Source organism: Dermochelys coriacea, chromosome 1, assembly GCF_009764565.3.
Source record: "Dermochelys coriacea isolate rDerCor1 chromosome 1, rDerCor1.pri.v4, whole genome shotgun sequence".
In the NCBI taxonomy this organism is placed as follows: Eukaryota; Metazoa; Chordata; order Testudines; family Dermochelyidae; genus Dermochelys; species Dermochelys coriacea.
The window spans coordinates 240,546,617-240,979,130 of NC_050068.2; the positions used below are offsets into that span (position 1 = coordinate 240,546,617).

Here is a 432,514-nt window from a genome sequence, read left to right on the forward strand (position 1 = left end):
GAAACAGGACTTACAGGGACATGCTAGAGCCTGTGTTTCAAACAAAAAAAAATTGAGCAACTAAAAAAAAAAAGCATTTATAGGAAAATAAAAGTATTTATAATGTACAGATTGTACATGGGGGATGTTCTGAGGATGCTTTGGAAGAGGGGTCTGCAGTATTTTCTATCCTGCCGTTACTTCTGTGTTACCATACCACAAGAGACCACATCTCTGTTGCCAGGACAACAATGACGAACGGCATCCAGGACATCATCACACCGTCTCTGCAAGACCCAGCTGAGATGCTTTGGAAGGGCTTATACAAGGAGATGAACACCCCAGGTTCCATTTGCTTTTAATGATCCTGTGCCCCCTGCGATAGAACAAACGGATTGTGCAATTTCCAAAGATGAGCCTGTGCAGAATCGGAGTTTGAGCAGAGGAGTGGGGAGAGGGCCTTCATTTGGAGATGAGAGGCTATTGAATTGTGAGCACTGTACTTGTCAGAGAGGAATTTAAGAAGGAGGCATCTATTACAGTCCTGCTTTGTGAGTATTGATCCAGATTGCATTTTACAGTGTCAAAGGAAAAAGGGATTTATTGTCTGTTATTAATTGTAAGATTCTGGGTTTTCTTCTTTTTCAGGGGAAACAATTTCCTTTGTTACCTAGCTCTTTTAATTTGCTTCACATAAAATCCACAAGGCATTATTACCAGGTTTACATTCCTAACTACTGAATCCTGCAGGATCCACACACCAGTACCAGGGTTCATACTTCCTACATCTGAGATATGCACACAAGCATATCAGTCCTTGGATTTGCACTCGGAGCTGCAAGATCCAAACAGCAGTGTGTTAGTGCCAGCATTTATACTGCCAGCCAATGAGTGCAGTAGAATCCAAAAACTGGAGTGTTTGGATTCATGCTTCCAGCCTCTGTTATATAAATGTATTTGTTTGAGTCTCTTGAGATCAAAGAACTTATGCAACAAATACACCAGCTGTTGACTGGAATAAAGCAGAAAGGATTGCCATTGGTCCGCAGTAGCATGATCATAGAATCATAGAAATGTAGAGCTAGAAGAGACCTCAAGAGGTCATCAAATATCCAGCCCCCTATGCTAAGCCAAGACCAAGTAAACTTAGACTGTCCCTGACAGGATGATCATCATTGACAGTTTCATCCAACCTGTTCTTAAAAGCCTCCAGTGACAGGGATTTCCTTGGAAGTCTATTTCATTGCTTAACTGTCCTTATAGTTAAAAAGATTTTCGTATTATCTAACCTAAATCTCCCTTGCTGCAAATTAAGCCAATTACTTCTTGTCCTACCTTCATGGGCATGGGAAAAAAAATGATCACTGTCCTCTTTATACCAGCCCTCAGTATATTTAAAGACTGTTATCAGGTCCCACCTTAGTCTTCTTTTCTCAGACTAAACCAGTGGTTCTCAAACTTTTGAACTGGTGACCCCTTTCACACAGCAAGACTCTGAGTGCGAACCCCTTATAAATTAAAAACACATTTTTTATATTTAACATTATTATAAATGCTGGAGGCAAAGTGTGGTTTGAGGGTGGATGCTGACAGCTTGCGACCCCCCACATAATAACTTCGTGACCCCCTGAGGAGTCACGACCCCTAGTTTGAGAACCCCTGGACTAAACATTCCTAGTTTTTTAAACCTCTCCTCATAGATCAAATGCTTTCTGAACGTTTTATCATTTCTGTTGCTCTCCTCTGGACTCCATCCGATTTGTCCACATCTTTCCTAAAATGGGGCTCCCAGAACTGGACACAGTACTCCAGCTGAAGCCTCACCCGTGCAGAGTAGAGCCGGACAATTACCTCCCATGTCTTACATACAACGCTCCTGTTAATTTGCGATCCACTACAACCCTCGATCCTTTTCTGCAGTACTATCATCTAGGCCGTTATTCTCCATTGTGAATAATTTATTTGATTTTTCCTTCCTAAGGGCTTGTTTTCATGGATAACACTACAACAGTGCACCAGAACGTCTCCCGTCGGCATAGTTAATCCACCTCCATGAGAGGCAGTAGCTATGTCGGCGGGAGAAGCTCTCCCATCGACATAGCACTGTGTACATGGAAGGTTAGGTCAGTGGCGGTGGGTGAACCAGGGGCTCGGGGAGGCTAGCCCCCAGCATGGCGCACCTTTTCCACCTGAGGCCCTACCACTCCTATCCCCATTCCCCTGCCGAAGCCCATAGCCCTTCCCACCCACCGTCCTGGGCCACCCAAGTGCCTCCAGTCCCAGAGCGCCGGGCGGGTGGTATGCCCCCCCAAGCACCCTAACCCCATCTCTGAAACACTGGGCAGGTGGCACCTGGCCCCCCAACCCTGGAGCCCTCAGCCCTGGACCGCTGGGCGGTGCAGCCCCAGTGCCAGGCCCCTGGCCTGGCACTGGGCAACCCAAGCCATGAGCCACCCCAAGTCCCAGCTGCTCTAGCCCCAGCAGGCTCCCCGAAAGAGAGGAGCCGCCTGCCTGGGCTGGGGCCAAGGGGGAAAGGCAGGCAGGAGGGGGCCTTCAGGCAGAGCAGGGGTGGAGCCACACGGGGCTGTTTGTGGAGGCACAGCCTTCTCCAGCCTATTATACCCGTGACCCATGCCCCTTAGTGATATAGTTGTACTGATACAGATCTGTAGGGTAGACCAGGCCTAAGTGAAGTACTTTGCCCTTGTCTTTATTGAATTTCATCTTGTTGATTTCAGACCAATTTTGCAATTTGTCAAGGTTAATTTGAATTCTAATCCTGTCCTCCAAAGTGCTTGCAACCCTTTCCAGTTTGGTGTCATCTGCAAATTCGATAAGTGTATTCCCCACTCCATTATCCAAGTCATTTACGAAAATATTGAATAGTAGCATATCGCAGAACTCACCCCTGTGAAGCCCCAGTAGATACCCCCTCCCAGTTTGACAGCAAATGATTGGTAATTACTTGTAGAGTACAGTCTTTCAACCAATTTTACACCCCCCTGAAAAATTAATAGAATCTAGCATTCTGCAAGAAAGACACAACGCTTCATTTAAAAAGGAAAAGAAACCAAAGAGAGCTAGTTCACTATGATGGTCTTGGAATCCCTATCATGCTGCAGTCTGCTTGGATGAGAGCGAAAGGGTTCCTCCCCCCACTGAATTTGGCATTTGTTCTGTTCCTTGGCCAGATGGCAGCAGTGGGGCATCTGTAGCTGTAATCTCATTAGAACTGTGGTTGTGCTGTGCTGCTGGCAGGGATTTAGGGTGATAGAAGAGTCTCAAAGCATGCTTGGATATCACAGCTGAAGGACAATAGAATACATTCGCACAAAAAAGGGTTGAAAGTATCACAGCTTATACAGATCAGATTATTTGGAAACATACAGGTTCCAATCCACCAGGAAAGCCAGATACTAACAGATCTACACAATCCAGCCACAAAAGGGAAATTTATGCACATAACTTCTGTTAATGCTAATGGGAGTCACATGTGTAAATTCCCCACACAATGAGGGACAGAATACACCCCCTCGCTGTGCAAATTGCATAAAGATGTGTCTGTGTGAATGTTGGCATGTGGGTATTGGTCTACTACAGTAGAATAATAGAAAACAGAAATGAATTATTCGTTCACTTGCCCATCTCACGGGAACCAGAGCAAGACAATTCCTTACACTATATTCTGTTTCGTCTATTTGTCAAGCAATGGAGCTTCCACCACTTCCTTTGAGAGATTATGCCAGCGAAACAGACCTCACCCTCAGGAGATTTTTCTGAGTCCATTGAAAGTTCTTTTTACTCATACGTGTCCCCTTACTTCTAACTACTATCCCTTGGAACATCCTAAACAGCTCCTCTCCCTTCTTGGACTTCTGCATCTTTCAAATATTTGTAGATGGTTATGTCTCACTGTGGTAGCAGAGATTATTCATATCTGTGTAATGCTAACAGTGGTTCCAATCCTTCAATGGACTCTGCATGGGTAGACCTTCTGCACCCGCACAGAATCCAGTACTGAAGTCAGTGAAGCGGCTCTGCATGAGCCCAGGGAGTCACCTCTTTGCAGGATCAGTACTTGCAGGTTGAGCACTTAATAAATGTGTAGGAAGAAATGGCCTCTGTCCCAAAGAATTTATGATCTAAAATGCTTTGCAGATATCCTGGCTTGTGGGAGAGGAAGACATAAGGTGGCTAAACACAATGCTTTAATGAAAAACACTTTGCAGATGAATACACAAATCAATTAGAAACAGCAAACATATCCACAGCACTTGAACCCCCATACAAAACAACATAGATGATATTTTCCTGTGACTGGCCCTAAATTCCCAGGATCAACTAATCCCCTCAATATAAATCAACCTTGTCTATTTTCTAGGTCTTTTTTATTGCTCCCTCTCTAACTAGGGTCAACCTAGTTCAGGTGGAGCTTTTCTTCTAGTTGTGTCACTTGTCAAGCCCAATAAAAGGACAAAGGAGACTACATCCCCAGCTCTAGGGATCTTAATAGCCTAACTATACTGTTGAAGCAGTGAGGTCCTCACTAGCTGCTCTCAACAAGGCTCCAGAGCCCTTTCCTAAAGAGAAATCCATCATGGGTAAGTAAGAGTTTGAAGAAAAGTTTCCGGCTTGTTTAAGAATCTAGACCATTGCTGGTTATTTCCAGACAGTCATTACCAGTAGTAGAGGTTTAAAACCTGTCATATGTCCAATTAAAGAAAGAGGTAAAAGCAGTTGCACCACACACACTTAGACTTTGCAGGCTCTAACGTCAAACTTTGTACAACCTTATTAGACTACGGAGTCCAAAACTCTAGATGACTTACTGACCTTTGGTTACTTCCTCCCTAGTGTTTTGCAAGGCATAACTGTTTAGTTACATTAATCTTTTTGCTTCTAAACCAGTCTTTCTAATTCTATTGGGGAGAAGAGGTTAATGTTTCTAATTTCTATGTATTGTATGTACTAACTGCCTCGTGTGATGTTGATGCTATTTTTGCTGTTAGCACTTCATCACCTGGACACGATTCATTCTTCTTGTATATTTATTTTGATTGGTTAAAAGCACCTATCCCATGGCTTTGGCCACTCTTGCAATAATAAAAGTATAACAGAGTATCCAAATCAGACATAAAAAGCAATGAACTATCAAGCAAACCATCTGGACTATTCTACCTCTCCCCCAGTATTCTGGACAGGAAAGAATATTTTGCCTTCCCCCAGCCATTGTTTTTGTTGGCCACTCCAGTTTTTGTTGTGAACTGCTCTAGTTACAGTCTGCCTTGCTCCTCATAACTTTCTGCAACAGCAATGTGAAATTGGCATGTTTCTTATCAGTTTCTCAGCTGCCTGCAATCCTGGGTAGCAGCAGTGAAACTGCTGCGTATCTTGTTCCTGACTGCTGCTGCTTGGGAAAGCTACAAGCTCTGACTCTATGTAGACTCAAGAAGAGTGCCTCTCATTAGTTTATTTGAAAGTTTACTGTCCTAGCCAGAAAGGTTAGGAACATCATTTTTTGAAAAAGAAAAGTTAAATTTTAGAGAAACTGATGGCCTGGCTTTTTCCTCCCCCAATTTACCAGAAAAGTTTTCTTCGGTGAGTGGATATGCAGATTTTTTCAAACTTTGACTCCAAATTAAATTCAAATAACTTGATAGTGGTGCTCTTTTAATAGAGCATTACTAGCAATTTATTTGTTACTCTGCTTCAGCCCAATACTCTCAATGTTTTTTCAGATCTGTAGTTTCTTTAGTGTGTGAGGGTGGTGGTGGTATTTTGAGGGGAGGGAATGGAAGCAGGGATTAAATAGCATAATTTATAAAGATTACTAAGCACTTTTATTAATATAAAGTTATTAAAATGATTAGGTAATGAATAGTGTGCTTGATCAATGAAGATGCCAAATAGTTGGTGCCTTCAGCCTCATATTTCATGGGAGACTCAAGCATCATTGCATAGGAGTTCAGGTTGTGCCTATCAAATCATTTAGCATATTAGAAAGACAAGGTGGGTGAGGTAATATATTTTGTTGGACCAACTTCTGAGGGTGAGAGAGAGAAACTTTCACGCTACACAAGCTCTTCCATGATTGGTTTCACCCACATATTTATTGAGGCATTTAGTGCGCTGGGTGAGGTATACCACTTGTTGTGATCAGGGGTGTTGGAACAATTTATATAGTGAGGTGTTGAGAGCCATTGAACCAAACTGTAAACTCTGTCTCTAACAGAAATCACTTTAAGTCAGGGGGTGCTACAGCACCCCCCCCCCACCCCTAGTTCTAGCATCTATGGTTGTGATAGGCATGTATAGAAGCCATAGATCTTAAAAGCTGTATTGTGGGTGGGAGGTTGCTGATCACTGTAGCAGTGGAGATATGTCTGCAGGTTTTGCATCTGTACTTTTGGCAGGGTCTGATGCTGCTTTGAGTTGGTGTGTCCTGGTCTGTGAGGCGCTTGCTTCTGATAATCAGCTTGGAGAGGTTGGCAGGTTGTATGAATGCCAAAAAAAGAGGTTCTGGGAAGATTTCTTTCAGAATGGGGTTCCCATCAGGTATGGGTTGAAGTTGTTTGATGATCCCCCATATGAGTTCCATGGTGTGGTGGCAGGTGGGTGTGTGGTCAGAAGGAGTTTTATTTCTGTATTGATGCAGGCTCTCTCAAGGTATTTGGGTGGCCTGTTCCATGATAGGATCCACTTCTCTGGTGGAGTGTCCTTGTTCAGTGAAGGCAATTTTGTGTGTGGTAAAGTGTATATCTTGGACTTCCTCCTCAGAGCATATTCTGTTGTTGTCTACAGCCAGGCACTCAGATACATTTTTCTTGATGTGTTTGGGGTGGTTACTGGATCTCTGAAGGAAAGTGTGGTAATCCATGGGCTTCCTGTATATAGTTGTCCATATGATTCTACTGTTGAAGCTGATCTTAGTGTCCAGGAAGTTGACGCTGTTGTGGGAGTGTTCCAGAGTGAGTATAATGGACACACAGTGGTTGTTGAAGTGGTGGAAATCGATGAGGCAGTTTGTCATCTGTCCAGAAGATGAAAATATCATTGATATATCTCAGGTATATAATTGGTTTTGTGGTGCATTTCCTGAACCCCCCTCTTCTGGTCTTCAAACAGCCCTACAGCCTTCCAAGCTGATCATCAGAAGCAAGCTACCCACAGGCCAAGAGACACCAACTCAAAGTGGTACCAGAACCTGCTAGAACAACAGATGCACAAACAGTAGACGTATCTCTACTGCTACAATGATTAACACCTCTCACAACACACCTTTCAAGATACATGGGCCCTATACATGCCTATCACAAATGTGGTATACCTCATCCAGTAACAATAACAACTATCTCTATGCTCTGGAATGAACTCTCACAGGAAAGTGATAAGACAAAATCATGATATCACCTGTGGGTGAACACTTTTCACAAAGAGATCAGATATAGAGTGATCAATCAGTCCTCATTCTCAAAGGAAACCTGCACATTTTCAAAAGACGAGCCTGGGAGCTTAAATTCATAACTCTGTTTGACACCAAAAATCATGGTCTTAATAAAGACACTGAATTTATGGTTTATTACAACAATCTATAAACCACTAGCCCCCTTTTTGTCCCATGTTAACAGGCCACTTCACCTCGAATGGTCCCTTAGAATATATGCTAACTATGCTAAACAATCTGTTCCACCTTGTATTTAGCTGTGACACTCTTAGTACCTTTCCTAGACCTGAAGAAAAGCTCTGTGTAACTCAAAAGTGTCTCTCTCTCACCAACAGATGAGAGATGGTCCAATAAAAGATATTACCTCACCCACTTTGTTTCTCTAATATCTTGGGACCAAAGTGGCTACATCAACTCGGCATACATTTAGCATTTTGTTAGCCCTCTCGGTTATGTCTTAAACTGGACAAAACTTTATTGATGAGCACTGTCGTTAACAGGCTGCAGCTGGCATAGAAGACAGCAGCTACAGGAGTTTGTTGCTAGATTTGATCACATGTCATCCTTCAGCTTCACTGGTATACTGGTTAGAAGTCATCAGGTCTCATAGTGGCTGCAGGGAACTGTTGATTTGTATGCATAATACTTTTATTACAACAAAACAACTGTTTATAAAGTGCCTCCTCATGAGGGCACTCATGGTTCTGTATGACATTCATAAAATAAGGCAATACACACCATTAAGTATATCCCAGTTAATTAAGACCTCCTACAGGGCACCAATGTAAATTCAGTGGCTCTTAAAAATGAGCATTGCCTAAAGGAGATGACAATTCTGCTTAATGGGGGACATAGTCAGATGATATAATGGTGCTTTGGTATTGTGTGTCAGTCTCATGCTGTCTTTGCTCTAATAGCACCTTCTAATTCCTCTATAATTTATGCATACAGAAAACGCATAAAACCCTCCAGCACAGCCTGTTCCATGCTCTTTGTATGGCAGCTAGATATGTTAAGCCACCGTGATGGGTATCTCACATCTTCCACTGGAGTTAACACAGGGCAGGAAACCTACTCTGTCCTTATCATGTTGCATATCACCTGCTCCGTGTGCTTGTTTTGTAACATGCTGCGTTCTGCATTATTAAAATAGGGCCTAGAGTCTCTTCTCTCTTACCTTAGTGTAAATCAGAAATCAGTTCACTGGAGTCAATGGCGTTACCCTAGTATGAAAGGAAAATCAGCCCCATAATATATTCTGTTAATAATTTTCCTCTTTTTGAGTAGGAATAGGCATTATATGGTTCATCTTACTGAAGACTGTATTGAAGAAAACACTATTTAATAACCTCACCATTTAAAAAGGCAAGAAACAAAAACCAATTGAGTGAGTCCAAATACAAGAATAAAGGAGAAAAGAGGTAGGTGGTTTGTCCCAGATTACTGAGAGGTCCTGAAATCTAAGCACCAAGACTCTTCATTGAAGTATATAACTGAGCTTCACTGATAATGTCTGCACTGTAGGAATATTCACATGGCACTGACTAAACTTCCATAGTTCTGTCCTAGCATGCTCTGGGATTCTTAGTGGGTTACAGCTTTTCTTCTGTTTTCCAAAAGCTTGATCAAGAACTTGGAAGGGATGTTGTCAGGACATTACAAGGGGAAAGGTAGTAAATATGGGACCAGAACTGATCATAGTAAAACCACATTTCTAAAAGGTTTAGGTTTATAAAAGTAGGGAGAGACTGAAATGTGTATCATGTGGGAGTGAGTTGCGCGATCTAGGCAATAAAAGCCATCCCAAGTGCAAGTCTGCTATGATAAAGGGTGAACTAAAACAGCACACTAAAAACTATGAATAAATCCAGGGTGTTCTGTAAGGGAATAAAAGGGGTGTTTGAATGTTGAGTGTCACTTTTGGTGGAAAGGCTAACTCATGAAACCTAAAATACCCCATTGAGGCTAAGGCTCTCCTTACACTTTCTTAAATAATTGGAATATATAATTACCCTGCCCTTCCAGTAATGATGATAACTCCCTTGACTGGAGCAGATAGGCAAAAGTCAGGGTAGTGCAAGTTGTTTCCATTAGGAGAAATTGAGGCTGGAGTGAGGTATTTCTCTGATGCAATCCTGTTTATTTACAAAGAATGTCTAAAGTCCTGTTGCTCTGAACACAATAGGAATGAAATAGCAGAAGATATTCTTAATTCCCAGTTCCAAGCCTCTTTTCATCCAGCACTCCTTCCTAAAAGCTCTTCCCTTTTTCTCAAGGTCCCACTATAAGTGCTTCTCCAGCTGCTGGCGGGGAGGAAGGTGAGGGTAGGGGTCTTCCTTGTTGCATTTGCTGTATTTCTGCTCTTTCTGCCTTGGCAACAACTCCAGGAAAACCCCTCAGACCATATAGTTCACCTCTTTATACCTGGCCTGTGTTCTGGGCAATGACTCCTGATAGCTGAAACAATCTCTATTCCATGAAGGAGATTAATTGTTTTTTATATTTATCCTTACTGGAGGGCGGTGGTTATGCCCACCAGTTTCAATGAGCTTTCACCTAACCTCCACTGTAATAAAATTTACAATGCGGGGGACTGTTTTTTTCATATCCCAAGGGCTTGGGCTTTACAAAAATTTGGGAACCTCCCCACTAGGCTTAGGTAAGATTATCCCCCGGTGAAATAAACTCTGTGACTTGCCCAAAGCCCCAGGCCAGTGACAGCCAGGGGTGGGAGCGAGGCATTCCTGGCTGCTGCTCCTATGCCTAACGCCCGCCCTCAGCTTGGGTGCTGCTTGTTTGGTTACTGCCCCCCCGCCCCGCAGCGAGCTGTGTGTGCTACAGGTTTTGGGGGAAGTGTTTAAGGATCTTGAGGCTGACCCTGACCCGAGGGGTGTCTGTCACCCCGGGGTAGAGAACAGCCCTGAGCTCTCTGGTGAAGGGGGGGGGGGAAGTCACCCCAAGCCTTTAAAAGTTGCACCCTGAGCGAGCGGGCTGCCCCGTGCCGCTGACAGTCCCGGTGACGTCTCCAGACACCTGGATTCCTGTCACCTGTATCTACTCTAACTTCATGTGCCTGCCCCGCGGCGCGCACTGGCACTTTAAATCTCTACCGCATTGGCCTGCTGCAAGGCTTTGATCGGGCTTCCTTCTGTCCTATTGGTCAGCCGAGCGCTCACCCTCCCTTCGGTCTCCACATCGCAGCCAATCGCTGCCAGGGAGATTTATAACCGACTTCGGAGCGCACCATTATTCCTTCCCAGAGGGGTGGCGGGAGCGGGTATCTTGACACACCCCCCCCCCCCCCGCCTTCGCTTCTCATGGTCCTGGCAGCTGGAGGAGCCGATGTCCACCCCACCCCCGCTCCCGCCTTGGGCAGAGTAGCCCGGGGGGCTCCCTCTAGGGCGGAGAGGAGGAGCTGCCCAGGGGCCAGCCGCCGCTCCACGGGACCGGAGCCCAGAGCCCGCCCTCAGGGAGGAGAAGCGGGGCCGGGAGATGGACCCGCCGCACATGGCTTAGCGCCGGGCGCAGGAGCGGCGTGAGGCAAGTGGGGCGGCTCCCCGGGGACCCTCCCGCCAGGGCATAGGGTCGGCTGCTCCCGGGGGCCGCGAGCCGGGCTGGCACCTCCCGCTCTCCTCCCCCCCCTCCCCACCCGGAGCCGGGCTGGTGCCCCCGCTTCCTTCCCCCTCCTGCTCCCGGGGGCCGCGAGCCGGGCGGGCTGGGAAGCGGCGCCTGCTGGCCGGTGAGTGGGGGTGTCTCCCTGCCCCGGCGGATCGGAGAAGGCGGCTGGAGGCTCCCGCCTCTACTGCTCGCGACGGCGCTGCCCGCAGCCCGGCTCCGCGCTCCCGCAGTGCGTTGGCACGTGCCTGGCTGCGGAGCGGGCACCGGCCGCGGGGGGCGCGTTGGCCGCCGGCGCACGGCTCCGCCGAGGGCGGCAATGCAGCAGCAGCAGCAGCAGCAGCGCCCGCCCTTGGAGAAGGCGCCTCGCCGGACGAGCGCTTAGCCTGCGGCTCGGGGTGCGGGACCCGGCAGGAAAACCGAGACCTGCCTTGCCCCAGTGCCTTGCGGGAGCCGTCATCGCCTGCTCCCAGCGCCGACGGGCTGATGCGGATCTGAGCCCGCCTCCCCTCTCCCTGCCAGCTTCAGGGACTGTGTGCCTGTAGGGGGTCTGAAATCCCCCCCGCCCCATGGGGAACGGCTCAACCCGGCGGGCAGGCCACTGAGAGAATAGCCTGCGGGGAGGGGAAAGTGCCCTCCCCGTTCATCCCAGCAGAAGGTCTCCGGGCCCAGTTCATGCTCTGAGCGTGGGCAGCTGGTGTCAGAAATCTGGAGCGAAAGAACTCCTGCAATTGCCCTGTGATCAGTGGTTGTACCTAACACTGACTCCTTCACCTGGTTACTCGGCTCAAACTGTAGGGTGAGGCCATAATGTTTTAATGGTCAGGAGGCGCTTGCTTGGAGCTCTTCCAATAGATGTGGTGGGGGAACCTTCTTGACTTGCCAGCTTGTGCACATTTGTTCAGTACTGTCCCACTTGCCTGATCTCCTTGTCATGTGAATTTGGGAGGGAGGGAAATGCTGAAGGAGATCATGATTATATTTGCCCTTACATGGGTACAAATTTGGTGGCTACAGGTTAACTCTGGAGGAGTTGGGGAGGAAACACTACTTTGCTCTGCCAATTCATTATGGGAGAAATCTCTGAAGAGCATTGTTTTGTTAGTGGACCAAGGTCTTCCAGTGGCATGCAGTGTATCCCCTTAGGACTATCCAAATGTCCTCCTCTTGGGCAGGCATAATGTATTATAGGGTACTTCCAAGATTAACAGACAGATAGGTTTACCTTTTGGGGTGCATGTATGGATTCTCAGGTAGATGCCTCTTAATTTTTATTTACTAATGCAGGTTTATTATAGCGATTGCATTCTCATCTACAGCAAACAAGTATTTCGGTAGTGTCTGTTGTTTCAGGGTATAAAACCCAGTTTCTAATGTTCTATTTTCTCCGGTTAGGAGTTTGAAATTTGTGGGCTGTTGACATGGAATACTAGTTGCAATATTATTTTTTAACAAATAGATGTCTGAAAATTTACTTCTGCGCATGCAGTTTTTTCCATAACGATAAGGTATATTAATGTATCACCACCTTCAAAGCCACAAAATGAAACTATATCTTATTTCATTCAGACTCCTGTTTAATGTTGGTACTATGGATTGACAATGTCTTGTACTTGCCCAAAGGGAACACGGGTATTACTAGAGGGAGCTCTTGTGGTCTCTTCTGCTAGCTTGGTCTATCACTTTAAGAAGCATCATTTACTTTGGTAACACACAAAGTAAATTAAATATCTGGCTGAAAATCCTGTACTTCAATTGTAGACTTTACTGTGTCTTAGACTTCTACATTATTCCCCACTTATAAAAACAGCTGAGAGAACATTACGCAAAACTTAGATATGCAGAAGTTTGGAAATTCTCTGCTAAGGTTATCAATGAATATTAACTCTTAGTTTGCTTAGTAATTGAAAAGGGAACGTAAAAAGGAACACTCAAGTTAAAAATTGTACTGTATATTCAAACAGCTTTTTATGTGTTACAAGAACACTTTACATTATTAAAATTGAAAGAAATTTAAAAATCCAATTTATTTTTCACTACTGATGCTGTTAATTTATGTCAGCATTTCTCTCAGTTTAAAGAACGAAAATCAGGGAAGCCAGTTTCATTGTTTGTTGTCACTAACACCTTCCAGTGTTGTGCTTGGATTGCAAATCTTGCAAAGGCACATGTATGTGTTTAAAAATAACTTTCCATGGGAACTAATTATTTTTAGATCATGGGAGTATTTCTCTTGGCCTTATGTTTTTGTAAAAATTTGCACAAAAGCTACACTTGGAGTCAAATTGGAGTTGACCGTGTCCCTTTAATCTAGCCTCCAAAAATCCACTACCCATTCATCCTCCGCTCCCAAGTGAAGATTTCTCACTTGTCAGAAACTGGACACTGAAAAAAATATATTTTAGCTTGCATTTTCAGAATTGTAGCTTTCTAAAGCACTTATCTTCAAGAAACAGATGAACTCAAACCTATTTAATAATTAATTGGTTCTCTAGAATACTATTGTTGAAATACACAAATAGACTTGTAGTTAATTCTAAAATGTTTGTTCATTTTTACAATTGAATAAAAAAGTTAAAGAACAGATGCCAAATTGCCCTATTTCAAGTAGTTGCATTACCCAAGTAACCAATGATATATGTGAAATATAACTCGGTTCATAATTTGGAATTCAAATACATTAAAACTTGACTCTGAATTACAATAAATAAAATTCCAGATCCTGTTCATAACTAACCCCTATGTTTGTTGCCTTTGTGAGCAGTATGTAATTGTATATATTTGGTGCAAACGTAGGCACAAATGGGTGGGGTCAGAATGACATTTAATCCTAAACTTCCCTGCCTCGTGGGTTTCAAACATTCCTTTTAGTATGCTTGTCTTAATCTTTTTCTCCCTAAACTCTCAGGAGAGTTTTATAAACATGTATCACTGGAGAAATTTTAGTTATTATGCAAGTCCCTTTTGGTGAAGTCTAGAAAATTACTTGCGTTGTGAGAAGGTTTGAGTTGTTGTAAAACAAATGGTAATGCAGAGCAGATGTTGGACTTTCTGTTTAGAGAGTTTCCTATCTGTTGTGACAGATATGACCAGAGAACAGTTGTGTTGAATGGTCCTGACTTTTTGCAGGATTCAAAATATTTTTCTAGCATGTTGTGATAATCATACACACTAACTTAGCTAATCAAGTTGTGGTGTTACTATCTTACTTGTCTATGCTTCTGCTATCCTGCAACTATTCCTTCAGTGCAGTAGCTAGGGCTCTCTCTCTCTAGCTGTATCTAGATCCATATTAATAGTGGGACTAGATCCCTACTTTGTGGGTGGTTAGGAAAGCCTCGCATAACATTTTGATAGTTATAGGGTGTTGGGTGTGTGTAACTGACCAGCAATGCACCTCCAATGTACTGGTATCAGCAGTGGCAGCTGTGACATAGACCGGGCTGAGGCATTTTGATCACCATGTCCTCTAACCCTGATAATTGCATTTGGTAGCAAAAAGAAACTGAGAAGCAATCATCCCTTTCTTCTCTAAAATCTTGGCATTATCGCCATTTGAAAGTATTGGGTAGGATTGTGGGCACCAACCCTAACAGGTACATGAAATTAAAGCTCTAGCTTTCCTTAGAAAGTACTTGCTTAATAGTACTAGTATTCAGATGGTTCAAAGTGGAATATTTCATTGAGAAAAGAAGGATGTTGGTTGATGGATTTCACACCTTTGGTGCTCTACTTTGCATCCTGCATGCTCCAGTCAGCAAAACAGTTGAATTAATTAGAAAAAGCTAGAAACTTAATTTCATTTCCATGGGAGGGGATGAAAGAGGCAGTGGAAATTGTGGAAAAATCTCGTCAGCATCATCCCTGTCATTCAAGCCCATAACCTGGTCTTGTCTTCAACTCGACCCTTTCTCTAGAGTGTCGTATTCAGGCTGTGCCTGAATCTTGCCATTTTTTTCTTCATAACATCTCTAAGATACGGCCTTTCCTATCCATCCACACAACTAAAACTCTCATCTAGGCTGCCATCATCTGTCGTCTCGATTACTGTAACATTACTCTCACTACCCTTGGCTAATGCCATCTTTCCCCGCTCAGGCCCCTTCAAAATGCTGCTGCAAAAATAATTATCCTAGCTCCTGGCTTTGACTATGTCAGTATCACCTCCTCTCTGCATCCTTCTACTGGTTCCCCTTCTCTCTTACATCGGACATAAGCTAGTGGTCTTAAGTTTGCATATGATACAAAATTACTCAAGATAGTTAAGACCAAAGCTGACTATGAAGAGTTACAAAGGAATTCCACTAAACTGGGTGCCTGGTAAGCAAAATGGCAGATGAAAGTCCATGTTGATAAGTGTGAAATAATGCACATTGGAAAACATAATCACAACTATACCTACAAAATGATGGGGCCTAAATTAGCTGTTTCCACTCAGGAAAGAGATCTTGGAGTCATGTGGATAGTTCTCTGAAAACATCCACTCAATGTGCAATGGCAGTCAAAAAAGCTAACAATGTTAGGAATAATTAGGGAACATAAGAATGGCCATACAGGGTCAGACCAAAGGTCCATCTAGCCCAGTATCCTGTCTTCTGACAGGTTTCAGAGTAGCAGCCGTGTTAGTCTGTATTCGTAAAAAGAAAAGGAGGACTTGTGGCACCTTAGAGACTAACAAATTTATTAGAGCATAAGCTTTCGTGAGCTACAGCTCACTTCATCGCTGTAGCTCACGAAAGCTTATGCTCTAATAAATTTGTTAGTCTCTAAGGTGCCACAAGTACTCCTTTTCTTTTTGTCTTCTGACAGTGGCCAATGCTAGGTGCCCCAGAGGGAATGAACAGGTAATCATCAAGTGATCCATCCCCTGTTGCCCATTCCCAGCTTCTGGCAAATAGAGGCTAGGGACGCCATCCATGCCAATAGCCATTGATGGACCTATTCTCCATGAATTTATCTAGTTCTTTTTTGAACCCTATTGTAGTCTTGGCCTTCACAACATCCTCTGGCAAAGATTTCCACAGGTTGACTGTGCATTGTGTGAAGAAATACTTCCTTTTTGTTTGTTTTAAACCTGCTGCCTATTTCATTTGGTGCCCCCTAGTTCTTGTGTTATGAGAAGGAATAAATAACACTTCCTTATTTACTTTTTCCACACCAGTCATGATTTTATAGACCTCTATCATATCCCCCCTTTGGAACTTTTCAGCTTGGAAAAGAGATGCCTGTCTTATTAATCTTTCCTCATATGGAGGCCATTCCACACCCCTAATCATTTTTGTAAAGGGATGGATAAGACAGAAAATATCATAATGCCACTATTTAAATCCATGGGACACCCATCCCTTGAATACTGTATGCAGGTCTGGTCTCCTCATCTCAAAAAAGATGTATTAGAATTGGGAAAAGTACAGAGAAAGACAACAAAAATGATTTAGAGATGTGGAACAGTTTTCCCTATGAGGACAGATTTAAAAGACTGGACGTGTTCAACTTAGAAAAGAGATGATTAAGGGGGATATGATAGAGTGGAGAAAGTGATTAAGGAGAAAGTGGATATGATAGTGGAAAGGGGATATTCTAGTGTGGGGTGGAGAAAGTTATTAAGAAAGTGTTATTTATCTCTTGTAATACAAGAAACAGGGGTCACCCAAAGAGATTAATAGGCAGCAGATTTAAAACAAAAGGAAGTAATTTTTCATACAATATACAGTCAACTGGTGGAACGTATTGCCATAGGATGCTGTGAAGGGCAAAAGTATAATTGCATTCAAAAAAGAATTAGATAAGTTCATGGATGATAGATCCATGAATGGCTGTTAGCCAAGATGGCCAGGGATGCAACCCCATGCTCTGGATGTTCCTAGGCAGTCCCTGACTGGACAGAAGCTGGGAGAAGACAATAGAGGATGGATGGATCACTTGATGATTACTTGTGGCACCTTAGAGACTAACAAATTATTTGAGCATAAACTTTCGTGAGCTACAGCTCACTTCAAGTGAGCTGTAGCTCACGAAAGCTTATGCTCAAATAAATTTGTTAGTCTCTAAGGTGCCACAAGTACTCCTTTTGTTTTTGCGAATACAGACTAACAGGGCTGCTACTTTGAAACTTGATAATTACTCTGTTCTGTTCATTCCCTCTGAAGCACGTGGGTGCTAAGTGACTGCTAAGTACTTGGGGTGGGTAATAGAAGAAACCCTACAGTATTTTGACTTCCCCCTCCCATAACTTTCTAAATCACAAATTACTTAAGCATATAGACAGGTTTCAGAGTAGCAACCGTGTTAGTCTGTATTCGCAAAAAGTAAAGGAGTACTTGTGGCACCTCAGAGACTAAGTGAGCTGTAGCTCACGAAAGCTTATGCTCAAATAATTTTGTTAGTCTCTAAGGTGCCACAAGTACTCCTTTTTCTTTAAGCATATAGTTATTTTCCTTTTTTGCAGGTAAGTTGTCTACAATAGACTTTGGGGCGGGGGGATCTCCCACTGAAGCATGAACATAAAAATGCTCGTGCTCTGTCTATCACCACGTCTAACTGTTCAGCTCTAGATGTCAGATAGGTAAAAATGCCAATGGCCACATGATTCCTATCTACAGTAGTACCTCCACTTTTTGTATCCTCAGTGGAGCTTTGCTAGCTATAATGGAATGACTGGAGACTATAAAACAGTTTAGTGTGGACAAGGTCTGTATGTGTGAGGTTCTGCACTTGTGTAGTCACTGAAAAATCTCTTCTTCTTTAAAGCCATCTGAAAATGGATAGTGTAAATCCTGGCATGCTTCTATGAGGTACTTGCTGCTTGTATACAGTAGTGAATTTTCCCCTCCCTTTCATCTTGTCAGTGAACTAGGAAAAAAGCCTCAAAGCTGTGATAATCAATTGGTCAAATTCTAATCAATTTAAAAACTGACTCTAATGAAAGAGGTCTAAGTTTTGGGTGTAGAGCAGCCTGTCCTCCTCATATCAGGGATCTGCTCTGGCTGTTGCAGCCTATGGTCTTGTGACTGCAGAGGAGATAAGAATTCTCATCTCTTCAGTTTGCTGAGGTGGGGATCTTCATGGGATGGATTGCTGTTCAGTGAGTGATGGAGACAGGTGTTTGGCTAGGACTTTTGCTTTTCACAGTCAAGTGGCAGAATGTTTTCACTGATCTCCCTGCCCCCCCCCCCCCCCGGAAGTTTATTTCTCTAGTAGCAAAATAGACAGAGATGATGGAAGTGGGGAGGTTATTCAAATCTATTTTATTAAAACTTGTGCTAGATTTGCTGTCACTTCCTGTCCTCTGACCTAAAGCAATAAGGGAAAAGGGAAGGGTAAGTGGAGTTTCCAGAAGCATGGAGTGCTGGAATCTTGCCACTTACTGAGCAAGGGAAGGCCAGTTGGCCTTCCTATAGAAACTTCTTCAAATATGTGTATTTTATTGCTCATAAAATGAGTCTAAGGACACTACATGGAATGTGAGCGGGGAGTAGCCAGGCAGAGCAGGGCTGTTGGTGTCACTGGGGCATGTGGGGAATGACTTTCAGTCACACCTGGCCTGATGCCTGACAGGACCTCCTTTCTCCAGCAGCATGGCTTTCACCAGGTCTCTTACCCTATGTGTGTAAAAACGCAGGAGAACCTACAAAGTTGCAGGGTGCTATCACAAGTGCCTAGAGGCCCCAGGCAGGATCAGAGCCCTATTCTGCTAGGTGCTGTACAAACGCACAGTAAGAACGGCCTTACTGGGTCAGACCAAAGGTCTATCTAGCCCAGTGTCCTGTCTTCCAACAGTGGCCAATGCCAGGTGCCCCAGAGGGAATGAACAGAACAGGTAGTCATCAAGTGATCCATTCCCTGTCGCCTATTCCCAGTTTCTGGCAACCAGGTTAGGGACACCATCCCTGTCCATCTTGGGTAATAGCCATTGATGGACCTATCCTCCATGAATTTATCTAGTTAATTTTTGAATCCTGTTATAGTCTTGGCCTTCACAACATCCTCTGGCGAAGAGTTCCACAGGTTGACTGTGCGTTGTGTGAAGAAATACTTCCTTTTGTTTGTTTTAAACTTGCTGCCTATTAATTTCATCTGGTGGCCCCTAGTTCTTGTGTTGTGAGAAGGAGTAAATAACCCTTCCTTATTTACTTTTTCCACACCAGTCATGATTTTATAGACCTCTATCATATCCCCCCTTAGGTGTCTCTTTTCCAAGCTGAAAAGTCCCAGTTTTATTAATCTCTCCTCGGATGGAAGCCGTTCCAGACCCCTAACAATTTTTGTTGCCCTTTTCTGAATCTTTTCCAAATCAATATATCTTTTCTGAGATATGGCAACCATATCTGCCTGCAGTATTCAAGATGTGGGCATACCATAGATTTATATAGAGGCAGTATGCTATTTTCTGTCTTTATTATCTATTCCTTTCTTAATGATTCTGTGGCAGGGTGCTGCAGGGGAAGCCCTAATCGGCTCGAGCCCCAATCTGAGGAAATGGGTTGCACCTGGGTAGGGTGACTAGATGTCCTGTTTTTAAAGGGACAGTCCTGTTTTTTGGGCCTTTTTCTTATATAGGCACCTATTCTTACCCCCCTCCCACCCCATGCTCACCCCATCCCGTTTTTTCACAGTTGCTATCTGGTCACCCTACACCTGGGCCACTAGCTAGGACTGGCCTGGAAACTGGCCACACCTGCCAGCCTCATTAATGGGCTAAAAGCTTGGGAGGAAGTGAGTCAGTGAGGGACATGGAGACCAGGAGGGGAGAGGAGAGTAGACTCAGAAGGAGCCAGGAGTCTGCTACCTTGTTGCCACTGTGGCCTGTGCTAGGCCAAACCTGTAAATAGTTGCAGCTTGATGGTGGGGACCGGACACAGGAATAAAGAGCACGGGTATTGCATCAGCTTGAAGTGGTCGTGACTCATTGGGGAGCAGGGCCAGAAGGCTGAACCTAGCGGGGTGAGCATCCTGTTACAGATTCCCAACATTGTATTTGCTTTTTTGACTGCTGTTTTCAGAGAACTATCTAGAATGACTCCAAGATCTTTCTTGAGTGGCAAGTCAATTTAGACCCCATCATTTTATATGTATAGTGGGGATTGTTTTCCAGTGTGCATCACTTTGCATTTATCAACACTGAATTTCATCTGCCATTTGGTTGCCCAGTCACCCAGTTTTGAGAGATCCTTTTGTAGCTCTTGGCAGTCTGCCTGGGACTTAACTATCTTGAGCAATTTTGTATCCTCTGCAGATTTTGCCACCTCACAGTTTACCCCTTTTTCCAGATCATTTATGAATATATTGAAAAGGACTGGGCCCGGTACAGACTCCTGGGGACACCACTGTACCTCTCTCCATTCTGAAAACTGATCATTTATTCCCACCCTTTGTTTCCTATCTTTTAACCAGTTACCTATCCATGAGAGGATCTTCCCTCTTGTACCAGGACAGCTTACTTTGCTTAAGAGCCTTTGGTGAGGGACCTTGTCAAAGGCTTTTTGAAAATCTAAGTACAATATATCCCCTGGATCCCCCTTGTCCACATGCTTACTGACTCAAAGAATTCTAGTAGATTGGTGAGGCATGATTTTCCTTTACAAAAACAATGTTGACTCTTCCCCAACAAATTTATGTTCATCTGTGTGTCTGAGAATTTTGTTCTTTACTATCGTTTCAACCAGTGTGCCCAGTACTCAAGTCAGGCTATGGTCTGTAATTGCCAGGGTCTCCTCTGGAGCCCTTTTTAAAAATTGGTGTCAGATTAGCTATCCTCCAGTCATTTGGTACAGAAGCTGATTTAAATGATAGGTTACAAACCACAGTTATCAGAGTAGCAGCCGTGTTAGTCTGTATTCTCAAAAAGAAAAGGAGTACTTGTGGCACCTTAGAGACTAACAAATTTATTAGAGCATAAGCTTTCGTGAGCTACAGCTCACACCAAATGCATCCGATGAAGTGAGCTGTAGCTCACGAAAGCTTATGCTCTAATAAATTTGTTAGTCTCTAAGGTGCCACAAGTACTCCTTTTCTTTTTGAGAAAACCACAGTTAGTAATTCTGCAATTTCACATTTGAGTTCCTTCAGAACTCTTGGATGAATCTGGTCCTGGTGACTTGTTACTGTTTAGTTTATCATTTTTTCCCCCATAATGTCCTCTAATGACACCTCATTCTGGGACAGTTCCTCAGATTTGTCACCTAAAAAGAATGACTCGGGTTTAGGAATCTCCCTTACATCCTCAACCGTGAAGACCAATGCAAGGAATTCATTTAGTTTCACCACAATGGCCTTATACTAAAGGAGCACTCAAGGATCTCTATAGTCCAGCGGGCCCACTGGTTGTTTAGCAGGCTTCCTGCTTCAGATGTATTTAAAATTTTTTTGCCAATACTTTGAGTCTTTTTGGCTAGCTGTTCTTCAAACTCTTTTGGTTCTCTTACTGTGTTTTTTAATTTGGGGTATACATTTAAGTTGGGCCTCTATTATGGTGACTTTAAAAAGTTTCCGTGCAGTTTACGGGGATTTCACTTTTGGTGCTGTACCTTTTTAATTTCTATTTAACTAACCTCTTCATTTTTGTGTAGTTCCCCTTTCTGAAATTAAATGCTACAGTGTTGGGCTGCTGTGGTGTTTTCCCCACCACTGGGATGTTAAATTTAATTGTATTATGGTCACTATTACCAAGCAGTCCAGCTATATTCACCTGTTGGAACAGATGCTGTGCTCCACTTACGATTAAATCAAGAATTGCCTCTCCTTTTGTGGGTTCCAGGACTAGCTGCTCCAGGAAGCAGTCTTTTAAGGTGTCAAGAAACTTTATCTCTGCAACTGTCCCTGCTCTGAAGAGCTTAAAACTAAATAGAAAAGACAAAGGGTGGGAGAAAGCAGTTATCTCCCTTTTGCAGATCAGGGAAGCTCTGAGCAACCCATGTTCCAAACTTGGAAGCGGAGGCTGTTGCAGAGCCAAGAGGGCATGTTTTGCCTCTGACCTTTCGACAGTCTCTCTGGGAGGGTAACCCTTTAACTGTAAGACCCTAGACCTCCACTTTTTGCAAGGGGGAGCCCTGAAGCCCCAGTAGGATTGCTACCTAATTGCTGGGAACCAGACCCCCAAGATTCTACTGCCTCCTCCTTCTCTTCCCCCGCATTTCTCCCCCTCCCCCCCCCGCCCCGGTTTGCTCACTGGATTGTTTCAAGGAGCCTGCTTGCAGGTAGGAGGCAGCCCGCCCGGCTGAGATGCGGCTGGCGCCAGTTAATGACCCGACTCCTCTCCCTGTCCTGCTGTAACCAGACTTGGTATCTCGTCAATACATTTGACTGGAATTTCCTTTTTTTTTTTTTTTTTTTTTTTTTTTTTTTTTTAAGGGCACCTGGCAACCCTAAACGTTCCCTGGACACAGAAGCGAAAACCCGGACTGTCTGGATAAAACCTGGACAGGTGGCAACTCTAAGTCCCTGTACCCTGAGACTTTGGCACTTGTTACTCACTATGGATCTTCTAGAACCAGTCAGTCTAAAGTAACTCACTCCTATTAGAGACTTTATCCCCTTCGGAAGGGATGTAACCAGCAGTTGTTTGTATTGCAGGATAACCTTTTCAAAATAAGATTGCTTTTGCTAGTCAACTGGAATTCAGTATTTAAAATCCTTTGCTTAGAATGGAAAAGCAAAACTTGGATGAGGATCCATGTTGGCGGTAATAATATACCCCTCCGGTCCTGAGCCTCCAGGATCTCTGTTTCCCCCACTCTGCCCATGTCAGCCCAGTTCTTATCCCCCATGTGTTTTCCAGTTGCAATCATGCTACTTCCACATGTTGTTTTTTCCCTTAATTGCCAGTTGTTAGAAGTTAATGTCCCATTGCTGGTCTTTCATTGTCTCCGAGGCAGTTCTATTCATACGTAGTTTTTGGTAGTTCATTCATACCAACTCAGACAAACCTACCATCTCACCCAGTTCCCCTGTCCAAAGAAAGGAATTAACCTTTCAGTCCTGGGAGGTCATCATACAAACTGAGGGGGTAAATCACACATTTTTCATCAAAATAATCCAGAAATTTCCCTCATTATCCACAGTGTCAGGGGCCGAAAAATCTCAGATTCAACCGGTAAAACAGAATATGCTTTGAAGATGAAGTCATGCCTGTGCAGTGCAAGAGCCTTCCTTTAAACTGTTCTCTTCTGGATTCCGAGGGCAACAGCAGTGACTGCAACAGGAGAACTAATCAGGAAGTTTAATGGTTAAATGGGAGAGAGACACTACACAGCAAATCTACAGTCATGTCCCAGAATAACTGCTTTCCTGATATGCTTTGCCTCTGGATGCAAAGTCTCTGGGTTTGTCATGGTACAAAGGTAACTCTTGTCTCTGGTCATTGCTCATATGATGATGAGCAAAACCTGGCTCCGATGAAGACCATTAAACCTGATTATTGCAGCTGTAACCCACAGCTATGGGGCATTGCTTTCCCCAGGTCCTCCCCACCCCCTTTGTTGTCTTAGTCTTGTATAGTTCAATCATTACAGAAACTCTTGTTTGTTTGTCTATTAAACTACATTTATTTTACCCTTTTTCCCAACTTTCAGTATGCTCTAAATTTTTGGTATTGAAAGCAGGAGTGAGGGAAGCTGGTGGATTGGACCCCAGGGGAGGAAAGCTTGGAAGGATGTTGGGGCTTTTGAGAAACCGATGGGTGATGGTAACTCTGTTTGCGGGAGGGGTTGAATTTTTCATTTCTCACTAGCAAACCTTGACAGTAATTTGCTGTCCCAGTGCTCTCTCCTTCACAATATCTGCCAGTGTGCCCAACAATAAGGCATAGTGACTTGATCTGATTTCAGAATTGAAAAGCTTGAGAAACTAACTTGAATTAATTTGGAACAAGATACAACAGGCGAGTGACAAAAATCAGAGAGGAGTTGGGGCAGGGAGGAGGGGCAAAGATAATGAGCATAGGGTTATGCTGTTTAATAAAATCCCACTCTTAACCAGTGTAGTTCCAAATCAGTTGAGAGGTGCTGCTCATTTAGTCACCAGTAGTTGGCAGATTTCTTGTAGGTGTCACAGTAGAAGTGAATCTTAGAGGAAACAGTGAAACTGACTAGAAACAAAGACTGAGGTTATACTGGTTTAGCTGTGCCAGCCATAACCCCATCAAATAGTCTCATATTGCCTCCCCAAATGATAGCTATATCAATGGAAGTGTTCTTTCATCGTCATAGCTACGCCTACACTGAGGGTTAGGTTTGCGTGGACATGTTGGTCAGGCCTCATCTACACTTAAAATGTAGATGGACCTAGCTAGGTCGCTCAGGGTGTGAAACGTTGGTACCCCTGAGCGCTGTAAGTAAGCCAACCTAACACCTGGTTTAGGTGCAGCTAGATCAATGGAAGAATTCTTCCGTTGTACCTAGCAAACGCTGCTCAGGGAGGTGGATTACCTAAGGCTATCGGGGGAAAAAGTCCTCTGTTGATGTAGGAAACATTGCTCTTTTGCTGCACTGCCCGTAGGATAGGCAGTGGCCTCAGAGAAGTGGCTATTTCGCACCCCTAACTGCAGTAAGTATGTCATCCAAACTTACGGGTGCAGACCAACTCACAATGCTGTGAAATTAACTTAGTCAACAAACTGAAAATAATCTTTTTTTTTTTTAATCAAATCCTTCAGTCATAGGGCTGGTCTGTACTTCAAAAGTTAGGTCAACATAGCTACGTCAGTTAGGGGTGTGAAAAATACATACCCCTGACTGGCATAGCTCTGCTGATAGAACCTCCAGTGCAGACGCAGCTGTGTCAATAAAATAATGCTTCCATTGACACAGCTACCATCATTCGGGGAGGTGGTGTGCCTAAAATACCTATTCCATTGGTGTAGGCTGTGTCAAAGCTATGGGATTCTGATGATGTAGATATACCAGCATAGTTGTGCTGGTATAGTCTCCCTAGTGTAGACACGGTCATAGTAATTTTGGGATATGTCTGCACTACGTGCACTTTACTAGTGTACTATACTGGCAAAGCACTCTTAGTGTGCACACCGCTATAACCATCCACCCACCACAAGTGAAATGAGCTATAATTAAGGCCCTACTTAATTTGTGATCTTGTGGAAATTGTGGATACTGCAATATTAGGCTTCCACTGCAATTTTGTCAGCTGCTCAGCGCTGACAGCGGGAGCCCTAGCCACCAGCAGCCCGGGGCTGACAGCGGAAGTCCTGTCTGTCAGCCGCTGCCTGCTGGGGCTCCCAGCTATCAGCCCTGTGCATTAATGACTGTATTATAGTCGCAGCAAAATGTATGGCTATCAAAAAAAAAAAAAAAAAGGCATAACCTAATATTTGAGAGATTTTATATTGTTCCAACACATTTTTCTTAAACGAATAGGTCTTATCTGGCTTCTCCAAATTATCACAATTAATAAAGGTCCATTTTTACTTTTCTGCAATTTTCCATATCTTTTGTCCACAACTCAGCCACAATTATTTGACAATCATCCTACAATTCAAATAGGGCGTGGGTTATAATTGTAAAAGCGCAGCTTTGTTTGTATAGCTGCATCTAACTAGGCGCTTCTGCCAGCATAGGCGTGGTGGTCAGGGATCACACCTCTTTACACCTTTGATCAACAGAACTATGTCGGCAGAAGATTGTAGCGTAGACGTAACGTTATCGATTACTTGTTACAGTAGCAGATGCAATTTTGAGGCCAAAGTGGGACGTAAATTAGTAAAAAAGTGGGCATGAATGAGATGTTTCCCAGTGCTTTTGTTATAGCCTGTCTGCAAACTCAGGCTGATGTGTATCTGTTTATATTTGGGTCACATTTGGAAAGTTCCTTTACAATTGTATGGACTAGAGAGGCTATAAATTAACTCTTCGGTTCTGCAGCAGTTATGTGGCAAATTCAAAGTGGGTAATAATACAGCATACTGCATAATCTCATTATACATGAAGGCTGTCTGATAGGGTAGACAGACTGTTCTTAGCCAGGCAGCATGTATAACAGAGTAGAGAACTGAGAGTCAATAGAACCTGGATCATATTTGTGACTATACCACTAACCTACTTTATGACCTTAATATCACTTCATCTCTGTGCCTCTGTTTCCCCAAATGTAAAATGGGGATGTCAAGGTTTCTTCCCCACTCTGAACTCTAGGGTATAGATGTGGGGACCTGCATGAAAGACCCCCTAAGCTTATTCTTACCAGCTTAGGTTAAAAACTTCCTCCAAGGTACAAACTTTGCCTTGTCCTTGAACCCTATGCTGCCACCACCAAGCGTATTAAACAAAGAACAGGGAAAGAGCCCACTTGGAGACATCTTACCCCCCCCAAAAAATATCCCCCCAAACCCTACACCCCCTTTCCTGGGGAAGGCTTGATAAAAATCCTCACCAATTTGCATAGGTGAATACAGACCCAAACCGTTGGATCTTAAGACCAATGAAAAAGCAATCGGGTTCTTAAAAGAAGAATTTTAATTAAAGAAAAAGTCACCTCTGTAAAATTAGGATGGTAAATACCTTACAGGGTAATCAGATTCAAAACATAGAGAATCCCTCTAGGCAAAACCTTAAGTTACAAAAAGACACAAAAACAGGAATATACATTCCATTCAGCACAGCTATTTTACCAGCTATTAAACAAAAGAAAATCTAACGCATTTCTAGCTAGATTGCTTACTAACTCTTTACAGGAGTTCTGAAGAGCATTCCTGCTCTGGTCCCGGCAAAAGCATCACACAGACAGACAGACCCTTTATTTCCCCCCCCCTCCCCCAGTTTTGAAAGTATCTTGTCTCCTCATTGGTCATTTTGGTCAGGTGCCAGCGAGGTTATCTTAGCTTCTTAACCCTTTACAGGTGAAAGGATTTTGCCTCTGGCCAGGAGGGATTTTATAGTTCTGTATACAGAAATGTGGTTACCCTTCCCTTTATATTTATGACGGGATAATTTCTGTCTCTCTTTGTAAAGTGCTTTGAGATCCTCCAGTGAAGGGCTATACAAGTGCCAAGTATTATGTCCCTGGCTTTTGCCTTACTTCAGCAAAATGTTTAGGTTGTGAGAACAAGGTTGTGTCTGTGAGAAGAACTCATTGTGTGTAGCAGTCTCTTCCGTGAAGAGGAGTGTTTGGCAGGCATTTGCTTTTTATTAGCTGATAGCATTCAAGTGCTACATAAAACTGTTTCTTTCCTCTCTCTTCCAAGGAAACTCTTAACAGCAGTGAGAGAGAACCCTAGGTAGCTCAGTTGATTCAGGGTTCAGGCAAGCCTGTTTACTTTTTAGGGGATGAAGTACCAATGTGACCACTTACAGGTTGTTGGGAAATGTACACTAATGGGTGACAGTGACTTACTAGATTGCTGTTCAGTTCCAGTACCTTGACACTGAAATGTTTTCCTCCCCTCAATCAGCCTGTATAAATCATTGTGGTTTGATTCAAAGGTGACATTGTTTGGATTGGTGGTGCGGATTTGGGGTAAAACAGTTCCTCCTCTCTACTCCCAGATTAAAATTAGTGCTGAGCACATGGGGTTAAAGCTAGAGAGTCAGGTGGTGGACTGACGTCACCAAATGGGCTCTTGAGTATGTAATTTCAATTTAACCTCATTCATTCTTTGACTCATTATTTCCTCTCCTTTTTCTGGAGGAGGGGAAGGTAAGATCCTTCTGGATTTCTCTCCTTATTTTCCACTTTATTATTTTCTCCTTCCTCACAACCCAAAGACCAGGTGTCACTGTGCCCCTCCTTCTGATCAAGCATCAGTAGATAAGAGGTGCTCACCCCAAATTGAGGATTCAAATCTGTGTTCAGTTTAGGGGCATGAGGGTCTAGCTCCCAGCTGCTCTTATGGGTTTGTCTGCCCTGAGCACTGCAGGGAACACACGGAATGCAGCGCACAAGAGGGAAAATCCTGTTCAGCCAAATGCAGAGGAATTATACATTGCCTGTTTTACTCCTGGCAGACTGAGACCCTGGGTGAGTGATGCACTTGCAATGTATTGTTGTGAGGGCGGAGGGAAATCCACTAAACAGTTATGCGATTATGGAGAATTATGGTAAATGTATAATGATATTGGTTAATATGGAGCCTGCATAACACACAAACTGGCATTGGTGCTAGATTTGGAACTTGGCACTGTACCAAGAGAGGTAAACCCTGCAGAATAACAGGGATTTTTGGAGATATGTAGGGATTGGTTGGAAAGGAGGAAGTATAACAAACATGGGGCTGCCTGACCTTGCATGTCCTTCTTGGCTAAATCACCCGTATATAATTGGTACTTACAAAAATATCACTTCAGTGTCTTGATGTAGAACATTTAATACTGCACTCCTCCGATTAGAGAGCCCTTTCGCTGCCTAGTAACTAATTATTGTCACCTTCCCTTTGTGTGCATCTTGTAACTGTTCCAGTCCCTTTGGCTCCTGAATGATGCCTGAAGTAGATGCATGAACTCTGAGAATCCAATAGTAAATAAACTGGCTAATTTTATTTAAAAAATCCAAACCAAAACACTAAATAGAGTGAAGTGAGCGATCTCCCAAGCATCTGCAGCAATAGATGCCTGGCAACTAGCAGGCGTGGCCCCTTTTAAAAAAAACAAAACAAAACAAAAAAACGACATAAAACAATTGGTCTGCATTACTGAGCAAATCTATCCATCTGCTGTGTACCAGTGCTTGCTTGTTGCTGGAACTCTCTGTTTCTTTAGCTTCAGGGTACTTTTGTCTAATCAATCCCTTTAAGGTTTTTATACTTTCCATTGTTTGTAAAAACCCTCCTAGAAACAAGCAAACAAAATTCCTTTCCTGGCTTACTGTGTTTTTTCATGTGATCTTCCTTTGAGTGGTATGGCAGCATTATTGAAACAAGCACAGTTCTGGGGATAGAGTTAAGTTACTACTGCAGAGCCAGCAGGGCAGCACTAATATGAGCTTTATTTGCTATACAAGTTGAGGTCTTCTCACTTTAAGTAAATTAAATACTCAGACAGGAGTGCTGAAGTTAGTTTTTAAGACCCTGAATTGAGGGAACATTTCAATGCTATAGTATAACTCTGGACACTGTTGTACTTTATTTAAACTCCCTGACAAAGTACTCTTCTCTTTCTCTTTATCTGCCTTCACTGACTAAAAGAGTTTTAGAGATGTCTAAAATTCAAGAAAATCCCTGTAATTTACTATTAATCATCAAGTGGCATGGTAAAACATTGACCAGTAAATTCAGCACAATGCTAAAGTGTTCAAACAGCTAGTGTTATGTTAAGGTAAACTATATAGGACATGTTGATATACCACCTGGAAAGCGCTTTTCCTGCTGATGCCCTGAGTGGCTTTTGTACTGATCCAGAAGGAGAAGCTTTAACACTCGAGCATTGCACAGTCTCCCCTAAATGGATTTCCTAAACCCTCTGTGCTGATCTAGGATGTACCTTCTCACAGAGGTGATCAGGGGCTCTCTGCTTCATAAATGTGAATACAAAGCAGTAGACTGACTGTGACTTGTAGTACTTTAAGAAACTCGTATTGCACTTTGACAGTGTCTCACAAATGGGTATGGGTATCAGTGCTGAAGAGAGCAGAAGCTCTCAGGAGCTAAGCTCCATCACTTGTAAAATGAAACACAAAAAGTAGCTAAGAGCTTGTCTGCTCTGGAGTTTTTGCATTGGTATAGACGTGCTGGGCCAGCATCAAAAGTGGGATGTACTAGTGCAGATAATCCTGGTTTGATGTCAAAAATATTGCCAGTGTTGACCAGCTCTGATTTTAGTCAAATATACAAAGTCTGAACCAGAAGTGTGAAGGAAATAAAACTTGAAAGAAGGGAAAAGATTCAGACCTGTTTTGCCGTGCTTGTGCAAGAACCAGGGTGGATCAGGCAGGAGAGTGATACTGATGGCTGCTTTTCTGTCTATCTCCCTGAACTTTGCTCTCTAATTTAGACCTGCACTGCAGCATCAGTAAAAAGAAAAGGAGTACTTGTGACACCTTAGACGCTCAAATTTATTTGAGCATAAGCTTTCGTGAGCTACAGCTCACTTCATCGGATGCATTAGTTTCTCACGCCATTCTGAACATTGTTGTTCTATTAATATAACTAAATCTACCTTTCTAACAGTTATGCAGGTTGTATTGATTAATTAATAATATTTTGCACTTTTAATCCATAGAAGTCCTAAATGCTTTACGAAGAGGGATAATTTTTACTCCCCATTTTACAGATGGGGTAACTGAGCCACAGAGAGGTTACGCAATTTGTCCAAGATTATACAGTGAGCTGATGACAGAGATGAGGATGGCATCTAGGTCTCCTGACTCCTAGCCCTGTGTTTTGTTCACCAGATCACAACTGCCCCTGTTTAGCAAATACAGGTACATGGGTTTGCAAGTATGGCTTGTTAATTATAGCAGTCAATTCTTTATTCAAATAGAAGAATACACACATGCATATGTATGAAATGTCTTGTGAATTGATGGAACAATCAGTAGGCATGTACAAATGGAGAGGTGGGTATATTGTATCATAACTCTGCCATTTGGCACATACTTTGTATATATTAATATTTTATACAGTAATATAAAAATCTATCAGTGACATATTTATTAAACTATCAATGTCTGCAATGCCCTTACGTTTTTAAAAATGTAATGTGACCCAACGTGGCACAGGTTTCATGAGTACAGATGAACAGTCCTTTTTGTTGCTGCAGTTACCTTTCCCCAGTTGAAATAGAATGAAACTGACAAGACCTTTTCTATTTTCACTTCAGCTATTTAGGACTGGGTGAGCAGGAGTGAAATTGACAATTCCTGCACATCAGGCCTCTGCACTTTGAAAAATTTACTAGACACCCACTAACCAGAGACTAGTATGAAAGATGAGGGAGGGTATCACCAACACACTCTAGGAACTATGCTTTGCTGAGAGCTCATCCCTAGTTGTTGTATTCCTGACCCTATCCAAGGGACCTGGCCATCTGATAAATGTGGATCTTCTCCTCTCCCAACTGCTACAGCTGCTCCCAACACTGCCATGCTATTAGGGGAGGTGCCGGGTGGCTACTTTACCCGTTTCCCCACTCCTCATTTCCTGCCGTCTATGAAAGGATGTCTACCCCTTTACCAGCCTGTTTTTGTTATTTGTCCTCTTCCCCATGGAATAGCTCCAGTGCCTGAATCAGCTGCTGCTGCTATCTTTCCCAAGCTGTAGCACAGTGCAACCATAATTTTGAATGTTCTGATTCTCTTGTATAGTTGATACTATAAAGACTGAGATTTTTATATTAAGTTAGGTGTTTACATTTAACGTGTACCTCCAAGTACAGCATAACATTCTCTCGCAGTCTGATGCACTTTTGCTTGCTTACCTGCAATTTTGTTGAATCCATCCTTTGCACCTCCAGTGGCTTTGTGTTTTTCACCCTGTATCATGCCAGTATAAACTGTAGTATATTGGTTCACAATTGTAACTTATGTTAAGTCCCAGCCTCTGAGTGAGGGACTGTTTGGTCATGAAATCTTGTCTATTGCCTTGTGTTGGACACAGTAAACAGTTATCACTTTAAACATTTAGAGAGAAATAACCCACCGAAGAGAACATGGAGACTCACTGAAGCAATTCAGCTGTCTGTAGTAAAGGAATGGAAGTTCTCTGTACTCTAAGCCCTGACTCCTCCTCTTAAGAGTGAGAATACAGTTCTATTCTTTCACCTTCTCTCTCTCTTTCTCTCTGGTGCTCTTTTAGAGCAGTGATTAGTGGTTCTTTTCTGAGGACTGCTTTATGGGAGTCAAAATACTAATTTGAAGAAGGAACATGTTGTGATTACAAATTGTCTTTAAAAAATGGATACAAGATGTCAACTTTTTCTGTCTCTGTTTATAGTTACAGGTTTTTTTTTTGTCTTTACACAGAGTTCCCAAACTCTACCTCCATGAAAGTCTTTCACTCCTCAGGTCGGCCCTTACTTACTGATTGTTCAAGCGCCTGTTGCAATTTTTTGTATCCTCTTAAGTGATTTTTGTCAGATGATTACAAGGGAAAATTTTTGCCATAAGTTATCCTGGCACTATGTGATTCTGTCAACATATGCACAAATCCCAAAGAGCATCAGGAACAGACTAAAATGGGATTATTACTGGGTTATAACTACATTGTAAAAGTATGCATTAACTGTAAGTGTACATACTCCCTTAATTACCTAGGTTTAAATAGGTACTTTGCCATATCGTCCCTCCTCTCTCCTGGTAGAGGTAATGCTGGCACTGTTCTGAGATCTGCAACAGAACATATCAGTTCTGCAACGCAGGGCAGACAGTGTTAAAGGCTAGCCTTTATTTAGGTGTCTATCAAGTACTGAACCAAACAAAATACTGGGGACTGAAAAATTCCAGTATACGACTCACTTGAGAACCCCAGGATTGCTGAAACTAGTGGATTAATGGGCAGTTGGAGAACGTAGGAATTTGTGTCATGACTACATTTGGAACAGTTACTCAGAATGGGTATATGTCACCATTGTGACAAGTCTGGAGTGGCTCACGACAGTCACTGCCAACCTCAGCAGACTCTCAAAAAGTAGGGTAGATGCCCCAAACTGGTGGTATGTTCTATAATTAGATTTCACCAACCTAGCAACAGATGTGAACTCCTGGATCACTGTACTAGTCTTGCCATGGAGTCACAGACAGTGATGAATGAATGATCAGTTACGCTAAAAATCACAAAATACTCAGGTTGCTCCCAGTCCCAAGGTCTGTCCTTATTCCAGATCAATTTATACCTTAGATCTCACACACAAGAGCATGCTGATAGCCAATCCTGTAGTAAATTTACTAAAGCTATATTAACTAGGAAAAATAAATAAGTTATTTACACATTAAAGCAAACAATCATGTATACACAAATGAGTTTTCGTCCATGATTCAAAAGGTGACAGAGTTGTAGTAATCTGTCAATTTAGAATGTCTTTCAGATCTAATCCAAGCCAAGAAGCACGGGATTCTCTTTGCTTATGTTTAGGAATCTCTGCCCCTCAGAGTCCAGACAGCAGGAAAGGGATCCAGTTTTTCCTTATCAGGGATTTTTATCCCCTTCACTCCAGAGTTCAAACTGTAGGGATGTAATTATACATAGGTCCCTTCTTCCTGGAGGGAGTTAGGAATGCAGTCCACAAAGTCTCTGTCCTTTGATGCTACATAATACATCATTTGCTTTCAATGGGCCATGGATGAGCACTTTTATTGTAATCAGTGCTTCTTTTCCTGTTTGGTGAGGTAAACCTCTCTAATTGTGTAAAATGCAAACACTCAAAATAACTTTATACCATGGGCTACAGAGATTATAAGTGAGATAAATATATGCAGCATCCTATAAGCATTTTAGAGTCTAAACACATCCTTACAAGTTTAACACCTGCCTTGAACATTACTGATGTACTGGTGAGCTAGTCTAGTTTCCAGCTATGAATTTGTCAGTGTTCAGCTGATGCCTACAGACTTAGAAGAGCTGGCACCTGATTTACCAGTGTCTTAGTATAGGGTCAATATATAAATGCTTGCCTTTTACTGTCCATGTATAACAGTATGCAGTATTTGGTCTCCAGTGAGCGTACATCATATGAGGTTGCTTCCTACACACGAGCCAATTGTTCTATTAATACTAAAAGGAAGGATTTTTCTCCCTGATCATAATGGATTTTTTAGGAGTGTCTCTTCCTGTTTCTTTAGTCATAGTGAATTGTTTGCCTCAAGTATCCTGCGGCAATGGGTTCCACAAGTTAATTATATGTTGTATTTTTAAAGAACTTTCCCTGTTTTAAACTGGTTGACTTCTGACAGAATTGAGTCTGCCAGGCCTAACATAAGGAAAATAACAGAACTATTACAGCCCCTGTCTGGCATACTGGTACAGATGGAATATAAATATGAAGCTGTCCAAGACACTGGCTTTCATATGAGTAACAAGTGAAAAAGGAGGCAGTATTATTGATCTCGGAAAGGGAACTATGCAAAGTTTTCTTGCATGGCTTCTCTCTTTTCTGATGCCAACTTATTTCCTCTCAAACTTGACCTGCCTTCATTTTTTAATAATCTAGTTTGAAACCGCCCAAATTCCAAATCTGTTTTTTAACCCTGGTTTCCGGAGAAATACATTCTTCTTTTAAAGTAGACGCTCCCTCTCTTGGTTCTGCAGCAACAGATCACTAATGAACTATTCCTGGACCGGTGCTGACGCTGGTGGTGAAGCCTGAAAAGGCAAGTTAGAACAAAAGAATCTCATTAATTTTTAATTCCATTTAGATCTGGATGTGAGTGAGAGGGAGCTCATGGCATACCAGCTGAAGGAAATCTTTTTCATTAAGATGGAAGCTTTTCCTTTTTTTTTTAATTTAAGCATAGTTATATTCTCCTTCTCCTCCTCCTCCATACTTCCATAATCTACCTCATTCTTTCACAGCTACAATACTGATCTCAACTTGAGATTCCCATCTTGGGTTTTCAGACCCTGCCTTGACTTCCTGCTAGAAGGCAGGCTCTGTGGGTTGCTGTGCTGGTAATCAGCAACATGAATTGAGCATCCCAGCTTCTAAGAACTATCTCCCTCATATATTTCCTCCCCATTATTTATTATTTGCATTATTGTTGTGCCTCAAAGCTCCAGTCCTGGACCAGGACCCCATTGTGCTAGGGGCTGTACAAACACAGAACACAAAGATAGTCCCTGCCCCAAAGAGCTTCCAATCTGAGTACAAGACAATGGATGACAGATGGATATGGACAGTCTGATGTGGGAGTACAAGGAAACAACAGGATTGAGCTTGGGGTAAGTGGGGGGGGAACGGGACTGCAGGTCTAAGCAGACTGGCTGTATTGTAGAAGTTTCAGTAGTAAAAGGCAGGTCTTGAGGTTCATATGGGCGTGTCTGTCTAGGTGCTGACAAAGAGAGTGAAGACAGACCTCTGCTAAAGGAGCAGAAGAGGTGCCTTTCATCTGTCAACTCCTGCTTCTGGAACTCCTGGCAAGAGTCTGCTCCTTCTTCTGGTGTCATTATCTTCCCTCATTGTCTTCCGTAGCCTGGTCTGACCTAGAGCCCTGTGTTAGGAAAATGAGCCATAGAGTCCTAGTGACCTAGTCTGATTTCCTGTATATCATAGGCCCCCATCCAGCACTGCAAGCCGAACCCAGGAGACAAGCCTGTAAGGGATTATCATGCTGTTGCTTTATAGGGGGGTGCTGACTCTCTTGATAGCTGTCAGCAACAGGAGTCAATAGATTAACAAGGGCCTTCCCTGCTTCATATGGGAGGATCAGGTTCAGTTCATGGCTGCACTAACACTATTCATATGGGGTCTGTCCCTTCAAATAGCCTCTGAAAGTATCTGAATTCAGATGCTCCCCTGCAGCCATCCTCATAGTCGCTGGGAACTCTGTCAGCTTCCTGTTTGCTGCCTGCTGTTGGAAACCATGAAATGAGCCACGGATCCTGCCTTCAATTAGAAAGGGAAAGATATGGTCAGAAAATGCAAAACGCTATCCCAGTGAAGTGCTAGTTACAAAGGGCCTTTACATGGTTGTTAAAGTGATGGCTAAGTGAAAAACCCACTAACCATCCTTTAAAATGACTATACGGTTTCCTTCCAAGGGAACAGCAGCTTTCCCACAGCGAGAAAATAGAACAGCTTGCTCTGTGTTCCCACAAATGCCAAGCCTGTGATGTGGGCAAAGACTTCTGAGCTGGGTGCCACAGAAGGAGCAGGCAGCACAATGCTGGTGGCACCGTGGCATGTGGGAGTAGGTAACAGAATAATAGGTGGTAATCATAATCATGCAGAACCCCATCCCTTCCATTTTGGGATTAACTCTTCAGAAACAGATCTGATAGGTCCTGTGATAATCCCTTCTGCCCTACGGTTTCATGATGATAACTTCTTGAGGCAAGGCCTCTAACTCTGGTTCTCTCACCTTCACCCAAATGCCTTAGGAACAAGGAGCAAATTTATAATGAAAATCTTTAAACTGAACATTAAATTTAATTGGTCCCTAGTGGGATGATGTCCTTGTCATAGAACTTTATATCGTGTACCTTTTGCCTTTAAGGACAGCTTTTGTTTCAGGCAGATAAATAAACCTGCTGCTTTTTATTTACACCAGTAGTATCCTTTATTGGCCCCCTAAAGAATGCACATGCTTTAGAAACAAGTATAATTGTCTGAAAGACATGATACCCCTGTTTCCTACAGTCTTGTACTCCAGTCTAGGTTAGTACTGTTCGGTGCTTGAAGTTTGAATTCAGAGTATCAAATCTTGCCTTTTGCCCTTATCCCCTTCTTGCTGGGTTTATAACTGGATGTGTCTTGCCGTTTTAGTTGAGACTGAAGTTGTAGTTTGAAGAGTTTTTTATTCCTCCCCAGGATGGAATGTGTGCAGAAGGTTTAATCTGCCCTACATGTATCTTGTGGGTGAAAGTACATTAGTATTTGGTTCATGGATTTTAAAATCCATGCATGTGTCTAAAAATGCTATGCCTACTGTAGTTACAAGGAAAGCCTAAGACTACATTAACAGACAGCTAGTGAAATTTCTCTTTGTTTGTTTGCTTTGTGCATTTGGCAGTACTTTCAGTATAGTCAGTTCCACTGTTCCCTTGTATAGTCAGTTTCTCCTATGCTGAAAAGACACTTATAAACATCAAGGGAGCAAAAAAATAGCATTTGAGTTTTTGAAGAAAAGGAATTTTAGATATCAGGGCATGCATTCCAGTTCTGAGAGGCATTTTGAGGCGACGATATGACATCTCTACTGAAGTCCACTGTGCTTTCGAGGAAAAGGGACATCCATTGATAGAGATCAATTGATCACACAGTTTAAAACTTTGCACTTGCATAGCGTTTTTTGTTACCTCACTTTGTAAAGCACTTTGAATTCCTGTATCTCCACCCATTCCACAGAAAGGGAAATGTAACGAAGATCATAATGGCCATACTGGGTCAGACCAATGGTCCATCTTGCCCAGTATCCTGTCTTCCCACATAATGTCAGATGCTTCAGAGGGAATGAACAGAACAGGGTAATTATCAAGTGATCCATTCCCAGCTTCTGGCAGTCAAAGATTTAGGGACAACCGGGTCATTGGGTTGCATCCCTGATCATCTTGGCTAATCGCCATTCATGGACCTATCCTCCATGAACTTAGCTGGCTCTTTTTTGAGCCCATTTATGCTTTTGGCCTTTACAGCATCCTTGGCCATGAGTTCCACAGCTGGCTGTGCATTATGTGAAGAAGTTCTTCCTTATCCTTGAGTGACCTCTGGTTCTTGTGTTATGTGAGGTGGTAAATAATGCTTCCCTATTCAGGTTCAGAGGGGTAGCCATGATAGTCTTGTGATACAGGAGGGCCAGGGAGCAGTGGGAGAGTGCTAGATATACAAGCTCAAGGCTAATTAAGGCGTGGTTCCCTGTAGACTAGGGAAGGTGGCTGCAGGTTAATTGGAGCACCTGCAGTCAAATAAGGCCCTGTTAGGAACCTAATTAAACCCCCTGCATCAGGCAGACTGAGGAGAAAGGACTGGAGCTTGGAGGGGTGTTGAGAGATCCTGGCCAGCAGGACAGGGAGACTCCCTTCCCTCCAGCATCTAAGGACCGAGGGTAACCCCACCTAAGGGAGAGGAGGGTAAGAGGGGTTGAGAGGGGCTGGGACTCAGAGTGAGGAGTAAACCCAGACCCTTCCCCCACTTCCCTCCTCTACCACCTTCCCGGGTTAGTAGCAGAGCCTTTGGCACCCAAGAGCAGGGGCTAAGGGTAGCATCTTAGCTCCCTGCCAAGAAAAGCGCAGGACCCACCACACTAAAATCATCCATCTTGCCACAGTCTGTATCAGCAAAAACAACAGGGAGTCCTTGTGGCACCTTAGAGACTAACACATTTATTTGGGCATAAGCTTTCGTGGGCTAAAACCCACTTCATCAGATGCATGGAGTGAAAAATACAGTAGGCAGGTATAAATATACAGCACATGAAAAGATGGGAGTTGCCTTTCCAAGTGGGGAGGTCAGTGCTAATGAGGCCAATTCAATCAGGGTGGATGTGGCCCATTCCAACAAAGAAAGTAACAGAACACCACGAGCCATCACCTACAGCCCCCAGCTAAAACCTCTCCAGTACATCAGCAAGGATCTACAATCTATCCTGGAGGATGATCCCTCACTCTCACAGACTTTGGGAGACAAGCCAGTCCTCGCTTACAGACAGCCCCCCAATCTGAAGCAAATACTCACCAGAAACTGCACACCACACAACAGAAACACTAGCCCAGGAACTAATCCCTGCAACAAACCCTGTTGCCAACTCTGTCCGCGTATCTATTCAAGGGACATCATCATCGGACCTAACCACATCAGCCACACCATTAGGGGCTTGTTCACCTGCACATCTACCAATGTGATATATGCCATCATGTACCAGCAGTGCCCCTCTGCCATGTACATTGGCCAAACCAGACAGCTTCTATGCAAAAGAATAAATGGACACAAATCAGACATCAAGAATTGTAACATTCAAAAACCAGTAGGAGAGCACTTCAATCTCCCTGGACACTCAATAACAGACTTAAGAGTGGCCATTCTTCACCAAAAAAAACTTCAAAAACATACTTTAACAAGAAATTGCAGAACTGGAATTAATTTGCAAACTGGACACCATCAAATTAGGCCTGAATAAAGACTGGGAGTGGCTGGGTCACTACAAAAAGTAATTTTCCCTCTGATACTTGCACCTTCTTGTCAACTGTTGGGAATGGGCCACATCCACTCTGATCAAATTGGCCTCGTTAGCACTGACCCCTCCACTTGGTAAGGCAACTCCCATCTTTTCATGTGCTGTATATTTATACCTGCCTGCTGTATTTGTCACTCCATGCATCTGATGAAGCAGGTTATAGCCCACGAAAGCTTATGCCCAAATACATTTGTTAGCCTCTAAGGTGCCACAAGGTCTCCTTGTTGTTTTTACTTCCCTATTCAGTTTCTCCACACCATTCATGATTTTATAGACCTCTATCATATCCCCCCCGAGTCATCTCTTTTCTAAAACGAACAGCCCTAGTCTTTATAATCTGTTCTCGTATGCAAGCTGTTCCATACCCCTAAACATTTTTGTTTCCCCTCTCTGTATCTTCTCTGATTCTAATGAGTCTTTTTTGATATGGGGTGATCAGAATTGCATGCAATATTCAAGGTGTGGTCATACCATGGATTTATATAATGGCATTATGACATTTTCTGTCTTATTATTTCTAATGGTTCCTAACATTCTGTTAGTGGTTTTTGACTGCTTCTGCATGTTGATCAGATGTTTCCAGAGAATTATCCACAATGACTCCAAGATCATTTCTTGAGTGATAAGTTAATATAGACCCTATCATTTTGTTTATAGTTGGGATTGTGGTTTCCAATGTGTATTACTGTGCACTTATCAACACTTGTGGCACCTTAGAGACTAACAAATTGATTAGAGCATAAGCTTTCGTGAGCTACCGCTCACTTCAAGTGAGGGGTAGCTCACGAAAGCTTATGCTCTAATAAATTTGTTAGTCTGTAAGGTGCCACAAGTACTCCTAGTCTGTATTTGCAAAAAGAAAAACACGGCTGCTACTCTGAAACTTGTCAACACTGAATTTCATCTGCTTTTTTTTTTTCCCCAGTCACCCTGTTTTGTGAGTTCTTTTTTTTTTTTTTTTTAATTCTTTTCAGTCAGCTTTTGGCATAACTATCTTGAATAATTTGTACCATTTGTAAACTTTGCCACTTCACTGTTTAGCCCCGTTTCCAGATCATTTAATGAATATATTGAACAGTAGAGTCCCAGTACAGATTCTTGGGGTACCCTGCTATTTACCTCTTTCCACTGTGGGAAAATAATTTATTCCTACCATTTGTTTCCTATCTTTAAACCAGTTCCTGACCCATGAGAGGATCTTTGCTCTTATTCCATAACTGCCTACTTTGCTTAAGAGCTCCTGGTCTGACTCTGAATTTTTCTGCATTTTTGTGACTTGCCTAAGTTGATACACATTGGCTCTTGAAAATAGATTGAGGGCTTAATATGGAATTTTAAAAACCTTATTGACAGACAGAAGTCACTTTATTACTTACATGAAGCCTCAACAGAACAAACCACAAACCCATAGTAAAACAGTTTCATTTGGAATGTGAGAGAAGAGGCAGACATCAGAAACCCTAAAGCAAATTTGTACATTTTAAAGTGTAATCTCTTCAGCTAGTTTACTAAATGAGAAAGGAAGCTGGCTGTGTTAGTAACAATGAGGTGTAAAAATCTAGCATCTTCCTGTTTGTGACTATGGAAATAACTTACCCCTTCATTGCATTACGTCATTCTTGGGGAACAGTAATGTGTAAAGGGCTATCTGCTTGCTGGTGCTAGAAATGGGCTGCAGCCTTCTGTGAGGGGACCAGGTGGGGAGCTGGTGGTGACACAACCCCTCACTAGTCTGGATTGCATCCTGGAATGTGATAGCCGCTCACAAATAGACAAAGAGCATGTGGGTCACACCCTGAGTGTCCGTGTATAGCTGCAGCCTGCCAGCAACATTCCAGTCACGCTCTGGCTTCCACCAGCCTTGGTTACCACTTACAAGGAGACCCCAATACACTCCCAGTCCTGTTTTTTCACAAAAACATACGTTTCTGCACTATCCAGCCCTCTCCTGGACAATTCAGATATTAGATGTCTGCTGCCCTGGTATATGGTCAGTATACAACAGTTAATTAGAATTACCAAACAGTTCAGTTTAAACACAACACTTGATTAGTTTTGATTAAAGCAAGTTTATTTAACTACAAAGAGAGAGAGATTTTAAGTGAATTTCAATATAAGGCAGTAGAGTCAGAAACGGTTACAAGAGAAATAAAGATAAAGCTATTTCTAGTAACTAAAACTTTAATAAACTAGACTTGGTTCAAGGTAAAATCCCTTACCATGTGTTCCCAGCAACGGGGCTGACCAAATTCTCAGGTTAGAACCCCTCCCAAAGTGCAAAGGCTGGTTCCTTTGTTGTCTTAGAGGAGAGAGAGAGAGAATATATATCTGGGGTGTGTTTTACCCCCTCACTTTAATAGTCCAGTCTCCCTTTGAAATGTATTTTCCTGAGGGTTACCCCTGTGAGAATGGAGACATGGAATCTCGTATTGAACGAGGTTTCATGTTTGCTAAAATGCAGATCAATCTGTTTGTGGCCTACTTCATTGCCAATCTACTTCTGCTACACCTGGCTAGAAGCATCAGCTTCTCTTTTGTCTTTGAGAAACTGGTTAACTCCCTCCCCAGACTTGTCTGGTAAATACATTTCAGTCATGATTTCAGCTTATGTTTATAACTTTACATCTAATATTGCTATGCACATTCCACCATGATATTATTGACGAGCAAGTTATTAGTTTTCAAATATGAGGCATATTTTATTACAATGGTGCATAGGGTATGAATACAGACGTGCACTTGGTCACCTCTGCACACCCAAAAAAATCTGCTGCTTTGCCTCCTTCCCTTTGTGTTGAAAGCTCCATGTTTGGAGGAACACCAAGCTCTCTGTGTCAGGAAGATAACTATGGAGGCTGATATTTTCAGAAGAGGGTTTGGCTCTATCGCTGTCTGCTGTTGACTTGTTTTGGACTAGTTACAGAACTGATAAAGCTCTCCAGGAGTGGATTCTTCGTGTCTGTATGTCACAGAAACATGCCACGGGTTGGTTGGGGAGAGCTCACTTTGTGTAGAATAATTGTTTTCCTTCTAAAATAGCTCAGTTTAACTCTTTAAGTATTTAAGTAAACTTCTAGTGCTGGTGAGAGGTGCTGGATTGACGCTCCCTGGACACTAGCACCTTCCATCCACGGATCAGATACAGGTTGGCAGCAGGGCAAAGTTTCTGCACACTGTACTCTATCCATGTGCCTCAGTCCTCACTAAGAATGGACCTGTACCTTTAAGAATGTCATTATTTGCTAGCTGTCCTCTGATCTGTAGGGTAGTCCAGGGTCCAGTCCTCTGCCTCTCTGGGTATGTCTCTGCTGCAACAAAATACCTACAGCTGGCCCATGTCAGCTGGCTTGGTCAGTGGCGTTATAAAAGTGCAGTGTAGACATACCCTTGGAGACTGACAACAAGAGTGCCAGGTGTGTGGACACCTGTGCATTAGCAACTGCAGTGAGCCCAACTCCTTTCACACAAGCCACCAGATGACTATCAGAAGTTTAATGGCTTTGTTCTAATCAGCCAATTTAACCAGTAACCTAGTGATCTAAAGCTCCACATTCTATTACATTACTGGTCTCCAGCGCCAGCCCATCCCCGTCATGTAACTTTTTTTAGTTAAGCACGGTCCTAGCAGCAATATTTTTTTTTTCCTTGCCAGAGCACATTTCATATGGGATTTTCAAAAGGGCCTGAAGGGGTTAAGCACCCAGCTCCTGTGGAAATTCAGTGGGACTTGTGCACCTAAATCCCTTAGGTGCCTTTTAAAATACCAGCCTTTTATATATATTGAGAAACAAAAAATACAATAAGATTGAGAGTATGTCTTAGTAAACTTAAGAGAGAAAAACATTGCAAGGATGTTGTAATTATCCCAGAAGAAAGCATTACAAACCCAGGAAGTTCAGAGTTAAGGTTACACACTTAAAATAAATCCAACCAGTTAATGTATGAAAATACATTAAGGGCAGTTAAACAATCTTGACTCTGCCCTTTAGTCACATCATGCATTAATCGTACAATTATGATTAAGGTTAACTTGTCTTTTAAAAATCATATTCATGACTCCAGAGTAGAATAATCAATACCCTAGTTTAATTACAATTTAACATCTACAAATATAGCCCATGCATAGAATTTCAATGAATTTTAAATGTATGCAAAATTTAAAGGGTCTTTTTAATCTGTTAAAATCATTTAGGACAAAAAAGACTGATAGATGTTGCATTTCTTCAAGGATCCTTTTAAAAATAATTTTAATTCCTAAACCAAATAACAGATTTACTTCTAAATTTCTAGAAAATTCATTCTGTGCCCAAAGAGTAAATGTTATAAGTTTGGGGAGAATGAGCTTTCTTTTTTCATATATAACAAAGATGTTGCAAGTGCAATATGGAAATCTACCTTTAGCTTAACTATGGAGCTGTGACTGACACCTACACAATAGGCAAGTGCTGTAGTCTGTCTCCAAGTTCATTTTCTCCTGATAGTTTGATCATTTATAAATTTGAAGCCCGAGAAGCGACTGCAGAGTCCTGTTGATTATTGAGTTAAATATTGGGCTTAGGAACATGAACGTCTGGCCAGAGCCTGCTATGATGTATTCTAGATAAATTTCCCTCCCGCAGAGTTGTTCTGTTTCACTACATCCCTTTTCTGTAGCATCTCTTAAAGTTGTGGGATGTGTCCTGTTCTTGGGAAGATAAAGATTAGCTGGAAATGGTGTGGTGTTTTTTTTTTTTTTGACTCTCTCTCTCTCTCTCTCTCTCTCTCTCGTTCCTTCTGTCCCTTTTTTTTTTTTTTTTTAAGTGACTTTCCCTTCTTACCTCTGGGCTATGTAGCTTCTGGAATAATCACTTGAGAAGATTTGAGAGATCTAAACACTTTTTCAAAGGGCAGTTTTGCCTCCTCTCTCTGCAAGGAGATGGATCTAAGGTGGGGTGTTTTAAATCCTCATTGCAAAGGAAGGAGAGAGTTTATTCCTCTCTGCCAACACTCGCCTCCCCGCCCATCTCCCTGTTTGATATGAAAATTTGTCTCATGAAAGTTTGAGAAAGTGTAATGGATCTGATAAAAGTGGGAAATGCTGGGAAACTTCAGAGCCATGCTGGGGTTTGTCAAGAATTGCTTTTATTAAGTGGGGTTTTATATGCAGTGTGTGTGTGTGTGTGTGTGTGTGTGTGTGTGTGTGTGTGTGATTTTTACAGGTGTATATATAAAATGTTTTTAAGCAACCAGGATGATAAGTCTTTGGTAAAGGGTACACTGACTCTTTAACCTCTCTGTTACCAATTTTCCCCTTCTTTTAATCCATTCCTCCCTTTACTGTATGACATATTTCTCCATTCAGGCAACCTGGGCTTAAGTGATGTAGGCAGCTGTGTCCTTTACTGTATTATTTATCTTGCACATAGATTTTCATCAGACTGTGAAAATCTGGTAAAGGAAATGCATGTCTCTGCTCATGCAGATTCTTATTGGGATAGCTGTGCAGTTTGGGGCACATGTCACCCAATGAGCCTAGGGAAGCCAGTGTGCTGGTGCATCAGTTTCTGCTTTTGCCTCCCAGTGCCCCCCACTTGACTGCTTTGTTTCCGTATTTATGTGCCCATGTCCTTTCTCCTCTTCTGCGCCCTCCCCCCCCCCACTTTGTGACAACAGCACAAAGCAGACATTGAATAAATCTGCTGCAGAGAATCAGTGTCAAATTGCTCACCCAGGCTGCTGCACATTCTCCTCCCACCACTGCCAAGGAAGAGCTGGTTGCAGGCCACTCAGTAATGAGGTCTCTATTCCACAAAAGCAGTTGTGTTAAAATGAGTGGCAAATCTAGCTATCTAGAGAGCAGGAGGGGGTTCTCCTTCTGCTTCTCCAGCAGTGAGGCTTTAATCAAGTAAAAATAACTCCCAGAGAGGTAAATCTGAGGGGCTTTCTGCAGATTACGGTGTTCTCTCACCTCCTTTCTAGCTCTTAATTGGCTCTGTATTGGGGGGATTTGCAGACACCCATTCTGTTCCATCTGTGTACAGTATTTCCTCTGCATGTTGTTGGGACTGTATCCTGTGAGCTGCTGCCAATTTGCTGACAGTCATATCCTCTCCCTGATTCAGGAGACAAAGGGAAGGCGCCCCGCTGAGAGGGCGGGGGAGGAGGGGAAGAGAGGGATTCCTTATTAGTTTTGTATGGATGTCTGCAAAATGGGAGTACTAAAGAACTGTATTGAAGGATAGGGGCCTCTGCTAATGCACCCTGAATGGGTTCTGGGTTTGCTGAGGATGCCTCAACACCTTTTTCCTTCCTCATTGCCCCCGACCTGCTACATTCCAGCAGTGTGACCCTTCCAGTAAAGTGCACAACAGAGTGAATCACCAGAGGTAATCGTTCCCAAATCAGGAACCATGAGGCTTAGAGGAGATGCCATTTGGCAGCTCCTCGCTTCCCCCTCATTCTGCCCTTAGCTGGCGATTTTAAAACAACAATAAAAAAGGCATGTCTGGTGATGGTCCCTTTTCTGTATCACGAGTGCCTCTCATTAGATCTCCCACAGTGAATATGGACTGGGGCAGGCACGTGCGTAGGCCTGTAACAGAGCTCCATGCTGGAGGGCTACTGCACTTGTGCCGATGTTAGACATCACAAATACTTAGATGTGCTCTCTTTACCCATAGTCTAAAGACTGACTGCGTGTCCTTTCCCTTCATCTCCGCACACAACAGACCGACTGACTGTCTAAAGACTGACTGACTGTTTTTTCTGGTGAGAGTGGTCTCTGCTGACTTGTGCAGTTTTACAGGTGTGTTTACCAGGTAGACAGAATAGGATTATCAACTTTCTAGTCACAGAAAACTGAACACCCTAGCCCCACCCCGCTCGCTACATTCTCCTCCCTCGATGGCTTGCTGTCCCCCACCCTCACTCACTTTCACTGGGTTGGGGCACAGTGTGGGGTATGGAAGGGGGTGCTGGCTCTGGAGTGAGGCTGGGGATGAGGGGTTTGGGGTACAGGAGGGGGCTCCAGGCTGGGGGGTGGGGCCGAGGGATTTGGAGTGCAGGAGGGGGCTGAGGCAGGGGGTTAGTGTGCAGGAGGGGGTGAGGGCTCAGGTGGGGCTGGAGATGAGGGGTTCATGGTGTGGGAGGGAGCTCTGGGCTGGGCCAGGGGGTTGGGGTGAGGGCTCTGGGCTGGGGGTATGGGTTTTGGGTTGAGGCTGGAGATGTGGGATCTGGGGTGCAGGAGGATGCTCCAGGTTTGGGGGTGTGAGGGGTTGGGGCACAGGCTTACCTCAGGCAGCTCCCAGTCAGTAGCGCAGCAGGGGAGCTATGGCAAGCTGCCTGTCTGTCCTGGCACTGTGCGTGCCCCAGAAGCAGCCAGCAAGTCCGGGTCCTAGGCAGGGGGGCCAGGAGGCTCTACGTGCCACTCTTGCATGCAGGCATTCTTTCCCCCCCCCCCCCGTGTCCTCCCCCCAAGCTCCTGGGAACCGGCCAATGTGAGTTTAGAGCCAGTGCTTGGGGCAGGGGCAGCGTTCAGAGCCCTGTGGCTCCCCAGCCTAGGAGCCGGACTTGTCCTGCTGGCCGCTTCCGGGGCGCAGCGCAGTGGCAGTCAGAACAGTAGGGACTAGCCTGCCTTAGCACCGCAGCACTGTCAACTGGACTTTTAACAGCCTGGTCAGCAGTGAGGATTGGAGGCACCACGGTCCCTGAAGTCCCCAACTTCAGCAAGTTGTTGTTTAATTGAGAGCATTTTCTGTTGTAAATCTAATCTCAAGCAGGGCCCACCTTGAAGTAGTTGGATAAAAGACAAAGCTGAAGAACAGTACCTGCCTCTTCCCAAGATTGATTTCACTTTGAGTTGTTAGCTGGCTTTGCATTTAGAACTTTAATCACAATCCTGAATAGATGCCTCGTTATCATTTACATAAGTACATTTCAGTTACATGAGTACTTTTTGTTCTGCTCATCCTACTGTGGTTGAGTAAATCTCTATGTGCAAGAATGTCTGATCAGAGAATGGTCTTGCCTTTTAAAGCTGGAGTCCCCAAAAGCCGCTAATAGCTATGGAGAGCTGGAGATTCTCATTTAGTTTTATCACATGGCTTCTGTGGCCAAATACTAGCAGAGACAGAATCCTTTCATTCTCCTAGCTTTGCAACGTGGGGTGGAACATTGGTAGGAGTGGGGAAAGGAATAGATATTTTACATCCTTTCCATTAAGAAAGTGAATGTTATACTAACGTTTGTAGATGCTTCTTATGTTGTTTGGTATATAGCGTAGTAGTGTTTGTGAACAATGCTGGTTACGTGCCAGGGCCTTACCCCATGTGCTGCAGTAGAGGCAGTCTCCCAGAAGTGCCTGTATGCTGTCCCATCTAGCTGATCCTGTATGTAAGGAAAGCATTGCAATATCTGAAATGTTTGTCAGGCAGGGGTCCCTTGTTCAGGTGCAGAGCAGCATATAACTGTCCTGTAGAAAGATAGGGTCTCTATGCAGACCCTTATGCCTGTATTTCAGGTGCTTGTGATGCATGCATTTTTGTCAGTCGGGCTGCAATTTACAGCTACAGTGGTACTCATAGTTGGGCATGCAGTGCTTGGCAGAAGCCAGTTCATACAGCTGCCATGGAAGGCACATGCAGGAGTATTATCCATCAGACTGCAAATCTGCCCTGCTGAAAGGCTTGGGCAGGCCAGCTAACCTGTCTGCTGCTTTTCCTCTTTTCCTGGTGGAGTTGGGCTCAGAGACTGACACAGGGTGTGGCTATCGATGAGTTTTTCTTTCTCGTTAATTAAGAGAAGAATCCATTTGGCATTTATTGTCATTGGCCAAACAGAGTTTTTGTTTTAATCCTTGGGAGTTTGCATGGCTGTGTCAAACATCTGTCTAGCTATCTGTAAGCTTGCAAATACATCTTCCCAGCCGTTTGCCTGGAAAATGCTAGTGTTCACAGGATGAAGGCCCTGGTTAGCCCAAGGGGAATGGGACAGCATACAGTAACCCTTGCATTTGGAGCCTAGTATCAAAAGGGATGTATTATTTCCTTCGAATTATGTATATCTAGTTATTACATTTCACTATGCTTATTGTATTTATGTACAGTAACAAGTATTAGGCACTTTAATCTTTCCAGTGGCTGTTAGTGACTGGAGTTGATTTCTTACAGTAGCATCACTTAATGAAACAGACTGGACGCAAATGGTTAGTGGTATAGGCACATGGAGAAAATTTGCCTCCTTGGTCATTTTCACTACTTGGACTCAGTGGATTACAGTCTATTAAATGGCCTTTGAACTCACAGACTTGGTAAAACTTGAATAAAAAGTAAGATTAACTTTTTGTATTAAAATAGCTTTGGCATTGTAGTAAACAAAAGTGAAGGAATCTTTCAGGGAAGGTGTGTGTAGGTGATGGAAGGGATAGGGTAGTGGGAGAAGGTAATGGAGCATATCTAGGTCGTACCTTCTGGTTTCTGACCAGTTTTTTCCTCTTATTTCTGACTCATTATGTTACAGGCTTTAGGATCTTGTAGTGTCATGAGCCCTTGATCAGTGAGACCATAAAAGCTTCACTCTGAATAATGAAGGATCCAAAGGCAATAAGTTAGATGTGTCTGCCTATGATGTAGAGGATATGGAAACCTTTGTTCTGATTTTTGATAAAAATTAATTTTCAAGGCTGAACAGAAAACAAATAGCCCTTCATCAGTTACTTTACGATCGCGCCATTATAGGACTAGAAAGAGGCTATAAGCAGGGCCCTCCATACTCTGAGTACAATGGCTTTCCATTCTGTAGTAAAGTCCCTTGATTTTCTTTGACTAAAGCAGTGTTGAACTCTGTGGTACATCGAAACATAGATTTTTAGTGGTCAACAATGAAAAGAGAAGATGCAATCTACATAGTATTTGCTGTGTTTATTTCTCATTTTTAGAATATTTTTCATTTTGCGCTGCTAACAATGTTCTCTTCTTTCCCATCTCTTTTATGGGCCTTGAATTGTGACTGCAGTCGGCTGCATCCTTGAACCCTCAGTGCCCACCACTACTCTGTTGATTGACAGATGATAGTCACACTAACTGAATTTTCTGCCAAAATGAACAGCAATTAAGTGCTGATGCCAACTGTTGCAATTTGATTTCATCTTTAATACTCAAGCTGAGATGACTGTAGAAGTTCACAGTACTCTGATCTATTTCAGGTTGTCCCTAGACTGAGGAAGACAGCATTGCATTTGGTTAACACCTGCATTTTTTGAGAGGCTTTCTTTACAACTTTAAGAGCTAAATAATAATAAACATTGTTTAAAATGACCGCTTATATTTTAGAACAAAATTCTGTAGTAGGGTGTAGAGATGGCATACCAAATTGCAGAAAATGCAGAACCCTGGATGAAAATACTGTTGACACCTACTGAGCTAAGTCAGGTGGTAGACCCCACTGCCTTTTGATCAGAAGGTCCCTGAAAGAGGGACTGGGGCTGCACATATTGGTGCCTAGTTATCAACTTGAACATCTATATTGAGCATAGCTTAATATACATCTGCTGGAATGGTGTTTGTGTCAACTGCATGCTGCACTGGAGCAGTTAGGGTTGCTTCTTGGCAGTGTAAAACCTGGCTATTTCTGGTCTGATTTTTATTTATTTTTATGTAGGGATGTTGAATGTTTTGGAAAATAAAAAAATTGTTCTCTTGATTCTGCAGCCATGGCAATAGGTTCACAGCCATATTGTGAAAGAAGCTAGTCAAGTTCACTGATCTAAGATGCACAATGACAGTAGGCTGCCTGCAAATATGCTCTCTCAAAGGGATGATTTAAAATCTTGTTTTATTTTAAATTATGAATAAGTAATCTTGAATTTTAAAAGAAAAATCCACCTGGTTTTAGTTTGCACCACAGCTTTGAAACATGGCATGTGATAAATCGTGGAGAACGAGGATTTGGCAGAGCTTATTTTGTGTTGGAAACATTGCTGCATTTCAGCGTCCAGCTCTCCAGGCAGCCAGTGTAACAAAAAAAAAATCAGAAGGGTAGAATTTTGCATAAACAAACATCTAATCCTGGAAGCAAGCAGGAATCAAAACTGAAGTGTCCAGACTATACTGTACTTTGCAAAGTCTGAAATAGGCACTCATGAACAAAATCAAGAGTGCACCTTAAAAGTACTATGTCCAACACTTAGAGGCTTATTTTTTTATTAGGTGGTGCTTGACTTAAGTGGAACCAAGTTATATCAATCTTGCAGCATAGAGCTGCGAAGTAGGACAGCAACATGACCCTTGCCTGGCAATCTTTGACAGACAAGACACTATTTTCTTGTCATTATTCTTTCTAGGTGTAAGTGGGGCATATAGGGGTGGACCAATCTGTCCTTTCTCAGCTGAAAGTTATCCTGGAAATTGGGGAGACAGCTACCAGTTAGTTTAACCATCTTTGTTTTGGTAACAGTTTGAGTCTCCTTTGCTGAAATAGGATATGCTGTGGGCTCAGTCCTGCAGGATACTGATCACTCTTGACTCTCACTAACTTCAATGAAAGTTAAGGGCACTCAGCACTTGGCAGAGTCAAGCTCTAACTGCAGTCATTAGAGCAGGGGTGGGCAAACTTTTTGGCCCGAGGGCCACATTGAGGTTGCAAAACTGTATGGAAGGCCAGGTAGGGAAGGCTGTGCCTCCCCAAACAGCCTAGCCCCGCCTCCATCCAACCCCTCCCAATTCCCACCCCCTGACTGCCCCCCTCAGAACTCCCCATCCGTCCAACCCCCCTGCTCCCTGTCCCCTGACAGGCCCCCTAGGACTCCCATGCCTTTCCAGCCACCCCCCCCAAACCTCCATCCTATCCAACTGTCCCCTGACAGGCCCCCTGGGACTCCCACACCTATCCAACTGTCCCCTGACTGCCCCCCGGGACCTGCCGACCCTGGCCCCCTTACTATGCCACTCAGAACGGCATGTCTGATAGCTGCGCCACCTGGCCGGAGTGAGAGACGCTGCTGCGCTGCCCTGCCTCCCAGAGCGCTGCATGCATGGCGGTGTGGCTGCAGGGAAGGGAGGACAGCAGGGGAGGGGGCTGGGGGCTAGTCTCCCCGGTGGGGAGCTCAAGGGATGGGCAGGACGGTCCCGCAGGCTGTAGTTTGCTCACCTCTGCATTAGAGCAATGAGAGATTACCATGCTGATGCATTTTAACCATTCAAGGCCATCTGTGGGTATGTCTACGCTGCACAGTGCTTAAGGTGGCATGTACAGTACATATACAGTATCCTCCTCCCAGCACACACACAAATAGCAGTGTAGACAGGGAGGCACTGCTTAGGCAAGTAAAGACATTCTAGAACCTTAGGGTATGTGCCCTCCACGGTTCACTATTCGCCTAAGCAGTCCCTCCCATGTCCACATTGCTGATTTTAGCAGTGTAGTGTCCCACTGCTTCCCTGCTGCTGGAGTATTTCCCTGCTGCAGGGAAAGGCTATGGTAGTAGAGGGGAGCTGCCAGAGCCTTTTGCTGTTTCCAGAGCCTTTTACTGTTGCCTGAGGTAAACTCTGAAAATGGTCCGCTACTCACTTGATCCAGAGAACCCCACCAAATCATGCAAGTCAAGGGGTTCTAACCTTCAAGTCCACTTCAAGAACACTTGTGAGACAGCTCAAGCTATCCAGGGCATGCATATCCAGACAGCAACTAAATACTTAAAGGATGTGACCCTAAAAAAGCAGCATGTTCCCTTCTGTTGTTACAATGGTGGAGTTGGCAGATGTGCTCAGGCTAAGCAGTGGGGCTGGACACAGACTTTGGCCTAAAAAGAATGCAGAGTTCCTACTGCATATGCTCAAAAATGCTACACGCTGCAGGGTGGATGTATCTTTTTTTTCAATGAGGCATGTAGCCTTGCGTACCCTAAACACTTGTCACCAGTGGTGTGCAGTGTAGCCTTTGTGTGAATCAGATTCATTCTCTGGTGCCAGTCTGTGACAATGGGCATGTCACCTGAGGAAGCACAATCTGTGCAGCATCGCTCCCTGTGTTTAAAGGGAGAGACACAGGTCTTGCCCAAGGCTGGAACTCTTCCTCCTTTCATTAGGAACACTCTCCCTTCCCTCTTGCCACCTCCCCGTCCACTAAGTAGTTGGGGGAGAGAAGGGGTTAGAAGCACAACGAATGTCTAATTGGTATATGCTAAAAGTATTCTGTGTAGAGGTGGCTGTGTCTCCAGTCTGGATTAGATGTCAGCTGTGTTTGGTGTATTGGACTGTCTCCTTTGGTCTGCTTGCAAATGATCACTTTGTTTTAAGATGTTGGAATGCAGCTGCACCATTGCCCAGAAGAGAAGAAAGGGGGAAATTATTTTAAGTCTAAGCTGTGTGAACATTTTTTTGCCTTGTTTTAAACACAAAACTCAGTAAACTAGTTTCTGTTTTAAAGTGAAGGTTTGCTCTTTCCCACTGGGCACCCCCAGATTGTTTTGAATTTCGTATTTGGAGTGAGTTCTTCTTGGATTCTCTTCCCTTCTGACTAAGGACTTGGTGTGGCTTTCTCTGAGCCATTCTGAGGAAGTGTCCAGAAAGAGGTCACTCAAGAACAGAGTGAGGTACTTCCCAGAGGCTGACTGTAACAGAGGTGGGCAAACTACGGCCCGGGGGCTGCATCTGGCCCTCCAGACATTTTAATCCGGCCCTTGAAGTTCCAGCCGGGGATCAGGGTCCAGAGCTTGCCGTACTCCGCATGGCTCCCGGAAGCAGCGGCATGTCCCCCCTCAGGCTCCTACATGTAGGGGCAGCCAGGGGTCTCCGCACACTGACCCCACCCCAAGTGCTGTCCCCACAGCTCCCATTGGCTGGAAACCACAGCCAGTGGGAACTGCAGGGGTGATGCCTGTGGGCAGGGCAGCATGAATAGCCTCCTGGCTGTGCCTCCACTGCTTGAGGTAAGTGCTGCCCTGATCCCCCTCTGAACCCCTCAGTCCCAGCCTGGAACACCCACCTGCACCCTGAACTCCTCATTTCTGGCCCACACCCCTAGCCGGACTCCTCACCCCCTCTCACACCCAACTCCCAATTTCGTGTGCATCCATGGCCCGCCATGCAATTTCCATACCCAGATGTTGCCCTCGGACCAAAAAGTTTACCCACCCCTGGATTATAACATCATGGTTAAAACCTTTGGGCTGTATATGGAATCTGCTTGTGGTTTAAACAAATTGTTTGGTGCATAATAAATGAGTAGTATGCAATGTGTTCTGTGTTGGACAAAACCCAAAATACAGACATTTCCTGCTCCAAAAAGCTTAGTCACAAATTACGGTCCTTTCAGAATAACCTTCAGTTAGTGCCCTTTTATCTAAAAATACTTATCACTTATATGATGCTTTGAAATAAAGTACAAACATAAACTACTTAAAAAAAAATTGACTGTATCCTTTTAACAGTTGAAAGTCATTTCAGGTACTTAACTCACTTCTGAGTGCTGCTGCCCATTTCTGTGGATTTACAATTATATTTTCTTTTTTAAACGAAAGAGCCACAAAACATTGAGGGGAAACTGGCTGACTGTACTGGAGAAGCAGGAAACTGACACATTGCTGTCAAGTGCACAGCACAAAGTTAGACATGACATTTTTTTTATTTTATTTTATTTTTTTTTTTTTAGAATCTTTTAGTTTATAGCCCCCTTGCTGTTGCTTGTAACAATTTAAACTAGACTACTTTCAGAAAAGTGAGAATTTTTTGAAAGTTGACTGTCCCTTTAAATAAAAATCTAATGGGGCTCAGAGGGGAGAGAAGAACAAAGCAGCTATCAAGGTTAATTTCCAAGTGCTGTCTGCTTCTTCTGAAGTCCTTATCAGTTGCTAGAGAAACTCTTCAATAAGCCTTTTGTGAGCCCTTGCTGCACTCTGAAAGCCTGATGAATGTGACCTATTAGTCTGCCCTTGTGCTACCCAAGGTGCATGATGTGATGTGATGCCCTGCAAGTGAGGGTAGTCTCTCCTGGTCCCACTGCAGCGTACTCTTAACAGTGTTATAGATTCATAGATACTAAGGTCTTTTATGCAGATGCATTTTGTTTATGGCACACACGGTACCTCTTACTCTTTCAAAATAAGAATTAGCTCTGTCTGCATTGAATTGAGTCACCTATATAGAGAAGTGTTTACATACATTAGTGTGGACAAAAAGTTATTAATAAGGTTTCATATCTCAGTGCAGGTGGGCCATAGAGTTTTCTTCTTATGAAGTGTTGACAGGCTTTTTTCTCTTCCCCATAAAGAAATATGCTGCAGTAGTTGGCAAATTGTTGAAAACCCACATGTCAAGTGCACTGAAGGGATATCTTAGTTTTGAGGCATGCTGTTGTGAAATAATCTGTCTAATCCACATGCTTTTGCACTCCCTGGTTCTTCGAGGCTGTTAAAGCTAGCCATGTCTTTCTCTACTGCAATTTTTTCCCTTGAGAATCTTTTTAGGACCCTGCCTGCTTTCTCTTTGCCTGCTTACTTTTTAGTACATTGATCAAACTGGTTTGTTTCAGCACCTCAATTATTTCAAAACTAGACATGAAAGGTTGTTCATTTACCTCTTTTGTATGTGTTTGTTCTGTCAAGACTTGTAACGCAGCAACTCTGGAGAGAGCAAATGCAGTGTGTATGTGTGTGTTTCTTGGAGGAACCTTTCATCAGTGCAGTTGACAAAGCTTACGTGCTGCTAGGATGCTTGTGCAGCATTTTACTCCTTTCATACTGGAGAATAAAGCTAAACATAGCTCCTTTCTTTCTTCTTAGTCCCCCCCATGCCGTTGAGGTGTCTAGGCAAGAGTAGTTTTATTATTATATTTTTGTATTGCAATAGCACTTAGGGACCCCAATCATAGACCAGGACCCCAATCATAGACCGGGACCCCACTGCGCTAGGCACTGTACAAACACACAACAAAAAGACAGTCCTTGTCCCCAAGGAGCTTACAAATTAAATTTAAAAGACTGAGACAGCAAACAGGTGAAGAACAAGGAAACAGTAAGGCAAAATAAGTCAGCACGAGAAGCAACAGTTCCAGCTCATCAGCTGCTTTAACCATTATTGTGTCTTTTGTAGGCATCACAGCAGAGGTAAGTTTTTATTTTTCAGGCGGGATCTAAAGAAGGACATTGAAGTAGCTTTGCAGTTGTTCATGGGGAGCTTCTCCCATGCTTGAAGGGCAGCATGGGAGAAAAACATGATGGTGCTAGTTTGAAAATTTTTACACAAGGGTGATGAAGGCCATTGGCTGAGTGAAGGTGGGAGTAGACATCCTGATAATGGACTGTATAAGAGATAATGAGTAGAGTGGGAGGCAGCAGCACTATATCCATAGTTTCTAACGCACTATGTCTCTGCAGGGAGTCAGAGCTCTTCATGTATTCTAGTAAGCACTGGTGTTGCAACATTAACCTGGATCAGTGCTGCCGACAAGCATATGTGGAAAAGAGTTCTCACTGGTTCACATAGTTGCAGCATCTGGTGGAGTTGTGATTAAATCATTCACTGGCAGATTTCATTGGTACAGCAAAGGTGGAGACCATATCTTCTCTGTTCTGTCATCCACAACTGGTAGCTTTCCATCACAGAGGAGTAACTGTGATGATTTTGGCAGGGGGTCTCCCGGGGAAGAACTGTTGTGGGTTCCTTAGAGTTTCCACAGCTGTAAGGGTGAAGGTTGCTCTCCCTGGCTAATGCCGAGTTCTAAAGTTTTGTTCTCTTCACTATTCCTTGCTCACTGTGCAGGGTGTTTGAGGTCTAGAATTTGACCATGCAAGCAACCAGCAAGAGGTAGTAGATGGGTCCTAAGAGAAATTGTGGGAGCAGGAAAATGTAATGGACCAGAATGTACTTGAACAATAGAAAATTCTGAATGTTACCCCTCTGTAGATTGTTGGTCATCGGGTTGGGCAGAGACAGAGAATGTGAGTTTGATTTTTCTCTTCTAGAAGAGAAACAAGACACAGAAGATTAATTTTTGACTCTTCTGTTGCTGATAGTAAAGGAACTGTCGGGGACCATTGAATTGCCCTGCTTAAGATTTGGTCTATTCATTGTGGGCAGGGTGACTGAGGCTAGTACAGTGTATAGGGGTTATGGAGCATTTCACCTTTAGGTCACCAGTTCAAACCCACCCCAGTCAGTAGTAACCAAAAGGCATTACCCTATGTGAAGTGAGCTGGCTTTATGCCAGATTTCTATGGCATGAGTTTCTGCATTGCAGCCTCCCCACATCAGGAATGAACAGACTCTCTCGGGAGGCCAAGGATTCAGTGGGTGTAGATTGTAACTCCAGTGGAGTTCCTTTCAAAAGTGGTTTAAGGCACACTGGCATGGCAGGAAGTGGGAAAACATTTGCTCTATTCTCCCATGCTATGCCTGTACAGTAGATCAATGGGGCTTTGCTCCAGTGCTATCATCCAGCACTATGTATTAGCATTAAATGAATTTTTGAAAAAATAAACCTAGTCAGTAACTAGTAGTGGCCAGCTATAACTCTCTTCATCTGCATCCCTCAGTCTAGTTAAAAATAGAAACCCAAAATAATAGTGTTTGCAGGCCCGATGCCAGCAGTGCTGTGCTTTCATGTTCAGAGTGGGACTTCCCAGTCAGATTTCTTCTCTGTACCAAGTTGTTACACTTCTTTGTTCTGGTTGCTTTAGGGGGAGGCGCAGTTTAGCTCTTTCCCCCACCTGCGTGTTGCAGTGCTTTGTTTTTGCAGTGACACAAGGGCGCTTTCCTGTGACATCACTGGCATTGACTGGCAGTCTAGCCAGTGGTTAATTTCCAAAGGAATCCCGATTGAGGGGTCCTGTTTTTGGCTGATCCACTCGTATAACTTTACGTGGAATGTTGCCCTTCTGCCCATTAGCAAAGTGGAGGATGAAGTGGTACCATTCTCCCGGCCCCCATGCCTATTGTTCAGGGTTTAATTTATTGATATGCTTGAACAGTCAAGGAGATCGTGTTAGCTTGGCTCAGTATTTGTAAACAATTTGTGCTCTGTAACTTTCCTTCCTGGTATTGCCCCAATTACCCCACTCATCCCCCCTTCTTGCATGCCCTAAGCCAAGCTAAAAAGCTCCATTCATACAGAGCTAGTCATTCCTTACCACAGAATGAAAGTAAGCAGCCCTGAAGCATCTGGCTGTGGATGGCAATGTAAAATCTGTTTTGTTTCTGGGTAGAAATTTGAAACTAATATCTGTTAAAAACTGTCTTATTTTTGCATTCCTCTTTCCCCTCCATTCCCATCCTGCTGCCATGCAGTCAGAAATCCTCTTTTACATGTCAAGACAGTTCTGAGTATTTCCTTTGTGACTGAAATCACTGTACAGTTTAAAACATGGACTCCTGACATGAAATCATCTACTGGGGTTTTCTGGTAAGTGACTAGAAAACCAATTTGCTATCTCACTAGGTTTTTGTCTCTCGTAGGGTTTGATTGTGTAAAACTCCCATTGAAATAAGTTTTTACCTGAAGAGCTACAGGATTGGGGCCCAAGAGTCTAATGAAGGTAGTTTAACTTCCATTAGGGCTGTGTGCTGATTATTCTCTTCCCCCCCACCCCCACCCATCTTAATGCAGTCAGTGTGGTAGACTTCTGCTTTACACCTGCACTCTTTGATAATCTGCTACTGGCATGTATCTTCATGGATGAAACACACTCCATCTGTCCTGCATTTTGATTGGTGGTGGTTGATGTAATTGTGCATGATTACATCTAATCAATTTTCCTGGAGTGCAAGACCAAAAACCAGGAATTTAGCCAGCAGGGTATGTGCTCTTGTTTTCCAAGAGGAATGGTGAAGTAAGGGAGCAGAAATGCAGGAACAGCTTGCTTTATTGCACCATTTAAGGTCAAAGGGAGCTCTGGAGTTTTGTGGAGAGAGGTAGAGATTTTATAGTGCAGTAGAACCAGACAGTGCTGCCCAGACTGAGGGTTTTTGTGGAGTCTTCTGCAATTGGCAGAAACAATCACCCCAGAAAGGGGATGTGCATGGGCGAGAGATGGAGACCAAAGGGACATCGGGAGAGGATAAAGATACTGGGAGATGGGAGCAGAGGAGGAGTGAGATGAAACTTCAGCTAGTCAATGTTTTATCTTATTCAGGGCTACTTTTGTAAGGAATCCTTTTTGATGCTGCTTTAGGGAGGAACAAATATTTTTCATAGTAAGTACAGTGTGTTTTTATCAGCTGCAGGCATATCTGTTTCCAACTCAGAACTCCCCTTTCCATTCCCTTCGCATTTCATCCTTCTAATCCTTGGCTGCATGTATAACTTATTTGGTTATCCCTGTGTGGATATATCTGATCTTCATGGATAACGTGGGAGTCACCGCTGGTTGAACAATGACGTTTGTGTCTCCTTCTGCCCTTGACCGGGGTCGTCTAGCTGGGGTAAGGCCTCTGTAATCTCCCTAGGAACCATGTATTTGGGTTTTGGAAAGAACTATTAAAAGCTGTCTCAGAAACTGCAGTTGCTCAATTCATGGCTGATCTTAGCCTGATTAGGCAGAGCTTAATTTACTGCTTCCCTGCCAACACACAATCATGGTGCTATCTTTAGTTTCTTTGTGGTATAACTTCACCCCAGGAGAGACAGAACATTACAGATGGTTTACATTTTCCTGTACAAAACATACTCTTGCTAGGAGAATAGGCATGCCACCCTTTGCATGCTCTCTGAAGCATTACTCAATTCTTTGTTAAGCAGCTTTCTTTCTTAGCCTTTTGTTTGCATGTAGGACAGTAGATTAGGCAGATTGTGAACTGAACAAGAGCAGGAAAGGAAGCATTATAAAAGTAAGATTTTTGTCCCTCCCAACACTGCAGCCAACGTTCTTCCTCGCTGTGCTAAGTGTATGGACACAATCTATATTGCAAGCAATGTGATTAAAATGTCCCTCTCCGGACACATGGGACACAGCTTGTTCTCTTGAGGGAGCCCATAAGGATCCAGGAAGTCTACACACACAAATGGGCTACAGTCTGGGACACAGGAAGGTCTACTTCCTTCCTAAATGTCTTTTAATCATAGAGGGGCGTTAATGAAGACACCCTATGGCAAGGTGCATAATAGTTTCCATTCTGCTGTCTTCTGTTATCAGACTTTCTGAAACTTACAACTTTTGGGCTGAATTTTTCCAGTGTTTGTCTCTTCCCAGAAGTGATTTTTGCTCAGATATAGGTGAGAGGTTTATTGCAGGAGTGGGTGGGTGAGATTCTGTGGCCTGCATTGTGCAGGAGGTCAGACTAGATTATCATAATGGTCCCTTAATATCTATGAATCTATAAATGATTTTTGTTTTGAAGTCGAATTAGGTCAGCCACTAAGTACAAGAAGAATAAAAAAAATTAAACAAATATGTTTTAGTTTTTGAACAGCATGAAATGGAAGAGGCAGGGGTTTTAAAGTTGAAAATTAGAATGAAAATACCCCTCAATGACAAGTGCATTTGACTGTTCAAGTGAAAATATAGTTTTATTTGACTGAGTTAAATTTCTTAAAATCGCACGCACAATAGATTTTTTTTTCCAGGTGTTTTCTTGCAAAGTTCTTAATGTGTGAAGATAAGGATGGGTGCATAACGTGTGTATGAATAGCTATTCAAACTCGATAGATTTCTGGATGATTCTGAACTGATCAGAAAATGAGAAGTTACATATAGTCACACTGAACTTTCAGGCTCTTCTAGAGGGGTGGAACACAGTACTTAAAGGAAGTAAAATGGGGTCAGAGTGAAAATATTTATAGTATTCAGAATTAAATTACATTTTTCACTGACTACAACACTATCTGTAGTGTTTAATTCCTCTTGTTGCAAATAATTTAATGTTTTATACAGTTAGAATTTATGCCTTGAAACATTTTTTTGTCATCTTATGGAAAAAAATCATTTTCAATGTACTTACATTTGTCCAGTTAGAAATACATTAATTCTATTACCAAATTCACTCAGTTTGGCAAAGATTTTGAAAGGGGAGTGAAGTGTTCATTTACCATTGAAAGTGTATGGGGTGTTGTACACCTTACCTCTATTTTGTGTATATTTGGAAAGTCTCCTGCTTAACAGGCAACAGGAAAAAAAATCAGTAGAAATATTAGAATTTTAAGATAATTTATACTCAAACTATGTGAAGATTACAAAAGTTACTTCAATATAGAAGACAGAAATGCTAAATGTTAGTAATTCAACTCTGTTTTACTCTGAGAATCAGCTTTTGAGATTTTAATATAACTAATGTTCGGAGAAGCTTATCTGACTAGAAGAGTAAAAACATGCATGTGGGGGGTGGAGGAGGCCTTAGAGAGAAGAGAACTTGCTGAATTTAAAATGTCCAATAGCTAAATCCTGAGCGGTGCTGAGCGCCTCCAACTCGTATTGAATTTGTTGAGCTTTGTAAGCACTTAACAGCTTCTGGGATTTAGCTCTAAGTGAAACTGGGCCGTTATGACAAAATCATGGTAAATATATAACAGTGTAATGTATATATTAAAGTTCTTGCTGAAGTGTAATAAAAAGGTTGTATAAAATTTGTGTATTGTGTCTGAGATATAATGGTTTGTGCTCATATATCAAAGGTTCTGATCATGAAATTGGACCATTATAATGTGGACATACAAGAGGGCAGGTATGGTTTTGTGTGTATGTGTGTACAACCTTAACTTTGGCATTTGCTGACTTTTGAGTGCTTAGGTTCTCATAATGCAGTTTGTCTGCACTATATATTTTAAACAGCTGTTACTTGAGTGGCTCGTTGACACATCCACTTCCATCACAGTAGTTGGTGACACAGGTTGTAATAAAACTGCGTGGTCAAAAGTCTAGTATTTATTTATAGCACAGTTCAGTCTATTCTGTCCACTTAACCTTTTGCTTAGTCTAATAAATTTCCAAAGAATCCAAAAATAGCTGGCTTTTCTTTGCAATAGGTCCAACTTATCCGTTTGTTCTATCACTTTGCTGATTGCTCAACCCCACCTCTCTCCCTGTGGAAACCAGTGGTGTAAACAAGGCTGTCAGTTAGCACGGGTGCTCTTCAGTCCTTTGTGAATGTTGGCTAGAGGTGCAGCAAGCAGATATGCTTCTGACATGCATTCTGTAGCTAGATGTATGAGGCAAAGTGACATGGGATAGGCTTACCAATGCTGTACGGAGGTTTTTCTTTTTAATTCAGTTTGCCACAGATAGGCTCAGATATTTGGTATGGTGGAGAAGTGTGGGCTTTGAAACTTACTTTACCAGCCATCCTAACAGAGAAGTCATTGGGATATTATTACACAATTAGTTCAGAGAACTGTCAGATTGAAATGCTCTGAAGTAAACATTGAACTCCTGTGACTTCAAAATACTTGATACTCCCAAACTGCCCATTAGTGACAAAGAAAGCTGTGGGTTTTTGGCTTCATTCGTCTCCTTGCAAAATAGTACAGAGCAGACACATGCCATCTTGCCCATCCTCGCCTCCTCCTAGGACAAGTTAAGGTTTATTCCTCATTTGTATATTTTTCCACAACTTCCCTGGCGACGTTGTGCCACAGTTAAATTGACATCTGCCCTTACACACTTTTTTTTGTTTTTTGTTTTGGGGGGGGAGGGGATTGGTATTTTTAATGAAATCTTAATCTAAAAATTACATTTTTCTCTGATATTCTGTCTGATAACTCCTGTTTGCATCCCTTCACATCACCCTAAACTATATCTCCCCCTCCTTTGGGGGAACCTGGTTTAGGCCTCTGTATTTTCTAATTTGGCAATAGTGAGTTAAAAAGACAAATTAGGAGCTAGCAACAGAGTTCTACTTGCTGTACAGCTGCTGTGTGTACAGGGAAAAACATGGAGTTAAAAAGTAAATGAACTTAAACATAAAAAGAGCATTTACACATGTTCCTTAAAAGAACATACAAGTTAACAAACCATTTTTAGAAAACAAATTTCCACAATGTTTCCATAGCACCTGAGAGCAATAAAATTGAAAGACTCAAAGGAAACTTTGTCACTCTTTACATTTCATATTTACTCTTTTCATTGTCCAAAAAGAGAAACACAAACAGGCTGAGCAGCTTCAGTTTTCTTTACGTTCAGTTTCTAGTCAGTTTTAAGTTCTAGTGCATTGACGCTGAAATAACTGAGTTTTAGACACTATGGAAAAGTGGTGGTGGTTTTTAAAAATATTCATCCATTGGAATTTCTGAAAAATATCTTTGAAATATTTTATTCTAGGTTAGATGAGACAATGTCACTTAAATATTTTCAAATCTCACCCCATTTGGGAATTCACACATACCATTTAATTGCTTGTGGCCCACCCATTCTTTACATGCTTGTATGGAAAACCCTGAGAGCTTTCTCTGTGTTTGTTCTTGCCTTTAATCGAGTGCATTAAGGTAAATGTAAGGAGAGTTATATGGCTTAGTGTTTCTGATCACAGGGGCAGCCGAGTTCCAGTCTAAGCAGTATCATTACCCACTTAACTGTATCAAGAGCTCCTGCTCTAATAAATCAATTTAAGCCACAGAACTACAGAGAAATGTGGTGAAACCCAAGAACTACTCATTTAAAATGTATGTAGCCACTTCTAGCTTTTTGAAAGGGGGGGGGGAAATGTCTCATTTTACTAGTGTCGAGATGAAAGATATTAAGTATTCCTGTCTCTGTTCTACACATCGCTTTAAAATTAGTTGCTTGACATTAGATTTGCTCTCCAATTTTAAAACAGTAGATTTAGTAATTTCAGAGCATTTTGAAAGTTAAAATGTTTAATATGCTCCAAATTTTAAAAGAACTGAATAATGGATCTCGCTTCTTCTCCTTCTCATAATGCTGGGTTACCATTGGGTAACTGTCGCAATGAATTTTTTCTGAAGAGTTTAACATGGAACTTAGTAAGGTGGCTCAGATATTCGTAATGGAAAACCGAGCCTTTCATCTCTAGGTCACTGGTTCAAATCCAGTCCAGATTGGTAGCAACTGAAAGTTGTTGCCACAGGACAGCTGTTCTTAGATTTGTGAAAACTAGTTGATGATCTATTAAGTTCTTTCTGTCACCATAATAGAAAACACTGTCTGCACCAGCACTGTTTTGGCAGTCTGAAAAGCCAAGGATGGATATTGAGTGAATTATTCTCTCCACAGCAGAGTTGCTGCTTCTAGGTGTGATTTAGGAAACATTGCAAGCTTCCCTTTGCTCCCTGTACTGTACTATGCTTGTTCTTTGTCTTGTGGATTTCTTTTTTCAGTCACTAGCCTCAAACTAACCAAAAAAAGAAAAGGTATTAATTAGTAAATTTTCTTAAGTTTTGAAAACTGAAAATTCACATGGTCATAATGATCCATAAGCTGTATCTTGTGACTTATTAATATGCAACTTGGCTCATATTGATCTCCTAGTGAGGCATGTTTAGTGTTATAAATGTAAGCTCTGAAATTTTTGGAAACAGCGTTTTGGTGTTTTGTCTCATTACAAGTGATTTAGCTCAGACTTCCAAGCTGTATTGAAACTGATAATTTGTTTGAATTTAGTGGTAGTAAGAGAAGAAGGCAAGTTTTAAAATTTAAACATTTCCTTTCCTCCCAAAGATTTCACGATGATGGAGTGTAACCAATTATTGTCTCAAAAATACCTGGTGGCTGTTGATGTTAGCTATCTCTTGGGGTGAGGAAGGGATTGACTTTTTAAGTTTTGTGCTAAAGTGGCACCAGTCATTTTCCTGATGGCAGATATACAAATGCCCGTGTAGTCACAATGTGGATGAATGAAAATACAAAGGTACTTCATGCAAATAATTAAAAAATGTTTTTTTTAAATAACACAGAGGTTTTGATACAAGTCAGCTAATTCTAAATTCAGACTGGTGCTCCTTCTCTATACCCAAAGCAATGAGAGTAGATTATAAATTATAAACCTGGTAAAATTAAATCCAAGATGTTTAAATTACACAAGCGAAAACTAACATCTTAACCCAAATACTCAATGTTTGTAAATGTAATGGAACAGCCAAGCCAATTCTCAGAATTAAATTTTGTCAAAAAAAAAAAACTTGCTTCAGATGGTTTGTGCCAAGCTTTGGTGTGAATACAGTCCCTGACAATGATCACAGCACTGACTAAAATCTCAACTTTTGGTACACCATTACTGTTAGCAGGACTGTAATATGGGGTGAAAGCAAACTTGTCTTAGAAAAACAGAGTCCCAATCCTCCCTCAGGTTCCTCTGGATGACAGTGTAGCATTCACAGCTGAACTAGGTCAGGTTCTGCTTACCTCCTAAAGATTCAGTGCTAATTTTTCTAATCCCAAGAATGTGTGTGTCGGGTGGATGTAGCTGGTTTTGAAACACATAGGAAAATAGTCATGTTTCTGTAGGTCACAAATTTTATATTAAATTTTCATAAAGCAGCTTCCTCCAAAAACATGACATGAGTACTCAAAATGCAAACCTGTACAAAACAACATAAACTATTATGACTTCATTGCAACAGCTTCCATAAGCCTCCAATAGCCATTTTATGGTCAGACTTGAACACCATATAGGTGACAATCTCATTCTCAGAGTGACAGGTTTCAGAGTAGCAGCCGTGGTAGTCTGTATTCGCAAAAAGAAAAGGAGTACTTGTGGCACCTTAGAGACTAACAAATTTATTAGAGCATAAGCTTTCGTGAGTTATAGCTCACTTCAAAGTGAGCTGTAACTCACGAAAGCTTATATTCTCAGAGTGGAAAGGCTATATAACAGTTAAACATAGACAAGTCTTAACCAATTCCTTTTCTGAGTCCTGAGTCCCCTTAAAGTTGAGTCTGTAGCTTGATTGCTCTTCTTTGAGTGACTGTTCATATTGATTACCATTAGGTGTGTGCGTGCTGTATGCAGAGTTACCGGAAAGTTTTTCCCTTAGCAGCTCCCATCAGGTAGGCTGTGGCGCCTTCATGGTGCTGAATATATGCCCCTGCCGACCTGGCCCCTCCTCAGTTCCTTCTTACCACCAGTGACAGTCGTTGGAACTGCAGTCACTTGCATAGCAAGTACTTCCCTTAGCGTATCTTGTAGTTGTAGTTCTCGTTCAGTTATAGTTGTATATGGTTGATAAATAAGGTTCGGGAGTGGGTTTTTTCCCCAAACTCTAACCCCTCCCTTGGGTTCTGGGGAATGTCTTGGTCCCAAGGGTTTAAGCCCTGTGGAACCTGCAACAAGCCTATGTCAACAGGTGACCCCCACGACTCATGCCTGAAGTGTCTGGGGGAGGTGCACCAGACAGGTGCAAAATCTGCAGAGCGTTCTGCTCCAGGACGAAAAAGGAGCAAGACTTCCATCTTAAACAACTTCCTGATGGAATCTGCTCTTCATCCCCAGCCTGCTGCAGACCATCAGGACCAGGCACTAAGTGCAGCCGTATGGAGCACCCTGGCCTCGTTACGTGACACGGTGCCGAGGAAGGACTCTGGCCTAAGATCTTTGGCACTGGCGCTTCCCAGCACCGCAGGCTGTGGAGACTGCCTCGCAACACACCCATTCACCGGTGCCACACAAACAGCACAGGAAGATGGACAGAGATTGTTCCCCTGTGCTGAAGACAGCAGTGCCAGCAGGTGCAACAGCAGTGCGTCCTATGCAGGAGTACTCGGCGGCTAGAGCGCAGGAGTCAGTGCCATAGACTTCAGTTCCCCAGAGGGGACAGTCGAGTCCAGCACACAGTGCCAAGTGGAGGAGTTAGAGCTGCCTTTCACCCCGGTCACTTTCGAAGCTGCCAGGGATCTGATGGCCATGATGGCATCTCAACTCCCGCACAATCAGAGACAAGCGTCCGGTGCCTCAACAACCGGCTCTGTCTAGAGGCAAGCCAGCCATGATGCAGCGGTCTCCCTCTCCAGTTCTGCACAGCTCTCGATCGCTGTCTTCAAGGCACTGCTCACCAGCACCAGGTTCCGGGTGGGGTTCCCCAACACCAGTGGGGCGACTATCTCCTACCCCGGCACCAAGGGTGGAGCAGCACTGGTCCCCAGCACTGACAGAGCAGCACCAGTTGCCCAAACCGCTAACTCAGCACTGGTTTCCCACACCGTCAACTCAGCATTGGTCCCTGACACACTACCCATTGGCACCACCGTGGTCATCACGGTCAAGGTAGGTCTCGTCTGACTCTGATGGGGACTTCTTTTACTCCTGGTGCAGCCGGCACAGATCTGACAGGCGCCGAAGTGAGGCAGGAGTGGTACCCTTGCATCCCCAGTAACAGCCACCTGTACAGTGGCCCTTTTTTTTTTTATCCCCGGGACTTACCACCAGGCTCAGGGGTCCTTTTCCAGGGGCTCACGGTCAGTGGCCTCAGAGACCGGAGTGCCCCTATCGCCTAAGGACTGACCTATGCCACGGGGATCTGAGACAATGTGGCCCAGCCAGGCCACCGCCGAGATTACATTGGCACAAGGCCCGTCGCCCAGCCAGGCCACTGCCACCGTGACAACAGTCAGCACGGAGGCCCCCGGCACTGATCATATATTCATAGATTCATAGATACTAAGGTCAGAAGGGACCATTCTGATCATCTAGTCCGACCTCCTGCACAGCGCAGGCCACAGAATCTCACCCACCCACTCCTATGAAAAACCTCACCCATGTCTGAGCTATTGAAGTCCTTAAATCATGGTTTAAAGACTTCAAGGAGCAGAGAATCCTTCAGCAAGTGACCCATGCCCCATGCTACAGAGGAAGGCGAAAAACCTCCAGGGCCTCTCCAATCTGCCCTGGAGGAAAATTCCTTCCCGATCCCAAATATGGCAATCAGCTAAACCCTGAGCATATGGGCAAGATTAACCAGCCAGATACCCAGGAAAGAATTTTCTATAGTAACTCAGATCCCATCCATCTAATATCCCATCTCAGGGGATTTGGCCTATTTACCCTGAATATTTAAAGATCAATTACTTACCAAAATCCCATTATCCCATCATACCATCTCCTCCATAAACTTATCGAGTAGAATCTTAAAGCCAGATAGATCTTTTGCCCCCACTGCTTCCCTTGGAAGGCTATTCCAAAACTTCACTCCTCTGATGGTTAAAAACCTTCGTCTGATTTCAAGTCTAAACTTCCTGGTGGCCAGTTTATACCCATTTGTTCTTGTGTCCATATTGGTGCTGAGGTTAAATAATTCCTCTCCCTCTCCTGTATTTATCCCTCTGATATATTTATAGAGAGCAATCATATCTCCCCTCAATCTTCTTTTAGTTAGGCTAAACAAGCCAAGCTCCTTAAGTCTCCTTTCATAAGACAAGTTTTCCATTCCTCGGATCATCCTAGTAGCCCTTCTCTGTACCTGCTCCAGTTTGAATTCATCCTTTTTAAACATGGGAGACCAGAACTGCACACAGTATTCTAGGTGAGGTCTCACCAGTGCCTTGTATAACGGTACTAAAACCTCCTTATTCCTACTGGAAATGCCTCTCCTGATGCATCCCAAAACCGCATTAGCTTTTTTCACAGCCATAACACATTGGCAGCTCAAAGTCATCCTATGATCAACCAATACTCCAAGGTCCTTCTCCTCTTCCGTTACTTCTAATTGCTGCGTCCCCAATTTATAACTAAAATTCTTGTTATTAATCCCTAGATGCATAACCTTACACTTCTCACTATTAAATTTCATCCTATTACTATTACTCCAGTTTACAAGGTCATCCAGATCCTCCTGTATAATACCTCGATCCTTCTCCGAATTGGCAATACCTCCCAGCTTTGTATCATCTGCAAACTTTATTAGCACACTCCCACTTTTTGTGCCAAGGTCAGTAATAAAAAGATTAAATAAGATTGGTCCCAGAACCGATCCCTGAGGAACTCCACTGGTAACCTCCCTCCAACCTGACAGTTCGCCTTTCAGTAGGACCCGTTGCAGTCTCCCCTTTAACCAATTCCTTATCCACCTTTTGATGTTCATATTGATCCCCATCTTCTCCAATTTAACTAATAATTCCCCATGTGGCACGGTATCAAATGCCTTACTGAAATCTAGGTAAATTAGATCCACTGCATTTCCTTTATCTAAAAAATCTGTTACTTTTTCAAAAAAGGAGATTAGGGTTGGTTTGGCACGATCTACCTTTTGTAAAACCATGTTGTATTTTGTCCCATTTACCATTGACTTCAATGTCCTTAACTAATTTCTCCTTCAAAATTTTTTCCAGGACCTTGCATACTACAGATGTCAAACTAACTGGCCTGTAGTTACCCTGATCACTTTTTTTTTCCTTTCTTAAAAATAGGAACTATATTAGCAATTCTCCAATCATTCGGTACTATTCCTGAGTTTACAGATTCATTAAAAATTCTTGCTAATGGGCTTGCAATTTCAGGTGCCAATTCCTTTAATATTCTTGGATGAAGATTATCTGGGACCCCCGATTTAGTCCCATTAAGCTGTTTCAGTTTCGCTTCTACCTCAGATATGGTAATATCTACCTCTATATCCTCCTTCCCATTTGTCATGCTACCATTATCCCCAAGATCCCCTTTAGCCTTATTAAAGACTGAGGCAAAGTATTTGTTTAGATATTGGGCCATGCCTAGATTATCTTTAACCTCCACTCCATCCTCAGTGTTAAGCGGCCCCACTTCTTCCTTTTTAGTTTTCTTCTTATTTATATGGCTATAGAACCTTTTACTATTGGTTTTAATTCCCTTTGCAAGATCAGGAGAAGGTCAGAGAGTTGGAGGGTCAGAAGGACCCTGTGCCGCCTCCTGGCTTTGTCATCCTCGTCCCCAGATGAGGTGGTGGCAGGTGCATCTACCTCGGGTCCTTCCCCCATAGACCAACACCTACTGTGGAAGATCGCCCGCAACATGAGGTTGTAGGCGGAGGAAATAGTGAAACCTGAGGACCCATGGTGGACATCTTGGCACCAGAGGGGCCATACAGGATAACTCTGCCCTAATAAAAATAATTCAGAGCAACATTAAGACTCTATGGCAGACCCCTGCATCTATCTCGCCTATCGCTAAAGGAGTTGAGCAGAAGTACTTCGTACTCTCGAAAGGGTACGAGTACCTATTCTTGTACCTGCAGCTATACTCCCTTGTAGTGACCGCAGTTAATGAGACGGAGAGACGGGGCAGCAGGGACCAACTCCCAAGTCGAAGGAGTTGAAGCGAATGGACCTTTTCTGCAGAAAGGTCTACTCAAGGGGAGGCCTGTAGCTGAAGACAGCAAACCAACAAGCTATCCTCAGCAGATACAACTTCAACTTGTGGATCTCCATGTTGAAGTTTTAAGGAGCTGATGCCACGAGACTCCAGAGCTGAGTTTGTGGCTATTATTGATGAAGGAAAGGCGGTGGCATGGACCTCTCTGCAGGTCTCACTAGATGCTGTGGATTCTGCCGCCCACACCCTTTCCTCTGGAATAGCCACGAGGAGGGGCTCGTGGTTGCAAGCGTCCAGGTTGCCACCTGAAGTGCAGCAAACCCTGCAGGACCTGCCGTTTGATGGGGCAGGGTTGTTCTCTGAGTAAATGGACTCCTGGCTGCACAGCCTAAAAGTCTCCCGGGCGACTATGAAATTGCCACATATGCACATCACGGCAACCCAACGCAAACCTTTCAAGCTGCAACCAGATCAGCAAAGCCCCTATCCTCCTCGGCCGAGGCAGGACTTTTACAGGTGCAGGGACAGGAATGTCAGGCGCAAGCCTTCCCATCCCCCACCTGTGTAGGGCCAGGGCTCGAGTCATTGTCAGGCTCAAAGCAGGCCTTTTGAAGGTGCACCCGAGGCCAGCGAACCTGCTTCAACCAGATCCTTCCCATTGTTTCATAAACTATCTATCCCACTTCTACTGTGCTTGGTCTCAAATAACATCAGACCACTCAGTTCTTCGCATGGTAGAAGTGGGACATTCTCTCCAATTGTGCTCCTCCCCTCCCTCCCACCATCCTTCCCCATCCCTCTTCAGGAACCCTGCTCATGAGCAACTCCTTATTCAGGGGGTGCGGATGTTCCTTGCCATAGGAGCAGTGAAGGAGGTTCCTCAGGGGCAAGGGATTCTATTCCGAATACTTCCTTATCCCCAAAGCTAAAGGGGGGGGGGGGACCTGCAAGGATTCAACAAATTCTTGGTAAAGCTGAAGTTCCACATGGTCTCCCTGAGTACAATTATCCCTTCTCTGGATCCGGGAGACTGGTACGTCGCCCTTGACATGAAAGACACATACTTCCACATAGCTATTCGGCCTGCACACAGACTATGCCTAAGGTTTGTGGTCGACCACAAAAATTTCCAGTTTACGGTCCTCCCCTTCGGCCTGTCAACAGCCCCCCGAGTGTTCAACAAGTGCCTGTTGATCATAGCTGCCTTCCTCCGAAGGAGGCAAGTGCAGGTATATCCCTACCTCGACGACCTGCTGGTCTGGGGGCCCCCGCTCCAGGGAACAGGTGGCGTGTCAGGTCCGTTTGATCAGATCCACTTTTGAGACACTGGGTCTCCTCATCAATGTGAACAAGTCAACCTTGTCACCATTTCAAAGAATAGAATTTATTGGGCAATATTGGACTCGGTACAGGCAAGAGCATTTCTGCCACAGGCCCGATTTCCAGGTGATGACCGACATTATTCAAGGCCTTGGGAGATACCTGACCACTACAGCAAGGGGATGCTAGAGTGTTCTCGGCCACATAGTAGCCTGCACTTATGTAGTTCAGCATGCCAGACTGAGACTCGGATCCCTCGAGGCATGACTTGCTTCGGCCTATCGCCTGGGGTGCAACAGCCTGGACTCAGTGGTGACTGTGCCTCAACAAGTGCTTGAGTCCTTCCAATGGTGGTTCGACCCTCGGGCAGTGTGTGAGGGAGTCCACTTCAACAGCCTCTAGCCCTCCTTGTCCCTGGTAGTGGACACATCAGCTCTGGGATGGGGACCACACTTGGGAGACCTCCAAACGCAGGGCCAGTGGTCGCAGGACGAGCTCATTCCATATCAATATGAAAGCATGTCAAACCTTTCAGGCCCAACTACAAGGACAGTGCATAACAGTTCTAACCATCATGTTTTACATCAACAAGCAGGATGGAGCCCGTTCCTCTCCCCTGTATCGGGAAGCCCTCTGGCTGTGGGAATTCTGCATAGCCCACTCTTTACCTGGGAGCATCCTATCTCCCAGGAATTCAGAATGTAATGGCGGACCACCTCAGCAGGTCCTTCTGCAAATATGAGTGGTCCATCCGCCCGGATGTCATACACTCCATCGTCCAAAGGTGGGGGTGTCCTCGGGTCGACCTTTTCACCACCCGGATCAACAGAAAGTGCCCAATGTTCTGCTCCTTCCAGAAACGCAGCCCAGGCTCGATCACTGACGCATTCCTGCTACCCTAGGGAGACTAGCTGTTTGTATGTCTTTCCCCTGATCCCCCTTGTGCTCAAGGTCCATAGAGACCGGGCGGAGTTAATTCTGGTGGCACCAGCGTGGCCTCAACAACGTTGGTACACCACACTCCTGGAGCTGTCAGTGGATGCCCTGATCACATTGCCACTCCTCCCAAACCTGATCACTAGGACCACGGTTGTCTTCATCACCCCGACCTCCAGTTCCTCCATCTCACAGCCTGGAAGCTTCATGGCTAAACCCCATGGAGCTTCTGTGCTTGGAACCGGTAAGAGAAGTCCTATTCGGCAGCAGAAAACTCTCCACTAGGGCCACATACCTAGCAAAATGTAAAAGGTTCACATTCTGGTGTGCTTAGCATCACACACCTCCATTCCAGGCACCCATACCACTCATCCTGGAATACCTGCTGCACCTGAAACAGCACTCTCGCACATCATCCATCAAGGTACACCTTGCAGTCATTTCAGCCTTCCACCCAGGAGCGGTTGGGCGTTCAATCTTCGCCAACCCTATGGTTGCCCGTTTCCTCAAGGGCCTGGAGCCGTTATACCCACAAATTAGACAACCACTCCATGCGTGGGATCTTAACCGGGTTCTCTCCAGGCTAATGGGGGGGCTCCCTTTTTGAGCCACTGGCAACTTGCTCCCTTCTTTACCTGTCATGGAAGGCTGTCTTTCTGATCACCATTACCTCAGCAAGGCGGGTGTTGGAGTTAAAGGCCCTCACTTCCAAATCTCTCCCCCCTCCCCAGTTTTCCATAAGGACAAGGTACAACTCAGACCTCACCCAGCCTTCCTTCCAAAGGTGGTGTCACACTTTCACAACAACCAGGACATTTTTTTTTTTGATGGTCTTCTTCCCTAAGCCTCACACTAGTATCCGAGAACAGAGGCTTCACTCACTAGATGTTCGGCAGGCGCTAGCCTTTTACATCCAGCGCACAAAGCCATTCCGAAAGTTGAACCAGCTGTTCCTGGCAGTTACAGACTGGATGGAAGAGCTCCTGGTCTCATCTCGGAGGATTTCATAGCGGATCACATCCTGCATCCGGATGTGCTATGAACTAGCCAAGGTTCCAGCCCCAGCTGTTATGGCACACTCCGCAAGGATGCAGGCTTCTTTGGGGGCATTCCTGGCTCAGGTTCCAATACATGAGATCTGCAGGGCAGCAACATAGTCCTCGGTACATATGTTCACCTCTCATTATGCCATCATCTAGCATGCCAGGAATGATGCAGCATTTGGCAGAGCAGTGCTTCAGTCAGCAATTCCATAACTCTGACCTCACCACCTAGGTAGGTGTCACCTAATTGGAATGGATATGAGCAATCACTCGAAGAAAAAAGTTGCACATCTTCCTATAACTGTTGTTCTTTGAGATGCGTTGCTCATATCCATTCCAACACCTACCCTCCTACCCCTCTGTCGGAATAGCTGGCAAAAGGAATTGAAGAGTGGCCAGGTCAGCAGGGGCATAAATTCAGCGCCAAGAAGGCGCCACTCCAGGGGTCTCCACGGCCGTCCCAACGGAAGCTGCTAAGGGAAAATCTTCACACTGCATGCACAGTCGTCGGAAGCACACCTAATTGGAATGGATATGAGCAGCACATCTTGAACAACAGTTATGAGAATGTGAATAACTGTTTTTTCCAGTTGTTAAACTAAATGCATACTATCAGCTTCAACATAATTGATCATGTTCCCAAGAGGGCACTGCAGCCAAGCTTGTCACTGTAGAGATTCCCCTTCTACCAGTCAATGAAATCTTTCCTAGTACATTTTTTTTCAGTCACAGTAACAGTTCATTTTCCTACTAGTGTGTATCGTGTAATTTCACTAGATGTGGCAGTATTTTCCTTCTATATTGTCTGCAAAGTCAGCATTCCTACTTAACCTGCTGCTTGCTTTTACAATCCTGCTTCCTCTACACAGCTTTCCTCTAAGCAACATCTTTCTTCCTTCCTTCCTCCAGCAAATTAAGCACCTGGGGAAGGTACAATAGCTGTCTGCCCTTCATGATTAACCAGAGTCGGCCTCCCACCCCAATGATGAACTTCACTTCCATGAACCTCTCTTTATGTTGCAGGATTGGATTTATTTTGGTATTTTAAGACTTCATGTTACCAAGCTGCTATTTAGTTACACCAAAATTGAGCCAAAAGTTCTTAATGATTTGCTTCTGCAGGTCTATACTGTTTGGGTCTTGGTGAGTGCCTTGCAGTGTAGCTTTGCAGAGATATAATGTTCCAAGAACTCAATTTATAGGTACGTCATTGTCCTTTCTGTTTGTATTGTGCAGCAGTAGGACATTTCCTCTCTGTCTTGCAACGTTGACAGCATGGAGAGTGACGGAATAATCTCTGGTTTAGGCTGTTTAGAACTGTCTATTTAAAACCTTGCAGTTAATTTGACATCTGAATAGCTGTTTGCTGTGGCCGCACAGGTCCTTTTTCCTTTTTACCTCTGCCAATCCCTGAATGTCATTTACTTACTTGTGTGAAATAATTCCCACCTCCCACCAAAACCACAGTTTGGAAGCTTATTTTAATAATGCAACTTCGGTTTTACAAGAGTTACAAAGTCAGTGTGCACGGAAGGTGTTTTGGTGTGGTTTCAGGGGAAAGGTAGTGATTTTTGTTCAGTTCTGTTGAATCCAGTCCTTGCCTTGGTCTAGTGCTTGCCTTTGTTTTGGAGGGTTGACCACAGAATGATAGAGAGGATTTAGGATGTGGTATTTATAACTCTTGCTAGCAGGAGAGTGTGTGTGTGTGTGTGTGTGTGTGCGCGCGCCTTAGTCTGTCTGCTGCCTGGCAGTCTTGCATGTTCTTGTCTTCATGGGTTAAGCTTTGTTTTATTATGGCTTCATGTGCCACCATGCTTGTATCCAGGAGAGACAGACGGGAATTTGAAGAGCTTGGTTATATGAATATAGGGAAAAGAAAGTGACCTGCCCATTTTGGCTCTTCTGACGTTCCCTTTTAGGGTGCTGTGACCTTCTCTCTGCTTTGAGCTGAGCCCATCTCCTCCCTATCATTTTCAGCCGTTACACTAAACATAGTCTGTGCAGGGGGTAGAAATGCAAATCTTGCTGCTGCAGTGGGTATTGTGCTGCTGTGTTAAAGGATCACATTTATTTGGCTCTTGGATCTGCATTTTGACCCACTCCTATCTACTTTTGCCACTCAGACAGGTTTGTTGACTTCCTGAAACAGCCTAAGATAGAAGAGATGAGAGAAATTGAGGTTTATTTTTCCAAATAGGTCACTTATTTCTTATGCACCATAACATGCTAGTCAGGGCAGAGCTAATGGCATGGCAGGCTGACCGTTTGACATGGACCTGGCACTGTTAGTAGTGACTCATGTTGCTGAGCATGGCCCAATTGGAACAGACTGATTTTTCTTTTCTTTTCATGCACGTGCACTCTTTTCCATGGCTGGAATTTGATCTCAGTGTTTGGAGGAAGGAGCCAAAAGAGGAGCAAACCTGTTGTAAGCCAGAAGTTTGTCTCCCATGCTAAATTCTCGGGGTTACTTTGTTTGCATGGGGAGGGGATATTTAAGAGACTCAGCCATCATGCCTCAAAGCCTTTTTCAAGCCACAGTTTTATTCCCCTGTCTGGTGGAAAAGCTGGTGCTCTTGGATCTCCTTCTGCTCATGCCACTGTCTCTCCTTGAAATTTACTGTGTCTTTTATCAAAGAGCAGTGCTTGTAGAAGCCTTCTGTATAGAGCATCTTGGAGCTCAGGTAAGGATTTCCCTGCACCCCTGAGTAGGGTTACCGCATTTTGAAATGTGCCAAAAAAAAAAAAAAAGGCAGCCCGCCCCCCCACCCCTCCCAGGAAGCCCACCGCAACCCCAACTACAAGGCAACTCTGAAAATCCCCCCTCCCTTCCCCCCCTTCAACAGCCGCTTATAGTATCTAGAGCAGTGGTTCTCAACCCACAGGCTGCATGCGACCCAATCAGCACATGGCTGTGGCCCATGTGGCATCCTCAGGGCCATGCAGGTAGTGTATATATTGTGTGTATGTGGCCCACATAATACAGATAGCTGCATATGCAGCCCACAAGGGTAAATAAATTGAGAACCACTGATCTAGAGAGTGGTAACATAACATTGTATGTCTCCTCACTCTCCCATGACTCAAACCCTCTCTCTCTTACATCTGATGCACTTGCGTGTTGGTGGGCAGAAAGCTGCTGCATTTTGAACAGTTTTAATTTATTATCACTTAAACTGTGGAAATGGGAATGCTGCAGCATCTTTAGCTGGACACACACAATTTTAACATTAGATGTCCCGGTCTATCGTAATAATTCAAATCTTTAGACCCATGTTTTAAATAAATAAATAAATAAATAAATAAATTATTTTTCTGGCAACTGGCAAATCCATAAAAAGAAACATCCAGGTTGGTCAGATACTGGCCAGGTGGCAACTGTACCCCTTGAAGTAGAGTCATTTCTTGTTGGCCTTTATTCAAATGAGGATTGACTTAGAAGGGGAAGATAGAAAAGTCCTTGAGGTTGAAAAGCAATGACGGAAGCTTCTTGTATTCCTGCTAATAGACACAGATACTGCTGATCGTAGGATTACCACCTCACCAGTATTCGACTGGCCTAATCAGTTTTTTTTTTTAAGGGATTTGCCAGAAAAATAATTTAATCTGCCAGGTTTTTTTTACATGGGTCTAAAGATTTGCATTATCACTACAATACACTGAGGTATCTAATGTTAAAAGTTTCTGTGTCTAGTTAAAGATGCGCAGTGTTTCCACTTCTGCGGTTTAAGCAATAACCAATCAAAACTCTGCAAGAGAGGGTTTGAGTCATGTGAGAATGAGGACAAGGGGAGATTTGCAGATTTGCCTTGTGGTTAGGAGTTGGAATTGTGTGGACTTGCCTTGTCGGGGAGCTGGGGGGAGTGGCTTTTTGCATTTCAAAGGTGGGTAACCCTAGCTGACTGGCATCCTTACATTTTATGTTGGATTAGATCTTCATCCTCTGCTCCCCTCTGACTTGTTCATACCAACCATTTTCTCACAGGATCCAAGAGCATTAGCAGTGCTTGCCTCTGGAAATGGTGGTTGCTACCTTACTTCAGAAGCTGTGCATGCCAAAACCTCTGGGGAGGAGAACAAGTAACACTCTCACCGCCACCTCTGTCCTTTGTAGCTGATTTCCTAACAGATTTTCACTTGCTGTTGGCATTGAACTTGGTATCCTCTTTGCTGAGAGAGGCATCTCTGCATACCCAGCACCTTGAGATGACTTATCTGCCAAATGAGACTGGTTTCAGTATCTAGTGGGAGCCAAATGTCCAGCCAAATGGGGAACATACAGCCCTGTTGCTATTTTTAAGCACAGTAACGGTATGCACAAGTACTGTTAACCTATGAAATGGAGGCTTTCATCTCCAGACAGAAGTCCTGGTCCTACTCAGCTGTCAGCTCTCCACAGAATCCAGATCATTACTCCTGTAGAGAGCAGTGAAGTGTTAAGGTATGCTTATCTACGTGGGAACTGTCGCCATCTTTGACACTACAGAGAAACAAGTGCTCAGTTCCACACAAACTTCTTGGAAATATAATGGACATAATGTTGTATCATAACAGTCTTTTACCCAGGGCACCCTGAATAAAACGTAAGATAGACGCTCCCCTCCTGTGCCATGCTCACTTTTTCTCCCTTACTCATGAGGAGAGCTGCATAGTGATAGGATGAGACTTTGAAGGTTGTGTGGAGAGACAAATTTCTATTACATTATGTTCTTGGGTTACTTGATTTGATCTTCAGTCAATTGACATGTCTGTTTGTTAGTGAGTTTTAAAAACTGTTGTCCTTTATCCAAGTGAGGGCACCCAGAACTCCTATTTTAGAACAGTAATAATTCAAATAAGCAAATGGTTTAAGAATTAATACAAAATTAAGCAAAAAGAAAAGGAGTACTTGTGGCACCTTTTAGAGACTAACAAATTTGTTAGTCTCTAAGGTGCCACAAGTACTCCTTTTCTTTTTGCGAATACAGACTAACACGGCTGCTACTCTGAAACCTACAAAATTAAGATTTAGTATGCCATTAGGTTAAGAACTCGGATGCTATGGTGATAGGGGTGGGTATGTTGTTACAGAGAAAGGATGCTATTCCTCTAAGAGAAAGGCAGGATGGAAATTCTGTCTTCAGGCAATACAGTAAGTTATTGGAGGGAAATTAGCCTTAAGGCTGGCTCAAAAAAAGGAAAGACTTTCAAACACTGCAGAAAGGGGCCTAATAAAAGAACCAGTTTTGTGAGATATGGTTTGTGTTTAATTTGTTTTTTTTTTTTAGGCTAAGAAACTCAGTTTAATCTTCAATCCTTTGAGTTTTTGCCATTTAATCTGTGAGCTCTGGGATCTAGATGACTCTGCATAAGAGTCTAAATACATAAATATAACCCTGATTCTGATAAGATTCTCGATACATAGCATAGATTCTAGAACATAGATTCGGATAAGATTCTAGATAAATAACTGTAACCCTGAAACTGAAAGTTGTATCCCCTCTTGAACCTGCCACTCAAGAACAATGGTCAGCCACTGAAACAGATATTCAAAGTTTACTGGAAAAAATCTTTCTCGCCCTCTTCGAATTACACTCTGCATCCTGTTCAAGTTCTCTGCTCAATCAATACCATTCCTGCTGGTGTATGTACTGCTGCCCTCTGCTGTATGTAATTAGATCTATTGAAGTGTTTGTGGATTGTGATGGTCTCCCTTTCTAGAGGGACAGTCATGCAAAGACAATATAGTCCCTAATTCTTGTATGGAGATTCAAGTGATAGAGGTCCACGTTTTATGGATTGGATTCCTGAGATATGTACATCATAATCCGTGTGTATAGTTTTGCTGGCAATTATTCCCATTTTTGAACCCATAGGTTCCCTGCCCTCCCACATATTTTTTCTGAACAGAGTTGGTTTTTTTTATTTGTTATAAAAAGCTCAAATGAAGTGGCTGTGTGGGGCGGAAGGAAATCTATAGAGCCCTCATGCCCACATGTTGGTTTGCTTTGGCAGCTTCTCTCCCAAATGCTGTTGCTGGTTCTGCAGTAAGGAATTTAGATGTCCAAACCTATAAACCCTTCTGTTAACTAAATTCAGTCTTCCATAACAGGAACAGGAGGTGTTTCCTTTAAGTGATGTATTTGAGCTACTCAGAGCAATATACTTCATCCCGATGCCCTAGCTTTTCACCACATGTGGGAGTGGTGGGGATATCATCAGTATCATACCACAACTTTTGTGTGTCCCCCGTCTGCCTGTTCCTTTTCTACCCACTCCTTTCCAGAAAGTTGCCTGCTTTTTTTCCATCACCAGAATAGCTGAAAAGTTGGAAGCAGCACAAAGTGCTACAAAATTTGCTCATCTATAAGCAATTAATTTACATTTTGGGTGCAAGTGGTTGAGAACATTTTACGTTTAGGGATTGAGAATCTGATATTCACCAAAACGTGCTGGGAGTGTGCCTCAGAATTTAAAAAAAATCCAGACTGTCACTTTTCTGGGATATGCAGTGGTGTGGTAGCTGTGTCGGTATTAGGATGTTACAGAGACAAGGTGGGTAAGGTAATATCTTTTAGTGGACCAACTTCTGTTGTTGAGAGAAACAAACTTTCGAGCTACACAGAGCTCTTCTTGAGGTCTGGGAAAGGTACTTGGTGTCACAGATAAATACAAGATTGCTAATGCTGACACAGATGGCTGAGTGTCTGAGCTTCGCGCTTGTTGTGTTGAGACATCTCTTGATGCCGAGGGTGAAAATAGGTTTGATCATAGGTACCAACTAGAGCAGTGCTACTCAGAGTGGTGGTCCGCGGACAGATGCCGGTCTGCGAGCCATCAGCTGCCGGTCTGCGTGCAGATTGGGGGGAGGGGGAAAATTGCCAGTCCCCCACATCAGATAGTTTGAGAAGCACTGGACTAGAGCACCCATGGAAAAAAATTAGTGGGTGCTTAGCACCCACAGGCAGCCAGCTCCCTTCCTTCCCCTCAGCGCCTCCTGTCTGCCTGTGGCCCTGATGATCAACTCTTTCCCCTCCCTCCCAGCACCTCCCATCTGCCAAGATCATCTGTTTTGTGGTGTGCAAAAGGCACGGGGGTGGGCGTGGGGACAGGGTGTGCTCGGAGGAGGCAGCGGAACTGGGAAGGAAGGAGCATGGGTAGGAAGAGGTAGGGTGGGGGCTTGGGTGGAGGCCGGATCTGGGGTGGGAAGAGGCAAAGCGGGGGTGGGAAGAGGTGGGATAGAGGCTTTGGGGTGGGGGTGAAGGTGGAGCAGGGGGTTGAGCATCCCTGGGGCCTGGAGGAAGGCGGCACCTGTGGGTTTGGTGTTCTCAGACCAGTCCGGACAATATAATTCTAGGCAATTATCAGTCTGTACTGAGATGTATATGGCAGGGCTAGCTGGAGTTGCTGCAGGGTAGAACAAGCATGCTGGCGGAGCTGAGTGTGGCAAAAGAGAAGCTTGTGTAACACCTGCCTGCCCTATGTCAGGTTAAAAATTTCTAAATTTCATAATAAATTTTATTGCTCTTCAAAAAGTATGTATGTGCAGTATTTACATGATACAGTTGTAGCTGTTTTTACCATCTCTCCTGTTTGGCCTTCCTGGGTCACAGTCACCCCTTGGCTCTGACAGAGGTGTACGCTGATCTTGAGTGGTTTTTTTTTTTTTATTGTATTAAAACCACATTCTGTGTGGTTCTTATTAGCCAGTTAACTCGTTCTTTTGAGGTTCTTTTGGCATCTAGACTATACTATAATGTAACCTCTGATTATCTGTTGCCAAACTGCTGCTGGTAGAAAATCCACTCCTCAAAGGACTTGGATTACCATACCGCTGGAGTCCCCATACACTGTCCACAGCTTCCAGGCTGTATGCCCTTTGCATTCTTTACTAAGAGTCACAACAGTTCTTTATTCTTTAGTGTTCAGTGGTGTGGTTTTTTGTTTTTTTTTAAAACCTCTCTTCTCCCCCGCAAGCATACCCTCCCAGTAGTATATCATGCTGGCCCAACAGAGATATAACTAATCTGTATCCTGTACTGTGTTCCAAAGCTGGTGAGGTCTGCTGTGCAGGAAATACTGATCCTCAACAGGAGTCATAGCTGGGTCCTCCCAGAGAGAACAGATTGTTTTTGTCATATGAAAGTGTCCATTCCAGCCATTTTTCAGAGACCTCCTTTAAACCAGAGCTGTCAATGAATTATAGGATAGCTGTGGAGCAATTCTAGGAATGTCCACCTTGTAGGATCTCCTAGGATGGTGTCTAAGCCTGGCACTATGTTTCAGTGAGTCTACATGTGAAATGTTTCAGAGTAGCAGCCGTGTTAGTCTGTATTCGCAAAAAGAAAAGGAGTACTTGTGGCACCTTAGAGACTAACAAATTTATTAGAGCATAAGCTTTCGTGAGCTACAGCTCACTTCATCGGATGCATCCGATGAAGTGAGCTGTAGCTCACGAAAGCTTATGCTCTAATAAATTTGTTAGTCTCTAAGGTGCCACAAGTACTCCTTTTCTTTTTACATGTGAAATGAAGTGGTAGGACATACTCGGTGCATTTGTGTTCAGAAATACCTAGCTGTTCCACCCTGTCTCACCTGATTCAGTATTGAAGACAAACATTTATGTATCTCTGCCTACTATGGTGTGAAGTGATTGTAGATTGACCTGAAAAGGGGTGTGTTGCACACATGGAGTATCACCCCTTCCCGTAAGGAATAGGACTGAGGAAAATGACAGTAGTCTTTAGGGAAACCTTTTCAGGATGATGAGAGACTACTGCAAGGTCCCCAAACCTAGGGAGCACAGAGGAACATTTTAAGGAGGGAGAGTAGCAGGGCCTGGTCCAGCTCCAACCCTGGCCCAGCCTCAGCCCCCTGACTATGGGAGTGGCTCTGCACCGGCCCCAGCCTCAGCCCCTGGCCGCAGCTCCATTCCCAGACCCGCTCCCAACCGCAGACCTGTTCCCAGCCTCAGCACCCTTACCCCTGTCCGCATTCTCCCTCTTCCCCCTCCGGTAGCCACAGCCTGGCCCCGGGGTGGGGGTGGACAGGAGTAAGGGGTGGGGCACAACCCTGAAAAGTTTGGGGACCACTGGTCTAGTGGAATAGCAGAGCCGAAAGGTTCCATGGCAGTTGATCAGAAAGAAGGAATGAAATTGCAGTATTGGGGGTAGTAGTGAAGTAGCGGGGGCAGGGGAAGTGCCCCATATCTTTGGGGAAATAAAAGTCTGAGAGAAAAGAGGGGTGATGCTCCAGGAAGTTTGGGCAGAAACTGGTACTGTATGGGAGCAACTGAGTGCACCAAGTCATATCCACTGCAATGGCTGGAGTCCATCGTGAATGGAGGGGTTGACTCCAGGGAGTTACGATGTAAAGATTGATTGGATATAAAGTTTATCTCAGAACAGCAGACAGATGGTAGAGCTGCTTCATATTGTTTACTTTGTACCTTAATTTGTACAACTGTAAAATGGGGTTATTGGTGCTTACCCGGATTTAAAGAATGTTTTGGCTAATGAATGCTACATAAGTCTCGTTAATATTTTCACTGCATTAGTTGGGATGTTGGGATTTTTCCCTGCTCCCAGGAAACATCTCTTGAGGATATGGGGAAATAGGCAGGGATTCTACCTGTCAGACTGTAAATGTTGCCTTTGGCATCCCTCTTCTTGTACTTTTAGAGCCTGTTTCAATTAGGGGAGTATTGCTCACTTCACCTTATTGGAATATAATGTATATTGACTGCTACACTCCAAAGGTCAGTTTGGTTGGGCAGTCCCCCTCTCTGTACTGAGGGAGCACACTCCTCCCTCCAGGAGGCATTTTCTTCCTTGAGTAATGAAATTCCTCTGCTGTTGTGCCATTGATGCAGCATACCTTGTGCTTTGAAGTGTGGTGACAGTGCCAGGATGTGAGGCCCTTTAAAGAACAAAAGACTGGTCTTGATTTTAAAATGGTGGTTCTACCAGAGTCCTTAATTGCCCAAGGTGAGGATTTCTGCTCTCAGGGGAGCCACCAATCAATGGAATTCAGCATCATTGTACCCTGTGAACGGGTGCTACCCTTGCTGGGTGAAACGATAGATGTCAGGTCATTTGGGCTGGGCTCATTCCTTTCCTCCTGAAGCTGGTCTTGTATTATACCAGCTTGCCACATCTCTTACTATTCTCTTGTGATCTTAAAAGGAGAGAGAAAAAGGGAACAGATGCATTATCCGTCTAGCTTCTCTCTTTCATTCTTCCTTGAATGGATAAATGCTGCCACCTGGCAGTCCTGTATTATGAGCATTTTGTGACTCATTGAAACTGGTTAAAATGAACCCTGAATTAAAAAATTCTTAACTTCGATGACTAAGTTGAGCAACTCTGTCTTGCTGAAGAGAATCCTGATTCACCACACAGCTGTTTGAGACACTGTCATTCTAATCTAGGGTGATCGGATGTCCTGATTTTATAGGGACAGTCCTGATATTTGTGGCTTTTTCTTATATAGGTGCCAGTTACCCCCCATCCTGATTTTTCACACTTACTATCTGGTCACCCTGTTCTAATCAAACTGTAGAACAGTGGTTCTCAATCAGGGGTCCAGGGCCCCCTGGGGGGCCATGAGCAGGTTTCAGGGGGTCTGCCAAGCAAGGCCATTGTTAGACACGCTGGGGCCCAGGGCAGAATGTCTGAACCTTGCTGCATAGGACTGAAGCCAGGGTCTTGAGCCCCACCACCCAGGGCTGAAGCAGAGGCCTGAGCAACTCAGCATTGCAGGGCACTCTTTGGCGTGGAGCTCTGGGTAACTGCCCTGCTTGCTACCCTTTGCTGGCCCTTGCTTTTATATGCAGAAAAATTATTGTTGTGGCACAGGTGGGCCATGGAGTTTTTATAGCATGGGGGGGAGGGACATGCCTCAGAAAGAAAAAAAGGTTGGGAACCCCGGCTGTAGAAGAAGAAAGCTGTCCATTTGTCTTTGTCACCACTTAGGTGCACTCTTAATGTAGGGACTTCTGCTGTGGTCATGGGATAACTAAGCTTGGAAGCATTAGATTTTTATCAGTCAATGTCAGTTAACATCAGATTCACTGTGCGCGCGCACACAAACCAACAATAATATTTCTATCCATAATAATCAAATTTTACAGCTAGGAAAAGTAAGAAATATGCTGCTTGAGAATTTGAGACTATTATTAAATAACTGTCTGAAAGCCCCATAATTTCATGCACATATGAAAATGTAAATCAATTAAAAATCAAGAAAAATGCTTAAAAATAAACATAGGTATCTGCCAGAATTATGAAAAAATAAAAATAAAATTCTGCCAAGTCCTAAGGATAGGAAGTAGGAAGATGCAAAATAGCATTTTAGTTGAGTTCAGGGAGGTAATAATTGTCACAGTGAATCCAGACAATATCTCAATTCATTTTTCAGACACTTGCAGTGCTCATTTCAAGGCAACTGACATAGTGAATATAGAATCATTATAATCATAGAAAAGTAGGACTGGAAGGCACCTCAAGAGGTAATCTAGTCCAGCTCCGTGCTCTGAGGTGGCACCAAGTTATACCTAAACCATCCCTGGTGAATGGAGTAAAAACCAAGATTCCATAGATATAGTATAAACTGATCCAAACCCTTCCATTCAGACATTTTTGCAGTCACCAGCTCATACGTTCTCTTTCCTTTTGGGGCATTTATTTTAAATCTTTGTGGGTTGGGGGGGGGAATGTTTTCTTGAGGTGCAGACTTGCTCCTTGTGAGCAGTTAATATGCACTGTTTTCCTTCAGGAAGAGCAGGTTCTCATTTGGGCAGCTTAGTTCCTATATGGGCTATACCTCTCCCACCTGTGTTCCACCTTGGAGAATGCATTCAGAGGATACAGATGGAAACCAAAATGCTTCAGCCCCTACTGAACTTTTGGTTAGTTTATTAGAAGACAAACAGATCTAATGTCCAGTATGTTTTCCTGTCTACTAAATTTTATGGAACAGAGGCAGATTTAAATAACATCTTAAAACATACTGTGCATGATGTTGACATTCTGCCCTCAGTTGTGGAGGGGAAGCAACAAACATTGCAGCTGCATCTTTGGTCCTCCTATCTCCCAATTTCTTGTCTGTATAATATGGGGCAAAAACAAGTTTGTTTGTTTTTTTTTAATAATTCTAGTTATAGCCATCCATTTTGAATTTTGTTTTACAGCCTGATAGCTGGCCTTGCCCTCCAACCCAAAAGGCCTAGTAAATATCCACATGTCATTTAGCATGAGTTGGATGTTCTGCAAAGGGGGGGCCATTTCTTTGATTCAGTTTGTAATAAATAAAACATTGTTGGCATTAAAAGGAGCTTTTTGGTTGTTTGGAATAACAGTTTTATACTGGATTATATGAAGGATCCTCGCTTGTTCAAAATTAAGTTCTGAAAGGTGTCTCAGGCTGATGCCTGTAAAGATCAAAGATTCGGAGCATTCCTCTGTTGCCTCTGAACTTTTTTTGCTGGTTATGAAATCACAAGAACCTCAGAATGGAAGAATATTGCTTGGAAGAAAAAAATGTTTGTTCTATCTAACGCTTTCCCAGTCACTTGCATGATCAAACTCCAAAGCACACATCACTTCCAAGACCTCTTCCAACTTGCTAAATTGGACTTAGAGCCAGGAAGGGAATGAGTTTTGCAGGCAACCCATTCTCTTACCATTTGCACATCTGTTCAAATGTTTACGCAACTTTGAAATTAACATTCTGTGGTGACTGTAGGGAGGAAACACCACCTGGAATCGTTCATAGTACGTTTTATTTTTGTTTCAGAGTAGCAGCCGTGTTGGTCTGTATCTGCAAAAAGAGAAGGAGGACTTGTGGCACCTTAGAGACTAACAGATTTATTTGAGCATAAGCTTTCGTGAGCTACAGCTCACTTCATCGGATGCATTTTATTTTTGTTGGTTTCTTTTGTCCTGGCATGAGCAGGAGATCCTGAGCGTACTTGAAACCATTAGTCAGTGACAACCACTTGCTATTGTTGTAAATAGAAACATGAGCCCTGTTCCTGCATGCACTTCATGGGCTTTGTCTTTCTTTCCCAATGCTTTAGTGTAGTAGCCAAGGAATGTGCAGAGCTTCTGAGTCAGCAATCAGCTGCCTGGAGACAAAACATGCAGGATACTGCCGACTTGCAGAAAAGCCAGAGACACATACTTGTACCCTGGAAACCTGGCGAATACTTCTGCCTGTCCTTGCTTTGGCTCCTGTAGTCCCTGTGTTCTCTGGCTTGTTGCCTTCAGATTTCAGGGGCTTCAGTTTTTTTGCATTAAGAATGTAGAAATTGTGGCAGTGGGAGGAAAATGGAAATCCAGTGAAGCTACATGCAGAAAGAACAGCTGAATTTCTTCTTTAAGAATAAGTGGCTTACATATAGCCCTTTATAAAGTGGAGTGTGAAGAGGAATCCTGTATTCCCCTCCCTCCCCCAAAATAGTTAATACACTACTTTGGTTAAGCTGTGTACAATGAGACAAACCTACAAAAGAAGGTGATGGCTTGGCAGAGTTTAAACACAAAGAAATAGATTCCTGGAACTGTAGCAGTTTTGCATTTAACCCACAGGGAGACTCCACTGCAGGATCATCCTGCTGCATTTGTTTGGCGAAATAAAAATAGAGGCAGCATTAAGGAATGAATCCTGTGGTGGCTTGGATCTGGGTGCTTTAATATTGCTCTGTAGACTAATGGACTTCTCTGCAAAATTGCCATTACCTGCAGGGGGTTATTGTCTCTTAATCTAGGTTATTCATTATTGGGAAGCATTTTGTAAGTGAAAGGAAACCTGGATAACAATTAATTCAAGGATCACACTGAGTGTTAGGATCTTTGAGTAATGGTCAGTGACAAGTAGACACAACACAAAACAGAAGTTATATCTTGCAGCTTTCAGCTAATTGAGGGGAAGGCTTACAGTTAGGATTTCATAGATATAAACGAAGCAAGCAATCCAACAGGTTTAAAGCACAGTGACTTCAACCCCTGGAAAAGTATGCCTTGAGAGGCACAGCCTGGAGAGCCTTTTCACTCTTGTGAAATGGGAATTAAGATTAAAAATAATGAAGATCGTCATTTCCATACCACTTAGTGGATGTTACTGATATGGCCATAACTACTGGCAGCCAATCAGAGAAACCACCAATGCAGTAAAACAGTTGCACTAATGAAGTCTGAATCATGTAAACCTGCCACCATGCTCTGGATTCTGTAGGTGAAAACTTGTTTCTCTCAACCAAAAAGTAATTCTGTATTGTGTAATGGGGTATCAGCCTACTCCACCATTCCCAGCACTGAGTATTCACTGTCATGTTGGGATATGATCCAACGTGCCCAAACAAACTGCTGCAGAGCTATGGCCTATTGGGGCAGAGATATGAGCTGCAACATTTGACTTGGTTTCCTTTCTGGTGAGAATCTGAAAGATTTTTATCTGAATCCTTAGATTCCTTTTCTGCCCTAGCCTCCTTCCACCCTCTCCCCAAAAAACCAAAACAAACCTCTATTTTCAGGAGTATTCTAGGAGCTGCATTTTCACATTCTGTGCCAGTGCTTTGTTTCCTCTGCAGCTTTACCCATTTTATGCTCAGATGGCAAACAGCACTCTTTTCTCAGCGTGCAAGAGATTTTTTTTTTATAGAAATAAGACGTGTACTTTTTTTTCTTTCAGCAAAAAACGCAAAGCTTCCTTTAATGAGTTCATATAAAATGCTATACCACTAAAGCGAAAAGTTAACAGTGATGATAATACAGCATCCAAATCGCTCCATCATATCGAGTTCCCGAAAAGCAATTAAGGCCAGAAGAATACCCACAGAGAGGCTAGACAGGGCAAAGTGAATGCCCTGGTATGATGGAGCAAGTACATTGAAGGCATCTTTTTCATTCTAATGATACTGATCTCCTTTGTAAAGCACTGTGAGATCTACTGATGAAATGAGTTAGATATTTCTATTGTTGTCTTTTCTTCCTCGGTCATTTGGTTGCCATTTGCAGGTTAAACTTCCTTGGAGTGCAGTAGCCATCACTTTCCTTAGGTCGCTCTTTAACATTGCTGTGTTTGAGGCTTCTTCAGCCAGTAGCACCATCTTCAACATGCTTTTTCCTCTTCTTCAGGTTCTGTATGTAGAGATGCATGTCTCTTGTTGAATGAAAGAACCAGCATTGATTTTGCTGGCAGAATCCCAACTCTTGCAATTTTTTCCTTTATGTTGGTGGTGCTGGTGCTTTAAGAGGAGCTAGATGTAAGCACAGCTGTGTTATGGAGGTACTGATCTCTCCACAGCTATGGTTATGTCTAGCTTTTCATTACAATTAAAAGCCTGATGTTGTGTGGTGTGTGGTTGTTTTTTTTTTTTGTTTTTGTTTTGTTTTAACACTGCCGCCGCCGCCGCCTCCTCCTCCTCCTCTCCGCAACTTCACCAAAATTTTATCCAATTCACTTCAAACTTCTAACTATGGAGTACAAAAGAAACAAACCGTTTGGAAAACCTTGAGTGTGGGAGGGAATCAGACAAAGCATTCATGATTTGGTGGTCTTTAAAAAATAAATAAAAAAAAATCAGATGTTTAAATGTTTGAAAAACAGTTCTAATTTTTTGTTAGAATGTTTTCTCTCCATCAGCTTGGCTGAGAACCTCCAGTTGTGAAGACCGTTGTTTTGCTATTTATGGAAAGATTGAACTACTTTAGGTGGTCAAAGTTGTAACTCTAGAAACATAAGTAAATGCAAGTTCATTGACATTTCTCTCTGTTACTTTCTAGGTTAATAATGCTTGTGGGCTAGAGGTGAAAGTGGCTGGGCAGAGCAACATCAGGAAGGCCACCAGACTGGAAGAGCACAGCTGACCCCACACCAACTAGGGCAGCTGTTGAGTGGGAAGCATGGAGGAAAGCAGGAATGAGAAGGTGAACCAAGCCCACATTCTCTTCGACAGATTTGTCCAGGCCACAACCTGTAAGGGGACTCTGAAAGCTTTCCAAGAGCTTTGTGACTACCTAGAGCTAAAGCCCAAGGACTATCGTTCTTTCTATCATAAACTCAAGTCCAAGCTCAACTACTGGAAAGCCAAAGCCCTCTGGGCCAAGTTAGACAAGAGGGGCAGCCACAAAGACTACAAGAAGGGGAAAGCATGCGCCAACACGAAGGTAAGGAAAATGGGTCTCCAAAGATCTTACACACCTGAGCCAGTAATGATCTGCCTAACTCGATACTATGACTTGTCTGCAAAATATGCAAGGGCAGTGCCTGGATCGGGGGAAATATATGGGGAAAGGTTTATGAGGAAAAGGAGTTTCTTCTTTGAGCAATTGCACATTTCCATTCCACTGTAGGTGTGCGTGTGCCCTGTGCAAAGATGTTGGAAACTTTTTTTCCCTCAGCGGTACCCCTTGGGATGGCTGGAGCGCCCTCTGTCACTGGTATAAGGGGGCAGAGCCACTCCAACCTGCCTCAGTTCCTCTGTACTGATAGTGACAGTTGTCAGAACAATTCAGGCCTGTTAATTCAAGTGCTTCCCTCGCTCCTTTTCTGTATGTAGATCCTGTTTACCAGTTTATTATTTATAGTTAGTGTTAGACAACTTGTAGTGCTAGGTTTCCATTTTTGGTCTATTTTGACCACTTTTTATTTTCCAGTACCGGAACAGTGCTGCATTCCCCAGGGTTTAAGTCTTGCTGGACCTTCATGAAACCCATGCCGCTCAGCAGCCGACACCCAGCCTGTTTGAAATGTTTGGGGGAATTCCCTGTTCGTGACAAACATCACATTTGCACGTGATTCAAGCGCCATTAAAAAAAAAAATAGGGTGGTGAGGCTTGAGTGCTTGCTTATAGAGGTGGCACTTTGACACCCCCCCCCCATCAGAGTGGCCACACGGGGAGAGAGCCTCAGGTACATCAGCTTTCGTATGGAATGCTCGCCGGAGATGCCTGCAGCTTCTTGGGACTGTACCCCAGGACCAAAGAAAAGGCTCAGGCCTTCCTCAGGTTCTGTTCCTCACTCAGCTGTGTTGGTACTGCAGCCAGACAGAGGCGCAAAACTGAAGAAGCATTCAGAGTAGACAACCCCTATCCCAGGCAGACTTGTCACCTCCTTAGAGGGGATCACTGTCTTGAGAGCCTGTACCAAGTCTGTTGAGGCTGTGCCCCTGAAAGGCATTTTCAGAGCCAACAGATGATGCTGATTCCAACAACCCCAGAGGCATATGCAGCCGCAAGAGACATGCTTAGCCTCACAGTACCGGTATGGCCAGCAGGGAAGGTCCTCAGCTGGTACCGATGCCCATGGTTCATACCTCTCCTCATCCAGATCCTGCGGTGCTGCTACCCAAGCCTCCACAGAAGTTCATGTTCCCTTGAGGAAAGCTTCCCATGATTTCCGTGATACCGCCATGCCCAGGCTACCTCTCACCAGTCACATCTGGATTTGCACCTCCGCTGTCAGAAACATCTGACTCTTCTTCCTGGGACTTAGAGATGAGGTCCTCTGTATCCCACCCAGGACGGGGGAACATATCCCCATCAGAGTAGTTGGGACCCTGCGCCATGCAGCAGCCCCAGCACTGGGGTCCTCCTAAGGGTCAATGGCCTAGGCAAGGATGGGTCCCAGGCCTAATTCCGTGACCATTCTGGTGTGTTCCCCCCCTCCTCGACCTTGTTTCAATCATCTCGCTTGCTGTCATGGAGAGTGCACCAGAGGCATCGGCACAAAGAGCATCATTTTCCCAGTACTGAGATTGGTACCGAGCAGCCAGAAGCCACTCAGGCCCTCTCTCTGCTGCATGACATAGACCAACTGCCACCTCAGATGCCTCATCACTAGATGAGGCTGTTGAGTCACTGCCAGACGACCACAGAGCTCATCAAGGTCTTTTTAAAAGAGTTGCCTCTGTACATCCCATTCAGGCAGACGAGATGCACGAAAGCTCTTAAAAGTTAGTAGTCAACCTGGTATCAGTCACTTCAGCCAGGGTAGCTCTACCAATTAGGCAGAGACTCTTCTTCTTCTTTTCCCCCACAGCAAAATGAGCTGAGAGAAGATGCTTTGTCCCCTCTAAAGGGTATGAACTTTTTTTTTTTTTTTTTAAATCCTCATCTCCCCCCGCAGGTTCTCTTGTGTTGGTAGCTGCTAATGTGTGGGAAAGGCGGGGCCAAAAAGCGTCCATCCACACTTAAAGGCAAAGATTCAAAGAAGCTGGATCTGTTTGGTTGCAAGCTTTATTCTTCAGGAACCCTGCAATTCAGGATTGCAAACCAACATGCTCTCCTGAGTCGATATGACTTCACCCTCTGGAAGAACATTATGAAATTTTAAAGACAAGCTACCAGAGGGCTATAGGTAGGGACCTATCAAATTCACAGTCCATTTTGGTCAATTTTGTGGTCATACGTTTTGGGTTTTTTTTGTTTTCATGATTTCAGTTATTTAAATCTGAAATTTCATGGTGTTGTAACTGTAGGGGTCCTGACACAAAAAGGAGTAGGGGGTCGGGGAGGTGTCACAAGGTTATTGTTTGGGAGTGGTGGTAATGGTACTGCTACCCTTACTTTTACTCTGTTGCTGGCATCGATGCTGCCTTCAGAGCTGTGCGGCTGGAGAGCAGCAGTTGCAGGCTGGGAGCCCAGCTCTGAAAGCAGAGCCCAGCTCTGAAGGCAGCAGCATAGATGTCAGGATGGCATGGTATGGTATTGCCACCCTTATTTCAGTGCTGCTGCCTGCGGAGCTAGGCCCTCAGTCAGCAGCTGCCGCTTTCTGGCCGCCCAGCTCTAAAGTCAGCACAGAAGTAAGGGTGGCAATATCGTGACCCCCCCGTAAAATAACCTGGTGACCCCCCTGCAACTCCCTTTTGGGACAGGACCCCCAATTTGAGAAACGCTGGTCTCCCCTGTAAAATCTTTATAGTATAGTATCGGGTAAAAGCACACAAAAGAACAGATTTCACAATCTGTGATGCATTTTTCATGGCTGTGAATTTGGTAGGGCCCTAGCTATAGACAAGAATGTGCAGTAATGGCTCAAGAGGGTAAACTGGTTGCTAGGACTGCTTCTCAGGATAGTTTGGATAGCGCAGACTCGGCTGCTCAAACCATGGCATCGGCTATTGCTATGAGAAGGTGTTCATGGTTGCAGTTGTCTGGGCTACCTCTAGCGGTCCAACAGACTATCCAGGACCTTAAAGAAAGATAAGATTCCTCCCTCTTTTCAGAGAAGACAGACGACAAGCTTCAGAGTCTTAAGAATTCCATGGCAACATTCAAATCCCTTGGGATGCATACTCCAGCAGCAAAAAGAAAAGCAGTTTCATCCGCAGCAGCCATACAGACACCAGGGGTTTGCTTTCTTCAGTCCCAAGATCCACTAAGGAGAAAGAGCTGAGGTTATAGGAGATGCCCTCTGCCGTCCTCCTTTTCAGCAAAAGTGGGATTGTCCTGTCCAGCCACTTCATCCAAGCAAGCATTTTGATGGGTTTGTCAAGGAGAGTGCACTAGTTACCATAGCTCCATCTTTTCTCCAGTGTTCATTTACCAATCGCTAAGGCTATGTGTCTGTCTCCGTGATTTTCTACACCCTCCATGACTTCTGCAGTGGCCAGTGTGGTTGCCCCCCAGGGCTACCCATGTAGCTGGCCTTGGGGACCACAAACCACCTGCTGCTGGAGCGGCCCCGCAGCCAGCCACTTGGGCAACCCCGGGGCCAGCTGCACTGGCTGCTGCTGGGGTGGCCCCGGCTGCTGGCCCTGGGGACTGCCTGAGCAGTGGTCTGGGACTGACTGGAGCAGTGGCCCCGAGGACAGTGGCCTCTGGCTGCTGGCCCCGGGGCCTGCTCGAGCAGTAGCCAGTGAGGCTGGCCCCAGGAACCACCTGAGCAGTGGTCTGGGGACGGCTGGAGTAATGGCCCCAGGGACAGTCACACCAGCCACTGTTCAGTGGCCTCAGGGACACCTGAGCCGCAGCTGGTGGGACTGGCCCTGGGGCCCCCCCCATCTAAGATTTAATCAGGGGTATTTATAGAAAAGGTAATGGACAGGTCATAGGCTGTGAATTTTTGTTTATTTTCTATGATCTGTTCATGATTTTTACTAAAACTATCCATGACTAAATCGTAGTCTTACCAATCGCTTATCGCACTTTGTAGGTATTTCGACCCACATAACTTCAGGCTGGTGATGGGTCTTAAGCATGGTGGAATAGGGGTATGCCATCCAGTTCAGTTCTACCCCCTCTAACTGCACCCTCTCTTCCCCATCCTTCAGGAATGAGAATGAGATTGAGATTGCCCTTCAAATCTCAAAGTCTAATCACTTCTTCAGGCAGGGGCCATAGAGGAAGTTCCATTGTACCTCAGGGCAAAAGCTTCTATTCCCGCTATTTCCGGATCCCCAAGACAAAAGGGGTCTTAGACCTAAGGGAGTTAAACAAATTCCTGAAGAAAATAAAATTCCAGATTGTTACCCTAGCTTCAGTTATTCCTTCCCTGGAGCAGGGGGATTGGGATGCTGTCCTGGATTAAAGGACACTTACTTCCATGTCACAATACATCACAACCATCAGAAGTATCTCAGATTCATGGTGAATGGCTACTACTGTATTATCAGTTCATGGTGTTTCTGTTCGGTCTGTCAGCTGCTCCTCGAGTGTTCATGAAGTGCATGGCAGTTGTAGCAGCTCACCTAAGAAAATTAGATGTCCAGGTATTCCTTAACCTGGATGACTGATTGATCAGAGGTCAGTCCAAAGCTCAAGTCCTATCCAGAATATCAACTATCCTGTCCATGTTCAACGCATTGGGGCTTCTCGTAAATAGAGACAAATCAATCCTAAAACCAGGACAGACCATAGAAATCATCAGGGCGTTCTTAGAGTCCATGAAGGCCAAGGCCTTTCTACCACAAACCAGGTTTGAAACTTTCAGGGACTTAGTGCTGCAAATGAGAGCATTCCTGTTCACAATGGTATGCAGCTGCCTCAATCTTCTTGGTCACATGGCAGTATGTAGTTCATCATGGCAGATTATACCTCAGAAAGCTTCAAGCATGGCTAACATCAGTTTATGCTCTGATTTGTCACCATTTAGACAAACTGCTTTGAGTGACAACATAAATTTTGTCATCTCTCAACTGGTGGATGAACCCTCTGAAAGAGTGCATGAGGGTTCCCTTTTTGCTCCTCACTACTAAACCTCACTGTAGTCATAGATGTGACTTTTCTGAGCTGGGGAACTCATAGACGGTCCCTGGAGACTTAAGATCTTTGATTGTCTTACGATTTAGAGAGACTATAAAAGTCAGGGAGTTGAGTGTTATGTCTAGTCTGCTTGGACCTTCCTCCCCCACACAGTGGGGCAAAGAGTAGTTAATTCTGACAGTTTGATGACCGTTTTACATAAACAAATAAGAAGGGTCATGGTTGAACCAACTGTTCCAGAGGCAAACTGCCTCCTGGGACTTGTGTATAGCCAACTCAATTAATCTCAGAGCTGCATATTTTCCAGAGAAACTAAACACATTCGCGGATCAGCTGAGCAGATCCTTCTCCGATTACCACGAGTGGTCATTATGTCCAGATGTAGCTAGGTCCATCTTCCAACTGTGGGGGACTCCCCAAGTGAACCGGTTTTCAACAAGAACCAACAAATATTATTAGTTTAGTCCCTGAGGAGGACTCGGCCCAAGCTTGCTGACAGACGCCTTTCTCCTATCCTAGAAGAAATCTCTCCTGTACTCTTTCCCTCCAATTCCCTTTGCCTTCCCAGAGTCATTTTCAAAGTGACACAAGAACATGCTCACCTAATCTTTTATAGCACTGGTGTGACCTCATCAGCGCTGAGTCGACCCTGGTATCCTTGTCTGTTGAGCCTCCCCTGTCTCTCCTGTTGGATCCAGATGTGAGGGCCAGCCAGTTTCTACTTAAAGAATCTCATCCTGGATCTCTTCATGTATTCGTTTGTGCTACCAACTAGCTAATCCAATCCCACCAGCTAGAACATTGGCGCATTCTACCAGAGCACAGGCAACTTCTGCAACTGTCTTGGCTCAAGTGCCAACCATAGACATTTGTAAAGTCGCGACTTCATTCTACACTTTTGCTTCTCATTATGCCGTTTCCCATCAGTCCAGAGACAATGGCAGTTTCTGACAGGTTGTCGTACTATCTCTGTTCTGGTAGACACCGAACCCATCTTCATGCATGTTTTCTTTTAAGTCCCCTAAAGTGGAATGGACATGTGCAGTCACTCGAAGAAACTGGTTACCTACCTATCTGTAATTGTTGTTCTTCGAGATGTGATGCACATGTCCATTCCACAACCCACTCTCCTTCTCCTCTCTGTCGGAGTCTGTCTGGTATGAAGGAACTGAGTTGAAGGTCAGCTTCGTCCTCTTATACCAGCACACAGTAGCATGTGGCAGCTGAGGACTCCAGCTAGCTCGGCAGGTGTCACTGAGAGGAGAAAAGTGCATGAGGCGTGCATGCACCTACAGAGGAACAGATATGTGCAACATGACTCAAAGAATAACAGTTACAGAAAGGTAGGTAAATGTTTTATGTCATCACTCTCAGTATGGTGAAGGACCGAGACAATTTTACAGTTCTACATTTACATTCTGTGTGCTTACAAGTCTACATTACAGCACACACCAACCTTTTAAGATGAATTACTTACAATGAGGAGTTTCTACTCTAAATCTGAACAGAATTCAGTAAAAGAGTTGTAGAAGAGAAAATCACATTCTGTGCTATGTTCCTCTAGCAATTAAGCTCTCACAGTGCAGTTATCTGCACAGAATCATTTTTCAGTAATTATACATTTAAATATACTCTAGAGTTCTTTTTTGTAAGTGATCACCCAGTTTCTTTTAAAAAGGAAGGTGAGAGAGAAGAGTATGATACTCCCACTCTAATTTCTTGAGATTCTTAATTTGTATGTCTTGCTTCACTCACCAAGGGTGAGATGTTGTTCATTGCTATATATTCACCTTCCCTGAGGAAACAAATGTCTTGATTAATTCCTGTATTACAGAAACTGAAATGGAAGTAATTTCTGTTAATGTGCAGTCAATGATCTGTAATCTAGATGACTGGACTTTAACTCCCCACTTGGATATTAGAAGGTTATTTCAGTTTTTCTCCCTTGTTTGTTTGTTCAATTCTGGTTTTATAGGGTTGGTAACTAAAGGCTAGAGTATGAAATATTTACTGCTAATAGTGTTATGTTCTTGAAGACATATGCACAGCTCTAAGATTTGCTGCATGCCTTTAAACTGATATCCCGTGTTGGGCTGTTTTTGTATGTAGAGAAATGCAATGCACATATGAGTTTTTACTTTTACCTAGTTTCTCTAATGCTGTTAATTACTTGTCTCAAATGCTGGTTGAATCCCCCATTAAGACTTTTTTATATATAACATCTGAGAAATGACCATAGTTGTACTATACATAGTGCTCAAGTGAGAGTTGAGTCTATTTGATTTAAAGAAAGCTTATGTTACTTTTACAATTTTTTATATTCCTGCTTTTAAACAGACAACTAGTTAAAAACGCACACAAATTTAAATGGGGAAAAAACTATTTTGAAGTTTCCCTTAAGGGTTAAGATTTTACATATGTTAAGTCAGGACATTTATCTGTCATTTCTAGAATAATTTCAGTTCTGTCATATTGTGCACGCACACACGACCAATTTTTAGGAAAGTTTCAGAACCTCCAAACTGGGGTGAAATTGAGGGGTTGAGGTAATCAGAAGCCTTGGTGTTGTGAAACTGGAGAGGGGAGCTAATACTTTGAATCTCAGCTTTAGCTCTACAATCTTAAGAGCTGTGTTGGACTGAAGCTATGCAGGTGTGTGAGTTCAGTCATTGCAGCATATAGCCAACTTTCGGCTAACCAGAAAATTATGCTTATAGAGTATTAAAGCAGAAGAGTTGCACATAGTGTTTTGCTCCAACTTGAGCACTTAAACACTGTGGCATAAGCATTAAAAATGTATGTCATGGGGTTATTTCACTGTGAGAACCACTGCTCCGAATGTCTTTACTCTTGTTCCTGAAAAATCTCAGCTGTAGGGTATTTTTGAGGGGGAAGTTGCGTATATTGCACAAAGTTGTTGCGGCTATTGATCGTAATTTCCACCTCAAGTTAGAACTTGTCACTGTCTCCAGTTGTAGAGCTTCAGTTACTGTAGGCACCTCCTTATAAATCCAATACATAGCGCATTGAATTCTGAACATTCTTACAGGAGAGCCAGTTTTTGCATGAGGTCTCGACCTGGAAAGGGGTTGGAAGTGTGAGGAAGAGATGATCAGTTTAAAAACAATTTGCTTAAATATCTGTGGGATCTCTGAATGACTCTTAGCTTAGTATAATATTTTTTAGTAAGTTGTCCTGTGGAGGCACAAGAATGGACATCCATCAATATATTATTAGATTCCTTACATGCTACATTCAGAATATTTAAATGCTTAAGTATGGCCTAACCTTATATTTGAATAAAGAATGAGAAGTAGAATTTAAGAAAAATAAATCTTGACCTTATTAGGACAAAATCATTGCTAATTAATATACAGGAACATTCTGTGGACCTGAATTTATGAGCTGTCCAATATAAAATAATTCATTTATTCTCTTGGATCCTATCATGACTACTTCACAATGGGAGTGTCATCAGAAAAATAAAAGTTGGCTGTGTAAATGTGGCCTGGATGCTTATATCATATTTAGTCCTCTTTGGGGATGTAGTTGCGGAAAAAAATGGAGCAGTCATTAACTGTATAAAGATGCAACCGTTCAGCTACTAGGTAATACTTTATCCTCTTCGTAACCTTGACAGATGGAAGAAAAGTTTTTGAGAATTGTATTATCAACAAAGAAATCGATAACAAATGGGGAAAAACTCCTAGATCAGGATCTGATGACTTTTTGCAAGTGCTTAATAAGGGGGAAAAAAACTTTCAAGGAGTGAGTTGAAAGTTTGAGTTAATCTAGAACCCTTTTTTTGGAATTGTATTGCAAATCATGTAATGTTTCAGCTGGCCTTCTTTCTGGCGGCCTGAATTGTTTATTTGATGGGTCTTTTGGTCTGAGAACCTGTTGTGATGCCCTTCTTTTTTTGGTTTCATAGTTTCAGATCATATCTAAGATCTCTGCCTGAAGGTTAATTGTAACGATTGACTAGTGGGACCTCAAACAGCTTCAAATTTTGGGAGAGACCATCATGACTACTTCACATTGGGAGTATTATCAGAAAAATAATTGTTGGCTATGTAAAATGTGGCCTTGATGTTCATGTTTTGGCAGAGACCATTTAATCAGCAACTGGGGCTCTGATCAATCTCTAGCACGCTTAAGAGCTGCTTAAGGAGTATCAGAGAGATCCAACCCAGAGGCCCCAGTAAGGCCTAGGAAAATGTTTACATAGCAGCCTAAGATGTATGTCTGAATCTGGGCTGCGTTCACACCTCATTGAGGTATAAAGTGTGTAGGATCACTGACTCTATCAGCAAAAAGAAAAGGAGTACTTGTGGCACCTTAGAGACTAACACATTTATTAGAGCATAAGCTTTTGTGAGCTACAGCTCACTTCATCAGAGCTCACGAAAGCTTATGCTCTAATAAATGTGTTAGTCTCTAAGGTGCCACAAGTACTCCTTTTATTTTTGCGAATACAGACTAACACGGCTGCTACTCTGAAACCTGACTCTATCAGGTGTTTTTTGTACTCAACAGAAGTCAGTTCCTATGTTTTCAGGCAGAAAAATAATATGATAAAGATGGACTGTTTACTACAAATCACCTTGTGAGCCATTTGGGCTCGTATACAGGGTTTCTCTTAGGCCGTAGGATTGCACTCTGGGTAAGTAATGCTAGCATGCCATCTTAGAGGTTTTTTTAATCCTACTAAGACATTATATACTATTCAAAGATAGCTGGCTTTGTAATTATGTTCAGATTACTAGTTACTTTCCTTCAATAGTAATAGTGCTTGTGAGTGGAGTGAAGAACGAGGTGGGAGGAAGAGAGAACACACAGCAAAAGTAGACTTGAAGGGAAATGTGTTCTGCTAGAAATTGTCTCATCAGTTAGAAAAGAGTTGTGTCTATGCTAAATTTTTTCCTAAAACTTCCCACTGTTGCTGCTTTGACGGTGGGAATGGTAGAGTAACCACAATCTGTGCATTTTTACTGCAGTGTTGTCCCATGCTGCTCAGAATGGAACTCAGTGAGCTATTGATTCAAATATCCTAGCTCCTGTGTTTTGCCTACCCTAGTAGTCTCATCATTGCTACTACTGGTGCAGCTCCACGGCAGTGGGAAATTTTAAGGAAAAAGTCTCGTGTAGGCAAGGCCATTGGTAGTTGCCTCCTAAATGGCCAATTCAGGCTAAGGGAAGTAAAAGTAGAAAGAGAAAATGGCTAAATTACCTGCTGTAAGGAGAGAAATTAACACAAACTGGGCCAGGATCCTTTGGAACTCTTGACACTACCCAAATTTTACAAAGATGGAAGAGTACAGCTTGGCACACTTCTTCAATGAGACTTGAAAATACACAAATGGTTTGTTCACTCCTCACCTCTTCCACCGGTGTAACATTCTTTCTTTAATTCAGGCTGCAGTAACTGCATTAACGGATTAGTGACAGAGCACACAGGTGACATCAAAAGGGTTTGTGTCTGGTGAAATCCCAGCTTGCAATGCAGCTATAGGACAATAGGACTAAGTGAAGTGCCTTGTGCTGCTTTGAAGGTGTGGTAGAAATATTTTTTTTATTCAGGTCTGTAATGTTGCTTGGTGCCAATGTCTTGCAGTGTCTCATAATTGGGGCTGGACCCTGTGGCCTTCGTACAGCCATCGACCTGTCTTTACTAGGAGCCAAGGTAGTAGTCATAGAAAAGCGGGATGCCTTCTCTCGCAACAATGTGCTGCACCTATGGCCATTCACCATACACGACTTGCGGGGCCTTGGCGCCAAAAAGTTCTATGGCAAGTTCTGCGCAGGAGCCATTGACCATATCAGTAAGTAAAGCATCTGTTATCCACACATCCGATCTCGCGTCTCCTCAGGGAAAAGGTGGGAGGTATCATTTAGTGACTCAATAAAATTTGATCTACAGCAGTAGCTCCTCTGATCTGCTGTGTCCCTGTAATATGTGACTGATGCAATTCAGTCCTGTGTTTTTTATAGCATTGTTTGGGCCAGACCTAGACGTGGGCTAAAGGTGGAGCTGTTGCAGAACCTGTAATTGCAACCCAGCATACACCTGTGATCTTGCCATTAACCCTTCCTTTCTACTTTGAAAATTTAGACTTGGGGAACCAACTCCCCCCCCCCCCTTCCAACTGATAATTCTCTTTAAGTGCCTCGGTGAGACCCCTGCAACTGTCACACCAATCCTCTGCCCTAGAATTGCTAGGCAAGTTGCAGAAAACGGCCTAATACTCTTGAACATCACATTTTGCGTATGGCCCTGCAAAACCCAAAAATGTAGAAATAAAGTTATGACACTCCTGGTACAGGCAATATAAGACAATTTCACATAGATTGTAATGTATACATTTGGAAGAGTGGAAAGGAGTGGTAAAGATGGGTTTACTACTTAATGTTTTTAGGAAAGTGAGTGAGTACAAGGAAAGCTGCCAGATTATGAATAGGATTTGATGGGGTAGAGGGTTAGGAATCAAGCTACTGAGAAGATAAGATAAGTTTGATTTAAATGGGGGATCTGCTGCCATTTTAAAGCTGAATGACTGTGCTTCACAGTCACAGGGTAATGCATTCCTTTGTTTTTGATCATGTATTGGGTATGTCCTCAGCCAGTTCCTTTTAACCCGAGCATGTTTTCTGCCAAGTGGTGAGCAAACAAAAGCTGGAAGATAGGGAAGCAAATCCTACCTAGCAACAGCTGATAAATAGGACTTGGCCTCCAGTGTAAGAAAAAGGTCTAGCTCTTGTTTTGAAGTGATAGGTAGGACTGACAGAAAGATCTCTGGAACTTTGATCTTATATACAGACACGCACAGAGCATTCCATCCTCTTTTGTCCCCGTCTTCTCCTCTCCTCTCCCCCCCCCCCCGGCCCTTGAATCTCAATAATTATGTGGAGTCCTGAATTAGCCAGTAGAGTTTTCCCTGCAGAGTAGCAGTTTCTTTATCTCCTATAGTATTCCTCCAGGCCTACAAACTGCCTACCTCACTCTAAAGTTGTGCCAGCTCTCGAAGGAGCAGGAGGTGTGAAGCTTGATGCCCTGCCATGAACCCTGAACCACAATCCTTGGGATAGGAAGGCAGGTGTTGGACAAACTTGCCCATTGGTCTGGGAGAGTGATTTCTGTGTTCTTTAAAAACATCTTATAAAATGCTTTATTTCTAAAAATGATCTGAAGAGGCTGATGTAGTAACTGGTGCTTCCATAAGATGTGCACCGATGAACATTTATAATAAAGATAGATTTTGTCTATCTCCTGTCCTGCAGGTATCCGTCAGCTCCAGCTCATCCTCTTGAAGGTTGCCTTGATCTTGGGAATAGAGATCCATGTCAATGTGGAATTCCAAGAGCTTGTGTATCCCCCTGAGGACCAAGAGAATGAGAGTAAGTAAAGACAAAATGGGGGGGAGTAGGGGAGTAAAAAATGAGACAGGTGCATGCACACAATGCTGTTCTTCAGACTGAAGAAGTAGGCTAGTTTAATCCAATCGGTTTTACTTTCTAGTACATAAACTTATTGGTTCGGGTTGGTCCCTGTGGATATTCACTGGAGGGTTTGGATGTGCTCTCGTTGCCTTGGACCAGAAATTGTTCAGTAGCAGTGTTTGTTGGTTTGCACCTGCACCTTTCATCTCCATGTGCTCCAAACCGAGAGCATAAGGGACAGTGTGGACCAGTCACCTCTCCAATTCCTGCTCTACCGCAAATCTGAAGAGGATCTGAGCAAATACACAGGGGAACCATGCAGCTTGAAGAATTCTCTAGCTACTATAGGGTATAAGTAACCTTCCTCCTTTGAATGCTGGTCTCCATGGGTATTCACTGTAGGTGACTCCCAAGCAGTGATTGAGGAGGCAGGTGTAAGGAGGTGCTCTGCACCAGTCTGCAGGATTGCTGAACCAAAGGAAGCCTGCACAGCCATGGCTTGCATAGTACTTGGTAGCCATGGAAATAAAGCCTCAGGTAGCTCTGTCAATCTTGGGGCGGGGAGGATTCCTTGAGCTTGAGCTCTGGTAGAATGAGTCCTGACAGATAGTAGTTTAGTCATAGTTAGTGGGGATGGGGGGGGGTCTGCCCTGCCCTGCCCTCCATTGTTCTCCCAGGGCATTTAGTGTAACCAGGATTCTGGGCTTCAAGTCTAGCCTGGCCTGCCTTCAGGATTTCCCAGTGAGTGACCCTCTTGAGAGTTGCCTTGGGGGATCGCACATTTCGTCAGAGTGTGAGACCTGCTACTCCTTTCCCCTTGGCACTAGGCAGTCTCTGGAATTTAGACTCTGCAGACATCTAATGGAGCCCTTCATGAGGCCCCTGTCAGATATGGACCCTTCTGCTCTCCCTCTCCTTGGTCAGAGTCTCCGGGCAGTATCTCAGTAGCAACAGCATTTTCCAGCTCAGAATCCTGCAGCAGCCTCAAAGACTCCATGAAACAAAGATACGAAGAGGAAAGGAGAAACAGCTATAGAAAGAGAAAAATCACCGCATAAGACCACCAAGAAATGGGCTGCCTTTTTCCCCACCCTTGATACCAGGTGAGACTCCATGCCCCAGAGTGGGTTCACTCAGAGCTCACAGGGAGCCCGGGCCAGGTGCTTCTGGCACTAAACCTCCACAAAGGCGTGTAAGGATAGGAAGGAGAACTCGCCCACCACACTGAGAGCTGTGCCCAACCCCATCTCAGGACACCAACCTATACTGAAGTACCTGGCCAGTTCTCCTTCCTACAAACCTCATTACAGCGTTCTTGAGGACCTGGCGATTAACACAAATCCTGAGTTGCCGAAACAATAGGACTCTGTTCTAGTCAGAGACATCACTGCACTGTTCCCATGTTGTTCACTGGTTCCATATGCTAGCTGGGCCATGGATGCTTCAACACTGTTGGGATGCTACTCGCTGAGATATACCTTTGACCATCCTGCCATAAGACAAATGGTACCAACAGACCCACCTATCATGTTGGATGACTGTTACTCCGCAGATGAACAGGAGGTGATACCACAGGTTCTCCCAATGGTCCAGACATGGGACATTTGGTCCAGGTGGTTTCCAGAGGCCCCTACATCCCCATGACCTATACTATGCAGCTAGGGACCAATGGTATCTCCCTGTGGGACCTGCTTCTGTAACTGTATATGAGCTTACACACTGGAGCTCTTGGAATCCATGCTATCGAACCTCAGACTGAGGAGCTGGGGGCATCACTTTTGGCAGAAATTACCTCCAAGAGAGGAGCCTCAACTCCCCAGGATCATATGGAGGAACAAGAACAACTGGACCTGTCAGTACCGCTAGATCCACCAACAGCATCATCGTCTTCTTCAGATGAAGTAATGGCACCACCCTCTCTCTCCTCTCCAAGGACTACAGGCAGTACTGGGAACTTCTGAGGAGGATCTGTGAATGCCAGGATCCTACACAAACTTCTGGATATTCTACAGTACACAGATCCTTCCAAGGTGATTCTCACTATTAATAAGCCCATTTTAGAGCCTGCTAAGGACATTTGGTACACACCAGCTACCTGTTCCTTGACCCCTGAGAGGACTGAAAAGAAATATTTTGTTTTCTTTCAGGGGGAGAAATACTTTTTTCACAGCCTAAGCTGAACTATCTGATTGTCCAAGCAGTCATGGTGGGGAACAGACTACATCAACCCAGGTCCACTCCTTTGGACAAGGATTCCAAGAGACTGGATCTCTTCATCAGAAAGAACTTTTCTTCAGCCAGCCTACTATTCCACATTGTGAACTAGCAGGCAGTCATGGCAAAGTATGACTTCATTAACTACAACAAGCTGTCAGAGTTTGTCAATAAGGTATTGCAGGACTGTAGGCCTCAATTCCAGGCTATCCCTAGATGAGGGGAAGCTGGTAGCTAGATTGTCCCTTCAGGTGCCACTTGATGCAGCGGACCTGGCTTCCTGCGCCTTAGTGACCTTGGTAGTCATGAGGCAGATCTCTTGGTTGCAGTCATTGGAGTTCCCTAAAGAAATCCAGCTGATGTTTGATAAATTGGAGAGAGTTCAGAGATGAGCCAGGGGAATGATTAGAAGATTGGGAAACTTGCCAGATAGTGATGGACTCAAGGAACTGAATCTATTTATCTTAAGAAAGAGAAGGTTAAAAGGTGACTAGATCACCCATCAGTCTAGCAGAGAAAAGTATAATGTGATTCAATGGCTGAAAGTTGAAAATAGAAAAATTCAGACAGGAAATAAAAATTTACACCTTAAGAGTGAGAGTAATTAATCATTGGAATAACTTAGCAAGGATTGTGGTGGATTCTCCATTACTGAAATTTTTTAAACAAGATTGGATATTTTCCTGAAATATATGCTGTAGGAATTGTTTTGGGGAAGTTCTATGGCCTTTGTTATACAGAATGTCAGACTAGATCATAACAATGGTCCTTTCTGGCCATAGAGATTCACAGATTTGTAAATTTTGTTTTGAGGATAATAATCTATTTAGGGAGAAAACTGAGTTGCTTCTTTCCCTTTAAGGGTTCTTGTGCCACCTTCTACTCTTTGGGAATATACACCCCTGCTCTTCACAGGTAAATTTTCTAAGCTGCCACTACAAAGATATCAGCCAACCCCATAGCTGTTCTATCTCCAGAGGGCCTATGAACTTCTGAAAAAATGTCAGAGGGTGCAGCACGACAGACACCTCATAGCTCAACCATCCCCTCTCCAGAGTCAAACACCTACCAAGACATTTTGATGGGACGTTCGAGAACCATCAGCCAATCCATGCACAACCAGTCTCCATTCCCCCTTTCATTGTTTTCCCCTGGCCTGTTTTCTTCTTGTGTGGCAGCTTATAACATTAGACAAATGGGTCTTAGACAACATTGCAACTGGGTACGTAATCAAATTCCTGTTGTCCCACCCTCTTGAAAATCTGCCCCAGTTCAGAGACCCCTGTCATGAGAGGATTCTCGGACAAGAGCTGAACTCTCTAATCCAGCTAGGGGCTATAGAACTTATACCCCCTCATCACAAGGGGGAGGGCCTTTATTTCAAATACAATCTAATCCCCAAAAAGAAAGCGTGCTGGAGGCCATCCCGGACCTCTGGCAACTGGACATCATCATCTGCTACTCCAGATTCAGGATGTCTACCCTGTCTGCTATAATCCACTCCTTGAATGAAGGTGACTGGTTTGCAGCTCCTGATTTGAAGGACACCTGTTAGCATATTGACATCCACCCAGCGCACAGGAGATGGCTGCATTTCACAGTGAGGCTAGTGCATTCCAATACATGAGTCTCCCCTTTGCCCTTTCAATAGCCCCAAGGTTTTATACAAAAGTCATGGCAGAGGTGGCAGCACACCTACACTGTCAACACAACTCTATATTTCCCTGCCTACATTACTGGCTGCTCACAAGAGGATTGTATTAAAAGGCGCAGGTAGCACTCATCTCCTTACTCAACTTGAATCACTCATTGGGACTCCAGGTAAATCGAGGAAAGTTCACTTTAACACCCACAACAACTGCAGAATTTACTGGAGCAAATCTAGACTCTATTGCAGCCAGAACCTATTTACCACAGAACATATTCCTTGCAAAGATAGACCTCATTATTCACCTTCGTCTCAGCCCTCGGACATCAGTCCAGTCCTACTTCATCTTGCTAGGTCACCCGGTGCATGCATTTACTTTGATCCCCTTTGCAAGGCTACACCTTCATGGTCTCCAGGCTTGGCTGAGGAAGATCTACACTCTGAGCAGAGACCCCCTAGACAAAAGTCTCATTTCCTCAGTGTCCTGATATCACTCACCTAGTGGGAAAAGAGGGCAATGTTTGTATAGGTCTTTTGTTCCTGTGCCACCCACAAAGACACTTGTTATGGATCCTCTCTACTGGGCTGAGGAATGGATCTGGACAGCCATGCAGCTCAGGGTTCCTGGACTCTGCAAGAATCCACACTCCACATCAATGTTCTTGAGCTTCGGGCAGTACAGAGTGTAAGAGGTTCCTGCCCTTCATCCGGTCCACTGATGGTCAGGTCAGACAACAGGGCCTCTGTTTATTATGCAAACAAATCGGGGGGCAAGGTCTGCCCCACTCTGCAGGGAAGCAGTCAAACTCTGGAACTGGTGCATATAGCATCAGATTACCCTCTATGCAGTGTACCTAACAGGAGTAATGAACTCCCTTGCAAACACCGTAGGCATTTTCACAAGGGGAAGCACCACTTGTCGTTAGTCCTGCAGATTTTTTTGCCAGTGGGGATTCCCATCATGGGAGCTTCTTGCAACCAATGGAAATGGAAAGTGCCCAACCTATTGCTCTCAACACTCACAGGGGCAGGACTCCAGAGGAGATGCCTTCCCAGTGGAATGGTCAGACCTGCTGAAGTATGCTTTCCCTCCCATTCCCCTCCTACCTCACGTCCTCTGAAAGATCAAGTGCGACAAGGTAACAGTGATTTTGATAGTGCCATGGTGGTCATGACAGTTTTGGTTCACCACAGCTGGGCAAATGGCCTCCCGCCCATGCATTCACCTGCAGCTGTCTCCCAGCCTACTGCCACAGAACAGAAGCATCCCCAACCATCCCATCCCCCACACCTCTCCATCTGGCAGACTGGTTATTGGATGGACTGCAGACTTGCACAGATCTTGCTTGGAGGAGGTCCAATCCATCCTTCTCAATAGCAGGAAGCACTCAACAAGAAAGAGTTATGCTTCCAAATGGAAGCGGTTCTCCCTATGATGCCAGAGCATCATTTCCCTTCGAAGAAGGCCAGAATTCCTCTTATCTTGGACTGTCTCCTCTCCTTTAGGTCATCAGGCCTATCCATCAGTTCACTATGGGTATGCTTAGCCGCTATCGGTGTCTCTCATTCTTTGGTAAAGAACTGTCAGTTTTCACCCACCGAATAACAGTACAGTTGTTAAAAGGCATTGTCAGAGACTTCCCACCAGTTTCAAAATTTATGCCTGCTTAGGATGTGAACCAGATACTGCTGGTGCTTATGAACCTGCAATTTGAACCTTTTGGCATCCTGTTCCTTTTTACACTTATTGATGGAGGTGGCATTCCTAACAGCTGTCGCCTCAGCCAAGAGAGCAGGTGAACTTGGGTCCCTGGTGGTGGACCCACCTTATACAGTCTTTCACAGAGACAAAGTATCCCTGAGATTGCATCCCAAGTTTGTCCTCATGATTCCTCCTGATTTTCACTTGCATCAGAAGGTTTACCTTCCTGTATTTTAGGAGACCTAAATGTACACAGACCTCACAATAATGAGGAGGACAGGAGACCCTAGATGTACACAGAGACCTGGACTTCTACCTGGACAGGGTAAGGCCCATTAGAAGATCTCAGAGGTTTTGTCTCCTTTGCTGAGAGGATGGAAAGGAGAGGCAGTATTTTCCCAAAGACACTCTGAATGGATTTCCAACTCCATCCTCTTCTGCTTTGAGCTGGCAGAACCCCTCCTGCTTAGTCTGTCAAAGCTCATTTTACCAGAGCTCAAGCTGCCTTAATGGCTTCCATATAGGGAAGGGAAGACCTACAGAGTGACAACTTGGGGCTCCATTCACATGGTTATCCAGCACTGTGCCCTCGTACAATCCTTCCTTTGGTTCAGTGATCTTTTGAACTGTGGTGCAGAGCACCTCCTCAATAATCACTGCCCAGGAGTCACCCACAGTGAATATCTACAGGAACCAGCTCTTGAAGAAAGGAAGGTTACTTACCATATAGTCACTGGAGTTCTTAAAGTTGTATGGTCCTTATGAGTATTCGCATCCTGCCCCCCTTCCCCTCTGCTCAGATCCTCTTCGGATTCGTGGTAGAGTAAGAACAGGAGAGAAAACGTCCCTTGTGCTCCCAAATGAGGGCATGAGGAACTGAAGGGCGCAGACCTTGACTGACAGACGCAGCTATTGAAGAATTTTGAGACCCAAGCACAGGGAGCGCATGCAAACTTCCAGCAAATACCCATACGGGCCAGCACTCGAAAAATTCCAGTTACTATAAGGATAAGTAACTTAACCTTCCTTTCTTCACTTTACAAAACTAAAAGTATCTAATGTATTCAACTGAAATGAACAAAATGCTACAGTTCCTGCAGCATTTTGGCCCATTGCGCCTACAATACTGTAGAACTTTTTTGTAACAGCAACCACTTGCATTGCATGCGTTCTGGCTATTTAGTTCATTTTCCCTGCACGCTTGCCGTGGATGATGATGGCAATCTTGTTACTGGCTAAACCGATCATGTAATGTATGAGAAGTTGGACTTTGAATCTATTGGGCAAAGTCTTTTTCAGTCTTGTAACACAGAGAGCCTTACAATGATCTCTCTAGTATACTGTTAAACTTGTCTAAAAGTTTTGGGTAGATTCTGGCTATTTGTTTCACTTAAAGGGAACCCAATGTGTACACTAGGCTTAGATCTTACTACTGCAAGTGTTTTCCAGATGCAATCAGGCGTACCATAATGGTCCTGAAAAGATGCTAACACCACCTGTTAGGGTATCAACTGTGTAGCCTCCCAAATTAGGGATGTGAGAAATGGTTTGTGTAGGAAGTGAGAGGTGATTCCTGTGCTCACTTTTTAAAAAATGTCTGTGAATGTAGATACGCCTAATACATTATTAACTGAGGGTTTATCTACAGGGATAGGCTGGCGTGCACAGGTTCACCCAAAAACACACCCAGTCTCAGAGTACGAATTTGAAGTGGTCATTGGAGGAGATGGCAGGAGGAACACTTTAGAAGGTAATGGCTCCTGATGTGTCCACAATGGAGAGTTTTCCACAACACACACTTAGCAGTGAAATTGTCTCTATTTTAAATGGTCATAGCAGAGCTGAACAAAAAAAATTCTCTGTATGAGCTGCACTCCAATCTCTTTCCAAATATTCAGCACTTAAAAAGCCTGTAAAGATGTGACAGAGGAGAAACAAGCTCCCCTTCAGCCCTCAGGAATCCAGTTGGCCACTTGTACCACCACTTCCTCTTCCATTCTCTTCATCTTCCTCTACAAGCAAAGCAGCCGGTGTATTGGGCTTGATTACTTTCAGATTCTCTACATTTTTATAGATTTTTTTTTTTTAATGTGGACTAATCTTGCACTTGCAGCACCTCTTGCTTCTGAGATAAGGTGGCGAATTATTAGGCATATAAATGGGGTGGTTGGGAATGAATTTTAAAACATTGCTGTAAGAGCCATTGCACTGTCTGGGATAAAGGGAAGTAATTTCATTATAGTCAGACATTTTCTTTTTTCTTCAAAGATCCAAATGTTATTTTCCAGGTGAAGCAATTTGCAAGAGAGGATTTTGTTGCTTCCCCTGTAAAGAAGAGTCTCTGTAGTATCTGACCCTTTCTGTCATATATGTAGGGGCTCGTTTTGTATCAGGCTGAGTCTTCTCTTGAGCTGTATTTCATGATCTCTGCTCTACCCCGTCCCTAGGGTTTCGCCGGAAGGAGTTCCGTGGTAAGCTAGCAATTGCTATCACAGCAAACTTCATCAATCGCAACACCACAGCCGAAGCCAAAGTGGAGGAGATCAGTGGCGTGGCCTTCATATTTAACCAGAAGTTCTTCCAGGATCTGCGAGAAGCCACAGGTTTGTGAACAATGACCAAGTATCTCAAGGTGAAGGAGTTTATGTAATTACCAATTTTTTTATACTAGTTGTCTCCTTAAGCTGCCTTTTTTTTTTTTCCACCAATGAACGACTGAGTATCATGGCCCTTGATCCAAGAAGTACCTCACTATTGTCTGTCCTTCCTGTCTGATTATCTCCCACTTCCTCAACTGATTTGTTCCAGCTTGTTCTTCAGCTGCTTGTCATTGTAGCTTGTAACTGGAGGGCGGTGCTTTTTAACTTTCAGACATGTGGTAAGCCATCCCAGCACTCCATGGAGGAACTCGGATGCCATGTTTTCCCTCTCTCCCCCACTCCTCTGAAGTCAAGCTTAGGAATGTCAAAACAAGGTCTGGGCCACTAGGGAAGGAGAGAGGTGTCTCTGTGTAGCTAAAGGTTAAATTTTTGAAACCCCTTGAAAGCATGTGAATAAAGTGCTCAGTGCAGCCGTATAATAATTCTCTCTGTTGTAAGGGTTCCAGCTGATGTAATTTCAGTCTGGTGTAGGTTGGATCTTCCCAAGGCTTTGGGGGATTTTGGCAGGGCCCTCCATTACATTTAGGGGCGTGGGTGAGTCTCGTGCACTATCAGACATTCTCTGTGCACACGCCTCACCTTAGCATGAGCGAGGAAGTCTGAGCCAGAGCTCTTCCAAATGATGCTGTGAGCTCTTGTACTACATATAACATACAACCAACTTTGTATTACTACATCCTTTTCTTCTGTCATAGGTATTGACTTGGAGAATATTGTCTACTACAAAGATGACACTCACTACTTCGTCATGACTGCCAAAAAGCAGAGTTTGCTGGACAAAGGGGTGATACTGCATGTGCGTATTACGTTCTCCCAAATCTCTCTGTATTGGATGTATGAGACAATCTGGCCTTGGCATCTTGGGAGAAGAGAGTATATTTTTGAAGGGAATTAAATGATCGTTTAATGTATACCTGGGCATATTGACTTCTCTTCAGTGTTTTGAGGTAGGCCTCTTTTAGGACATGATCTGCAGGATTTTTAAGGCAGGTATGCGACTAGCACCCTGTTAGAGGAAGCAGATTGAGTCCTTAGAAAAGGATTATGTGCTCTGCTCTGCACTTGTTCACATCCCCCTTCAGAACTGGGGCTTCTAGACATAGCAAGTTTAAATGTCCTGCAAGGCCCATAGGCTCCTTCAGTGACTCCGTCTTGTGTGGTGGAGGTGAAAGAGCTGGGAGTATGTGAAGAGAACTTGTGATGGAGCTTTACCCATTACTCATATTGACAGAGATCACTTTTGGTCCTAAAGAAATAAGTAGGGCTCTAGATCTTGCATCTTTGGTCTGAAAACAGAGCATGTAGGGAAGTGCACAGGAGTTTAAATTAACTACCATATACACCAATGGGCTAACATTTCATTTACACTTGATTTGTCAACAGCTGGGCTGCACTGTTTAGTCTGTTCTGACAATATACAGAACCAGGCTGTACTTTAGAACTGCCTTCTATAGTTATGGCAAGACAGCTGCATATTAATCACCAAGAATTTAACATTCTCCAATCAGTTGTTTTACTAACTGGCCAGCTAGTGGTTTGGGTCCGTTATGTAATATCTCACATGGGGTATGTCAATCTGACTCGGAGGAACATGATTTGAAATAATAATATATTAGGGGAATCTTGGATATCAGATTTCAAACCGTAGTCCAAAGAAACATGTAAAAATATTTTATGTTAATTGTTTTGCTCAGATACCCTCAGCTGGCGCACACTAAGCTTGTTTTAATCGAGACCTAAACCCAGACATGCTTCCCTTTATAGTGAGGTTCACAGGACTTCAGCTGGCTGCTTTCACTGAGAGCACATCTACCCAGTGAGGTAATGCGTACTACGGGTTTAGGATTGGGAGCGGGGGTGATTTCTAAAGCAACTAACATGTAATGGAGTAACTGGCCAACGAAGACCTGCTGGCATGCAGTAAAAGTTCCATAGTGCACTTTAACATAGTACTGTGTTAAACAGTGCGATGCTGAAGTGCATTAGGGAGCTTTTAATGTGCACCAGCTGGATCTACATGGACCAGTCAGTGCGTGATACAATATGCTTTAGAAATCACTCCTCTGTAGTCTGCATTGCTGCTCTGTGTAGACAAGCTCTTAATCTTCACTTCAGTTTATGTTGGTGTGATTTAGATTTATATAGCTAAGCTCTGAAGTTCACTCCCTTTAAAGATTAAATAGAAAGGGCATTTAAGTATTCAAAAAGTAAAAATAAATAAATAAATTTAGCAGGTGACATAGTAACCATGAAGCTCCTTCAGAAACAATCCTCAAAAGGCTGTAGTTATACAACTTTATGAAGCTATAGCGTCTGTTGTTGACTGTATCCTTTGGAAATGACCCAACAGATTATTCTTGGCCAAGATACTGTTGCCAGCTTTAGCATATAGGCTTCCATTTTGTAGCATGCATGCTAAGCACCCACCAAACACTGCACTTGCTGGCATTGTCCACTTTTACACTTTCACACCTCTGGAGTGACCATATTGCCTGTTGGCATGCTCAGAAATGCCAGCAGGGTTGTCAAGGCTCTTTGCAAGAAGAAGAGATAGAAACATTGTTTTCTCTTAGAGGCCTAGACACTAGTGATCATGAAATAATTTAGAGAAAGATCCTAAATCAGTGGATTCAGAGGAGTCTCAGAACCTACAGTTGTCTGCAGATACCAAACTTAAAATTTCCTCTTTCCAAATGGCTGTTCTACTAGGACTCTTCTCTCTTTTGGTAGGACTATGCGGACACAGAGCTGTTACTTTCACGGGAGAATGTGGACCAGGAGGCTTTGCTCAACTATGCCAGGGAAGCAGCTGACTTTTCTACCAATCAGCAGCTGCCATCACTGGACTTTGCCATCAATCACTATGGGCAACCTGATGTGGCCATGTTTGACTTCACATGTATGTACGCATCAGAGAATGCAGCGATGGTGCGAGAGCAGAATGGCCATCAGCTGCTTGTGGCACTGGTTGGGGACAGTCTGTTGGAGGTAGGTGTTAAACAGCTCACTCACTGTGTGAGCCATGAATGGAAGTGATCGCTCCCCTGAAACTTTGTGCTATGAGCATTTTATCATGAGGAAGGCAACTGCTGTTTTATATAATAGAATGGGAGGGGCCGGAGGAAGGAATATTGGGAAAACAGTGAGTATTCAGCATAGCATTGACCTTGCAAAGGAAGCTCAGTGTGAGAGACCTGCTGAAATTGCATCTGTTCTACCTGCTCCTTGTTGTGGCCGCTAGAATCTCTGAGGACACTATGCTTTGTCCTAGGCTAGGACAGTTAATAATTAACATATTGTAGTTAGTTTGAAATATCTGTTTTTTAAGAGAGGCTCTTAGCAGCTCCAGGCTATGAGTCATTGTAGGGAATAATGAAACATAGCTGTGGATTAGCTCACAGCCAGTTCACCATGCATTTGGCCTCCACTAGCCCAGTGGTAGCCAGTGTCTCAAGCTAATCTCTTAGTTATAATATCCTAGCAGGCTGCCCCCTAAATATGTTCTTGGTACCATTTTTAATTTCCTTTTCTTCCCCCTTCCCTGTCCTTTTTTTGGTGACCTAATACATCTAGCCATTCTGGCCGATGGGAACTGGAATAGCCAGGGGCTTTCTGGCTGCCATGGATTCTGCTTGGATGGTACGAAGCTGGTCTCAGGGAACTAGCCCTTTGGAGGTCCTCGCAGAGAGGTAATGGAGGGTTATTGTGGGGAAATGAGTCTAGTTGTGAATTCTGATCTGAATACAGAATGATTTGGGGGCAGAGGTAGGTGGAAAAGTTATTGTGCTCAGAAGGTTCACTCTTCTGACCATCCACTCCAATTCCTTGTCCTGTTACAGATGTGCACCCAGAGTGGGGTGGAGGGAGCAAACCTTGTATCTTTAATGTTCCTGGAGGTTGCCCATTGGAATGGTTTGATTAAGGGAAAGATTTCCCAAGAAGGTGAGGGAACTGGCCAGAAGCACCACCACGTGAAGATCGGGATCACACACATGCACACTGGTGCTTGGCTGTAACTTGCCTGCTCTGGGTACTACAGGTCCAGTGGAATCTATTCAGAAAGGAACAGAATAGCGACCAAAGTGTGTTGTTGCTACTCTCTATTGGTTAAAAGCAGATTAGGGAAAGGAGAATATTTTCTTGGTGGTTGCTGGGATTGTATTGGGTGGAGAAAGTAAGTCTGATTAGTGCTCTAAGCCTTAACTCTGCAGTCTAGGTGAGGAAAGACTTAAATGCCAAGGGGATAGATGCCTTTGAAATAGCCAGGAGACAGAAATAGATGCTAATTCCAATTACCTTGTAAATATTTTTTCTGTTTTTGGGGTTTTTATTATTTGGAGATAATGGTCTATATTTAATTCCATACTCAACCTGTACATTCACGGTCTTATTCTCACATTGAATCTACTGCTTGTGCATTTCTCTCTCTCACGTGTGCGTGTACGTGTGTGTTGTTCAAAGCGACATAACAGCATAGGAATTGCCTTTACAGATCAAACAAGAAGTCCATCCAGGGTGGAATGATTTAAATCACTGGATTTTCTTTAAAATAAAATAAACTCCTCTAAAACTCACTGATTTAAATCAAGCTCAGGTATTGTAACACTAATTTGAAAACTTGTGCAATTTCTAGATTAGATTAAAATTTATAATGAGCTAAATTATAAATGCTGGAGGTTTTAAATATCACTATAGTATTTTTAAAATTCCACTGTTGGTAAGGTATCTTATTTGAATTTTTAAAAAATTGCTATGTTGAGGTACATCACTTAAAGAGGTACATAACTTTATGCACGTGTTGTTAAAATTAATGATGTGAATAAGTGCTTGTACTATCGGAGGCGAAAATTTTATTTTTATTAAAAAAATGTTAGTGTCATTAAAGTTCCTTCAAAGATTGCTTTGATTTTGACCATGAAAAATTCTCTCGACTTTCAATCCAAAATTATTTTGAATTTTTTTTTTTTTAATACACACAGGACTTTAGGGTCCCAATACAGGAGTTCAGCTTGGTCAAACCATTTCAGCTTCCTTGACATGTGGAAGTTTGGTATTTCAGAAGGGGTGTTGATTGTGCATATTACTTATCAGCTTTGTGCTTGAGTTTGTGCTGTTCTCACAGTAAGGATGTTAATGAGGCCCTGAACTTGTCTTCATCATAGATGAGTGTTTTAAGAATGAAATTTAGTAGAAAAATCTCTGTTAAATCTGAATTTCTACTAACAATTAATAGGAAATTAATTAAAGAAATCGGTGCAAAATGTCCACTTTAACAATTTGACTATAAAATGGAAAGAAATTCCCAAACTAGCAACATGTGTATTAACTCATGAATTTTGTCCACTCTGGGTCCCTCTAATTTAGTGTTGTGTCTGACATTGGCAAGAACCAATTGCAAGAAATTCTGGATGATTATAGAACATGAGTCGGCAGCCTTTGACATGTGGCCCATCAGGGTAATCTGCTGGCGGGCTGCGAGACATTTTGTTTACGTTGACAGTCTGCAGGCACTGCCCTCCCGCCCCCTGCACAGCTCTCAGTGGCTGCGGTTCACCGTTCCCAGCCAATGGGAACCGCGGGAAGCGGCAGCCAGCACGTCCCTGTGGCCTGTGCCACTTCCTGCAATTCCCATTGGCCAGGAACAGCCAACTGCAGCCACTGGGAGCTGCAGGGGGCCGTGCCTGTGGACAGTCAATGTAAACAAAATGTCTGGCGGCCTGCCAGCAGATTACCCTGATGAGCTGCGTGCCGAAGGTCGCTGACCCTTGTTATAGAATATCTTCACATCCACAGGACAAGCTTCTTAGTAACCCCTGACAGTTAGAGGCTGGTTTGTGCCATCTTTCACACAGGTTTATATTCTTAATATTTTTATCCTGATATAATTGTGGAAGCTCTCATGATCCATATTAAATATTTAATACTTTATTACAGTTAATCTCTTGACATCAATAACACCTTGTGTCAGTGAGTTCCACAAGTTAATTAGGCACTGAGGAAAAAAAAATTCATTTTCAGTTTTAATTTTGTTTGCTTTTATTTTATTCTGTCATCTTGTTCTTTCTTACGAGAGATTAAATAGGAGCATATGATTTAACTTGTTCATATTATTTATTATTTTATATGCCTTTGTCATGTCTCCTCTCTAACTATCATGTCCCAATCATTTCCAGCACTTGTATGGAATTCTCTCCTTGCATTTAATAATTTTTTTTTGTCTGTTTCTGGACTACTTATTTCTATTTAAAACAAAAGGAGTACTTGTGGCACCTTAGATGAACAAATTTATTTGAGCATAAGCTTTCGTGAGCTACAGCTCACTTCATCGGATGCATTAAGTGGAAAATACAGTGAAGAGATTTATTTTTATATATATATATATATATATATATATATATAGCGCGCGAACGAGCACGAAACAATGGGTGTTGCCATACACACTGTAACGAGAGTGATCACTTAAGGTGAGCTATTACCAGCGGGGGCGGGGGGGGGAGAAAAACCTTTTGTAGTGATAATGAAGGTGGGCCATTTCCAGCTGTTGACCAGAACATCTGAGGAACAGTGGGGGTGGGGGAATAAACATGGGGAAATAGTGGATCTCTTGTGTGGACTGATCCAGGCTGAGGTTGATGGTGGGATGGAAATTGTTGAAATCATGGTGGAATTCCTCAAGGGCAGCTTTTCCATGGGTCCAGATGATGAAGATGTCATCAATGTAGCGCAATTTAGTGCAAGATGTCATCCACTTCCTGGACACTATGGCGCTAATAAGCGATGGTCACATAAACACCCCCTATACCAGAAACCTACTAACCACTATGCCTCCCTACATGCCTCCAGCTTTCACCCAGACCATACCACACGATCCATTGTCTACAGCCAAGCTGTACGATACAACTCATTTGCGCCAACCCCTCAGACAGAGACAAACAGCTACAAGATCTCTATCAAGCATTCTTACAACTACAGTACCCACCTGCTGAAGTGAAGAAACAGATTGACAGAGCCAGAAGAGTACCCAGAAGTCACCTACTACAGGACAGGCCCAACAAAGAAAATAACAGAACGCCATTAGCCATCACCTTCAGCCCCCAACTAAAACCTCCCCAATGCATCATCAAGAATCTATAACCTATCCTGAAGGACAACCCATCACTCTCACAGATCTTGGGAGACAGGCCAATCCTTGCTTACAGACAGCCCCCCAATCTGAAGCAAATACTCACCAGCAACCACACACCACACAACAGAACCACTAACCCAGGAACCTATCCTTGCAACAAAGCCCGTTGCCAACTGTGTCCACATATCTATTCAGGGGATACCATCATAGGGCCTAATCACATCAGCCACGCTATCAGAGGCTCATTCACCTGCACATCTACCAATGTGATATATGCTATCATTTGCCAGCAATGCCCCTCTGCCATGTACATTGGTCAAACTGGACAGTCTCTACATAAAAGAATAATAGACACAAATCAGATGTCAAGAATTACAACATTCAAAAACCAGTCGGAGAACACTTCAATCTGTTTGGTGACTCGATTACAGACCTAAAAGTGGCAATTTTTCAACAAAAAAGCTTCAAAAACAGACTCCAACGAGAGACTGCTGAATTGGAATTAATTTGCAAACTGGATACAGTTAGCTTTAACTTTGTGTAATGACCCATCCACTCCCAGTCTCTATTCAAGCCTAAGTTATCTCCCCATGTTTATTCCCCCACTCCCACCCCCCACTGTTCCTCAAACATTCTTGTCAACTGCTGGAAATGGCCCACCTTGATGATCACTACAAAAGGTTTTTCTCTTCTCCTCCCACCCCCCCTTTGCTGGTAATAGTTCACCTTAAATGATCACTCTCGTTACAGTGTGTATGGTAACACCCATTGTTTCATGTTCTCTATGTATATAAATCTCCCCACTGTATTTTCCACTGAATGCATCCGATGAAGTGAGCTGTAGCTCACGAAAACTTATGCTCAAATAAATTTTTTCATCTAAGGTGCCACAAGTACTCCTTTTCTTTTTGCAAGTACAGACTAACATGGCTGCTACTCTGAAACCTGTCCTTATTTCTATTGTCTCTTTTGAGATGGGGTGACCAGAGCTGAAAACAGAATTCCAGGTGAAGGCATACTATTGATTTATATAATGGCAGTATATTTTCAGTATTGTCCGTCTCATTCTATTCTTCCCACCTTCCTGATTCCTGCTGATTTAAAATATAAACCGCTTAGATGCTTAAGTACTGAATTGTATTTGTTTCATATCTGAAGGGGTAGGTTTGCAAATTTGAGTGTTCTAACCCTCAGAAAGAAAAGGAGTACTTGTGGCACCTTAGAGACTAACAAATTTATTTGAGCGTAAGCTTTCATGAGCTACAGCTCACTTTATGCTGAATGCATCCGATCAAGTGAGCTGTATCTCACGAAAGTTTATGCTCAAATAAATTTGTTAGTCTCTAAGGTGCCACAAGTCCTCCTTTTCTATTTGCAAATACAGACTAACACGGCTGCTACTCTGAAACCTAACCCTCAGAGTTCCTGAGGGTCTTGACTTCGAAGGTGGTGGTGGTGGTGGTGTATCTCTTTCTCCTACTTGCTCTTATGACGTTAGTATTTTTCCCTCAGGGAAAGCATTTACAGGCTGCTGCCTCAGACCACCCCTGAGAATGTGAGTAAAAACTTCAGCCAGTACAGCATCGATCCTGTCACCCGGTATCCCAATATCAACATCAACTTCCTGCGGCCAAACCAGGTAACTGGGCTGGCAATTCCTTCGACAGCATGTGACCTGTGTCCTCTTCGTGTAGCCATTGGTCTGTATCAGAGGTTCTCAACTGGGGGTGGGGGGACAGCACAGCGAGCCATAAACAAATGCCAGGTTGCAATGCCACTCACTCACATTTGGCCCCCCACTGCTCTGTCATGATGGAGGGGTGGCTGGGCCAAACTTGAGCAAGTGGCATTGCCATGGCCGGAAGGGGGTAGCGTGTGGTGGGGAGAGGGCCTCACCTGCACACAGATGCACACATCATGCTGTGGCGAGCTACTCCGAACAGTGAGAGCTAGCAGGCAAGAGCAGGAAGCTGGGCCCAGGCCCGCATGACAAGAACTGTTGACTAGGGTGAGTGTGGGGTGGGCTTGCTCTCCAACACCCTCCCCCTCACCCTCCACACTGGGCCAGGATAGATCCAGGTCTTGCCCTGTGGAACAGGAGCCACCATTACTCGCATCTCAGTGCCTTCTATGCTACCTGTGCTCATAGTGCCAGGCAGCACCCTACCCTGCACTCCAGTGTCCTGTATGCTGCGTGCATGCATAGTGCCAGAGGGCACCCTACCCTTCCCCGCCCTCCAGTGCCAGGCACTGTTCCCTGCCTGCGCTCCAGGTGAGTGCTGGATTGGCTTGCGCTCCACCCCCAGGCCCAGGCCCAGTCCCTGGGACAAGAGCCTCTGCTGTCCAAGTTGGGTGAAGGGTGGGCACACTCTCAAACGTCTCTGGCTAGGTGGCAGTATCCTTCCCTCTATTTAAAGGGGACCGGGGGGGAAGGACGGGGAATCCAAGTTTAAAAAAAAAAAAAAAAAAAAAAAAAGGTTAAGGGGAGATTTGATTCAAAAAAGGTTGAGAACCCCATGCCTCTGAGTATTTCGGATATTGATAGTGGCAAAAACCAGAAATATCCATCAGGCTTAAACCGCTGTACTGTACCCATGTCCCTTGTGACTAGATATTGTAGAAGTCTCTAAACACTGTTCACAATCCATGTCAGTTGTAGCTCTGAACTTCTCTTAATTTTGGCAGTTTCAGCCATGCTGACAATATATTTTTTGTATTTCCTTTATAATAACTTAGCCTCTATCTCAGTATAGGCACCAACGTGCAGCCACTGAATGTATATTAAGAGCTGTTGCTTGGGGTTGTATGGCTTTTGGGAATTGTCTACTGTGCGAAACGTGTAGGTGACCAGATAGCAAGTGTGAAAAATCAGGATGGGGGTGAGGAGTACTAGGAGCCTATGTAAGAAAAGCCCCAAATATCAGGACTGTCCCGATTTTATAGGGACAGTCCTGATATCTGGTCAACCTACGAACATGTCGTAAAATAACTTTTTATATAATCATCCCCTTCTTCGCTTAAGGGAGCCATGTTCCTTGTGTGTGCATGTGGCCTGTTTTTAGAAAGGGAATTTAGTGTGCAAGGGCAGTAGTTCTGGCCTGAGGAGATTTTTTCTGCCATATTGGCTTTTGATGAGAGAGACTATTCTTTTTGGCCATTTTTAACCCTTTGCATTCTTACAGGTGCGCCACTTGTATGATACAGGAGACCTGAAAGACATTCACCTGGAAATAGAAAACTTGGTGAACTCCAGGACACCAAAGCTGACCCGGAATGGTGGGTCCCAGCTGTTGTTTCACTTTGTTGTGCTCTTCCAGAGCTGGGTCAGTGCATCAGATGTACAGAGAGGTCTCCTTCTGTTTTGAAAAGTGTCTCATTAATTCTTGGCTCAGAAGCTTGACTTTTCAAACACAATTAAACTTTCAAACATAATTAAAACTTAAAACATGTTAGCTTTACCTCAATTTCCTTTATTGCAGTGTCCTTCCGGATTTCTAAACATTTGTTTCCAAAAGGGTTTTTGGTCACCTCCTTGATCCTGTAGTGGAGTCCTTATTTCAAGTGTGAAAAACCAGCCCTCTACTTGATTTGGCAGTGAAGCCAAAAACTCTTAGTACAGATAAAAATAATAATGGAAAAGTAGAAAATGAATGGGAAAAAAATCTTTTTGTAGATTCCCATCCACACTCAGGCTTTCTCCTTTTTGAAATCTTATCTCTTAGTTTGACTAAATAAATCAATTACTTTACTTAAATTTTCCTTGTAATATTGCTGCTCTACTTGTCGTAAGGGAATCACTGCTACAGGGTCCCCTGTCTTAGCATTATGGAGTCTAATTACTGAGCCAGTGCACGGCATGTATTCTAGGAATTAAATGCCTTACACTAAGAATTGGAATAGTTGTCTGGTCAAACTATAACCCAAGGTTTGCTGAACCTTTCCCAGCCATATAACACCTTTTGGATGTCTGAGTGGTGTTTTTGGTATCTCTTGGAATACTGTTTCGTTTCAAGTCTGCCTGTTCTGTTGCTGTACCTTCCTCCCACTGGTGTATAGTTGCGTAGGGTCTTCTGATTTGTTCTTTGCCCTGCAATGATGCCACCCTTGGCTATAATCTTGTCACATCTCATAGCTAAACAAGGTCAGGATGATCAGTGATTTGATGGAAGACCTTCAAAGTAAATGCAACTATTGCAGAAAGGTATTGACAATTCTTCTATCTGAAACAATATACTAGGGGATTAGGGAGCACTGTGCTACAAGGAATGCTATCTTTTGGATCTGACTTAAATCAAGACCTTGACCACTTTTGGTCATTTAAAATTTCCTGGGATATTCACAAGAGCCAGGGTGATCTGTCCAAATTACAGCTTGGGTAATTACTTTTTAGCAAACTAAAATTCTCCCTCCAGTGTGAACTATGTATCACATTATTAGTCACTTCCTCCCCCCAAAAAAACAGTTGTATAGTGTTCCTGATGCAGGAAACATGCTGTTTCACCCCAAAGGTGGCTGCATTTCAATGGGTGAGTGATCCCTATAAATATATATTTCTTGATATACTTGGAATTCTCATGAGTGAAAGATTAATAAATTACAGTTTACTAAAAATGTTGTTTGTTTCAGAGTCTGTAGCTCGTTCCAGTAAATTGCTTGGTTGGTGCCAAAGGCAGACTGATGGGTATGCTGGTGTGAATGTAACAGATCTCACAATGTCATGGAAGAGTGGCCTAGCCTTGTGTGCTATTATCCACAGATACCGTCCTGACTTGATGTAAGTGATTGATTGCTTGACTAGAACACAGTGACTGGAGAGACTGTTAGTCAGATTAGCAACCAATATATGAGGAGGGGTTTGCAAATTGTTTAGAGAATAGTGTTAAAATACAGTACAGTTGTGATATGTGGGGAAAAGGTCTGAAGTCAATTAAATTAGATTCAGTAAAGTCTAGAGTGATTCACCTGTGCGGGAGAGGATTATAATGGCTTGGTGAGTACCAGGCTACATGCACCATCATTTTATCTTCTATCTGTCCCAAGTTGTTAATGACTAAAACTCATTACTGTCTATGTGCAATTAGTTAGAAATAGTTGATGGCTTCAGTTTAATTCATAGCAGACAAATGTCCACATCACCTTTTATAAATAGCCCCCTTGTTAGTAGCTTCTTCAGATGGCTTTTAATACTTTTTCAATCCGAGAGGAGGAGTCTCCTGGTCTGAATAGACACAGTGTAGGGAAGATTGCATTCCTGCTGCTTGTGCAGTAACCTGTTCTGTGAATAAGTGGGAGAAGCCATTCCAGCCAATAATGTGGGGAGCAATATAAAAAAGTGCACAAATCCTAGAATGGGAAAAAATTGGCAAGGCGGAAGTTCCATAGTGAAGACTGTGGCCTAGTGGGTGGAGTGCTGGACTGTGATTCAGGAGACCTGGGTTCTACTCTCAGCTCTGCTACTGGACTGCTGGGTGACTTTGGGCAAGTCACTTCCCCTCCCTCTGCCTCAGTTTCCCCATCTGTAAACAGGGGATTATGATACAGGCCTCCTTTGTAAAGGCTTGGAGATCTATTCATGCAAAGTGCTATATAAAAGGTAGGTGCTATTATTATAATGAAAATCTAAAATGATTTCAGGTTTGCCATGGGACATTATTAAAGATAAATACTATAATGCAACATGCTGTAAGTGTATTTAAAAGAAATGTAAAGCAAGCAAGGTAACTACGTAAATATTCAATTCTGTGGGTCGCTGGTTAGAATTCTACACTCCATCTGAGGCACCATGTTTAAAAAGCCTTACAAATTGGGCAGAAGTTGGAAATACAGCAATGACTATTGTAAAAGTGTAGGAAAATTGCACTGGAGGGGGAAAGATGTGAGATCTGTATATGGATCAATCAAGACAAATGGTGATCTGAGGGACAACTTGATGTGTTTCCAAGTAACAGGGGAACGAGAGTCTGCCTCTTCAGAGAATACTTCAGCAAAGAGGGAAGTGAAGATATAATAATAATCAAAGCAAAAAATCCTCTATGAAGAGAAGTTTAGGTCGTCTTTAGAGAAGATAAAGCAGGGCAGTGAATGGAAAAATGATGAACTGTGAAACAGACTCATTGTTAACAGGCAAAGTAACATAATCACTGTAACGTGAAAAGTATGATGGCAGAATTATTGAAAGAAGGGGGGCACTCTGCAGTTTCAATGTTGCTGCTGGAGAGGACTGTCTCTAAAAATATTTTTAGAAGACTATCCCTGCTTACCTCAATGCTTTTCTCTTCTCCCCCTTGTAGAGACTTTGATTCGCTGGATGAATGTAATGTGGAGAAGAATAACCAGCTGGCATTTGACATTGCTGAAAAGGAGTTTGGAATCTCTCCTATCATGACTGGAAAGGACATGGCATCTGTTGGGGAGCCAGACAAGTTGTCCATGGTGATGTACCTCACACAGTTCTATGAGATGTTCAAGGATTCCATTCCTTCCAGTGGTAAGGGACTCAGAACAAGTGTGTTAGATTTAGCGAGGGTGGCAGTATTCATGTTCTTCTGTGCGTCGTGTTCCTACCACGATGTCCACTTCCAGTGCGCATGTGCCTTCAATTGAAGACTTTTGGCAGCAGTGCTCATTTGGTCTAGGCATGCACCCTAGCTACACTCCTGCCTCACATCAAGAGTTGCAACAGACAAAGCATTCTCAGTTCTTTCTCAACCACTCTGGCCAGAGACGGAGTGTTTGTAATGCTCATGGTTATCTGCCTACTCATGACTATGACACTGAGTCTGTCACAGAAGCCACTGATTCCTTGACTTCTGCAGTGGCCAGTGGTGGCTCAGTGGCTACCTGAGCCGGGCAGGCCCTGCGCCAGCAGCAGCAGTTTGGGTGTGTGGGAGAGGGCTCAGGCTGGGGTGGGGCTCCCTGGCATGGCCATGAAGCTTCTCCTAGGTAGAGGGACCTGGGGGCTCTGGTTCCCAGCCAATGGGAGCTGTGCAGTCAGCATTTGTGGCCGGAGCAGCGCGCGGAGCCCCCTGGCCCCTCCACCATCTAGGAGTTGCAGCAACACGTGGAGCTGGGTAGGGAGCCTGCCAGCCCTGCCAACCCCCGCCCCTCCCCAGCATCAACTGCGGTCCCTGGCCGTGCACCACTGCCCCCTCCCCAGCACCCATGGTACCCCTACCCAAGTTTTAGTTAGTGGTATATAATGAATTTTTGTTTACTGCCCGTGACCTGTCCGTGACTTTTATTAAAAACACCCGTGACTAAAATGTAGGCTTACTCGTGACTATTTAATCTTTTATTTTTCTAATTGTAGGTTTTTTTCTTCTTTATTTAGTTGGTATGATTTTTGGGGGGGGGAATTCCTTTTTCCTGTTCCGCTGAGGCTTTTGCCTCCTACCTCCACCCCCACCCTCTGTGTACGGTAATCCCGCCCACTTCTCCATTTGAAGAAGACTGTTTTGTTTTGTTTTTTTAATCTACATTCCCAGGCTTCAAACGTCTCATTTGCCAGGAATCCTTCCTAGTTAATGACAGCCATTCCTGCTGTACCCACTGCCTTGGGACGTGTGCCCTCAAAGTGCAAAATCTGCCTGAGTTTTAAGGGCCACTCTGAGAGATAGGGAGATTAAACTTTGTTTCCTTATGATGAAGTATTCCTTTTGTCCAGCTTTGGATCCAGGCCCAGAGACCCCTACCTCGTACAGCAGCCACCAAATAGCCATAGTGCCCCATCAGCCTCAGGGAGACTTGCAAGCAGCGCCGAAAAGATTTCCACCAAGAGGAGTTCTAAGTCTCCTCAGAAATAATGTACTTTTAAGAGATCCACTGTATCAAAGACTCTGCAACCCTCAAAGATTTCTGTGGAGGCTTCAAGCAGTCTCAGTACCAAGAGCTCTAAAAATCAGTCCTCAAGCTTGTCTAAATCACCTGCTATCTACCAATCAGTACCGAAGCTTTTGGTACTATCGAAACATGACCAAGCTGGTAAAGATTCCAGGGAAACTGCACTAAAGAATTCATTACCTTCTGCAGCATTGACACCGTCTTTGATACCTCAACTGGCAGTCCAGCGTGTTGGTGCCTCATGCACCTTCCTTGGTACTGAAGGCCTCTGTGTCTGCAGCCTACCAGATTCCCACACAACTGCACCCCGTACCACAGAAGTTCAGGTTTTCCAGGGATTTGTTTGTCTCCAATCAACTGGAGTCTCCTTTATTGAGCTTAGTCAGACCCCAAATACCACAACCTCTGCTGTCTCTGGTACTTTGCTATTGCTGGTACTGCCTGATTCCCTGGTGCCAATGCTTACAGCGAGACAAATTTACTACTCTTTCATCTACTCCTCCATTAGATTATGCAGATGAGCGCTTTTCAGGTTCTTGCATTTCTGTTCAGGACTCTCCTAATTACCTGCCTAGACCACCGTCTCCTGAACCTGCTCCATCAAGGGATACCTCAAAGCTGTAAGATCTTGGCCTGTCAGCACCCTCCTTGGTATAATCAGGGGAATGCCAAGGGTCAGCGCTGTCAGATTCTGTCCATTCCCCCACAGCAATCGCCACGCAGGAGGAGATGTTTGAGGAGCAAGAAAGGAGAGCTAATGAGCAGGCTACCCCACAGACAAATATTTCCTCCTCCTCCTCCCTGGATGAAGTTGTTGTTTTGCCCTCTCCACTTATGGTATATGACTTCAAACAATTTCAGGATTTGATGAAGAGTGTGGCAGGCACTCTTCATGTTCCATTGGAAGAAGTCCAAGAGACTCAGCATAAGTTGCTGGACATTCTTCACACAACATCTTCAGCACAAGTAGTTAGGACCTTGTTAGAAACTGCCAAGGTCATTTGGCAGATCCCCATCACAGCCAAGCTAAGAGGGCAGACACAAAGTGGTACATTACAGCTACAGATTCAGAATTACTATTTTCCCATCCTGCCCCAACTCCCTAGTTATGGAGTAAATGAAATACAGTAAATGAACACAACAGACAATACCATTCCAAGACTACACCACTTGATAAAGACCAAAGATCTTATCTTGATAAAGACCTTAGATCTTTTTGGTCAAAAGACACTTGTTTGCCACCTTGCAATTCAGAATTGCTAATTACCAGGTGATTCTGGCACAATAATCCTATTAACTGTTCAAAATGTAATTTTTTTATTGAACACCTCCCACAAGAGCAGAGGGAACAATTTCAGGCCCTCATTGCAGAGGGACAACTTCTTGCAAGGACAACTTTGCAAACTTCTGCTGATGCTTTTGACACAGCAGCCTGCTCTGTCTCCACAGTTATAGTCATGCATTGAGCCCTGTGGGTACAGTCCTTAGGTTTTCCGCACAAAGTCCAGAACACACAAAGGACCTGCCCTTCGTCTCAGATTATTCAGCGACTCCACTGCTGGCTCCCTATATTCGCTGAAGGACACCAGGCCAATCCTTTGTTCGCTGGGAGTGTGTATTCCTGCAAATAAGCAGAGACTTAGTCTCTCTCAAATTCAGAGATCCTGCCCAGCACAGTTTCCCACCTACCATAGAGCATCGGAGCCACTTAAAAAGAAACTCAGAATGCAGAGAGGAAAGTTCTCCATCACTGCACCTAGATCAACACAGCAGACATCATCTACAAAGTGTTTGTTTTGATGCTTCGGTCAAGAGCCACCTATGCCCCTACAATCTGTATCTGATGTTGTACCACCCTGCCCACTGCATCTTCTGAATTTTGGGGGATCATTTCTTCCATTTGTGCAGCTCATGGGAGCAGATTACCTTTGACAGATGAGTCTTGGAGGTTTACATTGGCTACTTCATCCATTTTCACTCCATATCTCCCTACCCACCCTCCTTTTCCATCTCTTTTCAGGACCCATCTCACAAGCCACTCTTAAGACAAAAGGCTCTCTCCCTCCTCCACTTAGGACCCATGGAACCAGTTCCCACTCAGTACAGAGGAAGCGGATTTTACTTCAAGTACTTCCTCATTTCCAAAAAGAAGGACAAGTGGAGGCCAATTATAGATCTCAGGATGCTGAATACCCTTTGACAAGATACAGAAATTCAAGATGGTAACACTTGCAACTATTGTTCCATCCCTGGAGCCAGGAGAATATTTTGCAACCTTGACCTTCAAGATACATACCTTCATGTCACAATGTGTCCCCCTCACAAGAGATTCCTATGATTTGTCATACATCAGGACCACTGTCAGTACAGAGGCCTTCACTGCCTGTAGAGAGTTGACAGAAGTTATGTTGGTAGCTAGTTGCCACACAGCTTCACTAATGGGGAGTAATTGTCTTCCCGTACCTGGACAATTGGCTTTTAAAATGGCATTTCTACATGGAAATTCAAACAGTGATAAGGGGGCTATGTCTCTTTCACATACTCAGCCTTCAGCTCAATACTGTAAAATCTTGTCTCCTATCTTTACAGCAGATGGAGTTTATAGAGGCCACTCTCAATGCCATGGCATCCAGATCCTACCTGCCAGGAGGCAGATTTTAGTCTGATGCATTTAATTGCACAACTTCAAGTGGTCCCACAGGCTACCATCAGATCATGCCTGCAGCTCTTTGGGTACATGGCACCATGTACCTTCATCACTTTACACCCCCTTTTACAACCACACTGCTTCTAAGCCTGGCTAAGGACAGTTTTTATACCTGCAACAGAGATGGTCTGAACAAATTACTGTCTATTCCCAGTCGTATACTAATCTCTCTCAACTAGTGGAAGAATCCAGACAGTGTGCTCAGAGGTTCCTTTCAACCATCCTCCTTCCACTGTCACAATAGTTTCAGGTACATCTCTCCTAGGCTGGGAAGCTCATCTAGAGAACCACACTATCCAGGGCAGATGGTCCACCCAGGAGTCTATGCTAATAGCAACATTCTGGAGCCTAGGGTTGTGAGATATGCTTGCCACCACTTCCTCCCCATGATAAAAGGTCAATCCATCCATATAATGAAACAACCAGGACAGTATGTACTACATAAATGCACCGGGGGAAATCCCCTTCCCCTTGCTCAGAGGCAATCGGGTTATGGAACTGGTACGTAGCCCACCCATCCCTATCTCGGCAACTTACTTGCCTGGCCATCAAAACACCATTGCTGATTATCTCAATAGCCACTTCACTCAAGATTACAAGTGGGAACTCGACAGATCCATACTCGAGTAGATAACTGTTATCTGGAGATTTCTGAACATAGACCTTTTTGCCATCACTGTCAACTAGAAGCATGCAGAGTTCTGCTCTAATGAAGGTTTTGTTTGCTTGCTATTATCTGGAAGACAACTTTCTCCTCTCTCAGCCGAGAAGTCTTCTATATAGCTTCATTCCAATGCTGCAAATTCTCAGAATTCTAAACAAAATCAGACAGGACAAAGCCATGGTAATCTTGATCACATCTATCTGTCCAGGACAGGTGGGGTTTCTTTACCTACTTTATCTCTTTCCAACTGACCATCAATCTACTGCTCACACCCTGTCTTTTCACTCAGGATTTGAGGAACGTTTGTCCTCCACAACTTGAACATTCTTAGTGACTCAAGGAAAGGTTCCTGGATGGCTCTCAGAGTTAGAACTCTCCTGTTCCAGAGTGGTTCAAGAAGTCCTGTTAAACAGTAGAAAGGAATCCACCAGGAACACTTACCTTCAGAAATGGAGAAGATATTACCATTGGTGTATTTGCTGTCTGTTATCTTGTGTTAACTCTCCTATTTCAGAGGTTCTAGAATACCTTTTCACTCTGAAGCAAAGAGGTCTTTTTTGAGCTCCATTAATGTTCACCTGGCAGCTGTCACAGCATTGTATTCTCCTCTGGAAGGTTTCTCGGTACTTGCTGACACTGCAATTTACAGATTCATCAGTGAGTTATTCAAACTCTTTCCAAATGTTTGAGAGCCCAATCCAACTTGGGACTTGAATCTAGTTCTTAATTCGCTGATGAAACCTCTCTTCGATCCACTACCTCCTTGTACCCTTTTATACTTTTCCATGAAAACCACCTTTTTAGTGGCAAATACCTCTTCTAGAAGAGTTGGTGAATTAGGGGATTTAATGGTTGACTCTCTTCCACACACAACTGCTTTCTTTAGAGATAAGGTATCCTTCTAACCACACCTGCAGTTCTTATCCATAGTTGTCTTGGACCTTGTTATCAATCGCACAATTCATCTGCTGGCTTTCTCCCCTAAATCTCATCAGACTAGGGAAGGCTTTGGCCCTTATCCTCTGGATGTTAGGAGAGTACTAGCATATTATTTGGACAAGACTAAATTTTTTGTTTTCCTGAGGCTATTTGTGTCTATTGTGGACAGAGTAAAGGAAAGCTACTGTCTACCCAGAGACTTTCTAAGTGGGTTTTGGATTGCATCCTCTCCTGCTCTGCAGCTTGTAGTGTGCTGTGCCCTCCTAGGGTCATAGCTCATTCTACCAGCTCTCACTCCACATCTCTTGCCCTACTGAAAGAGGTTCCAGTAACAGAAATCGGCAAAGCTGCTACATGGGCTTCAGTTCACACTTTTTCAAGACACTGTGCCTTACCATGTGTTCCAGAGACATGCACTACCTTCAGTTCTGCAAACAGTTCTAGACTGGATTCTGAAGATCCCACATTCTTCAGAGGGTAGTCGCCTCAAGCAGAGCACCCATGTGGACACTACTCAAAGAAGGAGGTTCATCAAGACGTGTCCCTGTGGGTGCTCCACTATCAGTCGTCCTTCCCCTCTGCTTTGGAGCCCTGTTTTCATGGGACTGAGTGGTAGAGAAGGAACTGAGTGGTTTGTCCATCACAGCCCTATATATCCCTTGTATGGAGCATGAGGATAGCTAAGACACATGCTGGACCAAACAAGCACTGCTGCCAAAAATCTCCAGTCGAAGGTGCCTGGGGCACATCCGCACTTTAAGTGGAGCATTCATAGAGACATGCATCTCAAAAACCCTCGCTTACTACACAAAGTGAGTAACCTCTCCTAGTCTGCTTTCCTCCTACAAGAACTCACGCCAGTTACTCTGGGTATGTCTACACTGCAGCCGGGACTGTGCCTCCCAGCCTGGATAGACAAACTCATGCTATCTCCACTTGACCTAACATGCTAAAAATAGCAATGCAGATGATGTGGCACAGGTGGTGGCTTGGGCTAACCACCCAAGTCAAAGCCCTCCTGATCCCCTGGCTCCAAGCTCAGATGGCTAACCTGAGCCATCGCCCATATCACGACCTCCGCTCTGTTCTTTATAGCACGCTAGCATGAATGGATTCTGGCTACCTGGGCAACTAGCTGCAGTGTAGACGTACCCTTTTTGAGACCATACCATAAAAATTGCTGTCTTCCTTGGTACTAACAGGCACCCTTCTAGCAGCATTAGGAACGAGTGCAAGGGTTTAATAAGCACAAACTGAGCTACCATCTCACCCATGAAAAAGCAGACAACAGGTCTGTGTGTAAAAAGCTTGCACGGGTGCTACTTTTGTTGTGCCTGGTGAGTGGATGAACAGGGCTTCAGCCTCGGACTATCAGTCCAGCATCTTTCACTAGTACTAAACTCACTTCAGAATTATTAAGCAACTTCCTTGCTCTCTTGCTGCAGCCGAGGGTTGCTCTGTCATTGCTAGTGTGAAACTCCTAACCAGCAGTCATTTAGTAGTTAATTTTAGAAGCTCTGACAGATCTTTATATTGTTACAGTGCCTGGACTTTGTATATAACTCCAGGTTAGTGGAAAGAAGGCCTGAAAGGTCTTCTTTTTTTTTTTTTGTTAACTAGAACGGAAAGATGCAGTCATGTAGCTTAAGTCTGAATTTGACCTACTTAAACTCTAAAACTGTTTTGCGTGCTTAGAAAACCTGGGAGGAAAAAAATGTATTTGCCAAATGGAAAAGGGCAAAACTATTCAGAAAGATATTGATTTTGAAGTTCTTAACAGCATTTTATATGGAGAGTGTTAAAAAACAAACAAACAAACAAACCAATTCATGCTAAAGAACGAATGAGTCCCTTCTTAATTGTTTCTTGTAACTACACAGAGGTTTCTGTGCATTCACTGGTTCCACTTGTTTCTGTTCACAGAGGCTCTGGATCTGAATGCAGAAGAGAAAGCTGTGCTAATTGCTAGTACCAAATCTCCAATCTCTTTTCTTAGCAAACTAGGGCAGAGCATCTCCCGGAAACGAACTCCAAAGGTAGCCATACCCTACTATGTATACTTTAACCTTGAGAACACTAAAATTTGGCAGGCTGACAGCCAAATAAGCGCTAAGAAGCGTGCGTGAGTGCGTGAGAGAGACAGTAAAGTGGTTATAGACTTGTTGGCATTGTACATCTCATTGTACATGAGCCCTTTAATTGCAGCACTAAATTCAGAATGGGTGCCTTCACATAATGAAACACTATATTCTTAACATTACAGTATTACTCAGGGACTTTGGGTTGGGGAGAAGGGTGAAAATTAGAAAGTATGATTATTCTAGTGATAGGAGGAGGGTTATTCTGTTCAGTTGGCTTAGGTCCAAAGTATTTTTTGTACTGTGAAATACTTGCTGTTTCTCCTGTTGACTCATTGAAAAGCTCCAAGAATGATAAGCTGTATTTCAGATAAGAAGGCTTGGCTCCCTAAATGAGGATCAAAGACTGCGGGGAACCACCTTTCCTACAGATGGGAAATGAGCATAGAGAATCCACCAGCAATAATTCGAACACTTTCGTGTAATGCACTGATGGGATTCATCATGAGCCAGAGAGTTAAAAAAAACAAAACACCCTATCTAGTTTTCCTCCCATTGCAGGATAAAAAGGAGAAGGAACTGGATGGTGCAGGAAAGAGGAGAAAAACCAGCCAGTCAGAGGACGTAAGTATTTTATACTAGGGAAAATGCCTGGAGGAAAGAGCGTGTAATACATTCCCAATTTCCACGCCCAACTCCTTGCATTTTTAGGAGGTTCCTTTCTTCATGCTCTTTCCCTGGATGTTCCCTCTTCTCCCCAGATATTCCACTCAAACAGAACCTTATGTGAGATTTTTTTTTTTATTATTTTTTAAGATTGAAATCAGTTCCTGCTCAGAGCTTATGCTTTGTGTCATGTACTGAGCCAGCTACATCAGATACTTACTAAATAAATAAGTTTGCAATGTGCTAATGTTGTCAGAAAACCCCTTTCATCCTGCTTTCTTGAAACACCCACTAATCATTTTGGTTGGGGTGTTGAGGGGTAGCAATGTTAGATGCTAAGCTGGTATGGGGGTGTCAGCAATTCCACCCGGGTAAAAGGTAGAACTTGGATTTGCATGGGTATGAAGCTGGCTGCAGAGTCAGTGTATAAGGCACATGTACTATGTCATGCATGGCACACCTACAGTTAAGAGTGTGTGTGTGTTCAGATAGGAACTGCTGAGCTGAGGGGCTGCCACCTGGGGTTCTCACTGTGTGCTTGAAGCAGCTCATTGTCTTATGTTCACAGGCCCATGAGACCTTCTCAACTGTGGATCTCCTCAGTGGTACAGTGTAGCAATGAAATATGAAGCAAGAGGGTGCAGGTAGATGGAGAGGAATTTGGTGAGCAGAAGGGCTGACTAGAAGAAAGAACATGAGCTTGGAAGTGTGGGTTAATGGATTTGGATTCTGCACTGTTGAATTGCAGAAGTCCTTCTTTAAAGGAAAAGACCCATTTGGAAAGTTTCCATTTAATCTTTAGTTTATACTGGTTATTAGGAGGAAGCCCCCCGAAGCTATAGGGAGGAGAGGCCCACACTTGTGAGCGCCCTGACGGAGAGGAGAATTGATGCTGCCATCGGGAACCAGAACAAGGTGAAGTCCATGGCAACCCAGCTTCTGGCCAAATTTGAGGAGAATGCACCAGTGCAGTCCACAGGCTTACGGAGACAGGTAGGAGAAGGTTTATACCTTTATATCCTTGGGCCTACTCCAACAAGTTCTCACCCAAATTTGGGTAGTAGAACCCTTTTGTTTTGAAGAAGGTGAGGAATATCACAGGGGCTCGAACAGTAAAATGATGCACTCTTCAAGACTGAACTCTGGTTTTGCACTTTCACCCAGAGTACACTCTTGTAATTGAGAGTAAAGGCTAGATGGAAGAGGAAGACTCCAAGAGATTTAGAGGCAGATTTCTAAGGGTATTTAGGCACCTAAAGATGCAGACAGGCACCTAATGGGATTTTCGTAAACACCTAAATGCCCATCTCCCATTGATTTCAATGTGAGAGAGTTGCTTTTGAAAATACAGTAGGTGCCTGTTGCATCTTTAAAGCCTAAGTATCTTCAAAAATCTGGCCTTCATGCTAACTTAATCCATGTAAGTGAGGGCCAGATTGGGGCTATAGTGTTTATGAATTGGAACAAGAACACATCCTGTTGTGCTATTATTCTGTCTTAGAGGTTGAGAAGAGTTTTCAGTAGGGAATGGTTTGTTGGATTCCCAGTTCCAGAAAGACAGCACTGCTTTGTATTATAAAACCACCCCATCTCCATATATACACCATTTTCCATGCTGCTTTCAACTAGAAGAGAATGAGATTGGAGGAACTGAGCCTTTTCCCAGTGAATTCTGTAATAATTGTTCCTTGCATTGTTTCCTGCTAGGCTATAGAATGGAGATTCCCCATGGTCATTGCTCTTAAACCATGCCACCCAGTGCTTTTTGCTTGGGAAAACCTGGACCTGATCAACTGGGAGTTGCCATTACAGCCAGACTTCCTGTTTCATTCCCTGTGATGCTTTCTGCTTGGATATAGGATAGAGCTGTTTAAGTGGTGGCCTTTACTTTGCTCTTCCCCAGTTAGATAACGTTTCCTTTGTCACTGTACTGAACAGAAGAAACACTGAAAACCTGGGGGGAGATGCTACAAAAATCTTAATATGTCCCATTTTTATTTTGCTTGATTTTTCTTTAAATTTTACTTGATAATTAATTCTTCCCCACCCCATTTTTTCTTCCAAATGTCTGTCTGTCTGATGTCCCCCCACTCCTTTGTTGCTTTCTTTGAGTGCCTTTCGGTATTTTATTTTGTTCCTCCGGGATCCCATCCTGCTTTCCCTATGACCTACGTGTAACAGACTGTCCTGCCTTATCAGGAACGTGTTCACAACCAGCTATCCTGCAGACAGCGAGAGCAAGGCCGCCTTGCTCCCATGCCTCAGTGGAAACAGGTAAACCAATAAAATGAATGTGGTATAACATCCACACAAGATCTCACCTACCCAGTGCTTCCTTTCTTTACTGACCCTTCTTTGGCACCACAGTGCAAAGTTCTTTGTTTTAAAATACTGAAGAATAGTGAGTGAGGTTGAGGTCTCTCTCTAGGAGTGGCTTAATGTTTTAAGAGGTGTTGGTCATAATTTATCTCTCCACTTCACCACCATCCATTTCAACTTATTTGCTCAGGCCTTCAAAGGATGTTTTAGCAGGAATTTTTCCTTCAAATGCAGCCTGGTATGGACTTCCAAAGTAGAATACTGCCTACGTGAAATAGGAGCAGTGACTCAAACATGTCTGAGTAGCCATTTAAAAAATATATATATACCCAAGTGATTCTATCAGCAACTGGAGTTGAGTGAATCAAACCTATGCGACCACTGGAGTTCTTCCTTAGCAGCAGGGAGTAAAATTTGCTACCTGATGATTTCTCTTCTGAGTATACAGACTTGCTATTCCTACAGTGCATTTTATCTGCTTTGCAGTTTCAGGAGACCTCAGTCTGTGGTGGGGTTTGTTGGTCTTCCCAGTGATATTGCATCCAGATCTGAAAAGAGTCTTAATTCTCAAACAATGCATAGAAACGGTAATAAGCCAGTGTTCCTGGCCTCCCTTCCATCTCCAGAGCATGGCAGACTTCTGTCTTACTGAGAATTTGAAAAAACTTTGGACTTTCAGTCACAGAGTGGGTCACAAGAGGAAGCTTGGATACTTGGAAAAGAAAAATCACCAGATATCAAATTCTGCCTCCTCTCTTATGTAACCTGGCTCGCTATCCTTGTAGTGGGGGTTTTTACAGCAGTGAAATCCAAAGGATAGTCTTTTACAATTCCTTACTTGCAAACAGGCAGAGTTACTCATTGCACTGACTGTAGTTCCCCTGTTTTCCAGTAAAAGTGGCCTCATTGCCTCTGTGAGGGTAGTCATAAAAGTGTGGTTTTGATAGCAGTGCTCAGAGAAAGGGATTTACCTCGGTCTGTTTCTAGTCACAATGTAATGAAAACGCACTTATGAGATAGGAGGAAGAAGAGAACACCGGTTTGGCTCACTTCCTCCAAGTCTGTGGATTCATGGTGAACTCTATTAAAAAAAAAAATAAGAACAAAAATAAAAGCTTACCCCCAACTCAAATAATCCAGCATTTTGGAGTCGTGTACCATGGTCAAAACCACACTGCGCCAGGCTTCTCTTCAAAGAAGGAGAACCAAATAAAGGATATTATACACTATGGGAAAGTCTGCAAAGAGCCTTTACCGGCATGTCTGCACTTACCTCCAGAGCGATCAATCCAGTGGGGTTTGATTTATCACATATAGTGATGGTGTGATAAATCAACCGCCGAGCACTCTCCTGTCAACTCCGATATTCCAGAGCAAGAAGCATAGGTGGAGTTGTTGGTGGAGCATCAGCAATTGACCTACCGCAGTGAAGACAATGCGGTAAGTAGATCTAAGTACGTCAACTTCAGCTACATTATTCATGTAGCTGGAGTTGCGTAACTTAGATCGATTTTCTCCCCGCCACCCCCCCTCCCCCAACCCCAGTGTAGACCAGGCCTATCTTTCACAGTGTTAGTAAGCCTGGTCAGTGTGCTGGTATGTAGAGATCTCCTGACTCTGTGCTTGCTTCCATGATTCCTGCTATCCTTCCCTCAAAAGGTCACGTTCACCTCCACTGAAAAAAGAGCTCTCATTTTTTAAGGCCTCTCTTTTTTCTAGTTCTGTGGTCAACCGAGAGCAGTTTCAGACCCCTAGTGAGGTAATTGGACAGGATCATCATTAGTATGGATTCCAGCCTTTGGGAATCTTTCGCATAACCTGATACAGGAGAGAGAGTCTCAGGAAGAAGTGAAGAAGAGCATAAACTGCGTACAACTCCATGCCAGGAGATTAGCCTTGTTGTGTTACACAATCAAATAAAGCTGGGTCCGAATTGCGCCATTTGCCTCTCTCAAGAGAGGAAGGTGAAGATTTGTGTTTTAGCACTTGAATGAGATTCTGAGTCCCTACAACCCTAAGGCACTTTCCCTGCCTTCTGAATTTTAACCACCAAGACTCTGGATTTTACCCTTTATACAGGGAAGGATAAGTGAGGTCTGATCATACTGAGAGATTCAGATAAGAGTGGCTTATCCTTACCTTGGTTTTTTTGTGGCTGAGCAGGGGAGGCCACACTGCCTTTGCTTCCTGATTTTCTCCTCACCAGACAGGCGGGGATTCTGAGTGAGGCAAGTGAGAAAGCCTTAGTGAGAGTGAGTCTGCACTAGGGAATTAAAAAAACCAAACCAAATAAAAACCATGGTTACCATTTGTGCAGCTGAACTGATGTTGGTGCCGATGGTAGCCCAGGGGTAAGCTGTAATGTAGTGCAAGTCTTTGGCTGGACCTGTTTTTGCCGTTGACTATTAAAACTGTTTTTCAATAGGTTTAAGTAATGTAGTAGTAGTCAGAGTGTGGTCTAACAAAACTAACTAGTGTAGACACTGCCCCTGAGGCCCCTCCTGGATTAGGTGCTCAACTTTTGCTGGCCTTTTCTTGGATAGTCTTCATAGTGTCCTGGTGGGAAGATTCAGCTTTTGTGTTGGATTTTGTTGTGTTTTCAATGCTGGGTAATTGAGGTAGAGAGGGACAACAGGAACGTGGCAAAATCTTCAGGGCATACCTAGGTCAAAGAGCATATCTCTTCAGTGTCTACTCCAGAAGTTGGGGACAGAGGGAATGACTGGCCTGGAAAGCAAAGTGACTCAGTTGCCTGTTTGAGTGCCAATAGCCCGTGGACTGCTTTTGCAGGAGAGTTCTCTCTGGGGTGACTTGGGAGATCAAAGAGCAGCTGTTGGCACTCTGCAGTCAGCTGCTGTGGTGGCTGAGGCATTGGCCATCAGGAGGCCAGCTGGATCCCTCCATGATGTTCAGTAGCCATCTTGCAGAAGTTTTTGTTGTAGGAGGCTGTCTTTGAAACAGCACTTGGACCTGCTGCTGAGATATCCTGCTGCAGGTAGAGTGGAACAGCAAGAGCAGGTAGCTGACAGATGGTTACACTAGTGCTGGAGCTGCGCTCTGGGGCATTGCTGGGAACTCCAGCTGAGGTGCTATTTCCTCTGCCACAGGTTCCATACTGAGGTTGAGGCCAAGTTTCCAGCAGCTGATGCTAGAGCTGCTATTTTGAATAATGCTTCTGCTGATGGGCTTCTTAGAGGAGACTGTGCTTCCCAGAAGGAGCTGCTTATGGATATAGAAGAGGCAGAATTTTTCATGTGGCACTGTTGCAGAGGGGCTCACACATGGCATCTCTTTGTGCTTGACTCTGCCTGAGATACACTGAATGGCAGATGTGCCTTTCTGTGAAGAGGGGAAAAATCTGAGGGCAAAGTAGGATTCTTGTAACTGAGGGAAAATGGGTGATCTAGTGCCCTTACTAATAGGCAGAGTAAACTGAAGAATCTTCCAGAATAGTGAACCAATCCCCATCTCACTTACTGGCAGGTCTGGTCCTGCATCCTGAAATTACAAGGCAGAGGAAAACCTACTGCAGGAACAGTGGAAGTGGATGCAAGAGAGAAAACCAGGCAATAGGAGATGATCTGAATCGTTGATAGAAAAGCTGCATCTTCCCCGGGCTGTGGCCTACTGATGTCTTTCAGGGGGACCACATTAGCAGTACTCGTACTGCAGCGTAAGGCGAGAATTCTGCTCTGCTCTGTGGTTGACAGACCTTGTTGGCCAGCATTGTCAACCAGGTTGAGATGCATGATGTTTCTTTGTTAGAAAAAAGACAGAACCCTGAGGAAGAGGGGAGTTCTGGCCAAGGCTGTTCTGAAGAAAATTTTATTTTTCTTTGTTACTGTGTCTTGATAGTTATAAAGGATGAACTCCATACATGATCAGACCCTCCTCCTTACCCCTTCCTGTGGCATTAGTGACACATTAATTACTAGTAGCAGAGCTGGTGGTGTTGCCATATGATTTGATTGCCATGACTTGATTTAGTGTGTCTAACACTTACAGGCAAATTTCAATAGAAATGTGTCTTTTTCCCTTTCCAAGCCATCTTTGCCTTTGTATACGCAGAAATGCATCCTGCTGGAGGACTGGACGCATTCCTATTCCACTTTATGGATTCTGTCTGATGCCATTGTGTGATTATTTTGCTACTTAGCAGGGGACTCGTATACAACCTTTCCCTCCAGACGTCAAAATTCACAAGTTAGATGTTACTGATACTTTTTTGGGCAGGGCCCCTATTTTGGATGTACTTGGGAAGGTAGCCACAAGGAAGGTGGGAAACTAGGAGATCTAAAAAGGGGTACATAGGGAGAACACATATAAAATAAGAATGTGCTCTGTCATGTAAAACCAAGGTGAAAAACGGTATTTTTTAAAAAAAATTAGTATGAAATGAAGCGCACCAGAGAAATGAAGGAAAGAGACATGCATTTATGTCATGTTCAGATTAGCCAATTTACTTCTACATCTTAATTCCGGCACTTCACTGTATTGTTTTCTGATTGGCACCCCAGACCTTTTATTAATTTATGTGAGGGCGGGGGGAGTTGAAGATGAGAGCAGAATGTTGTTACTGATAGAACTTGAATTGTGTTGCTGCTGAACATTGGGCATATGTAATTAGGCGAACAGGATGGATATTGTTAAGCATTCCATGGCAGTCTGGAGAAAAGGAGATGATCTCTGCTTTATAGAGCACAGTTGTACACTTCTTTGCAGCCTCACCACTAGGTGGTGGTGAGGCTGTAAAGCAAAGATATTGATTATTGACAGTGAATAGCACGTTTAGTGGCTGCCCTTAGAAGCATCTGCCAGACTGACCTTTGATAACTACAGGTCTTGAATCTCAGTGGAAGGCTTAAAGCTGTCTGCTCCAGAACAAATAGTGGCTCTAGGTCGGGGTGGGCAAACTACGGCCTGTGGGCCGGATCTGGCCCGCCAGCTGTTTTAATCTGGCCCTCAAGCTCATTCTGGGGAGCAGAGTCTGGGACTTGCCCCACTCTGGCGCTCCAGCTGGGGAGCAGGGTTGGGGGCCACTTTGGACAGCTCCTGGAATGTCCCCCCTCTGGCTCCTACATGTTGGGGCAACCAGGGGGCTCTGCTTCACACACTGCCCCTGCTCCAAGCGCCGTCCGTGCAGCTCCCATTGACCGGAAGCAGCAGAGACGTCTGGCCTCACCTCTGCATAAGAGCCGGGATGGGAGATATGTCACTGCTTCCGGGAGCCACTTGAGATAAGTGCTGCCCAGAGCCTGCACCCCTGAGCCACCCCACTGCACCCCTACCCCAGCACTGCTCCCCCTCCCACCCTCCGAACCCCTCAGTCCCAGCTCAGAGCACCTCCTGTACCCCAAACCCCTCATTCCCAGCCCCTCCCCCACCCCTAGCCGGAGCCCTCACCCTCAACCCATGCCCCAGCTCCTGACTCCCTTCCTGCCCTCTGAACCCCTTGGTCCCAGCCCAGAGCACCCTCCTACACCCCATGCCTCCAGATGGAGCCTGCACCCCACTCCCCCTGCCCCAGCTCAGAACCACCTCCCGCAACCTGAACTCCTCATTTCTGGCCCCACCCCAGAGCCCTCACCCCACCCTAATTTCGTGAGCATTCATGGCCCGCCATACAATTTCTATACGCAGATGTGGCCTTCGGGCCAAAAAGTTTGCCCACCCCCGCACTAGGTTATTTGAGAGAGGTGGGGTTGGGGATCAGGGTCCCGCAGAAGATGCACTTCTGAGACTGCGCCCTGCCTTGCCAAAGACCATTGTAATGTTCCATTTAGTTTTATTATTATTATTATTTATTATTACTCTTTCTTTTTCCCCCCGGTTTTAAATAAAGCTGAGAAATAAGGAGCGTTCAAGAACCTGCCCTAAAAAAGTGATCACGCTCTCTCCTTCCTCTTCTCCACCTTCCTCTCCAGGGTATCCCAGCCAGCAGGTGATTCACTCTGCATGCTCTCTCCTGCTCTCTCCTCTTCCTTCCTGTTTGCACAGGTCACTAAATCAATGACTAAATGTCTCCGCTGTTTATAAATTTTCTTTACCCACATGGGTGGGCCTTCTTGGACCTCCTAGGTTAGTAGCACAACTAGACACTGAATATAGCGTATCAAAAATCTATCCTAATACTAATTTTTTGGCACAATAGAGATTTTGGGCATTTTAGTTTAGGCTTGTTTTTTCTATAGCGGTCATTTCCAATTTTGTGTTGCAGAGGAGAGTTTTAAAATGCAAAATGTTAGGGCCAGATTCTGCCTTTAAATGCATATCCACAACTCCCATTGCAGTCATGAGATATGTATGCTCATGTCTGAGGGAAGAATCCGACCCATTATTACCCTTGGGTTGTTCACCATTCCTAGGCAGTTTCTCCAAAAGAGAGGCTTGTCTGGCTGGAGCAGGATGGGGAATGAAGTTGGGTAGTCATCTCCCTGTATTTGAGGCTGCCGCTTTCCTGCCCTTCTAGTAATCCTCTCTCCATCCCCATTCCTCATTTAAAACTCATTTCCCTCCTGGGCCTTGGGAGCCTTTTTCTGGGGCTCTTGTATGAGGTACTTTTGTGATTGTTAAAGTGGCAGGCATTTTTGCAGCTTACTCCTCTCCTGCTCCTTCCAGCAGCTTGAGTTTAATGTGTCTGAATACGCATTTGTAGTACAGATAGAGCAGTTACACTTACACTGGGTACAGATTATAAAAACTGCACCTCAAAGAACAGACACATGGATTTGTTGGCCTTCTGGTTAAATATATCTAAAAATGTTGAGACACATTTTGTCCTTTGTCAGCTCATATATGGATAGTACTACTTTGAGTTGTATATATTTTTTTTTAAGTCTCCTCCCTTTCCTAATGTGAGGAGCATATGGATTCAACTCCGTGACTCTCTAACATTGATGGGAATCGTAAAGCTAAATTCTGAAAATCTGTTTCTGTGGGTCAGCTTAATTCCCTTGTACACCTGAAAATTGAGAGAAGACTTGCGTTTTGTGTGCTGCAGCAATTAGACATAGCAGAATGAGCAAAGGGCAGATATTTAAGCCTTAACTGTGACTTTTCATGACCACTATGATCTGTTTCAGTGTAGCAGCTGTGTTAGTCTGTATTCGCAAAAAGAAAAGGAGTACTTGTGGCACCTTAGAGACTAACAAATTTATTTGAGCATAAGCTTTTGTGAGCTACAGCTCATTTCATCGGATCCTTATCAGATCCTTAGCATAATAGTGACATGTAGCACTTGCAGAGCACTCTGATTCTCAAAGCACTTTAAAGGCATTATCTGATCATCTGTGAGATAGGCAAGTATTACCTCCATCTTACAGATGGGGAAACTGAGACAGAGAGGTGGTGACTTGCTTAGTCCATGGACAGTCGTTTTCTAAGTATGGAAATTGTCTCCCAGTGCTATGCATAGTCCGTACCTTTCTGAATAAAACACCGAGTCTTTCAGTCTTAAGTCTTCTCTACTCCTCACCTCCTCCAAATGTCTGGTCCCTCCTATGTGGCTTGCTCATTTAAGCCTTGACAGCTGGCTACTGCTGGAACCAACTAAGGATTTACCACCTTCTCCCTTCCATTCTCTAGGAGCCATTTTTTAAATACATCTCTTTGCTCAAGCAAAATTGGAAAACTCTCTCTGCTTCCTCCCTTTGGTCTGAGTGCGGTTTACCCCTTGTTATAGGATAAAGCAGATATGAATACCCAATTTGGGGATTCGGTTTTGAGGGCAATAGCTTTCACTCAAAATATCTTCTCTTCCTGAGGTTGTCTTGGCCCCTGCAATGCTTTTTGTTTCACTCTAGCCTGTATCCTTCTTAATCTGCTACCTTTTGAAAACTCTCTCTCTACGCTTCTAACACATTAATTCTGCCACCTCTCCTTTTAAACTTTCCATCTGATCTAATATCACTGTGTGTGAGATGTATTGAGTGTTCCTATTATCTTCCCCATGGTAATGCCAGTTCTTTGGGTAGTAATGTATACTTGTTAATTGACCTAATATCCTAATATAGACCTGATTCACCCCCCACGCTTCTTCTCTAAAGATCTAAGTGGTTGATGGGACAGTTTTAAAAATTCTAGTTCTTAACACCACAGTGTCCCTGCATGATGGTCTCTTTTCTGCCTGCATTGTAGGATAAATCAAATGGAACATGTCCAGAGTGAGAACTTGGTTTGTGGTTGTTTTAAAGCTCATCCTTTATTGCCCACAGACAAACAGGGAGCCTGGTGCTGACCCTCCTGGGGAGCAGAGTCCCAGACAGGAAAGGGTAAAAGCATGAGCAAATGGCATGGATGGTGATGACACATGCAGTGGTGGGGTGTGTGCAATATTCAAGGGCAGTGTTGTGTGGGGAGGGGGAAGCACAGTTATCTCTGGAATGCTATTAACACACTGGAGCTGCTGAAAGTATTAGGAATGATTATTTTTGTAGGGTGTTTGCATAAATACTTGCTTAACAAGCATTCACCGACGCTGACTATTTGCTCTTTGCTTTTTTTTTTTTTTTGCTGTAGATCAGCTCTAGCTCCCCCCATTCTTCTCTCTCTCTCTCTCTCTCTCTCTCTCACTCACCTCTTTTTAATAAAGTATGCTGTGGCTGTCACAGAATAGGAAGGGTTACGTTTTGGGTCCACTCACCAGCACTGGTTGCATTGTTTCCATCCCTGCTTTCTGATTCATTAAACAGCTGGCATTTCAATCTGCCTTCTGAATGCCAGGTTACAGGGGGTGGGGGGCTTTACTGCAGAGAATAGGAAGCCTTCTTCCTAATGAAACGTTCTGCTGTCAATGGGAAGGGTGAAAGGAGGTTTAAAGTATGTGAGGAAGGGGGACTACACCGTTGAAAGATCTGGGTTCAGATTAACCAATTGATAAATTGATAAGCTATATAATAACTGGGAGTCAGCAGCAAACTGCCATGACTTCCAAAGTACGTCCCTTTCAGCAGTCTCGCGCACCTGTCAGGTGGGTAGCATGGTTTTGGATTGCCAGCGGAAGCTTAACAAGCTTGTCTACAGCAACACAGAAACCCCCAGTTTTGTAACAGGCTCTAGTTTTACTTCTGATAAAATGGTATAGTAAGAGGGAGTGAATTGGGCTGACAAGCTGCTTAAAATAGAAGAGGAGTGAGACTGGTTAATGTGTTTAAATAGGAAAAGAGCACAATCGGTAACTGGCTGTGAGCACAGTTGTGTGCTCTCTTGTCATAGCTGTAGGCAGCGTAGTTGTAGCTGTGTGGGTCCCAGGATATTAGAGAGACAAGGTGGATGAGGTAATGTCTTTTATTGGTCTCAAAAGCTTGTCTCACCAACAGAAGTTGGTCCAATAAAAGATATTACCTCACCCACCTTGTCTGCCTGTTGTCATAGTGCGTTTCATCTGGCAGACAACATAGTCATCTGTTTGGGATTATCTCAACAGCCTGAGCCTTCTGTAGGTAGCATACAGATGTTTATACTTCCCATTCAGTTCATTCCCCCAAGCAAAGTAACTTACCGGAACTGCATGATACTCTGAGTTACTGCCCCATCCACCTAGATAGAAGTACATACATGTGGATGTGTTGGCCATCCCTAGTGGGTATTTTTCAGTATCACAAGAGCTCACTGTACAACTGATTAGCAAGATCAGTTCAAGCAGTGCCAGGGACTAGAATAGCCAGGGGGGTGGCATGTGAGAGTTGCAGCCTGTGTCCACAGCTGTGTTGGAGGATGAACAGTAGGAGGGGTTAGTGTAGTAGAGGTGCAGGGGCAAGAGTGGGAAGCTTGCATAATGCTTTGCATTATACCTGACTCTAGCCAGTGCTGCTGAGTCCCTTTTTGTTTTCATAAGCCCTACATTCACCTAACTTTCTATATCCCAGTATTTTAAAGGCGCCTAGGAGGGCATTGCTGGGAGCTTAGCTCATCCTCTCCCAGAACTGGACTGTGCTACCCCAAAATGAGTGTTTCTGTGCACAAAGTGTGAGGAGAACAAACAGCCGTGTCTAGGTCTGGAAATCTGAGTAAAGAAAATCCTTTAAACAAAAGAACTGGGGTGAGGTAAGCACCAACGACAGAACTGCTACAGGATCATAGCCAGGCCTATTGGTTCGTGGTGAACTTACCTTAGATGGGAATGCCGGACAGAAGCTGTGCAGTGGATTGGTTTTGTCTGCAGACAGTGAGTTGTGAATGACTGTCTAATTCAGCTGTTCCTCCCTAGCTTCGAGAGGCTGAATCCAGAGCTTTGCTAGTGCAGAATTGCAGTACGTGTTGGGTCTCAATTGGAAGGGAGGAAGGAGTCTTCATCTGGGACACCTTCTTGCTTTGCTCTTCTGTTTGTGGGCTTTCATGCCTTTTGCCTGGCATTGGCCTTGTCGTGAGCTTTGCTTCTGTTCCTTTTTGGGGTTGTTTTTGTCCTCTCTTTGTTTATTTCCTCCCCTATTCCTTATCCCACAGAGATCTCCTCAGTTTTTTTCTGGTGACCAAGTGCCTGAGCAAGCACTGAATGTTGAGCAGAGGGCATGCCAACTGGCTGCCCTCCTGGAGCCGAGGCTGACCATCAGGCATCAGGTGACTACTGCCTGCTCTGGCAGTCTGTATCTGTTTGTAAGAGAACGGGGTAAGGGGTGACGGCTAGGGTCAGTGGGATAGAAGCGTGCACTGACTGTTACTTTACACCACCACATTAAAGACACCATAATCAGCTCTTGTTTTGAACAATTTTTTACTCCACTTCTTTCCCTGCCAATTCTTCTCTCTTCTTACTTATTGAAGATGCATAGCATGTGCAGTTTCATAAAGTAAAATACAATTGACAAGGATGGTCAATGCCCAAGCTTCAGGGCATATGCTGGTCACTAGCTCGGCTCAAGTCATGCAATGGCCCTCTGCTAGTACAGAGAGAATTTCTGGAACGCGCCATCCACTTGCTTTTGGGGGTGGGAACATTCACATTTCCTTTTTCAGGCACTAATCCATGGCCCTTCAGGGAACCATTTTGTATCTGTGCTTCTAGTAGTACAGTTTCCAGCAGTAAAAATGGCAGCTTGTGCAGTTTCTCTCTGCTTCTACCACAAACTTTTAAAGTTGTATTTCTCCTCTCACCCACCTGTCTTCTCTGACCTGTGGGATCCTGCCACTTTGGACAGTAGCTTCTCTGGTCTCCAGCCTCCCCGCATACATACCACCTTCCCAACAACAGTGCATACACAGTCACACCTGGGAGGTCTTCACCAATACTTTTTAGCAGGTAGGAAGATTTTTGGGGGCAAATGCCATCTACTTCTGCAGAATCTAGGCTTTCTTTTTTAATCCATTTTCTAGTATCTATGGATGTGAACTAACTTCCCAAACATGAGCTGAGTATAAGATGATCCAGTGGTGTCGTCTTAGGCCTATAAACCGCTCCAGGGCTTCTGCTGCTGGTCACATCTTTCCCAAGCTGCTTCAGAGTGAAATTTGCAAGAATCAGGTGAATTTCAGACTGCTGCTCCTTGGGGAAGCTGTAATCAGCAGCCGAAGCAACCACTGCAGAGGAAGATTCAAACTGAGGCTGGGACAGTTGGAAATCTTGCAGCAGCAGCCATGGAAAACTGGGGGAGAGGGAACATTCCGATTTATTACACCTACTACCTGAAGGTTGATATAGCAGAAGATGCCAAGCACGATCTGAGAACAGCATCCTCACTTGGATTTCAGCAGCTGAAGTTGAATGGCATATAGGTGAAAACATACCTATCGTATCTTTTGTATTGGTTTGTGGCCAGCAGGTTTAACCCTCTGGCTGTTAGGTGTCTGATATTGTTTTTAAGCACTTGGTGGGTGGAAGAGATGAATGGGATTCGTCCCATATTTCTCTTTCCTATTAATACTGTGTGTGTGTGTGTGTGTGTGTGTGTGTGTGTGTGTGTGTGTGTGTGTGTGTTTGTTTGTTTGTTTTTTTTTTTGGTCTGGGGATGTAGAAGAAAGGAGGAGGAAGAAGCGCAGAGCATAATGTAGGGAAAGAGATAAGGGATAAGGTGGAGAGAAGGGGAAACAGACATTGAACCTGTGCACCATGATGTAGTATATTAAGAAAAGAAAAAGGGAAGACAGGAGAGAAGGTATAAGAAAAACAAGAAATTTAATAAATTACACCATTTAAACAGTATTAAATACAAATTGGATGGCTAAGTTAAATTCGGTATAGAGTATCCAAGTAAAAGGGCACAACTGTTCAAATATTTTACATTGCAGGAGTTGGGGAAGCACAGCTATTTTTTCACTCTGCCTAATGGGCTTTGTCCTTAGGCTAATGTGTGTCAGATACGTTTTTCAAACTCTGCATATAAGGGCTAAAAACAGCTATTTTTGTGGGTCACATAAAAATAGCTGTGATTTTTTTTTTCCCCTTTTTCAGAGTGGTGGATTTTTTTTTTTTAAATGTTCAGCTATTTGGAATTTGCAGAACGTTTTCTCACCAGATGATGATGATAAAGAAGCTCACAATTTGTACTAAAATTACTCGACCTCAGTGCTTTTAATTATTGTGTTGTGCATATTTATTTGAGGTGCTTCTTAGCAGCTGGTGCTAATGAACCAGGGAAGGCTGGGTGGGGTGAGAGATGCATGCTGAGATAGTGATTTCTGAGTTGTGCTATGGAGAAGCCGTTTCAGAGGTATATGGATTCTCAGACTGGGAATTCTGCCTGGGCCATATGGTAAGCAAGGACAGAAAAGGAACTAGTGCTCATACTTCACGCTGGTTCTTTCGTTTAAGCTATGTTGGCTCTCAGGGACATGAATATGTTAGCTTCAGCCAGTAGCAAGTGAAGTGAAGTGGGGAGATGCCCCTCTTGGGAGAGTGGGAGAATGTGGCGGGTGTGTGTGTGGGGGTTGATCATTGTGCATGGGTTAGGGGAAGATTACACATGGTTTTCTGCCCTGCACTGTGACCAGTCTCCTGGTTGGAGGACAGAGAATGTTGTCACAGCTCATTACCTTCTGTTTCAGAGCGTTTATCTTCTTGTTTGTTGCCATTTAATATAACATGCACATGGAGGATGAGCAAAGTGATCTGAAATTAAAGCACCTGCTTAGAGTGGATTATAGGATGAAATTCACTCCTAATTCTTTAGTGTAGGCACTTCCATCATAGCAGTGAGGATGCTGCAGGCTGGAGATATGAGGTGGCTTCCTTCTCTCCCCACCCCCAAGAAGGCAAGGTTCTTGGGCCTTTGTAGTTAAAGGCTGGGAAGGGGGTTTCCCCTTCCCCTGAAATACCAAACTACATTGCAAAGCTGTCTGTCTCGTACTCCTGCCTAAGGCTGTAACGCAGATTGCATTTGGACAGAGTAGGAGGAGCACCAGAGATGAGCTTGGGATCTGCATGAATGGTTTATCTGGCTGCATTGCAGGAGACAGTAATGCACAGGATGTGGGGCTTCTGTGTGGGTGGACAACTGCTTCCAAAGTAACACTGAGGGAGGAGAGGAAATGAATTTAAACGGCAATGAAGGGCATTTGGTGCACAGATTCTCTTCAGTTGAGGAAGGGCAGGAGGTAAGGCAGATGGTCACCTGCCTGACTCTACGTAAAGGTTCCTTTGTGATCTTTTTGTTTTGTCTTTTTGTCCATATCCCTTCTTGATTTTCTCAATGTATTTTGTATTTTAGCCAGAGACTGAACCGTCTCGTCGATTCTTTGTTGACCAGTGGGAACGCTCCCTTTGCCTTCGTACTTCCAACCGCCCTTCTTCACCCTCATCTGACTCCCTTCGACAGGTAGCATGGCCTGGGCCTTGCAAGCTGAACTCAGCTGTACCCACTGCCCCACCCATCTTCCACCATGAGAATGTACCACACAAGAGATCTAGGCTTGTGACTCTTCATTGCCTTGATGTGGCTGAATGCAGTGCGCGCACACATTTGCACATGGGAAAAGCCAGAGGCAGCCTGTGGCATATCTTGGTTATTCCAAGCCATACAGCCATTTGGAACAAAACATGCTTAAAGTTAAATGACAAAAATCTGGTGAGTCTGATTTGAGGTCTTAAGTAGCCTCAGATCAGCTTTTCCAATCACTGGAATTCTTCTGGCTGTGGAATAATCTACAGGGGCATAAAAGCTTTTTTCATGATTGTTGCTTACCTTTGAGGGCTTGAGCTAAACTACAGCATGGTTTTTTGTGTGTATATATATTTATGGGGAGAGAGTAGGAATAATGGAGGAAAATCACTTCTGGCTTGCTGAAAAGGTAGTGGAAATTAAAATGGCTGGCATTCATAGTACAAGGAACAGGAATTTGGTTGGTCTCCTAGTGTATAGAGGACATACATCCACGTCACAAAATGCTATATGGTTTGAAAGTTACTGCCCAAGAGAAGCTGGTAAGTGAAATAGCACAGGTTGTTGCAGCTAAAGATTGTCATTGTACCTGGGTTGGTTGATAGCACTCACTGCATGCTAAGCTACTTACAGTACAAATAGAAAGAAAACTCCACTCCCAAATTGTTTACAATCAGGGCTGGTTGAAAATTTTCCATTAAAACTTTTTGGTGGAAAATTGGGGTTTCAACTAAATGGCATTTTTCACAAAAAATGCCTGCTTTCCATGGCACAAAAATTACAACCTGCAACATGTTGATGGGATTTTGACAGAGAAAAGGAAATTTGTCTACCAACAATTTTCAGGTGTTGGGATTTTTGACAAAAAGTCAATTTTCCATTTTGTGGGGGAGGGGAGGGGACCTTCCAGCCAGCTCCACTGACAGTCTAATATTAGGCAACCCCTGTGGTGCATGAGGGTAACCAACAGTAGGAGGGGGAGGGAAGAGGAAGGACATAAGTAACAATGTTTAGACCATACACTTAGTTTAGGCATGTGCATTACCTGAGCTCTGTGTATATTGGGTGGAGTCGAGGCAAGAGTGAAATAGCAGGCAGTGCTACAGGGCAGTACATTATCTTACTTTCTTATAGTAATGAACAGTCATATAATGCAGTGACATATAGATTATGGAGTTATTACTTACTTATCTAATAGATATAAATGGTAGATTGTCTGGCCCTGGCTTTTCCAGGCTCATTCTTTAGGATACCCTCCTAAAACGCTAGGTTTCAAACTCCTTAGTGTTTCCTGATGCTACCATGCTCACAAACATGTGAAGATACAAACATCAGTAAATGGCTGATAATCACAGCTATGGAATCCAAGAACAGACTGTGAAAGTTCATAACTTTTTGTAAAATATTACAGATCATAGAAATAATCTGTGTCATGATTCTGTAAAATCTTTCTTCTCTAATTTTGTGAACACTAAAATTTTCACAAAAAATGTAGAAGGGAAGGGAATCGCTTGGTTTCCATGACAAGAGATGGGGGTCATAAAGATCTGCGTTCCATGGGGACAGCCAGAATCCTCTTGTACTGTGAATTTTTTAACTGTTTTTACACAGGGATACTTCTGAGCATGTAGTATAGAAACCCTGCAGTATAAGTAAAGGAATTTCTGGGTTGCAAAAAGTTAATTGCTTCAGAGTAGTGTATCCCAGGAATGTTGCACTTGTAAGAAGCCAGAGGGCTTAATATGGAAGATTGAATCAGTTCAACATTTACTGATTTCAGAGTAGCAGCCGTGTTAGTCTGTATTCGCAAAAAGAAAAGGAGTACTTGTGGCACCTTAGAGACTAACAAATTTATTTGAGCATAAGCTTTCGTGAGCTACAGTTCACTTCATTGGATGCTTATTCTCAAATAAATTTGTTAGTACTCCTTTTCTTTTTACATTTACTGATGAGATTCCTGCAATGCCCTTTGTTTTAAGTCAGAGAAACATTTTAAAAAAAAAAAACACTCCCTGATCTGAATAAGTGACACTGCCTGGCCTGCTGCTGTATTGAGACACGTATGTGGTGCTTGTGATAGGATTGCCTTTCCACAGAAGTTTTTATTTCCTTAACCATTTAATTACTGCCAAATGTCCTGGATGTTTCTTGTATAACTCTACTGATCTTTCTGCACTGTCCAAGCTCAGCTAGAAAACAAACTGTAAAACTCTCCTTTTGGGACTCACTCCCTGAGTCAAGAACCGAACTGCCTGGATTCCTAACCACCCAAATTAAAAGGTTTGTTGCAATTTAGTTTGATCCAGATGCTCAGAGTTACAGAGCCAGCAAAATACCCTTGATAGAACAGCCTACGGGCAAAACTAGTGTGCACAGCTGAGCACACTTGGTGCCAGGTATAAACAGATACAAATGTAATGTATTGGATCAGAGTCCCCCTCACATCTTCCAGATAAACTCCAGAATTCCTTTGTGTACTGTGAACAGGCACTCTGACAGCAGTGGAGGAATTAAGATTTTTAGGAATTGCTGCGACTCAGTTTGAGCTTGAAGGTTTCTTTGCCCTGGAAACAACTTGCTCCTTTTTGCTAAGCACTTTTGTGAACAGTTCTTCGAATTTAAACTTTATGAAATGCCTCTTCTCTACCCTTTTCCCATTGTCCCTCTTACCTGGAAGCTAAAATTTGTCCTAGCTTTGTTTCCTCTCAGAGGAAAGCAAATGTTCAGATCCTTCATGTGCAAAACATCCTTAGAGCAAAGAAGAAAACATACTTCTAATTTTGTAGCGTGACCAATTTCAAACTTCCCTCTTTTTTTTTTAGGTACTATTACAGTTAGTGCCGGGCTGTGCTGGTGATCACTGATGATACTGATTCTGCTGTTACTACACAATCACTCTGTGTTCTCCACTGTCTTGGCATGATTTGACATCTCTGCACCTTTTCATCACTTACTCTTTTATCATTTTTGTCATCTTTTTAATTTGATTTTTTCTTTCCTCGCTTCCCTGCTGTTTTGTCCCTCCCCCCTCCCCCCCATCTGGTAGAAGTATATAAAGATGTACACAGGCGGAGTGAGCTCATTGGCTGAGCAGATAGCCAATCAGCTTCAAAGGAAAGAACAGCCCAAAACCCTTCTAGACAAGAAGGAACTGGTAAGATAATGATGTACAGAAGATGATACGTGTGTTTGATTAGAAGTTCTGTAGATGTGTACTGATTTGAGTCTTTAGTTGTCTTGAAAGGCGCTGGTAATACTTTGTAATAACTTTATAGTTGGACTTCATTTTCTTCCCCAGCCATCACTCCGTTGTCCTTGCAAAGTCTGTCTTAATCTACTGCCAACATCCTTGGACCAGGGATACTAAGTTGAGAGACTGAGAAGTCCTGACTCTCAAATGCATAGCGCTGTGTTTGATCCAATCAGGCTCCTTCGGGATTGTGGTGTCCCTGGAGAAAACTTCTTTCTTCACAAGTCTCAGGGAGACTGAAATGTAGGGCTAAGAGCTTGCTCAAGGGAATACTGATGTTTCTGGCAGTTAGTGTGTTGAGCTGCAGTTTGAAAATCTTGGTTTCAAGACTAGTCTCAGTCTCTTGCAAGTGAATACAGGCAGGGTTAGGAGCATTCCAGAAGTAACCCTCCCAGCTGACTTAAAGAGGATGTCTGTCTTATGCCTCCTTCAGTCAACTGTTTCCAGGGCAGCATTAATAGCCTCTTGTGAGACAGTTAGCTCTCCTATCCAAGGAGCTGGAAGCTGTAATTTTTTCCTAATTTATATAGGTGTAGGAAGTGAAACCCACAGGGCCTTTCTCCCTGAACTTGCAGGTTAGTTGTTGTCTCTAGGTGGCAGTTGTCTGCTTGGTGCCCTGTGTAGGGCTGAGTGGAGTCACAGAATGTCCCCTTCCAGATGCTCAGTATCCACAGATAGAAAAGGTGACCCTGCAAGTGAGGTGAGACTGTATACAGATAACACTGGTCCTGCCTTATTTCTGTCCAGGGCTCACTCAAGAAGGAGTTTCCCCAGAATTTGGGAGGCAGTGATGTCTGTTACTTCTGCTGCAAGCGGGTCTATGTGATGGAAAGGCTGAGTGCTGAAGGCAAGTTCTTCCACCGCAGCTGCTTCAAGTGCGAATACTGCGCCACCACCCTGCGTTTATCATGTTACGCCTATGACACAGAAGATGGTAAGAGAAATTACCGGTTGTCTTCCTCCTACACCAAAAACACTCTCTCACTGTACCTGGGTCATTGTCTCAAGATCTCAGCCCTAGCTTCACTTTACAAATCTTGGTGGGTGAGGAGCAAGAATAATATCTCTTCCAAAAATACCACCTCTCCTTTAAACTGGTAAGACTATATGGGACTGCATCCTTATGGCCAGCTCTTGAAAGCAACAAAAGAGCTGACCTATTAGCAAAATATGTAATTTAGCATTTAAAAAATAGCTCCTGGAATGGAGGGGAGTCCCAGTCATGCATTTTCCCTTTAAAAAGGTGTGTAAGGATGATCCTGAATAGTATAGATCCTTGAGCCTTACTTCAGTTCCAGCAAAGTAGGAGTCTTCTTAAGCCAGAGCTTTAAAACACTTAGGCGAGTAAAACATGATAGGGATAGACGCAAACTGCTTTCTGCCAGGGGAATCAGAACTGAACTAGTAAAAATTCTTCCAAAGCTAATAAAATAGGAGATTTATAACCAATGGATATAATATTAGCTTTTCTTAGGCTGGCTGAGGATGTCCTTTTTTATAGATGAAACTAGTTGAGTGTGGAAACAAAGAGTTGGAATAAATGACCAATTAGCTGTATAGAGTGGGATGTGTTTTTTTTTTTTTTTTTTAAAGTGGTGACCGAGGGAACAGTATTGGGTCTGGTGTTTTGCATGTGATGGTCCTGTAAGAGAGGTGGCAAAACTTACTGATGAGTTAGTTTAGGTGAGTCAGAGTACTGTGGATTATGAGAAGCTCCAGAAGGGGGGAAAAGGCATAAAAAATACTCAGTTAGAGATGGGTGGGTGAGAGCAATATAGGATTCTATGCAAAGTGTGATGGCATATTAGGCTTATTGAAGAAGACAAAAATAACAGTAATGAATTGCAACAGAAGACCAGTCAGGCACTCAATCAGTCCCTTTCATACAAGAGCAAAACAAAAATGGTAAATTTAGACAACAGATAATAAAGCTATGGAATACACTGCTGCAGCATGTTAGGAGATGAATATCTTAGTAAATTTCAGGTTTCAGAGTAGCAGCCGTGTTAGTCTGTATTCGCAAAAAGAAAAGGAGTACTTGTGGCACCTTAGAGACTAACATTTATTTGAGCATAAGCTTTCGTGAGCTACAGCATCTGATGAAGTGAGCTGTAGCTCACAAAAGCTTATGCTCAAATAAATGTGTTAGTCTCTAAGGTGCCACAAGTACTCCTTTTCTTTTTAGTAAATTTCAGAAACTGATTAGACACGCAGAGTATGACCGAGAATAGTATCCATAAATTCACTGGCTAGGATAACAACCACAAGGGTAGCAAACTCAAGTGTCAGGCAATATATAACTGAAATCGCATGTTGATAGATCCTATAGCAACCAACAATAACAAACTCCCTCAACTACTAGGGGGTGAAGGGGAAGGGGAAATCTCAGAACCATCACCAAACCAGCCTCCCAGGAAGACATAGACAGGCCTTTACAGTGTGCCCTCAAGGACAACAGACCCAAGGGACCAGTGGTAGCTTTGAAGGCCACATATAAGAGAAACAGCAGCAGCCTTCTTAGTACTCAAAGATTTGGGGGGTGGGAGGGAGGACCATTCTTGGTTGCTGCCAGTAGCCTGGACATTCAGAAGCAGCTGACTATCCAATAGAATCCTCTGCTTGTAAGTCTGAGTAACAATAAACTAGGATCCTTCCTCAATTGCAAGGGCAGAAATAGTTTCTATTGTCTGCTCGAGTTGTTCCCCCCGCCAGCAATCATTTACTCAGTCTTCTGCCAGCAATCATCCAAGCACCAGTCTGTGCCAAATGATCACTTCATCCAGGTCAGATGGCTGAGGCTTCACCATACTGATAGCATTGAAACCCAAACTACGTTGCTTCCCTAACAGCTTTTCATGTATATTGAGCAGTAGTGTCCAAATAGAACTCTCTGGTACTCCACAGAATCTTAGAAATGTAGGGCAGGAGGGGACCTCAAAAGATTATCTAGTCTACTCTCTGCCCCAGCATTGAGGCAGGATTAAGTATACTCCTAGACTATCCTGGTCAGGTGTTTGTCTACCCTGTTCTTGAAAACCTCCAACGATGGGGATTCCGTAACCTCCCTAGGTAACCCGTTCCACTACTTACCTTTCTACTAGTAGGCTGGTTTTTCCTAATATCTAACCTAAATCTTCCTTGCTGCAAACTAAGCTGATTTTTCTTGTCCTACCCTTGGTGCACAGTTAGAACTATTGACCACAGTCCTCTGTATAAAAGCCCTTGACACATTTGAAGACTGTTATCAGGTTCCCTCCCTTCCCATCCCCCAGCTTTCTCTTGTCTGGACTAAACATGCCCAGTTTGTCCAACCTTTCCTTTCTGAATCCCAGAGTGCAACCTGGCCAGAACTCAAACTCGGAGAGTTGACAGTGGAGAGGGCAGAACTGGGTTAGTAGCGGGGGTTGCACATTTGGATTGAGGTGCTCTTACTGAGGAGGAGCCAAACTAGTAAAACAGTCAAAGTCACACTGCAGGGTTGAGGTCCATTAGCAGAGTTGTGTTGGAATAGCAGAGAATTCTGCAGTGCATTTCAGGCTTTCTAAACCTCTTGCCATTTTTGTTGCTGTCATCTGGACTCTCTCCAACTTGTCTACATCTTTCCTGAAGTGTGGTGCCCAAAACTTTACACAATATCCCAGCTGAAGCCTCATCAGTGCCAAGTAGAGCAGAACAATTACCTCCTGTGTCTTTCATATGACACTCCTGTCAGTACATCCCAGAATGATATTAGCCTTTTTCACAACAGCATCACACTGTAAAAGAGTCCCTAGGACAGATGAGAAATTATCCAATATTTCACTCTGGATTTTCTCTGAGAGAAGACTAGAGCCATTCATGTCTTAATATTATTCATCTATCTGGGTTAACAGATGAATCTGCGTTCTGTAGTCAGCAGTATTAAAGGCAGCTATGAGATCTAAAAGAATCCCTATATACCACATCATCTGAATATTTTGTCAAAAGGAGACCAATAAGAATATTGTAGTCTTGGTATAGTTCTCAGGCCTCAAACCAGATTATAAGGAGTTAAGAAAGTCTGCAGTCTCATGATATTGTCAGTGATGCCTTCCCCATACCCTTCTCAGAAATGTTCCCCAGAAAGGGACAGTTAGACATAGGGCAGTAGTTGGAGAGATTAGCAGCATAAAGAGCTTCCTGAGCAGGGATCTCTGAAATGTGAGATGTAGTCACCTTGTCTTCCCAAAAGGAGTCCGTGTTCTCAAATAATGGGTTCAATGTCGTCCTGGTAGATTTTACCAGCCAAGAAGACCATGAGTCCAGATTGTAGGTTGCAGCCGTAAATTCTCCAAGCACCTCCTGAATCCCAGAGAGCAACCTCGCCAAAACTCAAGCAGAGAAAACTTGACAGTGGAGAGAGCAGGACTGGGTTAGTAGTGGGGGCTGCACGTTTGGATTGAGGTGCTCTTACTGAGGAGGAACCGAACTAGTAAAACAGTCGAAGTCACACTGCAGGGTTGTGTTGGACTAGCAGAGGAATCTGAAGTGCATTTCAGGGCAGCTGTGCAGTGACAGAGCTACATGGAAAGCTCACACAGCACTACCCCTCTGACCTGATACTAGTGTTTGTATTGGAGTAGCACCTCAAGGCCAGGGTACCATTTCACTAGCACTGTCCCAATAAGAGTAAAAGGTAACTAGGAGGTCTGTACTCAGGTGGGCTTCTAGTTGTGGCACTTGACTGTGTCCTGTGAAGCCTGTTGATTGGAAAAATGAGATTTGAGAAGTCTCGGTGTATTATCATACATAGTCCCTTCAGAGTTAACACCCATTCCCTCCCTCATTCCTCTGAAATTGTATTCATTCTTGATTTTCCCAAAAGTGCGGCTGCCAGCTTTTCATGTGATGATGCCTTTGTTCTTCACACACTGCCGCATTGTCAGCTCTGCTTTGGTGGCTGATTGGATATCTGTTAAATGGTTGTCAGGCACCCAGTGGAATAGGCACTGTTTAGGGAGGGGGAGACGAGGACTTGAGTTAAAATTTCAGAGTGTTTGTCTCCAAACATAGTGAGGGGGCAGGGCCGGGCACAGGAAGTGGAGATAGCAAAGTAAATCTCACTGAGGTAGAGTGTTACATTGTATAGACTTAGCTGCTGTGTTCTCACTGTTACTTCTCTCGCTTTTGTTCTGACTGCAGGTAAATTCTACTGTAAACCTCACTACTGTTACCGACTCTCTGGTTATGCTCAAAGGAAGAGACCAGCAGTGGGTCCTCTGTCAGGAAAGGTAACTTTTTATTCTAATCTGACATATTGGGTGTAATGGGTTTTGATCCCTGCTATTGGGGAAAATGTGTGGTTTTTGCAGAGGGTAGAAGAATCGTAATGAATCACTTTTTGTTTAAATGTCATGAAATCTTGCCTCTTCGTAAAGTGGTAAATTCAAGAGCAGTCTGTGTTGTAATTATCAATCTCTTATGTTTTTGTGGGTCTCATTAAGAAAGAAAACCCCACCCCACACAGTCTAAGATTTTGATGTCAGTTTCTTTTTGAACTAAAATAATTACTGAAGCCTGTGCAAACACTAGAAGAACTAGAATGACAAAATTGACAGCCTTTCTGTTGATTGGAAAGGCTTTGTTAAAATGAAGCCAATGATTTTCATTTCTCTTCAGGAAATGCAGTCCCATCTATGTGGGCTGAAATTGGGGTTCTGAGCCAAACCCACTCACATAAGCGAAAATTGAGGTCTTCTTTAGGAAGATTTGTCTTGCATTAACAGGAACCTATTGCTAGAAAGGAACTGTTTTTCCTCACTTTCTACTAACAGGTAGAATCATGCTTGGAAAAGAGGGCCTGGTTGTACTGTGTAGTACAGAAAGATCTCCCTCCTTTCTCCCTGCACCCCATAAAGCATCAGTTGGGCTTATTTTCTGTCCCTGTTTCACTTTGAGTCTCTCTTCCTACACTCTCTTTGGGAAATTACATTAAAAACCTGAGAGGTGTTACCTTCTCAAATCCTATGAAGTTTGCTTTCAGCTCTCTCCTACCTGCTCAAAGCTGGACCCTCTTATATGTGGAGCTTTTGTTTTCTGTAATCAGTGTGATCTCCTCACCCCCTGTGCCCTACCTTTACCACAGCAAGTTAATGCTGTGCTTCCTTCATTCCTGTGCAGGGGCAGGATGGAGGCCCATTGCTGCCATGCTTCCTGCTGAAGTTGAAGGGCAAAAATGGGTCGTTGTAACTTCTGTGAGCAAGCTGTAGAAATGTCACCTCTTTGGCTTTCTTAGATGCATAAACTAATCTTCAGAATGTAAATAATCAGATGACAAGGCACTAGTTGGGCCCAACTCCTGAGCGTCGTGGCCAGACGCTGCCTAACCCATAAATAATCACATGCTGCTGTTCAAGAGGTGGTTGGGCGTGTTCAGTGTTAAAACACACTACTCCAAATTAAAAGTAAATGCTTCCAAGGAGTTTCCAGTTTCTTCTTTGATGGTAGGTTTTTCCCCCTTCCCCCTCGTTTCACAGGACAACAAAGGATCCCTGCAGGAAGCCATGGCCGCTGAAGCAAGTGGACGGGCAAATTCCATAGCCATTTCGGCAGAGAGGACTCCAGGTAGCTCCGCTTCATTCTTTGGCAGGGTGGTGAAGTACTCTCTCAGCCTCTTTGTCAAAGTTAGGGTGGCAAGCCAGCGCCTGCAAAGCACAGTTTCTTCAGTCGGGCGCCAGGTAGCCCAAAATCCTTTGGACTCATTTTTCATGTGTCAGCTGATGGCTTTTGGGGTCCCCTTTCTCTATGTCCAGTCAGAGGTTCTTGTGCAAATCCTGGGGGAGTTTTATCGGCAGCCTGCTGACCAGTAAGATTTTAACATGACCTGACTTTGTAAGCTGTATAACTTGTGTGAACTTTGGGTATTGTGTAAAAACTTGAATATGTTCTTTTGTTGGTGGCTTTGGGGCCTGGACTCTCTGTCCTTTCAAGGGCATTGTCTAAAATCGTTCTAGGTGAACACAGATACTCAGTTCAGAATTTCCTTGGAATGAGCCCAAATAAAAAGGCTTAATCTGTGAAGTCTGCACTTTAGTGTCAATAGTACTGAAGGTCTCTGGACTACAATAACTCACAGCTGGATTTCTGTGTTCACCTGAATTCTGGACATAGTGTCCACCCTCCCAAGCTTCTCGTTAACCTGGTATCTGGATTAAAAAAAAAATCCCTGTTGCTGTCTTTGGACTGTGGCTACTTAAGAATTCTTGGTGTCTTCTGCAGCTAAGGGAAACCAGTTCCTTAAACTCTTGAACTCCTTGGTGCTGGCAGATCATGGTGCTCTCCCCTCATTGTTGGAACATGTGCTGCTCATGGCAAGTTGTTTTGGGAATTGGGTTATTACAGCATGTGTCGTATTGCTAAGGATAGTCTGCTCTATCTGAAAACGCTTAATTCCTTCTAATTTGGGAGAAATGTTCTGTTTGTGCCCCAGTCTCTCATCTGGCCCAACTCCTCAATTGTCCTTATTGAAAACTGCAATTTAGTGGAGAAGGAAAAGGTGAGATGGGGGCAAAAGAGAAGAGAGAGTTGGTTTCTAGTGTATGGGCCCTGAATACTGTGGATAAACTAAGTCAGTTGCTTTTAGAAAAGAGAAAATATTAAATAGTCATACTTTGTGTAGCAAAATGTCCCCAAATTACAGTACTAGCTTTACAAGATCTTAAGGGATATAGTCAGCTTAAATCATGCCTTTGTCTGAATGTTTTAAATTATTCAGATTATTTATTAATTATTACAATGTAAGATTATAATTGAAAGTGATTAGAGAATTCTTTTTTCAGTTTTACTTTGTGCATTTGGCAGTGCTTTATATGTAGCTAGTTGCACAGTTTCCTCCTCCATTTGTATGGGTTTTCTGTGCAGCAAAATGGAGAGGAGAGAAATTTTAAGGAGAATGTCATTATAAAATCTAAAAAGTTGGCCTCATGTCTTTGGCAGGTGTAGTACCTTAAACTGTTTTTAACTGCTTTTATTGAGTGATTTGAAGTTGCCATCCCTTTAAGAATCAGGTCTTTCTTTAAAAACAGGGAGAATTTTTAGAAGGGACTTAACTTTTAAGATGAACGGAAAACACTGGCTGTTTCTCAGAACTTTACCTTCAACAAATGCTGGTGGAGAGATAAGTGATGAGGGTAGATGACAGACCATGGTTTGCTATACAGGTATGGCCAAATAAATAAATATATGCTGCTATTGTTATGTGACTGTGCATGACCTTGTGGATAGATCTGTGATCCATCTACATGGGAGAGGAATAGAACAGAGCAGACATTATTTTATTTAAAAGCCTGCTTATGTTTGCCTCAGCTTCTGAGCTGAAGTGGAATTCCATAAAATTTTTTGGAACACTGGCCTTTGAAAGGGATGTTACATGAGGCATTATGCACTCATATACAGCACCAAGTATAGTAGAACTGCTTATTATATTATTAAAATACCCACTGGCATCGCCCACAGGGTAGTATAGTGCATTGCATACTCAGCTGTGTGCGTGTCAGAGAGAGGTTTAACGGTAAGGAGGTGGGCAGTGCTTTACTTCCTATGCTCTCTTTTCAGCTGAGATTTCACATTTCTCCCCAGCCTCTTGTAGGAAGTCTTAAGTGTCTTAAAACAACTGGCAATAATGAGAAATGGGATAGAACGGGGGAGATATTGGTTCAAAAGCAGTGTGCATGAGAAGCTTGCTGCAGCTTCATTAACGGCAGATCAGTTCTCACTTAGCCAGCGCAGCAATATAACTGTCATATGCCTTGTAACCACCTGTCTTTGGATCCTGTTCTGCTGGTTGGGTCAGGAAGTATGTTTAGTGTTTTACAGTTATTTGTGCTTTTAAAAAGAGAGGTGGGCAGGGGAGGGGATTAGGACAAACTTTAAACTACTAGGATTGGTAATGCAGTAAAAGGTTGTGACTCTATCCCTGGAAAATCATAGGGAGGCTGCTGGACACATCTCCATTTGATGGATTCCTGAATTTGAACTAGAAATGCCCTCTACGTGCTTAGCCGTAATTTATTAAATTGTGCTAATTAGAGAATATTGCTAGATGGTGTACACTGTAGAATAGACCAATACCTTAAGCACGAACCTGTCTGAATTGGAGCAGGGTGCTGTTTCCAAGCCTCTGCTTCTCCTGGCTGATGGACTTGCAACTATTAGCTCCATATCTTCTAAGAACATTTGACCCCCTTTGGGCCAAATGCCACCAAATGTAAGCTGCATTAACAGTTACAGATCCTGTGAGAGATTGAGCCAGCTTCAGTCATGGTGTAGGCTGCATGTGGAATGTTAACTGGTTGGAAAATCAGCATAAATAGCAAAGAAGTGAGATATGCATGGCAATGGCATTCAGTGGAGGTGCAAAATGAGTGTAACTTAGATGGTGGAGGAAAAGATGTGTACTAGGAAAGGCAAGTAACAGAAAGTTGCAGAATAAAATAGCCCCATCTCATTCTTAACTTATGTTGGCACCATCCCCAACACTGCTAGGGTCAAAAATTAATGCAGGTGTAAGCAGGCAAAGCTTCTGTTCGGTGGGCATTACAACAGTTTATGCTAGGTCTGATGTTTGGTTCCCACCGAATACGAAATGGGTATAAATTACACTACTTTTCCATAATGACAGGTTTCAGAGTAGCAGCCGTGTTAGTCTGTATTCGCAAAAAGAAAAGGAGTACTTGTGGCACCTTAGAGACTAACAAATTTATTAGAGCATAAGCTTTCGTGAGCTACAGCTCACTTCATCGGATGCATTTGGTGGAATTTCCACCAAATGCATCCGATGAAGTGAGCTGTAGCTCACGAAAGCTTATGCTCTGATAAATTTGTTAGTCTCTAAGGTGCCACAAGTACTCCTTTTCTTTTTACTACTTTTCCATGTACACTCACATGTTTCTAACCCATTTACACTTGGCATCTACTTTACACCACCAGTGAGTCTGGCACTTTTGATTCTTAGCCAACTTGGGTGGAAAAGGAGGAAACTTAAAGGACCTCCAAACACTGAACACTATTCAGCAGGCTCAGTCAGCTGTGGTGTGGTGAGATCACACTAAGCACTTTCACATGGGATGCTACTAACCTGATCTGCCTGTGTTACCTTTGCTAAATGTGTCACGATTCAGCCACTTTCTAGTTGGCATTAAATGCAGATAGTCTTGTCCCTTGTGCTGTAATGACTGTAGTTTTAGGGGCAATCTCTGACATCCAAGTCAAGGTTTCCAGCAGTCAGTTAGAATCACAGTTCTGTTGAGGGTCATGTTTGATTTGCCAAGGAGCCAGAGCCCTCCTAGTATGCACACTAAGTGGGGATTTTCAGATAAGTTTATGCAAACTGGCTATGGAGGTACGGATATTGCTTCAACTGGGAAAAAAGCAATGAGCTTTTGCGCAGCTGATTCCATTCTTTCCCAATAAACAGGACTCTCTTGTGAAGGAAGGGTGGGGAAAGCTACAACTGTGCTTTTGGTGCTGAACTCTGGCATGCTTGTGGTAGACTCTGTAAGCCTTCTCTGTACTGTCTTGTTTTTGTCTCTCTCTTTTCTGCATTTGCCTTTGTGCCAAAGTAGCTGCTTTTGCCAAAACACAAAACAAAACCAAAAAAAAAAAACCCAACAAAACCTGCTTTTCAACTGTCTCTCTTCCTTTGATAATCTGTAACTGTTGTCTCTCTTGGATTTTTTTTTAATATGATTTACAGTATTTTATATGGTTTTTAATATGCTTTTAATATACAAGTGCTGTTTTTGTTTTTTGTTCTAAAGGTCTATAACAACTTCTCTGAACTTTTAGCACTTCCTTGACAGGTGGACTTGGAACAGTCTCTTTCAATGAAGAGCTCATAATAATGCTTGATTTTGGGCAGGTAAAATGTTTCATCCCCAGGACAAGCACTCTCCTATTTGTAATCTGTTTCTTTCCCCACTCACAATGGAAGGTTCAGAAGGGGGAAGCAAGCTCATCTTACCCCTGTAGACATACAGCACTAGATGGCAGGTAGTTTGATCTTTGAGGTAGTTGCCTGGCTAGTGAAGCGTGTCCTTTGTGAGCCACTGAAAGATCCCTGCAGAGGTATTTGGTCACCAAGTACAAACTGTAGTGAGCAGAATCCAGAAAGCAATAGGGAAGGAAGAGATCAGGCCTCCTACCATGTAGGCCTCTGAATATATAGTGTGTATAACAATAGGGATGCAATAATGAAGGCAGGAAGCCCACTCATGTAAGTAGAGTCCAAAGTGTGATGTCCTTAACTATCCATCTCTTATATGTGTAGTCTACGGTATATAACAAAGTTTAGCTTACCTATGGAAAGATCTTTTGATGGCTACAGAGGCTAGAAGGTGGCTGCTTTCTGTAAAGCACATGCCCATTAATGTGGGCTACATTTTCAAAGAGGTCCCAACTGGCCATCACTAGTATGTCCAGTTCTGCATGGTTCCTTGTGAACACCTACAATAGAACTTACACACAAACTTTCTTGCATCAGCAAACAATGCACAAATGGGGAATTGTATGTATCTACACATCCAAGTGGACTTTATGCATATAAATGTTGTCCACGTGTGACTGTGCCTAAATTGTGCGTGCATTACTTGTGAATACAGTTCATGCGTACAAAATCCCGTTTATGCATGTAGATGAATCTACATGCACAGAACCCTTCATTTGTGTGTATGATTCTACACCATTATGAATGGAGGCAGTGTTTTAAAAATGTGTCCCTCTCTGTCTTAAACATTAAACTTTAAAAGATTTGACTACACCTGCTGAAGTAATCTTGTGGTGTAGTGTTCTGTACCTGTTGCTTGCATTTTACACCAGCCACCCTGAAGCACCCCCATTCCTAAACCAATAAAACCCCAAAGGTCCATATTTTAAAATTAGGTCTGAAAATTAATGTACCAGACTCTGATCAAACAGAGATGGGGAAAAAGGAACTTAAACTTCTGCTGTACCTTGGAAACTGGAGTTGGAAAGAATAGTAGTATTCTGCATTCGTGATGCATTATACTGAACCCTTCCATAGCTTATCTGTAACAGCTCTCCAAAGAGAGCTCATCTGCTGCTCTTCAAACTGGGAGTTTTAAAATATACATTTGAGAGTAATGCCCTGTGTTTCTGGAAACCTAAAAGAGGGTCTGAATTTAAGGGTTAGGACCAAGTCCCTGCCCAACGAATCATCTTGTTCCACTATGGAGTCTGGAAGCCCTCTAGTTGGAATGTGTGCTAACCTGTTCCCAGTCCATCCTGTTCTTCAGTGTTCTTATCAGGATTTCATGGGGGGAGAAAGCGGAGGGAACAGCAAGTTCAAGTGCAGGAAATCTGGAAAGGGGAAAGCTAAAGTGAGGGACTGCGTGTCTCAGATGTGTTGAAAAGCAGCTAACCCAATGGTTCCTGTACAATTGCAATGTGAAAGAGCCTAGAAAGCTTTTGGGGATAAGGCAAAATATGCAGTGATGGTCCCAGTACCTTGTACCCACAACAGGATCCTGCTGAGAACACTTTGGGGAGAAGCAGGGCTCCCAGCTCTTCCTTCAGCTTTCAGACCTGTAGACTCGTTCCACTGAATTACTTGTTTGTTTTGTGTGTGTATTTTCTGAAGGATGATGTGAATTTTTCTGGGCACTTTCAGAAGCTGCATGAAATGTTTCTCATGACATTAGAAAAAGACCTCTTAAATCTGTATAAAAGAGAAGTTGCTGCTTTTTCATTATCTGGGATGATTTAAGTTTCTGCCCTTGAAAAGCAGAATCCGATAAGTGACTATCTCCTAGGGGCTAGGTTTGGCTCAGGGAGAAACAGGTGTTTATATGAAATAAACTTTGATGGAAAACAGGCAAGGAAAATGATCAGTGCCCAGAAAGCCTTCACATCTCCACTTGTAGCCTTTTAAACTTTTTTCATATTTTAACCTGTTTTGTTTGTTGTGGGATGTCTTTTTTTTTTTTTTTTTAAATTATGTAACATTTGGTTTTCCTGTTGCTGTGAAATCGATACACTATTTGTTCAAATGTTACCGCTCTTGTTCAAGGGAATAAATTCCAAGCACTCTCCAGGTTTCCGAGTTTTTCTTTTCCACCCCCTTTTTACTTCCATTGGTTCGAGGGAAGGAATGGTGTGGGGTGACCAGGGTTGGGGGAAGACTAGAATTGCATAATGGTATTTCCAACTGATCTAGTGGACTAGGAAATATTCTTCCCAGAGAATTGGTGGAAGAGCCCCATCACATGTGCCATCTAACACTGGAAAGTAACTAGAGAGAAATTTAGAGGGCAATCCTGCACCAGGAGGAGAAGGGTTAGCAGGTTTTATCTCACTAATTTCTGATTCTGTGCTCATGTTCCTGACTGTTCACTGTGCATTTCTAATAATGGGCATGGTGTGGTGGTAGTGAGGGGTTAATATATTTCTGTGGGAAAATTGGCTTAAGGTATGCCTACACTGCAATCAGAGGTGTGACTGCAGCAGGTGTAGATGTACCTGAGCTACCTTTGATGTAGCTAGCTTCAATAATAATAGTGGCCAAGCTATGGCAACTTGAGTGACAGCATAGCTTGTAGAAGCCCACCTGGGACTCTGGGTATGTACTTGAGCAGCTAGCCCGTGCTGCCAGCTGTGCGGCTGCGGCTTCACTACTATAGTTGTTTGAGCTTGTTCCATCAAAGTTAGTTCAGGTTCCTCTACACCTGCTGCAGTCACACTTTTGACTGCGCGGTAGAAATACCCGAAGTTGTTGGGAATAAGGATTGATTGACCTTCTTTGACAGTGGTCTGCTTTGGATAAACTCATTGTAAATGCTGTTGATTCAGCTGTCAGTGGCAGTGGGGAATTTTCATAGGGCGTTACTAATGCTCAACATTACTTGCTACTCACTGTGTAAGTAACAAATTAACAAAACTGATATTTGGGGTGGGAGAGGGAACACAAGCTTAGAAGTGAGACGCAAATCTGTTGCGACAGTGAGCTTTTCACAGCAGGCACTCATTCTTACGAAGTATTTGTACATCCCCTAGAATGATGGGACCTTTAAGTTTCAGAGTAGCAGCCGTGTTAGTCTGTATTCGCAAAAAGAAAAGGACTACTTTTCACAAAAGCTTATGCTCTAATAAATTTGTTAGTCTCTAAGGTGCCACAAGTACTCCTTTTCTTTCTGGGACCTTTAAGTGTTACTGTAATACAAATAATAACTAACAGCCAAGGGTTAGTAGACTATACCAGACACAGGGCTGGAGTAACTGGGTGATGCTCTCCTGCTGTAACAAGGATCCATTGAAGAAAATACCTGTTTACAATTCCTGAGGTGAGGTTTTTCAAAGGACCCAACTGTCAAAGCTGGTCAATATTTAGACTTAAGCCTTCACTGTGTCCTTATATGAATCCTCTTTCCGCTTTCTTAAAACACTTTTCAAGTGAAGAGTCTCACTTTAATGAGGTGGTGTCACCAGTGGTATCTTTTTTCTTCTCGTCACATCTTTCCTCCTCCCCAAAATGGCTGTGTGGTGTCCTGACTGTCATCAAAGCAGTGAACTGCAATATAGTGCCACGGTCTGTTTTGCTGCTCTCAAGCATGTAGGGGATTAGTCTATGTTAAGAAGCTAATCTGTGCCCTCCTTGCATGCATCTTATTGCTTCATTGGCAACTGAAGGTAGATATCAGTAGATGGTCTTTGGGATCTGATTGCGTAGGGCACGTCTTGTCTGATGTGTTAATGTTGGCCAGGAGAGTTCCCTGAACTGCCAGACTGTAAACAGAATATGAAAATCTCCCTCGGTTATCTCTGGGGTTGCTCTCTATTAGGGAAGGGGAACATATGCATTCCAGCTTTTAAAAAATTGCTTTTTGTCCTCTAACAATCATATAAAAACCCAGTGTTGACACACATACATTGATATGATCGGAAGTGAATACAAGTCCAACTTACTACAGAGCAACCAGATTCCTGGGACTTGTCCAGGACCCTTTCCAGTTATGTGAGTTCTCCCTTCTCCAGAAACAGGGCAGGATCTGTTAAAGCTAATTATTTCATTCTTCTGCAGTTTTGTCCTTTGACTCTTTGCTGATCAGCTGTACTTGCCCATGGGACTGTTTCCCCCAAAGATTTTGACCTGTTCTGAAGCTCGCTATCTCTTTCTCCGTCTCCTATTGTAGTATTGGATGTTATTCAAGAGACCTCTTTAGAAGGCAGGGCCTCAGGGAGGGAGACACTGAACTGGGTCCTGTGTTGTGAAAATGAACCACGGATATTTAGGGTAAAACATTATGTGTAGCAGGGGTGTCACATCTGAAGCACAAATGGAACAACAACCCTGTGTTCTGCAGCAGCGAAGAGGTTAATTGTACAGCAATTTTTTCTCTCGTATTCTGCTCTCTAGAGATCAAACACTTGCTTCAAAATTCAAAACCTGCCTTGGTTGATCTGGTCCCCACCACAAATTCAGTTAAACTCCCTCTCTGGAGCAAAGGGACAAATTATTTTAATCTAAAACCTAGAGGAACATCTGTTTGTGTTACGGGATAAGTTCCAATGACTGTCACCTCATTCTCTGTGAAATGCGCACTGATCTCTCGCACTTTCTCTACTGGTTGCCACTATGCTTTCTCTTTATTATAATTTTCTTTGTGCTGCTGCTGGTCTTAGTGCACAATGAGAGTTGTGCTCGAAATTCTGCCATGGCAGAGAAGTGGGCGACACTTTCCAGGGCACATTTGCCCTCCCACAAATTTCACTCCTTGTTTAGGGCCCCTCATTGTTTATACATGAAGCAAAAGGTCTCCCTCTGCACCAACTTTCCTTTCCCTCCCTGCAGCTAGGTGTATGTAATTTAAAATATTTTTAACATGTTTTTTTTTTTAAAAAAAAGAGTGCAGAGGAAATTGTATGCATTTTAATTAAAGCCCCAAAGTTCATACTACATCAAATATAATATAATATATTTTTAAAACATGTGTTCTACACATGAACCAGGCAGTTTGAGAATGAGGCAGGACAATGAAACAGCTGGGCCTAGAAATGATCTTGCAGGGTGTACAACCATCTTTGATGAGACAGCCAGTCCTATAAAGAGAACAAGTTGACCTTCAGAACATGCTGGTCGCAAAGCTTGGCACTTGCCGATTTTGCCCCTCCATAGCACCTTATACTTGAAAGAAATTTATAAACGTTAGTTAAGACTAAGCAGGTAAAATATTATCTTCATTTTACAGATGAGGAAAGTGAGTCACCACATTGACTAAGTTAACTGACTTAGCAAAGGTACCTGGGCAAATCAGTGGCAGAACCAGCACTACATCAGGGAAGCCTCCAATGCTCTAATTAAACCATGTTTCCACTGCTCCATGAATGACTGGTCATGGAGTAGCCACCCCATGCAATACACTCCAGAGAAGATAATTTGTATATTAGTCAGTTGCTGAAGTTAGCAACATGGATGAGATTAGATGACAGTAGCTTCCACTCAAGGTGTTTGTGTTGACGCTGGGGGAGAGCCTGGTTAAGCAGCTATTCTCCACAGTGTTTAGTTGTGAGATGAAATAATCCACAGTGTGTTCTTGTGGCACTGACTACCTGAGGGTAATTCACCCCAGAAGCAAACTTAACAAAGGTTGAGCTTCATTACAAACAGGGACCATAGTAAGACCAAATTTTCAAAACTGGATGCATAAAATTAGGCTTCTAAATCCCTTTTTAGAAACCTAAGTACAGTGGTGTGGCTTTCCACTGTACTGAGCCATCCACAAATCCCACTGAAATCAGTGGGAGCTAGAGGTGCTTGAAACTTTTGGAAAATTAGGCCATCTTTACTTATGTGCTTAAATAGGGATTTAGAAGCCTAACTTCAGGCACCCAGGTTTGAAAGGATTGGCATGTCTTTAGGAAGACAATTTCCATCATGTGTCCCAAAATGCTTATTTTGAGAGTTCTGACTTGCTCCACTAGTTAAATGCTGGCTAGTAATACCTTTTTCAAGAAAAACAGACACTGACATAAATTATTTCCTTCGCTGTGTACACTTTTTGTCGTGTTCAAATTGTTTCAGATCTCAGTCAAACCAGATATGTCAGAGAATAAAATAATGATGTTCCATGAATTGAATTTACAGCTGTAGTTCTGTTCCCTCTTCTCCAGTGTTCAATAACAGTGATGAGAAAAGATGAAACGAGACATTTTAATGATTTAAAAAAAAAAAAGTGAGGTGTGGAGCCTCTTGAATATAGATACGTTCATCAAGTAAAAATGTACCTGCCCTGTGAATTCATTGAAACACCCAAGATGCCTTTATCAACGTGCAATCATATTGCAGGGCTGCAGGAACAGCAGCATAAAAAGAAGAGGAGCATTAAGATACTGAATGTAACATGGAAAGTTTCAAAACAATTTCCAAAGCTAAATAAGGGAGCAAATATGCCACATCGCACAATCAAGAGAAGTGACTTGAAGGGTGGGAGGAAGGAGGAAATGGAGACCACATAGTCATAATGGCTTTTGCTTCCGCTATTGTGGAGTGTGTGTATAAAGAAGAAAAACTACTCTGCCCCTTTTCCCAGTTCCCTGCAGACACCTGTATTGTTAAAATTGCAGCATAGCAGCTAGTCGGATGCAGATATCATCATGTGATGATAGCTGAACAAAACTGAGAGTATAGAATCATCAGCACGGATATGATTTCACGGAGGTCATGGATTCTGTGACTTTACAGGATCTCCGTGACTTCTTAAGCTTCAGCTGCGCCCAGAGCCAGGGCTACGCGCCCCTCTGCCACCGAGGCTGGAACTGTGCAACCTTTTGCCCCTGCAGCCGACCTCTCCCTGGCCCTCCCCTCCCCCCAAATTATTTTTAGTAAAAGTCATGGACGGTCACGGCTCCTGTAAAATTTTGTTTGTTGCCATGACCTGTCCATGACTTTTACTAAAAATACCGGTGACAAAATCTTAACCTTAATCATCAACAGTCTGTATGACTGAGAAAAGTCTGCCAGAGGTTGGGGTTTTTTTTTGTTTTTGTTTTTGTTACTGTCCTCCAAAGATGTTGGAAATGGCCCAAATCAACTAAACAAAGGCCATGCAGAATGGTCACTTAACATGAAAGTTTCTATTGTTTCTGGGCTGCCACCTCCACAAACGTCCATGGGAAACTCCCTCTGATCCTTGGTCCTTCTTGATTTACCAAGAGGGAACATTGTATAGTCCCTCAAACCTTGATTGTGTAGTCCTTAGGCTTCCGAAACAAACACTGTGGTTGTGAAGTTCTGGGTGCAAAAAATGCAGGATTTGGCCCATAGTGCATGTCTGGGGATATGCATCAGGCAGATACTCTGTTTAAGGATGAAATGGCCCTTCCATTTGATACTGCTTAGTTGTTTACTCCTTTAAACAATGTGTGTGAGTCTGAAATTTCATGAGCTTGCTGGCATCTCAAAAGTCAGTGTTCTTTTTTGAAAAGTTTCATAAATCCTTTCTGCTTTTTGGGAAGTTAGGCCACATGGGGAGTGGTGTAAAAATAGAGGAGTTTTACCCAAGAGATTTTTTCAAATGCTTTATGGCTTGGGTAACTTGGCTGGCTTTTTAAAATATAAAATTTGATGTATACATTATCTTGAATGAATAAATGTCTTTGTGGAAATTTGGTTTTGAAATTATGGTAGCTTTTGAAATGCTAGTGTATTAGTTTCCTTAATTTCAGAAAGATATACACACAAAAGTGTGAAGCTCTGGGTGTTTGCAGGTGTGGCTATTTAATCACTCTAAAGGCCAGGAGAAGGATGTGAGAAATACCTTCCTTTCTGTATCTTAGACTGAGTACATGGAGCTTTTAGTCAGGATAAGCACTCATCAATGTTTTCCTGCAACAGGCACCCTCAACTTTCAAACTATCGTCTAGGTAGCAATTTATATAATCTTGAAACTAACAATGTAACTCAAATAAGGAGATGGACATACAAATGCATCCTGGAATTGATTAATTATGGAAAACAAAGTAAAATACAGTTGAAGAGACAGGTAGTTGGATCACTGCTTGCAAGAAAGTAGTCATACCAATTTGAGGTTTCAGAGTAGCAACCGTGTTAGTCTGTATTCGCAAAAAGAAAAGGAGTACTTGTGGCACCTTAGAGACTAACAAATTTATTAGAGCATAAGCTTTCGTGAGCTACAGCTCACTTCATCGGATGCATCAGAATTTGAAAACCATGAAGTTTTGCATATGGTTACTACTTGGATTGGATACTGAGAATACTTGATATTCCAGGCTTTTGCTTCTCTGTGATGTAACTCTCAATGGTTGTATATTTTTGATTACTTAAGGCCAAAATATTTGCCAAGATGTAAGATAGAATTACTACTGAGAGTAAAAGCAGGCTCTGCTTTTGATCAATAAATGCACCTAGTACTTTTGGATTCAAGTGCCTTGTCCAGCTCTTTGCTAGAATGTATTACTTGCATATTAAGAACCCTTTTTTGATGGGTTTACTCACTTGGATACCTTGTATAACTATTTTAGCAGATGTATATTAATCAACTGTGTTGGTGGTAAAATGAAAGGTTATAGGGGGTTGTTTGACAAGGGTAATGAGAAATGGGTACCACAATGAGTAAAAGATAGTGATACAGTACTGAAGACTCAGGAGGTTCCCATTTTAATGCCTTACAATAATAATTGCACACTTTAATTTTGATTCTTTTAAAATATTAAATCCTAAGGATCACAGAAAGGAGGTACATGAACAGGAACCTCAGCAAGTTGCAAATAGAGCCCTATGCCTATACTTTCTCTGCTTTGCTTTTCAGTTTTTTCTTTCCTGCGGGGAGCATGGTCCCTGGTGGTTCTTTTGAGGTAGAATACCTGAAACCTAAACAGCCGGCAGCACAGAACTGATGCCTTTATACCTTGGTCCTGTTCAGATTTCCCACACTCCGCTTCTTTTGGAAAATAAAAACAGTGCCATGGAACAGACCATAGTGCTGATGTTCAGAGTGTTGGAGACAGTTCAGAAATCCCAGCTGATGCAAACAAAGTGGAAAGTGGTAAATTACATATTATCAGCTCACTTACATCCAAGGATCATAGTCACATTAGAAATTCATAGACTAACATTAACAAACACCTAACCTCCTGTGGGTCTTACATTTCTAGTACTTTATAACATACTCCTGATGAGAAATTAAGCTGAAACCTGCAAGAATGTTAGGGTTTTCTTCTAGAAAATGTACTATGGGGAACAATCCTACGCTGTACTCTGGGGCATGGATTAGATGACTTTGTCTTTTCCATCTCTAGTGCTGGACTCTTTCCAGAGGTCAAAAATAGCCATATTCCTGGATTATTCTTTCGCTCTCTTGAAATATAAGCAGCTATTCTCTGTGGCTAAACAACTGGCATGCACAGAGCCTTAACTTGCCACTACTTCATAATAATACTTTGCACTTTCACAAAACACATTTCATCTGTAGATCTTAAGCATAACTTTGCTTTAAGCTTCTGAGTGGACTTGGTTTATTTACAAGTCACAGGAAACAGTTAAAGATGACCTTCAAATAAAACTGCTGCTGCTACTACTACTTTTTTACCTCTTTCCTATTTAGGATTGGCAACTTTTATAGCCTTCCAAAACTCATGATCATATGCCAAGCTGTCATGCCGATTGGCTTCTTTGAAATCCACTGGTATCCAATCCATGCATCAAGTCTTAGGTCTCTCCTTTGGCTGTCTTCCATCCACAGTCGCTGCAAGAGCCATCGTACTGATATAGTTCTTAAGTTTCCACAGAATATGCCCATACCAACATAGCCTGGTCTCCCTCAACTTGTCCTCAGTTGGAGCAATCCACATTAGGTCCCTCAGAACCTCATTTTGTTTCCTCTCGCAAAGTGTCCAGCCATTTTACTATCTAGGTGTCTTTATTTCCATGATGGAGGTACTGATTTCCTTTCTTGTGGCTGGCCAAGTCTCTGTTCTGTACAGTAAGATGGGTTGAATTAGTCTTATACACTCTTACTTTTAACTGGATTGGCATCTTTTTGTCTCAGAGAACTGGCCTTTTGTCACTGACCTTCAAATAAAACTGGTGAATTATAGTCACTTCAGAAATATGTTCTGAAAGCCTCCACTAACCAAGCGAGGAAGGGTACTCTTCATATCATATTAGGCATCTCTCTGCTGATTCCCTAGAAAGCAACATTCTGTCAGCTCTGCTGGCTCTGTTTGTTCTGCCTGTCTCTCATAACCTAATTACTGTCTGGGCGGACAGGAAGCATTATAACACTTCTAAAATAAATATACAAAGTACTATTGAGTTTGCCAATCACCATAATTCATTTCTATGAATCTGGAGTGAATGGGATCCACATCTATTGTTGATGGCAATGACATGCCAAGGACTTCATTCTGCCAGAGGTATATTAAATGTGTGGAGCATGGCTTATTTTGTGATTGGATTTGGAGAATCTCTTCCTGCAATTCCTTGAAACTTTTGCCCTTTCCACAGGTTTATTTCCATATAAATTACACAGGGCGCTTTGGTGGTGGAGTGAGCAAAGGCTGATTCTGCATTGCATTAGCTGGGGGGATAGCCAAATAGAATTTTTTCACCAAGCCTGGTTTCCAGATTGGGTTGTGTGCTGTTGAGGCAAGGAAGGTTCTTTCTGTAAAACCTCTTAAACATTAGTTGTTAGTTCTTATTCTCCAGCACCTCCATGCTGTGGACCTCTTAATAAGAGAGCCTTTCATGCAGCCTCCTCTCCCTACACCAAGCTGCTTGGTCCCCAATGTATGCTATTCCCTGAGCCTGAGCCACCTGGAATGGCTGCTCAGACAACAAGGGCTGCTCAGTTGTAGAAGCAGTGAAATGTGATACACCATTGTGGGGGTCTGAGCCATTGGCCTTTTGGGTGCTGGATGGGAAGTACTCTCACTTGTATGGCTGCTCAATGTTTGTCTTTCTGTGCTGTTGCCTTTTATTTTCATGTCCTTTTGAGGCCAGAAAGGATCATTGTGATCATCTAGTCTGAACTCCTGAATAAGACAAGCCAAATGAACTTCACACAGTAATTCCTGCATCAAACACCATAACTTCTAGTTGAGTAGAGCATATATTCTAGAATGACATCCAGTCTTGATTAAGAAATTTCAAGTGCAGGACAATCCACTGTCTTGTTCGTCTTGTTCAGAACTGGTGTGCGTAAAGTGCTGAGTATTTCAAGTTCAACTGAAGACCTTCAGATGCTGGTGCCCAGCTCTCAGGCTTGAGCTCACTTTGAATTTTTATATTGCTTAGATACTCTTAATATGTCAATTTTCAACATTTCTGTTAATTTGTGCTCCTTGTCATTGTTCCCTTTGCATTCAAAGCTTTTGTATTTAATGGAACCTATGTTTATTCAGCATTACAGATGAGGCTTTAAATTCACAAGCCAGGGAATTCAAGATTTTATGGCTCCTTCAGGAACTTACGGTAACTCAGCCATACTGTAAACATGAGAATATCTGAGGAGTGAAGAGAAAGCAAAGGAATTTGGAGGGATGGGTTATGATGACAAAGTGACTATTATACGTCCCATTCAGATAAATGCATCAGTACCTTTATTTGAGCAATAGTCACTTTGCATCTAAGCTGTGCATCTAAAAGTGCAGAGGACCTGACCGAACATGAACTGTTTTGAAATGGGTGGCTTGAGCTCTGCAAAGGAAGGGGCTACAAGAAATCAATACCCCTGCTAGGCTCCTTTCAGTGGTTTCTTAAAAATGTTTAGGAGATAGGACTTAACTCTCCACCCATTCACTTTAAAGCCTTGTTCTTGTTCCTCCACCTGTAAGATGGGGGCTGGGTAAAGACTGCAGGTTTAGCACTGTCCTGCAGGCCCCCATTCTATTCAGTCCAGGATGGCCAAATTAAAATTGTGTATGTGCTGTAGAATGCAGTGCACATGGGGATGTAAACCCCAGGGCATATGAAATTTTTATGATCACTACATCTTAAGTATAGTTGGGAGGATTAAGGGAGTGATTGTTGGCTGGGGCTGTCAAGACAGATCAGTCAGGCTTAGCCACGTGGCTTGTCTTAATCGATTCACTGTTTCAATATGTGCAGCCTCCAGGTACGTGCCTACGTAGTGAGAGTTCCATTTTTAATTTATGCCACACAAGAAGTAAAATATGCACAAGATGTGAAGGTGCTACTCACCCCTTGGCTCTTGTTTGAAGTCAGTGGGAGTTGAGAGTATTCAGCACCTGGCAGAATTGGTCCCAGAATGCTCATGCACGTTGTACTTGACTATCAAATGCTTAAAATCAGGCTATACCTATATCAGATTTCTTTAACCCCTTCAAAGGCCTTGTCCTCACTGACAGCTAAGCCTAGTGGTTAGAGCAAGAAACTGGGAGTCAGGAATTCTGGGTTCTTTTTCTGGCATTGGCACAAATTTGTTGAGAGACTGACTTGCCGGCACTTGCTGCTGTGCCTGAATGTGTTGTACAATACCAGTACAGTTCCTCCTCCTTCCCTCCCTCCAAACAAGCTGTGTCCTAATTCATTATTAATTTTAAACCGGTTTCAGGCGCTTGGATAAAAAGTTTTGTTGAACTGCAAAGTTGTGTTTAAAAAGGCATCTGAAAATGTAAGCATTTAAAAAAATTCACAAAGTATAAAGTGAGACATTGAGATACATAAAGGGAGCCAAATAGGATTTTATCAGTTCTTCTCCCCCCTCCCCCCCCCCATTCCCACCACCCCATACACCCACCCAAAACAAACAAACACAAAGGCTTCTGGGCTGGGAACAAGAGTAAGAAACTTCACCCCAAATGGTAACATTTTTATATTACAAATGCCTGAAAATGGGGGTTTATTATAATACTGCCTCTTCAAGCACACAGAGTTTTTCTAATTCACAGCTTTAATAACAACAAAACCCTAACATGTGAACTTGTATTTAATCTTCTAGAGAGAAGGCCACATATTCCTTCTGTGGTATGTCACCTTTTAATATTCTTTTGTTTCATTATTGCTTGATATTTGATTTGTTTGTTTACCTTTAACTTCACACTTCCACACTGAAGCAATTGTTTGCAAAAATCCCAGGTGCAATTAAGTTTCAGATTTTAATTGCACAAAAATGAAGGAATTCAGAATGATTTTCATAGCAACAATATTAATTCTTCTTTGAGTGGATGCAGATGTGAATTTCACTCAAGTGTCTGCATACAAGCGCACCAATGTAGGAGAGCTTTTGCTTAGCGATACCCGTCAGGGAGGCACTCGTGCCCTTCTGCCCTGTAGCTCCTCATGTAGCTGTATAAATGTGCTGCCTCCCTGACTCCCTTCAGTTCCTTCTTAGCACCTGCGGCTTGAGTCAGAGCGTTCAGTGTGATGTCTCACCTAACATTTTCTCTATCAGTGTTTCAGGGGCGGGGGGTGGTTCTGTAAATAGTTAGTTTTAGTAATACCTTAGGATTTAGTTGGTTTATTGTAGTTAGTGGAGTTTTTAGCCTGATGATGCCTTAACTGGTTTTAAGCATTGTCTGTCATGTGGGATAGCTATCCCTGCTAGTGACTCCCACACTTGATGTCTGTTGTGCCTTGGGGAAGGGCACATTAAGGAATGGTGCTCCATCTGCAAGTTGCTCAAGAAGAAGGTGCAGGTGGCTAGAGACTTGCACTTGAAGCAGCACCACCTGGTTCCACACCAGGGACCTCCACAGATTCTTAGCCCCACTCTGCCCCCTCCAGAGAGCACCTAAGTCAGGATGTGCTGGGGCTCCACAGCTGGATTTTGATCCCTGACCCAGAAGGAAGAGAGATTGTTCTGTTTCCTCTGATCTGCCAAGAAAAAGAATTCACAAAATGGAATGGGGCTGCTCCAGAGCTCAGAGAGATTCTTCCCCCCCGTTTCTAAGAGGAGTGCAGATCAGCACCCTGAATCTTCTGGTATAAGATAGAGGTGGGCTGTCTACCTGTTCATTGGCACCAGTGCGGGAGCAGTTAGACACCATACTATCGACTTCATTATCGTTCATGGAGCATCCCATTGAGTCTGATGCCTACGACAGTGGTGATGGCACCAACGTTTTCCCCACCTGTGGTGTATCAAGCAGCAGCAGACTTGATGTGCCTTTCAGTTCCTGACTTTCCACTTATCCAGCAACGTTCAGCTGTGATGGCTTTCTCTTTGGTGTCATCGGCACTGACTGGACTGTTTGTGGATTTACTATTACTGTTGGCACCGTCATCTGCACCACCTCCTAAGTAGGGAGCCGGATTTCAGTCTTCCTCCTGCTTGGTACTGGGATTTGCTGCCACAGATCCTATCTTTAGTACCGACAACTATTATGGTACAGTCTACATCTGCATGTCCGGCATCAGCTTTGACTTGGGTACTGATGTCTGCTCTAGTACCAAGTGTGGACGCAATGTCTCTATCAATACTGAAAATGCCAACTACTGTACTATCGTCAGTACCGAGGAGACTGGAGTATTGGCTTTCAGATGATTCAGTGTGTTTACTAGCTCTGTCTGGATCAGTGGATCTATTACCATCAGGCTACTTGGAAGAGTCTTCAGAATTGATTTTTGGAGACCTCTCCCTCTCCTTCGCCTTCATGGTACTTCTTGCAATGGTCATTGAGACCTTCTGGGAATCATCACTGATACCAGGATTGGTACCATCTCCTGGAGTAGAGGTAAAGGCTCCTGACCTAGCTCCTAGTGGCCACCAATGTCACACCCCTATTCACCGTGGCCTCCTTGGAATCCCTGGGAGGTTCCTTGTTTGGCAAAGTCCCAATCTTCAGCTTAGTCCAGAGCAAGGTTGGCAGTTCCCCCAGTAGCCTCACCTCCTGAGCCACCTGTGCTGCAGCCACAGACTGAAGGGAGTGAACCCCTGATACAGTCACACGTATTGCCAAGGAGATCTCATTGGTTCCACTCCCCTCTTCTTTCTTATCACTAGATAATGCTATGGTGCCAGATTTTTCATCTCCTGTACCTGAGGATTTTAAATCGTATCAAAATCTACTGAGATGAATAGCTTTGACCTTGGGTATTCAGGCTGAGTTTATTCAGAAGAACACTCGTAAGTTAGTGCATACTTTTCAGTCCTCAGCTCCAGGGAAAGTGGCTCTGCCTATAAATGAAGCGATATTAGAGCCTGCTATGTCTCTGAAATACCCCAGCATCCTTAATGCCCACAGCAAAGCCTACTGGTATTATGGCCCCATGCAAGGTTTCAAGGTTTTTTCTCACATCCAGCTTCTAATTCCCTTGTCGTGACAGTGGCAAATGAGGCTAAGCAGGGAAGATATAAATCCATACCTAAAGAATCTCTTAAACTCGTTTTAGATTTGATGGGGAGAAAAGTTAACTCAACCTCTTCATTACAGATGCATGTTGCGAACCAGGAGGCCCAATTATCTAAATATGGTTTTGTAAATTGGGATGCTATGTCCAAGTTTACAAATAAGTTGCCCGAATCCTCCAAGGAAGAGTTAAGGTGTCCATTACAGAAGGCCACTTGGCCACATTACTCCCACAGTGACACACTTTTACCCAGTGTTCAGAACCAGTTAGCCGACCACCTCAGCAAAGTTTTCTTCCAGAATAACACATGGTCCCTGAATAACAACATTTTGAAATTCCTCTTCAGAGATTGGGGCATTCCAGCGATCAACCTGTTTGCAACAAAAGATAACAGGAAATGCAGTCAGTCCTATGCTTTCCATTTGAATTTGGCACCACAGCTGATGTATGCTCTGGTGCCAAATTCAACTGGAAAGCATAGGACAGAGCCTTGTTCATCAACAAAACTGACTGCATCCAGCGAGAAATTACTGGAATCCATCTGCAAATGGTATGCACATAATTACATAACATAATTAATTACAAACCCAAAGTAATCCATTACAAAATTTTTATTTTTACTTTGGTCTTGATCACTTTTAGGCATCAATGGAGACAGAGTACCAACTAGTAGCTGACTCTCTGGAAAATACCGCTGTGACAGGTTCGGTCACAGAAACCCCCTTGGGACTGTCACCTGATGTGCTGAGACTACCTCTGAGCCTGTTTTCCCTGCAATCTTGGGACTTCAGAACCCTACCTTGTTGAGCCAGACAGGCTACCCTGCTACAAACACAGACCCAGATCTGAACCACGTTCCCCCAAAGCTGCAGATTTAACTGAAAATGGCATAGCAAGTGTTCCTGTCTCTAGCACTCAGACATCCAGCTCCCAATGGGATCCAAACCCCAAATGAATCTGTTTTACTCTGTATAAATCTTATACAGGGTAAACTCATAAATTGTCTGCCCTCTATAACACTGTTAGAGAGAGATGCATAGTTGTTTGCTCCCCCAGGTATTAATTACTTACTCTGGGTTAATTAATAAGCAAAAGTGATTTAATTAAATATAAAAGTAAGATTTAAGTGGTTTCAAGTAATAACAGATAGAACAAAGTAAGTTACCAAGCGAAATAAAACAAAACACACAAGTCTGAGCCCAATACGTTAGGAAACTAATTCCAGATGAAACCTCAGAGATGTTCCAATAAGCTTCTTTCACAGATGGGACTCCTTCCTAGTCTGGGCCCAATCCTTTTCAGACCAACGTTGTAGTTTATGGCCTGGGTCCAGCAATCTCTCAGAACCCCGTAGTTATTGTCATTTGTTAGTTCCTTTCAGGCATCTCTTTGGTGTGTAGAGGCCATCTCTTGAATCAACTGAAGACAAAATGGAGAGGCTTCCAGGGCCTTTTATATTCTCTCTTGTGGGCAGAAACCCCTTTGTTCTTCTGTGCAAGATCACAGCAACAAAATGGGGTTTGTAGCCACCGGGGCAAATCACATGTCCATGAATGATTCAGCTTTTTGCAGGCTGACGCCATTGTTTACATGTTAGTTTGAACATTCCCAGGAAAGCTCAGATGTGGATTGAGATCTCCCAAAGTCCATTGTGTGTTAAGTATTTCTTGATTGGGCACTTACTCAGAATAGTCCTTTCTCAAGAAGCTGACCAAATGCTTCACTTATGCTACTTAGAATCAAACACATTGAGATACAAATACATAGCCAATATTCATAACGTCAAATACAAAATTGATACACACACACAGACAGCATTATCATAACCAGCAAATTACAACCTTTATGTAGACACGTTACTTGACCTCCTTTGTACAAGATTTGGTGCAACTATAGGACCTTGGGTGCACCAATGATCTATATGGTCATAGTTCATGTCAATAACATCACAACCGCCATGGAGGATTTGGTTAAACCCAATACTCAGTGGGACCTTACATGAATAAACTGAATTTGGCAAGTTTTTGAAAAGGAAGCATCAGGAAGAAATTGAAGATGCAGGAACTGCCAGCTGTGAGCAAGACTTGCCTTATACTAAGTCCCATGGCATGCGTTTTGAGAAGAACACCTGCTTCTTCTGTGGCAAGCACAGTTTTAACACATGAGACAGGTGAGAAACAGTCATTATCGGTGAGAAAGTAAAGTGGGTTCATTGACCCAAAAGATGCCCACATATACAACATTGCATGCCACATCAAGTGCTGTACCAAAAATGTATGCAATGTATAGCATCAAACTGTAAACGCAACAGAAACAAGTATTTATTTTTCTACTGAAAACTGCGACTCAGCTGGGGTTCATAAATTGCGTCACAGAGGCTCTGATGCAGGGGTAGCCAACCTGAGCCTGAGAAGGAGCCAGAAGTTACCAATAGACATTTGCCAAAGAGCCACAGTAATACATCAGCAGCTGCACATCAGCTCCCCCACACCTGCTCCCAGCGCCCCCATACCACCAGCAGCCCTGCCGATCAGTGCCTCCCCCTCCCTCCATGCACCTCCCAATCAGCTGTTTTGTGGCATGAAGGAGGCTCTGGGAGGGAGGGGGAAGAGCGAGGGCACGACAGGCTCAGGGGAGGGGGCGGGAAGGGGTGGAGTGGAGTGGGGGCATGTCCCGTGGCAGCTGTAGCTCCAGCCCTGGAGTTGGTGCCTATACAAGGAGCCGCATATTAACTTCTGAAGAGCCGCATGTGGCTCTGGAGCCACAGGTTGGCCACCCCTGCTCTAGTGGATGGGAAAGTGGTGGTGATGGCTGATATAGAGGCTAAGTACAAAGAAATAGGCTCTTTGAAGAGGATTGAAGAGGAACAAATGCTTAGCAGAAAGACTCTTAAAGCACTTATTGAAGATGAACTGTGGGATATGGACATAGTTTTTAGCAATCTTATCCATAGAGATGAATCATAGCGCATATCCTTAAAAGCTGCAAAAGACATGGCGCTATCAAAAGTGGAAGAAAGCACTGGTGTCAAAGTAATATGAAGACTCTTCAAAACCCAAAGACTAATCCAAGGCTCCATCCATCTATGGGCTTCAATCGTGAAGAACAGACTAAAGCTGTGCTCACATGCAAAGACAAAAGTCACAGTGAAGGTGGCAGAGACTATTACAGAGTTAATCACAGATAAGTCGTCGTTTGCGTGTCTTGTGATCGCGTCCAAATCTCAGCAAGATGATGATCTATGTGACACTTTGGGGGAAAAAGAAAAGGAGTACTTGTTGCACCTTAGAGACTAACAAATTTATTTGAGCATAAGCTTTCGCATACTTGGGGAAGTATGAGTTCTCTGTGGTACCACGATTGATGTTGGAATGTTATGGAACAATGCATGTGTGGCAGGTGAAAAATACACACACATCTTGCTTGGTCTTCTTAAGCCAGCACCTGCTGACAACATGACCAGCACCTTATGCCAACAGAGACATTTCAGCATAGCAATCGTAGATGGTGTGGCTGAGGTACAAGCTCTCAACAAACCAGAAACAGTTAACACCTGGTGCGATGGCAGAACACTTTATTATAGGGTGTAAAGAAAATACTGGACGTATGACCAAGTTCACCTTGGGTTTGACATGTACATAGAGGGATCAATTAAAATTATTACCAGAAAGAAGAGATTCCATGGTATTGTACCTGCCCAGTACAAAAATCACAGACTCCACGAGCATCTTCAATGTCACAATGAAGAAACTATTGTCTCATACTTGCAGAAAGGATAAATTAACCACATACCATGCAGGAAAAACGCTTCAGCGTGCAAAGAATTGCTCAAAGAATTTTATTATCTCATGGTGTAAAGAAGCTTCTGCCTCACACCATTCAGTGGAGTTTCTTCATAGCTCTCATGAGGAGAATGACACTAAAATGATCTTGCCTGCCATCAATGCCACAGAGACAGGTGCTACTAAATTTGGTATTTTTGCACAAGACACAGATATTCTAGTGCTTTCTGTGAGATGCTACTGAAGACTTCCTCAAGATTCTGTTTTTGTTCCTGCTTCTATGGAACAGAATTTCTGTCTGTCCCCCAGAGATGTGTTCCTGTTAGTCAGACCATTAAAAGTCACCACACAGCCAGGTTTCTTTGCCCTTTCAGGATGTGACACTGCTGGAAGGTTGGCTGGAAAAAACATATCTTACTGGAAGGCATTTGATTCAACTTCCAAAGACTGACTTCTCACTCTGAAAATGCTTGGAATGGCTGATGCAGTCACTGATGAGGTCATAAATGCACTGGAGGTGTTCACATGCCAAGTTTACCACTTGAAGATCAGCATTACAACACTTGCTGAGCTACATTGGTAGATGTTTTCCAAGAAGCAGACCTACAGAGAAAAATTGCCACCAACCTGGGCAGTGCATCTATACCTGCTATCAAGATGGCAAATTATGAAGCAATGGGATGATCGAGGGCATCCAAAACTACCTTCCCCCTACCACACGTGGATGGGTCTTGGAGGATGGACTGATCCTACCAGTTATGTGTGAAATACTGTGTGCTCCCAAATCAATCCTTCAGCTAATCACCTGCTCATGTGCAAAGACCAGACGCTCACCACCCTTCAGATGTTTGGCCAGCAGCCTGCCTTATATGGAAAGTGTGACTGCGGCACAGACAAGGAACAGTGTGACAACATGTCTAGCAGTAATGCACTACATGGACACAACACTGATGATGAATTTGAATAAATGTTTTCAGTCCTACATGTTAAGGCTAACTTCCCTAGGATTACCAAAGATAGATGTCTTTTTTTTTTTTAATTCATGTAAACCATGTATCCCTGTGTTAAAGTATAATTTAAAAAAACACTGATTTTTAAATATTTTCTTGAATATATACATAATTGTTCTAGGTTTGTCATGTTTGGTACCATTGTGGTCATGGGGGAAAAAAGGCTTTCAAATGATACGCAACTCGACCAATTTCTGACAACATTGTAGAATCAAAATTTCCACCAGGCAGAGGACCTGGAGCTGGGGGCGGGGAGAAGCGAGTCCCCCTTGCCATACTGCAAAGGGTGACACCTTCGAAATCATGATTCTGTAGATTTCTGCAGATCAAATGACACCACCCTTTCCTTTCTATCAATAACTTGGCCCTAGAATAAGATTTTACTACATTATGCTCCCAGACTATTCAGGACATTTTGGATTATCTGTTACATGTGAAGTCCTCAGGTCTGTCTCTTAGGTCTTTGAGAGTCCACTTAGTGGCAGTATCTGCATTCCATCCACCAATTCAATGGAAGTCCATTTTTTCTGACTCCCTGGTGATTAGATTTTTAAAAGGAGTTGTCTGTCTCTTCCCTCTGTTACAGAAACAGCACCATTGTGGGACCTTAATATAGTGCTGGCCGCTCTCATGGGTCCTCCGTTTGAGCACTTGGTAACTGCTAAAAGACATCTTTTCTCATAGCCATAACTTCTAGAAGGAGGGTGCGTGAGTTGCAGGCTCTCGTGGCAGGACCTCCATATATGTAATTTTTCAAGGATAAAGTCGACCTAAAGCCACATACAAAATTTTTATCTAAAGTGGTTTAACCTTAACCAAACTATATACTTACCTGTATTCTTTCCTAAACCACATTTGAATATGGAGAAAGCAGCACCTTCATACATTTTGGATGTGAGATGCTGTTTGATGTTCTTGGAAAGGACTAAACCATTTATTTACCTCAACTTTGCCTCGTATGCAGATCAGCTGAAGGGTCAGGTGGTTTCCATGGAGATGATCTCCACGAGGATTACTACCATGACAACGGTATATGGAGTAGCTCAGTCTATACCTTCATATAGTGTAATACTGGTGTGGTGGCTTATTTAATGAGGATCCAAGCGGCTTCCGTCACATGTCTCAGTGATGTTTCTATATTAGACTTTTGCGGAGCGGCTGCCTGCTTTCCAATGCATGCTTTTACCAAACATTATGCTAATATGACTGCAAACTTTGAGAAGACAGCTCTGCAGCTCACCTTTAGGTAGACTCTGAGCCCCACCTTCTTTAGTTACTGCTTGTGAGTCACCTGAGTGGAATACACATCTGAAAAGACACACAGTCAAAAAACCCAGTTACTTACCGCATGTGTAACTGTGGTTCTTCGAGATGTGGATTCAGACATTTATTCCATAGCCTGCCCTGGGTCCCCTCTTCATTGGAGTCATTAGCCTTGAATTTTGGTGCAAAGGGACTGGGTTGGGGCGGCACCATCGTTATATAGTCATGGGAAGGGCAGTGGGGCTGAAGGGTGCAACCATCACTTCTCGGTACTGCTAAACAAAATTCTCTGGCTTTGGTGCATTGGGCGCACCTGCACTTGAGTGGAATACACGTCTGTACCCACACCTCGAAGAACAACAGTTACAGTACGCAGGGAAGTAACTGTTTTTTCCCCTTTGTGCATATGCATCACAGCAGGCTCCCTTATTTGTATTACAGTAGCTCCTAGAGGCCCCAACTGAGATTAGGCACTCCCTGGTGCCAAGCACTGCACAGATAGAGTGGGAGACAGCCTCTGCCCCGAAGATCTTGCAATCTAAACAGACAAGACAGACATAGGGAAGGAGGGGAAAAGGGGGGCATTACACGATTCATGAAAAAGAAGGCCCTACTCTTAATACTGGATTGGTGTAATGGGGAAAAGAGGTAGGCAAGAGGAGGGTCATTCTGCTTTGGAAAGGAGTTATTTTTCTCACACTCACCTGTCTCTTCATCCCTCAACCGGTACTGTCTGAGGGGTTACCCCGGCAACGCTTTATCAAGCTTGTGGAACTAAATCAATAATGTGGCTTGGTTTTTACTAGGTGGAGGAGGAAGGCGGTGGAGAATGGGGAGGGACTGAATTGTGTCTCAGGAGGGGAAAGCTTTCAGAGGAACTTCTCAAGCCCTGGTCGTAACCATTGTTTCTAAAATGGGGACGGAGAGGAACTATGTCATGCAGGGGAGCAGGGCAAGGGGCACTTCAGCACAGGAATGTTATTTCTGGCCTTGTGTTTCCTTACAAGAGGCAGGCTACATCAGGACTGAGATAAATAGGGGCCTCTGGCAGCTTTCACACCACAGCTAAGCAGGCTGCCCTGTTAGGAAAAACAGTTCCCTTGCGATGATCTGTGGGCTGTTTGTAGCCAGCGGCCCTTCCAAAATGCAGAACTATAACATTTTCTTATTTAAGATGTTGGTTGTGGCTCTTTGAGCTGATTCTTTGTTTGTGTGATGAGCTGCTTTTGGCTCTCAGGTGGCTCCTGATGTTTGACTAATGACATAGTTTTTTTTATGTTTCATCATACTCAGTCAACGTTAGCCCCTTTCTGTGTTTTCAAGCAGCTTCCAGGCTTGACTTTGTGCAGCTCTGGTACATGAGGCAGGTGTGCTTTTGCCTTTAAAACTAAAGGCACAAGGTAAAATGGTACATGGGGTTAACCAGCATTCTCTGCAAGTACCTCCTGTTGGCAAGACTGTAGAATAGCGTTGTCCAGGTTTGTGAGCAGATGTCTTGAACAGCAGTTTGACATCATGAGCCATAAGGGTACAGCCCTCAGTGAGATAAAGGGTGTCACTAAGAAGCATGTGTCCAAGGCAGATTGAAATATTCTTCTCCCTACTTTGCTCAGTAATGCCGCCCCTTGTGAATCCACTTGACGTGAGTAGATAGCCACCTTTCACCATTCTAGCTCCACTTAGGCTTTTGGAGGAAAGCCAGTGTAAGCCAAGTTGTTTGTGTTAATAGCAGCAATCTGAGAGCTGTGAGCTTTAAACCATTGCCCTTCTGGCTATTAACTACATAATGAGGCAAACAGTGTGGAATCAGTTGGCATCTGTTTCATTTGTGCTTTGCGGTGAGCTTGATAGTGTCTTTCGCCCAGACAATGAAGACTGATGGTGCCTTCTAGAAACTCAGGAAACAAATTCTCTGTGCAAAGTGTGCCCGTCTAGAATAGAAGTCCCTGGCCGAGGCTGGAACTTACTGGGTCATGTTCTTCAATATCAAACTGCATCTTTTTTTAAGAAAAAGAAAATGGAGGAATCTGGCCAATGATGCTCCTGAGTTGCACAGCTAAAAAGAACAAAATCAGTCTTACATTGGAAGTGTGTCTGGGAATGTTCTCCCTTCCTCCCTGAAACTTCCCAGCACAAAACACCTGCCAGGCACGTAAACTATCTTGGCATAACCACACTCCTTTGTCTTACAGTTTAAAAGAGCTTTTATCCTTCTCATATCAGCCTTGTTCTGGAGACAATGCCACTGAATCACCTGGTCTATCCCCATGTACTGCTGCAGGATTGGTTTAATTCTTCCTATACTGTCCCTGATGTGGTCATGGGGTGGGAAGGACAAGGCTAACTCTTATCCTGCACACGTGTCGGTGAGGTGGCTTGTGTGAGTTTCACTAGTGTGTATAAATGTCAGTTTGTATTCCCCACCCCACACACACATTTATAGCTTCTACTAAATTTATTTCCACCCACCCCTGCAATGAAAAAGCCATCCTTTCCATAGTCTGTTAATCTGACTCTAGAAATGAGTCACTGCTGCTTTTTTGCTTGCTTCTGCAGAAGCTGACAAAACATGAAGACTCTCAAGAAGAACGTGAAATAAATCCCCTAGATAAAGGACTCCTTACCCTTCTTCCTTTCATCCTTTTTTCAATCTATGAACTTCATGGATACATGGCTGGATACCCAGAGTGGGCCAAAATGAGAGGGCAAAACAGAAACAGCCTGTGACAGCTATGTGTGTTGGGGGAAGCTGGGCCTAACTGGAATACGCTGCAATCTGTGAAAGGGTCTAATACAGAAGATAATCTCTTTCTTTATGAGGATTTACTATACCCTTTATTTTCTCTTTATCGCCTTGGTACTCTTTCATTACCCATAATCCATTTCTTTTTCATGTCAGCTAGGATTGGCAGATCAGCATTCCAGGTCAGATCCCCTGATGACGTGAACTCAGCGCTGGGGAATGTAACACTGATTACAAAAATAGTTCCGGCCGAGGTGGTATCACCATCTAGGCATCCCAGAGAGAGTGAAATGAAGCGTGAATCCTAGCGTAGTGTGCTATTCAGTTAATCTTTTAAAAATACTGACACAACATAAGACTATTGTTGCAGCAGCAAATCATAGAGAACAAAATATCCTTGGAAATGTAGGTTAATGCTCTGACCTTTTGCCTGTGGAGGTCTGTGGGAACATGGTAGTCCCAATCTAGTTTCTTATGGACATTTGTCCACATCACCAAAACAGCATCAAATTTAGCATGATTCCTGAGGGGAACCCCAAGAATGTTACAACAGAGGCTGCTATAGGTCCAAACTGAGGTTCATTGGCAAAGCTGTATGGGTGGGTTGGGGCTAAAATTGTTGAAGCTTTTGTACATCACTTGCCTGCAACTCTGCTTGATGAAGCAGTTTCTGACTTTAACAGGCACTAATCCACCCAGGCCTGATTTCCAGAAGTGCTGAGCACCCCAGATTCCATTGGCTTCAACTGGAGCTCTGAGCACTTGGCACTTTCGGAGTTCAGTCCCACAAGCGTTAGGTCCCCATCAGCAGAGTTCTTTTTTTTTTTTTTTTTTTTACTGTGGAGAGCAATAGGAAATGGATGGAGATGTTTATTGCTGAGCTGCAGGTGTGTTTATCCTGTGGCACTAAGTTTGGTATTTTCTCAGCTCCTCTGATGCCTACCTTTGGCGCTTAATAATATAAGCACTTGATGACATTGCTAGTGGGATTCCTAATGGCTGCAATAACAGGCATCAGAATCAGTATTATGGTACCAGGCCTATCATTGCTGGGACTGTGATTCCCAGTCTCTTGTCTTTCCACACACACGTTTCCTGTTTTCACCCACCTGATCAATGTTCAGAGGGGTGGGTTCTTCCACTGAGCGCTGCTTTTTAAATAGGCCTTGGAGCTGCTGTCTTTGAGATGGACTGTTTTGCCACATGCACAGTCCTTGTGGTTTGCTGGGGCTAGGGGGAAGCAGTGAACCTCTTATCCAGCATCCTCCCACAGTCCCACAAATTGTTCATCCAGGATTCTCCTGCAGTCCCAGTTTTGTCACATACTGACAGGAAATCATGTCAAGACCAGAGAAAAACACATCTGAGGCTTGAACCTGATGGCCTTGCACCAGGGAGCTTCCTACAGCAGGAGTGTCCCTTCGTCTCCCACATTTGAGACACTCCTTACGTAATGGTGCACGTTTCAGTCCCCATGGCAATGGCTTCCCTGTCCCTTCTTGAATAGGGGTCCCTGTGCCTGGCTTGACACAGCTCTGGCCTTTGCAGCTACATTGTTCTTCTTCCTCTCTCAACCAGGACATGTAACTTTTTCTTAGCATCCTTTGACCAAAGCGTTAACCAGGGCCTACTTTGGAGTATTGCTCCTTCTCCAATTCAACCCGTAAGGGCTAATAAGGTAATGGCATCAGGTCCTCTCTCTCTTTATTCCCCTTTTGGCCCTTTCTCACCCCACTCCTTGCTCTGAATTTGTTTGCAAATATTCAGACCCAGTTCATCAGATTCGTTGTTTGTTTACTGGCTTGTTCTTTAGGTCCTAATGTCAATGGATTGGAGGAGCCCAGCCTGGCCAAGAGGCTGCGTGGCACACCTGAGCGCATTGAGCTGGAGAATTACCGGCTGTCACTGCAGCAGGAGGAGGAACTGGAAGAGGTTCCCGAGGAGACCCTGGCAGAGCATAACCTGAGCAGTGTACTAGACAAAGGAACAGAAGAGGATGTGCCCAGCAGGTTAGCACACATTGTACACATGTCCCTGTATCCACCCCAGCAGGCTTGTGTCTACTTGCTTTCATAGTACACTTTCCCGTGTACTTTCCCATACGCTTTACTGAGGCTCCCCTTTCTGGAAACCTGATAGCCTCAGCCGCACTTCAGAGAGGTATTTTATACTAGAGTTTCTGTTCTAAACCCCCTATTTTGAGTCACTTTAATAGTGTTCTGTAAAAGTTATTTCTTGTACTGAAATTTCTCATGCTCAGTCTTAGCTCAGAAAGGAATTTACTTTTTGGAAAATTTCATCTATAAACAACTGAGTCATTTGGGTGAACAGAACATGGGGTCAGAGGGGAGTGTTTTTTCAAAAAGCTTTTTCTGCCTATTTTGCACTCTAACTGAAAACCATTTTTGGTTTAAAACTTCAGGTTGGGCAGATACTTAGCCTTGATTGAGTGCCTTTTTGTGTCTAAGAGTGCTTGACTTGAAGTAGTAGCTATGGGTAGCATAAAACAGGATATGCCACATGCATTTATGGTTATTTCTTCAGCTGCAGAATGATACATTAGAGTGCTAGGGGCTCAGTGCTCACAAGTTTGGGCAAATGACTCTCAGTAATTCCTGCAGCGGCAATTCAATTTGATAAGGGATGAGTGGAACCTTTGCAGTCTCAGCGTCCTCCAGATAATGTGGCTCTCTTACTTACTGTGAGCGCTGCTCCATACCCTTTCATTACAGCAAGAATTCTCCTGAACTGTTCAACTCTTTGCCTATGCAACAGTTCTTGCATTCTTAAAACTGCCACCTAAACTCAGGTAATGATATCGCTGATGGCTAATCCCAGATCCTACAATACAATCACATGCATGCTTAACTTAAAACACATGTGTAACCCTGCGTGTTTAGTTGCCTACCTCAGTTATACAGGTGAAACTGACTTCAGCTGGGCTACTCAAGAATGTAAAATTAAGCACATTCATAAGTCTTTGCAGGATCAGGGCCTGAGTGCATTCTGGGATGAGCAAATGATGGGAGTCCCTGTAAGCGTATGGGACTCACCCCTGCGGCGCCTCCAGCTGGTGTCCTGGGAATTAGCTCTACTTCCGGCCTCGGAGCACCCTCTACAGGCTGGTGTCCAGCTTATGCCAGGCCCCCGTGTCCCTCCCAGACCGGATGCCCCTTGTATGCCGGGGTGCTGCCCTCTGGCAGTAACCCCTCACTTGCAGGGTCTCCCCTCCCCGGGGAACCGCCACCCCCTATCCCTACCTCACTTCAGGCGTAGGCTACTGCCGATCACTAGCTAGCCCCCATGCCCTGGGACAGACTGCAGTATAAGCCATTCATCATAGGCAAGGTTGGGTTTGGACCTGCTGCCTCTGTCTAATCTTGGGCTGTGCCCTGCAGCCCTAGTACATGTTGGGCCTAATAGTAGGCTGCAGCCTGGGGCTTTCCTGACTGGAGCTCACCCAGCTCCTCAGGCCCTTCCCCAGCCCTGCTCCAACCTAGGTACTCTGCTTAGGTCCCTGCAGCCAGGTCTCTCCCTCTCAGAAGCTAGAGAGAGTCTCTTTTGAGTGCTTGGCCCACAGCCCTTTTATAAGGGACAGCTGAGTCTGTTTGAGGCATGGCCAAAGCTGAGGCTGCCTTCCCATCAGCTCAGCCTAAGGCTCCAAGCCCAGGCCCTCTCCAAGAGCTAGCTTTTAACCCCGTTGGGCCAGGAGCAGGTGACCACCCCGCTACAGTCCTATAAGATGCAAACAGAAGAGGCAGCAACTGGATATTTAACACTATCTAGCCTTACTAGTCTTCAGTAGTCCTGATGCATCCTTATCTTAAAAGCTCTGAACAGATTTGAACTAGGATGGGTAAATACCTGGTGTCCTGTTCTGTTTCCTTTACTAGAATAATGGCAGTGTTTATTAATTATTTTAGGAAGTTCTCAACAAGATCTTATTTTGATATAATTTATTTATTTGAAGTGTTGTCTAGTGGCCTAGTTGGATGTTCTCTGCAGGTAGACTTGAGATATGTTCACATTCTCTGTCCCTCTCCCAGCCCACTGTTCAGATATAATAAATAATGTTGCCATTGTTAATATTAACACTAATAATAATATCACTGTAGCTTTTATAGTGCTTATTAGATCTGAAAGTACCAACCAAAGTTCACTAGCCTGGAGCTATATTATTATTGGCCATGACTTCATCAGATCACATAAATTAAGAATAGTTGGACCTGGTCAGTACTTGGATCGGAAACCTCCAAGGAAAAAAGGAGTCAACAGAACCAAGTGTTATCTTTGGCATCTCAGATGCAGCTGCTATTTCACCTCCTCCAGATCTGTGCACACTTTTCTCCCTCCCACCCTCCTCCACACCCATTTTTTTATTTAGAATTCTATCACTCTCCCCTCTTTGTATGTTGACTTAAATATGTATTTTTTTTAATTTAAGCTTTCTCTGGGGAAAAAAAAGTTAAACATTATTTTTGGACTTATAAAATATCTCTCTCAGACATCCCTGGGCACCTGAACCAAAATTTCACAGCAATAAACATAACTTGCTGGCAAAAGTCAAACCAAATACATTCCTCCTATGACAGATTCATCATCACTATCATGGGCAATAACCAGAGTCAATATGCACACATCCGCAAATGCAGTAATAATCGTACATAGCACTTCTATGGTATGTTTCACAGTCAAAGCATTTTAAAACATTATCAGATTAATCCCCACAAAAAGGCAACATATTTGGCATTTGATCAATAAGAGAAGTAAATTCCAAGCTGACATCCCACTATTCTCAAGCTGCTCTAGGGACGGCTAATGAAAGTACCCTCACATAATTTTAAATAACACAATTGTGCATAGAGAGGGAAACTGTTCCTAAGGTAGCCAGCCAGGACCTAGTCATTGTTGGACTTTTGTAGAATAATAGCCACACCTTGAATCACAACCACAACTAAATAAGATACTCGCACAATCTTTGGAGAGCATGTGCAGATTTTAATGTAAGATACATTCAAGGTAATTTAAATTTTCTTCGTCCTGATCGTGTGGGCCATACAGTTGTCACTTTAATCGATTATCCCTTCCAGATGAAGGATCTGTGCTAAGCAGTTGCTCCAAAGTGTGGTGCACATTCCACTATGAGGCACCACAGTGTCAACGGCAGGTCTATATTCAGACAGCCCAGCACCCAAAAGTCTTGCGGGGACAGATTATCCTTAAAGAGAACATGCAGTTAAAGTGGGTGCTGTTCATACATTGTCCCACTTTTGAGCTGAAGCCACCATGGTGAAATACTCTCTCATCTCTGTAGCTGGCTACTCCAGATTAGGGTTGAACCATATTGTGGGATATAATGGAGGCAGCTGGCAGTGTCACACTATTCTTTTGGCCTGGCTTCTTTCTCCAGCACTAAATTCACACAGGTGCATTTTTTAAGAGGTATCTCCCTGAATATTTGAGTGTCTCTGTCAAGTCATCCAACTCTTTTCTCTGATCACTGGTTAACAGAAAAAAGGTCCCAGCTGGGTGGCCCAGAGCTACCAGCTTGAAAGGAAGACGCTGTGCACCAACCCATCTCTGTCTGCTTTCACCCACTCATCCTCTTGTTTCTCAGTACTCAAAGATTAAACACACAAGTATGGAGAAGATCAGTGCTGGAGAAGGTAAGGTGAGCTGTGAAGTGAAGAATTTACACTGTGAGTATTACACAAGATAAGCAGGATGGCTGGAGAACACAGCTTGATCCACAGAATAGTCATGGCAACAGCTTCAGCAACAGTAAATGTTATTGACAGTGCACTAAAAACCCAGCAGGCAGCACCTGTCAGATTTATTTCTGTACTGAAGAGGAGGAAACTGTGCTATTAATCAGAGGAGGGAATAAATACCACTTTTTTTTATCTCTCAGAGAGCATCTGTATAAAGCCATTGGTATATGCTAAGACCTCTTGGGAGCTGCTTGTATGCCAGAGGCTCAGCATATATTTATGATCTGATTCATCATTTACCTTTTTGAAAGAAGGAACAGTGAGTTAAAAATAACGTTTAATTTCTGCTGTGGAACGGAGGATTATAACATTTGCATTATATATCCTACAAAAAACACATGTTGTAGCTTTGAAAATTGTCATGAATACACCCTGGACCATGCACAAAACCTACCTGGTTACCCCATACTGAGATGAGGAAAAAACAATGGTATCTTATACATTTTATTTATTTACATCTGTCAAAAAGTATTCTCCCCAGGCAAGTGAGTGAATAAAATTTTGCAAGGATGTATTAGAGCAAGATTAAGGATAGATTTTGATCACCCAAAAATAGGAAATGATAATCCTCAATAACTCTGCCCCTAGAGTTATGTACATCTATAATTATAAGAAAAATTGTGTTGCAATGTAGTACTTGTTAGGAGAGTGTCTGTTTGTCCCAAACTGTGTGATCATGTAATGAAAGCCTGCATGTCAGGGACAGTGTTAAGGTTGTTGCAGAAGTTATACATTCCAGACTTGTGTAGACTTTAAATCCGAGGCTTTTTTTATGTTTCAGCTGATGAGTTTTCAGCCCTCACTTTTATTGTCTGGCAATAGCTGCTAATCCTACCACTTATGCACTTTCTTAATGTTTAAAGATTACGTTAAAAATAAACACCAAATACATAACACCATACTGGCAAGAGTACATCAAACATTGTAAAATCTAGTGTAAATGGTGCAGAACAGAAGAAGGTAGCCAAATGAGAAAATGTCAAATAAAAGATTGTTTGTGAGAAATCCATGCCAGGAAGAAGTTGAACCAAGGACCTTTTGTATCCAAAAGTAGTGAGGTTACCTATTGAACCAAAGGAGAATGAGCTTTTTCTGTGAGCAGTAATCTCGAATGAGCCCTTTTATGTAAAAGTTACTGCCCGAAGTATCAGTTTGTTAAACACAGCTGTTGCTATCAAACAAAACCAACAAAAATAGAACACCAGGTATCATCTGATCACTCACCCAAGTTTTAACCAAGCCCAAAATATTTTGCTCTTTAAATCAGATGAGATTGTGCCTATTCACGTCTATATGGCAAGCATCCAGGCATTGCACTCCTTTTCTCATAAATATAAAAACACAAGATCTAGTCCCTGAGTTTATTCTCAGTGAGATCCTTGTTTCAGTGACAAAAATAACTTTTGATTATTTTTCTCCCGGTAGTACTAACATAAACAACATTCTATGCCATTCTGAGCAGCGTCAACAGAAATGTGTACTAAATTCCAAACAGCTACTCATGCAAACTCATCAAAAGCGCTGATGCCACCGAAGGCACGATTTGAAGGCACTGGGATTACACCTGAGTAACTGAGGGCCTAATGTAGCTTTCAGAACTTTTATTACAGGTGATGTGTAAGAAGAGTATGTAACCCAGCTCAATTCTCAAACCTCAGGCCAAGATTCATGGAGGATTGGCAGTTGGAAAAAATTTCTTGACTCATAAACTGAGTCAGTTTGATACAAAAATCAGAGAGACAAAATGGAGCCTCACAATGACACTTTTGCAGTCTCTTGCTGAGTCAGAACTGATGTTTGAATTGCAATGTATTGTCCCATAATGTATTAATGCTGGAATGCACTTAAATGTGAATAGCACAGATTTTATCCCAGACAAAAATATCCTTGTTTAAACTAGAGTTAGTCATATGCTTGTATCAATAACATTAAGAGAGCAACCTTATTAGAACACTGAATGGACAAAACATTAAAAGACCATGAAATACTAGTCTTAACTTCCAGTGTAAACAACTATAAACATTTAAAAGCATGGGAACTTCAAATTAACATAGAATTTCCTGGCCTTATAATTTTTAATATATTTTTAAAATACAGATACGAATTTATAACCTTAACTCCATCTTGAGTTTAAGTCAAAGGGTTTGTACCTTTTTAATATGAAATGATCGATTATACCAGGATGATGCAACTGCGAACTGGAACCAGTGGAGTTTGTATGTGTGAGATGAGAGGAAACAGTCAAGGTCTGCTGGATTAATTGGTGCAGTTTGCAGAGTCCTTGCCCTTGGGTCTTATAAGTCTAATGCAGTGGGTGTGCATGTCTTGTGAGGGACTTCACAGATGGACAGAGATTGAAAATTTACCCTACACATTCACACAAGGATAGGACCACTGAGAGCTCAGTCCTTGAACTGGGCAGTTTTTGTAAACTTTCCAAAGTCCATTAGATCCAGGACTGAGTTTATAAAGGTTGCCAGAAGCTGCCAGAGCCTCATTTTTCCTTAAAAGAGTGTATATTTAGGAGAAGTGAGAAGAAACTTGCAAGCTAACGCCAGACAAGCAAGTGGTGATAAGGCTTTCCTGTGGCACACAGGAGTCCACACTGACTTTTGACAAGCTTTCTGCAGGGTGAACCAACTCTGTACCTAGCACAGGATCAGGGATATAGTTGACTTTATAAAATTAATCTGGTTACTTACTAAGTTTAAGTTTGCTAAAAGCTGACAGAGCACTCAGATGTTCCTATTAAGTGGAAAACTCCAAGGATAAGCATCCCAACTTCTCTGATAGAATCCACTGTATAAGATCTTATCACTTGCTCTTTAGTTAAACAAGTTTGAAATTTCTAGGCCAATCCATATTTGGTAGTAGGATGTGACCATGCATTAAGAGCCTGATCCAGTTGCTATTGAAATAAATTGAAAGATTCCCTAAGACTTGTTTTTTTAATTGGCATAATTCCTGCTGAATCTGATGCTTCAGAAATAGCTTCTCCAGTTCGCCTTATATTTGTCAACTAATCTGTAGTCACAGGCCAAGTTTGTAAACTCTGCAGTGCATAGGACCTCTCTTGAGGAATTTGGGCATGGGAGAAAATTAGCTTTAGTATGGTAATATTGATGCAACCTGACCCCTGGAAAAATTGTCATCACTCCCTAGTACCAATAGCTTTTAAATCTTATAAAGACCTATATATGTGACCAGCTGAAAAGTTAGATTATTCCCAGAGAAAACTCACCCTGCATGTAAGAGTCAAACTATTTAGCATATATAAACTTGCTGTATGTTACGTATAGATATTCCTTTCCCGCTATACATTTAGTTGAGTGTTCCTTTCTGAACTCATCAGTTCAAATCTACAGAAGTGCATTTCAGCTATTTTATTTCTTTGAGTGCATTTCTTGAGAGCTAGCTACAGATGTAAATTAAAGCAGGCTTTGAGTTAGTTGAGCATAAGTGTTTGAACAAATTCTTGAGTTGAAAATGTACCTTATCTTGTCTGGATAACCCCTAAATTGGCAAATGTATCTATGAAACTTGCAAATAAATTCCCTTCACTGCTGGTAAAAAAGCATGAAAGGTTTCAGGCTAAAAGATCATTTTTTAGAAAAAGGTTCCTGGAAAAATTGGGTTGAGAATAGTGGGAGTGCCTTCTCAGCCTTTAACTGTAGTGCCAGTACCTAGAGGCTATAATCAAAGAGCTACACTTGTTGTATCTTTCACTTACAAAGTCAAACCTTCTCCTAACAAGCGATTAGGTGAATTCTTAGTGGGAATCTCAAGCAAAACCGGTGAAAATTTCATGATGGAAACCTTGCAATGTGGAATTAAAGAGGGGATGGCTATCAAAAAGGGGTCATACTGATGTGCATGTTTGTTTCCCACACAGTGATTTACAGACTGTGCTATGAGAGTAGTGGGGTTGATAGTTATTCACATGCTGTTACCTACAGTTTTTTGCCCATCCGCCCTATACACTCGTGTGGACACGTCCTGTATTTGTGTGATACTACTGCCTAAGATCCTGGCAAGTGCACTGCTCTCTGGCTGTCCTTATCTTTATATGTACCATGATGGCCTGATAATTCTAGGACTGTGTGCATATTCTTTTCAACATTCACTGATTGTCAGGCAAAAATGGAAAGTCATATATTTCCCCAAATCTTCCTGCCAGCTCCACCAAGCAACAAAACTTCCCAGCAGCTTAATCCCAGCAGCAATATCACCTCCCTTACCATCAAGAAATGATCTCCCCATATGCTGACCCTTCCAAACCATCTCTCTCACCCAAATCCTCAAGAGAATGTGACATGATCCAGATCACTACCTTCTTGCTGAACCCACTTGCACTTGGATACTGTGATAATGAGCATCATATAAGAACCTAGAGCAGTGGTTCTCAACCTGTTTACCATTGTGGGCCACATATGCACCTCTCTGTGTTATGTGGGCTGCATCCACACACTATATATACTACCTGTATAGCCCTGAGGATGTCACATGGGCTGCAGCTGTGTGCTGATTGGGCTGCCCGCATGGCCCTGTGGGTTGAGAACTACTGACCTAGAGAGACAAGGTGAGTGAGATAAATGTATAACCTTGCTAGATGCTAAAATTCATGGTCTTAATAGAGACACTGGATTTATGGCTTATTACAATAATCTGTAAACCACTAATTCCCCTTTTTGTCCTGTGACTACAAGGGTGTTAACGGGCCACTTCACCTTGAATGATTCTTTAGTTTAGCATCTGTAGTTAGCACATATTCTATCTGTTTGATCTTGTACTTAGGTCTGAAGCTCCGAGTACCTTTTCCATAGAAGAGCTCTATGCAACTCCGAAGTTTGTGTCTCTCAACAACAGACGTTGGTCCAATAATAGATATTACCACACCCACCTTGTCAGTGTAATATCCTGGGACCCGCACAGCTACAACAACACTGCATATAAGAACCTAGACAGATCTCCACAACTACCCTTCCTCTGGCTCCCCTTTATTAACAGGAATTGGATCTACCTACAGCCTCTGCATCAAGCTCCTTTGACCTGATCCACTATTTCTAAAATAATGCGATGAAACATTGAAAGCAGAAGGGGAAAATATGGTTTCCATTACACATACTATAGTTTGTACTGAAGTTTTTGTCAGCCATATATAAACTCAACTAAAATGCGTTGTTAATTGACTTCTCTGTCTTGTTTTTATTCTTTACAGTAGTTCAGAATCCGAGATGGAGGAGGAGGAGGAGGAGGAGGAAGAGGAACCCCTGCAGCCACAGCTACCCACCTCAGACCTGGGAGGTGTGCCTTGGAAAGAGGCTGTGCGAATCCATGCCCTTCTGAAGGGAAAGAACGAGGAAGAGCTTGAAAGTCAGAAAAACCACAAGGCTGAAGACAGGGAAGAGGAGGAGGAAGAAGAAGAGGAAGACGCAGAGTCTAGTGAAGGTTAGAAAAAGATCGGTTTGTATTTTCCTTCTGCTATGCAGGCAGGGCAAGCTGAGCCAAGTACCTATGTTCAGCACAGAGTGGTGTTAGACAGGCACCCCTATGATAAGATGAGTTAGATCGTACCTTATTCTTCTCAAGAAAACCATTGAGGGCTGATGGGGAAGCACTGAATCGGGGTGGGATGGGAGAGGTTCTTATGAGGGTATATTGATGGAAGGGAGCCAGTGGAGGAACTGAGTCAAAGGGCACATGCACACTGCAGCTGGGAGCGTGCCTCCCAGCGTGGGTAGCTAGACAGGTGAGCTCTGCTTGAGCTAGCACATGAAAAATGGCAGTGTAGTCGGGGGTAGCACGGGCGATGGCTTGGGCTAGTTGCTCAGGCTAGTTGCTCGAGTACATACCCTGGCGGAGGGGAGAGGGGTCTGGGCAGGTTTGGCAGCTAGCCTGAGCTGCAGCCCATGTTACCCCCGGCTACACTGCTGCTATTAGTGCACTAGCCCCGGCAGAGCAATGCGTGTCTGTCTATCCGTGCTGGGAAGTGCAATCCCAGCTTCAGTGTAGATGTACCCAAAGAACATGTCAAACCAAAGGCCTTGTCTTTCGTATCAGTTTTTTTTTTTAATCTTTGCATTTAACATTGTTTTGTATTTGTAAGTGAACTTAGTGCTGATAAGTGATGCTGGGTTGACCACATCAGAGACAGAAGATCTCTCTCTCTACAGGGCAGTTACAGCACTAGGAACAGCACAGTACACTTCCCATATACCGTTATAACAGTGGGCCTCAACCAACCATAGTATCTTACCCCTCTCCCCAGTATAGCCTGATAAGAGAGATGGGTTTAATTCTTGTCTCCACTTGCTCTGGACTCAGTATTCTGATGGGATCAATATAGTCCCATGTTTGGTTCAGAGTGCTAGAAGGGGGGCACTTTATGCCTGAATGCAGGGTGCAGCCAGAGTGCAGAAGATACTTTCCCCTGGGTGGAGCCTACTTGTATTATAATGGTCTAACCCATGCAGTTAATTCTCCTGCTGGTACTCCTCTGCGTAACTCTCAGCTTTATGACAATTGTGCTATTTTCTCACTGGTTTGTAGGGGAATCAGATATAGATTTGGCCCTCTGTTCTCTGGCCGGCAAGGTCTGGGGGTGCTGCGCCGGCAGCGCATTCAGCCTTAAGGAGGAGGAGGGAGTGCCTCACATCACCCAGCAGTAACCCCCTATGGCCAATATTAACGGGACCCCAGGAGAAGCAGTATCCAGCTCTCCTAAGTCAGCAGGAGACGCTACACAATATGCAGCCTGAGTTGAGCCCCTGTGCTTTCCAGGATGTTTTTATTCCAGCTCTTTAGTGTTTCTTTATGAAAGGGGAGGGGGGAGTTACGGAAGGATTTCCTCCCCTGCACCTCTTTAAATCATACCATACTGAGCTTGTTTTGGAAATGGTATCTTTGCCGTGCTTTACTGCCATTCCAAATGGTGACTGGATCTTATCTTTCAGAACATGACTTGGGTACTTGCATTTCCCCTTTGCTTTCATGAGAGCTACCAGACTACAAAGACCTGCTTCATAAAGGCCATTGGCCATGTAATATTGACAGTATGAGGAGAGGTCCACTTATGCTGGGCTTCGGTGGCAATCCTGTTCAGGTGTCATTTGGTGTGGGAGATGGCCTTTTAACTAGCTGGTTTGGCTATATTTTTCCACATTGAAACTGGAACTCCATAGCTGAAGTCTCTGTCAGAACCAAGACCACAGTTTAAGTATAGTAATACTCACGTTGTTTGTCAGTCTACTAAATGTGACGTTCCCAGACCTCTGTCTAGTGGAGTTTGCCTATCAAACAGGGAGCTTTGATGAGTACAATAAGTCTTACTGGATTTCCAGACAATAACTCTTTGCTTTCTGATTCTCTGTCCTTTCCCCCTCTCTGTATTATTTGTGTGTGTGCATCTGATGCTATATGTGGGGGTGTGGCTCCCCCTGCTGTAGAGGGAGAGTATTACCCTTGGGCGAGAGAGCTCCAGCAAGGCCTCTGGCTTCAACGTCCCTCAAATGAAGAGGACACGGGTACTTTTAAAGGTACCCTTGTGCCACCACCGCTTTCGTTTGCCCTCAGGCGGGTCTGACATTTTAAAGAGCAGGTCCCACGTGAAAAGATTTTCTGTTTTTAGTAAATTGCATTTACCAGTTCTCTCGAGGTTGATTCAGGAATTACGGATCCTCTCGTGATCCAAGTATGGGGCACCGCTTGGCTGTATCACATTTTTTACCGTTCTTTGTGTGGGAGGGTTGGGAAAGCTAGATTGACTCCAGAGAGCACTGAGACACTTCAGATTAATTTCAGGTATATTTTACAGTTGCTTGGTCACTTCCTGCTTGGCTAGATGCACTGTTTCCCATAATGCACTTTGTCGCCATTTTTGTTTTGATGGTTATTTTCCTGGAGTGTTGGGCTACAACAGTTTGTTCATTCCTGCTACATTGACATTGCTCAGATGAGCCAGGATACACAAGACTAAAGGCTGAGTTCTTTCACCCAAATGAATGGGTGCATTGGAGAGCCAGCATTGCACGTCTTTATTTTTTTTGTAGCTTATTGCTAGTAGAATATACCTCCTTTATTTTATATTTCCTGTTTTGCCTGAAACTAACTTTTTTAGTATTTTAATGCAACATATGCATCATTCTGAAAGATTTCATAGGAGCATAAGAGAAAAAAATCATATGGGAAAATATCAACGTTTTTCTTTGCTCTTTTGAAAATATACATACAGTATATTTAAATATCTTTTGTTCCTAGCCTTTCTAGACGTTGTTCCATCATTTGCCCTTCCCCTGGAGTCCAGCTGTGCTTTGAGCAGAAGTCTGGGGTCCCTTGGCCACTTTAAACTCTCACTTTCTATCGGAAAAGTTCTGTTTGGAATGTTAAATCGCCCCGATTTAACATTTTTGTTGGTGAGAATTGAAGGTAGCCAGATGGCCAGAGAGCACAGGCACGTAGGGCTGACTGCTGCCTTTTTCCTTAACTTCCACTCTTCTCTATCCTAGCAGCTGTCCCACTTTAATTTTTGTTCCCAGAAAGCAGGATTGGGAACACTGGAACAGCTTCCAGTTAAACTTTTGAACTACAAAGTTAAATTGTGAGAGAGCCCAGCCACTCCTAAAGTGCTGTTGACTGCGGCAGTGAAGCTAGAGGGGGAAACACGCTGTTCTGCTGGAATTCACCGAATTATCTTTTCATGTAATGGTGAATTAAAGGGTCCAGCTTTCTGTGAAGCTTAGTGGCGAGCCTTGGGGAAAGCCACAGCAGCAGCCATTTGAAATCCTTCTGTGATATTTTGTGGCTCACCTAACCTAGTGAGGGGTTCTGTTACTGCCTGCCCTGTAACCTTTGGTGCCTTAATGGTGTGCTGCTGTGGCTCAGAGACCTGACACCACTAGCCAGCCTGCAAGCATAAAGGTCTCACCCTGGCTTCCGCCAGTGTAGTTACTCCTTGTGGGGTGACACCGACAGCCCTTCCAGTCCCGTGTCTCCCCATAAATTCATAACCACAGTCCATATACATATTTCATGATGACCATCAAGTACAAAACCTTACCAGCTTTCACAGAAGACCTAACTCAACATATTTTATTGCATGGTAACATTGTATACAGTCGATTCAAGGGCTTATTTGTTGGGGTTCCAGACCCCATTCTCCTCTTGGGTTGTCTGGACTCTGATTGTCACACCTTCAGCCTGCATTCACGTGGTCAGACATCAGAGAAACACCAGGGTTGCCCTCTAGCCAGCCCCCAATACTTCACAGGTGGCTGGGCTCCTTAAAGTTTTACATTATTGAGAAAGCTGAATTGGGGTCTGCTTCTTAAGTAAGGCCTGGTTTACACACAGAAATGTGCAGGTTTAAATAGAGGAGTAATTTTGATACCAATATGCTTAAACTGGTACAAGTTTATCTTATATTAGTTTAGTTTACATTGGTAAATGTACAGGAGCAAGCTACATTGACATAGCCTGTTTTATACAGATATGACTGTGTATTCACACTGGCGTTTGCATGGGTTTAACTAAACTGATTTTTAAATTAATGCAATGTCTGTGTAGACAAGCCATAAGAGTAAAATGTAAAGCAGCATGCAAAGTGCTGCAGGTGAGTTGGAGCCAGTGGGTGCAGGCTATGGCTGCATTTGCAGCAAAAGCATGTCATTTCCATCTGGAACAAAAATCATTAAAATTAAGGGTCTCTCCGTATTCTCCAATTTCATTTCCTTAATGGGTTTATGGCTACTGTAACAAACGCATGCTATCTATTGTAGCTTCTCGTGCTGTATAACCTGACCACTAAAAACCTGAAATCTCGGATCCTTCTGCTGTAAATGACAGACTCCTAGCACTTAAAATAAAGGAGAATCTATTCGCTGTAGTAGTACAGGGCCTGTGACACACACTTGAGCAATACTGATTCCATCCAGTGAAAGGTAGTGGAAGCATATAGGGTAGCAAGTACATTACAATACCTATTGTGTAAAAGGAATAATCAGGGAGTAAAATTAGTGATGTCAGACCTGTGTTTGGTCTAATTTTACATTCTGATTGGGCCTTTCTTTGGTGATGTCATACCTGTTTAAGTCCCTGACAGTCAGGATACAAAGCCATATTACAATGTGGAATAAGTCCTGCAGATCAAGTGGGACCTGCTCTTTGTGAGCCTTGTTGAGCGTCTATATATTTCTTCCCACTTCCAGCTGTTGCTGGTAATCCTCAACCTTTTAACTCAGCTGTGTGGTGTGGTGTGGTGTGGTGTAAACACTAACTCTACTGATCTCAGAGTCTGCATGTGGGAGCATTGGAATACAAGTGCAATGAGGAAAGATCAGACTGCTCCATTTGTTGGCCAGTGACTTGGGCCTTATCAGCCACTCCTGAGTATTCTCTTGTTCCCTCTGGATGTCCAGTAGTTCTGGTAGGGTCATGTTTTGTGCTGATTGGAAGAGGAATCGTTACACTGAGAAAACTGTGAAATATAGATTAAAATTGAATCCCATTCCCTTTTTGTGCATTTGTCTGCTTTCTTTTGTCCCTTTGTAACTACCAAATAATTTTGTGCTTAGATAGGTGTGTGTTCCCTCAATATCAGTTTTCTCCTATGGTTATAGTGCTGAGTGTGATACCACAGACATTTCTGAGGCTGAAGTCCTAATTTATGATTCCACAAACAGGCTTTCCGTGGGTTATTCTAGTGTGTGACAGTCCTTCCTTGGTACATTTTTGACAAATGCCTAGTTCCAGGCTTCTGAGATGGAGCCTAGCTTGTTGCCTTACCTCATGGACACTCTGCAGTCTCTGCACAGCAATGAGCACTGACAGACGGCTTGTTGCCCTGTGATGTGAACAGTTGTGTCTAATGCATGCTAATGCTTGGGGAGTGGTTAGTGGAGAAAACAGCTTGCCAGAATATAAAACCCTGCAATCTGTGGCCAGATCAGCCATGGAGAATCCTATATACCTTGCTGCAGGAAAATGGTGAGGAGAACCCATGATCAAATTTCCCGGGGTCCTTCGCACCACAAAGAGACTAACAATGAAGGGGAAATTAAAAGAATTGCTACCAGGGTGGATGAATCAAACTGTCTAGTTGAAAACCTTGAAATACACACCTACTAAAGTGGTTAGCCATATGTACCTACACTTTTGTCAAAGGAAATCCCCTTCGAAGGAGAGAAGAGGTTATTTTCATTATTTTCCATTAGAATGCTGATATTACTCGTAAAATGACGCTGCCCAATGAGCACCCACTCACTACTCCAACAATATCACTAGGATGCTCTGAATAAAGTCTTGTAAACCTTAAACTGAAGAAAAATCCAATGTGATATAAGGCTACATGCAGCTGGTCAGTCTGATGGTGGCCGGCAAAGAGAGACATTATGGTTTCTCTGTTGCACATGTGGGTGAAAAGTTGGGATTCAAACCCCCAAAAGTTCACTTCCACAATGTTGAGGGCCACTGGGGAGTGAATGGATCCTTTGTTCTGTGGAATTTAGCCCACAGTGCAAACTGTCCCCATACCTTTTGCCAGCAGGATACATAGGGTCATACTCATTTTGAATAGGCTGAATAAGGCTGAAATTCCTGCTAATTGAGCATCCAACTGAGATTTGGTAGGTGATCAGAGAGTGTCTTCCATTGCCAGGGTGCTGCTTGCAATAGAGGTAGTGTGCCTTTGGGCAAGCGTTATTCAGCTTCAGGGTGGAGCAGGAATCTGAGGATTATGAATGATTGTGTTTCTAGATGCATGCACACATGATGCCAAGGTTTGTTTGTCTGTCTGGCAAACTGATCTTGGCAAGTAATATTTTCTTTTTTCTTTCCTTATATTTCCTTTCCTGTGGTGAGTTTCCTTTCTCTTCCTCTTTTTTCTCTCTCTTTCCACCCTATTCTTCCTCCCTTTCCACCTACATCCTGATCTGCCTCATCCTCGGTCTGCTAGCTGGAAACCTGAGGCTACAGCAGATTGTAAATCCGATTGATCCCCTGGAGATCCTGGCAGATGTGCACTGGACACACATCCGTGAGAAAGAGGAGGAGGAAAAAATGGTCCCAATTTCAAAGTCCTCCACCTCCAGAGGTAATCTCCTGCTGCATCGATCCTCAGATCACAGTTGCAGCTGTTTAACTCTGTTACTTCTCCTTCTTTTAAGCGCAGCCTTCTTCAGACGGGTGAACAATGATTCAAAGGCTCTGCTTCCTGAAACTAAACACTAGTTTAAACGTCTTACTTTTGAGGTCGGTCTCCATTTAAGTCACTGGTTTTCTAAGTCAACACAGCAGAGAGAGCTCTCCTGCCTTTTGTATCTAATTAGACTCAGTGTAACATTCTGCTATAGGATGGGAATCATTTGATATAGCAGGTTGCAAGCCCCTGATAACAGATTTAAAGGGTTCTGGATTTGAGAGGAAACAAGTCAGCTCGTTGTTCCGTCAAGATAGGGGTGATGAGGAGTCCAGGCCTTGGAAAAACAAAAGTAACTTATTCTGAAGGGTTGAACCGTTTTCACTTCTACATTGAATATATTCTGCTACTGTTTTTCAAACTTTGTATCTGCATCTGGCAGGGGCGTGGTATCTTCAGGGAATGGTGAAGAGCACAGCGGGCCCAAGGAGCCAGCCAGTTGCTGTTTGGCTTTTTGTATTGAGATTTGACAGTATTTTTTTTTCTTCAGCAAAGTGAGTCACCATTTCAAGACGCCACTTTGCTTCTAAGGTCACTTTGGAGAAGGAAAAAAAATAGAGAATGCTAATACCCTCTCCAACATCTCTCATATATCTCATTGTGATTCACCTTCCACACTATTCCCACACTTGGGACTATGATCTTGTCAGATGTCTTGAGCTAAGCAGGGTGGGGCTTACTTTCCTAGTATTGAAGAGCTGTAAGGAAAGCCCAACTGTCAACAAAACCAAAACTTTGCGGTGTTTGATTCAGTAGTTGGTGGTCTTCCCTCCAAGTCTGTACCAAACCAATGTCCTAGAATGATCTTAGGAGAATGTGTTGCAAGAGGTGCTGTCTTTCCAAGGAAATTTAAGACCAAAGTCCTGACTGCTTGTGGGTATTAAAAATCACATGGTACTTGTTGTAAGAGCTGGGGGGTCTTAACGCTTGTTCCCTAGCCAAATTCTTTCCAGGTAACTATCTTCTGCCTAAGGTTCCTCTGTAGTTTCAGCTGGGAGTGGTTTTACTGCCTGATGTGTGCATTTATTATTCAGTGCTGCATTTCATCCCAAAGGTGGTTACATTTCAGTGGTGGGGGAAATTAGTCTAATAAATATAGTAGCTTGTAAAGTGCTTTGGGATTCTTTGAAATGAAAGGTGATCTATAAAGATAGATCATTATTTCCCTTCTCCCACAATTATACAAACACAGGCCTCAGTGTTATAGCATTAAACATTCCTGACCAATGTTGCTTGAAGTTTAAGAACCCTGAGTAAGTCCTGACATTTTTCCTCAAGTTTACCATATTTAAGGTGAGTTTAGCTTCCACTGATAACAGAAGTGACCACAAGTCAAGGGTGCTGCCATTTCTGTTTTCCTTTTAGCTTATATTTTCTCTTCTTATTTTTCCTACCTGTTTTTTTTTTTTTTTTTTTTTTTTGTGCAAACAAAGAGAGGTTAAAGCAAAAGTCGACCAGAAGGACTTTCACTCACTCCAGCATTGTGAGCTACCAGTGTCCTGTTTGTAAATCCCAACTCCTCTCTCTCTGGCACAGCTGACTCCATGATGTACTGTTACAGTTGTCCGTAGAATGAAGGAAAACCTTTGCTGACCCTTTCCCATGGTGCGGGAAATCCCTTCCGTGGCATTTCCAACTTCCTTCAGGAAGCAGGAAATCTTTCCTTCCCCAAAGAATAGGCCAAACTGAGAGCTGGATGTTCACGGACCCGTAACTTAGATGCTTCATTGCAATAATCAAGGTTTGTTCAACAGTAGTAGCAGCTTCTAAAGGGGCTGATGCAAGGTGTGGCTGTGTGGATACTCCACAAGTTTCACTTTGTCAGTTTGACAGACTTCAAGTATCTGTCCATGACTGAACAGTGTCCTACCACATGTGCTGTTTAGAGAGCACTTCAAAACCACTCTCTGGAGTTCATGGTTAGATCAAAAGGAGCAGGACAACATGCTGATACCCAGGAAAGCTGTGTTCTGTGAGCTCTCATGCTCACTAGGAATTCTCCCTTGCCCTATAAGCATCCAAACCTAGACAATATAGTCTGAAATCAATACAGCCTTTGGCTTCTGTTAGCACTATTTGTGTGGTCATACTTCATCTTCTAGCTTCTCTTGCCAGCTTGACCAAAATGGCTGGAATCTGCAAACAGGACACTGAGGACATGTTCAGTTCTCACTAACACCTTTATCTTCCATGGATCCTAAAAGCAGATTTGGTATTTACACCTCATTATCCTAATTTAACCTTCAAATCCAATCTCCAGCATCTGACAAGGTCTAGGTTTTATTTCTGCTCTTGGTTTTGAGGAATTTCTCTCTAGTGTTTCAATTTCATACACCTATTTGTGTCTAACTTTTGATTTACTATCATTTATTGTTTTTTAAATTCAGCATCCGACCTTCCCTCCGTACGCCGTGAGGCAGTGCAGGCATGGCTGGAGACGGTCTCTGGAGGTAGTTTGGTGATATTCGTTCTCTACCAATTCAGAATAACCCTGCCCGCCCTCCTTCCATGCCTTCAGCGGCTGAGCTAGTACCTTAACACTGGATCTATGGCCCTGTTGCTATTGCATGACCAGGAGCGGGGAGTGTGCATGCATGCCTCACTCACAGTCCATTCTTGCATGAACTGGGCTTTCATCTTGCCCCTTGCAAAGGCAGGCCAGACAGAAAAGAACATCTTCTGTGTAATGGAGAAGAAAAAAGTAGTTTAACATTTTGATTTGGGTTATAAACTGAGGAGTAATCGTCATCCTTCCCCACCCCTTGACAAAGGGATCTTGGTGCTTGCTTGAAAGTGAAGAGATTAGGGAGAGTGTTTCAAGCAGTATCTGGAGCAAATTACAGCTTCCTGCTGAAGAGACCAAGAAAGAAGATGTCAATTAAGCTTAAGCCAGGGACACTCTAGAGCCAGGAGTGACTATGGAAATAGCCATGCTCCACAAACCTGAAACATGTTGCCCATCCAAGCACCAAGGGAGTGGAAAGATGCTAAATGTCAGCGGCTCTTCCTAGGTGGTTCCCTAGAATCTCTTACAAAATCAGGGAGTGTGGAGATTTGGGGCAGGGAGGTGTTAAATTCTATAAACCACAAAAAGGGTCTAAAAAAATACAGTAGAACAGGGGTAACTTATGTGACGTTTAGTTGAGTTGCCCTTGCAAACAGGAGTAATTAGCGCACTTCTAAAATGTTGCTTCTGTAACTGTGTTAGCAAGGCAGCAGCATTTACTGGATGGCTGCACATCACCCCATCAAGTCCTTGCTGCTGGCCAACTTGGACAGACTGCTGAATCTGTAGTTTCTGGCTGCCATAATGTATAGCTCACTGGTTACTGTGTGGCAACTTTTGTCCTCTTGCTCCTCATCCTAACTGCACATACATATATGCACAGTATATGTATAACTATAACCAGCCACCCTCTTATCCTGTCCCCCAAGCTCCGGGTCCTTCAGAACGGGCTGCCCATTGCACCAGTGTGTTACTTATCTATGCATCCATAAAATATGCTGCTGAATTTTGTGTTTTTAAGGTATTGTAAAGAATTTATTTTCATCTGTTAGATCCTCGCTATCGGACACTGCACCACAATTTCCAAATGGAAAAACCAACATACACATAGCCAGGCCAGTGTCAGATATTCACCCACTTGAAGGTGACACTTTTACACATTTTGTGACAGTGGCTCACATTTGATGTTTTTACTTAAAACAAGTTACTGTGGCATTACTCTTTCTAAAATAGCAATAGCTGGTACACACCTAAGCAACAAGCAGGTCAGTAAAGCATCAGTTTAAGAAGGGGGCCGGGGGACTGGTTTAGTTAAGAACATCTTTAGATGCCCAGCCCTTACAACTGTGACTCGGCCTTCATGTTGTAGATCTGTAAGATTCTGCGTATTACAAAGCGTGTGGTTTAAGGGTGCAGGCCATGTCATGCCACACTGCATTTTAGGTAATGGCACAGCTTCTTGTAACAGCAGTTTAAAAAATATGCAAGCCATGTGCCCCTCCACTGCCATGATGCTACAAAGGTGGAAAAAGTGACATAGAAGAAATTCTCAGGTTGAAGGGGCAGGACAAGCCTTGTTTCAGTGGAACAGACTGTCAGTGTCATGCTTTGAAGACCAAGGAAGCAAAGAGCCTCTACTAGAAAAAGAGAAGATCAAAATGTTTGTGGAAAATGTCAAGATGCTCACTCTTTCTTAGACTGTCATGATTAGTAGTGTTGTAATTCAAATGGTCCCAGGTAGGCTATGAAATGAGCACTGGCGTCTGTTTTACATCATTATGGGGCCAGAATTTTAGCACTATGTGCATATCGTTTGCCGCATGATTACTGAGAATGTATGCTCATTTGCAATAATCGAGCATTCAACAACCCAGTTAAATGTCTAACATGTCATTTGAGCCTGCAGTTGTGCTAATTATATGCACAAATCCAAAAATGTGGCCCAGATTTGTGCAGTCTGCTGGTGCTATGGTTAAAGCTAGAAACTCCTTTAAAACAAAAAAAAGATTCTGCCTGAAGTATGGAAGGACCTTGAAGCTGTGTGACCAACGCCCACCCATAATAATTGAGATGGGATAAGGTGTAGCAATGGAGAGAGTTGTAGGAGTCTCTCTTGGTTTTTGTGAAATATCATTTAGTAATGTAAATTAAAGGCCATTCTGGTGGGGCTTCATGCTCCCCTCTGGAATTAAATCCTTTTATGTGTAATGTTGTCAAATGCCTTCTTTGGGTTTATAAATTCATAAATCTTCCCTTCAGACTGATCTTGTAAGGCAGATTCTGGGCTCTGGCACACAAGAACAGACTTCTTATGTGTCTGTTATTCACATTAAAATATCTGAATACATCTGGGCCCTGGGTATCTGCACTGCAATCTGGACTCCACTAAATGGTTTCTTCTAGAATGTTGCAACTGCACAGAGTTAAAACAGTTTCCAAAGGGTCAACTCTCCTGGCTAATCCCCTCCTGGCAGGTCACCTCATCTGACTTCAGGTCCCTCAAATGTCTTTGTTTCTGCTGCTAGGCAAGTTATTGTGGCAGAATAGGAGATTGCAGTTTGCAACTAGCACACATCCTCTAAAATGTTGGTAACTGCAGTTCCTTTGTGGTACCAATACTGTTTTGGAGCAACAACTGAGCATATTCCATTAGAGCTTTCCCTGACACCCTCATTTAACGTCTCACTCAAGCACGCCTTGGTTGCAGAAGTGGAGACGCTGGTACTTTCACGAGGCCAGTCCCTCAGAAGTGCCTTGAAAATCTTGCAGTGCCAATGTCTGTGACAAAGCTTCCTCAGAGGCACAAAACCCTTTGACTACTCGGACTCAAGGCTTGAGATGCCGGCTGAGTGTCTTCCCCTGCTGACACACCTCAGAGCACCTTGTTGCAGAAACAATGAATAAATATTGGCACTCAGGCCCTTGGTGCAGTTTAAAACTGTTTTCTCTTGTATAGATTGTTTTTCCTTCCTCTCTCTCTCTCTCAATGTTTTAATGCATTCCAGCCCCATTTGAGGAGAATGAAGTGGAGGATGATGTGGGCACAGAGCCAGCAGATACAGAAGGGGAAGCAGGCGAAGATGGAGACACAGGTGCAGAGCTAGATGATGGTACGGTACCACAGTGCATCATTAAACCTTGTTATGGAAGCAGAGTCACGTTGGGAAGTGTAAGGGTGTATCATCTTGTGTAAGGGTGATCCAGTCAGAGCAGATCTGTATATGTGGGAGCTCAGTGCAGGAGAGAGAAAAATTGGATTGAAGTGTGAAATGGAACTAAAGAACTGTAGTGCCATGGATTCTGGAAGACGTTGCTTGCAACCACTCTGTTTGTTAGAAGGCCCAGTCTTATCACAGAATCATAGGACTGGAAGGGACCTCGAGAGGTCATCTAATCCAGTCCCCTGCCTTCATGGTAGGACTAAGTATTATCTAGACCACCCCTGACAGATGTTTGTCTAACCTGCTTTTAAAAATCTCCAAAGATGGAGATTTCATAACCTCCCTAGGCAATTTATTCCAGTGCTTAACCACCCTGACAGCAAGTTTTTCCTAATGTCCAACCTAAAGTCCCTTTCTGCAATTTAAGCCCATTGCTTCTTGTCCTATCCTCAGAGGTTAAGAAGAACAATTTTTCTCCTTCCTCCTTGTAACAACAGCAGTCCTTACTCACATTATAGTCTTTCTGAATGAAGGAAGTGAGTGTTCATGTGGGAAAAGGCTGTAGGACTGACTCCAAAGCCTTCTCTTGCCAGCATGAAAGAAACTGCACATATTGGGAAATGTAGGAAAATTTCCAGCATAACTATGGAAAGCATGAAACAAATTAGAGAACTTATTTGTATCACATTGGTAACTAGTTAAAGTGACCGCAGTTAGCATGTAATGAAGGAATAGACGATTTAGGTGCTGGGGTACCACAGTGAATGGCACCCTGTGAGAAGGTAGATAGGATAATCGAAAGATTTAGGAAACAAATGGCTGTCCTTATGGGTTTGCATCCAAGACCTCTTCCTTTCTGTGTCATCCGTCTTTTTCCCACCCAGATCAAAGATGGTCAGATGACACCCCACCTGATGCAGAAGATGAGTGTCACTTACCTCAAGGGGACATGGAAGAGCCAGAATTGAAAGTCTCTGAGGATGAGGGTGAGCAAGAGGCCACAGCTCCCTGCTGTCTGACAGAAGGAAATACTTAATCTCTGTATCTTGCAGTCCAGGAAGACTGATCATTTCTCTGAATTGTCCAACTGAGCTGTTGGTGAATGCAATCTCTTCAATTACATTTGAACCATGCCAATACTCTCAATGCCTTGCATGTGTTTGCATTTGTGTTCTGAGAAAGGTGTTGTGATACCATGAACTACATCTTCCCAAAGCATCAGGGAACCCACAGAACTGCGTGTTCCCCCTCTCAGATCCCTATGGGTGCTTTTGGGCTAACTGCTTGTGTCATTAGGGTCACATACAGATTCTCAAACAGACTCCAGAGGGCTCATCTAGAATGTAAAGGCTAGTGATTTGTTCACGGTTTACTGTGCTTCACATGGATTTAGAATGTTAAAAGGCTTGTTTATGGGTTGTTTTTTTTAATGCACTCTCCATTTCCCCTAGATCCATGCAAACCCTCCACCCCCATCTGGTCACCCAATAAGACTGCTGTTCCTCAGTCCCCAGCTGGTAGTCCCAGTGCAGAACAAATAGAGGTAAGAGTTTCTGGTGCTCTTCAAAGCTATGTTGATATCAATTAAGGGACTGTACTATCTAGATTAATAGAACAGCTTGTATGACAGAGAGTGATAGTTTTAACTCTCTTTTTCTTATCTAGATAATGTACATTGTCCTCTGACTTCTTGAGACGTAGTTTCATTTAGATTTTAAAAGAAAACAAGCCACTTTTTGAAAAAGTTCACAGTGCAATGGCTGATCAGTAGTACAAGTCTCTAAATCTAAAGGCAAAGCAAAAGTTATTGGAGACCCTCAGTGGGCCCGTCTAGCAAGCAGGAGTTAAGTATCATGCATATATACAACAGCAACATAGTCATTGTCCCGTCCCTGCTTGAGACAGCTCTGTCACTCTGTTCCCTCCACAGCAGTGCCCTGTCAGATTCATTTGTGTATAAGCTGAGTGAAGACAAAAGTCATAATTGAGACACCCCTGGTTTATGTTCTACTCGTTTCAGTGCCATTTCATTTAGAAAAATCAATTTCCCGTGCTACTGCACTGTAGGAACAGGCAAAAAGAACACTATGACAGATGCATGGGCTGATTTGATGTTTTAAATGGAAAGAGCTTCTCTCATGATGATTACATGTAAATACAGCAGAACCCTTAGTTTTGGAGAATCTTTCCTAGTAACTTGGGATGCTAAAAATGTTGAAATCATCATTCCCTGTTTCCATTTCTTTAGTGTTTATTTTTAACTGTTGTATCCTTTGTTTTTGTGATTATTTACTTGCTAAATTGCCAGTGCGGTTTGATTTAGATTCCCTTGCCAATACTTAAATTGTGAGATCAGGCTGGTTTGTTGATAGCATTCATACTGGAAGGGAATGGAGTGATTTCCTCTTGTCACTTTTAATTGTGCTATCAGACACATTTATTATTTGTTTTATAGTAATGCTACAGTCAGGATCCAGAGCCATTTTGTGCTAGGTGCTGTCCAGGGTAGGTAGACAAGGTCTCTGCCTTGAAGATCTTGCATAGTTTTGAAAATAACATTTTCTGCAGTTGACTCTCTTCAGACAGTAAATCTCTATGGGGAAATGTCAAAGGCTTAAACTCTTTAACATAATACATTGCCTGGGTGACATAGCAGTCTAGTGGCAGCAGGTCCAAGTAAAATCCAAGACTCCTCAGATGATTAGCGGCTGGGAGCTCTGCAGCACCCACGTACTGAGCCCCAAGGTAAGGAATGCCTCATGCCTTTGAGAAACAACCCTACACTGGCCAGCTCTGGCCAAAATTTGGAATAGGTCTGGAGGAACCTTCCCCTGATGGGGGGGCCCACTCGGAGCGGGGAAGGGATAAAGCGGAACTGGGTATTCTGAAATGTACTTCCCTTCTTTTTCCAAAATTAAATTTGTCGTTTCAACTTGGAGAATAGACAGCTTACAGAGTGGAGCAATATCTGATGAAAGATCCCAAGTGGTTTTCCATGCACTGGAAAAGGACGCCAAATGAATTTTTCATATATTGAGGCTTAAATTATCACTCCCTTATTCCTGAAAGCCTGAGGCATGGAGCAGTGTTCTAAATCCCTCTGAAGGTGCTTAGTGACCATTAATAATCATTTCTTTTGTTTCTGCATTTCCATAGAAGGTAAAGGATCCCCTCATGGCAGTGCCCGGCATGGACAAATCTCCAGAGAGACGCTTTTTTCGTGAACCATTCCTCCTTGAAGAAAGTCCAAAAGATGAAATCCTTGAAGATCAGAAAGTTAAAAGCCCTTCTGTCTCTCTCTCTCCAATACGGTCCCAACCAGTTGCATTGCCAGAAGCCATCACACCTGCATCACCAGTGCAGTCTCAGCCTGCAACACCTATGTTGGCTTCGTCCCCGCTCTCTGCCCAGTGGCCTATCTGTTCCCAGCCTTTGCCGTCTGCTGAAGCACCCATTCCATCTCCAGTGGAACCTCCAGTGTGCTTTCAGCCTGTACCAGCCTTAACATCCACTCCTCTGACCCAGCTTGCCCTAAAGAGCCAAGATAATGAAGTAGTAAAATTGGGGAGCCCTACTACTGCAGAAGAAGCCCTGAAACGGAATAACCTTGTAGAGGAGTTCTGGATGAAGAGTGCTGAAATCCGGAGGAGTCTGGGGCTCACTCCAGTGAACAGAAGCAAAGGGTCAGAGCCTAGCTTTACTGTCTCAGCCCTTGAGTCAGCTCCGCTGAGTGTTTCAGAGGAGGAGGGGATCCATCTTGTAAAACCCCAGCCTGCTCCAAGAAGGCTGATCATGTCCAAACTAGACAGTGAGCAGATGTCTCTGCTGACTCCAAAATCTCCCTCAGACAAAGAGCTGAAGAGTTCCAATGAAGTAAAGAGAGACTTATCCAGCAGCTCTGGATTGGGTCTGCATGGAAGTTCATCCAACATGAGGACATTGGCCAGCCAGAGCTTCAATACTTCTGACTCTACTATGCTCACTCCACCATCAAGCCCTCCCCCACCACCTCCTCAAAATGAAGCACCAGCAACTTTGCGTAGAAAGAGGCATCAGACAATTTGGCAGAATGAGACAGAGTCTAAGCCAGCACCGACACCTCCTGCACCCTCACCTTATGAGCACAACCCTCCTGCCAAAGAGTCAACCCAGGCCTCAAAAGAAGAGGAGCGGAAGTCATTTGTGGAGAGTGTGGATGAGATTCCATTTGCTGATGATGTAGAAGACACTTATGATGAGAGAACTGAGGATACAAGTCTTCATGAGAAGTTCTTTACACCCCCTACCAGTAGGCCAAGGCCAGAGAAGCCTCTTCACCTGCCATTGGCCAAAGAGAATGGTGGACTTCCCTCAATGGAAGGAGAAGCAAACCAAAGGAAGAGAGTGCTGCCTCAAATCTCTCCAGAAGCTAAGGAGCTAGCTGAGGAAAGAATGAGAGCCAGAGAGAAATCTGTAAAGAGTCAGGCATTGCGGGATGCCATGGCTAAGCAGTTGTGTAAGATGAAAGATCTGGAGATGGCTGCAGCTGCTGGGGCCACCAAGGCACGAAAAGCCTCCTCCATGCCCTTGAAGCCCAAAGAGAGAGTTTTTGAGTCCTCAGCACGTTTGGCCATGAAAGCAGCAGAGGGCCCCACGCTGAAACATGATGCTGCTAATGAAAGGTTCCTCTCCCCCCCTGTTGATGTTGCTGGGCCCGAAGGGTCTGTCACCTCCTCAGAGGGCTCCAGTGGGAAAAGTAAGAAAAGGACTTCTCTATTCTCCCCTCGTAAGAACAAAAAGGAGAAGAAATCCAAGAATGACGGCCGGCTTTCTGACAAATCCAGTGGCATGGCTGAGGAAGCCACCAAGCCCAGATCATTGTGGAAGTCTGTTTTCTCTGGGTACAAGAAAGACAAGAAGAAAAAGACTGATGACAAATCCTGCCCTAGCACTCCCTCCAGTGGTGCCACAGTGGACTCTGGGAAGCACAAGGTCTCTCCAATGGTTAGAGCAGCAGGTATAGTACATCTGCCTGTCTGCACACTGTACTTTCACTGCAGCTGGAAAGCTTCTGAAATGAAGTAGTCCAGCTCGCTACCCCACACTGTTATGCTTCTGAGTCGCTCTCCTTTGCCTAACATGCAAACCCTTGAGGATAATGGGATTAGAACTGTATACATGTTTGTTTATAAAATAAGTAGCATATCAATGGGAGAAACAGACTGTCAAATAACAGATTTGGTACATTACTGTTCATTTCATACATACCAGGCTACAGAACTAGTCATTTTTCTGCCTTAACCTGACTCAAAAGAGAGGAGTTTGCCACTTTTCAAACTTGTTTTAACTCCCACCCTGGCTCCCTACCTTGACCGTCATTCACTTCCCTTGAATCTGCCATAGCAGACTATGCAATGTTTTTAGAGATCGACATAAATGTCCCTTCATTAATTAAAAGGTAAATGGGTGCTTAAGGGGGCATGGAGGTATAGTTACTTTCCCTCCTCTTTGCTCTCTGTGTGGCTTGGGACCTACCAGCTCTCTGCTGCTCTAAAAAGCAGGGGTCATGTTGTCAGTCATAGATACAGATCTGCCACTTACCTTCAAGTCCACTCAGAGCACTTTAGTGACAACTTGAGTCTTGAGACATACTAAAGCAGTTATCTGTAAACATGGGCCAAAGCAGACATACCTGTCATTTCTTTTGACTCATACCAAAGTGGAGCTGGCCAAAAAGACTTAATCCCTGCTGCTATCATCCAAATGCTCAGCCTCTTTATAGGAATGTTGACCTGGCTGGAGGGAAAGGAAGCTGTGCTTACCATGTTCAACATCATTCTCAAATTTACCTGTTTCAGAAGGTGGGGCTTCCTTAGAAGGAAACCCCACAGTCCATGATTCCACACTGTGGTGTAGCTTTGTGGAGCGGTGCTTTTGGGAGCACGATATTCCCAGATATTGCAGCAGTGAAGTGTGACTGTGATAGCTATTTCAGAAGTGTAAGTCAAGCAGGAGCAAGACCAAGCTCAAAAGTATCTGCAGAGATAGAGAGAAACACAATAGTAGTGACCACTCTTCTAAACCTGTCATCCTATTCTTACTTTTTTTTGGTCTGTTTTCTCAGATTTGCAGCTCCGTCGACACTTGAGTTTCTCAGAGGACTCTGACCTCTCCAGTGATGATGTTCTTGAACGATCTTCTCAGAAATCCAAGCGAGAGGTAGGAAGACCGTTCAGATAGAACTGTCCTCATACAGATCACAGACTCAGAACTGCAACAACGTTTGCCAGGATTAACTTTATCATTCTTACTGTTTTTGCTGCAGATGGTGTTAGTATAAGATTGGCTGAATAATAAACCTGAAATCAACCAGTCAGTTTCAACAATAAGCCAGATTCCCTATTGGCATTGTACAGAGGTCCTGTTGTCATTGCCATGCACACAGGTGTTATGTGTGTATTGTCTTGTTCTGAGGGTAGGATATTTTTGTCCCTCTAGAGAACATACTCATAATCTCTAGCATTGGGATTTTCATGTCTAAAGAGTAAATTTTACTGGCTGTAACATTACTACAGAAATGTGCTATTGGGACATTTCTCACTTCATGGTGAAGATCTGATTTTAGGACGTTGTTGTGCCAACCTATTCAATAGGTTGATCTGTTGGAGTTTGAGGCAAACTGCATACAGGTATGTTACTGTGCATTCAGCAAAGGCATAGGCAAGAGAGGCGCAAGCTGCAGGTTTGTGGTTCTGCAGCATGGCATATGTGTGCGTATTTCCCCAGGGAGATGGGGATCTATACGTTAGGGTTCTTCTGTCTGGAAAGGGAGAGCCTGCACCTATTCCACTCCCATTTTGTCCCTACTCCCTTTGAGGGATCCCTGGCAATTAGCAGTATTTCCAGATGTGTGTCTCTGGGTGTAAGCAGTGACTGCGAAACTGAAATAGGAAGAAGGGGCATTGGATACATGGAGATTTGAGCATAGGGCTGTTGCTCACCGTGCAGGTAAGGGCTGGGTGTGAGCTCAGCTTCTTGAGAGAAAGAAGTGTCTGCTTGCTCGTGAGCAGCCTCCTCTGGCTAGTGCTGTAGAGTTCTGGAGCGAGCCACATGGACCCCTCCCCAACCAAAGACAACTCCACAGTGAAATGGGGCTCAAAGGGGAGTAGACAAGTAAAGAGAAAGTGGAAGGAGCTTCTGCTGGACCCCCACAAACACCCTAAAAAAGACACCTGTCATTTTGCTGGGACCAGGGCATACCTGTGAGCAAGAGATCTGGCAGGAACTGAGGGGCCCCTGCTTTTTATTTCTCTCTCTAGTGTATTCATCACATAATGAAGGGGGTGACCATGTTTTCATAGTTTCATTTGAACAGGGGAAAATATAAAGTAAAAACAGAACAAGTGAAAGATAAAAAAAAATCACAGTGGATGCTGGAGTGGAGAGAAACCTGCAGCTGTCAGAGGGGTTCCTGGATGTGCCCTTCAGGTTTGGGGTGTGGTGACTGGGTACGTCCTTCTCACCGACAATACCATGGTCCTCAGCTCAAGCATGCACTGGAAAGAGAGAAGTAAGTTCTCTCCTGTCCCCACTTTTTCCCCTTGTGCCTGGCTCCCAGGGTATGTCTACACGTCAAGCTGGAGGTGTAATTTCTAGTTTGAGGAGACGTACCCGTGCTAGCTGTGATCCCTCTACTGTGCTAAAAATATAATTGGTGCCATGGTGACGGGAGAAGCTAGCCGCTGGAGCATGTACCTAGCATCTGGGATGGGATCGTCCACCTCCATCTCATGAACAAAAGGAACCTTAGAGGACAGTATCACAGCTCTCCTCTCTAATGGTGAGCAGCTCCCCCCACCTTTCACCAAGCCTGGAGAAATCAATGGCAAATGCCAAGTTAGGGCAGTTGTCCGGTTCAGCTGGTCAAGGTCTCAGCTGATTGGGGTAGTTGTGGATTAGTGCGAGTGGAAATACACCAGAAGATCATTTCCACTTGTGTTTTTAACTGATACAATAAAATTCTCATAAACGTGGCAAGCTGAGGGATTGGTGAGCTGAAGTGAATGGGACTCATCCTCACTTAATTAAACCTCTTTAAGCTTCCCTCCCTGATTCATATATATGTAGTCCTCTCCTCTGAGAGGAGGGTTTTACTCTGGGAACCGTTCTTTATATTGGACCCCTTTCTTCTCTTTGTTTTTTGCTTCTCTTTCTCCTTTGCTTGCCCTCGAGGTGTTTCATGACAAGTTCCGCATTGCATCTGAGATGCAGAAGGAGGAGGTACCTGGGGAAGCAGAAAGAGGGAGAGGTTCAGATAAGAGCTGTGATGCTGTCATTCCTGTCCAGCTTGTGAACTCCTGGCAGCGAGACTTCAATAAGCACCATGTATGTTCTCAAAGTTGGGGGTGCTCTAATATTCACTCCTTTTCTCTGGCACCTCCATGATGAGCAACTTTGGTATAGATTGGCTTTTGCAGAAGAGGTGGTGGCCACTGAGTATTCCAGGGCCTGGAGATGCTGCAGATGGCCTGGAATTCTTCCTGATATCCAACAAAAATATTTTTTCCTTTAAATTTTCTGTTATTTTACATAAGCAGCAAGATTTCCAGGGTATGGTTTTCTTGTCTCACTTTCTCCATTTGCTGTGACTGAGTCACACTTAAGGATCTCCTCTTTGCTCAGTGCTTGAGTATGCTTTCCAGGAGCAGTAATTGGGAGCATGTGCACTCATCCAGAGGGAACAGACCAGAGACACATCAGCCTTTTGGTTTACAACAAATATGTATGGGGATGTAAAACATTTACATCACAGCCTGGCAAGTCTCGCTGCAGAAGGAATTGCATCCAGGGTGTGGCTGGCAAAAGGGTAGCACTGATTTTTGGGTTTGTGCCTTTTAATTTCAGACCAAGTCAACTGCTTATTTCCTCCATTATGAGGAAGAAGTGGCTCCCTTAATGCCACATAACTTTTATCTGAACCCTTTCGAAGTTAAAATCCAGCTGATGTTGCTTTTATGGTTGTTGTATTGAACTTGCTTTCCAGAGGGCTGGCCTGTTTAGCCTGCCCATCATAGCATTAGCAATCAGCAGTGAATTAACTTTGTGTGGCTTAGTGTGTTGCCTTTCAACAAACGCTTCATGTAAAGAATGTTCATGTAGTTCCCTGTGGGTTGTGCGCTAATAGTTGTGTGTGCATGTGAGAGAGAGAGAATGTACAGGATGTGGGGCAGTGATCAGAGATACATGTCTTCTGCTGCAGATAGTTTGCTGAATGTTAAAATTTGCATACGTGTTCAGATTGTTTCTCAGCTTTCCATTCATGATCGTTTTAGTTAAATGAATATTCACCAAAAATGCTGAATGCTGGCACTTTGCCTAGGGCGCGTTACAATGCGCTCTGTACCTCATCGCACAATGGAAATTCACTTTGCTTCGGAACACTGGGCAGTACAATCATTTCACCTGAAGGGGGGTAATGGAGCTAAAGGCACGTCTGTGCAGCAGCTGGGATCATGCTTCGCAGCACAGGTAGACAGACGCACACTGGCTCCGCTCTAGTTAGTGCACTAAAAATAGCAGGGTGGTGGTGGTGGCAGCTCAGGCTACTGGCTCAAGAACAATCCCACCCAAGCCCCAAAGGCTTTTCCGTCTAGGCAGAGCTGTCACCTGTTCTAGTGCTGCTGCAACCCCACTGCTATTTTTAGCGTCCGCGTTTAGCAGTGGTAGTGGGTGCCTGTCTACCTCGAGCAAAGCTAGCACGTCTGTGTCCCAGCTGCTGTGTAGACGTAGCCTTAGCATGCCGCTCTTGAATCGGTAAGGCGGTAACTTTTTTTTTTTTTTTTTTTTTTTTTTTACTGAGTTGAAATTACAAGACTGAGGGGCCAGAGCAGAGTGTCCTGCTATTCCTGACTCGTAGCACAGCTCCTTACTGAGCCGCCACTGGTGCTGCTCCCTGCAGGCAGCAGAGCACTTCCAATACCTTGCAGCAGCACAGAGTCAGTACTGGTGCAGTGAAGAGTGTCCCCTTTTCGGCACTTTTGGAGGAGTCCCATCCAGGTACCAAGTCGGAGCCTCCATTGGCTTATGAGACCCAATATGCTCAGAGCCCCGGGTAATATTCTTGCAGGTTACAAAGCAATGAGCGAGGCCATGGTGGTGGAACTCGGAGCTTATTTTTAATTAGTAAGCAAAGGCCATATCGAAGACATAAAAGCACCAGAACTTCTGAGAAAAAAGGTTGTGCAGCAGAAAGTAGATGAAAGGGAATGCAACTGAGTCCGCACGTGATCTCGCTGCCGCTCTGAACATTGAACAAGCGGACACCCGAGTGAGTCCCACCAGGTTGCAGGCTTTAGGCTCTGTGACAAAGGCAAAACCCATGGACAAGATAACAGACTGAATAGAGAGCAGCATAGTGAGATATCCGAAAAGGCTTCTTCACCAAGAGGTTCATTAATCTGTAGAATGGACTGCTGTCTTAGTTATACATCTGTACAGGACCTCCCACAGTGAGTCCTCATCCCTGATTGAGGTTCCCAGCTGCTGGGTGAATCTAGGGTTCTCACAAGCCAAATCTTTCTTTCTAAATGAACTCAATCATATGCATGTGGATTTTTTTTAAGAAGCCATATATGATTGGCTGAGCTGGTTCAGATCAAAACAGAACCAACCCAAACCATTGTTCCAAAGCTTGAACCAAAATGTTGTTTGTCCACATATCTACAAATACTTACTGCCAGAATAGAAAAGGGGATCTCCTGGATGACTGGTTTTCCAAAGAGGCTCCTCAGTTGGAATTGCCTTCAGGAGAGTGCTGGTAAATAGATTTCTGAGTAGAGATTTTTCATTGTGCGTAATCAGGCTGTGCCAGGTTCACCATTTGTACAATTTTATGTTGCGTTTAAAAACAGCTTTGTTTGTATTACTATGCATTTGTTTTCAATGTTGAACTGATTTTGCTCCATTTTTGTGTGTTTTTATTTTTTTCCTGTTACCATTCCCATTTTAAAGTCGATTTATGTACCACACGCCCTGGCATTCAAGAGATCATACTCGTCAAAGGTAGTGTCTCCATTGCTGGCCATTGTTGTATGCATGCTCATTTATTAACCCATCATATCCATACCTTGCTCCCAGCCCTCCCATTACATCTGCACTAACACCACAACCCCTGACTCTGCATGAGTGAGATGTTAGCAAACATTGGCAACGGAATCTTCCTCAAGATCGTCTACAGAAAATGCGATGAACCCCAAACCTTTCTGACTCGTTAGACTGCATGCAATGATCAGTGCACTTCAGGGGCCCAAAAGGGGGACTCTTGTTCACTCTGCAGGTCAGTCTGGTGCTGCAGATGCATTAAGAATCCTTAGCCTCAAAGTGCAGGCTGGTTTGTTAGGTAGAAAGTGTATTGTACGTGTGTGTTTAAAAAAAACAACAACCCTCACCATTTGAAAAAGAGTAAATGGTCATGTGTTAGTTTCCAGGGTCTTTTGAAACACACTTGGACAAACCATGAAATCTTAATGAAACTTTCCCAGGTTGTTGCATTAGTTTTTCCAGACTGGGAGTATCTCTGTTTCCTAAACTCCATCCCTGCCTCCAAACCTAGCCGGTGTCACATGAGTGTCTGGTGGGATCTGAAACCTCCACCCCTCAATTATTTTGCTTTCTAACTGGGGTAGCATTATGTGCAGAAGAATGAAGAAGCAACGCATTAACTCTTTTCCCTTGGCAGATACGATAGTACCTCCATGTAATCCCCTGTGTCAAAAGCTTGGGATAGAGCTGCTGCCCTTTGGTTTTAAAACTCTACTGAAGATCACACTAAACTATCCCAGATATTGGTTGCCAAGACCAATCTTACAAAGATGGGCTGCTCAGTTGGGAGTTGCAAAAGAATAGTGATGTTAACTAGATTTTAAAAAAAAGAAATTCAGGTCTCCCTTTCCCAACATTTTGCCCCTTAAACTGAGTGGCGTCTCTGTCCGCAGCTGGGTTTGATTATGGAGAGGCAGTTGCCTCTTTCCAATTGTCCCTTAGACTTTGAATCCATATATATGAGGAGGAAAGGTGCTTTTTTCAGTCAAGTGAGCTCAGTCAGGTTAGCTTGACGTAATTGTGACGCCCTGTTAACATCTTTAAAATCACATAAGCTTGTGCCCACCTAGGCTATAACACTGAGGTAATACTGGTCTGAAATAATGACTAAAAGGTGTTAAACTGTGTCTACCCTGGTATTAAGTGGACTTCCTGTTAGGTTAAACTAGCATGACCGAGTTAACTTGTCTGAAGAAGCACCTTCTTTCCCTTGTAGCTATGGCCTTTCTTTCCTTGACATGATTTCTTGTGGTTTCTTTTTTCACTGGCTAGCTGTGGTGGTGATTATGACAGTCTCCTCCCTCCTCCCTCCACTCTTACGTTTAGGTTTTGTCTATACACATGGAAATTACACTGATTTAACTAAGGACTTGTCTGCACAGAAAAGTTTTACTAGCTATAAAATGATATATTATATCAGTGTAACTCCTCTATTTGAACATTTATTCCAAGTAGAGTGGCTTTTTTCCATTTAGCTTAAAACTCTTCCAAAGCAACATTAGATAAACTGAAAAAGGCACTCTTACACTGGAATAAGGATGTCCACATGTGGGTAATACCGATATAAGCGAAGGTGTGAATCTAAAACAGTATAATTATGTCAGTGTGACTTTCCCCTGTAGACAAGCCCTTAGCCATTTTCTAAATTAAGTCAGTGCAACCTCCATATGTAGACACTTTTAAATAGATTTCAGTGTGTCCACACAAGAGGGTGGTACCAATTAGTTAAATGGGTGCAATTTTTGTGCTTAAACTGGGTCTAAGATGCTGTATACCAGCTAGAGCAAGGACTGGGATGCTGTATAAAATCACAGCTTTGCAGTTGAGCTACACACTCCTTCATGCTGTATTGATCCTGACAGTGTCACTTGCTGTGCTGTGAACACCTGTGGAGATGGAACAGCTTGACTGTTTGACAAAGTTCTGGGAATGAAGAATCACATCACTTGTGAGATTAATGGAGAGAGGAGTGTCTTCTTTCCCCCACACCCTTGTTCATGGTGTGTGAAATCTGCTCTTGTTTTCCTTTCTGCAGAGAGCCTACACTGAGGAGGAGCTGAACGCCAAACTGACCAGGAGAGTGCAGAAAGCTGCCCGGCGACAAGCCAAGCAGGAGGAACTAAAGAGGTTACACAGAGCCCAGGTAGTACCTCTGGTAGTATCTTCTTGCCCTGACAGGAACTATACTGTGCTGTCCAAGAAAACCATGTTAGCAGGATGTGAAAGAGGAGACTGTATAGCCGGATTTTCTTGATTACTTTTCTGTATTTCAACAAGATTGCTGCTGTTCCTACTGGCATCATCATGTTGGGTGCCTCCTCACAAACATGCCAGGAGGTGCTCAAAGCTTTAGTGCAGAGCAAGGAAACACCTGCTTAGTCAGAGCTACTACCATTGAGCAGTAACCATTGTTAATTGAATGAAATAACACATCTCACGGAATAACATGCGATGCAGCTATGCCAGTGATGATTGGATAAGCCACGGATGTTAGTGGGATTTTGCTGCAAAGTGGTACCAGATGGACATTTTATTGTCAGAGGCACCTTTGCAATGGGTAGTAGGTGTCCTTTCCAGATGGTGGTGAGAGTTGCATGAAAGCTGTTGGCCAGTTGTGTTCTCTCACTGAGAAAGGGGCCCGCCTAACCAAACAGCACCACCTCTTCTCTTGGATGTTGGTGGGAGTCTTAACAGAAAATGGAACATCATGGGATTGCTTGCAAAACTAGGGCAAAGGACACATCTTTCTCTTGATTAGACACCTGCTTCTGAAGCATTGCATGGAGAGCAGCTTTTTGGAAATGCTGGGAGAAAGGGGAGCAGTCATTCTGGGATGGATAATTTGGAGTACTTGAACCGATCCTGATGATGGTGTTCCTCTCTTCCCTTCCTGAACAGATCATCCAACGGCAGCTGGAGCAGGTAGAAGAGAAGCAGAGGCAGCTGGAGGAGAGGGGGGTTGCAGTGGAGAAGGCCCTTAGAGGAGAAGCAGGTACTTTACAATGTTGTTTGTTTTTAATGTTTGCTGCCTAAATGCCCATGCAGTCGTTCATAACAATTTGGAGTTTAGAGTGGGGGGGTCCCCTCTGAACTGAAAGTGGAATAGTTTAACTTGGACTCAGATCATGAATTAATTCCCCTTTGCCCAGCAAAATTCTGAGCCCCTGTTATCCCTGAGGTGGTTCTAACTCTGGGGCTTCTCTCATGGGAGAAGTCCCCAGAGCAGTTGTCTTTGCTCAGGGCTCAGGAAATGCCTACCCACTATTCATTAAAAGCTGTTGCATAAGAGCTAAGTGTTTATATTATTATTTGCTGGTGGAACAAAAGCGGAATATTAATTACATCGTAGAGAAATTGCACAGGGGTTACCCAGCTGGAATTCACTTAGGTTACCCAGCAAGGAGAGCCCAGTTGGCAGGATAAGAAACGAACTGTGAAATGATGTATGTTTTGAAATGAGGTATGTTCCTGTATTGTATTGGATCATCAAAGTTAGTGTCCACGCAAGAGACCATCACAGAACTGTCCCAGCAAGTACCTTCTCCTCACTGCACAGCCCAGACACCAATAACCTCTCACCCGAGCTGTATGTAGCAGAAATGCATGTACCAAAAGGTTTCACCGTGTCACGCTGTTAATGGAATGTGCTACATCCCTTTTGGGGCTAAATACAATGAGTGCTGAGCCAGGCTGGAAAAATATCTGAGCAGAAAAACCCTTGTTCTGAGTGGCAGTTTTCTACCCCTCCAGCTTCCCCATATGACATCATCATCCAGAAAAAAACAATCCCAAATGATACAATTATTGGGCCAGGAGCCAACACCTCTCAAGCAAATGCAGGGCATGTGTGCCTGGCAGGCCCAGATATGTGCACCATACTGCAAAGGTCAGAGATTATAAATGGTAATAATGGGACAGCTGTTTGAAAGATGGTACAGTGTGGTGCTTGGATGGAAGAGCAGCCACTGTCTCTGTACGGATTGCACTGGACTGGGTGATGAAGGTTCCTTGGGAGGAAGGTCTGGTGTGATTTTCATTGGTTATTACTCAGCCATCTCACTTTGTTGTCTTTAACCCTCAGCTTGGCTTTTTGAAAGTCGGGTCCTAGAATTTAAGGCCAGAAGGGACCACTAGATTATTGAGTCTGTCCTCCTGGATACACAGGTCACCAACATCATCCAGCACCCGCACACACAACCTAACAACTGAAATTAGACCAAAGGAACTGAGATCTACAGGGTACTAAACGACTATGTGCCATAGGAAAAGAATATGAGGGACCAAGATGCACCAGTGCTTGAGGCCCCTGCAATAGCTGGAAAATTATTAAGTGAGAGATACCCAGATGATCTTGACAAGTGACCCTCACCCACCCACTGCCGAGGAAAGTGCCTATAGAGGTTGGGTGATTAACAGTGACTTATCCAAACAAAGGGTTGTACTGCAATCACATGGTCAGCATTGGAGCACAGCCTTGATCATCTCAGTGGTTTTTTATTCTGATTGATTGATTTCTATGATATGTTGGTTCACAGAATAATCTGATGCAATAATACATCTGCAGTGGCACCGCTGTCTATGCTATCTATGCATTCAGACATGGCACCACTCGCAGACCCCAGGCCCTCTAGCTACTGCACAATTAATACTACACTCTGTCTCCTTTCTTTGGTTAGTCTTTTAGCTTGTTCCCCTGTCACCTTGAATCCCTTCTTCCTCATTCACCTGCTGAAGACATCCATGTAAGGAGCATCACCAGAGGCTGTGGAGCCTTACAAATGGAAGTGTGTGTTCTCCACAATCTAGGGAATGTCTAGGCAGGCAAGCAGTTATGGTGTGGGAGTTATGGGTGTCCAGTTTGGGGGCAGGGGGAGAACTGAATTGGGGCCTTGCATATTTTACTTGTCATTGAGCCTGACAGAAACCTAAAGCCAGCCCTGCACGGGCTGTTGTGTTTGTGACCATTTTTTTAAAAAGCAGGAATATGAGAACGTGCATCACTCTTGGTGCAACTGCGAGAATCTCCTGCTCCAGCAAATCTCTGGGAGATGCTCTGAGCCTGTGACAGCACCACATTTCCACTAAAAAGTTGTACAAGTTATGTTTACAGAAGCTTCAGCCCATCACAAGGGACTCTGCAGCCTGAACTCTTCCAAGCCTTGCAGGGGATAAACAGAGAATGCTTTATGCCAAAAAATGTCTTAATCCAACTTCTGTTGGCTGACACACAGGCTAGAATGTGACCTGTGTCCCCCCACTTCCTCAACCAGCCCAGTGGGGGCAATTTTCGTATTTTCACACTGGAGCCACTGTTTCCCCTCCTTTTAGAATGCTTACTTTACCCCTCCCTCAGTAGTGTTATCAACTTTTGTCTCCTCCATCCGTGGATCATCCAGGAAATCTACATACATCTCCTCCTACCCTTTTCCCTGAAGCAGGCCACTGCATTGCCTCAGATACTGATTCAGCACTGAAAACTCCACTGTACTTTATGGCTTTCAATACTGCTCTTTTGTCCTTGGTCAACCATGTTCAGGACTTCCCCTTAGTGAAATCCTATAAGCAAAGGGGGTCAAAAGGAGATGAATGTGTACAGTGCTTGTATGATACCTGAAGATGGTCTTTCCCTATTTCACAGGTTTATACAGAATGCCCTGGCCATGCTTAAGGTGGGAGAAATGCATCTTTTTTTTTTTTACACACCTGGCCAACACAGAGGGCTGAGGTACATAGGAATTACTGTATAGGATCAGACCAATAGTCTATCTGGTCTAGCATCCTTTCTTGAAGAGTAGCTGGTACCAGATACTTCAGGGAAAGGTATTAGACTCTCTGTAATGTATAACTGTATAATCACCTGTCCGTAGAGCAGATTTCTTCCTAATTTTCATCACTGGTTGACTTTTGACATAAAACATAAAGGCTTATATTCATACTATTATTAATAATTTCAAGTAGCTCCTACACCATGCAAGTCGCTGCACAGACATAAAGAAAGGAACAGAGTCTACCAAACAAATGGTAGGGGGAAATATGCAAGTAAAGTAGACAAAATGATTAGCCATTTCTTGATGACAATATTAGACATATGGACAGTTATTTATTCCTCAAATTTTCCATTGTTGATCAGCTAGATTTGGTGCATTTATATAGTTTGTGGCAATGAGTTCCACCAGCTAATTATGTAGTGTGTAAAAATATTGCCTTTATCAATTTTAAATTTGCTGCCTTTCAGATTTCATTTAATTGCCTCCTTTTTTCCTTGTATTATGAAACAGGACAGACAAGAGCACCTGACCTTCTCTGCACCACGCATTATCTGTGTCAGGTCCCCTCACATTCATTTCTTCTCTAAACTAAAACATTTTAAATCATTCTTCCAATGGGAGTCTCTCCCAGCCTTTAATCATTCTCATCACCCACTTCTGGGCCCATTCTATATCTGTAATATCTTTTCTGACATGGGGCGACAAGAACTAAAAACAGCATTGTAGGGGAGGATTTATGATTTGTTTATATCATGGCATTAAAATAGTTTCACTTCTATTTTCCATCCATTCTATATACATCTTAATATTGTTTGCGTTATTAACTGCCACTGAGCAGATGTCTTCATTGAACTGTTCACAATGATGTCCAGCTCTCTTCCTGAGAGGTTACATTAATTTAGAACTCAGCAATGAGTGTGATTTTTTTTTTCAAATCATTTATTCCAGCTTGCATTATCTGATATTTGTCAACATTGAATTTCATGTATCATGCTGTTATCCAGTCATCTAACTTGCTTAGGTCCCTTTGAAGTTCCTTGGTTTACTTTAGTTTTGACTTAAACCTCAATAATTTTAGCTGCAAATGTTTCCACCTCATTGTTCACCTCTTTGTTCACCTTTTTTTCCAAATCACTGGTAAATACTGTACATAAACTCCACTAGTTCTAGTACACAACTTGGGAGCACCCTAGTGTTAATTTCTTACCATGTTGAAAGTTGAACATTTATTCCTATGTTTATTTTTTTATTCTTAGTTTTAGTCCATAACCACTTCCTCCCCTTCCCCCATGACTACCTAGTTTCCTTACTAGTCTCTGTCTTTCTTTGACAATCACTCCCATTGGTGGTTGCACAGACTAAATTGAAGGTGTAGAGAAGACATCTTTGAACATTCTGAAATGTGGTCTCCCTCTCCGGTGAAAAGTTTGGTGTGTTCAGGAGCTCTGTCTTTTGAAACCAGTGCCTCTTTCTCTCAGGTGCAGCGGGATCGTCTCAAAGAAGGTTTCATCCTCCACTTCCCTTAAATGCCCCATGCGACATGGTGTTCTGTATGGGACTGATAGTAGTTTAGCAAAACTTTGCTTTAAAAAAAAAAGGCATTAGTCTGGTGGGACACAGACCAATGGCTTTGGTCTCTAATGTTTATTTTCCACTCTTTTGGCTAGTTATTAAACTAAGTGAGTAATGAGGGCTCTGTCATCTTGGATGTTTCTTCTCACGCTTTAAAGAGATCTTGGGCAGCCAATTTTAAAAGTTAAGGAAAATACACCTGCAGCTCTCATATCACCAAGGTTGGCCAAGAGTCTCTGGTCTTCATGAGCTAAACCATGTGTTTTGGGAAATAGTGTACTCAGCCAAACAGAAAGAACTGCCCCCATGTGCCTCTTGCCCAAAGAACCACAGTGTCGTACCAGACTGGCTGGCTAACCCTTCTGTAGGGGGTGTGCAAATACACACTGTGTCCGTTATCATACACTTGCACAATCACACAAGTCTTTCCTTTCCCAGCACCTACCCCACACCAACAGACATTCTCCTTCTCCAGCACACATTTCACATTGGCAGAAATATACGCTTGTCTTCCTGGTACACACACTCATGGACTCCTCAGTTATGCCAGCACCCGGTGCCTTCCACTCATGTGCTGCACACTCAGTCTTGTCTCGCCCTCACCCCCAAGAAATCAATCCTTATACATCTCCTGCAGTTTCCCTGAGAAATTATGGTGCTTCCTTAGGACACATTTTTTAGCCTGGAAGCAACAAGCATATCTCTTCCTTTCTTAGCAAGAACAGAAAACGGGTCGGTGTCAGGAACTAGTACAAACTGAACAAGGTGAAGTGTGTCTGTACAGACCTTGTGCCCCCTCCCTCTGGAAGCCAATGCCTGCCTGCCTGCCTGCTGGGAATTGTTATTCTGTCTCCCCATCTCCTCCAGTATATGTATATTATAGCTGCATGATTTCTTGTTGTTTGTTTGTCTCTTTCTCTCACCTTCTATCTCTCTCTCTCTCTCTCTCTCTCTCTCTTATGTGTGTGTCTGTCTATCTTTCTCTCTCATGTATATTGCTTTGATTTGGTGGGGCTAAGGGTGGATATCTGATTCAATAACTCTCTCTCTTCACCAATTCCTTGTTGTAGACTATTGGGGAGAGTCTTATTACAGTGACCTCATCGACTTGCACCTGGGTGGTATGTATAGCAGAACCTCTTATTGAGACTAACCCCGCTGACACCCCTCCCCAACCTTCCCTTCACCTCTTTCTCCCATCCTTGGCTCACAAACAAGAAGAAGAAACAAACCTTGCACATATCTGATTGGCTGTAGCAGAACCCCTTTTCCAGCTCAAAGAGAGGAGAGTCTGTCGCAGTTCACAAACCATGTATGAGGGTTTTTTCCCACAACAGTTAAATCCTCCTCCTTGGGGTTGTACACGACAATTCTTTTTCTAAATTAAATTTTTTAACCCCTAAATCTCAACCACCTTTCCTGTTGGTAATGAAGCCCATTTCATTGTCTGGCTTCCCAAAAACATTTTCTCCCTCCACATTCCACTAGGATAAAGAAGTTGGCATAAAGTGAATGGGGAAAAAAGTGGGAATCAAAAGCAAGAAACGGCAAACTATAAGAGCTGCCCCCAGTCTGGGGGAATATATCAACCCAGTGCTCTGAAAAGTCTGCTCCAGAGGTTCCCCTTTCTTCTTCCAAAGAAACTAGAGTGTTTTGATGTCCTAAAGAAAGCAAAATGCTCCCAGTAGAGATGTTGGAAATACTTAATGGTGGATAAGGGGTACTACTTCTGTCTTGTTTTGTTGTAGGTGCATTTAGGAAATACAACAAATCCAGATCTCTTATTCCCCTGAGACCTGCTATGCATCATCCAACTGTCAATATGGAAGCTTAATTCTCTCTTATGTCATTTAAGATCCTTAAAAACATGTATTAGAGTGATTAGACTCTATTTTAATTGGATGTAGGGATTAGAATCATCCCTCTGACACTGCAGTTTTCCTTTCTTGCCTGGGTGCCACTGCCTGCCTCCCTTAATAGGTGGCTTTAGTTTAGGATTGTAAAGTCTACTTGTCTGTAGTTTGCCAACCTTAACCATTAAAATCCCTTTCTTTATTTTAGCCCCCATTATAGCAGTTTCCTTGTTTAGTCACTACATCTACAATTAGTAGATTTAGCCCAAGCAACCAGCACTCTCTAGGTAGAACCAACACAGGCTAACTGCTGGCTCACCTTGATTCCTCTCGCCCTCATTTCCCACTGAGAATATAAAGTTGTTAAGCCCAAAGTGTATACTTATGAGTAGGGAGAGCATCAGGACCAACTCCCCAGAATGGAAAGGAGTGACTTCCGTGTACACACACTTTGGTCCTGATCCCAAGCCTATTGCAGTCAGTAGCAGACTTTCCATTGACTGCAAGGGCTTTGGATCAGGCCCTCTAGGAACAGTTTACTTTTTAACTGTCATTTCCTCCCTCTGCCTTTTCCCCAAGACTTCCACCCTGGCCATCAGTGCATCGCACAGTAATCTGTCTGTCCGACTGCTGGGAATAATTCCAGTCCACTCTGACACACTAGCTTTTTGGACAGAAAATACCCACCTACATTCAAGTGACGGAATACAGGCTTTTTCTTTTACTGGCCCCAGCTTGCTATCCAAATTGTTTGTTGTCATTTTCATGTGCCAGTCCTTCCTTGGAGTTCTGTGCTTCATTTGCTGTATCAGTCTCTCTGGAGTTTATCTTATACTGAGACTTTTTAAGAAAACGTTCAAAAGTCAAGCTCTTTCCAGACATGCCCATCAGTTGTGCCCCGTACCCTGATGTGCATATACAGTAGGAGCTGTAAAAGGGTAGATGCTGAGATACACTTAATAGATCCTTATCCCTGTCTAATGCTATTTTCATGATACCTTCCCCTTCTTCTTATCCTAACCAATGCCTCCTTGGAGACAGCAGTCCCATCAAAATCACTAATGATGGCTTAAAAAAAATGAAATAAAAAGTAGAAGCCTTAATTCATTTAAAGGGACACTGTCATTTTAAAAATGAAATCCTTCCTTGTGCTGCAAATAATTTCAAATTATTAAAACTAAAAACCTAATTTACTTTTCACAATTTATGGTCATTAACTTTTTCAATTTGTCAGCTTGGACAGTCACACTAGACTGAAGATTGTCTTTTTCTGTTTATGGTCAGTTTTACTTTATGTGGTACTCATTCACTAGCACAGTTCTGTTGTGTTTGGCTTTCCAACACTCCAGGGGAATGTTTACATTAAAAAAAAAAGTAATTGACTTATTTTTAACAAATCTTGAGACATTTCTATTCATATTAGATGTTGAAAAGTTGTTTTAAAAATATACTTTAAAATTGGGCCAAAAGTACAGTCCTTGGCAGTATCCCTTTAAAAAAAAATCAGTCCATCCTATCAGAGTATGTAGCTTTGTAGTTCAGTTTGTTTCCTCTATGATTTGTTTTACATTTGCTTTTGGGCTGCCAGAGCACTTAGGCCAGAAATGGATGCTCAGTACTGAAGTTGATGAAAGAAGCTCATCTCCTTCATTGTTCCAGTTCAATGGTGAATTGAAGCCTCAGTCCTGCAATTGACATGCCCAGGCCAACTCCTGTATCTGTGTTGAGTGCCACCGAAGTTGTTGGGGCTCCATATGGGTGCAGCAGTCTGCCCACACACTGTCCGTTCCCAGATTGGGGCTTTATTCCCCGGCTAAGAACATTGTGAATGGCTAGGACTCTTGTTTGGATTAATGATGACTCTAGTAGCAGTCAGTGTCTGTTCATTGAACCAGTCTCTGAGGGTCAGACGAGACTGCAGAAGCTGCCCTATCCATAAAATGCTGACCGACTGAAATAATCAGAAGTACAAAAATTATTTCTCAAATTGAACTGTAAATCTCTAAACCCTCTTGAATAATTAAGGCCCATTATGAATTTGTGTTTGTATTCTTTGATACCAGGAGAGTTGCATTATAGTAGGTCATTACAGATTCCACAGCAACTTTCAGAAGAATTGCAATGCTAACCTGGACGTCCTGGTTGAATTCCAATTTGTGTAATTACATGTATTGCCCTATATTGCCTCTGTACTTTTATTTAGATGGCGTATTCCTCACTTCCTATTCTAAAATGTTATATATTGGCACTGTTAAACAGATGCTACATTTCATGCTAGAGATGACTGCATGTCAGTGCTGGGCAGCCAGTCTTACGTGTATATTATATTACATCTCAAAAACAGTGTTAAAAGAACATGATTAAGGTTGCAAAGTCAAGCACTTATAAGTTAAGAAATGCCAGAATGAAGATTATCCAGGCAACCTTAATTTGTTCCCTGTGCATATGCATTATGATACAGTCATTAATTTACATGATCTCATGTGCTTTTGCCCCCAGGATCCCTGCCTCATTCAGTGCATGATGGATGGTGCTCCCTTAAAGAGCAGCTATTCAATATTTTACTGTTTCCTCAGTGTTCAGTGTGTGGCCCCCGGCCTTATTTACTGCACATCATTCAAACCCTGCTCTGAAGACATTTCCTCATGGGCTTTCTCTGTGCCACACATCACTATAGTGTCTGAGTGTCTTCAGAAACACTAGTGAATTCATATTCACTGCACTGCTATGAGAGTAGGTATTGTTATCTCCATTTTACAGATAGGAAGCTGAGGCACAGAGGAATTAAAGTCAAAAGTTTCCACTAATTTTGGGTGCCCAATATGATATACCTAGGATTTGATTTTTTTTTTCAGAATGCTTCACATCATATAGCACTTCATATGTTCAAACCACGGCTCTCATTAATGTCAGCTGGAGCTGGGAGTGCTCAGCGCTTCTGCAAATCAGACCACAGAGTCTCAAGTTGGGTACCCAGAAAATGAGGAAGCTAACAATAGTGACCATCTGTAAAAAGTTTGGTTTATCTGACTTGCCCAGCATCAAATGGAACTCTGTGACAGAAGCAAGTACAGAATCCAGTTCTCCAGGGCTGCATTCACCTCCTTAACCATGAGACCAAACTTTTTTTTCTTGCAATCCTCTGCCTCATTCACTACACACCTTCCAACTCCTGCAACAAATGAGTCAGGTCCCTATTAGACAAAGTCTCCTTTACAATATATCCTGGTTCATCCTCAGAGCAGTTCTATCCTGGGTACTATACAAATATGAGATCATGTAATTAAAAAAAAGATTCTTGTAACGATCAGCCAGCAGGGAAGCATCGAAAAACCCTGACTAATATTTGTTTAATTCTGCATATCCTGTTTAAAGCATGCTGCACCAGAACCTTGATTTTTTTTAAATTCAATTCAAGTTGACTGTGTCCCTTTAAAGACCTGCAAAGTTAGTCTTACGGGGCCTGGCTCAAACCAGTTGAAATTGGGATGGTCCCTTGTCATGTACTTGGCAGCCATAAGCCTCCAAGAGGAGTGAAGGACTTCAGAGGCATGAAAGAAAGATGCTACCTCCCATGATTTTTTTACTGGTCTGAGTACAAAGGATTTTTTACTGGTCTAAGTCAGGTGTGGTTTTGGTTTCATCTCATACTTCAATATTTGCCAGAAGCTGGGAATGGGCGACAGAGGATAGATCACTTGATGATTACCTGTTCTGTTCATTCCCTCTGAGGCACCTGGTTTTGGCTGCTGTCAGAAGACAGGATACTGGGCTAGATGGACCTTTGGTCTGACCCAGTATGGCCGTTCCTATGTTCTTACTCTGGCTGCTAAAAGGAAGTTTTTGTGGGTGGCATAAGAAGTTTAAAAATATCACTCACTTCCTCTTTCCTGAATTGGTTAGGCCAACTCATCACAGCAATGTACAAGACCCTGAGAGTTAGCCTCAGACATGGCTCTTCTGACCAGAACTGCTGTGTGCTGACTGTCAACCCACTATGGTTAGCCAGCAATGTGCAAATCTAATGCCTTGTTCTAGGCAGCACCTCCTAGAGAACATGATCCCACTTGGCCTGCAGTGCGTCCGTTGGAAGTCAGTGGGAATTGTAGGTGCTCATCATTTCTCATCCCGTAGGGCTCATGCAGAGGAGACTTACTGAGGCTATGGTGGGATTTAACTTAGGAATCCTGCTGCCACCTTCAGCTTTTCCGCTGTACTTTCTTCCTTCCTGCCTGGTCACACCTGGTGCATCTGTAACCCACACACCCTCTGGGTGTGGTGTCTGTCCCATCTAGTGGCACTGAGACCACATAGAGAGAGAGATTGAGTCTGCTCTACAGCCTTAGCTAATAGCCAGTTGGCTTTTAGCTCACGCAGTAGAGGCTCATGCACTAAGCTTCAGAGATCCCTGGTTCGATCCTGCCTGCCGATGACTGAGGTCTGTCGGCGTTACACTTCCTTTGCGTTTATGAAACAGTATCTCACAGCAGAGAAAAGAGGAAACCAATCTGGGGTGTTGTCCTTCCAACAGTGGAACCTGCTACAGTTAACTATGGTTAAGTTGTTAAACAGAGAGAGAGAGAGAGAGAGAGAGAGAGAGAGAGAAATAGTGGTCTAGGGACTCGCGGAGTTTTTAGATGAGTTGAGCTACAAAAAAATCCTCAAGAACTCTTGAGTCATGTGTAATAGAGAGGAAAATGTATTCTGATAACTCTAAAATTGTTCCATCTTCTATAAGAGGTTTAAGAGCAGAGGTGTTCTTAGTCCAACTCCCAGTTTTGACATCTAAGGTATTTCGTTGATATTAGTAACAGAGAACAGTTGGATGCAGATTCTCCTACCCCTGAAAGAAAGATTTGGTGAGGGTAATTCCTCCAATGCAGTTTTGTACCTGCCAAGGTGAGAGTCAGTTGATGCATATATCTTATTACAGAGCCACCAGTATGCAGACAAATTTAGAGCATTGATTTTTCCGATTCAGTCTAGCCAGGCTCAGTAGTGACCGAAGGTCATTGCCATCTGCTGGCTGTTTGATGGGATATGTGGAATAAAATTGAGGATTCTCAGTCCAGTTCCCAGCACATAGCACACAGACTGCTGCCGCAGTTAACACCCTTATTGGTGGTGTCAATGGAGAGACAAAGGAATGGTCATGGAAACTGAATTCCTCTCTCATCCCTAGCTTCCTGTAGATCAGGATTGAGCCACATTAGCAGAACAATCTGGGGAGGGTTGCATTGCAGCTACCCACACTGTACCCATGCTGTGGACAGAGGAGTTGGGTCTCCAGACCTGCCAGTCCAGAGCTTTAACCAGCATAAAATTAACATACAATTTAAAAAAATGTTTTAAAGAACAATTTTTTTTACATTCCTCAACCTAGTGTACTGGTCCTTTTGGCCTTAGTGACACGGGCCAGGAGAAATAGTTTTAACACCTTTCTAGCAAGGATTGTGTTTTAGTATAACTAGCTAAAGAGATGGTCTTTTCCCTCGCTAAGATAGGTAAGACCTAGCTGTTTCAAACACTATTAAGAAAGCCCCATTATCTGTGATGAGGAGAGGTGAAAGGTCCTGGGAGAAGCAGCAAGACTGAAATGGAGGTGAGGTGCAAGGAGAAGTGACAAGGGCAGGGCAGGATAGATGGGGACCAAGGCTTCATCACTATTTTGTAAACTGCTTATTTTGTATGGTTAGGCTTTATCTGTGCTTGCCCGGAACTCAGTCCCTGCGCAAGCAGAAACCCATCAAGTCAGAGCCTTAAATAAATAACCCCATATTTTAAAAATTGAGCTTTTGTGGAATTTAAAAGTGAAATATGATGGTAAGTGGGCCGTCTAAAAGAATGATCTTGCTAAAGAGAGATGTTTTTCTATTTGTCACATAAAATTGTTTCTGATTCTCTTCTTATAAAAACAGCTACAGGGCTTTTCTTAAAGGGATCCACCAGAAGGGCTAGTTAATGTGGATGACATGGAAATGTGTTTGGAATCCATGGTCATCTGAGAAAAGCTCAATTTTCTCGCTCCATGAACTAGCATAGATTTAACTTGTTTAACTAAACAATCCCTATTTAAAGATAACATGGTGAAATCTATGTGCAACCACTCACTCCACTGCCGGAATCACTAAAAATGGGGAGTCCCAACAGATAGGAGTAGAGCGGAGATGATGTTCTGTAAAGCATAGGAAGGGGTAGTAGAGTGGTCTACAGTGCAGTAAAATGAGCTGTTTGGGGTTGTATGGTACAATAATAGAGCACAGTATCATCCAGTGATATGCACAATACGATACCATGATGATAGGTGCCTTATAAATGTTGCAGTAATAATTCACTGCAGTACAATATGCTATGCAGCTCAGTGCAATACAAGACAGTCATTCAGTTCACTGCAATACTCTGTAGCTTTGCCCAAAAGCCTGTAACTGTGTGATGCAGTGGCAACATCTTGTTTATATGTTACAAATAAAGTCTGGAACACTTTCCAAGTCATTCATTATGACTGGGAACAGAGAATGTTCTACTGGAGGAAGAAGCAGTAGTATAAGCGATAAAGCCAGAGTAGGGCCTGGTCTACACTGGGGGGCAGGATCGATCTAAGATACGCAACTTCAGCTACGAGAATAGCGTAGCTGAAGTAGACTCATCTTAGATCGACTTAGAATCACTTACTTCGCGTCCTCGCAGCACGGGATCGATGGCTGTCGCTCCCCCGTCGACTCCGCTTCCGCCTCTTGCCCTGGTGGAGTTCCGGAATCGACAGCAGAGTGATCGGGGATCGATTTATCGTGTCTACACTAGTCGTGATAAATCGATCCCCAATAGCTCGATCACTACCCGCCGATCTGGTGAGTAGTGTAGATGTGGCCTAGTAGATCACTCCAGGAAGGGGACTCTGTGAGAAGAAGAGATGCTTCCGGTTGAAGATAGTAGCACATGGAAAAGAAAAGAGGCTAGAAAGAAGGGGATTATGATGCAGATGCAGTGGGATTAGGTCGCAGGGCTTTTGGCAAAGAATTTGGACACTAGAGAAGTATTGTGAGGTCTGGCATGGAGGTGTTTCTGGTGATGAGGAGGAGTAGGGGGTCATTGGGAAAAATAAGAAGTCTGTTATGAGGTGGTTACTGCAAAAAGTTGCAAGGGTGAGACATTGGTGGTTCTGGCAAGAGACAGGAATTGGGAAAAGCAGTAAAGCTAAACTGTAAGTAGGCAAGGTGGCTGTGGAACCAGGGTGCAGGGGGGTCTGGCATGTGGAATGCAGGGAGAGACCTGGGATAAATGACCAAGCCAGGGCCTGGGTTGGCAGAGGGAAAGGGTGTTTATAAGGAGGAGTAAGGCAGGGAATACAGCTAGCACCAGCAGTGGAGCAGGTATTGGGAGAAGAGGAGGAGGGTTTTATAAATCTCACAGATCACAGTGCAGAGAAAACAGCACATATTATCCTTCATGGCAGGAGCAGTGTGTGCACCATACGACCCCTGGGATTAGTGTGTGCACTAAACAAACACTTTCACCAGTGCTCTACTAGCAGGTGAACGCCAGTGTTTTCACAACACTGCCAAGTTGATGTTTTTGAGAAAATATTAAAAGCTCCAGAAAATAAATAAATATATATATATAAAATAACATGTCATGGTTGTTGTCTACTCTAGAGCATCAAATTAGGGACTATCCAAAGCACAAGACCTGCTAGTAATGGGGGACTTGAACTACCTAGCCATCTGTTGGAAACACCACATTTCCAATGAGTTCTTAGAGTGTTTGGGGAATGTATTGTATTTATTTCAGAAAGTGGAGGAAGTAACCAGGGGGACAGCTATTTGAGATTTGATTCTGACCAACAGGGAGAAATTGGTAGCAAATCTGAAGGTAGAAGGTAATTTGGGTGAAAGTGATCATGAAATGACAGATTTCATGATTCTAAGGAAAGGAAGGAGTGAGACCAGCAGAATAAGGACAATGGACTTAAAAAAAAACTGTGACAAACTCCAGAGAAATGGTAGTTTAAGGTTCCACGGGAAAAAAATCTAAGGGAAATAGTTAAGTGGAGCAGGCAGCTTTTTAAGGCGACGGTATTAAAAGTACAACTTCAAACTATCCCAGTGTGAAGGAAAGATAGGAAGCATTATAAATAAGAGGCCAATATGGCTCCATCAGGAGCTTTTTAATGACCTGAAAATCAAAAAGGAATCCTACAAAAAGTAGAACCATGGATGAATTGCTAAGGAGGAGTACAAAAGAATAGCACAAGCGTGTAGGAACAAAATGGGAAAGGCTAAGGTACAAGATGAGGTACACCTAATAAGGAACATAAAAGACAATAAGAAGAGGTTATTGAAATACATTAGGAGCAGTAGAAAGATGAAGGAAAGTGTAGGTCCTCTCTTTAAGGGCAAAGGAGAGCTAATATCTGATGACAGCAAGAAGGCTGAGATGTTTAATGTCTGTTTTACCTCAGTCTTCACTAAAAAGGTTAATGGTGACCAGATACTCAACACAATTAATATGAACAACAAAGAGGAAGGAACACAAGCTAATACAGGGGGAAAACAGGTTAAAGAATATTTAGATAAATTAGATCTATTCAAGTTGGCAGGATCTGATAAAATTCATCCTGTGGTACTTAAGGAACTAGTTGAAGCAATTTTGGAACCATTAGCAATTTTCTTTGAATGGAGGAATGGAGAAGGGTATACATGCTACCTATCTTTAAAAAGGGAACAAAGAGGACTCGGGGAGTTGTACACCAGTCAGCATAACTTCAATACCTGGAAAGATACTGGAATAAATTATTAAACAATCCATTTGTAAGCACCTAGAGGATAATACGGTTATAAGGAATAGGCAGTATGGATTTGTCAATTCTGAGTCTGGTACTATTCAATATTTACATTAAGGACTTGGTTAATGGAGTGGAGAGTATGTTTATCGAACTTGAAGATGACACCAAACTAGGAGTGGTTGCAAGCACTTTGGGGGGCAGGATTATAATTCAAAATGATTGTGACAAATTGGAGAATTGGTCAGAAATCAACAAGGTGAAATTTAATAAAGACAAGTGCAAAGTACTTAGCATAGGAAGGGAAAATGAAGTGCACAACCACAAAATGGGGAATAACTGGGTAGGTGATAGTACTGCTGAAAAGGATCTGGGCGTTATACTAGATCACAAATTAAACATGAATCAACAATGTAATACAGTTGCAAAAAGACTGATATCGTTCTGGGGTGTAAAACATGAGTGTTGTATGTAAGACACGAAAGGTAATTGTCCTGCTTTACTCGGCACTGGTGAGCCTCACCTGAAGTACTGTGTCCAATTCTGGGTGCCACACTTTAGGAAAGATGTGGACAAATTGGAGAGATTCCAGAGGAGAGCAACAAAAATGATAAAAGGTTTATTAAACCTGATCTAAGAGGCAAGGTTAAAAAAATTGGCCATGTTTAATCTTGAGAAAAGAAGACTGAAGGATGATCTGCTAAGAGCAGGGGTCAACAACCTATGGCCAGGACTGGCTCTACCATTTTTGCTGCCCCAAGCAGTGCGCCGAATTGCCGCCACCGTGAGCAGCTGAAGAGATAGACGCTACCGCCAAATTGCCGCTGCGAGTGGCTGAAGAGATAGAAGCTGCCGCCAAATTGCCGCCGCTGCAAGCGGTTGAAGATGGAAGCTGCCACTGATTTGCCGCTGCGTGCGGCTGAAGATTCATAGATACTAAGGTCAAAAGGGACCATTATGATCATCTAGTCCAACCTCCTGCACAACGCAGGCCACAGAATCTCACCCACTCGCTCCTGTGAAAAAACCTCTCACCTATGTCTGAGCTATTGAAGTCCTCAAATCGTGGTTTAAAGACTTCAAGGAGCAGAGAATCCTCCAGCAAGTGACCCATGCCCCATGCTACAGAGGAAGGCGAAAAACCTCCAGGGCCTCTTCCAATCTGCCCTAGAGGAAAATTCCTTCCCGACCCCAAGTATGGCGATCAGCTGAACCCTGAGCATATGGGCAAGATTCACTAGCCAGATACCCAGGAAAGAATATTCTGTAGTAACTCAGGTCTGACCCCATCTAACATCCCATCACAGACCATTGGGCCTATTTACCATGAATATTTAAAGATCAATTAATTACCAAAATCATGTTATCCCATCATACCATCTCCTCCATAAAGATAGAGGCTGCCACAGAATTGCCGCCGCCGCCGCAGCAATGTCCTCACGGCACACAGACTGCTGCCCCTTGCAGATTGCCACCCCAAGCACCTGCTTGAAACGCTGGTGCCTGGAGCTGGCCCTGCCTATGGCACGTGTGCCGATTTTTAATGGCATACTGCTGCCTGCCAGGTCCCAGCAGCCGGCCCTGCTCAGCCCGCTGCCAAACCCCGGCCGGCAGCTGGCTGAGGGGGGCCAGCAGCCGGGACCCCAGCAGGCAGCAGCATGCCATTAAAAATCTGGCCTGCCTCGGCCGGCTCTTCTCCGCCCCCTTGCGGGGGCAGGGTGAAGAAGCGTGGTCCAGCCGACTGCTGCTGCAGGGCAGGCAAACTCCTTCCTCCCCCACCTCTTCCCCCAGCATTCTGGTTTTCTGCCCCTCCTCCTCTCCCTCCCTGATCAGCTGATAGCCCTTACCAGGGAGGGAGAGAAGGAGAAGTGGAGCCTCTTGCTGCTCCAGGGAAGAGGCGGAGAAGAGGTGGAGATGGGGCTTTGGGGAAGAGGGGTGGAATGAGGGTATATCCCTTCCATCCTCCTGCCATGAACCGCTCTGGGCAGGGGGCTGGGAGCACCCCCACAACCCTAGTCCACACACCCACGCTCTGCCCTGACCCCTGCATCCCCCGCACACCCCAGCTTCCTGTCCCCTGCACCTCCCCACGACCTGAGCTCTGACTCCAGCACCCCCCGCACATACCCAGCACCCCCCACACCTCATGGCCTGACTTCTACATCCCTCTCACAAACCCCCAGCCCCCTGCCCTGACTCTTGAACCCCCCACATTCCCACCCCCACCCTGAGCACCAAGCGGGAGCTCTTGCACACACACCCCACATTCCCACCTGCACCCCTCGCACCAAATGGGAGCTGCCCAGGTAAGCACTCCACACCCAAACCTCCTGCCCCAACCCTGAGCCCCCTCCCACATTCTAGCTCCTGGCCAGTCCCTACACCCCAACCCCCAGCCTGCTCCTTCACCCCCAATCCTGTGCTCAGCGCACTCCCACCCTCAGCTCAGTGCAGAGAGAGAGGAAGAGAATGGGCTAGAACCAGGGAGAAGGTAGGCACCCACTCTGTGTGGGCAGGGCCGGGACCCCAGACCAGCAGCGGGCGGAGCGGGGCCGGCAGCTGGGACCGTGGCTGGCAGGAGCCGGCGGACAGAACCCCAGACCAGCAGCAGGCTGAGCTGCTCAGCCCGCTGCCAGTCTGGGGTCCTGGCCGCCGGCCCCGCTCAGCCTGCTGCCGGCCGAGCTGAAGGGAACCCCAGGCTGAGCAGGCCAGCAGCGTGAGATCAGCATTTTAATTTAATTTTAATTTAATTTGAAGCTTCTTAAACATTTTGAAAACCTTGTTTACTTTACATACCACAATAGTTTAGTTATATAATATACAGACTTATAGAGAGAGACCTTCTAAAAAATGTTAAAATGTATTACTGGCACGCGAAACCTTAAATTAAAGTGAATAAATGAATTCTTGGCACACCGCTTCTGAAAGGTTGTTGACCCCTATGATAAGAGTCTTCAAATGTGTTAAGGGCTGTTATAAAGAGGACAGTGATTAGTTGCTCTCCATGTCCACTGAAGTTCGGACAAGAAGCAGTGGGCTTAATCTGCAACAAGGGAGACTTAGGTTAGATATAGGCTTCCAACGGAGGTTGTGGAATCCCCGTCTTTGGAGGTTTTTCCCACCTGTCAGGGATGGTCTAGGTTTACTTGCTCCTGCCTTAGCGCAAGAGGCTGGACTTGATGACTTCTTGAGGTCTCTTCCAGCCCTACATTTTTATGATTCTATATTAAAACAATAGTACCTGTCTGGAGACCAATAACCTGGGTTCTGTGATAGCCATGACTTCAGATCATGGCATGTGTTGGAGTGTAACAGCTGATGTGATTTAAAAAAAGGTAAGTTTTAAACTCGGAAAGGATTGCACTTTCCTCTGTCCCTTGCTATTTGGGGTGTTCAGCATATAAAGCTATGCGTATTTCATTTTTTAAAAAGTATTGCTGGTCACCTTCTAAAAACAAAGATTTTGGTTGTACAGAAGTTAGGAGATTGAGTTAAATTTCCCAGAACAACCTTATCTCTGCTCTGGTATATATGATCACATAACTTGTATGCACTGACATGACATGCTACATGCTTTTATATGACAGAATAGAAAATAATGCAATTAAACATAACTCTACAGTGCATAATTCATGTTATGTACATTGTCTTACTGGCAGACCAGTATTAATAGTCATGTAATGGGCAAGAGTTATAGTTGTTACAGGGACCCGAAGCCTTCATAACTTGATTGTTCGCACATTTTGCTTGGGGAGAGGTTGAGGGGATTATAGGTATTTGCAAATAAGAGGTTAGGAGCAAGAAAAAAAGTTCAACCAGAACTGCAAGAAGAGCTTCCATGCTGTTGTTACAGAATAGTAGCAGCAATATAGTCTTCACTGTTGGATATGTTCTGAAGCGTTATGCAGCAGACTAGGGTTTATACCTACTCCTGGTACCTCACTCATTGGTGTTCCAGTATTAACTGCATTTACTAGCCTACAGCCCTGCTTCCATGGACTACCAGTCAGACCACATAACGTGCTGGGCCTGCTCAATTCTTGTATGACAAATAAGAGTCTGTGTGGTCTGCAACTGCTATTTCTAGAACTACTTTTTGTTGATCTTAAAATGATTGTATATTCAAATGTAAGTGTCACGTAATCTTTCCAGCATCTGCAAATTTGAATATTTGTAGCAGCACAGTTTGGTGCAGGTTTCTGAAAGTTCTGCTTGGACACTCTGCTCAGTGCTGTTAGACACACAAAAAAGTCTTTGTCCCCAAGGAGCTCACAGTCTAAAAGACAGATTAGCCAAGAAAACACTTGGAATATTTTTATAGCAAGAGATGGAAATGGTGATAATGATATATTGATGTGGGTTATAGTTCATGTTCCTCACAGAAGAAGTGTTATACCCCCACAGACTCGCTCCCCCCCTTGGTAACAGAAATCTGTCACAGAAGCAGGGTTTCAGTGAAGAGATGCAATGTTCAGATGGTGTACACTCAGCACACTACCTTTTACATACATTTCCAGAGTTTTATTTCCATGCTAAATTTTCTATTAAAAAGGCAAATCAGGAATTCCTCAGCCACCAAGTGTGAAATATTTCAACAAAGCTGGGGCTGAGTTTTCAGACCACCACCACCAACAAAAATCTGAAAAATATCTCAAAAGCTTGAAAACTTTGATTCTCCCAGGAAAAACATTTCCGGGCTCAGATCAAGTCTAAAATAAATGAATTTATTTTAAAAAAAGTTCTACATGAACTGAAAAGAGGGTTTATGAATGGAAGTGACATGAGGCACGAGCTGTAACTATCATATTCCCAACTGTGGAACCGCTCCTAATGTTCTCCCTTCCTACTCCCCCTGCAAAAGATTCGTCCTGTCTGAGAGAGCCGTGCTGCTCAAGCACAGGGTTTTGCAAGCTGATGTGTTCCCCTGCCACTCCAGTGTGTCCTGTGTGTGCTGTGCTAGTTCTGTGATGGTCCCTTCTAACTCCTCTCCCTGTTCACCGATATTGTAGATCTCTATAGTGAGAGCTGCCTCGCTGTCATATATACTGAGTTGTTTTGAATTCTGTGAGTTATGAATTCTCCTCGTCATATAATTGATGTTGAGTTACTGCCTTCCCTGACCGGGCATCCTTCCTTTTTAACTATGCAGGTGTCTTAAGCCTCCAGCTTTGATATTCAGGCACTTCTTGGTGCATCTGTTCTCCTGAGATACTGTTAGAAAAGTTGTTAATTATTGGTGGACATGTTGTTTCTTTAAAAGTGGGTTCCTTTTTTATATTGTGTCCCCCTCTCCCCCCGGGGATGACATCTAGCTCAGAGGTCTCAACCTTTTTCTTTCCGAGTCTTTTCCCTCTCCCCCTGTGCCACCTCCAACATGCTATAAAACTTCACAGCCCACCTGTGTCCACAATAACTGGTTTCTGTGTATAAAAGGCATGGCCAGTGTTAGGGGTTAGCAAGCAGAGCAATTGCCTGGGGCCACAGGGGCCCCCATGAAGCTAACATTGCTCTGGCTTCAACCTCGGGTGGCAGGGCTCAGGGCCCCAAGTTTCAGACCCATACAGGCAACGGAGACCTTTTAGACCTTATTTTAAATGCTGACATTTATCAGCCGGAGATAATTATTCACCTGTCCTCACCTACTGTCCTGGTATCTCATACACTCAACATGGTGTTAGAGTAAAGCCTCTGCAACTGAAAACCCACAATGAACAGGAAAAACTCAAGAGTAATCTTCCTCCCAGTAACTGTACAGCTCAGTAACCGCTTCTCCCACTGCCTCAGTCTGCTCCTGTCTGTTATCGTGCTGACGAGGGACCGTACTCCTCCTTAGACTGTTTCCCTCGTTTCTGCTTCTCCATTTCTTGTATTTTTTCTTTTCTTTTTCTTCTTGTTGTTTCCTTTCTTTCTCACTCTTATGCTTTTTGTCCTCTGCTTGTCTTCTATTTCACCCCTTTTCCCCCTCTTCCTCTCCTCCTCCTCTTTCTCCTCTCCTCCCTCTTCCTCATTTGGTCTTATTGAAGTTGAGCCCAATGCCGGGACACCACGTCGTAGACCTCTCTCCTTCTGCCCTTGCTGTGCCCATGAAGGTAATGTAACCTCACGCAACCTCTATCCCCTCCACCCCAGCTGGATTTTCATAGCAGCACTAGTCAGCTGGTGACAAAAAAAAAAATATCTATATATCCAAATCCTGTCCTGTCTCCTTCCCTCAGTCTCAGTAGCAACCTCTGTAACAAGCTTGTATGAGTGTGCAATTTTTAAAGGTACAGTATCCCTTTTTCTGTTTTTAACTGGGGAAGGGGTAGTCTCAAGGTCCTGGGACATTGATTTGCAGTGGCAGCAGCAGCAGTTTCATACTCTAAAGCTCCTGTTTTCATTTGGTGTATTTTATTTCTCTATTCTTCGTCACAGATGTCTGAGAGACGGGGCGGGGGATGAGGGAAGAGAATCTCCTTCCGTAAACGACTGTTTAATTTGTATGGATGGATTAAAGGAATACTGTGTCCTTACAAAGACCGGTTTGCAAAACATCCCTGAGCTTTAAAAAACCAACCAACCATCCTAAACCAGACTGGTCTTCTGTGATCCATGTCTTGTTGAGTGCATTTTTGAATTTGTCCCAGATGGAGTTTGCCATAGTAGAGTTTCCATTGCCAAGGCATGGGGTGGGGGGTGGAATGTGATCACAGCGTAACTTTGCTAACCACTTACTCTGCTTTCCATGGTGCTCTCACATCAATTGTCCACCGTCCCTCCTCACCCCTCCCACATCCCTCTGCTCATTGGCTGTTAAAAACAAATACATAAATACATACAATCTATTTCATGGGTCAGTAGGAAGGAGTATTTGGCTGTTTCTTAGAGGCATTTATTTTACATCCTGGCACTGGAAAGGGTGGGGAGACTTCCCAGTGCTTTCATGGCGCCATTGCATTGGACATCTGCATGTCTAAGCTCCCCCCTCCCATGGCCACCTGGGCATATTGTGCAGAGAGGTTCAGAAAAGAATGCTTGGAACTGAGCAACAGACTGGTATAAAATCCAGAGAGCCAGAATCTGTTATGAGGGAGCGGGGCGGGTGGGGTGGATAGTATCACCTAAACATTTGCTGTTTCTGTATTTCTGTAGCAGGTATTTCTATGCAGGGAAGCTTCTGCTTAGCAGGAGTTACTGGATCTTCCATTTGACCTCTGTGTAAGGGCTGGTTGGAGCTAGGTATGGAGGCAGGGCACTGATATGAATTTACTGGTCATTGGAGTGGCACATATTTCCAGATTCCTCAGTATTTGGAATTTAAATAGAAAACCTTCTGTTTGGCCATTTCTGGCCTCCATAAGACTGTGCTTAAAAGAAAGAGAAGCTGCTTTTAATATAGATGCTGAGTGTCCATAATGTATAACTAGGCAGAGATGTCAATTAATCTAGAAAGCCTTGTTAGTCTGTGAAGAGAGAGAAGATGACTTTCAGTCATGCAGCTGGTAGAGGCCTGCATTATAAACACCAACAGGTGCTCTGCTCAAATCTCTGCTCACTTTGAAGGCCCCCTCTTGCAACAAACTCCATGCAGGCAGGCAGCTGCCCAATGATTTGAGTGGGTCTTTCTGCAGGCAGGGGGAGGGGTCTCCCTGCATGTAGATCATTGCAGAATCATGGGGCCCAAAATAGGAATTACCTTGGAAGAGCTTCTATGGTGTATTCTAGGGTCTGAGGCATATCTCAAATCACTGCAGAAAGTTCTAGAGAACATAGTGTAGCAATTTAATCTGTACTACATTTGACACCGTTGAAGCCTTGCCTGTGGATTATGATTTAAGGAGGCAGGATTGTTTCCTTTGAAATGAAATGTTAAAAAATTAGTTCTGAAGTGGGTTCTCACTCTCTCCCTTTTATGTTAGCAAGTGTAGCATGGGTTTCTGTGTGTGTAGTTCTAATGCTGATGAGCAATTCTAGGAATAACATACTTGTAGGATGCAGTGAACTGCTGTTAATAGATGCACTAGGAGAAGACTCACCAAAGAGAGTGGAGATGTAGCAGGAAAGAACCACAGGAGAGGAGAATTCTTCAACAGAAATGCTGGTGAAAAGGAAGGGTTTCAATAGACGTAGGCAAGGGGCCACTCTTAGCCACTAAAAGAACTGATTCAGTTGATCTGACTGAAGGACAGGAGGGTATAACATAAGGGGTACAGAGGGTTTGTGGGGGAGGTGGGGAAGGTTCCAGTCAGCATACATTAAAGGCGGTAACATGGAGGAGGTGCAAAAACGTGGTTAAAGTTCATTTAAGGAATGCTAAATAGAAGTGAACCACTAAATTATGAGTTTACCATAATGAGAAGAGGAGGGAGGAGCAATGGCAAAAAAGGATTCAGAATGCATTGATACAAGGAGGAGAGAATCCTTTAGGAGGTGACACCTACAGTTCTGTGCCCTCCTCTTCTTGTGTGCTGTAGGCAAACTAAATGGACCCGGCTTGGGAGTGCTCTGGCAGCATCTTGCTCGGCTTTCTTTGCACATTTTGCCCCCATTTTTGTTCCTGGCTGTCGGGCTCATGGGAATGGCAGGGCATCATCCTGAAAACTTACAAAGTTTCTCTCTTGGCAGGCATGGGGAAGAAGGATGATCCAAAGCTGATGCAAGAGTGGTTCAAGCTGGTGCAGGAGAAGAACGCTTTGGTGCGCTACGAGTCTGAGCTGATGATATTGTGAGTGATCAGAGGGATTTCTGCATGGGGTAGCACAGCTTCAGAGATCAGAGTAGCAGCCGTGTTAGTCTGTATTTGCAAAAAGAAAAGGAGTACTCCGATGAAGTGAGCTGTAGCTCACGAAAGCTTATGCTCAAATAAATTTGTTAGTCTCTAAGGTGCCATTAGTACTCCTTTTCTTTTAGCTTCAGAGATGAGATTACTCACAGGTAGTACTGGCAGGGCCTCCCTCCGGCACTGTCTTGGCTGTGATGGTAAGAGGCCAATAATAAGTGTTCAGATAGTGTTCTTGGATAGAATGTAGTTCCCAGCCAGTAAGTTGTTAAAGGTACTTTCTGGAAGAGTCTCTAGTGCAAAAAGAACTTGTGATGAGTGGAAGCACAAAAGGTTTGGATAAGTCCTAAGTGTGAATGTTAACCAAAGGTTTGAGCCCTCCCACAGTCCTCTCAGGCACGTTCCGTACAAAGCATCCCTTGCTTGCAGGCTCATCTCCAATCTTTCATCTGTAGTTTTAGTGGCAAGTGGTCTTTGGGGGATGATTGGCAAACTGTTCTGTTGGTGCAAGGTCCTTTTTTGAATGCAGCTAAGCTGTCTGCATTCCTGTCCCTTCTTTAAATGGTTCCTGTAGTCCTCACTTCTGTCTCCAGTGGGACCCCATAGTCTTCCAACTGGGCACAAATGCTACATCTCTTTTCCAGCTTAGAAACACCAGGGGCTTCCATAGTGCTTATGCCCCAAAATGCACTGCATGCTACTGAAACAAGTTTCTGAGCAGGCAAGACTTGACTTTGGTGTTTCAAAAGCTCAGTGTGCTCTGGGATGCTACTACCAGAGAAGCCCCAAAATGCTGCTCAGATTGGAATCTGAGGAGGCAATGCCCTCAGTCATCCATTACTTGCAGGTAACTTTTTCTTCAGAGTGGGATGTAGCAGGAGGGAGACTTGCACAGAGGTAAAATGTGGCTTGAGCAATGACTGCAGATGCATCTGCTCCTTCATGCTGTATCTGTCTTGGATTTTAAATCCAGCTGGTAACAGTGTGAATAAGATCAGTCTGAGAAAGCAGATGGGCTGGTTGCTGCCCAGCCATGTGAAAAAGGGAATCTCTCTCCACAATCTTCTTGTCTTTCTCTGTCTGCCCACTCCAGTTGAAGACTAGTGATGTGGAAGCATTACGATTACATTTTAATCAGGAAAGAAACGGCTACACATCTCCAGTGTTGTTCCAAAAGGAGTCAGAATAGTGCTGAAGTGGGGGGTCTGGGAAGGTAAATACAGTAGGGTGGGGGGAGAGTAAAACACCAGAATATTTTAATTTGCTTAAGTGGCAATCTGTATGGTGGCTCCTTGCCAGCACAGCATGCACCATCGGTTCATTCTTGCTTCATTTCTCCTTTCAGTGCTCGAGAATTGGAGCTGGAAGACAGGCAGAGCCGGTTACAGCAGGAACTCCGGGAAAGGATGGCAGTGGAAGGTAAGGGTGAAGAGGAACGGCAATCCATGGAGTATGTTCATGTATCTCTTTCCAGTCCTAGATCCTCTGACACTTTTGACTTTTTCTCCAGATCACCTGAAAACAGATGAGGAGCTATCAGAAGAGAAGAGGATCCTGAATGAGATGCTAGAAGTCGTGGAGCAGAGAGACTCTTTGGTGGCCCTCCTTGAGGAGCAGCGGCTTCGAGAAAAAGAGGAGGACAAGGACCTGGAAGCTGTTATGCTGTCCAAGGGCTCTAGCTTGAACTGGTCCTGAGCTAACATACTCACCTCTGCTGGTCTGTGCTATCCAGCTGCCCTACACTGAGTTTGTCAGGACTACCTGGATCGAGAGATCTTGAGGGGGAAACCTTGTTAAGGGTTCTGCAGCATGCAGGAATTCAGTTTGAAGCACCCAGAAGCCTTTTGATAATTGGGTTTGGTTCTAGAGGCTTGGGTCCCGCACAACGTCTGCAAACCAAGCTGAAGACGATGGCCTGAGATTGCACAGTCTCTTTGGGTCCTATACAAGGGGCCATTAGCATTTTGTGATATGAGGGAAAAGGGTAAACTTTTTGTGGAGGGATTTATTACCTTTTAATGAGAAAAAACCCTTAACCAAACTGGATTTGCTGCAGTCTGATCTCTCTTGCTTTTTCACTATTAGCATTTTTTAATGAGAGGGAGAGAAGTGGCTAACCTCTCCTGAAAACCACAGCAGCCTGTAGCAGTCCTTGGGGGAGTTAACCAGCTAAAGGAGAGCTCCTGAAGCCCAGAGCAGCACCTTTGTTTTATTCTTCCTCCCCACCAAAGAAACAAACCTGAGATGAGCATTATGCATGGGTATGAAGGAACACTGGAAAGAGAAAACTTTGGTGGTGTGTTTGTTTGAAACCTCTTCTGCCCGTCCTGGCTTTTACGGAGACAAGGGCCTCAGAGGGCACACACTCTCTCTCTATCGTACTTTCTAGAGTTATGGTTATGAGAAGAGTAGAGAGAGAGAGTGTGGAGTTCTCCCACACTTTGCTACATGCTGGACAGAGAGCTACTGCTGGTCTCATGTCTTCATGGCCATTGTTCAAAGGCTAATAAGTTTCTCTAATTTGTTTTTTTTGTCGCAACCTTTTGACACTGGAAAATACTGACTTTGTGGGACAATGGTAAGTGTTTTGAGGGGCAGGGTTGTCAAACGGCATTCTCTGGCTTTTAAACCCAGAGAGGGAGCCACCTCTGGGTGAAACGTTGTTGAGACTCCTCAGTGTTTGGTTTTTTCCCCCTCTATTTCATTTTTGCACGTCAGAAATGAAGCTTAAGACCTGCCTGGGCCCTCAGTCACCTTGACCCTTTTATGTCAATTAACTTATTTTTTTAATACTTGAAAGAAGATTCATTTTTGTACCTTTTAAGAAACAAATGGACAAGTGAGTGATAGGTGTGTGCCTGCTGCATCCCACAACCTCTGCTTCTACATCACAGGACTCTTGTTACTTGTGGCTATTTATTAGTATTGTTATTAATAATGTTACTGTTGCCCATCTTGGGTCTGGGAGGAGTGTGTGTTTTAACTCCAGGAGAGCAAGACACTACCGCAGATTGGTCCCTACTTTGTATACAGGGCAGACTTCCTGGACTCGCGTATGCATCCTGCCCTAGCCAAGTCCTTTTTATGATGATCTCCTGCACATCCATGGAGTTGTGAGAAACCAGTAGTGTTCGTAGCAGATTTTCCCTCTGTATCCCAGATTCCCTCTCTCTGGACGAACAAACCTGTAATTTATTTAAATACCATTAATAGTTTGTAACAAGAAAACCAAAACTGTGACCTAAAAGTTCTCCCCCACCAATAGCTCTCCCTTCCGCTCAGAGGTTGAACCCTGCCATTGTAAGAGCTGCCTAGAGTGACTTCCAGCTTAGCAAGTGAGGCACAATTCTTTCTGCATCTGCCAAAGCAGGCTCCTTTCTGCTCCACTCCCAGAGCTGTGGCCTTTGATCCAGGAGGGTGCCCGTTGTACTCCTACTTTCAGTAGTGGGCAGGACATACACTGAGCAACCTAGCTACCAGGCTAGGAAGGACTCTGCAGTCTGTCACCATTTGGTAGACTCCAGAAGTACACTACATCCTTAACCCATCCCACTGGGCACAGGGCGTGATGCCATCCCTCTTAACTTCGAATTTCCTAGCCACGTTTGGTTTGTGTCACATCCTTAGCATGGTCCATTGTTAGTGTGTTTTTCTCTGGGGTTTAACAGCGAAGGAAGATAGTTAAGCTTGCTTCCCCCGGTATCTGAGAGGTGTGTCCCATTCCCAAACAAATCCATGCAGCACCATTGAGGTTGCTAATGCTATAGCCTGGTGGTGGAGCAGATACACAATCAGTGGGGTCCTTCCCATTTAATCTTCTGCTGTGTCTGAAAGGGACTCTCCCTTCTGCTTTGGGGGGACTCCTTGAGGTACTCGCTTCCTGTGTTCATAAAGGGCATGGAACCTTGCTTTTTGGCCATCTGCTCTCCCCAGCAGAGTCCTCTGGATTCCTGTGGGAGTTTGGAGGAGCCCCATGTCTGTTTTCTCAACTTCGCACCGCTGTTAGGGACCCATGCCATGCCCACCGTACTTCAAGCAGAGAAGGAACGGATGGGACACTCTCCAGAGACCATCTGCAAAGCTGTTTAGTTGGCTGTGGAAACATACTTTCTCCCACCCGACCCCAGCCCAGCTAGCAGAGGCTGAACAAGCTGTCTCCTGTGCTTCCTGCTCTTCCCATCCCAGGGAGTATGTGACCACAAATTAAACCCAAGGTCTAGCAAAGCAATGCAGAGAGCCAGCCACTGTGTTACTTAATAGTGTTCGTGCTAGGTACCCAGAGCAAAGCTCCAGTGGAACATCTGAACATAGACCTTCACCTGCCTGTGTAGTGAAGGGGCAAGCTGTAGCTGCAGAACCAGTTTACATACACTGTTTTTGTGGGTTGCACCACAAAAATGGTGACTCCTACCAAAAAAACCCCCAAAATCTAGGGTGGCTCTTGCTGACTGTTTTCCTAAAACCAGCCTCGACCCATTTTAATAGTGCACACTGTCTGAGGAACACAGCTGATTTTGGACAGGAGATCATTAAATACGCACTGCAAATGAAAAAACAAAAAGCTACCCTGCCCTCCTCATTTATGCTGTATAAAAAGAGCCTCTTAACATAATATTTTTTAAATTGCTGGTTGCTTGTTATAGAAGAAATATGAGGTTCACACTTTTCTCTTTGTGCTGGGGGACTTGAATAGTGTTGTTACTCAAGGCTCTGCTCTGACAACCGCCCTCCCTGCCCCCAGCTAAAAGGGGGGTGGGGAGATGCATGTTCTTAAACTCTGCAACCCTTCAGGTCTCACTGGCCTCAGAGGAGAAAGTGAGGACCTAATGCACATGTGAAAAAAAGAAAAACAATTTAAAACCAAAATTGAGGCCTGTTTTACCTCATAAAAACCTGTAAAGGGCACAATTTATATTTCCAGTTCAGTTAAATTTTCAGAAAATCCATTACATAAGGACTAGTTTTTAATTAAAAATATTTATTTTTTAGAATGAAATATAGAGACTCTTGTCACATGAAACTGTCTGGGTGCATATTTTCAAACTGCCACCTTCTGCAACTGCATCTGAGTAAGGTGTTCTACAGAGCTATCCCTTGGGTAGGGAGAATCAGGGCAATTGCTCTGGGTCCCACGCTTTGTGGGGCCCCGCGGGCCAGTACGATTGGCCAACACAGTCATGGAAGAGACGAATCCGTCACTTCCGCCTCGGGCCCCGCACCCTTCTAGGGACAGCCCTGGTGTTCTAACTCTTTGAGCTAGTAGAGTGGATAACAACACAACTGTGGCAATGTGCATTCAGTAATACGTGCTGCCTTGAGTGTGAGGGAGACTAAAGGAGTCTATTAGTACAAGTGCGTGCCCCTGTAGATGGTACTAACCAGACCATGGGCTGGTGAAAGCTGAGTTTGGAACCTAAACTCCATGTCTATTCCTTAACTGACTGAGACTGGGAACGTGCAGGAGGCAGGGTACTATGTCCCTGGGGAGGAAGGAGTCCTGGGCTTCAAACTGCTCGGATGTGGAGGGAGGACAACTCAGCCCTGGGCTAGAGGGACAGGTTCAATCTAATGTGAAGCCCTAACCCGTGCTGGGGAGAGGAAAGAATAAAAGAGGAAACGGGGGTGCGGGGAGCCCCAACCAAAAGAATTATTTATTTTATTTTGGAGCAATACAAATAATTTTAAAACCGATTTCCAAACAAAAACCTCATCTCATGGGAACGAGAATATCTTTTAACATGGATTCCTTTTTAAGTAATTCACCAATGACTGTAAAAGCCACAGGGTTGTGTCCTGGGCTTCAACCCCAGCTGCTGTCCCTGATAGGTGGCCTGAAGCTGCTCTTTAAAAAGAAACTCGCATTTCAGATGAAAAATGTATTTGGAAGAGGGGTAGGGGTTGATTTGAAAAGCAAACTGCATTGACTAGTTATAATCCCTTAGGGTGTCTCTCCGCCGCAGGGGGAAGCATGCCTCCCAGCCTGGGTAGGCAGACACAGACTAGCTCTGCGTGAGCTAGCATGCTAAAAATAGCACTGTAGACATTACAGCACAGGCTACTCACCCAATTACAAGCCAGTCCAAGCCCGGTAGCTAGCCCCTGCCACCACCCTTGCCGTAATGTCCACGCTGCTATTTTTAGCCCAATAGCTCAAGCAGAGCTAGTGTGTGTCTCTACCTGATCGGAGAGGCACCTTCTGAGCTGCAGTGTGGACATAACCTTAGTGCCTGATCCTGCAAACAACATACTACTGGGCATAGCACTGACCACTGACCCTTCAGGGGGACACCACATTGTAGTAAGTACTATTTTTGATAAGTCTTTGCAGCATCAGGCACTTAGCTAAATAGATATTACAAAATGTTTCAAGCCAGCTTCTAGAATCCCTGTCACTTGTTCAGTTTCTCCAACAAATAGTGAATACCTTTCTCAATAGCACCCGCCCCTTTGATGCTGCATCTCCGCTGGGATCTCGTGATGACTCTGAGTAGGGCTGCGTGAGTTTCACTGTTAGAAAGTGCCAAAGCTGGGAAGTTCTAAAATATGATAACAAAAATACAAATCTGTATAAGACTTACCTTACAACTTGAAGCTTTCCTGTACTTTCCGATGGCAGTGCTGATCTCTTCAGCCCTATGTTAATTCATCCTGGCTTCTTGTTTGGTAATTAATTGTTTTTCAGTTCTATTCAAGATATTTAACATTTATTTTTTACTCATTTACTCTTCCCACTGAACTTAAGATCTTTCTTATTATACTCTAGTCTTCCAAGAACAGCTCCCACCTGAAGCAACATGATTTCAGAGTTGCATGTCAGGAATGTGATCTCTGTGGGGAGCACAGTACCCAGTGTACAGCCCTGCCTGCTATGGGCTGTAGCATGCAACGAGCTCCATGACTTTTAATTTCCATTGTCTGTCTGAAAGTGAGCATTAAAAATAGACCTTGATGGTAGTATGCTTAGCTCCTGTGGTCATTAACAAATGCTCCCTCCCACCCCATTCTCATCCAGTAATCCAGCCTTCCCCATACAGTCTAAATTACAACAATGCAGGAATAAATAGGGCCCTAATGTTTCACTAAGGAAAAATTCCTGATATCCTTTTCCTTTTTAATAATTTTGTTGCTTGTTCATGACTGTATTGGTATGAGAAAAGTTGCTATGGTTAAGTAATTCTGATTTTATATGCATGGCTGATGCATTGTGCCCTGATTCCTTTGACTAGTTTTATAAAAATGAAATTAAATAATCCCCATCTTTGAGAAATGGCTCCTTCTGCTACAGGTCTCTCTGCATCAGAGATGTTCCCCCAATCACTAGAAAGGTTAAACATTCATGAACTGCCCATGCAATAAAACTCTGAATCTCAGAGGTAGAACAGCAAGAGAGCTAAATACTGGCTTCATACTTCCTAATGCACTTTGTGGGCTGAGCTGAAGAACAGCTGGGGCCGGCTCATGGAGTGGCAATGTGTGCTGCCTGGAGTTAAGTTCCCCTGTGCCTGGGATGGGGTTCCCCTGAAAGTACTGGACAGAGTCAGACTCCCCTGTATCTAGAGTGGGAACTAACACCTCCATTCTAAGGAGCAAACTAAGATAAGACCAGCACTTGTGCTCAGGGCTGGGATCAGGTTGAGTAGAGGGATCATCCTTTCAGAGGTGCCTCAGGAGCCTCTCCTTGTACACTTGTGAATCGTGAGAGTCAATGCAACTTGGTGAGGCTCAAACCCACTGAAAAGCTATGCTTCCCTACCTATCCCATGCCTGCTCTGGATATCATACCACCAGAGGAAAACCGTGCAAAGGGAAAGACATGAATATCTTTCAGCTCTAACTTCCAAATACACTTTTGTCTTTTTAACTTAACCAAAACTCCATTTGTCCAATTGGGGCTGGAGAGTGACTCTTCTTGTTGCAAACTCCATTGCTAAGCATATCAGGATAGGATTATAGAGCAACAGCAGGTTTTAAAACAGTCACATGAATCTGTTTTTTCTCTCCATCTGTCTCTGATTTCCTGTAAATATTTGTTTGTGTGTTGGCTGTACAAACACCAATGGATCCTTCGTTCACCCCGGTGGTCAAAAAATGAGATTTGCAGTGTCCAGGCCTCCATCAGAACACAGTGCTTGCACAGAGCTAGTTAGCGTGTTTGTCTGCACTCTGTGGTGGATTTTAATATTTTTATACATCCTAATCAAGAACATTTTAGAGCATTTGAAAGGTCTAGATTGCATGATCTGGAGCAGCCGTTGGTTCCATTTTTTAACAGTTGATCCTAAAACATTCACCACCACCTCTTTGGTTAAAACTTTTAAAATGAATTTTTGATTAACTGTTTACATCGGATGCTGATGGATAAGAAGCATTGCATAATCTCGTATGTAAAAATGTGAAAAGCCACAACATGGCTCTCAGGAGTTGGAACTGTTACCATCTGCAATAAAAAGAAGTCTCTAAGTATACCATGAAACAGCCTGTATATAATTCATGGGAGAGATCACTTCCTTGACTGATTCACGATAACAGAGATTAGATGCTTTCTGAATGTTCCTGCTTTTGGAGATGCTTAGAATGGTGCTATATAGGCAGTGGAGTTGAACAGACAAGGATGTCATGTAAGATGTAGATGTGAAGGGGAAAATGCCATGCTATGATGGCACTGCAGTAATTTAAATAATCTCTCTCTCTATATATAAATATATATAATGTATGTATATGTGTGTGTGAAGTCCAGTCCAATTGAAGGGATTTGCTTTGGCACCTACCCCTTGGGATATGAGTGAATGCTGATATTCAGACTGTTCAAGGCTTTTATAGTTGGCGAGTGTGGAGTGTTAACAAGAAAGTGTGTACCCTACATGTATAAAACATCCAGGCTGTTTTCTTCGATTTGGGTGTGTTTTATTTTTTGTTTTTTATGCACACTTGCTTTGTTGGTGTTTGAGATTTTAGCACCTGAGGTGGCCAACGGAACTAAAAAATAAAGTCATTCATTATTTTTTTTTCTTTTTGTTGCTGCAGTTGCCATTTGTTTCATTTACTGTTTGTTTGCTTGTTTCCATGATGGACTTCAAAAGGGGGAATAAAGGAGCGTGAAAGCTTGATCCTGTCATTAAGGCACAGGGCTGGGTGGCAGGAGACCTGAGTTCTGTTCCTGTCTCTGCCATGGAGTTATATTGTGACCTTGAGCAAGTCACTTACCTTTGTGCCCCAGTTGAAGTATGTGAAGTCTTTTGACCTGAGATACAACAAACAAGTCTGCTGTTCTGATAAAGCCAGAGGTGAAAGTAAGCCGGTACAGGCCGGTATGCTGTGCGGGACCAGACCGGCTTCCCAACGGCGATTTAAAGGGCCCAGGGCTCCTTCTGCTGCGGGGAGCCCCTGGCCCTTTAAATCACTGCCAGAGCCCTGCTGCTGCTACCCTGGGGCTCCAGCAGCCAGGCTCGGTCAGCGATTTAAAGGGACCGGGGCTCCCCACTGCCAGAGCCCTGGGCCCTTTAAAGTGTCGTCCGAGCCCCACTGCCAGAGCCCGGGGTAGCGGTGGCAGGGCTCCTGTGGTGATTTAAAGGGCCTGGGGCTCCCTGCAATGGCCAGAGCCCCAGGTCCTTTAAATCTTGATTTAAAGGCCCTGCCTCTTCTGGTTTAGGCCACACCTTTTCTGGTTTGGGCCATGCCCCCACTCAGGACTCTGGCGTACTGGTAAATCCTTTGTTACTTTCACTCTTGGATAAAGCCCAGCACAATGGCCCATCCTTCCCCATCTCATACGTGATTTCTCAGTTCTTCTCCAGGGGAGGAGCTGGCAATGGCGAAAGATGAAATAGCCTAGAGGGTGCTGGCAGGATGGGAATATAGGAACCAAATGAATTCTAGGAACTGGCACCAGGCTATAAATGTGGGAGAGGGGAGCTAATGTCCAAGTTGTGGAGGGGTGTTGTGCCAATTGTGAGCCCTCTTTCAAAGGAAATGCCCATTGTTCCTCAAGTTGCTGCAGTGTGTGTTTCTGCCTAGTGGAGAGCCATGGAGCCAGCAGATATGGTGCTGACCACCTTGGAGCAGCTGGTTTTCCTTTGGAGTCATAAAATCAGAAGGAGCTGCCTTCATCTGCATTAACTTAGTGACATGGGCCATTGATGTCAGATCCCACCAAAAAATTCTGGTCTGGCTCTGCCCTCGCTCCATGCATAACACTGGTACATGCTCTCATCTCTAGTCTCTCTTACAGCATTAGATGCTATGGTGTGAGCGATGTGCTGTCACTCGCTGCTTTCCATTAAATGTTCCTGCTCAATTCTGGTGTGCAATCCTATCCCCTCACCTCAGTCTGCAGTCCCAGCATAAGCTGTCCTCGCTCTCCTTGCTGTATTAAACCCACCCCACACTGCAAGTGACACCAGCACCTGTTCTATTCTAGGCCTCTATACCATATGCAATATACATTCCATTCATTATACCAGTGCATGGTCCACTCCCAGGCTCCTTGCTGTGTGCATCTTCAGGGCTGATTAGCTACAGTATCTGCAGCTGTGGAGCAGTATCTGCAACAGATTGGAAGGATTCAGAGACTAGTCTGTTTACCTTCAGTGGGGAGAGCCTTCCAGTTTGTTATACCTGTTTTAAGAGAACAGGCTTTGGCCGCAACTGGTAGGTGATGTTCCCTTAATGAATGAGCCCATGTGATACAGGGTTGGAGGAAAGGGGCTGGGAGCACAAAGAAACTTGATTTCTAATCCCAGTGACACCACTGACTGAGCATATGACTAAGCAAGTCACCAGACCTGTCATTGCCGTATTCACCCATCAGGAAATTTACAGGCTGTTGGGAGAATCCCAGCTGGCGAAATCCTAAATGTTGAAAGTAAAGCTTCTTGCAAACATCTATTCTTCTTTACAGTAAATAAATAAACCGTGTTTTGGAAAATACAAGCTGCTCTGCTATGCTGATGAGGCTGGGAGGGGCTGATGTGACACACTGGCTTTCTGCTGACTAGATATTCCTCACTGTTTGAAAGCTCCTTCTCCACAGACTGTCTGTTTGGGAATGCCATCACTTCTGTCCTCTAGGTGGCAGAGGGGAAACAGCTCTATCCTTTTTAATATAGAAAGATCAGAGGTGGCCAGCCTATGGCTCCAGACCCACATGCGGCTCTTTAGAAGCTAATATGCAGCTCCTTGCACAGACAACAACAAAGGTGCCAACTTTCCAGTGTGCCGGGGAGAGAAGGGTGGTGTGCTCAACCCCTGACTCTGCCACTGGCCCTGTCCCTACTTCACCCCTTCACCCCAAAGCCCCCACTCCTTCCTGCCCCCTTCCCTGAGCCTGCCTCGTCCTCGCTCCCCCCAGAGCCTGCTGCAGGAGGCATGAGGAAGGAGGGGGAGTCTCTGAGCGGCAGGGCTGCTGGCAGGTGCGGGGGAAGGGGAAGCTGATGGGGGCTGCTGATGTATTAATGTGGCTCTTTGGCAATGTACATTGGTAAATTCTGGCTCCTTCTCAGGCGCAGGTTGGCCACCCCTGTGATAGATCCTTGTAAGCTGTTGTCAAATGCTCTGACAACAAATGTCTGTCCTGACTGGCTCTGGCCTTTACCCACTGTGGAGGCAGCTACAGTTGCCCTGGGAGAGATTTCCCTGGTGTCAGCCAAAGGCTATACTTGGCTTGTAGGGGGCCTCTCTCCTGTTGTTCAAAAGGAAGATGGATAGAGAGGAAAGATGGTCTCTGGTTAAGGCACTGGATTGGGAGTTAAGAGATCTAAGTTAAATTCCCAGTTTTGCAAGTGACCTGCTCTGTGACCTTGGGCAAATCACTTCCGAGCTCTGTGCCACAGAGTTGTTTGTAAAATGGAGATATTTGCTTCCCCTCCCCCGTCTTGTCTGTTTAGATTGTAACAGTGGTAGGGGCTCTCTCCCACTGTGTCTGTACAGCACGTAGCACAATGGGGCTCTGAGCTCAGTTGGGGCCTCCAGGTGCTACTTTAATACAAATAATAAGACGAGCCTGACAAGGATTCTGGTTTTTCCACTTCAGGAAACAAATACGTCTGGCCTGGAAAGGACCCCTAGGTAGAGGAAGGTTACACTCCCTGTATCTACAACAGGTTGGCTACGTGCACTTGGAGGTTGTAAGAAGAGGAAGAGACCACCATGAAAAGACAGGAGACCCAAATCAGGAGCTCAGGGTGGCAGTAGTTTTTGCTTTCACTTTCCATTTATATGAAAGAGCATGCCAGGAAGAGGAAATATTTTGCAGTGTATACATTTTGCAACATGCTGCTGTCTCATCCCCCACACGCAGCCTTATTTATTCACCCCACCCGTTCTGCTGGGCCCTTTTTCAGAAGGTGAGAGTCGAAGCCGAAAGAGAAGTGGATCCTTTCCAAGTACTTTGAGTTCCGCAGTGGCTCAGGTAAAGGGCTAGAGGGATGTTTATAACAACATTACTGTGAAGGGATGGGGGTGGGGGGCAGGGGAGAGGTAAGGTCCTTTCTAGGGACTGATGTGTGGAGTTGTGCCATGATACAGTCAGTGTATGAGGCCATGATTGGTGAAGGCTCTTTTATGGCATGGGGCCTGTGTGCCCAAGATTGATTGCGGGGGGGATTTTCAGTGAGGGCATGGATCTATCTATCTCACAGCTACTGTAAGTGGGAAAGCCAAATATCTTGGGTTTTCTAACCACTTTCCAGACACAACAATTTCTCCAAACACCCTTAACTTACTAGGGGAATAACCATAGCGAGCATGAAAGGGGAACTGTGTGTTAATGGAAAGCTGTCTCTGTGCCTTCTATCACACACACAATTTGTTTTGTTTCAGAGTAGCAGCCGTGTTAGTCTGTATTCGCAAAAAGAAAAGGAGTACTTGTGGCACCTTAGAGACTAACAAATTTATTAGAGCATAAGCTTTCGTGAGCTACAGCTCACTTCATCAAAATGCATCCGATGAAGTGAGCTGTAGCTCACGAAAGCTTATGCTCTAATAAATTTGTTAGTCTCTAAGGTGCCACAAGTACTCCTTTTCTTTTTACAATTTGTTTTGTTAACCGTTCTTGCAATGAATGCTGTGTGTGGTTGATGGGTTAAGTAAGTGCATCTCTAGGCCCCATGTACAGGAGAGGGCAGGCTTATTCCTTAAAGGGTGCTGCTTCACAGGCCCAAGTGAGGAGACCTTCAAGGTAGGAGACCTCCAATGGCTCCCTATCAGCATCAAAGCAGGGGACCTCACACCTGCCACAGGAGCAGGAAAACTCCACTCTCCTTAACTCTCCTTTCCAGTGAGGAATGCCCCAAAATTGGGGGAAGGGGAGTGTTCCCTACACTCTCAACCTTATGGAAAATTCCTATGGAATGTAACAGGAATGAAACTAATACAGCTTTAGAGCAGGGATTCTCAACCTGGAGTTGTAGCCAACTTTATCCTGCCATATGGCTAGATGGGAGGGGGAGGTCCCCAGTATGGAAAAGTTTGAAAATCACTTTTCTGTAGCACTTAGTCTAAAACCCTGTAGAATTTAATGAAGAATGATCTTCTTGCTATAGGTTTTTTGAAACATCCTATAGATTTCTATGAGGTTGTCCCAAAAAAACAACCTCCATGGATAAAATGTACTACTGTCTTACATTCTCCATAAGGGTGAAGGATCATTTGGACAGGGGGAGATGGACACAAAGAGAGGAAAATGGCCATGGACTGTGAAGGTTGCCAACTCTGGAAATGGTGTATTTCTTAAAGCCCCAGCACCTGGAGTCATATGATTGGGGCAGGGTTTGAGTCCTTTTGTTGACACCTGTTTGGATCTACTTGCTCACGAGCAGCAAAGGGAAGGGGGGATGTCACTATACTCCAGCTGGGACCTTTCAGCCTGTGGAGCAGTAAAAGGCTCCTTTTCTGCCTCCTACACCCCTCCCATCCCACCCCCCGTGCCTTGTGGGAATGAAAGCAGAGTCAGTAGCATTGATCATAGAAGAAAGAAGGAGAAGGCACAACACGGGGGGCTAAGGTCCTGCCCCAGCTGGGTCTGAGCAGAGATCAGCAGCTGCTGCTGCCTCCCTAGACAGAAGTGCAGGCAGCCTTGTAGCCAAGGACCCCTCCCCAATCCCAGGAAGTAAGAGACAAGGATGCCTATGTCCCTCTCCAATAAGGAAGTGCCTGCTAGCGTCCATGTGCTGTGGGCTGGGCCGGGAGCCCTTATCACTTCCCTGAACCCTTGTCCCAGGCAGGGTAGCCACTGGCTTTCTTCAGGGGTGCTGGGGCCTACATAGTAACTCCCCCTTTGCTGAGATGTGCCAAGCCTAGGCCCCTGGAACCAGTGCAGGCCACAGCCCAGAAAGCACAGGGGGAGGTATCTGCAGACCCTGAGCACTCTGCTCTCTGTGCAAAGCCCTGGTGCTGCATGGTGCCTCCTCCTGCAGGGGGCTTGGGGAAGTGCCAGGGCCTGCCCTCCTATTCCACAGCACTGACATTCTGGGACAGACTCCCCAGCCCAGGGCCTTCTGTGTGGGCACTGGGGCCTGGGCCCAGGGCCACTCACGTTGGTGTCTTGGGCATGGCTTGGACTGTAGGTGGCAGCTGCTGGGCCTGGGGCCTACCCCCCTCCTTTGCCAGAAGTACGGGGGGAGCTCGAATGCCCTTCTAGCCTGGTCCAACACTAAGCAGGGTAAGAATGTTAGTTTTCACTTCCTTTTTCTTTGAGGTGTCTAGTCTGTATTGTGGCAAAGAAAAGCTAGAAATGAGTGCAGCCTAAAGGCTCAGAAACCAGCAAAGAAAAAAAAGCACCCCCATTATTCTTCAAAACACTGGTGATTGGTTTAAAAATTTCTTTAGGTGCAAGGCGAGGGGGCCTCATTCCTATTGAAGGGAGAGGGTTGCTAATGCTTAATTTTCAAGCCCCACTGTAATCTTGGTCACCCAAAAACTCCCCAGCTAGGATCACAAGGGGGACCCCTCCGTCGAGCAGCAGCGAGCCGGGAACTGGGTCTGATTTCCCCTCTCTCCCCGCCTTGCCCCGGCGCTGAACGCTGCGGGGTAGGCAGAAGCGAGGCAGCCCCGGCCTGCTGAAATATTTGCTGAGCGGTTCCTCTTTTGCTCAGCTGCGGGGACCTGAGCCCAGGGGGCCGAGCCGCCTGTTAGAGCCAGCAGCCAGTTGCGTCAAGTGTTGGTGATTTCCCCCGGAGGTAGCAGCAGGGGCCCCGCTGCGAGCGGGCGGTGGCGTCCTCTTTGCTCACCTGTGCGCGGGGGACATTCCTGTGCACGGCTGAGCCGCGTCTTGCGGGCACAGAGCCGCCCTGCAGCGTTTTTCGTCCGGCCGCCCTAGGGACGTCTCCCCCCCCCCCCCGCTGAACCTGGCTCCTCTTCTCCACTCCCTCAGCCCTTCCCTCCTCGCGGGGCAGCTCCGCTTGCTCTTGGCCCTTCGGCAGGGATCCCTTCCCCCTCCCAGCAGCATGTTAGCGGGCCTAGGCCTTTACCCAAGGGTTGTGCCTGCCCTGATGGCTCGATGTCACAGTGATGGGCTCCCTGGCAATCCCTGCTAGCAGCTCTGCTTTGTCTCCGCCGGGTCACGCAATGCAATGGGCCTGGGTGGTTAAAAAAAAAAATACACCCCCCCCCCCCGCACACACACCGGCTTGGGACTCTCCAACCCTCCCCCATCCCGGATTGCTCTGGGGCTTGGTCCTAATGTCCTCCCCCGGTGTCCCCGTTGGGAGCAGTTGCCAGGTCCCTTCCCCCAGCATCTCAGCTCCCCGCAGGGCCCCCCCCCCCGCTGCGATCCAGCCCTGGGCTGGGTCCCGCCCCCAGCGCCCGGGGGCCCGCGCGGCGCCGGAGCACAAAGCGGCCGCTGTCTCTTTAAGCGCTTTGGAGGGAGAGCGGAGGAAGCTCCCCCTACTCGGCGGCTGCCGAGCTCTGCAGGCCGGGGCTGCGCGGTGAGTATCCCCCGGGCGCTCCCGCTCCGGAGCCGGTCCCGGAGCTCCGCTTGCCTCCCAGCCCCGCCGCGGGAGCCGGGCCGGAGCAGCCCTGCAGCCACCGGGGCTCCCTCCGCGCGAAGGGCGGGGAATCCGGCTGGCGAGCTGCAGGCAGCGCCCCGGAGGCTGCAGTGGCGCGGTGCCCTGGCGCCAGGAGCCGGGGTGGCGCCTGCCCGTGGCTGGGCTTCGCTCCTGAACCCCCCGCCATGGGGCAGGGCGGCCTGTGGGTCTCACACACCGGAGTGAGATGCCCGGAGGCTGTACTGGAAGGTGGGTTTCAAACAGATCTTCACGCCCGCCCCCAATGCCCCTCTCTCGCCCCGGTGCCGCTGCCTCCAAACCAGGGCGGGGGCGCTAGTGATAACAAACGTGGATTTATTCCTTTCCCAGTGTGCTGCCACCCCCAGCACAGAGAGAGCGGCAGAAAGCGCTGGTAACTGCGGGAGCTAGACCGTGGGGCTGAGCTGTGGGTTACCCCCATCAGCTGTTTTTCCGAGAGGTGTTCGAGCTCAGCCTGAAGTCACTGGCTTGATGCAGCAATGGCAGGGTGAGGTTCTGTGGCGGGCCCGTGTTAGGCAGGAGCTCGGACTAGGTGATCATCATAATGGTTCCTCTGGCCTTAAAATGTACAAACACCAGTGCCCCCAGCCTGTGAGAATCCTTCACTAGTAACAGTGCTGGGCTCCACTTGATGTAATGGCTAGGACAGTACCAGCCCCCACCCATACCCATGATGTGCCTGTGTCCCGAGTAGCTAGCACAAGATATTTTTCAGGGGATGCATCCTGATTGCAGGGCACCCTGCTTTCAGGCTGGCGCAATGGCCTGTTTCACAAACAGCAATGTTAATGCGAGTTAGTCAATTTAAAAAAAAAAAAGAGTGGGCTCGTGGCCAGGGCCGGATTAACTCGGGGGCTTTAGGGACTGCAGCCCAGGGCCTTGGGCTAAGGCGCCCCCCGCAAAAATAAATCCGTAATTCTGTACAATTCAGTGTTTGATAGCAATCGACTGGTCGATCCTGGAGCCTCTGCCAGTCGATTGTGATCTCTGGGCCACTAAAAGTCCAGTGGCATAGCAGGGCTCAGGCAGGCTGCCTGCATGCCATGGTCCCACGCCGCTCTTGGAAACGGCTGGCTGCTGGCACATCTCTAGCCAGATTGCCCCTCTCCTGTTCAACCTTGCCAGGAGTGTCCCTGCAAGGCCCTTTCTGCTGCCCTGGTGAGTGTTATACAGTGCTTCCCATAGTTTGCCTTCTGGTGTTCTCTGGGTAGAGTGACCAGATGTCCCAATTTTATAGGAACAGTCCCAATTTTTGGGTCTTTTTCTTATATAGGCTCCTATTACCCCTCACCCCCGTCCCGATTTTTCACACTTGCTCTCTGGTCACCCTAACTCTGGGTAGTATCCTTGTGGAGGGAAGAGGAAGAGATTAATCCTGTAGCAAAACTAGGAAACTCCTGCCTGGTTGGTGCTTGACTGCTTCTGCCAAAACTCCCATTTCTGGATTTCCATGGCCATGGTTGCATTCAAGTTCACATCAGAGGAATCCAGGAATGTCACCTCCAATAAAAGAGTAAAAATCAGACAGTCTGCAGGCTTGGAGCTTATGCTGGCTCTTACTGGGTTTCCCTATACCAGGAGTTAAATGATTTAATAGTGCCATCCCCATCACCATATTCAATCAGCGCACTCCTCTTTTCCCTCAGGGCCTGGCTTGCCCTGATCGATTGTTGTAAATACAGCTGTTTCATTACTCACCAGGAGCACTACACAGACATCTATGCTGCTATTATAATGTTAAATAATACATTTTGTTGTGTCTGGATGGAGTTTGGAGAGGAGAGATGCTTGGTGTGGTGGAGGGTGACAGCAGGGCAGTGGGAGCAAGAGGGAGTTGCACTCTTCCACTCTTTTAGAGTGTGCAAGGAGTATATGTAACTGTTCCTACATGAGCTGACAGTGGGTTTTGAACCTGGGACCGTCAAAGTACAACAACCTACAGCTTGATCTTTAGGATGAGGTGCTCTACATAGTGGTTGTAGCAGACTCTTCTGTAACCTCTGTAGAGCCGATCAAAATGTTTTTTAACAGAAAATGATTTCTTTTGACAAGTTTTTGCAAAAGATGTCCATCTTTGTTGAAAATGTTTTGGTTTCCTGCAGTGGATATTTCAACAATTTCATCTGCCAGTTTTTCATCAAAAAAAGCGGGGGGGATCTTTCAATGGAAATTACAAAAAGCGTTTTTGTTTTTTGTTGAGTTATTTTTTATGGGAAAAGAAATAATATACTGTCCAGCTGTCTACTGCTTAGGTGAAGGAGCTGCTGGTGGGGCGGGCAGCACAAAGATCTACACTGAGCCAGCCTGGGTTACACAAATAGAGGGGGAATGGATTTTATAAAAAGATGCATCCATAATAACCAAGTACCTACGTGACCTTTTCTAACCCATTGTCTGCCCAGCCTCCTATTTCCCCCACCTGTTGCCTGTAACTATCACTTGCTCTCTCGTGTCTACTGTTATTATTAATCATATTTATTATGCCTAGGGATCAACCCAGAATGGGGCTCCATTGTGCTAGGTGTTGTGCAGACACAGTTTGCATCATGAGATTGCAAACTCTTTAGGGCAGGTTTTATGTTGTCATGTGGCGTGCACGGTTTCCCACACACAGGGCTCTACTCTGAGATTAAAAGCACACACACATTTACTACTTAGGTGTGGCTTGTACTGAAAAGTGACTATATAAAAATGGCACCTTCTCACTCCACTGATCCTCTCTGTGGATATAAATCTGTTGTATTTAGAAATCAAAAATGATTTTTTTTCCTGCTTTTTACTTGAGTTAGCCTAGCTGGAGCCAGCATCACTGAGAGGGTGAATTGGTTTCTATTCCTCCTTGCGCATCATCAGGACAATTGTTCCGAACAGTTTGGCAAGCCCACTGAAAGCAACTGGGGCTGCACAGGTGTCATCAAGCCTTCAGAAATGCTGTTACTGGCAATGAGGCCTATCGTGCATAGGAATAGGGTTGCATCCATTTAAATAGTGTGTGAGCTCTCTAGTGTTTCTCACCATGTTCTGTGTTAGTAGACTTCAGAAATAGGCATGCAGCGGCATGTATGTAGCTAGGCCTGGCATGTTTGTGTCTTTTTAGTAAGCATGGTTATTTGAGACCCAACTGTGCCCATGTTGTTTCCTCATATTGTTTACTTTTATGTAAACAGATGATAGTGCATAAGAAAATGAACCCAGCTTGATTCTTGCATCTCAGCATGAGTTTGAAGGACTGGAAGTTCAAATAAGTTTTGTTTTGTTTGTTAAGGGAGTGAGCACTTTTGATCTGGAATCAGCAAGACACGGAGCCAGGAACCACACAATACCATTTTTAGAGTCCTTTCCTGCACAGAATGGCACTTTAAACCCACAGAATTGTGTGTGACACTGTGAGTGCGTGGTGCTATGCTGTAGTGCAGTGATGGGCAACCTGCGACCCATCAGGGTAATCCGTTGGCAGGCCACAAGAGAGTTTTACGCTGACCATCTTTGGGCACGGCCACCCGCAGCTCCCAGTGGCTGCGGTTCGCCGTTTCCGGCCAATGGGAGCCGCGGCCAGCATGTCCCTGAAGCCCACGCCACTTCCCGCAGCTCCCTTTGGCCGGGAACTGTCAATTGCGGCCACTGGGAGCTGCGGGCGGCCGTGCCTGCGGACGGTCAATGTAAACAAATTGTCTCGCAGCCTGCCAGCAGATTACCCTGATGGGCTGCAAGTTGCCCACCACTGCTGTAGTGTGTGCCTGTGAGGAACAGGAACAGCATAACCATTAGCGCTTTGTATATGCAGTCAACCCAAGCATTGCTCTAGTGTATGCAGGTCACAGGTGTGAGATCATGGACTCTGTAGGAATGTTCTGAGAAATTCCTACTCTCCCCACTTTGCTGTCAGAGTGAGTTAACCCACAGCGGAGAGTCAGCTTGATGGATAACTTCCTTCTCTCAAGTGAATTATGAACTGACTGCAAATGAGCTGTTTTTTCGTTTCCATTTAATAGGTATATCCTCGGACGAGGATCTGAAATTGCGGGCAAATCCAGCACTTGATGATTTCTTTGCATAGCACCTCCCACTTATTATCTCAATGGACTGTGCATTAATTGTCTGATAGGCTGTAAGGGATTTGCCAAGCACATATTAATATTGCTAAGAAGGAAACTATGCTTAGAGCTTGATCTGAACTGCAAAATTCACACTGAAGTTTGAACCCCCTTAAGTTTGGGGAAGTTCAGCTCTAGAGTTTTTTGATTTGGATTTGATTCCAGCTCTAAGTTCTTATTTTATTCATAAGCATGAGCAAGAGAAGACAAAGGAAACTGGAGGTCCTCTGCTTAGCAGGGAAGGAGAGCTAATAAAGGCTGAGGTATTTAATGTCTATTTTGCTTCAGTCTTCATTAAAAAGGTAAATTGTGACCAGATACTTAACACAATGAACAGCAAGGGGGAAGGAATGCAAGTCAGAATAGGGAAAGAACAAGTAAAAGAATATTTAGATAAGTTAGATGTATTCAAGTCATCAGGGCCTGATGAAATTCATTCTAGGGCACTTAAGGAATAAGCTGAAGCAATCTTGGAATTGTTAGCAATTATTTTTGAGAACTCATGGAGGACATGTGAGGTCCCAGAGGACTAGAGAAGGGCAAATACAGTACCTATCTTTAAAAATTCTGGGTGTTACACTTCAAGAAAGATGTGGACAAATTGGAGAGGGTCCAGAGGAGAGCAACAAAAATGATAAAAAGTTTAGTAAACCTGACCTATGAGGAAAAGGTTTAAAAAATGGGCATGTTTAGTCTTGACTGAGGAGGGGCCTGATAAGTCTTCAACTGTGTTAAGAGCTGTTATAAAGAGGATGGTGATCCGTTCTCTGTGTCCACTGGAGGCAGGACAAGAAGTAATGGGCTTAATCTGCAGCAAGTGAGTTTTAGGTTAGATATTAGGAAAAAATTTCTAACTATAAGAGTAGTGAAGTACTGGAATAGACTTGCAAGGGTGGTTGTGGAATCCCCATCATTGGAGGTTTCTAAGAACAGGTTAGACAAACACCTGTCAGGGATGGTCTAGGTTTACTTGGTCCTGCTGCAGCACCGGGGCTGAACTTGATGGCTTCTCAAGGTCCATTGCAGCCCTGCAATTCTATGATTCTACGTATTTGCGTTAAAGTGTAGAGAGACCGTCACTGCCCCAAACGTTTTTCAGTTGCAGTTTGGACAAAGAACATGACGTGAGAGAGAGAGAGAGTGGTTACCGGAGGGAGGGGTTAAAGATAAATCATATCTTGAGTTATACAATAAATGTATAGTAGGATTTTTTTGTCTGAAAATGATGTTTCTTTGGGCTGGAATTGGGGAAATGCTGCTGCTTGCAGCAAATTGTGATATGGAATGTTGCTGTTCTCACTGGTGCCTTTCCTACTCCAAGGACAGTGTGTAAACATGCTTTAGCATTGTACCCAACTCCAGGCCTTGCTGAGCTTGCCTAAGTTGTTTCCTCCACTCTTCCTGGGGTGCTTGCTGAATGGCACAGCAAAATTTTTTACAATGCTGTGTGTGAACTCCCCTCTTTGCCCCACTTTCCAGGGCTTCTCTGAGAGTCTCCCTCTCTCTTCTTAGATTAGTCTATGGCACCTTGAACTAATAAGAGCATAGGCCTTTGGCACCCGTGTGAAGCTGTTCCTGAGCCCAGTGGTAAGAGCTGCCTTGGACAATGAGTCTTGTTCTAGACTCAGCTACCTGGTCTCTCCAGTTCCTCTCCCTAGGCCTGATCCAACACAAATTGAAGTAAATGGAGAGGCCCTTTGACTACAATGGGCCCTGTATCCAGCCCTGTGTGAACAGGAGGAAGAGGCTACAGGTATCAGTAACACACCAAAATGTTTCCAGTCTCACTAAAACAGGCCACTCTCATGGTTTTAAATCATTTTTCCATGTAGGACCCCCTGCTTCCCTTCACTCCAGAACCTACAATCAAAGCCTTTACCCAGCATCAGGTGAGATGCTAATGGGTGTCTGATTCTGTGGATGCATAAGTGGCTGCAAGCTTCACCTTGTGCCGTATTTCCGACCCCTGGAACAAGCAGAACTATAGATGGTTTCTGACACTGCCCACGCTACAGTTCTTCTTCGAGTGCTTGCTCATGTGTATTCCACAGTAGGTGTGCATGCTCGCCACGTGCACCGGTGCCGGAAGTTTTTCCCTTAGCAGTACCCATAGGGGGAGCGCTGCTGCGACCCCTGGAGTGGCACCTCTATAGCATGCTATTAGGGGAGCCGCGCACGCACCCCACCCTCAGTTCCTTCTTGCCACCAGTGAGGGTGCGTCGGAATTACTTGCTCCAGCTTTGCTTCACTGCAGCTCGTCCCAGAACTCGTCATTCGTTGTTAGTGGTACCTGTGTGTGTTAGTTCAGTTAATGTTCGGGCTGGGGCATGCCCCAGGGTTTAAATTGTGTGACTCTTGCAGGCGTTTGATGCCCAGAAGTGACCCGCCCACCGACTGTCTTCGCTGCTTGGGTCAATCCCACATTAGCGACCGCTGTAAGAACTGCACGTCCTTCAAACCTAGAATCAAAAAGGAAAGAGTCATTAGACTTCGGGCCCTTCTCATGGAGTTGGCAGTGGCCCCAACCCTGGTGCGCCAAGTGGATTCGGCACCGGGTGCCTTGTCTTCGGTACGCAGTGATCCCCTGGCACCTTCTGGTGGCCGGCACTGCTCGCTATCTCAGAAACAGAGAAAGGCACTGTCCTCTCAGCGGTGTCGAGAGAAAGCAAGGGGAGAGGTAGACCTGAATTGGGCAGCCCCAGTTCCCCCCCAGGCTCCAGAGCTCCGACTCATGTCGAGCGGAGCAGCCTGGTTGCATCAACTCGGGTCTCTCCGGATGGCCGGAGGCCCTGCAGGCGGCCCGAGACATTATGACTCTGCAGGTACCCGGGGCATCACCGGCACCCGGGTCCCACTCTAGAGGCAAGCCGCCACTGGGCTCTAGGCAGTCGACCCTGACCCAATGCAGATCCCGGTTAGGGGACCGCTCTGGGGCCCGCTCGCCGCTCAGCGTCCTGTCAGGGCACAGTCTCCAGCCTCGCTTTCATCACCCACTAGGTTGTTTGGTTGGGTGCCGTTGGATCGGAGTTCCAGGCACCGCTCCACACTGAGCAGAGAGTATCAAAGGGACAGGCACAGGCTCCGTACGCGCTCCCCTTCTCGTCGGAGCTACTGTAGCTGCTCCCGACGCGGGCGCCGTCGCCGTTCGCACTCCAGCTCTCTCTCCTCGAGACACCGTGCCCACAACTCCCGGTGGGGATCGCCAGCTCTATGTTGTCATGGATCTAGGCGTCGCTGTGTCTCGAGAAGTAGTGGCTCGAGGCAGCAACATTCCTCGATGTTGGAGTCCCGGTCCCGTGGCAGATGTTGTTGTTCTCGGCACCATCAATCCCATGGTACTGATAGGTCGTTGGTAACCCCGACCTCGACCCACCCGCAGCCCTCTACGTCCCGTCCCAGCCCAGCCACCCCGACCAGCTGGTGCTGCCGGTGCCGCAGTACGGTCGGTGGCAAGGGCCTCCATAGCAGGGACAGTGGTGCCAGCGGACCCCCTGGCTCCCCATACATGCCCACCCAGGGGCTCATTCGGTAGCAGGGGTGTCGGAGGCTCCCTCCACCTCACTATCCAGGCCTCCAAGGGATAAGGACTCTAGAAGGTTGGAATCGTTTGGTAGGAAGCTTTATTCGTCGTCCAGTTTCCAGCTCCAGGTGGCCAACCACCAAGCCCTCCTCAGCTGTTACGAGTTTAACTTGTGGGGGTCACTGCCCAAATTAGAAGCCTCCCTTCTGGAGTGTGAAAGAAAGAAATTTAAGGCGCTTGTGGAGGAGGGTGCTGCTGCCGCAAAGGCTGCTCTGCAGGCATCATCGGACGCAGGTGACACAGCTGCTCGGTCCATGGCCTCGGCGGTGTCCATGCGCAGAGCGTCGTGGCTACTGCTAAAAGAAAAGGAGTACTTGTGGCACCTTAGAGACTAACAAATTTATTAGAGCATAAGCTTTCGTGAGCTACAGCTCACTTCATCGGATGCATTTGGTGGAAAAAACAGAGGAGAGATTTATATACACACACACAGAGAACATGAAACAATGGGTTTATCAGTGGCTACTGCTGTCCGGGCTCTCCACAGAGGTGCAGTCTGTGATGCAGGATTTTCCCTTCAATGGCAGGGACCTGTTCGCGGAACAAACAGATGTGAAACTTAATGGCATGAAGGACTCGCGTACTACCCTGCAAACCCTTGGGCTTTACGTCCCGCCTGCCAAGGACAAGCGTAAGCTACAGGCTCCCGCCCCAGCTCCCCAGTCAAGATATAAGCCCTCCTATAAGAGGTCCAAGACCCAAAAGAGGCAACCTCACAGGCAGTCTCGTTCTGCCCCGCAGCCTGGGCCCTCGAGGGGCAAGCAGCCAGGCAAGAAGCGTTTTTGACTGGTTGCAGGAGGGTACCCGGGTGCCTCCTGAGAGGACCCTCTTACCAATAAAGTTTGCCTTCAGCCACCGCTTGGGTGCCTTCCTTGTGGAATGGTCCCAGAATGGGTCCTCAACACCATTTTCCAGGGCTACATGCTACAGTTTGTCTCACCCCCGCCCTCCCACCCCTCTCCCTGGGATGGCGGGGGGGACCCATCACATGTAACCCTGCTAGAGCAGGAAGTGGGTCGGCTCCTCAGCTTGGGAGCTGTGGAGAAAGTTCCAAGGGAGTTCTGGGGAAAAGGGTTTTCTCCCATTACTTCCTTATCCCGAAGACGAAAGGGGGGCTCAGGCCTATCTTGGATTTGCGACACCTCAATTGGTTCATGGCCAAATGCCGGTTCCGCATGGTCTCTCTAGCATGTATCATACCCTCTCTGGACCCTGGCGATTGGTATGCGGCCCTGGACCTTCAGGACGCATACTTCCATATCCATATATTCGCGGGGCACAGACACTTCCTTTGTTTCTTGGTGGTACAGGACCACTACCAGTTTACGGTCCTCCCATTTGGTCTGTCCACTGCGCCCAGGGTATTCACAAAGTGTATGGCAGTCATGGCAGCTGACCTCAGATGCTGAGGGGTCCAGGTATTTCCCTACCTCAACGACTGGCTGCTCAAGAGCAGCTCGCGGTCTCGGGTACAGGACCATACGGAGCTGCTCTTGGCTACATGTGCCAACCTAGGCCTCCTAGTAAACGAGGCCAAGTCGACAATGGTTCCAATGCAGCGTATAGAATTCATAGGCGCTCTCCTGGATGCTGCCAAGGCTGCAGCCTCCCTTCCCCTGGCCAGGTTCCAGACCCTGAAGGGGCTCATAGCTTTGGTTGCGGAGTTCCCCGTGACCACGGCCAGGGCATGCCTGCAGCTCCTGGGCCACGTGGTGGCATGCACGTACGTGGTCTGCCACGCCAGATTTTGGATGAGGCCCCTCCAATTCTGGTTGGCCTCAGAGTTCTCCCAGGCCTGGGTCAGGCTGGACAAAGTCCTCACAGTACCGGCGCCGGTGATCGCTTCGCTAAAATGGTGGTCCTGCCCTATCCATATGCTCCAGGGGATTCCCTTCCGGGACCTGAACCCCTCGCAAGACCTAGGGAACTCACAGACCCAAGGGATGTGGTCGGCCTCGGAGTTGTCCCTTCACATAAATGTCAGGGAGCTCAGGGCAATACGCTTAGCCTGTTCAGCTCACAATTGCGCGGCAAGGTGGTCAGAGTACTCACGGACAACACTGCTGCGATGTTTTACATCAACTGGTGGGGCGAGGTCCTCGGCCCTCTGCCAGGAAGCCCTTAGGCTCTGGGATGCTCTTTGGCTCTTTGTATAGCCCACGACATCTCCATGATGGCTTTCCACCTGCCAGGCGTCAACAACACACAGGCCGATTGCTTGAGCAGGGTTTTCTCCTCCCAACACGAGTGGTCGCTCCACTCTGAGGTCGCTTACCAGTTCTTCAAGAGTGGGGCACTCCCCAAGTAGACCTGTTTGCGACCCAACAGAACCAGCATTGCCACCGTTTCCGTTCCAGAGGGGCGTTGGGGAGGAACATGATCTCAGATGCCTTCCTCCTGCCAGGGTCGGGTCAATTCCTCTATGCCTTTCCCCCGTTCCCCCTCATTGGCAAGGTCTTGAAGAAGGTGAAAATGGACGAGGCACGAGATGTCAAGAGTAACAAGAAGGGTTTCTTCAGGTATGTTGGCAACAAGAAGAAAGCCAAGGAAAGTGTGGGCCCCTTACTGAATGAGGGAGGCAAGCTAGTGACAGAGGATGTGGAAAAAGCTAATGTACTCAATGCTTTTTTTGCCTCTGTTTTCACTAACAAGGTCAGCTCCCAGACTGCTGTGCTGGGCAACACAAAATGGGGAAGAGATGGCCAGCCCTCTGTAGAGATAGAGGTGGTTAGGGACTATTTAGAAAAGCTGGACGTGCACAAGTCCATGGGGCCGGACGAATTGCATCCGAGAGTGCTGAAGGAATTGGCGGCTGTGATTGCAGAGCCCTTGGCCATTATCTTTGAAAACTCGTGGCGAACGGGGGAAGTCCCGGATGACTGGAAAAAGGCTAATGTAGTGCCCATCTTTAAAAAAGGGAAGAAGGAGGATCCTGGGAACTACAGGCCGGTCAGCCTAACCTCAGTCCCTGGAAAAATCATGGAGCAGGTCCTCAAAGAATCAATCCTGAAGCACTTAGAGGAGAGGAAAGTGATCAGGAACAGTCAGCATGGATTCACCAAGGGAAGGTCATGCCTGACTAATCTAATCGCCTTTTATGATGAGATTACTGGTTCTGTGGATGAAGGGAAAGCAGTGGATGTATTGTTTCTTGACTTTAGCAAAGCTTTTGACACGGTCTCCCACAGCATTCTTGTCAGCAAGTTAAGGAAGTATGGGCTGGATGAATGCACTATAAGGTGGGTAGAAAGCTGGCTAGATTGTCGGGCTCAACGGGTAGTGATCAATGGCTCCATGTCTAGTTGGCAGCCGGTGTCAAGTGGAGTGCCCCAGGGGTCGGTCCTGGGGCCCGTTTTGTTCAATATCTTCATAAATGATCTGGAGGATGGTGTGGATTGCACTCTCAGCAAATTTGCGGATGATACTAAACTGGGAGGAGTGGTAGATACGCTGGAGGGGAGGGATAGGATACAGAAGGACCTAGACAAATTGGAGGATTGGGCCAAAAGAAATCTAATGAGGTTCAATAAGGATAAATGCAGGGTCCTGCACTTAGGATGGAAGAATCCAATGCACCGCTACAGACTAGGGACCGAATGGCTCGGCAGCAGTTCTGCGGAAAAGGACCTAGGGGTGACAGTGGACGAGAAGCTGGATATGAGTCAGCAGTGTGCCCTTGTTGCCAAGAAGGCCAATGGCATTTTGGGTTGTATAAGTAGGGGCATAGCGAGCAGATCGAGGGACGTGATCGTTCCCCTCTATTCGACACTGGTGAGGCCTCATCTGGAGTACTGTGTCCAGTTTTGGGCCCCACACTACAGGAAGGATGTGGATAAATTGGAAAGAGTACAACGAAGGGCAACGAAAATGATTAGGGGTCTAGAGCACATGACTTATGAGGAGAGGCTGAGGGAGCTGGGATTGTTTAGTCTGCAGAAGAGAAGAATGAGGGGGGATTTGATAGCTGCTTTCAACTACCTGAAAGGGGGTTTCAAAGAGGATGGCTCTAGACTGTTCTCAATGGTAGCAGATGACAGAACGAGGAGTAATGGTCTCAAGTTGCAATGGGGGAGGTTTAGATTGGATATTAGGAAAAACTTTTTCACTAAGAGGGTGGTGAAACACTGGAATGCGTTACCTAGGGAGGTGGTAGAATCTCCTTCCTTAGAGGTTTTTAAGGTCAGGCTTGACAAAGCCCTAGCTGGGATGATTTAACTGGGACTTGGTCCTGCTTTGAGCAGGGGGTTGGACTAGATGACCTTCTGGGGTCCCTTCCAACCCTGATATTCTATGATTCTATGATTCTATGATTCCTCCTGATTGCACCAGCTTGGTCCCGGCAGCATTGGTACAGGACCTTCCTGAGCTTGCTGGTGGCCCGTCCGCGGGCATTGCCACTCCGCCTGGACCTACTCTCCCAGGACCAGGGCTGCCTCCTCCACTCCAACCTGGCCACTCTCCATTTGACAGTGTGGCTGCTCAATGGCTAGATGCAGAGGAGAAAAGGTGTTCAGAAGGGGTCAGGAGTGTCATCCTAGAAAGTAGGAAGCCATCCACGCGCCAAGCCTACCTGGCGAAGTGGTCCAGGTTCTCCAGGTGGGCAGGCAGGTGGGGTACTTCCCCAGGGTCTGCCCCCCTCCAACTTATCCTTGAGTACCTCCTTCACCTTAGAACTCAGGGTCTGGCACCTTCCTTCATCAGAGTGCACCTGGCGGCTATATCGGCGTTCCATCTGCCATGCCGTGACCGGGCATTTCCTGAAGGGGATAGACCAGTCCTTTCTGTTTGCTAGAACCCCCGTTCCTCAGTGGGATCTAAAATTGGTATTATTCCGCCTCACAGGACCCCCGTTGAGCCCCTGGCCACATGCTCCTGCTCTCACCTTTCATGGAAGGTAGCCTTCCTCATGGCTATCACGTCAGTCCTGCAGGTTTTGGAGCTCAGGGCCCTGACCTGCAGACCCCCCCCCCCGCCATGGTCTTTCACAAGGACAAGGTTCAGTTCTGCCCACACCCTGCATTCCTCCCTAAGGTGGTCTCCGCCTTCTATGTGAGCCAAGACATCTTCCTGCCTGTCCTCTGCACCAAAACTCATGCCTCGAACGAGGAACACCGCCTCCATACGCTCGATGTGCGCAGGGCACTGCCTTTTTATCTGGATCGGACTAAGCCGTTCCGCAGGTCTTCGCAACTATTTGTTGCTTCAGCCGAGCGCATAAAGGGTCAACAGATCTCCACCCAGAGGCTTTCCCGGTGCATTACATTGTGCATCCACACATGCTACGACCTAGCAGGGGTTCCCTCACCACCTATCGTGAGGGCGCACTCAACGAGGGCTCAGGCCTTGTCGGCTGCCTTTGTGGCCCATGTCTCTATCCAGGACATCTGTCGAGCCGCTACCTGGTCCTCAGTCCACATGTTCACCTCGCACTGCGCGATTGTCTCCCACACCAGGGATGACGCTGGTTTCGGTAGAGCTGTGCTTCAGCCAGGGAATCTGTGAACTCCTACCCACTTCCATCAGACATAGCTTGCAAGCACCTACTGTGGAATACACATGAGCAAGCACACGAAGAAGAAAGGATATTTTACCTGTTCCGTAACTGGCGTTCTTCGAGACATGTTGCTCATGTCTATTTCACATCCCGCCCTCCTTCCCCTCTGTCGGAGTTGATCTAGCAAGAAGGAACCGAGGGTGGAGGGAGTGCGGGGCTCCCCTTATAGCGCGCTATAGAGGCACCACTCCAGGGCTCACAGCAGCGCTCCCCCTCCAGATACTGCTAAGGGAAAAACTTCTGGCACCAGTGAACGTGGCGAGCACGCACACCTACCGTGGAATAGACATGAGCAACACATCTCAAGGAACGCCAGTTATGGAACAGGTAACTGTCCTTTACCTAGGGCACTCGCCCTCACTGTACCTGGACTGCCTATTGGGCTGCCCAGTCTAGTGTCACATCTGCTTGGTCTCTAATTTTTAAGTGGGGAAATGTATTCTAGGGAAATCTTCCCCTGAGATCTTGGAATGAAGGTTTTGGGGAGATGCATTGTCCTACTCTGACAACAAATTCCTTTGGGCTCTGTAGTTGCTAATCTAGTGCTTCCCAGATGAGCTGAAGCAAGTCCACGTAGGACAGCTGATCACAGAGCTTTGGGGTTTCACATCTGTTTTCTGGGCCCTACGGTGCTCAGAAGCTGTTTGCATTTCCTGACATTGACGAGTCGAATCTGAAAGTGAAATGCCATCTGGGTCTTTTGTGTACAGTCATGTTTCCTCCCTAGTGAACCTGGACTTTGGATTACCACGTCATTCTCTGCCTCTTAGTTGGAGGAGCGGGGGAGCGGCTTCCCCTGAATCTGCAGCAATGTCAGCTGGAATATAGACAGAGGGAAGCAGTGTGTGTTATGTTACGGAACTGTATGAAGATCTGCCTGTTGCCATAGCCATAATAGATGCAGATTCTAGGAAGCTGCTCCTCAAAAACCCAACCAAGTAATCCCCTGCATCAGACAGCAAACCTCCTGAGTCAGGTTTTTTGGAAACCAGAGATTCCCCGTTTGTAAATTCTTGACTAAAGGAATTTGAAAGTGATATCTTTCTCCCCCTGCTCCTGAGAAGGCATAAGTCAAGAGAGACAGCTAAATAGTCAAGACTGTCAAAAAGTCACTAGTGATTTTGGATGACTCAATTTTTGGGTGCCCAACTTGAAGCACTTTAAAGAGGCCTGATTTCCAGGAAGTGCTGAGCACCCACCCTTTGAAAATCAGTGCCCTTTATGGAGTGTCAAGTCATGCTCCCAAAATTATTAATCACTCTTGATAATTTTGGCCTTTGAATTTATTGGTATCCATTTGTTAAACTTTTTTTTGGGGGGGGGGGGAGAATTGTTGCAAAACAGGACTGGAGACGGGACAGCGAGGCGCTGGATTATTCTACCGTACAGTACATTCAGGTTAAACATAGGGCCACTCTTTCTTTTTCCATGTATGGAACATCTTGTTGACTTGTCCATACTAATAGATTATTTCCTACCTGAGGGAAGTGGGTGTGTTAGCTCTTAAGAGGTTTATAATTATACTGCATTTGTATTTGGGAAAAATCCAATGGAAACATTTAAAATGAAAGCTCATATTTCAGAGAAGCTGCCAAATGTGGCAATGACTGGTCTGGAAACATGAACATAGCCTCCGGAGTGACTTCTGTGAAGTCTCGTCTCTGTGTTCATGTCTCAAACCCCTCTGCTTGTTCAGTCTGTGGTGAATGATTCTGACTCTAGAAAGGTGGACAGGTACAGCTTGAATAATTCTGCTGACCAACTGGCTAGAGTTTGGGTCTCTTGATAGGGAATTACTACATACTCTGAACTGTGGAGAAGCTGACCAGGCCTCTGTGAGCTTAATTTCAGTAGGCTGCTCTGCTCATATCCCCCTAAAAACATTCTCTTTCCTAACATAGGAGCTTTGGATAGTCCAGATTGTTTCAGCATTCAGATGTTCACATTATGAGCGAAGCATACCAGGCTTTTTCTATAGCTGTTCCTTTAGAAAGCATTCCAGATATCTCTAATATTTCTATATGAATCTGGGCCAGATATTCTTTCCCAGATATACTATGATCTGATGGTAACCTAAGCCAGAGGGCATGGCTGCTAGGAATGGCGGAATGTTGGCCTAGTTCTTCTGGCAAAATCTCCCTTCTGGTTCTGATAAGTGCCCTGGGGACTGTCAGTCACTAGAGTCAGGCAAAGAGGACCTTAGCTTCACACTTTCTCCGGGTCTGGTGGTCTCCTGCTCAGTGACTGTGGACAAGTAATGATATGGAATAGAATCCCTTGCATCTTTCCAACCCAGAGCTTCCAAGAGACCCTTGGTGACAATAGATAACTGTTCTGGGTAAATGTGCAAGAGAACCCATAGCTGTCAAGACTAAAATAGAGTGTGTGCCTGGAGTTAAAGCAGGCTTGAGAGAGAGAGAGGATTTGCCAAAACTTTTTTTTTTTTTTTTAAATGTGGGATGGTCTCCCAAATGGCCCAGTGACTAAAGCATATCACTGGGGTTTAGGAGATCTGGGTTCTGTTCCCAGCTAAGTCACCTGCTATGACCTCAAGTCACTTGCTATACTTTTTGGTGCCTCAGTTTACCCATCTATAAAATAAGGATAATGATGCCTAGCCATCTTTTGAATCTCTGAGGTGTGTGTATGCAAAATGCAGTATTTAGTGGCCTGAATTTCAAAGGTTGTGGGTAAATGTAGCTACCTTTGAAGTGAATGGGAGCTGGGGTGCTCCATATCACTATATTTCAAGCCAATCACTGTAATATTATCCAGATTGCAGTAGTCCATTGAAACAATGTGGAACTCGTTGTCTAGGGATGTGAAGGCCAAAACTATAATAGGGTTCAAAAAAGAATGAGATAAATGCATGGAGGATAGGTCCATTAATTGTTATTAGCCAAGATGATCAGGGATGTAACCCCATGCTCTCTGTGACTCTACCTTCTGGTTGCCAGAAGTGGTGAGTGGGCGATGGGATTGATCACTCAACGATTGCCTGTTTTGTTCATTCCTTCAGAAGCCCCTGGCATTGGCCGCTGTCAGAAGACAGGATACTGGGTAGATGGACCTTTGGTCTGACCCAGTATGGCTGCTTTTATGTTCTTAATGTCGCAAAGCAACACAGGTGCAAATGCACAGAATAATTGCCTCTGCCCACATTCCACCTATCTTTTACGTCCTGGCTTCTAAGCTGCGGGTGGCCTATCTCTGTTCCTTCCTCTTTCCCTTCTTTTCCTAAAGCTGGGATCAAATCCTTTTGTTTTGGGATCATTAGCCCTAGGCCAGTGCTTGACAAAGTGTGATGGCCTTGTAGGCACTATTATTAGTTTGCCTATGTGTTCTTCTATCGGTGGCAGGCTCGGGGGGGGGGGGGGGCGCGAGGGACCACATAAACACCGATGTCACTCCATTTATTAAAATAACTGCCTCAATATTGTTGTGCTTCATTAAACCACTAGCTGCATCTGTGATACTTAAATAAAAATTATATGCACTTCTACTGTGATCTAGGGCCCTGAATAGGACTATTCTTTAATTCCACTCGCGCTATTATGGCAGCAGGTTGTATGGGACCTGTGGGATCCCAGACCCACTGCAGGGCTCTACAGAGTCCCACACAGGGCTCTACGTTGATCCTTTCTCCCTGAAAAGTCTGAGTTGCCCTGGCTGCAAAGGCTGCTGCTCTTTCCACATTCAAAAGGAGCCCTATGAAGTGAATGTAAGCAAAATATCAGACTTGAACCAAGATTTGAAAAAAGAGGTACCTAAAATTAGGCATATACATCCACATTTAGGCACCTAGAGGAGGGATTTTCAAAAATGCCAAAGTGACTTAGGAGCTTGTGGTCTTTATGTAAATTTGAATTTTCTTGTGGGGGTGGGAAAGAAGTCTGATATTTTTTCTCCTGATTATTTTGGGCCATTGTAGTGCCTCTTGAACATGGGACAGGGACTGCTTCTGACAGCCAAAGCAGCATGGCACTCCAGTGCCTTGGTGACATGAGTCCTCTTGGGATGGATGGCGTTGAGTTTGCTGATGTTGACGTGCATGTGTGTATATATCAGGAGTAGTCCCTGATGTTAGTTAGAAGTCCCTGGAATAAATAACCTGTTAGCTTTACAGTGCTGTTGCTCACTCCATATTCAGGCATATAACACTTTTGGCACTGAAGATGGCTATGCTCCCACTTACTTTTCTCCTCTCCTCCGCAATCTGTCTTGCCCTGATGGCTGAGCCTATGGTAGTGGTTATGTAAACCACTTTTCATATGTTTGGAGATTGTTTTCTGGGTCCAGTGAGTAGGGCTCCAGAGAGATGGAGTCTGTTCTTGGCTTTGCTGCTGACCTTCTAGGTGACTTTGGGCAAGTCACTTCCCGTGTTTTCCCCATTTATTAAATGGGGGTGATACTTCCCTTTCTCCCTAAAGCACTTTGAGTGCTAGATAAGAGCTAAGTTTCATTCTTGTTAAAGATGGCGACATCCCTGTTGCCCGGCAGCGAGCTTAACTGTGACCTTGACGGGCAATGGAAGACCAACGTACACTTCATGCACTTATCCTGAGTCATCAGGAAGGGGATGTCTACGAAATTAGGTTGAATTTATAGAAGTCGTTTTTTTAGAAATCGTTTTTATATAGTTGATTGTGTGTGTTCCCACACAAAATGCTCTAAGTGCATTAAGAGCATTAACTCGGCGGAGTGCTTCCACAGTACCGAGACTAGCGTCGACTTCCGGAGTGTTGCACTGTTGGTAGCTATCCCACAGTTCCCGCAGTCTCTGCCTCTCATTGGAATTCTGGGTTGAGATCCCAATGCCTGATGGGGCAAAAAACATTGTCGCGGGTGGTTATGGGTACATGTCGTCAGGCCCTCCCTCCCTCCCTCCCTGAAAGCAACGGCAGACAATTGTTTCGCGCCTTTTTTCCTGAGTTACCTGTGCAGACGCCATATCATGGCAAGCATGGAGCCCGCTCAGCTCATTGTCACAGTATGTCTCCTGGGTGCTGGCAGACGCGGTGCTACATTGCTACAGAGCAGCAGCAACCCATTGCCTTGTGGCAGCAGACGGTGCAATAGGCCTGAAAACCATCGTTCATCGTGTCCGAGGTGCTCCTGGCCGCCTCGGTAAGGTCAGTCAAGAGCGCCTGGGCAGACATGGGTGCAGGGACTAAATTAGGAGTGACTCGACCAGGTTATTCTCTTCAGTCCTGCAGGCAATCCTATTGTACCATCTTATGGTGAGTAGGCAGGAGATGAGGATGGCTAGCAGTCCTATTGCACCATCTTCTGCCGAGCAGCCAGGAGATGTGGATGGCTTGCAGTCCTACTGCACCATCTGCTGCCAGCCAAAGATGTAAAAGATAGATGGAGTGGATCAAAACAAGAAATAGACCAGATTTGTTTTGTATTCATTTGCTCCCCCCTCCTTCCCTCTGTGAAATCAACGGCCGACAATCGTTTTGGTGAGGTCTGTCAGGGGCACCTTGAAAATTTTAATGGAGATTCAGTCCTGCCTGAAATATCAGAGGGAGGGATAGCTTAGTGGGTTGAGCACTGGCCTGCTAAACCCAGAAGTTTGAGTTCAATCCTTGAGGGGGCCATTCTATGTGACGGTTGTTTTTGTTTCTCCTTGATGTAAAGCCACCCCCTTTGTTGATTTTAATTCCCTGTAAGCCATGTCGTCAGTTTCCCCTTCCTCCGTCAGGGCAACAGCAGACAATCATTCCGCGCCTTTTTTCTGTGCAGATGCCATACCACGGCAAGCATGGAGCCCACTCAGATCACTTTGGCAATTAGGAGCACATTAAACACCACGTGTATTATCCAGCAGTATATGCAGCACCAGAACCTGGCAAAGCGAAACTGGGAGGGTAGGCGATGTCAGCACGGTGACGAGAGTGATGAGGACATGGACACAGACTTCTCTCAAAGCACGGGCCCTGCCAGTGTGGGCATCATGGTGCTAATGGGGCAGGTTCATGCAGTGGAACGCCGATTCCGAGCCCGGGAAACAAGCACAGACTGGTGGGACCACATAGTGTTGCAGGTCTGGGAGGATTCCCAGTGGCTGCGAAATTTTCGCATGCGTAAGGGCACTTCCATGGAACTTTGTGACTTGCTTTCCCCTGCCCTGAGGCACAAGAATACCAAGATGAGAGCAGCCCTCACAGTTGAGAAGCGAGTGGCAATAGCCCTGTGGAAGCTTGCAACGCAAGACAGCTACTGGTCAGTCGGGAATCAATTTGGAGTAGGCAAATCTACTGTGGGAGCTGCTGTGATGCAAGTAGCCAACGCAGTTAAAGATCTGCTGATATCAAGGGTAGTGACCCTGGGAAATGTGCAGGTCATAGTGGATGGCTTTGCTGCAATGGGATTCCCTAACTGTGGTGGGGCCATAGACGAAACCCATATCCCTATCTTGGCACCAGAGCACCGAGCCGGCGAGTACATAAACCGCAAGGGCTGCTTTTCAATAGTGCTGCAAGCACTGGTGGATCACAAGGGACGTTTCACCAACGTCAATGTGGCATGGCAGGGAAAGGTACATGACGCTCGCATCTTCAGGAACTCTGGTGTGTTTCAAAAGCTGCAGGAAGGGACTTTCTTCCCAGACCAGAAAATAACTGTTGGGGATGTTGAAATGCCTATAGTTATCCTTGGGGACCCAGCCTACCCCTTAATGCCATGGCTCATGAAGCCACACACAGACAGCCTGGACAGTAATCAGGAGCTGTTCAACTAAAGGCTGAGCAAGTGCAGAATGGTGGTAGAATGTGCATTTGGACATTTAAAAGTGCGCTGGCGCAGTTTACTGACTCGGTTAGACCTCAGCGAAACCAATATTCCCAATGTTATTACTGCTTGCTGTGCACTCCACAATATCTGTGAGAGTAAGGGGGAGACATTTATGGTGGGGTGGGAGGTTGAGGCAAATCGCCTGGATGCTGGTTACGCACAGCCAGACACCAGGGCGGTTAGAAGAGCACAGGAGGGTGCGGTGCGCATCAGAGAAGCTTTGAAAACCAGTTTCATGACTGGCCAGGTTACGGTGTGAAAGTTCTGTTGGTTTCTCCTTGATGAAATCCCCCGCCCCTTGGTTCACTCTACTTCCCTGTAAGCTAAGCATCCTCCCCTCCTCCCTTCGATCACCGCTTGCAGAGGCAATAAAGTCATTGTTGCTTCTTTATTAATTCATCACACAAATAGGGGGATAATTACCAAGGTAGCCCAGGAGAGGTGGTGGAGGAGGGAAGGACAAGGCCACCCAGCACTTTAAAAGTTTAAAACTTATTGAATGACAGCCTTCTGTTACTTGCGCAATCCTCTGGGGTGGAGTGGCTGGGTAGCCAGAGGCCCCTCCACCGCGTTCTTGAGCGTCTGGGGGAGGAGGCTATGGAATTTGGGGAGGAGGGCGGTTGGTTACACAGGAGCTGTAGCGGCGGTCTGTGCTCCTGCTACCTTTTCTGCAGCTCAACCATATGCTGGAGCATATTAGTTTGATCCTCCACCAGCCTCAGCATTGAATCCTGCCTCCTCTCGTCACGCTGCTGCCACCTTTCAGCTTCAGCCCTCTCTTCAGCCTGCCACTTACTCTCCTCAGCCCGCCACCTCTCGTCCCAGTCATTTTGTGCTTTCCTGCACTCTGACATTGTCTGCCTCCAAGCATTTGTCTGTGCTCTGTCAGTGTGGGAGGACAGCATGAGCTCAGAGAACATTTCATCGCGAGTGTGTTTTTTTCGCCTTCTAATCTTCACTGGCCTCTGGGAAGGAGAAGATCCTGTGATCCTTGAAACACATGCAAGTGGTGGAGGAAAAAAAAGGGACAGTGGTATTTAAAAAGTCACATTTTATAGAACAATGGGTACACTCTTTCACAGTAAACCTTGCTGTTAACACTACATACATAGCACATGTGCTTTCGTTCCAAGGTTGCATTTTGCTTCCCTGCACCGTGTGGCTAACAGCGGGGAACATTTCTGTTCAGCCACAGGCAAACAGTCCAGCAGGAACAGGCACCTCTGAATGTCCCCTTAAGAAAAGCACCCTTAAGAAAATTTCAACCAGGTGACCATGAATGATATCACTCTCCTGAGGATAACACAGAGAGATAAAGAACAAATGTTGTTTGAACGCCAGCAAACATACACTGAAATGCTTTGTTCTACAATGATTCCTGAATATGTGCTACTGGCCTGGAGTGGTAAAGTGTCCTACCATGGTGGACGGAATAAGGCTGCCCTCCCCAGAAACCTTTTGCAAAGGCTTTGGGAGTACATCCAGGAGAGCCGCGAATGTCAGGGCAAATTAATCATTGAACATGATTGTTTTTAAACCATGTATAGTATTTTAAAAGGTACACTCACCAGAGGTCCCTTCTCTGCCTGGCGGGTCCGGGAGGCAGCCTTGGGTGGGTTTGGGGGGTACTGGCTCCAGGTCCAGGGTGGGAAACAGTTCCTGGCTGTTGGGAAAACCGGTGTCTATGCTTGCTTGCTGTGAGCTATCTACAACCTCATCATCATTATCATCATCTTCCTCGTCCCCAAAACCTGCTTCCGGGTTGCCTCCATCTTCATTGAAGGAGTCAAACAACACGGCTGGGGTAGTGGTGGCTGAACCCCCTAAAACAGCATGCAGCTCATTATAGAAGCGGCATGTTTGAAACTTAATGGCCGCCTCAAGGAAAGAACTCAAAACTGGGTTTAGCAGGCCGTAGATTTCACAGAGGGAGGGAGAGAAGAGAAAATGAATACAAAACAAATCTGGTTTATTTTTTGTTTTGAGCCACTTCATCTATCTTTATACATCATGCCGGCAGCAGACTGTGCAGTATGACTGCTAGCCATTGTCGCCTCCTGGGTGCTCGGCGGAAGGCGGTGCAGTATGACTACTGGCCACCGTCTTCTGCTGGTTGCAAATTAAAAGACAGCATACTGCCGGTAGGACTCAATCTCCATGAGACAAAAAAAGGGAAATGACATGGCTGAGTTATTCCCATGTTTGCCCAGGCGCCCGGTTAAAATAGCACCCAGGACTACATCGACGATGGCTACCAGTCATACTGCACTGTCTGCTGCCAAAAGGCAATAAACTGCTGCTGTGTAGCAATGCAGTACCACGTCTGCCAGCACCCAGGAGACATACAGTGACGGTTAGCTGAGCGGGCTCCGTGCTTGCCCTGGTATGGCGTCTGCATAGGTAACTCAAGAAAAAAGGTGCAAAACGATTGTCTGCCCTTGCTTTTACAGGGGAGGGAGTGAGGGAGGGAATGGGGGCCTGACAATATGTACCCAGAACCACCCGCGACAATGTTTTAGCCCCATCAGGCACTGGGATTTCTACCCAGAATTCAAATGGGCGGTGGAGACTGCGGGAACTGTGGGATAGCTACCCAGAGTGCAAAGCTCCGGAAGTCGACTGTTGCCTCAGTACTGTGGACACAGTCCGCCGATTACATGCACTTAGAGCATTTGTGTGGGGACACACACATTCGACTGTATAAAACGCTTTCTACAAAACCGACTTCTATAAATTCGACCTAATTTCGTAATGTAGACATACCCCTAGTGTATACCAGGGCTTAGATGCTATTGCAGTTTCGGTTCTAGAGAACTTCTTCATGCCGAAGTGAAAGCAGCTGTAGAAAGATAAGCATCTTGACAGTGCACAAAAAAGCAGCAATGTTGCTGACTGATAGGTTGTTTCTATCCAGGGGATTATTTCTCTGTTTGTATGTGTTTCTATCTCAGATGTTCCCTCTACAAACTGCTCTAAATTATCCATACCGTGCATGTGTGAGTAACTACTGCTGAAAAGTGTAGTTGTTTGGCTAGAAAAAGAACCTGGTATGGCTGAGGCTAAAATAATTGCTGACAAGATTGAAGATCATATACGGCCAATTAATTCTCTAAAAGTGCAATCTGCAGACCTGCATAGGAGGAGTGGGTGAAATGCTGGTGAATAGATATACAGCTCATGAGACAGATTCTGTGCTGAGCGGTTTAAGAGATACAGCACAGAAGGTGTGGCCCTGGAGTAGAGTGGATGAAAGTGCCTTTGTATGACTTTTTAACCATCTAAATTCTGGGCTGCTGCAAAGCACTTGGGGAAATACTTTAATTGACAGCAAGCTTCCCCAGGGCTGCCTATGGGTTGCACAGCAGCTGAGAACTTCTGTAGCTCTCAGCATTGTGCTACTTACCTTCTGTTTTGCTGGGGCTGCAAGGGGAGCAGCATGGGGGCCACTTATGACCTTTCATTTACAGCTCTTTCACACTATCGATGCACTATCAGAGCCCAAGACAGAATTGGCCCTCATGTACCTCATAAGCACAATATACAGCAGCCACCTCCCCTGTGATTTCATTGTGTCTCTACTGCACGTGTCCAGTTTCACAGCACAGTTCATTACACAAATGAGGTTATCTGTGTGGTTAGGCAGTACAGTTGGCCACAGTTCTTATTCCTGAATTGATGTGTGTGACGTTACTATGTAGATAGTGTGGTTCACCTCATCCTCTTCATTACTGCTTTGCTGTGTTGCCACAGGTCACTGGATTTAGAGCCTAAACTGCTCCACACTTGTACAAAGGAAATAATCTTCTGCACTTCGAAATGCACTGGGGAGCACTTAAAAGTGCCAACACTGCTTGGAGCTGCTAAAAAACAGGAGACTTGGTCCTTGCCCTGCAAAAATTGCATTCCAAAGCGATGATAACACCCTGGGAGATCCAGAGAGAGCTCCTATTGGAGCTGTTTGTGTTTAATATAATGGTGACAACTATGCACCTGCAGAATTCTATATTGTGGAAACTGCCACCTGGATTCACGCAGTGGACCTTGCATCTTTCTAAACCAACAGGTTGTTGCTGGGTGCATTTCTTCCTCAGTCTTATGCAGGGATCATATTTATTTAACACACACACTCCCTGAAGTTCCTATGGCACTGAGTGAGGCCACAGGTCTGGGTAACTGCATAGGAGGTGGGGAATAAAATAATGCTGGGGATGTGGCCTTTGTGCAGCAGAGATTGATAATTGTGTTTGTGATGGAAGCTATCCCACAGGGGTTACAAGCTAAGACCAACTGTTTGTGTGGCTTGATGGGAGTGTAATAAGGCAACTCTGGCAGCTGTCTGTTGCCTGGAGGAGGTAAGTGTCACTGTCTTGGATGTCTAGAGCTCCTATATCACAAGGTCCCATCACCCGAGATTCGCTAGGTTCTTACAAGTATTGTAGCCATCAGCAAGGTTGTGTTAGATACCTTTACTATCTTGAATCTGCACCTAGTACTTTCCAGGGGATCATGGCTAGATTTTTGAAAGGCCAGTCTGGGATCCAGTGTTGTTTGGGTGAATGTAGGGCCTGATCCTATTCCCACAGATGCTAATTGCAAAACTCACATTGACTTAAACGATGCAGGATTCGGTTGTTATTGTGCAGAGACAGCCCAGCACAACATGAAGAAATTGCCAGACTTGTGCCTAAAGATTTAGGCAAGGCTGGTTTGCAAGTGATTTTTTTCCAACTGCTGCTTTAGACAGAAGCATGTCTTTTGAAGCATGTGAGGCCTGATCTGCACCAGATTGTAGCAGTCACTCACATGTCCACATCAGCAAAAATATGTCTACCTTCTAGTCTTTTCTGGGACTTACATGCTGATGTTACAGAGTTTTATTCCGAAATGGTGCCACGGTTGTGAGCCATAATTACCTGGTAACTAGCTTTCTCTGGACAATGCTACTCAGTCTCATTTTGAAAAACTGATTGCTAAGCAGTTTTGGAACCATCTCTTTGTTCTATGTTTGTACAGCAGCCAGCACAACAGGGTCCTCGTCTGTGACTGTGGCTGCTAGGCACTACAGGAAAAACAGAAGCCTAGCACTTCCCTTGTTCTACAGTTTCCTTGCACTGCCAACTGAAGATACTTCAGACTGTAGGCTGGGAGCAGAGCTCATGCAGATCCTGGAATATAGGTCTGAAAGAACAGGGATATGTTTTTGCAAGGATGCTAACTGAGGCTGAATGGATATGCTGAATTTTTATACACTGGGAATCTAGCAGAGGGGCTTCAAAGGGAAATGGCTCCAGCTACCAACCTGCAGTCACAGGCAGCACTAGACAAGCTGCTCTTAACTGAACTGAGACCTGGTTTATTGCTCCCAATTCTGCATTTAAATTAACAAGATGAGTTTTTAAAGGGGCCATGGAGGGGGAGGGAGTGAAGACCAGAAGGAATTAAAGTGACTTACTTTTAAATGCCCCTCTGCCTCTCAGAAGCAATTTGTGGCCTCTGGCCATTTTAAATTCACTTGTTTAAAGAAATAATTGGGAGTATCGAATTTCTCCCAGTGGAGATTTATTTTCAGTAGAAGTGAATTGAAACTTCACTGTTATTCCGCAAACTGCTTCTTAGGGCAGGCAGGCTTGGGGAGTGGGGCCTAATGAGTTCAGGCTTCCTAAATAAAAGGAATAATCTAGTCTAATCTAATCTAATCATATAGATATAAATCAACATCCAAATCAGAAAGGGAATTTATGACCTTTTCCATACTGTTTTCTCATATTTTTCTACCACAAACTCTTTTCCATAGTGCAAGGATCAAGTACAATTAAAAGTATCTTTAAAAGTTTAAATAAATCTAAAACTAACGATCTGGGCCAAGATTTTCAAGTGTTTAGTAACTCTTCGTGGCTCCATTTTTTTTTTTTTTTTAAAGAGGTCCAATTTGAGACTCCTTAAAGGGGCCTGATTTTTCAAAACATGCTGATCACCCGCCCTCTGAAAATCAGACCCCTTTAAGCTATCTCAAGTGGGATGCCCAATAATTGAGGCGCTCAATTCTAGTCACTTTTAAAAAAAATCTTGGCCCTAAACTCTAATAGCAATAAGCAAGCCATTTTAGAGTGCATGAGATGATTGGTCCACATCTTGGGTCATCTGAAACATATCTGAGGCATGTCCTGATAGACTAGTAATGAACACCCCTGGAGTGGCTTATTGTTATATTAAGTATTTTTTCTTAGGCTACCTTTACATGCCAAGCTAGGAGTGCAATTCCCAGCTTCCATACACATACTCGTGCTAGCTCTCATCATCAGTAGTACTGCAACCACGGTAGCATGGGCAGCCGCAGTGGCAGCACAACTGAGCCTTCTTGAGTACATATCCACAGGGTTTCAGCAGGGTTGCACTTAGCATGACTGATCAGTGCTGCCACTGCCCATGCTACCACGGCTACACTACTGTTTATACTCACGCTAGCTCTCATCTAATTACCGCAATACGTGTATGCGAGCTGGAAATTACAGCCCTAGGATATGATGAGTCATGTCCAAACAATGTCAGAGCTGCTATGCAATTATATTATTTCTGTCCCTCAGGGTGAAATTCATACAGAAGGTGAAGTTTGTTTATCTAAACAATAATTCTTCAAATGTTTCAAATGGTTCCTTAAGGCATTTAAATAAGCTGGAGTATAACGTGTATGTCGTGGTGGGGGAAACGTGGCGATGAGTTAGCTAGCTGTCGCTGGAACATATTAAGAGTATGTGTTTATACTAGTGAGACTCTTCAGATTACAAGCCTGGTTTTTGAAATACCTGGAATAAAGCAGTTATTTAGTTCTTTCCTAGCTACATTATTTAAGACATGGGAGGTAATTGTCCTGCTCTCCTCAGTGCTGGTGAGGCCTCAACTGGAGTACTGTGTCCAGTTCTGACTGCCACACTTTAAGAAAGATGTGGCAAAATTGGAGAAAGTCCAGAGGAGAGCAACAGAAATGATGATGGGTTTAGAAAACCGGACATCTGAAGAAAGGCTGAAAGAATTGAACATGTTTAGTTTAGAGAAGAGGAGGCTGAGAGGGGGGATGTAAGTCTTCATATACCTAAATGGTTGTTATAAAGAGGATGGTGATCAATTGTACCAAGGGTAGGATAAGTAGTAATCAGTGTAATTTGTAGCAAGGGAGATTTAGATTAGCTATTAGGAAACCCTTTCTAACTATAAGAGTGGGTAAGCACTGGAATAGGTTTCCAAGGGAGGTTGTGGAATCCCCATCACTGGAGGGTTTTATGAATAGGTTGGACAAACACCTGTTAGGGATGGTCTAGGTTTATTTGATCCTACCCCTCCGAGGGGGATGGACTAGATGACCTCTTGAGATCCTTTCCAGCCCTATATTTCTATGCTTGTATAACCATGCACCAGCAAGCTTCTCAGGGAGCAGGGATCACAGCAGAGTTACAGATATTAGCCTTTATGTTTTTCCTGAATGTATTATTTTTATTAATATATAAGAACACATATGAAGATAAATGTGACACTCATGGTTTTAAAACACATCATTTGGATTACCCTTTTGCTTTTCCCCCCACAATTCAACTCCACTATGGTTTTAACTGTTTCCACTATCTTTCTGAACAGCAGATGTAGAAATTGCTTGATACCACTTGAAAGCTGAGATTCTCCCTCTGATGGAGGGTGGTTTTTATGTGTGGACAGGAATCAAGTTACAGGCAACACCTGAGTAAGAGGCCAGGTTACTTCTGCAGTGAAGACAAGCCTTATGGTGAATAGGCAGGCACACAGGACTACCTTTCCATATTCTTAGCTTAATCCCCTTTCCCCCCCTTCCTCTCCCCCAAAAACCCCCATCCAAAACAACCCTATCATGATGGTACAGTGTACATTAAAGTTGAGAGAATGTTTAGGGACATTAATTATAGTCTTTTTAGCATGGCACCGTTAACTTTAACCCTTTAGTAGTGGGGTGGGCCATCATTCCTTCACTTAAAAAAAGATGTGTTCTTATCTCAAGTTAGCTAACACGAAGTAAAATCCTCATGAAAATTATGCAATTTGTAGTTTCCACATGAATTAGCGAGTCAAGTTAAAGACTATGGGGGAGCCCAGGGTTTACCTCTACCTGCTAGCTTGTGTGAAAACTACAAACTGCCTTGTCTTCATTAGGATTTTACCTCAAATTAACAACATGCTTTTTTGTACTGAAGACAAGGCCTAAGTAAAGGGTGATCAAACAACCTGTTCCAGGGTCTCGAAAATAGAATTAGGGTGCCTCTAGAATAGCTCACTTATCACCCTGTCCCGGGTTTAGCAAGGGTTCCCTCAAAACAGCCCATTTATTAACCAACCTGTTTTCCTAAGGTCTGGGTCTCCAGGGTGGCTAAGGAAATATCTGAAGGACATGGATCAACCTTCTGATAAATGGTTGGCACAAAACAGTGTTCTTTCCAAAACCTGGCATCTTTTTATTGGTGCAGATTCCCTTATAGCAAGTCAAAGAACACCCCAGACCGTATTGCCTTGCGATTTTGAAATGTTCCTAAGTGGCTGCACCCGGTTTTCCAATGGCCAATCTGTTGCAGGTTGCTGACAGCAATTCATAACAGTTCTTTAGTCGTACATATAAACATTTTCTCCACAATCAACACACATACATGCATCTTTATTAACGCACGCACGCACACATGCATACACTGTGCTATCCTATACTATGACTCTCTAACTTTGAGTGACAATTGTGCTGACTTTGCTCTATTGACAGGATTCCCTCTGGTGGTGGTGGTGCTGCTGCTTCTTTCTCTGCTTCTTCAGCTCCTCCCTCCTCGTGTCAGCTGTCTACTGAGACACACTGACTTTTATACTGTCCTGTCAGAACTTTTTATAGACACGTCTGTTAATATCTATCTGTCAGATATTTCTTGGGTGCATGCCAACTGCCAATCATTCCAAACTGTCAGTTCTGTTTTTAGCCTGCAATTGTTGTTTACCTCATAGTTATGGTCTGCTGACCTTTCCCCCACTTTGGTTTTCCCACCAATTTTATTTTTAGTCTGTGTGACCTGCAGTTTTCACTTAATCATGGAGTGACTCTTACTTATTTAAAATGGAAGCCAGAGGTACAAAATGGAGTCTGGGGAGTTTTCTCTGGTTTCAGGAGGAGACTAGAAAGGAGGTCCTTTTGCTTCCTCCATGACACAGCTGGTCTGGCACATTTACATCACATATGTTGTGGGTCACTGACTGAGAGAGTGTGTTGAATTAGATGAACCAACGGTCTGATGCAGAGACCTAACTGGTTAATGTGTGGCTGTTAGATGGAACCAAGTAAATTTTGAGAAATCGTGGATAAAAGAACTGCTTCCCAAGTATTTGTATGTGGGGTTGTTTGTTTGAAATCACAAATCTGTAAAAACCCTCCAAAAAGCTGGGAAATACCTTTTCTTTCCTGAATAATTTGTGTCTCCTTGTGGTTTGCTTCTGAGTTTGTAAGTTTCTGCTTTTTTTCACTTCCTCTTTTCCACCTGCACTCTGAGTCATTTTAATGCAGAGTTTTGTTCACTACCTTAAACTGCTCCAACAGGGGCCAGGACAGATGTGAGAGTGTTATGGAGTGGCGCAAAGTTTAAAGCTAGTGCTGGTCAGTGGTGACTGGAAGATCACATCAGAAGTGTCTTGGTGCTGCCAGCCCATCCTGGGTGAACTGGAGTCCACATTGCAAAACAAACAACACCACTACAGCTGGCACACTCAGCACAGAGACCAAGAGTTAGTGGAGTTGGAGACAAAACTCCTGTCTCCCTTTACAGCTGGGCCCATCCAGGTCAGGTTTGGTGTACATGGGCTGGGATGTGGGGCCAACTTGCAACACTGAAGCCCCCACAGTTCTTTGTACGGAGAGCAGTTCCGAGCTCTGCATTTGGCACTATTCACCTGCACCAAACTCCTTCAAAAAACTTAGAAGCCCCCCTGTTCCAGCAGAGGGAGCTCCAGGCGTTCGTGATGCTGCCTTTCTGAAATTCTCAAGAATTGTAACATTCAAAAACCAATAGGAGAACACTTCAGTCTCCCTGGTCACTCAATAACAGATTTAAAAGTGGCAGTTCTTCAACAAAAAAACGTCAAAAACAGATTCCAACAAGAAACTGCAGAACTGGAATTAATTTGCAAACTGGACACCATCAAATTAGGCCTGAATAAAGATTGGGAGTGGATGGGTCACTTCAAAAAGTCATTTTCCATCTGCTGATACTCACACCCTTCTTGTCAACTGTTGGAAATGGATCACCTTGATTGCATTGGCCTCATTATCAATACAAAAGTAATTTTCCCTCCCTTGGTATTCACCCCTTGTCAACTGTTGAGAAGAGGGCACTTCTACCTTAATTGAATTGGCTCGTTAGCATTGACGCCCCCCCTTAGTAAGGCAACTCCCATCTTTTCATGTGCTATAATACATATTCTGCTTACTCTTTTTTTTCACTCCATGCATCTGATTAAATGGGTTTTAGCCCAAATAAATTTGTTAGTCTCTAAGGTGCCACAAGGACTCCTCATTTTTTTTTCTGAAAACGGTTGGTTTGTGACTGATTGCTCATGTTTCCTGTCTAGGTTTTCCTGGAGTTGTGGCATGGCTGTGCTAAGGAGCTTTTATTAAACGTGATCAGAGGCCTTTAGCAGGATACAAACAGCTTGACTCTCGACAACACCAGGTATTTGAACTGGGTTATTTCCTGTACACCTAGAGGTAGGCTGTGTGATAGGTGCTCTCCAGTGGCAGTGCAAGGTTGGCTGGCTCAGGCTGGTTCACTTTATAAACGAACAGGAGTGTCCCACAGTTAAAGGCAGGAAGCCCCTAAAATACCCTTACCACGAACCAAATGACTTGGTAATCAGGGCATCTTGGATCCTTCACTAGCCAGGCCAGATGTCCACCTGGAGCTAAACTTGTTCTCCATTCCAACATCTGGCCCAAGCTAAGGCAGAACACCTTGACTCTAAAAGCCCCTCTTCCTTCCTAGGTCATTTGCTGTCATGGTGATTGTCAGTCCCTAGGCCTCTCTCTTATCATGCCTATTCATAATGCTACCGGTGAAGGGAGGCATTTTGTCCTCCTATCCCAGCCTTCTTCACTCCTAAAAAGGGGCCTGCTTGCTCATCTGGTCCTTTGTTCACAGCCTTCCCTATGACTGCCAAATCACCAAGCATGTGTTCCTGGGGAAGGCCCGTGCTCCGCAAAGTATGGCTGGATTAGTAAGGGCTTGTCAAAGAGAATCTCTGGGACAAAGTGGCTTGCAGGCTTGTTGGCATCTTCCTTTTGTTCCCTTGCAGGGAAAGGACTTGTGGGTTGAAAGCTAAGGTTAACACAGCTGCACTGTCCCAGCAGCCAGCATGGATCAGGTCAGTTCCAAAAGGTTTTATGTTTCAAAATGCTTTCAGTTTAAATTTTCAGAAGTGACTGGTGATCTTGTGTGCCCAGCTTAAGAGGTGTGATTTCCCTCTGCCCCGATCCTCTGAAAATCAGGCCTCTTTTGAGTTATCTAGTGATTTTTGGGTGCTCAACTTTAGTCACTTTTTCAAATATAGGCCAAAAAAGTGTATTGTTTAACATTTAATAATTTGGGGGATGCTGAGTCAGAACTCATTTTGGTTCCTAGTCCCTGTGCAAGTTTGGGTATGCAGGCACCATGTTTCTGTACAGCTTGGACTTTCTGCCAACATGCTGCTATCCATACAGGCAGCTCATTCCCCAGTCTGTGTGGATGGGTCTGCCTGCATATCTGAGATTAGACTCGAGCTGTCTGCTCTCTTTCTGATGCTAGCTGAACATGGTCATTATTGACCTTGTCTGGGTCCCAGTCAAACAGTAAGATGAAAGATGATCCTCTTAACTTTTGAAGAGTCTGTATTTTTTTGGTGTAAGAACGCCCCCCTGGTTAATATCTCACATTGCTTATTTTTAAATGGTAAATGGGCATGCGTTGCTTATATTTATAACAGGAAATAGAATAATCAATTCCCAAATTCAAGGTAACAGGCTTATGGTCTGAGTTAGTGTAAGTACATGTTTTTAAATGGTAGTTTTAAACTGCAGCTTGAAATACATGGAGAATCTTAAATTAATCCTTCCATCACTGGATTAGTAAAAACAAAAATTCATGTAGCACTTTCTGCAGGTCCTGCACATAAACAAAGTCATGACAATCAGAATGCAGTCATGCAACTATACAATCTCTTTGGTTAACATTATTTCAGGGTCCTGGAGGAGTTCCACAACAGAGAGACAGTAGTGGAAAACAGTCCTCTCAGGCAGGAGTGTCTTGTTGGCTGTCAAATTCATGATGACTTATTTGTGCATATTTTTAGGGTCTGCGTGGCGATGTACAGATGGAGCGCATCCTCGTGTATTCCTTTCTGCAGAACTGTCACAACTGTGATTTCAGAGAAGAGCTGGATTCTCTGAGAAGCCAGGTGATGGTTTCCCCACCAAAAAACTTCCTCTCTGATGAGTTTGATGATGGGGAGCTTCAGACAGATGGGAATCGGAGTGGCCGGTTCTCGAATGGTGAGCCAGGTAAGTGGCTTCCCTTATCCCATTGTTCTGAAGCTGATCTCTTCCGTAGCAGAATGATACAGGGAGTATTTTCTCTGCGGAGTATTGCTGTTCTATAGCTCTGGATGATAACATATTGGGCTTTCTCAGGTCACATGGTACAGCTGATGCTTAGCACCTTATCTTACCAGTCTAGGTATTTCTGGAGCACTCTTCTCCATAGTACCTAGATGCCTTTTCTCCCACGCACTTGCAGTTTGCCATAATGGAGCCCCAAACCCCAGTCTGCTTTGTTAGGTCTTGAGTTTTAGAGAGTGTTTGAGTGCTTGGCACCTGTTAGGTAGTTTAGAACTGGGACTTTAGGAACAACTCGTCTCTCTGCTATTTGGGCTGAAATTCACCACATTTTGCTTTGCCTGTGTGAAGGGGAAACAGTATCCAAAGATGGCTCATGAAATAGGAATAGTACTGACTGTTGTCTACAGTGTAGTGCCCCCAGGGGCATTGCTATACCACCTTGGACTGTGATCTCATCCAGTCTCATAGGCTAAGCAGGGCTGGGCCTGCTTATCGCTTGAATGGGTGATCACTCAGATAAATCTGGTGTTTATAGTAGGTGGCACTCTGCCCTCCAAATCAGTATTGAACTAATGGCCTCAGCATAGTGTCAGAGGTGGCTCTGCTCATAGAGATGTTGTAGTCTAGATGAGATGTAAGAGGTCCTGACCATGATTGTGAAAGATCACGTGGCCTTCTTTTCCTCCAGGATGAGGGTGTTACTACAGTGACCTGGCGAAATTTCATTTCAGTAGCTATATTTTAAATTCCCCCTGCAGTATCATTTGAGTGAGATAATATTTCTCCTGAGCTGTTACGTAGTGCTGCTGGACATTCAGCTCTCCATTCAGGGCTATCGTGTTCCACCTCAGAGGTGGCTGCATGTCAGTGATGAATGGCATGATCCCTGGGACATGTATTAGTTTCTAATGCTTTGTGGGGAGAGGTGCTGTGTGCAGATGACCGCAAGAGCACCTTTGGGGTACTTAAGCCTGTTACACACCTGCACTGGGCCTAGATTTGGTCATGTCTGTATGTGAACAAAATCCTGTTTAAAACCATCTCTTTATTTTTCTGGAATTAGATTCTGTGGTTGATGAGGACATTTTCCGGCTCATTGGAGCTCAGCTTGCTGAGATTGGGGACCAAGTGGCTAGGGAGATCCAACCGAGAGTAGTAAATGATCTAGTGCAGCAATTTGTGAATGAGAATCTGTCCAAAGAGGTAAGTGAGGAATTCAGCTGATTAGCAATAACTAAAGAAGGATGAAAATGTAACAGATATGTCTGGATGTGATCAGCAAGAATGGAGAGTTGCCTGGATTGTTGTTTTAGGTAGTTTGTTGCTTTCGGTATGACCAGTTCAAGAATCCATCCTTTGCATGCACCTTCCATGTAAAGATTCCAGAAAATATTACATCAGCTTCACAACACCTTGAGAGGTAGGTCCAGCAGTGTTGTCATCCTCATCTCGCAGTGGGGAAGCTAAGGCACAAAGGGCCTGACTTTCAGATGTGCTTAGCACTCTGTGGCCACTGAAGTCAGTGGAGTTGCAAGGACTCGGCACCTCCTGAAAATCAGGCCCTAAGTGCACTACAAAAAAAACCCCACAGCAGCGAGTCTCAGAGTCTGAGTCCACTATCTGGGGCTCATGCTATAGGGCTAAAAATAGCAGCGTAGACATTCCCGCTTGGGCTGGAGTCCATGCTCTGAGAGCCACACCCATCATCGGATTTCAGAGCTTGGGCTCCAGCCTGAGCAGGAACATCTCCACTCCACTGCCATTTTAGCCTGAAGATCAGGGCTCTGAGACTCGCTGCTGTGGGTTTGTGGGGTTTTTTTTGGTTTAGTTTGCCTTTTGTGGTGTAGATGTGCCCTAAGTGACTTAGCTGAAGGTTTTACAGTCTTAACAAATGCACAAGGTTCAGTGTTAGCTGTTTCATGTACATAGCTCAGCACACTGGTGCTTAAGTAATGCTAACAGTTGCAGAAACTCAGCATCCCTGAGATACTACAGTGTTGGGAGTTGCAGAAAACCCTGAGAGGAAGGAATAAAGACCAGCTCTTCCAACTCCACTGATGTGCTTTAGCCATAAACCATCCTTCCCCTCAGAAGGACCCAGATCTAGATCTGTTAGTCAGTTTTGTTCATCTTCTTGGAGCTCCCCGTTATCTTCAGATAAGTGGCCTTTTGGCGCTCATCCACTCTTGCCCAGGATGATATGTTTCCCAAGCATCTCCTCTGTGCAAGTTACAGGCAAATGCAGTGTGTGATCTATTATGCTCCAGAGTCAAACTCTCAGCAACTGGGGTGTGGTAGACAATGCTGGATTATTTTAAACAATCTGTCTATTCATATAATAAAACCCCTTATAAACTTGTATAAACTCTAACAGTCTTGTCCAGAAAGACTCCGAGTAGCCACTATTCCCCCAGACCTTCAGTGGCAGCTGTGAGTGCTCAAGACCTTGTTAGGCCTCCAATTTATGACCTTGGTATAAAACTTTTAAACTCCAGCAATGTAGGAGGCAGAGACATGCACCTTTTTTGCTTGGGACTAGATAAGTTTTTTGTGCATTGGTTAGTCAGAGTAGTTATGCATCTTAGTTTGTACAGCATCTTGATCAGTGGTGGGCAACCTGCGGGCTGCATGCAGCCCGTCAGTGTAATCTGATTGCAGGCCGTGAGACATTTGGCTGAAGTTGACCGTCCGCAGGCACAGCTTCCAGTGGCTGTGGGGGGCTGTGCCTATGGACGGTCAACATCAGCAAAATGTCTTGCGGCCCACAATCAGATTACCCTGATGGGCCGCATGCTGGCTGCAGTTTGCCCACCACTGATCTAGATTGTGTTGCTGGGGATATATGTATTTTTCACTGATCCAGAGCAGCACCTGGATTAATTTCTCATCCGTACGCTCCACCACCTGCTCTGTTGTCCTGGGTCTTTGCCTTGTCTAATCTGTCCAGTGGGAGGGCACCCAGCACCTTTCAGGATCTGGCAATGTGTGTGTATGCCCTTCAGGGCAGGGACCACATCTCACTCCATGTTTGTAAAGGTAGATTTAAATTTACCAGCACTGTATGTAACTTCTGTTCTGTGTAAATCCTGCAGTTCATGATGGTGACCCCCGTTGCGTAAAAGCCACTCAAGGTGTGAAATGCCACCCAGTATGAGTCCATGAGTGCTTCTGCATTGAAGGGATTGTAGCAGTGTTTTGGGGCAATTGGATGGGTGAAAGTTTTGTCACCCTTACAGGCCGTAGTGGGATATTTATTTACTGTAATTTTTCTTTCCCCTCTGTTCAGGAGATAATGAGACGTCTGTCTAATACAGTGGAGGGGCTTGTGAGAACCATACCTTTGGAAATGGAGCAGGAGAAAGCCATGTTGGTGCTAGCAATGGTTTTAGCCAGAACAGTAGCAAACAAAATGCCATCCCTTCTACACCGTGTCTTTAACACCACTGTGAATTACATCAACCAGAACCTCCACAATTACGTTGTTAACCTGGGATAACAAGTAAGAATCCTCAAACTGTCTCTTAAGCTGTTGGGGTCTCCCAAGAAAAGTGGCAGAAGCCTGCTAACTCAGCTCTGGGCAAAGCAATTTAGGGAATAATCCTGGCTGGGGATGGGACTACGACTGTATGTGATCTAGCAGAGCTCCCTCCATCTTTATCTATATTCCTATAGAATCAATGGTCTCTACTACCTTATAGCCACTTAAGGCTTTGCAGCAGGAGCTGGAGTCCCAGTCTGCTTAGGTACTGATACTGTTGGGGGATGAGTCTGGCCAAGGGAAGTTGCGGGGGGAGCTGTGTGAGAAACTTGCAGCTCCACCCACTTGCTCACCTGAGTTGAAATCCAAAGGTTGACCTCCACCAGCACAGTGTGTCCACTAGCTCTGTGCCTGTAGGCCAGGGGGAGTGTGAATAGTAAGTCGCATGTTCTCACAGCAGCTTCTCCTGGGAGTGGCATGGATGGGCCCAGGAGTGGTCAGTTCCTCCAGGGCAAGGAAGGTAGTTTCCCAGACTAAGCCCCAATTCTGATCATGTTCCACTTGTCTCTGCACCCATTTCTGTACTGCTGGCTTCCCCTTCTCTCTCCGTTGCCCATCTGAAACCGCCACTCTAAGCGGTAAAAGTAATTTTAGTGCCACAGGGTCAGCTACAGCAAGGAGAGGATGGGGAAATGTTTAAACAGTGACACCATTCTTCTTTTCTGGCTGTGGAGCTAAAGCACAGTTGGAGCGACAGTGAGCCAATATTTGTAGTTGAAAGTGTCCTGATGAGGTGGTATTTTCAAAGCCGGAGACATAGAATGTGAGTGCTAAAAAGGCAGCTGGGCTCTGATAAATAAGGAACTGCCTTTACAAAATAACTAATTTGCCCATAGTGTACCACTGGGAATTTGAAACCTTGGCAGTGATGGTGCATTGACACGGGCAAACTTGACCCCCTAGTCTGCAGACATGGAAGCACCTGAGAGCAAAGGGTGCAGCGTCATTCCACTGCAGAAGGGGATGGAGGTGTGCATGGCAGGATCCTGGGGAAGTGGTCAGTACCATCTGCATTGTAGAGCTGAGCTGCATGGTAGTCTGCAGGTGTGGTGTAGCATTTCTGGAATTATTCAGATCCACCAGCTCTTCTCTCTCCTCCTGCACAAACACAGGGAGGGCACATGAGCTATGAGACACAGTGCAGTGGCTCCAGAACCGCTCCTCAGGCTGTGCAGTGGGGTCAGGATTTGGACCATAGTTGTTTTAGCTTTTAGACTCTGTTGGTTACAATAATTGTGTCTGAAACTGACTGGCAGGTGTGTTAGTGGGTTACTAGTGCCTATCTGTCTTGAGTGGTGGCACAAGGCCAAATGAGAGTGACACTTCTCCGGTGACTCAAACTTTAATGCAGTGCTTGGGGCAGCTTATTGCTAGAGTATGCAACAGAACCAGTTCCCTACAGGTTAATACTGCAGAAACGGATCCACAGGTGTGTATTGCCTTGAGAACTGGCCAATCCCCAAGATTTAGATGGGAAGAAGAGAAGGTGTCTGGGTGGGGCTCCTGTCATGAGAACCAGCCCTTTAGCTCCCTGGCTGACACTTAAGTCTTGGCTACACTAGAATGTGTAGCTATACTAGCAAACTCTTCCTAGTATAGACCCAGCTCATATTGGTAAAAGAACTGTGGCCCATGCAGCTTGTACCAGTTTCCCAAATGAAATAAGGTATAGCAGCAAAAGGACTTTTTTGGGGCCAGTATAGCTGCATCTGCGCTAGAGCTTTTTACTAGCACAACTGTGTGTCAATAGGGGTGATTTTTTTTTGTCACCCATAATCAACAAAATTATGCTGGCAAAACTTTTTTACATGTAGATCAGGCCTTAGAATGACAGAAATCTGGCAGGTGGAGTCATAAATAGCACCAGTTTCCCAGAAGGGCCATAAGGTATGTTGCTATGAACACAGAAATGGGGTGGTGGTCATTAAAAACAGCTAGATTGTAAACAAATAATAGGTTGAGGGGCAAATTCCTCTCCAGTAGCTCCTTTTTAAAACTCTCTCCATTCTCCTGGTGGTGATGAATTTGTGACTGAGGCAGGCTCTCCCTTAGGGAAGAACAACAGGCATTTCACTAAGAATATGTATACGGTCGTGGCCTGCTGCGTTTGCTAACCCCCTGTTCTGTGTCCCCTCTAGAGTTGAATGAGAGCGGAGCCAGTCCCGTTGACGTCTGTGGAGAAGATTGCTTCTTGAGTATTTACTTTAAATGTTAAAACTTTTGCTTTTTTTCCCCTTGTTTAAATTCTTTTGCAATGCCGCTATGAAGGGGGAAGCACAACCCCTTAGTTATTTTTTTAGGTTGTTCAACACAGGAGAAACGTTCAAGCTGTGCGATTGTTCGGCAGAGACATGTAGGACTATTGCTTGCCTGTTACATTCAATATTTTGTAAAAGAAAGTGACATACAGGTCTTCACCAGCACCAAGACTTAGGAAAAAGTGCCAGTTAGCACTGAGCCTGCAGCCTGTCTTCCCTGCAGGGTTAACCCAGGTGTGAGCAGCCACACAGCACACCTGTACTTCAAAGCTGTGCTCTCATGTCTATGGTGCTAGGTCTGCTAGAGGCAAGGCCTATTGTTCTTTTGTGCTGCAGTAAGCTGAGCCCTTCTAGTCTTTCTGAGTACAGTCCTCTGATGCTGTCCCAATCAACTGCAAGGGATTTAGACTCACTACAAAATGGGTGAGTTACCAATCCAAGTAACCTAACCTCTGCTTTTAACGTCTCTACACTAGCATAGCTTTTCCAGGATAGTATGCATAGTAGTGTAGCCTCTTCTCACAAGGACAAGAATTTCTCCCCTCCATGCACCCCCCCCCCGCCAGCATGATAGGTAATCCACCTCTCTGAGCAGCAGTAGCTAAATCAATGGATTTCACCCCCTATGCTGTGTGCTAGCCTGGGTTGAGACAACCACCTAACACTTAGTGGTGTGCCTTTAGTGAAGACATACCTTTAGAAATACAGGCTGATTCTTGAGTAAACTATATGCTCAGGGTTTTTTCCCTAGGCACATCAATTGTGGGGGGACAGGGTCTTTTGAGCCTCTGGAGAGTGTCTGATTTAGATGATCAAAGTTATAGAAAAGCAACAATTGAGTGATATCAGGTCAGATAATTCAGCTGGTCTTACTTGAGCATAGCACACACTAGCTTTAATTTCCACTCAATAGGTCCCTCCATGTAGTCAATGACTAAGGCTGGCACTCTTAACTCATGCCTAGAGCCTCTGCTGGTGGGCCTACTAGGAATGCAGTCTCAACTTGACAGTTTATGTAAACTGAACTCTGAGTTGCTGTTTCTTATATTACCTGTAAATATTTTATACTTAATAAAATTGTCAGTGCAGCTGTTATCCATTTTCAAACTGGGTGTGCAAGGAAGTACTTAAACTTCCAAGGACAATGGGAAGCAGGAGACTGAAGTCAGTTATTTTTTTTTATCAATTTTTCCTGAAGGTTTCTGGTGAATTTTATAAAGTGATTCCTTTTTAGAGGGATAGCAGCCAAAAAAGAAAGGGAAATATGAGCCTTTTCATTTACTGGAACTGAAAGGGTGGTGGGAGAATGTGGCTAGCTGGATTTTGCTGTGCACCCAACACTAAGGGAGAGCAAGCAATCCAAGGGGTTGTCTACACCAGACTGCACCATTACCTCAGGCTAAGAGCATGCTGTTTAACTAAGGGAGAGGATTTGGAATGCCTTTGGGGTGGTGCACACACAAGATGACAGAAGGGAACTAGCATAATAATAGACCCACACATTGTTTTTGAAAACTGTAACATTTATTAAAGTGCAAGCTGGGGCCATAGTCTTACAGCAGTGTCCCATTTGGGGAAGGAAAAAACGTACATAAAGTTCTCTCCAGCTCTAAAGTGAAAGGTTAACACTGTGGAAACAGTATTTTAATTAACCAAATGGCACAAGAGGCTTCAGACAGTTTATTACCCCCCACCCCCAGGTGCTGCACTTGCCTGTTAAAAGAAACATTAAAAAAAAGTTGCTGGAAGATGTGAAGGCATCTTCTGCAAGTCAGCTGACTGCATTTCTGGGAACCTACTGGAATGGAAGCATAAAGGAAGACTAAGTACACCATTAAATGTTGCTGCTTGTATAACAAACTAAAGGTGCTCTCTTAGGCTGAGTGGGTCTTGTACTGTTCAAATAAGAAGAGGGCTTACTACTATTTAGTCAGAAAACCAAGAGTATGGGAGAGATCCCCAGCTGCATAGCAATGACAGCACCTGCTTTACCCAAGTCAATCTCTGGGTCAGACAATTCACTTTTCCAGCAGCTAAAGCAAGGAAATCAGAAGCTGCTTTTGATGCAAATTTTAATTAGGCATTGAAGATGCCTTCAGGCCACTAGCTACAGGAACAAATGGGTATTAGCTGCAGTCTGCCTAGGGGACCTAAGGAGGGTCAACTGTAAATAGGAGAAAAGATCAATTAATGATAGGAAATCCTTTAAAAAGCAAAGCATGGACTATATCAAGTGTTCAGTTGCCATAGACATAGGTGGTAGCTCTACAGTGTGTAGTTTTGATTTTCCCACTAAATAGCTATTAACCTGGCTCTAGTTTAACCTCAGCAAATGTGATTATCCCAACCCAGGAACAACTGCATACGACTCAAATACTCCCTACTCCAACATGTTACTTGCAATAGCTGCTGTACCTGCAATCATTAGCCCTGTGAAGTACCTGTCCCACAGCAAACTGGTTGTAGTTTAGAATGTACCCACTCTCTCTTATTTGGAACAGTCTTCGCTGAGCTCTCAAGCACAACTACAGCCAGGCTCAAAGTAATGCCACTTGCCTCTCAGTGCTAAAATTAACCAATTTATTAAAACCATACACAGCTTCTACTGCTCTCCCAGCTTCCTGCAGGGGAAAGAAATGAAGTTTTATTTTCTGTTTCATACATCACCACAGTCCACTGTAGAATACCAAAATTTCTCCCCTGTAACCTACTGGATAAGGGAATGTACATAGAATCAGACACAAAGGAGTAATTCATCTGCATATATTTCAGATCGAGAGGCCTGTGAGATTTCATCCTTGGAATGAAGAATTCTGAAAGCCATGTCTACACTTGTTTTGGCAGCACAGCTGTCTCAGGAGGGTGGGATTGTGTGGTGTGTTTTTTAAATACCAAACACAAAGCTAGCTTTCAAAAGTAGTTTCTGGCCATGTGGTAGGGGTTGTGCTTACTACAGGCAGCCTGAGCAATTTGAGAATAACTGCTGCTGTAGTAAGCAACGCAGTCCAGTGGACAGATAAACAGGAGTGCTATACGTTCCAGTCCTACCCTCGGAGTCTGACTTAGGGTGACCAAGGCCCCATCCTTTCCTCTAGACAGAGTATCTGGGTGTGTCCCCCTTTTTACAGAGGGAGAAGCTGTTTGTAAAGCAGTCTACAGCTACAGCTAAAAAATACTAAATGCTTGGTAGTTAGTTTTATGACAGCTTGAGGATGTGCAGCAGACAAATGTAGAGAGATGCAAGAAAGGGTTCAAGGTAGAAAATTCATTAAGGTCAAACCCACTGAGGCACTTAGTTTTGGAAAAGAGGGTGAGGGCAAATAATACTAATGTGAATGACAGTACAAAAGTAACATTACAATGAATGACGTAGATAACGTCTTTCCCTCTACCAACTTGTAAGCATTCTATCATGGAGAGATGGCCAGCACACTTCAGATCAGCACCACCTTCAGTTCAGGATTGCCTTAACATACTTTAAAGAGAGGGAGCAAGTCTACCTGTTTCCTAATCCACAATCAACCTTAGAGCAAAAGCATGGACTCCAAACCAATGACAATAAAACTGTACTCTTAAGTTTATCTGCCCCTCATTGGATCACTTCCACCAAATGGCCAGAGCTAGGGTTGGCTACAACTGCTTCAAACTCAAAAGGTTTGAGTCAGTATTCTTAGTGGGAACTCATGGAGACGAGCAAATGTATAGTCTAGTGTGGGAGGAGAATATTTTCCCAACTGTAACTTCTTAGAGAGAACTGATGAGGGGAATCATCATCAGGGAATAACAAATCCAAAACAGGGATTATGGCTGCTTTTCCACTGAAGTAGAAATCAGTCAAAGCCCTGAGCATTTTCTTGATGGGGAGGGAGGAATATTTAACAAAATCCTAAGCCAAGGATTTATTTGCTGCTGCCACGGCCTTCTCCTCTCCCTTTCCCACTGTTGTCAGTGTGGGATTAGAGTGCCGGTGAACAATTGTACACAGTAGGAAAAGTTTGTGCTACTGTGATGGAAGACGTGTTTCAATTTAACAATACACGCTTGAATCTTGTATCCCTGTTGATCTCAACTTAGCAGAAAATGATTTCTCCTCCCCCGGCCTTTAAAAACCTATTCTTCTCCAGTCCCAGTATGAGTATCTAGTACAGGAAACTTTTACGGTGGGATGAAAAGAGCGCATTTCACAGTTTGCATAGTAATATCCAGAATGCACAGGAAAAGGTATCCTATCTTAACCTAAAGCTGAGGCTAGTTTTAGCACCCACTCCGACTAAGGAGAGGGGGGCTCTCCTGTCTGTCTCAAATTTGCCAAACATAAAAGCATATTACCTTAGGGACAAAATTTCACTGTCACTAGTGAGATGATAGCAGCCCCTAGCCATAAGAACAGCCTGCAAGGAGCATGCAGGAGAAGGAGACAGCAGCAGTTCTTTGTAGACTAGTAAAGGGGCCTACCACACTGGCATGGATAAAGTAAGTAACAGAAGAATAGAGTAACACCTTCCATAGAGGAGAACTAGACACTGAACAGCAAAATCCCCACTGTGGTTGGGGTAGTTTCTACTTATTGGACTCGTATCATTTTAAATGCTTCTGATTTTAGTAAGCTAAATAGAAGTTAAATGGGAATTTGTATCATGTCTGTGACACGAGTAATAGTGGGGTCCTTCCTATAAAATATCTACAGCAGAGAGCTCTCGAGAAGGGAGGTAAGAGAAGGAAGCTATGGCAAGGAAAATAGCAATGTCACTCTATTGTAACTGCACCCTCACAGAAAAATCTATGCAGCATGAGGCAATACTTGCTAGGACAAAACTGCACACTCACTGCACAGCAATGAGGATCCCAACCAGAGCACCTAGAAGTGTCTGGGAAAAGAACTAGTTCGATTTTACAACAAAGACTTCTAAGGCCAGCCTGCTACAATTTTTATGGAGTAAAAGTAGCCCAGCTTATATACAGTAACACAGGGATGTGATCGGCAGAGTCCAAAATTCCTGAGCTAAGCAGGTTCCTTCCACAGTAATGGGCACCAGCTTTAATAACCCTTTCCCCACCATTCTCTCTGTTCCTCAGAAAAAAATCCCTCAGCTCAAACCTCTAGAAGCTTATCTACAAAACCCACCCTAGCTCAAGATTAGAGTGCAAAATTCGTGGACTACTGGGTTTTGTCAACTGCCAACTTTTTGTCAACTGTCAACAGCATTTTGGGGTGGGAAGGGACAGGAACGGAGATACAAATTCATTTCACTTGAAAATAAAAAGCTCAAGACAAAAAGAAATACACTATTCTCAGCCCAATTATTAGTAAAAGACAGGTCCACTATATCCTAGGCAGCAAGTAAGATTGTCAGAAATAAAATAGGTTGTCTTATGCTTTAAAAAGCGTACATTATGGCTTCATTTTCACTTTATCCCAAGTTCCTTTTCACCTACCTCCATCTATCCTGAGCCAGCATCAACACCGAAAGAAAACCAGTTTTACCTAGGGAATCAAAGACCATGTCCTTAAAGCTGCAGTACATACGTGCATTCATATACACACACACACACACACTCTATGAAACAGGAACATGCGTGGTTGATCTGGGCCAACTAACGCACATGGTAATACCTTAAAGATTTCACTTATAAATTTTAAGAACAAAGGTTGTGACGAAGGGGGCTAGAATTTTTTTCCAAAGTAACTTTATTATCATTTATTGAATCTGCAAAGTCTTTAGGAACATTTACCAATTATTTCTGCATAGTGCGCAAAACTTGCATTAGGAAACTACACCATGCTGGCTCCCAGAACGTCATTCATCCTAGGGCCAGAAGCCACAGGCAAACAACAAAGGAAATATTTAATGCTGTTTGGTTTAGTTACTAGCATCAGTTACTTTGAATATCAAGGATTCTGGCAATTTGTCATAACCAAGGCTGAGTTAAGACTAAATACGCTCTGTGCTTAACTCATGCAAGAAAATATAGAACTGCAGCCCAAGATAAGGACAAAGCAACCATTTAACCTTTGATTTCACAGGTGATGTCAGCCTCACAGTGTTCTGAATTTAATTATAAATCCTGGGTAGTCATATTTTATCCACTAAATAAGCACTAGCATCAAGACCTTATGAAAATGGCACAGTGACCCAAATGAGAGTCATGCTCTCTGGTGACTGATCTGTGGCAGTAATGTGGGATGCACAAGAGGGAGCCAAAGGTTCTCTCAGACCAGCAACCAGCAGTGTATCTCCTCCACACTCCCGTAGCACAGAGGTGGAGGCCTGTGCATCTCTCCCACCAACATCAGAGCACTCAGAGAAAACAGTATATAGAGGCAGCATCTTTACAAGATGGGGCTTCAGGAAGTATAAGGGGCTAAACAGGTGTGAGAAAAGAGGTATAGTATGAGCACTCTCCCAACTAGGGTTTAGAAGGAACCTAGGAGGTTAGGAGAAGTGCAGTACCTGAGAGGAAGTTGAAACAAAAGGGAGACCAGCCTCATGCTACAGGATTAAGGTGGCTGGTTTATTTTGTATGTTTGTTTTTAAGAGAGTCTAAGGGGCACAAAGGGAAGTGACAAGACAGGGTAGCTGCAACAGCTCAGTCAGGGAAGCTAAAAATTCCAGGGGTTAGCAGCAACCAGCCCCCTCCTGCCCCTGGAATTTTCTGTTCCAGTTTCCAGTGTACAAGCACCCCCTTTCCTCAGCACTTGTACTCAGTTCTGAAATTTGCAGAACTGATATTTTTAAAATACCCCTGGTACTTTAATCGGGGGGGGGGGGGGGGGACCAAAAAACAAAACCAAACAGTCTCCACTCCAATTCTACTAAAAAACATGATTGTCCATAGCCTTAGCCTTATCAAATAACCTCACCCCATCACCATTTAAGTTATACAAATGTCCAATTAACAGCAGGCAGCTGAACCTTTAGTTAATGCAACTAAAAAATTTGGATCCCACTTTCTCCCCCCTCCTCAGCAAGAGAGCCCCATTACTTCTTTCTCAGCGCCAGTGCTACTCCCACTGCCACAGCCAGAATAGCTACTGCAGCAGCCCCACCATACAGCAGTATAGATTTGCCTTCTGGCAACAGGATGGGTTTCTCCTCTCCAGCTGGGGATTTCTCTTCCATTTCTTTCGAATGGCTCTCCTTCCCCACTTTTATTTCCACTTCTGGAGGCAGTATTTTCTCAGGTTCTGGTGCAGACTTTTCTTCTGATGGGCTTGGTTTCTGTACAGGTTTACTCAACATGGGGATTTCTGGTTCAACAGGCTCCTCAGCCACCTCTCCCTTTTCCTCATGTTCTGTAAGCAAAGGTGCAGAGGGGATTGCTTTTTCAACAGCCACAATCTCAGCTTCAGACTTCATCTCCAGCAAAGAAGGGGATTCCAGGAACCCCTCCTGTGCAGTCTCAGTCTCCAGGGCCACCGATGACACTGCCGCTTCCTCTATCCCCTCTGGTATCTCCTCCTTCTCCACATGAACAATGTCAGAGTTGGAAGAGTTATTTTCACTCCTTTCTTCACCGCCTCCATTGCTATCTAAGCTCTTTACCTCTTCAGGATCCATAGCCACCTGCTGCCAGGACTCAGGTCCAAGAGATACCGGCAAGCTCTCTGTGTGCCAGCTCTGGCTAGCTGACAAAGAGACAGGCAGGCTCTCTGACTGCCAAGACGTAGTCACTGTGGGAGACTCTGGGGGGCTCACCTGTCCAGAGTTTTCGCTGGTTAGAATGTAGATGTCATTGCTGTCCTCTGCAATTGCATGGTATTCCTCCTCTTCAGAATCCAGACTAAAGACAGTACCCTGGAAGAAAGGCAGAGAACACACCAGATCAGTAAAGAACAGCAGAGTTCACAGCACATCCTCCCAAATAACAGGTCCATGGAAGAGCAACACAGTCTGGCAGCATCACAAGGCTCTGCAACAAGATCAGCTGGCTTTTGCCAAGGGGCAATTTCTCTCTTCTTATGTTTCAGACTGGGCTACCAGAATTGCCTTGTCTAAGTGGAATTTTCAGAAAGTGGGACCATTTTTTAAGATGAAGCTGTTCCTTGGATCCCACCTTTCTCTGGAATTAATATAGTGCTTAGTTATATGAATAAATTGTAGGACATCAGTAACCAGAAAAAATTAAAGTTAACTTACTTTAACAAAATGGGTACAAAAGCTTGGTTTCCTCTTCACACTCCCATTTTGTGTGTGCTCTATACTGCTTGTTTATGGGCATAGAGGCTTTATATGTATTAATACTAAACCTGTCACCTGCAGCCCCCACTGCTCAAAATCTGTCCCACTAGTTTGTAAATGAGTTCCATCCTTGTTTATTCTCCTTCAATTTTGGCATCCTTCACAGATTTGAAAACAATTTAAATTAAACCATAAAAACAACCAAAAGCAGCCACACAAAGGGCAAAGAATTGCCTGGTTTTTTAGTTAGTTAGGTAAAAAAAACTCTAGACATCCTAAAAGTTTGCTACTGGACTCCAATGAGTAGGAAATGTCAGTGTATGAAGATTGAAAGACTCCTCCCCATTGGAGCAGGAGCAGCTTTGTGGGCTCCCGGTTGACCAGACAACCATCCAAGAACCACTGGCCAAGTCTTTTATTATTCTGAAGAAGTTCACTTTGAGAGAGAAGCTGCAAGAGGAAGTTATTTCTAAAGGCAAAGGAAAACCTCAGGTGGGTATGACAACAAATGAGATTTTAAAAAGAACAGAGAAAAAACCCTGATGTTAACCATGTGGCACTTGACTTAAATTGCAACAAAACACAAAATTGGATTGTTTCTCCCCACCAAAAGTCTTTTAAATTTTTTTTTAAACTTTTTTAAATTTTTAAATTTTTTTAAATTTTCCAAGAACATTTGGCCAGTGTTGCAATACTGAACTTTACACAACTCATTATTCCTCCACTTCCATTCAGACCCCTTCTCTCGAGTATCTTCAGTTCTCCACTTGCATTCTGCTTGATCAGCAGCAAGTTTCCCTACACAATCCCATCATCACTTGAAAGAGATGGACTCCTTCCTCCCCAAACCTGAAACTTAGTAACCTTCCCAAATTTGTTCCAAGTAATTTCTCACTTCAAATACTTACACCCCTTCTTCCTTCTTGGGGGCAGTATTTCACATCACCTTTCACAAACAGTACGTACAGGAGTGATACCTCCCTAATATCTACGAGTTCAAGTTCCTTGTCCTACTTCTGTCTCTTTCCATGCTTACTTTGTTTACTGCCCCTCTATGTTCCACATCCAAACTCTCCTTATGTTCTTCATCCATCACACAAATTCATTCTGAGTGCACCCAAATCTGGTTTACAACTGCAAAGGTTGACAAAACCAACACCTGCTCACTGCCACATCAGAGAGGGAGGCTGTACAAGCAAGCTGCCATTAAGTTCTCATCCTTTCCTCTGCTGGAAGCAGCACCAACCATGCCCCCAGACTATATAAGGAAGGACACAATGCGTCTTTAGTAACTCATTTCTGAATCCTAAAGCATTGAGTGTTGCACTCAAGACCATTAGGTGATACCAAGAACAATAGCAAGAATGAGCCTACTGTATTAGTGAAAGCACTCAGTCCACACAGTAACTGCTCAGGTGTACTGTAATGCCACAAGTGTGGGAGGGACTGTACTGCAGGGGTTACAATGGAAGAAAAAGAAAAACACACATCCATTTTGATAAGCCCAAACTGTCATTTAGGCCTTGTGAATCTATCACTGCTTTTCTAATATGCAACGAATGCAGGTGCCTATACAGTGAATAAAAATAAGAACAGCCGCTCCGTCTTTTCTGCCAGGCATGTCAACAGACTCCTTAATGACCAACCCAAGAGACTGGTGCTTCTGTGAGAAGGAAGCAGTTAAAATGACATTTGGATGCCTCACAAATATTCATATCTCCCCTCTCAATCTCTTGCCTCCGTAACACGTCAGCCAAGGATCCCAGAACTTACAGCTGGGCTAGACAGGAAGATTCCCTTCATAAAAGTAATGGAAAGTTAAGAAAAAAATAAGTACATCATAGAGACTAATGTAACTATGAGCAAAGGGAGAGGTGATGGTTTTATGATTAAGGCAATGAAGTGGGACTTGGTAAATCTGGGCTCAATTCCTGGCTCTGCAACAGGTTTCTTGTGGGACCCATGGGAAAGTCATTTAAGTTCTCTCTGCCTTAGTTCCCCCATCTACAAAATGGGATAATATTTTACCTTACAGGCTGTGATAAATGAAGGGATGGGGTATAGCTTCCTTTTATGGACACCCAGCCAGTTAGCTATCAAGTTCCTCTTGGTAGCTGTTCTCTACTTGCTTGCCCTGTAAAGGATTAAAAAGTCCCCCAGGTTTAAAAAAAAAAAAGTGAAAAGAACAAGGAGTACTTGTGGCACCTTAGAGACTAACAAATTTATTAGAGCATAAGCTTTTGTGGGCTAAAACCCACTTCATCGGATGCATACAGTGGAAATACAGTAGGAAGACACACACACACACACACACACACACACACACACACACACATAATGAAAAAATGGATGTTGCCATACACACTATAACGAGAGTGATCAATTTTTTAAGGTGAGCTATTATAAGCAGGAGAAAAAAAAACCAACCTTTTGTAGTGATAATCAGGATTGCCCATTTCCAACAGTTGACAAGAAGGTGTGAGTAACAGTAGGGGAGGAAAATAAGCATGGGGAAATGGTTTACACAACAAAGTTTTTCTCCTTCTGATAACAGTTCACCATAATTGATCACTCTCGTTATAGTGTGTATGGCAACATCCATTTTTTCATGTTCTGTGTGTGTGTGTGTGTGTGTGTGTGTATAAAAATAAAATCTATCTTCCTATTGTATTTTCCACTGCATGCATCCGATGAAGTGGGTTTTAGCCCATGAAAGCTTATGCTCAAATAAATCTGTTAGTCTCTAAGGTGCCACAAGTACTCGTCATTCCTTTTGCTGATATAGACTAACAGGGCTACCACTCTGGGGGGGAAAAAAAGTGGGCACCTGACAAAAGAGCCAATGGGAAGGCTAGAACTTTTTAAAATGGGGGAAAAAAAAAAAAAAAAAAAAAAAACTTTCCCTTTGTCTGTTGCTCTCCAGGAAAGAGGGGAACAGAGGACAGCAGGAATGCTGTGTAAACCTTAAGCCAGGTATGATCATAAATCATCAGATCATATCTAGAACTACTTATTTGAACTTCAAATGGGTAAGTAGATCAGAATGTTTAGCTAGGTGCGATCAGGTTTATTTCTTATTTTGGCTTGTGGATCTCCTCTGTGCTAACCCCAGATGCTTTTGTTGCTTGTAACCTTTAAGCTGAACCCCCAAGAAAGCTGTTTTGGGTACTTAATTTTTGTAATTGTTTTTTTTAAGATCTAGCAAAAAGCCTAAGTTCCAGATGTATTTTTTCCTTTTTGTTTTTAATAAAATTTACCTTTTTTAAGAACAGGATTGGATTTTTGGCATCCTAAGAGGTTTGTGTATGTTGGTTGATTAGCTGATCGCCCCCCACCCCAGGGGAAGAGCTGTGAAAGGGCTTGAGGGTACCCCACAGGGAGGAATTCCCAAGTGTTCCTTCCTGGGTCCAAAGAGGTTGGGTTTTTTTGCATTTGGGTGGTGGCAGCATTTACCAAGCCAAGGTCAGAGAGAAGCTGTAACCTTGGGAGTTTAATACAAGCCTGGAGTGGCCAGTATTAATTTTTAAAATCCTTGTGGGCCCCCACCTTCTGCACTTGAAGTGCCAGAGGGGGAATTCAGCCTTGACACAGGCATCTTGTGAGGCTCTGCAATACTACAGTGACAGGAGCTAAGTAAGTACACATAAAAAGAATAAGCTACTTGGGTTTATAAAAAACTACTACTACTACATGGTTTTAGGTTTCAGAGTAGTAGCCGTATTAGTCTGTATCCGCAAAAAGAAAAGGAGTACTTGTGGCACCTTAGAGACTAACCTCTCTAAGGTGCCACAAGCACTCCTTTTCTTTCTACATGGTTTTAAAAATCTTTATTCCCTTATTCCACTAATTTTGCAAAATATCTGGACTTTATTAAAACATTTGGTAAAATGCAGGATAAAAAAAATCTTACTTGAAAAATTCTTTTAAATTGGTTTGCATGTGAGAAGTATCATCTGGATTAAAAACTAATTGCAAAACCAGAGAGGGGAAATGATAGGGTTACCATACGTCCATATTTTCCCTGGACACGTCCGGCTTTTTAGTTCTTAAATTGCTGTCCGGGAGGAATTTTTAAATATCTAAAAACGTCCGGGAAAATAGGGATGTATGGTAACCCTAGATGGGAGCTGCCGGAGCCACGGAGCGGGGCTTGCAGGCGCCAACAGCGTGCAGAGAGCCCTCCGCCCTCCCCCCCCGACCCTAAGAGCCAGAGGGAACTGCCGGGGGGCGAGGTAGGGAGTCCCGTCTGTGCTTGCCTGTGGTGGCTCCCGGGAAGCATCCGGCAGGTCCCTCTGGCTCCTAGGGTAGGGTCTGGGGTCTCTCTGCCCGCTGCCGGCACCTGCAAGCCCCGCCCACCCACCTGACCTGAGGAGCCAGAAGGACCTGCCAGGAGCCGCCCCAGGTAAGTGCCGCTAGGACTCCCCACCTCGCCCCCCGGCAGGTCCCTCTGGCTCTTAGGGTCAGGTCAGGGGGCATGGAGGGTTCTCTGCATGCTGCCAGCGACTGCAAGCCCTGCTCTGCAGCTCTGGCAGTTCCCATTGGCGCTTTTCCTGGCCAATGGGAGCCACGAAGCCCGCGCTTGTGGCAGGCGCAGCACGTGGAGATCCCTCAGCTGCCCCTGATCCTAGGAGCCAAGGGACCTGTGGCAGGAGGGGTGAGTAGGTGAGTGGCGGGGGGGGGTAAAGAGGCAAGTGGCGAGGGAGCCAGCAGTGGGCAGGAGGCAGGTGATGAGCCAGCGGCGGGGGATGGGGCGGTGTGAAAAGGCCAGCGGCGGGCAGTGGGGGTTGAAGAGGCGAGCGAGCCAACGGCGGGCAGGGGTGAGGAGGCAAGTGGCGAGCCAGCGGCAGGCAGGGGTTCTCGGAGCAGGCACGTGGGTTTCTGGCAGGGGAGTGAGGTGGTTAGTGGCAGGTAGGAGGCGGCGAGTGGTGGGTGGGGGACTGAAGAGGGATGCAGCAAGCCAGCGGCGGGCCAGGGAGTGAGGAGGGGTGCGGTGGCAGGGCCAAGCGGGGAGGGGGCAGGACCTGGGGCAGAGCCGACAGCACCCCAACGTGGAGTGTCCTCTTTTTTGAATGTTCAAATATGGTAACCTTAGGAAATGATAAAGGGAAATTCATCAAGTAGGGTTTAGGGCCAGATAAAGGTGTTTGCTAGGTGCTGTTTATTTAACATTTTCAATGAGCTGAAAGAAATTAAAATATGCAGACACTGTACATGTACCTACAATTCCAAAACACACACTGAGTAATGTATGAGTAATAATTGACAAGAGAATGCAGGACTTGAGTTCTATTTTCTAAAATTATATTTAATTTGAAAAATACTAAATAGTCTGAACTCACCATTAACTTAAAAAAGCTCAGTCAATGTCCTGGTGAGAAGCAACCATTCTTCCAAAAACCAGGGCAAAGAAAAAATTACCCAAAAAGGAGACAATAAAATCAAACATTATCAAACCCAGATAGACAGACTTTTCACCCAAGCCTGAAGACTGCTAGAGAGGAACTCAGACACATTCAAGAAAAGTGTTTCAGACATAATGTCCTTTTGTCCTATTCAGATGAAATCTCAGGATGAAGATCAAAATTATCCTGGCATATCTCAACTGCATTAGATAGATATAGTGAAAAGTAAGCCTGCTGCTCAAATACTTGAATATTGTGCACTTGCTGTTGAAATCACTAATCATTTGTTTCTTTGTAATCATAAATTGTGATAGAATTCTCATTATAATGCAGCGTACAGAACCATAACACCCATCTATGATCATAACAAAGAAACTTAAATGTTTTCAGAGTCTGAGTATTCCCAGAAGAATTGAAAGCTAGACAATAACCTGAACTATGGGCTAAATTCTCTTCTCAGTTTCTGCAGTCTGAGTTTATCCTCCCCTTTATCCAGTATTAGTTTTGCATTTTTCACAACATACCAATTTATTTCCTGCTTATAGCACTCACAAAACAACCCATCTGTAATTCCCTACCCCACTCCAAGGGATAGGAATGGAGAAGGAACCATGACAGATACCATCATGTTTCCTAATCCAATATTCAAAGGTGCTCAGATACCACAGTGATGGATGTGATATAAAGAACCTGAACAGAATATTTTTAACTTGCTTTGTCTGTTTTTATAATTGTCATCCCTGGTGTTTGTAACAAACCTCTTCTCAAGCATAATACCTAAATATGTTCCCTTAGTAGCATTTCCCTCTTCTCCCACTCCACTAGGTTCTCCACCTCTGTTGGAGCTCTTTAGATCCTCCATCATTTTCATCTGCTTTATCCCTTTCCCCTCAATGGCTCTAAATTACAACAAAGGATAATCAATGTTGTTCTTAAAAAGGAAAAAACAGGAGTTAGTTTGACAAAGCTCATGCAAAGCAAACCCACCAGAATGCTTGTAATAGGAATTTAGGTCTGCTGGGAAACTGCTGGTAAGCCACCTAATAAAGTACAAGGATGACGAAAGAAAGCTCTAGCTCATATGATTTAATCCAACATTCTTGCAGTCATCATCAACCATGTTTAGACCAGTCACAAAGCATCAGTAGTTGCTCATCAGTTAAAACACAAAACAAGGGGGCAGTTCAGTGATAACATTGGATTACATTAATATGTGGAGGATCAGAGTTAATTATTTTAATCTGTTCCCTCATGCCTGGACCAATGAATCTAGGAGAATCATGGAAGCAGTATGCTCTGCTGGATCTGTGTTTCCCTGAAGTGACTGCTTCTGCTGACTCAGAAGCAAAGTTTGGATGTACATTATAGTTATAAAAGAAATCAGTACAACAGTTTTGGAGGGGGTAGAGAGAAGGAACGGAAGACTAGAGAGAAAATATGTATCCGCCTCAGGGCTTGAATGACATCTGTGAAAAGAAAAATATATAACGACTGAGGCATGGGGGAGGAGATATGCTCATTTATAGAGTTTTTCTTGTTCTATACTGACAAGATTTAGCTCACAAAGTAAAACATTTAAATTTTAAAGGTTACAGAGTTTCCCCACAGACTTGTATGGCTCTGTTCATCCAGTCCTATATCACCTACAAAACCATCATGGCCCAGCTTAACTGTATACTCAATGCCTACAGGGAAAGAGAGATCAAGGGCCCTTTCAGGTATGTATTTACAGAGCAGCTAGGAGCATACCTCCCAGCCAGGGCAGACAAACTCATGCTAGCTCTGCTCCAGCTAGAGTACTAAAGTTGGCTGTGTGGACATTGCTGCACAGGCAGCAGCATGGGCTAGCCACCCAACCTCAGACCCAGCTGGTTTGGCAAGCTTGGACTTGAGTGGCTAGCCTGAGCTGCCACTTGTGCCACAATACCCACACCGCTATTTTTAGCGTGCTAGCTTGAGTCTGTCTACCCAGGCTGAGAGGCATGCTCCCAGCTGCAGTGTAGGACACAGCCATTCAGGCCCAAGGATGAAAACGATATTTGGACATCAGAAAACTCGTATTTAATACTTTTGCTTCATTTTTTAATTCAGAGATCAGAGTCAGAAAGTTTTAATAGAGAAGCCAGTCAATACAGTCATGAATTATTTAGGACACAAGATTAACATTTCTTGAGCTGCACTAGTGAGTTATTCAGGAAATCAAGAGGATAAAGCTACAATTTTTTTTTTAAAGCAGCCACAGTACAAAATGAATGATATTTAGGGCATTTCCGTAAATTCATCCACAGATGTGACCCTGCAGCAGAGCTGCTACAGACAGATTAACTAGGGCCAGATGGAAAGCTTAGAAGGATTTTTATAACCTGGGACCAACCATTAACCGCATTTTGGCGATGGAAAAAAAAAAAAAAATGTACAAAACAAATAGTTTCCATACCTGTAGTTTTCCCTATTCTGAATGGAAAACCACTGGGTTTTCCTGCCTTTTCCAAGTCTAAGGCAGTGCAAGATGTCATCCTGGTAGGTTTTTTCCTCCTACTCAGCAACTTTACAGCACCTTCTGGTGAAGCACCTATGGAACTGCAGGCATATGCTCAACCCACCACTTGGGAAGAGATGACCCAAGTCTGAGTGCTCAGAACAGAACACCCCAACCTTGGCCAGAAAGTCTGGTGATCATCGGGGGGAATTTTGGATGAGGAGAAAGGTGGTCAACTTGCTTTTTAAGGGATGGTGCTTGTGTCCCTATCAATGAGACATTTCCCTGCCATTGCAGGGAACTCGAGCCCCGGTGCACCTCAGTTCCTCCTATTCTCTGCTGTGGAACATAATAGTCTAGTCTCCTGTGGGTTGTAATACTTTGGTCTGATTTTGGTTCTTGGGTTTAGTGTGTGGGTGCTGTGTGATACTTGTGGCCTGTGATATACAGGAGGTCAAAAAAGATGATCCGCTGGGCCCTTCTGGCCTTAAACTCAATGACTATGACACTAGAGCAGGGGATGACAAACCTCGCTCTTTTCACAAAGAATGGACCAATGAGGACAGAAGCTGAGTTATCCGAGGAGAATACTGGCACTCACGACTAGGGTGCTGATATAGCTTACCTTGTGTGCAGGTAGTCAAAGGGACTGCAGGATGAGACAAAGATGCCTGAAAGGCATTGGGACCTTAGGAATCTTGAGAGGGAGAAAACTGCAAATCCTCCTTTAATTCAAAAAGAGTGAGTATTTCACTGGAGGAGAGTGTGCCTGCTCTCAGACAAACAAGTATGAACATCAGGAAAAGCATGGCACAGAAGGGACTGTAACAAGAGCACCTCCTGGGAACAGTAGGAGCCCGCCATTGCGGTCCTTGTGGGGGGTCCCCACATATCTCATGATTCTTCTCCCTCAGACTGATCTGTCCTGTGTTTGCTTTCATGGTGCAGGAACAATATTTAGAAAAAAAGCAGGACCATGGCTCAAAATCTGCCCAAAGTCCAGGAAGCTGGTGGAAAAAGCAACCCTACAGATTTTGCACAACAAGCTGTGGTGTGGGGGCATGGGCTAAGAACACAGATCAGAGTGAGGGAGCTGGAACTTTGGAGCTACAATTGTGACTGGTTCAATCAGTGTCAGTGCAAATAAGCAGGCTGGGAATCTATCCTTGAGTTAGAGGAGTGTCCAGCCCTGCCCCCAGGGGCTCCTCTGAAGACCAATGCCCAAGTGGAAAGAGAAAATAGGGGGGAAATAAATCTGTCTGAAAAGGCAGAAGCCAGAGGAAAATTCAGAAGAACCTCTGCCTCTAGAGACAGAAATCTGGGAAGAGATATGCCACAGGAATGCAACCAGGTGTAGTAAAACAGACTTGGTGGGTGGAAGGGGAGAACTACAAAAGGTCTTGGAAAGGAACGGAAAAACCCACCCTTTTCCATTCTAACCGAGCATAGAACTCCCACAGAAAGGATATTCCTGCCTTTAATGTTTGACAAAGCTGTGATTACAGACATGTGAACAGAAGTTCACAATACAAGAGCCTACATTACTCACTGTTTCTCAAAGCAGGCAGGCAGAGAAAAGGTCAGTAACATCCAACAACTTTTTGAGAATTCCCTTAATAGCAGGAAAAAAAGAATCACGGAATGTAGATCTCACAAGTGCCAACGTAATTTCCTGCTTGCACCATGCAAGGCAGCTTCTATTCCCTGCTTCAGGCTATAATCATCTAAAGCTCTTGTAAAGCCAGGACACTATGCTACTAACAATATGCAGTATCCCACCACTGCAGCGCTACCATTGTTAGCAATTGTGGGAGCGCTTATGTAGATCATCCGCCAGTATTGTTATCAACATGTTGCTTAGACCCTCAGGGTTAGAGGTCATGTTATAGGCTGAGCTACATTAGTGCATTGATGGAGTGGCACCACTGGTAATGTAATGGTGGGAGATCTGCTTTAAAGTTATTCAGACACAGCCTTTCAGCTTGGATTCAGTATCGCTATGTCTGCCTGCACCAGGAAACTGACTCATTGCTGACAACCATCATTAGCAATGGGTCCTCTATGAACAAGTGCTGATAACTGTTAAACCCTAGCACAGCCTCAGTCAGGAATCCTTGCCCAAACTTGCTACTCCGCGGGAAGATCTGTGTCACTTAATCAAAATGTAATAATTCAGCTTCAAGAGAGCAATCCAAGTCGAAAATTGAATAGAACCAGGACCTGCAAGTTCCCCCATACCCATTGAAGAGTGGTAAAAAACACTCCTATATCTACAGATATGCATAGCCAGGAACTATGGGCAAAACATGAATCCCTATTTCAAATGATCCATATGAGAAAATATGGGAATTATGTGTAGCATTTTTTATAAATATCATACGCCCTTGAGGTTATCTGTTCGACATTAACCTGCCAGAATACATAGAGTTAATTCAAAGGAAGCCACAACGGGAAAATCCAGAGGAAATGAAAACAATGGCAAAGATAAGACCTTAAGGTTAAACACCTTCAAAGGAGTTAAGATAACAGTCGTTGGGCCCTCGATGAAGAACAATGTCTATCTGGCCACATCCAGGCTAGAATGGTTTACTCTTCCCAGGGCTAAAGCCTGGAATCAAAGCCACGAAAACCCTAGAAAAAGAAGGAGGGGTTGGCCTGAGCTAGGAGAAAGACTGCTCTGGGTGCCAGCAAAAGCTGACCAGCTAGCAAGGAGTTAGAGAGAGAGAGATGCTTTGAGCAGGACAGCCTGCTTCTCCCAGCCAGAGATGGAGTTAGCTGGTTTGAAGGGATATTACAGCAGCAGTTAGCAAGGAAAGTTTAAGGTGTAAGTAGGACCCATGCATATAGGGCTTTTATTGTTTTTCCCCTTTGCTCTACAAGCTTTGTACCTTGATTAAGTATGATTAATATTTTGTTTTGATGGCACTGTTTCTGCATCACTGTGGTCACAGGCTTGCAAAGGGGAACTATTACGGAGGCCAGAACCAAACTGGGCCTGTGTTATTAACACTATTGGGAACCAAGAGGGCTGCAGCCCAGAAACTCAGACAAAGTGGTTGGAACATGTGGTTCCACCCAGAGTGAAGTGCAGAAAGCCAGACCTGTCACCTCAGACGTGCACTCAAGGGGGACTAAAGGGGCCTAAGGTGCAGTTAAATAATACAGCCAGGTGTATTAAAAGAACCTTAAATATTAATCTCCTTGTGTTACTTTTCTTTGCAGAAAATTATTGCATCTCCCACAGGTATATTATGCGATTGTGAATGGCAGAGGAGGTTATCCACACAACTGCGAATGGCAGGGGAAGCGTCCATGAAGTAGTCTAGTAAGATGTAGAACCACATTTTAGGGCTTGTCCACACAAACATTTAGGGTTTGTCTACACTTAAAATGCTACAGTGGTATATAAGAACACAAGAATGGCCATACTGGGTCAGACCAAAGGTCCATCCAGCCTAGTATTCTGTCTGCAGACAGTGGCCAATGCCAGGTGCCCCAGAGGGAGTGAACCTGACACGTAATGATCAAGTGATCTCTCTCCTGCCATCCATCTCCACTCTGTGACAAACAGAGACTAGGAACACCATTACTTACCCATCCTCACTAAAGCCATTAATGGACTTAACCTCCATGAATTTATCTAGTTCTCTTTTAAACCCTGTTATAGTCCTAGCCTTCACAATCTCCTCCGGCAAGGAGTTCCACAGGTTGACTGTGTGCTGTGTGAAGAAGAACTTCCTTTTATTTGTTTTAATCCTGCTGCCCATTAATTTCATTTGGTGGCCCCTAGTTCTTATATTATGGGAACAAGTAAATAACTTTTCCTTATTCACTTTCTCCACACCACTCATGATTTTATATACCTCTATCATATCCCCCCTTAGTCTCCTCTTTTCCAAGCTGAAAAGTCCTAACCTCTTTAATCTCTTTAACCTCTCCTCCTATGGGACCCATTCCAAACCCCTAATCATTTTAGTTGCCCTACATTTTAGTTACAGTACAGCTGTGCTGCTGTAGCGTAGACACTACCTACATCAACGGGAGGGATTCTCCCATCCGGGTAAGTCACTGGCTCTCAACCTTTCCAGACTACTGATCCCCTTTCTGAAGTCTGATTTGTCTTGCATACTCACAAGTTTCACCTCACTTAAAAAGCTACTTGCTTACAAAATCAGATATAAAAATACAAGTGCCACAGCATACTACTGAAAAATTGCTTACTTTCTCATTTTTACCATATAATTATAAATCAATTGGAATATAAATATTGCACTTATATTTCAGTGTATAGTATATAAAGCAGTATAAACAAGTCATTGAAATATTAGTTTGTATTGACTTGGCTAGTGCTTTTATGTAGCCTGTTGTAAAACCAGGCAAATATCTAGATGAGTTGATGTACCCTCTGGAAGACCTCTATGTACCCTCAGGGATACATATACCCATAGTTCAGAACCATTGGGTAGGTAATCCACCTCCCAGAGAGGCAGCGGCTGGGTCGACTGAAGAATTCTTCCATCAACCTAGCGCTGGCTACACAGGGACTTAGATCAATTTAACTATGCCACTCAAGGGTGTAGATTTTTCATGCCCCGACCAATGTAGTTAAATAACCTAATTTTCTAGTGTAAACCAAGCCTGAGTTCATGGCAAGATGGGATGTGAATCTACCCTGCACTAGCCTGCTGCCCATGTGGGCCTTGCTGCCGTGCATTAACAGTTTGTTAATGCGCTTTGATCTCAAGACAAGCCCTCAGAAAGCGTGTGACAACCCTAGCGAAGGAGAATGATACAAGTACATGCCACAACACACAAAGAGGCAATACTTTGTTGCTTTGGAAGCCTTACTTCAGAATTTCCTGACTTTTTGGGTAAAACCAGGGTTTAATGCAACAGTGTAGGGAAGCTATGTGTCTACCAATTAGTGCCAAAGGCTGAGATGCAAGAGTTCTATCCCAGACTACTGACTTGCCCAAGGTAATACAGCAAGTCCCTTTCCCATATCTTTTAAAAAGTCATTTTACTTGGACTTAGACGTTTTGCAACTCCTGCTCCTTAGGCTGGCATGCGACCTACATAAGCAGCTCAGCTCGACAAGTAAATTGCTCCAGCTTCCTCTCCTCCATTACACAGAGGGCACAGCCATACTTCCGCAGCAACCCAGCGTTCCATGCATCATCCATGTCACGATCAGAGCTTCTGGCTGATGGCTGCCTTTCACATTTATCCATCTGTGCTAATGGAATGTGACACGTGCAGAGAGTTATGCATGGGCTTGGACTGCAGACACACAGAAAGTAATCTACTTAGTAAATACCCACCCAGCCCTTTTCTGAGCCAATTTGATCAGCAGAGGCTTAGTGGCATGGGTAAGCAACAGCATATAACTGTTGTCTTCTCATGAATGTTTCCCCAACCTCTATCTCCTTCAGGGCCCTGCCAGGTGTCTTCTGTTAGCTGATGCCGCATTATTCCCACCTCAAAGAAGGCTGGCATTCTGAGAACTAGAGACGTTTAGTCAGGAATCAACATGCAGTAGCATTAAAAGAAGGTTACTAATATTCCAATTCACAAATAATTTACATTTAACAAAAACGTTCTGTAAAGGGAAAGTGTCTCTCTGGGTCAGCTCTTAGTGACATTTAAGCCTTTCAAGTGGCAGTGTGTCCCAGGATCTAGTCCTTTGTTCACACGGCTCCTGTAGTGCATGATCAGTTCAGAAAACAGAGTTTTGCCTTCTCTCAAATCTCACTTTCCAAAAACAAAAACAAGCACGCACACACACACACAAGCTGCCTAGGTCTTGAACTAAAGAGATGAGTCATCTTTTATCCACAGCATCAACCACTCAGTCCACTAAACCACACCACAAACTGCCTGTCACAGAGGGAATATAGTTTACCAGCAGTGAGCTGTAGCACTACTACTAGATCTAAGAGCAGGGCTATTTTCCCTTCAGCATGGCTCTTTTTTAAAAAAAAAGCACAAGTTCTCTATACAAAGAATTTTTATTAGCCACACAGGAGCACCACCTTGTGGAGAAACTGATGTCCCTTTAATATCCTTTGAATCCCTTGTAGTTAAATAGATCCATATGTAATCATGAGAAGGCTAATGTCTTATTAGGAGGCAAGAGGAAAAAAAGAAGAGGACGCAATAGGTGTGGGCAACATCGGGAAAATTTTTGATCTGCCAAATGAGGGGAGGGTGCATTCAGCTTTCTTTACCGTATTAAAAAAAAAAAAAAAAATCAAATCATTATGGTGCACACCTCTCAGTTAATAAGTTTCACGGGCCTAAATTACAAACTTTACCCTGGAACAGTCCTTTCTACTGCATTTGTGCCTATAAGATTGAGCTGTCCAAAGAAACAAAAGGCTCCAAGAAGTTATAAATTGTCATGCACCAAGAACGCCCCGAGATCTCCTGCAATCAGGTTCTTCTGAGGACCACAGCATCAATCTTGCATTGCTAGGTTTTCCTAGATACAGGGATTCAGAAGCCACGTGGTTTCAAGGCCTAAAATTCAGGAGAAGCTTTACTTTAAATGGAAGTGTGACTGTGCATTCAGAGCCAATTCAAGAAAGAGAGGATATGCCCTAGAAACAGATTCCTTACTGTTATACAAAATCATTGCTGCCTCATTTCAGCCCAAGCTGTCCCACATGCTACAGAATCCATTTCATCTGTTCCAGATGCCAGTACATTTACAGACCCATGCTAAGCCCAGATGCTTCACCAATACAGTCTCAGTTCTCTAGAGACAAGGATTACACAAGGGTCAACGAGCACCACGCCCTGCATAAAGTACATCTTTGAGGATATCAGTGTGTGGTTCAAAACAGAGCTCTTAGAATGGGTGGAGCCACGGATAAACCAGAAAGAAGAATCTGTGGAGATAGGAATGCCTATCACTTTATGTTAACAATCTTAAAGAGAGCTCTACCAGCTTTTCCCCCCCAGTGTTTGTCCAAAAACAAAACAAAACAAACAACCACCACCACACACCAAACAGCTAAGTTATACATTTCAGGATACACAACTATGAATTAAAACATTTTAATACATCAAACAGATAAAGCTGGAAGTCCAAGCGGTCAGAGAAAATGTTAATTTAGTCATACTGAGATCCAGAAATCCCACTGGCCAGATCATCAAGGATTGAACATTTGCAATATTAAATTTTATGAGCAGACTGTTGATGCAGACACCTGTGAGAAAAAAAATTGTTTTCCATTCTCCTGAAAAAAAAATGTTTTGAGAATGAACAGAAAGGAGATTATCCATCTCTCTCTGAAATAGGGAATAACCTGCAATCGCTGGTGTGTATTCTCCCTTTGATTTATTTTTATACAAAGAAAACATGACCAAACATGTCTAACACGTCAAATATCACCACAATGGCATTATAACCAGTGATTCCACCACATCCAAGGGCTAATGTGGCCTCATGAAGAGATCTTGTTGCACTTCTTTTTCCGAGTACCTGCAGTGAGCCGGTTCAAATTACCACCATTTAAGATTCTAGCCTTACCAATTAAATCCCTCAATTTAATTCAACAACAAAAAAGTTGCTTTTTCAACCAGTTTCACTTGAGAAAGTCTGAATATGTGTAACTTTTCTTCTTTTTCCCCCAGATACAGATTAATTTCCTACCCAGCATTGCCCAACCACCCAGCATGCAGGACCCCTTCCCTACTACCAAGCACGGCACTCAGGTGCTACACTGCCACAAAAAAAGTTGCCTGTACAAATCTGTTCTACAGTGCCAAGGGAGTTATCTACAGAGACAGGCAACAAAAACGATCGAGGATACAGAACAACTTTCACATGAGGAGAGATTAAAAAGACTAGGACTATTTAGTTTGGAAAAGAGACCATTAAGGGGGGGGATAACATAGAAGTCTATAACATCATGAATGGTGTGGAGAAAGTGAAGAAGGAAGTGTTATTTACCCTGTCACATAACACAAGAACCAAGGGTCACCCAGTGAAACTAACAGGCAGCAGGTATAAAACAAACAAAAGGAAGCGCTTCTTCACACAATACACAGTCAACCTGTGGAACAACTTTCCACAGAATATTGGGAAGGCCAAAACTATAACTAGATTAAAAAAAGAATTAGATACGTTCATTGCAGAAAGGTCCATCAATGGCTATTAGCCAAGATGGTCAGGGTTGCAACCCCAATCTCCGGGTGTCCCTAGGCCTCTGACTGCCACATGCTGGGACTGGATGATAGTGGATGGATCACTTGATGATTGCCCTGTTCTGTTCATTCCCTCTGAGACATCTGGCCACTGTCAGAAGACAGGATACTGGGTTACATGGACCATTGGTGTGACCCATTATGGTCTTTCTTATGGGGCAATGCCGATGCTGTTTGATTAATATGTGCTACCACTGAATACCACTGTTATTTTGAAATAAAAACTCCTTATATAAACTTTCCCAGTTAGATTCTCCTTCCTTGTATTTCCACCACATTAAACTTGTTTGTCTTTCCTACAATGCACAGTGTGTCTGTAGATTTCTGCACTGTCATCTCCAAGGCAGAGTCCCTGGGATGCTGCAGAAGGCGATTTTAATCTCCCATAGTGCGAACTGACTGTCTTGCTTTCACAAGGTGCCAATCTGAGAAGCAAGAAGGGGTACATTAAAAAGCCTATACACCCCCCTAATAAAACGGAAAATGCCCAAGTACCAGTGGAAAAATATTTATTCTCTCCAACCCATGCAAGAGTTCCTGACATTTATAGCAGCTTGAAGTCTAATAGCTTACATATAAACCCCTCTGAATTAACATTTCCTCTTCCAGACAAAGCAAGTCAAAGTTAAAAATTAAACCTAGATCCAAGTACTAGAGGCCAGCTCCTTATAGTAACAAAGTCTCCTTACAAACTCAGCACCAACCCGGAAAGAGGGGGGACACTTTCAGCTATGAGTCACAATGAATATTCAAGAATCAATCTTTTACAAGTGAGAGGAGAGGCAAATGCTTGAGAGTTCCAAATGCACCTCTTATATTAAAAAAAGCATAATGACACACATTTAACATTCAGCCCTCTCTCATACAAGCCAAAAGCAGGACTGGTGACAAGAATGCAAAGCTGAGGGGGGAAAAAACCCAACAAAAACCAATAATGCAGCTAAATTTCCAAGAAATCAATCTTGTAATTCTTCTCCTAGGTTTTCCCGAAGGCTCTTTTCAATGCAGATGAAACCTAACTCTGGGGAACAGGACATGCTGAGCTTGAAAACTACCAAAGAAATTGCCTCGGGGAAAAAAGCCTTACCAAGCTGTCTGGTCTTACTCTGCACTTTTCCAGGAGACCAAGAGTCGCTTCTGATACAGCAGCACTAAGCTCTGGAGAAGTCAGAACAGAGAGGGAGACAGAACTAGAGAGGGAGGGGGAGAGCACGCGCACTGCACGTCAGTTTGTTTGTGCCCTAATACAGCTTCAGGGCAAACAGAAGAGCTAAATTGCTGCCAAATCAGCCTGGGGAACTGCTTTGCAATGGGTCAAAATGAGAAAGGAACAAGGTTTTCACATGACAATTCAAGTTTCAAAAAGCACGTCAGGACAGAAAGAATCATGCCCACAGCTCACTTAGTGAGCTATCTGGAGAGCTTTAAATATTGTACCTGCCCTTGAGCAGAAACCATGTATAAACTGACTATGCACAAATTAATGCAAAAGATATAGTCTACTAGCCTATCACTCTACAAACAGCAAGCGAGGTGGCAATCTAATGAAATTGCCCACTTCTTTCCTGGAGCCCTAAAAACTTAACCCACATCTATCTTCAGAAGGACAGGGTTTTCAGGGATTGCAAACAAGATAGGAGTAATCGTTTCCACTCTTAGTTAGTAGCTATTATTTATATTTCAATTGCATGTGGCATACACTTCCTTAATAAGGAGAAAGACCATCCCTGCCCTGAAGAATATACAAGCTAAAGAGACAAAAACACAAATGTTGAACAAGAGACTGGAATGCAACATACAAACAAAGTGACCAGGATAATGATAGATGCACACTATGTTTTGATAAATATAAAGCTATTCCCAAATGCCTTTCTATCAAGCCATTATCTCCTGAGCTAACTCTCCTCTACAAACACAAGTTACTTTAATATCTCAAATTTTCAAACCTACTAAAATCCTAAACCATCCCTTTTATCCATGAACACTTGCCCTCCCTCAATACAGTGAGCCAATCCTCTGTCCCTCTGCCCTTCCCTGCACCACCCTCTCAAGAATCGTCCCACTCTGCACACATTGCCACTGAGCAGAGAGATGATAAATCTAAAAGGCAGTTCTAGCCTCAGAGGCTCTTTGAGAGTAGTGGAGGCTCCCACCCCACCATACGGTCTGCTAACTTCACTGACTTCCATGGGGAAGCTCCAACCTTCATTCCCCTGCCCCAGCGATTTAGCCTCTAATCATGTTAAAATTCCTGACCACAACCTAGCCCATTTCCCCCTTTCAAAGAGTCTAGAACCACTGACGCTGTAGAACCACCGACACTGTAGAACCACCTCCTTCTGGATGCCATTTGCAGACACTTGATGGGGCCATGTGTCCCAAAAATCCTGGTTCTATAGGAAAAATGGTCAGAGAGAGGGAAGGCTCAGTTAGCCCCCACTTCCTGGAAGATGCTGGCTCCAGTTTAAAAGCCCACACTCCCTTGGAAAAACTAGGGTGGATTCCAGCCCACATGATGCTCCTGGCTTCTGAGACCATGTGTCCCCAAAGGCCTGCCTCTGCAAAGGAGGCTCAGCAAGTCCTTCCTCTGCCTTTGGTGCCCAAGCTGACAGGATTAAGCTGCTCTGGTATATCTTCAGTTTTAAATGAGCTCTAAACAGGCACTACTGCACATGCTGCTTGCTCCATCTGCACAGCTTCAAGATGACAAGAATAAGGAACGAGACAGCCCTGGTTACCTGCCTGTCTTATCCTCAAATAGCTCTTTGGCAGCACCATGGATGCGCTTCTCATTGTCCCTGTGTCACCATTCACTAGAGATTAGAGCTGTGAGGATATAACATGGCAGAGTGGCACTATTGGTAACCTGCAACAATCCACACAGAACTCCTAGGGAGAGTGCTACTTAGAAATAGCCATGAAAAAGGTTTTGGCTAATAGCTTGCCATGGTTTCAGATACTTCCTTTCCCTTGAAATACAAATAATTGCGCTACCTTCATTTCAGGAGCCCAAACAGTAACCCATACCCCACCCACAGTTTCAAGTGTAGCTAGCATCTGGAGTATGATTTCTCTAATCCAAAACCAACAAAAAAATTGATATTGCCTAATGAAACCGAATATTTACATTACATGAAACAAAGGGCAAAAACAAACATACTCCCTCTTAGAAAAACCACGTGGGCAGGCACCCCCACTGCATCTATGGAGCAACTGACGATGGGTCATTGCTGCCACATTTATTCAGTTGGAAAGTTTCCATCACCTCATTTCTTTCCCTGCCTTTTCTGCTCTGTTTCAAAAATAGCTCTAGCTTGTTTGCTATGCCACTTGTGTCATTCTGATTTTATGCCTGAGTGGATGTATACAGACAAGCACACGGTCGATGGAATGCAGTCTACCCAGCTACATACAGAGTCACACAGCCAACACAAAGCACACACTCCCTCCCTCCAAGGCCATACTGGGAATCTGCTTGTTTTCAGAAGCTCTGGGCTATAACAAGTATGTTTATAAAACACTTCAAAAAGGAAGCTGAAGAATGGAGCATAGCCTTTTCAGAGGTAAGGCATCAAGAACAGCAGCTTTATATAAGGCACAACACCAACAGTCTTCTTCCTTAAAATTGCAAATGGAGATTTAACCAAAAGCAATGCACATTTAAATCTTAGTGCAGTTATTAATTAAACCAAGGTCTGAAATGCATGCCATGTACAACGGTCCCTGCCCGTTCTGCACGAGCTGAAGGTTAAACAGACAAATTGGCTGATTGCACCAGAAAAACAACCTATTAGTACCAATATAAGGAACCAGTACATCCTGTTGCCAAGAGGAGGAGTAGTTGGGGACAAAGAGGAAGCGAGTATGGAACTCAACTGCCAAAGAAAAATCCTGTGAAAATACTGAAATATGAGAAGCTGTTCAAATGTGATTTTTCCTGTTAGGACTTTTTAATCACTGGATTTTCCTGACCAGCTTACTTTTTCAATAAAACCAACTTGCTGGAGTCATTTCACTAATCCCAGATTAATTCCATTTAAATCTGGCAATGTTCTACCTTCCTGAGACAAATAATCTGGAAGCCCAACCTCCCACAGTGTAGCTCCAGCCTGGGAGACCCAGCACGTCAACTATGAACACAAAATGCTGGGGCTGGGAATAAGGGGTTTCACATTTTTGGTGGACTCCAACATGGATCAGAAATTGGATCTATCGCACTCCAGTACGAAGTGTGTGAATATTTATTTTTAAAATGTACTTTTCAATACACCATGAATCTCAAGCTCCAGGTCACTATGCACTTAAGAATTTTGCAACAAGATTTAGTGCAAGATTTAATTACCTACTGGATAACATGATGTATAATAAAAGGCACTCATGTCTCTAAAGTGATGCCTACTGACATTCCTATACGGAATTACTATAAAAGAGATCATCCTCTGCCAAAGACATTCCAAAGCTTATGTCAAAGAAGGGAAAAATATTGTGCGCACACTTTCCAGCACTCACCAGAGCGGAACGAAAAATTAAACAGACCCAACTCCAACGCACAGTACATCTATGGTTACTGGCCTATGTATATGTATATTTGTTTCCAAAGTGCAACACTCTATTTGTATCTTGATGTGCTCAATACAAGGATCAGTGATTGTTTTCCATTGGAGAATTGGATTGGAATTCCATTTCCATTCAACTCAATGGACAAGCCCATATCCCAAGCCATAGATCCCCCTTTAAGAATATAAGCCTTCCTTTTTGGTGGCTAGCAAATCTCTGCTCTTATCTCTACCTCTTGACCCAGTAGCAAATCCTCTAAACCTCATTAGTAGAATGACCAGCAGAGGGTGAGCTAAACAACATATATGGAAGCACACTCTCAAAGGGCTATGCAATCAATGAACCACTGCGTTCTTACCCATCCTCCTTGCTGGATGATGTAGTCTGCAGCATAGTCTTCTAAATACGTCACTCCAAACTGCAAAAGCGCACCGAGTGGCTCCTGGCCTCGTTTTGTCAGCTCCATCAGGAATTGCTGCAGCAGAACCAGAGGCACCAACACCTTCAAAAGACAAACAATGATTGAGAATGATAACATTTCCTAGATTCACCACCACTGTGAGAGAGACGGGAGCGTTCATACAGTTCACAAGCTAATGATCTTAGTTATACAAAGCTATGCTGGACTACATGCTTCAGTTTTACACAGCCATGGGACAAAACCAAAATATAGAACCCTAAGGCAGCAGCATTTCATCTGAGGTAAAGAGATCTCTACTTTAGAGTAATGTCTGTGAGAGACCCTCTTACAGAAGAGAATTGCAGACCATTTTTGTGCCCCATCCCTCCCCAACACAAGATTCAGGTAGTTAACTAGAACAGGACTCCCTCCCCCCCACAGATGTTACGTAACCTACAACAAATACAGATGGAGGCAGTGAGGACAATTTGAAGGGGAAAACAGGATAGCAACACAAAATGTAACTAAGCAGCAAATTCACAGACACTCTTGGGCAGATACATAGTGTTAGGAAATCCCTTCAAGAAGGCCGATCTGTACTTTTGGAATGGGCGGGAAAGAACAAGAGCCCGACTAGTGTTGCATGGCCTGCGTGACACAGGGTTATACCTAATGTTACAAAAAAGTGTCTTCATCATAAAACCTTCTCTTTTGTGACCAATTTAACATGTTTGTAGCTTTCCAAAAAAATTCTCCTTTTGTGCTTCCAATTTCTATGCTTGGTCTTCACGCAAAAGTGAATTATCTTGGAAAGTGAAAAGTGAGTTGAGAGCATTACATTATATACACATAAGCACACAAACACTTCCTGCTGTTAATACCCCGCTATCCTTGGTTTTGCCCAAGCAGAAAATGTCTGAACTTTTAAACTTTGAGTTTATCATCCACGAGCATGTAAATTGCCCTCAATGCCAAGTTTGTATGGAGCACTTTGCCAAGTTTAGGGAAAAAATGGTTTGAATTAGTGTCATCAGCACTTAAAAAAGGCACATTGAGAAGGAACAGGAGAAATCATTACTAAGCTTGAAAGTGCCCACTGCCTAATAAATGCACTGCACATCTATTCTCCTTAAGGACTGACCAGTCCCCTAAGAGGTCACTAGAAAGTGGTTTATGAGGAAAAGATTTGGTTTCTGGCCACAGAAGCCAGGTCAAAGTCAAGACTATCTCCTAGAGTGAATTCCAAATGCCTGCTTTCCTCTAATGGGGAGGCTGCTACCTCCTCTTCCTCCAGCCTGAACATCTTGCTTCAACCAGCCTCTCCCCTGTGGTGGTCCTGGCCATAATCTCAGGGTGGAAAACAGGGTGGAAAATAGGGAAAGTGACATGGGAAAAACAGGCCAAGGGTTGAGCCTGGTACAGAGCCCAGGGTAGACTCCTACTCAGATGTACAGCTGTGAAAACCCAGATGGGGCGCGTAAAGATGCCTGCTCACTGGGTGAGAGGTATTGGGTGTTTTCGCTGTGTCATAAATATAAAGGGAAGGATAAACACCTTTAAATCCCTCCTGGCCAGAGGAAAAACCCTTTCACCTGTAAAGGGTTAAGAAGCTAGGATAACTTCATTGGCACCTGACCAAAATGACCAATGAGGAGACAAGATACTTTCAAAAGCTGGAGGTGGGGGAGAAACAAAGATTCTCTCTGTCTGTGTGATGCTTTTGCCAGGAACAGAAAAGGAATGGAGTCTTAGAACTTAGTAAGTAATTTAGCTAGATATGTGTTAAATTCTATTTTGTTTAAATGGCTGATAAAATAAGATGTGCTGAATGGAATGTATATTCCTGTTTGTGTCTTTTTGTAATTTAAGGTTTTGCCTAGAGGGATTCTCTATGTTTTGAATCGGATTACCCTGTAAGGTATTTACCATCCTGATTTTACAGAGGTGATTCTTTTACTTTCTCTTCAATTAAAATTCTTCTTTTAAGAACCTGATTGCTTTTTCATTGTTCTTAAGATCCAAGGGTTTGGGTCTGTGTTCACCAATGCACTGGTGAGGATTTTTATCAACCCTTCCCCAGGAACGGGAGTGTAGGGTTGGGAGGATTTTGGGGGGAAAGATGTTTCCAAGCAGGCTCTTTTCCTGTTATATATTTGTTAGACACTTGGTGGTGGCAGCAATAAAGTCCAAGGGCAAAAGTTAAAATAGTTTGTACCTTGGGGAAGTTTTAACCTAGGCTGGTAAAAATAAACTTAGGGGGTCTTTCATGCAGGTCCCCACATCTGTACCCTAGAGTTTAGAGTGGGGAAGGAACCTTGACAGGCTGCCTGACAACTGAACATGGAGGATGGGAAAGGTCGTCAACAGGGAAGAACAGAGTATATTACACCTACCCTTACCATCTTAAAGGTTCATTCATACAGCTGTGACTGAGATAGCAGTTTCATTTTAAACCAAATTTTCAAATTCTTCTTGCCCTTTTGGAATGAAGCTTCTCACACCGTCTCAGCACAGAATGGGACGGGGAGAGTCAGAGGAAACTTCATTCAGCTTTCTGAATTCCAGATCTACATGAACACTTATTGTATTGCCAGCTGAGATGCAACTCCACAGCACTCCACTGCGCCATGCACTACCTATCTGTGTGGACCCTGCTACCACATTAAAATTTCCCTAGTGCACACTGATGTTTCAAAAAAATAAAAGTGTTAAGGCTTTATTCCCTCAGGTACTTTAGGCACACGCAAGGGACCAAAATAGTTTTAACTTTTAAATCTCAAACATGGCATATGTTTAGCTCTCAGTTAATAACATGTACTTTAAGCTGGAGGGAAAAAAAGACTAGTTAGGTAATGAAGACGCTAGAATGAATACTCGCATATTGCACATGACAGCGTCTTTCTTCCCTTGCCTGTTAAGCATTTGATCTTCCCGATTCTCGCTAAACCTCAGCAGGCCTGACAGTGAGACACCAAATTCAGGTCTTGATCTTCAGTTCCATGTACAGCAGTATACAAGGTCTTATTCTGCTCCCACTGACATCAATGGGAGCTCTGTCATTGACTTCAGAGGAGGCAGAGTAAGGCTACCACAGTGCTATCACAAGGTTGTATTAAAGAGCCCACAACATCCCCATCCTGATTAAATCACAGTTACCTTTTTATATTTATTATGTGCAAAAAGGATGCATGACTATAAATGTCAGAGTTGAGATTTTACCAACACAAAAGTAAAAAAAAAAAAATTAAGTCCCATAAGCTACCATAGCTCTTTCCACCATTGTACATAAGCATTAACAGGGCCCTTCATTACATGATCACCCAGATTATATGCAGCAATACTAAAGGCTATGTGCATTATAGTGCACAGAGAAAGTGTGCTATTTAAAACTAAGTAGAACTTGTCAGAAAATGGGAGTGGGGAGAGTAGGGAAAACTTCATACAAATTATTGAACAAAAAAAATGTTTTTGATCAGGAAAACTATCATCCACAACTTTCTGACGAGCAGTAACAATGAGAATTCTCCACTTACTTACACCACTACAATTCCACTAAGTAAGCACGGTTACATCAGTGTAACCAAGAAAGTTTAGCACAAACAGTACACAACTGAATCAGGTTTTGAAGGGGCAGTGTAGGATAAACAGGGTAGCTCCTTTATTTGTGTAATATTTCCCAGTAATCAAATCACATGCAACCTTTAGCTGACTCATTCTTAATGTCCTATCTTCTAGCTTCATGATTATGTGAACCTCCTTTTCTTACAAACTGCCAGCCCATTTACCTGCTTAGTTGACTCTCGGTTATCCTTACATAACTGGTATCCTCTGACCCAATTCACAAAACCGTGTTTCTACCGCAAAATTATTTGGACTGGTATATTTAAGGAATTACATTTTTTGCAATCATGTATTTTTGAGGTATAGATAAAAATAAAAGTATCTAGCTCACAGATTTCAGATATGGCTGGGTTTCTAAAAAAAGTAGGATGATTAGATCTTAAAGAAAATATAATTTACTCTTTGAAATAAGGCTGCTCCTAAAAAAAAAAAGTTAAAGGACAACATTTAAACAGCACAGGAGAAGCTTTAAAGCACCTACATGTTACTGATGAGAAAGCATTTTTCACTATTGAAATTCGCTTACCAAGAACCAGAACATTAAATCTTTATTGCTAAATCTTGCTCCTGTGTGACATGCATGAAAGAATCGATACTCTCATACATGAATCTGCCACGAGGATATTTTCCTCTGATCTGTCTTCTATCCCAAACCCACAGAAATGTCTTAGTGACTGAAGACTTTCATTTAGAATATAGTCACTAGTTAGTCAATCAACCCCTTCAACCGTCTATACATAGAGTCTAGAGTCACTAGGCAGCTCTGTCATATTGGAAACATTATACAGAGTTTTCCATTGAAAATAACAAATGCAGCTATATTTAGTATTGTCTCCTGTCTGCTCATGTTCGCATGGTGCAAAAGTTCTGTTAAAAACTGTATCGTTTAAATATGGCACATGTTCCTGATTCTATACCACACTGATCAAGTGCATGTGCATACTTATTTCTCTGTCAACTAATTTGATCATTGCAGACCAACACCAATAGAGAGATTCTGTGCTGGGCCTCACAGAAAGTGCAGTCAAGGGTGAAACTGTATGCAAAGGTTGCTTTGAGTCATCATCATGCTAACTGGATTCTGGCCATCTAGGGTTCAGTATGGCTCTTGGTGTAAGTTAGCTCTATCCAACTTGATTATAGGCTGTGTCACTTCCCACTCCTGTCTCTAGGCTGGGAGCTGAACTTGGAGCAGCACCGGGCCAAGAGAATTCTTCCCCAGCCAGCTGCAGCACCTCTATGTCCCCTATATCTGCCATATCAACCAACATACAAGGTCCAGGACAGGAACCAGAATCAGAACCTAATTTTAGATAATGTAGAGAAGCTGAACTATCTGTGTCGGGATCTGGGAGCCATTCCTAGCTCTTTCACAGACTTAATGACTTTGGGTATCACTTAACTTCTCTGTTTCAGTCTCCCCATCTGTAAAATGGGGAAACTTACTTCACTTCAAGTAATAATTAGCCTACCTGCTTGTCACCATGAAAGGTTTTCCTCCTTCCCCCCCCTGCTGTTGGTGATGGCTTATCTTAAGTGATCACTCTCCTTACAGTGTGTATGATAAACCCATTGTTTCATGTTCTCTGTGTGTGTGTGTATATAAATCTCTCCTCTGTTTTTTCCACCAATTACTTCACATGGGCATTGAAAAGTGGTTTGAGATCCAAGGCATTCAAAGTAATAAGTATTTTGTATTAATTTTATATTCAAGATATCCCTAACTGTTAAATCAGTATCAAATCATGGTGGAAACTGGTTTACTTCTGACACTGGGTTCCTCTCCATGCCTGTGTTGCTGAAGGGCATCACGCCATTTTTCATCTGGTAGAAGAAGGCTCAAACTAGTTTGAATGTGAAGGTTTTTTTTTTTTTTTTTTCCAGTACTAGTCACAGGCTCTCTGTGGCAAGAAAAGCACTGCACTGCATAAACTGCCACATGTTATGCTGAGCAAAATGGGTGTAGCTTTTTTTTTTTAATAATAAAAAAATTACTTCGTCTTTCCAGCTTCCATTTTATTTTTTCTAACCCAGATAAAACATAAACCCAGATAAAATATGTGCCTAAGCATTCCACTTGCAGGAAGACAAATGCATTTGTGTTTAAGCCTTAGATGACTTTTCTGCTGCATCTCCTGTGCATCTTTCTTCCTTAATATGCCATGTAATCCTTTGAAACAGATGTGTTAAGCAACACGGAAGGGGAGTGAAAGTTTTTTTTTTTTTTTTTCAGATGCTTGCTTTTAGTTAAGCAAGGGCTTATTTCAATTCAGTATTCCTATTCAGTATATTACTAAAAGGCTAACTGACTCCTCTGCAAGGAATGGAATTCCTTGGCAAAAGCAAACTTGACAGAGAAGTTAAATACAATTTAAGATCCGATGTTACTTCATGCATGGGCGATGAAAATTTTGAAGAACTATTCTCTTTAGAAAAAGCTGACATCAAATCTGCTGTCTTCCCTCAGATTTTTATTATTGGGGACATTTTGCATGGAAACAGCATCTGCTCCTACTGTTGGCTTCCCCTCCTGAAATGACATCCCTCTGTTTGCAACAACAACTTCAGGTAGCAGAAGTGAACATGAGGAGCAGATAATCTCCCAAGGGAAACAGTCTCCATTTCTAAGCAACGTGCCCCTAGTAATACAAATACAAGAGTAGACAGACGTCTGACATAAAAGCAGATTTATTTCTCAATTGAAAGCTTTTCAAACTTTCTTTCCTCTAAAATGTTTGGAGCTCTGAGAATATAATCGGAATCATCATAACAGGGCACAGAGCAAGCGACCCAAGTATTCTTACCAGTCGAGCCGCATACTTTGTAGTCGACCAACCGATTAGATTGACAAAACATCTCAACTTATAACTACAGATTTTTCAAATTTATCTTAGCAGCTTCTCCTCCAAAGGGGAAAAAAAAAAGATAAGGAGAACTGGGGAAGACTTATGCTGCTGTAAAAAGACACGAGAGTTGTTCTCTCTTTATCCTAATTGTTGTTTTTCTACAAAATGCTGTCCAGAAAAGAGAGGAATTTAAGAGGAAATGAAACCAATAAATTCTTATTCCATCCATTCAAACAACAAGTATTATTAGAGGAACTGGTACGCATTCCTGGAGGATAAGGATGCCCCACAGAATGATGTAGGCATATACTGTATTTATAGTATAAACTTTCCACTCTGGTTTGCTAAAACAGTATCTTGTGGACTAAAAGTTTTGCACTGGAAAAAAAAACCAGACAGCTCTGGATGGTTAACTCTAGCAGGTCCTATGGAATATTTGTTCTGATGAGGCTGGTCTGCCGAAAAAGATGCAAGCATCTAAGACGTATATTGGTTGAGATTCTCAATCAAAAGCTAGTTTAGGACCATAAGCTCCATTGGCTGGAAGGGGCTGCAGAGGCTTGCAGGTTAAAGGGCTGAGTAACCAGACCCAAAGGCGGAAGATCTACTTTACCCGAGTTAAGGCTGCAAAATCTCAGTTCTAGTAAGTTACATGGGTAGCAGAATTTCAGTGCAGAAGATTTTAAGAGGATTTTAAGTTATGGAAATAAAATACTCTTATGATTAATTATTTATTTGCGTATTTAGTTAATTAAGGTATTTCTTTTGTTTTGGTAATTACTTTTGAAAGCCTGGGTCATTATTTTCTACTTTTATACAATTTTGTTATTATACTTGTAAATAAATCTATTTTTATTGTTTCCTTACATGGTGGTTGCAGTCAAGGAAGGAGGATAATATAAATCTAAGTTGATTATCTCCAATAGAAGCTACTTAACATGTTAAAGGGAACAAGAAAATAACCTCTCTCTCTGAAACTATTAGACAAGAAACAAATGAGAATTAATCTGGGGACAACAATTCTACTTTACATTAAAACCACTGACAGAAAATCCAAATTCTATGGTCCCATTAGCTAACTGGTCTATATTCAAGATTGACATATTGTACATGCTCAGACATACTATGTTTTAAAAAGAAGAGGAGGACTTGCGGCACCTTAGAGACTAACAAATTTATTTGAGCATAAGCTTTCGTGAGCTACAGCTCACTTCATCAAATGCATTCAGTGGAAAATACAGTGGGGAGATCTATATACACAGAGAACATGAAAGAATGGGTGTTACTATACACACTGTAACGAGAGTGATCAGGCAAGGTGAGCTATTACCAGCAAGACAGCGGGGGTGGGGGGGGAACCTTTTGTAGTGATAATCAAGGTGGGCCATTTCCAGCAGTTGACAAGAACGTCTGAGGAATGGGGGGGCGGGGGGAATAAACATGGGGAAATAGTTTTACTTTGTGTAATGACCCATCCACTCCCAGTCTTTATCCAAGCCTAAGTTAATTGCATCCAGTTTGCAAATTAATTCCAATTCAGCAGTCTCTCGTTGGAGTCTGTTTTTGAAGTTTTTTTGTTGAAGAATTGCCACTTTTAGGTCTGTAAATCGAGCGACCAAAGAAATTGAAATGTTACGAAACAGTATCCCCGATAATGTCACGGCAAACCTGGTGGCTGAACTTTGTGACTTTGTCCTTACCCATAACTATTTCACATTTGGGGACAATGTATACCTTCAAATCAGCAGCACTGCTATGGGTACCCACATGGCCCCACAGTATGCCAACATTTTTATGGCTGACTTAGAACAACGCTACCTCAGCTCTTGTCCACTTATGCCCCTACTCTACTTGCACTACATTGATGACATCATCATCTGGACCCATGGAAGAAAAAGCCCTTGAGGAATTCCACCATGATTTCAACAGTTTCCATCCCACCATCAACCTCAGCCTGGACCAGTCCACACAAGAGATCCACTTCCTGGACACTACGGTGATAATAAGCGATGATCACATAAACACCACCCTATACTGGAAACCTACTGACCGCTATGCCTACCTACACACCTCCAGCTTTCATCCAGACTACATTACACGATCCATTGTCTACAGCCAAGCTCTATGATACAACTCATTTGAACCAACCCCTCAGACAAAGACAAACACCTACAAGATCTCTATCAAGCGTTCTTACAACTACAATACCCACCTGCTGAAGTGAAGAAAGAGATTGACAGAGCCAGAAGAGTACCCAGAAGTTACTTACTACAGGATAGACCCAACAAAGAAAATAACAGAACGCCACTAGCCATCACCTTCAGCCCCCAACTAAAACCTCTCCAACGCATCAAGGATCTACAACCTATCCTGAAAGAGGACCCATCACTCTCACAGATCTTGGGAGACAGGTCAGTCCTTGCTTACAGACAGCCCCCCAACCTGAAGCAAATACTCACCAGCAACCACACACCACACAACAGAACCACTAACCCAGGAACCTATTCTTGCAACAAAGCCCGTTGCCAACTGTGTGCACATATCTATTCAGGGGTCACCATCATAGGGCCTAATCACATCAGCCACACTATCAGAGACTCATTCACCTGCACATCTACCAATGTGATATATGTCACCATGTGCCAGCAATGCCCCTCTGCCATGTACATTGGCCAAACTGGACAGTCTCTACGTAAAAGAATAAATGGCCCACCTTGATCATCACTACAAAACTCCCCCCCGCCCTCCTGCTGATAATAGCTCACCTTATCTGATCACTCCCTTTACAGTGTGTATGGTAACACCCATTGTTTCATGTTCTCCATGTGTATAAATCTCCCCACTATATTTTCCACGGAATGCATCTGATGAAGTGAGCTGTAGCTCACGAAAGCTTATGCTCAAATAAATTTGTTAGTCTCTAAGGTGCCACAAGCACTCCTTTTCTTTTTACGGATACAGACTAACACGGCTGCTACTCTGAAACCTATGTTTTAAAAAAAGGTGGCAGATGGCACACACAAAAGGATGACATCCACCAAGGGTAAATCAATAGTGCCTGTGTAAAATACCTCCTTATAAACTAAATTATTAAATAATTAGACATTTGTAACTATCATTTGGGCAATATTTTACAGCTCTTCCCCTTAAGCCCAAACACTATATTTACATACATATGCAGACATACATGCTCCACCTATCTCTTCTTATAGCTTGTGATCCAATAAGCCACCTAGCTGACAGGATTCTGAGACCATTACGCCACTGTAACTGTGCCTCAGTGGGTCACAACTGAGGATGCCAAATTCAGGACGAATTGATGAGAAATAGGTCAGATACACCCCAAGATTGGTGGCTAATCCCTCATAGGATATACCAAACCAGCCACAAAAGTAAACTTCTATTTCACCACACTGGCTAGCAAGAAGACAAAGGCAGTTTCCTTAGGCATTCCAGTTCTTATACCACCACCAAAAACACTGAATTCAGAGATGAGTGGTTCTTTACCACCAGTTTAATCAAACAGGTTTTTCTGATCCCAAAGGACCAGTCACACACCCAGGTCAATATATAAAACTTAGATCAAACCCAAAAATCATGCTGATGCCAATCCTTTAGTATCTAAAATCTGAAGGAAAGAAGGAATGAAGGAAAGTTAAAATTGGTTAAAGGAATCAAATACATACAGTAATGGCAAATTTCAGAGTAGCAGCCATGTTAGTCCGTATCCGCAAAAAGAAAAGGAGGACTTGTGGCACCTTAGAGACTAAGAAATTTATTTGAGCATAAGCTTTCATGAGCTACAGCTCACTTCATCCGATGCAACGGCAAAGTTCTTGGTTCAGGCTTGTAGCAGTAATGGAATAAACTGCTGGATTAAGTCAAGTCTTTGGAATACATCCACAGCTTGGATGGGTCATTCAGTCCTTTGTTCAAAGCTCTAGTTTGTAGCAAAGTTCCTCCAGGGGTAAGAAGCAGGAGTGAAGACAAAATGGAGATGTTTCCAGGGCCCTTTCTAGCTTTTGCTATATGGAGGTCATCCCTTTGTTCTTACTGTGAAAATTACAGCAACAAGATGGAGTTTGGAGTCACATGGGCAAGTCCCATGTCCATGCATTTCGCCTAGTAACAGCGGAAAATTCCATTCAGTGTAGATGGGCATCTCCCATGGTCCACTGTCAGTTACATGTTCCTTTGATGGGTCACTCAATTTGAACAGTCCCTCCAAGATGTGCTGGCTAGCTACCTTGTGGGCATTACCCCAGGAGCAAACATTTGAAATCCAAGTATAGAGCCAATACTTATAACTTCAAATACAAAAATGATACATGCATACAGACTGCATAATCATAACCAGAAAATCGTAACCTTTTCATAGACACCTCACTTGACACCCTTTGTGCAACATTTGCAGCAAATATAGAATAGCAGTTGCAATAATGATCTATATGGTCATATTTTAATCAGATAACACCACACCCCCAACGCAAAAGTGATGCAGGAAGTGGTGTTCCAGACATTACTGAATGCATCACCAGAGTTTCCCATTCTTGGTTCTCTATTACTACAGCTTCTAATCCATGGGTGGGCAAACTACGGCCCGCGAGCCATGTGTGGCCCAACAACTGATTTAATCCGGCCCCTGAGCTCCTGCTGGGGAGTAGGGTCTGGGGCTTGCCCCGCTCCCGCGCTCCAGCCGGGGAGCGGGCTCTGGGGCTGCTCCACACTTGTGTGCCGCGGCTCTGCATGGCTCCTGGAAGCAGCAGCATATCCCCTCTTTGGCTCCTACGTGTAGGGGCAGCCAAGGGGCTCCATACGCCGTACCTACCCCAAACACTGTCCCCACAGTTCCCATTGGCTGGGAACTGCAGTCAATGGCCTGCAGGGGCAATGCCTGCGGACAGGGCAGCGTAGGAGCCGGAGGGGGGGACATGCTGCTGCTTCCGGGAGCTGATTGAGTTAAATGCCATCTGGAGCCTGCACCCGAGTCCCTCCTGTGCCCCAGCCCCCTGCTCCAGCCCTGATCCCCCACCCGCCCTCCAAGCACCCTAAATCCCTCATCCTGAGCCCCACCCCAGAGCCTGCACCCCTTTGCCTCTGTGCCCCAACACCCTGCCCTGATCCCCCTCCAAACTCCTCGGTCCCACCCCGGAGCACCCTCCTACATCCCAAAGCCCTCATCCCCAGCCCCACCCTGGAGCCCACATGCCCAGCCAGAGCCCTCACCCCCTCCTGCACCCTAACCCCAATTTTGTGTGCATTCATGGCACACCATACAATTTCCATACCCAGATGTGGCCCTCAGGCCAAAAAGTTTGCTCACCCCTGTTCTAACCCAATACTAGAAGTATCAGTGTATAACAGAAATGGTTTATCAAAATCATGTTGAATAATATTGTTAAATCCCTTTACAAACCCAAGGTAAAACCTGGTTAGACCAACAGTGAACTGGATCTGTTCTTGCAGCATAATTCTTGCATGTTTCATGTGATCTTGCCAAAAGCTATCAAAAATAGCTAATTTATCCATACAAGCTCTGGCAAATGTTTGGAACCCAATTAACATTAAGTCAATGTAGATATTAACGTTCTTCATAGTATAGGAATCTTGGCATTTAGCCATGAAAGCAATATGGTAGTGTGCCTCAGTTTCCCTTCTCATACAGCACATTAAGTCTGCAATGTTTTTTCTCCTGTGTACAGTTTTAAGACTAGTTATAGGCACTAACTTTGAAATATCAGTAACACAAGGCCTTTTAACATAAAGCGTGTTCTTATGCATCACTCTTAACATGTTCAAGGGTTTTTTCAAAAGATTAGGCACGTTGTACATTTCTACCAGGGTTGACATAAAAATCAAATACAGCAGAAGGCTAAACCTTAACAGTAATACTAAATTTGTTACAAGTCAGTGATTATAAGTATTTTGGTCATGCCATGCCTTCTGTCTTACTAAATCCCTTGGCTGGCCAAGTGTTCCCTCAGTGCTACCAGCTTTGGGGCGAATCGATAGTTTCTGATGCCAAAAACTACTGAACAGTTAGCCATTGGATGAGAGATATCACCCAGAATGTCAAAAGAGAAACCTCAACTCATGATAATCGATTCTGCAGCTGATTTAAGACCCTGCATTTGAGAAAATTATATTTAGTGCAGCTCTTGGGGTTTACACCTTAGTCTTCTGCTTTTTCCAGTGACAGTAGAGAAAAATATAGTGCCTAACTATCGTCTCAAAGTATGTGTCTGAGCAAGAGAGGTACAATCTATTTTAAAAAAATGAAAAACACTAACATTTATCTAAGGGTGGCTACTGTTACTGATGGAGCCTTGTTACTGATCAGAGTCACATGACCATATGAGCTAAAAAGCCTTAGAGGGCACACAAGAGGCAGAACACATATGGCGAGATGACTTACAGGGTATAAAATATGCAGATGAATATTTTTTAAGGCCCCAGGAAAATTTACTGTCCTTTCAGATGAAAATGGATCTCCAATAAGAAACTTATGCCTTAAGTACAAGCATGTCAGTCAAAGGTATTACTTCTCCACATGTAGGGTTGATCCGTTTTCAGCATAAAATCTCAATTTCCATATAAATGATAAAAGTAGAAGATAGCTGTAATACACAAGTACCAGATAGTTAATTTGTTTTTTTAACTAGTGTTGTGTCAGAAAATATATTAATGCAATGCTAATGTTCAGATTTTAAATTGAAGAAGTCAGGAAATTCAGAGTTGAACTTTGTTGGAACTTCAATTCGGGATCCCTGGGCTTATGTCTTTTCATTTTGTATTATAATCCCACGAGATCTCAAATTAGGCAGGGTCAAGCGAAATTAGCACTATCAAAGTACCTCAATGCAGCTATCACTTACATCAGTAGGAAGTAGTTTTGGCATTCAATATGTAGCACTCTTTGCTGGGTCAATGCTGAACCAATGCTCCAGCTAACATCAGGCTGGACCTATGCTCTCTTTTGAATGAGAAAAAAGGACCTGGCAACTTGTGGCCATTAAAAATCTCAGCTTTTGTGTGCATACACACAAGGGTAAAAATAGAGTGTTATCCTCAGTATAATGGCCATATTCTCACTAAGGTAATTATATTAGGCTACCTAAATTCCATACTAAGTTTCAACAAGAAAAGAATAACTTTTTGTCTTGCTCTGCTGCATAGTGTAGCTATGCAAAATCACTGCATTTCATCCCAGAGGTGGCTGCATTTGTCTTCTAGATGAATTCCATTTATAGATTTGCATTTCATTTTGCAGTCTTGGGATCCTCTGAGAAACATATCTCAAGGTAGATGGATCATACAATGTAGTGCAAAGTGGAATGCAGAGGCCTCAGATTATAGAATAGATGCAGTTCTGCTGTATCAGCAAAATCGCCTATCACATATTGCGCGATGACATAATAAAAAGCCCTCTTGCAGCTCATACACCTATGGTAATGATGCTGAGGCTGCTGCAGGAAGCTTAACTCAATTTTCTGAGCCATTAAAACCTCAAAATCTTGGAGCGTGTTGTTATCTTTACTTTTCTCAGAACTAGATTAACAAGTGAAAAGAATTTAAAAAAATCAACAAAACAACTGAGAAGCAATTGCAGAGAAGAATAATGGAAACACTTCTCAATATTCACTACAGAACTGATTCAACAGCAAATGTTTCTAGGGAATATTAAATTTTTAATAATTGGCATCCAGGCATCAATGTCAACCAACAGCAGCTCCATCTCTGTCTTATTACTTACCCAACACCAATATAAAAAGATTAGATTAACAAATAACAAATGCATTAAAGTGCAGTCCAGCAAAAAAAAAAAAAAAAAAAAAAAATACAAAATTGTACATCACAGAACTGGAAGGGACCTCAAGAGGTTATCTAGTCCAGTCCCCGGCACTCGTGGTAGGACTAATTATCATATCTACACACACCTTTTTGAGGGGAGAAGATGTTGGACTATAACCCATTTATTTCTGGTTCTGAGATGCTCCTAAATATTTGAAGTCCATAGGTCTGTATATCGTGCTATGGGAGCATTATAGGGCAAATCCTCCCCATTAACTTCCAAGTGTTAAGAACTCAAAGGTAGGATAATTCGTTTATTACCTTGCTCCATCCACTGGCATGAACATCTGTCTCCAGAGTGCGTTCTCGGTATTCCTGGTACGTCACTGGCCTGCAGGAATTAAACCAACACCAAAGGTTATAAAGGGAAAAAACAAAGATTAAAATTCTTTCAGTTTCCAGGTAACTAAATGTTCACACATCCACTGCATGCAATTACAAAGCATGTCAAAATGAAGCTTAAAATTAAAGTGCCGCTTAAAAATTAACCAGACAGCATTGGTATCTCAGTGCTATAATCCAGAGTTATTCCTTCAGTAAAACAAAGCAAATTCATTTTTAGGGAATTAGGTAAAGAAAAACTGATCATCCTACAAAGGGGGAACTATCCTCTGGCATTAATGATCCATAAGCTTTCCATTTTCTGCTTACCAATTATCAACGGGAGTGGGGAAATTAATGGAAGATGAAAGAACTCCCTGTCTCTATGAGGCCATCTGAAAGATATAGTGTGTATTTCTAAAGAAGCACATAGATGGTTAACAAGATCTGAATTTGTAGAGCACTGCAACAAAGACAATTTTGTGCTAAGGGTTTAAGTACAACTAAGATGGTCTCTGAGCATATATCATATGCTAGGCAAATGAAAGAACTACAGAACCACTTTTACTGTGCACAGGTAACTCACATGGGTCACCCAAACACCAGTTAGCCAGCAGAGATCTTAGCATAGAATTCTCATTAGCACTATGTACTGCATCAAGAAAAAATTAAAGGGGAACCAAATCAGTGCTTAGAACTCATTCTTTCTCTAAAAAGTTAGAGAAATGTCACCATTAGCTGATGTGACAGCCTATGTGTGGCACTATGCACTTCCATACACAAGACAACTTCATTTCTTGGCCCAATAAAAACTGGACATAAGGGAAGTTGTTGCATTTATTAGTTTCTGAAGATGGAGGACATAGTGGCCAGACCACGTTTCAGCTGGGCAGATCAAGGAACAGAGCTGATTGGCTCCACAAACAGTCCTAGTCAGATGCTCTAGATATAACAAGAGACCTTTTCTGTGGAACTGAGGGTAGCATCTTTGGGTCTGGTGCGATCTTAGCTGGTCTATGTACAAGTGCAAAGAGACTCAATTTGCATACCCAAGAAAGTGTGACAATCCACTCTCCATTAACATCAATTTCATTTATTAAGTCAGCAACTGGACCACTTGATTTATTGCAAGAAGGTAGTCTAGTCAAGGAACTACTTACACATCTCATTATCTCTCAAAAGCCTACACGAAGGTCACTCCCCTCATAAAGGCCTATTGACTCCTCCCCAGTGCCCATACAAGGTACTATAGGCCCACAATATCAGAACTGAAGAAACTTGGCAACTGATACTCTGGGCTTTCAGTACCTCGTCATTTAAAAATATCAGGAACTGCTACGCAAGAAGAGTTCTGGAAGAGTAATGCTCAAAGAACGGGCAGAGGACACCTGAAAATCTCAATTTCCTCCTATCCCCATTACTGTATACATCTACAAATCAGAAACAGTGTAGCCCAAGCTTTTCCAATGCTGTCTTCACAGCCATATTTATATAGATAATCTCCCAAACTGGTTCATCAGAGCCCAAGATTTCTACGCACAATTTTTGGACATCAGACACATTGCCATCCAGTGCAACCAGAATAGGAGGAAGTCAGTTTGGCTTCCCTAAAACACAGATTTGCTCATTCATACTTAAAAAAAAAAAAAAAAAGGCAACCAAAGCAACTCTATCTAGCACTAGCACTTTTAGCCAAGACACTGGGACATCAGTTACATGCCCTATTGGAATTTAAACATTGATTTCTAAGATAAAAGGCCAGTTCTTTATTCAGTCCAGATAGCCCAATTGCCCACACTCTCTTGAAAGGATGCAGTCAATCAACAAGTAAAATAACCCCTTTTCTGTCTCATGTGGGCTCCTTGATGATCCACCCCACTACACAAATTTTTTATTTTTAAATAACAAAAAAAGCTGACTTACATTTAAACACGTTTCTGTGCTACCTGAATGCAACTTCTCTATTATTTCCTACTTGTCCCTCATTTTAAAGGCCAGGAGCATGACAAGCTGAGAGGTACGTTCCTACAATGAAAATGTGGAAGTAGTTCCATTGGCAGATGTGCAACCAAGACAAGTTTAGCAACATCTGGGGTACCTAAAATACAGAGATATCAACAACATTAGCCCCATTATATTGCAGTTATAGCATCCAGAACCTAACATTAAGACTGAGTATTGAGTGGAGATGCTAACCTGGTTTCAGTCCAGTTTCTAGGAAATTTATGGTTTGCCAGATATCAACCAGTAGTTTACAGTATGGCAAGTCAATCTTGGAGGCTCAATGCTCAGAAGTTAAAAGTGTTTGAAAATTGCCTTAATGTTCAACACAGCAAAGGGAGTGTTTGTGCTAGATAGATAGATATAGATAGAAATGAAGAGGGCAGGCAAAGGAAGATTGTTTTTGTATTGTTTCTCTTCCAAAGTGCAGTCAAATAACCAGCATAATAGCAATTGTAAGAATTTAAAGGGAAAAGTACCTTCCCACTGAGCAAAGCAAATGGCAACTTACTTGCTAAGCAGGATCCGTAGGGCTTTGTGAAGAGGTTCTTTCAGTTCCTGGGACACCTTCTCTCCAAGATGAGCTAAGCAATCTTCTATTGAACTCTCTGGATTGGCAGGACTGAATACTGGAGAAGTATGGCAGTCAAACCCTGTGCTGGTGAAGGCTGAGGACAAAGCAAAAACAAACCCCAAATCACTAAATACAATTAGCCACAAAACTGTTCAGCCACTAGTCACGAAGTTTATTTCACACAGTAAAATGCCTGGCTTCAGAGTAAGAGCACGCTTGTATAACAATTTCAGGAAGACACACCAGGGGCAAATTCAGCCTGAAATAATTAAATACAAACCCATGGAAGTCTCTGGGCCAAAGCATCCCCTCTAATTTCTTACTTAGACCTTTGTGTTAGCAGGAAGATCCATTCATATATGTAAATTGTAAGCTATACATATTTTGCACAATCACTGAAAACGACCTCTAAATTGCACTTTTTCAGTTATACCCACTGTGAAAGTTACATCATCATTTATATCACTGCTGAATCTGGCCACAGATGTGGCTAGTTCTGCAACAATGCCCGAGTGCAATTCTTAAAATAATATTCTGTTTGACTAAAATCTTTTCCATCTCTTAATTTCTAATGGGTCATCTAATCCACCCCTGCCCGTGGAGTACTGTTCCCTACAATAAGTTACCCAGTGACTGGAATTTTAATACTATGATCAATGATAATCATAGATATCACAAATACTTCGTACAGACCAGGTGTCCAAGCCGACCTTCACTAAGATTATGTTTTGATATTATATACTCAAAGCTAAAAACACATCAGCTAACAGTCAATAGCATTATTAAACCAATATAACAGAGCATTTTAGCGTTCATTAAGTATTGGAATTTACCGTAAGTGACACTGAATTTAAAATTGTAAATACAAATGTCAGGAAACACAAAAGTCAAGGTTCTCATAGCAACCTTAACTTACTCACTGGCACATGGCTGTACACAAATCTCTCTAAAATATTCACATACCACTGCAAAGGTAGCTGCAATGATTTATCCAGGAGCAAAACTGGGTCCTTTCTACATAATCTGGGCAAGTTAAGATGTTGTCAAGCCAGGCCTTAAAAACCTCAAAGGATGGAGATTCCACCACCTCCCTAGGTAACCCATTCCAGTGCTTCACCACCCTTCAAGTGAAATAGTATTTCCTAATATCAAACCTAGACCTCCCCCACTGCAACTTGAGACCATCGCTCCTTGTTCTGTCATCTGCCACCACTGAGAACAGCCTAGCTCTATCCTCTTTGGAACTCCCCTTCAGGTAGTTTAAGGCTGCTATCAAATCCCCCCTCACTCTTCTCTTCTGCAGACTAAACAAGCCCAGTTCCCTCAGCCTCTCCTCATAAATCATGTGCTGCAGCCCCCTGATCATTTTCGTTGCCTTCCGCTGGACTCTCTCAGAGTCACAGAATATCAGAGTTGGAAGGGACCTCAGGAGATCATCTAGTCCAACCCCCTGCTCAAAGCAGGATCAATCTCCAATTTTTGCCCCAGATCCCTAAATGGCCCCCTCAAGGATTGAACTCGCAACCTTGGGTTTAGCAGGCCAATGTTCAAACCACTGAGCTATCCCTCTCCAATTTGTCCACATCCTTTCGGTAGTGGGGGGCCCAAAACTGGACTCAATACTCCAGATGTGGCCTCACCAGTGCCGAATAGAGGGAAATAGTCACTTCCCTCGATCTGCTGGCAATGGTCCTACTAATGCAGCCTAATATGCAGTTAGCCTTCTTGGCAACAAGGGCACACTGCTGACTCATATCCAGCTTCTCATTCACTGTAATCCACAAGTCCTTTTCTGCAGAACTGCTGCTTAGCCAGTCAGTCCCCAGCCTGTAGCAGTGCATAGGATTCTTACGTTCTAAGTGCAGGACTGTGCACTTGTCCTTGTTGAACCTCAGATTTCTTTTGACCCAGTCCTCCAATTTGTCTAGGTCGCTATGGCTCCTAACCCTACCCTCCAGCGTATCTACCTCTCCCCCTAGTTTAGGGTCATCTGCGAACTTGCTGAGGGTGCAATCCATGCCATTATCCAGATCATTAATAAAGATGTTAAACAAAAACGGCCCCAGGACCGACCCCTGGGGTACTCCGCTTGATACCGGCTGCCAACTAGACAACGAGCCATTGATCGCTACCTGTTGAGCCCGACAATCTAGCCAGCTTTCTATCCACCTTATAGTCCAGTCATCCAATCCATACTTTTTTAACTTGCTGGTAAGAATACTGTGGTAACAAAACCTTTGCTAAAGTCAAGATATATCATGTCCACTACTTTCCCCATATCCACAGAGTCAATTATCTGTGAAGCATCTCAAGGTGGAGGGGAATACTGAGGAGGCAAATCTAGAGAGTTCACTCTGGACACAGGTAGGAGGCATATTTGGTGAACGTGTAAACAGAATCAGGTTTTACCCCTGCAGATATCTGCTATGGGGAGATCCTTCGGGGGGGGGGGCCTATAAAAGTGGACCGTCACTCTATGAGGAGGATGTAACCCCACCACTTCACAGTGGGTCAAGATACAACCAAAAACCTACTTTAACAGTCTTTAAGTGGATATTGGCTGTCCCTTATGCCTTTTGGAAAAATATACAGTGTGGGATAGGCCCTAAAGATCTTAGTCCTATCAAGGTAGAAGGTGAGGGCCCTTCTACTGTCTAGTGTGTAAACACTAGCCTCCTTTGTCGAAGCACAGAAAATTGAAAAATGAATCTCTTGGATGACATGAAATTCCAGTGAGGTTTTAGGCAAGAAATGAGATGAAGTTACAGCATGACCCCATCAAAGTAGAAGGCAGTGTACAATGGGTCTGCCACGAATGCCTTGAGTTCTCCCATTCTTCTTGCTAAGGTGATGGCAACCAGTTATGCAATCCGGAGAGAGAGGTGAGGTAGTCATCAGTTCAAACAGGGGGAGGGGTATTCCTCAAGGCATTGAGGACCAGATTAAGGTCCCATGGACAAGAGATGCTCCTGACGCGGGAAATAAACTGTATAAACCCTTCAGACAGACTCAAACTGAGCTCATTGACACAACTTGGCCTTAAAGACACAACAGGTAACATAAGGTCCTTGGGAGTGGAGCTTCTGAGGCTTGTAAAGACCAGTGAAAACACCAGGAATGGAAGCATTTCCACTTTTGCCGGTAAGTCTTACAAGTATTAAGTTCTTTTATCTAGCAGGAAAACGCTTGAAAATTGGCTGAGCAATTTAATTCTATGCCTGAGAACCCCATCTAGGAGCCAAGACTTCAGGTTCAGAGACTAAAGGTTGGGATGAGTTAGAGAGCTGGAGCTCTCTGATAGGAGATCCTCCCTGAAGGGAAGGCAGAGAAACATTGCCACAGAGAGACGAAAAAGATCTGGGTACTACTGAGAAGCTAGTCTCGGCCATGAGGATCTGGATCATCTTCTAGGGGGCTCTGCAGAGCTAGCGTAGAGACAGCCTAGATCTAATGTTATCCTAGGGTTTTTAAAGGAGTGGAGAGAGGAGTCTTTGTGGCCACTGAAGAGCTTAGGCTCTTCAAATGGGAGGTCATCCATAGTATTTTGCACCTCCCTCAGGAGACCAGGACACTCGCTACATAACTACTATGAAGCAGGGTCAGCAACAGGATGGGAGAAATACACCATTATCTTGATCAGAATGTAATTTTTTGCATGCCTGTTTTCAAGTAGACAGAATAGCTGCAGGTGCCTGCTACAGAATACATGCTGGTTATAAGAGGACCTCATCGATGGGTATAGTGATCTTACTTTGGTGCGTGATTCGTAAAATGTCCACTAGGGAACACTGAGACTCCTGGACCACCTCCAAAGGCATCTGAAGGGATTCAGATGGACATTTCATTAAGTCCTGGAAGGCCCTAATGTCATCTGCAGAGGAGGGCGATGGTGGCATTACCACATCACCACAGGATGACGCTGACTTAGCTAAAAGGGTCGACCGTTCTTCAGTCAATAGGTCTCTCTCCTCTTAGGTCTTTGGGTCTCCTCCAATACCATGGGAATGTGCTGTACCGGGAAGTGATCTTGTGGCTGTTGCAGTACTAGCAGGTGTTCTTGTTGGTGTTTCTTTCCGGCTCGTACACTATAAAACTGACCACCGTAACGCATCCAGGAGTTCCAATAGGCCCACTGCAGAAGTGGATAGGAGAAGGGTTGCTGAGGTGTCTGCCAGAAAGGCCTCCTCAGGGTATGTCTCCAGAGAAGAAGGTGTTACAGTGCTAAAACAGAGCCCTGTATGGAAACCTCCAAGTGTCATCCCCCAAGTAGAAAGGGGGGGCTTTAGGCATTAGTACTGGTACCAAAGGCAGTGGATCAGATCCTGTTCTTGTGATAAAGGTTCAGTCACCAACAAGGGCAGCAGGTTTGTATAATTTTTGGTGGTGCCCATTACAGGTCCAAGTCCTGCACACACACACATCCCCCCACACACCCCTGCCTTGTAAGCCGATATATATATATTTTTAAAAATAATTTAAAAATGGATTGGAAACAGTAAGCGTTTAACAGTTTTCCTATATTTCACAATATTACTATTGTAAGAAAAAAAATTATTTAACTAAGAACATCAACTTTATTAATACTCTTGAATACACAAACAACCAGGCACTCTTGGATCAATAACTCTCCAAAAAAAAAAACAAAAAAAAAAACAAAAAAAAAAAAAACTTCCTAAAATTAAAACAAATGTAGCCCCTTTTTTTGTGATGTTCTTTAAGATGCAGCACACACTCTTTGTCTTTGTTCAGTTCTTGAAATGAAGTCATCCAGGAGACTTGCAATGTCCAATTCAGAGGTAGAGTTCTTATGCATGTGCAGAAATGCCAAGTGATTTAGATGTTCTTGACCCATTGTCGTTCACAAATAATTTTTCAGTCTGCGCAGGCAACTAAATGATCGTTCAGCGGTGAAGGTTGTAGTCGGAATTGTGTAGAATAATTTCAGGAGAATTGTAACTTCTGACATGTCACTCAAGTCTTCATTTTGTTTCAGAAATTGCTTCACTTCGCTCACCGAATTAAGCTGGCAATTTCTCAATCTGGAAATACCAACTCAACATTTCTAAAAGAAGAGATGGCCTCTTCCTGTTAATGTCATCCTGGCAAGCTTCACTTATTGGGACAATGTCCAGTTTCAAGCCATTTGCTGCATCAGTTATATGCTTCTCCCATTTTACCTCGAAAGTAAAGCTTTCGGTTGAAAACCTCTGTTCAATGGCAACTTTGCAAGCATCAATGATCCCAACATATATTTGAAGAAAATACTCTTTGGGGGTCACTGAAGGCGTAAGGAAGGCTTCCATGGTGAGCCATATTGGTGGCTTGCATTTTCTCAGGCGTGTAGGATCATCTAAATAAAGATTTCTTGCCTTCCCTACTATTGATTCCCAGAACTGACTGTATGACAAGTCGGTGCGCATTCCGCTAAACACCTCTTGCAACAGGCCAACTTTCTTCTTAACGTTTGTCAATGACATGTTTGGGCTTTGAATTTTTGCATTAGCTTCTTCTACAGGACCCATGGCTTTCACAAGAACAGTTAGTGTAAAGTACATTGAAAAAGACTGAAGATGCTTCAAGAATCCACTACATTTTAAGTCAAATTCATCTGAAGAGTAACTAAATTCATCTAGGCAGTTCATCATGGCCTTATAGTTGTGGAGCAGTGATTTAATGCTACTGATCCTTAGTGTTCATCTTTTTGGCACAATGTTCATAAAGAAGGCTCCCCTTCATTCTGAAACTCTCTGAATGCTGCCATACACTTTCGTAACTCCCTGAAGGCATTAAGATCTTTCACCATCGAAAACATATCACAACATTCTGGAATATTATGTAGGGTACCCTGCGTGGCAAGGTTAAGGGAATGTGCAGTATAGTGCACAAATTCCGCTCTCGGCTCTCAATCCTTCACTCTGGCTTTGGACCCCAGTAAATTTGCCAGATGCATTACTGGCTCCGTCGTAACACTGTCCCCAGCAATCAGAAAAGTGCTAATCACACCAGAGAAACGCATCTTCCACAATTTTGAAAAGAGAAGCAGCATCCTTCACATCAGTTTGGTAAAACCCAATAAACTCTCCATAAATCTCCCAGTCTTCACTAGAAAAGAACCTTAAAGAAAAACTGACTTGTTCTTTTCTTGACAAAACAGTAGTCTCATCCATTACAATCGCGGAAAACTCTGAAGCCTTTATCTTTTGCACAATTTGTCTTAGCGCAATCATTGCCATCATTTTGATTATTTAATTAATAACCTCATGTGACAGCCACTTGTATGTTGTGCGACTAAGCCACTGTCTTAGTTCCTCTGAATCTGTACTGCGTAGCAACAAGGACTGCATCAAATTTGAATCACTCTCATTATGTCCACATAATGCTATTCCTTGTTGAGCTAGGTACTGAACACTCAAAAATTTTGTGCAGTGCATTCCTAGCTGATTGTGATTGTTTTCTGTAACTGGCCGCCATTAGTGCAAAAACATTTACCTGCGATTGCAGAGAATCATACTTCATTACCGCTTCTTTGTGACAGAAGGATTTTTTCTGTGATGTAAAACCATGCAATGTGTCTCCAATCTTGAAATCTGGAAGAAATAAACTTTGGTTTGGCCTTCGTAGAAAATATTAAGATCTTCTTTTCAGAACAGTTTTTGCAGACTGAGCAAAAAGCTCTGTCTAATTCACTACTGAACTCCAACCACGTAAATCTTGATAGCCAAGATTGCTGAAAACTCCTTTCCTTATCTTGTAGATTGGCTGCATCTTTCTTTTGTATAATTTCAGTTTGAAAGCTGGGTGTCGAACTCAGGCAGTCACTTGATGAATTACCCTTTTCTTCTTTTCCTCTGGGTAATTTTATTAAGAATGTATCCATTGTTAATTATTACTGGTCCTACAAATCAAGAATTTGTTGCTGAGATAAAAATGAAGTTACAATGCGCCTGCGCCACAAGATTACAAGGGCCAATTAAAAGTGGAAAGTCAGAAGCAGCATTCACCTGCTTCAATACATTATATTTTGTTGTACCTGTATACGATCAATTATATACTTTAAAGAGTGTAAAATAATCAAGTATTGTGCTAAACACAATCATACCGCAAACTGACCGCCAAATTTAAGCTGCGTTTTTCCCCTCAGGTGAGGGCTCTGGGGATGAGGGGTTCACGGTGCAGGAGGGAGCTCAGGGCTGGGGCTGAGGTGCAGGGGGTGAGGGCTCTGGCTGGGGGGTGCAGGGCCAGGGATGAGGAGCTTGGGATGCAGAAAGGCAGCCTCAGGGTTAGGGCCAGAGAGGATGCCCCCCCCCCCAATATTCTCCCCCGCCAGCAGCAGCGAGCTCTGGGGGAGGGGCCCCCTTCCTCCCCACCCAGCAGCACACTCACCCTGCACCACTGTCACTGCACGTGCTCCTAGGGTCCCTATCAGGTCCAGGAAGTCCGCTCGCCTCCCCTGTAGTTGGTGCTGGGGGCACACTGCCATCACATGTGGTCTCCTCCCCTTCTTCTGCCCCTCACCATAGCCTCACTGCGGTTGGGGGGATTGGGCTGCCCTTTGCCCAGTGTGGGGCAGGAGAGGTGACTGCAGACGGGTGGGGGGCGGGCAGAGTGTCACAACACTCACCCAAGCCCCAGCTGCTCAGCTCCAGGAAGCCCCCTCGCCTCCCCTGTGGTGGGGGGGCTCTGCCATCACATGTGGCCTCCTCCCCTGCTGCAGCCTGCTGCCCCTCACCATAGCCTCACAGGGAATGGGGCTGCCCAGAGTGGTGGCTGTGGGCAGGGTGGCATGGATCACACGGTCAGACACTCACCAAGCCCCAGCAGCTGCTCAGGTGAGGTCCAGACTGTCTCCCGGAAGCCCCCTCAGCGTCATCTCCTGGTGGGTGCAAGGAGTGGGGAGGGCTGCCAATCATGTGTGAGCCTTCTCCCCCTGCAGGTGCAACAGTCTCCTAAGCCTGCCGCCGGCGCCACTCTTGTGTTGTAGGCGGCAGCAGCATGGGAGGGGCAGGGCAGCCACCCGCTTGAGGCAGGGACGCTCCAGGTCCCGGGGGAGGCACTTGGGCGCGGCAGGTGAGGGATGCTCAGGTGGAGGCACGCGGGTGCAGCAGACAGGGCCCAACTACGAACATTGGTGGAGCCAAGCCCCCCGGTCCTGAATATTCCTGGAGCCCGGGCACCACGGACCCATACCACTCACTGCCCTGGTCACCAACTGTAGAAGCAGCACTGGGGGAGAGGCTCTTACAGTACCCCTTAAGACAGGTGACTCCAGTTTCTCCAAGATGAGGAGATCCTCATGGCAAAGGAATCCAGAGGGTGCTGGTAGGCTATGATAGCAAATGGTAGGAGCCTGAGACGGTAATGGTGATTGATGTAGGACTGGGGATGCTGCATGCAATACCAGAAAGGCAGACGAGATGACCTCTCTGTGCTCAGAGAGTGTTTATATCTCATGGAGGGCAGTCCTGGACAGGGAGCCAGGGGTCGGTCTGGCTGATCTCGATATTTCCAAGAGCATGTCTGTTCCAAAGCCCTTGAGATAGTCTTACAGTCCCTGGTTTTAGATGCACCTCAGTGACTAGAGGCATCAGACAGTACCAAAGCAGGTCTCTCTTGGTACTATGTAACTGAAGACCTCCTATCGAGATGACTTCTTAGGTGATACCAAGGTTTTGGTACCAGTGTCAGCTGCAGACTCAGTTGTATCCGTTATGGGAGGTGAGGTCTCCGGGTAGTTGGCCGTAAGAAGTGACTTTCCCTATAGGATACTCTCAAAAAAAGGGGTGAGGGACTTTTGTCTTTTAGAGGGCTTCATCTCTGAAACCTCCTCTGGAGCTCTGGAAGTCAACTGTGCAGTGTTAGCGATTGAGGCTGATGTATAGTGGGGGAGAAACAGACCCTACCAGAGCTAAGGAATGTTTCAAGAGGAGCTTCAGCCTAGCCTCTCTATCCTTGCAGGACCTGCCCTTAAATCCAGTGCATACTTTACACTTGGATGGGACGTGAAATTCTCCGAGACACCAGAGAGAGCTAGGGAGCCCCTCGCTAGAGGGAAGAGACCTGTGGTGGGTCTGGCAGGGCTCAGTCTTAGGCATAATCTGGGGAAGTGCCATAGGCCACAACAGGTGATGCAAGAAATTCAGGGGCAGAAAGAAATGGGGGAGGGGAGGAGGCAAGCACAAATTGTGCTCTAAGAGAACAAGAGAAACTAAAAAATAAAAACTAGCTAAGTAAATAAAATAAACAAGAAAATGTGAAAGGCAGGAAGATGATGCAAACAGCAGACACCACAAATGTTCCGTCTCAAGCTGCAGATGGTTGGGAAAGAACTGGAGCAGCCGCAGGTCTGTCCCCATGTATGTCCTTGCCTGGGAACACAAGGCACTGCTTTGCACAGGCACAGATCCTGCTATTTATAATCTCTGGTCAAAAGTGTACAGATGCACACACGTGCTACAATGGAGAACGCACATACTTGAAGAACTGTAGCATTATAAGGTAAGGTTGCATCAACTGAAACAAACAGGGGGAGAGGGAGAAATCCACCAAACAATCACAGACCTTCCAAAATTTCTTCATCAAGGTGTTTTAGCTCCTCCTCAATTTCTGTCTTAAGCTTCTCTAGAACCTCTTTCTCCAAAGCTTGTGGTATTACAGACTGCTGGGGCCCTGAAACAAACCAGAGAAGTTGGTCAAAAGGTGCACTATCTGCCAGGAGAGTTTAATGGTGGCTGATATAAAAATGTAAAAGTGAAAAGAATCTAGAATTTAGTTGCACAAAACAGAGTTCAACTTCCCACAGCAACATGAAGTCTGACCTCTTTTTACGTACATTACAATGGAGCTTTATTACATGATCAATGTATAATCCATGTAACAGTCTGCATTCCACATGCAGAATACTCTATTTAGTTAAAATAAGAATATGTAAAAAATGTTTAACAAATTAATTAGTAAACAACTAAAAGGAAGGCCACAAACAGCAAATAGTGAACACTATTTTAAATCCAAAAATGAACTAAGAGTAGTTTTCAAAACCATCATAATCATAAACCAGAGGACGCAAATAAGAAATATGCAAATAAATAGTCAGTCAAAACCCTATCAAACTACACCAAATCAAAGCGAACAGCATCAGAAGTTACAACATTTATCTAGTCACATCCGTCTCCTCTAAATACAGAGAATAAATATAATTTGATATTTTGAACACTAAATTTTGCAAAACTACATACACAAAAAATCCAAGGAAGCTATCAACCAACAAAAGGCATCTCATTCTCCAGATACTGAAGAATCCCAAACTCTCTATTAGGCAGCCCTTTTATTTTTTGAGCTTTATGGTCTCCTGTTCATATAGGGTCTACAGGTCACAACAGATCATCTAATGCAAAGCTTCCAAAGTCTTGTTCTAGATATTCTAACAACTAAACCAAATTATTTCAGACATGTCAACAACACTTGTCTTCATTCATAATGGAATTATATCCCAGGTGTTAGACTTATGATCTGGAAAAATCTAAACAGGTGAAAACACATTGAACATTCAAGGCTTTCAGAAACTGCTAATTGGATTTTAATCTAACTGCCTGGAAAGAGTTCACCTCTGGGCTGAGACAGAGCCCACAAAAATGCTGCTTAAGTAGCTGCTCTTTGGGAAAAGGTACAAGCCACAAAGAACAGGTGCTTAGAAAGAACGTGCCACATTGAACTCTCAACACCTAGCCAACCTTTTTTCCTTCCCTTTCCCCCATTCTCAACACTTTTCTTCTGGCTCCTTCCCAGAAACTTTCTAACAAGCCTTTATATTCCCATGTCCTAATGATCTCTGTTCCATCTAAGTACTGTCATTTTCCCCTGAGCTCATTAAGCCAACCGTCTACTCTTGTTTTCTCTACTTCTTTTCCTCCAGTTCTCTAAAATGTACTCCAGTCCGGTCTACATCCATTAACTCAAAAAACTGCTGACTCAAAAACTGCTCAATAAGTAAACTCTTCCAGGCCAACTCTTAATTGTTTATCAGTCCTCATTTGTTCTAATCTCTGTTTCCTTCAACAGTGTCAATAACTTTTCTCCACAAACTAGGCTTCTATGATTACATTCTCCTGGTTCTTATCTCTCCTTACTACCTTCAGCATTCCATTAGAGGCTCCACTCTGTCCCTCCAGGTTTCATCTTTGTCCCCTCCATAGTAATTCTATTCATGACTATTGTTTCCCACATTTCAGATATTTTAAAAAGCCTAGTAATATTCATTAGCATTGCTTCCAGTGACATCTGTATTTGAAAAGTGAGCTGGAAGTGTTTACCTAAATCAATCCAGCTGAGCCTGGGTAGGAACTTCAGAATTGTTTATATACACGCTATTCTCCAGTTGTAGCTACCTGTGTGAAGCGCACTCACACCAACTGAATGGATGAGTCAGCTGTAACTGTTTATAGTTCCTGATGTGAACAGTTCAAAAATGCAGCAGATGGCCAGTCCCATTTCATTTTTCTCAGCCCCACAATTATCTCCACCTCTCAAACTATTTTACTTAGCTTCCCAAGTTCCTCTCAAACACTTTCGCTCTCACCCTGAACCATAAATTCAAGAAAAGAGCTCTTCCTTATTTTGGATCATGAGCAGCCACACACTAATGCTTTATCAAGTCCCTCAATATCCCCTCTTGGAATGGCTGAAGTACCACTTCACAATCAAGACCAACCAGTACATACACATACAGCCTCCTGTTTTAACATATGCCTCACCCTGCCCTGCTTGAAAGGAAGGCAGCAGCCTTTGTAGACAACGACCCGTTCTCATGTGACTAACGTGATGCTGATTGCACATGACAAGCTGTCATACTTGATAACAAGTCAAGTGGAAAATGTGAGCAAGAGAAATCCCACTGCTGCCAGCATACAAAAGAATTGTTTTGATAACTGATGCTGCAGTGTCAATGGTTTCCATCTCATCAACACCCTCAACTTTACAGCAGCAGATTCCAACAATACAAAACCATTTAGCAGTTCCAGAGCATTTAAAAAAAAAAAAAAAAAAAAAAAAATCTATCCCTCTGGCTCAGTGACTCTACAGGGAGCAAACACTGCAAAGATCAACAGACTCTAGCTCCCTGCAGTTCCATTCTCTTGATCCCCATCAATATAAAGAAACATGCCCAAGTTCAGAGAACAGTTCAATGCAATATGAAGGTTCTTAAAAGAGAAATACCCCCTTCAAATAGTTTTCAAAGCTGTTCAAAAGTAACCAGAAGAAAAAGACTGCAGTATCAGCTTCTGGGAAAATGGAAGCATCCTATGTTGATCTCAAGAGACACCCCATGGCCAACCCGGAAGTGGCACTGATAAGGGCAAACTTAGCTTTCCAAGGATAAAAGGACAGGTCGCCCAATGCAGGACCTTTATTGGCAAGTGGATCCTGTAGGGCCCCTCACTTCCCCACAGGCCAAAAGCACAAAGAACACAGTAATTTGTATCACAGCATTCCAGTTTGCACAAGTTAATCATAGGTGCGTGTGATGAATGTGCAAGTTTTTGTTAATAGATTTATGATCCACATGTGTATCTCAATTTATGTATTATAGACAGAGAGTGTAGAAGAGAATGAGACATGCCCAAGTGTCACATATTCTCTCTGGGATGAGACCAGATACTTTAACAAGCACTGGCTGGAATCACACATCAGAATGGAGAATGGGACAATGGGAGCCCCAACAACTAACATCATCACTTAATGACGAGAAAGTCAAAGCAGGACAGAGTGGATATCAAAAAATTGGATTTTTTTATTTAAATTGGATTTTTTTTGATAAAGTGTTTTTTGAGGAAAAAACCTATTTAAAGATAGATTTAATTAAGATATATTATAACTCAAAGATATCTCATCATGGAATAGGGATTATCAATTCTAATTCTATAGTATGAGACAGGATATTCATGTAATGTTTAAAAAAGTTTTGTAAATGAGTTCCAATAGTTCATGGATTAGGGACCCAATCTTATGGGGTTCTAGGGGCTTCTGCATAGATTATTTAGGTTAATCTTTCTATCTACCCAATGGGACTCAGTGCTCAGTCGAGAAGATACCATCAGAGATGCTTGGTTTTGTAGTTCTCAAACTGTGGATTTGTGCCTCCAGAGATAACACGCTTGTTAACAGCAAAAATGTTTTAAATAAATAAATAGGTAGAGGTGAGAAATAACAGACCTTAACCCTACTGTCCCTCTGCAAATTTGTGTACACAGAGTCAATCCCTTACCTCTCTCTAAAAGTGCAAAGTTTCAAAAAGTTCAGTGAATAGAAGATTGTTGGAGGCGGAATAGATCTAGACAAGGAGAAGAAGTCTAGAGATAAATGTGAGAAAGGAGGGACAGGCAGTAGAAACCAAAGTGAAACTGTTTGAGCAGCATATGCCAGAAGTCTTGAGGTCTTTCTGAGTGCAGCCTTCATTGATTTGAGATCTACCATACCATTCTCTCACTAGAAGGGAAAACCTATAATGGAAGCAGGCTGTAAAAGAGACGTAGTTTGGGAATATTTTAATGAAGTTCCTCTACCTGTGGATAAGACAGGTGTGTGTGCAAAATGCAAACAGTGCAACAAAGAAATGCTAGGCCTGGTTGCCCAAATGAAACAACATCATGAGAAGTGTTCCTTCTCAGGAGGAAGCTGCATTGAAGATGAGGAAAGGAACATGTCTGAACATGCAGGATCTTCAGGTTGGTAAACTTTTTTATTTCATATTTTTCTTAAGGACTGCCTTTCTTCCTTCTGGACTATTCTTGAATTCTCATGTTTGAGCAAAAAATATAGTACCGTAGAGTAAAAACTATCATTTTAGATGCAGTTGTGATAACAAATAAATGGCTGAAATAGGCAGATCCACCTTTTACAATTTCCCCTTTAAAGTAGTACTGAGTGTCAGTGAATGCAATGAGTAATATTAAATGAGCAGTATGGTAATAATAATTAAATAACTGCATAGACTTATTTTGTTAAGGAAAATTCATCCTCAACATACAGGATTCTGAAGACTCTCCACCTTCAATATCACCATCATTTTCTATAGTTTCAGAGTTATCTGCTAATGATAGTGTTTCAGTCACATCATGTGTCACACATAGCCACAGTATAACACCTGTAGCAAAAATAAAAAAAATCTCCATCATCCAGAAACAACAATAGATAAGTTTGTGATAAGAACCAGCAGATTATAAAAAGAGATAATTGATGAAAAAATTGCCCTTTTTGTTTATGCAACAAACTCTCCTTTCCGTATGATTGAGAACCCACACTTCATTAACATGGTTCAGTCATTAAGATCAAGATACAGTCCACCCAACAGAGCAGATGTTGCAGGCAAATTGCTGGATAAAGTGTATGAAAGAGAAATTGAGCAGTGTGCAAAAGGTCTAGAGTGTGAAATTGTTAACCTGATTCTTGATGGGTGGAGCAATGTCCACAATGATCCTGTTATATATGCTTGTATGACAAAAGAAGAAGGGAATGTCTTCCTTACAGAAACAATTGATATATCAGGAAATGCACACACAGCAGAATACTTACAAGAAGTAGCAGTAAAAGCTATAACAAACTGTGAAAAAAATTAAATGTCTAGCACGCAGCTTGGTCACAGACAATGCTGCAAATGTATCCAAGATGAGAAGAAATTTAGAAGAGTGTCCCAAACTAACAACATACAGTTGCAGTGCTCATTTGATGCACTTCCTTGCCAAAGACTTCAGTGTTCCAGAAATAAAGGCTAATGTTGTTGAAATTGCAAAATACTTCCCTAACACCCACTTTGCAGCAGCTGCTCTGAAAAAAGTGGGAGGAACCAACCTAAGACGTGCAATGGAACTCAGTAGTGGACTGTTTTGAGCACTATATCAAGAAATGGCCTAATGTGATGACAGTGTGAACAAAATCGTGAAAAAATAGATGGCACTGTCACAGTCAAAGTTCTCAACATTGAGCTTAAGAGAAATATTCAACACATGCTGAGTACCCTGAAGCGTATTTCTGTAGCCTTGAACAAAACGCAGGAAAACAGCTGTTTTATTGCTGACGCTGGTGAAATTTGGAAGGAACTGAGTGAGATCTTAAAAAGAGAAATCGGCAATGATAGAGTTAAATTACAAGCATTAAAAAAACAAATGGGACAAGCACTATCTTCAGATCACTTTCTTGCAAATATTCTCAATACTCGGTACCAAGGTTAAACCTTAACTGCTGAAGAAGAGAAGCTGGCTATGACATGGACATCCAGCAATCATCCCTCCATAATGCCAACTATAATAAACTTCAGAGCTAAGGGTGAACCATTCAAAAAATAGATGTTTGCTGATGATGTTTTAAAGAAAGTCACACCAGTGAACTGGTGGAAGTCACTTAAGCCCTTGGATTCAGAGACTGTTGAAGTGATCATCTCACTTAACAGCAGTAGCTTCTTTTGCCAGTGTAGAAAGAATATGTTCTTCCTTTGGACTAATTCATTCCAAATTGAGAAATCTTTTGGGACCTGAAAAAGCAGGAAAGCTTGTTTTTCTTTTCCAGATAATGAACGAATAGGAAAATGAAGGTGACAACGACCGAGTTAGCTGCAAAAGCCAATATTTTAAGTTTCTCATTTTGACCTGCCTGACAGTCGATTTAATTTTTTTTTTAAATTTCAGTTAACTATTTTAGTTAAAAAATTTTAACAAAAACAAACCTGATTTTAAAAAACTTGAATGTTTAACTAAATTCAAAAATTCATATGCTTGTTTTGTTAAAATATTAGATGTTTGTTGTTGAAGAAAAAAATCCAGAATACATAATAATGTTGTTTTAGTTAAATAAAACAATTTAAATGTCTGTCTGGTGATGTTCTCCTCCTAACAGAGCATGGCAAGAAAATCCTCCAATTATTAATGATTAACCTGTTGAATTGCAGACAGTTCTCCTCCCAATGACTTCAAAATATCTGCTTCAATTACCTTTGGTAAATGAAATAGCCAGACAATCATTCATTTTCTGATATAGCTGTAAAACTAATCTGAAAAGTTTTCAAAATAAATCACTTTAAAAATGTACAGTGTGTACCTTCTAAAAAGGAAACCTACATCTATCTCTGAGTTGCGAAGAATATGTATTAAGGTTATAACAACCAACAAGAATGCACTTTTACGTAGAAATCCATGATTTAATCAAGTCTTCCTAAGTAGAGATTTAAATCAAATCCACCCTGAAACAGGGTGATTGTGTGAACAGAGAGGCCATAGCAAAGACAAAACGATAGCATGTACAGACCGTCTTAAGGCTGCTGCTGAGAACTCAGGAGTAGAGCTGAGCAAATTCATTTTTTCAATTTGATTGCAATTCTGAAAAATAAAAACAAATTGTTTTGGGTTGAACCAAAAACATTTTTTTTTTCAGTGAACTGAAAAAGTCAAATAATATCAGGTTGAGGAGGAGCAGTTTCCTTCTAATCTTTCGATCAGTGGTTAGAGTACTCTCCTGGGACACAGGAAACCCAGTGTCACTTCCCTGCTCTGCCTGATTTACAGAAGGGACTTGAACTTGGGTCTCCCACAATGCAGGAGAGTGTCCTAGCCATTGGGATAATCTGATAAAGGGCTTTCTCACTCTATTGTTGAGAGACCAAAGTTCATATCCCCGCTCCAATTACTATTGATTATTTATAAAATGTGGAATAGCTTCAACAGGACAGATTGAGATAGACCCACAACAGATATCCCATCTTGGGGCTATCACTTCTGCCTAAGGAATCTGATTTGAACCTGGTTTTTACCATGCTAACCTAAGGACTTCCAGACACTGTATTCCAGTTGACTAATAAATGCTACCTTGCTTTGAAAAGGCCTCTGGGTATTGCTGCAAAAAAATTACTGAGTACACAGCTCCCTAATAAGACAAAGTTTTCAGGAGTCTGATTTCATTTGGGCTATAGCAAGGCACGGTATGAAACAGGGATGCTGGAGCTCAAAGACTCATTCAAGAAATCTTTGAGGTCATATGGTCTCCCCTTGTGAGGAGTGTGGATGCTTGAAGTCTGGCACATCAAAGGGGATACTCCCAGGAGACTGTTTAAAGACTTCCCTCTTGTTGCTGTAGTAGATGTCAGCATGGACATGTCTGAAACAGAACTGGCCATATCAGTTTCCTTCTTCAAGATCAGTAGGCTAAAGTTGATGTAACTGCTGCTTTTTAAGCCAAAGCAACAGCAACCACACAGTCAACACTTCCTAAATAATGCACAAATGGCTCTATACTCCATAAAATAAAAGGTATGTCAAGATAAGTGTTAGTTATATTCAATGAGCTGCCAAAATCTTAACAATGGGTTCCCTCCTCACCCCACGAGGGAGTTGTTGCCCACCCCCGTCCCCTGGGACTCCTGCCCCATACAACCCACCATGTTCCTTGACGCCCCCACCCCCAGACCCCTGTCCCATCCACCCCCCTCCCCTGTCCCCTGACTGCCAGAACTGGGCAGGAGGGTCTCATGGGCCACCGTAGTGGGTGCCCACCCTGCCCCGCCCCAAGAGCCAGAGGCACCTGCCAGGGGCCAGGTGGGGAGTCCCTGAGGTGCTTACCTGGGGCAGCTCCCAGGAAGCATCTGGCAGGTCCCTCTGGCTCCTAGGGGCGGTGGAGTGCAGCTGGCGAGGGAGCAGGGAGAGCGGCTGCTCCCCCACTGATCACATCAAAAGTGGCACCTTAGGCGCTGACTCCCTGGGTGATCCGGGGCTGGAGCACCTACTGGGAAAATTGCCCACGAGCAGCTCCCTACCCCACACACCTCACTTCCCCCTCCTCCACTGAACATGCTGCCCCACTCTGCTTCTCCGATCCCCCACCCCGGCTTCCCATGAATCAGCTGTTCGGCAGGAAGTCTGGGAGGGCCGAGAAGCAGGCGGTGGCTTCCCGCTCAGGCCAAGGGTGGCGGAGGTGAGCTGGGGCGGGGAGCAGTTCCCCTGCACCCCCCTCCCGGGTTACCTGCTGCGGTGCGGGTGGCCCTCCTCACGCCCCGGCTCACCTCCACCTCCCTGGGCCTGAGCGGGAAGCCGTGGACTGCCTCTCAGCCTGCGCCAGCTTCCCACACGAACAGCTGATTCAAGGGAAGCCTGGGGGGGTCGGGGGGGCGCGGAGAAGCAGAGAAGATTCGCGGTGCCTTCAGGGAGGAGGCGGAGCAGAGGTGAGCTGGGGCTGGGGGGGGAAGCTGCTGGTAAGTGCTCTGCACACACCAAATTTTCCCCTTGGGTGCTCCAAGGCTGGAGCACCCATGGAGTCAGTGCTTAAGGTGCCACTTTTGGCCAGTTAAATTTAGAAGCCCTTTTAGAACCAGTTGTCCCTCGTGGAACAACCAGTTCTAAAAGGGCTTCTAAATTTAACAACCGGTTCTAGCGAACCACTGCGAACCGGCTCCAGCTCACCACTGGTTATATTAAATGTTTCCCCTAGAAAGACCTGACAATACTACAAGCAACTTTACAGTTACTGAGACTAAGATTAAGTGATAGCCAACATACATCAACAAAATGATAGAATCCTCACATTCTCAAGAACTGTGGTGTTCAACCACAAACAGCTAAAGATTCAAAGTGGTCACATGGAGCTGCAGAGTACCACAAAATCAGACCCTGATGCTGTACTGCAGCATGGGTGACAAGATATTGTATCAATGTATACTGTCATACAGACTTAATGACATGAAAATGCAAAATCATCATTCCCTGTATTCCTTCACTCTGAAGAGTGGAAGTTCTCACTCCTTACCATTGGGGGATCCCAAGCAACTCCCTTCCATTTGCATTTAGTGGCTCTCATACCACACATAATATAAATAATAATCATAATGATCAAGCAGATGGAATGCCATACATTTGTACTGTATGAGCTGCCTGTTAAGCAACAAGAAATGGAAAACGGTTACAAGCACAGAAAGCAGTAAAGGAGATACCAAGAGTGAGATAAGAAAAGAAGAGGATGGAGAGGAGATATGAAGGTAGCATGTGATTATGTAGGGCCTTAAAAGTGAGAAAATGGAGCTTGAATTATATATAAGAAACTGATGACAAGCAATGGGATTCCAAACAGGTAAAAAGGAAAATAACATCGGCAGAGCAGGAGAGGAAGTTGACTTTCACAGTGGCATATAAACAGATAGGAAGGTGGGGATGTGGAGAAAAAAGCATGAATGGCAGCAAGAAAGTTCGAGTAATGATGGCAAGAGATTACCAGTGTTTGTCTGTTTGCTGAAGGAAAGGAGGTGGGTTTAAAGCAATGGGGGTGAAAAGAACAAATTTTGAAAGTATTGCTGTCCTAGAACAACAAAGAGCAAGTCTGAGACAACATTCCTCTGCAGCGTAAGCAAACCTGTCTATGTTCTCTAAATAGCAGACTTGTTAGCTAGTTATCTTTGCTCAGAAGCTCTGTGTTCTCCTAACTTTGGATGTCAGTTGAATACAAAAACTTGTAATGACATTTTGCTCTTAATTCAGTTTCAGTATTGATCTTTAATTAAATGCTTAAATGATCCATTTCCTCCCCACTTTTAAACAACTCGGATCTGTTTATGCAAACATAGAAAATAAGTGAGTTACAGAAAAATACCGATTCCTCTTGGAATCTTGTGTTCTAGTAATGAAAATGTCTATTTCAAATAGTGGCTTTGTTCTTACCCAATGTGCGTTTATTGAAACAAAATGTAGTTATCACAGATTAGGAAATGGCATGGTCACACCTCCTGTGATAGTCAAATAACCCATGCTTTCCCACAAAAAGCTTTATGAAACAGATAAATCGTAGGTGCGACAATGCATGGGTGTCTTGGTACTCAGGTGCCTGTTCCTTGACAGAGCAGGAGATGAAATTACAACAGAAATTACACCGACACCCAAATACAAACAGATAATATTTTTTGTTTTTAATAAACTAATTGTACAGATTGAAGTATGAACTTAGTGCCACAGAGATATTCGCAATTTTCAAAAATACTTTGACACTACATCCTTGATTGCTCTACTTTTTGCAAAGCCTGACAGATAACCTCCGTAATTCTGATTCAGTACTTGTGTATTTCTGTATGCTAGTTAAAGGAAAAAAAGTTTTAAGGATTTCCCTCCCCTAGTAACTTGATTTGAATATGTGCTGAAATACATGAGCTACTAGCATCAGAGACATTAAAAATGGGCAATCCTGAATCATAACAAAGAATTTAACAAAAATACTGGCTGGCCAATTGCAGTCCATGTTCTCAGTTCTCATGAATGCAGGTCAAACTGTATTAAGGATAGACAAATGTCAGACAATATTCAGAGAGTACTTGGAATCATCCATAATTGCAGATTTAAACAAGATCCAATTCCTTTGTTATCACTTGATGCAGAGAAAACTTTTGATGGAGTGGAACTTTCTGTTTCAAGTCTAGCCCCAAAGAGACATTACTGGCCCCCAGTTCCTTACGTGGATAACTGTTCTTAAACCAGCCCCAAGGCAGCTGAACAAGATAATGGGGTTAAATCTCTCATTTGAATTACACAGAGGAACAACTAGGCTGCGTTATGCATTGTCTCCTTTACCTTTACCACTGGCCATGGAGCCTTCTGCACAGAGGATAAGGAACAATGACTACCACAGGAATAAAACTGACAGGAACACATCAGAAAGTAGCTTTATATACAGATGTAGTATTTTTATCTAAACAAAATATGACCCTAAAATTAGTATCTGAACAAATCCATGACTTTGGGAAAGCATCTGGATTTAAAGTAAATTATGCTAAATCAAATGCTAACTATAAATTTGCCAGATTCTGAGAAGTCATTCCACCAGAAGTCATTTGGGTGCAAATGGGCAACAAATTCTATAAAATACCTGGGAACTCAAATCTCAAACAACCTAGAAGAGCTCTATGATTTAAATGTCAAATCACTACTTCAGAAAATAAAAACAGATTTGGAGAGGTGGGGAAGTATGGAATTTCTTGATTGGGAAGAAAAGCCTCAGTCAAAATAAATATTTTGCCAAGAATATCTTTCTTGTTTCAGAATCTTTCTGTAATCATTCCAGACTAAAACCCTAGCAGGAACACACAGAGGATGTTGTTAGAATTTATACAGAATAAGAAAAAACCAAGGGTGCAAATACTTTGTACAGACACATTAAACAGAGCTGATTGACTAGCTGTTCAAAATATTCTATGGTACTATCAAGCCAGCCAGCTCAAAGTAGAAGTAGACTGATGGGAGATTTAACCCAGCCAAACACTGGGTCTTTATTCAACAAGAAAACTGTATCTGTGCAACATTGCTAGGCTACCTCGGATTAATAAAAAAAAAATAAATAAATAAATAAAAAATCACACCCTCCAGAAATTATTACACATTCTTTAGCAAAGGATAATCTATAGGTTTGGTATAGAACTACAGATGAGAAATTATTTTTCCTCACCAATGTCATGCATTGCAAAAAATCCAGATCTTAACCAAATTAATGAACCAGAGAGCTTTAAAGACTGGGAGAGCCATGGAATACAAAGAAACTTTTCTAAGTTATTTAGAGATCAAAACTAACTTTAACCTGCCCACTCTCCATACCAGTGCTTTCAAGTTAGGCATTGTTTCTCAGCTTTCTAGAAAAGCTGTTTTATACAGAAAAGTAACTTTAATAGAAGCAGTGAAGTCTGGTCAATTAGGAAACAAAAACATAACTAACTAATATCAATTTTTACAGACAACTTTCTGCACAAAAAAAATGTCTATAGACGACATGATGGGAAAAGGATCTGGACAGACAAATTACTCCTGAGGAATGGGTTCTGATCTGGAAAAGAGGACCAGAAACCTCAGTCTGTGGCACAATAAAAGAAAAAGTCTAAGATACTGCCTTAATGGTACCTCATACCAGTGAAGGTAAAAAAAAATATACTATATAAAGATTGAATGGGGATAAACGTTGGAGAAACTGTGGTGAAAGAGGAGATTTTATGTATATATGGTGCATATGTCCAGTCATTAGAGAGTACTGGGATGAAATTCATAACCAAATACCACAAGCTGTGGGATATTTCTTACTAAATGATCCTTTGGTAATCCTGCTGTGGCTTTCTAATGGAAATGGCCACACAAAAGGAAATCAATCTCATCTGCTAATAGCTGCTATGCTACCGATAGCCTCTCACTGGAAAAAGAAAAAAGTCCAACTCTAACAGAATAGTTCAAAACAACAGGAGAGAGTTATTATGGAAAAATTAATGAACCAATTACATACGGAGCAAAAGAAACAGACTAGATATTTAAATATTTGGTTACCATTTACTGAAAAAAGTCAAAGTACATTCACCTGCAAGAAACTCCAGCATGTCCAATTTTTTTGAATATTAATATTTGATATTTCTGGTCTGCTAAGTGTGTGTAATCAGAGATTTCACTTAAAAAAAATCAACCTGTCATAGATGATGTAATGATGCTCACTCTAATATAGTACCACCCTGTCAAATCTGATGACTACAGTTCTACATAATTTCTCTTTAAACAAATGCTCACTATTGTACTGGTTATTGTTTTGTTTCTGATATTTACATGGCAAGGATTTGTAAACCTGTTAATACTTCCTAAATAAATAACTGGTAAAAAAAAAAAAGGGGACAACCCACCAAAACATACAAGATATTTATATATAATTTATGGTTATTTGTTGAATGTTTGGCACTAAAGAATAAGGGAAGACATAGTAATTGGCCTATGCAATTTATAATCTACATTAGAGGAGTACACTGTTCAAGCTCTGATTATTTCCCCTATTCTTTCCTCTTCCCCAGATGGTAGGTTAACAGTGAAAGTCTTCGTGGAAGAATTATTTTAAAAAATAAGGTATCTGAAGGAAGAGAGGGTAGTCCTTTAATATACAAGTGGGGAGAATGGTCCAAATACTAGTACTAGAGGTAAACAGGCTCCCTGCATTATTTGCTATAACTTCTGTTGTCTTGCTATACAGTTCAGAACAGTTCTACTTACCAGAAAAGAACAAAATACAATTTAAAAAAACATAATTCAGTTCCATAATGATGTCAGATTGTTAACCCTGAAAACTAAAATTATATCCACAAAGCAAGAGAAATAGTCTATGGCAGTCGTGGCTTCCTTTAGACTGCACCCACCTCCAGTATGCCTAAGATCTGCTCTGGAGGAATTGCTTCCATGATCCATGCAGTGCTTGACTTCTCTAACCTGGTCTACACTAGCATTTTGCTGGAAGTATCCCACCACCATACTACTGCTGACTGCAGCTACAGTGGAAGCACTAATATAAACCGGGCACAAGTGTGTATACCACACTATTGTCTAAACCCACTGCAAGCAAGGTTAGAATTCAGACAGTGATTTAAAAAAGCCTGATACCTGTTTAACCCAGCCCCAGTGGATAAAGCACGAGTGGGAGATTGCCCAAAAAATATGACGGCAGAAAAAGCCTCAGGAGTGGCAACAAGCATGACACCCAGAATACATCTTCTGAGGAATCACAGAATCATATCAGGGTTGGACGGGACCTCAGGATGTCATCTAGTCCAACCCCCTGCTCAAAGCAGGACCAATCCCCAACTAAATCATCCCAGCCAGGGCTTTGTCAAGCCTGACCTTAAAAACTTCTAAGGAAGGACCACCACCTCACTAGGTAACGCATTCCAGTGTTTCACCACCCTCCTAGTTAAAAAGTTTTTCCTAATATCCAACCTAAACCTTCCCCACTGCAACTCGAGACCATTACTCCTTGTTCTGTCATCTGCTACCACTGAAAACAGTCTAGATCCATCGTCTTTGGAACCCCCTTTCAGGTAGTTGAAAGCAGCTATCAAATCCTCCCTCATTCTTCTCTTCCGCAGACTAAACAATCCCAGTTCCCTCAGCCTCTCCTCACAAGTCACGTGTTCCAACCCCCTAATCATTTTTGTTGCCCTCCGCTAGACGTTTTCCAATTTTTCCACATCCTTCTTGTAGTGTGGGGCCCAAAACTGAACACAGTACTCCAGATGAGGCCTCACCAATGTCGAATAGAGGAGAACGATCACATCCCTCGATCTGCTGGCAATGCCCCTACTTATACATCCCAAAATGTCATTGGCCTTCTTGGCAACAACAGCACACTGTTGACTCATATCCAGCTTCTCGTCCACTGTAACCCCTAGGTCCTTTTCTGCAGAACTGCTGCCTAGCCATTCGGTCCCTAGTCTGTAGCGGTGCATGGGATTCTTCCGTCTTAAGTGCAGGACTCTAAACTTATCTTTGTTGAACTTCATCAGATTTCTTTTGGCCCAATCCTCTAATTTGTCTAGGTCCCTCTGTATCCTATCCCTACCCTTCAGTGTATCTACCTCTCCTCCCAGTTTAGTGTCATCTGCAAACTTGCTGAGAGTGCAATCCACACCATCCTCCAGATCATTTATGAAGATATTGAACAAAACAGGCCCGAGGACTGACCCTTGGGGCACTCCACTTGATACCGGCTGCCAACTAGACATGGAGCCATTGATCACTACCCATTGAGCCCAACAATCTAGCTAAATTTCTATCCACCTTATAGTCCATTCATCCAGCCCATACTACTTTAACTTGCTGGCAAGAATATTGTGGGAGACAGTGTCAAAAAGCTTTGCTAAAGTCAAGGAACAATACTGAGCTATACTGAGACCACCTATTTGTTTCATATATGACAAACAACACTGTGATAATAAATTTTAGTCACTATGGACTCAGCTGAAATTAAACCAGTGACCTAGATGTGAACTGCTTTGTTTCTATCTCCAGATCTTCATGTTATTTTAAAAATGAACATATAAGGTGAGATACACATGTCTAGCTGCCGCTTTTTGCACTTTTTACATACATGCAAGACAGAGTTCTCAATTCTACAGTTAATTGATAAAGCAGCCACACATGTAAATACAATGTTACCTGGAGTCAAGGGAGGATGTTGCTCTTGTGGCTTCTCCTGTGACAAGAGCCCCAGGTAGCTGAGAACAACATATTTTGTTTCATAGTGAAATCCTACAGGCACAGCAGTAGAGGACGCCATTGGATTGACTTGCAATGCTCCACAGAGTTAATGGTGCACGTAGTTTTTCTTCTGGCTAAGGGGGTAAGACTGAAAGAGAGAAGATTATTTTTTTTTTTTTTGTAAAGAAGAGCAGAAATCCATACTCCCTATTACAGTAAGTGCAATCACACCCCAGGATTCTGCTGAAGACTCTTAAGAGTTTCCATCTCAATACCCTATGGCGAATTTGCTTTAGGGTGAAGCTTTGCCTAACAACGCCTCAGTCCAAGACAACTTTTCTTTCCTTTCTTTTCCACTCCAGTATCATTCAAAAATATATGGCTGGATTAAAATGGAAAAGGGGATGGTGGGCACTCTCTTACATGCCTCAGACTGGAGAAACTTTTGTTTATAAAGGAACACAGTTAACTGGAAAACTAAACTTAATAGAGTTAAAAACAAGTTTGTTTCTACGCATACGTGAATTTGCCTTACATTTTTGTGGCTTTCTAATCACTTGCCATACAAAGTAGGAAATCACAAATTTCCTATTTTCATAAATGTTTTTCTCTTCCCCTGTTGCTGCATGACAGACCAGCATAAACAGAGAAAACTGATTATAGTGGAACGGCAAATCTGGGAACCTACAAAGTGCTGTTAAGTGCAGAAAAACTACCAGAAAGATTTTTCTCTCTAATCTCTCATTTATAGTAATCTTTGTTTATGCTTTTAACAATAGATAAATTTTCAAATTGTGGTTTTTAAGCCAATAGTATACCTCTAAATTTAAAACTGTATAGTTTGCTACTGCTTAGTTAGGGCCTTTACATAGGGTTTGAGAAGTTTACTTTCCAATAACTAATAAGATAGTTTCACTTTGCTGTCTTGTCTCACACATTAGTTAGAAACTGACAGAACCTTGGCCTGTTTCACTGCTGCCTGTAATGAAGCCATGAAGTTCACCGGATTTGTGAATTTCATGTTGCAGCTGCAATGTTTCCTTTGGATACAATATCAGGAAACTGTGGGGGAGTAAGGGTGGAGAGAGAGAGCCCTCCTCTCCCTAATCCTTACTTCCCAGGGAACAGCTGAATTTTTTGTTGTTTCTGCTGCTTCTCATAAGATTCCAGCACTGGTGCTGCTCGCAACTTATTGCATAATTGAACTGACAGTGGTCATCTGTCATTCACTTTAGTGTTCCAACAGCAGTACCACATGGTTAACAGAGGAAAGGAATTCTACATCCTTTACAGATGTCTCCCTCTGCAGGTGTGAGGGTATCTCCCTGACTAGCAGCAGGTTATGAGAGTGAATTTCTCAGCCAGGCACTATCTCTCGATGAAACAGAGATCCAAATATCTTCAATATAAACACCTGGCTGATCAACTTTTCCATTCCGACTACTTTTATGTATTTTACTTTATAAATGTTCAAATGAGAGAAAAATGAAAAAACGTAAGGTCAAGAGAGCTAAAGTATGATAACTGAGAAAGAGTAGCAAAGAAAAAATAACCAGATCTCAAATGGAAATCACAGAAAAGAAAAGGCAGATTTTAAAAAGTTTTAGACTATTAGTGTCTATTTACTTAAGTAAAATGTGTGGATAACTATTTCCAATGGGAATCTCGTCAAGCATCACAAGGAAGCCAACCACAATGGTCAGGGAATTCAAGATCAATTTTAAAGTTTAAAAGCTCTCAATTGCTTCAAATAGTTATTTCCAAACTGTAAGTAGTGGATGTTTTGCCGCTAGAGTGGACATCTAATGATGAAGCTGACAGTACACTCCAAAGATGATGGAGGCTACAGAAACAGCTATTTGACAGGTTCTGAATAGTTCCATCACTGTCAGGACTAGTGACAATTACTTTTAGCTAAAAAACAGCACCAAATTTAATGGTACAAATCTGGTTAGATTTACAGTAATGAAATATTGTGCAAAACAGAGCACTACTTTTAGGAGCCTTTTAGGCCATTCCTACTGTTTAAATTTCAGAATGCCTTGTGATCAGTACAGACAATGCATTACAAGGCCATAAGTACAATCTGTCCAGCAAACGATGCCTTTAAAAGAAAAAGTCATTTGGACACAAAAGGAGACATTAGAAGTAAGTTCTAAACCTTCTTATTATTGCAAAGGCATAGCTCGCTGGTGCAACCAAATTGCGGAAGAGAAGCAAAAAAAAGTTACACTGCTATAGAGCTGTTTTGAGGTGATATGGAAAGGATAATGAACTTGTCAATAAAAGGTGCAAAAAGAAGAGAGTCAGTGGGGAAGCAGTTAAACCATTCTTTTTGATGTTTAATACTTTCAAACTCATTTAGTAGTAAAAGCAGGGTGGAAATCACTTTGATTTAGACTATACTCCGGGAAGCCCTGCCTCTTCTTGCTTATTTTAGAATGCCTGGAATATTCCCCATGGTTGGCTCCTCTGCTGCAGATACGACTGCAGCTGCAATTCATACATAAGACTAATGGCAAGATACTTCCGAATAATGGCATCTCTTGCCTCACATTAATCATCTTACATTCATATAGCACCTTTCATCCCCTAGTGCTTTATAGACAACACTGTAAACAATGCTACATCCAGCACTACCAGTTTCTGGGGTGGAACAGCAGCTGTTACACAACACCAATACTACGCATTATGTGAAGAAAAGCACCACAGCTAATTAAAACTTCAAAGGAAATTTAGGTAGGCAGAGCATACTTTCCTGAGATGGGTTAAACCTTGTTATGATTTGAATTAAAACTGCATTTCCCAACACATTATGGAGCTTTTGTTCAATACTATTTCACAGAACATCCCAGGTTCCCACCATTTCCTGCAGCACTTACATGGTTCCTTGGAGGTCTTTGGTATGTAAACTGAACTGCGCAGGATTGTGATTACCTTACACAAGCTGAAAACATTTCAAATGGTATCCGGAGGAATCCAAGCACTGTACTATATATCATCTAAGAACAATTTTTAACAGAGAATGAGGCACTATCCTTAGATGAGATATCTGAGCTAGCATAGAAAGGAAGAGAGCTCACCAATACACAAAGAATGGGACTCCATGGTGGTACAGCGATCCACATACAAGACTTAAGCTTAATTCAAGAGAATTTCAGTACATGCTCAGCACTTCTGAAAAATCAAGTCATGGGCTGTTTGGAAAAAGAGGTTAAAAATGTTTCCCTGGGGACAGGATGAAAGAAAGAACAAGCCACATGTAATAGATGTTGGGAGCTCCAACACTACAGTGATGACAGCATAAGAACCTGTATAGACGAATGAACAGTAAGAGTCCTCAGCTTTGCTGAGGAAACATCAGCGACAAACTTCAGAATTCAAGAGGTGGCATTTCAGTTATTGGTTTTTAAGGAAGAAGGGCCTACATACAATAATGTGATTACTCATTGATCATGGTGGTTTATAGTTAAGATTTTTTTTCAATTATGAAGTGAAATAGAAAATATTGATTCTCATACTGTGGGCTTCACAGAAGAGGCCAGTTTTTAGAGTAAATTAAAAAGAGAAGAGAAGTGGCAAGGCAAACCAGAGGAGGGATGGCATTCCATGTCTCAGGGTAGAATGAAAAAGGAGCAAATACACATAAGTGAAGCAGACAAAATGTTCATCGAGGCTAGAATCATTTCTGGAGCAAAGGAAACAGTGCTCAATGTAAGATCCGAGGTCAAATAAGCAGAGATTAGTGTTATGAAGGGCCTTAAAAGAAAGGGGAAAAAAATTAAATGGATGCAATGGATTTAACACAAGAACAAGAGACTGATTACTCCTTATCAAAACAAAATGCAAGGGCTCAAATTCATTATTGTGAATGGCTAACAATACTGTTACATCACAAAATCCAATACCCATTAAAATCTCTACATCTATTTAAGTTTGTGACCCATATTCCTCTCTCCCCACGCCGCATCAAGAAAAACCTCCATTATCTGTTTGACTTGGGCTCAGCCATTCATCTAACTTGGGAACTGATGTGGTCAGCCAGACTGACATTTCCTCATGCAGTCTGTCAAATCCTAATCTGTTGCAGGGTCATACATCAATTACATGGCGATAGACAAGCTACCAATGAATACAATGTTTATAATCCTCTGATGAAGGGGCTTTCCTATGTTTTAGCCCTCGCCTATTAGATGGGATTTCAGTACATATTCAGCTTTTCCATTTGCCTTACTAAACTTACAGTCAATATGCAGCTGTATTGAACTACTGCATTAAAGTACACTCTACCAGATGTCACCAAGATTCACTGGGTATCCATTTAACTGTTATGGATCAGAGACCCAACTTATGCATTTATAGCTATACTAACAGAATACTATAGATTTTTTATTGCCAGGTTTATAAAGGACAAAGGGAGAGGACTAGCCTTACCAGCTGTCTATTTAACACTCTAGAAACACAGCCTCAAGTGTAGCAGCCCTGTTATGTCTTGTGTTTACTGCACAGTTAACTCAAGTTATAACTCAAGTGTTTCCCCTAAAGTTGCTGGCCTACCAGGGGGTCTAGTTTACGGCTTGAGTAAGCACAGCTTGTCAGCTGCTAACACAATCACTCCGAGCTCTTCATGTATTTTTTTTGCAGTGTGACCACTCTCACTCAAGCTAGGCTAACTTGAGTGATCACTACAGCGATGACAGCCTTAACATTAAAATGTTTTTTAAAAGCAGCACACTTTTGAAATATTCCACAATTCTGGGCCCTCTCTCCAGCATAATACCTTGAAATAGTTATGAGTCTCAGTTCAGCCAGTTCACCCATTACACTTTACATCACACCTTAGGCCTGGGTTACACTGGGGAGGATCGATCTAAGTTACACAACTTCAGCTACGTGAATAATGTAGCTGAAGTCGCCATACTTAGATCTACTCACCGTGGTGTCTTCACTGCGGTGAGTCGACAGCTGACGCTCTCCCATCGACTCCGCCTGCGCCTCTCGCTCCGGTGGAGTACCAGAGTCGACAGGAGAGCGCTCGGCAGTCGGTTTATCGCGAATAGATTATACGCGATAAATCAACACCCACTGGATCGATCACTGCCCGCCGATCCTGCGGGTAATGTAGACAAGTCCTTAATCTAAGATGTTGTATTTACATAGCACTTATTAAAAAACAACAGATCCCAAGGAGCTTCACTGGTTATAAACATATGAAGATCATTCCCCATACCATCACAAGAAAGTCAGTGAAATGCTCTACAAGTTCAGAGAAGCACTGCAAGACAATTTTGAACTGAAACTAAGAGTGGACTAGTGTAGCAGTTCTCAAGCTGGGATCTGAGTGTACTCCAGGAGTCCACCGGCCCCGCTGATCAACTCCTCCTCCTCCCTCCCGCACACCTCAAGGGAAGAGGCAAAAAGAGGTGGGGAAGAGGAGGGGCAGGGGTACAGCAGGAAGAGATGAGGTGGGGTGGGGCTTGGAGAAAGGGGTGGAGTGGGGGTTGAGCATCCCCAGGGAAAATAAAAAGCCAGCTTGGGGATCCGCTACAAATTTTAAATAAAAATAGAGGACCTCAGGTTGCTAAAGTTTGAGAACCACTGGACTAGTGGTTTGATTTAAATCAAGGTATTAAAATAATTATTGAAATCATCAAATGGAAAAAGTTGATTTTAATCATCAATTTTAATCAACTTTTCCATTTATATGTCAGTTATTTTCTAAAGCAGTGGTCCAAAACATTTTACCTCATGCCCCAGCTTACTGTTGTCCACACCACCACCACCACAGCTGGGACTGGGGCCACAGTTCGGGGGGTGGGAACAGGACACAGATAGGGCAAAGAGGCCCAGGCTGGGGGCAGGAGAGGAACCTTGCCCGGGGCTGACAGCCCAGGGCCCTGGGCATAGGACCGGGGCCAGGAACAGAACTGGGTGCTGCTCCCTCCCCTCGTGGGGGCTCATCTGGGCCCCAGTCGCGCCCTCCCCAAACATTCCTCTGTGCACGCCCCACCATTTGGGGACCTCTGTTCTAAAGAAAGGTGCATTCTCACTGGTTGATGTAGCCATTAAAACATGTTTTTTAACAACCAAATAGAGCCTTTACACTACATTTGGTACATCTTTTTGCTACATTGAAGGGTACATTATATATTTAAGAAATTATATATCTTAATATTTTCAGATTCTTATTAATTGTACATTTTTAGTACGTTAGGAAATGGTTAAATATGTATTGCTTATTTACTACATAATTAACTTTTTGCTCATGATTTGTGTCAAGCTGCATTCAGGTGATAGCTGGAATTTAAATGCACAAAACAGCACATAAATTTATTTTTATTAACAAAACAACTTTATATGTTTTGGATACATAAACCTCTCTTCTCAGAACATGTTTCACATTTACAACTAAATAAGTTTAGGCCTTAACATTTTTTATTAAATTCAGATTTCATTTTCAACAGGTTTATTTTTTACACAGAAAAAATATATAATTTAAACAAAATAAAGAAATCCAATTTAAATTTAAAATTATTTTTATATAAAAAAAATCATCACTTTTTTCCCCACAGTGGTTTAACCTGGCAGTAATTGGTCTCCGAGAATGTCTCCATCTGCTAGAATTCCCCATAGCACGTGCTTTTGCAGGAGTTGGAAAATAACCACACACATCTTGAGGTATCGCCACTCTGGGCAAATCTACAATATTTGTGCTATAGCAGCACAGCTAAGGTGTCATAGCTCCGTTGCAGTATCCCATAGTGCAGATGCAGACTACAGCAATGGAAAAGGTTTTTCATGCTGTAGGAACTCCACCTCCCCAAGCAATGGTATCCTAGGTTGACGTAAGCATTCTTCCATTGACTTAGCTGCATCCATACCAGAGGTTCAGTTGGTAGAGCTATGGCACTCAGATGTGGACTTTTCACACTCTTCAACACCGTAGGTATGTAGACCTATGTTTTAGGTGTAGGTCAGGCCTAAGTGACACTAACTGGTTTTAGTAAATGGTCAAAAATTCATCAAAATTTAAACATTTCAGTTCCTACTGGAAATTAATCAATATTTCATCTGTTACTATTTCTCAAGTTGTTTGTAGTGGTATTGTAGTCATGTTGGTCCCAGGACAGGTAGGTGGGTAAGGCAATATCTTTTGTTGGAACAACTTCTGTGAGTGAAAGAGACCAGCTTTGGAGCTACACGGAGCTCTTCTTCAAAGCTCAGTGAAGCTCAAAACCTCCTCTTTCACCAACTAAAGCTGGTCCAATAAAAGATATTACCTCACCCACCTTGTCTCTGTTTCTCAAGTGACATTTAATGGATTGAAAAACAGTGAAAAGCTCTGTGGTAGTCATTTATTTGGGGTGTGGTTTTAGTTAACCTTAGAATGAGCATTTAATTACATTATCCCATAAACAAATAGCTTGATTTTTTTTAAAAAAGAACAATTAAATGACCTAATGAAGAGGTTCTCAACCTTTTGCAAACTTTGACCCTAAACCATGATGTTGATAAATCATTAAAACCCCAATTTTCTTTAACTTTATTAGTTTTCATTCATTTTTAGTAGTTTGCAATGCCATTTAATTTCATGTCGCATAAATTAAAAATGATAGTTGAAATATAACTTAACCAATTGGTATATTAGTTTAAAAACATTCACACAAGTATAGTCAGTGGGATAGCTGAGCAATCCTTTCAGAATAAACAGATACTCTAGTGATGAGCGAGGTATAAATACCTCTATAGATAGAAAAATGGAAAGAGGCAAATCAAAGTAACAAGTCAGTCAGTGAGGTAGGAATGATGAAATGAACAGAAATCATATGCCCGTATGCTATATCAGCACATGCACTCCAATGTAGGCACATATACCTGTGCAACCAATAGTCACATCCTTCAGCCACCTGATCTATATGCCTCCAAATCATTTGCCATTCAGATCCTCCAAACTCTTCCTTGTGTTTACATTTTAAATTTCCCTCAAGAATTGTTCATTAGAGATAGTTAGATATTTGATATTTCAATACTCAAAGCACATTCACCTGCAAAAAACCCAGCACACCAGTCCAATTTATTTGAACAACAACATTTGATCGACATACCTGGTTGTTAGATGTATGTACAGAGATTTCACTCAGTTTAGTGAGATCACTAGAAATGACACATTATGGGTGTTGTAAGGATGCTCACTCTATAACCCCCAGTTAAACAGAAAAAGAGTGGGTGTCTATACTCCTGTAAAAACAAGGAGGAGTCCCCTGGCACCTTAAAGACTAAGGGATTAATTTGGGCATAAGCTTTCATAGGTAAAAAACCCACTTCCTCAGATGCATTGTACACCTCTTCTGTACAATGGTATGTCTCTTTGAATAAAAGCTCGCCGAGGAAACCATGGCTGTGTTTCTATTAGTTACACGGCAAGGATTCCAGAACTTGTTAAAACTTACTAAAGAAACAGTTAAAAAGAACTGCCCCTTGCAGGGTTTCTGGCACGTCCCCCTCCAAGCACCTGGGGTAGAGGCCGATGGCGCAGACAGGGCTGTAGACGAGCCGGACCCCGGGTCTGGCACGGTGTTTCCCCCTCTCCCGAAGGGAGGGATCAGCGGCCCTGGGCACCCCGTGCAGGCGTGGCCGAGCCGGGACTCAGGACCCGGCTCTCGGAAGGGCAGAGCGCGGGGCTGGGGAGGTGCCAGCCCAGGGCACGGCGGGGCCGCCAGCCGCATCACCTGTGGCCCCCGGGCTGCTGGGCGGGGGCCTCAGCGAGGAGCGCTCGAGCCAGCCTTCGCGGCGGCGGGGGGGGGAGGGCACGTCCTTCAGCCACCGCGTCCCCTAACAGTCACCCGCGCGCGGACACACGGGAGGGCGCGGTCACACCGCAGGGCGCAGCCCCCGCCCCGCCGAGAGGCGAGGCAACCAGTGGGGGGAGGTGGGTGGTAGCTGGAGAGGGGCCCGTGGCGGGGGAAGGGGGGGGCTCCTCCCGCCCCGTCAGCGGTACTGACACTGCCCCCCCCTACGGCTCGTGACCGCGCTCGCCTCCTCGTGAAAGTTCTCAAGGCACCGAGTCCCACCCCGGGGGGAGGGGGATCGGGGCCTCGCGCGCCCGCGCGGAACCCCCCACCCTCCTCGCCACGAGCCGCGCGCGTGCCGAGGAGGGGAGTGAGGGGCGCGCCTAGAGTGCAGACCCCTTACCTGAGTCTCGCGAGGCGGCGGCCGCGGTCGCGCGGCGCTTCCTCCAACCTGTGCGTGCGCGCGGCGCTCCCAGCTGCCCTAAATTACAGACGCCGCCATGATGGGGGGGGGAGCGAAAGGGCATCAGGTAACGTTACCGTGGTCACGTCACGCGGGAACCGGAAGGACAGTTCGCGTCGTGTGACCTCCTCGCGGCGGCGACAGCAAACCCCCTTTGTCTCTAGTCAATGGGTAACTTCCGCCTCGGTACCTGTCATGGCGGCGGTGAGGGCGGGGTAGGCGTCCGCCTGACTCGCTGCCCCGTTGCAGCCGGGCTTCCTCCGCTCAACGCGTGACAGAAGCTCCCTCACCCCGACCCCGCCAACCCGAGTGCACGGTCCTGTACCCCGATCCCACTGCCCCCTAGGGGACTCTCCTGGGATCGTCCTGCCCCTGCGACTCTCTGGCCCATTGCCCTCGATGGGGATGGGCTTGTCCTGGGGCCCCATTGCCCCCAGTCCTCATGACCCCGTGTCCCTCTGACCCAACTGGCCCATGGAGCTGGGCTGGGATCTGTCTCATTAATATTTCCAGTATTTTAAATCTTTCTCTCAGCTCCAAAATCCAGAACAAAAAAACCACACCAACTCCACCTCACCAAACCTGCTCTCCCACCCAACTAAAATATGTGCGCCCCCAAGAAAACTAAACGTCCCTACTGACTGTGCCAAAAATCGTCACCCCCCTGAGCAAATAATTCACCAGGGTACAGCAAAAAAGACATTGCATTGCAATACAGGGTTGTTGGCTATTATTTTTATTATTATTTGTTAAACAGCAACTGCTTGGTCTATGTTGAGTAGAAAGGCACTGCTCCAGGAAGCAGCATTCAATTACTCTCCCAAATGTAACACGTGCTACAAATGCTTTATGTGACCTGTGAACATTCCACAAGCTGATCACTTGGAGAAAACTGACACCATCCCCAAATACCACAATAGTAGTCAGCCCTACTCAATAAACTTAGGCCTGGTCTACACTACAAACATAGGTTTACATAAGCTGCGTTAAGTCAATCTAATAATGTATGTGTCCACATTACCGAGTCCCTCCCGTCAACCTAAGTAGCCTGTAAAGTCGACTTCTATACTTCACCTCTGTGAGAGGCGTAGTGCTTGATTGACATCCATGGGTCAACATGGGGATAGTATAGTACACTGCATTGTGTAATTCGAATGAATTGGCCTCCGGGAGGTGTCCCACAGTGCTCCACTCTGACTACTCTGGAGAGCACTTTCAACTCCATTGCACATCAGCCAGGTACACAGGAAACAGACACTTCACTGTTAAAGCCCCAGGAACTTTTGAATTTTCATTTCCTGTTTGATCAGCGTGGGGAGCTCACCAGCACAACTAATCATGGAGACTCAAGACCGCAAACACGCTCCAGCATGGAGTACTCACGAGGCGATGGATCTTATTGCTGTCTGGGGAGAAGAGTCTGTGCAGGCAGAGCTCCAGTCCAGCAGAAGAAATGCTGACATCTATGCCAAGATTGTGCAAGGTATGGGGGAGAAGGGCTACACCAGGAACACGCAGCAGTGCCACTTGAAAATAAAGAAGTGTACCAGAAGACAAGGGAGGCGAACAGTTGTTCTGGTTCTTCCCCACAGACATGCCACTTTTATGAGGAGCTGCATGTGATTCTCAGCGGCAACCACACAACTACCCCAAAACGCTCAGTGGATACCTTCCAGGAGTCCTGGGCGACCTCGAGCAACAATGAGGAGGACATTGTTGACAAGGCAGAGGAGGAGAATGTAAGGTAAGCAAGTGGAAGATCCATTCTCCCTGCTAGCCAAGAACTGTTTTTAACTCTGGAGCCCATCCCTTCACAGGACCAATTGGCAGCGGAGCGTGATGCCGGGGAAGGCTCCTCTGGTGAGTACACATTTCCAATCAAACGGTAGGGGTTACGTGCTATTATTTTTTATGTTTAATCTGAACAAAAAAATAGGTGTCGTGGGTATTGATGGCCACTCCAGCTATGCAAAGGGTGCTCTCCGAAAAAGACTATTTATGTGCATGGGAATGGCGTGGGAATCCTCCATAGAGATCTCTAGGAAACTTTCATGGAGGTACTCTGAAATCCTTTACAGAAGGTTTTTGGGAAGGACTGCCTTGTTTTGTCCACCATGGTAGAACACTTTCCCGTTCCACTCCAGTATTAACTCTGCTGGCATCATTGCAGCATAAGGACCAGGTCTGTATCCAGACACGTGCAGCATCTGCTCCCTTGCAGCCTCAGTGACCGTCAGGAGAGTGATATCGCATAGGGTCACCTAGGAGAAATGAGGGGAAGTTTTCAATGCTAGCCCTTAAACCGCAAACAATTCAACAAGTAATCCACCCACCGTTTGGTGAAATATGAGTCACACAACCCTGCTTTCCCAAAGGTGCCATGATTGGAAGGGATCACTGTGTATTGCAAGCAGCATTGGAAAAAAAAGTGGGGAGGGGCTTCCTATTTGTCTCCCTTCGCACTCCCCCAACACGGTGCCATGCCGCTTTTGTAACAAATTGTTTCGGGGGCTTTACACTGATGCCTGTCCTCAAGCACCATCCAGGTTGCTAGGGGAAAGGGGACTTTTCTCAAGTTCCAACCTGTGATCCCAAGGATGTCTTCACAAAAGCAACAGCACAAGACCTTTCACCCATGTCTCGTGGCCTTACTCACTATGGCTGGAGCAGCAAACCGACTCTTGCAATAGCCAGCAGTTGTGATTACATTGTGGCTTTCAGTGAAGTGTATTGAGGGGTGGTTCTTTTTTTATTAAAAAAAAAATTAATCTTGCACCAGAAACAATGTATGCGCTGTTAATGCTATCCTTGTGCTTTGCATTCCTTGCAGCTGAAACCCTGTCCATCAATGCATCCTCCACACTGGGACATTGAGAAGACTCGGGAGGACAAGTTCAATGAGTTAATGCGCGCCTCCAAGAGTGACAAGACGGAGCTCAGAGCATGGAGGATTACACTGGCTGAGAACCTGGACATGGACGGGAGGATAGGAGAGCATGCAGGGAACAAGAGCATGCCACACAGGAAGAGATGCTGCCGATTATGAAGGAACAATCAGACATGTTGAGGCATCTGGTTGAGGTTCAAGAAAGGCAGCTGGATGTGAGAGTCCCTCTGCAACCTATGCTGAACCTGCTGCCATCATCACCCAGTTCTACATCCTCCTCTCCCAAATGTCTTATAAGGCAGAAGGGAAGTTCGGTATCCCTTGCACTCAACACCAGGGGAGGGTACAAGGACCAGATGGCACGCATTCCCACACCTTTGATTGTTATTGCAGTGCATCTGTAAGCAAGCTTTCCTTGTTTCTCCCCCCCCACACACAGTGTTACCAGCCCTTTTGCCCCAGGATATCATACTTTTCTTTGCTGTCTCTGTGTGTTTGTGTGCATAATAAAACTTAATGGATTGAGGAGAAAAAGCTCTTTATTAATTCAACACACGGTGGTTGGTGGGGGTGGAGTTTACAGGGGAGAAAATGCAATAGAGGGGACAGTTTGGTAAAAACAACATAGATAAGTGTCACATTACTCTGGCTCATTGCTGAAACTGGCTTTCAAAGCCTCATGGAGAGCAGAGCCTCTTGATGTGCTCTTCTTATTGCCCTGGTGTCTGGCTACTCAAAATTGGCTGCCAGGCGATTTGTCTCAACCCCTGCACCCTGGCAGAAACTTTTCTCCCTTTGTTTCATAGATATGATGAAGCACAGAAGGCAGCAATAACAATGGGGATATTGTTTTCACTGAGGTCTAACCTAGTAAGCAAACAGCACCAGCAACCTTTTAAACATCCAAAGGCACATTCCACCATCATTCTGCACTTGCTCAGCCTATGGTTGAACCAGTCCTTACTGTTGTCCAGGCTGCCGGTGTACAGCTTCATGAGCCCTGGGAGCCCTGCAAACTTGGATCACAATAGATCTCACAGGTTTCAGAGTAGCAGCCGTGTTAGTCTGTATTCACAAAAAGAAAAGGAGTACTTGTGGCACCTTAGAGACTAACAAATTTATTAGAGCATAAGCTTTCGTGAGCTACATCCGATCGAGCTGTAGCTCACGAAAGCTTATGCTCTAATAAATTTGTTAGTCTCTAAGGTGCCACAAGTACTCCTTTTCTTTTTGCGAACAGATCTCACAGTAGATTTACCCACTCCAAATTGATGCCCCTCTGACCAGTAGCAGTTTGGCATTGCAAGCTTCAACAGAGCTATCGCTACTCATTTCTCCACTGTCAGAGTGGCCTCATTTTAGTATTGCTGCGTTTCAGGGCTGGGGAAAGCAATTCACGCAGTTCCTGGAAAGTGGCCTTACATATTCAAAAGTACTGCAGCCACTGCTCATCATCCAATAGCTGCATAACAGTGTGGTCCCACCAGTCAATGCTTGTTTCCTGGGCCCAGAAAGAGTGCTATACCATGTCAAGGTGATGTGTGACTGTTGCCAGCAACTGCGAATTGCTCCGCTCTATGTCTTCCATCAGAGCTGCTTGTGTGGTATCACACTGTTTTGCACGGCGGCTCCTGTATCAGCTGTATAAATACTGAAGGATAAGGCGTGAGGTGTTTGTAATGCTCACAACAACAGTGTACAGCTGAGTGGGGTCCATGCTTATCATGTTATGGCATCGATGTGAGTAACCCAGGCTTTCAGAAAAGGCTTGGTTTGTTTGACGTTGATTCCAGGGAGGAAGGAAGGTAAGTGCCTCATGGGATGCTAATGCCATGTTCCCATAACCATCTGCATCAATGTTTTGGTCCTATAAGGCATTGCAAGCCCAACCCCAAATTCCAATTGGCTACGTGCACTGTGGTATAGCTACCCACAGTGCAGTGCTCCATGTGTCAGTGCAAGCCCTGCTAGTGAGGATGCACTCCGCCAACACAATGAGCATAGTGCGGACACACAAGATCATCTTGCTTAAATCAGATGCTCAATGTCAACTTTCATAAAGTCGACTTAACTTTGTAGTGTAGACATGGCCTTAGCTTACTCAGCCTCAAATCACTTATGCATCCCACAAAATATTATGCTGTGAAGATGCATTTTCCACATGGTGATGTTTTCATACAAAATAAGGAAATTGTGCAAATATAGGATTGTTTTTTGTTGACTTGCACTAGGAGAAATACCACAATATCACACTATGCCAGTTGTTGAAAAAGTGGCAAGCCTATGTAAGACCCAAATTTGTCTTCATCCCACACAAACTTGTAGATGCTTGTACACTAATTTTAGGCTTGATATCCTGTATAGGTTTCAGAGACTAGAGGATGATAGGATCTCCAACACTTAAATGTTCATACTTCTGCAGATATAGCATTTTTAGAGTTCAATAAATAGTTTGTAAACTGTCCTTCCTTCAATCACTCATTTTATTAAAAAGTGGTGTTGCATGCTCGACAGCCACGTCACTTGGATGGACAAAACACGCCCTCACACTGTGTTTTCAAACTCACTAGGGACATGCTAAGGGGTACACGCTCTGACCTTACCTAGTGCCACTCATGAGTCCTCTCCAGAGATTTGAGGATTTGCAGGATTGAGCCAGATCTGGGAACTTCACTACATGATGGCTGGTGCGATGCCATCAACCTGGTCACTCTGTCTGGTCGGTGCAACCGTCCTCAGTACAGTATATATGTTTATGATGATTACACACACAAGAACATTTCATATTCGTCCACTAGAGAGCAGTGGCACACATACCTGTTAAGTGGAAAAGATAAAAAAATATATAATTAGGTAATTCTTGTGGGAAATTTGGTAATCTTGACAATTGTATACCTGTTGGTGATTTTAGGAAATCCCACAGAAAAAAGTTACTTGAAATAATGAAGCTTTAAAAAAAGTGTAACTCCATGTCTGCGATCCAGTCCACATAGATAAGGTTATAGCGTACAGAATTTTTGGAGAGCTAAGAAAGAAGAAGATAATGGCAAGTCTGGGATCTTTTTTTAAAATGAAGTACAAGGAGAGAGTAAGGTATGGAAACTTTGTTTGGACAATCAACACTAAATATAATAGTGTTCTGATTCGTTGTGAAGTTACTTTAAATGTGATCATGTTATAATGTCCAAGTTGCTTTCTACACTAGAAACTCCTGTACTTTTAAAAAAAATCTGTGTATATGTTCTTCTGTATTGAATGACTTGACAACTGTCATAAAGATTAAATATTCATTCAAATAGCTGCCATAATGTCTTGTGCTATTATTTCATTAGATGTTAAGATAATTAGCTTGTGTCAGAACATTCTTTGGTTTGAGGCACTGTAAATGTTCAGTAACCAGAGACAAACCAAAATGTAGGAAGAAGTATGCATATGACAAATATTCAATATGTAACTGAATAGTGCAATTTTTCCAGTAATTCTGCAAACCAGAATAAATATATATGACTAAGGAAAGCTGTTTTAAATCTGGACACACAGAAAGAAATGGAAAAAACAGAATTATTGGTCATGTAAGAATGAACACAGAGTTTGAGAATGCTCCCAAATATGCTAGACGAGGAATGACTTAGGTAACGAAATATCAGGCAAGAGAGAGGAGGCAACAAATCTAGTTATTGTACCCCTGAAGTACTTCTGTAATGAAATCCTGGAACTGTAGTTCTAAACCGTAAAAGTATTGTGGCCCTCAGTGCCCCCAGGAGGCATCATAAAACCATCCACAAATGCATCTACAAGTTCTTGCTTCATATTGCCCAGCCTCTTGCCACGTTAATGCTCCCTGTCTCTTCCTGATCTTGGCTTCTTGTAATCTTCCATACTACCCCGTGCCTGGAATACTCCATCCACCATGCCTCCAGTGATGCAGTATTGCCAACGCAAAGCACTGAAAAATATTGAGATTTTACAAAATAATGTGAGATTCTTTATTTGCCTTCTGGTTTGGGGTCTTTTCAGGTATGTTCAGGTCAGGTCTTCAAGTTTTTTTCTGGCAACCATAACCCTGGGAATTTTTTTTAATGAAAGCTGCAATTCTCCTGGAGCGAAATGATTCCAGGTGCTTGGGCTGCAAGGAAAACGCCGAATAGAGCAAGGGATTCACACAGCAATGCTGGGCGCCGCAGCCCCCCGCTGGAGCCGGGTCACGGGGGCATCACCGCTGGGTCACCCCATAGCACTGACCGGCTCGTTCTGGGCTGGTAACCCACGGGGTTACCAAGTCACACGGGCGGGCCCTAGCGCGCATGCGCGGCCAGCCCCATGACGTCGCCCCGCGCCTCGGTTCCCATTGGCGCAGGGCCGCGGCGGTGGTGGGCGGGGCTGGGGTGACGCAGCCCCTCGCGTCTGTGACCCGGCCGACCTGGATTTGATTCAGTCAGATCCTAAAGAGCCCGGAGCGTCCCGCGCCGCCGTCTCCCCGCCGCAGCCATGGCGCTCAGTGATGCCGATGTCCAGAAACAGGTACCGGGCCCGGCCCGCTCCGCTCCGCTCCTCGGGGTCAGGCCGGCCCCAGCGCGGGCGGGGCGGGGCGGGTCCGGTCCGGTGTGATTCTTCCTCGGGTCCGTTGCTAGAGCTGCTCCTCCCCGACCCTTTTGCTCTGCCGGGACCATGCCAGGATCTCGGGGCCCTGGTGACGGGTCCTGGGGCGGCCGCCGTCCGAGGCCCCGGGGAGCTTTGCGGGCAGACTTCGGGGCCGCGGGCCACTGCAACCCCCTCCCGCCCCATCCTCGGGTCTCCCCTTGGGATGCGGGATCCGCCCCCGAGGGCTGTGTCGCCCGGCTGCGCTGCCGTCGGCGTGCCCAGGACCTGGGCTAGGAGCAGCTACCTCGGTGGCGGTGCTGGAAAGTGCTAGGGGACTGAGTGGCCGTGGGGGTAGGCGGCTAGGGGGCTGTAGCCGCCCCCAAGAGTTAGCATTCATAACCAAAGCCCCGGCTAGGAAGAGAAGCTTGTTTATCTCTCTTCATTCACAGTGGACATGGTTTTGGTCAAGGTACAAAACAACTCATTAAAACAACAGGGGTCAAAAATAAAAGCTGCCTGGGGTGACAGAGAGAGTGCTATTGATACTTTAAGATATTGGTAACCTATTACAACACCCGGTAGCTGAGTAAGAAATCTCCTTCTTCCCCCCCCACCCCCATTTAAATGAGTTGCTGCCAAAGGAAGAACAGTGACAGCCTTGTACCAGGGAGAAACAGAAACTGAATAATACCCATGCTAGCCGGTGAATAAGGGGCTCTGACTGCAGGCTGAACAATGTAATTTAAAAAAAAAATCAAAACTTTGTATTGGAGGCTCAACACATCTCCCAGTAGCATTGGAAGCTCCTGTGTTGACAGCAGACTGGGGGGTTGCTAAAGTATTTGGATGGCCTTTGAAAACAAGAGATGATGGAAGTGGTCGTGGATTATCATTTTTTTTAATCATATTATTGTGCAAATATCAGATCACCCTAACACTCATCTGGTGTTTGTACATGACTTCTGATTTTTTTTCTATAGAAATTAGGTGTAACTTGAATTTGATTATAATGGCTGAGCAGTACTCGCTTATAGTCTGGCTCCTGGAGTGTGTACAGTCTTCAACTGTCTGATGACTTTTGCACTTCAGATCTGGAGGGAAAGAAGACATCTGACTAGGAGCTTAGATTGTGCGCTCCTTTGTAAATTTCCACTGAAGGCTTGTCTCTTAAAGCTATCTGGCTGTCCTTTTGAGTCTGGACACACACTGTTCTCATTGACAGTAAATAGTATCCTTGATAACAAACTGGAATGACCTGAATTGCAAATGGTGCACAGTGATGAAAATTGCACAGATCCAGTCAATGCTGGTCAGTGAACTTTCCTCTCAAGTGATGGGCAGATCATACAGGTTTGATGCAGGATCAGCAGTTCCTTCTCAGTTCCCATCAACGCTTTCTGCATCTCTTCCCTTCTCATTCAGCAGATCTGACTAGCAAAGGACCACTGTGCAGTGAGAACGCAAACAGTAACTTAGCATCCCTATTTGCCTTTTGGAGATCTTCCCTTAGCTCCCTACCTTCACTTGCACAACCAAACTTTTTGGCATGTTCGCAGTTATCATAACTTGAGCTGGGACTGTTAGTCACTGTGGGACTGAACTTGAAGGGTGAGCTTTGACATTGGAAGGGCAATAGATCCTAACAGTGGAGCTCTGTTCTGTATTCAAATCTAACAACTGTAATAAATCTGTAATTGGATTTTGTTCAGCTAAAAGGTAGGGGATGAGCCTGTCCTTACGTTAACTGAAAATGCAAAACACCGTAAACTGCATGACAGGTCAGCAGGCATATAGGCCCTGATAGAGCTAGGAAGCAGTTTGACCTTATCACTTTCAATATGCTCAATATTTTCAGTTTTTAAGAGACCCTCCCAATGACTATTTCCCAGCAATACCAACACTTGATTCATTCTGCAGACTGTAGTTTGAAAATTGTGTTGCAGTTGATTGAATAATAAGAGAGCCCTTTTGAAGTTAACTTAATATATTATCTACTGTCTGTGGAAATGTAATCAAAGATGATTACAATTCTTGGAAAATCTACTAGCTTTCTTTTTCTAGGAAACTCTCTTGGGCAAGGGCCATCAATTTTAGGAGAAACTAAGCTCTCCTTAGTATAAAAACTAAAAACTAAAACTAAGTTTGCCAAATGTCCTATTAAAACTTACACTATTTAGAGATGTGGAGTCCCATCTTGTTCTCTGCATTCTGCAAAAAACAAAATGAGCTTTTGATCCCCTCGGTCTGGGAACTCAAGCTGGTCACAGAAATAGTATTACCTGCAAACATCAAAAAGTATCCTATGTGCCACTGAGATGCCAACCTGCGGAAACTCTGTAATGTCACATCATTTCTCTCTTAACCTCTGAGTAAGGAGGCAGAGTTTCTTGAGGCACTCAACGTAGTTCTAGTGCTGCCAGAACTAATTCTGCCAAGTAATATGATGCTACATACCCGCTGCTGGGAGAGACGACCAAATTGGAATAACTCCTTGTATTCTGAATCCCACTGAGAGACTCTGCTTCCAGCTTAGTTTGACTCCTAAAATCTGAAAATTAACTCAATCGCTAACTCTTTCCCTCCCCACCAACTCCCAGTTCTACTCTCTGAAACAAAGCTGGAGTTCATCCTGGGTTTGATCTGGCTATTGGTAAAATTGCTATTCATGCCAGAATCACTTTCCTCTGGAGGACTGTGTTTCCTTCTATGCTCTGGACTTCAGGGGATTTTAGAAAGCTGTGGCCAAATGACTCCATCCACAAAGTGGGCCCATAACTTGGTGTCATATAATCCCTGAATCCAAATCCAAATTGTTGTTTTGGTTTTCAGAACACACTCCATCCACTTGTTCTGCCTACTTGTCTGAACTTCTCCATTTATGGCTGTCTACTCGCTTCACTTTCCCCTCATCCCCTGAAGCGCATGCTCTACTGCACACATTGACCTGTCTTCCTAGTCAGATCCTTTTCTCTGTAAAGCATTTTATAGTCATGTAAAAGACACTGTAAATGGGAATCCTTCCTGCATGTTGCTGTGGCTTGGCTTGTCCAAGGAAAAGTCTCTTCACTACTATCTGTATACTGAAACCGTCTGTACAGTATAGGCCACTCAATGATTAGCATACTCTTGCCCAGAGTTTCAAGTTGCAGTGTAGTTGGGACTGCTATTGAAAATGCCCAAGGCTTTACTCTGAACTTCTAGCCCAGTCACAGAACAGTGAAGTTTACAATATATATTGGAATCGTATTGCAATTTGATTCCCTGATTGTTGAATGTGCAGCTCAAATACTGTTTTTAAATAGTTCTAACTAGAAAGGGTCTTGTATACAGGTCCTTGAGGCAGTTCATAAAGCACTTTAAGTTCCTCCCCACCCACCACAGACTACTGGACAACTTTTTAAATACACTTATAATCCAGGGAGGTCCTGCTATCCAGAGAAAGTGTTGGATGGAACCCTGTCTAAACCATCCCCTGGCAGTTTCTCTTCTAAACTCATGTGACTTGTGTGTGCTTGTTAGGTGGGAGAAAAACAAGAACCACTGTTGTATCTGAGATGGGATTGGGGGGGGACACGGAATTATTGTGGAGTTCAAAGGAAAAGTTTGTTTCTCATGCAAGTGCTTCCCAGCAGAATTTAACTGTGTCTGTTCTATTACAGATCAAGCATATGATGGCTTTCATTGAGCAGGAAGCCAATGAAAAGGCTGAAGAAATAGATGCCAAGGTAACAAACAAAAAGAGCCATTTGGATTGTTTAATGTCAGGCACTCCAAAAGGAGGTGAATCGCATCTGATATTCTGAGTTGCTTCCCAGTCATATAATCAAAAACAGGTGTACAATATTCCTAGAAGCTACGTTACTTTTTGTCATATAATTCCTGTATGTGGAGCAAGTTAACTACTGAATAAAGTTAAATATTTTAGTTTGTGCCAAATTAATACAATCAAGGGAACTGATCTGAAGCTGCCCCTTCACCCAGAGTCTCCTTATTAATGCCTAGATGTGAACATATTCCTTATTCTTGAATCAAAATAGGACAGTTAATCCATTGCGAGCTGTGATTTGCAGCCATGTTAAGGAACCACAACATAGATTTAAATGGGGGGGGTGCGGGGAATGGGGGAAGCATGAACGCTTCTGTGTTAACAAAATAGAATGCATTACGCCAAAGTTGTAAGGATCCACTAATCAATCATTATTGGTTGATTACATCATACATCAGGCCAATTATGTCAGTTCATATTGGAAAAGAAAGTCTAAAGCAGGGGTTTTCAAACTGGGGGTCGTGACCCCCGTGAGGTTATTACCTGGGGGGGGTCGTGAGCTGTCAGCCTCCACCCCAAATCCTGTTTCACCTCCGGCATTTATAATAGTGTTAATATTAAAAGAAGGTGTTTTTAATTTGTAAGTGGGGGGTCGCGCTTGCATGCTTGCTGTGTGAAAGAGGTCACCACTACTAAAGTTTGAGAACTACTGGTCTAAAGTATGGATCTCTTGGAATGATAACCAATGTCTTGTTGAAATGAGATTGTGAATATGATCAGTTTAGCACAGTAGTTTACATGCTAGAAATGTTTATGGAAAGTGACTGAGCAAATATATTGTTTGGGTTTTTTTTTTTCTTAAATTTAAAATGGGCCCTATTGCTTTTCTCAAAGTATGGGTAAATAGTAAGGACTCATGACACTTTTGTAGCTGGGTATTTGTAAATAGTGTGTGGCTTTTACCACGTTTTCATATATGAGGGGACCAGCCATGCTCTAAGAAAGCAGTAACTGCCTCCCACGTGTATCCTCATTTAAGGATTAACGGTAAGTGGTTCAAGAACAATAAATAATTGTGCTAAGTTGACAGTTATAATATTTAGTGATTCTTTCAGAATCTCTCCCATCTCCTTTACTGCTGCAGTCAAAGATTACACAAATTCTAGAATTCAGGCAGAACAAGTGTCCTGGACTGGACTTCTGGTTACTCTTAGTTAGCTTACTAGTCTTTGCTCACTAGCTGATACTTGAAACTTGTATATCATCCCTATTTCAGGAAAGCAAATGATAGGTGCCAAACAAGGATATTGCAGTGATCAGATTAACTGAGCAGCATTTAGTAAGGCCCTAGTTCAGCAAAGATCGTGCTTAAATCCCACTGGCTTCAGTGAGATTTAAGGTACACGCTTTAATTAGTACCTTGAGTCTCATCACCTAGCTTTTAGTTTAGTGAAGTGAATTGAACTGTCTTCTAAAAGTTTATGGAGTCAGCCTCAATTTCAAGTGTGTGCCTTTCTCTGTAGGCAGAAGAAGAGTTCAACATTGAGAAGGGTCGCCTGGTGCAGACACAGAGACTGAAAATCATGGAGTACTATGAAAAGAAGGAAAAACAAATTGAACAACAGAAGAAAATGTAAGTCGCTTAAGCTGCCTGGCCTGCTACAGGGCTTGAAAAATCAGCAGCTTGCCAGCGATACACAAACAATCTTTCGCTGGCAAGTGGAGGTGACGTAGCTAAACGTTTCTGCAGAATGTGAATTTTCACATATGAAAAAAGGTTTAAATCCTTACTGTTGAGAAGAAAATTTGAACGTGGACTGACGCACTGTAATCGTCCTGAATCTGCAGACACACTGCTGCTACTGTTTACAGCTTTCCCAAACCCATCAAAATTTGGCAACTCTTACAGCAGCAAAGTGAATCTGACCAGGCATTGAAGCTCCTTACAGGAAAACAGGTCCCAGTAAATGGAGGCTAGGGAGTGGTTAGGTAATAGTAGACTCCAGCTCTTCCCCAGTTGAGAGATTCTGGATTGGTTTGTGGTAAGGTAGGGAAGAGAAAACTTCCCCTTCCAGCAGCTGAGGGTACATGAGGGGCCTTGCTGGCAAGCTTCAGATACATCAGCCAGAGGCTAATTCTAAATAGTCCCATGCAAAGTTCAGGGATAACACCTAAAGAGAACAGCTGATGTGGTGGAGGGGTCTTTTGTGTTACTTTGGATAATAGATATCTAACAAACTCTTTATGCTCTCTCCTGCTCTATCGCTGGCACACCTAATTCTGTCAGTTCTGGTCTTGGTGGCTAGTTTCTCTTGAATAGTTTTTCTGTTTTTGTTATCACTTGTGCAGATTCAATGAAGGATGGCTTTTATAGTAAGTGAGGAATTTATCATAGCTGCTTTTGAAGCAGATTCAAATAAGTGAACGGGCTTGCGTTCAGCACATACTGTGTTGCTCTAACATGTAAAGCATGCAGTTAAAATATTTGCTGCACCACTATTGCCATCTAAAGCTTGATGCACTGATTCAATTTTTCCATGCAACTTGCAGTCAGATGTCCAACCTGATGAATCAGGCAAGATTGAAGGTCCTCAAGGCAAGAGACGACCTTATTGCAGTGAGTATATATTGCCTCTATAGTAAAGGGACAGGGGATTCTCCCCATTGAAAGTTAAGGAATTACCTGATCCAACCACTAAACAAGCATCTGATTTTTTTTTTTTAAGTGATCAAATAAGATGTGTACTTGAAGCATACATAGACTTAAAAAAATGGCTTCGCTAGCTGTCTTTTAAAAAACATTCTTAGGTGGTGGCCTTCTATACATGTGAAGTCAGGCTTTTCTAGCATATGCTAGTAATGTGTTTTCACAGCTACACTTTGCTGTTTAGGGAAGATATATCTGTCTGCCAGGAATCTCAGTTGCAGTCTGTGGTTGAGGTCAGCCCAGGTCAGCAGCTGATCTTTATTCACAGAATGGGAAATGTCTCTTACACAACCAAGTGCAAAAAGAGGAAGTAACTGGGTGACAAGAGGCTCACAAAATGTCAAGTTGCTTCAGGCAACTAGAATTTAATGTATGCAGTGATACTGAATGGCTGGGCTTCAGCAAGCTTGGTAAGCACTTCCTGTAAATAAATACTACCAGAAAAATCCACATAGTGGACTGATTGTCTCTAACAGTGGCCCAGGGTGGATGGAAAGGATTTCCTCTTGGTCTGTCTGGTGGACGGTTTATTCCTGGGAGCATGAAGACTTATAAGCCCTGTAATCATCTTGTCATAGATAATGTATCGGTTACATTCACTATGAATAACAGCAGCCATGCTCCAATGTTATGAAAGGCCTCTGTTATAGCTTCCGTGAGAATAATCTACCAATCACACGATATATAAAGTCCCTTGTCCTGTTTTGAGGCACACTTTTGTGTGTTTCGAATACTAGGTGGTGCTGCTGAGCTATCAGATAGTCCTGTTTGTGAGAACTACAGAAATCAAGAATAAAATACCATCTGTGGTATTGCTTGTTCACAACGCTGTTCTGAAAAAGGATTTGGTAGGAGGGAATATCAGCATAGATACAGGATCTTTGATTCTTTCATCCTAGTGCCACATTTGTCAACCATTGTGAATTTGGTGAGATTTCTAATACTGTTTATTTAGAGGAAAAGCGGGAGGAAAGAGTTAACTCCATTGTGAAACAATCTATGTTGAATAATCTCTTCCCTGACCATGCTTTGAGTTGACTCAGTCACATGCTTCTGAATGGTGCATAAGACATTTCCTTCCTCATTTTAAAGTATTTCAAGTCCTATTGTACTAGCTCAGTCTTACCTTGTTGTTACTTGGTCTCCAAAAGGCTGGCCAGTAAGGGATAGGCACTTCCAGAATTTCTGGATTCTAGGGCAGAAGGCATAACTAGGTTTGACAGTGAGGGGAACTTGGGATGATCTTGTTAATACTGTAGCATTCAAAACATAATACACTCTCTTGTTTATCAAGACAGACTTTCCTGCCCCACGGAATCACTTGTTATCGGTATTTCCCTGCTTCTGTTTTAAAGGCTACAACAGGACATCATGGGGTTGTCTACTGATATACGTACCATAACGTTTCAGTTCGGTGGGGGAGACTGTATTCGAATCGAAACTTTAGGATATTTTATTTTTTTGAAGTAAAGAGGAAAGAATATTTCGAGGGGAGATGATATGGTAGATGGGAGCAGAATAACAGGGGAGCAGCAGAAATCCTTAAACATGGACTCTAAAATAGGGTGAAGGATCTCTGTGAAGTAAGACTTGATGCTCTGTTGCCTCAGAACAGAGGATCCAGACTTTAATGTCAAAATTTACACGGACATTGACAGATGCAGCGTTTTACATAATTTATAACACACAAATAGAGGTCCACAGCCATACTTGTTTGAGCTCTTTCAATAGATGAACAAAGTATCTATTTTTATTAATGAAAACAGGACACTAGGAACTATTAAAAATTAATAACTGAACAGGGATCTGGGCTGTAAGAATAATTAGTCTCCCTTCAGCCATGTTTAGGATGTACTATACTGCTTTGACTACTTTATAGACCTTATCGTAGAGTATCTAACTTCTCAAAAGTGAAGACAGCCAGTTGAGGACTCGAAAAATACTGCTATTCCTTGGTACTGAATTCAGTCTAAATTTAATGTCACATAGTAGACAGTACTATTCTCCCAGGCTGGAGTCTTCTACCTGGCCAGTTCTAGAACGTTATGATCACTTTGCAGATTTACATTTTGCATGTGAAGGATTTCCATACAATTTTGGGGAAGGGAAAAAAGTTGTTGTTGTTGATTGCTCTCTAAGGCAGCCTGCAGTATATCATAGAAATGTAGGGCTGGAGGGGACCTCAAGATATCACCCTGTCAATTCCGTCTCAGCCTAGTGGGGATAATTTGTACCTAGACCATCCCTGACAAGTGTTTTGTCTAATCTGTTTGTGGAATCCCCATCACTGGAAGATTCTAAAATCTCCCTGGGTAACCTGGTTCCAGTGTTTTACTAGCCTTAATAATTAATTAGATTAGCCTTAATAGCAAACCTAAATCATCTTTGCTCCAAACTAAGCTGATTGCTTCTTATCCTACCCTTGGTGGCCATGGGGAACAATTGATCACCATCCTCTTTATGACATACTTTTACATATTTTAATACTTATGGCTTCCCCTCAGTCTTCTCTTCTCTTTAGACTAAATGTCCCCAATTCTTTCAACCTCTTAATAGGTCAGATTTTTCAAACCTCTTACCATTTTTGTTGCTCTCCTCTGGACTCTCCAGTTTGCCCACTCTTTCTTAAAGTACGGTGCCCAAAACTGGATACAGTTCTCCAGCCAAGGCCTCACCAGTGCTGAGTAGAATGGGACTATTACCTCACATGTCATTAATATGACATTTCTGTTAATACATCCCTAAATGTCAATTTGTGCGGTGTTGTTTTTTTGTTTTGTTTTGTTTTTGCAATAGCATCACACTGGTTCATTCAATTTGTGATCCACTACAACTCCTAGGTTCCTCTTCCACAGCACTGCTGCCTAGCCACATACTCTCTGTGTTGTATTTGTGCATTTGATTCTTTTCCTTCCTAAGTGCAGTACTTTGCAGTTGTCATTATTAACTTTCATCTTGTTGACTTCAGACCAGTTCTCCATGATCTGCTGTCCTACTGAAGCAGCACACAGTAGGAGAAACAACTCTAGCTCATTCAGCTAGAATAGCATTAATGAACTGAATAAGCATTGCTGGTGGATAGGTAACCCTTTACTACAGTAGTAGCTCAGAGTTGTGAACACCTTGGGAATGGAGGTTGTTTGTACTTCTGAAATGTTCGTAACTCTGAACAAAACATTATGGTGGTTCTTTCAAAAGTTTACAACTGAACATTGACTTAATACAGCTTTAAAATTTTACTGTGCAGAAGGAAAATGCTGCTTTCCCTTTTATTTTTTTTTTTTTTTAGTAAATTGTTTTAACATGATACTGTACTAGTTTTTGGCGGGGGTTTGAAGGGTCTCTGCTGCTGCCTGAGTTGTATACTTCCAGTTCCAAATGGGGGTGTGGCTGACTGGTCAGTTTGTAATTCTGGTGTTCATAACTCTGAGGTTCTACTGTACTATGATTTTTTCCTTGCCTAGAAAAAGGAATTCATAGTTAACATTCACTTTGGGTACTGAACAGGGTAGTGGGGAAAGAAAACCTTTTGTGAAAGCTGTTGCTCAGTGCACACAGAGATGAGGGTCTGGACTGAATTATCAGCTGCACTGTAAGCTTGCTTCTTGGCAAGGTGCATAGCTGCACTAAGAGTACAGGAGGATGGTAGGCATAGAACAAAATGAACAAACGGGGACTTTGCTGACCTGATCTCTTCTTTCTGTAGGATTTGCTGGCTGAGGCCAAGCAGAGACTTGCCAAGGTAGTGAAGGATGCTGCCAGGTATCAGACACTGCTGGATGGACTGGTTTTACAGGTAAAATACTCAAGCCATAGTAAAAGGCTGACTGCATCCCTAGCCTCTAACACAAACCCTCTGTAGGAGTACTGCTGCTATTTGGAGACTACCTTGAATGAGCATTTTTAAAACTACCACTTTCACTATATCTGCAAAGTTGCTGAGTTACAATCCACACCATCCTCCAGATCATTAATGAACATATTGAACAAAACCAGCCCCAGGACCAACCCTTGGGGCACTCTGCTTGATACCGGCTGCCAGCTAGACATGGAGCCATTGCTCACTACCCGTTGAGCCCAATGATCTAGCCAGCTTTCTATCCACCCTGTAGTCCATTCATACAGCCCATACTTCTTTAATTTGCTGGCAAGAATACTGTGGGAGACCATATTAAAAGCTTTGCTAAAGTGAAGGAATAACGAGTCCACTGCTTTCCCCTCATCCACAGAGCCAGTTATCTCATCATAGAAGGCAATTAGGTTAGTCAGCCATGATTTGCCATTGGTGAATCCATGCTGACTGTTCCTGATCACTTTCCAGTCCTCGAAGTGCTTCAGAATTGATTCCTTGAGGACCTGCTCCATGATTTTTCCAGGGACTGAGGTGAGGCTGACCGGCCTGTAGTTCCCCGGATCCTTCTCCTTCCCTTTTTTTTTTTAAAGATGGGCACTACATTAGCCTTTTTCCAGTCATCCGGGACCTCGCCTGATCGCCATGAGTTTTCAAAGATAATGGCCAATGGCTCTGCAATCACATCCGCCAACTCCTTTAGCACCCTCGGATGCAGTGTGTCTGGCCCCATGGACTTGTGCTCGTCCAGCTTTTCTAAATAGTCCTGAACCACTTTTCTCCACAGAGAGCTGGTCACCTTCTCCCCATACTGTGCTGCCTAGTCCCGTAGTCTGGGGGTTGACCTTGTTCGTGAAGACGGAGATGAAAAAAGCATTGAGTACATTAGCTTTTTCCACATCCTCTGTCATTAGTTGCCTCCCTCATTCAGTAAGGGGCCCACACTTTCCCTGACCACCTTCTTGTTGCTAACATACCTGTAGAAACCCTTCTTGTTACTCTTAACACTTGGAGTTGCAGCTAGCAAGGAATGTTGTTTGGCCTTCCTGATTTCACGCCTGCATGCCTGAGCAATATTTTTATACTTGTCCCTGGTCATTTGTCCAGTCTTCCACTTCTTGTAAGCTTCTTTTTTGTGTTTAAGATCAGCAAGGATTTCACTGTTACACCAAGCTGGTCGCCTGCCATATTTACTATTCTTTCTACACATTGGGATGGTTTGTTTCTGCAACCTCAATAAGGATTCTTTAAAATACAGCCAGCTCTCCTGGATTCCTTTCCCCCTCATGTTATTCTCCCAGGGGATCCTGCCCATCAGTTCCCTGAGGGAGTCAAAGTCTGCTTAATGAAGTCCAGGGTCCGTATTCTGCTGCTCTCTTTTCTACCTTGTGTTAGGATCCTAAACTCGACCATCTCATGGTCACTGCCTCCCAGGTTCCCATCCACTTTTGCTTCCCCTACTAATTCTTCCCTGTTTGTGAGCAGCAGGTCGAGAAGAGCTCTGCCCTTAGTTGGTTCTTCCAGCACTTGCACCAGGAAATTGTCCTCTACGCTTTCCAAAAACTTCCTCCATCTTATACTACTGTCTTCTCATTCCTGTAACAGTTTGGCACAGTTGGTGGTATCTGTTCAGAGACTAACGACTGCTGCAGGTCTTAACTAGAAGCTGCATATTTGCTCAGCCTAATGTGTGACTATTGACTCTTAGCCTGCCTTTTCTCATTCTTCTCAACCAACCCTCAGCGTTGTCCAAATTTAGTTGCCATTGCACTCCAAAAATTTGGATTATTTATTGTCTGCGTAAACAAAACCATTGGTTCCTGTGGGTTGCCCAGTAATCGATAGCCAGCCCTATTTCAGAATGACAGTACAAGAGGGACTTGTAACCAATGAACTTTTATCTTCACTGTATGAAATAAGTAATGGCAGAAAGTTGCTTAGTCTTATAACTAACCCCCAGAAAATGACAGGAGCTGATGAATCAATTATAAGATGAGAGTTTTCTTCATGTCCTCTTACTATAGTTATCTCTCTCATAGGGTTTCTACCAGCTGCTTGAGCCCAGACTGAACGTCCGTTGCCGGAAACAGGATCTCTCTATGGTTAAGGTAAGGGGATTCTGGCTACAGTAGCATAAAATGTCTCCAAAAAGAAAGCCAGGGATTGTGACTGCAAAGGTCTCCCGCTTGGAACCTGTCTGGCAAGATCATAAGGCAGTGGGGCTGGGGCAATTCACTACCAAGTAAAACACTTCTGTTGCAAGTACCTCATCTCTTGCATTACATGCTTTTCAGGTTGAGAAGAGTGTCTTCCTCTGTTTGAAAAGCACCTAGCAAACTTTAGGTACTGCCATAATATAAAGAATGATGGCAGCTGCTACTGGTTCAAGATTCAAAGGGAGGAGTAAATGTGTTGGAAAGTAGTTAGGCCACAACCATTTTTCCTACAGCACCACCTTCCTGGAGATGCTGAACTAATGAATGAGATTGTGGCATCTAATTGATTTTTTCCCCTCCATGCCTGTTCCACTAATGCAAACTAAGTAGCCATCAATTCTGTGCAACACTCGCAGCGGACTCCATGTGTCTTTCAAATCTTTGGCCTGAAGTGTGATATCTATTGTGTTCTAGGCTGCTGTACAGAAGAGCATCCCCATCTACAAAGCTGCTACCAAAAAAGACATTGATGTTCACATTGACCAGCAGACATTCCTGCCAGAAGATATGTAAGGAATACAGTAGCTTTTAGTGCTGCGTAGTAACTTGCTGGAGATTCAATGCACTGTTAATGTTTGAGGGAGTCTGAAACATCTCTTATGGGAAATGGCAAAAGGGGTACCACTGAGAACACATCTGCCACTAGTTAGTGGGAGTTGACTCCTCCTGACACTGAATTTCTATCCTCTTGCGTGCTGTGCAGTTTCCCAGGCAACTAAAGATGATAGTTATCTGGCTGCAGCCCTCTAACCAATTCACAGCGCAGGGGAATGTTTGGTCTAGGCAACAGCAGTTAGTAACTCAGTATAACTTCTCAGTCTGTTAGAGATGAAAGGAATGCAAATGCAGCCCAAGTTTAAGGTTCAACATAAAGCAAAGAACAAAGTTGTGAGGGGGAATATGTGGGTTATACGTGTCCCACTGATAAGCTTTGTCCTCCAAAACTGTCAGAAAACTGGTTCTGTAACGTAGAAAAGAACACTTGAATGATTCGATCAAGTTAAAATCTAACAAACTTGTTACATAAAGCTATAAATGGTACAAGAAATAACACTTCTAAAGGTATCTGTATAGTACATTGCCTCTTTCCTCAAAATCTGAAAATTAACCCTCGTAGCCTAATTTATATTTATTGGGTAGTGGAGAGGAGGCTCAGCTGATTACGTCTGTCAATCATTTTTCATATCTAAAATCTCCACAGGTCCCCTCTATCCTTAAAACACTAGGTGGTGATGACCCTTACCCATTAGGATGCTCTGCAAACACCATTGTTAGGGCTGTCTCATTCTCTTCATCACGTTATTTTAGCTTCCAGTGTAATGGGAGTAAGATTGGAGTCCATTTAAAGGCAGAAAGGAGGCCATGCACTTCTATTGATTTATCCCTTTGAACACATCTAGCAGTAGTTTGGGAGAGTGGCTTTTTGTCAAGCTGAGGTCTATTGTAATGTTTTCTCTCTAGTGCTGGAGGTGTTGAGATCTATAACAGTGATGGTAAAATCAAGGTTTCCAATACCCTGGAAAGCCGGCTGGATCTCATAGCCCAGCAGGTGAGTTTGGGAAAGAGGGAGTTGGATCCCTCCCTACTCAATCTTCGTTGGTAAGGTGAAAAGCTTCATCTTGAAGTCAACATCCCTTAATCTCAATCATCCTCTTAATATTCAAAGTAACTTATTATGGGATCAGGTCTCTTTAGATAGATGACGAGCAAAGGATTGCAAAAAGTAGACTTGAAAATTAAACTATCCAGCTGGTTGTATAGAGTTTGGAGAGGAGCACATCTCTGCTACAGTAAGAAATCCTCTCTTCAGAGTTTTATGCTCAGCTAGGTTCTTGAGAAGTTAGACTATCGAAAGACTAAGTCTCTAAAGAACCAAAGTGCATTAAAAGATCCTGTTACTGAATAGTACAAAAATAGATGGTATTCATAAAGCTCTACTACTAGTGGCAGTACATAGGCCAATAGAGAGCCACTCGACGAGTCAGTGTGAGAATCTTCTAAAGTCCAGTGTAGAAGGAAGATCTTGCAACCCCACCATGCCTCCAGTGAATCTTGGTTTTGGCAATATAGACCTCCCATTATCTGCATTAGTCTTTTGAATACGATTTGCACTAGATGGGGTGATCACATGCCTCAGCTTAACAGGTGAGTCCCTCTGGCTCAGGCTGCAACTGTGTTAGTGATTGCAGTCTGCTCCCAGTGAGAAAGCACCACCAGTATCTGGCGGGTGAACTTGTACATCCCCTAAAGAGTTGACTGCCCTGACAGAAATCCTCTATTCATTCATGCCTCCAGCATGGAACTGCAGTTTAGGATTTCTTAACTTTTGTGCGTATTAAGTTGCTGTCAGTGCTTAACTATTTTAGTATTTATTACTGTGCAGTTCTATACAAAGCCTCTAACTGGTGCACCCACTCTCTCAACAGATGATGCCAGAAATCCGAGGGGCACTCTTTGGTGCCAATGCCAACAGGAAGTTTTTGGACTAAGCCTGAGGGAAAGTGGAATCTGTTCCACTGCCATATTGAGGAGAGATACAAAAAAAGCATCTATTCATTTAAACCCTAAAAAAAGTACCTTTTTTTCAATGCTATAATGTGTTGTCCAGTGTGTGTTCTTCGGTGGAATAATTTTGCAAACCTGCTGCGCTTTGCCTGACTTATCAAGTGATTATAATGTATTAATCAAAATGAGGTGAAGACCAACCCGTCCAGAAGTGACACTGGAGAGTGAATGCAGTTGGGCTCTTGGCTTGTCCTGCACTCCTGTGGCTATAGTAAGATTAGTGATTGTGAAGTACTATGCTGCCCATTGAAGCAACCTTTCCAGTTAAGGGCTTCTTAGTGTTCTGTTATACAGAGGGCATGCAACCCTTCCCTGGGCGAGAACTGTAGCTTGTTGCTTGGTCAGGCCCAGAGTTTTCTGTTCTGTATATGTGAGTGAAGTCTGAGCCTGTACTACTTAATTTATTAAAAATAAAAAGGTGTGTGTATATGGAGTGCACTGTAGTCTTTGACCAGCATGTTGTGACTCCAGAATAACTAGAGGAGGTTGGGTAGGGATTCTAGGTCAACAGCTAAGTACATCACATCACCAGCTCTAACAGGATCTTCTGTCTGTAGGTCCTTGCTAACTCTCGATTTAGCACACTTGAGTTGAAGTCTGTGTCCTGATTCCTATGCAGAGAGCTTTATAGGAGATATTAAAATATTCCTGGGGGAATTCTGCACCAAAAAATTAAATTCTGCAAAAGTTGTCAAACACTATAGAATCACACCAGTTTGTTATTTTGGTAACTTATTTCAAAATACTTATCAGCAAGTATGTCTAACAACAAAGATGCACAAATTCCCCCAGGAGTAGAGTTAATACACTTCCTACCCAGAGCTCAGCTGCAGGGACCCCCCTGCCCAACCCAGACACTCACCCCCTACCTCCTAGGGGCCAGCTGCAGGGCCCCCAACCCAGACATACTCACCCCCTACCTTCCTGAAGCCCAGGGATCCAGAGGGAGAAACAGCCTGATGCTGGGTCCCAAGCTTGCACGGAGTTTCCTGCATGCCACCTCTTTCCTTCAGGGCATGCTGGGAACTGCAACTGTTGGGAACCCTCCAGTTCTCTATCCCCCCTCCCCCCCACCACACCTTATTATCTATTTGCAAGCTAGGCTCTGCTGGGTCCAGTGGCCCTTAGTGGTGGCCAACATCTCTACAGCCCATTTCTGTGGTGGGGAAAGGAAATTCTGCATGCACAACTTTAATTTCTGCAAAATTTTGCATTGTGCAGTGGTGCAGAATTTCCCCAGGAGTAATTAAAAGTATCTTTAATACAGTGCTCCTTTAAGCAGTGCAGTTATCACAAATTAGCAATAAGCAGCAAATACTTTGTGTAAACAGTACTGCAGAACTAGCTTTTTGTAATAATTTAAGAGGTGGTAGAAATATGAACATAGTACTGGATGCATAATACACCCTTTAACGAGTAAACTAAAATATTGGCTCCTAGTCAGAGAGGAGATTGTCCCTAATGCTACTCAGTCAGCTGGATTCTCTGGTTTGCCGAGGCCTCCACATTCTATAAGTAGAGCTTGGATGGAGTGAACAAATGAGCTCATTAGACTAGAGTTTGTGAACTTGATTTCCCAGAAGAAACAGAGAGGTCATGTGCACAGAATAACAGCTCTGGCCAGGAAGAGCAGGAGGTGTGTATGTATATTACTATTTACTAACATTTGGTTTTGTTTGGCTCTTGGTACACTTAAGATAAAAATCTGAATCTCAGAGCATTGACCTTGCTGCAAGTTGAACTGATGGAGAAGTTCTGTCAGTATATTAGCACTGTTCACATTAAAGCTAATATTCTGAATAAGGAAACCTAGGACTAGCCTCATTCCTTCCCTTCCTAGAAGTGAGGCAGTAGCTCCCTTTCTGGCATTGGACAGACAGAATTAGAGAGTAAGACAGCTGTTAAGGATGGCTTACGAGCTGTAAAAGCATCAGCCTCTTCTGCCAGATATACTCCTACCTTCCTCCACAGTTGGAGGTTAAAAACTTTACTCTTTAAGCAGCTATGCTTCAGCACTTGGGTGGGCTGGTCTCAAATAACCTAGCTAGAAAAGCAGCTGCTGCTACCCCAAGTCTCTCCTGCTGCTAGCATTGTGCAGCTTTGATTTTACAGTAATACAGCGATCCTCCCTGCATCATTTATGTGGCAGTGACAAAAACTAACTGAATATCCCTGAATGTTTATTATCCCTAGGGTACAGATTGTGGGGGTGAACTATATCTAGGTGACTTGCCCAGTTCCACAACGTAAGTGGAACTAAGCAATGCTTAGTACACACGCTTCCTGACTCCTAGCCTTGTGTTTAATCCTGTAAATGAAACTCAGCCAACCCTCCCTGCTTTCATGCAGTGGGAGTAAGGCTTTCCTAGTGTGCCATCATGAATATGCTCCTTAGCAGGCTGCAGGGATACAGTTATAAAATAGTGTTATCCTTCATCTCCCAGGCTCAGAGGCAGAACTACAGGTTATTCTCTTGCTTTACAAAGTGTGTACAAAAAAGATTTGAGCCTCACTCCTCTACCCAAATTGCAGATCAAACAATGAAAAAAACCTGCAGTGCTGAATCCTGAAAAATACTTAACCCAGGGTTCTAGTGTCTTTTCTTTCTACCTTGCCCTCTACCTCCATTTCCAAAGGAAATGTTCCCATTATAGTACAGTTTCCCCCATGCAAGCCCTGCACCAGAACACTAACCTTCAGCAATTTTTGTAAGGATGCTTATCACAGTTTTGAGATTTGCAAGAACTAGTCCAGAAATGGCTTTGACACACCCAGCTGCTGGATGCTTTCAGTTGGCACATAGTGTTTTTGCACTCCTAATGCTTTGGTATAAAATTGACATTTGGTTTGTATTAGTCTTTATTTCTATGTAATTGTAACTATTGTACACCTAAGCCTTAATTTTTTCTAGTTTTGCTGCCTTCTTCCCCCTGCCGCTCCCTCCCTCCACTGCATTCTGACCCTGCACAGAAGGAACAAAACTGTTTCACATTTACATCTTTGCGTTCTAACTTCTGTGACTCATCTGTTTACATTTAGACACTGCTTGCTGGAACAAGTGAGTTTGAACCCTCTCGGGCTATTTGATAGAACAGCCACTGCAGTCTTGAAACACTCAGTCCAGATTTTACCTTCTCTACAACTAGGGTAAGGAACAGCAAGTTCTCAAGCAAAGCAAACAGTGATGCATTTAAAAACAAAGTGAGATGGATACTGGACAAGAGATTGCAGATCATATATGGGCAAACTGGTCATTAAGGAGCTGAGTCCTATCTAGGCCTCTGGTCACACAGGACCCTCTGACCTCAAACAATCCTTGAGATCAACTCTATAAGAAAACAATGAATCTCTACTTACACACAAAAAGGTCAAGGTATTGTGTTATACTATCCTGGGGAAAACAAGTAAGGATACATAAATCATTCTTCCCTATGTTTAAATGTGCAGGGGCTAGCTGTAGCATGCAGAATGTCAAGTGGATGTATGAAAGTAGCAGGAAATTTAAGCCATAGTATATCTGCCATCCAGTGTTGGCCCCTGCTCCTGGGCAGAGAAAGCTGAAGGTGGTGGTGCAATCCATAAGAGAAATGATTACAAGATGGTCCTGTCCATTTCTGGCAAATCCAGTTCTGCAGAAGTAGGGAATAAACTTGTGCGATCTTCAGCCAGGCCTGATTTAGCCAGAACAAGTTCTAGTGGAAATATCCCAAGATATATTCACCAATGCCAATAAAATAGACACCCTGAGCTATGCCAAAGAGGGGTGCTATAACCAAGGCCCGACAGCCTGCCCCCTTCATGAAGGCAGCAGGGCCCTCATGAGTCCAGATCTTTCTGTATATTTTAAAAAGAAAAACAAACAATTAGATAGCCAGACAAGCAGCATTTCAGACAGTTCTTACTTACAAACCAAGACTCGCTATCCTCAAATTAAAAACCAGATGCACTCAAAGCCAGGGTTTTTAATGGATTACCCAACAATCGTTCGGAGGGAAAGCATCTTGGGCCCACAGGAAATAGTTTAAGCATTTGCCTTGTATATTTCATCTGAACAAGTTATAAACCAGGTGATCATCTCCCAGCAGATCAGCTGTTTAAAGTACTTGGCTTACACGTCATGGTTTATTAGTCCCCTGCAGGCTCTTTCGATATGAGGCACTGTCAGGTATGTTGTGGGAACTCACTTTTGTACCAGCTAATCCCTGCAGGAGCTACAGTAGAGAACGGAGCAGGAGCACTAGCTCAGGGGAAGTTCTGAGCCAATCTAATCCTAGACTCTTCCCACCAGGAAACCCTCTAGGGATTTATGCAGGAGTGTTGGCTGCAGGGGGGGCAGGTGTTCCAGGTAATCCACTGTCACAGTAAGGAGGGGCTAAATGGAATGGCAATTGGACAGGGTGACACAGAACAGTAATACACCAGACATGCAGCAAGGGAATATTCTGGTTTACCTGGCACAGTCAATGATTCCATTGTAGGTGTCCTCTCCAAGGCCTTTCTTTAGAGTTTGAATTCGGGTTTTTAAAACTAAATTGCATGGAATGGAAAAGAAACATTTAAAAAAAAATCCTCTTCAGGCAGAGTTCACAACAAGAGTCGTAACAAGTCAGTTCAGAACTGGAAAATATCACCACACATCTGAGTTACTGCCCCTCTTGTTAGATCCTGGTTTTTCATGCTGGAGAGCTTCTAATGTTAATCACGGAGACACATGCTACATGAATGATCCCTGGGGATGCATGTGGGTGTGAATCTGAGAGAACCTCATGAGGAAACAATCAGGAAGTGATGGAAATTGGAGAGGCCCCAAAGTGCTCACTGGGTCAGTTTTGTTTGGATATGTAACCTCTTCCAGGGGACTCTGAACCAGCTCTCTTGCACTCAGAAGGTGGCTGTTATTCATCAAGAAAATGGAGAAGCAGTAGGGTTTGATTCCAGGGTCTTAGCCCTCTGACTGGAGCCAGCCTTGGGGAAAACGCAACCATGTATACAACAATCAGATGATGTTGACATGGATGTTTTGGTTAAAGAACAGTGATGTGACCCTCAAGAGCAACATCTGCCATTCTTGTGAGTGGGGTCCCTAACCTCAGGAAGTTGTCAGCATTTGCATATATGGGAAATCACAGGGCTTCAGGGAGTACAGCAGCAGTTATCTGAAGAGCAGGACCTATGTCCTCAGAGTTCTCTACCAGCAATGTTTGTAAGTCATGTTGTACAAGGGTCCTCAGCAAAGAGGTGAGCGTTGTGAGAGACCAGAGGTTTTGGAGCCTGAACCTATTCCCTGTCTTCAGTCGTGTAATAATTTTGGTCTGCCACCAGCACCACCAATTCCTGTGTCGCCACCACTCAGATACCACAAGGACTTGCACCTGAGGACCGCCAGGGGAGATTGGCCAAATATGGGGCTGTGGTATGAAAGCGGCTGAACAACCTGAGTTTAGAGAACTCCTTCTCTGGAGGACTGGCTGTACTGCCCTCAGATACTCACCATCCAGAGGGGTCACTGCTACTGCAGCCACGGATCCTGCCACGCAGCCAGACACGAATGAATGGAAGAAGGGTGCCTTCTCCTCAGAGTGCCTCTGTCCCAGTTTGTTGATGTTGGCAAACAGTGGGAAATAGATAATGGAAAAAGGCACATCCCTGTTGGGAAGGGAAAGAGTTAGATAAACACCCGACATAGACCAATACCACAGACTGCATTGGGAGCCTGGCCTCTGACACGAGGTGAGGCTAAAGGCACCGGCTCGCTCTTTTCCTACCCCTGTAGGCTCTTGTACAAAGTGGGTCACATCGCTACCTGCCAGGGAGGAGATGGGGACCAAGCCCTCATCCTCACTGAAATATGGCTCTAGTGACTCTGAGGGGAGAGACAGCTGCAGTTTGGAGGTCAAGAGTCTCCTGCCTGATGTGAAAATGGATCTGTCCAAGGAATGGAACAGGTGAGTGCAGAGTAGAGTGTACTTTCCATTTGGCAGGGAGAGGAGCAGAATTTGGTGAGAAAGCTTCAGCATCTGCTGCTGAGGTAGCAGAAAGAAGGTCGGTCTGGAAGGTTATAAAAAGAAAATTATTTGTGTTCCATTAGAACTGAAGTGTTGAAATAAATGGAGATTTCCCCTGAGAAAGGTTCAAACCAAAAGATTTCCCCTCAGTTAAAAAAACTACAGGCAAGAGCTGCTTTTCATTTATTTGGGGGAAACTAGTGAGCAGAGACGTTAAAATGCTGTAAAGCAACCTGGCAAAGGTGTTTAGCCCTAAGCTACAGCTTGGACCGAGTGACTAAAATGCATTGTAGTCAGGTTTAGTGTTTGAGGCAGACAGTTCACAAAAGCGCAGAAGAGACAGATGTAGGCCCCTGTCTTGGATCAAGCATACTTCTCAACAATGTTTGGGGGGAGTAGGGTAACAACAGTAATCCCAAGGACCCCTCCAGAGCTGGAAAGTTACCAGCATAGCCACCACCAATCTCAGCCAAAAGAGCAAACTGGGAAAGCCAAAGTCATCCTTGCAGGTACACATCCCATGCAGTCCAGGAATCTCTGGTTTGGTTTTGCTTTATGCATAGCAGAAGGGACTCTGCTGAAGGGACATTTTCAGGCAAAAAAGTCCATTTTAACAACACCCCCGACCCAAGCCCGGTTTCCCAGCCATGGTTACACCACCCATCCCACACTGTAAAAAGGAACGACATTCCCTCTTCTACGTGACTTGCTCCCCTTGATGAGGCCTGTGTACTCTGTGCGTGTCACTCAGTTTGACCAATAAGAACAATAATGAAATATCGCTCCAGCCATTTTTGATGGCCCAGTCCCCATCCTATCTGGGTGCACTTTGTGTGGGCTAGATCGGTTCAACTAAGAAAATATTCCATTGGCCCTCACGTCACCTAGGCAGTGGATTAAATGCCAAGGGACTGCAATTCCTACAGGCCTGAACAAAAGGGGTGTCGTATATAAAGGGGGTTGAAAGTTTTCCTACAGAACAGGCTTCCCTTAGAAAATGCTGGTTCCACAGAATCGAACTGTTCAGTGAAAAGTGTTCATTCTGTCAAACTTTCAATGGAAACCAGCCAGGCAGGATAGCCAGCTCCAATCCGCCTGGTCTTCTGTCAGCTACCCTGCACCAACCTAGTGCGCTAACCAGGAGTCAGAGCTCCCAGGGTCTGGCGGGATGCTGGGGCTCTCCAGCTCTTGGACTGCCTGCCTGCTTGCCTCCCAGAGATCCCTGGTTCATTCAGCTGGCAGCCTACCTAGTGGGTATGTGGGCTGCCCAGCTTGCAAGTCCTGCAAGCAGCTGTCTCCCCAGGCTTCCCTCCTGGTGGTTGTCTCCCTGGACTTTCCCCAGTTGGCAGATGGGCAGGCTGCCCAGCTCTCTGGGGAATCAAACAGGCAGCCAGGGGAGCAGGGATTCTAGGAAGCATATTTTGTTTTGGGAACACAGAAATGTTCTCGCTGCAGGAACGTTTTGATGCTTCCAAAACTAAATATTTTGGAATTTTCTTCCCACAAGTTCCATTTTTCAGCCAGCTTTGGTCTTATATTGTGACCCTCTGAGGTGCTACTGAAGCCAGTGGGAGTTGCATGAACTGCCTCTAGAGCTACTTGTGGCCCCACCATCCCAGTTCTGGTTAGCACTTCTTGGGTCACTGCTTTAAGGGCAGCTAGGAGGGTAAAATGGACTTGTTCTGTGGAGACTGTCAACCAGTAATTCACAGTAATAGAAGGGGGAAAGGAAAAAGACAACTAGATACAGTGATTGATTTGGCAGAGAAGAGTTTCCTTAATACAGATATAATAAATAATACCACTCAGTTCGTATGTTGCACTTTTCATCAGTAGATCTCAAAGCATTTCACGAATGACATCAGTGTCATTATCCTCCTTTTTCAGACAGGAAAAGTGTGTTGATGTGACTTGCCCAAGATCACCCACCAGCAGAGCTAAGAATAGAAACAGGTCTTACGAGTCCCAGTGCAATGCCTTATCCACTAGACCACACTGCTGATACAGCTTTCCCCTCCTGTTTGCCAGGTGGTTGGGGAAAGTCCTTCAGGAACAGAGGCTAAAACCATGCAGTAAGGAGGGAGAGACCGATTACAAGCCCCTGGTTTGCAGGAGGTTCCCCACCCTTCCTTCTTAGAGTAGGGTGGGACTGGTTTCCCATACTGACTCATCACTCCCTGTGTCTCCCCACTTGTCACCTGAGCAGGGTGACTCCCAATCCCTTGTACAGTCCCACTAGCCCTTGGGTTTTCAGAAGATCTCTGGCGATCACGGTGGCTGAGGGGCGCTTGAATGCTGAGGCTGTGCCAGTGGTGTAAGGCCTGTCCTGAGGGGGCTGGGAGAAGGGAGCCGTTGGCCCATCTGGTCCCAAAACCTTTTGCTGATGAACAGCTGAAAACAAACAAGAAAGAGGAATTGGGTATTTGGAGGGAGAGGGGATCCCTCATTCTTTGCTAAGCAACCTCCTCCCCCCAAGTCACTGCCTGGCTTCCTGGTGACCTCCCCTAGATCCTTTCCCCAACAAAAGACCACTCCTGCCCAGAAGGTGAGAACAACTAGTGCTGAGAGAATAAATGATTTTGTAGGCTAATGGCTGAACCGAAAAAATCCAAAACAATTGGGTTAGTTTCAAACCAAAAGTAATTGTTCTTGGTTTTTCTTAACACAAAAAAGAAAAAAAAATTTCATGTGGGTCAATTCAAAACATTTTGTTTCAAAAATACCATTTTGCCGTGAAATGTGGAAACGGTTTGTTCCAAAAATGTCAAAACAAAACATTTCTACAAAAATAAACCAGTTTTTTTCCCCAGCCAAAACTATTTGCCAAACTCGACCCGAATTTACAAATAGTTTCAATACCCTGAAAAATGCTGAAAAAATGTCACCCAGCTCTAAGCACCACCCTACCACTCTCTGTGTCACCGACTAGGGCTTCCCAGTCCAAATCACTCTAGCAGTCCTGAGATCATCAGAACTAACCACTTCTTCCCCCCAACCCCCCGGGAATGGAGAGTGTAACCTCTCTACATACTCACCAACAACCAGCCTGACAGTAAAATGCCGAATGTGGAGTTTGAACTCAGATCCCAATGTGGGAGCATGAGGCAATTACTAGTCTATTGTACCAGTCCAGAAATTAGATCCTGAACATTTACACAGCTGAACAGGTAAGAGAGTCTTGCATTTCTACATTTCTCCGCAGGGATTTCTTTTGTTCTTAAATCCAAAATTACGCTTTGCACTTAAATTATAATCACTGCTGTCTGAGGCTGGGACAGCAGGAGCCATTAGCTCTTTTCACAGCCAGTGTCCCCATGTCATTCCCTGTGTTATTGCTTACTGGGAGAGGCTGGGACGAGGGTCCCTGTGCGCTCCCCTTCAGCAAGTATTGAGGAGGTGGGGACTGCACAAGCCTGTTCCCGAGCATCAAGGGCTCCGTGAGATCTGCATTCTGAAGGGACTATGACACCTGCGGGATCTCAGGAAGTCTGTGACAAAGGGATTTACTGCAGAACCTGAAGCAACAATCTGGATGTCCACTCCCACCCCCGCCATGCAAAATAGGGCCTAACCCAGTCGTCCAGCATCCTGAAGCTGAATTTTCAGCATCTCCATGGGGGAGGTGATCACCACTTGGCAGGCCCCAGCTCCACAGCCAGCTAGCATCTCCCTCACCAGCGGCAACTCCTTCCTGCTGGGAACAACACAGATGTAAAGGGAATGCACGGAAGAGAGACAGACACGCAGGCAGTTACACAGATTTACACAACTATCCAGAGGTCGGGGTGGGGGGGTTACACAGCCTTCTCATGCTGCATCTTGATGCTGCCAGGCCACACCGGCATGACAGCTCCGCACTGAGTCCTTAGACATGTATCCTGAGCTATAAGGAAACAGACTAGATATGCAAAAAGAAAAGGAGTACTTGTGGCACCTTAGAGACTAACACATTTATTAGAGCATAAGCTTTCGTGAGCTACAGCTCCGATGAAGTGAGCTGTAGCTCACGAAAGCTTATGCTCTAATAAATTTGTTAGTCTCTAAGGTGCCACAAGTACTCCTTTTCTTTTTGCGAATACAGACTAACACGGCTGCTATTATGAAACCTGTCAGACTAGATATGCTGTGCCACATATCCACATAGAAACAGGCACACAAGGGCACACACCTCCTTGATTATCCATGTGCTCCCCACACAGAATGCAGGTACATACTCACCCATCAATAAATGCTGTCTTTATTCCAACAGCCTGCCTACAATAGTGACCTTTGCTGCACAAAACCCCTAAAACACCCCTGATTTTGCACTGCTGTACCAAGGGAGGAAATTCTTTCCTGACCCCAGCTAGTGACTGGCTCAATGTCTTAAAGAATACAATTTTATAACTTTTCATCCTAGCTAATGTACTCTTAGACACTATAGATCATTTTCTTATTCATATACATGTCTCATCCTTTAAAAACATTACTAAAATAGTTGTCTCATTAACATCCTACAGCAGTGAGTTCCATGAGTTAATTTTAATATTAAATATTAAAAGCTATTTGCTTTTATCCCTTATGAATACAGGTATTATATGCTTCCTTGACAGGAGTCTGGACTTTTAGCATTCAACAGTTTTTTCCATCTCTAATTTCTATGATCCTCTCTACTGTACAGACATATAAAGACCCACCCACACATGCTTGATATATACTCCCACACACAGTATATGCACATCCAGAAGAACTGATCAATGGTCCACCTAGTCTCTGGTAATGCTGTGTATTGGATACTTCAGAGGATGACAAAAAATACCTATATTGATCCTGGATCCGCACACATACTCATCACCCACATACTGTACACACAGAACCACAGGTATACAGCCACCCACAAAGCTACGCACCTGCATAACTACGCAGACCCCCATAGAAACACATTCACAACTACAAAAATACACATGCAAACCCAAAACGAAATGTCTGTCTATAGCTTCATACAAATACTCCCACCCCCAACACACATGTAAAATTTTTTGCAAGGCCAAAACTAGACAGTGACGTTTCCTCTGTACCTGTCCTGTGACAGCAGCTGTCGAAAAAAGTCATTGGCTGCCAGCTTGATTGCTTTCTCTGGTGTGACCAGTGTCAGGTTCACCGCGGCCCCTGGTCAAGGACAGAAGGGGCAATAAAAGGCTAATTCAGTCACATTCCATGGTGTATTAAAAATTCCTCCCACACTGATTACCCAAAGTAAGAATGGGGAAGAGAGACATCTCGTGCAAATGATTCCATGCAGCGAGTGTCTGAGGTCTCAGCTGGTCACAACTTCCAAGGGCAGGGGAAGAAGGGCCTTTCGAAGATACAACAATGGAGGCAGAACCAAGAAAAGATAGTCCAGGGGCGGAGGAATTATGAATGGTATATGAGAGCCAGTGCTTTGATGGACAGCAGTGTACTCAAACTGTGGAGCAGCAGTAGCTCCACTCAGCCCTACCTGGCAGTCCTCAGAATTAAATGCTTAGTATTGTGAGGGGACTCCTGAGACAAATGTGCAGAGCTCATGGTGACTCCCATTACAAGTGCACAGGGACCTTGGGGCCTGCTGGGACAGAAGACAATCTCTCCTTACAAAATAATCTATATGATGAAAAGGATGGAGGAACGCTAACAGAGTGATTAGGCTTCCAATTGCTCCTGGTTTCACTGGAGATTAGGAACGGGCACATCACAATAATCAGTGCTCCGTTCACTCCAACATTCTGCCGACAGCAACAGACTATGCTATAGGAAGATGCGAACCCTCTAAAATGCCTGATTCTGCAGTGCTTCACCAAGGGAAGAAATTCCTTTTCTGACTCCCGTTGACAATCACTTTATGCTCTGAAGCGTGAGACCTTACACCTTTGTAACTTTTTAACCTAACTAGTGTAATTGTAGATGCTGTTCTTATTCATATAAATATGTCTTCCTTTTAAATAAAGTTAAATAAAGATAGTGGTCTCAATAATATCCTGCAGCAGGTAGTTCCACAGGCTAATTATGTATCAGGTAGAAGGGTATTGGGTATTTGCTTTCATCCATTTTAAGTTGTTTGTCTTTCAGTTCCAGCAAGCACCCTCTCCGTTTCTACTAAGTAGGCTTGAAAGGATTAGATTTCACTGTACACACAGACAAAAAATATTTCCATCAATAATAATTGAAATGTACAGATAGGCAAAGTAAGAAAAATGCTGCTTGAGAATTTGATTTAAGGATATTTACTTATATATTTTGAGATGCGATGTTGACAATTTGTGTTGTAACGATTATAAAACTAACTGTTTGAATCTCAACAGTTACTGTTATTAAATAATTATTGTCTGATCTCCCCCAATGTTTCACAATTTAAATAAAAATAAGTACAATGAATAAAAGTCTAAAAATGCTTACAAATGAACATCAATATTATTTGTCAAAATGATAAATAAAAATCAAATTCTGTCAAGCCTACTAATAAGGTAAATTAGAGCATATAACTGGCCTTTTCTGGTCATGATTTAATTTCTCTCTCTCATATCATCCTGCCTCTGATCATTTCCATTGCTCTTCTCTGAAAGATTCCTTTTTTTGAGCCAGTATTTCTCGTCAGTAATTGCCAGCTGTGCTCAGTGAGAACAATGACTTTGTGTGCCTCAGGGGCAGCTGGGTCTGAAATAATGTCTCTATTCCTGAGAAGAGGCGTACAGGTGGCAGTATGTGCTTCTGCTGAGAGTCTGTAACTGACACAATGGGCCAATCCACTGCAAAGCCCCCCCCCCCCCGACATTCCCACAGAGAGTACCTCGGTACATGCCGAAGAATCCCTCTGAATGCAGAGTCTTCACCAAGCAATCCCTCCTGGAACCAGAGAGAGAGAGAGAAATGGAGTGAGTTACTGCTGCCCCAGGATTGTGCCATTTGTTTGCTACTAACAACCCTTTTAGCTGCACTAGAGCTAGAGTTCACAGCCTCTGTAGGTAGAGGCCATTAGGGGGCAACATGATCACATGCCTGGAGCAGGTTGGATAGTCTGCCCATGCAGGGCAGTAGTATGTGCATGCATACACACGTGCCCACCACACTTTGGCAGATCCTTCTGTAGAGGGAATAGACAGAAACAAGACAAAAGTCCCATTCTGGGAAAAGAACTATCCTAGCTACTACCATATTTAACACAGAGATGCCTAGAAGGGCTCTGACAGGACAGGATACTTTGACCAATAGTAAAATGTTATAATAAAATCATGCTATAGAGACGGCATGCTGGAGGATACTCTAGAGCAGCGTTTCTCAACCTTTTCATGTTGGAGATCCCTTATTTCAAGTAAAAACTTTCCACAACCCCTCTTATTACTTTTCACTCTTTTACAGTCAATGTAATAAGCTAGGATAATTTATTTGTGTGCGCGTTTCGGGGGATTGACTGAGAATATCTGACCTTGAAGGGTAAGAGTGTGCAGACAGTGGGGGAACAAGATCTTCTTTTCTTTAGATTGTAATAAATTTTTCATGCCTTGTGATCCCTTATTTGCCTTTTGTGACCCTTTCTCCCCCTATCTCCCCCCCCCCCCCCGGGGCCGTGACACTGCTCTATAGCACAGTTTGGTTAGCAGGGTTCTCAAGGACAAAAAACCTTCTTCTAGCACAATTTCTCTAACAATGGGCAGAACCTCTATTAGCAACAACAACTATATTTAAACACAGTTGTAGCTACAGTTCTGACCCTTTAGAACTTCTCTTTCCTGGCAGGGTTCCCAGCAGAACACTCCATACCCCATATACATTACACCCAATCGTTCAGCACTGGCACAGGCCATTGGGTCTGCTCCTTTTTGGCCACTGGGGTGGGGCACATTTAAATATTTTCCCCATCTTCATAGTGCTTTACAAGCATTCACTAACTAATCAATTCTGTTGTCCTGCAGCACCCTCTAGCATCCAGAGCCTGTAGGGCCTCTTTCTTTTCCTTTGTAGTCCCAGAAGCATTGGTAGCTTAAGACAGTACTGGGTCATGGAGTGTAAGGCACTGGGTCACGGTGGCTCTGGTCAGCACCACTGACTGGGCCGTTAAAAATCCCATTGGGGGTGCTGCCCAGCTAAGACAGGCTAGTCCCTACGTGTTCTGACATCACACTGCGCCACGGAAGCAGCCAGCAGTAGGTCTGGCTCCTAGGCGGAGGGGCCACAGGGCTCTGTGCACTGCCCCTGCCCAGAGCACTGGCTCTGCATTCCCATTGGCCGGTTCCCAGCCAATGGGAGCTGGGCAGTGCCTGCAGGCGAGAGCCACGCTGAGCTGCTTGACGCCTTCGCCTAGGAGCCACACCTGCTGCTGGGTGCTTCTGGGGAGCAGCGCAGTCCACGGTGCCAGGACAGACAGGAAGCCTGTCTTAGCACCCCCGCTGCGCCGCTGACCGGGAGCCGCCGGAGGAAAGCCCATGCCCCAATCCCCTGCCCCAGCCTTGAGCCCCCCCAAACCCAGAGCCTCCTCTTGCACCCCAAATCCCTCATCCCTGGCCCCACCCCAGAGCCTGCACCCCCAGCCCAGACTCCCTCCGGCACCCCAACCCCTTGCCCTGAGCACCCTCCAAACCAGGAGCCCCCTCCCTGCACCCCAAACCCCTCATCCCTGGCCCTACCCTGGAACCTGCACCCACAGCCCAGAGCCCTGACCCCCTCCTGCACCCCAACCCCCTGCCCCAGCCCAGAGCCCCCTCCCACATCCTGAACCCCTCATTCCCGGGCCCCCCACAGCCCTCATCCCCACACTCCAACCCTCTGCCCCAGCGCTGAGCCCCTCCTGCACCCCAAGCCCCTCTGACCCAGCTCCGTTGGGTTTCGAGCATCAACAATTTTCTTCAACTGGGTCACAAGAAAAAAAAATTGAAAACCACTGGCTTAAGACATCTCAGCTCTGCCTTATGAACAGGAGAAGGAAAGCAGCATTTCCCAGGGAAGGGGCATTTCCCTGAGGGCTGCTGGAGGCTGAGAGCTGGCACTGTTTGTACAGACTTGCCCTGCATCCTTTCATCAGGATGAGGCTCTTGGACCACGAGTGAACAAACTCAAGAGAAATTCTTCCCAGCATGCATCATGTCTGAGAGAGGAGGGGATGGGGAGAGGTAAACATTCCCAAGATACAGACAGCCACAGGGCAGCCATGTATGCTTAGTCAAACATGCACAACTCTATTCTGCAAGCCCCCTACTGAGTTCCTCGCTGCCCTTTATCTATTAATATGGAATTTTTATATTTTATTTTATTTTGTGGAGGGATTTTGGTTAAATGATTTTCTTATCTCATCGCCCCGGATCCTAGAGAGGCCTCGTTCCTTTCCAGCCCCTCCTTGTGCCTCCAGCCAAATGCAGAGTAAAAGCCACTTTGGGGCCCAGGAACTCTTATCAAAGATGTATTGTTGCCAGTGGTAATGACCTAAGACTGAGCTAGTTGGTGGATCCCCTGACAAAAGAAAACAAAAGGGAGTAAGCCGGGAGCAGAAGCCTCTTGTGCCTCAGTGGATGAGGAATGAACCGGGACAGTTGAGGAAAAGGTCTTCAGTTCCAGCCATTCCCACCATTGTTGGGGGGGCAGGGAGGATTAGGGACAGTTTTATGTTCACTTACTAGTGCCCCCACCTGGGGGGTTTTAAGAACACATACATTCCAGTATAGACTCCTTGTCCCTGCTGGTTTTGAAGACGGGTTTTCGCCAGATCAATTGGGAAGACGCAGGTCACTCCCACTAGCCCGGCCACACCTCCATTAATTAACTTTGCTGGAACACTGAAATGAGAAGGGAGAGGTCAACACCGCACAGGCAACTCTCAGCAATAGAATGACAGCTGCTTGCCCTGCCCTCGATCTCTCCTGTATCCCCTTCTAAGAGCCTCAATTCCTTTTGAAAAGGAGATTTAGGCTCCTAAATCAGTTAGGTGCTGTGATGCTGAGCACAGCAACACCTAAATACCTTTAAAAACCTGGGCCTTTGTCTCTTCATGCCTCAGTTCCCCATCTGTAAAATGGGGCTAATAGCATTTCCCTACCTTAGTGGGGTGTTGGGAGGACAAATACATTAAAGATTGTGTTGTGAGGTGGTAACGGGTCCATGTAAGTACCTTAGACAGACACAGTGGAAAGTAAAGAGTGGAGACTGACAGCTGCCCAAGGGATTTCTTCAGGACCTTTCAATGGGAGTTGTGTGGCTAAACCTCCTTGGCAGCTTTGAAAATCTCAATCACAAACAGAAAGAATGAATGAAACTTGAAGGTCAGCCCTGCGCAACTACCAACAGGGATGCTGCACAAGGCCGTGCCCCTTTTAAGGACTGCTGCTCTTCTGGACCCCATCCCCAGAGCACGGGAACAAGAGTGTAATGGCTGCTTCCTTATTTCCCATGTAGTTAGCACAGTTAGACCCCACAGCTGCAATCCCACTCTTTTGTGACAAGCCCCCCTCCACCCAAATCAGCTACCAAACCCTTTGCACATGCAGAGCCCAGGCAGTAGGAGCCGACCTGAGCCCCTGTTAAACTGATTTCACACAGGGATCCACCAAACTTTGGGCCAGGCTTTTCCTTAGTCTAATGAGGAGCTCTCTGGATGGGCTGGGAAAGGTTGCTAGTGAGTGGACTGATTCCGCAGTTTGATTGGCTAACATCTCCCTCCCAGGCAGAAAGGGCAAGGTGGTCAGCCAACCACCTCAGCACAGACTGCAAAGCTCGATGAGCGCCAAGGGGCCTTGGATTTTCCAGGGTTTTACGATCCCACCTCCCTGTAACATACTCACTGAATGGCAACCTCACACAACTGGCCCAAGCAAGGCTGCGAAAGAGAACTGGGCTGCTTATAAATTCCCAGAGGTGGTGCAGATGCTGGGACAATAGCCTGTAGAGCTAGGCTGCTTGCATGCATATATATCTTTTCTTATGAGTTTGACCATGTTACATTATAGGTTTGTTATTTGTTATTATAATAGGTTTATCAATTTGTATTAGAGTATTTTAGCTGTAACACAAGGTACCTACAATGGACCGCAGGCTCTGTAGCTTAACCTAAGACAAGTTAGGTTTCAGAGTAGCAGCTGTGTTAGTCTGTATTCGCAAAAAGAAAAGGAGGCCTTGTGGCACCTTAGAGACTAACACATTTATTTGAGCATAAGCTTTCGTGAGCTACAGCTCACTTCATCGGATGCATTTGGTGGAAAATACAGTGGGCTGTAGCTGTAGCTTACGAAAGCTTATGCTCAAATAAATGTGTTAGTCTCTAAGGTGCCACAAGTACTCCTTTTCTTTTTGCTAAGACAAGTTAGTATATATGTTTGTGATCTTTTGCATAGATAAGTGGGCAAGTTAAAGCAAGTTGGTAGATAAGGCCACCTAAGTTCATGGCCTTTGTCAGACTTAACAGATACACCACAAAGAACATGGAAATAACCAGTTAGGACAGAAACAACAGAGGTAAGGATGAGCTAATGGTCTCTAATAGTTACAAATATTTCATTTTTCAGAGTAGCAGCCGTGTTAGTCTGTATTCGCAAAAAAGAAAAGGAGTACTTGTGGTACCTTAGAGAGTAACCAATTTATTTGAGCATAAGCTTTCGTGAGCTACAGCTCACTTCATCAGATGCATAAATAAATTTGTTAGTCTCTAAGGTGCCACAAGTACTCCTTTTCTTTTTTGCAAATATTTCATTAATACACATGAACATGCCAGCCTATAGAATAAGTGTGTAACCTAACATTTTTGTGGATGAGGAAGTTAAGTTTGGACATGGAAGGAGGGCACTTAGGGATCAGGCCCTATAACAGGAGCAACCCACCATGTTGGGAAGGTTCATCTTGTTTTATTGTTAGTTCTTACTTGTTTTAAGTAAACTCTAAGTTAGCTTCTATGGTCTTTCTATAGCGTTTAGCTCAAGCTTCTTCTTCTCTCACTCAAGACTTGAGGAACCTGAACGAACGAATCCTCTTGGCAGGCCAGAGGCAAGGCTAATCCTTTGTTTCTTATCACCAGGTTACCAAGGAAGGGTGTGAGTATATTAATTGAGAAACTTTTATAGTATATAATACCACATGAACTGCTAGAACATTATTACTTTTGTAATCAGTTGATTTATTATTTGATTACTATTCCATTACTGTTCCATTTATCTCAATAAAAGGCTTTAAGGCTGCATTTTCTCAGTGAGAGTTTCCTTGTCATACATCCCAAAGGTTGCCTGATTTTGGGACAAGAACCCTATCATCTTCTGGTCAGATTAACTGGCCAGGCTATAACCCATATTATCTAACAATATTATTAAACTCCCATAAAATCAGGCAACAAGCAGTAGGATTAGGATGTCTGCTGCTAGTGCTCTTAGCCCTTACAAGTGGATTAAAACCAAACTCTGTGTACATGCAAAGAAATCAGGACCTGGGAAAACTCATACTCCATCATCCAATTGGATGGGAAGAGCTGGCCCACCTGACTCCCAGCTGTTACAACGGACAACCAGCTAGCAGTTTAGCCAGAGGCCAGAATTATGCCCCAAAGGGTAAGAAACTGTGGGAATGGCACTGACCTGATTTTCTTCTTGCTCCCCATAGTTCCTCGAGGACCTTTTTCCTTGACTGCTGCAGACACAGGGGGATTCTTTCACCACAGAGACTCTTCCCTTTGAAAGAAGCTGCCTTGTTCAGCTGAGGGATAGAACATCAGATATTATAGCACCAATTGCCACGTGCTTTAATATCTATAAGCATATTATACACTTGTCTCTGGTATTTACCACATGTGATCTATTACAAGCCCATGGAATACATCAGTGGGTTCACAATTTATCATGCACCATGCAATTGCCTCACCTGCATTCTACCCATTTACCCACCTCCCCTTAATAGTGAGGCCAAAATCCCCAAAGTGATCCCCTAGCACTCATTGATTTCAATGGGATTTAGCTGCTTGAATCCCTTTGAGGATCTCAGCCTACGCCTAACATCTCAAGGTGCTGGGCAGCTTCGAACAGCCACCATTTTCTTTTTCTAAATCAATTCATCACAGAAATGTTCCCTTCTTTTCTCCAGTTGTGGAATTCCTCACCCTCCCTCCTGCCAAAATTACACCCGCCCTAGTCCATGGATGGGTGAGATTCAGTTCTGCATCTGAGATACATTCAAGGTCTAATCTCATGCTGAGTGCCAAGGGGCTGAAAAGTCATGAACAACCCCAAAGATGGATGAGCCATACAGAACAGCTAGCTCTATTATTCCAGTTGCTCTGACAGCTCTCTGTGGGGCCTGAGTGCATCTCTAGTTGCCAGGACAGCTCGCTGTAGCTCTTTAAGCTGGTCTTATCCTAGCAACAGGATTGTTGAGGAACCACTGAACAGATGGTACGCAAGCTCCCCTGTCGTAGGCCTTCTGTCTCTTGTAAGAAGCAAGGAGCAAAAGAATCCCTGAGGTACAAAGCCACGTCTGAAAGACCATGAGGTGTCTCCCCCACCCCCCACCCCCAGCCACAGCTGGCTCCAAGATTCATAGTAAAGGATGTCTCCTCCTGGGACTAGTGTGGCCTTGTCTGCCGAGTGTTATGGAAGAGACAAGGGGGTGGAAGGCAGACAAAGCAGCAGCTTGGAAACCACCTTAGGAAGCAGGGGAAGAATTGTGAGTGGGGTTGGAAGAGGGGATGAAGTGAGCAGAACCTTTGCTCTCTGTAACCTCATCTCTAGGGACACAAACACCTGGCCATTCTCTGCACATCTGCCCTCAGAGCACAAGTGCCGGGGGCCAGCGGGAAGGCCCAGACATGGGAGCGGGTGGAGAAGGTGGCTTGAATCCGGGGCTGAGATCACAGCCTTTTCCAGTTGTTTGCATACATTCTCTCTTTCAATGAGTATAGGTAGTTTTCGTGCTTGTCATTAAAAAACAGCAGTAGCTGGAGTCAGGCAGAGGGCATGCAGGCCCTCCCCCAGCTTCCTCTTTCCTCCAAACTCCCCCGTGCACCTCAACCCTGCCCTGCAGCACGCCCTACTGGGCCAGTCCTGGTCTCCTCCAGTCCCAGCTCTGCCAACACATGGCACTCCTGACCTAGGATCCCAGCTGATTTGTGAGGGAGGCAGGAACTGAAGCGAGTGCTGTTCTAAATGCAGATCTCTTGTGCAAACGCTTTATTCTGATCAATGCTAAAGCACCACTGCACGGCTCCAGAGGAGCAGACACCAACCATGCCAGCTACAGAGTGGGTCGGTGTGGTGCTGGGATTTCCAGGGGTGAGGGAGATACAAGAGAGGACTGGAAAGTGGGCCCTGCCATTGGATGGGGCCCTGCATTAGGGGGGGGAATAGGTGAATAGTAGGCAATGTGGCACAAAACTGATTGCTGCCAATACAGGGCCCAGGGAGAAGATGCACTCTAGGTCCAATACTTCCCCTATCAGTCCCCCCACCCCTCCGCGCTCCCCCACCAGTCACATTATGCAATGACCTGAAAGTGGGGAGGTGTGCAGGGGCTTGACAGTGCCAGGGAGCTGTGACTCATTGGAATGGCATGACACACACAAACACTGTGTATTGACTGGGTGGGGACAAAGTCTGATGTTTTGGCAGCGAAGGAGTTCAAATGTCAATGGATCTGGAGTAGAAGAATCCCCTAACAGAAAGTTAGAACCTGCGGCCATTGTATATTCTTATCTGTCCTAAAACAGGTTACACAGCATGTGGGATGATGCTGTAAGTGACGAGATGTCAAGCCTGGCCTTGGGCAGTCTCTGCTGACACCCAGACCCAGATTTGCCAACCCCAAAGTGTTCCCCAAAAAAAAAATTAAAAAAAATAAAATAAAATCAACATTTGCTTAAAAATCATGAGATTAAAAAAAAAAGTGTGGGGTTCTTTTTAGTTGCCTTTTGGTGGCGGAGCGTCTAGTGTTTCGAGCTCTTCTTCACAGCTGTGAGGACTAGACACTTACCTGATTTTTAAAATGAAAGCTGACATTGTCAGGCAATAACCTGATTCCAACAGCCAGGGCATGAGGAAAAACACCAAAAATCACAAGACACATGATAAAAATGGTGAGCGTGGCAACATTGCAGTCCAGTTCCTACTCCTCTAACTCCCATTATCACCCTCCTCCCAAAAGTGGTAATAGCCTATGCTGCGAGGTGCACTTTGGTAGGTTATTTTCTAAACTGCACCCTGATCTGTTTGGGGCAGCTGATTCTTACAGGGACCAGAAGGAGCACAATGTAGGATGCGCTAGCCTGCTTCAGCAAAGCAACTACTCTCCATACATTACTAAAGAAATCAAAGACAGGCCTGAATCAACACCTCTGAACTGTGGGGAAGTTCAGATCCAGGTGTGAACTTTGCAGCTTGGAACCACATCTAAGAGAAACCCAACTTCCAGATTCCAGCACCATCAAGCATTTCTGAAGCTCTAGGAATCCAAGTGGCACCAGGAGTTTAAGGAGACCCAAGGCTGGGTTAGAACTGCACTGAATGCCATTCAGGCTAGTCCTCTCAATACCCTTGGCTGTGACTTACCCAGAAAACATGTATTTATGAATGATAAGGAGTGTCTGTATGTGAATGTGTTGGGCTGATGCACAGATGGAACTGCTATAAGGTCAGAAGAGAAAGAGGTGAGACTTACCTCTATTTCTGACCCATCAGTTTTCTCCCTTCTCCTTGTCCTTGCTCCTCTTCAAAACCCAAATATCTGACTCACAGCTGGATTCCACTAGCAAGCAAACCCCATCCCTGGCTTAAGGGACAGTTCACAAATTCCCATTGTTTCTAAGCAGTGTAAAAATGCTTTTTCTGTTTGGTTGGCTTTTCCTCCCTTAGCCTGGGAAAGAAGTCACTCCTGGTCCCTTCCAGCCAGAGCTTTCCTTCTGGGTGGGGACAGATAGGTGGAGGAGGAGCACATCTCACACAAAAATGCCTGTTAGGTTTTTAACCTAAAATTAAAACAGGTTTTTAGACTAACAAAGGCTGGATTTCCTCCTACTTTGCTGAGCCACACCCTCCCCACAACTGTCAGGCTTTAATCATTCAGTTAACAGAACCACAGACTTGCTAGACCCTAGTCAGTCCCTATCCTTGCCAGAGCAGGCTCACTGGTTTGGGCTTTCCCCACTCTAGTTTTAAATGTCATTAGCTATGGAACTTCCACCATTTCCCCTCCAAGACTGTTTCATAGTCAAACAGCTCTTGCCATCAGGAAGCATTTCCTGATATTCCGCTTCCACTTTTTCTTTCTTAATTTCATCCCATAGCTCCTTGTCATTCCCCCTTGTTCCACAGGAACCAATTCTTTCAGCCCTTGGTGCTTACACTCTTCACATGCTTATAGATTTAGGTCTCTTCCACCCACAGGTAGTTTTCTTTTACCCACTTTATTACAGAAACTTGGCCTGGTATCCACATTTAAGGGCCAGTCAGCTGATCCAGGAAATCAATCCAGTCAGCACTCAGCCTTCCTTGCAACAATGGCCTCAGAAGGATGTTAACAAACTTCAACAAACCATAGGAGAATTCCTAAGAGATATTTGAGGTTTATCTGTAGGATAAACAAAAACTTGTAAGCAAATCTGGTCCCCAAACTCCATGCTATCCCTAGTCACTTATGAGAGTGGTGCGTGATGGGGCTCTCTCACTTCATGACCAGTTTGTCTGACATGGTCCTTTCTGGGCAACCTCTGCTTTCCCCTCTTCAGTTCCAAACAACTCTTCATCCTCATTTACAGAGTTGCTTTCCTGCTCCCAGTGACTTATATCCACTGAATTGTAATTCTTGTGCTAGGAGATTTCCCCCCTTCAGGAAAGGTGCATTATTACAAAGAAACTTAAATATGTTTTTTATAGTGCATTCTTCCAGAGACAAATGATGAAGACTAGATGTTGTCTTAGAAAACACCCCCTAGTTCCACCACAAGTTGTTGAGCTAGATGGAAGAATCACTGCAAATCTATGGCTTGAGTTCTGCTGGAGGTCAGATTAGGTGATTATAAGGCTCCCTTCTGGTTTTAAAATCTATGAACCTGTGGCTGCTTGACTAAGAGATACATGGGAAAGAATCAGTTTCCCCAGGAAGAAAAGGAGTACTTGTGGCACCTTAGAGACTAACACATTTATTAGAGCATAAGCTTCACTTCATCGGAGCTGTAGCTCACAAAAGCTTATGTCTCTAAGGTGCCACAAGTACTCCTTTTCTTTTTGCAAATACAGACTAACACGGCTGCTACTCAGTTTCCCCAGGGACTCTCTAATTAGACACAGGAAGCGTATGTGTGATGCAGCTCCACAGGGACGCGTGTGGGAGTGTGATGCACATTTCCAAGGGAAGCTTGGCTAAGGTGTATGTGGGTTGCATTTCCCCAAGAAAGATTGTTTCAGATGCAGATATGGCTGTGATGCATTTCCCCCGGGATACTTTATGCAGGGGTGTCTGTGGTTCCGTGATGCATTGCTCCAGGGAACATTAGCTGAAGGCAGGTTGGGGTGGGATACATTTCTCCAGCAATGTTCCTGTTTTTTTCCCCACCTCATTTCCCTGCTGCAGTGATGAAGGCACTAGGATCTTGAGTGGCAGACACTGGAGTTTAAACCATCAGTATTGAGACTTACAATCTTAGACCCTATAATTCTCTCCTGCCTCTTTGCTTCCTGCCCTCCAACCCTTTACTTTAACTACTAGATACCAGGTCCTGCTTTACTCTCATTGAGTCTAATAGCTAAAACAGGAGCCAGACTGACAGATTTTGAGGAGTCCCTGTCACTCCAGAACCCCATGGTGCTGAATGTTCTTAAACCGCACAGAAACTAAAGGGCACTGAAAATATCAGAGTGTCTAGAGCTTGGATGCATCCCCAAGAGAATATGAGAGGAGAGTATGGTTCAGTCCAGTTCTACTACGGACATCCTCTCCCCCCTCAGCCTCTGCCCTGCCACAAACAGGATCTTCGTCCAGCACTGATCTTTTCAGAGAAGGGGGCTTTAAAGGAAGGAGCATGGTTGGGGGTCTCTAGATTTGCCCTAAAACAACGAGGACCCCACCAATAAATAGGGTATGTCTAAGCATTTGCTGGAAGGAACCTAAGGGCATCGCAGACACATTCTGGTAGTTTCCATTGCCAATGGGAAGGCAGCAGGGCTTTATATAAATAGCAATGAAAGCAACAACTTGCTGTCCCATCCTGACTCAGCAAATCATGGTCCAGTCTCTCCCACTGGAAGAAGAGAGGCAGCTCCACTCTTGTTTCTTCTCCATGGGGCACGGTAGCTTGGAGTCCCCAAGAATCAAAATATGGCACCAGTGGGAAATGCTACCAGTGGTATAACCCGCTGGCACTGGCTGGCTGCCTGTAGCTCCAGCTCTAAGGTTTGTGCTGCCCCAGGCACGGTGAGACAACAGTCCAGGCCTCATAGCCTGGGGCTATGACACTGAATGTTCTGCTTGCCTAGGGGAGCGCTTGTTTTGGCTGTACAGACATGGCAACCCAGAAGTCCGACTGCATTTCTCACTGCTCTAGCTCATCAAGGCTCTAAGGAAATAACTGTGGATCTGTAAAATCTCAGCCAGGAGCCAACCTGGGCCCAAGGGAAGGAGACTGAAGAAACTGTGACCCCATCTAACTGTTACCCCATCGGAGGAAAAGATTCGAGGTTTGGAGATGCAGGTGGAAAGTCTCATTGAGTTTAGGAAGGGGTTTGAGCAGATGATGGAGCAAAGATATGAGGTATCTGAAGGGAAAAGCTCAGACTCACAGATGGAAGCAGGGCTGGGGAATTTTGAGGGGAGACTGGGTGAGGAAAGTGATCAGTGGAAACATGTGACTAAAAGAACCAGGCAGAGGAAAAGACGGGCTAGTGAAGGAGAAATAGAGCTTAGGAATAGGTTTGCAGAGTTGGAAAATGAAAAAGGGGCTCAGCAGGTACTTGTTGAAGGTGGAAGGGTAAGGAAGAAGAGAAGAGAGGCTAGTCCTATAGGAAAAGGGAAAGAGTCAAGGGAGACTACACCAAATATGAGCCCCAGGAGGATACAGGATGGGTTGAAGAAGATTATAAGGGAAAATAGGAATGGAAAGAACTTGCAGCCAGAGGGAACAGAGGAGAGACTGGAGAATAGCACCGTCACCAGGAAAAGGCAGGTCTATGTAATCGGGGACTCTTTATTGAGAAGAATAGACAGGCCTGTAACTAGAGCTGATCCTGAGAATAGAAGGGTGTGCTGTCTTCCGGGTGCTAAGATACGGGATGTAGACCTGAGGTTGAAAAGGATCCTAAAGGGAGCGGGAAAGAATCCCCTAATTATCCTTCATGTGGGAACAAATGATACGGCTAGATTCTCGCTGGAAAGTATTAAGGGAGACTATGCTAGGCTGGGGAAGATGCTTAAGAAAATTGAGGCTCAGGTGATCTTTAGCGGGATCCTTCCTGTTCCTAGAGAAGGGCAACAAAGGTGTGACAAGATTATGACTGTCAACAGATGGCTTAGGCAGTGGTACTATAAGGAAGACTTTGGGATGTATGGCCACTGGGAGGCATTCACGGACAGAGGACAGTTCTCTCGGGATGGACTTCATCTGAGTAGGGAAGGAAATAGACTTCTAGGATCGAGGCTGGCACAACTGATAAAGAGAGCTTTAAACTAGGAATTAGGGGGAGATGGATGGGAGATGTCCAGGAAATCTCTACGACAGATTTTAGCATTGAGAGGGAAGAAGACGAAGTAAGAAAGGATACAGCCGTGGGTAGGAGAATGTATATAAGGAACGAGGGCGGTGCGGATACTAGTCTAATAGATTATACTGGCTGTAGAATGACTGTGCCTAATAGGGTACAAAATGTGAGCAAGGCCAAACAGCAAAAATTAAGATGTTTGTACACCAATGCGAGGAGCCTAGGTAACAAAATGGAGGAACTAGAGCTACTGGTGCAGGAAGTGAAACCAGATATTATAGGGATAACAGAAACATGGTGGAATAGTAGTCATGACTGGACTACGGGTATTGAAGGGTTTGTGCTGTTTAGGAAAGACAGAAACAAAGGTAAAGGTCATGGAGTAGCATTGTATATCAATGATGAGGTAGAATGTAAAGAAATAAGAAGCGATGCAATGGATAAGACAGAGTCCGTCTGGGCAAAAATTACACTGGGGAAGAAAACTAGTAAAGCCTCTCCTACGATAGTGCTTGGGGTGTGCTATAGACCTCCGGGATCTAATTTGGATATGGATAGAGCCCTTTTTAATGTCTTTAATAAAGTAAATACTAATGGAAACTGCGTGATCATGGGAGACTTTAACTTCCCAGATATAGACTGGAGGACCAATGCTAGTAATAATAATAGGGCTCAGATTTTCCTAGATGCGATAGCTGATGGATTCCTTCATCAAGTAGTTGCTGAACTGACTAGAGGGGATGCCATTTTAGATTTAATTTTCGTGAGTAGCGAGGACCTCATAGAAGAAATGGTTGTAGGGGACAATCTTGGCTCAAGTGATCATGAGCTAATTCAGTTCAAACTAAATGGAAGGATTAACAAAAATAAATCTGCAACTAGGGTTTTTGATTTCAAAAGGGCTGACTTTCAAAAATTAAGGAAATTAGTTAGGGAAGTGGATTGGATTGAAGAACTTATGGATCTAAAGGTAGAGGAGGCCTGGGATTACTTTAAATCAAAACTACAGAAGCTATTAGAAGCCTGTATCCCAAGAAAAGGGAAAAAATTCATAGGAAGGAGTTGTAGACCAAGCTGGATGAGCAAGCATCTTAGAGAGGTGATTAAGAAGAAGCAGAAAGCATACAGGGAGTGGAAGGGATCAGCAAGGAAAGCTACCTAATTGAGGTCAGAACATGTAGGGATAAAGTGAGACAGGCTAAAAGTCGATTAGAGTTGGACCTTGCAAAGGGAATTAAAACCAATAGTAAAAGGTTCTATAGCCATATAAATAAGAAGAAAACTAAGAAAGAAGAAGTGGGGCCGCTTAACACTGAGGATGGAGTGGAGGTTAAAGATAATCTAGGCATGGCCCAATATCTAAACAAATACTTTGCCTCAGTCTTTAATAAGGCTAAAGAGGATCTTGGGGATAATGGTAGCATTACAAATGGGAATGAGGATATAGAGGTAGATATTACCATATCTGAGGTAGAAGCAAAACTGAAACAGCTTAATGGGACTAAATCGGGGGTCCCAGATAATCTTCATCCAAGAATATTAAAGGAATTGGCACCTGAAATTGCAAGCCCATTAGCAAGAATTTTTAATGAATCTGTAAACTCAGGAGTAGTACCGAATGATTGGAGAATTGCTAATATAGTTCCTATTTTTAAGAAAGGAAAAAAAAGTGATTCAGGTAACTACAGGCCAGTTAGTTTGACATCTGTAGTATGCAAGGTCCTGGAAAAAATTTTGAAGGAGAAATTAGTTAAGGACATTGAAGTCAATGGTAAATGGGACAAAATACAACATGGTTTTACAAAAGGTAGATCGTGCCAAACCAACCCTAATCTCCTTTTTTGAAAAAGTAACAGATTTTTTAGATAAAGGAAATGCAGTGGATCTAATTTACCTAGATTTCAGTAAGGCATTTGATACCATGCCACATGGGGAATTATTAGTTAAATTGGAGAAGATGGGGATCAATATGAACATCAGAAGGTGGATAAGGAATTGGTTAAAGGGGAGACTGCAACGGGTCCTACTGAAAGGAGAACTGTCAGGTTGGAGGGAGGTTACCAGTGGAGTTCCTCAGGGATCGGTTTTGGGACCAATCTTAT

At 43.9% G+C, this 432,514-nt stretch overlaps 5 protein-coding genes across 27 annotated transcripts; 3 read left to right on the forward strand and 2 right to left on the reverse strand.

Annotated features, from left to right (window-relative positions):
• Positions 1–217: 217 nt before the first annotated feature.
• On the forward strand, positions 218–256,016 carry MICAL3 (microtubule associated monooxygenase, calponin and LIM domain containing 3). Of its 11 annotated transcripts, XM_043517551.1 has the most exons (41): positions 10,681–10,963; positions 87,995–88,378; positions 99,030–99,237; positions 100,694–100,810; positions 108,065–108,166; positions 108,864–109,019; positions 109,772–109,872; positions 111,807–112,064; positions 112,650–112,765; positions 117,715–117,841; positions 119,385–119,478; positions 120,829–120,976; positions 122,493–122,689; positions 130,275–130,387; positions 130,991–131,053; positions 131,915–132,088; positions 133,277–133,369; positions 143,858–143,971; positions 147,055–147,162; positions 150,272–150,379; positions 151,223–151,409; positions 155,636–155,724; positions 156,970–157,057; positions 187,386–187,581; positions 196,562–196,791; positions 198,789–198,878; positions 203,291–203,428; positions 205,921–205,983; positions 209,045–209,149; positions 210,085–210,186; positions 210,652–210,743; positions 212,357–214,196; positions 215,304–215,398; positions 220,190–220,240; positions 222,315–222,422; positions 223,178–223,271; positions 228,690–228,740; positions 244,275–244,340; positions 246,856–246,955; positions 248,355–248,428; positions 248,520–256,016. In XM_043517551.1, exons 2-41 carry the CDS (start codon positions 88,115–88,117, stop codon positions 248,702–248,704), a joined length of 6,705 nt encoding a protein of 2,234 aa, XP_043373486.1. In that variant the 5' UTR covers positions 10,681–10,963; positions 87,995–88,114; the 3' UTR covers positions 248,705–256,016. The 11 variants fall into 11 exon arrangements, with proteins under 11 accessions (XP_038259799.2, XP_043373486.1, XP_043373491.1 ...); XM_043517556.1 differs by lacking the exons at positions 143,858–143,971; positions 147,055–147,162; positions 150,272–150,379 and having other exon boundaries at positions 210,085–210,225; XM_043517562.1 differs by lacking the exons at positions 133,277–133,369; positions 143,858–143,971; positions 147,055–147,162; positions 150,272–150,379 and having other exon boundaries at positions 10,756–10,963; positions 210,085–210,225.
• Positions 256,017–258,082: 2,066 nt separating this feature from the next.
• Positions 258,083–302,619, forward strand: BID (BH3 interacting domain death agonist). Of its 8 annotated transcripts, none has more exons than XM_038412144.2 (8): positions 258,083–258,204; positions 259,038–259,415; positions 293,672–293,772; positions 294,392–294,460; positions 295,427–295,634; positions 296,755–296,894; positions 298,978–299,190; positions 301,368–302,619. In XM_038412144.2, the coding sequence occupies exons 4-7, from the start codon at positions 294,452–294,454 to the stop codon at positions 299,185–299,187; spliced, it is 567 nt and encodes a 188-aa protein (XP_038268072.1). In that variant the 5' UTR covers positions 258,083–258,204; positions 259,038–259,415; positions 293,672–293,772; positions 294,392–294,451; the 3' UTR covers positions 299,188–299,190; positions 301,368–302,619. The 8 variants fall into 8 exon arrangements, with proteins under 8 accessions (XP_038268072.1, XP_043373588.1, XP_038268102.1 ...); XM_043517653.1 differs by having other exon boundaries at positions 259,038–259,350; XM_038412163.2 differs by lacking the exons at positions 258,083–258,204; positions 259,038–259,415 and adding exons at positions 262,869–262,929; positions 263,359–263,515.
• Positions 302,620–302,992: 373 nt separating this feature from the next.
• BCL2L13 (BCL2 like 13) lies at positions 302,993–382,367 on the reverse strand. 4 transcript variants are annotated; one of them, XM_043517613.1, is made up of 7 exons: positions 382,255–382,367; positions 372,884–373,073; positions 357,489–357,596; positions 347,868–348,024; positions 345,296–345,365; positions 330,675–330,818; positions 302,993–309,283 (listed from the first exon to the last, which is right to left on the reverse strand). In XM_043517613.1, exons 2-7 carry the CDS (start codon positions 373,002–373,004, stop codon positions 308,468–308,470), a joined length of 1,416 nt encoding a protein of 471 aa, XP_043373548.1. In that variant the 5' UTR covers positions 373,005–373,073; positions 382,255–382,367; the 3' UTR covers positions 302,993–308,467. The 4 variants fall into 4 exon arrangements, with proteins under 4 accessions (XP_043373548.1, XP_038268039.1, XP_038268031.1 ...); XM_038412111.2 differs by having other exon boundaries at positions 382,118–382,256; XM_038412103.2 differs by lacking the exons at positions 372,884–373,073; positions 382,255–382,367 and adding an exon at positions 382,118–382,244.
• A 7,015-nt stretch (positions 382,368–389,382) lies between these two features.
• ATP6V1E1 (ATPase H+ transporting V1 subunit E1) lies at positions 389,383–405,170 on the forward strand. The gene is made up of 9 exons (XM_038381153.2): positions 389,383–389,585; positions 393,305–393,370; positions 394,935–395,044; positions 395,962–396,028; positions 399,825–399,914; positions 402,008–402,076; positions 402,599–402,693; positions 403,646–403,733; positions 404,611–405,170. Exons 1-9 carry the CDS (start codon positions 389,553–389,555, stop codon positions 404,671–404,673), a joined length of 681 nt encoding a protein of 226 aa, XP_038237081.1. The 5' UTR covers positions 389,383–389,552; the 3' UTR covers positions 404,674–405,170.
• Positions 405,171–406,091: 921 nt separating this feature from the next.
• Positions 406,092–426,584, reverse strand: SLC25A18 (solute carrier family 25 member 18). 3 transcript variants are annotated; one of them, XM_038381133.2, is made up of 10 exons: positions 426,382–426,584; positions 423,315–423,432; positions 420,414–420,536; positions 417,560–417,615; positions 415,812–415,902; positions 414,327–414,445; positions 412,953–413,145; positions 410,241–410,395; positions 409,201–409,276; positions 406,092–408,583 (listed from the first exon to the last, which is right to left on the reverse strand). In XM_038381133.2, exons 2-10 carry the CDS (start codon positions 423,335–423,337, stop codon positions 408,442–408,444), a joined length of 978 nt encoding a protein of 325 aa, XP_038237061.1. In that variant the 5' UTR covers positions 423,338–423,432; positions 426,382–426,584; the 3' UTR covers positions 406,092–408,441. The 3 variants fall into 3 exon arrangements, with proteins under 3 accessions (XP_038237061.1, XP_043373567.1, XP_038237069.1); XM_043517632.1 differs by lacking the exon at positions 426,382–426,584 and adding an exon at positions 420,869–420,982 and having other exon boundaries at positions 423,315–423,434; XM_038381141.2 differs by lacking the exon at positions 426,382–426,584 and adding an exon at positions 420,869–420,982 and having other exon boundaries at positions 420,378–420,536; positions 423,315–423,434.
• Positions 426,585–432,514: the final 5,930 nt, after the last annotated feature.

Excerpts from the sequence above, each read along its gene's own strand:
- SLC25A18 (XM_038381133.2), bottom strand. The coding sequence starts at position 423,337 with ATGGGGAGCAAGAAGAAAATCAG. Across the intron at positions 417,616-420,413 it reads CAAGGAGTCTATACTGGAAT|GAGGGATTGCTTGGTGAAGA; the intron begins GTATGTGTTCTT and ends CTCTGGTTCCAG. Across the intron at positions 414,446-415,811 it reads CAGCTGCTGTCACAGGACAG|GAAGGAGTTGCCGCTGGTGA; the intron begins GTACAGAGGAAA and ends TGTTCCCAGCAG.
- MICAL3 (XM_043517551.1), top strand. The coding sequence starts at position 88,115 with ATGGAGGAAAGCAGGAATGAGAAGGTGAACCAAGCCCACATTCTCTTC. Across the intron at positions 143,972-147,054 it reads GGCTGACCATCAGGCATCAG|CCAGAGACTGAACCGTCTCG; the intron begins GTGACTACTGCC and ends TTTGTATTTTAG. Across the intron at positions 147,163-150,271 it reads CATCTGACTCCCTTCGACAG|AAGTATATAAAGATGTACAC; the intron begins GTAGCATGGCCT and ends CCCATCTGGTAG.
- BCL2L13 (XM_038412103.2), bottom strand. The coding sequence starts at position 382,241 with ATGCCCTTTCGCTCCCCCCCCCATCATGGCGGCGTCTGTAATTTAGGG. Across the intron at positions 330,819-345,295 it reads ATGCCAGTGGATGGAGCAAG|GTGTTGGTGCCTCTGGTTCT; the intron begins GTAATAAACGAA and ends TGTCTTTTGAAG. Across the intron at positions 309,284-330,674 it reads TCATCCAGCAAGGAGGATGG|GGTACTGTCTTTAGTCTGGA; the intron begins GTAAGAACGCAG and ends CCTTTCTTCCAG.
- ATP6V1E1 (XM_038381153.2), top strand. The coding sequence starts at position 389,553 with ATGGCGCTCAGTGATGCCGATGTCCAGAAACAG. Across the intron at positions 393,371-394,934 it reads CTGAAGAAATAGATGCCAAG|GCAGAAGAAGAGTTCAACAT; the intron begins GTAACAAACAAA and ends CTTTCTCTGTAG. Across the intron at positions 403,734-404,610 it reads TGGATCTCATAGCCCAGCAG|ATGATGCCAGAAATCCGAGG; the intron begins GTGAGTTTGGGA and ends CTCTCTCAACAG.
- BID (XM_038412144.2), top strand. Across the intron at positions 295,635-296,754 it reads GTTCTCGAATGGTGAGCCAG|ATTCTGTGGTTGATGAGGAC; the intron begins GTAAGTGGCTTC and ends TTCTGGAATTAG. Across the intron at positions 296,895-298,977 it reads ATGAGAATCTGTCCAAAGAG|GAGATAATGAGACGTCTGTC; the intron begins GTAAGTGAGGAA and ends CCCTCTGTTCAG.